At 42.5% G+C, this 486578-nt stretch overlaps 1 protein-coding gene across 3 annotated transcripts; it reads left to right on the forward strand.

The window, feature by feature from the left end:
- Nucleotides 1-30142: 30142 nt before the first annotated feature.
- Nucleotides 30143-472620, forward strand: LRP2 (LDL receptor related protein 2). 3 transcript variants are annotated; one of them, XM_033945766.1, is made up of 81 exons: nt 30143-30329; nt 75692-75799; nt 81200-81319; nt 88105-88221; nt 99896-100006; nt 100172-100285; nt 101518-101634; nt 110011-110157; nt 112604-112723; nt 125996-126124; nt 129287-129456; nt 133063-133286; nt 135069-135275; nt 146068-146270; nt 148943-149083; nt 151997-152200; nt 154001-154193; nt 164306-164431; nt 175097-175227; nt 178064-178201; nt 180069-180350; nt 182923-183162; nt 185461-185580; nt 192633-192749; nt 197307-197684; nt 198309-198323; nt 201046-201294; nt 212340-212551; nt 218729-218913; nt 223571-223799; nt 225919-226096; nt 228647-228775; nt 233950-234116; nt 236335-236478; nt 245948-246057; nt 265629-265806; nt 268016-268229; nt 272891-273130; nt 276809-276997; nt 293657-294577; nt 301510-301675; nt 302717-302875; nt 305873-306162; nt 315867-316070; nt 316394-316636; nt 322320-322445; nt 333221-333340; nt 335311-335442; nt 341182-341383; nt 348897-349192; nt 358391-358907; nt 361322-361474; nt 362159-362329; nt 365146-365369; nt 371750-371927; nt 376421-376617; nt 377619-377864; nt 379949-380077; nt 383508-383627; nt 389327-389443; nt 389620-389736; nt 393191-393328; nt 394220-394342; nt 395724-395852; nt 397161-397292; nt 405574-405705; nt 415444-415587; nt 418071-418236; nt 423906-424034; nt 426194-426414; nt 427632-427811; nt 432516-432635; nt 446959-447049; nt 447928-447995; nt 448121-448238; nt 450767-450896; nt 455811-455924; nt 460395-460490; nt 461200-461295; nt 466754-466825; nt 469431-472620. In XM_033945766.1, exons 1-81 carry the CDS (start codon nt 30227-30229, stop codon nt 469575-469577), a joined length of 14073 nt encoding a protein of 4690 aa, XP_033801657.1. In that variant the 5' UTR covers nt 30143-30226; the 3' UTR covers nt 469578-472620. The 3 variants fall into 3 exon arrangements, with proteins under 3 accessions (XP_033801657.1, XP_033801656.1, XP_033801659.1); XM_033945765.1 differs by having other exon boundaries at nt 30144-30329; nt 448118-448238; XM_033945768.1 differs by lacking the exon at nt 198309-198323 and having other exon boundaries at nt 30144-30329; nt 448118-448238.
- Nucleotides 472621-486578: the final 13958 nt, after the last annotated feature.

Genomic DNA, 486578 nt, shown 5'->3' on the forward strand with positions numbered 1-486578 from the left:
TCGATTTTGAAATCGGAGCAGTCCTGAGTTGGTGCAGCTGGAATGGCGGAGGGGATAGGAGACCCTCGGCCGTTTTTGCCACTGTCTGCACTTCTATTCTCTACCCTAGGCCACGGAGCAGCCGTCGGGGAGCTATCCTGTAGTCGGGGAGCTATCCTGTAGTTTCAGGAGCAGTCTACTCTGTTTTTGCTGGGCTTCCTGAGGCAGCAGGTAAGCAGGGGCTGCTTTTTGGCTGCATTTTTTTTTTTCTCTTCCTTCGCTGGTCTTCCCCCATGGTGTGCAGCTTTTGGAGCCGATTTCTTCTAGCCCTCTGAGACATTTTTAGGCACTGAGGGCAGGCTGCCATGAGGTGTGCTTCTCCTAGGCAATGGACACACACCTCATGGGGGTCCAAGGAGCTCCTTTTTCGTTTGCAGTCCGGGCACTTCTTGAAACCTGGTTTTCCTGCAGGCTTTTCGTTTTTTTGTGGGGGTTTTTTTTTTTGCCATTCTTCTTCTTTTCTTTCTTTCTGGGTTTTTTGTTGTTGTTGTTTTTTTTTTGAATGGAGAGCTGTGATCCGTCCGTTTGGGAAGGGCGGATTAACTAAACTGGATTAGTGAGGGACAGCACAGGTATATATAGGGCTACCTGCACATGCTCAGATGAGGCTCCTAAAGCCTCAACTGAGCTCTGGGAGAGCAAATCCGAATTGGGAACGTAGATGACGTCACCAAAAGTGGGGCTGACTTATACTGCTTGTCCAGCTCAGCTGGAGGCTAATTAGTTTGAGATAAGATACTGAAGGAACTTAAGACACAGAGGAGCTCCATGTGAATGAGTTCCCTATCTGCAGGTATTCTGTGGGAGAGCTTCAAGGTTAGCAGTTTTCCTTTTTGGTTTTGTAAAACTTTATTTTTCATACTGCAAGAGTTTTGTTTGCTCCTCTCTCCTGCTCTTTCCTGGTGAGGGAATATTGCTGGGACTATCCTAATCTGAGGGCTGGTGAAGAGGACTGAGGTAGAAAGACTAAAGTCCAGTCAAAGTCTTGTATGATTTTGTGTTTTAAATCGGAGCCAGGCTGTTGTTTGTGAAGCCAGTGTGGCTAGGTTGGCCCAGAGCTCTATGTTTTGGTTCTTATACAAAATGTATTGAAAAGTACTGCAAACTGCTAATAATACCAGGCAGTTTAACCAGAGATCAAAAATAAAAGTACACCTTTACTTTTGGACATTCCTGGGTGTGTGCGTTTTCCCTTGCCTGTATTCACTGTGAACTTTGGACCTTATTGTTTACACCCTAGGCAGTTGCCTAGATAGCCTGAAGGATTCCCTGGTTGAAGGGAATGCGCTGGGAGCAGTTACGGTTGTGGGGAACCCAGCTCGCTGCGGTGATCAGGAGCCAGTGGGTTGCAACAGCGGCTGTACGTGTCTCCCAAGGCCAGAATGGGCGGGTCCTTAGGCACATGGGCCAGCTGGAATCTCTGGTTGGCCCATGTGCCTAAGGCTATGCCTAGCCTTAGGCGAGCTTAGGCAGGCTTGTGGGCCTCCCTAGGCTCCCAGAGGCGCCTTCAATATAGGCAGTCTGCCTGGGGAAGCATTTTTTTTAAATTTTAAAACGTGCGTCCCGATTGGCTGGTTAGATATCTGTAGGATGCCTACAGCTGCCTACAATCAGGATGCAGTTTGCAGAATCTGAGCCTAAATTTTCTTCCCGCCATGCCCCATGCCTCCTACCCAAATGCAAAATATAAATTGGTGGGCTTCCCAAAGCCCTGCCAGCTGAAGATCTCTTCCTCTAGGCAGGAAGGGGGATTTGTTCAGAGATGTTTGGAGGTTGCATAGAAGAAAAAACTGTACACAGGCACTGGTATGGTAATCTTTGCTGTTTGTTTTGAATTTTAAAATAAAAGAAATAAAGTGGAAATAAAGAAGTAAATAAGAAAATAGGTAAATGGGGGTGGGGCATTGTGGGGATGGTAGGGTAGGGGGTGGGACACATCGAATTTCTACCCAAAAGGAATTCCAAGGTGAATTTTACTTTCTGTAGAATTTTTAATCCATTCAATTCAAGGCCCTCCCGAACATGCAAGCTACACCTCCACCAATTTGATCCACTCTGTCACTGAGTTTGTACCCCAACATGTCACCCATTGATTATCTTCCTTCTACTAGGTCTCAGATATGCCTATTATATCTATCTTTTCATTTAGTGCACTATATTGTAACTCTTCCATCTTGTTTCTTAGGCTTCTGGCATTTGCATACAGACAAGTTTAGCTTGGAACCTGACCTATTGTGCTGCCTTTTGGATTGACAGAGCTGTGACTCTGAGATTCTAAGCCAGAGGAAAGTTGTTTCGCTGTGTTTGAAAGACAGATCAGTGCACGGTGTGGCCCCACAGGAGTTGGCCACAGCAAAGAACTTTTTGAACACAAGAAATACCATTTGGATTAGATTGGATTTATTTAATTTGATAAACTGCTTGAACATAGGTATTAAGCGGTTTACAATATTAAATATAGGCATTGAGCTACTCTCTCTGTCATGAATGAGCTCACAATCTAATTAAGTATATATTACAAGAGAAGACATCACTAACATTACATTATATAATAAGAGGGAGGAAAATAAATTATCCTGTGGAAAGTAAAGAACATTAAAGGCAAACCCCCCCATAAAACCCCCCCTCAAGATCCAAGAAAATTAGTATTCTATTTACATTATAAGGAAAGATAGAATAGTTAAACTAACCATCTAAATTTATGAATATCAATAACAGGAAAATGAGAGACTAAAAATGAAACTAAAGTAAACTCTAGACAGTCTATAGTTCTGAGTTTCATTCCAGCCCAATAGACAGAACAAACACCTCAATTTATCACCCAAGATAGGCTAGCGCCAGATACAATATTTAGGGCTCATTTTACTAAGCTGTGCTAGTGGTTTTAGCACGAGCTAAATTGCTGCGCGCGCTAGACGCTAACGCCTCCATTGAGCTGGCATTAGTTTCCCCGCGTAGCGCAGGGGTTAGCACGCGCTAAAAACGCTACCGCAGCTTAGTAAAAGGAGCCCTTAGCTAGAGATGTGAAGATGAAAAAGAATATGTTTCAATAGGCAGCCAGTGCAGCTTAAATAGAATCGGAGTAATATGGTCACAGATGAGCGCACCTGTTAAAAGTCTAACTGCAATGTTTTGAATTAGCCGCAGGTATGACAGATTGGCTATGTTTGACCCTTGAAATAATGTGTTGCTATGCCTTGTTTCTTCCTGATTTGTGAAAGAAACAAATCACTTTTCTGTTCTCAAAATAAAGGAATTTATTTCACTTTTAAATCTGTCTGTGGCTGTGTTATTCAAGGCTCCAGGTCTGCCATTGCTCATACTGCTACACCTATTCCAATTAACAAACACAATTGTTGATCTCTAATTAAAGGTAAGATTCTGGTCTTGAAATGTTTGGCTGCTGCCCGAGCACGATGCCTATGAAAGGGGCGGAAACTGGAAGAGCCGTCATTGGGGACGGACCGCGGCAGAAGGAAAACAGGCAGAGGAACCGTGAGCAGCGCTTCTGATTGGCTCAGACCGGGCTCGAATGACTTCTAGGCGGTTCACATCAAAGAAGGAAGAGAGTGACAAGACGATGAGGAGAGCAGAAACCAGAGAAGACAAAGTGTAACTGCACCGCGGAGAACCATCTTTTGATCCGTACTGCTTTGGGAGATGCCCCTGAGGTTGCCCCCGATGAAGGATACAAAACGGGGCTCTGTAGGGCCGTCAGCTGGCACCCCGCATGATAATAAACAGTGGTTTGCAGATAAGTTCCTGTTTTTCAGCCATTTTATTAAGGGTTTAAAATTCACCAGGCTTTATATTTCTCAGGAGCTTTTTCACCAATGTCATTTAAAAGCACTGTTGAATTGTTGATTTATTTATTTCAATCCTATTTAAATTTAATTCTCCACACCATATAGACAACAGGGTTTGTGGGCGATTGATAACAATTTTTGCTTCATTTATAGTTTAAAGAGAAAAAGAAAAAAAAGCAGTTTAAAAAAAACCTTTTGCACTATGAATTATAGATTAGCCCACAGAGTGTTTTAAAATGATGTGAGTGGGTAATATCTGCCAAGCACGTTGGTGCATTTGGTGGTGTTGAACCCTGGTGAACTCGGATAAAACCTTCCACATGAGTTCCCACATACTGATGTAACACTCTGTTTATAATTTCCAACCAAACATTTGGTACAAGGGGCTCAGGTGAGCCCGAAAGCCTTCAGGTGTCTGGAGAATAGAGAGCAGGTCTGGTTTTTGGAGTCTATGAAAGGAAAACAGTTGATACATTAGTAAATACATATCACAGTGCGACATGCTTGTTTGACAGGATCTGCAATGAATATCCATGGATTTCAAGTGGATATATTTGCAGGCAAAGAGTATGAACTGAAAAACATAAAACAACAGAAATTATTTCTTTTAACAAACACTTCTTTGGAATTACTATATTGACTCCTTTGCAAAGTTAGGCAAATTATTTTCTCTCTCTTATGAATACCTTATAGTACTCCTTAAAACTATAATTTCCCATTGATTTTAAAAATTTCTACACCGTCTAAAGCCTAAACGGTTTACAAAATCTTACATACCTAAGGACTCCTTTCACTAAGCCACGCTAGTGGTTTAACGCGCGTAATAGCGCGCACTAAACCACGGGATGCGCTAGCCGCTACCGCCTCCTCTTAAGCAGGCAGTAGTTTTTGGCCAGCGAGGGTGTTAGTGTGTGATGAAAAGTCACGTGCGCTAACCCTGCTAGCGCGGCTTAGTAAAAGGAGCCCTAAGTTTTAAAACATAAATAATCAGATCCTCAGAAAATCAGGAAAAATCAATGCCTAGAAAAAGGCTTTTACAAACAATTGTATTTTGAGTAGTTTCCTATATGTACCTCTATTACCATATTTCTGTATCTGCCCCACAAGTGAGTTCCACAATTTTACCCCTGCACAACAAAAGGTCATTGTGCTGGTTTTCTACATGTTTTGGTTAGACATACACCTTTAACAGTGCTGAATTTTCAGAGTGCAATGATCTTTTCGGTTGGTAATTAGCCATCTTACTCATGAAGAGTTCAGGGATCGTACTGTACAGGAATTGATGACAAATCATCACTGCTTTGTTCTGGCAGGGTCTATTAATCTTATTAGCACAATTATTTCTTTCAGACACAGAACTAATGGGCCTATTCTTCCATATGTTCCCCCTAGTAATTGAACTTAAATTCCAGTACAGTACAGTACCGTATTGTTATCTGACCTTCACTAATCCAGCCATTTGGTATATCTGACAGACCTCCTGGTGCTATCATTGCATCACCGTTAAGAAGTGTGGCTACTCTTTCTATTTTCCAGTGTAGCATAGAGAGAAGTTTTGCATCTGAACCAATTTGTTTAAGACCTGCCTTAGGAGGTAGTCATTATTTCAGATGGGTAGGAAGAGGAACATGGCTACCAACATACAAAACTATTGCATGGTTCCCATCTCTATGGGCACTTGCAGATGTTGCTCCACCTTGGCCTACAGATGTCCCGGGAGATAGTAAATTAGTGGAGGAGATGACAATGATGCAGGAGGCCATAGTCCACTGGCTCAGAATCCTTGAGGAGGGTCAGAAGAGGATACAGTACATTCTAGGGAAAATGTTGGGTACCTTTGTGAAGCTAACATTTTGCCGTATAACATGCTGGGATCCCGAGTTACCCTACACGCCCTCCTTTCCACCGCTTCCTTCCCGACCTCCCCTGCCACGCATGTGCACCCCTTCCCTCGTATCTCTTTAATTTTTCTTGCATGAGCAGCATTACGAACTTGCTGCCCATATCGGTGTTGTCTCTCTCTGATGTCACTTCTGGGCCCCGCGCCTAGGAAGTGACGCCGACATGATGCGGGCAGCATGTTTGTGCTGTTGCTCTTGCCTGGGAAATTGAAAAGGTATGGAGGAAGGGAGGGGTGGGCGTGAACGGCAGAGGAGGTTGGGAAGAACGGGATGGTGGGGGGGGGGAGGGGGCGCGCCACTTACCCGTGCTACCAGACAAAAGCAGCTCTGTACATTAACACAAGAGACAGTCCCTGCTTGAGAGAGAGCTAATAATCTGATTGTGACAGACAAACAGGACAAAAGGTTGATTCTATAGAGGTAGGGAATTACAGAGGGAATGATAAGGCAGATAGAGTAGGGAACTGTAGAGGGAATAACAAACAGATGAGTGCTTTACAAGTAGGTTAGAGTTAGGACAAAAGCAGCTTCAAAAAGTGGGTTTTTAGCATGGATTAGAATACTGCCAGAGACGGAGTCTGATGTACCGAGTCATGCAGCAAAGTAGAAGAAATGGAGATGGTAATTGGCAATAGAGGAGAAAGGTACAGAGAGACTTACCCAATGGAGTTCTCAGGGAGGAGTATAGGGAGAGACAAGAAAGGAGAGATACTGAGGAGCGGCAGAGGAGTTTGAAATATATGTGGAAACGGAAGCGAGCCATGTGCCAAAACAATTCCCTGACCTTTTGGGCATATCATCTCTAGAACCGCATTCAACAAACAGAGCCACTGTAAGATATGCTTGCCACTAGAGAACTATATTAGGAACCTACCCTGCCCAAAACGCAACTGCAGGCTGCATCTCCCTCAGCTTTAAACAGTCTAAGTGCCCACCTGCTTTATCCTAACAGTTCAGAAAAGTGTTTTATGTATCTGAAATGTGAAATCTAGTGCAGTGTTCTTCAAACGCTGGTTTCTGTGGACCGATGCTGGTCTGCAGAAATTTCCTGCCGGTCCACTGGGCCGGCATGTGCATCAGGCCTGAGACAGTGCTCTTCAGCGCCAGTCCACGGTGTGATCGATGCGGCATTGTCTTTGGTCTGGCTCCCTATTCCTCAGTGCTGCAGTGCACAAAGACATGGGCAGCGGTTCCTACGCGCTTTCCGTGCCTGAACCGGAAGCCTTCTCTCTGACTTCGCAATGCCAGAGAGAAGGCTTCTGAATGACGCGTGGGAAGCGCGAGGAGCCGCTGCCCATGTCTTTGTGCACTGCAGCACTGAGGAAGAGGGAGGCAGCCTGAAGACAACACCGGAGGTGGCATAAAATGGCCAGGCGGGAGCAGGCCAGAAGTTAAGGCACAGCATGGAGGGAGGGAGACAACAAAGGTAGGGGGAATGATTTTAGTTTTGAATTTAGTGATTGATTTACATCTGCTATCTGTTCAGGAAGAAATGCATTTGTTTCTTTTCCTCTGGGGTTGTACTGCATGCAGAGTCTTGCATCTTAGGGTTTGTGTGTATATATTAGTACTTTTAGTTTTTGGTCCCGTGTTTGCATTGGGTTATCTGTGTTCTGATAGGAATTAATATTGAGAAGCATACAGTGTGCTTTGTGTAGTTTAATTTTGTGGTTAACCATTATGTGTTGTTAATACGATTATATTGTGTGTGTGTGTATATATATATACAGTGGTACCTTGGATTACGAGCACAATCCGTTCCAGGAGCATGCACGTAATCCAAAATGCTCGTTTATCAAAGCAAGTTTCCCCATAGGAAATAATGGAAACTCGCTTTGATAGGTTCCCACCCTCCACCCCCCCCCCCGAGGCCAGCAATGCTGCTCCCCCCCCAATGAGAACCGGCATTGCTCCCCTGAAGGCTCCCCCCGCGAACTGGTACCCTCACCCCCGCAATCCGGCACCCCCGCCACCATCGGGCACCCCCCGCTGCCATCGGGCACCCCCCCCGCTGTGAACGGAGGTCCCCCCAACCCACCCGAACCCTCTTCTTACTTTGGTGTAGCCTCCGCACCGGCACCAGCATGTCCTGCGCGTTGGTGCCAGTGCCTGAAAATCTGCCTCCTGTGCTGGGCCTTGAGCATGTGCGCATGCTCAAGGCCTGAGAGTTCAAGTTCGACGTGAGAGTTCACGTTCGACGTGAACTCTCAGGCCTTGAGCATGCGCACATGCTCAAGGCCTAGCACAGGAGGCAGATTTTCAGGCACCGGCACCAACGCGCAGGACATGCTGGTGCTGGTGCGGAGGCTACACCAAAGTAAGAAGAGGGGGGTGCCGGATCGTGGGGGGGAGGGTGCTGGTTCGTGAGGGGGGGCGCTCGCAAATTGAGGCGCGCTCGGTTTTTGAGGCGCCGATTTTGCGAATGTTTTGCTCGTCTTGCAAAACACTCACAAACCGGTGCACTCGTAAACCGAGGTACCACTGTATATGAAAAACGAATGGAAAAAATGGTGTTACAATTAGTACTATTATGGGGCGGAGATTGGGTGGAGATGGGCGGGGTCTGGCCCACGACTTAGCCCAGTGTTCTTCAACTGCCAGTCCGCGGACTGGTGCCAGTCCACAAAATAATTATTTTATTTCCGCTGGTCCATAGGTGTCAAAAGGTTGAAGAACATTGATCTAGTGCATTACTTTTGTAAGCTTATCTACAAAATGTAGCAATATAAAGTTACAATCAAAAGAACCCTTTATTAAATACGTCAGACAAAGCAATTGATGCAAAACAACTAATTTGCAATGTTCTCTTGTTTTCTACAGTAAGGGATAGCACAACAGTGAAATTAAGTGTGATGTGATTGAAGACCTTTGTCTAAGTGATTTGGAACAAGCCCAGGAGTGGGTTGGTGAGGTGTTAGTGTTGGAAAGGTTTGTGTCTGTAGACTGTCTGAACTTTGGGTAATAATTGATTTCTCATTTAAAAAGGCCAAAACAAGTCATAACAGCAAAGTTTGAATTTCTAATGTCAAAGAGCCACACGTTTTCTAATCTAATATTCAGTTTATAGACCGGGTCATCTCCTGAAGGAGCTTGACTTGGTTCACAATTGATTAAATTAGAATAACGTAAGACGAAGCCTATAAGAAAAAAACCTAAGAATGGAATAATTATTAATACATCATTTAAAAACAGCACAGCACAAAAAACACAGGGCTCCTTTTACAAAGGTGCGCTAGCGGTTTTAGGGCGTGCTTAGTATGCACTAAAATGCCATGCGCACTAGCCGCTATGCCTCCTTTTTTTTTTTTTTTTTTATTTTTTTTATTTATTTATTTATCATTTTAATGCATCCTATACAAGATGTTTAAGAAATACAGAAATATATAATTCTCTTAGTCATTTTACATACCAAGAATTGAAATTTAAACATCCATATAAATCATATAATACAGTCCACAACTTGAGGAGAAGAGACAAGATGAAAGTAACACCCCTCGGGAAAGGGGAATATACAAAGGAAACAAAAAACTTTAAGAAATGGAGCAGTCAGATCTTACCTATCCAAAATAAAATTAACCGCAATATTATTAACCTGTATCATCCGGTCTGTGTAGAGATACCTTTACCTTCAAGGAAAAAACCTAATTGGGCAGGTTCAAAGAAAATATATTTACTTCCCTGATAAGAAATAAAACATTTACAAGGAAATCGCAACTGAAAACTTGCCCCCAAAGCAATCACCTTTGATCTATATAACAGAAATTCTTTCCTTCTGGACTGCGTCCACCTCGAAACATCAGGAAATATATATATCCTTTCCCCCAAATAGGAAATCTGCTTTAAATTGAAATATAATTTCAGCAACATCTCTTTATCCTGAAGAAATACCAATGAGACCAATAAAGTTGCTCTTCCCTGAATTTCAATATCACGCTATGCCTCCTTTTATGCAGGTGATAGTTTTTCAGCTAGCGCGCTATAGCACGTGCTAATCTTGTGCATGCGCTAAAAACGCTAGCGCATCTCCGTAAAAGGAGCCCACAATGTAGAAAGGAAAACATAGGGGGTCCTTTTATCAAGCTGGGCTAGCGGGGTTAGCGCGTCGGACATTTCATCACGCGCTAACCCCCGTGGCCGGCTAAAAAACGAACGCCTGCTCAATGCAGGCGTTAGTGGCTAGCGCAGCAGACGGTTTAACGCGCGGTATTACGCACGTTAAACCCCTACCGCAGCTTGATAGTGTAGAAAGGAACAGAATTAGAAAACTAGTGTTAGTGAACAGGTTTCTTCCCCTCCTTTTTAGGTCAGTTCAAGAAACGGCAGGAAATAATCTCTTAATTAAAGCCATATAATTTATTTATTTGGTACTTGCTATGCCACAATTCCATGGGTCTAAGCGGTGAACAATCTAAAATCAATAGGTGAAAAGGAGAGCAAAGAGTTAACACATATTCATACAGGAGTGTACTGCGCCCATTCCCCACAGGGACCCAGCAAGTCATCTTAAAGGGAATTAATTAAAGGCTTGCTCAAAGTAGTGGGTTTTTAAAGCTTTTTTGAAACTGGGCAGTGTTGGGAGGCTTCTACTAATTTGAGGCAGGGCTTTCCAGAGCTTTGGTGTAATGAAAAAAAAAAATGCTGAGTATCTGGTGGCCTCGTAGTGAGCTCTGGATGGGGGGTGGGGGAAGGACCAATCGGTTGATATTCTGGGAATGAAAGGATCTTGTTGGGGTGTAGGGTAATAGGTTAGAAAGGTAGGAAAAGATTCCTTGGTGAAGTGCCTTATGGGTTAAGCAAAGAATCTTGAATTGAACCAATGGGAGAGAGGTAGCCAATGAAGGGACTTCAGAAGTGAATCACAATGATCGTATGGGCCTGCATGACAGAGGAATCTAGCTGCAGTATTTTGCATGGTCTGAAGATGTTTAGTTCAAATTGTGTAACACCTTAGTGCATGACATTACAATAATCAACATGGGTCATGACAAGGGCATGTAAAAGGATGTGCAAGGCTGGGAATTCAAGGATATTCTTCAGTGGTCTCAGGCGGCAAAGGCTTGGAATCCTGATTTGAGTATGTGCGACACATGGGAATGGAAAGTAAGGGCCCTATCAACAGTGGTGTACCTAGCATATGTGACACCCGGGGCCCATCATTTTTTTTGTCACCTGCCCCCATCTGTATGAAAAACATGATTTTTAGTAACAATCCACACGTCACACATGAATATTTAGGAAAAGGCAGCATCTTACATACTGCAGTGAGCAGTACATCAATAAACCCATTGTAAAACTAAACAAGCCAGACTAGTACAGATCAATCCTAACAGTCTTTTCGAACACACAGAACACAGAAAACACCTTCGCCTAGTATATAATCACAAACTAACCCCTTCCCCTTTTACAAACTGTAGTGTGGTTTTTAGCCACGATGGTAACAGCTCAGATGCCAACGCTAAAAAACGCTCTACAGTTTTGTAAATGGGGAGCTAGAATAAAAATACATAGACAAAGGTTAAACTGAAGCACCAAGAAGCTGGACTCTGCATACAATGCAACATCACAGAAACAGCGATGCATCTCACCTAAAGCAAAAAATAAATAAATAAATATAATTTTTTTCTATCTTGTCTTCTCTGGTTTCTGCTTTCCTCATCTTTTTGTCACTCTCTTCCTTTCATTCACTGTCTACCCTTCTATATGGCATCTTCTCTCTTTCTATTCCCGTTCTAGAAACTTTATGCATCCCCCCTTCCATTTATCCCTACACCCCCATTAGTCTGGTATCCATCTTCTTCCCTTCCCTCCTCCAATGGTCTGGCATCTCTCCTCTTCTTCCCTTCCCTCTCCCACACCCACATGGTCTGGCATTTCACTCTCTCCTCTCCCTTCCCCCCACTTCCATCAGCATCTGCCCCCTTTCTCTCCCTCCAACCCAATTCCATGCAGTATCCTTCCTCCTTATGTCTCTTTCCCTGCAATTCCATCAGCATCTGCCCCTTTCTCTCCCTCCACCACGCTTCCATACCACCCTGACCCCCTTTCTCACCCTTCACCATGATTCCATACCACCCTGACCCCCTTTCTCACCCTTCACCATGATGCCATACCATCCTGACCCCCTTTCTCACCCTTCACCATGTTTCTATACCACCCTGACCCCCCTTTCTCACCCTTCACCATGTTTCCATACCACCCTGATCCCCCTTTCTCACCCTCCACATCCTTCCATACCACCCTGACCCCTTTTCTCACCCTTCACCATGATTCCATACCACCCTGACCCCCCTTTCTCATCCTCAACACCCTTCTATACCACCCTGATCCTTTCTCACCCTTCACCATGTTTCCATACCACCCTGACCCCCTTTCTCACCCTTTACCATATTTCCATACCATCCTGACCCCCTTTCTGACCCTTCACCATGATACCATACCACCCTGATTCCCTTTCTCACCCTCCACACCCTTCCATGCCACCCTGACCTCCTTTCACCACCCTACTATGCTCCTTTCTTTCTCCATCCCAAAGGTCCCGCGATGACTGCTTCTGCTCCGGATGGAAGAGGTAAGTGACGTCGGAGAGGGCTGGGCCGGCAGACGCAGTTATTTGCGGCAAGATCCCACGATGACTGCGGCTGCCGGTCCACCCCCCCAACGTCACTTACCTCTTCCAGAACAGAGGCAATAGACGGCGCAGTCATCGCGGGACCTTTGTTCACTTCAGCGTGGCTGCCGACTCTGCTCTAAGTACAGCAGCCGCGCTGAGGTGCCGTTTGCAGCAACGTGGGATCTGGCTAGCTGTGCACCCGGGGCGGACTGCCCCCTCCGACCCCCTTGGTACGCCACTGCCTATCAAGGTGGACTCCTAAGCATTTGAAACAATCTACTACCTTTAGTAGTAAATTGAAAAGGACTGGGGACTTTAACAAAACATAACATAACTTTATTCTTCTATACCGCCATAATCAAACAATTTCTAGGCGGTTTACACAGAAGAAGGCTGGACAATCAGCGAAATACAATGAATTAAAATACAGCAATTTTCCTAAAAAATTCAATATTAAATTTTAGTTAACAGTAATGTCTTCATTTAGATAATAAATTTGTCAAACAAATTTGACTTGATTACTTTTCAAAATGCATCATAAGACAACCTAACTACATCAATACAATTACCCCACCAGGACTGCTGCTTACTTGCTTGAAATGCAAGAGTCCTGTCCCAAAAAGTCTTATATCTGCAGCCAGTAATTTTTGGATAGGCAAATAAATTAGAATTCCTAGTTATCCTTGTTGGATTATATAACACAAAATGAGATAAAAGGTAATTTGGGGCAGATCCCCCCAAACCCGCCTAAAACAAATGCACGAAAGTTTGAACAGCACTCGTGCTTCCTCCAGGAGCCAATGCAGCAGTCGATAGTAAGGACTAATATGGTCATTTTACTTCAGTCCAAATATCAGTCGGACAGCCATATTCTGGATGAAGGGAGTAACCAGTCAACCAACAAACTGAGCAATCCAGATTGCTATAGCAGGGCCCTCAAAGCAAGCCAAGCACTGAATTATTCAGAAAAGAACCACCACAAACAGTGAATTAGGCAGAAAAATATCAAATCACACTCCTGCCTTAGAGGCACAGTGGTTCCACACAGTAATTTGTGAGAAAAAGTTCATGAATCTTTTCCTATGATGATATTGCCCAAGCTCAAGATCATATGTAGATCTTCTGTAGTCCAAGCTGGCTTCTTTATGCTCCACTGCTCCACACTATAATTTGTGAAAGAAAATTCATGAATCCTTTTGCCATAAAGCATCCTACGATGTCATTGCCCAGGCTCATAATCACAGTGTTCTGCAATCAAAGCAGGCTCCTGGGCCCGGACTTCTTGACGCTTGCTTTATGGCCTGAACTGGTTCCTCTGCTGCTTCTGTTAAAACATTACATTAATCCTTCACCATACTAGTCATAAAAATCAATATATAAATTTTTATGTGTGCAATTCTAGAGGCTGCATTACCGCAAGGATGTGCTGAGACTGGAGTTGGTCCAGAGAATGGCCACCCGGATGGTCTCGGGACTCAAGGATCTCCCGTACGAGGAACAGCTAAATAAATTACAGCTATACTCACTAGAGGAACGCAGAGAGACGGGAGACATGATTGAGACATTCAAGTATCTCACAGGCCGCATCGAGGTGCAAGAAGATATCTTCTTTTTCAAGGGTCCCACGGCAACAAGAGGGCATCCGTGGAAAATCAGGGGTGGGAAACTGCATGGGGACACCAGGAAATTCTTTTTCACTGAAAGGGTGGTTGATCGTTGGAATAGTCTTCCACTTCAGGTGATTGAGGCCTGATTTTAAGGCCAAATGAGATTGACATGTGGGATCTATTCACAGAGAAAGGTAGGGGAGGGTCATTAGGGTGGGCAGACTAGATGGGCCGTGGCCCTTATCTACCGTCTATTTCTATGTTTCTATGTTTCTATCCTAAAATGGCAATGAAGAAACTCACACTTGAGTCATACCATATCTTCATTGATCCAAATTTTGGTTATTAGTTTTATCTTGTGCATTCATTAAGTAAAGTTATAAGGTGCAATTCTTTTGTTGTTTTATCATTCATTTGATGTATTATCTTCTCATTCTAATCAATTATACCATGTACCCCTCCTGACCTGAATTCTTGTTTCACATATTTCTTCAGGATCGAGGTATATCATGGTATACTGAAATATGATACAAAATATGTATAGAGAACTCTTCTTGAGGGAACCACTTAATCATCTCTATATGCAAGCACAACAATTTCACTATAAAATAATAGAACTCTAACAGATTCGATAAGAGGTTGCAAAAGAACATTAGCAAATTCACTGAGGGATAAAAGGATATACACCTGAAAAAAGTACATATCGATTTCTCTCTTACCGCGCTCAGAAAATGGCTTTCTTCATCTTAAGCTGCTAAGCGTTGTCATCTGCAATCCATTCCCATTAAACACTCGTCAGTTGTCTAGAGCAGTGATTCCCAACCCTGTCCTGGAGGAACACCAGGCCAATCGGGTTTTCAGGCTAGCCCTAATGAATATGCATGAGAGAGATTTGCATATGATGGAAGTGATAGGCATGCAAATTTGCTTCATGCATATTCATTAGGACTAGCCTGAAAACCCGATTGGCCTGGTGTTCCTCCAGGACAGGGTTGGGAACCACTGGTCTAGAGCCGAGTGAGGTGTGCTTCTGTTACGACAGCCTAGTCTCCTTGGTACCATGGTCTAGATTCACTAAAGCCTCCTTACCTGTCCGATCCTGTTCCGCTCTGTTTCCAAGTCTTGCTGGGCGACCCATTCACTAAAGCAGGGGTGTCCAATGTCAGTCCTCGAGGGCCGCAATCCAGTCGGGTTTTCAGGATTTCTCCAATGAATATGCATGAGATCTATTTGCATGCACTGCTTTCATTGTATGCTAATAGATCTCATGGATATTCATTGGGGAAATCCTGAAAACCCGACTGGATTGCGGCCCTCGAGGACCGACATTGGACACCCCTGCACTAAAGGCTCCCCATGCAAATCACCTAATCGTAAACACGCCCACAAGCAAGCCAATGGATTGCTGAAGACCGATCGTGATGCAGGCGCAGACTATCATTGATGGCTGCACATGCGATCCCGCATGCGCCGCTCTCCTGCACCAGTGGGAGAAGGGGTAAGGGTTGGGGAAGTAATGGCAGGCAAGCAAGGCAAAGGCGGACTCGCTGCAGCCGCTAGAAGCAGAGGGGGGAACTGCCAGATTACGGAATTGAACACGAAACCCGCCCCGACTCTCCTGCTCACTGCTGCCTTTCCCCGCAGTGCGAGCCCATGGTTTTAAAGCGGGGCTGCACTGCACGGTAGGGCGGCAGAAAACAGGAGAGTCGGGACGGCATTTTCCCCACAGACTCTTGCTTAAAAAAAGGAAAATGGTGGTCTGGCTCCTCCACGTAGTGTACACATGGCTGCCCCACACTACACAAAAAAAGTGGAGTTTCTCATATCCATGGTCAGCTGCAAGCAGGGAATTGAACACGAAACCCGCCCCGACTCTCCTGCTCACTGCTGCCTTTCCCCGCAGTGCGAGCCCATGGTTTGCTGCTTGAATACAGGAGGCAGGCAAGAAAGGCAAAGGCAGAGAGTAGAGTTTTTTTAAGTGCATCTTTAATTCCCCCAAGGACTATTGTTTCTGTTGCTGCTCTTGCTTAAAAAAAGGAAAATGGTAGTCTGGCTCCTCCACGTAGTGTACACATGGCTGCCCCACACTACACAAAAAAAGTGGAATTTCTCATATCCATGGTCAGCTGCAAGCAGGGAGTTTCAGGGCTGCAGGGCTGGTATTTCAGCGCGGGAGAGAGCAGGAAAGGAGTGAGCGACTGGTCCTCACCAGTTGCTTGGTATCAGATCGGCCAGCCCAGTCGGTGTGCCTGAAAAATGTTGGTGAATCGCTGCCGGGAAGGGGTAAAACGTGGACCTCACGGACCTGACGGATCTAAAACTGCACATCCTTAAAAATCTGAGGTCCGTGCCACTTGTAGTTTCTGGCTCTGACAGACCTCTATGACAATTTAGTTCTGATGGATCCGTCTCAGCATAGGGAGGGAAAAGTATTAGGATCCGTCAGCGTTAATATGTCATAGAGTTCTGTCAGAGCCAGAGACTAGTGCTGGAGTGGCTCTAAAATGAATCCTCATATTGATGATATTTTTGTAATATGATGAATTCAAGGTCTGCAAACCATCCGGAAGCGCTACTCATGGATCACAGATTAGCACATATAAGATTTTCTGTGCTCTTTAAAGAGTATATACATTGTTTGTTTTCAGTAAATTTAAAAATTTGAGGTCCGCGCCACTTTTAGTCTCTGGCTCTGACAGACCTCTATGACATTTTAGCGCTGACGGATCCTAATACTTTTCCCTCCCTATGCTGAGACGGATCCATCAGCGCTAAAATGTCAGAGGTCTGTCAGAGCCAGAGACTACAAGTGGCACGGAAGTCAGATTTTTAAGGACGTGTGGTTTTTAGATCCGCATGGTCCGCATTTTACCCCTTCCCATCGCTGCCTTGCTAGATTTGCATGCCATTTCCCTCATTTGCATGCGTGGATCGGATCGGGTGCGGACAGGATCGGCCAGAAGGTTAGTGAATCGGGTCGGGGTCGTAAAGGGGTCGCAAACCATTCGGTACACGATCGGTTTGCATAGTGAATCTAGGCCCATGTTACTTCTGCTGTGGCACTGGTTGACTCTTGTGCACCTTCAGGGGCTGGGCTTGGCCTCCCTATCTATGCCTCACTGTGTCTTTGATGTAGTTGTGGTTTACTCTGTGTGCATCAGTCTGTTTATGCATAAAGAAACAGATGCGTATTGGTAGATGGACAGACTGGTCCTCAGCAATAGGCATTCATGCTTTTGTAAAATGTGCTTAAAAGTAATTCCATCACAAGAACCAAATGTTGAACGTCTTGGGGATAAAACCACTTTTCACTGCCTAAGTCAGGGGTGTCCAATGTCAGTCCTTGAGGGCCGCAGTCCAGTCGGATTTTCAGGATTTCCCCAATGAATATACATGAGGTCTATTTGCATGCACTGCTTTCATTGTATGCTAATAGATCTCATGCATATTCATTGGGGAAATCCTGAAAACCCAACTGGATTGCGGCCCTCGAGGACCGACATTGGACACCCCTGGCCTAAGTGGTTAGGCAGAAAGAAAATCAGAGGTCTATTGAGATCTAGCCTTTTTCTGATAGCTGTGTGATAATCCTTATTTACTTATCCAGAGGCAGATAAAACTGCTGTCGGCTTAGCTGCACTGTGAAAATAAGTTTGCTTCGATGGTTCCTCCAGAGATGAAGTCCAATGGCAAGACATTGTAGAACAGTGTTCGTTCGTGTGTTTTTAAAAAAAATAATGTTCCTGTTCTGTGGAACACAAGCACTTTATGAAAGAGGGATTGTTCCCATTCTGCTTGCTTGATGTTGTTTTCTAATAACATGGGGAGCAGGAAGAAAACAGCAGGGGAAAATCCTTATAGCAGTGATTGACAGTCAAACACAGGACCTCAGACACTCTGGAATTTTAATAAGCACTTACTGGAGGTAAGTGCCATTCAGTGTAGCAGGTCTATAATGGCTGCTATCTAATGTGGAGTCAAACCCTAGCTGTGGAAAGAGGGATGTGCTGGAGCTAAGAGGTGGTAGATAAGAATGGAAATACACCATGTTTTTTTTTTTGTCTGGGGGCTCCAGCACAACAATAAACAGAATAAGGGTAGCCCCATTTAATTTTAGCAATGATTGCTAAGAAATAAATATTAGAAATTCTTGCATCTCTATAGGAATAAAATAATATCTAACAGCTATAAAGAAAAGAGATACGTAAGCATTTTAATTCCTTCTGTTGAGTAAATAAAATTAAAAAATATTTTTCGCACATAATATAAATGTTTTGAGCATTTTTCTTTTCCTTGTAACCATATTAATTTATTGTGAAAATCACAGGGATGATATTTAGGGCCCCTTTTACAAAGCCGCGGTAGCAAGTCCCAGCGCAACAAATGTTACGCAGCTCATAGGAATTGAATGGGTTCTGTCGCATTTGCCACGCAAGAATCACGAGCTCCATAATGACCGATATTATTCATGGAACCTTAACTGCCGACCACCAATCACGTACTCGCTTAGAACACTAAAACTTTTGTACAATTATGTTATGTTAGTACAGTGAATGCTGTCCTAAATCTATACTATGCCATGTAATATCTTCTATGAATGCTGCAAATTATTCTAAGCTATGTCTGCCAAAAATGTCTTTCAATAATTTTGTCTTCCTATACCAGGGGTAGGGAACTCCAGTCCTCGAGAGCTGTAATCCAGTCGGGTTTTCAGGATTTCCCCAACGAATATGCATTAAAAGCAGTGCATGCAAATAGATCTCATGCATATTCATTGGGGGAAATCCTGAAAACCCGACTGGAATATGGCTCTCGAGGACCGGAGTTCCCTACCCCTGTCCTATACTGTGAATGTACCTTTGTAACCCGTTCTGGGCTCTTTTGGGAGGACGGGCTAAATAAATGAATAAATAAATAGCTTTGTAAAAGGGGTCCTTAGTGAAAGTTATGTGCTGGCCACCAAGTGGACAATTCATAAGCCCCTATCTGTGTGTGTGGGTATATATATTGTGACGGGGCCAGGGGTAAGCCTAGCACTGGCAGCCCAGGTGTAAGTATTAGCGCTCTTTGGAGGACCACTCTGGAATAAGCACAGCAGAGAAACTCCCCCCCCCCACCCAAACTTTTCACCAATAATTTCCAGTTCCAAGTTTTATTATCCAGTTCAGTTTGCACTGGTTCTAATACCACCACACTGGCTGATGATGCTTGGAAAAGGTTCATCACAAACAAAGTTCTCCTTTTACAGTAAGTCCTTGCTTCAATCAGGAAAGCAAAAATCCCCAAAATATTTTCCTTTAAACCAGGGTTTCTTTCTCACAGTTCAGCTGCCATGCTTTGCACAGTTCTGGGCAGCATTCTGGTTTCAAGAACTTATATACAAGAGCCCCTGTGGACCAGCTGGCCCTGGGCTTTAGCACCCCTCTTTTTAGGCTTGGCACAATTATTGTACTGAGCCCACTGTTTCTTCAGGAAGTTCTCCCCACCTGACTGCCTGAAGTATGAATATCCCACTTACCCGTCTTATTTCTGGGCAGTGGGCTGGGAACCATCCACCCTTGTTTTAATGGTTTAAGATACTCCTCCCATAAGTTCACACTATCAGAGATGTACAATGTCAGGTCACTGAATCCACTTTGGGCTTTATTTCTCCTTCTAACACTAGTTAGCATTAGTCCATTCCCCGCTCATTATCCTTTGCTTGCATACAGGGATTCTGGATTAATTTCTACTATTAGGCAATCTTCACATTCACACATCAAACTCTGATTCATTATACAGTCTCACATAAGGACAGAAACATTAAGTAATTTAAGTAATTTAGACCATTGTTATAGAACAAACTTTCATTCCCTTCCCACACACAGTACCTTACTGATTCATGCTGCATTTAGACATATAGTCTAAGGCTTCTGGGTTGCAGTCCATTTCATCCCCCTCAGAGACATATCCCTCTACTTCCATAAGGGACTCACTCACTCTCTGAAGCTGGGTACAAGCTATCCTCTGGAGCAGCATTTGGCCAACCCTGCTCATGGAGCTTTTCCTTTCCAATTAGCCTCTGCTTGGAAAGCAAAGTTTTTTCAGCATGGCAGTGCTGTGGGACAGGGAGTTTCTTACCAGAAGGCAGTAAGATAGAGCTCCTAAACTTCAGTTCCCTGTTCTGTGAGGAACGTCCTTCCCTCCAGGTTCCCGATTGCTTGTGGGTGTTCTCAGCTGGCTTTGATTTATTCTGCTGTGTACCTTTCACTGGTGCTCTAGCCACATTCTGCCTGTCAGCTCCACCCCTTTCCTTAACCCTTGCTGTGTCAGATGACCTGACCCGAGGTTTTACTGGAGAATTAACAGATAGTTTATAAAAGGGATTATCGTGACTTGGAACAAGTATTTTGTTCTTCTGTACTATCCCTTCTCTGTTCTGCCCGGCCTGTCGATCTTAGCACTGGTAACAGAGCTAATGGGCAGCTTCCTTGGCTTAGGAATAGGCCCATTTGCTTTAATAATAATAATAATAATAACTTTATTCTTATATACCGCCATACCCAGCGAGTTCTAGGCGGTTTACATCAATTAACAAATGATCTGCATTGACAAGCTTATTTACAACAAGTTACAAACAGATTTACAACAAATTACAATCAGATTTACGATAGATTACAACAATTTACAGCAGTCAGCGAGGAAGTTACAGCAGTTTACAGTAGTCTGCAATGAAGGGAAAATGTACAGCAATTTAACAGAAATTGCAACTTTGATCGAACTAGACAAGGGAAGTAGAGAGTGAGACAAGGGAGGATATGGTGAGGGCGAAAGGGGGAGGGGTGGGGCCGGTGTTATGTGGGGTGAAGGGATTAATTAAGGGTCGTGTTTGCTGAATAGGTAAGTTTTTAGTAGTTTTCTGAAGGCAAGGTAAGTGGGGGCCTCGAGTATCATCTGGGCTAGCCATGGGTTCGACTTGGCTGCTTGGAAGGCGAAAGTTCTATCGAGGAATCTTTTGAGAAGGCAGTGTTTTGGCGAAGGGAAGGCGAACAGTTGAATTCTGCGTGAATTAGTTGCAGGGTTTAAAACAGGTTTTGAACCCATGACAGAACTTACACCCTAAATAGTGAAATCCTAGCAAGGACTGTAGCAGAACGTGATTTGGGGGTGATCATTAGCGAAGACATGAAGACTGCCAATCAAGTGGAGAAAGCTTCATCCAGGGCTAGACAAATCATGGGCTGTATCCGTAGAAGTTTCGTCAGCCGTAAGCCTGAGGTCATAATGGTGAGACCCCATCTGGAATACTGTGTACAATTCTGGAGGCCGCATTATCAAAAAGATGTGCGGAGAGTTGAGTCGGTTCAGCGAATGGCCACCAGGATGGCCTAAGGTCTCAAGGATCTCTCGTATGAGGAACGACTGGGTAAGTTGCAGCTGTACTCGCTCGAGGAACGCAGAGAGAGGGGAGACATGATCGAGACATTCAAATATGTCACAGGCCGTATTGAGGTGAAAGAGGATCTCTTTTTCCTTAAAGGACCCACAGCAACAAGAGGGCATCCGTTGAAAATCAGGGGTGGGAAATTTAATGGCGACACCAGAAAATATTTCATCACTGAAAGGGTGGTTGATCGCTGGAATAATCTTCCACAACAGGTACTTGAGGCCAGCAGCGTGCCAGATTTTAAGAAAAGATGGGATTGGCATGTGGGATCTCTTCATGGAGGTAGTTAGGGGGTGGGCCATTAGTGTGGGCAGACTAGATGGGCCGTGGCCCTTTTCTGCCGTCATGTTCTATGTTTCTATATTTATATATATATGTTTCAAATTGAACAGATAATATTGGGTTTTTTACATCACTAAAATGATTTTTTGTTTGGGTATCTTGTTTCACTACAGTGACTGAACCAAAACTTTCCTCTTTAAAGATGTCTTTACTCTTTAGTATCAGCTTCCGCCTCTTGATCCCTTGATCCGCATGAGCGGACCTCCGGGCACGATGGACCTCCGGTCTGACCCGACAGAGGCAATTCTTATGTTCTTATGACTCTTGTGAAGCTTTGAAACATCTAATGCTTCTTTTGAAGTGATTCCATCCTAATGTTTTTGCCACTCCCCATTTACCATCCTTTTTTTTTTTTTTAAATTAATTTTACTTCGATGTATTTTAAACAACCTTTCCCTCCCCTACTTTCCTTCTGTTTCATGTACGTTAACCTAAATTCGTCTAGTATTTTTAATATTTGATAAAATATTGCTTTTATTTACCTATTTTAATTGGTTTTTTACAATCTTTTTATATTGTACACCGTTTAAGGGCCTATGAAACACCCTACTTCTTTGTTTCTATTTTTTTTTTTTTTTTTTAAATAGTCAATATATACAAAAAGTACATACACCTAATATTCCCCCTCCTTTACTAACGCCTATCATGGGTTTTAGCGCCGGCAGTGGCGGTAACTGCTCCGATGCTCAAGAGCAGTTACCATTGCTGCTGGTGCTAAAATCCACACTCCGCGTTAGTAAAGGAGGGGGATTATTATTCTCCTGGATATGTCCAGAATACCTCTTGTAATCTGCCTAGAACTGCAAGGTAAGGTGGAATAAAAATCTATTTCCTTTTGCATTGTAACCAATGCTTGCTTAGAGACAGCATCATATTGGGAAATATGTACCCATCTTTTTTTTTTTTTTTAAATCTTTATTAATTTCAAATCTTAAATCAAGTACAATATTGACATTTATCAATTGAGCTTTCAAATACACTTGAAATCCTATAATTGATCATCATAATATAAAATATTACCCCTCCCTTATTTATTTATGAAAATGATAATCAATATTATCCTATAATTGATCATCATAATATAATATTATCCTATAATTGATCATCATAATATAAAATATTACCCCCTCCCTTATTTATTTATGAAAATGATAATAACAAATTCCCACCCTTTTCTCCCCCTTAATGTCTTAAAATTTTTATAAAGGGAAGACTATTTTTAATCTTTACAATATTCTATTAATGAAGGAAATATGTACCCATCTAAAATCTTGCAGCTCTTGCCACGGTTGTAGCAGTTACCTCTCTGGTTTTCTTTTGCCTGACTAGGTATGCTATAATATACAGTTTTAGCTATCTCCCAGTAGATCACAGAGCCTACATCATCAGGAGAATTCATTTAAATACAATACAATCCTGTAATTTTTCCCTAAGAAATATATGAAACTCCTGGTCTGCATACAGATAAGATATGAAATGAAACGAAAAGTGTTGAGAAAAGTGTGGAATAACTTGTAAGTTTCATGGCTTACGTCATTCTCCATGGACAAGCAGTATAAGTCAGCCCCACTTTTGGTGACGTCATCTACGTCCCCAATTCGGATGAACTAAACTGAGTCAGTGTGGCTGACTTATCCTGCTGTCCACGGAGAACTCCCGTTACAGGTAAGTAACTTCGCTTTCTCGTCTTGGTTGAGCTGAGAACTTTTCAGTGACCCCTCATATAGAGGTCTTTTTACTAAGGTGTGCTAAATGACATACAGCGCATAGGAATATAACCGGATGCATGGCATTTAGTGCATGCTAATTGTTCATGTAAACTAATCCTGTTAAGTGTGCCTTGATTATTGAAAGTACCTGCTAAAATGTATTTTAGTTCTGGTGGTTTTTGTCTTATAGGAGGTTCAGAGACTGTATCTTCCAATGCGTGCAGCTTCATTTAGAAACAGAACGAAACAGATGAACTCTGGTGAAAATTAACCCTTTGGGTTATTATTATTTTTTTTTTTACCTCAGTACACAGGGCCAGTTTCACTAACCTCCCTTTTCCCACTGCCAGGCGCCCGATTCACAATGCGCCCGCATGCAAAATAGACCAATCAGAGGCATGCGCCCCCCCCCCCCCAACTACACGGATTGCTGGAGAGCAATCCTGATGCATGCGCAGACCATCATCTTTGCCTGTAGATGGTCTGCGCATGCGCTTGCGCTTCCCCCTCACTGGCTTGCCTTTTCAACAGGTTTGCTTACTTCTCTCCCAATCCCATTGCAGACCAATGGCCTGCTGACCTCCAAAGAGCAAAAAAGGCGCGAGAAATCAGCAGCAATAGGAGCACAGCGCAGTGTTGATGCTGCCTTTGCAAACCTTGTGGATTTAACCCGCGGGTTAAAACCACTGGCTCGAATGGAGGCAGGGCAGCAGAGAGCAGGTTTGCTTCTATTTGCCCAGTTCCCCGTGTGCGCCGCTTTTCTGTTATGGAGGGTGGGCGCTGTCAGTCCAGAGAGGCAGGGCAGCAGAGATGTGAGCAACTGGTCCCCAGCAGTCACTTCTTTGTTGATTGGCCAGTCCAGTCGGTGTTCCTGATTTTGGTTAGTGAATCGCTGCCTTCTTACTTTGCAGGCCGTTTCCCCTCATTTGCATGTGTGGATCGGATCGGAGGGTGAACGGCCACGAGGTTAGTGAATCGGGTCAGAGGAAAATCGGGTCGGTACATAATTGCAAACATGATTGGTGGGTTTAGTGAATCTAGCCCACAGTCCTCTTAATTGAGAGAGGGAGAGATAATGGTTACTGCGGATGGGCAGACTGGATGGGCCATTTGGCCTTTATCTGCCATCATGTTTCTATGTTTAGATTTTTTTCTCCCCCTACCCCCAAGTGCTCTTCCACTTTTAAAAATAAAATATACATAACAAAAATCTTACAAAGAATATAATCTCAACTCAGTTAATACATTGTAGATATATATAAAAAAAATCAACAATCAATTATCATTACAATACAGACATAATAAAGTACCTCCCAGCACTCCCGCCTCCCTTCCCATCCCTCTACCCACCCTGCACCCATCCCATTTGCAAATATTACTAATAAATAGTGCTTCACTTTATGATTACAAATGTATTGAGTTCACTACAAAACTGCGTGCTCTGACTGATAATTGAGGTATATAAGGTTCCCAGGTCATCCAAAATTTACTCTGTTTTTTTAAAGTTTTGAGTGTAGTCTGGTCAGAGTTGTTTGCTGTTCCACTTGCTTATACCTTAGCTAATATAATCAAAGTCTCTGTTATCCTAGTACTGACTGCTGTCTAAATGGAAAGACAACACGTTAATCTCGATATTTAAAACCTGACGATAAGTAGGTAAAGAAACCCACTGATGTTCTTCTTTTTGGCAACATTTGTAGTCTGAGTATTTAATATACTAGTAGATAAGATGCGCTTGATTGGAGAATGCTTTCCAGATAAAAGAAATTAGGAAAACAGTGGCGCCCACTGTTAACGTTTACCTCCATCTTTGCAAGATTAGATTTTTCAGTCTTAGGTATTTATTGTATGCTGCTGCCAACTAACATCGGGAAAGGGAAACATGCCAAAACCTTAACCACCACCTTGAACTTTAAAAAGGGTAAATACGATAGCATGAGAGCCATGGTAGAAAAACGACTCGAGAAGATGGTGGACAAACTTGAAACGGTTGATCAGGCATGGACCCTACTGAAAAATACTATCACAGAAGCACAAGATCTCTACATTCCGAGGATTTCCAAAGATCGGAGAACAAAGAGCAAAAGAGAACCGGCATGGCTTACCATACAGGTGAAGGAAGCCATAAAAGAAAAGAAGGACTCTTTCAAAAAATGGAAATGCATAAAGACAACCGAAGCCTGGAACAAACATAAAGATGATCAGAAGAAATGTCACAAGGCGGTGAGGGATGCAAAACAGGAATATGAGGAAAAAATAGCCCAGGAGGCCAAAAACTTCAAGCCCTTCTTTAGATACGTGAAAGGGAAAAAACCTGCAAAAGAGGCAGTGGGACCCCTGGACGACCAGGGAAGAAAAGGGTATATCAAGGAAGATAAACAAATCGCAGACAAACTAAATTCCTTCTTTGCGTCCGTCTTTACGAAGGAGGACACCTCAACAATACCTGAAGCGGAGAAAGTGTTTGCAGGAGAAATAGAAGACAGCCTCACCACAGTTGAAGTGGACTTAGACCAGATATACTATCAGATCGACAAACTTAAAAGTGACAAATCCCCTGGACCGGATGGGATTCATCCGAGAGTCTTAAAGGAATTGAAGTTTGAAATCGGAGAGTTATTGCAAAAACTTGCAAACCTGACAATCAGAACTGGACAGATACCGGACGACTGGAGGATAGCGAACGTCACCCCAATTTTCAAAAAAGGATCGAGAGGGGAACCGAGCAACTATAGACCTGTTAGTCTTACGTCTGTCCCTGGCAAGATGGTTGAAGCACTGATCAAGGATAGCATAGTCCGGCACTTGGACGCATACGACTTGATGAAACCCAGTCAACATGGATTCAGGAAAGGGAAATCATGTTTGACTAATTTACTCCAATTTTTCGAGACCGTGAACGAGCAAATTGATAGTGGGAAGCCGGTGGACATAATATACTTGGACTTCCAGAAAGCGTTCGACAAAGTTCCACACGAAAGACTTCTCAGGAAACTACAAAGTCATGGCATAGAGGGGGATATACAAAGATGGATAGGCAAATGGCTGGAAAACCGAAAGCAGAGAGTGGGCATAAATGGGAAGTTCTCCGACTGGGAGAAAGTGACTAGTGGTGTACCCCAGGGCTCGGTACTTGGGCCGATCCTTTTTAATATTTATATCAATGACCTGGAGGAAGGAACATCCAGTGAGATCATCAAGTTTGCAGACGATACAAAACTATGCCGGGCAATCAGATCGCAGGAGGATCGAGAGAAACTCCAGAGCGACTTGTGTCGGTTAGAAACATGGGCGGAGAAATGGCAGATGAAGTTCAATGTGGAGAAATGCAAGGTAATGCATTTAGGCAATAAAAATAAGGAATACGAGTATACAATGTCAGGTGCAACTCTGGGGAAGAGTGAACAAGAAAAGGACCTGGGTGTACTGATAGATAGGACCCTGAAGCCGTCGGCACAATGCGCGGCAGCGGCAAAGAAGGCAAATAGAATGTTGGGCATGATAAAGAAAGGAATCTCGAGTAGATCAGAGAAAGTTATAATGCCGCTTTATAGGGCAATGGTCAGACCACACTTGGAATACTGTGTCCAACATTGGTCCCCCTACCTAAAGAAGGATATAAAGCTGCTGGAGAGGGTGCAGAGACGAGCAACAAAACTGGTGAAGGGTATGGAGAAACTGGAATACGAGGACAGACTTATAACACTAGGATTGTTCTCCCTTGAGAAAAGGAGACTGCGTGGGGATATGATCGAGACCTTCAAAATACTGAAAGGAATCGACAAAATAGAGCAGAGAAGATTATTTACATTGTCCAATTTGACACGGACTAGAGGACATGTAATGAAGCTGAGGGGGGACAGGTTCAGGACTAATGTCAGGAAGTTCTGCTTTACTCAGAGAGTGGTTGACACCTGGAATGCTCTCCCAGAGGAGATTATGACAGAATCGACCATCCTAGGCTTCAAGAGCAAACTAGATGCATATCTCCTTAAGAGAGGCATATAAGGATTTGATGGACTATAAATTACGCCAGGTGTACACCTGGCAGGGCCTCCGCGTGTGCGGATCGCCGGACTTGATGGACCGAAGGTCTGATCCGGAGAAGGCAGTTCTTATGTTCTTATGTTCTTATGTTCTTATAACAATAGGATTCCAAGACCAGTGGGGCCATCAATGTATTCCTATTTATTTAAGGGCCAGATGAGAAGCATCTAAACAGAAACGGGGGAGGGGGGGAAATCTGGCAAGTGTAATTCGTGCATTTCTGGGTTTCTCCAACTCAATAAATGTGATAAAAAGCTGATGAAATGCTGTAACGGACTAGTCTGGCTCCTTCCAATTATTAATCTGGGCTCCTTCCAATTATTCCGTAAGCACCTGAAAACTAGGCTCTTCACAAAATTGTAATGTTCTCTTCCCCCCTGGACTCAACATCCCAACCCCTCTATGCTACTCCTTCCTTTAATAAACTCTTGTAAACCATGCCGAGCTCTATAATTATGGAGAGGATGTGGTATATAAACTTAAGGTTTAGTTTAGTGCTAACAAATATTCCTGGACAAAAATGATCGTTAAAAATAATAAAATGTCAAATAAAAACCCCAAATCTTATTTTTGAGGATTTTGCCTACAATAGAAATAAATTTCACATTTTACATATTGACAGTATATTTATTTTTCCAGTAGTATATATATGCCTTAAAGAACTAACAGCAGATTAAGGATCAAATCTGACTCAGCTTCAAAAAAAAAGTATTTGTGGTCGCTTTGCTAGTGGTTTATTAAAATTTCCCTGAGTTTTTCTGCAAGTACTTTTTTTTTTTTTTTAACTGTGATGCTCCGCTTTTGGTATTAGGAGCGATGAACTAGAGCTGTTCCATGCCTCTGAAAGATGCTTTGGGATTAAGCCGCTTCGCCAGCGTCGGCCCCGTCGAGAAACGCAGCTGGCCAGGTTTCGTCAGCCTGATCCTCGCTGTGAAACCACGACAAGCATTCCAGCGAGCTGGCAACAGGGAAACACAAAGAAAACAACAATAGGAGGGAAAACCCTTTGGCGCAGAATGGAATGTTTAAGCCCTGTTCTCCTACAGTGACGGCAATAAGAGAACAGAGAGGAGGGCGATCTTTTTTCCCCCCTTCTTCTTTACAGGACAGCGTGTTTCCTCCCTTTGGGTCTTGTGATGCACGGCTCTGATCCCCCCCCTCTTTGTGATTCCTAGGTGCCAGCAAGCCTCATTGCATATTCTGAACTGCCCCCAGGGGTTTCTTGTAGCTTGACCCGGTGCTGCGTCGTACCACTACACCGAAGAGCCCGGAACCTGCATGAAAACACAACCTCGGCAAGCCCACCCGGAGTTCCGCCCTCCTTAAACCGTGGCTCCTTCCTCCAAAAGGTGACACTTTAAGAAAATATGGTCCGAGGCATCTGTAAAATCTCCAGCAATACTGTCTAGACAAGAATACGTGAACGAGTGGCGGCAGAAAAGCACCGCAGGCTGCCCTGTAAATGCCCACAATAAACTGCTGAGTTAGTTACCCCAGGAGCCTAGTCCTGGGGTAGGCAATTCCGGTCCTCGAGAGCCGGAGCCAGGTCAGGTTTTCAGGATATCCACCAGGAATATGTATGAGATGGATCTGCATGCACTGCCTCCTTGAGATGCAAATCTATCTCATGTATAGTTATTGTGGATATCCTGAAAACCTGACCTGGCTCTGGCTCTTGAGGACCGGAATTGCCTACCCCTGGCCTAGTATATATTGAGTTGGCATCTAGTTCTTGGACTAAGCGCAACAGGCTATTTAAGCACTTAAGAGGATGTTAGAGGAGAGGAAGAGGGACCAGATATTTGGTTTCTAAAAAGTGATGCAGTCCATGAGAACAGCAATAACTCACAGAAGGAAAATTAATAAGATTTTTTTAAAAAATGAATGATTATTATTTATTGTAGATATATCACTGTCTTTCTTATATGTTCATTTTCTTGGCAAAACGTATATGAAGAGGATGAAGGGTAAGAAATTAAAGTTCAGCCTTTCTGTGAAATTCAGTTTTCTTTCTAAAATAAAATAAAGGGTTGGTTTTTTTTTTGTTTTCTATAAACTTTATGTCCTAAAGGAAGGCGTAGTGCTAAATTAATGTAATAATAACTCTAAAGCTAGAGGCCCAATTGTTGGAAATTTTGCATACAAAACTTTTTAACTTTCACTACCACTGCCTCAAAAGCCCCCCCCCCCCCCGCCTTAAAACGAGTTTACATGAATGCAGATGCAGAATGCATTCTATTGATATGTAACGTTTGATCTGCAATGCTTGACTTGGGTCCCAGATAAGGCACTTACTTACCAGCAATGCATTTACATTTCTGTATGAAAATGGGTTTATTTTGTTAGTGTTGCCTTGTAATTAAAATTATTTTGGACCCAACCACAGTGCATTGTAAAAAAAAAAAAAAAAAAAAAAAAAGTTTTCCAATAAACTTAAAGACGTGAGAAAGTGCATTTATTTTCCAGTCCTCCCCCTTGTTTAAAGCTGGAGGATCAGCAGAATCCTGAAAGGCTATTAATTCATGCTGATGCCGGGGCTGGCTGGTCTAAAGAGCTTTATGCAATGTCCAGAGGGTGGGAGTTTATTGAAAACGAGATGTCTTAACCGGAGAACACGCCTTGCTTCTACAACTAGCGGCTTAAGAAGAAGATACACACTAGGCTAATTTTGCAGCAGTCTTCGGGGGTTCAGTGTAAGGACAGTTTCCTGGCCGCAGCATCCCCCCCCCCGGGGCAGCGATGGGAGCTCGCTGCAGGATGCGGCAACAAGCGGCTGCTACTACCACTGTTTTGACCCTGGGACTCCTCTGCACCTTCTGTGTGGTGCGCATCACTTGCCAGGGTAAGTAAGCATCCAGCTTTCTGATTTTTGATCAGACTTGAGCGACATGCTAGGGATTATTTTTATATTAATTTTTTTTTTTTAATTGATATTTTAGTTAGCTGCAAACTGAGTTTTAAAAACTCCCCCCCCCCCCAATCCAAATAATGCATTGACGTGCAATCTACGGAAGAAATCAAAATGTAGACATTTCCGGACGGGTAGGATAAAATGTATGGTCAAGTAGTATTTATTATTATTATTTTTTTGTTAAAACTTATGCTTCCACGTGCTTTTTTTTGGGTTGAAATACTATTCAGAACTTGATATAGAAACTGCAATATTTGCAAATACAGTTACAAGTTCAGATGATGCAATGCACTTTATTAAGCAGGGGACGTTTTCTAATTTTTTAAACATTAATTGAAATGCTTCCTATAATATATACATCCAAACCTCATCAACTAACCCACTTAAATAAACTTCATGCTTCTTTTTCAAGAATGCACAGATAAATTCATTTTGCCCTTTAAAACAAATGAGCACCTTGCAATCTATATACATCTTGCTGTGATTAAAGGCATTAGATTCCTGCAAAAACGTCGTGGAGCTCGCGGCCGATCATTTTTAAAGTCTTTCAGACGCGGATGATCGCAAGTTCTGAGTGAACTTTTTTTTTTTTTTTTTTTTTGCCCCTGAGTTTCGGCGTTGCCAGGCAACGTTAGCATGTGACTCGTGCGGGCCCGCGCGGCACTGATGGAGTCCTCCCTTCGCCATCGCTCTGCCACCAAAGCTTTCACTCCCATCCCCTGGACTAAGAACAACTTAATTGCCGAACAATGAAAATGAAACCTTTATTGTTGCAGGATTAGTTGAAGTTAAAATTGATTTCCTGGCCCAGTACTGGCATTCCCAATGCTGCTCCAGCCAGACACATTCAAATTGTAATCTGCTTTCTGTGCTCGACTCCTAGTGTAAGCTCCTTAGAGGAAATCAATTATACTACAAATGCTGCTCAGGGCATCTATGTCTAGTTTTGAAAACTGCTGCTATTTGGACAAAGCTCAGGTCCTATCTAGTGTCTGCTGCTAGCATCCTTTGGGCAGTGGCGTACCTAGGGGGGGGCGGGGGGGGGGCGGGCCGCCCCGGGTACCAGCCCTAAGGGGGTGTTCCCGGCCTTGCCGTTCAGTCCCCCGCCACCCCCGAAGGACCGCTCGCCCCCCTGGCCTCCCCGCACCACCTATGAACAGCCGCAGCAGGATCGCGAAGTCAGCGTCAGCATCCCTGCGCTGCTTCCTACGACGCGATCCCGCCCCTCCTCTGACGTCAGAGGAGGGGCGGGACCGTGGCGCAGGAAGCATCAGGGATCGCTGACGCTGACTTCGCGATCCTGCTGCGGCTGTTCATAGGTGGTGCGGGGAGGCCAGGGGGGCGAGCGGTCCTTCGGGGGTGGCGGGGGACTGAACGGCAAGGCCGGGAACACCCCCTTAGGGCTGGTACCCGACGCTGACTTCGCGATCCTGCCGCGGCTGTTCATAGGTGGTGCGGGGAGGCCAGGGGGGCGAGCGGTCCTTCGGGGTGGGTCGGGGCATCAGGCCTTCAGGGTGGGGCGGGCGGGCAGGCAAGCAGGCTTTCAAGGGGGCGGGGGTGACAGGCAGGCAGGCAGGCCTTCAAGGGGGGACAGGCCTTCGGGGGGGGGGGGTGCAGACATGCAAGGGGTGCAGGCCTTCAAGGGGGGCAGGCAGGCCTTCAGGGGGGTGCAGACCTTCGGGGGGGGTGTAGGCCTTTGGGGGGGTGCAGACCTTCAAGGGGGTGCAGGCCTTCAAGGGGGGAAAGGCAGGCAGGCCTTCAAGGGGGGGACAGGCCTACAAGGGGGGGGGGGACAGGCCTACAAGGGGGGGGACAGGCCTACAAGGGGGGGGACAGGCCTTCAAGGGGGGGTGCAGGCCTTCAAGGGGGGGTGCAGGCCTTCAAGGGGGGTGCAGGCCTTCAAGGGGGAGACAGGCCTTCAAGGGGGGGAAAGGCAGGCAGGCAGGCCTTAAAGGGGGGACAGGCCTACAAGGGGGTGGGACAGGCCTTCAAGGGGGGGACAGGCCTTCGGGGGGGTGCAGACCTTCAAGGGGGGAAAGGCAGGCAGGCCTTCAAGGGGGGGACAGGCCTACAAGGGGGGGGACAGGCCTACAAGGGGGGGGACAGGCCTTCAAGGGGGGGTGCAGGCCTTCAAGGGGGGGTGCAGGCCTTCAAGGGGGGTGCAGGCCTTCAAGGGGGAGACAGGCCTTCAAGGGGGGGAAAGGCAGGCAGGCAGGCCTTAAAGGGGGGACAGGCCTACAAGGGGGTGGGACAGGCCTTCAAGGGGGGGACAGGCCTTCAAGGGGGGGACAGGCCTTCGGGGGGGTGCAGACCTTCAAGGGGGGAAAGGCAGGCAGGCCTTCAAGGGGGGGACAGGCCTTCAAGGGGGAGACAGGCCTTCAAGGGGGGGGAAAGGCAGGCAGGCAGGCCTTAAAGGGGGGACAGGCCTACAAGGGGGTGGGACAGGCCTTCAAGGGGGGGACAGGCCTTCGGGGGGGTGCAGACCTTCAAGGGAGTGCAGGCCTTCGGGGGGGGGGTGCAGTCCTTCAGGGGTGGGGTTTAGGCCTTCAGAGGGGGACAGACCTTCGGGTGGGAGGTAAAGTCCTTCGGGGGGTGCAGGTCTTCAGGGGTGAGGTGTAGCCCTTCGGAGGGGGGACAGACCTTCGGGGGAGGGGGGTCCTGGTGTAAAAGTACACAGAGGGAGAGAGGGAAGGGGGGGTTCAAAGATACATGCATATGCCAGACTTTGGGGGTTAGAAATAATGGGTCTAAAAACAGAGGAGTGGGAGAGAGATGGTGCATAATGGGATTTAGGGAGGGAAGGAACAGAAAGGGAGAGAACTTGGAAACAGGGGATGGTGTGGAGGGGGGATAGAGATACTGGATAGGAGGATAGTTGGGAACAGAAAGGGAGAGATGGTGGATCCTGGGGTGGTGGGGAGTTGAGAAAAGGTGAATCTGTGGATGGAGACAAAAAAAAGGAAAGATGCCAGATCTCCGGGAGAGGGAAGGGAAACGGAAGGGGAGAACAGAGATGGCAGACGGATGGTTAGCACGGAGAAAGGAGACCCTGGCAAGCAAGACAACAAGAGCCTGGGACCAACAAGATTTGAATATTGATCAGAGAACAAAAGGTAGAAAAAATAATTTTATTTTCTGTTTTGTGATTACAATATGTTAGATTTGAAAAGTGTACATGAGACAGCTTGAAATGGGAACTTTTCTATTTTTGTGAATGGCAAGGCTGAGTTCAGTTAAAATATATGCTTTATAAGAAAATATAATAATGTGTTTTATAAAGTTTATAAGCATTCCTGGCATACTCGGTGAGGTGTTCCTAGTGTTGGTGGTGGTGGTAGCATGTCAGTGTGTTGAGAGGAAGAGGTAGTCTGGGAAATTCTGCTGAGCAAACTCTGGGCCCATTTCCACCCCCAGTTAGTCCACTCCACTCAACTGGTTCACACACTGAGTGGGTCTTTGGGTGTTATTTCTGGGTAGTTGTTTTAGAATCTCTTCCAGTGGTTTGTCAGTATCTCCTTCTGGTCCAAGGAAGGAAACTTTGTCAACCTTAGCATTGACCTTCAGAATATGTTTGTAACAGCGCTGCTTGTGTGGCATTAGGCTATGTAGTGATCGAAAGAAAAAAACAGACCTTTGCACATTTTTGCACTATATGGTGGGTGTATGAGGAGATTCATTTCCTGCACAGTTAAGTCCATTTTTTCTACTGAATAATAGTATAGGTACAATGAAAGTAAATAGCAAAAATGTTTGAGTAGATAATTAAGGAAATCTTTTTCATATTGCTTGCTTATGGACTGGGAAAAAAGACTGTTCAAGCAAATGTCTCCAGAACTGCTTTAATGGAAAAATGTGATTTTTTTTTTTTTAAGTACTTTGTGAAATTTATTGTTGTTGTGAAATTTATTGTTATACTTTGTTTAAACTTAAAAAGCGGTGTCATTAACAGTGAATCTAATCGAAAAATCGATTCAACAGGGTGAATCGGATCGAATGAAATATTTTTCTCTGAATCGGGCAGCACTATTGGCTACCATGAGAATGGGCTACTGGGCATGATGGACCATTGGTGTGACCCAGTTAGGCTATTCTTATGTTATGTTCTCATCTGTAGGGGCCTTTGTTTTCACTTCTTATTTTAATGTATTTTTTTCCTGGGAACTTATCAGTGTTTTTTTATAATGGGAACAAAAATGGAAGAGAATTAATGTGTGTGGAATGGGGGGGGGTAACTAATTTCTTCAGCTAAATAATTCAATCCACTTCAAACAGACATAGGAGAACTCACGCACCATTCACACACCCTCCAACCAAAAACGTCAAAAGAAAAAAACTGTTCGACAACCTCCTAGCCATTCGAGCTGCAACACTTGACCCCCAACTCTACAACCTATTGACCTCGACCACAAACTACAAAACCTTAAAAAAAGAAATAAAAACCCTTCTATTCAAAAAACACATAAAACCAAACTAACATAATCAGAACTGTCCCAAGCATCACCTGCAACTACTCCATATGTACTTCTGATGTCATGACAATTCAGACATAATTTATGTTATGTTATGTTTGGAATAATGGTTACATAAATGAGGTTCAATAAAAGAAAATTTTCTGTGGGAGCATTTGTTGGAACTTCTGTTATCCTGATTTCTTCTATCTGTGGGCTTTCTTTAGCTAACCTACTTATCTGGGGCTTTCCACTTCTGCAGCTGCCCTTTTCACGGTCCACTTTGCGCTTGCACTCTCTGGGGAGGGGGGGTTGGGTCTGGGCTTGGTGGGGTAGGTGTGTCTGGTAGTTTTGTCTGGGTGGTGGCTGGGTGTTTCTTGGGTGCTTGTTGTGCGGATTGGTGTGTCTGGTGAGCGGTCTGGGTGTTGTTGCTTGTGGGGGTTTTTTTCATTATAAAATATGGCTGAGGGTCTAGTCCGGCTTATTATTCTTGTGGGTTCTGGGGTGGGATTTGTTTGCTTGCCCCAAGTTTTGGCCTTTTGTTGTGTATTGCTATGCCTCTCATTGGCAATTTTCTCTTGGGAGAGGCTTGTTCATGCTTGTTGTTGCTGTTACTCTCATTCTGTGTTCTTTTTGATAATGTATAAGTTTCTGTACAGACCATGGTTGCTTGTCTGGACCTTTTGCCATTCTCAATAAAAATACTTTGGAAAAAAAAAAAAAAAGAAAATTTTACATGAGGGGGGGGGGGGTGTCAAAAAATGATGGGCCCCGGGTGCCACATACCCTAGGTACGCCACTGCACTGTCAGAAGAATAAAGTGCAACCAGATGAAATTACCAAACAAAGGTAAGAAAATGATTTTATTTTCAATTTAGTGATCAAAATGTGTCTGAATTTATATATGCTGTTTATATTTTGCACTATGGCCCTCTTTTACTAAATCGCAATAGTGTTTTTTAGTGCAGAGAGCTAAAAACTGCTATTGTGGTTTAATAAAAAGGATGGGGGGTATATTTGTCTATTTTTGTATGGTTGTTACTGAGGTGACAATGCATAGAGTCATCTGCCTTGACCTCTTTGAAAAAACCCAGAATAGGAATGATAATTAACATTTTCTCAGCGTATAGTGTGCTTTGTGTTTTTTAATTTTATTGTTGGTAGATCATTTTGACTTGGTCATTTTAAAGAAGCTCACAAGCTCAAAAAGTTTGGGCACCTCTGAGCTAGAGCGTTGAAACTGTGTATTTCTATTTTATCCCCCCTTTTACAAAACTGTGAGCGTTTTTTAGCGCCAGCCGTGGTGGTAGCAGCTCTGATGCTCAGAATTCTATGAGCGTCAGGGCTGTTACCACTGTGGCTAAAATCCACACTACAGTTTTGTAAAAGAGTGAGGGGTTAGTTTGTGATAACATATTCCATACTAGGCGAAGGTGTTTTCTGTGTTCTGTGTGTTCGAAAGACATGGTTTTCTGTTAGGATTGACGATGTAGGATTGATCTGTGCTGGTCTGGCTTGTTTAGTTTTACAATGGGTGTATTGATGTACTGCTCACTGCAATATGTAAGATGCTGCCTTTTCCTAGGTACTCATGTGTGACGTGTGGTTTGTTACTAAAAATCATGTTTTTCTTACAGATGGGGGGGGGGTGCCAAAAAATGATGGGCCCCGGGTGTTACATATGCTAGGTACGCCACTGCCTTTGGGGGTCCTTTTACTAAGCTGCGGTAAGCACTAGCCTGTGAACACTACTCTGGAGCATGCTCAGGCATTCCCCAGTAGTTTTGGGCTCTGCAGGTGCTTCTTATATGCTAAAAAAATAGAATTTGTTTTTTTAGCACTGAGGCATGTCTGGAGCGGAGAGTAGGGCATGTTTTGCACTAATTGGTTAGTGCAGCTACATTACCACACACTAACTCCCTCCTTTACAAAGCTGTGCTAGCGTTTTTAGCGCCGGCTGTGGTGGTAACAGCTCGGACGCTCATCGGAATTCTATGAGCATCGGGGTTGTTATCGCAGCGGCCGGCGCTAAAAACGCTAGCACAGCCTTGTAAAGGAGAGGGTAAATGATTAGTGCGGGATAAGCGCGAGTCTTTATCGCCTAGAAAATAGGTGTTAAGTGCGCAAACGCTAAGGGCTCCTTTTGCAAAGGTGCGCTAGCGTTTTTAGCGCACGCACTGGATTAGCGTACGCTATAGCGCAGGCTACCCGAAAAACTACCGCCTGCTCGAGAGGAGGCAGTAGTGGCTAGCGCACACGGCATTTTAGCACACGCTATTCTGCACGTTAAGGCCCTAACGGACCTATGTAAAAAGAGCCCTAATTGTCATGCCCTAATGTGGAAATTAGTGCATGGTCGTTAATGGGAATACTTGTATAGGAAAATGGGGTCATTTTCCTACTGTGCTAAAAGAAGCCTCAGTAAGTGGGAAAGCCCTGCACGGGGATAGCACTGACTACTTTTCAGTGCATCTTAGTACATGGGTCTCTTCATTTGTGATCTGTAATTTAGAGCAGGGTCTACTTAGAAACAGTTTATCATTCTTACTTTTTTAACGTTAATTTTGCTCTGCTAAAAACAATAAGGATGCTTTTCTTGATAAATCTTGCAGGTTTTATGCTAGTGTACAATATTTTTGTTTTCATTTTATATTATTAAAGATTCTCCTTATTAACAGGTCATACAGCAGAGTTACACAAGGTCAAGTAATAGGATTCAGTATACAGAGGATTGAATTCATTTAAAATCATATATCCCAACAAAATTCAATACTTTAAACATAGCTAAATCCTTACTGTTAACTAATTAGGGGATGCTGAGGATGTCTTGATAAAAGACCCAAAGACATCTAGGTGATGTCAGTTTATAATTTTATCTCGCATTTCCAGTAATCTGTCCAACATAGTTAACATAAAATATTAACAAAATATAAAAATAAAATCCAATATCTATTTGTCTCTCTATGGGCTCCTTTTACAAAGCCAAGGTAGAGGTTTTTACCACAGGCCAGCCAAGTAAATGCTCCGACGCTCATAGGAATTCTCTGAGTGTCGAAGCATTTACCTCGCCAGCCCTTGGTAAAAACTTCTACTCCAGCTTTGTAAAAGCCGGTGTATACAAGGGGCCGCTGAAGAGTTCTCAGTCCAACCAAGAAAAGAATAATGTGAAAAGAAAATGAAAAGTGTCAAGAAAAGTGAGGAATAACTTGTAAGTTTCATGGCTCCACATCATTCTTTTCTTGGTTGGGCTGAGAACTTTTCAACAGCCCCTCCTATCTAAAGATATATGTGTAAACTTGTCTAATTTTTATACAAATGGAATAATTTTATATAAATTCTGGCTTTCTATACAGGCAAAACATTTCAAAATGGTTTGGACAATTTCCTAAAAGAAAATTCCATAAGCCACTATTAAGATGACTTTACATTTCTCTGCATTAAACTTCATCTGCCATCTTGTCGCCCACTCCCCTAGCTTGTTCAGGTCCCTTTGTACATCTTCGCAGTCCTCTTTAGTCCTAGCCCCATTAAATAGTTTGGTGTCGTCTGCAAATTTTATTACTTTGCACTTCATCCCTGTTTCCAGATCATTTATAAATACAAGCACTGACCCCTGCGGAACACCACTCGTAACCCTCCTCCAGTCTGAGTAGTGGCCCTTCACTCCTACCCTCCAACCAATAGGAAACTGTGGGTAGTTGACCATGGCTGAATGTAAATTGCAGGGCTAAAGAGTTTGTTACAGGTGAGAGCAGCACAGCACTTTGGTACCATGCTGACAGCACACTGCAAACAGGATTGGTTCAAAGATGATGCCCTAGGTGAACTTCCAGCTGTGTGCCCTCCCCAAAGGCTCTTCCCTCCCCTTCTAGTCCAGAATCTCTTCTTCCTCCCCATAGTCCAGCAACTTCCCTACCTTCCCTGCTCCTCTACATGTCTAATATCTCCTTACTCACACTCTTCCCCTTCTCCCCAATGTATCCACCATGTCCCCTTCCCTCTCTCCATCCTCAGCTATATAGAATCTTCCCTTCCTTATTCTCCTATACCTTATCCCTTTCCTCCGGATATTCAGCATCTCTCTTTCTGTACTCCCTGAGGTGCCCAGTAGTTTTCCTTCCCTTTCCTACATCTTCCAGGGAGGCACCATAATGGTAGCCAGCATATTCCAGGGAGGCACCATAATGGTAGCCAGCATATTTAAAGGAAACTTGGCACAGACAGTACAAGGCCTTGAGTGTCCCTCAAGGCCTGTCAGGACTCACCCCCTCCATACTTCCTATTTCAGAGATGGCAGGACATGGCAGACTAGGAGCATGTGAAGATGTTCAAGGACCCATGTCAGTTGCATTGACTCATTTTTAGACACACTGGGCCTGATATTTAGACCACAAGAGGCAGCCCAACTACCTCCCATGGTCTGCGACAATCTCAGATATTCAGTACTGAGATTGTATCTGGCTGGCAGCATTGACTATCTAGGTTAATGTTCGCTGCTGTGGACTTAGACATATAAGCTGATATTCATCAGCTGGCCAGTTAAGGCCTAACAACCAAAGATAGACCAGCCAATCTGTCGAAGCAGATACTCAGTGAGAGATAGCCTGTTATCTCTTGCTGAATATTGGCAGATAGCTGGCATAGCGATACTTAGCTAGTTTGGAGCTTTTCCTGGCTGGTTAAGAACCAATGTATTTTGGGGGGATTAACTTCCGTGCTGGTATTGCCCTTGATGAAGTAGTGAAAGGGAGGGAAGCCACTGAAAACCCAGGTAGGGGGTGGGGGGGCTAGAGAAAGGGAAATTCTGGACACATTGGGGGTGGGGGTAGGGAAACTGTCTATGACTCCCTGTAAGTGCAAAGGTTAGGTAAAGTGCTACATAGATGTTGCCTTAGATGGACTTGCCCTGCCTAATAGAATGCAATACAAGAGGGCTGATGGCACCAGTTGAATTTGAATTGCTGGATCCACCTCCCTTTAATTTGAACAAATTTTGGTGGATCCTGAGAATCTGCGCATGCTTATTATTAATGTGGAAAATTAGTATTCGCATAGGGGTGCAACTGAAGATCTGAGCTCTGAGGAGCTGTTGATACATTGATTTACATTACAAAAAAGCAAAGTCATTTAATACAACAAATATCTATAAACCAAATACAGTATGCTTTTAACGGATAACAAAAGATTTGTTTTAAAAGGATGAATGGGGTTACTTGAGCAAATATAATTCTTACCCCATTTTAATTAAAAATATGTTGAGTAATATGCATTGAACAAAATTTAGTATCTTCCTAGTGTTTAATGGTTAAAGACCTGAGCTTTTATTAACAGAAATGTAGCTTTTTATGTGGACAATGTCCTTTTTTGCTGCTTGTTCCTTTTGTAATAGTTAACCTTTTTGCTAGAGCCTAGCCAGTGAACCATTGCAGGAATTTGCTCGTTAATCACCTGCTAGAAAGAGGACAAAGCTCCAAATAACAGTTAAAAATTTAAATCAGTGACTAACTATGCACTTGGTTAGGATTTCTTACTGATTGCTTGACTATTGTAAAATTATTTAAGATTCAAAGTCCAACCAAGGAAAATAAGATTGTCAATAGAGCTTTTAAATAAGATACGATGGGTGTGCGATGCATAGGAAACCTTGAGTTCTTTATAAGGCAACCCCAATTGCTCTTTCACTTGTTGAGCTGAGTGGAAATTTGAGCAATTAAATCCCATTTTAATCCAGATTTATTTTTCATGTGTTTTTGCAGGAAGTGAACAAAAGATTCATTTGCAGTGAGATAGACTGCAGTAAAATGATGCTTTTCCTGTGGGGCCTCTAAGACAGTCATGAAATCAAAGCTGTCTCTGATCTAAGCCATGCATGCCACTTTGAAGTATTAATTGATTAACAAGTAAAAAAGGCACTAATGTTAAATTTTTCATTTTCAAATACCATACTCCAGACAATATTTTGCAGTATAGTGATAGATTAGAGAAACTGGGCCTCTTCTACCTTGAAAAGAGGAGACTGAGAGGGGACATGATCAAAACATTCAAGATAATGAAGGGAATAGACCTAGTAGATAAAGACAGGTCGTTCACCCTCTCCAAGGTAGAGAGAACGAGAGGGCACTCTCTAAAGTTAAAAGGGGATAGATTCCATACAAACGTAAGGAAGTTCTTCACCCAGAGAGTGGTGGAAAACTGGAACGCTGTTCCAGAGGCTGTTATAGGAGAAAGCACCCTCCAGGGATTCAAGACAAAGTTAGACAAGTTCCTGCTGAACCAGAATGTACGCAGGTAAGACTAGTCTCAGTTAGGGCACTGGTCTTTGACCTAAGGGCCGCCACGTGAGCAGACTGCTGGGCACGATGGACCACTGGTCTGACCCAGCAGCGGCAATTCTTATGTTCTTATGATAGGACATCTTCCATTCTGTTCCAGTAGAAGAAATCATTAGAAACTAGGTCTAGAATCATCTTTTCTATCTAGCAATCATATTGCTGCATTTTTTGAAGTGATTTAATAAAAAAGGGACCATTCATGTTGAATTATAATATCTGAAAAAAAAATTTTGTTTCAAAAGACAATGAAAATGCATTTTATGTGAAGGAAAAGGTGATCTTAAAAGTACTCTCCAGCCAAAAAAAAATTTGTGCTAAAATCTATCAATCTTTTTGCTGTTTCAGTAAATTTATGTATTTGTGTACTATTTAATTGAGCTCATTGGATATATTTTGAGCTATACATGAGCAATTTGGAACAGTTTTCATAATTTTTTATAAAAAAAAAATAATGTAACAAGGCATGACACAACAGAAAGCAATAAACACATTAAAAACAAGAGGAAAACAGTCCCAAAGCTCTTGTAGTCCACACACAGCTTTCCAGTGTACCACACTCAACACTACCAGTTGCATTCTCAAGACCAGTAGTAGGGCAGAGTTTAAATATAACCTCACTTTTTGAATTAGTGATGTTTTAAACTTTGCAGCCAACCATGGCCCCATAAAATTCTCCCTAGCCATCCCTTACCCCTCTCCCATTTACCAAAGGGGAGAACACCAATACAATCATAGAAGGAGAAGGTTATGCACAGTGAATGAAAAGGGTGAGCCCAGGATTTAAGAACATACACTGGCTTTTACTGAACCATGGTAGAGCTTCTTATTGCAGGCTGATGAGGTAGATGCTCCGACACTCATAGAATTGAATGAGCATTGAAGCATTTAGTTCGCTGGCCTGTGGTAAGAAGCTCTAGGCCTGTGGTATGAAGCTCTACTGTGGTTTAGTAAAAGGAACCCATAGTGCAGTCAAGGGACCTCATGTATTTTCCCATTCATGGTCAATGTAGGATATGAGACATAAGTAATACCGTGTTTCCCCGAAAAAAGACACTGTCATATTAATTTTAGGCTCCAAAAATGCACTAGGTCTTATATTCAGGGAAACACAGTAAGTAACTGTAGATTTTTGGTTTGCAAACCTGGAACAGTTGGGGTGGGCAGGTGGGGTAGGGCAGAGCATCTTGTAAGACCACTATACTGTCTACATCCTCATCATCAGAGCTACTTCTCGATGATATCAGTACTGCTGCTTCAGTTTCTCTTCTGTGAAAATCTTCCATTGCACTCAAGGCCTTCTCCTGCCAGGGCATTTCGTGTGCTGGGTTGCTGATGACATCATCAGTGATGCGGCAGAGGAATGCCCCGGCACTAGCATGAAAAAAAATAAAAATTGACTCTGAAATTCCTAACTTATGTATAATAATAATATGCTAAGCGCGCATGCGCACTCTTATCCCGTGTTCCCTGAGTCCTGATCTGTCAGGATGTGGCCGGCAGAGTGCGCATGCGTGCTAAGGTGCTGAAAGGCAGTGCGGAGTGGCGGCTGCCGGGAGGAGGCCGCGGCAGCTTGAGGCGCCTGGAGGCCACGGCCGCTTAAGGAGCCTGCAGGCCGCGGCGGCTTGAGGTGGCTGTTGGGGGAGGTCAGATGCTAACACCTTCCTGGTCTCCTGAGCCGCGTACTCACTGCCCCGATTGCCGGCCGCGATAGCCAGGCCGTCCCGTCTAACCCTAAACCCTAAACTTGCTTCACCTCTGCCCAAACCTGCCGCAGACACTCACCGCTGCTGCCTGGAGTCTCCGGCTCGGTACTGATTCACTCTGTGTCGGTAATCGGGGACTCAGAGAGCCACCATAGCTGTCACCTGTGGGGACTGCCTGCTGGAACAGGGGCCTCCTGCCACTGCTAAATGCTCTAACGGGTTGCAGAGACCCTGACCTCGCGCCATGCCCCTTCCCCCTTTTGCCGAGGTTTCGCTGAGCGGCGCTGGTGAGGAAAGGAGGTAAGGGGTGCTGATGGACAGGGGGGGCAGAAAAAGGAAGGGAGGCGTACTGCTGGACAGGGGGAGCAGGAATGGACGGGGGGGGGCAGAAAAAGGAAGAGAGGCGTACTGCTGGACAGGGGGAGCAGGGATAGACAGAGGAAGAGGTGCTGATGGACAGGGGGGCAGAAAAAGGAAGGGAGGCGTACTGCTGGACAGGTGGAGCAAGAAAGAGGGGTTGATGGATAGGGGAAGAGGTGCTGATGGACGGGGGGGAAGAAAAAGGAAGGGAGGCCTACTGCTGGACAGGGGGAGCAGGAAAGAGGTGATGATGGACAGGGGGGGAGGTAAAACAAAGGGAGAAGGGCTGCTGCTGGATAAGGGGAGCAGTGAAGGAGTGGTGGTGGACACAGGGGAGGTAGAAGGAAGGGAGAATGGACAGGGGGAGCAGGCAAGGGGTGGTGGTGGACAGCCAAGGAAAAAAAAAGACAGAAAAAAAGAAAGACAGAAATAGAGAAAGTGGCTAAGGAGAGAGAGAGAGAGAGAGAGAGAGAGAGAGAGAAAGAAATAAAGATAGACACACACATATATTCTAGCACCTGTTAATGTAATGGGCTATCAGACTAGTGTGTATATATATATATATATATATATATATAAGAAAATATGGATTATTGACCTTTGCCTACCAGAAGAAAAAAAGCAAAATCTAAATTGTAACTTTATTTATAAGCCTCTTGGTCCAGAAATACAGCCATGTGCAGCAAGAAATACTTCCTGTAAATTAACCAAGAAAAGAAAAAGTAGAAATTTGATGCCATTCGTTGACCTTCAAAACCCATGTGAGGGTAGAGAAACCAAGATACAAAGCGTTGTAAAAGGCAAAGAGAAAACATGATGAAGCAAAGCAATACTGGAGTAATCTGAAACTAACATACTCTAAATATTAGCAGACGCAACCCAATACAGTTCTGAGTATTGAACAGCAGGAAAGACATATTTATGGCAAATTCTGAACTGCCTATTATCTAAGCACTGTTGCAGCTGTAGAAGGTCATAGAATATATACTTACGCATGTGCTTTTGCCATTTTAGTACACGTTAACAAGAAAAGTGCAAAAGAAAGGTTGTGCTCATATAGTCTGCCTAATACTAAATTGGCGCTAAATGTGGTTCTGTAAAAGGCACCCTGTATAGATTAGAATCATACTTAACACTGGCTAAGTGGCGTTAAGCGATGCTAGGCATCCTAGATTTAGGTGCACTCTATTAATGTCAGAGTTTTCTTCACTTAACTACCTGCAGTCCAAAACAGGCGCCTACATACAAAACATGCCCACGATCTACCCCCTAGCCATCCCTGCTTTGTGAAAGGCCTATCTCAAAGTGTTAAATGCCCACCAAGTTAGGCATCTAACATCCAATTAAGTTCAATTTATGCCAATTATGGGGTGCTAATGGGAGTTTGTGGCACAGTGGTTAGGGCTACAGCCTCAGCACCCCGAGGCTGTGGGTTCAAATCCCATGCTGCTCTTGTGACCCTGGGCAAGTCACGTAATTCCTCATTGCCCCAGGTACATTAGGTAGAGTGTGAGCCCACCAGGACAGATAGGGAAAACTGCTTGAGTACTTGAATATAAACCACTTAGGAAATAATTAAGTGGCACCTACATTGCCGATGTAGGCACCTCACTTAAGTAGACTATATAGAATTTGCCCAAATGGCCCAAATTCTAAAAACAGCGCCGCTAGTTAGGTGCCTTAACGGTGCCAGTTTTAATTGGTTTAATTGCCTTTAATCAACATGATAATTGATTGCATCATTAAGAGCAATTAAAATCCCATTAAGAAAAGACATTTCCTCCACAAACAGTGCCGGAACCGCAACTACAGAGATGACTACCGGTGCCTAAGGGTAAAATAGGCATGGCTAACACTGGAAGTAACCTTAGGCATCGGTAGGCACCTCCATGGTTGCAATTTTCATCACAGATAGGCATCGGAAATGTAGGCCTTGAAAACTCTGACCTACATTTCCAGCACCTATTTGTGACGTAGCTGCAATTCTATAAATGGCACCGTTGTGTGATTGATTCACGATTGGCACCATTTTTGTGGGCAGCTGTCGATCTCAGTGCCGTTTATAGAATCCGGGCCTAAATGCCTCTTTGCCAAGAAAGTCGTACATTTTTCCTGAGAGGCATAAGAAATATACAAAATCTCTTTTTTTTAACATCGATATTGTTAAGCAGGCATGTGTATCTGAACCTTAAAACAGACCAAGATTGAACAAATGCAAGGGCAGCATCTAGAAGGTTCCTTGTGTCATAGGTATAAAGTTCTTCTAGATTAATGATTTCCTTGTTGGCACTTTGAAAAAGATTACACTGAAAATTCAAGTAAGCATTGTTAATTAGTTATAGTAGTTAAATGACTTAAGAGAGATAATAGTTAACACTAAATCTGTTAAATGAATCAATCAGTTTTAGCTCTGGGCACAGCCAAGAAACCTTTTTGTTCTGGCTGATTTCTGTGTTGTCTGTCTGACTTCTATGTGCTAGAAAGTCTTAAACTAACTGACTCTTTTACAAAGCTGCGCTAGCGGCTGCTGCGCGGCAACGGCCCCGAAGCCCTTAAATCTCAATGGACTTCGGGGCCATTAGCGCAGAGCAGCTGCTAGTGCGGCTTTGTAAAAGAAGCCGTAAATTCAGATGGAAAGAGAAATTCATAGTATATGTATTTGCATAGTTTATGACCTTTTGAACATCGGTTCATTTGCCTGTTGACACATCCATTTAAGAATTTAATTGCTTCTTCAGCTCAGCACATTTTGAGAACGGTCTAAAACAGTTAGGCTTAATGAATATACAGTATATGGGACTACTGAAATAAAGTGATAATGCTTAGCTAATATCACAATACATTTCTGTGGCTGGTATCAAGCTATGGGTCTTTTATTTCTGTCATAGATATATTGGCTTACAGATAGGAGTTATCAGAGTTTGTCATTTTTAAAAAAACTTTTAAATATGGTGGTGATAATTGAGAGTTAAATAAAGGTATGTTTATATTTAGATCTACTTTAGTGATTTTGTTTGAATCCCAGTATAATTTAGAAAGATATAAAGTTTATATTAATTTGACTGGATGCTACAGTTAAATGTTAGATGCCATCATTATAATTATTCAATTTTTGAAATGTAGAAATGTTAAAGGCATTAAAATGGCTACCCTTATAAAAGTGCTACCATGGGTATGATAGTATGTGATGATCTTAAGGTGGCCAAACAAGTTGAAAAGATGACGGCAAAAGCTAGAAGGATGCTAGGGTGCATAGGGAGAGGTATAGCCAGTAGGAAAAATGAAGGCATTGACGTCCCTGTATAAGACTTTGGTGAGACCTTGTTAAGAATATTGTGTACAATTCTGGAGGCTGCACTTTTAAAAAGATATAAAAAGGATGGAGTCGGTCCAGAGGAAGGCTACTAAAATGGTCTTCGTCATAAGGCGTATGGGGACAGACTTAAAGATCTCAATCTGTAAACTTTGGAGGCAAGGTGGGAGAGGGGAGATATGATAGAGACATTTAAATACCTATATGATGTAAATGCACATGAGTTGAATCTCATTTGAAAGGAAGCTCTGAAATGAGAGGGCACTGGATGACGTTAAGAGGTGATAGGCTCAGGAGAAATCTAAGGAAAAACATTTGTACAGAAAGTGTGGAAGATGCATGGAACAGTCTCCTGGAAGAGGTGTCTGAATTCAAGAAAGCCTGGGGTAGGCATGTGGGATCTCTTAGGGAGAGGAAATGATAATGGTTACTGCAGATGGGCAGACTGGATGGACCATTTGGCCTTTATCAGCCATCATATTTCTATGTTTCTAATTAACTACTGCTAGGAGTTATATAGCACCATGTTTCAAGATGGTTTCTCTAGACCAGGGGTGTCAAAGTCCCTCCTTGAGGGCCGCAATCCAGTCAGGTTTTCAGGATTTCCCCAATGAATATGTATGAGATCTATTTGCATGCAATGCTTTCATTGTATGCTAATAGATCTCATGCATAATCATTGGGGAAATCCTGAAAACCCGACTGGATTGCAGCCCTCGAGGAGGGACTTTGACACTCCTGCTCTAGACAGAAGTAAGTGCAGATTGTTTCTGCCTCTAATATTTCCAGAAACTCTAGGGTGAATTGTGGGTTCTGGGGACTGGGAGGAAGGTGCAGCCATGCCTTTTCTAGTATGAAGAGGGTGAGTGGGGCTTTAGTTTATTTTTACCATGTATGTCCCAAGTTGAGGTTAGGGGTATACACTATAGTAGGGGGTACTAGACCATCAAGAGTTTAAGGTTCCCTGCAGGAAGGGTCCTTGGGGATCCAAACTTGTGTGTTTTCATAGGCTTCCACAGCTGGCATCATGATTGTTGCAATTGTCCAGGTGTCCCAGCATCTGATTAAGTGGAACTGATGTTTCAGCCATTGTACTGTGGTTATCTTAGGGTACACTGTGAGGTCTATAGTTTGTCTAATATACAGTATATAGTGGGTTCTCAAACCTGATTGGCTGGGGTTTGAGGTGATTTGGATGGGAAATTGAGGTGGGAAAGTCTGTTGTCATAAATTTGAAATTTAGTGGGATTTAAACCAATCCAAAAGGCTTGTTTCTTTAAAAAAAAAAAAAAAAAATTACACAAAATTATATGCAAAATGACTCTTCTCTGGATATCAAAATATCATAAAATAATATGTTGGAGCATCAGAAGTTCTCTTTCCTTTCAGTTTCACTGAAAATGACGCACTATATTCATCATAGATCCAAGTCTACTTTTAATTATACCATACCATACCATACCATACCATACTGATTCTTGTATCCCGCAAATGTCAGTTAGGAATCATTGCAGCTTACATAATATTAAAAATGATACTGAGGTACAGGCTTCATACATATGAATACATTATAATAGGTCAGTGCAGAGAATTGAATAGATGAGTTTTCAGTGTCTTCCTGAACTGGAAATATGTGGTAAGCAGACGTAAGCTGCTTGGAAGTTTGTTCTAGATTTTGGGTCCTTGGAATTCAAAGGTGGTCTCGAAGAGGGCTTTTCTCCGGACCTGGCATGGGGAGGGGAGTGGTAGCTTCCAGCATTAAATTGTCCTCGAGTCATTGAAAGACTGAGACCTGGCTAGCAAAAGTGAGTCCAGCTGAGTTTTCTCCATATATGGCTTTATGGACCATACACACAATTTTGAACTGGACCCTGCTTTTGACAGATTTGGAAGATTTGCATGCCTATCACCTCTATTATATGAAAATCTGCCTGATGCATATTCATTAGTCAGAATATACCACTGTAGACTCGGGCTAGAACAACGTTAAACAGTTTTTTGTTGCTGCTAATGGAAAGCCTCAGCCCCACCACTCCACCGCTAGTTAAGAATTTCAAATGCGGGAAGATTTATGCAGGAACTCATCATCGGCTGCCAATAGCGTATTTTATCAAACCAATTTTCCTATGTATATATGTTTTAATACTTATATAGTAAATATTTTCAATTATCATGTTTTAAAGCTTGTACTTAGCTCATTCAATTACAGCCAATATCCAGGAGTGGAACCCGACATGCATGTTTCGCACCATAGACTAGTGCTGTGTCAAGGGTCTCCCTAGGACAAAAAAGGGGAAAAAAGGGCCATTAAAAACCTTCATAACCCCCTCCCCCTACCTATGAAAACATTCACATCAAATTTACCATTCTACCCATGCCTACCAGAAACGCTCATGTCATCCGACTCCACTAGTTAAAGGAGTAAAAGATGGCTGCGGCGTCCTGACCGGGAGTTTAAATAACCCGCTCAAACAGAGTAAAAGAAGTCACGCCCCTAGAGTCCCATTGGCCTGAACTCTTACCCAATCAAAGAGACCCACTCAATTTCACCATTCAACCCCCGTGGTTCCACTGTATCAAGCATAAAAATATGCCTCTGTTCGCATTCATTGAGTTTGAAAGGATCCTTAACCCCATCCCTCCCAACCACCTGATCAATGACTCGCCACCGAATTTGATCCACTGTATGTTGGTATCTCAACCAATGGGCAACAAGGGGGGCTTGGATGACAGAATTGGCGATGCGGGACTTGTGCTCAGTAAGACGAACCCGAATCGCCCTACTTGTTCTGCCAACATAAAGAAGATCACAGGGGCACACGATGACATATACCACGTCCTGTGACGTGCAATTAGTGACAAATCTTGATTTTAAAGTAATATCTCTCCCTGGAACCTTCCAACTCCCCCCTTGAATAGCTGAAGAGCACCATTGGCACCTGCCACAGTTGGTATGACTTCCCACCTGATTTTCACCCCCCTTCCCATACAACAAACAACTGAATTTTTGTCCCAGTGTCATGCCCCTAGAAAAAGCCACCCGTGGGAACTGCCTCAACACGTTATGAGCTTGAAGAATATGCCAATGACGTTTCATAATGGATAAAAGTGGATTGGCTGCCCTAGAGAAAGGGAGTATACAAGTAAGTACCCCTTCCTCACATTCCTGGGACTTGCCAGATGCATGTAACAATAGCTCGCGCTGGGCATATTTAGCCCTTAGATAGGCCAACCGTATAGAGCGTTCAGGATAACCCCGGGTTTTAAATCTGCTTGAAAGGGCCCTGGCTTGTTCTTTAAATTCCATCAAAGTGGAACATACTCGCCGAACCCGGAGAAATTGGGCTATAGGAAGGTTGAACCGAAGTTTATAAGGGTGGAAACTGTCAAAGTGTAGAAGAGAATTTCGCGTGACAGGCTTCCTATAGAGAGATGTTTGAATTCTATTATTAACTACAGTAATAGCGATGTCAAGAAAATCAATACTCTCAAGATGGCAAGTCATGGTGAACTTGATGTTATTGTCAACGGAATTAAGATAATCAAAAAATTGTTGGAGCTGTTCCCTAGTACCGCCCCATATCATGAAAACATCATCCAAAAACCTCCCCCAGTAAATGACGTTAGGAAACCACATAGAAGGATAGATGAACATATCCTCAAATCTGGACATGAAAAGGGCTGCCACCGAGGGGGCTAGGGTCGCCCCCATGGCAACTCCCTGAACCTGCTTATAAAACTGACCCTGGTATTGAAAATAATTATCCCTTATCACCCATTGGGCCAATCTTAATAAACATTCCGTTGTAATACGTTGGGGGACCTGTCTCTGATGGAGAATATCCTCAATGACTAATAATGCTTCACTTTGAGGAATTTGAGTGTACAGCGCTACCACATCAAAGGTTACCATCCATTTTTCCTTCATGTCAATCTTCAGGCTACTGAGAGTGTGTAAAAAATGGGAAGAGTCCCTTATATAAGATGAAATAGTAGGAACCCTAGCCTGAAGAAAGTGATCAATGAACTTGGATAGGGGCTCTAAAATGGACCTACGCGTGTTAACAATCGGGCGACCAGGAGGGTCGTGCAAAGTCTTATGAACCTTAGGGACAAAGGTAATGCGGGGAATCCTAGGGTATTTTTCAAAAAGAAAAGTGTATTCTTTTTGGGTGAGTATTCTAGATTCCAAAAGTGCATTAAGATATTCTAAGATATCAGTAGCTAATTGGTGAGTAGGATCCTGTTGGAGAGGCAAATAAGCCGAAGTGTTACTTAACTGGCGTTTGGCCTCAATGTCATATTTATGACTGTCCAGCACCACTGTGGCTCCCCCTTTATCAGCCTTAATGATTACTATATCATCTTTTTTAAGAAGCTGATGTAATGCTTGGTTTTCCGATTTAGTAATGTTATACGGACCTCTATTGTCCCATGACCCTTGAAGTGTACGTAGTTCTTCAGTAACAATACTCCGAAAGGTGAAGATAAAGGGGTCCATGGGGCCAGGGGGAACCCATTTTGATTTAATTTTGCAAATCTCCACTGAAGAAGCTGTGTCATCTTTGTCATACGCCTCATCAGTGGAGTGGGTGTCCGGACTGTCCAAATCTCTAGAGAAAAACACTTTTAGCTGCATTTTCCGAATGAAGTGTTGAAAGGCCGCGTGGAGTTTAAAAAAATCGGGCCCATGGGTGACTATGAACCCCAACCCTTTCTCCAAAATAGAAGACTGGGAGGGTGTTAAAGTGGTAGAGGACAAATTGATCAATGTCGATTCACACCAGTCCGTCCCCGGGACGCGGGTGGACCTTGCTGCTGTTGTAGTTGTTGACCCGTCCCTCTCCCCCGCTGCTGGCGCGTTCTTAATCTTCCTCTCGCTTCCTGAGGGGCATACTCCCCAGGCTTCTCCGTTGAAGGTTCCCCAGATGTCTCACTGGAACCTTCCGATTCACCAGATGTACTGTCAAACGCCACCTTCTTGTAGGGGGGAACAAAGGGGGTCTTTCGCTGCCAAGAATACACTCGATCATTTTGATAGTCCCTCTCGTCCCGTTTCCACTTTCTGATCTTGGTCTGCTTAAGATCTTCTCTAAACAACTTCATGGAGTCCCTCAACGCTTTAAGTTTAGAGTCAAACACTTCAGTCTCCAAAGCCAGTTGAAGATCACTTTCCAATGTACTTGCCTTTAGACATAAGTCTCTTTCGGTTTCTTCTGTGGTCTCAACCAACAAAATCATGAGATCTCGAGAACACCTATTGAGAATGGCAGTCCACTTCTCCCCAAAACCTTTGTCCAACGAAACCATCTTGGGCTCCTTCAAAATGCGGAGCCCCCTTGGGATCATCATTTTCCTTAAGTACTGCACCAAAGTGCTACCGTGCAGCTCCGCCCGTATTGCTCTTTTCATGGTATTCTCGAGATCGAGCCAAGAAACTTCTTTAGGGGAAATTGTCTCATCATCAAGAAGAGCAGGTCTCGTGAGGATTTTTTTGAACTGCTCCTCTGAATATCCATCGAAGCTTACTAGTTCTTGAGCCATTGAAATTAATTTTAACTGTCAGCTTCCAAAAATAAATGGCTTGGATTAAAGCAAAATAATGATGAAAGCCCAGGTCATTCAAACAAGTCAGAATATACCACTGTAGACTCGGGCTAGAACAACGTTAAACAGTTTTTTGTTGCTGCTAATGGAAAGCCTCAGCCCCACCACTCCACCGCTAGTTAAGAATTTCAAATGCGGGAAGATTTATGCAGGAACTCATCATCGGCTGCCAATAGCGTATTTTATCAAACCAATTTTCCTATGTATATATATTTTAATACTTATATAGTAAATATTTTCAATTATCATGTTTTAAAGCTTGTACTTAGCTCATTCAATTACAGCCAATATCCAGGAGTGGAACCCGACATGCATGTTTCGCACCATAGACTAGTGCTGTGTCAAGGGTCTCCCTAGGACAAAAAAGGGGAAAAAAGGGCCATTAAAAACCTTCATAACCCCCTCCCCCTACCTATGAAAACATTCACATCAAATTTACCATTCTACCCATGCCTACCAGAAACGCTCATGTCATCCGACTCCACTAGTTAAAGGAGTAAAAGATGGCTGCGGCGTCCTGACCGGGAGTTTAAATAACCCGCTCAAACAGAGTAAAAGAAGTCACGCCCCTAGAGTCCCATTGGCCTGAACTCTTACCCAATCAAAGAGACCCACTCAATTTCACCATTCAACCCCCGTGGTTCCACTGTATCAAGCATAAAAATATGCCTCTGTTCGCATTCATTGAGTTTGAAAGGATCCTTAACCCCATCCCTCCCAACCACCTGATCAATGACTCGCCACCGAATTTGATCCACTGTATGTTGGTATCTCAACCAATGGGCAACAAGGGGGGCTTGGATGACAGAATTGGCGATGCGGGACTTGTGCTCAGTAAGACGAACCCGAATCGCCCTACTTGTTCTGCCAACATAAAGAAGATCACAGGGGCACACGATGACATATACCACGTCCTGTGACGTGCAATTAGTGACAAATCTTGATTTTAAAGTAATATCTCTCCCTGGAACCTTCCAACTCCCCCCTTGAATAGCTGAAGAGCACCATTGGCACCTGCCACAGTTGGTATGACTTCCCACCTGATTTTCACCCCCCTTCCCATACAACAAACAACTGAATTTTTGTCCCAGTGTCATGCCCCTAGAAAAAGCCACCCGTGGGAACTGCCTCAACACGTTATGAGCTTGAAGAATATGCCAATGACGTTTCATAATGGATAAAAGTGGATTGGCTGCCCTAGAGAAAGGGAGTATACAAGTAAGTACCCCTTCCTCACATTCCTGGGACTTGCCAGATGCATGTAACAATAGCTCGCGCTGGGCATATTTAGCCCTTAGATAGGCCAACCGTATAGAGCGTTCAGGATAACCCCGGGTTTTAAATCTGCTTGAAAGGGCCCTGGCTTGTTCTTTAAATTCCATCAAAGTGGAACATACTCGCCGAACCCGGAGAAATTGGGCTATAGGAAGGTTGAACCGAAGTTTATAAGGGTGGAAACTGTCAAAGTGTAGAAGAGAATTTCGCGTGACAGGCTTCCTATAGAGAGATGTTTGAATTCTATTATTAACTACAGTAATAGCGATGTCAAGAAAATCAATACTCTCAAGATGGCAAGTCATGGTGAACTTGATGTTATTGTCAACGGAATTAAGATAATCAAAAAATTGTTGGAGCTGTTCCCTAGTACCGCCCCATATCATGAAAACATCATCCAAAAACCTCCCCCAGTAAATGACGTTAGGAAACCACATAGAAGGATAGATGAACATATCCTCAAATCTGGACATGAAAAGGGCTGCCACCGAGGGGGCTAGGGTCGCCCCCATGGCAACTCCCTGAACCTGCTTATAAAACTGACCCTGGTATTGAAAATAATTATCCCTTATCACCCATAGGGCCAATCTTAATAAACATTCCGTTGTAATACGTTGGGGGACCTGTCTCTGATGGAGAATATCCTCAATGACTAATAATGCTTCACTTTGAGGAATTTGAGTGTACAGCGCTACCACATCAAAGGTTACCATCCATTTTTCCTTCATGTCAATCTTCAGGCTACTGAAATTCCTCAAAGTGAAGCATTATTAGTCATTGAGGATATTCTCCATCAGAGACAGGTCCCCCAACGTATTACAACGGAATGTTTATTAAGATTGGCCCAATGGGTGATAAGGGATAATTATTTTCAATACCAGGGTCAGTTTTATAAGCAGGTTCAGGGAGTTGCCATGGGGGCGACCCTAGCCCCCTCGGTGGCAGCCCTTTTCATGTCCAGATTTGAGGATATGTTCATCTATCCTTCTATGTGGTTTCCTAACGTCATTTACTGGGGGAGGTTTTTGGATGATGTTTTCATGATATGGGGCGGTACTAGGGAACAGCTCCAACAATTTTTTGATTATCTTAATTCCGTTGACAATAACATCAAGTTCACCATGACTTGCCATCTTGAGAGTATTGATTTTCTTGACATCGCTATTACTGTAGTTAATAATAGAATTCAAACATCTCTCTATAGGAAGCCTGTCACGCGAAATTCTCTTCTACACTTTGACAGTTTCCACCCTTATAAACTTCGGTTCAACCTTCCTATAGCCCAATTTCTCCGGGTTCGGCGAGTATGTTCCACTTTGATGGAATTTAAAGAACAAGCCAGGGCCCTTTCAAGCAGATTTAAAACCCGGGGTTATCCTGAGCCCGGGGTTATCTATACGGTTGGCCTATCTAAGGGCTAAATATGCCCAGCGCGAGCTATTGTTACATGCATCTGGCAAGTCCCAGGAATGTGAGGAAGGGGTACTTACTTGTATACTCCCTTTCTCTAGGGCAGCCAATCCACTTTTATCCATTATGAAACGTCATTGGCATATTCTTCAAGCTCATAACGTGTTGAGGCAGTTCCCACGGGTGGCTTTTTCTAGGGGCATGACACTGGGACAAAAATTCAGTTGTTTGTTGTATGGGAAGGGGGGTGAAAATCAGGTGGGAAGTCATACCAACTGTGGCAGGTGCCAATGGTGCTCTTCAGCTATTCAAGGGGGGAGTTGGAAGGTTCCAGGGAGAGATATTACTTTAAAATCAAGATTTGTCACTAATTGCACGTCACAGGACGTGGTATATGTCATCGTGTGCCCCTGTGATCTTCTTTATGTTGGCAGAACAAGTAGGGCGATTCGGGTTCGTCTTACTGAGCACAAGTCCCGCATCGCCAATTCTGTCATCCAAGCCCCCCTTGTTGCCCATTGGTTGAGATACCAACATACAGTGGATCAAATTCGGTGGCGAGTCATTGATCAGGTGGTTGGGAGGGATGGGGTTAAGGATCCTTTCAAACTCAATGAATGCGAACAGAGGCATATTTTTATGCTTGATACAGTGGAACCACGGGGGTTGAATGGTGAAATTGAGTGGGTCTCTTTGATTGGGTAAGAGTTCAGGCCAATGGGACTCTAGGGGCGTGACTTCTTTTACTCTGTTTGAGCGGGTTATTTAAACTCCCGGTCAGGACGCCGCAGCCATCTTTTACTCCTTTAACTAGTGGAGTCGGATGACATGAGCGTTTCTGGTAGGCATGGGTAGAATGGTAAATTTGATGTGAATGTTTTCATAGGTAGGGGGAGGGGGTTATGAAGGTTTTTAATGGCCCTTTTTTCCCCTTTTTTGTCCTAGGGAGACCCTTGACACAGCACTAGTCTATGGTGCGAAACATGCATGTCGGGTTCCACTCCTGGATATTGGCTGTAATTGAATGAGCTAAGTACAAGCTTTAAAACATGATAATTGAAAATATTTACTATATAAGTATTAAAACATATATACATAGGAAAATTGGTTTGATAAAATACGCTATTGGCAGCCGATGATGAGTTCCTGCATAAATCTTCCCGCATTTGAAATTCTTAACTAGCGGTGGAGTGGTGGGGCTGAGGCTTTCCATTAGCAGCAACAAAAAACTGTTTAACGTTGTTCTAGCCCGAGTCTACAGTGGTATATTCTGACTTGTTTGAATGACCTGGGCTTTCATCATTATTTTGCTTTAATCCAAGCCATTTATTTTTGGAAGCTGACAGTTAAAATTAATTTCAATGGCTCAAGAACTAGTAAGCTTCGATGGATATTCAGAGGAGCAGTTCAAAAAAATCCTCACGAGACCTGCTCTTCTTGATGATGAGACAATTTCCCCTAAAGAAGTTTCTTGGCTCGATCTCGAGAATACCATGAAAAGAGCAATACGGGCGGAGCTGCACGGTAGCACTTTGGTGCAGTACTTAAGGAAAATGATGATCCCAAGGGGGCTCCGCATTTTGAAGGAGCCCAAGATGGTTTCGTTGGACAAAGGTTTTGGGGAGAAGTGGACTGCCATTCTCAATAGGTGTTCTCGAGATCTCATGATTTTGTTGGTTGAGACCACAGAAGAAACCGAAAGAGACTTATGTCTAAAGGCAAGTACATTGGAAAGTGATCTTCAACTGGCTTTGGAGACTGAAGTGTTTGACTCTAAACTTAAAGCGTTGAGGGACTCCATGAAGTTGTTTAGAGAAGATCTTAAGCAGACCAAGATCAGAAAGTGGAAACGGGACGAGAGGGACTATCAAAATGATCGAGTGTATTCTTGGCAGCGAAAGACCCCCTTTGTTCCCCCCTACAAGAAGGTGGCGTTTGACAGTACATCTGGTGAATCGGAAGGTTCCAGTGAGACATCTGGGGAACCTTCAACGGAGAAGCCTGGGGAGTATGCCCCTCAGGAAGCGAGAGGAAGATTAAGAACGCGCCAGCAGCGGGGGAGAGGGACGGGTCAACAACTACAACAGCAGCAAGGTCCACCCGCGTCCCGGGGACGGACTGGTGTGAATCGACATTGATCAATTTGTCCTCTACCACTTTAACACCCTCCCAGTCTTCTATTTTGGAGAAAGGGTTGGGGTTCATAGTCACCCATGGGCCCGATTTTTTTAAACTCCACGCGGCCTTTCAACACTTCATTCGGAAAATGCAGCTAAAAGTGTTTTTCTCTAGAGATTTGGACAGTCCGGACACCCACTCCACTGATGAGGCGTATGACAAAGATGACACAGCTTCTTCAGTGGAGATTTGCAAAATTAAATCAAAATGGGTTCCCCCTGGCCCCATGGACCCCTTTATCTTCACCTTTCGGAGTATTGTTACTGAAGAACTACGTACACTTCAAGGGTCATGGGACAATAGAGGTCCGTATAACATTACTAAATCGGAAAACCAAGCATTACATCAGCTTCTTAAAAAAGATGATATAGTAATCATTAAGGCTGATAAAGGGGGAGCCACAGTGGTGCTGGACAGTCATAAATATGACATTGAGGCCAAACGCCAGTTAAGTAACACTTCGGCTTATTTGCCTCTCCAACAGGATCCTACTCACCAATTAGCTACTGATATCTTAGAATATCTTAATGCACTTTTGGAATCTAGAATACTCACCCAAAAAGAATACACTTTTCTTTTTGAAAAATACCCTAGGATTCCCCGCATTACCTTTGTCCCTAAGGTTCATAAGACTTTGCACGACCCTCCTGGTCGCCCGATTGTTAACACGCGTAGGTCCATTTTAGAGCCCCTATCCAAGTTCATTGATCACTTTCTTCAGGCTAGGGTTCCTACTATTTCATCTTATATAAGGGACTCTTCCCATTTTTTACACACTCTCAGTAGCCTGAAGATTGACATGAAGGAAAAATGGATGGTAACCTTTGATGTGGTAGCGCTGTACACTCAAATTCCTCAAAGTGAAGCATTATTAGTCATTGAGGATATTCTCCATCAGAGACAGGTCCCCCAACGTATTACAACGGAATGTTTATTAAGATTGGCCCAATGGGTGATAAGGGATAATTATTTTCAATACCAGGGTCAGTTTTATAAGCAGGTTCAGGGAGTTGCCATGGGGGCGACCCTAGCCCCCTCGGTGGCAGCCCTTTTCATGTCCAGATTTGAGGATATGTTCATCTATCCTTCTATGTGGTTTCCTAACGTCATTTACTGGGGGAGGTTTTTGGATGATGTTTTCATGATATGGGGCGGTACTAGGGAACAGCTCCAACAATTTTTTGATTATCTTAATTCCGTTGACAATAACATCAAGTTCACCATGACTTGCCATCTTGAGAGTATTGATTTTCTTGACATCGCTATTACTGTAGTTAATAATAGAATTCAAACATCTCTCTATAGGAAGCCTGTCACGCGAAATTCTCTTCTACACTTTGACAGTTTCCACCCTTATAAACTTCGGTTCAACCTTCCTATAGCCCAATTTCTCCGGGTTCGGCGAGTATGTTCCACTTTGATGGAATTTAAAGAACAAGCCAGGGCCCTTTCAAGCAGATTTAAAACCCGGGGTTATCCTGAACGCTCTATACGGTTGGCCTATCTAAGGGCTAAATATGCCCAGCGCGAGCTATTGTTACATGCATCTGGCAAGTCCCAGGAATGTGAGGAAGGGGTACTTACTTGTATACTCCCTTTCTCTAGGGCAGCCAATCCACTTTTATCCATTATGAAACGTCATTGGCATATTCTTCAAGCTCATAACGTGTTGAGGCAGTTCCCACGGGTGGCTTTTTCTAGGGGCATGACACTGGGACAAAAATTCAGTTGTTTGTTGTATGGGAAGGGGGTGAAAATCAGGTGGGAAGTCATACCAACTGTGGCAGGTGCCAATGGTGCTCTTCAGCTATTCAAGGGGGGAGTTGGAAGGTTCCAGGGAGAGATATTACTTTAAAATCAAGATTTGTCACTAATTGCACGTCACAGGACGTGGTATATGTCATCGTGTGCCCCTGTGATCTTCTTTATGTTGGCAGAACAAGTAGGGCGATTCGGGTTCGTCTTACTGAGCACAAGTCCCGCATCGCCAATTCTGTCATCCAAGCCCCCCTTGTTGCCCATTGGTTGAGATACCAACATACAGTGGATCAAATTCGGTGGCGAGTCATTGATCAGGTGGTTGGGAGGGATGGGGTTAAGGATCCTTTCAAACTCAATGAATGCGAACAGAGGCATATTTTTATGCTTGATACAGTGGAACCACGGGGGTTGAATGGTGAAATTGAGTGGGTCTCTTTGATTGGGTAAGAGTTCAGGCCAATGGGACTCTAGGGGTGTGACTTCTTTTACTCTGTTTGAGCGGGTTATTTAAACTCCCGGTCAGGACGCCGCAGCCATCTTTTACTCCTTTAACTAGTGGAGTCGGATGACATGAGCGTTTCTGGTAGGCATGGGTAGAATGGTAAATTTGATGTGAATGTTTTCATAGGTAGGGGGAGGGGGTTATGAAGGTTTTTAATGGCCCTTTTTTCCCCTTTTTTGTCCTAGGGAGACCCTTGACACAGCACTAGTCTATGGTGCGAAACATGCATGTCGGGTTCCACTCCTGGATATTGGCTGTAATTGAATGAGCTAAGTACAAGCTTTAAAACATGATAATTGAAAATATTTACTATATAAGTATTAAAACATATATACATAGGAAAATTGGTTTGATAAAATACGCTATTGGCAGCCGATGATGAGTTCCTGCATAAATCTTCCCGCATTTGAAATTCTTAACTAGCGGTGGAGTGGTGGGGCTGAGGCTTTCCATTAGCAGCAACAAAAAACTGTTTAACGTTGTTCTAGCCCGAGTCTACAGTGGTATATTCTGACTTGTTTGAATGACCTGGGCTTTCATCATTATTTTGCTTTAATCCAAGCCATTTATTTTTGGAAGCATATTCATTAGTGACATCTTGAAAACTCAGCTGACTTGGGGTCCTCCAGGACAGGTTTAAGAACCACTGTGCTAGCACATTCTTCATAGTGGAACTAGTTGGCTGCCATATGTGAGCTAAGCAATTTAATTTAGGACTACTTTTTTGCAGGTCTAAATTAAATCCATAGCTATATAGATAGTGGCTGAATATCATTCTGTCTATATAGTTGATTAGTTTACTCGTAGGGCAGCAGAAATTAGAGAGATTTTCTGTAGCATTAACTGAAGCGTGGTAGCTACTCAACATATAAGTCCTCTTGAACATTGACACGATTTATTTACAAACTGCTTACTACTGGACAAAAGCAAGAAGGAATGGATCTTCTTTGTGATCCTGCAGTGTGCTTGTGACATGGATTGGACACAATCGGAAAAAGGATGCTGGATTTGATGAGCCTTTGTTCTGATCCAGTATAGCAACTCTTATGTCATGATGTTCTGATTTGGAAAAGGAACAATATCCTTCAAGGAATCATGTTTCTATGGCTGGCAGCTAGGGTATAGTCTTAAGAGTCTAGACCAAAATAACTGGGCAGACTGATTGAAATTGATTCATCTTTATTTGCCATCATCTATTGTGTTACCGTGTTTTCTTATACTGTGGTATGAGCTGTCACAGCTTTCACTTCCTTTCCTTACAACTTCCTTTTATTCAGAAGTGCTTCTTTTTCTTGTAAATCTTGGCCACAGTCCCCAAGTGTGTGCCGGCAGCTTTCAAGAGATGGGGGGGGGGGGGGGGGGGGGAGAATACCAGCACCCATTCTGACTGCTCTTCTTGCTTTCAGAGCTGTGCAGAGAAGAACCTCAAACCTGCACCATGGCTGTAGGGAGGAGAAACCCTTGTCCAAATCTTGCAGCCCCTGTGTCTCAAGCACTCTCTGCTGGCAAGAGAATTGTGCAGCCCTGAAATATGGGCAGTGCTCTCTTTTTTTATCAGTAGAAGACACTGATAAAAACGGCGTAGTAATTGTTGCTATGGCAACTTGATATTGCCTTCCCCCCCCCCTTCAATGTTTTACTAGGAAATTTGTTCCCCGCTTTGGAATCCCTTGTTTTTAGATCCTGTAATTATTGTCTTCACAGCATTTCTAGCCCTGGTCAGCTTGAGGTGTTTAGGAATCAAACTTTGATCTGAATGAGTCATTGCGCTAGGGCTCCTAGTTTTCTTAACACAAATAAATAAATATATATATAAGGCTCCCTTTTATCAAGCTGCATTAGGGTTTTTTTTATTGCCAGTCACTGCGGTAAAAGCTCCAATGCTCATAGAATTCCTCTGAGTGTTGGAGCTTAACATAACATAACATCATGCTTCTTAACCCCGTAACTGCAAGTTCGACACGGTTTACAAAAGATTATGAATAAAGATAACAAAAGAACACAATGGAGCTATCTGGCCAAGTATTTTGAGAAGAGATAAGTTTTTAACTGGGTTCTAAAATGTTTATAGGAGCAAGCTGTGAGCAACAACGATCGAAATTCTTTATCGTAGGAAGCTGCCTGAAATGCTAGTGTATGATCGAGAAATTTCTTGCTTTTACAACCCTGAATAGATGGAAAAATGAATAGGGCATGAGATCTTCTACTATACTTATGAGATACTATAAGAAATCTATCGGTCCTATAGAACTGAGCAGTACCATATATGACCTTATAGCAAAGACTTAAACAAAACACGAGCCTCCATCAAGCTTTTACTACAGTGGCCGGCAATAATAAACACTAATGCAGCTTGATAAAAGGGGACCTAAATAAATAATGCCTTCCTTGGACTATACACTATATAATAAGATGCTAGTATATCTATATATCTATTCCTGAACAACTTTGCCTTAGAGTTATTTTGTGTAATTGAACACATTAAAAAGTAGGGTTTCATTTTGAAGTTAGTAAGCATGCTTCTGTTTCTGAGGCTCTGCCCTTAACAAGCCCAGAATGTGGTTACACTTGTTCATTATTCATCTTGACAAAGCTGTAGATGCTTCATATTTGTGAAAGTCCCTCATTATCCATCTGTTATTCTATAGCAGCCTTTGTCTGGTTAGACAATTCATCCTTTGAAAAGGCACAGCATGCTTTCTTTTGTGAACTGAAAGACTGTTTTTACTAAATGCATGCTTCTTCCAAGCAACAACTGACCAATTAAAATAATATTTGGGTGAAGATAAAGATTAAATTGGCTTGATTTATAAATATTTTATTTCCATGTTATTGCAACTCATATCAAGATTTGTTTTCACTTGAATTTCAAATTTCAAGTTTATTTCAACTTAATATACTCAATTTTCAAGTACACTATGAAAGCGGTTTACAATTAATAGTACGTATACACTACACCAAATTAAAAAGGAAATGTAATAAATAGGAAAAAATTAAACAGGATAAGAAAAGAAAAAGCAGAGAGGCTGGAAACTGAGACCAACACTTCAAAACCTCATAACCCCAACCCCAGTCGTGCAATAGGACTCCTAAGGCACATATGCCTTACAGAACAGCTATGTTTTTAACCTAATCTTAAACACAGGCAAAGAGAGCTCCACTCGAAGATTCACTGGAATAGAATTCCAGAGGAGAGGATCCTGGCTCCTAGACAACCTTTTTCCCATTGAGGAGAGATGAACAGATTGATACGGGAGGACTTGAAGAAGATGAGATTGAGAGGAACAAAACATCACAGAAATTGAAATAGATATTCTGGTTGGCCGGAATGAAGAACTTTATCAACCAAAAGAAACAGTTTGTACCTTGGGAGCTAACATTCTGATTGAAATGGGGGTGCAATATGATCAAAGTGCCCCACACATGTAAGAAGACTCAAAGCTACATTTTGCACCAATTGTAGTTGATGAAGATCTTTCGGACACCATAAAGGAAAGCATTGCAGTAGTCTAGGTTGCATGAACAATGCGTGAACAAGAATTTGAAGGGAAAATCCCAAAATTAAACATCGAATGGAATATAGCATCCAAAGTTTTTTTTTAAAACAACACCCAGTTCCTGACTTCCTGAAATATGGTGACGAAAGAATAGTGTGACATCCAGCATTACCCCCAGAACCTGCACAGACTGCGCCTCAGATAGAATATGGATTACCATCCAAATAGGATGCACTAAGTTGGAGCTGATTAATGTTTAAAGAGGTTGGTGGCGCCCTTTTCCAAGTTAAGCTTAAAGTTTATATCTGGTAAGCCACCAGGTGACTCAATCTGATTTAGAATTCAATTCAACAACAGACTGGACATCTTCAGAATTAAGCTGAGCAAGAGTCTGGACATCATCCACATATGCAAACAGAGATTCAATATAAGATAACAGAGGTGCTAAAAAGACATTAAACAGTCTGTGGTAGTGTAAGGAGTCTCAGCTCAAGAAACTATAAAAGACCTGTCGATCACATAAGAGCACAACCATTCAAGGTCTTTACCCTGAACACCAACCATGCATATGCAATCCAATAAAATAGCCCAGTCAACCAATTGACAGCTTCAGTAAGGTCCAAGGAAACCAATACAGTGGTTGGATTGTGGCCCAAGAACTGAAGGATGGACGTGGTGAGACCTATGGTGCAGTCTCAGTACTCTGGTACCTACCTGTGAAAGTCTGTCTGTTGCTCAAGCATTGCACACTACAAACCAAATAATCCTCCAACTGCTGATGTACAATTTGTTGTTTTGTTTGGTTATCTTTGAGATAACTGACCTTTAATCCTGGGGATAATATAAAGACAGCACCCTGACAAAGGGAAGTGATAACCATAAGATGGTACCTTGGTTTATGAGCATAATTCGTTCCAGAAGCATGCTCGTAATCCAAAGCACTTGTATATCAAAGCAAAGTTTCCCATAGGCCATAATGTAAACTCAGACAATTTGTTCCACAACCAAGGTTTGCTATGCTGGCCCAGGGGTGGGAACCTGCCTGGATGATGCCCGGGTGCCATAGCCCCTTCAGCAGGGTGACTTCCTTCTCTTGGGGTCCCTGTACAGCTGCCCTCCCACTTCAGGGCAACAATGCCTCTGCTATCCGCCAGCGCAGGCGCAGGTCCCGCTTCTGGGGTCTCAGCACCCGAATTACACCAGCCGCTGTCCCGATAACACATGCGGCATGTGTAAGCACACACGTCGATGAGCACGCGTTATCGGGATGGTGGCTGGATTAATTTGGGAGCTGAGAGCTCGTGTATTGGGATGGCGCTCGTTGTGCGAGGTAAGATTTGCAGGAGTATTTTGCTCGTCTTGCAAAACACTCGCAAACCTTGTTACTTGCAAACCGAGGTTTGACTGTTATTTTTAATAGATGCTCTGAAATATTTTGAGGAAATATCACATGTATAGAGCAGTCAATTTAAAACATCAGTACACCAATTAGAAGACATCATTTCCAACATGATGTAATCACAAGTCCTAGGTGGTGGAGAGGGATGGGGAGAATATTTATAAAAAGCTACACATTCCTTTATGCAAATGATTAAAAACAGCAGGCTGACAACTGAGGAAATCAGGGTTCAAATCCCCCCTCCCCATTTCTTGGGCATCACTTAACTTTCCATTGCCTCCAGTATAAAATTAGATTGTAAGCTCTCTGGGGACAGGAAAATAATTGCACTATGACGGGCTGCTGAAAAGTTCTCAGTCCATCCAAGAGAATGCTGTGGAGCTATGAAACTTACAAGTTATGCAACACTTTTCTTGATACGTTTAATTTCATATCATTGAAACGAAAAGTGTCAAGTAAAGTATGAAATAACTTGAAAGTTTCATAGCTCCACATCATTCTTTTGTTGGTTGGGCTCAGAACATTTCAGCAGCCTCTCGTATCTACAGTATATGTATAATAAGCTCGTCTAATTTTTATACAAGTTGAATAATTTTAATTGAATAAATTCTGGCTTTCTATACAGGCAAAAGGTTTCAAAATGGTATGGACAATTTCCTAAAAGAAAATTCCATAAGCCACAATTAAGATGGACTTAGAAAATCCACTTCTTATTTCTGATGGGCGGGGAAAAAGTGCAGGGCCCACAAAACTTCGCCTCCGGCATCAATTCTAACATCGGGGAGGAAGTTCCAGCCCAGCCAGGCAGTTATTGGCTGGCCCAGAACTTCCTCTCCGATGTTAGAATTGATGCCGGAGGCGAAGTTTTGTGGGCCTTGCACTTTTTCCCCGCCCATCAGCCCGCCTCACCTTTTGCCTCCACCTACCATGCAGCGGGCCGGCAAAGCGCAACCAATGAGAGGAGACTTAGCTCGCTCGCCCACCAGTGAGCCCGCGTGATGGATTGAAGTCATGTTGCCGGCCGTGTTAAGTTCGCCCTGGGGTTTGGAGATTGCCTCGCTGGAGTGACTCTGTGGGGGAGCCGGTGCCAGGATGCGGTGGTTAGACGGAGTGTTGTTTCGGAAGTGAAATGAAGGGAAGTGAAGTCTTGTGAGTCGGGGAAGCAGCAGGGAGGAAAAGATCGCAAGGGCACCCCTGGTTTAGGGGGTGAAGAAACAGTGGTGCATATCCCCTAATACTGAACAAAATATAGCAGATGTAAATTTGAAAAAAGAGAAATAACTTATCACTTTACAAATTAACAAATAAAAATAAACAAAAAATGGAAAATACCATTTTATTGGACTAATACATTTTTTAATTAGTTTTCAGAGGTCAAAACCTCTTTCCTTAGGTCAGTAAAGTATACTGCTGTTACAGTATCCTGTCCTGACCTGAGGAAGAATTTGGTCTCTGAAAGTTAATCTAAAAATGTATTAAAATTAGTCCAATAAAAGGATCATCATTTCTGTTTCTAAACATTTATCAACACAGCTACAATACTACTTTATCCTAAAGCAAAAAAATAGAATTTTTTTTCTACCTTTGTCATGTGGTTTCTGCTTTCCTCATCTTCTTGTCATTCTCTTCCTTCCATCCACTGTCTTCCCCTTCCAGAAAATGTCTGCCTCCCTCTGCCATCTCTCCTCCACCTCCCTTCCTTGGTCTGGCATCCATCATCTTCCCTCTGTTCCCCTCATGGTCTGGCATCTCTCTCCTTCCATCTCTCCTTGCCTCCCCCTTGGTGTTGTTAGCATCTCATTTCCTCCACTCAGATCTGATATCTCTGTCTCCTTCCCCATTCTTTGGCATCTCTCTCTCCTCTCTCTTCCCTTTTCTTCTTTGGTCTTCCTTCACTATTTTCTGCCTCCATCTAAATTAAATTCTTTCATACTATTCAGTCCTCAGTTTCCCTCTTTTCACTGTGTCTGCTCACAGCTTCTCACCCCTTTCCTTCACCCTTCCACTGTCTCACTAATTCTATCTTCTTCCCCCCATCCAGCATGTGGGAAAGCATAATCTCCCCAACCCTGCTGCTGTCAGATACCTATGCCCACTATAACCTCCCCAACTCTGAAATGTGCTGTCTAAATTAGATTGTAAGCTCTTCTGAGTAGGGACTGTATTGTATGTTAAAATGTACTGCACTGCATATGCCTTTCAGCGTTATAGAAATAATAAATAGTAGTAGTAGTAGTAGTTTGTCTGGGTTTTGTAAGTCTCCGATCTCAGGGCCACCTCTGGAGGGCATCTATGCATGCGCGGATGTTGATGCAATGCCTTCATATGCATACACATGATGTCATTGCATCAATGATCGTGCATGTACAGACGCCCTCCAGATGTGGTTCCAATCTTGGGGAGGTTCATGTGGGAGCGGGGCAGGGGAGGTGAAGGTGGAATGGGATGGAGATGGGGCAGACTGGGGCAGGGCCAAGTGTCCTCTTTTTTAATAGAGGAAATCTTCTTGTCCTTCAAGACCAGTATCCTGTCTAGATCCTAAATACTTGGCCAAACCCAAAGAGCAGATCCTTGTTTCTTGCACATGTGCTATTAGTATGGTTCCTCTTGGAACTTGTCTAAACCAAGCTAAGGCAGTTATGTTCTCTCCAAGATACTTTGCATTTCTTTCATTTCAGATGTAAGTGCAGGACTAATTTGCTAGAGGAATAATATAGCTGTTTTATCATGATTAAGGCAAAGGAAATCCTTCCTGCATTCTCTTGACCCGTATTCATCCATCGTGTGTTCCCACAATCAGCTGGAGTTCATCATTAGTGCAGTACAGTAGAATGACTTCATTTACAGTATTTTCTTCACCCTAACTTGGAAGCTTTGTTCTATCTTCTGAACCTCTACTAGGTCATACAAAGGTAGTTTCATAACATGTCTGAAACACTGCAGATAACTGAATGTCACATCACATCAGCAGCGGTGTATATTTCAGTGAGAGAACACACTCTTCACAGCGTAAAAGCTCATATTCTTTGTTCTCTTTCCTGCCTTGTGCTGCCTGTCTCCCATCTTTCTCCAGTTGCTGTTGTTTTACTTTATATTTCATTAAGGAAATCATCCTGATAAGAGCTGTCAACAGATGTAAAATTAAATATGAGGTGGGGCAGAAATCACATGACCCATGACTGTCTAGACTAAAGTTACTTGGTTGACCTGCTTCAAACTGGTAATTGCCTCTTTGACAAATAATTTTACATTTTTGGTGACAGATGGAACTCTCTGGAATTTTGCTTTTTTCCCCCCTTTTAACTGAGAATAAGGGCTCCTTTTACAAAGCCGCGCTAGGGCCTTAACGCGTGTAATAGCGCACGCTAAATTGCCGCATGCACTAGCCGCTACCGCCTCTTTTGGAGTAGGTGGTAGATTTCCGGCTAGCGCGCACGCTAATCCGGTGCATACGTTAAAACCGCTAGCGCGGCTTTGTAAAAGGAGCCCTAAATGAATTTAGTTAACTCTCATGAATAAAACCAACATCCTGAGAGAGGCAGCGAGAGCTTTCCTAGACTGCCCTGCCAATGTACTCCAAATCTGCTTTACGTGGCTCTTCTTGGGTAATTCAGTTTTCAAGGAAAATAAGTCTAATTTGTTTTGCATACAATTATAGGATGATGTTGTCAAACAATATTAATAAAAAATGTATTCTTCTATACTGCCATTACCAAAAGTTCTAGGCGGTTTACACCATGAGAAACTGAACAATCAGCAAAATACATTCATACCATAAAAATAAAATCATTATAAAAAGTTAAAAATGGATTGTAATCTTAAAAATACCCAACTAAGTAATAAATTTGTCAAACAAAGATGACAACTAATTTTTGAAAAGAACAGTAAGATATGGCTTGATGATTACATTCACCAAGCCAGGATTGTAATTTACCTGCCTGAAACGCTAAGGTCTTATCAAAAAAGGTCTTATATCTGACACATTTGGCTTAGGATAGGCAAATAAGTATTAATGATATCCATATTAGTGTTATCCATAATTCCGAATTTTTTGATTTACAGTAATAACTTTGCCTGGATATGCCAAAATACTTTATGGTGATACCATGTTTTTGTGCCAGAATGCTATGGTTCTTAACCCATTTGTTTATGGTATATATAGAGAAGCAAATTATTTAACAAGAGAGTGGTAGAAAACGGGAACGCTCTTCCGGAATCTGTCTTAGGGGAAAACACCCTCCAGGGATTAAAGACAAAGTTAGACAAGTTCCTGCTGAACAAAAACGTGCGCAGGTAGGGCTGGTCTCAGTTAGGGCGCTGGTCTTTGACCGGCGGGCCGCTGCGTGAATGGACTGCTGGGCATGATGGACCACTGGTCTGACCCAGCAGCGGCAATTCTTATGTTCTTATGGGTCCATTTACTAAGGTGCGCTAACCGATTTAGCATATGCTAAATGCTAATATGCCCATTAAATTCTATGGGTGCATTAGCATTTAGCGCGTGCTAAATCGGTTAGTGCGCCTTCGTAAAAGGACCCCTATATTTTGGGGAGGGCATTTCAGAAAAATAAGCTCCTCAAAAAATGGCCAACATGGCGCTGATTTCAAAAAAGGGTTCCAGAGGTGATCTGGGAAATTATAGACTGGCGAGTCTTTCATGGGTGCCGGACAAATGGTAGATACTATTGTAAAGAACAAAATGACAGAAAATATACGTAAGCATGGATTAATGAGAGAAAGCCAACATGGTTTTAGTCAGGGGAAATCTTGCTTCACCAATCTACTGCATTTCTTTGAAGGGTTGAATGAACATGTGGATAAAGGTGAACCAGTTGATATTGTGTATTTGAATTTCAAAAGGCATTTGACAAAGTACCTCATGAAAGACTACTGAGGAAATTAGAAAGTCATGGGATAGGAGGTACTTATGGATTTAGAACTGGTTGAAAAACAGAAAACAGAGAGTGGGTTTAAATGGTCAATATTCTCAATGGAGGAGGGTAAATAGTGGGGTTCAGTAGTGGTCTGTGCTGGGACCACTACTTTCTAACACATTTATCAATGATCTAGAGATAGGAATAATCACTAAGATAATTAAATTTGCTGATGACACAAAGGGTCTCTTCTATTAAACTGCGCTAGCATTTTTCTAGTGTAGGGAGCTGCACAGAATGGCCCGCGCTGCTCCTGACACTCATAGAGTTCCTTTGAGCACTGGGAGCAGCGCGGGCCACTCAGCACAGCTATCTGCACTAAAAATGGTTAGCGCAGTTTAATAGAAGGGGGGGGGGGGAAAGTTGTTCAAAGTTTTAACTCACAAGAGGATTGTGAAAAATTGCAAGAGGACCTTGTGAGATTGGAACACTGGGCATCTCAATAATGGCCTATGAACTTCTCTTTCAGGAAATTATGCAAGCCTTTTTAAAATCCCGCTAAGCTAAATGATTTCAACCTATTCTCGGGTAACGAATTCCATAGTTTAATTACACATTGTGTGAAGAAATATTTTCTCCGGTTTGTTTTAAATCTACTACTTAGTAGCTTCATCGCGTGTCCCCTAGTCCTAGTATTTTTGGAAAGAGTAAACAAACGATTCACATCTACCCTTTCCACTCCACTCACTAGCTTATAGACCTCTGTCCTATCACCCCTGAATTGTCTCTTCTCCAAGCTGAAGAGCCCTAGTCACTTAAGCCTTTCCTCATAGGTAAGTCGTCCCATTCTTTTATCATTTTTGTCACCCTTCTCTATACCTTTTCTAATTCTGCTATATCTTTTTTGAGATTCGGCGACCAGAATTGCACACAGTATTCGAGGTACGGCAGTACCATAGAGTGGTACAAGGGCATTATAACATTTTAATCTTTTCAGCTACAGTGACAAAATAATACTCAGAATTTTGGAAGTTGGTTGGTTGGACTGAGAACTTATCAGCACCTCTCATACATGTATCAATCTGACAGTGTAACCTATGTGCTTTTCCTCCCTGACCTAAAGGCTCACCTGTGAATGCCTGCTCTAAACACCTTAAAAGTGCACATGTGATGGAGCTATGCATGTATTTTTAATTGCACTGAGTGAGAACACTTTTCAGAGAGCCAGTTTCTTTAGATTAATTGGGTTTTACCAGTGTAAATGGCCTCTTCTTAGCCATGATCTCATACAGGTTTAAGAAAATATACAATTTTTAAACATTAATTAACATAGTAACATAGTAGATAACGGCAGATAAAGACCCGAATGGTCCATCTAGTCTGCCCAACATGATTCAATCTAAGGGCTTCTTTTATGAAGCCGCGTTAGCGGTTTAACGCGCATAATAGCACACGCTAAACTGCCGGCCGCACTAGACGCTAACTCCAGCATTGAGCTGGTGTTAGTTCTAGCTGCGTAGCATGGGTGTAGCATGCGCTAAAAAGCTGCGTGTGCTAAAACCGCTAACGCAGCTTCGTAAAAGGAGCCCTAAGTATAATTTTTCAATGACGAGTGAAGAGCTCCATCTTCCCCATGACCCAAAAAATTTCGATGAGCTCAATCAAAAGACAAACAAATGATGATTTTTGCTTATGATCATGAAGGCATTATCATCATCATCACAGACAAAGTTCCATGTGGAAGAAGTGTCACAGCAGTGTATTATCATGATATTTTGCACAAAATGTGCAGAAAAATGCACAAAACCCAACCTCCGTTGCTCTTGGCTGAGCTACTCATTCTTCACTACAACGCTCGCCCTCCATAGGGTATGTCATCATTGAAAAACTACGTGAATACGGCTGGGAGGTGTTACCTCATGCTCCCTACAGTCCAGCTATGAGTCCACCAGACTTTGACCTTTTTCCAAAGTTGAAAAAACCTTTGTGTGGACATCGTTTTGCATCTCTGGAAGAACTTTCTTCCACCGTTACCCGAGTCATTCGGCAACTGAACAAAAACAGTGTCTTGGATGGAATAATGAAGCTTCCCAGATGTTGGGACTCAGTCATTGCAAAGCAAAGGATTGTAAAGGAATACTTGAAAAAAAAAAATAAACATGAAAATTAAAAAAAAAAAAATAGTGTGCATTATGTATGAAATGACCCTCGTATTATTACAAGTCTTTTATACTCTTGTGAAACTACATTTAGTTCCGCCTTTTTAGAATTGTCTATCAAGAGTTGTAAAACAGGGTAGCATACATCTTGTTATGGACTAAAAGAAAAGCTCTTTATCTCTGACAGCATTCAAAGAGAGGCTTGTGGGATTCCAGACTAAATTTGTACATTCCTTCAGGACGCTTTTGATAGAGAGGCTGTTGAGCTTTAAAGGTAGTTGATAAGAAACCTACACCACCAACTCCAGACCTGCACCACCTACCACCACCATACATTAGACCATAGAAAGTATTTGGGTATACACACTGTGGTACCACTTAGTACCATCTTTCATCAAAGTGAAACTTCTGAGCAGTTGCAGCATACATTATAAATCAGAATGACACTTCCAGACAATCAGGTTGGTGCATTCAGCACAAACTAACACGCTCCTTCCACAAATAGTATGTTTAAGTGATATTATTAATGTATTGACATTTGGATAACAACTTATTTGTGCTTTAATGATCTTTGTAGTAGGTCACTGGCTCTTAATTTTACTGAATTTATTTTCTGAGTCATCCTAAATAATTTCACACGTAAAGGGCTCCTTTTATCAAGGTGCGCTACGGGGGTTAGCGCGTCGGACATTTCATCACGCGCTAACCCCTGCGGCAAGCCAAAATATTAACGCCTCATCAATGGAGGCGTTAGCAACTAGCGCTGCAGGCAGTTTAATGCGTGGTATTCCGCGCGTTAAACCCCTACCGCGCCTTGATAAAAGGACCCCATAGTATTTGCCATTTTAAGAGACTACTCTTTTCAAGGTAAGGGGAATGTTATTAAAAAAAAAAACCAAAACCTTTGTAATTCCCAAAGCAGTGTATAGTTGCATATGATGCAATTAAAAACATATATTTTAAAATAATGCATTTAATCGATAAATGTAAAACTAAGGCCCTCTTTTATCAAGCCGGGTTAGGGTTTTTTAGCGCAGGCTGCTGCGGTAAAAGCTCCAACAAAAAAAAAGTGGGGAAGGAACTGTACATATCAACCTGAGATAAAGAAGACTGAGGAGTCATTCTATTAAGGTGCGCTAACTGATTTAGCGCATGCTAAATGCTAAGATGCCCATAGGATATAAAGGATGCCTTGGGCATTTAGCACGCGCTAAATCGGTTAGCGCCCCTTAATAAAAGGTCCCCTGAATGTAGTAAAAGCTCTGACATTCATAGAATTCCTAAGAGAATTGGAGCTTTTACCGCAGCGACTCGAGATAAAAAAAAAAAATCCCTAACACGGTTTGATAAAAGGGGGCCTAAGTGGTGAACAGGTAATAGAACAATTTCATCTTGTTCTTAAAACTGTAAAAGAAAAGGAATTTATGTATTGAGAATTTTTAAGAGCTTATGTACTAAGTTGCTTTTAAGTCTGTCTCTTCTATGTTTTGATGTACAGTGCAAAACAAGAATACGGATCACTCCATTGTAACGCCACCATACAACGGGTGCCAGAGAAAAGTACTATTTAAGCGAAAGAAAAGTCTCAGACTAACGGAGAGGTGTACCCACACTCTTCCACCCAAGCATCATAGGCAAAAAATTTTCACATAAGCTAAATACTGGCAGTTGGGAGTATGAAAATAGCCCAAAATACAACATAAAGTGGAAAAACCACTGATTAGAGAAAAACCAGGCTGATAATCGTTTTGTGGCAACTAGCCACTGCTTCAGGACCTTGACACCAAAACTCCAGGCTATCGATTCACAGATCAAACTGCTCCTTACAACCAATATATATACCTATACTGTCTGCGTAAATCCAGTGAAAATTGAGCCTTCTGATTTTAGCATAATTTTTTTTAATACACATAGCACATTGGGTTCTCATTATCACCACCAAAATCTGTCTTTTTCTGAATGCATTACTCTTTATGAACTCTCTCCTTCCACTTAGACTACTGCATTCTGCTCTTCGTTATCTCAAGAAAAGTTTGTTTAAAAAATTTGCTGCACAACCTTGTCTTCCTCCAGCGCCATTATGACTTCAAAGCCCCCTTTTGAAACCACTTTTCATACACCTCAGGCTTCACCTTCTCATTTACAAATGCCTTCACTCAGCGCCTCTGCATTATCTCTTCTCTGTTATCTCCCCCTATATCTCTCCATTCATTGGTCAAGATGTTGCTATTGGTGCCTTTCTCTTCCATTTCAAACTCATGACTCCACACATTTTACCTTGCCTCGAGTGGCCTTTGTTTCCATGTCATAAGCCCTCTTTGCACATAGTCAAATCTCACCTAAGCACTCACCTTCTTCATGCTGTGTTTCAAATCTTAAACCTGGATCTTCTGATTACAGCTTAGTTGGCTTTGCTATATAAAATGTGATTAAAATTATTTCCTGAAACCTTTTTCTTGTCTGTATGCCTTAACTGGATAATGAACGTTTCATGGAACAGGGACCATCTCATATGCTCATCTGTGTAGTGTTGTGTCCAGTTCACAACTAAAACTATCAGCACTCTGGGCAGTAAGGGGTAGGGCTGATGGTATTATTTGAGGAAGCCCAATCCCAGATCTATGACTGTGTAAGAGTTCAGAAGAGCTCCTGCTCCTGCTCCTAGAGCAGGTGAATTGGCAGCAGTGCACTGGAAGGCCACTGCCCCACTCTCTGATGAAGCACTTTGCCCTTCTCCACACTCTCTGAGTTTAGCACCCTGGGATCACCTATCTTATAGCTTTAAGTAGAGGTTCCCAAACCTGGTCATAGTGGCATCCCAGTCAGTTAGATTTTTCAGGACATCCACGATAAATATTCATGAGAGAAATTTGAATACCAAGGAGGCATGTAAATGCATGTAAATCTCTTTTATGAATATTCATTGTGAATAGCCTGAAAACCTGACTGGCTGAGGTGCCTCCAGGACCAGGTTTGGAAATCACTGGCCTAGTGCTTCATAAGTAGCAATACTGAAATGAGTAATAGTAGTTGCAGCAATGATATGAAAGGTGGAAACTCAATGGTTCATACTGAAGAGATAGTGACCTTTTAATCATGCATCCAATGGTAGGAATGGATGGTTGTTAAGAACATGAGTTGCCATTACTGGGACAGACTGAAGGTTCATCAAGCCCAGTTAGGGTTACCAAATTTTCCCGAAGGAAAATCCGGGCCCATGGCCACGCTCCCAGGCATGCCCCATTCTGCTTGTGTCACCCCCCGTTCCGTCCCCAGTCCCGTCCCCAGATGGCATTTGCATATGTGCAGGCACGATGCTGTGATGTCAATTGTGCGTGTGATATCACCGTGTTGCAGCCGCACATGCGCGGATGCCCCTTCCCGATGCAATTTTGATGGGAAACCCAGACAAAGTGCCGGGTTTTGAAAAACCCACCGGACATCTGGTAACCATAAGCCCATAAGCCCAGTATCCTATTTCCAACAGTGGCCAACCCAACCCATCCCAAAGAGTAAAACAGATTTTATGCTGCTTATTCTAGAAATAAGAAGTGGAATTTCCCAAGTCCATCTTAATAATGGCTTATAGACTTTTGTTTTAGGAAATTATCCAACCCTTTTTTAAACCCTGCTAAGCTAACTGCTTTTACCATATTCTCTGTCAATAAATTTCAAGTTTAATTAGTTGGGGTTAGTTTATTTGATATACCACATATCTATCTATCTATCTATCTATCTATCTATATAAAATCTAATTGGTTTGTAATATAAAGATATACATGGAAGGGAAATAAATAAGTGAGACGTTGACATAGACCACATGAAACAAACTAAAACCAATAGATAATATATAAGGGTTGATTACAATAATTCAAAAGTTCCTAGGGGGGATGGTAAAAACATAAGAAAATGGGAAATCATGTAAAGAAATATTTTTTTCCAGCTTGTTTTAAATCCATTACTTAGTAGATTCATTTCATAGCCCCTAGTCCTAGTATTTTTGGAAAGTGTAAGCAAGTGATTCACATAATACTATTCATGAATAAAGTGCATCTATTTATTTAAAAATTTAGATACTGTATGTTAACTATATGGTTTACAAAGAATACAATCATAAAACACAATTGTAGAACAGTACTCTTCCCCAATAATATGTGCACTTTTGGGGAAAGAGTGCACCCCTCTTTCATGCAGTACATTGTGCATTCTTTAAGAAGAGTTTGCAACTCCTAATGACATTTGTCCCAGAATGAAAATGAAATGGAAAAAAAAATCCAAACAATTTTTGGCTTCCCGTCCTATCTTGTAGTTTCTATTTATTAACATACCCAGAGTTAATGTGTTAGTTAAGTCATGGGAGGCATTTTTCCCTTTCTAATCAAAGCAACAAAAAATGCCCCTGTCATCAATTTGTGTTTGAAATTTCTGTCAAGTCAAATGCTTAAGGGAACTTTCCTCTATTTCATTGGGCTCAGAGTGCGCAGCTGGTCAATTTCGATGCGGGAATGGACGCTGTATTCCTGCAAGTTGGAGATGTGATGGGACAGCTGACTGTGCAGATGATACAGACGAAGCTGGATGCCGTAAGTCACTTTTAGAAAGTTCTCTATATACTGTACATATGGGACACATATTTAGAGACTAGGGGCCTGATTCTCAAAATGTGTTTCCCAATTACAGGTGGCGGTAGGCGTCTTACTGCCATCTCGCAACTAATCAGGATGCATGTTTTAAAAAAAAAATTGTTCGAGGAAGATGCGTAGGGATGCTTGAGCACGCCCAACGCTGGGTGTGGGCATAGTTTCTCCCTTGGGCATGCTTAAGCTTCCCTATGCGTCTCCATAGGCGTGAGATAGATACTAGAGAATGACACGGTGACAAAATTCATCACCGTTCCCGTCCCCGCGGATAACCGGGGGAAATAATCCCATGTCATTTTCTAGTGTCTATCTCAACCTCAATCCTACACCAGCATTCTTCAAAGCAAAGCTTGCGGGTCAGTGGTTGTGGCCATTCATACTCTGATTCTTCCCTCTCTCCTTAAAGAATGACATGAAGATGGTTTCCCGTGGTTATCCGCGGGGACGGGAACGGTGATGAATTTTGTCACCGTGTCATTCTCTAATAGATACCTTAAATGTAGGCCTGCATAATGCTGGCCTACATTTAAGGCATCTGTTCAGCGATGTAGACACAATTCTCTTTAGGATGCCAAATTGTGATTGAGATGTGATTGGCGGCTGCTTCCTAGGCATCCGCTGAGATCAGGGCCTAGAGGTCCAATATTCAGCTGGTGGCTGATAGCACTTTTATTGACCATTTTTGGCATTAAACCTAGATATTTAAAGGCGGGTTATTTCTACTGATTGAAAAATGCGTCTTCCACGATCAAGCCTTACACTTCATTATTAAATAGACCTCAAAATCCTAAATGGATAGAAACCTCAGGCACACATAGGCCCTTTAAAGAGTTCTTTTTCCAATCATAGGCCCGCCCAAGAAACAAGCCAGAGAGAAAAAAAACTCCCTCCTAATACTGAATTGTGTGGGAGCTGGATTGGGATTTAAATCTGACATAGCAGCATAACTAAGAGGTCATTAAGGTCATTATCTTAAGTATATAAATATCTATTGGGCCCTGCAGCATCATTTTATGAATCTGTCACCCTCCTTTTTTATTTTATTACTATTATTATTGTTAATACTGTTATAAGAACCTATAAGTTTGCATTATTTTAATCTAGATCTCTTGTTACCTACTGTGATTTTTGCCCTCCATTTTTAAAATTGTAAACCACTTTGATATATTTTTTTTACTTTAGTGCAGTGGTCTCAAACTCATGACCTGCAGGCAGCATGTGGCTCCCCAGGTCCTATTTTGTGGCCCATGGTCTGTACTTGATCTCGCGCACTGGGCAGGAAGAGAGGCTCCAGCACCGGTGTCAGCTGATTTGAAAATTCCTGCTGCCTTCGCATATGCCGGGACTCCTGCCTTTGCGTATCTGTTGGGACTCATTTCCTCCTTTCTCTAGCCTGCTGCTGCTGGTCTGGGGGTGCAGAGATAAGATGAAGGCAGGAGTCCTAGCAGATACACGAAGGCAGGAGTCCTGGCATATGCGATGGCAGCAGGAAGTTTCAAATCAGCTGATACCAGCGCCGGAGCCTCTCTTCCTGACCAGTGTGCGAGATCACATACAGACCCTGGGACACAAAGTAGAGGTATTACTGGGGAGGGGAGGAAGGAAGGAAGAAGGGGTACTGCTGGACAAGGGGAGCAGGGAAGGAAGAAGGGATACTGCTGGACAGGGGGGAAGGAAGAAGAGGTACTGCTGGACAAGGGGAGCAGGGAAGGGAGAAGGGGTAATGCTGAGCAGGGGGAAGGGAGAGGGGGTACTGCTAGGCAAGGGGAGCAGGGAAGGGAGAAGGGGTACTGCTGGATGGGGGGGGAAGAGAAGGAAGAAGGGGTACTGCTGGACAAGGGGAGCAGGAAAGGGAGAAGGAGTGCTGCTGGACCTGGCAGAAAGGGAGGGAAAGGAAAGGTGCTACACTGTGGAGGTTAGGGTGAGATAGTGCATGGGAAGAGAACATGTTGGGTTGGGGGATGGGAAGGAGGGATGCCACTGAGGGAATAGGCAAGGATAGAGAGAGAAAGCGTGCAGGAGGCAAAAAGTGTTGGACTCATGGAGAAGGCAAGATGGATGGGGAGGACAGAAAGGAGGGAAGGAGAAATGTTATACTGGGGAAGGGAGAGTGGACAGAGAGTGAAAAGTTGGACTCATGGAGGGAGAAAGAGAGAGAGATGTTGTTTGGTTGAGGGAAGGAGGAACAGAGGAGAAGCATGCAGGAGGAAGAGAGAAAAAATGTTGGACTGGTGGAAAGGAGGGAAAAATGTAGGACTGGGAGGGGGGCCAGAAAGGAGAAAGGGAAGGGAGATGGACTGCAGGGGGCAGAAAAGAAGAAGGGAAAGAAAAATGTTACACTGGGGGGTGATGGAGGGAATGAGAGAGATGTCAGATCATGGAAATAGGGAGGGAAGAAGAGAGAGATAGGAAGGGAAGGGAAGACATAGAACACTAGATTTTGAGAAGAAAGCAGAAAAATGGAAAAACTGAATGTTAAGTTTATGCCAAAGATGGATGCAAGTTCGTTTCCTTAGAAAACCAGGGATCAAATTGAAATAAGAAGTCAGAAAAATAGCTCAATATATACAAATAGACTAACTCCAGATTAAAGATTACTGTCTACAGAGAGTGGTCGAATCAAATACACTCCGCTCAGAGATATGAAACTCAAAAAAGGAAGGCTAGAAAGCCACCTTTGCAGAAAGAGTTCACCTTCCAGTCATTGCGATATTTATAACAGATCACTCTCTGAGACTAGACGGAAATTTTGTATCTGGTAGTCCAATGAATTAATTGCAACTGTTTCAATAAGCATAGGCTTTGAAAATTCTTCAATTAGCTCCCGACATACCATAGTGTGCATGGATACATTTTCAAAAATAGATGAATATAATGAAGGCACTTAGCTTTTAGAATAACCGAGGGGGTCCCAATGCGGCCCCGTTTCAATGTCTGCTTCTGGAGACCCGACAGAATATTTCAAAAGTGCTTTTTCTTCATATGTCTATTAAATGTCCGTGCTGATTATGCTGACTCAGTCAGTTAGAATTTTTAGAGTCGGTTTAGCAGTGATTGAGTCAGCATAGTCAGCATGGACTTTTAATAGACATATGAAGAAAAAGCACTTTTGAAATATTCTGTCGGGTCTCCTGAAGCAGACATCGAAACGGGGCTGCGTTGGGACCCTCTCAGTTGTTTTAAAAGCTAAGTGCCTTCATTATATTCATCTATTTTTGACAATGTATCCATGCACACTATGGTATGTTGGGAGGTAATTGAAGAATTTTCAAAGCCTATGCTTATTGAAACAGTTGCAATTAATTCATTGGACTATCAAATACAAAATTTCCATCTAGTCTCAGAGAGTGATCTGTTATAAATATCGCAATGACTGGAAGGTGAACGCTCTACAAGGGTGGCTTTCTAGCCTTCCTTTTTTGAGTTTCATATCTCTGAGCGGAGTGTATATTTTCCGACCACTCTCTGTAGACAGTAATCTTTAATCTGGAGTCAGTCTATTCGTATATAAAGATGGATGCAAGGCAGAAAGTGAAGACAGAGAAAACCAGTCAGTGGCCAAGAAGGACCTGAAACATAGTTAAAAGCACAGAAAAATAAAGTCATCAGACAATAAAGATAGAGAAAATGATTTTATTTTCAATATAGTGATTGAAATGTGTCAGTTCTGAGAAAGGAAAGATGTTAAACTTTAACTATGAGGGCTGCAGAAAAAATAATTAATGTCTTATTAAAGAAATTACAATTTTTGCATGAGGTAAAACTCAGCCCTAATTTATCTGATTGATAGCTTCATTATAGTTACACATAACAATAGTAGAAAAACACACACTTTGTTCAATTTCCCTCCCGTAAAATGTCGTAAAAGTACGAAATTCCTCAATCATGTCTTAGAAATTCCAGGCAGCTTCTCATGAAAAGGAATTTCATTCATTGCTACTTTCTGCTGATTCTTACAAACATTTTAGGAAGAAGTTGAAAACCATTTTTTTCCTTAAATATTTGATTAATTAATCCATTCTTTCTTTGTAATATGTTATAATTAATAATTTTTTGTAAACCGCATAGAACTTTTGGTAATGCGGTTAACAAGTACATTGTAATGTAATGTAATAAGTTAAATCTTCTAATACAGAGTCAAAAATGGAGAAAAGACCTCAGTATCCTAAGGGGTACTAAAATCACTGAGCCCCAAAGACAAACTTGTCTCAACTCAACGTTGAGAAAGGAGACACATCCGTGATCAGCAAAACTCCATAGACAGTTTATCATTCAATAACCTTGCAATATCTTTCTGTAATGCTTTGTTTCACATACAAAACACAGCAAAAAGCATTTCCATTTAGCAAGATGCACATGCCAGTCCAAAATGTTGCCATAAATTGATTGCTGGCACTCAATTATTGATGCTAATTGGCTTGTTAGCCAATTTTGTTGCATGTGCATCTGGGGATGGAGTGAAATTTTGCATGCGAAAATCTGCACGGCCATTTATAGAGTCCCAGGGTTTATGTCAATGGAAAAATTTGAGTTGCTAAATCTTGCATGTTATTTGCATACATGTTGAATTGTTTTGTTATTTTAGTTTATTTATTAATTTTGTATGTGGTATTATTAAGGAAGCAATGCTGCTCAGTGGAGAACATTTTCAGGATATGTGAAGGATAATTCTTTAACTGTGCACCAGTGATTAGGTACCCCTTGTGCGATTCAATAGAGCTTTACTTGCCACTTGCCTTAAGCATTAATCTACAAGGGCACCTATAAGTGGCATTGCATGCATCAGCAATGTGGGAGGACATGTGGGTGAAGCATGGGGACATGGGCATGTCTTCCACTGATGTGTGTACCTTATAGATTACTATAAAAGTGCCATTGATTGCCGCATTTACACATACCAATTTACACCTGCCACTGACTTGCCCTAAGTGGGCTAATGTGATAGATTGTGCTAGTATTCTATAATGGAATCTGGGTGCTGCATTGGGGATCCCAAATGTAGATGCCAATTTATAGAATTGTCACCATATTGTAACATAAATTATATAGTTTAGCAATAATAATAATAAAAAACCCATCATTATCACACAATATGACCTCTGAACATGCAGAACTCGAAAATAATTTTTCATCAGAGTACAGGTGCATTTTATCTCCCTTTGAATTCATTTCAGCAATGAACTTTGGCTACGGACCAGCAACCATGGCTCTTTCCAAAATCCTACTGACAGGGACCCCAAATTTGGCCATTAGGTGTCAATACTAAGCTTAGACTCTTTCATCCTCCTTTTTCTATACAAATAATGCTTTTGTAATAATACATTTTATTTTTATATACACTAGCACGCCCCAGCTGTGCAGGAAGTCAGTTTCAGTGCCAAGATGGAGAATGTATTCCTCAAGCTTGGGTTTGTGATGATGAGGAAGACTGTGAAGATGGGTCAGATGAGAGTCAACATTGCCGTAAGTAATTTTTCCGGCCATCTGCCATCCAACCTTGCTGTACAAACATATATAACTGACAACTCTTGAATGTGACTTACTACACCCTAGAGTTGCCATTTTTACACCCTCCTTTACTAACATGTAGTGGGGGTTTTAGCGCCAGCAGTGGCAGTAACTGCTCATAGGAATTCTACGCGTTAGTAAAGGAGGGGGTTAATTTGCTAAAGGGTGTTAATTTGGTATATGAAACAACAGTGTCAAATGGGATAAGGTGGTGGAAGAGGCAGAGGTGCAGCTACAGGTGGATCTGGGTGGGTTATGCTTACGCTCCACACAAACTCTGCTCATATGCATGCTCCACCAGTAAGCCCACACGGCTGAAAGAAGTTATCTTACAGCTTTGCCAACCTTCACTCAGAACAGTTTCAGAATTTACTATTTACTGGTCCTCAGCGGGCCACCACACACTCAAAAGCTTTCATTGTGTATGGCTTTACGCTCCCACTCGTCATAGGACGAGTGGGAGCGTAAAGCCATACACAATGGCCCGCTGAGGACCAGTGAATAGTAAATTCTGAAACTGTTCTGAGTGAAGGTTGGCAAAGCTGTAAGATAACTTCTTTCAGCCGTGTGGGCTATCTGATATAATCTTCATTCTTAGCTAAATTATACTTATATAGTGCTGGTGCTCCACCAGTAAAGCATGCACTATCAAAATATGGTGCACATTTTTCTACCTAGAGGTAGTCAGTATTCTATAAGAGATCATATAGGCATGCGAGTGTCTATTTTTTTAAATGACTAGAGTACCACCATTTATTTGTGTTCCTGCTGCCTTGGCAGCTCCGTTTAGAATTATCCCCAAATAGGCTGTTTGTAATGGAGTGGCTAAATAAATATCCACAATTTATGCCTATTTCATAAAGGCCATTATTAAACAATGTAAGGAGTTAAACAGAGTAAGGAAATTAAAGAAAATAACAAAATAATATTCTGTATTTGAAGAGAAGGACAAACACAAATTGGGTATTACAATATAAAAAGGAGAGAAAAGAAAAATGATAAAAGAAAATACCCACTTTTTATGAAACCGTAGCATGGTTTTTAGTGCCGGCCACGGCGGTAACAGCTCTGACGCTCATAGTAATTCTATGAGCATTGGAGTTGTTATCGCCGCAGGTGGTGCTAAAAACCATGCTATAATTTTAGAAAAGGGGGACATAATTTTTTTTTTTTATAGCTTAGAATTACAGTCCCTATCGTAAAAGCTGACTCTTCAAGCACATGCCATCATTGTTCTTCTCTTTCAACCAAAATGTTTATCCACTGACTCAAAATGCCTTAGTATCCTGCTAGACTAGTCCAGACAAATGGGTTGTGTTATAGATAAAAGCAGAGCTTACAATTCAGTGGTATAACTTGCAGATGGAGAAGGTGGAGTAGTGCAGCAGAATAATTAAAGAAGATCTAACTCCCTGGGGCATGGCTGTGTCCTCATAGTAGAGTCCATTGGCCTGAGAACGTTCACTGGGATTTGTCCATAGCCATCTTATAGCCATTTCCCTTATAGAAGACTGGTCCCCTGTCTCAATCCAGATCTCAATCCCAGAGGTGTTGGCTTGCTTTGCCTGGGCTGAGAGTAGGGAGGTTCCTCTCTTCCTTTCCCTGCTCCTTATTCCTCAGGGCCTTATTGCCAGAGCTCAGGTCCATGGACTGTAGTATCTGAAGCTGGAAGATTGCAGCCCAGTAGGAGTGAGTAATGCCATGTGGGTTCTCCTCCTGTACTTCCCCCCATCTCACTCTCTCTAGTTGCCCCCTCTGGTTGCCCCTCTTTCTTTTTCACTCCTTTTATATTGTAATATCTAATTTGTGTCAGATATTTTTTCATCAGATATGAAATGTATGTTTTGCTATTTTATTTTATTTTACAAAGGCAACATAGTAATATGTATAGCAACATAGCAAATAATGGCAGATAAAGACCTGAATGTCTATTTAGTCTGCCCAACAGTCATACTCATTATCAATTCATGATTAAACCAACAATGAATGTGGTATAAAATATTTGATCCTGGACTTTGCCGTTTCTGAGATATAGACCATAGAAGTCTGCCTGTCCTTACGTTCCAACTAGTGAAGTTGCTGTTGAACCTTCTCCAGCCTATCCTAATCTCTCTTGTCATGTAGGAGTGTGATGGGCTGAGCGGCTATCTCCTGTTACGTCACATTTTTCGCCTCCTCTGGTCACATTTTCCCCTTCCACCACCAGGTTGTCTGGACACTCTTCAATACCAGGCTCTTCTAAACACAACTAGGCTGTTCTGAACACACTTCCCCATTCAATGTGGTCACCAAATATCGTGCCAGTCTCTACCAATCTCTCTGGTTGCCACTGGGTCTTTTTTCTTGTCATGTAGGAATGTGATGGGCTGAGCGTCTATCTCCTGTTACGTCAAATGTTACGCCTCCTCTGGTCACATTTTCCCCTTCCACCACCAGGTTGTCTGGACACTCTTCACTACCAGGCTCTTCTAAACACAACCAGGCTGTTCTGAACAAACTTCTCCGTTCAATGTGGTCACCAAAGATCGTGCCAGTCTCTACCAATCTCTCTGGTTGCCACTGGGTCTTTTTCAATACTCATTGGACTTCTAGGGCTTTCTGGCTGCTTCTGGTACCATTATCAGTCCCTCTGCTGATTGCCACCAGTGCCTTGGATTTCTCTGCTGGTTACTTGCTAGTCACCATCAGTCAAGGTTCTCTAGTTTTTCTGTCTGCTTCTCTCTGGGTCTTCTGGCAGCTTCCAGTACCATTACCAGTCTCTCAGCTGGTCACCACTGGTCCTTCCACTGGTCACTTGCCAGTCACCATCAGCCATAATACCCTCAGTGCAAAGGTCCCTGCGGATCTTCCTGCCGCCAGTCAAACATAGCCACAATACTTCTGGTGCACAGGTCCCCACGGACCTTTCTGCCACTGCCCACTCCCTAAGTACAATGACCCCTCATCCTTGGGGACTCTTTAGTCATTCAAATATTCTCTACTTCCTGAGCATACTGGCCCCTAGTTTTTGGGGACTATCTGGTCACTCAATCTCCACCGGGCATGGCCATTCATCAAGCGAGCACTCTGGCCTCTTAGTGTCTGGGGACTTTCAAGTCACTCCAAGCTCTGTTGTGCATGACCAGTCATGGTTAGGCTTACGAAGAGTTAGGTTTTCACCAGCATTCCTCCCTTTGAGGATTGTCTAAACTCCAGAAGGAGCTCTATTTTTCTAGTTCATTGTTCTGGAAGTCTTGTTTTCAAATCTCTTTTCACACAGGAAGAGTAGAGCGCACCCAGGTGTCTTTGCAGCATCCATATGCAAATTAGCTTCTTCTTCTGATGCTGAGTCTTCTCTCTGCTGGCTGGTGATGGGACATACATCCCGTCACAATGGGTCACAGAATAAAAAAGTCCATCCAACATACTCTTTATGTTCCTACTACTAGATATGCCATCGAAACCCTCTTTAGCCAACCCTAAGCTGACTTGCTATATAGGGGACACAGACTGTAGAAATTTGCATAGCACTGGCATTATTCTTCATAGCTATAGTCACCATCTAAGCACCACTCATCAATATGCTTTCTTTTAAATATCATCAGAAGTAGGAGATCAACTGCTTTTACACCTAAGCAGCAACGAGACCAGCCACAACCACCGAGAGCACACAGACCCGATCCTACCAAGAGTGTGAACTCTTCCCCCCATGCAATCCGCTAAGAAGATCGACTGTCGGCTCCGGGTGGCTTTCCCGCAGAGGAGAGTATCCTGCATTCACCGTGGGCCTCATCTGGGGCAGCCTCCTTGGAGCGGCTGGGGCACGGGCAGTGTGTCTGGGAGGGAATGCATGGATGGGAGAACATCGCAGGGGAGGAGACATAGGCATCCTGGGACTGTCTGCCAAGTCTCTTCCCTGAAGAAGCCCTTTCTGGAAACATCAATCGCTCCTCCTAAACTTACTTGCTCCACTTCATCACTGACGCTGAAACCGTGGATTGAAGACAAAGTTTTATTTTATTTTTCTTTCCAGCTTATGATTTATCTTTAATCTTATCTATTGTTTTGCCTTTTGTCTTTGTTTTGTTCTATTTCTATCATTTAAATTTCTCCAGAATTCTACTGTTCAACAGCTCCCCCTTCTGCTTCTATTCCTTTCTCTCCTCTCTTCTACCTTCCAAAGTATTTAGATCAATGCTGTCTTGTTAAAATGTTTATTTTATTTTTATTTTTCCTCTAACTCTACTTTTCACTTCTCTATTACCCTCCAGGTACTTTAGTTAGATTGTGAGCCTTCGGGACAGTAAGGGAATTTTTCAAGTACCTTTCTTATTTCTAATCTTAATGTATATTTTCTGTAAACCGCTTAGAACCTAACGGATGTAGCGGTATATAAGAAATAAATTACATTACATTACATTACATTACACTCATAAGCTTTGTTTTTTATACCATCCATTTTCTAATTAGGAGTCCTCTGTGTTCATCCCACACCTTTTTGAATTCTGTCACCATTTTTGTCTCCATTATCACCCTCTCCATGAAAAAGAATTCCCTGATATTGCAAGGTGGTAGATTTAGGACATTAGTCCAAAAACAATCACTTTGCAACCTCAATTCTAGTTTTATCATATCCCCTTCTCTGGAAAAGATTTGTTTCTATAGTATATTAATACCTTTCAAGTATTTAAATGTCTGTATCATATATCCACACTTATTCAGCTGTAGGGGAAGCTTTTTTAAGGGAGTAGGAAAAGCCTCAGATCAGAAGCATTACAACTCTCAGCGAATCTTAGAATATGGTTAAAAGATATCTGGGAAAACCCAGACATATCCTCTTTTTAAAGGACTCTCTGGGTGCCCAGACAGATTTTCCAAAACCCAGTAGTTTATCCAGGTTTTAGAAAGCCTTGACCTCCCGGCCACATCTGGAGGGCCTGTGAGCATGCGTGGATGATGTCCCATGCATCTGCAATGTTCAGAGACCCCTCCAGAGGTTGGAAAACAAAGACGAGGCTTGTGGGATGGAGCTAGAAGTTGAACAGGGCGGAGCTGAAGGCAGAACAGGATGAGGCTAGGGGCAGAATGGGCCAAGTGTCCGGGTTTCTCTGGACAAAAATCTGGTAACCATAGGCATAACATCCTACCCCTTCCTATTAATCCATACTTAAAATTTGAAATGGATTCTGATTTAGTCAAAACAATCTACAGTATATGTCACTTGTTAATTGTCTCTTGTTAGTTCAGAACTTCAGATTTAAGCATTCAATTGAACATCCAATCAGTCACTAGTGATAATAGCACAGTGGTAAATAATATAGTTATCTTAATACAATCAGACTCCCCAGGCTTCTGAGGATCCTAGAATGCTGCTATTAGTCATCCGCCGTGGCCAACGTTTCAAGGCACAGTAAGTCGCTTCAGGGAATTCTTATTCATCAGCCCTTAGCACTTAGAATAAGTGTGGGTTTTTCATATTTTGTTTGTGTATGTTTTTGGACCACAACCAGTTTTGATATTTGTATCATATATCCCCCATCCTTCCCTTACTCTAGGGTATGTATATCCAAGTCTTTCACTGTCTTCTACGTCTTCTAGTACAAGTCCCATAATATTTTCATCACCTTCCTCTGAACTGCTTCAAGTCTTTTATATCCTTAGCTCTACTTGCATTAAGTAGACTCAACAAACACCAGTGTGCACATGTATAGTTGCTCTGAAGAGGGTGTGGATATTTGTGTGGACCTATGTGTAGGATGCATAAACCTCAAGTGCAATCTTGTTGTGCATCTATTTCTTATGTAAGTGTACCCGTGTATAATTTTTAACAGCTAGTTTCATGTTTAAAGTCTGTTTTGCAAATGAAAAATGCTATACAATTACCTTCAAAATGGTAAAAAAAACATTTGTTATACTATGACCTTAATAATGAAATATAAATATAAATTTTGGAACACCAAAATTCTATCATAGCTGCAAAGAAATATTGAATATTCCACTAAAGCAGTGAATCGCAAACTGTGTGCCGTGACGAGATTGCAGATGTGCTGTAATTCGCCGTCGCCGGCTGACTGCCTAAAGAATGTGCCTCTCGCAGAGAGAGGCATGTTCTGTAGACAGTCAGCCGACACTGGCACCTCTCCTCCTCCCTAGCATCTCGCCTCCTCTCCGTTTCTTTCCTGTTAAGTATCCCCCCCCCATTGGCGGATAACGGTCTGTCTGCAGGGCCTTCGCATATGCACAGATGTTGGCTTGATGATGTTACGCACCTGCATGATGTCATCACATCGACGTCCGCGGACTTCCAGGTGCCCTCCAGCCACGGTCTGCTGTTTAGCAGACCGCGGCTCAGGATAGTTTGAGAGACACTGCACTAAAAGGAGAGTGTGATGTAGTGGTTAAAGCTACAGCCTTAGCATCCTGAGGTTGTGGGTTCAAACCCACACTGCTCTTTGTGACCCTGGGCAAGTCTCTTAATTCTCCCATTGCCCCAGGTCCTTTGAATCTGAAGTAATAACAGCAACTTTTTTTTTTTTTTTAAGCATAGTTTCATTTTGTCTCACAAATGTGTTCCTTTTTTCAATTCCCAGAAAACCAGCATTAAAAATATCAAGAGATCTAAAACTAGTTAAAAGAGAATTGAATAAACACAAATACCTCACAAATGCTCTTTACGGTATTAGACAACTTGGAGTCATGCTTTCTATATTTTTAGATCTTTGCTAATGAAAAAGAAATGACTAGAGCTGTCTGTCTTACAGCGGGACGGACATGTTCAAGCCAGCAGTTTACATGCTCAAATGGACGGTGTATCCCTCGTGAATACAAGTGTGACCGAGTTAGTGACTGCGTGGATGGAACGGATGAGAGGGCCTGCCGTAAGTTTCTTAATTCTTAACACTGGATCTGATTTCATTCTTATTCCTTCAGTATTTTAATCAGTTTGTAAGATTATGGGGCTCACTGAAGGACAGAAATGGCCACAATATGTCACTTGTTATTTGAATTTCCTTTCAGATTCTTTCATGGATTAGAGCCGATGCTATCATACAATTCCATTACTGTATGGACTTGGCAGGTGTAAACTATGTGATACTGCAGGGGTTGACTTTTAAAAAGTTTTATACAGTATTACCCAGTGCATTTTCTAAGAGCAAATAAAATGTGGTGTTTAATAATACAAATAAAGAGATTTACTCTAAAATACATAAATGTATGCAGAGGACAATTTTCAAAATCCATGTATCTGTGCATATGGCTACTCCATGGTAAAAGGGAAAGGGGTTGGGATTTGATAGTATATACCAATACTATGGTTACAATCAATGCAGTTTAAATAGAATGACCGGATTTACTCTTTAAAAAAAGAGGACACCTGACTCTAGCCCGTTCCACCCCCCCTGCCCTGCCCCCACCAATGCAAACCTCGTGTCTCCTTCCCTGAGCTTGGGGCTGTGTCTGAAGGACCTCAGTGCATGTGTGGATGTTGATGTGATGACATCACATGTGTGCATGTGTGTGACATCATCACATCAACATCCACACATGTGCAGAGGCCCTCCAGAAGCGGCCCAGAGCTCGGGGCCTTTCAAAACCTGGACAAACTGTGGATTTTGGAAACCCCTCCAGGCACCTGGACAATCCTCTTAAAAATAGGACATGTCCAGGTTTTCCTGGACATCTAGTAACCCTAAGTTTACATACTATATACAAGTGCTTATTTTGTATGAATACCTGGGGTAGTAACTTGCCCAGCATCACAAGGAGCTGCAGTGGGAATTGAACCTGGTTCTCTAGGTATCAGGCAACTGCATTAATCGTTAGGCTACCCTTCTACTACTTTAAAAGCATTAAATTTGCTGTCACCTTGGTTGACTTCCTGGGGTTTCTTTTTGTTTGAGCTGGACTGGCTTATGTTAGGTAGGTAGAAATGGGGGCTCCCCCTGTTAGGCCCAAGCTCTGTGCTGCATGAAGTCTTGTGACCTGTAATCAGACACTAGTAGAATGCAACAAGATCTACGAGGGGCTTCTAGAAGCACCTTGGAACCTTTCTGAAATTACGGTAATAGCTTTATTTTTAAACATGGTTAGGAAAACTGGCAATGTGGAATCAAGAGGAGGGTTTTGCCAAAGACATTAAATGAGTAGAAAAGAAAACATTGTGACATGACCACTGACACTGAACGCAGGTTTGTGAGAAGAATCACTATTTTTTGGCATCAGTAAATGTCACCTTAGAAGAAATAAAAAACTTCTAGAGCTAATGAAAAATTCTAGAACTAACGAATGCAGGTGCGCACACACACACACACACACATGCATGAATCTGTGAGTAAAAATGCTGAAAATTCTAACTAGGCTACTACCTGGTAAAATGAGGTTAGCCTTTGTAAAGTGCTTGCATCTGACCTGTAAAAGACCTTCAACGACCCAATAGCAAAAAAGAATTTAGTTGCAGCAGATCAGGCAGCTTGCATGAAATCATCAAGCAAGGCTAGAAAGCTTCCCTAGAAAGCTCTAGAAAGATCTTCAGTGCTGGCACATGACAGAATTATGAGATCCATGTATATGTGTTGTCTAGTGGCCCCCACATTCCCTGACATGAGCCCCCTTCCTCCCCTGACCCTTCTCCAAGGCTCACTAGACCCCCCCTCTTGGGCACACCTTCCAGCAGCAGTTGCAACACACATTTGCTCCTGCCTCTGGACCACCATCATGGGACACATCTCAGTGCATCTTGGGATGCACTAATTCCATAGTAAACGGCTAGTGCACTAGTAAATAGTCCCCCAGTATTTAGAAAGAGCATTATGGTCTGGCTATTTATCCAGCCTTGTGTGTACTGATTTCTTCCAGCCAGGACTCATGGCCTCATTGTTTTTTTTCATATGTGGTATTTTTTTATGTGATTATATGCATTTCTGTAATTTATTGAAAACTGATATGGTATTAACATGGAATTGCATTTAATCAAAATGTAACAAATGAAATAATAACCTCTTAATTCTATATAGTTGGCTGACCAACTTTATACTTAGGGCTCCTTTTACTAAGCTGCGCTAGTGGTTTTAGCACCCGCGCTAGACGCTAACACCACGATTAGCTGATGTTAGTTTTTGGCATGTAGCGCAGGGTTAGTGCGCGCGGCAATGTAGCACGCGCTAAAAAGGCTAGCACACCTTAGTAAAAGGAGCCCTTAGTGCACTGAGTTGCACACACACAAAATTTATAGAATAAGGTCAGTTGGGTGTGCAACTTTTGGCTATAATTGGCAGCAGTTAGCAGTTATGTGCATCACTACTCTTATTTGGCATTCTATAATTTGCGCACTCAGATTCCAGAGGGCCTCATTTACAGTGCTGTGGTAGTGATTCCCAGGCAGCAAATGTGACACAGCCCATTCAGTTCCTATGGTAGTCAGTAAAGGAGTAATCAGTAAAGGAGAAAGGTACAGATAAGATGAATGGGGTTCCCGGGAAGGAGTATAAAGAGAGATAAGAGAGGAGAGATATTGAGGAGCTGCAAAGTGAATTCAATTGTAAGTCAATAAGAGGAGTTTGAACTGTACACGGAAATGGATAGGGAGCCAATGAAGTGACTTGAGGAAAGTAGTAATGTGAATATAGCAACACTGGCAGAATATAAGTCTTGCAGCAGAATTTTCAATGGATTGAAGGGAAGAGAGACGGTTTCGTGGAAAACCTGTGAGAAGCAAGTTGAAGTAATCTAGGCGAGAAGTGATAAGAGTGTACTCAGAAAGGAAAGGTTGGATTTTGGTGATATTGTAGATGAAGAAATGACAGGTTAGCAGTCTGCTGGATTTATGCAGAGAAAGAAAGTGGAGTCAAAGATGAACCAGAGGTTGCGAGCTGACAAGACAGTGAGGATAAAAGTGTTATCCACAGAAAAAGAGAATGGGAGAAGAGGAAAGGTGGGTTTAGGAAGAAAAATAAATGTTCAGTTTTAAATAGCGGCGAGACATCCACACAGCAAAACTGGGCAGGCAGGCTGAGACTTGGGCCTGGATTCCTGTAGAAATTTCTGGAGTAGAGAGAAAGACCTGGTAGTCATCAGCATGAAGGTGATACTGAAAACCATGGCACCAAGAGAATGAGTATAGATGGAAAAAAGAAGAGGTCTCAAGATAGAGCCCTGAAGTACACCGACTGATAGTGGGCTAACAGTGGAGGATGGGAAAGATAAGAAGAAAACCAAGAAATAACACAGTGTCAACAGTGTCAAAAGCAGCAGACTGATCAAGAAGGATGAGAACAGAATAGAGGCCCTTGAGTTTGGAGGAGGAAAGAAAATGTGCAGTTTCCTCATCAGGGATTTCAGAAAAGAAAATATGTCAGGGGTTGAAGGAAGGTTGACAGAATGGACTGCAGGAAGGAGAAGTGGAGATGACCTGGTTGAGAATTCAAGGTTAATCTTGTGAACTTTGACATGGAAGTACTCAGCCATAGTCTGAGGAGAAAGTGAAGGGGTGGGGTGGGGTGGGGGGTTTGATGTGAGGGAACTTTGAATATAGAATTCAGTGTGGCAAAGAGACAGTAAGAATTGGATCCAAGAGAGTCAAATGGGTGTAGTAGTCTTGTTTGGCAAGTGAAAGAGCAGACTGGAAGGAGGTCAGTAGGAATTTGAAATGCATGAAGTCAGCATGACTACGGGATTTGAGCCAAAGACATTCAACTGTTCGGGCACAGGAACATAAGTAGCAGATTTTAGAAATTAGTGTTGGTACCCGCATAGGTGCTAGCATTAAATATCAGAGCCTAATTCAAGCCATGGGGGTCAGCATTAAAAAAATACTGACTATTGTATCGGGGGGAAGGGGAGGGGGAAGGGTTCTTGATACCAGTGGCATAGTAAGGAGGGGGGACAGTCCACCCTGGGCACTATATTCACAAGGGTGCCGGCACCTCTCTTCCTCTTCGCCCACCAGTGTATCTCTTGAAATATTCACCGGCGCAAGCATCTTCCACCTGCTGCTTGCACTGGCTTCAGCTCCCTTTGGACATCACTTCCTGAATCAGCAGATGAAAGATGCTGCATGCGCTGGTGAACATTTCAAAAGGTACATGAAGGATAGGGGCTCTCAGGCAGCGGAGAAGAACAGGTGCGGTGATGCCAGGTTCCACTACTTCGGGCACCAACCTCCCAAGCTATGCAACTGATTGATACATAATGATATGGGGGGATGTTTCTTGAAACATAATAATAGAGAGAGTGAAGCGGAGGTCCTGAGTAGATTGGGGTGGACCTGGGAGTCACCCTGTAGAATGCTGGGAGGAATATGCAGGTGGATGCAAGAGCTCCTCAGTACCTGGAAGACAGGTGGTGGGAGCTCTGGGCACCTAGAGCGGAGGCCCTGAGTGGTCTCAGAATATTGTTAATCCAACAGATGGGGACAGGCAGTGCTGTAAAGATAGTAAACCATATCTCATATGTCAGACCATAATGATAGAAAGGTTAACCCCTATAGGCAAGACTACTCCAAAATCAAGATCTGATAGAAGGATTTATCTAGCTGTCACCTGTCGCAGTGTCGAAGGTTCTTCTTGCTTTGGCCACAGAACAAAGTGATTAACTGTAGAACAGAGAAGGTGCCAGTAATGGAGGATGCATAATGCAAGCTAGAAAATAAACAAATATAAAAAGGGAAGTTATAATAAAGCAACCATTGTACAATAATGTTTACAATACTCTGAATCACAATTAAATTGTAGTTTTTGTTGGCCTTGGTTTTTGGAAGCGGAGAATTCGAGTACCAGTTCTTGAATGTTGAAATGCCAAGGAGAAAAATGTTATTTCAGCAAAGAAACAAAGAGAAGAACCAAGGACTTATCAAGGATTAAATCTTAGAATAACAAAATTTCTACTGTAGGGGCTAGATAAGACAATGCATCAAAGCTGGGTCTCTTTCTAATATACTTTCTAAATTTTTCACATACCACAATCTTCCAAGTCACCTCTTTTCTGTTTCCATCAAGCCTGTTAACTCGGTTTCGTTGTTTATTAGGACCAAAACAAAAGAGACGTTGAAAGCATATTACAGCTCTTCCCTCTTCAGAGATTTTTTTTTCCCCCTATATCAAAATACCACTGGAGCAGGTTTTCTAAAATTTGTAGTAGAAAAAGGGTAGAGTATGAATTTGAATCTGCACCAGGTCAATCAGAAGTGAAAGGAGGGCGTGATTTGTAGACTCGCCTTATGCTCAGGAATGTATCACATTAAACGGAGTATAAATTGTAGGCTGGCTCTGCAAGAGTTAGTTGAGTTTGCGAGGTGCCAGAGAGTGAATTCACAAGGACAAAGAATTCAGGTGAAGTGAGTCGAGTGTAACCATGAGAAAAGAGCAGAAAAGTGTTTAGAGTATGGCCTTGTCCAGTGAGCTGCTGTTCACCAGGAACTTCTTGACAGCATCTTCTAAGCAGTCTTACCTGCCTGCAGAGATGCTCTGAAGCTGTAAGCAAAGCATGCAGGTGTCCCCCCCCCCATGGAAGAGGTGTGAATAAGTCATTCCGGTATAATGACGTCTACAGAGTTAACCTGGTTCTGCACAGTCCAAGTAGTTCTCTTTTATTCTGGTCAGGCCCATCACACATTCCACCACGACAAGAGGCATCTACACAGTCTCAGAGCAGTGGTGTAGTAAGGCAAGGGGACAGTCTACCCCAGGCGCCATGTTGGTGGAGGCACCAGTACCTCTCCTTCTCTCCACCCCCCCATCTCTTCCCATTGCCCCCCCTCCACATGCACGCCCCCTTCCCTTCCCCCATATCTCTAGTTGAAGTTATTATTCATAGTGGTCAACATTTGCAACCCTGTCGGTTCTCCCACTGATGTCACTTCTGGGTGCCACGCATAGGAAGTGACATCAGAGGGAGAGCCAACGGGGTCGCAAGGAGCACTTTGTTGACCACCGCGAGCAACTTCAACTAGAGGTACAGGGGAAGAGAAAGCAGGCGGGATCGGGAAGGAGCGTGTGTGTGTGTGTGTTTGTAGATGAGGGTGGGGAGGGGCTGTCATCACCCCGGGCGCCTCTCACCCTTGCTATGCCACTGTCCTAGAGTATTTAAATGACTAGGAATCAGAACCTCATCACAAATGTTTGTCCTACTTCCTCTTCTAATATTGCTCTAACTGGAGCAGATTCATTACTGTGCTGTTGCCATTTAATATGGTCACAGTAATGTTCCTTTAACTGTTGCTTCAGAGTTCCATCTTGAGAGTTTAAATATATTCAAGGACCTAACCTGCACCGTTCCTTCAGAAAACTCCAGGCAAAGTGGAAGAAGCACTCAACAACTCACACACAACACTCTTTCAATTCCAAACCCCCAAGCCCAGTCCATCATCACTCCCTCATTCCCAAACTCCCTGCCCGCAGCTTTTTTTTCCTTTTATCTTCCTTTCAGGGATAAGGAGCACTGCAGTAGAGGAGATAAGGCTTTGTAGAAAAGGCAAAACTGGGAGCCTCCATGCAGCTGTTGGAGGCAGGGCGACTTATTTAATTAAGTTAAATGGGAAGGAGAAGAGTGGCCCTTGCACTGCCTGCTCAGATGTCTGATCCTGCCTCATTTCTTTTTTTAAAATTTATTTAAGCATTTATCATAATTTGAACAATATAAGTTCATTAAACAAAACAAAAGTTTTTCCGAATCATAAAACAAGAGAAAAAATGTCTCATTTACAAATTAATACATCAAACTTTTGAATAGTCCTCATTAAAGGAGAAACAGATCACAACCTCTGGGAATGGAAAATCAAGGAATAAAAATAAAAAAAACCAAACAAACAACACATTAGTAGCTCATCTACTTGCTTCAGACCAGTAGAGTTGGAATCAATTGGGACTTTGCATTGAGACTCCTTTCCCTTCCAAAAAAACCCTGCAATTGAGAAGGTTCATAAAAAACATAACTATTCTAATCCAAGTAAATTACACATGTACATGGATAACGCAATTGAAATTTCACACCCAATGATTTAACCTTATCTTTCAATTCTAGGAATCTTTTCCTTCTTGATTGTGTTGTTCTAGAGACATCTGAAAATAAAGAAATCTTTCCATCCATAAAGGAGACTTCTTTAATCCTAAAAAATAGGCAAAGAAGTGCTTCCTTGTCTCGTATGAAAACAAATGTTACTAGAAGTGTTGAATGAACTACCACTTCATCTTCTGAGGTCTCCAGTATTCTAGATATATCAATAGGACTTGACAAATCTTCCTTAGGTTGATTGACATCTGAAGGCGAGGGTATTTTTTTTTACAGAAATAGGTATAAAGAATATTTTATGTAGAGGTGGAAGTCCATTGTCAGGGTATTTAAAGACTTCTCTCAAAAATCTGTAAAACAAGTCTTTTGGGGACATTGTTAGTGTTATTGGGAAATTCAATATCCGTAAATTCAACAGTATAATTCTCCATATTTTCTAATTTCTTCAAAAGCACCAATTTGTCCTGAACTACTGACGTACAAGTAGATTGAACTGCTTGCACAGAATTTTCCAAAGTTTTTACTTTTTCCCCTTGGACTTTCAAGTCCTCTTCAAACTTCTGCACTGTCACATTTTGGTTCTGAATAAGTGATATGATTCCTAGACATACCACTTGGAGGGAGTCCAGTGCTGTCCAAATGGATTCCAATGTAATTTCAGCAGGTTTCTCGAGGGGGTGAAGAGCTGGCAATTCCCCTCACACTGCTGAAGTTCCTAAAGCCTTCTTCGATATTGCAGTTCTGGCTCTGGAGTCCTGGGGGGCCAGCAAGCCCGATAGCTCCGCTTGCAGCGTGGCTTCCGCTAATTGCGTTGCTGCTCGCATTCCCCTATCCCCTGGCTGAGAAGGAGGTGCTGGTCCTGCGGGACTGAACGAGATTTTGCTCCCCAGGTCCGATGTTTCCCTCGCATCGGACAGAGCAGGAACACCCCGAGGTGAAGATGAGAAGAAGCCGGTAATCGCTCCCTGCTGCATTAAGGTAGGCTCCGATGTTCGGGCTACCACCGCCCTACCCCTTCTTTTAGGCATATTTAGCTGAAAAGCTTATTAAACAAAATCGGGTCAGGCAGGAGCTACAGACCGAACGTCCATCTACTAAGACGCCATCTTGTTTCTCCGCCTCATTTCTTTTATAGCAATAATACAAATTAGGCTAATATCTTACTGGAATGCATATATATATATATTCAGCTATATCATACTAACATCCAGTCAAAAAAAAATTTTTAAATATATTTTTTTGATCCTCAGTGGGCTCTCAAAGTGTCTTAAGGTTATACAAAAAGTACATAGACCCCAATTGTCACTGGATCCATTACAGTTGCGATTAATGATAGTTACACTTTCTCTGTGTTCCTAGTGGACTTTAGATTTTTCTATCGGAAGCCTCAATCCTGAAGAAAAGATATTGAAACATGGACATGTCGGTGGAGGCGCTCCCTTAATGATTCTCTTAATAGAGCAAAGTGTTATTTTGACACTAAGAAGTTAAACTATATAAATTAAAGAAATATATACAAAATCGATCCAGTGACGATTGGGGGTCTATGCTCTTTTTTGTATAACCTTGAGAAACTTTGAGAGCCCACTGAGGATCCAAAAAATATAATAAAAATTTTTTTTGACTGGATGTTAGTATGATATAGCTGATCATTTTCTTTTATGAGCATAAGCTGTAGTTCTCGCTTTGATTTCATGATGTTTAATCTGTTTACATGTGTTCTCTGGAGTTTTTTTTTTTTTCCAAACTTCCAAGATTGAACCTATGAGCTGTTAAAAAATTTCAATTTTTTAAATCATTTTTTAATGGCACTTTCAATTATAAGCACCAAAGAAGCCAATTAAAAAAATTAAGTTAGTGGCCTATATTTGTAGGCACTCCGATCTACTTTTATAGAATTAGGGCCTTAATGCATCGCAAATGTTAAGCAATAATGTACACTAATGCAAACATTAGCACATGATCTGCAAAAAAAAAATAAAAATTCACAAATGCTGAAATTATGCCGTGTTGAATCTGGGCTTAGTACTAAACCCAGAATCTAGTGCTCTTTAGTAAAAATGCGCTGTAGTTTTTAAATTGTGCATTTACATTTGCTTCTAAACAGGTGCAAATGAACACTGTTACTTAAACTGCAGTTCTGAGGCTATTTTCTAAAGACACACAGGCGCCAATGGTATCAATGTCCCCCAAATAGGCACCTACTTTGTCTTTCAGCCTAGGTGACTGTTATAAAATTATTCTCTACATACTGTACAGAAATGGAGCAAACACTTTTCCAGGATTAGTTCTTAAAATGCTTCCATATTAGGAATGTGAAAATTGATGTTATCACATTTCACATCTGTGAATAGCTGTTCTTTTTTTTCCTCAGAATATCCCATATGTACTTAGCTCTCTTGTTGAAATGGAGCGTGAGGGGATAGAGGAGGCATAAACACTATGTTAGAAACATCTATTCTAGAAACTGCATTAAGAGGCACCTTGTTGATTACTTTTTCTTGTAGTGAAAGTAGAGATGCAGTTTTGATAAATTTCTTCAGTAGAAGATTGGCTCATTTTCATGGTTCTCCTATATGTGTTTATCCTGATGTCTCTCGGAGGGCTCAGATGATCCGTAGAGCGTTTCTTAAACTGAGATCTAGGGCATTGTTTTTGGGCATGACTTCCTTCTTAAAATTTCCCAGACAGAGTCTGGTGAAATATCAGGGGAAATATAATATTTTTCTGCATCCTAAACATCTAGAGAGCTTAATTCAAGCTCAGGAATCAGTAAAAGCTACAACTTCTGGTTAGTTGGAGTAGTAAATGAACATTGGTGATTGTATTAGATATTTATTTTTTAATTAGGGGTTTAGTTAGATGAGGTCAAGTGATCTCATCTTATAATTTCTTCAGATATATCTTCATTAAGACTGAATTTTCTCTCCTCCCAATTTCTTTAATAATTTTTATGAACAGGAAGAATCTCAATATGATGCTAATAATGTTTATTATTATTACAGTACTATTTCCGTGGAGGGGCATAATAAAAAAAACATCTAAGTCCCCTTTTGGCCTAAGTCAGTAGACGCTGAAGTTGGCAGCAGGGAAATGTCCATTCTCAAAAAAACCCTTCCAAATTGAGTTTTTTTTCAGAATGGCCTACCTGCACGTTCAGCAATCTACTGGCCCAAACTGCCATTACGTCTATCCCTACACCACATTTCCGACCAAAAAATCGCCCAAGTCCCAAACGCCCAAACCCAGACCTTTTAGGCGATAGAGGGGCCAGTCCTTCGCCTAAAATCAGGATTCTGTAACTGGCGTCTGTCAAAATACAACACTGGTTACAGAATCTTATAACTGGCCCACTCCCCACCGCAACAATCACGACCGCGATCACGATCCCCCTCCCCCTGACAAAACCACGAACCGGCAGGAAGGATCCCAAGCCCTCCTGCTGAAGACGGCACCCCCGAACTGCCATGAAAACGGGCAGGAGGGACCCCAAGCCCTTCTGCTGAGGCATACCCCCGACACCCCCCAAATACCATCAGGAGGGATCCCAAGCCCTCCTGCTAAGGCGCACACCCGGACCCCTTCCCCAACAACACCGGCAAGAGGGATCCCATGTGCCTAAAGCCATGCCCATAGGAGGGGCCTTAGACAATTGGCCTAATTTCGGTTGGCTCAGGCGCCTAAGGACCCTCCTATGGGCAGGGCATTATGCGCCTGGACCAATCAGGCCCTAGGCCCGCCATTCCAAGGATGGTGGGCCTGCCGGCCAGACTGGGGACCCGGCTGGCCAGCCAATGTTAAGGTAAGCAAAGGTGTGTGTGTACGGGGTTAGGAGGCCTTTGGCAGGATGGCCTGGGCTCCCTCCTGCCGGTGTTGTTAGGGGGTGGGTGGTTCCAGGGGTTGCACCTCGGCAGGAGGGCCTGGGATCCCTTCTGCCAGTATTCGAGGGGGGTGGGGGTGTTCGGGGTGCGCCTCGGCAAGAGAGATTGTGCATCTCTTCTGCCGGTGTTCGCGGCAGTTCTGGGAGGATCGCTACCACGGTAGGGAGTGGGCAGGTTGCTGGGGCTCAGCTCAGCAGCCCCTATTCGGAACTTATACCTGTTTTCACTTGTTCTAAGTCAAAACGTATAATTTCCGACTGGGCAACCTCGTTAAACTTTTGGTTATACTTGCTGTACGACTAAATCAAGGTCAGCTCACCTCCCGCCCACGTCCCACCCTTTCCCCTCCTCCAGAAACGCCTCTTTTCGCTCTAGGTGTTCAGAGGCAGGGGAAAGGCTTAAGCTGGTTTTAGATACGTCTAATACCAGCTGTGATTATCAGTACTTGGATGATCTATCTTTTTGATCATCCAAGTACCGATTTAGGCTACTTTTTGGACGTTTTTATTTTTTAATGAGCCTCTTAGATTCTACCTGTGGAGACTATGATATGTAATTAAGTTTGAGACTGTATAGTGCAATTTTCAATAAAAAAAAGAAGCTTTCCATATTAAGTATGTGAAAATGATGTTATCATATCTGTAAATATCTGCTCTTTTCCCCCTAGAATATCCCATATGTACTCAGCTCTCTTGTAGAAATGGAGCATGTTTTAACACAAGCCAGCGCTGTGATGGCACAGTAGATTGCAGGGATGCATCTGATGAAGCTAATTGCAGTAAGTGCTATAGAAAATCAAGGAAAGAAAATTCAAGTATTTTTAAAAATACATTTCTGTTCAGAATTCTGTAGATATGGCTATTTTCTTAATACAGTTTTATATCTATTTAAATATTATCTTATAGATAATCTCTTATCTTCCTTTTGTCTTGCTTTGTTTTAGCTCAGAAATGTAGCAGTGATCAGTTTCAGTGTGCCACTGGAGAATGTATCCCTCGAGGTTTTATCTGTGACCATGATGACGACTGTGGAGACAGGAGCGATGAACACAATTGCTGTACTGTGAATTTATGTATTTGAATTTTCAGTCCTTTTAGGGGTTATAACAATTCTAATATCTTCATACATTTCAACACATTTATCTTTCACAAGTTTAACCTGCCAAGTTTCAGACGTGGCCAGAAAAGTCATAGCACAAATAGTGCAGTAGGAATCTTGATGAATGAAAAAGCAAACTAGGGACTGTTTTACTAAAGGGCAGTAAGGTTTTTGCACTCATCACATCTTAAGTGCAAAGCCTGTATGGTAAATGCAGAAGGCATGTCTACCATCAAATCCCTAGTCGAATTTGTTAAGGAAACTCCGTCATTTATTACATGAACAACATTTTTCTACACTAGTCCAAGCCATCATTTTAGCACAGTTAGATTACTGTAACTCTTTTTTTTGTTTGTCTGAATAAGAGTAATTTAAGGAGGCTACAATGGATCCAAAACATGGCAGCCAAATTGATTTTCAGAAAGAGGAAATACGATCACGTATCTCCTCTTTTGAAAGCACTTCACTGGCTTTCAGTTCACTTTAGAATCCAGTTTAAATGTGCAAATGTAATATTTAAAATTCTATATGGAATTTTCTGCCTTTGGCCTCCATTTCCTTTAACTCTTTACGAACAATGAGATCAAGAACTTCTCATTTGTATAAACTCTCTTTTCCTTCATTCAAGGGACTAAAGGTACCAGGCTATATTTCTCATTCCTGTATATACACCTTCACTTTAATCTAGAATGAGCTTCCTGTAGAGATCAGAACTATTTCTTCTCTTTATATTTTTAGAAAATCTCTGAAAACAACAGTTTTTCTAAAAAATTGTACAAATAGTTCTACTGGAAGATTTAGGATTGTATTTCATTTCCTATAACTGATTTTAGAGCAGGTCTTTTCCTAATTTGTCCATATTCTTTTATCATTTATGTAAACTGAGTCAAGCTTCTTTTTAAGAGGAAGACCCGGTATAAAAACTAAAGGATTGGATTAGATTGGAATTTCCCTTGCTCTGATCACCATGACAGATCTCCCTTGTTCTGATTCCCCCAGCAATCTTCCCAATCTGACCCCCAAACAATCCATCTCTTAAGGCCCTTTAATGAATTCCCCCCCCCCCAGATACACATGTGGACACAGGAAGTCATCATCTCCCGAGATTCTGAGATTTTTAAAGAATGTCATCTGAAATAGTTATGTTTGTTTAAACCCATGTTTATGTGTCGTATCATTTCTCTGTTCCAGATTACCCAACCTGCAGAGGAAATTTTTTCACTTGCCCAAGTGGCCGTTGTATTCATCAAAGTTGGATTTGCGATGGAGATGATGATTGTGATGACAATGCAGATGAGACAGGATGTGGTGAGGTTTTTTATTTTTATTTAAATGATCAGTCTTATTTTCAAGAACAATGATGTAGGAAGAATTGTCTATGTTTCTTATATTTTCACATTTTCAGATGTGTCAATGAAAATAAATATAGCAGGAAAAGTGCATGTTTTTATTTCTGACTATCCAGACGTTTTGTTTTGACTTCTTGACCGAGTTACTAACATACAGTTAATGCCACATCATTAATAAGTAGGCCCCACTGCATATAGTGGGACAGCAGGTAAAATACTGTGTATTAATTGCATTAATGCACACTACTGTGGGAATGCCCTTAGTGTCTTAAGCAATTAGAGGGCAATTCTAGAAATGGCACCCTACCAGTGCCTAAGTTAATTAACAAACCATGTTTAAAGTGGCAAAAAACCACACTTTTTTCAATACAGATGCCACAATTTATAGAGTAAATTAAACTTTGCTTTAGATAACACCACCCCTCGCTAACGCGTTTCCTTCCTTCATCAGGGTCGGGGATGATACCTAAGCTGAAACATAATCAAAATTTAATATGTTTCAGCTTAGGTATCATCCCCTTAGGTGAAGGAAGGAAATGCATTGGTGAGGGGTGAAGTTACAGTATTTAAAGCTAAGTTTAATCTACTCTATAAATGGTGGCATTTCTATTGAAAAAAGTTTAGATAACTTTCAGAAAATGGGAATATAAAATAAGATTTAAAGAAAGTCTAAAGAAAATTTAAACATTACGTGGATGTATGGGATCAGTGAGGAGTGCTGCCACACCAGATTATATTACTTGGGTGGAGTTCTGATCTATAAAATCTGAATGTGATGTATTAAGAGTATAAGATTATAATGCTAGAAGTGGCATTAGGCGGCCTAAAGCGCCTACATAGGCGTGATTCATGACCAAGATAGATGCCAGAAATGTAGGCCCGGAAAACCCTTGCCTACATTTCCGACACTTTTTGCAGAGGTGTGATTCTCTATACGGCACCATCGCATGATTGACACATGATTGGTGGCTGCTTTTTAGGTGCCCACCAATATCAGCGTCCTATAGAGAATCTGGGCCTTAGTGCAGATTTTAACACATGCTAACTGTTATTGTATGGTCACAGCAATGGCTATCATTTGCTAATAACAGCCAATAATAAATACCTTGCACTAACTGCTCAGCATGGCATGGGGTGGTGATTGGGTGGGGCATGGGCAGAGTTTGGGTGTGTCTTGCACATAGCAATTAGCATGATGTCAAATATTCAGTCAGCAAAAGAGCATCCAAGCTAATTCTGTGTGATATTAATGTGTGGTAGCGAAGTTGTCTATGCAGTAACACTAGTTACCACACAGCCTTGGCAATTACAGTGTGCATAAATTCCCAGTTGTTTATCCTTTTCATAGCTATAATATCACACAAGTGACAACTCTTAATGAATTAAAAATGTTTTAATTATAGAATAAGCTGAAATCCTTTCTCACAATTTTATTAGCTCTTTATGTATCATCATAATATGACAAAATTAAAGTGTACTAGCAAAAACAGTTTCTATTCCACAGTACAATGATACATAACTCTTTCCTTTTAATTATAGATTGTACCTTATGAATGAAAAGATTATTAACAGGTTGAAAGTAAATGCCCAAACTTGGCTACTTCCTGATTTCAGAGATGTCTGGTTTCAGGCAGTGGTGATCTTACTGTATATACTCGAATATAAGTCAATCCAAGTACAAGACAAGATACCCCCCCAAAAAGAGGGAAAAAGGTTGATTCGAATATAAGCCGGGGAGGGGGTGGGGGTTAATATTCATGTGCTCTGCCCTGCCACAATCTGTGCCCTGCACTCTCCCTCATTCCCTCCCCAGCCAGGCTCTATACCTAGCCCCTTGCCTCTCTGCCAGGCTTTCCACCCTGTCCCCCCTCCCTTCCTGCCAGACTCTCCACCCTGTCCCTCTTCCCTCCATGCCAGGCTCGAGCACCCTATCCCACCTCCTTGCCCTGTACCCTGTCACCCCACTCCCTTCCAGACTCTGCACCCTATTCCTCCTCCATGCCCTGTACTCTGTCCTCCATCTCTCCCAATGTTCTGCAGGCCTCCACCGGGCTTGCTGTATGACCTATTGGGCCAGGCATGAACGAGCTTTCTGTGCTCCTGCCTGGTGCTGAGCTGCTCCCTGAATTGCTGCTGCAAGCTTCCTGAATGGCTTCCACAACCTTTCACGAGTCCTTTGAGAACTCACAGCAGCTATTCAGCGAGTGGTTCAACGCCATGCAGGAGCACGAAAGCTCACTTATGCCTGGTACATCACCGGGCCATGATAACTCAAGGCAGCCATTCAGAAAGGGGCTCAAAGCAGGGCAGGAGCACAGAAAGCTTGCTCCTGCCCAGTACACCGCTGAACCACCAGGGACTCAGAAAGGTACAGGGGGGATGGGGGAGGGAGGTGGGATGGAGGTTAAACAAATTGTCAGAGTTGGTCACGACAGGAGAAGGAAGGGATCCTTCCTGTCCCGGCCTACCCCACCAGGTCATACAGCAGGCCTGACGGAGGCCTGCAACAAGACCAGGAGGGAGTAGGTGGGTGCTGATCCAAATATAAGCCAAAACTCCCATTTTTGAGCCATTTTTTACCCCAAAATCTTGGCTTTTATATATATGGTTATTTACCAACTTCCTAGGTTCTAATGAAGGGTATCATTATCATCTTATTCCTCTTTGTCTAAATAAGCTTCTCCATTCAACTCAACATATAGGCATTTGTTGAGATAATTAGGCCTATGGTAGTTAGTAGAATGGAAAGTAATTCTGTATCTTTGTACCACATTTTCTTAGCCTCTGACTGCATTTCATGATACTTGATGATCCTCTGTCTCTCCATACAAAGTACTCTTCGTGTTGGCACATCTGCTGTCAATGTAGTTTCCATTTTCTCCATCTTTTTCCTCCATTGCCACTATGTCTAGTTTTCTCCCTTGAAGCTTTTCTGGCTTTCTTAGGTTTTGAGAGGGATAACATAGTCATTCAAATAAAGATAACTCCTGACTCAACTCAGTCCTCCTAACCTGTATTATCTCTGTTTGGGCTAGCCACAGTGGAATTACCTTCAAGCAATCCATGATCCCTGAAGTAGACAGGCCTACATTGACTTGTAAGGGCACAAAGAGCATGATATAGATGTTAAATAAGAGTAATGTTAATGCTGAACTTTAAAGATATACCAAATTTAACCTGCATCCAATTAGATATCCTACTTCCAGCTCTACAGTATACTGCTGGGAACAGTGTGAAAGGTAAGATGAAACTAGGCCAAAAGTGATGCATCAATACCAATTTTATTGAGCTTAGAACATAGGCTAGAGTATTCTAGCACAGTGGTTCACAACCCTGTCCTGGAGGACCACCAGTCATGTTTTCAGGATAGCCCTAATGGATATGCATGAGAGAGATTTGCATATAATAGAGATGATAAGCATGCAGATCTGCCCCATGCATATTCATTAGGGCTATCCTGAAAACCTGACTGGCTGGTGGTCCTGCAGGACAGGGTTGGGAACCACTGTTCTAGCATATCAAAAGAAGCATGGGTCTAAACCCCTTGAACAATTTTCCAACAATAGAATGACAGCCATTCTAACTTTTATTATGCTGGCCAGGCTTTATTAACATTTCAAGTTATTGTTTTTTTTTAATTTGAGTTTAAACATTATTATTACATATAATAGCAAGGAAATCAATAATTACATATAATTGCATATAATTACATATAATTACATGGAAATGAAAAGAAAGAAATAAAATTCCTGTTTACAAATCCTCTAGTCCACATCTTGGGAGAGTAACCTGATTAAAACATAATCATGATTAAACCAATCAACTCTCAATGGTGCTTGAATATTTCACCAAACTCCTTTCCTATTGAAGTCTAATGGAAGTTACTTATTGGTTTTATGCAATTGCAAAAATTGTTCAAGCTTTACTGGATCCCAAAATATATATTCACAATCTTTAAATTTCAAGATACATTTACATGGAACCGTAAGATAGAATGTAGCTTCCAAGTCTAATACGCTAGGTTTTAAATCCAAAAAAGCCTTCCATTTTAACTGAGTTGCTCTGGTGACATCTGGAAAAATTAATACTCTGTCTCCACAGAATTTTTCTTGTTTGTTTTGAAAATAAGCTTTCATTATTAAAGATTTATCTATTTCCTTAGCACATGTCACCAATAGAGTTGATCTTGTATGTATTGTGTCCTGTGAGTCTTCCAGGAAACCAATCAGATCAAACTCTATTGGTTCTAATTGATCTGTTCCCAGATCAGCAGAAACCTTTTTCTTCTGTGGGATATAAGAATTTGTTATGGGCAAAGTTTCTGCGTAAGTCAATTTCAAAACTTCTCTAAAATACACTTCTCCCTCTGTATTTGCGGTTTCGATTATTCACAGTTTTTAGCTTGCTGGCTCCTCCCCCAAATTACATCAACTTGCATAGAGAAATCACTGATTCCAAGGATTTACAGAAAAAAAATTGCTGATTCCCAGCACTTTATTCACCGTGTTTTGCCTTTCCTTCAGGAAGAGGCCAGGTCTCCCTCCATGTTATTCACAGTTTCACCATATTCCCGATGATTTTTAATAGAAAACAGCCAATAACATATGAAAAACTTATTCGCATTTTTTCTGTATTTGTGGTTCTGTTAATCCCCTATCACAGCAAATACAGAGGGAGAAGTGTATTTACTTAACAAAATATCTGATGTTAATAAGTGAGTTTTGGGAAAATTGACTAGGCACAGATTCTTGGCCCTCAACGTGTTTTCTATGAGTTCAAATTGAGTATGAATAAGATGTGAATCCTTAACAGATGAGGAAGAAACTAATTGCAAAGTTGTAATCTGGGATTCAGTTGTTACAATACGTTTCTCCAAAACTTTCAAATTATCATTGACATTTTCTAATTTATGCACTACATCTTCTGAAAATTTAGTATTTCGTTTTACCACTGACTTCCGTAGCCTCCTTCATTCTAGTATTAATTACCCACAGATCTTTTAAGGAAACATCCTGAGGCTCTTCCCGGGACTCCTGTACTAAGGTGTCATCCTGAAAGGATAGGCCCTTAGACATCTCCCCAAAGGATAATAGGGAAGATGCTAACTGCAAAGGTGAGCCTGTCAGAAGAGAAGTAGACACAGTCATTGGGTCACTACCTCGAAACATATTGGGAGGAGAAGGTGGAGTATGCTCTAAAGGGGTGAATGATGCCCCTGAAAAAGAGTCAGTGTTTACATTTTGACCAGTCACACTAGTTGGTACATGGTGTCTATCCATGAGGCCAGGTAAAATAGGTGTCAAAACTAGCCCTTACTTTTCTCTTCCCCATTGGAAAAAAGATAGAAAAATAATAACTTCACACTTATCTTTACTTTAAAGACTCCCCATATCTCCTGTGTTTTCTGAGTCTCCAAAGGGGCCTAGTGTGCCCCTCAGGGCATGCCCCTCCGGCCACATGCCTGTGGCCATGCACCGCAGTGGCGGCTCACTTTTCACTCGAAGGTGAAAGCCCCTGTCTCCGCAGGTGCCCGCAGGGAAACGGCAGCCGAAATTGAAGCAGACTCTCTGCTGTTAGGCAGTGGCGGCTCACTTTTCACTCGCAGGTGAAAGGCCCTGATGACATAGGGGCATCTGTCTCTGTGGGTGCCCGCAGGGAAACGGCCCCCGAAATCGCCTCCTCTGATGTTGGTATACAGAGCACTGAACTCCCAGCAGGTAAGAAACAGCCCCTCTCAGCTGCACCTCTCTCAAGCTGACTATCCCTAACATTTCAAAGTTTAACCCATTTTTATATCATGGGAAATGCTCATAAACATTTTAATAATTTTTTTTCCTCCCTCCTAGTTTTATGGTGTATGAGCATATTACATACTAGTAAATGACTCAATAAAAAGTATTTAGAAAAAAAAAAAAGCTTCAGAAATATCAATAAATGCTAACACGTAGATAATCTCAACCTTCTCCAGGCCTCACCACGATGAATCAAAGAAAGATATCAGCAAAATCTTGACCTACTTGGAATGTGTGGTGGTAGTCATCTATTATGGAATGATAATCAACAAAGTCCTGCAATTTTCACAATACTAACCTCTCAATTTTTCCTTTTGTACAGGATTCTATAAACTATGAGGCTCATTTTGACACTTATAAAACTTATGGTACTTTGTGTGACTAAGTGCTTTGAAAATGAGCCTGTATGCATACAAAAGGAAACAATTAAGGAGCTGATTTCTAAACTTTGATACACTTCTCAAAACCTTTGATACGTCTTAACTTCTCTTTTTGATGGGCAAATTTATGCTCCATAAATAGGAGTGAGAAAATAAATGCAGATATGTTAGGGCATAGTAATATATTTAAATTGGTTTGGGGCCCACTGACAGGATAGATATTTTTGGTTTTTAATTGGTAATTTTATGCACATCCAGGGTGGGAGGGTGGTTAAAATGTTTGATATTTATGATGATTTTTTATTGGAAGGAGGGGAATAAAATGATTCTGTATGGATATTTGTAAGTAGAATGTGCGTTCACGCTTTCATGTCTGCTTATTATTTTGTACATTGCACTGTTAATATTTTGAAACTTAATAAAATATTTACAAAAAATAACCAAACAACCTCTGATACAAATGGGCAGTTAACTCATACTTATACATGATTTAGAGGAGATGTGCTGACTGGGAATTTTAAAAAATATATGTATTTTTCCCTTGTAAAAGATGGAAGTAGTCATATATTTTACATGCCCAGAACAGTCCCTTTGAAATCTGTGAATATACCTGTTCATGTGTAAGTAATTGTTTATCTACACATACAGTATACAGTGTAAGTAGCATTTTAGATGTGTAAGTTCTGCCTAGCCCTTTTAAGATAACCTCCTGAAGGGATGAAGAAAGGAATATGCCCCTTTGTTGGGCTTCTGTATTGGTGTGCCACAGTAGGCAGCCTTTGTGCATTTCTTATTAGTATCACTTTAGGGGTAGAACATTGTCTTCCATGCAGAAAATATGTGGCCAAAGACAATATCCCCTGAATTCTATATATGGTGCTTTGAGCTGTGCATGCAAATTTGGGCATGTTCTCACTTTGCATGAATAACTTAATTGAATAATGAGCCAATCAGCACTGAATTGGCTTCTTAACAAGCAATTCACATTAATTGGTTTAATTTAAATTTATATGTGTAAATTAAGCACGGGATATGCATTTAAAATTTACATATGGCATCATAGAGGGAGCATAGAAATGTGAGGGTCATGGGTGGATTGGGGGCATGCCTCAAAGTTATATGCTTAATTATAGAATATGCGCCTAACTTTAAGGGCTCCTTTTACAAAGCCGCGCTAGCGGGGTTAACGCGCGTGACTTTTCATCACGCGCTAACCCCTGCGCTGGCCAAAAAACTACCGCCTGCTCAAGAGGAGGCGGTAGCAGCTAGCGTGGCCGGCGGTTTAGCGCATGCTATTACGCGCGTTAAACCGCTAACGCGGCTTTGTAAAAGGAGCCCTAAATGTGAGGATTTGTACCACGTTTCTGTTGGTACAAATGGCAGCACCTATAGTTAGGCAAGGGTCCCGGGCATAAGCGCTATTCTATAAACTGTACCTAACTTTAAGCATGGTTTATGGAATACTGCTCAGCGGTTTCTTTTCAGTGTCAATATTTTTAGGTACCATATATAGAATTCAGTCCTAGGCCTTTTATAATAACTATATATAGAGAGGGTGAACATAATGTAAAGTTCTCTCTTTGACAACCTAATATTCTTACTAATTATTAAAGCTATACAGCCTAATTCATATATATGGTGCTAAAAGTTGTGTGTTTAAATACGGGCCCGTGACCAGTTTCTGTGTGCAATATCAAGCCAATTAGTGACGATAATTGGGCATTAATTGTCAGCGCTAATTGGCACCAATTAAATTTTACACATACATTTTTAGGCACCTGAATGCGCTTGTAAATTTTACACATGGATCCAAACAGGGGCATGGGCAAATCACGGGTGTTTCATATATTTATGCACACTTTGATCGAATAAGGGAGGTCAATGTGCAGTTTAGTTGTGAGAATTTGCACCAGGTTTTACTTGGTGTAAATCCTCGCTCCTAAAATTGGGCACGGATCCCAACACCAGATCAGTGCCCATCAGTCAACTCTGAGCACTGTTTAGAGACTAGCACTTAATTCAAACTTTTATTAGCACCGATATTTCAGCACCATATATAGAATTCTGGCCAAAGTGTGTTAGTTTAAATGTATTATCCATTGTTTAGGCACACTTTATCTTTCCATTTGACCTTTAGTTTTCTTTCTTTCCTTATGTGATTAGATAGTGGTCCTTCTCAGCAGTGCTCCCCAGGAGAATGGGTTTGCCCAACGTCTAGACATTGCATTCCATACACAAAAGTATGCGATGGGACTGTACACTGTCCTTTTGGAGAAGACGAAACAAATATGACTGCTGGAAGAAACTGCAGTGAGTATCAGTTCAATAGAAGGCACAGAGTAACATCCCTTGCATTTACTTCTGACAGATTACATAGCAATGAAGAACATACAATCATTTCATTTCTCCGTCCTATTTTTAAAATGTAAAGAACTATGAAAAAAAGCTGCTTCTAATGTTCATTCAACCATATTTACCTAATTTCCACACTTGTTTTTGATTATTTGAGTTTACATATTGTTCTTTCCGTTTCTCTGCTGTGGTATATCTTCAAGCCAACACTCATAGAAGGAAGGCTGCCTATTACTTGTATTTTGGGATTCACATGAACTGTGCTGTGGGATTTGTATTTAAGATTAAATTATCCACCTTTCTAAATCAAGGCAACTTACATATTGGTATATTAAATAGGCATTTCCCAGCCCAATATTACTTATAAGCTATGCTTTGAACTTCAAGCAATTGAGAGTTAAAAGGGCAATTCCGTAAACTAAACACATTTACACAAATATTATGTGCGTAAATGGTTAGAATAATGACATATACATGTGTGTGTGCACACATACATGCCAATATTTTACATAAATTCTAATTTGCAAATACCTATTTAATATACATAGAGGGTATTTGCAAGGGGACATCCACAAAGGTGGAGCATGAGCAAGACATAGGTGGGTCTCTTATAGAGGTAATTTACAGAACACTGTAAGTTAGGGATGTCTCTGCCCATTTAGGCAGCCATTCTTATGCCATCTCTATGGCTGGCATTAGTGCCTACTTGTAGGGTGCACCGATAATGGGTTATGCTTTCCTTCTGGAGAATTTGGGGATGATATGTTTGCCAGATTGATGTCACTTGACGACTATTTCTTATTCTTTTCTATCCCTTGAAATATTGTAACTTTTATTTTCTTTCTTGATGTAAGCAAAACCTCCAGGACAGTTCTCCAGTTGGGTGCTATATCAAATACTTATTAAACTTGAAATTTGAAAAGTATTCCTGCCCCTAATCTGGATAAGTATTATCTGATAAGATTTGGGAATCATAATCTATGATAGAATTAAAGCTATCCAGTATAATTTAGAAGTCAATTGTAGGGGCCAATCCAATAGCCTTGTATTATTCCCAGGTTGATTTCAAGTTTCAAGTTTTATTAAAATTTGATTTAGTCGTCTATCAAATTTCTAGGCGATATACAATAAAGTAAAATATAGGTTAAAACAAACCAATACATTGCTTGCATTGCAAAGGCAGACTAGACAGACAAGTTGAAACCAGGAGGAGAGGGGAGAGAAATACAATTATAACAGGATAGAACAATTAAAGGTAAGAACTGGAGGATTGGGAATATTGAAGGTTGTGGCCTGATTTGGTGCGGTTTATCTATAGATTAAAGTCATCTTTGAATAAGAAGCTTTTGAGTTTGCCTTTGAATCGGTCCAAGGTGTTTTCCTCTCTGATATGGGGTGGCAGGGCATTCCAAAGCTGTGGTGCTGTAACCAAAAAAAGTCTTTCCTACTACCTTGGCCAGCTATGGCTGGGGATGCTGTGACAGCAGTCTTCATAGCCTCTGGGGAGTGGGAATTCCCAACACTGCATCATAGTGGCAACTGGTAGGCAAATTTAAGGCTAATGATTCCAGAGTTCATGAAGGAGTCCCAGTACATGGCCCCTGGTCAAGGCCTATCAATGATGATTGGGCTGAGCAACTGGGATGGGATATAACTATCACTGGGTAGTTGTGAATGAAAGCTCATGGTACCAGTTTGGTTCTGATTGAACCAGAAACCAAAACAAGTCTATCAGACCCTACTCTCAAAAACAAAAGGAAAAAAAAAGTCAGCATACTACTGATTAATCCCATTCAGTACAAAAAATTTCCAAATGTTTTTCACTTGCCCTCTCCAATAACCCAGTCTTTCTCTTACCCCTCTTCTCTCTCACACATGCCCATAGTCAGTATCTCTCATGCATCCAGCCCCTCTTCATCTCTTGCCAACATCCTAATCTCTTCTCACTTCCCATTTCATTCCCAATCTACTAGCCCTCATCAGTTTTCCCAGGCTTTGCAATGCCTTTCCGCTAGGCACCATTTATAGACTCAGAGATATGGTGGCCATCAGGAGTTATTCACACATCACTGATATTCAATGGCATTACCTAGATAGCTACTCAGTAAACTTAGGACAGCAAAAAGGTTCTCTTAAGTTAACTGGACTGAAAATCAGCTGTGCCCAGGTAACTCCTGGCTCTGTCCCAATTCTGCCCCGGCAAATAGTGCCATGGTGGTCTGCTCGTATAGTCAGTGGCATTATCCAGGTATGTGCTACTGAATATCCATATTTGGTCCAATCAGTGGGAGTTATTCTTGTTGAAGCCACTGCTACCCAGATAACTCTCTTTGCAAATAGAGCTCTTTAATTGATGTTTTTTATGAAATGTGGTTTGTTGTTTACGGCTTTCATTTTCTTTTAGGTATATTTCAGTGTGCTGTATTGAGCTGCCAGCATCGATGTCATGCCTCTCCATCTGGTGGGTCTTGTTATTGCCCCTCTGGGTATGTCATAAACATCAATGACAGCCGTACTTGCATCGGTGAGTGATGTGTTTAGAAGGATTTTACAAAACAATTAACCAGTATATCTGCAGGGGTATGCGGAGTGGGGTGGGGAGGGTTACTTTTTATCAAATAGAAGAGAGAATATTGTCCGGGTTTTGAAACGCTTTCAGCTAGTAGCGACATTGGGACAGCATCTGCACATTCGTGGATGCAATGCGGTGGTCATATCTCCATTAATCAATACTAAACTCAACATGCTGAGTACTCAACAGTAACAAAACATTCTATTATTAAATGACCAATAAACGGAATTCTTCACCCCTTCCCATATGACTAATCCGGTGGCCTGATTTCTTATAACCATCGGTATCCCAAGAAGGTACCCAAATGTATAATAATAATAATAACTTTATTCTTGTATACTGCAATACCATGGAAGTTCTATGCGGTTTACAGATGAAGAGACTGTACATTTACAGCGAAGTTACATTTTCGGCGATGCTACGTTTACATTTTTGGCGATGTTACATTTACGGTGAAGTTATTTTACAGCTAGGTTACATTTGCAAAGAAGTTACATTTGCTGTGAGTTACATAGAGTAGTGTTACATACAGCAGAGTTACCTACGGCGTAGATACATACTTCGGTGTTCGATAAGGCAGAGCAGAGGCATTTAGTATGGGGAGTAACGAAGACAGGGTAATTAGTTGGATAGAGTGATCCATTTTGTTAAGTTATTTAGTGGCTGACAAGATTGGAGGAGTCGGAGTGTCTGGAGGTAAGTTGAGGTCAGAGGAGGAGGACAAGGAAGAGGGGGGGGGTGAGAAGTTAGAGGAATTTGTCAAACAGGTAGGTTTTTATTGACTTCCTGAACATTTGGTAGGGGGGGGGAATTGGAGATGAGGGCTGTGAGGCATTTGTTCCATTTGCCCGCTTGGAATGCTAAGGATCTGTCAAGGAATTTCTTGTAGAGGCAGCCCTTCAGGGAAGGAAAGGAAAACAGGTAGGTGTTTCTTGTACGAGAGGGGCCTGCAATTTCAAGGTGCTCGGACAAGTAGATTCTAACCCTATCCCTCCCACCCCCTCCTCAAACTATGAATTGATAGTAATCATATGTCAACTCAAAACATTAAAATGAGTGTAATATAAGACTTCAGCCACAAGGTGTAAGAAGTTGTATATATCTGCCCCAAATCTTTAAAAATAAATGTTTATGTTTAAAGAAGTGTTTTGCTTCCTATGCTTCCCATACCATATGTTGGTATACTTGATTTTTCCAATACCAATATCCAGGGGCTGCTTCCCAAACCCAATGTGCAATAAGATATAGGGCTCCTTTTAGAAAGGTGCGCTAGTGTTTTTAATGCACGCACCGGATTAGCATGCGCTATAGCGTGTGCTAGCTGAAAATCTACCGCCTGCTCAAAAGGAGGCGGTAGCGGCTAGTGCACGCGGCAATTTAGCACGCACTATTCTGCACGTTAAGGCCCTAGCGCGCCTTTGTAAAAGGAGCCCATAGTTTCTGCTTTAATAAAGTGCTATACCAATTGCTCTCCTCCTTGGGGTCTATATGTCAAATAATAAATATTCTGGAGTGTTTAAAATTAGAGTTTTTGTAGGAAAGACATGTAACGGGTAATGAAATTCCAGAACTCTTGAATCTGAGAGCAATATCAAAAGACAGTAATATCTACAAATTATATTTAAGACATACTGGAGTTGGAATTCCACCAGATTTGTACAACTGTTGTTGAGAGCAGTAGCCCCATAATAATACCCTAGAAAAATGTTTCCCTAAGGCCTGCATTATTGACAAGCTGTGCTGTGCCCCGAATTGTGTGTAATATATCCCAGGTATCCAAGAGATACCCCAGATCTCTTTCCCATGTGTTTAATTTCTGTAAAATCCCTGTGTCCCTCTAGCCTCCACAAAGCCTTGAGCAATCCAGAGATCTAATATAGTGTTGTACCTGAATGTATGCATACTGCGTTCCCCAACAATCCCCTATCTTGCTCTGCAAGTCCTCCAACGATAATAGAACCTCTTCTGGTGTAGTAGAACCTCTTCTAATGTAAATATGCCTACAATCTCCCAATGTAAGCCCTGGTCGATGAAAACAATGCTATTTCAACAGTTTTTGGGAAATGGAACTAAGGAGTGTTAATTGTCTTTTCTTTAGTAATTCATATGTTAGTTAAACTGATTTCCCAGTTTATTGAAGTCTTATGTAAACCGAGTCGAGCCCCTACTTCATGAGATGATACGGTATATAAATCTAAGACTTAGATTAGATTAGATCAGTGGTTCCCAAACCCTGTCCTGGGGGACCCCCAGCCAGTCGGGTTTTCAAGATATCCCTAATGAATATGCATGAGAGAGATTTGCATATAATGGAAGCGACAGGTATGCAAATCTCTCTCATGCATATTCATTAGGGATATCTTGAAAACCCGACTGGCTGGGGGGGTCCCCCAGGACAGGGTTTGGGAACCACTGGATTAGATCATCATAATTCCCTGAATGGTTAGTAGATTAGTTACAGAGGGGTTTCATCCAATTTACTTATAAGCAGTCTCTCAAAGGGTGATAGAGCATAGATTCATATTAGTGGTACAGAAAGTGGTGAAAAGTAGTACGTAATAATGAAGAAAAGGTATATGGAGCATAAAATGCAATTTACGATTCTAGAGGAGTATAATAAGGATCTTGTAAAATCCAATCTTGGCAGACAAGCTTGATTATATAATCATATATTTGGAAGACCCAGGCCTCCGACTTCCCAGTTGCCTAAAAGAAAGGTGATCCTCATCTTAGGTTTCTTATTCTTCCAGCAAAATCTAGAGAATAATCTATAGAGGCACTTCAAATCCTTCTGTAATATTCATATGGGGAGAACCTGTAGCATATAAAGCCACTTTGGAAATATAACCATTCAAATTAAATTGATACAGCCTACTAAATATAATTGCAGGTCTTTCCAGCAGTCTAATTGGAATGCTATTTATTCTAATAATTTAAGTTTCAAGTTCAAGTTTAATGCATTTGATATTTCGCCCAAGGCCTAGGCAGTTTACATAAAATGAAAACATTTGTACAAATGTTTCAAACATAATGTAAGAAATAATAAAACTTAAAAGGTGTAACAAACAATAATAACACACTATTAGGAAACATTGGATACAAGAGGAATGAAGGTGAAAGGATGGGGGATAGGGGAAGGGACAAAAACAAAAGGGTGGGAAAGATACTTAGTGGAATAGATAAAAGGCAGGGCAGCGAAGAGGTCTAGCGAAAACAATTCAAGGCTGAAGTTGTGTATTCTAGGGCTGAAGAAGTGCTTTAGATGTTAAACTCATCTTGGAAAAGGAATGTTTTGAGGCCTGATTTGAATTTGGAGGCATAGTGTTCTTGTCTTAAATTGATAGAAAGGGAGTTCCACAAAGATGGTGCTGCAACGGAGAAGATAGTCTTACGGGTGGTGTCGTACACTATTTGGCACATAGAAGGGATGGTTATAAAGACTGCTGAATTGATCGGAGCATCCTAGAGATGGTATAGGGAGTCAAATATCTGTCAATGGCTAGTAGGAATCATCGTAAGTTGGATTCCTAAATACCTGAAAGATTTCTGGGCCCATTGCAGTGGAAATAAACCATCCCATAAATGAGACAACTGAGGATAAGATGGCAGAGCTTCAGATTTCTCTAAATTCAGGCCGAACCCGACAAAATCACCCTATTCCCTAAAATTCTCCAACAAGGCCTCTAAAGAATGAACCGGATCTGAAAGATGTACAGGAAGTCATCTGCAAATGCTGTAATTTTATCCTCACACCTTTAATATCTAGATTGTCTAGGATGTCACGAATTAAAGGCTCTAAAGTGAGTGCAAACAGGAGTGGAGAGAGAGATGACATCCTTGTCGAGTTCCCTGTTGGATCTCAAAAGGTGCTATGCATCCTCCATTAACCTACAAGTTAGCCTGTGGATTAGACTAAAGCAGGGGTGCCCACACTTTTTGGGCTTGCGAGCTACTTTTAAAATGACCAAGTCAAAATGATCTACTAACAATAAAATTAAAAAAAAAACCCACAAAGCACACTGAAAGGCAGAGAAAATGTTAATTATCATTCATATTCCGGGTTTGTTTCAAAGAGGTCAAGGCAGATGACTCTATGCAATGTCACCTCAGTAACAACTATGCAAAAATAGACAAATATACCCCCTCCCTTTTTACTAAACAGCGATAGCAGTTTTTAGTGCAGGGAGCTGCACTGAATGCCCTGCACTGCTCTCGACGCTTATAGGCTCCCTGCGCTAAAAAACACTATTGTGGTTTAGTAAAAGGGAGCCATAGTGCAAAATATAGACAACAGATAAAAATTCTCAAAATAGACACATTTTGATCATTAAATTGAAAATAAAATCATTTTTCCTACCTTTGTTGTCTGGTGATTTCATGAGTCTCTAGTTGCACATTTTTCTTCTGACTGTGCATCCAATATTTTTTCCCTTCCTTCAGCCTCCTGTATGCTTCCTCTCCTCCAGACCTCATTCTCTCCCCCAAATTTTTATTTCTTTCTCCCTGCCCCCTTCTTTCTTTCTGTCTCCCTGCCTCCCTTTCTTTCTCTCTTTCTCCATGCCCCCCTTCTTTCTGTCTCCTTGCCTGTCCCCTTTCTTTCTTTCTCTCTGTCCTCCCCCAAGCCATTAGGTTTGCCGCCACCGCTGACATCGGGGAACAAATTTATTACCTAACTTAGGAGTTTTAAAGACTGTAACCATTGTGTGATTGTACTCTCGCTGAGTGTCCAGTTTCTCTTCTGTGTAAACCACCTAGAACCTAGAGGTGATGGTGGTATAGAAGAATAAAATTATTGTTATCCTCCATCCCTCTTTCCATCTTCCTTCCCAATCCCATGTAATTCCTATAATAGGAATGGTCAAAAACGTCTATCTTCCACAATTCATCCTCAGTAAAGAATTTAAATTATCTCCCCTCCCAAACAAACATCCATCTAGGTACTCATGCACCTCTACAGTCCATTCACACCAAATAATAAAGAAAAGCCATCCAACATCATGACAGGAACATTAGGGGAAGAGAAAGGGGTGTAAAATAATAAACATACACATAATTACACACTCTTATCTCTCACTTCTCTTTTCCCCTTGACCCCTTCCCCAGAAAAGTAAAGAGCAATTCTTGCTTAGATGTCCAACTACATATTAGGCAGGTAACGCTAGAATATAAAGTCCTGATTAAAAAGGGGAGAGTACTAATTTGTAGCTCAATGTCATAAATGACTCAAACAGGTCCATATCAAGGATCCCAATGCCTGAGGCTGGCAGCCAAACATAAGGTCTCAAATGATGCAAGAAAAGGTGTCAAATATTTCAATAGTAATCCTCTACTAGTAATGATAACCAATTATCGGTTATACACACTAAGATGTGTCGTTAAGCAAATCCAATCTAAAGGACAAGAAATCATCCATATGGCATAGAGATTATGCTTAGCCATGTGGCTGTCCCGTGGTGTCACCAATTTTGGGCCAAGAATGTATGCCTCAAATCTGCCAACTCAAATATTTGTGCTTGCCCTTGCCAGATCTAAAACAGATTCAGGAAGTCCTATAAGTCTTAAATTTCTCCTCCTGGCCCAGTTCTTGCATGTCAGTTTTTCATGGCATGCAAGTAGGTCTTTTTTTCAGCTGAGTCTGGATCTCCTCTGCTACCGTGACTTTCAGTTCACTGGTTATCTGTTGGACTGTAGCAAACTCTTCTCATCTCGTCCAGCTTTTCTTGTACTTTTTCCAGTGTTGCATCAAAAGGGGCAAAATGTTTGTCAAGCAGGAGGTGAATTCTGCTGCAACCTCCGAAACCAGGCCAAACTGATGGTGGGATATGTGGACTTTGATGAGTCCACCATTTTCTCTTCTGGTGCGTAGGCCCGATCTTTTTCTTTTCTCAGCAGTTTCAACATCTTCCTTCTGACATTATGAACACTCCACAAACACCCAAGATAAACTCATCTTTCACACAGATAAAGAGGTAGGAGTGAAGAATAAAAGCCAGTTTTGGGAGAGTTTATTGAGAAAGATGGTAGGAGAAGCAAATTTAGTTTCTGCTCCCTAGCATCCCATCACGTGACCCCCCTGCACTAAGGGCTCCTTTTACTAAGGTATGCTAGTGGTTTTAGCACACGCTAAATTGCTGCCTGTGCTACACGCTAACGCCTCCATAGAGTTTGCATTACTATTTTCCGTGTAGCGCGTGGCTAGCGTGTGCGGCATTGTAGCACGTGCTAAAAACGCTAGCACACCTTAGTGTGCTAAAACCCTAAGTGTTTTAGTAAAAGAGCCCCTAAATGTAGATATTCTGGGGACTATTTTCTGCTCTGCATAATGATCTTCATCACACAACTCATCCATTTTTACATGTTATTTTGTCCTAATCATTATCTCAGTTACCTCTCTCAGTTACAGAACACGTTATGGAATTAAATTTGTTCGGCTTTATTGTAGAACATTACTACTATTACTACTACTACTATTAATTAATTATTTCTAGAGTGCTACCAAATATACACAGCGCTGTACAGAGTCACAAAGCAGACAGCCCCTGCTCAAAAGAGCTTACAATCTGAACAGACAAGATAGACACACAGGATGCCAGGGTGGGGATATAATTAGGGGAGGGGGGTTTAATCTGCTGGCTAGGGTGATGAGCAGTAGGCCAGAGGGGAGTAGGGGTATGGATTGAAGGCTAAATCAAAAAGTGGGGTTTCAGAGAATCTAAATGAAAATGAAATTATTTTTCACCGAAACCTTGGAAAAACAAGAAGCTCAGGTCAGTGGCTCCCATATTTGTTCTTGGGAGCCTGTAGCCAGTCAGAGTTTCAGGAAATGTGTGATGAATGCACGAGATGAATTTGCAAATGTTGGGAACCCAGTGTTTGCAGTTCTATAAACTGCATTTTCATTCTGATCATTCTCAAAACCCAGTGAGCTGTGGATCCGTAGGACGGGTTTGGGAACCACTGAGTTAAACTCATAGTAGTTCAATTTGAGTGCTCAGGTTGTCAAGTTTAATTAGTCTCACTAAGCTTGCATTCTTTCCCTTGGATGAGGACAGAGGAGAAACTCAACTTCCATGAGGTAGACACTCTGAGGAGAAACAAGATTTTTGTATTAGGATAAAAAAAGAAATATATGGAGTTGTTCCACCTGTCATCTTGCTTCCTTTCATAGGGGAGTTATCAAGCAAGGATGAAAAGCTGATTTGTCTAACAGAAAACAATGTTCCTTTATCCTAATCCACTCATAGCTTTAAGAGTGTAAGGTCTAAAATGTATTCTTTTTATTTTAAGAGAATTGTGTTTACTGTTAGTGTTAGCAAGGAGCTTTAAAAGATACACTATATGAGGGGCCGCTGAATAGTTCTCAGCTCAACCAAGAAGAGAATGATGTAGAGCCATGAAACTTAGAAGTTATTCCACACTTTTCTTGATACTTTTCATTTCTTTTCATGTCATTGAAATGAAAAGTGTCAAGAAAAGTATGGAATAACTTGTAAGTTTCATGGCTCCATATCATTCTCTTATGGCTGGACTTAGAACTTTTCAGCAGCCCCTTTTAGCATAGAACATATGAAATGAGTGGAAATGTGTCTTTTTCATTAAAAAAGAAACTATGATGGCGAGAATTATTTTGTACTTAATTTGTTTTCTGATTTCAGTAACAAGAGAGTTCTGCATTTTATTCACTTGTGCATTTAATATATTTAGTAGAAATATGTTTGTTGTATGATTTTACTTTATTGGTCAGTGCTAAAGAAAGAATTCCCAGACACTGGAAAATACGCCATTCTTTTCATCTCTAGATGTGGTAAAACATAAACATTAATAATAGCCAGTAAACCACAAAAAATAAGCACAAAAAATAAATAAGAACATAAGAACATAAGAGCATAAGCAATGCCTCTGCTGGGTCAGACCTGAGGTCCATCGTGCCCAGCAGTCCGCTCACGCGGTGGCCCAACAGGTCCAGGACCTGTGCAGTAATCCTCTATCTATACCCCTCTATCCCCTTTTCCAGCAGGAAATTGTCCAATCCTTTCTTGAACCCCAGTACCGTACTCTGCCCTATTACGCTCTCTGGAAGCGCATTCCAGGTGTCCACCACACGTTGGGTAAAGAAGAACTTCCTAGCATTCATTTTGAATCTATCCCCTTTCAACTTTTCTGAATGCCGTCTTGCTCTTTTATTATTCAAAAGTTTGAAGAATCTGTCCCTCTCTACTCTCTCTATGCCCTTCATGATCTTATAAGTCTCTATCATATCCCCTCTAAGCCTCCTCTTCTCCAGAGAAAAGAGACCCAGTTTCTCCAATCTCTCAACATATGAAAGGTTTCCATCCCCTTTATCAGACGCGTCGCTCTCCTCTGAACCCTCTCGAGTAACGCCATGTCCTTCTTAAGGTAAGGCGACGAATATTGGACACAGTACTCCAGATGCGGACGCAGCATCGCCCGATACAATGGCAGGATAAGTTCTTTCATTCTGGTTGTAATACCCTTCTTGATTATGCCTAGCATTCTGTTTGCCTTCTTAGCGGCCGCTGCGCATTGTGCCGTTGGCTTCATTGTCATGTCCATCATTACCCCCAAGTCCCTTTCTTGGGTACTCTCATTTAATAACATCCCTCCCATCGTATAGTTGTACCTCGGGTTTCGGTTTCCCACATGTAATACTTTACATTTTTCAATGTTGAACTTCATCTGCCATCTCGTCGCCCATTCTCCTAGTTTGTTCAAGACCCTCTGCAATTCTTCGCAGTCCTCTTTAGTCCGAGCTCCACTAAATAGTTTGGTGTCGTCTGCAAATTTTATTATTTCGCACTTCGTCCCTGTTTCTAGATCATTTATGAATATATTAAATAGCAGCGGCCTGAGCACCGAGCCCTGCGGGACCCCACTCGTGACCCTCCTCCAGTCCGAGTAGTGGCCCTTCACTCCTACCCTCTGTTTCCTACCCGCCAACCAGTTTCTGATCCATCTATGTACGTCTCCTTCAACCCCATGGTTCTTCAGTTTCCGGAGAAGGCGTTCAAGGGGCACCTTGTCAAAGGCTTTTTGGAAATCTAGATATATGAGTATTTGAGATATAAGTACAGGAAGAGTCCCGTTGGATTGGAAAATGGCTAATGTCATTCCACTCCACAAAAAGGGTTGCAGGACGGAGGCTGAGAATTATAGACTGGTGAGTCTCACATCGATAGTGAGTAAACTTATGGAAACACTAATCAAACGCCAATTGGATACGATCCTGAACGAGGAGAATCTACGAGATCCCCTTCAACATGGTTTTATGAAGGGAAGGTCCTGCCAATCAAATCTGATCAGCTTCTTTGACTGGGTAACCAGAAAGCTGGATATAGGGGAGTCCCTGGACGTCGTGTACTTGGACTTCAGCAAAGCATTTGATAGTGTCCCACACCGCAGGTTATTGAGCAAGATGGGTTCGATGGGACTGGGTGAAACATTAACCGCATGGGTTAGGGACTGGCTTAGAGGTAGACTTCAGAGGGTAGTGGTAAACGCTACCCTCTCTGATACGACGGAGGTGATCAGCGGAGAGCCGCAGGGCTTGGTCTTGGGCCCGATCCTATTTAACATCTTCATAAGAGACTTGGCTGAGGGGCTTCGAGGTAAAATTACATTATTCGCCGATGACGCCAAACTATGCAACATGGTAGGCAACCGCACAACAGATGAAAGCACAGTGCCCGACAAAAGCTCAATGCCCGACAGTATGACGCAGGACCTACTCCAGCTGGAGCATTGGTCAAAGACTTGGCAACTAAGTTTCAATGCCAAAAAATGCAAGGTCATGCACCTTGGCGGCAAAAATCCATGCAGGACTTACACCCTAAATGGTGAGATCCTAGCAAGGACTGTAGCAGAATGTGACTTGGGGGTGATCATTAGCGAAGACATGAAGACTGCCAATCAAGTGGAGAAAGCTTCATCCAGGGCTAGACAAATCATGGGCTGTATCCGTAGAAGTTTCGTCAGCCGTAAGCCCGAGGTCATAATGCCGTTGTACAGACCATGGTGAGACCCCATCTGGAATACTGTGTACAATTCTGGAGGCCGCATTATCAGAAAGATGTGCGGAGAGTTGAGTAGGTTCAGCGAATGGCCACCAGGATGGTCTCAGGACTCAAGGATCTCCCGTATGAGGAACGACTGGGTAAGTTGCAGCTGTACTTACTTGAGGAAAGCAGAGAGAGAGGAGACATGATCGAGATATGTCACAGGCCGTATCGAGGTGGAAGAGGATCTCTTTTTCCTTAAAGGACCTACGGTAACAAGAGGGCATCCGTTGAAAATCAGGGGTGGGAAATTTCATGGCGACACCAGAAAATATTTCTTCACCGAAAGGGTGGTTGATTGCTGGATTAATCTTCCACAACAGGTAATTGAGGCAAGCAGTGTGCCAGATTTTAAGAAAAGATGGGATTGGCATGTGTTTTCTTTTATCAGTGCTTCTACCATTTTCCCCGGAACCGAGGTCAGACTCACCGGTCTGTAGTTTCCTGTGTCACCTCTTGATGCCTTTATAAAGATGGGCGTAACGTTGGCTATCTTCCAGTCCTCCGGGATCACACCTGTTTTCAGGGATAGATTGCAAATTTGCTGCAGTAGTTCCGCTATCTCCTCCTTTAATTCCTTCAGAACCCTTGGATGGATTCTGTCTGGACCCGGGGATTTGTCAGTTTTTAATTTTTTTATCTGCCTGCGTACATCTTCAAGGCTCACTTCCATGGATGTTAATTTTTCTGCTTGATTTCCATTGAAGAATTGCTCAGGTTCCGGTATGTTGGATGTGTCTTCATTTGTGAATACAGATGAAAAGAACATGTTAAGTCTTTCTGCCACTTCTTTCTCCTCCTTCACTACTCCCTTCCTGTCTCCATCGTCCAGCGGTCCCACCTCCTCCCTAGCCGGTTGCTTCCCTTTAACATATCTAAAGAACGTTTTGAAATTTCATGCTTCCCTGGCTAGCCTCTCTTCATACTCTCTTTTGGCTTTTCGAACCACTCGGTGACATTCTTTTTGATACTTCCTGTGCTCTTTCCACTTCCCCTCAGTTTTGTCCTTTTTCCATTTCCTGAATGAATTTTTCTTATTGCCTATCGCTTCCTTCACTATTTTAGTTATCCACGCCGGATCTTTTGTTCAACTCTTTTTGCACCCCTTTCTGAATCTGAGAATATACAGATTTTGTGCCCCGCTCACCGTGTTCTTGAGAAAAGACCAGACATGTTCTACCGTTTGCCATTTTTTGGAAGTGTTCCTATGTTTCTTCCCCCCCTTTACAAAACTGCAAAAGTGGTTTTTAGCGCTGGCTGGCGCGCTGAATGCTCTGCGCTTCTCCCGACGCTTATAGGAACTCTATGAGTGTCAGAGCAGCGCAGAGCATTCAGCTTGCTGGCTGGCGCTAAAAACCACTTTCACGGTTTTGTAAAAGGGAGGTAAACAATTCACAATATACAATATTCAAATTACAATATAAGTTAGACAATGGGGTTCATTTCCAAAAGAGAAAATGGCATAAAGTGGCATTTGGACGTTTTATTTGCTGAAACGTCCAAATTGCCTTTTTCATAACACTTTTTTTGATGCTGTTCTATGCTGTTTATCTGTTATGCATCTAAATCTCAAGAGGGCATGTTGAGGATATGTTTTGGGCAGGATCAGGGCAGACTTATGATTTAGATGTTTTTCTGCAATAATGAAGTGAGGCCTCTTACGTTAGTTAATTCTATTCAATCCTTGTTTTTTCTATATCATAAGCTAGTATGGACTCCGCATAAACTTTCAGCGGCTGGTCTGGTTATGTTGGAATTGCAAAAAATTTCCTGGTTCACTTATACACATGCCCCCTCTTCTAAGAAACAGTGATAGCAGTTTATAGAGCGGTGAGCCGTGCTGAATGGCCCGCGCAGCTCCCAACGCTCATAGAGTTCCCATGAATGTCGGGAGCAGCGTGGGCCATTCAGCGTGGCTCTCTGTGCTACAAACTGCTATGAATGTTCTCTTATCGATTCCTTTTGGAAAGAAATTTGGGCAATTGTACAAAAGATATCTGATACTTCGTCCCAGATATCTTTATCAATTGCTATTTTCAAATCACGTTATCCAGATGTTAGTGTTTCTGCCAAGAACAGGAAATTATTTGATATCTTAAGTTAATTATTTCCAATTGGAAAACCAAAGATGTAAAATGGCAATAGCAGAAAAATGGGAACATTTAGAACAGTTCACAAATATTGGTCCCTTTTATCTACATTTTGTGACCTTTCTCTTTCATAATGGAGTTATTTTGTAGTTTTCCTGGGATACACCAATCTTTTTCTTTATGTAATTTTAATTTATATATGTACTGTACTTCCATATTTTTGTATTTTGTATTATTTATAGTAATATTTTATTGTACTTTATATAATAATGTTCAAATATGTTATTGTATTTTTTTGTTTGTTCATATTTTTTCAATAAAATATCTTGGGGAAAAAAAGAAATGTCCAGGGCAAAACTTGGACATTTGAAGCTAGATCTGTTTCAATAATGAATAAGTGCCAAAAAGTGCTATTTTAGAGGAGCAAGCAGGACACTGGAGTAGCCTGGTGGTCACTGCAGTAGACTGCAAAGAAGGAGACCCACGTCCATATCCCACTCTAACTAGTACACTTGTGGTGGAAAGTTTTAGCTCACCAAAAGCCTGAAGGCATAAGGGCTATTGGGGAGGGTAGTTGGTACAGTAGGTTGTAGGTGAGCTTTGGAGGGCTTCACCATAACCCCCATACAAAGAAAGTGGTTATAGTTAGATCTGTTCCTGGACCTTATATGTGAAGTTCACTGCAGTGCCCCCTAGGGTGCCCCACTGCTCTGTGTGGCCAGTTTGCTAAAAATGCTGTCCCCTCCTAGCCCCTAGGACAATGGTTGTTTTTTGTGTGGTTTTCATTTGGACATTATTTTTTAATGGTTCAAAAGATAGACTCACTGAGGACAAACATCTAAAATTGGATTTAAATGTCATATTGAAAATGCCCGTCCACATCACCAAATACAAGAAAACTTAGAGCAGATGTTTTTGATATAGGTTTCTAAGAAGCCATCGTCATCATAAAAGACAGATACATCTACAAATTCAGTTTTAGTACTGAAAATGTTTCTTTAAGATCAGTGTGTGAAGTAAAGTTCTACCCAAAAATTGTTTTTTATATGCCAATGTCTTAGATTTTGATGATTGCAAGATATGGGGGATCTGTGACCAGTTGTGTGAAGACCGTGTCGGCAGTCACCGGTGCAGCTGTGTGGAAGGTTATGTCCTGGAACACCACAGGCACTGCAGAGCTAACACATCATGTGAGCAATTTGGTCTTGCTTGTTCTATATTCCAAGGGTTCTTAAATATGTCCTGGGGAAGCACTAGACAGACAAGTTTTTTTAGGACATCTATAATGGGTATTGTTTAAGATAAATTTGAATGCAATGGAAGCAGAGTATGTAAATCTTGTGTTTTATGACTATTAATTGTGGATGTCATAAAAACCTGACTGGGGCTCCTAGGATAAGTTTGAGACCAACTTTTGGAGAGTCAGTTTTGGGAGGAAAAATTGGCAATAGATTTCTTCAAGTAATAAAGTTATATTTTAATATCTTCTTTGTAAACATTTCCTGATAGTTTTGTTTCCTAATCTCTCCTAGTTTTATATGAATGGGATATGGAAAATACGTGAAGGGGCATAATAAAAAAAACCATCTAAGTCCCCTTTTGGCCTAAGGCCTTAAACGTTGAAAGTAGAAACAGGGAAAATGTCCATTATAAAAACAAAAACGTCCAAAAGGAGGTTTTGTTTGATAATGGCATGACTCTACGTTCAGCTATTTAAACGCCCAGATCACCACTACGTCCAAACTTATACCATATAATCAACCTAAAAAAAGCCTAAGCCCCAAACATCCAAAACAAGGGCTTTTAGGCAAAGGAAGAGCTAGTCCTTCACCTAAAAGCTGGATTCTGTAACCGGTGTCTGTCAAAAACAACACCGGTTACAGAATCCACCCTCCCCCACGATATTGGGGCAAGAGGGAGACCAATCCCTCTTGTCCCGCGATCCCCAACCCCCACCAATGACATCGGGGTAAGAGGGAGTCCAAGCCCTCCTGGCCTGTGGCACCCCCAAACCCCTGATTATGTTCGGGGCAGGAGGGAGCCCAAGCCCTCCTGTCCCGCGATCCCCAAACCCCCCCTCCGCCGAGTCCGATCCTGCCAGGAGGGAGCCCAAGCCCTGCTGGCCATTCGACCCCCACCCCCTACAAGATCAGGCAGGAGGGAGCCCAACCCCTCCTGCCCAGACGGACCCACTACCCCCATCCCCACTAAAATAGGGGCAGGAGGGATCCCAGGCCCTCCTGCCCTTGACTCAACCCCCCCATGACTGCCCCCAAACCCCCGATCGACCCCCCGCTGACCTGCGACCCTCCCGCTGACCCCATGCCCCCCACCCCGAATCCCACCCCCGTACCTGGACATCGTTGGCCGGCTGGACGGGTGCCAAGCCCGCCCGTCCGGCAGGCCAGCCAGCGCAGGAATGGGGCAGGATTGGCCCAGGTGGCTCAAACCCCGCCCACAGGTGGGGCCTGAGGCGCCTGGGCCAACCAAAATAGGCCCAGGAGCCTTAGGCTCCTCCTGTGGGTGGGGCCTTAAGCACATGGGCACATTCCACCTGCCTATTAATCCATCCCTTCAACTATCCAGCTATCTATCCCTTCAGCTATCAGAATTGACGTCAGAGGTGAAGTATTGTGGGTCTGGTGCTTGTATGTGCCTGGCCTGGCTCGGGAAGGCAGGAAGAACAAGACTGCAAAGGCAACGCGATCGACTCACGTTGCCTTTGCGATCGACCATTTGGGCACCCCTGATCTAGATGCTTAAGAGCAGGTGTAAATGTCCATGCCTGAAATTTTTTTCTGCCTACACTATTATTTTATTAAGATACATATGTGCACTTGTGTCTTCATAAAATAGCGTTTAAGCAGGTGCCTACTTACCCTTATAAAATTGTCCTCATTTGGTCTTAACAGATAAGGCGACTCCTAAATGTTTTCTGCTCGAAAATAAGAAGCCGCAAAGTACATATGTAAATATTTTCTGTGCACTTTGACTTCCTCTATTTCTGCAGACAGCTAAGTATGTGCACATGTGAAAATTGAATGTATGCGTGATGTTTTCTACCTCCAACCTAAGCAAACTCAGATACAAGTGCATGTGCTTGGAAGCCTGCACACATTTTTACCTAGGAAGTGGGAGGGCAGTTTACAGCCAGATCATTTTATCTAGGTAAACCACCATTTATATTATGTGTTTATTTATTTATACCCCGTCTTTCTCAAAGCGGGTCACAACGAAATACATACATAAGCAAAATCACATACATTGCAACAGATAAAACATCAATAAAACATAATAATAATAATAATAATAATGTAAAGCCTCTTAAAATTATAAAGAGGCTACCAGTGCCTCACATCAAAAACTTTAAATCAGATCCCGTATTTCATCTTACAGATGGGGCATAGCCAGACCTGTCATTTTAGGTGCCCCCCCCACCCCCGGATTCTGCGTTTGCCTGTGGCCCAGCAACTTCCCCCTCTCTGAGCCTCCCTCTTCTTGCTCTACCTCAGCACCTTTGCTGGCTGTAGCAGTGATGCACATCCATTCCTGCATCAGCCCTAAAGGCTTTCATTGCCTTGTCCTGCTGAAGAGAAAACAGGAAGTGTTGTTATCAAGAGTGGGGCATGGCAAAGGGAAGCAAGCGGAGCCAACAGCGGCAGCCAATGTGTATTGTTGCTGCCACTAGTGAAGGTGATGAGGTAGAGCAGGGAGGAGGGGGTATTGCTGTGTTATGGTGCAAATACCATACCTAGCAGTGAAGAAGAGAGAGAGAGAGAGAAAGATGGGAGTGAGGTGACTGCTGTTGAGCTGTTTGGGGAAGTCTAAGCCAAAGTGAGCCTGGAATTGTAGTCCCCATATACAACAGGTCTTGTTCTAAATGCCTAAGCAAGGCTTTCCCCAAACCTGCTCTGGAGAACTCACAGCTAGTCATTTTTTCAGGGTACACACAATGAATAATGAATATGTATGAGATAGATCTGCATAAACTGGAACCCCTCCTTCATGCATATTCTTTGTGGAAATCCCCAAATCCTAATTGGCTATGGGGTCCTCAAGAAAGATTTGGGAAGACTTGGTCAAAGTATAATCCAATGCAGCCTTTCTAAAACTTGCTTTACTTGTACTATGGAGTTGTCTTAGTTTTGCAAAATATTCTGCCATTTCCTGTGAACGTTTTATACTAAAATCATATGTGAAAGTAAAGTAATGCAGAATTTTCACAAAGAACATGTAGTTTTCACTCCTCTATAATCTCCCTGCAAGTACAGTACATTGGTTTTCTGCCTGGACTGGGTTTTGAGTATCTAGTGTCCTTATTGTACCTTATTAATAACTGGTACTCCTTTCAGCTGGGGTCCCACAGATTATTTTTTCCAATGGCCGCGATTTGCTGATTGGAGACATTCACGGGAGAAGCTTGCGCACATTGGTGCGTTCTCAGAACCGTGGAGTTGCTGTTGGTGTGGACGTTCACTTTTACTTAAGAAGGATATTTTGGACAGACACAGTGCAAAATAAGGTAAGCATCAAATTCAAACAAACTATTACTTTTCTGGAAGGAGAAGACTTGTGAAAGCCTGCGCTCCGATGGTTTTTTCACATTTACTGGCAGAAAAGGACTGCATCAGTGTCTTTCAACAAGAGAAGCCCCTGAGATAATTTATGTTATTCACCACAATGTTCATGCCATGCCATTACTTTGATATATTAAACAAAGTACGCTATTATTTGATTTGTCTCTTGAGCTGCTTTCGGTTTTATTCATAATGGCATCCAAATGCCTAAGTAAAAGAAATAATAGGCAAGCTTTCAAAAGAGACCACATTCTTATTACTAATTTGTTGAAACCTGATCTTATAAAATGTAAAATCTTCTTATTTTGTTGAATGATAAATATCAGAATTTTCTTGGAGATTTTAAGTAAGGCTGCAATTGAGCCTTGGCTAGAAACTATTGCCAGTAATTTTCCAAGGGTGCCAGTAATTTGTATCTTGCTTTGTAGTAAATAAAGTACTTGTTTCTTAAAATGAGTTAACAAAATGTTTCAGCTTCCTATTTCCATTTCTTTCTCTTGAGTTGACAGCCTAATTTTTAAGTCAAGTCTTTGAGGGCTTCAAACAAGCCTGGTTTTCAGGGTAACAAAGCTGTGCAAATTATTCTGGTGTTTTTGACCAAATGCATGCAAGTACATATAAAGAATTTTAATTGTGGATAGCCTATAAACTAGACCTGTTTGTGGCTTGAGAACTCCTGGTTTAGCATACTATCATGCAGATTGTGAATATTTATGCTGGCTATTTGCTTTCTTTTTTCTACCTCTTGTTTCCCTATTTTGCCACCTCTGAGAAACAGTCGTTTGAGTGTTTAAGTAACAGTTCTTGGTTGAAAGTGAGAGCCAATGGTTCGTGAGGCACTGAATTTTATGTGCAGAAACCGCAGACTTCTTTAGGATGCTAACGATAGCTAGCTAAAGGGATAAGCACCTCTAACCACACATTGATAATAGAAAATTTGCACAAGACTTCACTACCTCAGGGAGTGTTGTGGTGACTGTGAAGGTCTGATGCCAATTGTTGGGGTACTGACAACGGAGGGTGCCACCAATCCCTGCATTGCTGGTCCTGAATACTGTGGCTGATTCACTATTAGGGACATAATCAAAACTTTAAAATGTCCAAAAAATTGCTTAAGTTGGCACTTGGATGTCCTAATTGCCAGGATGTCCAAGTGCCGATTTTCAAAACCATTTTTCTGGACGTCTAGTCTGACTTCTTAGCTGCTGTATGCCCAGAGTTTACAGGGGCATGTTGGAAGGCAGCTATGGGTAGGTTTAGGGGTGGATTAAACTTGGACATTTTTGCAGATGATTTTTTTGGTCGAAAATGAGGTATAAAGTTAGGTGTCCTGGCGGCCTAGATGTTCAAGGAGCTGATTTTTGGGAAAAAAAATAAAATTGTGGAATCTAGCAGATCAGCTTTCGAAAATGAACATTTTTTGTGCTTCCAACTTTAGACGTTTCACGGGAAACACTCAATTTAGACTTAGACATCCTTTTTAAAAATGGCCCTCCATGTAACATGAGTTTTGTTCCTGGGCAGTAAATGAAATTTTCTAATTGCTCATGCATAAAAAGTATAGAAAATGCCTATTTCCATAAAACCTTGCTTTTGTGACCAGGATAGTAAGATTTTGCAGTTTACCTATTTAAAATTTGAAAACGCCAAATTTTCATCTGTCTTATAAACACCAAATTTTCATCTTTTCATTCTTATAAAATCATAAAAAGCAACATATGAATTACAGTTATCATGTATTTATATTGAAGTTATACAAAGCTGACCACAGAAGAATTAGAAGTGAGTAGACTCACTGTCCTTCTCTCATTCCCCTCCTTGCTGCAAAGGGAGTGGGGAAAGAGAGAGAGAAAGAGATCTAGGGTGCATCTCTCCCACTCCCTCTACTGCCACATCCAACATTTCTCCCTCTCATCCTCCAGATCATGTGTGGCATTTTTCACCACTGCCCACCAGCCCCATGTCCATTTCTCCTTCTATCACCCCTCTCCAGCACAATGCCACATCTCTCCCTCCATCTCTATTTCCAACATTTCTCCCCCTTGCATCCCCTTCAATCTGTCCCTCTGTTCCCGCTCCACCACCATATAAAACATTTCTCCCTCTCATCCTTCAGTTCCCCATGCATTTCTACCTCACTCCTCTCTCTCTATGCCCAACAATTTTCCTCCTTCTTCCATTCCCCATGTGCACCATCTCTATCCTTCTCACTCATACACTCATGCCCAATTCTTTTTCTGTTCCCTTCCTCCTAAGTCCCAAGTTAGTGCCCCCTTCCTCCCTTCCTTCTGTGTCCCATGTTCATGCTCCCCTTCCTTCTGCGTCGAGTTCCTGCCCCCTCTTCCTCCCTGACTTCCAGCCTTTGTCCCAAAATTGTGCCCCTCCAATGTCCCACCCCCTCCTTTCACCCTTTGTCCCAGAAAGATTATGTCCCCTTACTTGTTCGAGCAGAACTGGCTCCTTCTGCCTTCAGCGACTATTGTTGCAGGGACGCACAGCGTTCTCACGCTGCAAGTGGCTGACCCATAAGCCTTCCCTCCAACGGCAGCGTCTTCAGCAGAGGGGGGTGGACAGGAAGGAGGGATCCTTGGCAGCAGCGGCAGCTTGGACAGACTGGTGGAAGGGAATATGCTCTGCGGTGGCCAGGTCGCATACCTCTAACAAGTGGCCCACGTACCACTAAGGGTACGCATACTGCGCATTGAGAAACACTATTGTACAAAGTATACTTATTCCACAAAGCAGATGCTTTTATCCACGTTTAGGAGAGTTATTTCCAGGGATGTATTTTGACCTTTCTGTACTTGCTGCATTGTATGCTTGGAATAGAGCATCAGGCTCCCACTCTGGCCTTTTTAAATCTAGTCTAAAAACAAACGGTTTTGAGGCTGCTTTTAAACCTTAACACCTTTCTCTGCTAGACTCCAGATTCCCTTGCTTTGCCCAGACTTCAGTTTTTCTGTCCATTCTTCCTTTTGTATTCCGAGATACAGAGGGAGGAGTCTAAGGCCCTGATTGGCTCAGACGTCTAAGGTGTCTGAGTCAATCAGGACCTTAGGGCCCTCCCTGTGCATCACATGAAGCACCGGGGAGGGAAAGGCCCGCTATTTTGATCTGTGGGCCTATGAGCGGGACGGACTGAGCTTTACTCCTGTTCCAACTTGTCTAAAAAGGTATGGGGGGGGGGGCGGTTTTGGAGGGTGAGAGTGAGGTTTCAGGGGAGGTATAACCCAACATCTCTTCAACAAACCTTTGATTTGATTCCCATCCATTCTGGCCCATATTTTGCAAGGAATTTTGATACTGTTTAGGTCTGTTATTAAATTTGTCCCAGCTCCCTAGTTAGAGTTGGAAGAGATTCAGATGGAGGCAGGGACATTTGTATTTATAATTTTTGTGTTTATATTTTGTGCTATATTTGAGTAAATTATTGTGCCTGTATCTTATTAGGTTAATGTAAATATGATTTGTGCATGGGCTTTGCCCCCAAAAAGGCAAAGTAAATTGGCATACTGCACTTTCAAAGGGATAATACTTGCTTTATATTTCAGGTTTTTTCTGCTGATATGGATGGCTCAAATGTCTATGAAGTCTTGAATGTTTCAGTGGACACACCACAAAATTTAGCAGTGGACTGGGTAAACAATAAACTTTACATACTAGAAACCAGTGTGAGCAGAATAGATATGGTAAATGTGGATGGATCAAACCGTATAACCCTCATTGCTGAAAATTTGGGAACCCCCAGAGGAATTGCACTTGACCCAACAGTTGGGTGAGTAATCTATATGAAGCAAAAAATTAAGAAATATCTTACATCAAAAAATATCAAATCAAGCATATCATATGGAAAGAAATGTAAGAAAGACTAAAGAAAATATTTTACAAATTTTAATTTGCAAATCAGTTTTTTTGAGAACTTTCAAGTCATATAAAATATCAAAGGCATTAATAAAAAGCAGTATATACACAAATGCATTAAAACAAATAAAACAATACAGTGTACTATAATATCAAGCTGTGTAAATCATAGCATGAATTATACACTGAGGGTTGGATTTTCTAACAGGTGCCGTTGTTAGCGGTCGCCCTAAAAGCGGCCACTGATCGCATATCAATCATGTGACAGAGCCAGTTAAAAAATCTCGCCTCCAGCATAGGTAGGCACCAGAAATGTAGGCCAGGATTTTCCAGGCCTATATTTCTTGTGCCTACATATTTCTGCTGCAAACTCCTAAACAATCCCCGGCAGGAGGGATGCCCATTCCCTCCTGCCAGCATCTCCTCAACATCTCTGGCAGGAGGGATGCCCACTCCCTACTGCCGGCACCCCCTGTACCTTTAACAGGAAGGCCGGCCGGAGAGATGTTTACTCCCTCTAGCTGGCAGATCCGCCTCTTCAGAGTAGCGGACCTTTCCAGTGCATCCTGGGATGCTCTGGGGTGGAGCCTAAGGCCCTAATTGGCCCAGGCGCCTAAGGCCAACCAGTCTTAGGCTTCCTTCCCCGTACATTCTGGGATGTGCTGGGAGTAGCCTAAGACTCCGATTGGCCTTGGGAGTGGCCTTAGGGATCTGACCAATCAGTGGAGGGGGGATGGGTGGCGGTGGGAGGGGCATCCCTCCTGCCAGATGACTTGTGGTGGAGTTCAGGGGTTCCCTGCCGCGGCTGTCCCTTAGCAAAAATTCATTTTCACAATGTAGTGTTGTGATGTGGTGGGAAATATTTACATTTTACGTCAACTTCATTCAGGACACATCACACTAGCCCCTTTTACAAAATTGTAGCATCGTAGCATAGAATTCCTATGAGTGTCAGAGCTGTTACTGCTGCGGCTGGCACTAAAATATGTGCTATGGTTTTGTAAGAGGGGGGTACATTTCATAAGAATCAGTTGAGTTCTGTGGAAGACACAACAAAAAACATTTTGGTGTGTTCTTTTTTGGTTCACAGTATATATGTTCAATTGAATAAAAGTTTCAACGTGTATTTGTATTTCTTCACTGTTACATATCAATTCTGAAATGTCACTGATAATATGCTCCAAATACAGAGCTCTGCTCATAGAATTTATACGATAATCTATTTAGCAAATAAGCATTACAAAAAGAATATCATCACTTTCATGATCCTTTTGTAACTAAACTTCAATCAGTGAAGACTGGACCTAGGTGGCATATTCAAACCATTTCAAGCTACATTTGCTGGAGGTCTTAGTTCACATCTGTATGTGCTGGGCTAGACCATTCTCTGGATTTGGAGTTATTAGTTCAGGAAGGAGCATGGTGGGCCTTGATGGGTCAAGAGTTTCTCCGACAATCCATCTTTAGGGAGATGCTCTTCTAGTCCTTAAACTAGTAAGAATTTCATAGAGGCACACAAGCACACTAGCTAGGGAAGAAGTTTAATGATGGAAAGGACCCCCCCCCCAAAAAAAAAAAAATAATATAATAAAGCAAGATTTTTTTAATTTTGTAATTACTTCAGAGCTTTCCATAAAAGATTTGATTTTAAATCTGTGAAACCATGGAACCTTTACGCTTCCTTTTTCTTTTGCAGTTACTTATTTTTCTCCGATTGGAACAGTCAGGCAGGAGAGCCTAAGCTGGAAAGAGCCTTCATGGATGGTACAAATCGTCATGAATTGATCAAAACAAAATTAGGATGGCCAACTGGCATAACTCTGGATATTCTGTCAAAGAGGCTTTATTGGGTTGATAGTCGCTATGATTATATTGAAACCACAACCTATGATGGCCTCCAGAGGTAGGAAATACTAGATGAAACACTGTAATTGTATGTCATGCATTCCAGCGAAGATCAGTTTGACAAATAAGATACATAATACTCAGAACTAGAGCATGATTTCATTGTTAAACAAGGTATAGGAGAGCCAATTCAGGCCCTACCTGAACCAGGGGATTTGCTTAATCAGAACTGAACTGGAACAAGCCATAAATTGGATCTGATAAATCTAAGCCGTTTGCAGTTCAACAAGAAATGTCCACACTACTCTCTTCCCCCCCCCCCCCCCACCTTTTACAAAACCACAAAAGCATTTTTTTAGCGCAGGCCGGTGTGCTGAATGCTCTGCGCTGCTCCCAATACTCATAGGAATTCTATGAGCATCGGGAGCAGCACAGAGTATTCAGTGCACTAAAAACAGTTTTCACGATTTTGTAAAAAAAAAAAAGTGTGTGTGTGTGTGTGTGGGGGGGGGGGGGGGTTTGAGCTGGTTAAAAATTTCATATGTGCAGATGTGACTTTACATTCAAATATTTTATAACCTATTGAATAAGTAAAATATATGAATGTTTGAACAAACCTGAAAAGCTAACTTCATGGAATCTTTCTCAAAGATTCCATATTTGTAACCCTCGGAATATAATCATGCTTCTTAAAAGTATATCTAATATCCATACTGACAGATTATGTGACTTTCTTTCAAGATATTTTTGAATGATTATCATGATTTATAGAATTGTTGCTTCAAAGAAGCCCATGAAGCATCCAGATGTGAAAATAGTTCAAGGATGTCACTTCAAGCTTTCATGTTCTGGTAGAAAGGCAGTCCAAGGGTCCAGTTATTACAGAAGAGATGCAGCAATCAATAAAGTAAAACCATAAACCAATATTTAAGAAACATTTTAAAATGGAAAATTACAATTGATAAATGATAAAACCTTGTCATGGCCATATTTTGGCTCACACTGTAAAAAAAATGAGGAAGATACTTTAAAACAAAAAGGAAAAAAAAAATTGTTAATTTCATAAAATAAAACAATTACACACAAATGTATATTCTTCTAAAAAAGGAAATGATTGTTATTGAGCTATCAATTCATCAGCCTATTGCAAAATGAAAAAAAGTCAGTCGAAAGACAATACTATGGGGGCAACTCTATAATGTGGCTGCTACATTTGGGGTGCTGATGTTGCACACAGAACCAATTCTATAACAGCAACTGTGTTCCAAGATGGCTAGGTTTTAGGCAGTGTATAAATGTTACAATAAATAATAAGGAGCTGATTCTACAAATGGAAGGGGCCTTAGGTATCTGTTCTGGAATGGTAAAAGGAAGCAAGTATCTATTTTTCCTGAAGCACTTGCTTTCTTTTGCCACCTGGCTGCCAAGGCAAACACGGTATCAAATGTGTAAATGTTCCAGTTCAAAGATTTTATTGATTTAATAAAATACAAATGTAATACAAATATAAATGTTAACAAGGCAAGATACAGAAAAGTTGTATAGAGCAAAGAATCATAAAATATTATCTATGCAATACAACAAGCTGACCCCTGCTTATCTATAAAGAGAGTGTCGGCACAACCTGCAGCCATAACCATATTCAATATCCAAAGCACAACAGAACTTATGCATTATAGCATGGCTCGCTCTTCATATTTATACGGGGGTATAACTCCGGTGTTCCTCTGTGCTTTGGATATTGCAAATGTATAAATGTTGAGAAAAACACCTATTAGTCCAAGATTTTATTGATAGTATTGCAAATCCTACAGGTGATATTCACCCAACAGTGACAATTCTCAGCTTATGCAGTAGTTTGCAGCGTTTCTTGATTCTTCCCATGTTGAGCAGCAGGCTCCATACTGTTTACCGAGAGCATTCCTTTTTTGTTTCATAGTTAGTACTTTGGCGCCATATACCCCTGAGGAAGGCTGTTCAAGCCGAAACACAGACAGTGTTGGGGTCCAGGACAAAAAGGATTCTCTGTTAGGCTTGCTATATATTTTCTGCATATGTTATATATGCTGTATTTTCAATAAATTGGTTATCCTTACAGTTGGTCGATCGTGCCCCTTCTCCACTTCTATTTTTGTTTACATTACTACACATGGAGTTGTTTTTTTCCTTTTTGTTGTGGGATACTGATATTCCACAAATATATTAATTTGCATAGTATATGTACATACCAGCTTCCTTTGTATGCTCAAATGAAGTATTGGGTGTGTAGGAGTAAGTTCATTTCCAGTCTTGGCCCCACCCCCAGTTTCACTTCCTATTTGTCTACAAATTAAGCCCTGCTTAGGTGCACAATTGCCAACAGCTAGGCATGAGCATTTACACCAGCCTAAAATCATGTGAATGCTAACTTCTGTTAGTATTCTTAACAACTACATGCATAATTGTCATTATAGAATTGATGCTTAGTGCCCAAATATTTGTTGCCTAATTTTAGTCAACCTTTCTTGAATTTACCCTTAAATGTCCATCTTTTGTTATGATCATAATACACCTTAAGAGCAAATACATCTGTTCAGGCCTGTTTACTATTGAGCAAATTATATTTATTATTTAATCTATGCAGGGACAACAATATGCCCAAGCATTTGGTATGAATAAATTGCTGTTCTAAGCTTTTGATCTCTCGATCCAAATCCAAAAGCTCCTGATTTTGTTTATGCATCCCAGTGAAGAAGGTCATAACAGTCCTTCATAATGTTGCATTGAGTGCATCCTACAATTACCTGTAGAGGTAGCATTGGGTATTTTATTTAAAATACATATCCAATGCAGTCTGAAAGGTTTCCTGAAGCTGTTCCTTATTTAATAAAGCAGCACTTAATTTTAGTGTCAGGGACAGAAGACTTTGAACAGATCATTCAGTGAAAAACAAGATGGTCACATGGTCTGAAACTGTAATTGAAAACATAGACGTCGGAAAGGGGGGAGCCACAGGGGCTATGACCTCCCGAAAAATTATTCATCCTGTAGGTCAGGGGGTAGGCGGGCTGACCGCTAGCTGCCACCACCGATGCTCCCTGCCCACCACCGCTCGCTGCTGTAACTGCAGGAAGGATGAAGGAGGTTATCATGCCGCTGTATCGCGCAATGGTGCGCCCGCACCTGGAGTACTGTGTTCAATACTGGTCGCCATACCTCAAGAAGGACATGGCGGTACTCGAGGGAGTGCAGAGGAGGGCGACTAAACTGATAAGAGGTATGGAAAATTTTTCATACGCTGACAGGTTAAAAATGCTGGGGCTGTTCTCCCTGGAGAAGAGGAGACTTAGAGGGGACATGATAGAAACCTTCAAAATCCTAAAGGGCATAGAGAAAGTAAATAAAGACAGATTCTTCAAACTGTGGGGAGCCACAAGCACTAGGGGTCACTCAGAGAAATTGAAAGGGGAAAGGTTTAGAACAAATGCTAGGAAGTTCTTTTTTACCCAGAGGGTGGTGGACACATGGAACGCGCTTCCGGAGGAAGTGATAGGCCAGAACTCGGTACAGGGGTTCAAGGAAGGTTTGGATAGGTTCCTGGAGGATAAGGGGATAGAGGGGTACAGATAGAACTTGAGGTAGGTTATAGAAGTGGTCAGAAACCACTTCACAGGTCGCGGATCTGATGGGCCACCGCGGGAGCAGACCGCTGGGCGAGATGGACCTCTGGTCTGACCCAGTGGAGGCAACTTCTTATGTTCTTATGTTCTTAAGGGAAGGGAAGGGCCAGGCATATACAGCGAATGCACACCACCGACCCACAAGCCTCCCCCGATGTCGATTCTTACAACGGGTGAAGGCAAGTGGGCTGGAGCCACTGCAAACGCCTGGCTCTCCCCTACTTGGATTTGCTGCAGCAGTGGGCTGCGAGCAGCGGCGGACCGTGAGGGGTGGGGGGAAGAAAGAATTGGCGGTGGGTAGGCCAGGCTTCGGTGTGGCAGGGAGGGAGGCAGACTGGCTTCGGTGGCGGACCGGGAGAAGGAAGAATCGGCAATGGGTAGGCCAAGCTTCGGCGCAGCAGGTAGGGAGGGAGGCAGACTGGCTTCGGTGGCGGACCGGGAGAAGAAAGAATTGGCAGCAGTTAGGTCAGGCTTCGGCATGGGAGGGAGGCAGGCAGGCTGGCTTCAGGGAAGGGGGGTGGGACAAAGGCTGGAAGGCAGTGAGGGGGTCATAGGAAGGAGGAAGGAGGGAGGAAGGAAAGAGAGAGGCAGAGAAAGACCCGGGAGGGGGGCAGGGGGGTTGTATGCAGAAGAAAGACAGAGAGAGAGGCCTAGACCAAAGGGGAAAGACAGGAGGCAGATTTTGGACTAGGGGGGAGGTACAGACAGAAGAGACAAAGGGGGAGAGACCCTGAGAAAGAACAGAGAGATGTAAGATCATAACAGAGAGGGAGACATGTTGCCAATAGGACGGGAGGACGGGTTGTAAGCAGAAGAAACAGAGAGAGAGAGAGTGAGGCCTGGACTAAAGGGGAAAGACAGGAGGCAGATGTTGGACTGTGGGAGAGACAAAAGAGAACATAACAGCAAGATCATAACAGAGAAGGGAGAGAGAGGGAGGGGGTTGTAAGCAGAAGAAAGACAGAGAGAGAGAGGCCTGGATCAAAGGGCAAGACAGGAGGCAGATGCTGGACTATGGGAGATGCAGACAGAAGAGACAGAAGGGGAGAGACCCCGAGGAAGAACAGAGAGATGTAAGATCATAACAGAGAGGGAGACATGTTGCCAATAGGACGGGAGGACGGGTTGTAAGCAGAAGAAACAGAGAGAGAGTGAGGCCTGGACTAAAGGGGAAAGACAGGAGGCAGATGGACTATGGGAGAGACAAAAGAGAACTGACACTGGATCTGGGAAGGGTAAGCAGAGGGAAAAGAGAGAGAGACCTGGACCCAAAGGGGATGGGGCTGGAATGTGAAAGAAATGTTGGATAAGAAAGAAAGAAAGAAATATTGGATGCACAGTAAGAAGGAAGTGCAACCAGAGACTCATGAAATCACCAGACAACAAAGGTTGGAAAAATGATTTTATTTTCAATTTAGTGATCAAAATGTGTCAGTTTTGAGAATTTATATCTGCTGTCTATATTTTGCACTATATTTGTCTATTTTTCTACAGTTGTTACTGAGATAACATTGCATATATTAAAGTCATCTGCCTTGACATATTTGAAACCCCCCGAATATAAATGATAATTAACATTTTCTCTGTGTTTTGTGTTTTTTAAAATTTTGTGGTTACCATTATGTGTTGTTTTTTTTAAAATTTATTTATAAATTTCAAAAATACAATACAAGAATCCTCTTGTTTGAGAAAAGCAGAACAAATAAGTATAAAGATTTGCATAAATCCATGTAAATAAACTAATCTATTTAAGACAGTTTTTATAAGAAATACAACATATCTATGCAAAATAAAGAAATTAAGTAGACCTTCTTCCTTAGACCTCAATTGCAGTTAGACAAAAATATAACGAGATAAGGAGTTCTCAAACAATATACCTATATCAAAATTAGAAAAAGGCTTAACCTGATTCAATCTGGTTCAATTTCCTTAATAACAGCTCTCCAATCTATTATGCATTACTTTTTATTGTCCAGAAAACTTCGAAGTTGCTCCGGCACAAAGTATACATATTTCATTCCAGAGTATTTAATCATGCATTTACATGAATAACTAAGCAAAAAGGTAGCTCCCATTTTTAAAGTTTCCTCCCTCATACTTAAAAATATTTTCCTTCTCTCTTGAGTAGATTTAGTAACATCTGGAAAAATCCAAATCTTTTCTCCCATGAATAAACTTTAGCATATTTAAATCCTGCTCAAATACTAAGGAAACTATCAAGGTACTACGGTATTGAACTTCTTCCTGAGATGTTTCTAGAATACCAGTTAAGTTCTTTATATCTATTTCCTGAGGAGGAAATTTATCTGACTTCCTTGGCAAGTAATAAATTTTATTTATCGGTGGTATCAACTCTGGTTCAAGTTTTAAAGTCTCGGTGAAACTAAATTAAGCTTAGGAAAGTTCAATACTTGCAAATTCAATCTTCTATTGAAGTTTTCCAACTGTTCAATTTTATTTTATAAGAAATTCCTGTCTTTCACCAAAGTTGCTGATAAATTCTGCAATGAGGATAAATCTTTATCAACTTGTTCAAATTTCTTATTAGTTTCCATTTGAAAATGTTGTACTGAGAGAGATAGTTCTTCTAGTTTACTCACTACCCTGGAAGAATCTTCCGCCAATTTTTGAGCCGCATTCTCGAGTCTCTGGACAATCTGTAGAATATTAGTCAATGTTGCTGCCGAGGGGGTCAGCTCCCTCTGCTACTCCAGAGATATTAAATTCTGTGTCTCGGTCAGCGATTTGACCCCCTCCGTTAGAGAACGCCGTGCTCTGCTGACTCGGTGCTCTCTCATGTTGCACGCTGGCCTGCACTGGATTCGGCAGAGATCGGGCTGTAGGGGGGGGAGAGAGAGATCTCCAAGCCTAAGGCTCCGGTGGCTCCTTCCATCGGGGCAACTGCAGGCTTTTCTCCCCTGGTAACAACCAGAGAGCTAGTCAGGGAGCGCTCGATCATCGATTGGCTGAGTATGGAGGGGTCCCCCCCCAGACAACGCTCTTCCGTTTAGTATGAGGCATATCTGGACAAGCCACACCGTAATTAATTAGACAGGTAAATGGTAGAGAAGACTGAGCTACTTCTCCAACAGCTCACGCCGCCGCCATCTTATCCAAATTAAAATATCACCATTATGTATTAATAAGATTATATTGTGTATATGTGAAAAATGGATAGAAGAAATTGCATTACAATTAGTATTATTATTATGAGGTGGAGTCAGGGGCGGAGTTTGGGCATGTCTGGGGCGGAGCTTTTGGGCCCCCCCCAAATAAAAAAGTGTTCCGCTGCCTATGATTGTAAAAAGTCATTTGGAACTAAACAATGAACAGTTCTTGAATATGTCTGATGTGGTAGGAGAAAACAAGTATAATGCTTTTCTACATTATGGGGTTCTCTAAAATCATATATTCATTTCATTTATTTATTTATTTACTTACTTACTATACCACTATAAACTGGCATGCAGAACTATGTGGTTTACAAAACTAAAAACATAATGGAAAGGAACTCCAATATATAAATAGTAAAGGGCAATCATTCAATCAAAGAAAAAAGACCTACTTTGAAGGAACAGGTCTGCTCAAAGAGCCAGGTTTTCAATAGAACCTTGAAATTTTTAATTGAACCCTCTGCACATTCATGTAAGGTTAATTTATTCCAGTAAAAAGGAGCAGCAAAAAAACAAAAGGCACAATTGCATGTCAATTCTAATTGATCAGATTGAGGATTAGGTAGAACCATTCTGTAATCAGTAATTGATCTTAAAAGTTGACTAGGAGAATAAGATGTGGTAAGAGATGACAAAATAGTCTGGAGAGTCATATCTGAAAGCCTTAAATGCAAGCAGAATTAATTTATATTGAATTCGGTAAGCTACTGGAAGCCAGTGGTATTGTTTCAGTAATGGCAAAACATGGAGATCAGAACGTGAGTTACAATTCTCCAAGGTTTGAGAAGGCTATACCTAAAATGAGACTAACTGTGTGTGCCTAATTATAGAATTGTCTTTACAGTGGCTACTGTATGTATCACTATTTGCAAAGCTCTACATGAGACAGACTCAGTGATTCCAATGGGATTGACACTCTTCACCATTACAGACTCCTTTTACTAAGCTGCGCTAGCGGTTTTAGCGCGTGCTAAATTGCCGTGCGCGTTAGATGCTAACACCTCCCTTGAGCTGGTGTTAGTTTCCCCGCGAAGCTAATCTGCAGCACGTGCTAAAAACGCTACTGCAGCTTAGTAAAAGGAGCCCTACAAGTTTTGGATGTGTTTTGTTTCTTTGGATACCTATTAAAGTCAACATCAGCGACATCGGTTTCCAAAGCCTTTTGTTTTGGATTTCTTTTTGTGGATTCTATGGGTCAGTCTTCTGGTTGACTCTCAATCCTTATATCATTGAGTATGGTTGACCTTTCTTATAAACTGTCAGATGGTGGCAAACCCATTCCAGGAATATGAAGAGAATATTTTTTCACCAATTACAGTTTTAGATAGTGGATTTGAAAGGTGTTTCTCATTTGGAATAGAGTGGACATCTGTTCCATCTTTGTACACACAGTATCTGAATCTTCATGCAAACAGTCAATCAATTAACCACATTTTATATCAATAAACAGGAGCAAGTTCCTACAAATTTATATGAGAAGAAATAAGAATTTGGAAGTGAGCAGTCTTTGGGAAAGTCTTTTTTCATGATAACCTACTTTCAAGGTGACCAAAATAACCTTGTGGACAGATTAAACCATTATTAGGCCCACAAAAATGTATCTGAATCCACAAGTTGTGAACACCTCATTTACAAGTGAGGAACTCCTTGAATAGATTTATCTATTACATATCAGAACCCAGGCTAATTTGCACATTAAATGGAGAATTCTATAAATGGTACTTAAAATTTGCACTGGTAAGGATAGGTGCTAAGTGCTATTCTGTAGAGGGCATGTGCCCTTTATAAAATAATGCTTGGAGCCAATTCTCTCACCTACAAACAACAACACTGGCTAGACAACTACATTAATGGAGCTAGACTGACCTACGTCGCTTTTAGAAAAGTCATAAAAACTGCCTTATTCGACCTAAACATTAACTACTCCGAACACTAATTCCATTTCTTTTTTTCCTAATATGTCCCTTCTGAAAATTCTTAACAAATTGTATTCTGTAATTCGCTACTTTTTTCTAAAAGGGCCCATCTGAAATTCTAAACAAACTGTATAATGTAATTCGCTGCATTTTTAAGATTCTGCATGCTGTAATTTCACTGACTATCTGCATATTGCAACTCGCTGATTGACCAGCTCTCTTCAACGTGAACCACCTAGAAGTCGCACGATTGTGGCGGTATAGAAGAATAAAGTTATTATTATTATTATTATTAATTCTGGGCTCCAGACTTATACTTGCTGAAACCTGGTGTAAATCCTGGCACCCAAGTTGGACACACGGACCCTTTATTCTATAAGACTGCACTCAATTTTGTGGAACACCCTGTCCTGCCCATTCTCCTCCCTTGGCCACTCCCTCTTTTGGTTGTGCGCTATAGGAGTTAAGCACCCAGCTTAATAGAATAGCATGCAGCCAGATGTGTGCAAAAATCCTAACATCAATCAATCTAACTACAAAGGTGCTGATGAGAAACAATGTTAAATGGACTCTTCCAAGTTGATTTTGCAGTATTTTCAGTGAGCTGGTGCCAATGTTTTGGAACAACTAGTTACTGTTGATGAAACATGATTACATCACTATGATCCTGAGATAAAATAACAGTCCATGCAATGGCAGCACTCAGGATCTCCAAGGCCAAGGAAATTCAAAACCCAAAAGTCAGTAGGAAAATGTCATGGCCACAGTGTTATGGGATCAGGAAGGTGTTGTAATCACTGACTATCTTCCAAGGTGCCAAACAGTCAGGGCTCCTTTTACTAAGGTGCGCTAGCATTTTTAGCGCATACACAAGATTAGCGCACGCTATAGCATGTGCTAGCCGAAAAATTACTGCCTGTTTAACCCTTTCAGGACCATAAGGATCGTAGGCCAATTTTTGTGGTTTTGACGACATTTTTATGGTAAAAAGGGCTTGCAGATGCCAAAAAATTGATTTTTTTTTGTGAAATATCATTATTATTTTTTTTTTTAAATCAAACTTCTGGCTTATGGACAGTGTGGCAAGTGAATCTTCTCGTCAATCTGGCAACGACGCTAATGAATGAATGTCGGAACCAGTTTGTTTACATAAAGGCAGTATCCTATGGAATCCGTACATATCAAATTTAGAACTGTAGACTATCCCAATCAAAATTTATAGGATTTTAAAGTTATGGGACAAATATGTCCCTTGGTCCTGAAAGGGTTAAAAGGAGGCGGTAGCGGCTAGCGTGCATGGCATTTTAGTGCATGCTAAGCGCGCACTAAAACTGCTAGCGCACCTTTGTAAAAGGAGCCCTTAATGCAGAATACTACTGTAACTTGCTGTGCATTGAAAGAAAAAAGGAGAGGGAAGATGTGGAAAGGAGTTCTCATTATGCAAGACAATGCACCTGCTCACAAGGCTGGCAAAATGATGGATGTTTTGATGCAGTTGGGGGTTTCAGTGCATAGACCATCCACCCTACTCACCAAATCTTGCTCCATCTGATTATTTTCTGTTTCCAAACCTTAAAAAAAGAGTTTGAAAGGGCAACAATTTCCAAATGATTCTGAGGTGACTGCAGCAGTGGAGCTGTATTTCAGTGACCAAACATCAGAATATTTTTTGGAAGGGTTACAGAAACTTTAGATAGGTATTTTGAACTTAGGGTTGACTGTGGAATAGCTTGCAAGTTTCATGGCTCCATATCATTCCCTTCTTGTTTGGGCTGAGAACTTTTCAACACGCCTTTGTAACATGAATTGGTTGTTACAAAGGTTGTTAACCAATTAAATTGTGTGTGTATCTTGGGCATGCACCCAACTTTGGATGCCAAATTTAGATACCATATATAGAATCCAGGGATAACTGCATAACACACTTTAGTAAAGGGGCGAAAGATAATTTATGGATATTGGAAAATGTGAAGAACTGCCAGGTATTTGATATCATTATTTTAAAATATATTATTCATTTTTATATTCAATATATTATTACATTTGAACTTTATTTTTAATTAAGAAGCACCTTGTGGTTTTTTTTTGTTTTTTTTTTACAGAAAAACAATAATTCATGGAGGTTCATTGATCCCTCATCCCTTTGGAATAAGTCTTTTTGAGAATAATTTATATTATACTGACTGGACCAGACTAGCGGTGATGAAGGCCAATAATTTTATAGAGACCAACCCACAGGTTGTCTTCCAGTCCTCACTGAGGCCTTATGGTGTAACAGTCTTTCATAGCCTCAGGCAGCCACATGGTAAGACAAACTATACACCATGATCTCATTATTCAGTTTATTAAAAAATAATTTGCAAAAAGGGATAAAAGTAATGAATTTGATATACTCCTTTTCTGTGGTACTACCAAAGTCATTTACTTATATGTGACCATGGAGCTCATTTTCAAAACAGAAAAACATAGAACAAATGATATAAAGTGGCAGTTGGAGGTTTTATTTGCTAAAACAACCAAATAGCTTTTACCGCTGTGGCTGGCAATATAAAACCCTAACGCAGATTCATAAAAAGGGGGGGGGGGGTTAAATTAGCAAAACATTCCCCCTCCTTTATTAACATGTAGCACGGGTTTTAGCGCCGGCAGCGGTGGTAACTGCTCTAATGCTCATAGGAATTCTATGAGCGTCAGAGCAGTTACTGCCCCTGCTGGTGCTAAAACCCACGCTACATGTTAATAATGGAGGGGGATTGTTTTTAATGGGTTCTTAATGGCAACATTTTACATCAACTTCATTCAGTATGTTTGTGGGATGTGTTGGGGAATAAATAATTTGAATATGGTGACGAGCTAATTCAGCAGCCTAGTGCTATTCATAATAGGGCAGACTAACTTTTTTTTCTGGATTTGTGCTTCTTGATACCCAGCAGTAAATTGAAATATGAGCAGTGCTCTTAAATAGTGATTAAAACGTCTTAGTCTTCCCTTTTTTGCGATGTTGAATTGACTGTATTGGTTTATGATCTTGTGAAGAAGCACGTGTAGAGCGAGTTTTTTTTGTAACTTTGTAGCCCTTGTTGCTGGAACATTAAAAATAAAAACAAAAATATCTTAACAAACAGCATAGAGGTAAGTAGAGGTGAAACAGAGACAGATAAGATATAGTAAGATGAGTTAAGAACATAAGAAGTTGCCTCCGCTGGGTCAGACCAGAGGTCCATCGCACCCAGCAGTCCGCTCCCGCGGCGGCCCATCAGGTCCATGACCTGTAAGGTGATCCTTGTCTAAATCATTTAATCCCCCTTGTCCTTCTATCTATACTCTATCATAACCCATCTCTACCTCTATCTAGATCCCTCAATCCCCATATCCTTCAGGAATTTATCCAATCCTTCTTTGAAACCCGGTAGTGTACTCTGTCCTATCACAACCTCCGGAAGCACATTCCAGGTGTCCACCACTCTCTGAGTGAAAAAGAATTTCCTAGCATTGGTTCTAAACCTGTCCCCTTTCAATTTCTCTGAGTGCCCCCTTGTTCTAGTGGTTCCCAATAGGGTAAAGAATCTGTCCCTTTCTACCTTCTCTATGCCCTTCATGATCTTGAAGGTCTCTATCATGTCTCCTCTGAGTCTCCGTTTTTCCAGTAAGAAGAGCCCCAGCCTTTCTAACCTGTCTGCGTATGAAAGGTTTTCCATACCTTTTATCATTTTCGTCGCTCTTCTCTAACCCTCTCAAGTATCGCCATGTTCTTCTTGAGGTATGGTGACCAATACTGGAGACAGTACTCCAGATGCGGGCACACCATCGCGCGATACAGCGGCATGATGACTTCCTTCGTCCTTGTTGTAATACCCTTCTTAATAATAACCAACATTCGGTTTGCTTTCTTTGAGGCTGCTGCACATTGTGCCGTTGATTTCATTGTTGTGTCCACCAGCACACCCGTCTTTTTCAAAGGTACTTTCCCCTAGCACAGATCCCCCCCATTTTGTAGCTAAACATCGGGTTCTTTCTCCTTATATGCATGACCTTACATTTCTCTATATTGACGTTCATTTGCCATTTATTTGCCCACTCTTCCAGTTTGTTTAGGTCCCTTTGTAGGTCTTCACAATCTTCCGCGATTCTAACCCTGCTACAGAGTTTGGTGTCATCCGCAAATTTTATAACTTCACACTTTGTCCCCGTTTCTAGGTCATTTATAAATACATTGAACAGCAGCGGTCCAAGCACTGACCCCTGCGGAACACCACTCGTGACCCTCCTCCAGTCCGAGTAGTGGCCCTTTACACCAACCCTTTGCTTTCTGCCTGCCAACCAGTGTTTAATCCATCTGTATACGTCCCCTTGCACCCCGTGGTTCCACAGCTTCCTAAGTTAGTCATCTTTATATTCTCTAACTTAGGGAACTTAGGGAAAGATTGCAGATGAAGTCAGAAAAGAAAAAGATCTTAGCCAGAGAAGGGGTGGATAAGCAAGTCCTGCTATAGTATGTGCAGCTAGTGTTAGTCCTTGGGTCGCTAATAGAATGAAGCACAGAAGATTGCTGAGTGATTGTAGAGCTTAAGAACTGGCAGGAATGGGCAGACTGGATAGGTTGTATGGTCTTTATTTGCTGCCATTGTCTATGTTTATGATATCCCAAACAAACGAAACTGTGGAAAACTAATGTTCTTGACGCTTCTTTTATTCAATTAATCCTTTAAAATACAATGTCCACATTTGTCATTGAAGATCCTTCAGTGACAATTGTGGACATTGTATTTTAAAGGATTAATTGAATGAAAGAAGCGTCAAGAACATTAGTTTTCCACAGTTTCGTTTGTTTGAATTGTCCTTTTTCTCCTGTGGAAACTTGGGTCTTCTCTTCTTGCTATGTTTATGATACCAACAGATTTAAATATATGAAACTGCTCTATGGATGAAATGGGCTGCAGTCCTAATTACTTGGTTTCCTTCATATTTTCTCTTCAGTAACAAATCCTTGTGGAAATAACAATGGGGGCTGTGAGCAGATCTGTGTTTTAAGCCACAGGACAGACAATGATGGACTGGGCTACCGCTGCAAATGTAGACTGGGGTTCGATTTACATGGGGATGGGCGCCATTGTGTTGGTAAGAAAACATGTTCATGAACACTCTTATTGATGTTAACTGAAAGGATTATGAATGTTCCAATTTTTGCTTTGTTTTATAAATCACCATGTACAATGATCTCATGCTAACAATGGCATATTTTGGCTGTTTTAAAGAAACATAAAGGCTCTGAATGACTGCTTCACATACAACCCCTTTTTTACCTTTTACACTATTGAAAATAAATTTATAATTTATGGTGAATTGTTCGGAGTACCCAACATTTAAAAAATGGGTTGAGCAGTAAAACTGTAAAACCCTGCCTAGTGGGTTTCTCTAACTAGGAAAGGAAACTAGGGATTAGAAGTCAGTGGCTGCCATTTTGAATCCAGAGTCAGACTGCTTGAGCCCACTAGCTACCATGGATGATCCCCCCAGGGAAATCCTGGCGGTTCTTAGAAGGGTCAGGGAAGATGAGGAGAAGGACAAGTGGAGATTGGATAGAGGGTCTTGATTGTTGGGATGAGATTGGCTAGGGGGCTTGTAACAGCACGAGTGGGGTTTGAGTTTTTGGGTCTGGAAACACACAGCCAGACATGACCATCAATAGTACAGAAAAGTTATTTATTGGCTTTAAACAAAACACTCCCTGAATCATTTCTTTACAGGATTGCTTTACAGGATCAGGCACACAGAAAAACAATCTCTTGATTTGTCAAAAAATAGTCCTGAGCTGAGCTGAGCCTGGAGCTGGTACTGCCACATCCCAAACACAGACTGCAAAAAGTAGCAAGGTTTGATCCTAGCCAGACCTTAGAACAGGACTCATATGTAGCTAGTACAAAGAATTGGTATACCTCAGCCAAGCAGAGTGTCTGGATGTAGAAATCTAGGAGTATGCTGGGGCCACTTCTTCCTCCTAAGCCCCTGGGGCTTCTCTAACCTAGTTCAGGCCCTGTCTTATGTACTTCCTGGTAGCTACTTCCCTGACTTAAGGGTTACCAGACGTCCGATTTCCCCGGACATGCCCTTTTTGAGGATATGTCTGGGGGTCCGAACGGCTTTTCAAAACCCGTCACTTTGTGCGGGTTTTGAAAAGCTTCCAGCTAGCAGTGACGTCGGGACGACATCTGCGCATGCGTGAATGCAATGCGTCATATCAGGCATGTGCAGATGCCCTCCCAACAAGCAAACAGGTTGAGGGGGTGGGGCTGGAGGTGGAACGGGAAATGACTTTGGTGGAATGGGGTGGGGCCTGAACTGGGCAGGCCTGGGGCGGGGCCATGAGTCCGGATTTTCATTCTGGAAAATCTGGTAACCCTACCCCGACTCCTGCCTGTGTCGCTTCCCCCTAAGGAGGAGCTACCTACATTAAGGTGGTTCTGACGATGTGAGGAAGTATCCAACAGAAGAGTGGTAGTGTCCTATAGACTCCCTCCAGGGCTCTTGATTGGGGAGGTGATCTTGCCCAGGTGAGGTGCTTTAGTTAATTAGGGGTTCAGGAAACGTGATTATGATTGTTGGGGAATTGGGAGGGGTTATTTTGATTGTTGGGGATAAATCATGACTGGAGAAATGTAAGGGGGGAACAGAAAGGAGGAAAGGCTGGAAGCAGTTATACTAATGAAATGCTTATAGCTCTGCTGCACCTATTGCCCTCTCTTGAGGAGGTGGTATTCACAGCAGCCCTGTGGGCAGGTGTGACAGCTAGCATGCGATCATGACCTGCACACTAGCTGACACTGATGAGTACTCCTCTGCTCTGCCCCGTCACACAATCCATAATTTATGCAGGAAACTTTGCACCCTGCCCATGTTCCTCCCAGAGTCTACCCATGTGTATGCTCACCTTCAAATTATGAGCCATCACATTTAGGCTCCATGTTATAGAATAGCATGTAGATGAAATACTGATATTTACATGAATATGTGCGTTCATAATGCACCTACCCCCAAATTCTGTATATGGTGCATGTAGCCAATATATGCATACAACTTCATTAATTGATTGATTGGCTTGATTGTCTCTGATAATTGTCAATTAACACCTATTAACAGACACTAATTAGCGTCAATTAGAATTTATGTGCACAATGTGGTAGGCACGTTGCACAAAGTGTTAAACACTATATCAAGTGCACGAATCTAAAAAGGAGTGTGGCCAGGGGCAGATCATGGACATTGGTGCATAACTTAGGCACAGGCATTTAGGCTTGGTTGTAGCTGGCCTAATTGAGTGTACCCACAAATTATGACAAGCACTGACGCTAAGCGTGATTCTATAAGATGTGCATAACTTTTATAGAATTGTGCTTAGCGCTGTACTAGTCGGCACTGATTTTTAGGCGCCGTACGTAGAATCAGCCCCTTACTGGCCTTTTAGCCACATTCTTGGTACTAAAAAGAGACACTGCAGCAGAATTACATTCAGAATGTGCTTAGAGTTGAACTTCCCTAAGTAAAGGAGGCCTACAAGTCTGTGTGCAGTGGAGTGGAAACTTGGACTATATCAGCATGGGACTGCAAAATGCAAGAACCAGTGGGTAAATTTAACTCTGACTAATGTGTATATGTGGGAGCTGGCAAAAATTGATTTGCTTATTAAAATTTACTTACTGCCTCTTTTGAAGAAATCCACCTAATGGCGGTGTGTAACGAGAGCAATCTGGGGATAGGCAATAACAGTAATAAAGCTAGAAGTGAGAGATGGGAAATGGCAGAGGAGGGGAGGAGATCTCAGACAGTGATCTTAGAACTCGTTTTCTTCTGTCTCCTATCCTTGTGGTGATAGAGGGTGGAGGTTTCTCCTCTTTGCATCATTTTTCAATTTAATTTATTAAATTTCTCGGCATTACAGAACAAGCACAGTGGCATTAAAAAGCTTCTATTGCCTTTTGGTTAAAATAAATCCCTTCAATGTCATTCTTTTCTTGGTTTTTTTCTTCTTTGTAGCTCTCCAGCAGTTTTTACTCTTTTCATCACAATTAGCTGTCCGCGGAATCCCTTTTAACCTCTCCACCCAGGAAGATGTGATCATTCCTATTACAGGAAGTCCCTCCCACTTTGTTGGGATTGACTTTGACGCACAAGAAGAAACTATTTTTTATTCAGACACAACTAAAGATATGATTTTTAGACAAAGAATTGATGGAACAGGTGAGAATGACTTTTTTTTTTCTAATAATCTCTCTGTCAAACTAAGGATTGCAAAACAGTACTAGTCTATTGCAGCCAATACAGTATATCTTTATGCTTTTTCACTCCATGTATTTTGTTTTATCCATTCATAGACATGTCAATTGACTTTAGGCTTAATTAGTATGCAACTAGTTGAGTGGTTGTGGAAAACTCTTAGAGAAAATGAAGAAGGGGATGAAAGTAGAAAATCAAATAGGAATCAGTTTAAAACTGTGTGTCCCTTTTATAATCACATCCTAATGTGGGACTTTCTCACGCTAAATCCATTTCTAGCTAATCAAAAAAACATAGATGTCCAAAAATCATCCTAAATCAGGATGTCCAAGTGCCGATAATTAAAATCATCTTTCTGTACATCTAGCGAGGTGTTCCAGCCTCTGTACGTTCAGAGCACGAGATGGGCATGGTGGAGGTGTGTTATGGGAGGGCTTTGGGCAGTCTCAAGGGCAGGTTATACATGGACGTCTTGCAGTGATAATCAAACATTTTGCAAGACATCCTGGACAGAACTTTTTCTTTTGGAACTAGAAGGGTCTAGGTGCCACAAAGGTGCACAAATTGAACAGATAACCACTGCATGTATCAAGGTAAGACACCCCCCCAACTCCCCCAGTGGTCTCCTCATACCCAAAAAGATCAGTAGTCTGGGCATCCCAATGGTCTGGACGTCCAGATAGTGGATTAAAAAAAATAATAAAAAATTATTTTGATGTATGGTGGTTTGCCTATCAAAGATAAGCATTATATCACTGCCAACTTTGGATGTATAGTGCCATACGTCCAAATCGGACTTAGGTACGTTTTGAAAATGCTCCTGCATGGTACATATCAGAGGCTGAGTTAGGAATTTATATGCTGTTAAAATCAAATGGAATGACTGATCCACATTAGTGGATTTTCAACAGCTTTATCAAGAGGCAGTCCCAGGGAATATGAGTTGGTCATAGAAGAAAACTAGCAGGCCCATATTCAAAGCAATTTAACTAGCTAGAAATGGCTCCTTGCTGGCTAAATCGCTTGTTCGGGGCTAACTGGTTATATTCAGTGGCACTTGGCTGGTTAGTGTCACTGAAAATGTCTGTTTAGCGCCCAACTTGAAACCACTTGCTAGTTAAGCACTGATATTGAGCATGGGAAGTCGCGCACTCATGAAGCTCAAGGTGTGAAAAATAACAAAAAATGCAAAATGGCGCTAACTCAGCATTTAACCGGCCAAACCACATAAAGGTCAGGCCTAGATATATGCAGTTTCCCATAGCCAGTTAAAAACTGGATGCCACTCTTAACCAGTTATTTCTTTGCTGGCTCAGTAACCCTAGAAATTCAGTGCCGGAGCTTGGACATGGTCTAGCACTGAATTTCTAAGGTCTGTGGTCAGGAAAATGCTGAGTGCTGCCAGTTGAATGTCAGATCTTAGGGATTTAGATAATCATGCATTATTTAGTTCTCTAAAATATACGTGATTCAAAATATAGAAACATAGAAGATGACGGCAGAAAAGGGCCATAGCCCATCAAGTCTGCCCACTCTAATGACCCACCCCCCTTGATTTTACCCCCCTAGAGATCCCACATGTGTATCCCATTTCCTTTTGAAGTCTGGCACGCTGAGGTGGAAGTTCAATCACCTGAGGTGGAAGTTCATTCCAATGATCAACCACCACTCCTGTGTAATATCTTCATGACCACAAATCTGTTCATATGCTTATTGAAAGTTTAGATAATGAATGTAATGTCTTATACATTGTATCACTCGTAGGTAAAGAAATTCTCACAGCTAATAGGGTAGAAGGTGTTCAAGGCCTGGCATTTGATTGGATCTCAAAGAACCTCTATTGGACAGATCCGAGATATAGAAGCATTAGTGTCATGAAATTGGCTGATAAATCCAGACGCGCCATTGTTCAGAATTTAAATAATCCTCGATCAATAGTGGTGCATCCAGTTATGGGGTAAATATAACTGTACTATTTTTACACAGTTAATACAATGTAAGTTACCAAGCAGTGCTTTGGGTGAATCTCTTCACAAGGATGACTAATAAATCCTAATAAATAAATTCATTTCATTTTAAGAGGTCCCATAGACTTGTTCCTTTGTAAAGCAGAGGAACGATAGGTAAAGTTTCCCTTATCACAATTTCTCTGTTCTGCTTATAACTTATTACCCAAATATTTTCTCTTCTGTCCTCTACTATCTTTCTTCATCTTGCTTTGGCACTGATGGCTCTGTTAGGAACAAAGTGCAATGATATTGACTTCAGCGTGAATCTATCTATCTATACACATGACTGAATAGTGTTTACAATTGCAAAGATTGTTTTCTTTTATGCACTGATGAGCGCACACCTGGACATTAAAAACACTAGTGTAAAAATATCTGTGGTATGCAAAATGTAAAAATGTGAACTAATTTTAGCACAAATTGTATTCTAATTTGATATGGAAGAGAGTGTGGCGTAGTGGTTAAAGCTACAGTCTCAGCACCCTAAGGTTAGGGGTTCAATCCCTATGCTGCTTCTTGCCTTAGGCACATTAGATAGATTGTGAGCCCATCGGGACAGAGTGGGAAAATGCTTGGAGTTCCAATCCTTTCCCTAAAAGGTAATAGATTTGATATACTGCTTTTCCGTGGTTACAATCAAAGTGGCTTACACATATTATATGGAATATAATATGGAATTATTTGGAAAAGCGGAGACTCAGAGGAGACATGATAGAGACTTTCAAGATCATGAAAGATATAGAGAAGGTAGAAAGGGTCAGATTCTTCAGCCTATTGGGAACCACAAGAACAAGGGGGCACTCGGAGAAATTGAAAGGGGACAGGTTTAGAACCAATGCCAGGAAATTCTTTTTCACTCAGAGGGTGGTAGACACCTGGAATGTGCTTCCAGAGGTTGTAATAGGACAAAGTACCCTACCGGGCTTCAAGGAAGGATTGGATAATTATCCCAGGACAAGCAGGCAGCATATTCTTTACGCATGGGTGACGTCACCGACGGAGCCCTCGGTACGGACCTTTTTAACTAGAAAGTTCTAGTTGGCCGCACCGCGCGTGCGCGAGTGCCTTCCCGCCCGACGGAGGAGTGCGTGGTCCCCAGTTTCTTCATTTCCGCGGAGCGAAGAAGACGCGTGGTTTTTCAACGGCCGTTGAACTAACTTTTTTGCCTTCCCGCTCGCAAATTTTTTCCATTTTATTTTCATTCTACCTTCGGGTTACCTTTTCTTTTGATTTGTAAAAAAAAAAAAAAAAAAAATCTTTAATTTCTTTCCTTTTTTCGTCTTTGCCCCGGTGGGGCCTGTTGCCATTATACAGGCCTCGGGGTTTGATTTTGCGGAGGCTGTATTCCCATTCATGCCCCCGCAGCCCGGTTTTAAGAAGTGCCAGCGGTGTGCACGCCCGATCTCCCTCACTGACCCACACAATTGGTGCTTGCAGTGTTTGGGTACGGAGCATCGGGCGGACTCCTGCACCCGCTGTGCCACTCTTAAAAAGCGAACACTCAAGAATCGCCAAATTCAACAGAACATCTTATTCGGCACCGGGTCGGCGATGGACTCCTCGGCATCGACGGCGGTACCATCAAAACCGACACCGACTACTTCGACACCGCCCGACCCGACATCGGCGCTGCTGGCGCCAGGTAAGCCGGCTAAGAAGCCTTCCTCTTCCCTCGAGCGCCCGCCAGCCACAGTGGCGGCACCGACTTTACCGGCTTCACGCCGGCCCCGAAAACGCTCCGCCCCGATTTCGGTGAGTGCCTCGTCATCGGCCTCCTCATCGCCGGGGCGTGGAGCGGCACCTAAGGAACCGAAACAAAAGAAAGCGGTTCCAGTGCCACCCCTGGATGACCGCATCGCGGCCATCCTCCACACACAACTCCAGGAACAGCTGCAGCATCAACTCCAGCACCTGTTACCTACTATCTTAGCACCGCTCCTTTCGGTTCCAGACCGGCCCGAGCCCCGTGCCGAACAACCGGTATCCACCCCATCGGTACCCATCAATACATCCATGCCGATTCTCTCGGCTGAGCAACTCCACGCCCATCCTGTGGTTCGCTCCCATACCACTACGGATCCGCCTCGGGACCGGGCGGGGCACCGTTCTTCCCGGGACCGGGATCGGCACCGGTCTTCCTCTTCCGGTACCGTTTCGGTGCGCTCTGGTAAATCTTTATCTAAGACCCACCATACCGAGCCTTCCACCCCGGTGTCTCGGCATGCGCACCCGGAGGTCCGGGACCCGGACTTATGGGAAGAATCCCCCCCCGGTACTGAGGAGGATCTCTCCTCATCCGATGAGGACCCCTCAGCACCCGATACCACCTCCAAACCTGAGCAATCCTCCTTCTCAAAGTTCCTCAGGGAGATGTCAGCAGCTTTATCTCTCCCTCTGGAGTCAGACTCCAAAAAATCCCAAGCCTTTCTGGAGGCTCTGGATTTTGAGCAACCACCTAAGGAGTTCCTCAAATTACCCGTACACGACATCCTACGGGAGACTTTTTACAAAAATTGGGAGAACCCTCTTACAGTACCCGGGGCTCCCCGCAAGTTGGATAACCTCTACCGAGTTATCCCGATTCCGGGGTTCGATAAGTCCCAATTGCCCCATGAGTCTCTTCTAGTTGAATCCACCTTGAAGAAAACTCAGGGCTCCAGCGTCTTTGCCTCCACCCCTCCTGGCAGAGAGGGCAAAACCATGGACAAGTTTGGCAAGAGGCTCTATCAGAATGCCATGCTGGCCAACAGGGCGAACAATTACTCCTTCCATTTTTCATTTTACATGAAACACTTGGTCCAACAGCTGTCCGCCCTCCAAAAGTATCTTCCGGAGAGAAAGATTCCACTTTTCCAACAACAAATTTCTGGTCTTCTTCAGCTGAGAAAATTTATGGTCCGCTCTATCTACGATTCCTTCGAGCTGACCTCCCGTGCCTCTGCCATGGCTGTCGCCATGCGCTGCCTGGCCTGGCTGAGAGTATCGGATTTGGACATTAACCACCAAGATCGTCTGGCCAACGCCCCCTGTCTCGGGGATGAACTTTTTGGAGAGTCCCTGGATTCCACCACCCAGAAACTCTCGGCCCATGAAACCAGATGGGACACCCTGATTAAACCGAAGAAAAAGGCTCCACCTGCTCGACCTTACAGGCCTCAATCCTCCTATCAGCGCAGGTTCTCAGCCAGACCACTCAATCCGCCTTCACAACAACCTCGGCGACCCCGTCAGCAACAACACCATGCCCAGGCTCGTTCTCAGTCCAACCAACCCAACAAGCCTCTTCAACCTGCAAAGCCTTCTCAGCCCTTTTGACTCTTCTCTCCAGGACATAGCCAGTCTTCCACCTTCATTGCCTCTTCCACAACCAATCGGAGGCCATCTCCACATATTCTTCAGCCGTTGGGAGGTCATTACATCGGACCAGTGGGTCCTCAACATCATCCGCCACGGCTACTCTCTCAACTTCCAGACTCTTCCACCAGACAACCCTCCCGTAGAGTCTGCTTCTCACTCCTCCCAAACCCCCCTCCTCCTGAGGGAGGTCCAATCCCTCCTTCTTCTCAATGCCATCGAAGAAGTGCCTCCGGAACAAAGGGGTCAGGGATTCTACTCCCGCTACTTCCTGGTTCCCAAGAAGACGGGAGACCTCCGTCCCATTCTCGATCTCAGGTACCTCAACAAGTATCTAGTCAAGGAGAAATTCAGAATGCTCTCCCTTGCCACGCTTTACCCTCTTCTTTCTCAACACGACTGGCTATGTTCCCTGGACCTCAAGGAGGCCTACACTCACATCCCAATCAATCCAAATTCACGTCGCTACCTGCGGTTCCAGGTACAACACCGCCACTATCAGTACAAAGTACTACCCTTTGGCCTCGCTTCATCGCCCAGCGTGTTCACCAAGTGCCTTATTGTGGTAGCGGCCTTCCTCAGGTCTCACAACCTCCAAGTGTTCCCCTACTTGGACGATTGGTTGGTGAAAGCACCTACGTCTCCACTTGTGCTACAAGCCACTCATCACACCATCTCCCTCCTCCATCTCCTGGGGTTCGAGATCAACTACCCCAAGTCGCATCTGCTTCCCACACAGCGACTTCAATTCATTGGAGCAGTTCTCGACACCACACTAATGAGGGCGTTTCTCCCCTCCGACCGTCAACGGACACTGCTCCACCTCTGTCGTCAGGTGCTCCTTCATCACTCCATCCCAGCTCGTCAGATGATTGTCCTCCTGGGCCACATGGCCTCGACGGTCCATGTGCTTCCTCTGGCGCGGCTCCACCTCAGGACACCTCAATGGACTCTTGCCGACCAATGGTCACAGACCACGGATCTTCTTTCTCAACCCATCTCTGTGACATCGTCTCTTCAGCAATCTCTGCAATGGTGGTTGAACTCCTCAAATCTTTCCAGGGGTCTTCTTTTTCATCTGCCCCCTCACTCCATGACCATCACCACAGATGCCTCCCCCTATGCATGGGGAGCTCACCTGGGAGATCTACGCATCCAGGGACTCTGGACCCCTCAGGAGCGTCTACATCACATCAATTTCCTGGAACTCAGAGCCATGTTCTATGCTCTCAAGGCCTTCCAGCACCTTCTCTGTCTTCAGGTTCTTCTCCTGTGCACAGACAATCAAGTCGCCATGTACTACATAAACAAGCAAGGCGGCACCGGTTCTCGCCTCCTTTGTCAGGAGGCTCTTCGCATCTGGACCTGGGCCACAGCCCGCAATCTCTTCCTCAAGGCTGTCTATATCCAGGGCGAACAGAACTCCCTGGCCGACAACCTCAGCCGCATCCTTCAACCTTACGAGTGGACTCTAGACCCTACCACACTCCACTCCATTTTTGCTCGCTGGGGCACTCCGCAAGTGGACCTCTTTGCAGCTCCTCACAACCATCAGCTGCCCCAGTTCTGCTCCAGACTCTTCTCTCATCATCGTCTGACCCCAGATGCATTCCTGCTCGACTGGACGGATCGGTTCCTCTACGCTTTTCCTCCCCTACCTCTGATGTTGCGGACGTTATCCAAACTCCGCAGGGACAGGGCCACCATGATTCTCATCGCTCCTCGGTGGCCTCGCCAACACTGGTTTTCCCTCCTGCTTCAGCTCAGCTCCAGGGAGCCCATTCCTCTTCCTGTGTTTCCTACTCTACTTACACAACAACGTCAGTCTCTACTGCATCCCAATCTGTCTTCGCTCCACCTGACAGCTTGGTTTCTCTCGGGCTGACCTCCCCAGGAAATCTGTCTCAGCCTGTCCGTCTCATTTTAGACGCCTCCAGGAAACCGACCACCCTCCAATGTTACCATCAGAAGTGGACCAGGTTCTCCTATTGGTGTCTGCAGCGTCATCACGATCCCACCTCTTTGCAGGTGGAAACGATACTGGACTATTTGCTCTCTCTATCCGATGCTGGCCTCAAGTCTACCTCAATCAGAGTCCACCTCAGTGCCATCACCGCGTTTCATGAGCCTATCCTCGGGAAACCTCTCACGGCTCATCCACTGGTCTCCCGATTCATGAGAGGCCTCTTCAATGTCAAACCACCTCTGAAACCTCCTCCTGTTGTCTGGGACCTGAATGTGGTTTTATCAGCCCTCATGAAACCACCTTTTGAGCCTCTTGCCACAACTTCGCTCAAACTTCTCACCTGGAAGGTGCTTTTCCTCATTGCCATCACCTCTGCCAGGAGGGTTAGTGAGTTGCATGCACTGGTAGCCGATCCACCGTTCACTGTTTTTCACCATGACAAAGTGGTTCTGCGTACCCACCCTAAGTTCCTTCCCAAAGTGGTCTCAGCTTTTCACCTCAACCAGTCCATTGTGTCTTTTTCCCGAAACCTTATTCACATCCTGGGGAACAGGCGTTACACACTCTAGATTGCAAGCGTGCCCTGGCCTACTATCTTGATCGTACAAGCGCCCACCGCTTGTCCCCTCAGCTCTTCCTGACCTTCGATCCTAACCGTCTAGGTCGCCCTGTCTCTAAACGGACGCTGTCCAACTGGCTCGCTGCCTGCATCGCGTTCTGTTATGCTCGGGCCGGTCTGTCACTAGAAGGTGCTGTCACGGCCCACAGGGTTAGAGCTATGGCTGCTTCTGTTGCTTTCCTCCGTTCCACACCCATTGAGGAAATCTGCAAGGCGGCCACTTGGTCCTCAGTTCACACATTCACTACTCACTACTGCCTGGATGCATTCTCCAGACGGGATGGGCACTTCGGCCAGTCTGTACTACAGAATTTATTTTCCTAATGGCCAACCATCCCCCCTCCCTCTTTGTTAGCTTGGAGGTCACCCATGCGTAAAGAATATGCTGCCTGCTTGTCCTGGGATAAAGCACAGTTACTTACCGTAACAGGTGTTATCCAGGGACAGCAGGCAGATATTCTTACGTCCCACCCTCCTCCCCGGGTTGGCTTCTTAGCTGGCTTATCCTAACTGGGGACCACGCACTCCTCCGTCGGGCGGGAAGGCACTCGCGCACGCGCGGTGCGGCCAACTAGAACTTTCTAGTTAAAAAGGTCCGTACCGAGGGCTCCATCGGTGACGTCACCCATGCGTAAATAATATCTGCCTGCTGTCCCTGGATAACACCTGTTACGGTAAGTAACTGTGCTTTTCCTGACAGACATGGGGGTTGAGGGATACAGATAGAGGTAGAGATAAGGCTAAGGGGATTAAAAGGACTTAGACGCCAGTCACCTTACAGATCATGGACCTGATGGGCCGCCGCGGGAGCGGACTGCTGGGCGCGATGGACCTCTGGTCTGACCCAGCGGAGGCGACTTCTTATGTTCTTATGTACCTTCTCTGTTCCGCTAGGCTTACAATCTAACACCTCTTCCCCCTTATATCAAGCTGTGCTAGAGGTTTTTAGTGTGGTCTGGCAAGGTAAGTGCTCCAACGCTCATAGGAATTCACGCTAAAAACCTTTAGTGCATCATGATAAAAGGGGCCCTAAGTTTTTGTACCTGGGGCAACGGAGAGTTAAATGACTTACCCAGGGTCACAAAGAGCTGCACAGATTCTCAGCCCACTGCACTAGCCATTAGGCTACTTTTCCACTCTGAATATGGGACTACATGCTAAAATGTAACACACATTTTTTACTTGCAATCACCATAGAAAATAATAAATAAGGACAATATCTAAAATAAATAAATATACATAGGTAAAAGCTCATATATACACATAAATACATTAAAGATGAATGGGAGGTAGTCATAGTGTTATTACACACCCACAAGGTGTATTCTTCCCACTTCCCTCAGGGAAAATCCTGGCAACCAAAGCCTGCATCAGGGCTCATACACTCGGAAAGTACCGTGACAGCCTAAATGTATCATAAAACCATCAGTTTTCATTATATAGGCAGCAATAGCATCTATTGTATTTTCATTCAAAAATATTCAGGAGCTAAGGATTTAGCTCAGCTTTTCACACATTCCATAGGTTCTCCCAACAGTGGCCAGCATTTCACAGATAAACTGCTGCTGTTTCAGGGGTTTCAAAATGCCACTGTTTATGCATCAACACTCTACTTGTCCTTAAAAAATGCAAAAAAATTCCAAAATGCAAAACAACCCCCCCCCAACAACAACAACCATAAAACCCTTCTACAGAACATTTTTAATCTTCAATGACATTATCATATGAGGGTCTAGTACAACACCCATAACCCTCAGAGAGAATTCCAGTACAAATTCTTTATCTAGGATCAGAAGCCTATCACTATCAAAATCAAGAGACAGTGGATGAAGCCACAATAATTTGAGTTCCACGCATTCATTTTTAAATGAAACTGATTTGCCCAATTCTCCATCCTCAAAAAGCAAGAGCTAATTTCATGCATAATATCAAGTATTAATGATGAAGCTTAGCAGTTGCTGCTGTGTGGATAAACAGTGCCAAATTGAGTTAATTAATCATTTTCAATTACATGATTCAGATAGTAGGACTGGGATGTTCCTGGGACCTTTGGCAGAGCTGATCAACAGTGCTATTCAGGTAACTCTCCAAACAATCAAAAGGCTGTCAACTGGATAGTTCTGGTATATGAAGATCAGTAAAAAGCAACAAGCAAAAAACAAGAGGAATTGACCCCGAAATATCCACAAAGAAGAAAATCCAGAGAAAACCAAAAAACCTCTGTGGAGTGACAATGTTCCTAAATGGACTTTATTTGAAAGTGTCAAAGTTCCAAAGGTACACTGAAATCATCCACATAAAATAATTCCATCCACATAAAAATAAATCATCCACATAAGAGCCTTAAAGGACCTAGTCTGCTAGGAATACAGGACCCAACACGGTCCGCGTTTCGACAAAAAGTCTTCTTCAGGGGTCCCTGGGGGGGTCCTATAAAGGTGAGTACGTGGGAAACAATTGTGTGGTGAGCCGGAAGTGAGGGACCTCTGAAGAAGACTTTTTGTCGAAACGCGGACCGTGTTGGGTCCTGTATCCCTAGCGGACTAGGTCCTTTAAAGCTCTTATGTGGATGGAATTATTTTATGTGGATGATTTCAGTGTACCTTTGGAACTTTGACACTTTCAAATAAAGTCCATTTAGGAACATTGTCACTCCACAGAGTTTTTTTGGTTTATATGAAGATCAGTGTCAGTATTGCTGGTAGCTAAATAAATGCCAGCAGCTGCTGTATACCTGGGTATTCAGCACCGATTTCTTGATATGACCTTACACTGAATATCCAGGTATAAAGGTGCATGACAGCTAGTATTTAAAAAGCACTGAATACCCTAGGGGAGGAGGGGAGATGGCGCTGAGCTGTTATGAGGGAAGGCTGGAACTCTGAGCTACCCCAGAGAGAGTGGGTAGGTAGGACTCTGATGTGTCTCTGGGGAAGGTGGAGCTGATGATTCAAAACCTCATGCTACCTTTCACCTGCTAGCTCTGAGATAAGTACATAGGCTAAGACATCATGAGGCTGACATTCAGACCATGGGAAGCAGCCCAGTTACCTCCTGCAGTCAGACGCAAACCCAGATGTTCAATACCAAGGCTATAATCGGCCACTGCCATTGAATTTCTGAGTTAAATGCAGGCCCTGAAGGTTTATCTAGCCAAGCTGATTTTCATCAGCTGGCCAGCTAAGACATAGTGGCCAAAGATAGACCTGCTTTTCAGTCAGGTCTGTCTGGCTGCTAAACTTAGCCAGTCACCCAATAAATATTGGCGGTGACTGGCTATGTTGCATGAATATTTCTGTCGACTGGAGTTGGAGAGCGAGGTGAGTGTGGTGTGACCCAACCCTTGGAGGGAAGGGCGAGGTGTGGAAGGGGAAATGGGTACATGAAAGAACGTCACTCCCCTACATTTGGCCTATATTCTCCCTGTCACTGCATGCCAAGGGACAAGTGTCGCCTTTTGCGTGCACAACTATCTCAGATCTTTGGCAATCTACACAAAAGGACAGAATCCCCAGCAGAAAAAGTAATCTCCTCTTCTGCATCAGCAGAGAGGTTAAGGCAGTCGAGCACAGAGGCTTACCGGAGAAGTGGAAGAGCATCTTGCTTTGTTTGGCATCTAGGGGCTACTTTGGATCATTCCTAAGTGACACTTGCAAGATTTGGCTCTGTTCACTCTCTCCCCAGCCTGAATCCAGTGCCGAGATCCTTGAATTTAGCTACTGGGGGAGGGGGGTTTGGGAACCTCAACCCTTGTGTAACCCTGTCCGAGGAATGCTCAGGAAAAGGCACCTGCATCCTGCTCCAATGCTCTTGGGACTAACTGTCTCCCACTTTCTGCTGGCTAAATAGCTGGCTTTCTCCTGCTGAATATTAGTGGTTAGCTGGCTTAGCAGTATTTAGCCATTTGGGAGCCATTCCTGGCTGGCTAAATACCACTGAATATCTGGCGGCATGCTACTATGTTCTTGGCTTATAATTTATTATGATCCCATCAGGAGGTAACATAAAATCATTCTTGAATTTGCTTCTATAAGCTCCAGCTCAGTATCTGATTTGACACTTTGTGATTTTTTTCCCCCCCTGTAATAAAAATATTTTTTCTGCCTTCTTCTCACCTCTAGGTATATATTCTGGACAGACTGGTTCCGCCCTGCCAAAATCATGAGGGCATGGGGTGATGGATCGCATGCCCTGCCTATTGTGAATAGAACACTTGGCTGGCCCAATGGCTTGGCTATTGACTGGAGGTGAGCTAACCCCTCAGAGCTGCATGAAAAACCAAATACATTTACTTTCCCTTCATTGAACATACACAATACAGTACTTAATAAATAACTTGTTTTGTTCAGTAGGAAAATATGATGAACATTTAAAGCCCTATTATGTTTTTTCATATATAATATATGGTGTTACATTGGTCTCGATATTCAGCTGGCACTGGACTTATAACCAGAATTCAATTCTGGGCTATGTCTGGGCTCTGGCATTGAGTTTTCCAAGTATATGGAGCTGGTGAAAATACTGTATAGTTGGTTAAATGGGACATTCATCGCTTAACCAGCTATAAAGGACTGCATAACGATAAGACCCTTTTGTGCAATTAACATTAACTGATTAATGGGTCCTTTTACTAAGGCCGCTAGCCATTTTAGCGTGCGCTAAATGCTAATGCGTCCATTATAGTCTGTGGAAGTGCTAGCGTTTCACGGGCTAAAACGGCTAGCACGTCATAGTGAAAGGACCCCTAAGTGCTGAATATTGCACTTAACTGGTTAAGCGCCCATTCCGCCCCCCACAAAGCCCCCATAGTTAAAGGTTAATATCTAGAAATGAGGAAGAATCAGGGGAATGAGAAACCTACCTTCCTGTTTGGGAAAGAAGAAATATGTTGATAAGGAACAGTCGTGCGATTAAGAGTAAAATGCTAAGAATTTGTTGTTTAATGAACATGACAAATGTTATTGTTGAGTTTAATGGAAAGAGAGAGAGAAAAAAAAAAAGACAAAATGCGTGATGCTGATGCTTAGCAAAGATGGTTCCGCCTCTCTTAGGCACCAACTAGGTATTTTCAGTGGCACAGTCCTGGCTCTTAATATTCAGTGGTTCCCAGGTCAGTCCTGCAGTACCTCCTTGCCAATCAAGTGTTCAGGATATCCACAATGAATATCCATGAATGAGATCTGATGCATATAATGGAGGCAGCATGTGCAAATCAATTTCATGCATATTCATTGTGGATATCCTGAAAACATTACTGGCAAGGGGGTATTCTAGGACTGACTTGGGAAACACTGTTTGAAATCATTTTTAATATTGTGCACATTGTTTCTATTGTTCTTTCTGCTGCTTTGTGGTGAACTAAACCAGACAATATTCATCCTGCAGCAATCAGCTATTTAAAACCCCCTGAGAACTGCAGGCAGCACTAATCCCAGATATTCAATGTTGGACCGTTCCCAGACACTGGTATTCAATATCCAGGTCTTCAGAAGACCCAGAAATTTGGGTGGCCAACTGATATTTAGTGGTTGCTTAACTGGGCAAAGGTAGGACCGCTTTTTATACGGTCTTACCTGCCTTATTACATAGGTATGCATGGATCAGTGGTGAAGATTGCCTGTGTCAGCATTAAGGAAAGGAATTAAGACTTATTGTATATACTGCCTTTTTGTAGTTTTACAACTACACTCAAAGTGGTTTACATACAGTACTTCACGCATTTTCCCTATCTGTCCTGATGGGTTCAAAATCTGTCTAATGTACCTTCCGTCTCTGCAGTAGACCACACTTACTGGACAGTGCCATGACAGTTGTACCAGATTTTCAATGGCACTGTGTGGTTAACTACTGCTAAAAATCTGGGGAAAGAGCATTCACCATAGTTTAAGTAAGCAGTAGCTTCTCCTGCCTGTTAAAACCACACTGAATATCAACTCAACAGGGCAAAATAAATAAATAAATTAGCAAGCATATAGATTACCTCAGCACTATCTATATCAGGAGTTCTTAAACTGGGGTTTGTGAACCCCTAGGGAGTCCATGGATGGGTTTCAGGGGGTCCTTGAAGGTCAGATAAAAATTAACATTTATATTCACTCTACAGCCTGGCACTGTTGATTTTTCTCACAGATAACGAGAAAGTAGATGTATGTGTAGTATGTGTCAAGTTAGGATAAAAATATGTACTGGAAAAAACTTGTAGAAAACAAAAGGAATTGACCCCTTTCCATTGCAAATGCAAGCAGTGTCTCACTACACAATTGTTTCCCACATACTCACCTTTATAGGACCCCCAGGGACCCCTGAAGAAGACTTTTTCTTGAAACGTGGACCGTGTTGGGTCCTGTATCCCTAGCGGACTAGGTTCTTTAAGGCTCTTATGTGGATGATTTATTTTTATGTGGATGGAATTATTTGATGTGGATGATTTCAGTGTACCTTTGGAACTTTGACACTTTCAAATAAAGTCCATTTAAGAACATTGTCACTCCACAGAGGTTTTTTTTTTGTTTTCTCTGGAGAAAACTTGTACTATAACTAGGGCAAATTGTAATCTGTTAACTGTATATTATGTATGTTAGACTGTAACCTGTTCTGAGCTCTTTGGGGAGAACGGGATAGAAAACAAAATAAATAAATAAATAGTAGTAGTAGTTGTAGTAATGGTAGTAGAAAACAAAGTAGTAGCAGCAAATCCGTTTTAATTTGCACAAGAGGTTTGTATTTCATAATTACCGTATACTGGAATATAAGTCAATCCGAGTATAAGACGAGGTACCCTTTTCCCCCCAAAAAGGAGGAAAAAAGGTTGATTCGAATATAAGTTGGTGTGTGTGTGTGTGTCAATATTCATGTGCCCTGCCAGGATCTGTGTCCTGCCACCCCCTTCCCTCACTCCCTCCCCTACCAGGCTCTGCACTCAGTCCCCCTCACTCCCTGCCAGGCTCTGCACCCAGCCACCTCCCTCCCTGTCCTGCTAGGCTTTCCACATTGCTTCCCCTCTCTACCCTACCAGGCTCTCCACCCTGTCCCCCATTTCCCCCTGCCACACTTACCACGCTGTCCTCCCTCCCTGCCTTTCCAGGCTCTCTACCCTGTTTCCCTCCCCCCTTGCCAGACTCTGCACCCTGTCCCACCTCCAGAGCAGGATTAATTCTTCGAGGGCCCCTAGGCACACAAGTACACTGGGCCCCCCTGGCCCACCCCTCCCTTACTCCGCCCATGTCCGGAGCAAGTAAGTGACATTGGAGGGGGATGGACCGGCAGAAGCAGTTATCGCGGAACCTTCCAGTAACAGATCCAGCTGCATTGCGGTTGATGCCGGGAGGGGGTGCCCATTGCCGTTCATGCCGGGAGAGGAGCCCGTTGCCGTTGATGGCAAGGTGAGTCATCCTCCTTCAGCGAGTCCCCCTCACAGTTTTGGGCCCTAGGCACGTGCCTACTGGGCCTATTGATTAATCCAGCTCTGCCCACCTCTCTCCTGCCCACCTGTACCTCTGCCCACCTGTACCCTGTCCTCCCTCTCTCCCAATGTCCTGCAGGCCTCCACTGAGCCTGCCGTATGACCTAGTGGCCCAGTGGTAGGCTGGGACATGAGGGATCCCTCCTGTCACCCATCCTGGCTGACTCTAACAATTTTTTTTACCTCCCTTGAGGGGTAGGTATGCACTGATCCAAATATAAGACGAAAACCCCATTTTTTTTGCCCAAAAATCTTGTCTTATATTCAAATATATACGGTATAATGAGTGTACATTACTTTTTGCAAAAAAAAAGGAGTGTTTTTAAAAATTGTTTACTTTAAGGGCTCCTTTTACGAAGGTGCACTAAGCGTTTTAGCGCACGCACCGGATTAGCGTGCACTAGCCAAAAATCTGCCGCCTGCTCAAAAGGAGGCGGTAGCGGCTAGTGAGCACGGCAATTTAGCACAAACTATTCCGTGTGTTAAGGCCCTAATGTGCCTTCGTAAAAGGAGCCCTAAAGTTTAATAATACTTTGTGTATGTCGTATACTGTATGTATTAGACATTAGACATTATATTCGTTGCATGCAAAGTTGTGTTTATGTGAATATTTCTGGGGAAGGGGGTCCATAGCTTTCATCAGATTCTTAAAGGGGTCCATGATTCAAAAAAGGTTACAAATCACTGATCTAGATAATGGGTGACAGGATAATCGTGCGCCAGACACCAGCGCGCTGACAATCGGATGCTGACAATTCAGCACAAGAAAGAAGCGCGCCGTGGGAAAATATTTGTTTTAAAGAGCTCCGAAGAGGGGTGTGGGGGGAATCCCCCCCACTTTACTGCATAGTGTTTGTGCTGCCATTGGGGGTGGAGCGATGGGGTGCACCCCCCCCCCCCCGCATTAAAGAGAAAATGGAACTAGTTCTGTTTTGTCTATAATGGAGGGTTCCAACCCCCCACACTCCCCCCAACAGCAGCGCGAACACTATACAGTAAAGTGTTGGTGGGGGGGTTTCCCCACTCACACCCCGGTTCGGAGCTCTTTAAAACTAAGTTTTCCCGCAGCGCGCTTCTTTCTTGCGCTGAATTGTCAGCACTCGATTGTCAGCGCGCTGGTGTCTCACGTGCAACTGACTATGAACCAGATAGAACATAAGAACATAAGCAGTGCCTCCGCCGGGTCAGACCATAGGTCCATCCCGCCCAGCAGTCCGCTCCCGCGGCGGCCCGAACAGGTCACGGCCTGTCTGAGTCACCAGAAGGGGCCCCCTTGCCACCTTGGTTTCCCATTGAGTCCTATCTTCCCATCGAAGTCCTAACCCTCCGGTCTTGCACATCCACGACCTGGTTGGATTTCTATACTTATTACCTGGTTAGCTTTCTATACCTGTGTTACATCCCAGAACCTCTCTCAGAAACATAGAAACATAGAAGATGACGGCAGAAAAGGGCTACAGCCCATCAAGTCTGCCCACTCTGCTTACCCACCCCCTGTCTATGCCCTAATGACCCAATTTTCTTATCTTGACCCTCGTAGGGATCCCACGTGGGTATCCCATTTATTCTTAAAGTCTGGCACGCTGTCTGCCTCGATCACCTGCACTGGAAGCTTGTTCCAATGATCAACCACTCTCTCTGTGAAGAAATACTTTTTTGTTTTTCCTTAAATTTCCCTGTAAATGTATTCTGCATCTTCAAGACAAAGATTATGTGTTTTGGGAACCTTCCCAATTAGAACTTTTTCTTAAAGGAAGGAAACAAGACTAATTACTAGCTTTCTTTAGTGGGGGGTTTATATAATAGCGTCCTAAGAGGTATATAGGTTTTTGAAGGGGGGTAAGTCTGTTCTTTTTTCTTCCTCTCTCCATACCTATTTTGTATTTCCTGTTAAGTTTATATGAATAATGAGATGTCTTCCTTCATTAGTGGGCTAGATGGATATGTGCCTAAGGACGTAAAATTTGGTTTTTGGATAGTGTATAATTTCTTTATAATCCATATCTTATTATGTTTGAATGAATGTAATAAATGTTAAAAATAATCAATAAAAAAAAAAAAAGAAATACTTTCTGGTGTCGCCATGAAATTTTCCGCCCCTGAGTTTGAGTGGGTGCCCTCTTGTGGCCGAGAATTTGCTTTCAGACCTTCTCGGCAATATCTGGATAGCACCTCTGAATATCCTTATAGACCACCTTGGCATTGTCCAGAGATTTGTAGCACAAACTGCAAACAAGGAACAATAATAGTTATTAATACAGTTTAAAAATGGCGTTTAGAATCCAAAAGTAGAGTAAAATAACTCAGCATAGGGAAAAACCCTTTTATAAACTTTCATAGAATCAGTCATTGCACCATCTTGTTAGAATAAATGATTTTTAAATAACTTCATAGATTCATAAGTAATTCTTAAATCTCCATAATGTGAAAATAAAGTCCAAAGTCCAAAGTTTTGTGAAAAGCTAATATAAGTAAACAGATTTAGTTTCAATGTCTCTGCAGCGGTGACCCAGTTTCATTTATTCTAACAAGATGGTGCAATGACTGATTCTATGAAAGTTTATAAAAGGGTTTTTCCCTATGCTGAGTTATTTTACTCTACTTTTGGATTCTAAACGCCATTTTTAAACTGTATTAATAACTATTATTGTTCCTTGTTTGCTGTTTGTGCTACATTTCCTTTGGAACAATATTCAATTTATTCAATTACCCAGTTGTATTATATTGTCCAGAGATTGCCATTGAATATGTTTACAGACCACCTTAGTACGATTAGGATAGTAAAAAATACAAAAAAACCACCCATACTTAAATATATAACACTACCTTTCAAAGTGTAGAGAGTGCTCAGATCCAATTGAATGGTACAAAGATCACAAGTGGGGTAACACCCCATAAGCTGTGCCTTTTAAACATTGTGATTTAATAAAAAATGGGACTCATCTCAAAATGGGTGTCCAATTGTTCCGGGTTCTGACGCGTTTCGCCAGACCGGCTTCCTCAAAGAACCCACACACGAAATGCTTTAAAACAGACGTGATCTCAGTTTCACTGAGATCACAGTTTCACTGAGATCACGTCTGCTTTAAAGCTTTTCATGTGTGGATTCTCTGAGGAAGCTGGTCTGGCGAAACTCATCAGAACCCGGAACAATTGGACACCCATTTTGAGATGAGTACCATTTTTTATTAAATTACAAAATTTAAAAGTTTGGCTTGTTGTTTGACCACTTAAGTGCTTAAAGTGCGGTGACTGAACATAAAAGGCACAACTTAAGGGGTCTTACCCCGTTTGTGATCTTTGTACCATTCTGAGCGCTCTCTATATTTTGAAAGGTGGTGTTATTTATTTAAGTGTGGGTGGTTCTTTTGTATTTTATATTCCACGTATCACCCACGTGGTATTGTATACATTTTCTCAAGTTTTAGTGTTTGGGTACTATTACAATAGTTCTACTGACTATCCTTACACACCAGCTTGATGATAGCCATATAGTGTCACTGATTACCCTTACAGCTATCTGGATAAAATTAGCATAGTAAAATTGCTATCCTAACTTAATCCGAATTGCAGTGTAAATATTGCCACTATTTGCATAGCAGGGGCACTCTGCTCTGCACAGATTTTCAGAAACTCTTACTGTCCCTGTAGCAGTGCTGAATATTCATGAATTATTCAAAACAAATGCAAACCTTAGCTTTTGAATACTGCAGTGGCGTACCAAGGGGGGGGGGGGGGGGGGCGGGGGAGGTCCGCCCCGGGTACAAACTCTGAGGGGGTGCTCCGGCGTCCGTTCACCCCTACCCCCCCGATGTCTGGTTCTTCCTCTCTGGCCTCCCCGCACCATTAAGAGTACCGAAGCAGCCTGAGCTGCTTCATGCTGTCCTCCGCCGCGGTCCCGCCCCCTCCACTGACATCAGAGGAGGGGGGCGGGTCCGCGCCGGAGGACAGCACAAGCAGCTCAAGATCGCTGACATCGTGATCTTGCTGCAGGCTGCTTCTACTCTAAAAGGTGCGGGGAGGCCAGAGGGGAAGAACCGGATGTCTGGATGGGAGGTGGGAGGGGGGAGGCGAGCGGTCCTTCGGGGTGGGGCGGGCAGGCAGGCCTTCAGGGGGAGATGCAGGCCTTAAAGGGGGGGGGGACAGACTTTTAGGGGGGGACAGGCAGGCAGGCCTTTAAGGGGGGACAGGGGAGTGGGACAGGCCTTCAAGGGGTGCAGGCCTTCTGGGGGGGTGCAGCCTTCAGAGGGGTGCAGGCCTTCAAGGGGGGTGCAGGCCTTAAAGGGGGGGACATGCCTTCATGGGGGGAGACAGGCTTTTGGGGGTACAGGCAGGCAGGCCTTCAAGGGAGGTACAGGCAGGCAGGCCTTTAAGGGGGGAGACAGGCCTACAAGGGGGTGGGACAGGCCTTCAAGGGGGTGCAGGCCTTCAAGGGGGGGGGACAGGCCTTTGGGGGGGACCCTGGTGTAGAAGTACACAGAGGGAAGGGGGTGTTCAAAGAGATGTGCATATGCCAGACTTTGGGGGGGAAGAAATAATGGGTCTGAAAATAGAGGAGAGGGAGAGAGATGATGGACCATGGGATTTAGGGAGGGAAGGAACAGAAAGGGAGAGAAATTGGACACAAGGGATGGTTTGGAGGAGTGATAGAGATACTGGATAGGAGGGTAATTGGGAAAAGAAAGGGAGAGCTGGTGGGCCCTGGGGTGGTGGGGAAGGAGAGAGAGATGCCGGATGAAAGGGTAGTTAAGAAAAGGTGGATCTGTGGAGGGAGATGAAAAAAAGGAAAGATACCAGACTTCCTGGGGAGGGAAGGGAAATGGAAAGGGAGGACAGAGATGGCAGATGGATGGTTAGCATGAAGAAAGAAGGAGACCCTGGCAAGCAAGTTATCAGAAGACAACCAGAGCCTGGGACCAACAAGATTTGAAAAATAACCAGACAACAAAAGGTAGAAAAATAAATTTTATTTTCTGTTTTGTGATTACAATATGTCAGATTTGAAATGTGTATCCTGCTAGAGCTGGTGTTAGACCGCAAACGTGAGCTAGGATTTAACAGAGAGAGGAAAAGTCCTTTTTGTTTCTTTATTTTATTTACACCACAGCGCCAGTGTGATTAGGAGAAGCCAAAGGGGGTGAAAAAGCTTTAAACCCACCAGGATTTTTGAAAAAAATCACCCAACTGGGCAGGAAAATCGAATCAAAAAACCAATTAAATAGGCTGAATCAAAATTTTTCTTCCTGAATCGGGCAGTTTGCGCTACTGTCTCAGACTTTAGGACCTGGGATTGGGGAGAGATGGCATCCTCAGTACTTTATAATGCAAATGAAATGAGGATTTGGTCAGACTTTTGAAGGGTCTGCAGAAGAAAAATATTGTATAGGCCGGGGACATGAGACAGCAGGAAATGGGAACTTTTCTTCCTTCTATTTTTGTGAATGGAAAGGCTGAGGATGTCAAAGAGTTCAGTTAAAATATGTGCTTTATAAAAAAAATAATAATGTGTTTTATAAAGTTTATAAGCATTGCTGGCCTACCCAGTGAGGTGTTCCTAGTGGTGGTGGTGGTGGTGGCAGTGTGTCAATGTGTTGAGAGGAAGAGGTGGTCTGGGAAATTCTCCTGAGCAAACTCCGGGCCCATTTCCACCCCCCAGTTAGTCCACTCCACTCAACTGGTTCACACACTGAGTGGGTCTTTGGGTATTGTGCCTAGGTAGTTGTTTTGGGATCTCTTCCAGTGGTTTGTCAGTATCTCCTTGTGGTCCAAGGAAGGAAACTTTGTTAACCTTAGCATTGACCTTTTGTAACAGTGCTGCTTGTGTGGCATTAGGCTATCTAGTGATCGAAAGAAAAAAAACAGACCTTTGCACATTTTTGCACTATAGGTGGGTGTATGAGGAGATTCACATTTCCTGCACAGCTAAGTCCGTGTGAAGTTCCCCTGTGTTGTATTTGACATCTAGCAAGGTCTATGTTTGGAAGGAAAGATCTAAGCTTAAAAATGAAGTGGCCAGAAGTTATGGTAAAAGCAGATAGCTTAGCTGGTTTTAAGAAAGATTTGGACAAATTCCTGGAGGAAAAGTCTATAGTCTGTTATTAAGACATGGGGAAGTGTCTGCTTGCCCTGGATCGGTAGCATGGAATGTTGCTACTCTTTGGGTTTTGACCAGGTACTAGTGACCTGGATTGGCTACCATGAGAATGGGCTACTGGGCATGATGGACCATTGGTCTGACCCAGTTAGGTTATGTTCTCATCTGTAGGGCCTTTGGTTTCACTTCTTATTTTAATGTATTTTTTTTCTGGGAACTTAGTAGTGTTTTTTATAATGGGAACAAAAATGGAAGAGAATTAATGTGTGTGGAATGGGGGGGTGGGTAACTAATTTCTTCAGCTAAATAATTAAATCCACCTCAACCAGACATAGGAGAACTCGCACACCATTCACACACCCTCCAACCAAAAACGTCAAAAGAAAAAAACTATTCGACAACCTCCTATCACTCGACCCCCAACTCTACAACCTATTGACCTCGACCACAGACTACAAAACCTTCAAAAAAGAAATAAAAACCCTTCTATTCAAAAAACACATAAAACCGAACTAACACAATCAGAACTGTCCCAAGCAACTGCAACTACTCCATATGTACTTCTGATGTCATGACAATTCAGACATAATTTATGTTATGTTATGTTTGGAATAATGGTTACATATATAAGGTTCAATAAAAGAATATTTTCACTCCCTGTTTCTATTCTGACCATTTATACCGTTTCATGGTTATTACAAAAAATATTTTTTACATGGAGGGTGGGTGGGGAGGGGGTGTCAAAAAATGATGGGCCACGGGTGCCACATACCCTAGGTACGCCACTGGAATGACCCCAAATATTTCAAGTTTGGATTTTTTTTTTTCAATTGGAAATTCATTTCTCCGGCAATGGTTGTTCTATCAATATGTTCTTAATTCTGTCAAGTGGCAGAGCGTTAGTCCCCCCCCTCTCCCATATTATACAGATTTTTCATTTCATCCCAAAAACCCAAGAGGGGGTCATTTCTAGCACATTGTTTTAACCCTCTCCTTGAATCTTTGCCACTGTGGTTGAGGTGTCTGTGTGAGGGGGTTGGGAAGTGTATATACTTTTGAGTTGTTCTTTTTTTTCTAGGTTGGGATATATGAGTGGGAAAGTAGGTTTTGGGTGGGGTGTAATACAGGTTGGTGCATTTTTGCTTACTTTATGTTGTAATTTGCTTCTGAAGGTTGACGGGGAGCCATGTAGCTAAAAAGAGTAAACTAAAAAAAACAAAACAAAAAAAAAAAACAAAAACCAACAAATAAAGAGGCTCAGTAATACTGGATATTTGCAATATTTAATTAAGAATAAATGATTGAAGTGCATACTGTGTCTCCACAAGCTCTTATTTGGTTTTTGTTTCTTTGTAGGTCATTAAGGTTATACTGGGCAGATGCCTTCTTTGATAAAATTGAGCATAGTACGTTTGAAGGTTTGGACAGGCAGACTCTTAACCGCATAAACCAGCTAACTCATCCATTTGGTCTTACCATTTTTGGAGGTAATTTTAATTTTTATTATGGAACAATACCTGTTACAAAGATTCATATACAGCATGTATCAAATGTGAACATTGTAAGATATTTGTCACTGATTTTCTACTGCTCTCTTTCACTGGCTTTTACAAAGCTGTGGTAGAGGTTTCTACCGTGGCTGGCGAGGTAAATGCTCCAACGCTCATAGAATTCCTCTGAGCGTCAGAGCATTTATCTTGCCAGTCTGTGGTAAAAACCTCTACCGCAGCTTTGAAAAAAGAGACCTTTGTTTTTATAAGAAAGACATAGTTACAACTAATTATTTTGCTTTGTGATATTTTCATGTTACTTTTCTACCTTGAAGAAATTAAATAAACATACGTAATCTTATTTTATTTTATAAGTGAATTCCCATTGTTGTAAGATTCAAGCTAGGCTCAGCTCCATTCCATTGGGATTGAGGCTATTTTATGTAAAGCTAGCCAATGGGGGAGTCTCTGTATGAAAAGATTTCAGACATTCCTAGCTAGAGCATTTACTAAACTGCTTTATGCAGAATGAGGGAATTAGTGCATCCTGTTAGCGTGCATCTGCATTAAGAGCTCATAAAGTGGCATAACATATGTAAACTGCAATATTTATGTCTACATTAAATACACATGCAAATAGTGATTTTAGAAGGCCGCAGGAAAAAGGAGATGATAGACTCTGTGCATACATTTCTGGAGTGACCTCATTTAGAGTACTGGGTACAATTCTGAAGACTGCGCCTTCAAAGAGATATTAAACACAGTGGAGTTGGTCCAGAGGGAAGCTACTAAAATGGTCAGTGATCTGTGTAATAAACCATATGGGGAAGACTTAAAAATCTCAAAGAAAGGCAGGAAAGGGGGTGGGTGGGGATATGATAGAACTATTTAAATTCCTCTTTCAGTTCTAGAATAAGATGAAGGTGAAAGGGAATAGATTCAAGAGTAAATTAAAGAAATATAAAGCCTGCATTGGATTATGTTCAAAAAGTTGCTGACCACTGTTCCCTCTAAGCTGAGGAGTCCTCCAACTGCATTGCTGCCAGTGGGAGGCGAAACTTCAATATTATGTTTTTAAGTGCGAGGGACATGCAGGTCCCCTGGAGTCCAGCAGAGCTTGCCTGTCCTTCACTATTGAAAAATGTGATTGTGAAACAGAACCCCCAACTGGAAGGAAAGTAGCTGGAGGACTCCTGCTCAGCTTAGAGGGAATAGTGGTGTTGACTAGTGCTGCCCGATTCGCAATTCAAATCGATTCACCGATTCGTCGGCCCCCATGGTAGAGACCCGTTTGGGCTTTCCCTCTGCCACCGGAGTCCTTGCTTCTGATGTAACTTCTGGTTTTGCATAACTAGAAGTTACATCGAAGCAAGGACTCCAGTGGCAGAGAAACGGGTCTCTGCGGGCAGATCGGCGGCAGCAAGGCTCTCTACTTCCCAGGCGTTAGTATTTCTCTTCTCCTCCCTGTCCAGGCAAAAGTGGTGATAGCGAATGCAATTCACTACCCTGCCGCTACTCTGGGCATCTTCTCTCCATTCGGCTGCCCAAGCGGAAACAGGAAGTTTTCACTGAGGGTGGGCTGCAGTGGAGAGAAGACGCAAGGAGTGGTAGCAGGAGTGGATTGCTAAATAACTACTGCCACCAGCAACACATTGTAACATCAAAATAAAGGTAGATGGAGGGAGAGGGGAGATGGACTTGGGGGAGTTGGTGGACTGGAGGAGAGATGGGGAGAAGATGGATGGGAGAAATGAACTTGGTGGAGGGGGGAAGATGGATGGTGGAGGGGTGAGATTGACTTGGGGAAGATCATGGAGAGGGGAGTTGGGAAGGATAGAAGAAATAATGGATCTAAAAACAGGAGAGGGAGAGAGATGGTGGACAATGAGATTTAGGGAGGGAAGGAACAGAAAGGGAGAGAAGTTAGACACAAGGGATGGTGTGTTGGTGGGGGATAGGAGGTTAGTTAGAAAGAGAAAGGGAGAGCTGGAGGGGAAGGAGGGAGAGATGCTGGATGAAAGAGTAGTTGAGAAAAGGAAAGATGGTGGATCTGGGGATGGTGTGGGTCCATTGCTGCAGCTATGGGAATAGAGCCGGAAAAAAGGAAAGATGCCAGAGCTCCAGGGAAGGGAAGGGAAATCTAAGGGGAGGACAAAAATGGAAGATGGATGGTTACCACGGAGAAAGAAGAAAACGACAAATAGGCAAGAGACCCTGGCAAGCAAGTTATCAGAAGACATTTGTTGCAGAGCCTGGGACCAACATGATTTGAAAAATGACCAGACAACAAAAGGTAAAAAAATAATTTTATTTTCTGTTTTGTGATTACAATGTTTCAGATTTGAAATTTGTATCCTGCCAGAGCTGGCGTTAGACCGCGAACGTGAGCTAGGATTTAACAGAGAGAGGAAAAGTCTGTTTTGTTTGTTTATTTTGTTTACACCACAGCATCAGTGTGGATAGGAGAGGGCAAAGGGGGTGAAGAGGCTATAAAATAAACTCACCAGGATGTTTGGAAAAAAACACCCATTGCGTAGGAAAATCGAATCGAATTGAAAAATCGATTCAATAAGCTGAATTGAATCGAAATATTTTTTCCTGAATCGGGCAGCACTAGTGTTGACTGCTGTGGGCTGAATATTGATCCAACTGTTTTTTACCTATCCCGACCCCCATAAAATTTTTATTAGTACTGATGTTACATTCTGCTTCTTTTATTGTTTTCAGTCTAACTATATAAATGTGTAAATAATGCAAAATACTCAGCACTGCTTGATTGTCTGTAGTATGCATCTCCTTGGATAATGCTGAGATGTGCTGTCATTTGTTCTAGCTTATGCCTATCTTACTGATTGGAGGCTAGGTGGAATAGTCCGAGTAAGAAAATCTGATGGAGGGGAAATGACTATAATTCGACGAGGCATTGCTAATATTATGCATGTAAAAGCGTTTGATGCTAATTCCCAAACTGGTGAGTACCTGCGTTTGCAACTGAATGTAACTTTCCTTGGCATTCTTCTGAAAAAAAAAAAGCGAATTAAATTCCAAATCCTATCCCTTTTTCAACTGATTAACAAGGAGGTGGGGCACCAAACTTGAGGCCTATCCATTGCCTCTCTGTTCTCCCTGGTACCCAGGATTCCATGCCCTGTTTGTTGAGCTGCCTCATAAACAGTACCTCTCCACTGCGAGTCAGCTTTAAGCTTGAGCTGCACAGTGTGGTACAGAAAGTTTTGGTTGGTCTCACAGTTTCAAATCCCTTGAGACTTCATGAACTTCCTGCCCTGTGCCACGTGGCTCAAGCTTAGATCCGAACTGTGGTGTTTACATCAGAGACGCACTATTTTTGAGGCAGGTAAGGCAAAGGAAAGAAGGTATGGGGGAAGAGAGAAACTGGATGAAAACTAGGGATGGGGTATGAGAGGGAGAGAGAGACTGGGTAAAGGCTGGGAAAGGGATATGGGATGGGGAGAGAGAGAGAGTCTAGATGAAAGGCTATGAGAAAGATAGCTTAGTTGAAAGATGGGGGGAGGTATGAGAGAAAGAAAATGGCTGGAGACTGGGGAGGGGATATGAGAGAATGGCTGGGAAAAAGAGAGGAAGAGAGAGAGAATGAGTGAAGGCTGGGGAGAGGGTATGACTGAGGTGCCAGGTAAATGCTAAGGAAGGAGTATGAGAAAGAGAGAGAGAAAATGGGTGAAGAATGAGAGTGCATGAGAGAGAGTATGTAAAGCAGGCTGCAGGGTGGGGGGGGTGGAGTCTCAAGGGCCTGACCCCACCCCCATTTTGGGTTCAGTCCCCCTCCAATGTGTAGTTCCCATTAAATGGTTGGTAGGGATGTCAGAATTGTCCCACCAAAGAAATTTGTTACTGAGCTGCTCCCCTCTTCTTCATGCTGCTGCAGTACAGAAGAAGTCGGTAGTGTGTTTCCAGCTGCCAATGCTGGACTCCTCAGGTATGATCAATTCACAGATGAACTGAGCATGCTCTGAGAGTCCCAGCGTTGGCTATGTTATGAGTCTATTCAGATTGCTTTATACTATAGTGTTGTGTACTTTATTTATCCCAAAAATTTCAATAAAAAATAATAACTTGTATTGAAAAGACTTGCACTGTAGAATAACTATGGCAAATTGCAACCAATAAACTGTATATTATGTAATTGGTATTAGACTCCTTGTATGTATCAAGTTAGGATAATAACTGGTATCATAAACTGTACTGTAGTTATAGCAAATCGTAACCTGTTAACTGTTCATTATGTGTGTTTAAGTACAGCACACAGAAAGGGATCAAAATACATAGAAAAGTCAACAACACCCACAAAAGAGTGTACACACCAATAGAACTGGGACAGATGATTCTTTATTCACTAAAAAGACCCTGACACTGCCAGTGTTTCGGCTCTTGGCCTGCATCAGGGGGTCTCTTAAGATGTCTGTCATACAAATTCTTTACAAAAGTAGTCCCAATTTTAATTTAGACTGTTTACCATGATCTGCACTCAATAAATACTTTCTTCTTTGGGGACAATGAGGTAGAAAATGAAATCAATCAATTAAAGACCATATGATCTTGGGATAATCTTTTAGGTGAATACTTTCTATCATATATTCAATATCTTGGATCATGTGTTTCTCAGTGTTTCCACCTCTATTACCCTGTAACTCTCAGGGTCTGTCCCGAGTCCTATACCCCAAACATCAAACTGGCCAATACCAAGCTTACGTTTTGGTGTTGCATGACTAGCATCTGCTCCTGCTCTCTTTGCTCATTAGAGAGAAATATAACTAAGTACTTTGCATTTTTCCCTCTCTCTTGTATTATATTTTCACAAGGCTCGAACTATTGTAACAGGCCAACAAACCCCAATGGAGACTGCAGTCATTTTTGCTACCCGGTGCCTAGTTTTCAGAGAGTTTGTGGCTGTCCGTATGGGATGAAGTTGGATTCTAACCAGTTGAACTGTGTTGACGATCCATCAAATGAGCCACCCACATTGCAGTGTGGAACCTATTCATTTTCTTGCACTAATGGAAAGTGTGTGCCAGCATACTTCCACTGTGATGGGGTTGATGATTGTCATGACAACAGTGATGAGCAGAACTGTGGATCACTCAGTAAGTAATGAAACAAGATGAAATTTTTCTCTTTGATTAGCATAACTTAACAGATAAATTTTGGCATAATTTTGACAAATTCCATAAGTGACATTGAGTTGTGGGGTCTGAAAAGTCAGACTCATAAAATTGTACTTGAATGACACTTTACACAAACATTTAACACTGGGGTGAATTTTAGCACATGATAAAGAGTGAAAATGGAATTGGTTTGTATTATACAAGCTGTAATGATTTTATTCATGAAATAGCAATATAGGGTCCCATTTACTAGTGCTGCCCGATTTGCGATTTGAATCGATTCACCGATTCACTTTGAGTGAATTGATTCAAATCGATTTTGTATAAAATCGAACTCACCGATTCGTCTGCCCTCTTGCTAGAGACCCGTTTGAGCTTTCCCTCTGCCACCGGAATCCTTCCATCTAATGTAACTTCCGGTTTTGTGAAATTGGAAGTTACACTAGAAGCAAGGACTCCAATGGCAGAGGGAAAGCTGAGTGGACCTCTGGGAGCAGAACGGCAGCAACAAGGTGATTTTTAATTGGTTGGCTAGAATCAGATGCCCGCACCTCATCTTCCTGCATGCACGCTCATGCTTCCCCCCGGAGCCCGGCAAACGCCCAAGATCCGTCACCTGCAAGCACCGCTCTTGCTGCTGCTGCTCAGTGGCGCGCGTCTGCTCTTCTGGGTCCTGCCAGCGGCTGGCCTTTCATCATCCACATGATGGCCAGAGCCCCGCGTACCTGTGACGTGGTGCAGCACGGGGGCTCCTGAGAAGCGATGTGAGCGTTTTGGAAGTGCTGCAGTGCGGAGACGCTTCTCAATCAGCTTTTGCAGGCCCGCATCTTCTGCAGCTCACAGGAAAAGTGTATTTCCGCTGTGTGAAGCGCCCGGAGTTCATGGTAGGTGCCACAATACACGAGTGTTGCCCTCTGCCAGCCAAATACTGGGCTTCTGTGTTGGAAGTCAGAGCTGGGGGGAGAGGGGAGATGGACTTGGAGTTGGTGGACTGGAGAAGTAGAGATGGGGAAAAGATGGAGGGGGAAAAGATGGAGGGGGGATATGGATGAACTTGGGGGAGGGAGAGATGAAGTTTGGGGAGAGGGGAGTTAGGGAAGGGAGAGGGGAAATGGGGGAAGGGATAGAAGAAATAATGGATCTAAAAACAGGAGAGGGATAGAGATGGTGGACAATGGGATTTAGGGAGGGAAGGAACAGAAAGGGAGAGAGGTTGTACACGGTGGGGGGGGGTAGAGATACTGGATAGGAGGGTAGTTGGGAGGAGAAAGGGAGAGCTGGTGGAATCTGGGGTGGTAGGGAAGGAGGGAGATATGCTGGATGAAAGGGTAGTTGAGAAAAGGTGGATCTGGGGATGGAGACGAAAAAAAAGGAAAGATACCAGACCTCCGGGAGAGGGAAGGGAAACAGAAATGGAGGACAGAGATAGAAGATGGATGGTTAGCATGAAGAAAGAAGGAGATCCTAGCAAGTGAGTTATCAGAAGACAAGCAGAGCCTGGGACCAACAAGATCTGAATAATGACCAGACAACAAAAGGTAGAAAAATAATTTTATTTTCTATTTTGTGATTACAATATGTCAGATTTGAAATGTGTATCCTGCCAGAGGTGGTGTTAGACCACTAACGTGAGCTAGGATTTAACAGAGAGGAAAAGTATTTTTTGTTTATTTTGTTTACACCACAGCGCCAGTGTGGGTAGGAGAGGTGCAAAGGGGGTGAAGAGGCTACAAAATAAACCTACCAGGATGTTTGAAAAAAAAAAAGAAAATTGAATCAAATTGAAAAATCGATTCAATAGGCTGAATCGAATCGAATCAAAATATTTTTTCCTGAATTGGGCAGCACTACCATTTACTAAAGCACACAGCAATTAGCACATCAGCATGACTTAAAAACTTAAGCAATGCCATACTTGAGCATGAACATTTGTCAGTTTAGTGGGGGTTCCCTCCCCCACACCCTCTGAGTGCTAACAGGAACATTTTTAATGCGGCACGCAGAAGTCCTGCACCGTATTGTCGGTGCGGCAATGTCCCTCGCGGTTTTGACGGGTCACCCAGAAAAGGTAGGTGCCAGAAATGTAGGCTAGGGTTTTCAAGGCCTATATTTCCGGTGCCTAATGCCACTTCCAGTATTAGCCACGCCTACAGTGGCATTAGACATTGTAAAGTGCCTCCATAGGCATGATGTAGGTGCCTTTTTTAAGGTGCCGGTAGGTGCCTACATTTTTCCTTTTAAAATGCTATTTATGAACAAAGATGTAGTTCATACCAATTATTGTGTTCAATGTAATATCAATTTGCATCCTTTGATCTTGACATATGTCTTTGTTATGAAAAATTTAATAAAACTTTTTGAACTTAAAAAAAAAAAATGCTATTTATTTTTTTAAACAGTGTTTTCAAACTTGAGGCACCGTGTATAGATTATGGGCCTAAGGGTTTAACTCCCTTTAGTAAAATGACTCCTGTGTATCTGTCTGTGCAGGGAAGAGTGTATTCTGGATGTTACCGCACTGAGACATGCTGTTTTCTTCTTTCTTATGCAGACCATACTTGTGCTCTCTCAGCGTTTACATGTGTTAGTGGGCAATGCATCCCAAGATTCTGGCGCTGTGATGGACATAATGATTGTCTTGATGGGACTGATGAACAGAATTGTCCTACTCAAGGTCCTAGATCTTGTCAGATGAGCATGTATACTTGTGCTAATAACAGGTGCATTCCTCGCGTCTGGCTCTGTGATACAGATAATGATTGTGGCGATGGATCAGATGAAATAAACTGCAGTAAGTTAACTGATTTCCAAGAATATTATAAGAACAATATTCAGTAAAGAGCTTTGTAGATGAAATAATTATAGTAAGATGGTAGGGTTGAATATGTTTAATGTAATATTATGATGACAAGGACATTTGTAAACAAAACAAGAAAATGTTATAATAGCCACAAAGAGACAGACCAAGATGGCAGTGACAAGTCCTTTATTCAGGATGGTAAATTACAAGTGTAGAGCAGAAAAACACTTGCGGACCCAACACAGGCCACATTTCAGCTCTAGAACCTTCCTCAGAGATCCTATTTTATGGAGACCAAAAAACATGTAAAAGAATGATGAAAGATTGATAACACTGTAACAAATCCTTAAGCTACAACTGAAAAAGATCAATCAGGCTAGTCCGAACCCTAAACTACTTTAGGACGATCAGTCAAGCAATCCTACTACCTTATATAGTGAAATTGCAGAAAAGGAACTCAAAAGATTACAGACATTTCAGAAGACTGCAGTCAGGCTGATAGAGCCAGCAAAATGTACAAAGATACCCCACTTCTAAAAGAGCTACATTGGCTATCAATAAAGAAAATAATACAGTTCAAGATGACGTGCATGATCCACAAAGCTATATACAGCAAAAACACCTATGGCTCACTATAAACATCAAGGTTACGCCCTCCTTCCTCAACTCAAGATCAACACAATGATTCAAGTTCTCAACTCAAGATCAACACAATGATTCAAGATCGCCTTCCCATCTCTGCAACTAGTCCATCGGAAAAAGATATTTGAATCCACCTTCGAATTGCGCCATGGACAGGAGGGCCTGGGATCCCTCCTGCCAGTTCAGGGTTTTGTTGGGGGGGGGATTGCGATCATTGCGGTGGGGGGTGGGCCAGTTACAGGATTCTGTAACCGGCGTTGTTTTTTGACAGACGCCAGTTACAGAATCCTGCTTTTAGGCAAAGGTCTGGCCCCTCCTTCGCCTATAAGGTCTGGGTTTGGGCGTTTGGGACAAGCGATTTTTTGGTGTGGTGTAGGGATACATGTAGTGGCAGTCTGGGCCAGTAGATTGCTGAACGTGCAGGTAGGCCATTCTCAAAAAAAACCCCTCAATTTGAACTTTTTCAGCATCTACTGACTTAGGCCATTTTTTTTTTTATTATGCCCCTCTACGCCTCTATATGTAAGACATAACAAACCCAGTGGTAATGAACAATACATTAACATTTACAGTTCTCAACATGCACCATCAGTTATGAAAACACCTTCTTTGCTTATTTTTATCTTTCAAATCATGGTGACACAGAGCAACTTATGGAACCATCACAATTATAATTTTGGTTCCAAGTCCTCAAGAGAATTTACAAATGTTTGTTCATTATACTTTGGAATTTGGGAGACCTGGTGCTCAAACATCTAGAGAGAATCTGTTTCTTTTCAGAAAAGTTTCATCTTCATTGGCTCTTTATTATTAACCTGATGAGTTTTTAAAATTTGTTTAGCATTAAAACAAGTGCAAGAAAAATATGTAAACTCTCTTAAGGACTTGAGGCTATGATTGTCTTGGTTATAATCATATATCATGGTTTTTCATGGTGGTGACTTCACAAATAGCACTTTAACATAGAGTGACAGGCGCAGCTCTGGCCACCTTGTTGGGCAGACTGGTTGGACTATGGCAGTCTTTTTCTGCAGTCATTTACTATATTATTGTTTAAATAAGTATAATCGCTCCATGAGTTTCTCTATAAAGATTGCCACTAACAATAGGAGAAAACAAGCAGTAAAGCATTTTATTTTTTGACAACTGGTACTGCTTTTCAGAATGTGAATATTTTAGAGGGTAATTTTTAAAGCTGGTTCTGCAGATAAAATAGCACTTTACCTGGGGACGTAACCTTTTATAAAATTGCATGTCCAATATGGACTAGATTCAGTAAATTATGCTCAAATTTGGATGGCAAAATAAATCCATGTGGAAGACTAGTCTATAAACAGCACTCCTAATTGCATGCTATTTATAGGATAGCAAGCAGCAAAACTTGAGCAGTTGCCTAAATTTTGACACACAATTTTAGAATATAGAATTCAGGGGTATATGGATAAAAAGTATATAGCGCCATTTCATGGGGTGGCGAGACATTCCTGGTGGCAAAATTAGGATGGGATTTGAAATACTGTGGATAGTTTTTTTTATCAGCTGGCATATATCAATTGTGGAAAGTCATTGATTTAATTGCCTTGTTCTCTGAATCTGGTAACAAGAATTTAAAAACTGAGCTACAATGCAGCAATTGTTTTATGCTAGATTTTACAGGAACATGTGGACCGGATCAGTTTCAGTGTCCAGACCATCGTTGCATCGCCCCGTCATATGTCTGTGATGGGGATAAAGACTGTGTAGATGGAGCAGATGAAGATAATTGTGGTAAATGATTTCATTCTTCATTCTAGTCTCTTGTTAAATACCTCTTTTGTTCATTGTTCATTCTGATCCTTAATCACAGGGTGCAAAATACAATGCAGTGCAAAAAAAAATTACAATTTGTTTTGCGTGAATTTGAGAAAGTTTTGCCAATTTTCAGATTTTTTTAAAAGTTATGCACATTACAACACAAACTTTATACACACTAACATAGAGATTTTATGCTCGAGAATTTGACTTAGTGGATGTTCCTAATGCACATAAAATTAGCAAACCAAATGCCCACTAATGAATACAAGATTCTTAGGTAGATCTCCTGGTTTTTTTTCTGGCAACATATAGCTGGTCCTCATCATAGGTACCATAGAAACATGATGGCAGATAAAGTCCAATTGGCCCATCTAGTCTGCCCATCCGCAGTAACCATTATCTCTTTCTTTTTCTGAGAGATCCCACTTGCCTATTCCAGGCTCTTCTGAATTCAGACACAGTCTCTGTCTCCACCACCTCTTCTGGGAGACTGTTCCATTCATCTACCATCCTTTCTGTAGAAAAGTATTTCCTTAGATTACTCCAGAGCCTATCACCTCTTATGCCCTCTCATTGCAGAGTTTCCTTTCAAATGAAAGAGACTTGATTCATGCACATTTACATTATGTAGGTATTTAAACATCTCTATCATATCTCCCCTGTCCCACCTTTCCTCCAAAGTATACAGATTGAGATCTTTAAGTCTATCCCCATACACCTTATGATGAAGATCATATACCATTTTAGTAGCCTTCCTCTGAACCTACTCCATCCTTTTTATATCATTTTGAAGGTGCGGCCTCTAGAATTGTACACAATATTCTAAATGAGGTCTCACCAAAGTCTTATACAGGGGCATTAATACCTCCTTTTTCCTACTGGCCATACCTCTCCCTATGCAACCTAGCATCCTTATTTTATACACAATACATGCCAATTATTCCAAACACAATACAATTTTCCACTGCCAAGTCACAATGAAGGAGTTTGCTCAATATTATGGGTGCTTATAACCCACAAGGCTGGCTTCTATGGTCCTCATAGAATGAAAGATCTAGAGGGCTGAGCCAGGACAAGGAGATTGCGACTGGCTGATGGTATAACTCCCTCTGCTAAGTCCTGATTGAGTCAGCAGAAGGAAGAGATAAGTGGCAGGACCTTAGGTCATATCCTCTTACTCTATCATTCAGGGCCTCACTGCTTTTTGTCCTGCAGCACAAAGTCTGTTACTCACCTCCTCCCTCCTGTCAGTCTGATTATCAAGGAGATAGGGTTGCAGAGGGAATGAAGGAGATCAGGGATCTGTGTGTGTGTGTGTGTATGAAAGAGGTTCTAGGAGTGTGTGTGTGTGTGTGTGTGTGTGTGTGTGTGTATGTATGTGTGTGTGGAGGGGTATTAGTATTTGGAATGGGAAGAGGAAGGAAAAGAAAAAAAAATTGATTTGAGGGATAGGGCAAATGAGGTTGAAATGGGAGCAGGACACGAGCTAGTGGAGGGACATCTCCCTGTTCCCCTCCAGATCCCCAGAGATCCCAGAACCTCAATTTTGTCTCTTCAGATCGTCCCAAAATGCTTCATAACCTTTCTGCCCTCTCCTCACATTCTCACCCCCTTTTTCTCTCCCTTTCCATTTCCAAACACTCTTTTATCCATGTTTGTCCTTTCCTCTCCTTTCTCTTCCCCTAGTCTTTTCTCTCCCTCCCTCCTCTTCTTACCTTTAGATCTTCTCTTTCTCATTTCCCACACATTCATATCTGAGATCCCAAACCATAAACCTCCCAAAACAACAGCATGAATTAGACAGATGCAACATAACATTATAAAACTACTTTGCTTTTTCTGTTCAAAATAGTTAATGCTATTAGAGGGTAATTCTACGAACAAGATGATAACATTTATGTGCTGGATATTCACATAAATGTTTATAATACTGCATATGTGTGCAAATGCATGTATAAATGTTGAAAATCTGCCTAAAAGTTAATCTGTTATCATGCATATCTTGGAATAAAATATAGGATCCCAGAAGAGAACCAAACACAGAAGAAAGAACCAACTGATTTTTAAAAATTACTTCATTACACACCCAGCATAGCTATGTTTCAACGATCTTCATCAGAGGCAAAATAAAAATAAAATAATTGTATATATTGCATATTAAAAGCACAAATATGTGAAAAAAAATGCAAAACAAAATAAAAATTGAAAATTATAGATACTCCAAATCTCATAACCTGCATTGACATGTACATATAATAATGATATTGAATCAATATTGAAATGATAATGAACAAGATATGAACAACTGTTAGTAAGAAAACAACCCCCCCAAACCTGAATCTCATAACATGCATTTACATGTATGTCATATGTAATGATATAAATAACAGACTTATAGTAAATCTTAGTAAAAGCCATTCCTGTTGGTTTACTGGACATGTTTCTGTGCCAGATTTAAAGTTAACCTTCAACAATTCTGAAATGTCTTTGGTTAAGAAGTTTAAATATCTCGGAGTGGTCATTGGCTCTCAAGTGACTTTTTCAGATCAAGTTTCAGGTTTTTACTCTCTCAGATCCTTAAGAGTGGTTAGACATCTGTTTGATAAGAATTTTCATACCTTGATTCATGCCTTCTTCACTTCAAAAATTGACTGTTGCAATGTTGCTTATGCTAGCATTTCATCTGCAAATCTTCATCTTCAAACATTGCAAAATACTTCTATCAAAATGTTAGGACACATGATCATGTAACACCACTTTTTTTTTTTTTTTTTTACAATATCATTGGTTACTAGTCTCTTACAGTATTCAGTTTAAAGTTCTGATGTTAACACATAAAGCATTTCATATTCTAGAATCAATTATTTGAATTCATTAACTATTCTATACACTCCATCCTGAGTGCTCAGATCTCTCCAAAACAATAGATTAGTGCAGGGCAGGATTAAACAATAGGCCAAGTAGGCACGTGCCTAGGGCCCAAAATGGTCAGGGGGGCCTGATGAAGGAGGGCATCAACATTGTTTTTTCTAAACGGCGATGGGCCCCTCCAGCATCGATTGGCAACGCGCCCCCCTCACCGATCGGCAACACGGGCCCCACCCCGATCGGCAATGCAGCCCCCCCATCGACAGAAGGTAAGACAAGCAAGCAACGTGGGTAAGAAAGGCAACGGGAGCTGTAATTGTGCAAGCGGTGCTGCTTGCCCAAAACTTCCCTCTGATGCAGCTTCCTGTTTCCGCCTAGGCGCATGGTGGGGTGGGGCGAGGCAGGAGGCCCAGTGTACTTGGGTGCCTAGGCGCCCTCGACAAATTAATCCTGCCCTGGATTAGTGTTGCCAGCAGCCAATAAAACAAATTTGGAAACTACTAGATGCATGGCTTTCTTTTATTTAGCACCCAGTTTTTGGAACAAACTACCAAACTATGGGGTCCTTTAACTAAGGCGCGCTAGCTGATTTAGCGCGTGCTAAACATTAACGCGTCCATTATATCCTATGGACATGTGAGCGTTTAGCGCACACTAAATCGACTTGCGTGCTTTAGTAAAAGGACCCCTATATGCATCTTGAATTACGCCAGAAGACGTATGAGGAGAGACTGGAAGCCCTGAATATGTATACCCTAGAGGAAAGGAGAGACAGGGGAGATATGATTCAGACGTTCAAATACTTGAAGGGTATTAATGTAGAACAAAATCTTTTTCAGAGAAAGGAAAATGGTAAAACCAGAGGACATAATTTGAGGTTGAGGGGTGGTAGATTCAAGAGCAATGTTAGGAAATTCTACTTTACGGAGAGGGTGGTGGATGCCTGGAATGCGCTCCCGAGAGAGGTGGTGGAGAGTAAAACTGTGACTGAGTTCAAAGAAGCATGGGATGAACACAAAGAGTCTAGAATCAAAAAATAAGATTAAATATTGAACTAAGGCCAGTACTGGGCAGACTTGCACGGTCTGTGTCTGTATATGGCCGTTTGGTGGAGGATGGGCTAGGGAGGGCTTCAATGGCTGGGAGGGTATAGATGGGCTGGAGTAAGTCTTAACAGAGATTTCGGCAGTTGGAACCCAAGCACAGTACCAGGTAAAGCTTTGGATTCTTGCCCAGAAATAGCTAAGAAGAAAAAATTAAAAAATTTAAATTGAATCAGGTTGGGCAGACTGGATGGACCATTCGGATCTTTATCTGCCATCATCTACTATGTTACTATGTTACATTTTAAAGCTTTTAAGACCCTTTTGAAAACTTTCTTCGGCTGACATTCCCCAAAATGATCATATTTATTAACAAGACACATATATATCTTTGTATATTGACAGTCCAAACAGAGCGATATGGGTACCTTTTGGGTTCTCTCTCTTTCTCCTTCTCTTTTATAGATTGAATAGATTTTTCCTGTATATTATGGAGTTCCTTTCCTTTTAATGCATTTGATTTTAATTGTTAGCCACTGAGAACTGTTATAAGCTTAGGTGGGATAGCAAATTTTAATAAACATAAATATATATACAAATGCACTGTAAAAACAAATAAACTTTGATTAAAATAAAACCATAATTAATAAAAACATCCGTGGTTTCTCTGCCCCCTGATGGAGTTCTTGGCTGTACTCCTCCAACCTTAACCTGCTTTTCTGGAATGCAGAAACTCCATTCTCCCGTTGTCTTATTTTAGCCTTGGGCTGCTCTTAAAACTACTCTCTTTCTTTGGGCTTTGGAGTTGGGAAGCACCCAAATTCTCCTCTTTTCATTTGGCATGGGCCTTGATCAGCATCCAGCTCCCACTGACATTTGGAGCGCTGCCTCCTTGTTGTCAGCTTGGCAGAAAGAGGGAATAAAGAAAGATACTTTATAATCTCAGGAAACCGTCTAGCTCCTTCTCTGGTCATCTATACTGGAAAGCCAGCCAGAAAATTAAATTCCTATTCTATTATGCTTTTAGTCTGATGCCTGGGTAAGTGGTACCCCTACATGCCATCAACTAAAAACGTCGCTGACTATTGTAGACACTAAGGGGCAAATTCTGTAAAGGATGCCTAAAATTAGGCATCCACAGTATGAACAACCAACTACTCAGGCATCCAAATAAATTGAATAATAAGCCCAATTACGACTTTAACAAGCAATAATTGAAAGTTAGACATCCAAAGGCTGTGCATGATTCACAAAATAGGTGTCCAAACTTTCATAGATGCCCATCGGAAAAAGCTGCGCCTAATATGATAGGCGTGGGCATGGTTTTAATATGGACGTCCATTTACAAAATTGCATGTCGCTCTGCGTCCTAACGGGTCTACAATCTCGTCTAAAATGTAGGCATTGCAAAAACAGGTCAACTTTTGGGTGTGAGTTGGGTTCTAGATAGGCCCGAGTTAGGTGTGGGATAGGCGTTCTGGAGGCATCCAGATATAGTGATATGGGTTTTATTTTTTGGAAGTAAAGAATACTCCAGTTTAATATTAAGGTTAAAAGATATTTAATAATGCATTACTCAAGCAAAGCACATGAACAAATGTATTGCATACTAAACCCCATTCCCAAAGTTTAAGAAAATAAAAAAAGAAACCCTACTTACAATAGCTGTGGTTCAGATCAAATGGACATGTCTGATGCACAAGCTTACTATAGCAAAAACCCCAAGACAAAATATCCTTAAAAAACACCAAAATTTAAGTTGGGCGTGCCCTAGGACATTACAGGAAAGTTAACTCCCTAGACGCCACGAAAAATCTATAAACCTCACATCTAAATTTTTAAGATAAGGAGCACCCTCAGCGTGAGTTTGAAAGCTTTAAAGAGCGACAAAGAGCAGCTCTGGTGCTTAGAATAGCAAAGCCAACAAACACTGAGCAGAGATTACCACTCACCGCCAGCCACACACCATCATCTTGGTGCTAAAGTGTGCTTTTGCACTTTAAAGCACACAGGAGCACCTAGATGATGGTTTGCGGCTGGCAGTGAGTGGTAATCTCTGCTCAGTGTTTGCTGGCTTTGCTATGCTAAACACCAGAGCTTTCAAACTCACGCTGAGGGTGCTCCTTGTCTTAATAATTTAGATTTGAGGTTTATATATTTTTGGTGGAGTCTAGGGAGTTCACTTTCCTGATGCACAAGCTTGACATCATTGTGACATTATCAATATGTACCTAGATAGCAGATTCTCACTAAAATAAAATAGGAACCCCTATTTAAACAGAAGCTCCTGTGGCTCAGTGGTTAAAAGCACTTCTATCTTCCACAGATCATGGATTCAAATCCACACAACCCCCCACCCCTCACTCCTATACCTTAACAGCTTCATTTTGGTCTCATAAAAGAGTATAGGTTGTGGACTTTGCCATTTTGTTTGTACGGAATCTATCCCCTTTCAACTTTAGAGAGTGTCCTCTCGTTCTCCCTCCCTTGGAAAGGGTGAACAGTCTGATTAGATTAGATTAGATTAGATACACAACAAAATCAAATAAGAAGCCCCAAATTAAGATAGCAGGCCATTGCTGACTAGATTTAAAGTACCTAGGACTAAATTAAGGAGGGGGCAACTTCAACTGAATATCCTCAAATAATGTATGATTTAAGCATCTGAAAATATTTTAAGGAGAACTGTTATAGAGTACATTGTTACTGCTCAGACTTTTATTTAATAAGCTTACAGTAGAACGCCAACCCAAGTTCTGTCTGTACTTTCCCTATATGTCTCTTCAGACTTTTAATACAATGTAAATTCTCCCCCCAATTCCTTATGTTTCCAATTTTGTTGCATTTGTCTTAAGTTGAGTTTGTTTTATTTATTGTAGTAATAATTTTAACAATGTAATTTTATCAAAATGTACATCGCTTTGAATTCAGATAAAGCGATTAATCAAATTTTTATTAAAACTTGAAACTTGAAACTTGAAATAAGCAGAAGAAAGCACTTCCCAGTCCAGATGAATTTGTTCCACAAACAGGAAGAACTGAGGTTCAGTTGAGTTATAAATGAACTATACTTGTATTTAAAGAAAATGCTAATGAAATATCTGTTTGTTTCAGCATACAACTGCACAATCTTTCAATTTAAATGTGCAAGTGGAAACCAGTGCATCCGTACTTACTACAAGTGTGATGGAGTTTTCGATTGCAGTGATCACTCAGATGAGATTGATTGTCGTAAGTACTGCAAAATATAGTAATTATATTTCAAGGTGAAATGCTATCACTATTTCTTAAAATAAATGTAAACAAACCAATTTCAGTGTGAATTAAAAGTGTTTCCTTTATTTGATATCAAGTAATCGTTTTATATATTTTTGCAAATCCATCCTGAAGACTTGGCCTCATGTGATTGCAAAGACTATAGTATAACTGCTTGCTTGACTGTAATACTTAACGTGACCATTTATTTTTTTCATCAAAACGGGACATCTACTGATTTTTAGTCCTGCCCCCAATCCCTCCCTAGCCCCACCCCCAGTCCCACCCCAAATCCCACCCCACCCCATCCCCAATTTCTCCCATTTATTTTTCATGTACACACAATATCTTATTAATTCATAATGATAACCATAACATAAAAAACACACAAATCACAAAAAAAAATGTTAATTATCATTTATATTCAGGGTTTTTTTTCAAATAGGTCAAGACAGATGACTTTAAAATATTCAATATCACCTCAGTAACAACTATAGAAAAATAGACAAATATAGTGCAAAATATAGACAGCAGATATAAATTCTCAAAACTGACACATTTTGATCACTAAATTGAAAATAAAATCATTTTTCCTACCTTTGCTGTATGGTGAGTCTCTGGTTGAACTTCCTTCTAACTGTGCATCCTTTCTTTCTTTCTTCCTCCCTGCCCCCTTCTTTCTTTCAGTCTTTCTTTCTCTCTCCCTGCCCCCCCAAGCCACCACCACCACACTCCCCTAACTATTTCTTTATTTTTTTCTCTCTCCCCCACGCCACCGCTGATAATGACAATTTCTCCCTACTTCCCTGCCGCTGCCGCAGCAACAGGGCCAGGCGAGGCAAGTATAGCGACTGCACAACGGCCGCCCAGAAGCTTTCTCCCTGATATCAATTCTGACATCGGAGAGGAAGTTCCGGGCCAGCCAATCCTTTATTTTCAAATTAACAGAATTATGGAATGGAGTTCCCCATATCCTACGGGTTTCTAGTTCCTTTCAATTTTTTTCGTAAAGCTTTAAAAACAATTTTGTTTTCTAACCACCTTAGAAATTTTTCCTAGCTGTGTCGTCTCTCACTCACTGGCTCTTTTTTCCTTCCCTTCATTTTGATTTTTTAAAATACTGTTAACCGAATCGAGCTCCTTGTTTGCAGATGATCCGGTATACAAAGCTAAGTTTTAGTTTAGTTTAGTTTACTACTATTTATCATTTCTATAGCACTGAAAAGCATACACAGGGCTGTACATTCAACTTACAGAGAAATATTCTAGTGGCTATACTTAAAACTGGAATCAGTCCATGTAATTTATATCAAAAAACATCCAGTTAAATATATTCTTCAAACATTCATAAACGAAGATTCATAAAGAAATACTTTGATACTCGATCCTCAGAGGGTTAATCTCCCGTTGGTTCAAGGGGACAAAGCCCACCGAACCCGATCTTCATAGGATCTCAGTGGATCAAAATATAATGTGGTTTTTTTTTTCTTTCTTTTTTCTGTATCAACTCCAATATAAATAGTGAGTATAAAACTTATTACTTAACTTATGAGATTTATTTTAAAGCGGGGAGCGCCTCCACCAACATGTCCATGTTTCACACGCTTTCCTCAGGGTCGAGGCTCCCTTAATATATTGTTTTACTCAATAGAAATCGCTCCATTCGATGTGCTACCATTCTAGAACTACCAACTACCAACTAGAATGGTAGCACATCGAATGGAGCGATTTCTATTGAGTAAAACAATATATTAAGGGAGCCTCGACCCTGAGGAAAGCGTGTGAAACATGGACATGTTGGTGGAGGCGCTCCCCGCTTTAAAATAAATCTCATAAGTTAAGTAATAAGTTTTATACTCACTATTTATATTGGAGTTGATACAAAAAAAAGAAAAAAAGAAAAAAAAAAACAAAAAACAAACACGTTATATTTTGATCCACTGAGATCCTATGAAGATCAGGTTCAGTGGGCTTTGTCCCCTTGAACCAACGGGAGATTAACCCTCTGAGGATTGAGTATCAAAGTATTTCTTTATGAATCTTCGTTTATGAATGTTTGAAGAATATATTTAACTGGATGTTTTTTGATATAAAGTACATTCAACTTACAACACATAGCCCCTGCTCAGAAGAGTTTACCATCTAATTTGGACAGACAGACAGGACATATTGGGTGGGGGGGGGGTTGGGGTTGGGAGTTTTTCGCAGAGAATGATAGGATGAACATAGGTAATTTTATAGTGAGTGGGAGTTAGGAGCTGAAAACAGCATAAAAAAAGGTGGGCTTTTAGCTTGGATTTGAAAACCATTAGATTAGAGACGGCACCTGCAAGACATAGTATGTTTAACATTTTATACTTGTTACTATGGAAACCATATAGGTAATATAAAGTATATAAATTTTTAAATAAATAAATTATATTTCAATATTACTATCACTAAATAGTCTCATAATTTTAAATGGAGGTTTGTCTTAGATCCTTTTGCTTGCCCCATACAGCAGCTGCTCGAATATCTTCTACATTTGTCAGAGTCAGATTTAAAAACCAATTCTCTTAGGGTTCACCTTTGTGCAACAGTTGCTTACCACCACCATGTATAAGAAAAATTCATCTCTACAATCTCTAGTTGTTTGTTTTATGCAGGGCTTCCTTCTTTTAAAGCTTCATCCTACCCACTGTATCTTGGGAACCCATTCTAACCCAGCTGATAAAAGCTCCATTTGAACCAATAGACTCCTGTGAGCTAAGGTATCTGTCCTGGAAGGCAGTGCTGTGACTAGGACTGAATGGGCTTCAGGTGGAAAAATTAAGATGGGGGCCCCCCTGTAACATCATTTCTTCCAAGGTAGTGGGAATGCGGGAGAGGAGGGGAGCCCGTTAAGACTTCCAGTAACAAATCTGGGAACCTGTTAAAAATCATATTTTGTTAATTTATAGATATATTTATTTATTTATTTTCAAGAATAAATATTATTGAACAAACCCTACTAAAAACAAGCTCATTCTAGACCTATATAGAAAACCTGTCACATTAATGGAAATAGAAACTAAAAAACAAGATATCAGAGATGCACATTTATATGTTTATTATAAAAATTTATAACCTGTTTAGGTCTAAGTGGTTTACATTAGAAATATACATAATGTAAAGATAAATAAATCATCCAGGGGGGGAAGGGGGTTGGTTGGAGGGGAATAAATATTGATAGTGATATTTGAGTAACTTTATTCTTTATTTGTATTATATATTAGGTTATATTGTGCTATTATTATATGTAAGAAACTGAAATTATTGAATGATATTTATGTTACCTGTAATGTATGTAATTCCTACTATTCTTTCATTTGTATGACACTGTTTTTAATTAAAAATCAATAAAGAATTATAAAATATATATCTATATCTCTATCTATCTATCTATCTATCTATCTATACATACATGATGTTAAAACACACAACATATAGCTCAGATATTATAGGACAGCTGACAATAAATTCAGGAAAAAACAACTTTTTTTCTACCTTTGTTGTCTAATCATTGCTTTGGTCCCAGTGTCTCTTCTGCTTATCTCTGTTTTTCTTAACTCTCTTTTTAAGGTCTCCTACCTTTTGACACTATCCATTTTCCCTTTTCCCTGTCCATCCTGTCTAGTGTCTCCTCCTGTGTTCCTGTCTCTGTTTCCACCCCATGTTCAGCATCCCTATCTTCCCTTCATATTCATTATCTCTCCTCTGAGTCCCTATCATACTCTGTCCAGCATTCCTCCCTTTGTGTCAGTATCCCTTCCCTTTTGTCCAGCATCTCCTCTCTGTGTCCATGTCTCTCCCCATGTCCAGCTTGCTTCTCTCTTTTCTCTCTCTTCTCTCTTCCTCCTCCACCCCACACCTAATCCAGCCCCTCTCTCTGTGTCTCCCTCTCCTTGTTCAGTTTCTATCTCTCTCTGTCTTTCTCTGTCTATCTCTCTCCTCCACCCCCCCCCCAGTCTAATATTTCTCCCTCTCCTTTATTCCAGGTCTCTCTCTTTTTCTCAGTTTCTTCCCTCTGATTGAGCTTCAGCATTCCATCCACCCCTTTGCTCCAGATCAATAATAAGATGTTTCTGTGCATACATCAAATTTCCTTCCAAGGTAGTGTCAGTTTTCCATCTTAGTCAATCAGTTGTCCTTCCAACATTTTACCTAGTCTCTTGCCCACAATAGTGAACAATTTGGCTCATATATTTTGGATTGCAATAGAGCCTATGCCTTCTAAGAGCAGACTACAGCCCTTCCAATGTCCATTCAGTTATTTGTTTTTTTATGATCCCGGTAAAGCTGGGACTGCTATTGCCAAGCATATACTTTCCAGCTGACAAACAGACTGCATCTACTGAATTATTGGATCTATTTGTTTTGGTTGAACTAGATTGTTAAGGCATAAGAATCGTTAAGGCATATGAATACTTGTTGCTAATGATTAATTTCTGTAAGTTTAATCATGGCTGTTGATATCTGATGATAAAACCCTGTTTGTTTTTAAAACAAACTTAGCTACCAGACCACCTGGGATGTGCCACCAGAATGAGTTCCAGTGCCAATCCGATGGAATATGTATTCCTACCAACTGGGAATGTGATGGGCATCCTGACTGCATAGACGGTTCAGATGAGCATCACACTTGCCCCATCAGAACCTGCGCACCATCTCTCTTCCGTTGTGACAATGGAAACTGTATCTACCGTGCTTGGATATGTGATGGGGACAATGACTGCAGGGACATGAGTGATGAACGAGATTGCCCAACTCAGCCTTTCCGCTGTCCTAGCTGGCAGTGGCAGTGTCCAGGGCATAGTATATGTGTGAATCTCAGCAGAGTGTGTGATAATACCCCTGACTGTCCCAATGGGGCTGATGAATCTCCACTCTGCAGTAAGTTTTCTTCAACATCTAATGTAAAATGTTCTTGCAAATTTTTGGGTCCTTTTACTAAGGCATGCTAACCGATTTAGCGTGCGCTAATCAATTTAGCGTGCGCTAAAGATTAGTACGTGCTAAATGCTATGGCACCCATAGAATATAATGGGTGCCTTAGCATTTAACATGCGCTAAATCGATTAGCATGTCTTAGTAAAAGGACCCATAAATTTTTATGCAATGCAAGACTGACAGGGACTGCTGGGCTGTTACTAATCTTATTTTACTGTCTCCTAAGATAATAGTGAAGCAGGGGAAGAAGTATTATTAATTATGAAATTTGCAAGCTGAATTTAATTTCAGTCATTGGATAATTTAGGTGTTCTACAAAAAAATTTGAAAAGAATGTGTGTGGCTCATAGATTTAGGCAAGCTGGAGCTTTATCATTGAAAGCTATGATAAAAAAAATATGATTTTTATCTATACTGTTTTCTGTTGTCCTCTAATTTTGATCAATATAATCAAGAGGTGCTGGAAAAACCAGTGACTGAATTTGTGCTTATTGTGATGATTCTAATCAATCTAAACTTTATTCTGTTTTTCTTTCCTTCCTCTGTTTAATCAATGCAAACTTTCAGATGAACTCCAGCCAGGTATGACTGTGAAATCTGTATCTTTCCAAATTCATCAATATGTCTTGGAGTATAATCAGTACTATTGGCTCATTTTGCTTCTTGCTATTTATATATGGTTTTTTGAGTAGCAGTTAGTGGGATAATTCACAACCCAAACATATGTCATGTGGTTCACGTTTGTTCTGGTCTGATATTTATAAGGGAGGAAACTATCAATGAGGGCTATGGGGCATTTTACCACAAGTGGTGCTATTTTAGCACAGCTCCCTTTTTATACCATTGAGACCTAGTTGCTAATAACTGGGGTTAACAGTAAAATAACCCATATTAACAGTAGTCCACATTGATAATGTCCCCCCCTAAATGATACTTAGACTTTGTTAAAAAGACAGAGATTGAATTCAAAATGTACTTCCTAGAGGTGACATTTATATATGACTGAGGCTTCTATTTTAGGTTTAAGGTATTTTAGGTCTGTCCGATAAACACTGTATATACTCGAATATAAATTGAGATTTTTTTGGCCCCAAAAAATGGCCCAGAAATGGGGGTCTCGGTTTATATTTGAACCTCCTTTCGATGATGGTGCTTTTTACCTCCCCTTTCCACCCGATGACCAATGCTGCTATTTTTCACCCCTCCCAATGTCCAGCACTGCTATCCTCCACCCCCTCCTTTGACTGGCACTGCTTTCTTCCCCCCGCTCCGATAACTAGCACTGTTATCCCTCCGATGACTGACATTGCTATCACCCCCTCAATGACTGACACTACTGTCTCTCCCCCCACTGATGACTGACATTGCTATCTTCCCCCACCCGATGACCGGCACTCCTATCCTCCACCACCCGCTCCCTCCTGTCCCAGACCCAACATTGCACTTACAGTCCAGATGCTCTTGAAGCTGAGGCCGACATTCTGTGCTGGGCTGAAGGGCATTGAGCATCTGCGCATGCTCAAGGTCTGCTGGCTCCCACCCTTCCCGGGATTCTCAAAGGGAATCCAGCAAGCCTTAAGCATGTGCAGATACTCAAGGCTCTTTACCAGCACAGAAAATTCCAAAGAATCGGTCCTGTAAGTGCAATGTTGGTCTGGGACTGGGAGGAGCGGGAAGTGGAAGATAGGAGTGCCTAAGTCACTGTTCTTCAATTCTCCAGTGTTGCTGGTGGCCTCATCTGTACTTTTCTTTTTCTGCGGTCCACCTACCACTGAAGCAATTTTCTGTTTCTACTTGGGTGGACCGCATCAAAGGAACAGTGCAAAGGAGGCCACCGGCAGCAAGAGAATCACTCCCACACCAGTGACCTCATTGTAGTTTAATTGGTGAGGGGAGCTTTGGACCTGGTTGGGGAGAACATTTGGTGGAACCGGGGGGAGGGGGAGGGAAGGGAGGGAGGAAGAAGGGAGAGATGCTGAATGGGAGGGGCAGAAAGAAGAGGAATGGGGAATGTGGATGGAGGGGAGAGGAAGAAAATGATGACACATGGATGGATGGAGGGAAGGGGAAGAGATGGGGCACATGGATGGAAGGAAAGGGAAGAGATGGTGTACATAGAAGGAAGGAAGTGGACTAAGGGATCTGGCCAATCGGAGTCTTAGGCCACTCTCAGTGCATCCCAGAATGCACTGGGAAGGAGGCCTAAAACTCCAGTTGGCCCAGGTGCCTAAAGCCCCTTCTATAGGAGGGGGTCTTAGGCCCCACCCCAGTGCATCCTAGAAGGGGAAGGCCCACCATTCTGAAGAGGTGGGCCTGCTGGCCAGAGGGAGTAGTCATCCATCTGACAGGCCTTGCTTTTAAATGTACTAGGTGGGGTGTCCAAGTGGGCTTTAGAGGGTGGAGGGTTGGGTTTCAGGGGGTCATGCATTCAGGGGGGTGCTGGCAGGAGGGAGTGGGTATCATTCCTGGCGGGGATGTTGTGTGTGTGTGGGGGGGGGAGGGGGGGTGCTGGCAGGAGGAAGTGGGCATCCTTTCTGGGATGTTGGGGGTGGGGGTCAGCAGGAAGGATTGGGCATCCCTTCTGCTGGAGATTGTTTCATGGTTTGTGGCAGGAGGGATTGGGCATCCCTCCTGTCGAGGATTGTTTCGTGGTTTGCAGCAGGAGGGAGTGGGCATCCCTCCTGCCACGAACAGAGTTGGGGGTTTGGGGGTTCCCTGCCACTACTGCTTGGTTGATCACAGTAGGGAGGTTCCCTTGGTGCGATCAGCTCAGTGGCAATGCGATTCTCTAAACAGCATCTGTGACGGGGTGTTAGGCGGGGTTGAGCGTCTGTCTATTAGGACAGATGCGATTCTATATTGGACCCCTGTGTGCAATTCTCAAAAGCCACTTAGGTGGTTGCTGAGCCTAGGCATCCTATATAGAATCAGGCTCCAATTTTTTGTGTGTTGGCAAAGAATCTCTAATTAGCCTTATATGACATTTTTCCCTTTCATGCAATGAGGCTCATTGCTTTAAACACTGTAATGAAATAATTCCTATGAGCAAAACACTGGTACCTCCCAACTGCTACCCCCCTCCACCCACACTTATTTTGGCAACATTTATTTTGCCAGAGATGGTGGGCTGGGAGTAATTTTTTGCTTCTCTATATCTGTGCCCTGTGTGGTTCCACAGCTCTTGGTACAGCTCTGATCTCAAGCACTGAGGACTTAGCATAGTGCTGTTTGTTGATTATGTTTGATTTGTACCCCATATTTTTAAGCCCTCTCACCATTTGTTTTCTTTTGCTTCTTATACCAGATCAGGAGAGCTGCTCTGATAGTAATGCTGGCTGTACACATTCATGCCTTCAAGGACCTTTTGGGGCTCAGTGTGCATGTCCAATGGGATATCAGCTTGCAAATGATTCCAAAACTTGCATTGATATCAATGAGTGTGACCTACTAGGCTTCTGTAGCCAACAATGTTACAATGAAAGAGGATCTTTTAGGTGTTACTGTGATGACGGATATCTTATAGAACCTAACGGAAGAACTTGTAAAGCAGCAGGTGAGGAATACATCCTTAGAATTGTGGGGATAACTAAAGTATGTTATCTGCTGCATTATGTATCTGTTTATCAATCTGACTTGCACATTTTCTTAAAGCCCATCGCTATAGCAAAAGAGAAGATACATTAAGGGTATGTCTACTAAAGGTCGCTAGGAAATGGCTTAGTGCATGCTAGTGTGGAACTGTCCTGCGTGCTATGTGCGTTCCAGGGCTCATGAAATAGGGCATTTCAAAGTATTTCATTTTCATATTTTCCATTCTTGTAACCTGAAAAAATAGATGGACGAATACTTACTGCCATCTAAATAGGACTCTCATGCAAAGGACTCATTAACCAGTTAGCACATGCAAATGTTGACGTGCTAGCTGAATAGTGTTTTTGTGTCTATTCTCTGCCACTGTCACACCTCTTCCAAAAAATAAATATGAAAATATAAATAACATGCACATATGTGTGCAAAAACATTACTTATTGCAAAATACTAATGTGCTTTCCGGTGAGCATTTTCACATGTGCTAAGTGTGCTTTAGGCCAGGGCTTGACTCCCTTTAGTAGAATTCCCTTTAGTATTTTTGAAATTCACATAGGCATCCATTCTGAAACATTCTTGAGCCAGTTAAGAAATAGGCTATGGAGATATTCAGGTCCAAATTTACTAAAAGGTACTATCATGTCACTAACATGCGTTGATATGCATTATTTACTACAGGACACATTTTATGTAGTAGGTTCTTTTTACTAATAATGTTCATTGATAGTATTCATGCGCTTCCACAGTAGTAAATACATCCCCCAGTTTATAGGTTTTTTTCCTTTCTTATATACCATGAAACACAGTAACAGATTAAATGGTAATTCTGTGTTTGGTATGTTGAGACCTTTTTTTCAATTCACTTCATACAACTGAAGCAGTTTGATTCTTCATTCAGAAACATTCATCTCAACACAGTTATTGTGATTAGAAGAGTCAATTATGCCAATAGATATTTGGATACAATGAAAGAATTACTTAATCATCTCTTCTATTTTTTAAAATTTTTTATTTTTTATTGAAATTTCAATTACTTCACAAGAATCCTCTTGTTCAAGAAAAACAGAAAGAAAACATAAATAAAAGAAATTACATCACTAATGTTAATTAAAATATTAATTAACAAACAAAATATATTTAATCTTTCTCAGACCACAACTTAGAGGGGGAGAATTCCATAGAGTAGAGAGACTCAAAAAGGAAAAAACAAATTAATGATCTGGAAATAGGCTTAACAGCTATAACACCATATTATAACTACTGTTCTGCAGTTTCTGATATTCCCCTTATCGCCAGAGTCTTCAGATCCAAAAAGGATCGTAATTGTTCTGGTATAAAGAAGACATATTTGACTCCCAGGTTTTTTATTAAACACTTGCAAGGGTATGCCAATAGAAAAGTTCCACAAAGAACTAATGTCTCCTTTCTCATTGCAAGAAACAATATCCTGCGCTCCTGCGTAGATCTGGCGACATCTGGGAAAATCCAAACTTTTTTTTTCCATGAAACATAGTTTATGAATTCTGAAAATATAGCTTCATGATAGCGTTCAGGTCCTGCTCAAAAACAAATGAAATCAATAGGGTGGCCCTCTCAGTATTTTCTGATAAAGTAGTTTCCAACAGCTCGGTGATATTTAAAGAAGTATCTTGCTGAGTCTGCGATTCAGGCGTTGTCTCCAGTAACTTTTTTAGTTGGCAAATAGTAAATTCGATTAATCGGTGGTATATGGTGTGAGGAAATTTTTAATATTTCAATCAAAAATCTTTTAAACATATCTAATGGTGACACACCAAAAGCTTTAGGAAAATTCAATACATGAATATTTAATCTACGATTATAATTTTCCAGCTGTTCAGTTTTTCTAATCAAAAAATTTCTCTCTTTAATTAAGTCATTAGTAACAGCCTGAACGCCTATCATGGTTGTTTTAACTTGTTGAATTTCATTAGAAAATTCTTATTTAGTATTTTGAAAAGACTTTCCCAAGAGCATCCACAATACTTACAAGAGTCGCAATCTCCTGTGAAGACCTGGTCATTGAGGAATTCAGCCTCTCGAGAGCTTCCCAAATACTCTTGAGGGTAATCACCGCCAGTTTTGATGTTAACAAGCTGGTTTCCAAACTGGCTCTCTGTTTTCCCTGGCTTGCTGGACTTATCGCAAGCCCAGCCCCCTGATCCGGGGTTCCCCCTGGTTCTTCCTCTACACAGGGGCCTCCCGGCAGTGCCGCAACTACAGCAGGGAGTGGCGGAGGAACAGTTCCTGGAGGGGAGAGAGAAACCTCCAGCTCAAAGTCTCCAACTGCTATCTCTGATGAAGATAGCCCGAGCATACCTCCAGGTAATTCCCTGGCGTTATTGGTGGCGGTGGTGTAATCCAAAATCGAGCGCTGGACAGGAGTAAATGTCCTAGCCACAGTGGGGTTGACTCGGACACTGCCCTTGCGCTTCGAATGCGGCATTTCCATAACAGGAGTTATAAGGCAAAACACTATTGGATCGATGTTAATTCAGCCGCCTCCATGCCGCCGCCATCTTGACTCCTCCCCCTTTCCTCCATCATCTCTTCTAATATTGGAAAATTGTGTGTATTGTACTAATCCCAAACATGGAATAAGGAGATATAAGGATATTGACCCCTAATCTAAGCAGAAAATATACCAATCTACTAGATGGCAATTAATATTGGCCATGAGCACACATTAATTAACTCATGTTGGCCCACATTAATGAAGGTAAAGATATTTTATATAGTCTTACAAGCACTGAAGATTGTGCATTAATGCAGACTTTTGAGGACATGTCTGGAGTCCGGACGGCTTTTCAAAACCTGGCACTTTGTCTGGGTTTTAAAAAGCTTCCTCAAATCGCATCGGGCAGAGAGGAAGTCTGCGCATTGTGTGGACTTCCTTCCTGACCATCAAGAGCAGGCAGTGCAGGGGGGGGGGGGTACTGGGGGAAAGATTACAGGGCAAAACTGGGCATTACAGGGCAGAACTGGGTGGGTATAGGGGTCCGGATTTTCTGATTGGAAAATCTGGCAACCCTACACTTACCCTCCCTCCTTCTCCTCTTAAGATATGTCTTTTTCAGCTAGAGCCAAAACTGAGTAACAAGGGGAGGAGCCACTGAAAGCAGGAGTCCCTGCACATGCTCTGTAAACCAAAAGCTTACCATTGCTAGGGAAGAGCACTGACACACAGGATCAGTGTGAGGACTTGACCAACAAGTGTGGCTGCATTCCCCTGCTGTCTATGGAGAACCCTTGTTATAGGTAAGCATCTTCTCTTTCTCCATTGAATGTTTGTTTATTTCTTATTCTGCCCATTGACACAGCCATCTGAGCAGTTCACAGTCTAGTCAGGTACTCTAAGGGGCTCATAATAATTTTTAAAAAAAAAATGTCCAAAAAGGGGCCTAAATTGGTACTTGGACGATCAAAAAGCCAGATCGTCCAAGTACTGATAATCAAACCAGCTTTGATTATCGGTACTTGGATGATCTGGCTTTCCCCTGCCTCTAAACGCCTAGAGCGAAAAGAGGTGTTTTTAGAGGAGGGGAAAGGGCGGGAGGTGGGCAGGAGATGGGCCGACCTTAGCTTAGTCGTACAGCAAGTATAATCAAAACCTTGAACAGGTTACCTAGTTGGAACTTATATGTTTTGACTTGGATCAAGTCAAAACAGGTATAAGTTCAGAAAAGGGGCCGCTGAGCTGATTGTGGCTGCCGCGATCAACTCAGCAGCCCCGGCAACCTGCCCACCCCCCACCGCAACGATCGTGGCAGGAGAGATGCCTCATCTCCCCTGCCATGATAACGATCCGCGAACTGCTGCGAACTGCAGCATTTTTAGGCGAAGGACTGGGCCCTCCTTCGCCTAAAAGGTCTGGTTTTGGGCTTTTGGGACTTAAGCTATTTTTGGGTTGAAAATGTGTTGTACGTTTAGACGTAGTGGCGGTCTGGCCATTTAAACTGCTGAACGTAGAGGTAGGCCATTCTCAAAAAAACCCTCATTTTGGACGTTTTTTTTGAGAATGGACTTTTTCCCTACTGCTACTTTCAGCGTTTAGGGCCTTAGGCCAAAAGGGATCTTAGACTTTTTTTTAAAATTATGCCCCTCCACGTGTTTTCCCTGTCTACCCCAGCAGGCTTGCAATCCAATTGTGGTACCTGGGACAGTGGAGGGTTAGGTGAGTTCCCCCGAGTCACAATGAGTGGTGCTGGGATTGAGCCTGCAACCGTAGGGTGCTGAGGTAGAAGTTTGGATCACTAGGCCACTGTTCCAAATAATCTTCATCTAATCCACATTGAACCTTAAAGATCGCTTTGCATTGCAAATGCTGATTCCGCCATACATTGCCTACAAAACAGACAGCTTTCAGTTTAATTATTAATGCAATGTTATTCAGCAGCACTAACCGGCTAAGTGCCGCAGCATATCAGCAGATAGCCTCACACAAGGAATCTTACTGGCCAGGAGCCTTTCCTGCCTGGTTAAATCACTTTGAAAATTGACCCCAGTATAAAATCACCTGGCATGCAACCGTAATGGAGGTGCACATGTGAGTGGAACATAGGCGTGTTATGATAATGTTACAAAGCGACACATGCAAATAGAGAATGACATGGGGACAAATTTTTCCCCATTCCCACGGGAACTCATTTTCCCATCCTGTCCCTGCCCTATTCCTGCAAGCTCCTTTCTCATCTGCACAAGCCTTATGATTTTAAACACTTTAAAATCATAAGTGTTCAAAGGCTTGTGCAGTTAAGGCAGAGCTTACATGAATGTGGCAGGGACAGGGATAGCGACAAAACCCACTGGAACGGGATGGGGAAACTGAGTTTTTGCAGGGAAGGGACAAATTTGTCCCTGTGTTATTCTCTACATGCAACTCATAGAATATTATTGATTGTACGCATCACCTGGCCCTAGGCATACCCGCTTATGTGAACTATGACTTGTCTTAGGTAGTTTCACTTATCTTTTGACATGCCAAAACAACTTTGTGCTAGTCTGATATAATAAAACCCTTAGCGTGCATGCACACTTTAAATGGCGTGATCCCTGCGCCCGTGATCTGTGCTTCCGTGGCCCCGCATGTGCAGTAGAGTGCCTGCGGCGGTTTCCCCATCGTCCTCCCTTGGCGACACTGCAAGCGTCACGCTGCCGACCGCATGGGTCCCTGCCCCACCCCCGAAAAAGCCTGCCGACCAATCCACTCCTCCCACAGCCCGGAGCACCTACCCGACAACCCCAGATACCGAGCTCCACAGACACCAGCTCCCCTTGGCCTGGCAGAGACCCCGCACCAGAGTGAACTTGCGCTGCCACCCAAAACTCTATCACCTCTGCTGACCTGCACCCCGGCCTGTCCCACAGGGTGCCCCTGGCAATCCTGGCCCACAATAGCTGGCCCGAACCCAAGGCAGAGGAGACACCAGAATGCCAACAATGCAACAGGTACTCTAAAGATGCTGGATGGGGTGAAAAAGGTGGAAATAGGAAAATTAAAAGGGGAAATGGGAATATGGATAGGTAAAAAGAAGGGAGAAGGGCTACTGCTGGACAAGGGGAGCAGGAAAGGGGTGCTGCTGGACAGAGGGGAGGTAAGATTTACAACACACTAGTAGCAGAGAGCAACCACAGAGGACACACAAGCAATAAGCAAGCAAGGGTAGCAGGTCTCAAATCAGGTGAGGGACCTCATAGTAACACCAAGGACACTACAAAAGGAAACAGGGTGAAGCCACTTTAGATAGTAGACCTGCAGGCAGACAGCAATGGAGACAGAAGCAGTTGAGCTACCCAGTTTTCTGCACCGTTTGCCATATGTATGACTACCTTCCCTAAGGGAAGCAGTCTTATGTATGCACTCAATGCAGGGAACTGGAGGGCCTGAAGAAACAAGTTAGACTCCTGAAAGGCAGAATACAGGAACTAGAAGCACTTCGAGCAGTGGAGGAGGAGGACGGAGAGGCAGAAGACTTCAAGACAGAGGAAACCATTGAGGAAGAAGTCCAGGAATTAGAGAAGTTCATCGAGGAGGTGTACAGGAAGGCCGTGGAGAATCACCAGCACCAGTGGAAAGATACATCTACAGTGAAGGAGGACCACCTTGAGGACAACTATAAGGAAGAAATCGGTGACACAGCAGCGAGACCTGGAAACAGCGGAGGGAACCCACAGGAAGACACTGACCTATGGCTGGAGAGATGGACATACACCGAGGACACGGACCTGCGACTAGAGAGACATGAGAAGATAAAGAGGACAGCGATCGTCATGGGGGATTCCATCTTCAAACAGGTCGACAGCCACATTGCTGGAGGAAGACAGGATCGGCTGGTGACCTGCCTACCATAAGCCAAGATAGAAGATATAGTGAGCCGCATTAACAGGATCATCGACAGCGTGGAAGAGAAAGATACGGCGGTGGTGATCCATGTGGGGACAAACAACATGAGCAACAGGAACTACAGCAGGGAAGGACTGAAGGACCAGTTCTGGATGCTTGGAAGAAAGCTGAAGACCAGACCACCGAGGGTAGCGTTCTCAGAGATCCTGCTGGTACCCAAGGCCGATGAGAGAGGCAGATGGAACTGCAAGTAGTCAACACATGAATGAGGCGCTGGTGTGAGGAAGAAGGATTCCACTTCGTGCGCAACTGGACGACGTTCTGGGAGAAAAGCAAGCTATACAGGAAGGATGGACTCCACCTCAGCAGAGATGGAAAGAGGCTACTTGCAAGCAACATCAAGCGAGAAATTGAGAAGTTTTTAAACTAGAAAGAAGGGGAAAGCCGACAGTCGACCGAGAGTTGATGGTTCGGGAAACGGTATACCCAGAGGATACCATGCAGGAAGATTGCGGGGAAGACTTACCGGATCATAGGCAAGGCAGAAATCTGATGGATCGAAAGGGACACAAGAGGGGATGAAAAGCAAGAAAGTAACAGGCCACAAACTCAAGTGTATGTACACAAACGCAAGGAGCCTAAGAAATTAGATGGGGGAATTGGAAGCTTTGGCACAAAAAGATAACCTTGACATCATCGACATCACGGAAACATGGTGGAACGAGGAAAATGTCTTGGACACTTGTGCTACTGGGATACAAGCTATACCGAAGAGACAGAGTGGGTCAAAAAGGTGGGGGTATTGCCCTATATGTCAAAGAGGGAATTGAGTCTACCGGAGAGAACACACAGGAATTAAACAATAAGGTAGAGTCTCTATGGGCCAAAATTCCAGGAATAAATGGAACGGAAATGAAGATCAGCATCTACTACCGACCCCCAGGGCACTCCGAAGAAATTGATGGAGAAATGACGGACGAGATTAAATGCAACTGCAAAGGAGGCAACGCAGTTATCATAAGTGACTTCAATTATCCGGGGATAGACTGGAATATAGGCACCTCTGGCTGTGGTAGGGAGACCAAGTTCCTGGATGCTATAGGCGATTGCTTCCTGGAACAACTTGTCAAGGAAAATACGAAAGGAAACACAATTTTGGACTTAGTTCTAAATGGACTTCAAGGACTGACACAAGGTGTATAAGGGGACGCTGGGAACCAGTGATCATAATATGATCTGCTTCAACCTGGATATGGGGACAAAACATCGATCCAGAACGATGGTCACGGCGCTGAATTTCCAAAAAGGGAATTACAAAGGGATAAGACTCATGGTGGAGAAGAAGATCAAGAAGATGATAAGCACTGTAAAGACACTAGAGCAAGCATTGTCCCTTTTTAAGGACACAGTCATGGAGGCACAAAATCTATATATATCACGTATCAACAAGGGATCCAAGAGGAAAAAGAACAAGGAACCGGCATGGCTCACTGTAGCAGTGAAGGAAGCGATCATGGACAAGAAGACTTTGTTTAAGGAATGGAAAAGGTCAAAAACGGACGATAACTGGAAAAAGCACAAACAGCATCAAAGCAGGTGCCATAAGGCGGTAAGAGGGGCCAAAAGAGACTACGAGGAAAAAATAGCCAAGGAGGAGAAAAACTTCAAGCTGTTCTTTCGATATATTAAGGAGAAACGACCCGCGGTGGGGCCGTTGGATGACCGAGGAATGAAGGAAGTGCTAAAGGAGGACAAAGCCATCGCCAACAAACTGAACACATTTTTTGTCTGTGTTTACCAAAGAGGATATACGCAACATACCGGAAGCCAACAGGCTATATGCTGGAAACGAAGACGGGAAACTGACAGGGTTGATGGTCAGTCTAGAAGAGGTATGCCAGCAGATTGATAAGCTTAAAAATGATAAATCCCCAGGACCGGATAGCATCCATCCAAGGGTAATCAAGGAACTGAAAGGGTCTATAGCTGAACTGCTTCAACTGATAGTCAATCTGTCGATCAAATCGAGAAGGGTTCCAGAAGACTGGAAGGTGTCGAATGTTACACCGATATTCAAGAAAGGTTCGAGGGGTGATCCAGGAAACTACAGACCGGTGAATCTGACCTCGGTACTGGGAAAGATGGTAGAGGTGCTGATAAATGACCGCATCATTGAGCAGCTTGATGGACACGATCTGATGAGGAACAGCCAGCATGGCTTCAGCAGAGAAAGATCTTGCTTGACGAACTTGCTACACTTGCTACACTTCTTCAAGGGAGTACAAAGGCAAGGGTGACTCGGTCAAGATTGTATTTCTTGATTTTCAGAAGGCTTTTGACAAGGTTCCGCATGAATGACTACTTTGAAAAATTGCGAGCTATGGAATCGAGGGTGAAATACATGCGTGGATTAAAAATTGGCTGGCGGATAGGAAACAGAGTGTGGGAGTAAATGGACAATACTCGGACTGGAAAATCGTTACCAGTGGAGTGCCGCAGGGTTCGGTGCTTGGACCCATGCTCTTCAACATATTTATAAATGATCTGGAAATTGGTACGACGAGTGAGGTGATTAAATTTGCAGACGATACGAAGATGTGGGAGGATTGTGAACATCTGCAACGTGACATAAACATGCTCAAGAAATGGGCTGCGACATGGCAGATGAGGTTCAATGTGGATAAGTGTAAGGTGATGCATGTCGGTAACAAAAATTGTATACATGGATACAGGATGTCCGGGGTGGTACTTGGAGAGACCCCCTAGAAAAGAGACTTGGGAGTACTGGTCGACAAATCGATGAAGCCGTTTGCACAATATGCGGCGGCAGCAAAAAGGGCGAATAGAATGCTAGGAATGATTAAGGGGATCATGAACAGATTGGAGAAGATTATCATGCTGCTATACCGAGCCATGGTACTCCCTCACCTGGAATACTTCGTCCAGCACTGATTGCGTACATGAAGAAAGACACGGTACTACTCGAAAGGGTCCAGAGAAGAGCGACTAAAATGGTAAAGGGGCTGGAGGAGTTGCCGTACAGTGAGAGATTAGAGAAACTGGGCCTCTTCTCCCTTGAAAAGAGGAGACTGAGAGGGGCCATGATAGAAACATTCAAGATACTGAAGGGAATAGACTTAGTAGATAAAGACAGGTTGTTCACCCTCTCCAAGGTAGGGAGAACGAGAGGGTACTCTCTAAAGTTAAAAGGGGACAGATTTCGTACAAACGTAAGGAAGTTCTTCTTCACCCAGAGAGTGATGGAAAACTGGAATGCTCTTCTGGAGGGATTCAAGACAAAGTTAGACAAGTTCCTGCAGAACCGGAACGTATGCAGGTAAGGCTAGTCTCAGGACTCTGGTCTTTGACTTGGGGCTGCCGCGGGAGCGGACTGCAGGGCACTATGGACCACTGGTCTGACCCAGCAGCAGCAACGTGTGTTTTTAAAAGGAAGGGAGAAGGGCTATTGCAGGACAGGGGGGAGAGACAGAAAGAAAAACAGATAGAAAGAAAGGGGGCAGGGAGAGAGAAAGAAAGACAGGCATACAGAAAGAAAGAAAGAAAGAAAGAAAGAGAAAGAAATGTCTACACATCTATTCTAGCACCCGTTAATGTAACAGGCTAAAAAACTAGTATTCTATAAAAGCTTAAGTGTGCTCTTAAGCCATTATAGAATTGATACAAAATATGCCCCTTTGTGGTGAGCTCAAATGAAGTGCCAATTTATAGAAAAGTTGCTATAGTCTTCACCTTTAAGATACCCTTTTAGAAATTTATTGAAATTATTTATTTAAAAATGTTTTATATTGCATAAAACCTATGCGGTTTACATAAGAACAAATGTCAGAAGCACCAATGAACAGTATCTTTTTCCTACATATTCAGATATTAAAAAGAACTAATGATTGCAATTAGAAATGCTAAAGTTATGTTATGGTTTTGTAAAATTTAATAAAATATTTTTGAACTTAAAAAAAAAAGAAAGCATGGAAATCAGATTTAAGATGTAAAACCTGTCCTTCTGCTTTTGATTAACTGCACATGCACATTTCCATCACTAGACAAAAGTTTGCATGTATTCTGAGAAATAAGCCGTTAAAAGTGTCCACCAATTCTGAACTTGGACTGAATTGGACATTTGCTCGATTTATGGGAAAAAGCTCTTTGCTGACATAAAAGGAAGGTATTTTGCATTGGGATAATTAAATTGAGAGTTATTAACAAGTACAGTACATAAATAATTTCCTGACAACAATTGAGGTAGAGATTTTTCTGTTTAATGATGGAATGCTTTAATGACATGGTGAGTTGAAGTTGAGCAACCTATGTCGATAAACACATATGAAATCTTTTCATTCCCCCCCCCAATATAATTTTATAAAGCTTGTTGACTGAATTAGAAAGACTTATTTGTAGATTTCTAAGGAAGTGTGCCACGATTACAGAGAGGTATTACTCTAAATGCTACTAGGTTGGTTGTAAGTGGTAGAGTCAGTCTTTCATTTTTGTCAGTCCCACTGCATCTTTTTTCAGGGTTGTTTGCAAATATTGAAAGCTAATCTTTCATACCTTTTGAGATGAACCATATGGACTTCTGGCCACATAGCACTTTCTGCTGCTTGAATAATTTTTGCTCACTCATTTTACAGAATCTGGGAACTTTCTGCTTCTGGTGACAAGCCGCAATCAAATTGTCTCTAACAACATCACCTCCCAAGCCCAGAACATTTATTCATTGGTCCAAAATGGTCGTAACATAGTAGCTATTGATTTTGATTCGGTTACTAATCGTATTTATTGGTCTGATGTAACAGAAGATAAAATTTGGAGTGCTTTTCAAAATGGAACAGACAGAAAAGTGGTAAGTTTATCAAGAATTTTAGTGTTATTTTGCATTCTTTTTTTTAAGTTCAATATGTTTATTGGTTTTAGAATAATACAGTTAAAGAAATACATGACAGAATCATACAGAATGATAACAAGTCAATGAAAGGAGATACAGAGAATAAGATGACAGTCTAGAACACAAATAGGACAGTCAATAGTGCTAAGTGGTATTCGCAAAAGATTTCAAACAAGGTGAATAACCCATACTTAAGAACATAATTAGGAAAAGAGTTATTTTGCATTCTTATAATATAGCACTAACTAAATTTAAAATATATTGGACAGTATTTAAGAGGAAAAAATATTGGAAGGTATGATGATGGACCCCAGAGAAACTAATGATTGTAGGACGGGGCTCTTTTACTAAACCAGGGTAAATCCAGCAGTATAAGGAGCAAGACTTGGCCACGGTATCCCTCTTTACCCCACTGGAGCTCCCCAACATGACGTATCGGACCCAGCCACAGGAAGTCCTGCCCAAACACATCTTGCCCAATCTTTGGCCCATATAGGGCCAACAATGAGAGAAGTATCAGAATCAAGCAGGGTAAAGAGGAAGACATGTCCCTCCTTACCCCACTGGAGCTTCCCAGGTGACGAATTGGGCTCTGCCGCAGAAAGTCCTATCCAACTACATCCGGGCCAATCTTCAACCCATAAAGAGCCGATGACCAAGCAGTCCCTCCTACTAGCAGGCCCCACCTAAGGGCCACACCCTTTGTGTGTCCCTTCGTGTGAACTGAATGGACCAAGTGGATCGAGTGGACAGACCAGAGTAATCATTTTAAGATTGAGCTTAATTAAAATTGTATATAGAGTTATTGAGATACCTAAAGATATGGTGGCTACAGATTTACTGTTTAGCTGTGATAGGTCTAGTCTTTCTTAAAGTGGGAGTAGTTGGGGCATATAGTAACCTTATGCAAATAATGTTATATTAGTAAACAAACTAATGAATCTGAATAGAGTACATCACTTTAAAAGCCGAGGTGGCCTGAGACATATTCAGGAAAACTTGATTGATCAAGACACTACTCAGTGGCATAGTGAGAGAGGTTGGTGCCCGGGGCAGTGGCACCTGGAATTGCTGTGCCGCGTGCTCCCCCTCTCTTCCCTACCAGTTGGGTGCCTCCTTGCCCCCCCCCCCCCCCCCCCCGCGGGAGATATTCAGGAAACCACTCAGTGCTGAGCAACAGTGCCAAAATGCGCTTCTGCTTGGACCGCGCAGCGGCTGAAGAAGGAACTTGGCAATGACCGACCTTGGATTAGCAGTGGGGCAGGAGCCCACTATACCTCTGGACCACCAGGGAGTCCAGCAGCAGGGGAGTTACAATAGATGGGGCAGGGAGAGGGTGCAGAGCCTGGCGGCCCAGCGGAGGCTTGAAAGGGGATGGGTGGGTGCTGGCCCGAATATAAACTGGGACCCCCATTTTGGGCCAATTTTTTGGTCCCAAAATCTTGGAGCAGCACAGGATTTGAACTCACAACCTCAAGGTGCTGAGGTTTTAGCTCTAACCACTATGCCACACTCTCCTCCGATTAATCATGGAGATCTGTTTCTTCACTTGTGAAATGAGATAACCTTTACATCCAATCAGGAATGTTCATAAAAGGGTATTGATATTTGCATTGCAAAACAATTTGATTTCATGGTGATGTGTTTTTAGATATAGAGGGGGAGAAAGAGAGAATGGTTCCAGGGATGACTTCTTATCTGAAGGTAAAGAAAACAGAATTATGCAGTTTATATCATAGAATAAGTTTGGTAAAATGTTCAAAGAGGGAATTCATAGATTTCTAACTAGATATACAGTATGTGGTAATCATCCTCAAAAGTTACTCCATCTGAAGGGAAATTTTATATATATATATATATATATAAAAGGTGCCAACATTTACATATACAAATGTTTAGAACATTTACCATGTATGTGCATATTCCTAATTGGCACGTAAGTGCTATTCCGTAAATGCACCATATCTCATATGTGCATGGTGGCAGAATCTGGGTGGAGCTTATTCTTGCATGTGTATCTTGTGGAATATTATTTATTATTTTAGATTTAGCTCATACCTTTTAGTTGCAGCTCAAGGTGCATTACTGTACATTTAAGTACAGGCAGTCCCTGGATTAAGAACGAATTCTATTTTTAAAACTGTTCTTAAGTTGAATTTGTATGTAACTTGGATCCTGTACAGTATACCATCTATAAAAACATTAAAAGTTAAAAACATTAAAGATTAAAGAAACAGTTCTCAAAATACTGTAGTTTAAATAGAAAGAAAAAATAGGAAGTTTACATATTAGTTCTTCATCCATCCCACTGTTCCCTCTCTAACACCACATCCAACATTTCTCCCTCTCATCTCTCCTCTCCATGCATCTGTACCTCACGCCTCTCCCACCACCATGTCCAATATTTCTCTCTCCCTCCCTATGCCCAACAATTCTCCTCTTTCTTCATTTCTCCTTGTGCACCATCTCTTTCCCTTTCACTAAGACACCCTGCCCAGCCCAACAAGTCTCCCTTTCTATTCCTTCCTCCACCTCAACATCTCTTTCCCTCATTCCCTCCATTCTATGTTCCAAGTTCATGCTGCACTCCCTCCCTCCATATATCTCTCTTTCCCTCTCACTCATACACCCATGCACAACAATTCTCCCTTTCTATTCCCTTCCCCACCTCAGTATCTCTTTCCCTGGCTCCCTCCATTCTTCCATCCTATGTCCCAAGTTCATTCTCCCCTCCCTCCATTCTGTGTCCCAGGTTCATGCTCCCTCCCTCTTTCCTTCCATCCTTTGTCTGAAGTTTGTGCTCCCTCCTTTCCTGTGTCTCAACGCAAGACTTCTTATGCTTCCCACCCTCTGTTCTGCATCCCCAATTTATGCCTCCTTCTCTCCCGTGGGTGTTTATTTCCTCTAGCTGGCTCCCTCCTCCCAGCCTCACTTCTCTTCACAAAGCTGCGGCCATGGTTCCTACACGCGACATGTGGCTAACCCGGAAGCTTTCCCTCTGACGTCAGGTAAAACTAAGATTCAGAAAGTATTTTCTGATGGATCTTAGATTTCTCATCACAAGGAAATATTGTTTTATTATTGATTGTACATGGCTCTTCATGGATAAGTGGTTATCAATGTCTAGTCCTAAGATTCGGGATTGTAGTTCTAATAGAAAGTCTGTGTCACCTACTGTAATCCTTGGAGTGTAGAGTGGGTCAGTTGAGGGTCCTAGACATAGGAATTTGGTTTTATTCTTATTTAGTTTGCGGTGGTGGGCTGAGGTCCAGTTTTCTATGATGTGGACACATTTTTTGACAGTGATGAGGGTGTTGGCTAATGCAATTATTACAGGTAGCATGATCGTTATGTTGTCTGCCTAGATGAAATGTTTTATTCATGTGAAATCTAGGTTGGTTCCCAAGGATTGCATTTAGAAGGTTGAACACTGATGGTGAAAGTGGGGATCCTTGGGGGACCCTGCTGGGAGGGTACCAGCTGTCAGAAAGTTCACTATCCTTACATTCAGCATAGTTCCGAGTGGTTAGGAAGCCTTGGAACAAAGAGAGGACTGGGCTGCTAAATCCAAAATAACTGAAGATTTCAGACATTTGATCGAAGTCTGCTAGGTCAAATGCGCTGCTTAGGTCGAATTGGATTATGATTGCCTAGTAGTTCTTTGCTGTATGTTACTAGTACTGCGACCACTGTATTGGTGCTGTGAATTTTCCTGAATCTCGATTGTGAAGGTTGGAGGATATGCAAGCACTGTATGTAACATTTGAGTTGTTCTGTGACATGTCCTTCCTTCGTTTTGATAAATAGGGGGATGGAAACTGGTGGCTGATAATTTAGGGGTGATATTTGATGCAAGACTGCCTTTTGTACAACAAATAGCAAATGTGGTATGCTTTGCTTTTAGTTCCTTGAGATAAATCCATAGGCTATGGTCATTCTTTTCAGCAAGCTCTTTATGGATGTTTAATGCAGGCCTTAGTATTAACAAAGCTTGTTTACTGTAATACTATATATCTGAGTGTGTCGCAGAATAACTTGAGGCATTTGCAGTTGGTACACAATACTGCTGTACTGTTGATTTTTGGAGTAAAGAAGTATGACTCCTCTTTTGTATCACATTTATTGCCAGTTGCCAGTAGAGTTCGGGGTAAGGTTTAAAATTATTACGGTATTCTCATTTTAAAGAGTGTTGGATAGCCTGTGTATTTGGCAAAGTTGCTAGGGAGGTATGAGACATTCTGCCCACTATTATCTAGTGGTCAGGATCTCTTTTCTCTTCCTTCCTTCCCTAGAGAATAAATTGAAGAACAAATGACTAGCAGCGTTTGGGTATGTGGGCCTTTGGTTGTGGAATTCATTGCCCCTTGAGATTTGTTTGGCAATTCAGTTTCTGTATTTTAGAAATGGTGAAGGCCTGGTGATTTGTGCATTATTTCCAAGGCTATATAGAGGAGTGAGAAAAGGGCAGTGGATGGGAGTTTGAAGGTAAGAGTTTTATGGGTTGAGGGTTTGTTTTATACATTAGCGTTTTTTTAAATTGTGTTTTCTATTGTAACCATCTTGGTGTTAAATTTATGGAAGGCAGATTATCACATCTTTGGAAATAGATGAATAATGATGCAAAATAAAGGGGAGAGAAAGAGAGTCTTTAAAACTTTCATAAAAAAGAGTTATTTAGCTTGCCTAAGATATGTGAGAGACCTCTGAGCTCTGCTTTGTCTTTCTTCTGACCCAATAGAATGTTGAAAAGGAATTATACATTAGAGGCTGAAAGCACCTGTCTGTCTGGGAGCAAAATAACTTTCTGAAAACTTCATGCAATAGGACCAAATTTGGCATGGGTTAGAACAGGGAAATACAAATCAACTTGAAAATGGGCCAGATTATACAGGAAATTGCAGTGAAATAAAGTCCCCAATAAAAATTCTCAGATGCATTTCTATGGAGAAGGCTGTTCCAGCAGCTGCAACACTGAAACATAGCAGTTGGGGAATTTCTCCTCTCAAAGTGCCCCTCTCTTCGCTTTTCATAGACCGAGACACACACAGACACATTCATGTACACATACACAAATACAGACATAAACATAAACATACACACATGCATGCCTAGAGGCATTGGAAATGATTCCAGGAGCTATACTGCACATGCTGTTCCGACCACAACCACCCACCCACCCATCCACAATTGCTACCTCAGTATCTCTGCTGAACTGGTTCTTAGTGATTCAGATGTATATTTTCATTGTTGTCCATTTTTCTGTGAAATATAGCAAAAGAATCACATAACTTTATTAATTGCTGCCATGTATGATGACACTTATTGACTGAACCCTGTACCTTACAGTATGAGCACTGGCTTCTATTTAGGAGAAGTACAGTAATACCTGTTGTTTTAGGACAGTGGCACCATGTAGTTAAACTGTAAAATCTATCCCCTGAAATGTGTGGATGGTGACATTTCATGGTTTGCTATATTTTTATAATTTATTTTATAATATTTTTTTATTCTTTGGAACCACTCCAGCCACGGTAGTGATGCTGCTGTGGTAAATGCACTGAAGCCCATTTAATTCATTTGGGTTTTGGCGCATTTAGCACAGCCAGCATCATTACCCCAGCTTTGTAAAAGGGGCCCTTCATTTCATTCTGCCCAAAATTATTCCAAATTTCAAATTTAGATGAATGAAGCCCTACAATGATGCAGCATTTCATTTGGCCAGTTAACCATGGGGATCTGTTTCTTCTTCACTTTCAATACACTTGTTATTTCATTTCAAATCAGGAATTTTCATGAAAGGGTGATGGTATATGCACTGCAGAACCATTTAATATCATGGTGATATGTTTTAGGATAAGGAAGGGGAGAAAGGAAGAATGGTCCCAGGGATGACTTCTTAATTTAAAGGTAAAGAAAACAGAACGTGCATTATATAGCGTAGAACAGTAGTTTAATGCCATAAAAATGTTTATATGTAGCTGCTTGAAAGATGCTCTCTAAAATTTAAAAGGTGGCTTTATTTCCCACAAAACTGATGATTTCAACCGTTCTTCATCCAACATGTAAACAGTAGCATGATTTAAATTAAAATGACCAATGATAAACAGCAGTTAACTTTGGCATTTTTCCAATCAGGTGTTTGACAGCGGTGTCACTGTGACTGAAAGTTTGGCAGTAGATTGGGTAGGCCGTAATCTCTACTGGACCGATTACATCCTGGAAACAATAGAAGTCTCAAAACTGGATGGGACCCATAGAACTGTCCTGATTAGTGAAAATGTAACAAATCCAAGGGGTCTAGCATTGGATCCCAGAAATGAGTAAGATATATTTTTTGGGTTTTCTTTTTCTGATGTAGAATTAATGAAGAATAATGAAATATGATGAATGAATTCATGCAAAGTAGGATTTTAAGAAATGTCCAAGATTATTTTTGTTTTAGTTAAAGGAGCTTTCTGACTCATTTTCAAGTTTTTTCATGGCACAAACCCTTAACACTTCCTGTAAAGTTAGCACAGTGTGTTGGTTCAACAGGTTTTACACAAGGGGGAAATGAATTTGCATGAGATGGGTTCCTGGATCATGAAGGTTTCTTCATCCTGTTGTCAGATTAAACTCAAAGAGCCAGCTTTCAGGACTGGAAACAAACACTTAAACATAGCACAATTAAGAAATTCATTATTTCAGCTAATCCAATTGTGATATTTTTGTCCAGTTTTTTAAAATATGAATTCAAATAGGAACAATTTATTTCTGGTGCTTAAAAACTGTAGCACAAGGAAGTTTTAAAGTCCAACATCATTTCTGCCGTGACGTGGTAGAAGAATTGTGTGAATAACAAAACAATTTAAACCAACTACAGCACCTACTTTTAAGCAGTGCATGAAACATGCTGTCACAAACAAAATAATCTTATGTAGCTTTATTTGGAGGCCCAATATAATAACTGGGTAATGGTTCAAACAGTATGTCCCAAAAACGGTCAGAACCATACAAAAACAAAAAAAGAGACCATAAAATATTTAAATACCTTTAAACCAAGAAGATGCTCAGATCCAATGGAAAAGAAAATCTCCAAACCAGGGACAAACCCCTGTAGGGTCTATCATTGCACCATCCTCAAAAGGTAGAAAGATGATTTAAAATTTATTCATTGCATCATTGTGTTGTATATAGTGTTCTTGTAGATATCCAATGTTGTAAAACTGTGTAAGAAGTGTCAATACAGCGTATGCTGGCGGGTTCTAACTCGTTTTGCCGATAGGCTTCTTCAGAGAACCCCCTCGCGCTGGTTGTAACATCAAGTTTGATTCCTTCCTAACAAAAGAAGATAGAGAAACACCATTTCAAAATTTAAATCATGACAATCTTCTATCAAAACTCATGATGCTGTCGGTGAAATACCTCACTCTTCACCCCTGACTGCTTACTTCCTGTTGATGTCAGGAGCAACTGATCCCTCGGTATTACTACTATGACTAAATGTCAATCATCGGTGCAGAAACGCCCACCACTCCACTTCCCGATTCAATTCTGTAGGGGCCACTGTCTTCCAATGAAATATCCATGACTGTTCTTTTTTTCCATAGCCAAGCCTGCTAAAGAGCAGTCATGGATATTTCATTGGAAGACAGTGGCCCCTACAGGATTGAATCTGAGTTTAGACGCTTTGCGGAACCCACACAAAATTCCAGGACCAAACATGCCCATTTTCAAAACTGCAAAATGTCTAGCTTGCATTTTTCAAATATGGATGTGTTTGTGCTCAGTGCATCTATCTTTTTGAACCATTTTCCAAAAATCAAACATGTCCAAAAGAAAAACACACAGAACAAGATATTGGGATATAGGAGGGGCCAGCATTTTTAGTAGACTGGCCACGCAAACATCCCAGCAGAACAATGGGGCAACATAGGAGGCACTGCAGTGAACCTCACATAAAAAATGTCAGGTACACTATAGCTGCTACTACTATTGCTACTATTAATTATTTCTATAGCGCTACAGACGTACACAGCACTGTACAGAGTCACAAAGAAGACAGTTCCTGCTCGAAAGAGCTTACAATCTTAACAGACAATTACATTACATTACATTACGGATTTCTATTCTGCCTATACCTTGCAGTTCAAGGCGGATTACAAAAGATTTGACTGGACATTTTCCAGTGAAGATACAATTTTTTTTTAACAGAGGAGAGATAGCTGGATAGATTCCTAAGGGGACTTAGGGGTTGGATAGTAAAATGACAGTGCCGAACTGTCAAATAGACAAATAGACAAATAGAATACAGTTAGAGTAGGTAAGACAGACAAGACAGACAAAAAGGATGTCATGGATGAAGTTAAGGGAAACGGCTGATCTGCTGGCTAGGTTGATGGGCAGTGGGGAGTAGGGTTATGGATTGAAGTCTATATCAAAAAGGTGGATTGTCAGTCTGCTTTTAAACAAGGGAAGGGGCTTGGCGGACAAACTCAGGCCTAGGGGGCAGTTAGATGAAAGGAATGAAGTCTGGAATTGGCAGTGGAGGAGAAGGGTACAGCTAAGAGCAGCTTATCTGAGGAACGGAGTTCTCTGGGAGGTGTATAAGGAGAGAGAAAAGAGGAGAGATATTGAGGGGCAGCAGAATGAACACACTTGTAGGTCAGCAATAGGAGCTTGAACTGTATGGGAAGGCAGATAGGAAGCCAGTGAGAGGGGGGGGGGACATGAGTGTAGCGAGGTTGGTAGAAGATGAGTCGTGCAGCAGAGTTTTGCACCAATTGCAGGGGAGAGAGGCGGCACTGTGGGAGACCAGTTAGAAGTAGATTGTAGTTATCTAAGTGTGAGCTTACGGGTTCAGGTAATGTGCTCAGAAAGGAAGGTGCCCCTTATATTGTATGATGAGCCTTCCAAAACCCATCCATAAACCACTGTACTGAACTACAGCTATATGTGGGTACAGTGGGATTAGGATGGGATTTGGAAGGCTCACAAATTCCACTGTAAGTGTAGTGGATAGAGTGAAGTATGGGTCTGGGTCCCTATCTCTATGGCTGACTACGCCGCCCACCAAGCTACTTCAGGAACCTGCGTGCTACTCTACTAGGACTGGCCATAATATCTGAAATGATAATGCAGGCAGGTATGTACTGCTTCATTCACATATTTGGAGGGGTTGGGAGGGGGTCAGTGACCTCAGGGGGAGTGTGTGTGTGTGTGTGTGTGAGGGGGGGGGGGGGGTTCATGCCTTCATTCCTCCAGTGGTCATCTGCTTAGTCTGGCCACTTTTTTGACACTTATTTGTTGTTAAAACAGGTCTAAGCTGTGTCCTGGGCGTATTCTTAAATGTTCAATTATAGTAGAAAAGTGTCAAAATCATAAGCCCACCTTATTCCTTCCCAGACCACATCTCTCACAAATCCTCTTGAGATTTAGATCCACTGCAGGCAAGAACCACAGAAATCTGTCTAGAAATTAGTTGTTGAAAATAGCGAATTGGAAGGGTTTGGCGAGAAAAATGTCCATCTGCCCCCTTTACAGCTGTTCGATTGATTTTTGGTTTAAAAAAAAATGACCATATTAGTCCATATTATCGTTTACTTCATTGGCTGCCTTTGGAGGCAAGAGTATTATTCAAATTTTCCTGTATTTGCTTTAAGCTGATATCAGGATTGTCTCCAGCTTACCTTTTTCCTCATTTTGTGTTGCATAGACCAGTGTTCTTCAACCTTTTTACACCTATAGACCGGCAGAAATAAAATAATTATTTTGTGGACCAGCATCGGTCCGCAGACCGGCGGTTGAAGAACACTGGGCTAAGTCGTGGGCCAGACCCTGCCCATCTCTACCCAATCTCCACCCCAGACTCTGCCCCCATAGTCCTAATTGTAACACTATTTTTTTCCATTCATTTTTCATATATACACACAATATAATCTTATTAACAACGCATTGATCGCACCGCGGACCGGCAGTTGAAGAACACAGTTTTGGACCTGATGCACATGCCGGCCCTGTGGACCGGCAGGAAATTTCTGTGGACCGCCACCGGTCCATGGACCGGTGGTTGAAGAACACTGGCATAGACCATCAAGGGAAACTAGAAACTTCTACTTATTTGCTTATCCTAAATTAATGGGTGTAGATATAAGACCTTCTTAGTTAAGACCCTAGCATTTCAAGCTAGTAGGCAACAATCTTGGTTAGGTAAATGTATTCAGTAAGCTATGTTATCCTATTGCAGTTTTTGGAAATTAATTAAGACCACTTTGTTCGATAAGTTTATTACTTAGTGAGTTTTATTATTGAAATTCTATTTTACAAATATTTGTATTTTTTACTGTATTATGGTATTTCGCTGATTGTCCAGCTCTTTTTAGTGTAAACTACCTAGAACTTTTGGTTATGGTGGTATAAAAGAATAAAGTTATTATTATTATTATTTATGTCACATTTTGGACATTTTTCTTTTCTTTTTTTTTTAATGTGCCTTATAGTGTGGTACACATTTGATAGAATGTGATAGTTTCTGATTTCGGTGCAATAGAGTTTAATTTTGCCTCATTATGTTCTTATGAAGAAGCTGCAGCTTGCTGTGGCTTATCCAGCTCTTTCTTTGTGGCCCCCTCAATGACTTCTCAGACTTTGAACCCCTCCCAGGAGAATTTTAGAGGCAGTTTTGGGGTTCAGTGGGAAATGCGATGGTCTGTCTTCTGACATTTTATAATTGTCAGGTAAATCCATGAACTGGGCCTCTGTTTTTAGTTTCCAGATCCAGTTCCTGTTCCTATACCCATTCTATACATGTCCTCATGGTAGAATGTAGTTAATTTCATTTTATAACTGTTTATTAGTTTTATACAAACAATTTATACAAAGTACAAAACAAAACATCTTGTAAACATTTTGTAATTTAACTCTGTGGCAAAATATGTTTGCTTTCTTTTTTCTTTTTCAATTTTTTTTGTACCATTAGTAATCAGTTCCTTTTTGCAGTGCTCGTGTGATGTTTTGGACAGACTGGGGCAGAAGTCCTCGGATTGAAAGAGCCAGCATGGATGGCACAAGGCGAACAGTTATCATTAGTGACAAAATCTACTGGCCTAATGGGCTGTCGATCGACTACCCAAACAAACTGATCTACTTTGCTGATGCCTACTTGGACTACATTGATTTTTGTGACTACGATGGAAACAAGAGGCATCAAGTTCTAGCAAGTGATTTGGTAAGAGTGTAAGAGTCTGGATAAAAAGCATGGTGTGTGGGGCGATGATCATTCAAATTCCCAAGTTTAAACCAACATCATCTACCCAAAGTGGTAGAGATACAGAGAAGAAGAATCTCAACTTGGTAGGCTGGACTGGCCAGCTGGTCCTTATTGGCCATCATTTACCATGTGACTATGTGCATCACAGTATAAGATCCTATCCTATCTGCCACCATGCACATATCTCATATGTGCATGGTGGCAGAATCTGGGTGGAGCTTATTCTTGCATGTGTATCTTGTGGAATATTATTTATTATTTTAGATTTAGCTCATACCTTTTAGTTGCAGCTCAAGGTGCATTACTGTACATTTAAGTACAGGCAGTCCCTGGATTAAGAACAAATTCTATTTTTAAAACTGTTCTTAAGTTGAATTTGTATGTAACTTGTTCTCTGCTCTTTTTCTCTGCTCTTGTTCTCTGCAGTTCTCTGCTCTTTTTCAGCGATCAGCTCAGAGTGGGCCCTGGAATAACTTGAGTACAAATACTGTATAATGGAATAACAATAATGGGGTCCTTTTATTAAGGACTCGAAGAATAACAATAATGGAGCCCTTTTATTAAGGTGCACTAAGCCCTAATGTGGGCTTAACACATCAAAAAAGGCTTACCGCAGGGCACACTAAAATATCATGTGGTAATTTCCTTGCATGCATTAATTGCATGCTATTTTTTTGAATATTTATTTTTTGGAAGCGCGAACCAGCTAGCGCATTCAGGTTAGCTTGGTTATTACAGGGTTAATATGGGAGCATTTACCTTCTCCTAAATAGGAGGTGGTAAAAGCTCCTGCTTCACTATTTTGGCTGGTCCTGCACACTAATGAAAAAATTAGTGCGGGACTGGCAAAAATAATAAAGAAAAAGACTTATTTTATAGTTGCGGTAAAAATGGGCTTAGAAATGGGACTTAGAATGGGAAAGTGATGTATTAGGACACACTAACGGCCTCTTTTACAAAGCCACACTAGCAGCTGTGCTGCGCTAATGGCCCCAAAGCCCATAGAGATTTAAAGGGCTTCGGGGCCATTGCCACGCAGCAGCCGCTAGCGCAGCTTTGTAAAAGAGGCAGTAAGGGTCTGATTCTCAAAATGACATCCTGATTGTAGATGGTGGCAGGCATCCTACCGCAATCTAACAGATCAATCGGGATGCATGTTTTTTGTTTTTTTTTAATTGATGCGGTGAACGACGCCTACGATGTAGGTGTCTGACTTGCAACTACAGAAGCACCTAGGCACACCTACGGACGCCTAATGCTGGCGTAGGCGTGATTTATGCTGAAAATATACTGAGCACTGAGCACTTTAAAACAAATTGAATGCTTCAAACTGGACGTATGGTGGATGGAGTAATGACAAAAAATTAACATATGAATTAGTAGGAAGATTTAAATTCACTCTGAGCCAGTGACGATTTTACCACGTTAAGCTCACTGCTATGAAAGTTTATTGATGCGGTGGAGTGGTGGGGATGAGGCTCAGAAAGTGATATAAAGATAATAGGCAGCTATTTTCGATAGCTGTTTAACTGGGAGTTTTTTAGAGGTGTTTTTGAGAAGATTGTGAAGTTATTGCCTCTAAGAAAAAAGAAATAGTTAAATTACCGTACATCTTTTAGGATAGGCACTTTTTTAGGCATGAGTAAGACGCCTTAAATCTAGGCCTGTAAAACACTCTGTACAAAAAAATAGATGTGATTCTAGACGCAGTGCCTACCGGTGATTGACACGTGGTAGGTGCCCATTTTGCAGGCGCCTACTGCGGCAGTTGCCATTTCCAGAATCAGGCCCTAAGCTCATTTTATACTGCAGCTTAGTAAAAGGCCCCAATGTTTTCTCAATATCATTTGTAAAGTATGGCCATAGAGTTTTATTTGAAAAATGCTGGACTACCCACAGGAAAACATGCCTCAATAGAAGCTAGTAAATTGATTTGGGTAAAAGGCAAATGCCACACCTATTTACAAATTAAAATGTATTGTTGCTTGTTGCATTTCCATCTGCATTGGCCTTGGTATTATTAAAGAGTTTGGAGCACTGTGTTTGGTTGACAGTGTATGTGTTTGCTGCCTACTAGGTTCTCCAACATCCACATGCTATAACTCTCTTTGAGGATTTTGTATACTGGACTGACAGATTTACTAGACGAGTTATCAGAGCCAACAAATGGCATGGAGGAAACCAGAGTGTCATGATCTATAATATTCTGCAGCCCACGGGGATTGTTGCAGTCCATCCTGTTAAGCAGCCTAGTGGTAAGTTTCTCAGCGTTACATTAAAAACATCAGTGCAAGTCTTCTAAAATGAAAAAGCACCAGGGGCACAATTTCTTTGCCTTATTTTTCTAACTCCTGTTCTAGTAAGGTCAGAAAAAAATGCTTATGGTAATTAACCTTGCACTTCCTGACCATATGAGGCTGGATTCAGTGGCGTTGTAATGGGGGGGCTGCCTTGCTAAGGGCACAGCATCCTTTCTCCTCTCCACTCCCCGCTCCTCTCCTTGCCGCGCACGTGCCCCTTGCCTTCCCCCGTACCTTTTTTTACTTTCCCGGCGCGAAGTTGCTGCCTAGGAAGTGATGTCAAAGGGCGAGCCGACCAATGTGGGCATGCTACTCACGCTGGAAAAGTTAAAAAGGTACGGGGAAAGGGAAGAGGGGGGTGCGCGAGCTTTAGGGGGTGGGGTGGAAGAGGGGTGCCGCTCACCCTTACTACGTCAGTGGCTGGATTTGTGTAAGCTAGAGTCATACCAAATGAAATATTTTACTATCCTTTCTAATACAAGTGTGGGACAGTGGTTGGAGCTAAAGCCTCAACACCCTGAGGTTATGGGTTCAAATCCTGTGCTGCTCTTTGTGACCCTGGGCAAGTCATTTAATCCTCCACTACCCCAAGTACATTAGATAGATTGTGAGCCCACCAGGACAGATAGGGAAAGTGCTTGAGTACCTGAATATAAACCACTTAAGCCATAAGTAGTAGAGAAATATTTAAATAAATAAATTATTTGGCCGAATACAAATACCGATTATGAATAATGGGAACTGAGCTTTAACATAACAAAAAGTAAAAGAAGCAACATGAAATCAGAGATCAAGTGTTTATTTCAATAGGATTTAGGGCAGTACAGATTATTAGTATTCAAATGTAAATAACTATTTTGACGAATACTGATAATGTATTCAGGGTACTATTTGGGGCCAAATTGAATTGAATATAAATATTTTGTACAGCCCTAGTGGAAACAGCTTGTGTTTTGACACTCAACTCTCCCTTCTATATCCTTATTTAAAACTGTTTATAAAACACCCATCATATCCCATTATTGATTAAGTACAACAAAATATAACACAAAAATACATTGTGAAGCTGACATATATACAAGAATATAAAAATACTCATCCTACGATGTGTAGGTAGGTGGGTCTGAGAGAGGATATGGGTGTTTTCTGTGTAGTTGTGGGGACAAGTGACAGGCATATTCTATAAACTGCACCTTACTTCAAATACAGTTTATAGACTAGCGCTAAGCACTGATTTTTTTAGGGTGCAGATTTTTTAGGCGACACAAATAAAATTTAGTTCAAAATATTTGAGAAAATTTGCATATACATTTTTGAACATCCCGAAGTATGCCCTCCAAACTACCTTATCTCTGGCCTCAGGGATGCTTCTAGAAAAAGTGCATGGAGAACATTAATCACCTGTGAATTTGAGTGTTACCCAAATATGCTTCAGGCATTTTAAGGCAAAGCCATTTCAAAGTATAAACCTCAGTTTTTTTGCATACAAGTGACTTTTCAAATGATCTACTACTGCTACTTTTAATTATTTCTGGAGCGCTACCAGATGTACGCAGTGCAGTAGAGAGTCATGAACAATACAGTGTCTGCTCAAAAGAGCTTACAGTCTAAACCAGTGTGCCGCAAACTTTTTAAGGTGCGACACATTAATCTCGCGGCCGCAGCTGGATGACACACGGAAATGCACTGACATCGATCTGATAAACATCATGACATTTGCACATGCGCGGATGTCCTGAGCCTCCTATTACCGCCAGTGGGGGAGGGAGGGGGTGCTGCAGAAAGAGAGATGAGGAGAAGGAACAGAGGTGCTGGCGAGGAGGAGAGGCACAGGCACCGGCTGACTGACTACAGGACGTGCCTATCAGCGCAAGAGGTGTATCCTGTAAGCAGTCAGCCAGCACTGGCATCTTGTGGCACACCTGGAATTTGCCAGGGCGCACTAGTGTGCCGTGGCACACAATTTGCAATACACTCACTGATCTAAACAGAAAGTACTGACTAACAGGATGCCAGGGTGGGCAATACAGTTTGGGGGATGGTTAGTCTGCTGGCCAGAGCGGTGAGCAGTAGGCACTGAGGAGTAAGGTTAGGGATTGAAGGCTATATCAAAAAGGTGGGTTTAAAAATCTTTTAGAATTCTTTTGATAAAGTGTTTCATATTTTAGTGCAGCGGAGTCAAAAAACCATGATGTCATTGTCCAGCAAAGTTACTGAAGTGATGCTTCCATTGATTAACTTGTAAATGATTCTGTATGAAAATGAATTTCTCTAATCTCTTATAGACTTGTGTAATAATTGCAATGCCATGTGGTATTCCAAGGTGTATATAAATGAAATATTCTATTTACTTTACAAATCCATGAGTCCACTAGGGACAAACATTTAACTCCTGCACAAATTCTCATGGTGAACATGAGATAGATGACACTGGAGCACACAGACACCGGTGCTCCTATTTTATGCCAGATTTGAATATGACGCTTTTTAATCTTCCTCAAATAGGTTTCAATCCATGCTCGTCAGCCTCCTGTAGCCACCTCTGTTTGCTCTCTTCATCTGGGCCACAATTTTACACTTGTGCCTGTCCCTCAGGCTGGATTCTTCAGTCTGATTCCATCAATTGCAAAAGAGGCAAGTATACTGCACATCTAATGTTCTCAGTTTTAGTGTTAAGTTAAAAGAAGAGTGGCCTAGTGATTAGAGCAGCTGCCTCAGCACCCTGAGGTTGTGATTCCCACTGTAGCTCCTTGTGACTCTGGGCAAGTCACTTAACACTTTATTACCCCCAAGTACAAATAAGCACCTGTCTAAAATATGTAAACTGCTTTGATTATGTAAATCACAAAGAAATAGCAGTATAACAAGTTCCATTCTCTTTAAAAGGAGGAAATATATGACTCAATATTCAGCTGGTGGCAGTCAGCAGTTATCTGAATGCTAACTACGTACCTCTGACTAAATTAAACCTGGATATTAAATGTCAGGCCATGTCCAGCCATTGGCACTGAATATGCAGGTCATCAGTGGGCTCAGAAATTATATATGCGCCAGCCAATATTCAGTGCCAGAACTAGCATACTTAGGGCTAGATGCACTAAATTCTCCGATTGTCACTAAACCGGTTTGACGGGTTTAGCGACTGATCGTATTTGCCAATCCGATGCAAAAATCGGCTCACCGCGTGGTTTTCCGTATGATCGCTCATTCTCCAATTCTGGCTTGCAAATGAGGGCATTAATATTAAAACCAGCCATCCGACTGATGCTCTAACTTTGCATGCCAGAATCGGATTGGAAAAGTTGACTCTGAAAAGCTGATAGGTAAGCTGTCGATAACTGTCTGTTTCTTCCACCGCCCCTCCCCTGACAACCCCGGTATCAAAAGAGGCAGGAGGGATGCCAACCAGTGGCGTACCTGGCATATGTGACACTCGGGGCCCATCATTTTTTGACACCCCCCCATCTGTACGAAAAACATGATTTTTAGTAACAATCCACACATCACACATGAATACCTAGGAAAAGGCAGCATCTTACATACTACAGTGAGCAGTACATCAATAAATCCATTGTAAAACTAAACAAGCCAGACTAGTACAGATCAATCCTACACCGTCAATCCTAACAGAAAACCATGTCTTTCGAACACACAGAACACAGAAAACACCTTCGCCTAGTATGAAATGTACAAACTAACCCCTCCCCCTTTTACAAAACTGTAGTGTGGATTTTAGCCACGGTGGTAACAGCTCTGACACTCATGGAATTCTGAGCATCATTTTAGTAACCTTCCTCTGGACTGACTCCATTCTTTTTATATCTTTTTGAAGGTGTGGCCTACAGAATTGTACACAATATTCTAAATGAGGTCTCTCACCAGAGTCTTATACAGAGGCATTAATACCTCCTTTTTCCTATTGGTCATACCTCTCCCTATGCACCTAGCATCCTTCTAGTTTTCGCCGTCACCTTTTCAACCTGTTTGGCCACCTTAAGATCATCACATACAATCACACCCAAGTCCCGCTTGTCTGTTGTGCACATAAGTTCTTCACCCCCTAAACTGTACCATTCCTTCAGGTTTTTGCAGCCCAAATGCATGACCTTCTGTTCATGCTGTTGCTGATCCTCTAAGGTTAAATGAGAAGCTATGGTATAATTTGCTTAGACAATAGAGAATGAATATGAATATGCAGAGTTTTAAAAAATTGCTGAAAACTTCCTTGTTTGTGGTAGCATTTTAAGAAATTAGGTAGTATGTTTGGTGAGAAGGTATAAGTTATTTGCTTTCTTTTTATATGTTTTGTAATGTTTGTTTGTATGTTATCATTTTTGTATGTATTTTGTGATCTATTTAGTTTTAAGCAGACTATGCATTATTACATAAGAACATAAGAATTGCCGCTGCTGGGTCAGACCAGTGGTCCATCGTGCCAAGCAGTCCGCTCCCACGGCGGCCCCCAGGTCAATGACCAGTGCTCTAAATGAGCCCAGCCCTACCTGCGTACTTTCCAGTTGAGCAGGAACTTGTCCAACTTTGTCTTGAATCCCTGGAGGGTGTTTTACCCTATGACAGACTCTGGAAGAGCGTTCCAATTTTCTACTACTCTCTGGGTGAAGAAGAACTTCCTTACGTTCATATGGAATCTATCCTCTTTCAACTTTAGAGAGTGCCTTCTTGTTCTCCCTTCCTTGAAGAGGGTGAACAATCTGTCTTTATCTACTAAGTCTATCCCCTTCAGTATCTTGAATGTTTCGATCATGTCCCCTCTCAGTCTCCTCTTTTTGAGGGAGAAGAGGCTCAGTTTCTCTAATCTCTTGCTGTACAGCAACTCCTCCAGCCCCTTAACCATTTTAGTCGCTCTTCTCTGGACCCTTTCGAGTAGTACCATGTCCTTCTTCATGTACGGCGACCTCTTGTTAGGTTAAATAGAGGCCAAGGTCTTTTTATACTAATGAACTTTCTGACAAGTTGGAGTAGAACCAATGAGAGTATTAAGAAGTCATTGGAGCCTGCCAACTCCAAATTATAAAGTGATATTTTCTCTTCAGAAAATGTATTTTTGCTTATTTTCTGCTTTTATTTCAGTAGTGTATATCTTTGCAGACTCATTTCAAACTCAATGATACTTAAGCTGGCTCGCATTAATGTGATATCCAACTACACTATCGACCTGGTTCACAGCACAGTAACCATAAACATGAAAAACCAATGGGACCGTACAGGAGATACTTATTGTTGCTATAAGCACTAGATATTGAAATCTAAAACGGACCATCCACAACCAGCACCTCAAAATGCTTTTTCTCTGAAAATTATCTTGAGGTAGGAAAAAGCCTCAGATCCCTCCCTCCACCAAACCGATGACTCAGGTTGTAAATAAGTGGAGGCTAATCGGGGTACATTTAAGTCATTGGCATAAAAAACCTCCTCATATAATATTTCACTATAAGAAAAAGCCTTGTGCCATGCAAGTGGGTAAATATCCGCTTAATGTTCAAAACACCAAAAAAGATTTAGGTTAGCTACTAGTGCCTACGGCAACATTGAAGAGCAGCATCTCGTAGAAACAAAAGCACACCACACATCGACGATGGCCAGCGTTTCGCTAATTGTAAGCTGCCTCAGGATGTAAAAGGTGGTCAATCTCTCAATACGACTCCAGGATTCAACATGGTGGCTCCTCAACATGGTCGCTCCGCATTAATGTGAAGCACTGTAACACTTTAAGCCACCTGCAGGTCCTATATCTCAGTAATACTGCTTACTGACTGGGCCAGAGTAAAGTTGGCAGTCTGTTTGTTGTCTGATGAGATACTGTATTTAGTCATGTAGGCTTTTTTTCCCCCTTCTGCTGAATTCAGGGAAGACACAATCTGACCTTTGATGCCTGAGAATGCTGTATTCTTTAACAAATATTGAACTAGCATAGCATTCATCCAAAACTTTGGAGTGACAGCTGAGTGTCAGTTCCCAGCTGGCAGAACTGTCTCTAACATTTAATTAAATTTCCTTGGTCCCTTGTCTTCAGAGGGAGCTTTTCTAATGAGCCAAGTGTATTTTGCAGTTTGCAAGGTTTTGTTTTGGGTTTAAAAAAACCCCCCCACAACATTTGAGGATTCTTACAAGAGACTTTCTGGCTGCTAAACCACCAGGCAACAAGCTGTGATGCCTCAAGGTCTGTAGGTAAACCAAACCAAAACCCAAGAGCAATAAAATTAAGGGGCCCTTTTATTAAAAGACATTAAGCCCTACAGAGCAGTTAGTGTGCCAAAAAATGTCTTACCACAAAATACATTAAAGCGTTTTGCACTAATATGCCTGTTTATGAGTACTAATCACACATTATTTACATTTTTTGGGTGGGAGCGTACCATGGGTGAGGAATGGGTGTGGAAGTGTTATCCAGCTGTCATTCTGTTTGGTGTGTGCTAACTGGATAACATGGACTTAACGCAGGAGTACTTACTGCCTATGCTGGAATTCATCCAAATAGCGAGGGCGTGTTTAGGGTGGGATTAGGGAGGGCCAAAATTTAGGATGTCCAACAATGATAACCGAATGGAAAGAAACGCCCAAATCAATACAAAAGGGCATCCTAAGTTACGCACAGTAGTATAGTAAGGAGGGGTGGAGGCAGACCACCCTGGACGCTGGCACCTCTCCACTCCCCACGCCACACTCGCGCCTTCCCTTTCCCACCCCCGTACCTCTTTAAAATCTTCGCCTCGGCGCAAGCAACTACTCTGCTGCTCACGCAGGCCTGGCTTCCTCTGAAATCACTTCCGGGTGGCGGGGCCAGGAAGTGACATCAGAGGAAAAGCCAGCACATGCAGCAGGCTGGAGAAGCTGCTTGCACTGGCGAAGATTTAAAGAGGTACGGGGGTGGGAAGGGAATGCGAGAGTGTGGCGGGAGATTGGCGTGGAAGGAGTGGAGGGGGGAAGAGAGGATTGAGTGGGGTAGGGGGGTTAGCATGGAAGGAGTGAGAAGAAGGCATGGGGTGGGTGGGCGCCTCCTATCCTCACTATACCACGGGTTATCTAGACCTTTTTCAGTCATGTCCAGTGTATAAAAAGGTGCCTTGATTGAGTAGCTGACCACTGGAGGAATTAAAGCATGATCTCTCATGAATCTCCCAGTGCAGCACATTAAAGGTCCCTTTTCCAAAGACAAAATGCACCGAAGCCCATTCAATTCCAATAGGCTGAAGTGCATTTACTGCGGTGATGTGTCAAAGCTGTGGAGGACAACGGCGTGCTGACAATCCCGTGCTGACATTTGAATGCAGGACAAATGCGCAACACCACTTCCACCACTTTGAGGCCTTCTCTTTTGCACTCTAAGGGGATGTGTGTGTGGGAAACCCCCCACTACACTTAGATGTCCTCGTGCTCCCATTGGGGGTGTGTGTGTGTGTGTGTGTGTGTGTAGGGGAAAATGGGAAGGAGAACGGGAGTTTTCAGTGTACTGGGGGTCCCCCCCAACCCTCCCAATGGAAGCGCGAGGTGTTCTAAGTGTAGTCGGGGGGTTCCCCCACACACACCCCTCAAAGCGTAAAACGGAAAGCCACAAAGCGGCGGAAGTGGCGGTGTGCATTTGTCCTGCGCTCAAATATCGGTGTGGGATTGTTGGTGCGCTGTTGTCCTCCGTGGTTTTGACAGTGTACCGTTTATCGCAGCAGCATCGCTATCACAGCTTTGTAAAAGGGGCCTTGAATGTGCTGCATTGTCTGCCATCTTAGCCACAGCTTGGAGAATATTGTGTAAAGGTTTATTAATAATGAATACTTTGATTTATTTTGTAGATGAACAACCTTTCCTCATAGGTGTAAGAGATCATATCATTTTCGGAATGTCCCTTAACCCTAATGATAAGACCAATGATGCTATGGTCCCTATAGCTGGCATACAGAATGGATATGATGTCGACTTTGATGACTCTGAACAGATGATCTATTGGATTGAAAATCCAGTAAGTACTGAGTAACGGATAATACACTGAGGACAAAGAAAGGAATTGAAATGTGATAGTAATAGGGCTAACAAGAAACATTATCTGGAATTCACATATTTAACAGTATCTGGTATACTACCTTTTTGAAATATGTCCGTACAAAAAAATGATACCATAAGAAACTGCATGGAAGATCCTTCAAATAACATAAATATGATACTCATGATGTAACATAGTAATGTGTAGGGATATTTTCAATATGAAGTCTAGATAAGAGTTTAGATGTATTGGGAAAAACGCCCAAATAACTAGTAGAGGAAATGGCAATTTTCAAACTAGAAAACCATCTTCCCCCCCCCCAAATTGGCCATTTCCTAGATGTATTTGTTTTCAATGAATCTATCTTTTTGACCATTAAAAAAAAAAAAAAAAAAAACCTACCCAAATGAAAGCGCACAAAAATCAACCATTTGGACGTAGGAGACTAGCCACATATCTCAGCAGAGCAGTATGACAATCTACAGGGCATTGCAGTGAACTTCACATAAAAGGTCCCAGGTGCACATCTATCCAGAACCCCTTTACATTGTGTGGTGAGCCCTCAAAAACTCACCCACAACTTTCTGTACCCAATTGTATACCTCTCCAATAGCCCTTAAGCTGCAGGTTTTTGGTGAATTTTGGTGGGCTCACACATTCTGCATCAAGTGTACTAGTTAGAGTGGGATATGGGCAGGGTTACCAGATTTTCTGTCTGGAAAATCCAGACACCTAGATCCGCCCCCAGGCCAGCCCAGTCCCACCCATCCCCACCCCATCACGCCCCCGATTCTGCCCTAGCTCCGCCTCCAATCCCATCCCTGCTGCCTGCTCTCTTTGGATGGGACATCTGCACATGCGCTGATATGACACAATGACAGCACGCGCATACACGCGTGATGTCACTGCATCATTTCCGCGCATGCGCGGATGCCCTCCTGCCTGAAGGAAAGCTTTTCAAAACCCGGACACAGTGCCAGGTTTTTAAAAGCCATCTGGGCCCTCGGACATGTCCTCAAAAGGAGGACATATCTGGGGAAATATAGACATCTGGTAACCCTAGATATGGGCCTGGGTCTCCTTCTCTACAGTCCACTGCACCGACCGCCAGGCTACTCCAGAAACCTGCTTGCTGCTCTAATAGGACTAGCCCATAGCATCTGAAACTGTCATACTTTCATTCACACCTTTGTGGGATGGAAGTGTGTGTGTGTGGGGGGGGGGGGGGGTCAGTAATCACTGGGGGAGTAAGGGGACCATGCCTTCATGCCTTCAGTGATCATCTGGTCAGTTTGGCCACCTTTTTGGCACTTATTCATGATCTAGCCTCAGATGTCCATGTTTGGCCTTGAACGTTTTCTGTAATGTTCCATTATTGCAGAAAAACGTTCAAATCATAGGTCAGGCCTAATCCCGCCCAAAACACATGCTCAGCACGTACCTTGAGAGACAGGCAAACAGCATAGAAAACCATCTAAGAAATTTGTTTTGATGTTGGCAATATGGATGGTTTAACATTTAAATGCCACTTTATGCCATTTTTGGACATTTTTTCTCTTTTGAAAATGAGCCCCATATTAACATAGTACATGACAGCAGATAAAGATCTGTGTGATTCATCCAGTCTGCCCAGCTGTAACATTTATTATCAAGACAATATTGAACTACTGTATTACATTTTACTTGCTATATCCATTGTAAGATGTCTACCCCCTTCTTGCCCTTCCCCCGAGATATGCAAGACCTGTGCTCAGATAATATGACTATGGTATAAAATACACACACTTGCTCCTGATCCATCCGTGCCATTTTCAGGGCTCAGACCATAAAAAAGTTCTGCCCTAAACTGGCTCTACTTCCCAGCTACAGATGTGCCCTTAAAACCTACTCTAGCCCCTCCCGATCTGTCTTGCTATCATAGAAGTCCATCCAGAATGGGTTACACTTCCCCACTGCTAGAGCTGCCTTCAAAGCTATCTCCAGTCCATCCTGATCTGTCTTGCCATATACTGGACAAACACAGTAGATGTCCGTCCTGCTTTTTTATTGCTAATATATTTGTATCTATAGCTTACTACTGTTTTTTTTCTGGGCTGTGCATTTTTTTTAAACCATAGATTGTTGAGGTAGGCACTTCTGCTGATGGAAACAAAAAGGATGTCCCTGAATCTTTTACTTTTTTCATCTTCTTTCCAAGGGTGAAATTCACAGTGTGAAGTCAGATGGAACAAACAGAACAGTGTTCGCTCCAGCAGCTGTAATAGGTTATCCTATTGGCTTGGCTTTAGACTGGATATCAGGAAATCTGTACTACACAAACCCCACCACTCAGTCAATTGAGGTAATCACTTAAAAGTTTTATGCCTTGAAATCAGAAAACAAATAACAGCTCCTCTCAACACAGAGGTACTGCTGTGAAGGGATTTTTGTGAAATGCTGCCTCCATCTTGAGAAACCGAAGTGACAGAAATCTGTAGTAACAGCAGTTTACACTGGATTAATATAGGGCTTCTTTGATCTCTCTTCTTCTAGACTCATACCCTGTCCCTCATTCTCCCGTCATCATTATACATAACCTAGACATTCATATTTACATGTTTGTCACTGTGTAAATGTTTAGAATACTAGCAATTACCCACCTGTGCAATGTTTAGAATACTAGCAATTACCCTCCTGTGTAAGAACTAGGGCACCGAAAGTACAGTTACTTACTGTAAAAGGTGTTCTCCAGGGACAGCAGGCAGCTATTCTCACATATGGGTGACGTCATCGACTGAGCCCGGCAGCAGACTTGCTGGAAGAAACCAGAAGTTTCCAGTTGACCGCACCGCGCATGCGCGAGTGCCTTCCTGCCCAGTGTAGGGCACGTCTCCTCAGTTCAGATAGCTAGCAGAGAAGCCAACCAGGGGAGGTGGGTGGGTTGTGAGAATAGCTGCCTGCTGTCCCTGGATAACACCTGTTACGGTAAGTAACTGTGCTTTATCCCAGGGCAAGCAGGCAGCCTATTCTCACATATGGGTGACCTTCAAGCTAACCAGAATGGAATGGTCGGAGTGTTGGCAATTTAGGAGAATAAATTTTGTAATACTGTTTGGCCAAACTGTCCATTCCGTCTGGAGAAAGTATCCAGACAATAGTGAGAAGTGAAGGTATGAACCGAGGACCAAGTAGCAGCCTTGTAAATTTCCTCAATAGGAGTAGATCTGAGGAAAGCTACTGAAGCTGCCATTACTCTAACTTTATGGGCTGTGACTCTACTGTGTAGGAGTAATCCAGCCTGGGCATAGCTGAATGAGATACAAGCAGCCATCCAGTTGGAGATGGTACGCTTAGAAATAGGATGTCCCAACTTATTTGGATCGAAGGAGACAAAAAGTTGAGGAGCAGTTCTGTGTAGTTTGGTGCATTCCAAATAGAAGGCCAAAGCACGCTTACATTTTAGAGTATGAAGAGCTACTTCTCCAGGATGAGAATGAGGCTTTGGAAAGAACACTGGAAGAACAATGGCTTGGTTGAGATGAAATTCCGTTACCATTTTAGGGAGGAATTTAGGATGAGTACGAAGAACCACCTTGTCATGATGGAACACTGTGAAGGGTGGATCAGCAACTAAAGCTTGTAGCTCACTGACCCGTCGAGCAGAAGTGAGGGCTATGAGAAATACCACTTTCCAAGTGAGATACTTCAGATGAGCCTTATCAATAGGTTCAAATGGAGGCTTCATCGGTTGAGCAAGGACAGCACTGAGGTCCAAAACCACAGGAGGCGGTTTGAGAGGAGGTTTGACATTAAAAAGTCCTTTCATGAATCTGGAAACCACCGGATGAGCAGAGAGGGGTTTCCCTTCAATAGGCTGATGGAAAGCCGCAATTGCACTGAGATGGACTCGGATCGATGTACACTTGAGGCCAGAATTGGATAAGTGCAAAAGGTAATCCAAAACAGAAGATAAGGAGGAATGCTGAGGCTCCTTATGATGAGAAAAACACCATGTAGAAAATCTAGTCCATTTTTGGTGATATCATTGTCTAGTGGTAGGCTTCCTAGAAGCTTCTAAAACGTCTCTTACAGATTGAGAAAACTGAAGAGGGGTTATGTTGAGAGGTACCAAGCTGTCAGGTGTAGAGACTGCAGGTTGGGATGAAGCAGAGATCCTTGACTCTGTGTAAGCAGCGAAGGGAAAACTGGTAGAAGGTATGGCTCACTGCTGCTGAGTTGAAGTAGAAGGGAGTACCAAGGTTGTCTCGGCCATCGAGAAGCAATTAGAATCATGGTGGCTTGATCGTTCTTCAACTTGACCAGAGTTGAGAATGAGAGGAAATGGAGGGACTGCATATAGGAAGAGATTCGTCCATTCCAGAAGAAAAGCATCTGCCTCAAGGCGATGAGGAGAGTATATCCTGGAGCAGAACTGAGGCAGTTTGTAGTTGGGGGGAGCTGCAAAGAGGTCTTTCTGAGCCATTCCCCACTGTGAAAAAATGTGATGAAGAGGCGAGGAATGGAGTGTCCATTCGTGAGGTTGCAGAAGGCGACTCAAGTTATCCGCCAAGCAATTCTTCGCCCCTTGAATGTAGACAGCTTTGAGGAAGGTGTTGTGGCGAATTGCCCAGTCCCAAACCTTCAGAGCTTCTTGACAAAGAGAGGCAGATCCCGTCCCTCCCTGTTTGTTGACATAATACATGACAACTTGGTTGTCCGTCCGAATGAGGACTACTTGGTCTTTAAGAAGATGTTGAAAAGCGTTGAGAGCTTTGAGGATTGCTCTGAGTTCCAACAGATTGATATGACACTGACGATCCGTACTGGTCCAGAGGCCTTGAGTACGGAGACCATCAAGATAACCGCCCCAAGTGTAGGTCGAAGAATCTGTCATGAGGACCTTCTGATGGGGTGGGGGTGGGGGGGGCGTTTGAAAAAGCAAGCCTCTGGAAAAATTGGAAGAGAGCATCCACCAACGGAGAGACTGCTTCAATGAAGGAGTGACTGTTATGTGTTGAGAAAGTGGATCGCAAACCTGCGTCCATTGAGATGCCAGGGTCCACTGAGGAATTCTGAGGTGCAGTCTGACAAAAGGAGTCATGTGTACTGTGGAGGCCATGTGACCTAGGAGTACCATCATGTGTCTCGCTGAGATGGAAGAGTGGGAAGACACTGTATGACAGAGTTGAAGAAGAACATTTGAGATCGGGGCCGGATCCTCCACGGAGCCTCCACTGACACTGCCCCCCCTCCAGCCGGGCGTGTGAGCCAGCTCCACCCCCCCAGGTCGGCGAAACCACAGCAAGGGAATGGCTCCCTCAACTGAACCTGCAGTCGGCAAGCATTCAGAAACTCTATTCCGGCTCCTCCACAGAGCTTTTTTTTCTTCTGACTCTTCCACAGAGCTCTTCGGGCTCCCACAAGTTGCAATCGGCAGCCATTTGAGATCGGGGCCGACTCCTCCACGGAGCCTCCACTGAAACTGCCCCTCCTCCAGCCAGGCGTGTGAGCCAGCTCCGCCCCCCTCCCCAGTTTGGCGAAACCACAGCAAGGGAATGGCGCACAGCCGTTCGGCGCGCCAGCTAAGGCGCAAAGAAAAAGCACCTGCGCCTTTGCGAAGCATATATGCAAAATGTCTGAAACCCCTACCACAGGTTATGTACTCCTTATTTACCATCAAAGGGATAACCAGCTATGGCCTGTATAATCTATAATTTTATCCTGCATGCCCAGGGTTTGAAATCGGCGCAGCCCACGACGGACAGGCGAGCGGGGGCTTTGAATCACGGGGGGTGTTTGAATCAGGCACTGGAGGAAGGGAAGGAGGTAGGCAGGCAGGCTGGCTTTGGGGGAGGGACAAAGGCAAGGGAAGACATAGGAAGGAGGCACTGGGGACATTAGGGACACAGGACAGAGGCACTGGGGACATTATGGACATGAGAAGGAGGCACTGGGGGCACTAAGGACACAGGACAGGCACTGGGGGCACTATGGACATGGGAAGGAGGCACTGGGGGCACAGGACAGAGGCACTAGGGGCACTATGGACATGGGAAGGAGGTATTGGGGCACTAAGGACACAGGACAGACACTGGGGGCACTATGGACATGGGAAGGAGGCACTGGGGGCACTATGGACATGGGAAGGAAGGAGGGAGGGAGGGAGGGAGGGAATAGAAAGGGACAATTGTTGGGCCTGAGTGCAGAAAGAAAGAAATGAAAGAAAGGATACACAGTCAGAAGGAAACACAACCAGAGACTCCTGAAATCACCAGACAGCAAAGGTAGGAAAAATGATTTTATTTTCAATTTAGTGATCAAAACGTGTCAGTTTTGAGAATTTATATCTGCTGTCTATATTTTGCACTATATTTGTCTATTTTTCTATAGTTACTGAGGTGACATTGCATATTTTAAAGTCATTTGCCTTGACATCTTTGAAAACCCCAAAATATAAATGATAATTAACATTTTCTCTGCGTATAGTGTGCTTTGTAGTTTTTTTATTTTAAAGTTACTGTTATTAATTAATATGAAGATATTATGTGTACATGAAAAATAAATGGAAGAAATGGGGGGGCGGAGCTAGGGCAGGGTAAGGGCGGGGCTAGGGTGGGATTGGGGTGGGGCTATGGCGGGATTGGGGCAGGACTGACAATTAATAGATGTCCCCTTTTGATGAAAAAAATAAATGGTCACCTTAACCATGCTGTTGCTCCAGCGGCAGACTTACTCAGTCCTTTCCCTATGACCTAACCCATCTGATGCAATTTTCTGTTTTTGGAAGTGGCAGGACAGGTCAGAAGGAAAGGCCTGGCACAGGCTGAAGGTAGCCTGAGTAAGTCTGCCACTGGTGCTACAGCACAGAAGTCTTGCTTACTTAAAAGGTACACCAGGGAAGTGAAAGAGAGCTGCAGGCAGGTTTGAGAGGAAAGGGAACCATGCCAGATTGTGAGGAGGGGGGAGGGGACAGCGGGAGGAAGGGAGAAGGTGTTCCCTTTTAGTCCAGGTTCTCAGGGGGGCCGGATTTCTATCATCTAGATTTTTGGACTTGTACTGTACTTAGGTGCCTAGGTTCCACTAAAGAATAAGTTCGTACTGCATATTCTTTGGGTACCTACTGTAAAGGGAGGCACCCTCTTATAGAATTACTTCCACAGAGGTTTTGAGGGAAATGCAACCATAAAAATAGACAAACATTGTACAATGTCTTGGAATATCCAGCAATGTGAGATGCACTAAAGGGATTTGTGCTTGTATGTATGGAAAAATTACAGTGCCAAGAATGTTCCACTAGGTGTACCTTGGTTTATGCTGTACCACCTGAGGGGATATCATCCTTTCAGAGTGCATTGATATGGGAACTTATGTCCACTGTTACAGCCCAGCCTCAGGAATTAAATTCATGATGAGGCTGGTTGAACCAATCCAGTTCAGGGCAAGGGACAGAGGGGATTGGTTGAACCAATCCAGTTCAGGGCAAGGGACAGAGGGGAGAAAATGCCATGGATTTCATAAAACAGATTGTGATAGTCCAGTGTTAAAGCAAAGGACACAAAGGAGTAATGCTTAGGAAAGGCTAGAAAGTCTCAGAAATTTTTGCTGAGTTTGAATGCGCCTGGGTGGTATCAGAGCAAGAATACCGAGGAGGAATTCTTAAGATAGGCCTTCAGAGATCAGAAACACTGTAAGAATCATGGTGATACTGATTTACCAGTCCTTAGAGGGGCACTTTCAGTTCACAGGTTATATAAACTTTATTTGAGTTAATTAATCCTTAGGGCTGATAGATGAAAGAGGGAGGAAGTGGACTTCTATAGGGTAAATGTTTTTTTTTTTTTTGATGTCTAAATCTGCAGTGGTGGAGGTTTTGCCTTTGCCGATTTTTAAACTATAGATTTACTGTAGCTGTGGGTTCATTGGGCTATTGGTTGAGTAATAGTTAAGAACATAAGAATAGCCTTATTGGGTCAGACCAATGGCTCATCAAGCCCAGTAGCCTGTTCTCACGGTGGCCAATCCAGGTCAGTAGTACCTGGTCAAAACTCAAAGAGTAGCAATATTCCATGCTACCGATCCAGGGCAAGCAGTGGCTCCCCTCAAGTCTTTCTCAATAACAGAATATGGACTTTTCCTCCAGGAACTTGTCCAAACCTTTCTTAAAACCAGCTACGCTATCCGCTCGTACCACAACCTCTGGCAATGCGTTCCAGAGCTTAACTATTCTCTGAGTGCAAAAAAAATTTCCTCCTATTGGTTTTAAAAGTATTTCCCTGTAACTTCATCGAGTGTCCCCTAGTCTTTGTAATTTTTGACGGAGTGAAAAATCGATCCAGTTGTACCCATTCTACTGCACTCAGGATTTTGTAGACTTCAATCATATCTCCCCTCAGCCATCTCTTTTCCAAGCTGAAGAGCCTTATCCTTTTTAGTCTTTCCTCATACGACAGGCGTTGTTCAATAATTTTATGGGGTGTGCGGGTAGTCGTGAGAGTTTTCTATTTTGGTCTCATTATTAGGAGGGTATAGGCAGGGCTGGCATGATTAGGTGTTCACCTAAAACAGCAGGTTTTGTGGGCACCAATGATCAACTGCAATGAAAGCAAGACAAAACATCATGCTACAGAAACTGGAAAATGCATCAGTACATACTTTTACGTGCATGAAGAACAGACAGTTTTTAAATAGTCCATGGGGGTGGGGGTGGGGAGGTGATTAGGATCCTGAAAGCAAATTGAAGTGGGAGGGGGGTATATGTCTGAAGGTTTGCCTAGGATGCCCACAACCCTTTCACTGGCCCTAGATATAGCTTTCCTGGTCCTGCTTGGATGATTTCTTTTTTAACAGTTGACTTATATTTTACATTTGGTTTGTATGTTATATTATTATGTATTGTTAATCATCTTGAGTGGATTCTGTAGAGGCAGTGGATAAATGTGATGTAATTCAATAAAATAAAGAAATGAAATGAAGGCACATATAGTAAGTGTATATGCTGCATGTATTTTATAAAAGCAGCATAAGTACTTTTGTGCTTTTATAAATAACCTATTTGGAAGCTGCCACAAAGTGCTAAATTTGCTCCTGCATGCATATAGGAATTGACCCCTATGTGTGTATTGTATAAAATACACTCAAAAGTGCTGCTCTTGCCCTTGTGTCCTTTTTCCACCCCTAGAAATGCCTATCAGAATACATCATAAAAGCAGGTGCTATGGATTTTTATCAGCTACTTTTATTCGTGTATGCTCTGTGGTCAGTGGCAATTTAGAAGCACCTATTTGAGGCTATAAAATGCTGTTCTATATGCTCTTAGAGTTAGCTTCTGAATTACTGTTAGCATTTTCGATAGATTTAGGATGTGGCCAGGTACATAGAAAGACTTCAAATTTTAGAAAGCACCACAGCCTAAAGTGGGGGAAGCACAAAAGTTTCCCCTCCCCCCCGATCTGATGGGTGTCCCCCAAGGCTCGCCAGCAGAAGCCCTCTTCCATCTTGAGTACCTGAATAAATTCATGTAAACCGCTCTGAGCTCCCCTGGGAGAACGGTATAGAAAAGTGAATGAATGAATAAATAAATCTGAACACTGGCAGTGGCACTTTTCGTGGGCAGCTGATACACCGACCGCTCCCCCTGAATAAGCTTGTTTTTTTCTGAAACTGAGCATGAATGAGGGAGCCCCCTCCCCCCCAACGCATGCTCAGTTTTCATACATGCGCAAAAGGCAGGCCTTCCTAACACAAGCTCAGTTTCATAAAGGCCATGCATGTACAAGGGGGAGGAAGGGCCAGCACAACAGTGGTCCAGGAGACACTATCCCCCTGTTTTACTTAGGTGCGCCATGCGTTTTAGCATGTATTTAGCACTCACTAACGCGTCCATAGACTAACATGTACGTGTTAGCGTTTAGCGCATGCTAATATTTAGCGCGTGCTAAAATTCTTAGTGCACCTAAGTAAAACAGGGGGATAGAATAGGACTTCCACCAGCCAAAGCAACCGATATCACCTCAGTTTTGGGGGGCTGAACCCAAACTTGGGGGTGGGGTGGGGGAAGGAGGCCTCAAAGCCTCTCATGGCTATGCCACTGGAAGTGGCAAACATAAGAACATAAGAATAGCCTTACTGGGTCAAACCATCTAGCCCAGTAGTTCGTCCTCACGGCGGCCAATTCTGAGAGTCCACTTTGGACCCAGAAACAAAGGGCCAGATGGTGAAAGGGACTTTATCTGGATGTTTATTCAGGAACTGGTGTGAATGCTGCTGATAATCTGGATAAGTTCTGGAGGCCCGCATTATAACCAGGTATTCAACACTAGCGTCTGAGTATAAAAATGCTTCATTGGCCAGCATTTTAAAAAAATGTAAGCTGTTTATCGACCCAATTGTGTCTTAACATGCAGTCTCAGTGGTTTAATTTAGTGGGACAAGGACCTAGTTTCCTTTGTGTTTTTGCAACAAGGGCCTGCAGGAATTGTGGTAGTAAAAAGACTGTGTACTATAAAGAAGACTTATACACTCCGCTCCCTCTTTGACTTGACAGAAGCTAGCCCGTGACAGTTGTACTGTTGCGCTAGATACATTATATTCCCCCTATGGCGACGACCCTCAATAGCATATAAAATTTGCTGCAAGAAAATGTAGTAAGATAGTAATATAGATTAGTTTAAAAAGAGAGATTTGGATCAGTTTTTAGAAGACAGATTCATTCAGCCAGATATGTTTATGTTTATTAAAATCTTTATATACCGCATATACAACCTAAAAAGAATCAAAGCGATTTACAATATAACTCAATCAAATTTATGAAAAGAACTCCATTTAAATAGGAAAGAAAAAGAAAGAAATTAACATTTCTTTTTTTAATCTTTAGTGATTTTTAATCTAAAACAGTGTCATACAAATGAAAGAACAGTAGGTATTACATACATTACACTAGTATCATTCTAATACATAATACCCTAATACATCCAAATTAACAAATGAAACAAAAAATTATTAATTACCGGTAATACAAATTAAAAATTATAAAAACATATAGATGCAGATTGCAGTCCTGAATTCAGCTCATCAATTTAAAAAGGCCATTTGAAAAAAATGTGCCTTAAAAGGGTCCTTTTACTAAGGCACGCTAGCCGTTTTAGCACGCGCTAAACACTAACGCATGCTAAAACGGCCAGTGCACTTTAGTAAAAGGACCCCTAAATGTCTTTTAAAATTTTGAAATGATTCTTCCTTAATGCCACAGGCAAGTTGTTCCATAATATTGGGACTAAATTTAAAAAAAATAAAAAATGCACAATTTCTAGTCGAGGCAAGATGAGCCTTTGAAACATGGGGAACAACTACTCTATTATCATTCAAAGATTTTAATAAATGCCTAGGCGCATAAAACAACACCAGGTTATAAAGATATGATGGTTGTAGTTCAAACAATGCTAACATCAAAATCTTAAATTTGATCCTAAATTCCTTAAGTATTTCAACCTTGCACTTCTGGGAGTGAGCAGCACAAAATGACTTTCTTGTGTAGGATCTGATGGGCATTTCCTTGTAATGTAGACTAGTTTCTCTTGGTGACTGATTGCTGGCCTCCATGGACTATTGATCTGACACAGCATGTGGTGAGACAAACGACCATTTTCTGACGACTCCAACTACAAGGAAGAATTACAGGAATTTGGAGGACAGAGTTTCTTTTCAGATTTATCAGTTATGGTGTAGACTGTAGAGCACAAATATTACACAGGCTTTAAAAAACTGTGATACACTCGTACAAGAGAAGAGACTGTTTACAAGAGATGATGTGTTATTTTTGTTCTGTGTTGTAGGTAATAAAGGTCCATGGAGAAGTAAAATACAGAAAAACTCTCATTGTCAATAATGGTAATTCGACAGGTGCTGGAACACCTATCGGTATAGCTGTTGATCCTGCTAGAGGGTATGTTTCTTTCATTGTTTCATGTTTTTATTACTGTATGGATAACACCCTGTCAAGAGAAACATGCAGGGCCCACATGCTAATTTCAAATGGAAACTCACACTGATTCTAAATCCCATATATTTTTGTGGAGCAGGGCTGGCAGGGTAAGGAATACACTGGGACCTCAAAACAAAATCCCCTAACCTTGCCCCCAGCTTTACCCATTTTTCTGGCAGACAGCAGATACATTTTCAAAGAGTTTTTCTTCTACAGGTATGCATCTGTTTACCCACTGAACCCTTTCTTTTCATTTGCTAAATTCCTCAGTCATTGCAATGGATGAAATAGTGGGAAAACATCACTATTTGGCAGCCTGATCTCTATGGATAGTACTATAAGATTACAGCTAGGAAGTTAAGGTAGCCATTTTGACTCAGGAAGCCACTGGGGAGAGGTGTAAGGAATTTCTCCTGCTCCTCTACTACCTACTAGGAGGGAGGGGGGTTTGACAAGAGATTAAGATTGGGATATTTTTTACTTAACACCAGCACAGTCTTTTCAAAAATAGCAGGCCTGACTTGGGGCCCTCCATCTTAGCATTGCTATGGTTAAGAGCACACTATGGGCTCCTTTTACGAAGGTGCGCTAAGGGCTTAACGCGCGGAAAACACGTGCTAAATTGCCGTGCGCGCTAGCCGCTACCGTCTCCTTATGAGCAGGTGGTAGATTTTCGGCTAGCGTGTACTAATCCGGTGCGTGCGATTAAACCGCTAGCGCACCTTCGTAAAAGGAGCCCTATTTTCTCAGTTGCAGCAATATACACACACAAAATTACAGGTTAATGAATGCTGCTATAAAATTTTACAAGGTAAAATAGCAAAAAATGCAATAATTTACTGCAGCTTAGTAAGTAGAGTCCAGGCTAGCATTCAATTGTGAAAATATTAATAAGGACAACCTAAATTACTCTGTTTTACCAGAGGTTTCAAGTAGTTAAAACTAAACTATTAGACGATAACTAGGGCTGGCTTAACCATTAGGTGAACTAGGCAATCACTTAGTAAAGCAGCTTCTTGGTGGGTGGGGTGGGTGACAAAAAGTAGCTGTATACAACCACAAAAAAACAGGGAAGAATAGAGTGATATTTTTGAATTTTTGTGTGACAAAAAGTAGCTGCATTCAAAGACAAAACAATAGGTCTTGACAACCACCCAAACATTAGGAACCATTACAATGCACTTTTACTCGTAAGGTAAACAATTTTCAGATAACTCATTTGCCTGAATAAATGGCTTTTAATTAATTTCCTCATTGTATATACAAAATAAAATATGATGTTCTTTTTTGCACAGGGAAGGATGATGTTGGGGTAATCATGATTGTTGAGTTAACTGTCAAATTCTCAGTGGGGAGATGGGTTAGGGCCTTGATAGTATACTGTGGGGCAAAGCTGAAGATTTACCTAGGGAACCTAACACCTTGCACCCAGGGTCAGATTAACACTATATTGGGCCTTTGCACCTCTCCCCATACTATGGGCCCCCATTCAAAAAGAAATCAGACATCTTCAAATTATTCAGAACGCCTCCATTAAAATAATTCATAAAGCAAAGAAATTTGACCACGTCACACCCTTACTTAAGGAGTCACACTGGCTTCCTGTTGCACACCGCATTTTATATAAAATATGTTTGCTTACTTTTAAATCATTAATATTCCAAAACCCCGCTTTTATTTTTAGAGTTTTAATTCCTTACACTACTTCCAGAACACTGAGATCTCAGGATCAACATTTATTGGCCATTCCCTCATTGAGAGTCATTAATACGAGACGTCTTACTATTTTTTCAGTGACTGCCCCTCAGTCCTGGAATGATCTCCCACTTTATATAAGAGAAGAAAAGAACTTAGACAAATTCAAGACTAAGCTTAAAAGTTTCCTTTTTAATGATGCTTTTAGTGAAGAAATTATTCTTCAATCCCTTCTTATCTTATATTTCCATTATTTTATGTTCGTCTTCCCTCCTAATGTTGTTACCTTTATATATTGAACTTGATACAGATTGTAACCTTTAAAGAATTTTCCTAATGTTTCTATTTTTTTTTGGTTGTTGTTCGTTTTTTGTAATATTGTTTGTTTAAGTAATAATTTACCTATGTTTTTAAATATTTGTACTATTTTGTATATCGCCTAGAATGTAGATGAGGCGATTAATCAAACTACATAATAAACTTGGAAACTTGGAAACTTTTCATCCTCTGGGTCCTTTACTTTCCTGCCCCCCCCCCCCTCCAGTCTTCATGTATGGCCTTCCTCCCACATTTGACCTCTTCAAAAGTACCATGGAAAAGGGCAGAGCCCAACTGTACATGTGGCTTTGAAATGAGTGGCTTAATGCAGCAGTTCCCAAACTGTGCACTGCTGCAAACTCACAGGAGAGATGTGGCATAAGCCCCTTCCAAAATTGTGGCTGGCTGGCAAGGACGCCCAAGCCCCGCCAGCTGAAAACGTCTGCTGCCTGAGGCCCTAGCTCCATGCTGCCTGAGTAGCATGGAAGTCAGTGCGTCCTTCAGTCACTGACACTAGCACTTCTGTGCATGATTTGATTTGATTTAGTAACTTGATATATTGCTTAACACAAAAAGTACTAAAGCAGTTTACAATAAACAATATACAGCATACTGTAAAAACAATTTACACTAAACTAAGAAAAAAGAAAGATAACACACTATAAAATCATTAAGATAGAAATTCTGTAAGAGCTGCCTAAAGTTAGCATTTAAATCTTGCCTGCTGGTGCCTACCGTAATTGTTTTAATTGGCTTTAAGTGGCATGATAATTGATCACACCATTAAAAGCCAATTGAAAAATAATTAAAAAAACAAACAAACCTAGGCATCTCCCGGGATTGGCAGCTAAAACCCTAACAGCACTTAGTGATGCTGCTTCGTGATGCTGCATGCCTAAGTATGCATGTTTAAGGGCAGAGTTGGTCTTAAGTGTCATTAAGCACCACTAGGAGCGATTCTACGCTGAACCTAGATGCCAGAAACATAGGTCTTTAAAACCCTGGCCTATATTACCAATGCATAAGTTCATCCCTATGCGCCGGTAGCCATGAGTGACACATGGCAGATGTCATTTTTCTAGGTGCCTGCAGTTTCAGGTGCTACTTAATTCAATCACATTCCAGATCTGTGTTATAATGCAATCACTTTCCATAAATCCTCAAAAGTGCCCTAATTGATTGAGCTAATGAAAAAGCAAGTTTTACGAGCTTTACAAAAGCTCAAGTAACTAGGTATCTCAGTTATTTCTTTAATTAAAGCATTCCACAATGAAGGACTGATGTAACAAAAGGCTCTTTTCCTGGTAGTTGTCAGACTAACCTGTGTCAATGAAAGAAGTTGCAATGACTGTCATTGAGAAGAATGTAAAAGATGTTGAGGAACATACAGCTTTAACATATCTGAAAGATATGTGGGTACACCTATTTTAAAGACTGATCTAAGCATGAGTGAAAGTATCAGCATTGGTAGCTGAAACATGCCGCCAATTTGCTCTCTGTTCTGGCAACAGGGAACTTGTTTGTTGGATCTCTTTAGCTGGTGGGGCTTGGGCATCGCTGCTGACAAAGGTAGGACTCAAGGTTATTGGGGGAAGGGGACAGACACCCAAGAGGAAATGTGTAGTCTAGGGGCACCACAAACTAATAAAGTTTAGGAACTACTGGTTTAATGCTTAGGAGAGCTGCAAAGTTACCCAATTCCAGGAAGGAGATTTTAGGTCAGTCCTAATGTTTTTGACCACTCTATCCTAGTGCATTATTGGACCTGCAGTGCTAATTTCAGTGGGTAAAATCAAGGACTACAAATACACCAAATTGAGTTGCAAGTTCAAAAACAGGGCAAGCCAAAAATTCTTGCAGCAGAAACTAGATAACTTGGTAGCTTTAGAGCAGTGGGCTGAGAACCAGGGAAGTCGGGCAAGCTATTTTCATGCTCCATAACCAGTGGTACAAACCAGAGATGCCATGGTTGGACTTCCTTTTATTATATTTATTGATTTTCAAATCAATCAACCAAGAATAACTTGTACAGAAAGCAAGATTAGCAATTATATATACACCAAGAAAATCATAAAATAACATTAAGGATAAATCTTAGCTAATTATGCTCTAGTCCTCAAATTATAAGATTCAAGGTGTTACAATTAGTGAGAAACAGAAGAAAAAGAAATGAACTAAATGTACATTCTAATGCATAATAATGGCTACAGAGCTGAGTGCAGGAGTTAAATTCTATAATCCTTAGGGCTTAAGATTTTTCTACTTCCAAACGGGATAACGCTAAGAAAGAGGTCAACTGAGTAGGTTCAAAGAAAACATATTTAACTGTGCGATGATGCACTATACACTTATATGGATGTAGCACCTAAAGATACAACACCTGGTTTCAACAAAAGAAATTCATGGCGATGCTTTTGGGTATCCCGTGAGAGATCAGGGAACATCTGTATTTTATATCCCATAAATTCTTTCTGCCTATTTTTAAAGAATAGTTTTAACAACCACGCTTTATCAATAGAAAGAGTTACAGATATAATCAAAGTACTTGGTTCTGCTGCCTCTTTATCAGATTTCTCCAATAACTCCGATACATTCAATAGTCCTTGGTCTGGGACCTTTTTTAAGATTGATTTTTATCAGGTTATATAATATACTCATGATAAAGGGGGTAACGAATCTTCCGAAACCCCCAAAACTTCAAAAAGGTACCTCTTAAACATTTCCCTGGGTGTTAGTCTTGATTAGTCTTAAGTTATTGTTTCTGGGGTTGTTTTCCAAGTTTTCCATCTTTCTCCTAAGACTGATATTATCTTTCATTAAAGTTTCCTGTAATTGTCTAGATGCCTTAATTTCCTGTTCAAGCTTCTGAACAAAAGAATTAGAAGCAGTCATTTCATTTTTCAATTCTTTCAGCTCAGTAATATGCTGAAGCAATTTCCCTTCAATTTGCTGGAGATTTGGGTTTATGGTCTTCACTAGGCTGGTCATAAGATCCCATAATGAGTCCAGGGTTACCTCTGAAGGTTTTTCCAAAGAGATTAAGGATGAAGCAGTGTAATAATGCAGTGGTATACCTAGCATATGTGACACCCGGGGCCCATCATTTATTGGCAACCCCATCTGTACGAAAAACATGATTTTTAGTAACAAGCCACACGTCACACATGAGTACCTAGGAAAAGGCAGCATCTTACATATTGCAGTGAGCAGTACATCAATACACCCATTGTAAAACTAAACAAGCCAGACTAGTACAGATCAATCTTACACCGTCAATCCTAACAGAAAACCATGTCTTTCGAACACACAGAACACAGAAAATACCTTCACCTAATATGGAATATGTCATCACAAACTAACCCCTCCCCCTTTTACAAAACTGTAGTGTGGATTTTAGCCATGGTGGTAACAGCTCTGACGCTCATAGAATTCTGAGCATCAGAGCTGCTACCACCACGGCTGTCGCTAAAAAACGCTCCACAGTTTTGTAAAATAGATATACATAGACAAAATAGAAATACATAGACAAAGATTAAATTGAACCAGCAAGAAGCTAGACTCTGCATACAATGCAACACCACAGAAACAGTGACATATGTCTCCTAAAGCAATAAATAAATAAATAATTTTTGTTCTACCTTTGTCTTCTCTGGTTTTTGCTTTCCTCAACTTCTTGTTACTCTCTTCCTTCCATCCACTGTCTCTCTTCTCTCTGCATCTTCCATTTGCTCTGTTACTGTGCTTCTCCCTTTCTCCCCCCTTCCAAATTGGTCTGGCACCCATCTTCTTCCTTCCGCTCCCCCCATAGTCTGGCATCTCTGTCTTATTCCCTGCCAGCGTCTTCTCCCCACTCTCTCTTCCCCATTTCCCTTCAGCGTCTTCTCCCCACTCTCTCTTCCCCATTTCCCTGCAGTATCTTCTCCCCCTCTGTCTTCCTCATGTCCTTTCAGTGTCCTTCTCCCCCCTCTGTCTTCCCCATGTCCTTTCCGCGTCCTCCCCCCTGTCTTCCCCATGTGCTTTCAGCATCATTCTCCCCCCTCTGTCTTCCCCATGTGCTTTCAGCGTCCTTCTCCCCCCTCTGTTTTACCCTGTTTTCCTCTCCACCCCACCTTTCCTCCCTTTCTCCCTCCCTGCCCCTTACCTTTGTGGCGCTTTCTCCCCCCCCCCCCGGACAACAGGCCCGGTCCAACAAACCTCCCTGCCCTGTGGCCAGCGATGTCTAAACTGCCTTCTTACAGAAGCCGGAGCATTGTAGTTGCATATGGCTGCCGTAAAGGTCGTCTCTGATGCAACTTCCGGTTGTGTCAGAGATTACCTTTATGGCAGCCACACACAGCTTCAGTGCTCTAGCTCAAGGGTGCCCACACTTTTTGGGCTTGCGAGCTACTTTTAAAATGACCAAGTCAAAATGATCTACCAACAATAAAATTTTTTAAAAAAACACAAAGCACACTGTACGCTGAGAAAATGTTAATTATCATTCCTATTCTGGGGTTTTTTCAAAGAGGTCAAGGCAGATGACTCTATACACTGTCACCTCAGTAACAACCATACAAAATAGACAAATATACCCCCCCTCCCTTTTTACTAAACCACAAATATCAGTTTTTAGCGCAGGGAGCTGCGCTGAATGCCCAGTGCTGCTCTCGACGCTCATAGGCTCCCTGCGCTAAAAAACGCTATTGTGGTTTAGTAAAAGGGGGGCCATAGTGCAAAATATAGCCAGCAGATATAAATTCAGACACATTTTGATCACTAAATTGAAAATAAAATCATTTTTCCTATCTTGTCTGGTGATTTCATGAGTCTCTGGTTGCACTTTCTTCTTATGACTGTGCATCCAATCTTTCTTCCCTTCTTTCAGCCTGTATGCTTCCTCTCCTCCAGACCTCATTCCCTCCCCCAACTTTTTCTTCCTCTCTCCTGCCCTTTCTTTCTCCCTGACTCTCTTTCTTTTTTCTCTCTTCATGCCCCCTTCCTTTTTCTCTGTTTTCCTTCTTTCCTTCTGTCTCCCTGCCTGCCCCCTTTCTTTCTTTCTCCCTGCCCTCCCCCAAGCCATTGCTGCCGCCATCGTGGAACAGTCCCCCAAGTCACCACCATCGGGTAACAAGCCCCAAAGCCGCCGCCCCAAGCTCTCCTTCCCTGCGTCTTCCCTGTGTCGGGCCGACCAGCATTCCTCTCCCCGACGTCAATTCTGCCGTCGGAGAGGAAGTTCCGCCCAGCTAGGCAGCGATTGGCTGGTCCGAACTTCCTCTCCGATGGCAGAATTGACATCGGGGAGAGGAAGGCTGATCAGCCCGGTAGAATTTTCCGGACCTGGCCGGCTGTGCACCCCCCCTAAGGCTGCACCCTGGGTGGACCGCCCCCCCGCCACCCCCCTTGGTATGCCAGTGTAATAATGCTCACCGGACTGTTTTATTTATTGTCGTTGTTCTTGTTGGCTTACTCCCCCCTCCGACATTGAATTTCTCCCAGACACTTCAACAGGGCTCATATTAATGTGAGCACCTAGTAGCAGATTCTCCGATGGACTACATGCCTCATGGGAAAGAGAAGCCCCGACCTCTGGTGTTTCCATGCCCCTTGGAGAACTGCTGGTCTGAGGTTGTGGGGGCGGCGTCCTTATGTTGGGACTTAGTGTTGTTTCCATTTGAGGAACTGCCACAGACTCGCTCGTTGCTTGGGTCCTCTGCGGGCTATTCTCTGACGCTAAAAAAGCTCCTTGCATCCGCCTGAGGAGCTCTTCGATATCGCCGACAGCAGGGATACTGGTATGCCATGAGGCACCAGCGGTGCTCCGACCTCTCCGCTTTGGCATCAGATAAAGAAGAGAAGTAGTTCAACACAGACGGTTAGATGGAAGAGAAAATCCTCAGAGCGGTTCCTCAGCACATTTAGCCTGATGCCATCTTGGCGGTTGAACTTCCTTAGATAGTAAGATTTTTGGGTGATATGCCTGAGGTATTTATTTACAAAGTTTTACAAGTGAAAAAAAAAGCTTCATAATGGAAGAAGCAAAATGTAATTAAATTTAGCTTTCTTTGGTGCTTCTTAAAGGATATTGTATATACTCGTAGTAAAGGCAGTATTAGGACAGTTTTCTAAAAATTGTAGCCCAGGTAACCTAAGTTAGCTGGGCAAAATACTTGGACTATAATCCAGGACAGATTTGATTTAAATCACTAGTCAGAAAGACTTGATTTAAATCATGCCTGTGACTTTATGGATTAATAGAATTCATTTACCAAAAAATTAAAAAAATGCATGAATATACAACCCCTTGCTACATAATTAAAAACTAATACTTATTTCATGATGAATAACTTTTGGACTATAATATATCTTAAATACAAAACTATCTTTAGATAGATTTTTCCTCAGAAAAGCATTTTATTTAAAAAAAATACTATTTAAATTTAAAAAAAAAAATGTGATTTAGATTTTAAAAAAAATCTGATAAAAAAGTCATTGTTTTTTATCCACCCTGCTGCAAACCTTCCTTCACTTAGTATGTGCACAGGTTTATTTGCACTAGTTGATTTCTCCACTCTAACCTGCATTTTCAAAGGAGCCTGTCCCAACCAGAGACACAGAAACATGCACTCTCACTCTTCAAATACATATGCACTGTTCAGACGTTCACACACTTCATATGCATACACTCTCACTCTTCAGACACATATATGCATACTTATTCTTCATACATACATACACCCATACCCACATTTTTATTTATTTAGGATTTGGTTCATACCTTTTTCAGTTATAGCTCAAGGTGAGTTACATTCAGGTACCGCAGGTATATCATGTGTATATACTCTTGCATTTCAGACAGACACATGCATTGACTCTCACTCTTTAGGTACGTACGGTACATACTCATATACATGCACATTGGCCACTTTTCAGACATACACCTACAGTTCAAGTGCTCATCCACCAAGTGTCCCCATCTTCCTCAACCCAGTAGTGTAGCAAGGGCAGGAAGCGCCCTGGGCACTAGTGCCCACCCTGCGCCCTCCTCTCCATCCCCACTCCTTCTGTGCCCCCACTCCTTCCCTGACCCCACACCACACTCACGTCAGGAATGGTCTAATGCCTGGCAACTAAAATTCAATGCAAAGAAATGCAGAGTAATGCATTTGGGGATTAATAATAGGAAGGAACCGTATATGCTGGGAGGAGAGAAGCTGATATGCACGGACGGGGAGAGGGACCTTGGGGTGATAGTGTCCGAAGATCTAAAGGCGAAAAAACAGTGTGACAAGGCAGTGGCTGCTGCCAGAAGGATTCTGGGCTGTATAAAGAGAGGCGTAGTCAGTAGAAGGAATAAGGTGTTGATGCCCCTGTACAGGTCATTGGTGAGGCCCCACTTGGAGTATTGTGTTCAGTTTTGGAGACCGTATCTGGCGAAAGACGTAAGAAGACTTGAGGCGGTCCAGAGGAGGGCGACGAAAATGATAGGAGGCTTGCGCCAGAAGACGTATGAGGAGAGACTGGAAGCCCTGAATATGTATACCCTAGAGGAAAGGAGAGACAGGGGAGATATGATTCAGACGTTCAAATACTTAAAGGGTATTAACGTAGAACAAAATCTTTTCCAGAGAAAGGAAAATGGTAAAACCAGAGGACATAATTTGAGGTTGAGGGGTGGTAGATTCAGGGGCAATGTTAGGAAATTCTACTTTACGGAGAGGGTGGTGGATGCCTGGAATGCGCTCCCGAGAGAGGTGGTGGAGAGTAAAACTGTGACTGAGTTCAAAGAAGCGTGGGATGAACACAGAAGATTTAGAATCAGAAAATAATATTAAAGATTGAACTAGGCCAGTTACTGGGCAGACTTGTACGGTCTGTGTCTGTGCATGGCCGTTTGGAGGAGGATGGGCAGGGGAGGGCTTCAATGGCTGGGAGGGTGTAGATGGGCTGGAGTAAGTCTTAACAGAGATTTCGGCAGTTGGAACCCAAGCACAGTACCGGGAAAAGCTTTGGATTCTCGCCCAGAAATAGCTAAGAAGAAAAAAAAAAAAAAAATTTTAATTGAATCAGGTTGGGCAGACTGGATGGACCATTCGGGTCTTTATCTGCCGTCATCTACTATGTTACTATGTTACTATGTTCCCTCCCCCCCCCCCCATTTCAGTCTTTGCCAGCGCAAGCAGCTTCTCTAGCTTGCTGCTTGTGGCGTTGGCTTTCCCTCTGATGTCACTTCTTGGCCTTATGACCTGGAATTAATTTCAGAGGGGAACCAGGCTGGCATGAGCTGGAGGCCAGAAAAGTAGCTCCCAATGGCAAACATTTAAAAAGGTACACTAAGGGGGGAAGGGAAGGTGTGAATGTGGCATTGGGGGGGGGGGGAGGGAGAGAGGTGCCGGCACTCCCACCAAGATGGCGGCTGGGATGATCTGGCCCCCTTACTATGCCACTGCCTCAAGTTGCTCTTGCCCTACAAGATTGGTGCTTAGTCCACTCGCCCTTGAACTGAAGAACCGGTATGTTGCCCTGGAAATGGAGGAGATGAGAGCATCCCAGGGAGAGGAAGGACCAAATCTTGAAATCCCCAAAATTGCTGGATCCATGACCACTAAGAAAGACAGGTTAGGAAGAAAAGGAGGTTTCTACAAGGGAAGATCATGGTTTCTACAAGGGAAGATCATGCCTAACGAACTTATTGCACTTCTTCGAAGGGATTAATAAATGGATGGACAAAGGAGACCCCATAGACATCATATATCTAGATTTCCAAAAAGCCTTTGACAAGGTGCCCCATGAAAGTCTACTCCGGAAACTGAAGAACCATGAGGTGGAAGGAAACGTATATAGATGGATCAGAAACTGGTTGGAGGGTAAAAAACAAAGGGTAGGAGTGAAGGGCCACTACTCCGACTGGAGGAGAGTCACGAGTAGTGTCCTGCAGGACTCGGTGCTCGGGCCGCTGCTATTTAATATCTTCATAAATGATCTAGAAACAGGGACGAAGTGTGAGATAATAAAATTTGCGGACGACACCAAACTATTTAATGGAGCTCGGACTAAAGAGGACTGCGAAAAATTGCAAAGGGACTTGAACAAACTAGAGGAATAGGCGACAAGATGGCAGATGAATTTCAACGTTGGGAAATGTAAGGTATTACATGTGGGGAGCAGAAACTCGAGGTACAACTATACAATGGGAGGGATGTTATTGAATAAGAGTACCCAGGAAAGGGACTTGGGGGTAATGGTGGACATGACAATGAAGTGGACGGCACAGTGTGCAGCGGCCGCTAAGAGAGCGAATAGAATGCTCGGTATAATCAAAAAGGGTATAATCAAAAAAGGATAACTAAAGAAGTTATCCTGCCATTGTATTGGGCAATGGTGCGTCCGCATTTGGAGTACTGCGTCCAATATTGGTCGCCATACCTTAAGAAGGATATGGCGTTAGTAGAGAGGGTTCAGAGGAGAGCGACACGTCTGATAAAAGGTATGGAAAACCTGTCATATGCTGAGAGATTGGAGAAGCTGGGTCGCTTTTCCCTGGAGAAGAGGAGGCTTAGAGGGGATATGATAGAGACTTATAAGATCATGAAGGGCATAGAGAGAGTAGAGAGGGACAGATTCTTCAAACTTTCGAATAATAAAAGAACAAGAGGGCACTCAGAAAAGTTGATTGGAGACAGATTCAAAACGAATACTAGGAAGTTCTTTTTTACCCAACGTGTGGTGGACACCTGAAATGCGCTTCCAGAGGACGTGATAGGGCAGAGTACGGTACAGGGTTTAAGAAAGGACTGGACAATTTCCTCCTGGAAAAGGGGATAGAGGGGTATAGATAGAAGATTACTGCACAGGTCCTGGACCTGTTGGGCCACCGTGTGAGCGGACTGCTGGGCACGATGGACCTCGGGTCTGACCCAGCAGAGGCATTTCTTATATTCTTATGTTCTTATGAGTAGTAGTAATATGTTAAAGATCATATTAAAGCCACACAATAAAAGGTTCATAGACAAAACCGCGGAAGACAAAGGCGCGCGCCGACAACTGAGCACAAGATGGAGGCACGCGCCGAAAAAAATGACAGTTTTTAGGGGCTCCGACGGGGGGGTTTATTGGGGAGCTCCCCCACTTTTCTTAATACAGATTGCGACGGCGTTGTGGATGGTTTGGGGGGTTGTAACCCCCCTTATTATACTGTAAACTTAACTTTTTCCCTGTTTTTAGGGAAAAAGTGAAGTTTTCAGTAAAATGTGGGGGTTACAACCCCCAAACCCCCCACAACGCGGTGTGATCTGTATAAAGTAAATTGTGGGTTCCCCCACACACACCCCCGTCGGAGCCCCTAAAAACAGTTATTTTCTTTGTCGCGTGCCTCTGTGCTGCGCTCAGTTGTCGGCGCGCGCCTTTGTCTTCCACGGTTTTGACCTGACACCCAATAAAAGGATGTGCAGGGCAATAAAGAGACACTGTGGATCAATTTGAAAAGAGGGAATGGTAAATATATTTACACTGGTGTGATATACAGACCTCCTTCAAAGACGGAAGAAGCGGACAGAGATTTAATAGTAGACATTCAGAATATATCTAAAAAAGGGAAGTTTTACTAATAGATGATTCTAACATACTGAATGTTGACTGAGGTATCCCCCCAGTGAGAGGTTGTAAACTGAAAAAACACCATGAACATCTTCTCTCGCACCAAGCAGCATCATGGGGTAAAGACCTAGAACAATTGCTTTCGCCCACTACTTATGAGGAATTTAGGAAATGTCTGAAAACACACCTGTTCCTAAAGTATCTAAAACTGATCCTCTCTTCTCTCTCCCCTCTATAGCGATTACTTGTTCTATTGATCACTCCTCAAAAATGGATTTCCTGTCCTATTAACCCTCTTTCTTCCTCCCCTCTTAAAGTCAATCAATTTGTACCTTTGCTTGCTTAATCTTTGTAAACCGCATAGAACTTCACGGTATTGCGGTATATAAGCTGTTATTATTATTATTATTATTGCGGGGTCTTCTAGAAGTAGGGAGATCCTAGATTCTCTACAAGGAGAACTCTTCCAGTAGTTGGTAATAGAACCCATGCGGGATGGGGTCATACTGATCTTAGTGCTTACAAACGGGGAGTTTCTAATGTTACAGTGGGTATTCATCTGGCATCCAGTGATCACTGTATGGTACTGTTTAATATTAAGACAGGTATAGAGAGAGCTTATTCAAAAGTAAAGTTTATAGACTTTAAAAAAACTAACTTTGTTTGGATGGGGGATTATGTTAAAGAATTGTTGTTTGGATTGAAATATCTGGAAGGAGTAGAAATGCAGTGGGCAAACCTGAAAGGAGTTATTGTAAGGGCAACAAACCTTTTTGTGTGGCAAGTAAGTAAAAGTAAGAGGAAAAGAAGACCGCTTTGGTTCTCAAAAATAGTAGCTGAGAAGGTAAGGAACAGTGGCGTACCTAGCATATATGACACCCGGGACCCATCATTTTTTGGCACCCCCCCATCTGTACAAAAAACATGATTTTTAGTAACAAGCCACACGTCACACATGAGTACTGCAGTGAGCAGTACAACAGCAATACACCCATTGTAAAACTAAACAAGCCAGACTAGTACAGATCAATCCTACACCGTCAATCCTAACAGAAAACCATGTCTTTCGAACACACAGAACACAGAAAACACCTTCGCCTAGTATGGAATGTCATCACAAACTAAACCCTCCCCCTTTTACAAAACTGTAGTGTGGATTTTAGCCACGGTGGTAACAGTTCTGACACTCATGGAATTCTGAGCATCAGAGCTGCTACCACCACGGCTGGCGCTAAAAAACGCTCCACAGTTTTGTAAAAGGAGGGATAAAATAGAAATACATAGACAAAGGTTAAATTGAACCAGCAAGAAGCTGGACTCTGCATACAATGCAACACCACAAAAACAGTGACACGTGTCTCCTAAAGCAATAAATAAATAGAAAATTTTTGTTCTACCTTTGTCTTCTCTGGTTTCTACTTTCCTCATCTTCTTGTTACTTTCTTCCTTCCATCTACTGTCTGCCATCTCTCTGCCCTTATATGGTATCTTCTCTCCTTCTATGCCCCTTCCAGAAACTGTATGCCTCCCTCTTCCATCTCTCCTTTCACCCCCATTGGTCTGGCATCTCTCTCCTCTCCTTCCCTCTCCCACACCTCTCTTCTGCAATCCCTTTCTTCCCTCATTTTCCTTTTAAATTTATTTTCTGCATCCATCTAGATTACGTTCTTACTACCCTCTCATCAATTTCCTTTTTTATTGTCTACCTACAGCTCGCCACCTCTTTCCCTCACCCCCTACAGTATTTCCCTAACTCAATCCTTTCCCCCCCATAATGTGCCCTCCTTTTATTTATCCCCTCCTTCCATCATGTGCCCTCTTTCTCTACCCCTTCCATCTAGTACCTTCTCCTCTCTCTGTCCACTTGCATCGTCTGCTCCTCTCTTTCTCTCCTCCCATTTCCTTCCTGCATTTGCTCCCTTATCTCTCCCATCTGCACTTCCATCCAGCATAGGCTCCCCTCTATCCGCCACACTACCATCCAATGTCTGCCCTTTCTCTCTCCATCCACCCCTCTTCAATCAGCATCTGCCCCCTTTCTTTCCCTCCGATCCAATTCCATCCAGTATCCTACCCCCTTATGTCTCTCTCCCCTTTCCCTGTACATCAATTCCATTAGCACCACCCTTCCATACCACCCTGCCCCTTTCTCTCCCTGCATCACTCTTTCATTCCAGCAGTCCTGCTCTTTTCTCGCGATGACTGTAGCTGCCGGCTGCCGGTCCACCCCACTCTGACGTACTAGCTCTGGAGCAGAGTTGGCAGCCACGTGCTGGAAGGTTCTGCGATGACTCCAGGCTTTGCTCCGGAAGAAGTAAGTTACGTCAGAGGGGGTTGACCCGGCAGATGCAGAGAGTTGCAGCAAGGACCCGTGATGACTGCGTCTGCCGGGTCCACCCCCTCCAACATAACTTACTTCTTCCGGAGCAAAGCTGGCAGACGAGTCATCGGGGGACCTTCCTGCACCTCAGCACAGCTACCGACTCTGCTCTAGAGCAGTGTTTTTCAACCTTTTTACACCCATGGATCGGCAGAAATAAAAGAATTATTTTGTGGACCGGCAAACTACTAAGACTGAAATAAAAAAAAACACATTTCTGCCCCGTCTCCGCAAGCTCAGTCCCTGCAAACCATCTGATCCCATCCGCACAAGTGTCAGTTATGATTTTATATTGAACATATTTTATTAAAGTATAAAAAGAAACAATATTCTGTACAACTGTCATTTTAAAAATATACAGAGCAAGGACCAACAAAACCCATGTCTCCCCTCCCCTTCACATATATCCCCTCTACTATCAAGAAAACTGAACAAGCCAAATTATTATAGAATGCTACACAGAAATATCATGCTAACAGAATACTGCAGTCACACATGACAGGAATAGTGTTAGGGGAGTGCAACTAGGGCAACTGCCCCCTGGTCTGAGAGAGCCCTAAGCCAGCTAGAAGCTAAAGAAGCACTACCTGGGCTTTGCAGTCCCCAGTTATGTCTCTAGCAGGATATATATTTCAAATCTGATATATTCTAATGACAAAATAGAAATAAAATGATTTTTTTTCTATCTTTTGTTGTCTCTGGTTTCTGCTTTTATTTTATTTTCACTCTTTTCCTTCCAGCGTCTGCCCTGTCTCTTCAATACAGCATCTGCCTGTTCCATCTACTGTCTGCCCCTTCCAGAAACTGCCTGTCTCCCCCTGCCATCTCTCCTCTAGACCCCCCCCTTTGGTCTGGCATCCATCATCTTCCCTCTGTTTCCTCATGGTCTGGCATCTTTCTCTTTTCATCTCTCTTTCCCTTCCCCCTGTGGTTTTTAGCATCTCTCACTTCTCATTTCCTCCGCCCAGATCTGATATCTCTGTCTCCTTCCCCGTCTCTCTCTCCTCTCTCTCTTCCCTTCTCTGGTCTTCCTTCTTTATTTTCTGCCTCCGTTTAAATTAAATTCTTTCTTACTATGCAGTCCTCAGTTTCCCTCTTTTCACTATGTCTACCCACAGCATGCCATCCTTTTTCTTCACCCCTCCACAATCTCACTAACTCTATCTTCTTCCCCCATCCAGCATATGTCCTTTTTCTTTATCCCTCCTTCCATCCAGTATGTGTTCTCTTTCTCCACTTCCATACAGCATTTGCTCTCCCTTCTCCCCACTTCCATCATCTGCCCTCTTCTCTCTCCCCTTCTCTTCACTTCCATCATCTGCTCCTTCTCTCTCTTTCCCCCTACTTCCATCATCTGCCACTTCTCTCTCTTTCCCCCCCACTTCCATCATCTGCCCTCTTCTCTCTCCCCACTTCCATCATCTGCCTCTTCTCCCTCCCCCTTCTTTCCACTTCCATCATCTGCCCCCTTCTCTCAATCTCTCCATCTACCACAGGCCCATCTTTCTCCCTTCCTCACCTTTCCGATTTTGGCAACAAGATCGACAATGCGCCCCCCCCCCCCGATGACACTTAAGATCGGCAACGGGCCTCCTTCTACCCATGGCATTAATAGAATTTCAGATCGGCAATGCGGTGCTCTGTCAAAAGCAGAAACAGGAAGCTGAGTCAGAGGGAAGCTTTTGATGTGAGCACTAGAGAATGACATGGCGAAAAAATATGTCCCCGTCACTGCACCGTCCCCTTCACCGCTCCGTCACCGCCATTCCCTTCACCGCCTTGTCACCGTCTCCGCAGCATCCATAGAAGCCTCAGTACTGCAATATTTAGCTTATTCCTTCCTTGTAAATCAAAGTTTTGGCTGCTGAACTGGAGAAAGAGATGTTCAGCTGGCAGGGCTTTGTTTATAAATTTTTATCAACACAACTAATATACTACTTTATCCTGAAGCAAAAAAAAAAAAAAGAAATAGAATTTTTTTTCTACTTTTGTTGTCTGGTTTCTGCTTTCCTCATCTTCTCATTCAATTCCTTCCATCCACTGTCTCTCTACAAAAGATTGCATAAAGAGGAATACAAGCAAAAATATCTGGAAAAGTTAGGATATATGCAAGTTAAGAGAGGATGGTCGTATAGTCAGGAATGCAATGATACAAATGGAAGAAAAAAATAGCTGACATGGTAAAATGGGGAGACAACACATTTTTTAGATATATCAGCGATAGAAAGAAGTGCAAAAGCAACATTTTAAGACTCAAAAGTAAAGGGAAGGAATATGTATAAGCTGATAAAGAAAAGGATGAGTTGCTTAACAAATATTTCTGTTCTGTGTTCATGGCTGAAGTGCTGGGAGGGGGACCGCAGAAGACAAACACAAATAGGGATGGAGTAGTGGTAGACCCTGATTGATTTCAGAGGGTTGTGTTTGTGAGGAGTTAGCTAAATTAAAGGTAGTCAAAACGATAGGGCCGGATGGTGTACATCCGAAGGTGCTGAAGGAACTTAGGGAAGTTCTGGTAGCTCCACTGACTGACCTCTTCAATGTTTTTCTAGAGTCAGGAGTGGTACTGGAGGACTGGAGAAGGGCAGATGTGGTCCCTCTACACTAAAGTGGAAGTAAGGAAGAAGTAGGGAATTACAGGCTAGCAAGTCTTACTTCTGTGGTAATCAAATTAATGGAAACACTTTTAAAACAGAGAATGGTGAAGTTTCTGGAATCTGGTGGATTACAGGACTGGAGGCAACATGGATTCACTAGAGGTGATGTGGTGTATTTAGTTTTTAGCAAAGCCTTTGACAGACATCTAATAAATAAACTGAGTGCCCTCGGAATGGGCCCCAAAGTGACAGACTGGTCAAGAACTGGTTGAGTGGAAGATGACAGAGGGTAGTGTTTAATGGAGATCACTCTGAGGGAAGGGATGTTACTAGTGGTGTACCTCAAGGTTCTGTTCTTGGGCCTGTTCTTTTTAACATTTTTATAATTGATATTGCTGAAGGGCTGGCAGATAAGATTTGCCTCTTTGCGGATGATCTGAAAATTTGCAATGGAGTAGACACCCCGGATGGTGTGAATAACATGAAGAAAGACCTAGTGAAACTTGAAGAATGGCCTGAAATTTGGCAACTAAAATTTAATGATAAGAAATGCAAGGTCATGGATTTGGGCTGCAAAAACCTGAAGGAACGGTACAGTTTAGGGGGTGAAAAGCTTATGTGCATGACAGAAGAGCAGGAATTGGGAGTGATTTATGTGATGATCTTAAGGAGACCAAACAGGTTGAAAAGGTGAATGCGAAAGCTAGAATGATGCTAGTTTGCATAGGGAGAGGTATGGCCAGTAGGATAAAGGAGATATTGATGCCCCTGTATAAGACTCTGGTGAGACCTCATTTAGAATATGGTGTACAATCCTGGAGACCGCACCTTCAAAATGATGTAAAAAGAATGGAGTTGGTCCAAAGGAAGGCTACTAAAATGGTGTGTGGTCTTTGTCATAAGGCTTATGGGGACAGACTTAAAGATCTCAATATATATACATTAGAGGAAAGGCAGGAGAGGGGAGATTTGATAGAGAAGTTTAAATACCTTCGTGGCGTAAATGCGCATGAGTCGAGTCTCTTTCATTTGAAAGGAAGCTATGGAATGAGAGAGCATAGGATGAAGTTAAGAGGTGATAGGCTCCAGAGTAATCTAAGGAAATACTTTTTTACAGAAAATGCGTGGAACAGTGTCCTGGAAGAAGAAATGAAAGATGCATGGAACAGTCTCCTCGAAGAAGTGGTGGAAATAGAGACTTTGCCTGAATTCAGGAAGGCGTAGGTTAGGCATGTGGGATCTCTTAGAGAGAGGAAGAGAGAATGGTTACTGTGGATGGGCAGACTAGATGGGCCACACGGCGTTTATATGTCATCATGTTTCTATGTAAAGTTCTTGCATTTGTTACCAGTGATTTTCTGTCTTTAGCAATAGATCTCTCACCCATTTCCCCATTCCTCTTAATTTCCTACCCTTTCTCAACAACCTCCTTCCTTCGACACTTCCTGTTTCCATTGGCTCTCTTCAAGCTCCTTACAGAGCTTAACTTCCTAACCCTCCCCAGCACTTGTTACTCATCACCTTCTCTTTCCTGTAACTAAAGGAGCCTTCTCATTGGCTGGATCCTATCACAGTCTGCATTAGAATGGGGAAGAACAGGGCAATTATAGAAGGCTAAACTCTGAAAAATCCCTAGACACTTTAGTCATCTATATGGTTATGAGATGTTTAATGTACAAATCTGTAGAATTTTTAAAAGAATCCAGTTGGCAATCCTAGCCTCCTGAGTACTAAACTTATCGCATAGGGTCCCCCTCGCCTAAGTTTAAGGGTCCTAAGTACATGCCTAGTTTGCCTATTCCTTAATCTTCCTTGCTTGCAGTGGGCCCAGCAAGTTTTTTTTCTCTCATGGTGCACTTACTCGTGGCTTAACTAACTTCAAATGTAGCCAGGAGGATATCATTAACTCTGATCTCTAACTTTAATTGCTGTCCATTCCATGGCAAATATTAAGCTGTCATATGTTTCAGGAAAATGTACTGGACGGACCAAGGCACCGAAACTGGGATCCCAGCAAAGATTGCCAGTGCAGACATGGATGGGTCTAATGCAGTTGTATTGGTCACTGGTAACCTTGTTCACATTGAGTTCATAGCAATTGACTTCAAGGATCAGAAACTGTACTGGTGTGTGACAGGCTCTGGAATGGTAGGAACATAACTTTCTCATATATCATATTTCTTAGGTCTATATGGAGTTGACATTAGAATAATCTTGCAATTAGGGCTTCTATTTTGGTTATACATAGGGTTTTACAATATTTGTGATGGGAAAAAAGAAGATACATGGCCCTGTCCCTTGCTTCACCCATACCTTGCCCCCAGCCCAATCACCCACAATAAGTAATGGGAGCACAAAGCTATGTGCACAGTCTCCCTCTCTCTCTCTCTCTCTCTGCAGCCCTTCCCCCCTCCCCTGAAGCCGGCCAGCTTGGCAGGGCCGGCTTATAGGGGAGTTTGGTGTAGGGTTACTAGACATCTGGGGAAACCCGAACATGTCCTCTTTTTAGAGGACTGTCTAGGTGCCTAGATGGACTTTCCAAAATCTGGCACATCCACGCATGCTCGAGGCCCTCCAGATGCAGTCCAGAGGTTGAGGAGGAAGAGAAAAGGCTTTGTGGAGGGTGGGGCTGGGGAGAGAATGGGGTGGGGCTGGGGTAGAACAGGGCAGGGCATGTATCCGGATTTTTGTGATCCTAAATCTGTTAACCCTAGTTCAGTGGCTCTCCTCCGGATCCCTCTTACCTCCTTGGCACTTCAACTCAATTTTCTTCGGTGCACGCATGCGTGCGCGCACACATACACACAGAGCAAGAGGATGAAGGGAAGGAGGAAGATGAAGAGGAAAAGAAGGAGGCAAAGGTGATAGGGGAATTGCACACACACAGAGAGCAAGAGGATGAAGGGAAGGAAGAAGATGAAGAGGAAAAAAAGGAGGCTATGGTGGTGGGAGAATTGCACACACACAGAGAGCAAGAGGATGAAGGGAAGGAAGAAGATGAAGAGGAAAAGAAGGAATTTAAGGTGGGTTGGGAGCTGCCAGCCCTGGGGGCTGTACACATGGGGGAAGCCCATCTCAGTCCCCTCACCTAGGGCCCATTGAGTCCCAGCTACTATTCTGAGCAGCACACTGCCTGTCTGAACTGCTGCTGCATCTCAGGTCAGTGTGACAAAAGATGCAGCAGGGGTTCACGGGCATGCAACAAGCCCTGTTGAGAGGTAAGAGCAGAAATATAGGCCATGAGCTTTGCACACCCACCTCCTCATAAGTCGGACAGAATGTATAAAAAAAGATAAGTGATTGTCTCTATTTACTCCTTAATAAGGGTTATGGGGAGATTAAGTTTTAATAAATATTTATATTAAATTTATTTTAAAAAATACTTGACTTATGAGGAGGTGGGTGTGTAAAGCTCATGGCAATGAGAGGATAACTGAGCCTTGAGTGACACTTCTGAAGTCTTTGTTTAGAAATTATAAAAATGTTATGAACATAATAACAAATATTGAAAAAAATTTGTAGTGTATGATATCCTGAGAAAAAGTGGTTAGTATATGTGGCTATTTCATAGGATAAAATTTCTTTTTGCTAATTACGTGGTTTTAAGTTTAGGCACAGGCATTCACACCATGTTTTCATTGTGTCTAAATGTAGTTGCAGTTCCTGGGTGTAAGCACTATTCTATAAACCATGCCTAACTTTAAGTACGGCTTATAAAATAGCACTTTTATTGTGCTGACTTTTTTTGGGTGCCATATATAGAATTTAGCCCTATCAATTTAGTTAACTTTTTATTGAAAAGTGCCTAGCGCTTACATGTGTGACTGCCAATTATTGGCATCAATCATGCCCATAAGTGATACTTTTCTATAAACTAGGCAAACTATTGGTGCCCAAATTTAGGTGCCAGCTTATAGACTTGCATTTGTACTGCACAGTAAATATATTGCCAGATATCAGGGTGAGTGTATCTGGTGATACATTTTCTGCAGCCCATAACACTAAAACAATTAAACCTAGCTCACACTCTCCAGAGCCCCACCCCAAATTCTCCTAATCATCCTCTCTATATGTCCCCCACACTCCCAATATTCCCTGATGATCCTCTCCTTATACCCCCCAGGCCTGATTATCTAATTATCCACACCACCTCCGTTCCTCTCTGGATAAATGCTGCTGAATATTGACCTATTAATTTCTTGCAAATTCAAGAAGGCAAAATTCTACAAAACAAAATCTACAAAAAATCCTAAGCGAATTTAAGGCACTGTAGGTCTTTGACCTGTAGTACTAAGATATTAAGGTTTAATTGAAATGTTTTGCAGTGATTCCAATGAATTTGCAAATGTTCTCTTAGATCGAAAGAGCAAATTTGGATGGAACCAGTCGTGTGACTGTGGTTAATCATCTGTCTCATCCCATGGGAATTGCTGTCCATGACACCTTCCTGTATTACACCGACCGAGACTATGAGGTCATTGAGAGAGTTGACAAGACAACCGGAGCAAACAAAGTAGTAATAAGAGACAATATTCCAGGACTGAAGTGCCTGCGTGTGCACTACAGAGACAGTGAGTAATATTTGTTGTAATTTCATGCAGGGGTTCCCAAAAGTATACTGGAGGGGGGTCCTCTTTCTCCTTGTCTGTTCAGCACAATATTACCTGAACTAAGCATGCACAAAAGAGCCAGCATTAGTGGCCAAAGCCACTTGAGAGTTAAGTGCTGCTGTAGGCATGACTTAGGTATGGACGTCTTTGGCTGGTAGAGGTGTCCCAAGCCAAAGGTGAAGAAACCCAGGCCCCCGATGCGCTCCTCCCAACCCCATTGATCTCTGGTACAAATTTCATGAAAAAAAAAATCAAAATTCTATGACTGCTACTCAGTTACTTTAGAGCTAAATCTTCAAAGTATGTAGTTGTGGATCTATTTATGGGACAATTTATTAATTATGCATGGGGCTGGAAGTCCCATGGGTATGTTGTATCTACAGGACTACAAGCTTTTCACATATGGAAACCCAGCAGGCTTTCCTTTTGAAAATGCCAATGGCCACAGATTTCAGTTACCATGCATCCATAGAAACAGAGAAAATGACACCAAGTAAAATCCATATGGTCTTTTAAGTCTGCTCATCCATACCACTTACTAAACTCTACTACTTACTAAACTCTTCTGCACAATCCTTTCCTCTAATTCTGTTGCTCAGAGATGTCATTACTCATTTCCAGGCTGGAGATTGTGAGACAGTCTTGGATATTTAGCCACCTCATCCTGGTGCTTTATGAGACTCACAACACTTATTTCAATGGATAAGATCGGGCACTACAAATCACATTTTGCTTTGGGATGTAAGTTGAAAACCAGGATTGTCTCAAAATCTCCAACCTGAAACTGGGAAACTTGGCATCTTTGTGTGCTTGTTCCATATTTCTTGAATTCAGATACAGTCTTTATCTCCTTCACCTCTGCTGGAGGCTGTTCTACATATTCACCAATCCCCAAAAAAGATCCACTGTAATTTAGGGCCCCTTTTATCAAGCTGCGCTAGAGGTTTTTAGTGTGAGCTGGCATGGTAAATGAATTTCGCACTCATAGAATTCCTGTGAGTGTTGGAGCACTTACCTCATCGGCAAGCACTATAAACCTCTAGTGCAGCTTGATAGAAGGGGGGGAGGGTGTAAATTAAGAGAAGATTTTTAACATGTATATAGTGTGCTTATAATAAAGTATTTGTGCATCTTAAAATATAAGACCCAATGGGCCTGATTCTGGAAAGAGCGCCTGCCATGGTAGGCGCCTGCAAAATTGTCACCTACTGCATGTCAATCACGGTAAGCACCGCATCCAGAATCGTGTCTGTTTTTTTGTACAGACACCTGAAATGTAGAACAGCATATTACAAGCCTAAATATGACTCGCACCTATGGAAGCATCAAGGCATGCCTACAGATGCCCAATGAAAAAAAAAGGAGAAGAATCTGCCCCACAAAACAAAGCATACATGAAAAAAGGGGCGAAATAGATGTCAAATCAGTCCAAAAGGGAAACCTTTATTGTATAAAACCCAGGGGACAAAAATACTCAGCCAAGGGGAGGAGAAGGAAGAGGTAATTCCTGTATGCACCTTGACTACAACCACTAGACACTGCTGGGCTGAGTATTTTTATCCCCTGAAAAAAACAATTCCTAGACTGTCAAAACTTGGATATTTGTTGGGATTTATATAATAAAGGCTTCCCTTTTGGATGGATTTGACATCTTGTTTGCCCCTTTTTTTAGTGTGCACTTCTGGCGTAAGCCACCTACACTGGCCTTAAGCACCGTAAGCGTACCTAGATACCTCCATACACGCAAGTCAGACACCTACATTGTAGGCATCATTTGCCGCATCAATTAAAAAAAAGGGTGTCCTGATTGGTTCGTTAGGTGGTAGTAGGAGCTGTTTTGAGAATCAGGCTCAATGGGCTAGCACCTTTAAGAATCATTGCACACTATAGGGTTTCTGGCTTGTTTATCAGTTGATATTAGAATACAGCACACTCCTCAAACATATAAAAAATGATAATAACAAACACTTATTTCAAAATTGTGTAGTCATTCAAATCATAAGTCCTTATGGAGCCAGAGTTCTAAGCGTGAAGACATCTTATATTCCAAGAAATCCCAACATGGTTATGTTTCACGTAGTGCTTCACCAGGGGAGGTCAGTCCATTTCAGCATTTTAATTCCGTTGGCATGGAATAAGATCATCCTTCTCTATTGAGTTGTACTGGAAAAAGAGTTACTGCCTTTTGCAACTAAGAGTCTGTTCTTAACCAGCCCTTTCCAGGCAAGAGGGGGCTGGAAAATCAGCTACATCAAGACTGGCAATGCTGTCAGTACATAAGTCAGGTGAAAACTCAATAACTTCCCAAAGATTTGGAAAGGTTGAGCAGTCGGATCTATATTCCAATGCACTTATCCACATACCAGCACCTGCTATATAGATAAGTGCAGCTGACCAGAGATTGCTGGGGTGGAGAATGGGTGGAACTAGGATGGTCCTGAAGCATATCCAGATAGTTGTAATATTCATTCTGCTATGCAGATAATTTATGCCAGAAGGCTATCCTAAGTTATCCGGATAGCAGACCTAGGGGTCCTTTTACTAAGGTGCACTAACAGATTTAATAAACACTAATGATCAGCTTGTGCTAAATGCTAAGAAACCCATAGGAATAAAATAGGCTTCTTAGCATTTAGCGCACGCTAATCATTAGTGCACACTAACTTTTATGAAGCCGCATTAGGGTTTTTTTTATCGCAGACCGTGGCAGTAAATGCCTCGATACTCAAAGGAGTTTTATGAAAGCTGTGTTAGGAGTTTTTATTGCCATCCATGGTGGTATAAACTCCGACGCTCATAGAAGGGGGTAAGGGTAAATCTGATAGTGCACTTTAGTAAATGGAGTCCTGAATATTGCCACCATCCAGATAAATTCCAATAATGACCACATTATTCAGATATTCAACACTGGCCACTATTGGGATAGTGACGCTGAATATCTGGATATTTATTTTACCATTACAGCCAGTATGTTTATCTGTGGTGGTTGAATATTGATCCATAATACATTTTTAATGGTCATTGGCTATCTAGTACTCTTGGCGGAATTCTGCATGTGTGAGATTGCAGTTCACATAAACAGTTGAGTCTAAGCCGGAGGAGGAAGTGCACCGTTGTGCAGCAGTTCACTTCCTCCTCTACTGTCCATGTCTGCAGGGCAGGATTAACCAATAGGCCACGTAGGCACGTGCCTAGGGTCCGAAATGGTCAGGAGGCCTGATGAAGGAGGGCATCAACATTGTTTTTTCCAAACAGCGATGGGCCCCTCCAGCATCGATCGGCAATGCAGGCCCCCCTCATTGGCAATGCGCCCCCCCCCATCGACGGAAAGTAAGACAAGCAAGCAACGCGGGTAAGAAAGGCAACGGGAACTGTAATTGTGCAAGCGGTGCTGCTTGCCCAAAGCTTCCCTCTGACGCAGCTTCCTGTTTCCGCCTGGGCCCATGGTGGGGTGGGGCGAGGCAGGGGGCACAATGTACTTGTGTGCCTAGGGGCCCTCGACAAATTAATCCTTCCCTGCATGTCTGCACTGAATTTTGCACAGCATGTGCTGAATTCTGTGTGTCCTGAAGGGGTGAGGAATTCTGCACAAATTCTGCACTTGCAGAATTCCATCAGGAGTAATATAAGGCAGAAGTTATCAAGCTGCACTAGGGCTTTAAATTGTGTTATTTGCCTCTTAATGCAACTTAAAAGGCCCTTGTTTCAGTCACCGTGGGTTACATAGTAATGAGATGGGAGCACATCCAGGTTGTGGCACTGAAATAATTAATCTGCCAGTGAATAATCAAATTCTGGTAGTTAATAGTTTTTAACATTAAACACTGAGAGTTAAATATAAAAAATCTCTGTATAATTCTATTCCCTGGAGGAAAAGTCCATAGTCTGTTATTGAGAAAGACATGGGGGAAGTCACTGCTTGCCCTGGATTGGTAGCATGGAATGTTGCTACTCCTTGGGTTTTGGACAGGTACTAGGGACTTGGATTGGCCACCTTGAGAATGGGCTACTGGGCTTGATGGAGCATTGGTCTGACCCAGTAAAACTACAGTAATACCTTGGAATCCGAAAGTCCCAGAACTCGAACAACTTGGAATCCGAACGAAAAATTTGAGCAGATTTTGCCCCAGAATCTGAATGCTGCTTTGGAATCTGAACGCTCTGCACCTTGTTCATGTGTGTTTGTGCCCCAGAATATGAACGCTTCTTTGGAATCTGAATGCCCTGCTCGTTCGTGTGTGTTTGTATATATGTTTCCCCAGTGCTCGGGCCACCTATACATCGTTCAGTTCATTGTAGGAAGCTGTAGTGAAAGCATCTCATGCGATTTTCACCTTTGTATAATATAGTGAGGAAAATCTGTATTATTATTATTTGTTAATATTTACCTTGAAATCCAGTGTATTTACTGTTAAAATTTGAGTTTGTGGGACCCAGGAACGGATTAATCCAGTTTCTATTATTTTAAATGGGAAAAATTGTCTTGGAACTCGAACAGGGTTCTGGAACGGATTAAGTTCAGATTCCAAGGTATCACTGTATTCTTATGTTCTGCCTTCAAGTTGGTTGCACTTTCAGAAATGAGCCATGAATAACATGCACTCTTACTGTTTGTGCTGTAGATTCTGCTGGATCTTCAAATGGCTGTAGCAACAATGTTGGAGCTTGTCAACATCTTTGCCTGCCGAAGCCTGGAGGTCAATTTTCATGTGCATGTGCCACAGGCTTCCAACTAAACCAAGACGGGCAAACTTGTGCCCCATATAACTCCTTCGCAATTGTCTCCATGCTGTCTGCCATTAAAGGTTTCAGCTTAGAGACATCGGACCATTCTGAAGCGATGGTACCAGTGGCAGGAAGAGGTATGTGCAAGTTAAATCAAAAGAACCTCCGTCTCTCTTTTACATTCAGTTTGTAAAAACAATCCTGTTACTCAGGGCTGTGGAGTCGGGAGTCAGAGATGAAGTTGAAATCGGAGTCAGAGTTGGTAAAAATATACCAGGACCAAAATAAAAACTTACAACATTATGATATATGCTAAATTGATCATTTTATGTGTTTTTTGTTCAGGTTCTTTTTTTCAAACTTTAATTATATTTTGTGGTCTATTAGTCCTAGTTTTGTACATAAAGAAATATCCTATATTTCTGTAATTAACTATGCATTGTAGGAGTTAGAATCAGAGTCAGACAGTAGAAAACTAGAGGAGTTGGAATTAAAAGTTTGGTGCACTGACTCCACATCCCTGCTATTATTACTAACATTGTGTCTTCATGCATGGTCTTATATACTGTAATGTGGAAATTCAGCTGTTCTGAAACCAAATGATGGAGGTCTCGGTTTATATTTAAGTTGGCTGCTCGCCCTCCCACCCCTGGACCTGTTGCAGACCTTCCCCTGGCCTGCCATAAGCCCTGGTGGTCCAGCAATGAGCCAGGACAGGAGGGATCCCTCCTGCATCCTGTCTCGGCCTACTGTAAAACTTCTCACCTCCCTCCCGCCTCCCAGAATGCCTACCTTGAAAGCCCAGTGGTGAACCAAGGCAGGAGCAATCTTCCTATGCTCTTGCCCCAGGCGAGCTGCTATTTAAAATGGTTGCCCTGAGTTCTTGCGAGTTCCCGTGGTCTCATGAGGTTTGCCCTGGGAACTCGCAGCAGCCATTTTAGATAGTGGCTCGCATGGGGCAGGAGTGTAGGAAGATTGTTCCTGCCCCGGTTCACCACTGGACCACCAGGGCTTTCAGGATAAGCTTTCTAGAGGTCTGGGAGGTAGAAGGGAAGTAGGATGTTTTAGAGAACTGGGACTGGTGGCGAGAGGGATCCCTCCTGTCCTGGCTCACTGCTAGACCACCAGAGCTTACGACAAGAGAAAAAGAGTTACCTCAGTTTATATTTGGATCGATTTGTATTTGAGTATATAGGTATATCAAATCCCATCCCTATTACCATGTACTAATGCTGTTAACATACATTATTAGCAACCAAGTCCCACTGCAAAGATTTAGATTTGAAGTAGAATAATGCACATTATTGGCATTAGAGGGCAACAAAAACTAGTTTCTTTGGTTTTGGCCAAAATCAAATCTGAAAAATATGCCATTATTTTATGGCCAAAGTCAAAGCTGAATCCAAAACCAGCTGCTAGGATCTTGCCCAGCTTGGCCCCTGCATAGAACGAGCCCTCATTCCTTCCCTGCCTCTCCCATGCACAGAATGAGCACCCACTCCTCTCCCCTCATGCACGGAGTGAGTCCCCATCCTAGGCTCATCCATAGGCATCCTGCATCCCCTGGCCTACTATCCATTTCCTAGTGGTCTAGAGGGTAGTCAGGACAAGAATGATCCCCAGTCACTCCTACCCATATCCTTTCCATTGCCAAAATGATTGCCACAAACTCTAGTGTCAATCTTCTGAGACTCATAAGAACATAAGAAATGCCTCTGCTGGGTCAGATCCTAGGTCCATCGTGCCCAGCAGTCCGCTCACGCGGTGGCCCAGCAGGTCCAGGACCTGTGCAGTAATCTATCTATACCCCTCTATCCTCTTTTCCAGTAGGAATTTGTCTAATCCTTTCTTGAACCCCCAGTACCGTACTCTGCCCAATCACGTCCTCTAGAAGCGCATTCCAGGTGTCCACCACACGTTGGGTAAAAAAGAACTTCCTAGTATTTGTTTTGAATCTGTCTCCTATCAACTTTTCCGAGTGCCCTCTTGTTCTTTTATTATTCGAAAGTTTGAAGAATCTGTCCCTCTCTACTCTCTCTATGCCCTTCATGATCTTATAAGTCTCTATCATATCCCCTCTAAGTCTCCTCTTCCCCAGGGAAAAGAGACCCAGCTTCTCCAATCTCTCAGCATATGACAGGTTTTCCATCCCTTTTATCAGACGCGTCGCTCTCCTCTGAACCCTCTCAACTAACGCCATATCCTTCTTAAGGTACGGCGACCAATATTGGACGCAGTACTCCAAATGCGGGCGCACCATTGCCCGATACAACGGCAGGATAACCTCTTTCGTTCTGGCTGTAATACCCTTTTTGATTATACCAAGCATTCTATTCGCTCTCTTAGCGGCTGCTGCACACTGTGCCGTCGGCTTCATTGTCATGTCCACCAATACCCCCAAGTCCCTTTCCTGGGTACTCTTATTCAATAATATCCCTCCCATTGTATAGTTGTACCTCGAGTTTCTGCTCCCCACATGTAATACCTTACATTTCTCAACGTTGAACTTCATCTGCCATCTCGTCGCCCAATCTTCTAGTTTGTTCAAGTCCCTTTGCAATTCTTCACATTCCTCTGTAGTCCGAGCTCCATTAAATAGTTTAGTGTCGTCCGCAAATTTTATTATCTCGCACTTCGTCCCTGTTTCTAGATCATTTATGAAGATATTAAATAGTAGCGGCCTGAGCACCGAACCCTGCGGGGCACCACTCGTGACCCTCCTCCAGTCGGAGTAGTGGCCCTTCACTCCTACCCTTTGTTTTCTACCCTCCAACCAGTTTCTGATCCATCTATGTACGTCTCCTTCCACCCCATGGTTCTTTAGTTTCCAGAGTAGGCGTTCATATGGCACCTTGTCAAAGGCTTTTTGGAAATCTAGATATATGATGTCAATGGGGTCTCCTTTGTCCATCTGTTTGTTAATCCCTTCAAAGAAGTGCAATAAGTTTGTTTGGCACGATCGCCCCTTGCAGAAACCATGCTGGCTGGCTATCAGAAGTTCGTGCTTTTCAAAATGTTGATCAATGCTTTCTTTTATCAGTGCTTCTGCCATTTTCCCAGGAACTGAAGTCAGGCTCACTGGCCTGTAGTTTCCCGGATCACCTCTTGATCCCTTTTTAAAGATGGGCGTAACGTTGGCTATCTTCCAATCCTCTGGGATCTCGCCTACTGGAAGTCATGGCAGCCATTATGAGATTGGAGCTAGCATGGGCAGGAGCGATCCCCAGTCACTGTGGTCCAAGTCAGATCCAGTCTCAAAATGGCTGTTGCAACCTCCAGCAACAGTTTCATGAAACTGCTGCTAGAGATTATGGCAGCCATATTGTCTGGAACGACTGGGCATTCCTGCCCCACCTACCTACTAGACTACCAGAGGATGGACGGTAGCCCCTTTAGGGGTGGGTAGGCTTTATGAGTGGGTCCAGGAGGGGGATCTCATTCTATTTAAGGGTCAGGGAAGGAGGAAGGAGGAAGGCTTCTACTGTTTGGGAGGTTGGGAGAACTAGGAGACCCAGCATAAAATTTCAGTTCTAGTTGAATGCACATGCATTTTGAGCCAAAACAGAAACAAGTCCAAATATGAATTTTGGGCCAGTTTTAGCACAGAAGCCAAAACATTAAATTAAGTTGGCCTCTAAATGGCATTAGTGTGTTCTAATCTGATAATGCATGTTAGCAACTGTAACTGTCAGTTGAAAATGTACTTCTTTATTTTATAAGGGTTTTATTTAATTTGTTGAGGAAATCAGATCAATTTCCTAGAGAATATATTTATGTTAATATTTATTAACCAAGCCCATTGTTAAACTTTGCAGGCCGCAATGTACTTCATGTGGATATCCACATGCCCTCTGGCTATATATACTGGTGTGATTTCAGGAGCACAGCGGCTGTACAGAACAGGATCCATAGAATTAAACCTGATGGGTCCTCTTTTAGAACCATTGTCAGCAGTGGAATAGGAATTAATGGAATCAGAGGAATTGCTATTGACTGGTTAGCAGGTAGGTAAAGCAAAGCAAATGTAAGTATAACATGACTTTAAGAGGGAGGCTTTAAAAAAAAAAAAAAAATCACTTGATCTATAGCAGGAGTTTTCAACCTATTTCTTGGAACATACTTAGCCATGAACATACAAGAGATAGATTTGCATGTACTACTTCCATTGTAGGCAAATCAATCTCATGTATATTCATGGATTTATTCTACGGATGGGTTTGAAGTACCATATTTTTTGTTCCATAAGACGCACTTTTTCCCCCCCAAAAAGTGGGTGGAAATGAAGGTGCATCTAATGGAGCGAATATAACCCAACCCACCCCACCCCTGAGCATCTCACGCTTGCAAAAAATACCTACTGTACCCAAATTTAATACCTTGAGCAGTCATGAGCAGCCCGTCGTGGCGTGACCAAGATGAGGAGGACCAACAGTGTTGCCAGAGGCCATGCAACTAGTCAGGACCAACAGTGCTGCCAGAGGCCATGCAACGGTAGCTGGACGAATCTGGGCAGCGCGAACAGCAGCTGCTGAAGAAGAAGGAGGCTGCCCAGGTGCTAGCGAACATGACAGCCTGGGCAGTTGCTGCAGCGGATAAAGGGCGGGAAAGCACCAACTAGGAGGAGTGGGGGAAACCTGAGCTGGACTCTACCGCTGAGGCCTGGAGGCAGAAGCCTCGCCTTGCCGCAGCCAAGGAAGAGCCGGATTTGACACAGGCCGGGGGCTGGGGGACGACAACGGTGGCGAGATCTGGGAGGTGAGGAAGCGGAATGGGAGGAGTTCTCTATCATGTCAGTTCAGCCTCTGCCCGGGCCTCGGCGGTACCCGGATGCTCTAGAGGCCGTGCAGCAGGATCTGGAGGCGGTGAATGAGCGGGCTAACCTATCTTTTCTGGGCTTGCATAGAAAGTTTGGGCAACTCCAGCTATAAAATCAAGTTCTACTTTACAGGGAACACTTACTTTAAAAATGATCTAAGGCTAATCTAATCTAATCTAAGGCTTGGCTTTATATACTGAATCATCATTCTAAGAAAGCTCGACTCGGTTTACAATAGTTAACTTAACAGAAAAAAACCCATAAGGAATAATGACAAAATTTCAAGAAAATTAATTTTCAAAATGTTTAGCAAATAAAGTGGTTTTTAAAGATTTACAAAAATATTGAAGTGAACCAGAACTCCTTAAAAGAAGCGGAAGATCATTCCAAAGTTGAAAAAATTTAAAAATCAAAGATTGACTAAAAATCTTGACTCCTTTAGTCCCTTTTCTGGAAGGAAGGGATAACTTAAATTGCTGGATGCCTCTTGCAAAAGAGAATCTGTAGACATTCCAAGATAAAGGAATAAGAGGAGTAAAGATACCATATAGGATCTTGAAAGCAACACAAACACATTTAAATTGAACTCTAAAATAAACTGGGAGCCAATGAAGACTCTGAAGCAACGGAGTCACATAGTCAAATTTACATTTCCCAAAAATCAATTTCGCAGCAGTATTTTGATTCAATTGCAATCTATAAGGGCAGATTTTTGTAAAGCTGAGATAAATAACGTTGCAGTAGTCAAGGCGAGATAGTATAATTAACTGAACTAAAATAGAAAAATGATGATGATGAAAAAGATGTCTAACCTTCCTCAGCATACGTAGATTAAAAACACATTTCTTTTTTTTAATTCTTTATTCATTTTTAAAACTACAATTGTGCACAAGAGATGATGTATTTACATAAAATATTAACATTACAGCACAATAAACTTGATAGAAATAATGACAAGACTTATTTCCCCCCACCCCTTTTTCCAATTGAACAACATAAAAATACCTATAAACAACCTATCCATACCTCTTAATCAGTGCCAAAACATATCCCCCTCCCCCCACCTCGGATGTGTATGTTTTCCTCATTTATATAAATAAATCAATCCTTACAAAATTTTTTTATAATATCCCCTCTGAATGGCCATAAACTTTTCCATTTTAAAGACATAGCATAGGGATTCCCACCAGAATGAATAATTTAATCTGTCCCAATTTTTCCAATTCTTTAAGATAAGCTGCATGGCAACCCCCATCATTATAAACAAAAGTTGTTATTTTTTGCCAAAATTTGACTTTTTGCCCTCATAGATGTTCCAAATAAAATGGTATCATATGATAGTGCCACTGGATTTTCTAATAAATTATTAACTTGATCCCAAATCGATCTCCATAATTTTAGTATCAAGGGACAATAGTATAGTAAATGATCCAACGTCCCCACTTCCAGATGATAATGCCAGATGATAATGGAACAATCTACTCTATGTAAACAAACTGGGGTCCAAAAACTCTATGTAACAAAAAAAATCCATGTTTGTCTCATAGATGCAGACATTGTACATCTCATCCTCCAAGACCAAATTCGTGGCCATTGAGACACAGTAATTTCATGCTTTATCTCAATGCTCCAAATGTCACGCAGTCCAGTTTTTGGTTTCTTATTCATAAATCTAGATATTAATTTATACAACTGAGCAGCCTGGTGACCTAGGAAATCCACCTGGAAACATAAGACCGGCAAACTATACTGATTACTTAGATTTTTCCATTCAGGGAACCCCTCCTGAATTGCCTGTTTCAACTGCAACCATTTATAATTTTGCAATTTATTAAGACCAAATTTGTGTTGCAATCATGAAAAATCAAGCAGCTTACCATCTGTTATAACATCATCCAAAGTTCGTATACCCACCTTCATCCAATGCTTCCAGATGACCTTAAACCCGACAATTTGAATCTTAGATTTATGGATTGGAATAGGTGTTAAATTATTGACAAATTTTAAAGTTTTCAAAGTATCTAGTAAAATTCTATTGTCCTTGTACAATCTAGGCATCTTGATGCTCAAAATATGACTTAATCTCATTCCAACCATAACCAGTCTGGCAGACTTTCCATGAGTTCAGGGAGGATCCAATACATACCCTGACGCATAATATAGGCTTGATGATACCTATAGAAATTTGGAAAATTTACCCCACCCTCCACAATTGGTTTTTGTAGAGATACCATGGCAATTCTTGCTGCTTTCCCCAGCCAAATATATTTCGTCAAAATACTATTTAACTTTTTATAAAATGACCCTTGAAAATACACTGGCAACATTCCCATTTGGTTGCAAACCACAGGCAAGACCATCATCTTAACCATTTGGACTTTCCCACACCAAGACAAATGTAAAGGGTTCCATTGCTCACACATTTCAGTAACCTTCAACGGTAAATTTTTTTCATTAATTTTAATTGACACTTCCAACGTATTATGAATCCAAATTCCTAAATACTTAATTCCTTCCTCCTTCCAAAGAAAAGGGAATGAACTAAATAAACCCTTTTGACAATGAACATTTTAAGGAAGAACCTCAGATTTACTTCAATTTATTTTATAACCAGAAAATTTTCCAAATTTTTCAATTAAATCTAGCAAACTTGGGATGGTAGATTCAGGATTTCTCAAATGAAGCAAACTATCATCTGCATATGCATTGATTTTATATTCCCGACCTGTATAAGGAATGCCCTGAATCTCCCTTGCCTGCTGAATAGCTAATGATAAGGGTTCCAGTATAATATCAAAAAGCAAAGGAGATAACGGACAACCTTGTCTAACTCCCCTCCTTAGACAAAAACGTTCTCAAAAAGTATTATTTATATATAGTCTAGCAGAGGGGGAGCTATACAAGGTTTGAATCATTTGTATGAATCCAGAACCAATAACAAACCAATCCATTGCTTGATACATGAAGGTCCATTTCACACGATCAAAGGCCTTCTCTGCATCCAAGGATACAGAGAAAGCCGGGTCATCTATGGCTTTTGATAAATTTAACATATGGAAAGCCAATCTGGTGTTATTTGAAGAATGTCTTTGAGCCACAAACCCCGTTTGGTGCATACCAATGATATAAGGGAGAGCCTTAGCTAAGCGCAAAGCCAATAACTTAGCCAAAAGTTTACCATCTACATTTATCAAGGAAATAGGCCTAGGATCTTTATTTGGTTTTGGTAAAACAATAGTTAGAGATTCTGCTATAGTACCTGATATACAACCTTTATTTAGTTGAGCCTGATATAAATTTAATAAATAAGGTAATAGGGAACTTTGAAATGATTTATAGAACTCCACAGTAAATCCATCACCACCTGGAGCAGATCCAACTCTAAGGGACTTCAAAGATGTTTGTAGTTCTTTCAATGATATTGGCAAGTCAAGGGATCTTTTAATATGCTTGGGAATTTTAGTACCCTTAATTATTTTTAAAAATTCTAATCTATTTAATTCTTTCTTTGAATAAAGCTCACAAAGCCTTATTATAAGGCTTACAAAGCCTTATAATATATTAAAAATTGTTTTAAAACATTTCCAATTTGAGAGTGAGTTACCCCATTCTCATCATTAATAGCCACAACCTTTACTTTCCTTTTTTTTTTAAAGATAATTAGCCAATACTCTTCCCGCTTTATTCGAGTTTCCATAATACAGAGCTTGCTGTACAAACAATTCTTTTCTAGCCAATTTAGAGGAAATCTCATTATAATTATATTTAGCTTTTAATAGAGCCTTGGGGGTTGGAGTCGTTTGTTCCTGTTATTACTATTATCATTAACAGCAACGGGAACAGGTTTTTAACCCAGTCAACATTTGTCTTGGCTCTTCCTCCCCCCAACCTTTATCACTGAAGCTGTGGCAACCAATTTGGGACTCGCAGGGTAGGGGTGGGGGTGGGGACAGGGACTGCCTACCACTTAGACCTGCCCTGTACCCTGTCCTGGACTATCACTAGACCACCAGAGGGGGGTACAGGGTGTGGGGCAGGGCATAGTGCAGAGCCTGGCAGGGAGAGGGGCTGGCTGCATAGCCTGGGAGGGCAGGGAGGGAAGGGCTGGTAAGGCAGGGAGGGAAGGGGGCTGGATGCAGAGCCTGGTATAAGTATACAATTTGGTTCAGAATGTTTTTTTTTTTTCTTGTTTTCCTACTCTAAATTTAGGGTGTGTCTTATGTTCAGGTGCAAAAAATACGGTATTGGTTGCCTTTCATTACCATTCTTCTCCATGGCATAGTACCTCATGTCCCTTTATGAAAGAACAAAAGATATTATTGTTTGATAGCAACCTAAATTTTGTTTCCAGGAATTGGTTGGTTTAAGATGGCTTTGATCCCCATGTGAGCCTGGTTTATAAAATCTGTATTTGCAAACATGGGCAAAAAAATATTTTAAAATATATCAAAATCTAGTGCAATGTGTCTAGTGGTCCTGAACATTAGGGTCTTGTATCTGAACTAGTAAGTTGCTTGCAGAAAACTGTCAATTATGTTTTCGGCTCTACTTCCTGTCCCCTCAGTTTGTTTTCTTCAGGCAAGTTGCTCAGAAGTGTTTTTGATCTGCTCTGTGGTTTTATTATATTTGGGTACTTTTTCTCAGTGTTCTTAGGAGGCTCAGTGTCCCAAGGTTCCACATGGTGTGACTTCTGCCTGGGTAATGATGCAGACTTGCACGGCGAAAGTCTGCTGCTTGAAAGATCAGCCCCTCAGGGGCACCTAGCTAGCCAACTTGCTGGAATTTTTTTTATAGCTCAGGGGCCATCCCCTGCATAGCTGCTTGCATCCCTGATTTAGTCAGGAGCTTGAATGAAAACTGTTTGGGCTCTATCCTGATTTGGCCAGGACTAACTGGCTGGCTGTGTTGTCCCCCCCTATCGTGGTGCAGTTTTCCAGGAGTTGAGGTGAACTCTGAACTCTGTCCAACTGGCATCCAGAAGACCAGGTTCGTCCAATGAATCTGTGTGGAAGATTTCTTGTCCCTTGATTCCAGCTGAAATCCTATGCAGAAGCAGGTAGGCACTACATGGCACAATGAATAAGGCTGTTGAAGCCTATGGAGAAAATGGGGTGGGGGGTCTCTAAAAGTTGAACTTGAGGGTTTATGACCCCAGAACCCAGGTCTCTCCCCTCTAAAACCCCTGTGATTTTTCCCTCCTTCCTTCAGAGAGGTCTCCACTGGCCGTTTTTGATGCAATTTTTCTGGCAGCGGCCATCTTGGAGTTTAAACAATCTTTTTTCTTTTTGCTTCTATCTGCCTCAAAACCCCTCAATTTTGCTCAGAATCAATTGGGATGGGCTCCTCAGGACTTTTTACCTCTATATCATGTCAGGTTTGTGCTGGATGGCTGGCCAAGGAGTGTTCATGTCCCGTATGCAACAGAGCTTGCGTGGGAGGGGTGGAAGCCTCGGGCTCAGCCTCCTCCAAGTCCTCCAGGGATGGGGGTCCACAGGATGTGCATTTCTAGGAGTAGTGACCCTTTTCAGGGCCCTCTGAATCTGTATTGGCCATACACAGTTACATGGGTACCATGGAACCCAGGAGGACCAGTAGAAGGTCACTGCCGGGATCTGTGAGACCCTCAGCACAAGGCAATTCCTCGGATTTTGTGAGCTTTATGTGCACTCTTTATTTAAACTGCTGAGGGTCCTCAGCATCTGTTAGCTGTGCACCAATGGTGGTGGTGCAGGGGTTCTCCCCTCAGCAGGCGCCCTGACCAGATGAGGACGTAGACTTGGACCAGGAGGTTCAATCTGTCATTGACTGGGAGGATACAAAGGTAATTACTTCCTACTGGTAATGCAACAACTTAGCCGTGCCTCAGTGACCTTATCATCCAGTACAATACTACTATGTATTTTTTGCAAGTCAACGGTCTATGTCTCGATCATTGGCAACTGGCTGTTGGAAATATAAATATTTTGATATGTTTTATAAACTTTTTTTAGATTTTTTAGACTTTTTTTTTTTTTTTTAAAGAACTAATGTCTTTCACTCTATTTAAATACAAAAAAGCAAAAAAGCATTCATAAGATAGTGCAAAACTTAAATGGCACTTATCTTTCTGGAGCACTGTGAATCCCAACGGGGCCACCGTTTCACCCGCTGTGGCTTTGTCAGGGGATCAAATAACAGTGCAATATACTTTTGACTATGCTCCTCTCATTTGTGCTGCTTGATACAAATGGCGGCGACCCGAAAGATAAGTGCCATTTAAGTTTTGCACTATCTTATGAATGCTTTTTTGCTTTTTTGTATTTAAATAGAGTGAAAGACATTAGTTCTTTAAAAAAAAAAAAAGTCTAAAAAATCTAAAAAAAGTTTATAAAACATATCAAAATATTTATATTTCCAACAGCCAGTTGCCAATGATCGAGACCTAGACCGTTGACTTGCAAAAAATACATAGTAGTATTGTACTGGATGATACGGTCACTGAGGCACGGCTAAGTTGTTGCATTACCAGTAGGAAGTAATTTTGTATCCAGTGAATTTATTTGATACTTCCAGCAGTACTTGTTTGTAGGATACAAAGGTAAACCAACAAGAAGAGGACTTCCTTATTGTATAATCATCTTACCCAGAATGACTTGTGCTGTAAAGCAAATTTGGTCTAAAATGAATGATTCCAAAGGACTTTAAGAATATATAAAAAGGCCTATCACAGACAGGCATATCATAATCGTGGGTGATCAGATCATAGGACCTCTTACAATTTGTATATTATTTCAGGTCCACATCCTGACTCCAAATTTTAATCGCCTACGCCTGTCCCATCCTACCTGCCTTACCTATTTTGTGTAAAAAACTACAGAACTACATCTGCAGGTGTGTGCACGATTATGATGCGCCTGTGTCTTACTGCAAGTAAATCTACTGTTTAGTAAAACATAGTAGCTTATTTTGTTCTATATGGGAACAGCTAATATTGAAGATAGACACACTTAAGTTAGCCTGTGGTAGGCCTTTTTATATATTCTTCAAGTCCTTTGGAAACATCCATTTTAGACCAAATTTGCTCTACGCCACATTGACTAGGAGGATGCCAAGTCCTATTCCATGCTACTTTTATCCCCAAATGAAGTCTACTTCACGAGCCCATGGTTTTAACCCACTTCAAACCCACGGGTTAAAACCATGGGCTCATGCTGCGGGGAAGGGCAGGAGAGTCGGGGCAGAGAGCAGGGTGGCGAGTCAGGGCAGAAAGCAGGGCAACGAGTTGGGGCAGAGAGTAGGGTGGCAAGAGGAGAGTCGAAGCAAAGAACAGGGCAGTGAGTCGGGGCAGAGAGCAGGAGAGTTGGGGCAGAGAGCAGGGCAGTCAGAAGGTCCTCAGCAGTCACTTATTTTTTGATCGGCCAGCCCAGTCGGTGTTCATGAAATTTTTTAGTAAATTGCTGCCTTCCTACATTTGCATGCACGGATCAGATCGGGCGTGAATTGGGTCAGGGTCGCAAAGTGGACGGGACACGATCGGTGTCCTTAGTGAATCTAGCCCTCAGTATCTGGAGTACTTGGGAATCTTGTTCAACATGGCCTTTGGCCAAGTGTTTCTCCCAGAGCCATACAGACTGAAGCTCCAGAAGCAGATTTCAGAGCTACTATAGGCCATCTCCCATAGCGTGCAGGACCTGGGGGGCAATGACAGTGATCATAGAAATGGTTCCTTGAACCAGAGTGCACATGATGTAACCCCTCCAAGATTCTCTCCTCTTTTGCTGGTCCCCTTAGATGGCCTCACTACAACAGCTGCTCCCCTGGCTACCTGCAGCCCTGCAGCGAAGAGCAGCCTATTTTAGTGGCTACGTCAGCTGCCCTTTCCAGGGGCATACCTCTTCACATTTCCTCCTGGGCAATACTAACAACTAATACCAGCCTTTATGGTTGAGGGAGTCATTGCAATGGATGTCCAGTCCAGGGACATTGGACTCTGGCTCAGCAGAAGTGGTCCATAAATCTCCTGGAGTTCAGGGCCATTCTGGTATTGGAGAAGTCTCTGGAAGGCAAAGCAGTCAGGGTCTTCTCAGACAATGTGACAGCAGTAGCATATGTCAACAAGCAAGGAGGCTCCAGAAGTGTCTTGTTGTCTTCTGGTAGGTGGAAGCTCACTTGAAAGCTCTCTCAGCTGCACACGTAGCAGGATTGGAAAATGTGTAGGCTGGCTTTTTCAGTCAGCAGATTTTTCACCCGAGGCAATGGTCACTGTTTCCACAAGCATTCAAAATCATAGTGCAGAGGTGGGGCCTCCACAGATGGATCGTATGGCCTCAGTGGTTAATGCCTGAGCACTTCATGTTTACAGCCACAGATACAAGCTTGGAAGTGAAGGATTGGACCTGTTAGTCCAACCGTGACAGGAGAACAAGATCTTGTACATGTTTTCCCCGTGGTCCATGCTTGATCGATGCATTCACAGGATTGTGATCCAGCCCGGATTGGTAGTCCTAGTGATGTCCGATTGACTTCACAGTCCATAATATGCGGTTCTAGTCCATCTCCAGAGGGACAAAGGCCTCAGACTGCCAGTTCAAGTGGACCGTTTTACTCATGGACCGGTTCCTCAAGAATCCAGAACATTTTGGGCTTACAACATGGCTCTTGAGCAGGCAGCAAGGGTTATTCGGATGTGATCATCACTACATTGTTCAGAGCTAATAAGCCGTTCATGGTGGTAGCCTATGCTAAGGTCTAGAAGTCCTTTCAGCACTGGTGTGCAGTGAAGGATGTAGAGCCCTTGTGAGCTCCAATCTCAGTAGTTCTAGTCCTTTTGCAGGAGGGTCTTCTGAAGGGCTGTTGGTAGGTTATCCACAGGTGCAGATAGCAGGCCTTTCCTGTTGCCAAGCTCAAGGGGAAAGAGGCTACTTGGCCTCTCACCCAGATGTCCCTGATTCATTAAAAGGATTCTGCGGTTGGTGAGTTCCCCTTTCCCTTCCTGGAACCTTAACATGGAGTTGCAAGGACTCAGTACTGCTCCTTATGAGCCCTTACTGGAGGCTTCCCTTTGGGATCATACAGTTAAGACAGTGTTCCTGGTGGTGATTATGTAGGCGAGACGAGTTTCTGAGTTACAAGCTCTTTCCTGCAAGGCTCTCCTTATGATGGGTTCTGTCCTTTTTACCCAAAGTAGTCTCAGCCTTCCACATCATTCTGGAAGTCTGTTTGCTACCTCTCTGTAAGGAATTGCGAGAGCTTGGTGTGAGTTTTTGCCTCTGTGGACGACATCCAGTTTTTGATTCCTGTGAATATGTCAATGGCTGATGCTTTGAGGTGTCTTAACAATTGTTTTCAGGTTATTCAGGACTGGATGCATCAGAATCAGCTGAAACTGAATGCGGCAAAAACAGAAGTTTTGTGTGTTGGCTGTGAGAGGCAGCTGATGTTGTTTCCTTCTGAGATAATGTTAGGTGTTGTAGTGGTTCTAGTGCTTCGTCAGAGTAGATATCTAGGGGTAATTTTGGATTCAACAGAATGTGTCAGTGGTGTCTCATGCATTTTTCATACTTTGACTATTGTGCAGATTAAGAGACTATCTATCTGCGGATAATTTTAGGACTACAGCAGATCCTCAATATTCACGGGGGTTAGGGGCAAAGCAGGCCCACGAATATTGAAAAATCGCAGATAATTTTTAGGGCTGGCTCTGACCCACCCCTGCCTCCCTCCTGTGTCCCGGACCTTCTCCAGCCCTTACCTGGTAGACTAGCGGTGACGCGGGGCAGGAGCGATCGTCCTACGCTCCTGCCCCGTGCAGAGCCATCATCAAAATGGCTGCCATGAGTTCCTGTTGTAGTCTCGAGACTACAATGGGAACTCACAGCAGCCATTTTGATGACGGATTTGCATGGGGCAGGAGCATAGAAAGATTGTTCCTGCCCCACGTCATCGCTAGACCACCAGGTAAGGTCTGGGGAAGTACCGATGCAGAGATTTAAAAAAATAAAAAAATTGCGAATAACCGAATCTGTGGGTATTGAAACCGCGGATTCAGAATGTGGTTCAGGCTCTACAAATTTCTTAGAATGCTGCCACTCATATTATCATAAGAGCCTCGAGATTTGATCATGTTACCCCAATTTTGAGGAAATTACACTGGTTGCCTGTTAGCACCTGTATTGAATTCAAGGTTCTTTGTGTAATTTTTAAGCTTCTGAAAGATAACTGGCCGCTGGTATTGCGCTCTTTATTGCATGTTTATCAGCCAGCATGTGCATTATGGTCTATGGATAGAATGTGCTTGGAGGTGCCATATTTGAGTGTGGTGAGACTTTTAGGGAACTGCAAAACTATGTTAGCAGTTCAGGGGCTGGTTTGCAGGAATGTATTGTCTATTGAGATAAGGCAGGCTTCGAGTATGTTGCAGTTCATGGAGATGTTGAAAACTGTGTTATTTTAATGTGTTTTCCTAACTATGTAGATTGATGGAAGCTATTCTGCTTGTTAATTTTTAGGAAGGTTTTTGATTAATCTGTAAAGTGAATTTTTTTTAAATCTTAAGTTGGTGTTTCTGTAATTGTGCTTTTGTAAAAAATGTTAAATGTTAATAGCTGTGTCATATGTTATTGCTAGTCTTTTGTCTATGGGCTCCTTTTACAAAGGTGCGCTAGCTTTTTTAGCGCACGCACTGGATTAGCGCACACTATAGCGTGCGCTAGCCGAAAAACTACCACCTGCTCAAGAGGAGGCGGTAACGGCTAGCGTGTGTGACATTTTAGCACGCGCTATTTCGCACATTAAGGCCCTAACGCGCCTCCGTAAAAGGAACCCTATGTTTTGCTTTTGTTGGCTTTTTATTATGTGTGTTTTATTGTTACCCGCATAGAATTGTTGGATATGCCGGATTTAAATGTTTAAATAAATGGGTTATAAGAAAAGAGATTAACCCCCTGTTTTATTAAGGTGTGCTAAGCTTTTTAGCGTGCGCTAAATCTACATGCACGCTAACCGCTAATGCGTCCATATACTAACATGCATGCATTAGCATTTAGTACGTGGTTAGCGCATGCCAAAAAGCATAGCACACCTTATTAAAAGGAGTCCTAAGTGTTGCATTTTCTGAATTCCAAGCAAGTGCTTACTCAGTACCTCAAACTTATCAATTTCGCCCTTTGGATCTCTTTTTCTTGTTCAGTGTAGTCATGCCAAGAAAGGGAGGCTGGTATCTAAATTCTCGATTTCTAGATGGTTTAAAGTGGCCATTTCCTCTGCATATGTGGGCTGTGGTAAACAGCCTCTGATTGCCTTGAAGCACACTCTGCTAGAGGGGTTGCTACCTTTTGGGCAGAGACTAGGGCTGCCTCATCTGAGGCGTTTTATGGAGTGGCTACATGGTCTACCTTTCATACCTTTTCCAGGTTCTCTATGCTGGACATAGCAGCCAGAAAAGACACTGCTTTTGGGTCCTCTGTTTTGAAAGCAGAGTCAGCAGGCCCACCCTAGACTTTGGGGACTGCTTTTGTATGTCCCTAGCATTCAGGACCACTAGACACATTGCACTAGACTAGGGTTGCCAGATTTTACTTATGTAAAATCCAGACCCATAGACCGGACCCCAGGCCCGCCCAGTTCCACCCATCCCCACTCCGTTATACCCATGCCACGTCCTAGCCTCACCCCCATCAGCCTGCTTATCTCGGTCGAGAGGGATCTGTGCATGTGCAGATGCCCCTCCTGATGCAATCTGCTTTTCAAAACCCGGACAAAGTGCCAGGTTTTGAAAAGCCATTCGGACGCCTGAACATGCCCTCTGTCCGGATATATCGGGACGTAAATCCGGACGTCTGGTAACCTGCACTAGAAAGAAAGATTAGGTTCTTACCTCGGTAATATTCTTTCTTGTAGATGTGTCTAGTGATCCTGAAACCCTACCCTGTGAATGGGCTTCACCTGCTTTCTGCTTTAAGATTTCTCTGATTTTCAGAGGAACTGTGAGCATAAATTTAAAAAAAAAGATAATTTCAAAGGAACATCCTCAAGACCATACAGTCTGGTTTAAGTCTCTGCTTGATAGCAGAACATAAGAGTAGCTATATACATGGTTTTATATGGGCTATATAGGAGCTCTGTACATAGTTAGTGTTGGTTACACAAGTTTGGATGTGATAATGTTAATTACCAGTATTGTGATGTTCACCTTCTTCCAGTTATGTCTTTTATTACAGTGCTACTTGATTGCTTTTGTACAAACTGAGGGGGCAGGAACAATTCCCTGGAAAGGAGGTGGATTTGAAGACATGATTGGCAGTTTTCTGCAAGCAACTTGCTAGTTCAGATACAAGGTCCTAGCGTTCAAGACCACTAGACATATCTACAAGAAAGAAGACTTGCTAAGTCTTGATGAATTTTCTTTGTAGAGATACCAGATGCAGAAATATAATAAAACTATTGTATATTTCCATATACATGGATTTATTCACTGTACATCTCAGAGGCTAAAAGGTTAAGTTTATCCATGCTGGTGTCAGTGGATCAAACCATAGTAAGGAGGTAACATATTTTTCTTTTCTGTTTAGATTTTGGCACCTGAGTTAGTTTATTGTCTTGGGTTAATCTCTTTATAAAGGCAGTTAATAAATTCAAATAAATAAATAAATAAATCCTTAGTTTAATGATTAACAAAATATAATGGTTAATAAAATGGGTCAAAAATATAAAACCAAAATATATAGGCTACTGCTAGAGCCACAAATTCATAAAGCATTCATTAAATTGAATTTAAAAGTTTTTTTTATGGATCTCAAGTGCTCGCAGTTATATTGCCAATTGAACAAGTCTTGGCTTATAACTATCTTGCGAGCTATCATCGGTCCTTTAAACTCCTCCGTAAAGAAGTTCCGAAAGTGACGAAAGACGCCTTGAAACAACTCTCGAGACAGGAAATTTTGTCGATCTTTAACAAGGGCCCCAATTCAGCTATGCAGCACTGAACAGTTAACTGTGCTGATAATATAAAGCGTATTGTTCCTAAAGAAGCTCTATTGCTTGTAGAGAGAGCAAAACGGAGATCTTCCATCGTTTCCAGATGGCCGAGTAGAAAATCTACACCTGAGCTAAGTACCATAACGATAATGACATAAGGAGCTAATCAAAGCAGAACAATTATAAGTGAATGGTATAAAAATATATATATTAAATTGAACACTACAATAAGGAGTTTAAAGGACCGATGATAGCTTGCAAGATAGTTATAAGCCGAGGCTTGTTCAATTGGCAATATAACTGCAAGCACTTGAGATCCATAAAAAACTTTTTAATTCAATTTAATGAATGATATATGGATTTGTGGCTCTAGCAGTAGCCTATATATTTTGGTGATATAGTGTGTTGCACAAGTTTTTAGAAGGGGTTATCAAAAATATATAACCCTTAGGACAATCACAAAACTAACCTATAATTGGCTAACACTCTTAATCCCTTAGGGAGAATGTTTGAACTAGGAAAATACAATAATTACTAAAATTCTTTAAATAATGGACATCAGTATGAGCCCTTGGTATACAAACGAGGGAATATGGGCTCAGGTAGTAACTCATAGGTGACCAGCACCAGGCTTAAGTCTAAATGAGAATTACCCCATACATCATTTAGTCCTTTTTGATATTATTAATCTAATCACAATCCCATTTAAATCATAATCTTACATTCCCATATTCCCTCGTTTGTATACCAAGGGCTCATACTGATGTCCATTATTTAAAGAATTTTAGTAATTATTGTATTTTTCTAGTTCAAACATTCTCCCTAAGGGATTAAGAGTGTTAGCCAATTATAGGTTGGTTTTGTAATAAAATGGGTGCCAAGAGGTCTGCATAGACTGAAGAACCTTTGTACTTGTAGCATGATGGATCACCAGTTTAGATGTTGTTATTTGTTTCCTGCATTACTTACTCTTTCAGCTCTGAAGGAATGAGAACAAGGATGTGTCCGGTAGCCATACTGGGTAGGAAGATCATGATGAAGTAGAACAAGATTAAAAACAAAACAAAAATATAAATGATTGTTAGAAAGTAGAACAAAAGGATTATTAGCATAAATGAAGATTAGAACTAGTACTTAAAATTTTAAATCAGCATTAAAACTTAGCATGACCATTTTTCAGCTTCTGCCTTTATTAGGAGCATAAATAATAATATAAAATATGGTTACTGTATTGTAAAACCAAACAAAACCAACAAACAAAACCCCCCAAAATATGACAACACTAACTATATATACTAAAATAAAATTCTAATATATACTTAAATGAGACCTCATCTTCCAGATTCTATAAAAGACACCCAAATTTGGGCATAGATCCCAAATCGGCACCCCAAATAATTAGTTAATAGGATCCAATGATCTAATTATTGCAGCTAACAAGCACTTACCTCTCCCTTTTTTCAAAACTGCAACATGCCGAATGCTCTGCTGTGATGCTCATAGGAATTCTATGATCTTCGGAGCAGCACAGACCATTCAGCGCATCAGCTGGCGCTAAAAACCTTGTGCTGATCGAACTGGTGACCCAGCAAATGCGCGCAGGACAATTGCACCCTGACAAATGCGCACCGACAAATGCACTCCAACAATTGTGCGTACAACAAATGCACGCTGGTAGAATGGTGGCCCATTAAATGTGGCCCGATGTGGATACTATTTTGTTTTTTTGGGGGGTGGGGGGGAACCCCCCCACTACATTGAAAATATTCACTTTGTATCTAGTGTTAGGGTAAGGTTTACTTAATGATTATGGGAACCCTGACCCGTCAAATGTGGATGCTATTTTGTCTTTTTTGAGGGGGGTGGGGGTCTCCCCCCACTACGCTGAAAATATTCACTTCTTATCTAGTGTTAGGGTAAGGTTTACATAATGAGTATGGGAACCCTATCTGGAAGGTCCTGATTTGCTCAAACTCCTCAGGCCCCGTTCCTTGGGAGGTGCCTGAGATGCCTGAGCCAATCAGGGCTTTAGGTCCGTCATGTTTTCATCCAGGGAAGATTTGTATATATACTGTATTTATGATGGATTTCATGGGGCGCAATTGACAGGCCACAATTGTCCTACGCGCATTTGTTGGTGCGTGCATTTGACGGGGCGCCATTGTCCTGTGCGCATTTGTCGGTGTATCATCTGACTACATGCTATTCCGTAACAATGGGTACCTACATTGGATTGCACACAATTCAAAGTAGGTGTGGCCATGGGAGGGATATGGGAAAGTCAGGGGCATTCAAAAAAAGACGTGTGCAATGCTACAGAACAGTGAAGGCCCACACTTAAGTTTTGCACCAGGATTTACCCCAAGTTTTAGCTGGCTTAAATCCTTGCATGCAAGTTGAGTGCCAAATTCGGTGTCCAAAACTGAGCCCTATATTCGGCACACAATGCTATTCTCTAAAGAGTGATCACCCTGGAATGCCCTTTATAGAATAGCATTGAGCACTGACTTTTATCGGTTTCGAAATCATATATAAAACCTTTAGTATAAGAGGAATTCCATAAAATCATTTGATGAAGGAGCAACAAAATCCTTTTAGCATGCATGCACCAGCTTTTAAAAGTTCCAATGTAAACATTTCTTAATGGGTTTAAACTAGAACAAAAACTGCTGCCAAATACTAAAGAAAACTTTTGATGTCTTTGCAAAATATTAATAAATAAATATAAAGGATGTTTTTCTCCATTTTGTTTTGACTAGACTCTTGCATAACATCTTTAAAAATTGATTGAATTGGACTATTGTATATCCTCACAAGTGACTTAACAATTGCTACTGTTCTAGTCAATAATTACCTTGTGTGCTTCCCTGTGTTTATCTTTATTGTACCACAGATAATCTCTACTACACAAACGCATTCAGGACTGAGACCTTCATTGAAGTTTTACGGTTAAACACTTCTTATCGCCGGGTTCTGTTGAAAACCTCAGTGGACTTGCCAAGACATATTGTAGTAGATCCAAAGAGCAGATACATCTTCTGGGCAGACTATGGGCAAAATCCAAAGATCGAACGTTCATTTCTTGATTGCACCAATAGAACTGTTCTGGTATCTGAGGGTATTATCACACCGCGTGGCTTGGCAGTGGATCACAGCAATGGTTATCTTTACTGGGTTGATGATTCTTTAGATATGATAGCAAGAATTCGACCCGAAGGTGGTGATACTGAAATTGTGCGTGTTGGGAGTCGCTATCCAACACCATTTGGTATTACTGTTTTTGAAAATACAATCATCTGGGTAGACAGGAACCTTAAAAAAATTTTTCAAGCTAGTAAAGAACCAGGAAATACAGAGCAACCATGGATTATAAGAGACAACATTAACATGCTAAGAGATATTACCATATATGATAGTCGTTTTCAACCTCGGTTACCTCAAGAGGTCAACAATAACCCTTGCTTGCAGAACAATGGAGGATGTTCCCAGCTGTGTTATGCTTTGCCTGGATTGCAAACACCAAAGTGTGGGTGTGCTTATGGGGCAATAGGAAGTGATGGGGCTACCTGTGCAATTTCAACTGATGATTATCTGATATTTGGCCTTGAAGTCTCACTTCGTAGTTTATATCTGGACCCGGAAAATCATGCTGTACCATTTCGCTCAGTAAATGTGGTTAGAACTGCAGTGGCTCTAGACTTTGACAGTGTGGACAACAGGATATATTATACACAAAGTTCTGGAGCAGGACGCAGCAGAATCAGTTACATCAGCCTTAATTCACCTATACGTACATCCACCACAGTTGCATCAGGTACAATATGGAGTGACAAGTTTGGAAGTGCTGTACAGATTATTACCCACTAGTGTAATGTATTTGTTTCTCTACAGACATGCCAGATAAACAGTCATATGCATAGATCAAATAACTACATGTGGTACTGCACAGAATGAACTTTCTAGAATTTTCTGGCACAGACTAAGGGGCCCTTTTACTGAAGTGTGTTAGGTTGTTAACACACAGTTTAGCACAGTGGTTCCCAACCCTGTCCTGGAGGACCACCAGGTCAATCGGGTTTTCAGGATAGCCCTAATGAATACACATGGAGCAGATTTGCATGCCTGTCACTTCCAGTATATGCAAATCTGTCTCTTGCATATTCATTAGGGCTAGCCTGAAAACCCGATTGGCCCAGTGGTCCTCCAGGACAGGGTTGGGAACCACTGGTATTTAGCAGGTGATAACAGCTAGAACACAAATGCGGTAACTGATTTTTTTTCCAGTATTTTTAAGGTTACTACGCGTTAAGTCATTCATTAATGGCATTTTTGTAAAACTCTTATGACAGGCTTGGAAATAGTATTTTGTTGCAGGGGTCATAACTAGGTAGGACCTGGGCAGAGAATGGGTGTGGAGAGTCTACAGCAATTATTGCTCTAAGGGCTGGAGTCTGTAAATGATGCCTAATCAACCACTAGGCATCCTTTATAGAATATAAAAAACTAACAGCCCCTTTTACTAAGGTGCGCTATGTTTTTTTAGTGTGCGCTAACCACACGCTAAATGCTAATGGTAATGTGTACATGCTAGTCTATGGACACGTTAGTGGTTAGCGCATGTGTAGATTTAGCACATGCTAAATGCGTGCTAAAACACTTAGCGCACCTTAGTAAAACAGGGGATAAGTTGTTCAAACTTGGTTACTGAAAGGCATACCACTTCAAACCCAGTCATGTAAACTTAAGAGGGAGAAAAAAGCCTCAAAATAATGCAGCAGCACAGTAATGTAATGTAATGTAATTTATTTCTTATATACCGCTACATCCGTTAGGTTCTAAGCGGTTTTCAGAAAATATACATTAAAATTATAAGTAAGAAAGGTACTTAGAAGTTCCCTAACTGTCCCGAAGGCTCACAATCTAACTAAAGTACCTAGAGAGTAGTAATGAAGTGCAAAGTAAGGAAAGAGAAAAAAAAATAAATGAGAAAATAAACAATCTAACAGAACTGTGTGCTTTGAAAGATAGAAGAGAAGAGATATAGAGGAGGAACTGTTGAAAAAAGAATTCTGGAGAAATTTAAAAGATAGAAATAGAATCATTAAAAACACATTTAACTGCTTTCAGTACTATCACAGGCATAAAAAGCCTCCCTCAGACCCGGGTTTAGAAATGGAAACTGCTAAACAGGCACACGCATTTGGACTTATTTTGTGACGGGACTTCTTCACCTCCAACACTTTTTATGCCTGTGATAATATTGAACTGGTTTTGTCCACTTAAGTATTGCTAATTGTGATAATCATTTGCAATAAAGATAAAGATTTTGAAAAACATTTTTGTATCTTTTACTATTTAGAGAGAGCAAAGGATACGAACACATACATATAGGTGAAGGCCTGATTTTGTTTTTTGTGATAGCATGAGGTATATATAAGATTAGAGCTGTGATCCCAGGATGGGGATCTGAAATAGCATTATGTTATAAGAGATCCTATGATCTGAGTAACAAATGCACTTTGATACACCTGCCTGACTCGATCAAAGGATATGAGATATGAGTTGATTTAGATATAAATATATATATTTTTTTAGTTTAGCAATTTTATTGAATTTTGGTAAATATAACAAATATGATAGATGAAAACAATGCCTCCATAAGGGAAGCATGACAGTAAGCACTTGCCAAGAACATTGGTATAAATAATGTAGTCATTAAATACAAAAGGTAAGACATATACTGACAAGATATAAATCAATGCAACGTCAACCATAATGATTGTATAAGTCATAAGGTAATCAACAAGTCTATAGGATACATCTTATACAATCTAAATGTTACCAGATTCCATCAGATTTTATCACTAAACTAGTCTTATAGCCCGTTACATTAACGGGTGCTAGAATATATATGTGTATGTCTGTCTTTATTTTTTTCTCTCTCTCCTTAGCCGCTTTCTGTATTTCTATCTGTTTTTGGTTTTTTTTTTTTCCTTGGCTGTCCACTACCACCCCTTGCCTGCTCCCCCTGTCCATTCTCCCTTCCTTTTACCTCCCCTGTGTCCTCCACCACCCCATCACTGCCCACCTTATCCAGCAGAAGCCCTTCTCCCTTTGTTTTACCTCCCCCTGCTCCCCCTGTCCAGCAGTAGGCCTGTCTTTATTTTTCTGCCCCCCCTCCTGTTCATCATTACCTCTTCCCATGCCAATCAACCCCTTTTCTGCCCTCCATTTCCATGTGTTGCAGCATTTCCCTCCCACCCCACTTCCCTGTGCAGTATTTGCCTCCCCCCCCCATACATTGCTTCTTAACTCCATGCCCTACTTATGTGTTTTCCGGGTTTGGCTGCCGCGGTCTGCAGCTGCTGACAGCCGCCGCAGCCTGCAGCTGCCGACAGCCGCCGCGGCCGACATTTGACTCGGGCCAACGCGGCCGACATCCGACTCGGGCTACCGCGCCGCAGGAGAAGCAGTGCCCAACTTAAAACCCGTAAGGGCGGTCGAAATCCGGCTCGGGGGGGGGGGAGGAAGAGAGAGAGCGGAGAGGCGGCGACTGCTGCGTCTTTGAAGAGGGAGCAGGACATATCGTAAGCCACGCATGCGCACTTCCTATGTGTCGCTATAGCTCACGGAAAACCGGCGCACACATAGGAAGTGCGCATGCGCGGCCTAGCGTTTTATTATATTAGATAGAATTCTGCTTTGCAACTCACCTTTACTGAGGAAACCTAGCTCAATCTAAGGCCCCACGTTAAGAAGTCCTTACGGTCTGCTTCTCTGCTACAAGCAGCCTTCTTTCTTTACCATAGAGCGCATTGGATTCCCAACAGATCCGCAAAATTATCCAGATCTAATGATGGCAATTGCTGAACATGTAAATATGTTTTTCTCCTGCTCCTATGTACAAACCTTCTGGTCTGCAGTTTGGTCCATGATATCCAAAATCTTTCATATCTCTGATACATTTACTTTTGATATTTTAATTATTGGCTCATTAGCACTTTTTTCTCCATTAAATATTTTTATAAAAAAGTGAGGTTAGAGTTAAGCCTCCCTTTAATTCATGGAGAATTTTGATTTAACCATAGATGTCTGGTGATACCCTGCTCTTACATACTTTTGGTGTGATAGTATTGAAAGCAGTTGAAATGTGCTGTTTATGTTTAGTTAAGATTTGATATACCGCTCCTGTATTTTACTGACCTAAGCGGTTTACAGTGTATCAAACTAAAATGAAATTAGGTACTTGAGAAAAACTACCCTATCTGTCCTGAAGGTTCACAAACTAGCTAAAGTACCTGATAAACTAAAAATATGTAATAACAACATATAATACATTTCCAAGATAAAAAATCAAAGAGATAGAAAATAGAAAGAATGAAAGAAGATAAAAAATTAAAAATAAAATAAAACAAATTTAAGAGATAGAAAAGTCTCTGAAGCAGCCTGATAGCAAACAGTCATATTTTAGTGCAGTCACTTCACAGATCCGTCATTGGCATTTCTAAAACATATGCACTAAAACTGTTATATGAAATGAATAAACCCAAATCTGTTAATGGTGCTGTACTGCTACGTTATTTTGAGGCCTTTATCTCCCTTTTTTAAAAATTCCATGACTGGGTTTAAGTGGTATGCCTTTCATTGAACAACTTAGGGCTCCTTTTACTGAGCTGCGATAGCGTTTTCTAGCGCGTGCAGAATTGCCACGCGCGCTAAATCCGCATGACACGGCTAGAACTAATGCCAGCTCAATGCTGGCGTTAGCGTCTAGCGCGCACTAAGCGCACGCTAAAACCGTTGTCGCAGCTTAGTAAAAGGAGTCCTTACTTTTTGGTACTTAGTTTGCACTTATCAGTTGTTTTCCTTTGACTAGTGTGTGCGATCCTTTTTAGAATGCCACCTAGCACTGCCTAGGTGTCCTAGAAGTAGACGCTGGTATATTAGCCCATGTTTTACTTGGTCTAATTTACCGGTGCCTAACTCGGATGCCTAAGTGAACCACTCCTATTCTCCGCCCCTTAACTACTCCTGCTTTTTAGGTAGGCATCGTTAGGCATCTGAGGGTGCCTCGACCGAAACATTGCTAGAGTCCTAAGAGTTTCGCTCCAAACTTGAAATTGTTAATTTAAAAGTTATTTTTGATTGACTGAAAACTGGCAAGGTCAATTACCATGGCAATTAAAAAAAAAAAAGCTGTATGCGGATTCCAAAGTTGGGTGTCGGTATGGTGCTTAGTGGTGCCTAATGGAGGTGTCCTAAACAGAATCAGGCCCTAAGGGGGAAATTCTAAAGTTAAGAGGGAAATGCCATTTCAAATGGTATTTAAATAAAATTTCAAGGCACCTACTGGCACCTAAACAAACAGCGTTGGAATCGCGCCTCTGGAAGCGCTACCGGCACCTAATGCCACTGTAGGTGCCTCCGAAGGCATGGTTCACGCCAAAGGTAGGCACCGGAAATGTAGGCTTTGAAACCCCTGGCCTACATTTCTGGTGCCTGCTTTTGTCAGAAGTACAACTCTCTAAACGGCGCTATCGCATGATTGGCATGCAACGGCGCCATATAGAGAATCTGGGCCTATGTGTCTCCACTCTTTCTGCAACCTGATTACTGTGCGCTAATGCAAATGTTAATGTGCGACCTGCAATGGAAAATGCTGCATTAGATTTCCTTTAATGTTCTGCATTAAGCCACAGTAACTGCAAAATCTAATACCCTTTAATAAAAGAGCACCTAAGTATTTACTGCTCATGTGTATGACTTTTAGACTGTAATAGCTGTGTAGTGGCTCTCTTTTTAGTGACAGCCTTATGAGATATTTTTCTAGAATGTTTAGCAGTTTTTTTTTTTAACATTTGTACCATTTTTCTTCTGGTATACTGTATATACAGTGTTCCCCCGTGAATTCGCAGTTTGTGACTCACGGACTCACTAATTCATGGTATGCTGCAACTGCCACTTCCTATACTAAAGTCAGCATACACCAATCAGGAGTTGTGTGTCAAAGCAGCTCCTGATTGGTATAGCTTGACTTTAGTAACAGGAAGAGGCGATTGGAGCATACCACGAGTGATTTTATGCACCCACCGGCGCTGCCCTCTCCTGCCTCTCCTGCCTTTTGACAGGCTAAAAATTGTATTCGCGTTTTTTCAAAATTTGCGGTTGTTCCTGGAACGGAAACCTCATGAATTTCGGGGGAGTACTGTACTTGAATATAAACTGAGGTAACCTTTTTCCCCCCCAAAAGGAGGAAAAAAGTTTGACTTGAATATAAACCGGGGTGTGTGTGTTATATTTAAGTGCCCTACTCTGCCAGCCTCTCCACAGCCTCCCTCCCTCCCTGCCAGGCTTTCAACCCTGTCCCCCCTCCTTCCCGTTGCCTTGCAGGCCTCCACTGAGCCTGCCGTAAGACCTAGTGGTCCAGTGGTGAACCACCAGGAATTTTAACAATACCATTTTTACTAATCAGGGAGGTGGGAGAAAGGTGAGTATTATTATAGTCGGCCATGACAGGAGGTGGGAGGGATCCCTCCTGTCCCAGCCCACCGCTGGCCCACCAGGTCTTACGATAGGACAGGTGCGTTCCCAGATATTCGTGCCTCTGTTCCGTATCCCAACTTTGTGCCTCATTTGACCGGATCCCTTCTTCCAGCCGCAGTTTTCATGGCAAAGCTGCGGCAATGGCTTCTGTACGCGGTCTGCTGGTCTTCACGAAGCCGCAATCAGCGGCTCCTGCACACGGTCTACTGAACCGGAAGCCTTCTTTCTGATGTCTACATCAGAGGGAAGGCTTCCGGGTCAGCGGGCCGCATGCATGAGCTTCTGGTCGTGGCTTTGTGAAGACCAGGAAACCATGTGCAGGAGCTGCCGCTTGCGACTTCCCCAAGAGAAGTGCAGCTGGGAGGACGGAGCCAGCCAGAGGAGGTAAACACCCGTGGGAGGCAGAATTTTAGACGTGGAACGAAGGGGGACGACGAAGAGCGCACTGGGACACAGAAGGGAAGGGTCGAACTTGGATAGGAAGGGAGGAAGAAGGGGCGTGTTGGCACAGGAAGGGAGAGGCAGTACCCCGGTTTGTAAGTATGAGTTTGATGTAAGTTGAGCATTCTTAAACCAGGGATTGCTTATACATTAAATTGAAAATCAAAGCAGAATAAGAACATAAAAATAGCCTTACTGGGTCAGACCAATGGTTTATCAAGCTCAGTGGTCTCAAACCCGCGGCCCGGGGGCCACATGTGGCCAGCCAGGTACTATTTTGAGGCCCTCGGTATGTTTATCATAATCACAAAAGTAAAATAAAACAGTTTCTTGATCATATGTCTCTTTAGCTATAAATTACAATATTAATATTAAGACATAGCTAAAAGGAAAGATTTATAAACTATAAAAAGTTTTTATCTCATGCAAAATTGTCATTTATTTAATAAGACATTAACTATTTTTTCTGAGGCCCTCCAAGTACCTACAAATCCAAAATGTGGCCCTGCATAGGGTTTGAGTTTGAGACCACTGATCTAGCTTAGAATCCCATCTTCATGGTGGCCAATCCAAGCCACAAGTACCTGACAAAAACCCAAAGAGTAGCAGCATTCCATGCCACTTATCCAGGACAAGCATTATTGTTCTTTCTTTGTTTAGATGTTCCAGAATGTTCCTTGTATGTCCTGTATAGTATGGAAAGCTGTATGGGTAATGTTCTCCTGGCCCCTTTTTCTAACTATATTGCTCTGACCATCTTAGACTTGGATTCTCCCGAAGGCATAGCTTATGATTGGATCAATAGGAGGATTTATTACAGCGACTATCTAAACCAGTCAATCAGCTCGATGGCGACGGATGGATCTAACCGTACGGTGATTGCACGGGTTCCGAGGCCCAGGGCTATCATGTTGGATCCTTGCAGAGGGTATGTGTGGCTTTCATCGCAAGCAAAATTAACCATTGCCTTCACTCGTATACCAGATTTTCCAGAGTGTGCTTTTCATCAAGGCCATTCTTAATCCTGTCCTCACAAAATTTTAAAGACATTATCAGGGCAATTCTATAACTGAGCACATGACCTGTGCATATAAATGCAGCAGAAGGTGCCACTTATGTTTGCAAATGCCCTATGTGGTGTTCTGTGAAGGCCACTTGTAATTGGTGTAGTGCATATTTCTAAAGAGGGTGAATTTGTGGATGGAGCATGGGCAGAACATGAGCATGCCTCCAATTTAGGCACACAACTTACAAAATACTGTAAATTGTGCGCGTTGCTTGCTGCATTAAGGTGTGCCTATTTACACCTCTCATAAGCCCGGTGTAAATGGATGTACATGTACTTACATTTAGGCATCTACACCTAAGATGAGGGCTTACGCTAGTATTCTTGGTGTTAGATTCCTTGGTACCTACATCTAGTGACCCTATGTAGAATTGCCAAGAATATCAAATGTCTGCAGTCTGACTTATGATTTCATTATTTAAGTAAAAATGAACATTTTTTTGCATAAAATACAGAGGTCAATTTCAGTTATGGAATGGCCACATCAAAGCATTTATGAATTTTCAGTGTTGCTGTCTGTTTATGTGATGCCATTGAAAACAGATAAAATATACAGGATATTTTCATATCCTGGCTGTGTAAAATTGGGTTTTAGACGTCTATGCAATATTGATGTCTAAGTGCTGGTTTATGGTTTCTATGGTACTTTGTGTGTCTAAGTGCTTTGAAAATGAGCCCCTTAGTCTTCTGTGTCTCCGGGACTTTCCTGGACTGTTGCACTACTGCCAACCCACCACTCCAATGTGGTGAACGTGAACAGCATATAACCTGCTAGATAGACCTTGCTATGCGAGTGCCTGCATTTTCACTAAAATTTAAAGTTATTTCTGTTCCTGCTGAACAGACCCAGCTGCTAGTTAATTCTATCATTACTAGAACATTATAGTTTGCTCTCTTTGACAGATACATGTACTGGACTGACTGGGGTACCAATGCTAAGATAGAACGAGCCACACTTGGAGGAAACTTCAGAACAGACATTGTGAACACCAGTCTGGTGTGGCCAAATGGACTTACACTGGACTATGAAGAGGAACGATTATACTGGGCTGATGCAAACTTGTATGCAAATTTTATTTTATTTTTTAAAAATTTAACCTTATTGCTTGCCTGCTTTTCGGTCTACTGTAGGCAGCTACATAAATGTAGGTGTTGGAATGTAGCTTCAGTTTCACTTTCTTTATGATATTTCCATTCCCATACTATACTATTAGGAAGTCTTTTCTAAGCAAAGAGATCAAACTAAAGATGATGCAGATTGTACATATGCTTGTGTTTTTGTTTTCTCTTTTTATTTTTCATGCAAATTGTTGCGTTTGGGTTTTGTAGCTACTGAAGACTATTATTTTACCATTTCCATTTAGCAAAATAATAGTAGTGATATGTTAAAAACTATGCAGGATCAACTTGTATAATAAGTATGATAGCATGTGATGATCTTAAGGTGGCCAAACAGGTTGAAAAGGTGATGGCGAAAACTAGAATGATGCTAGGGTGCATAGGAAGAAATACAGCCAGTTGGAAAAAGGAGGTATTGATGCCCCTGTATAAGACTCTGGTAAGACCTCATTTAGAATATTATGTACAATTCAGGAGACCGTGCTTTCAAAAAGATATGAATAGGATGAAGTCGGTCCAGAGGAAGGCTACAAAAATGGTTGGTGGTCTACATCATAAGGCTTATGGAGACAGAATCAACGATCTCAATATGCATACTTTGGAGGAAAGGCAGGAGATATGATAGAGATGTTTAAATGCCTACATGACATAAATATGCATGAGGTGAGTCTCTTTCAATTGGAAGGAAACTCTAGAATGAGAGGGCATGGGGTGATGTTACAAGTTGATAGACTCAGGAGTAATCTAAAGAAACACTTTTTTACAGAAAGGGTGATAGATGCGTGGAATAGTCTCCTGGTAGAGGTGGTAGAGACAAAGACTGTCTGAATTCAAGAAAGCATGGGACATGCACGTGGGATCTCTTAGGGAAAGGAGATAGTGGATGCTGTGGAAGGGCAGACTGGATGGGAACATTTGGCCTTTATCTGCTATCATATTTCTATGTAACCCTCTTAGGGGCAATTCTGTGAAGTAGATGCTAACATTAATGTGTGTTATGTATGTAAATGGTTACAATACTAGCAATATATACATGTATGTGTGCATATCTGCACATGTGGGTGAAATTTGCTATTTTATATATACACAGATATTTTACATGACACATATGTGCAAGGCGGATGCCTGGTAGGGCATGGGTGCGGTACACATTCATGCATACCTAATAGAATATTATAAAACTATCTGGCCATTCCTGGCCAGCAAGGAGCCCCCCAAATGAAGTCAGGTGCTGCTATGACACCCCCATACTGACATCAAAATCGCAACAAAAAGAGAAGACCCAAATTTCCACAGGAAAAGAAGAGCAATTCCAAACAAAAGAAACTGGAAACACAATGTTCTTGGACCTTCTTTTATTTGGTAAATCCTTATTAAAAATGCTGTCCACATTTGTCATTAAAGGACCCAACATGGGCCGTGTTTCGGCTGAACATGCCTTCTTCAGGGATACAGGATATTTAAAATAAAGCCCTTTGCAAATGTGGAAAGAACTGAAAAACTTGACAAGCCCACCAACAGGGCCCAAAATCGCAGCGCTGAGAAAACAGTACTGGAGCTTTTCAATTCTTTCTACATTTGCAAAGGGCTGTATTTTAAACATCAAGGATCACTGAGGAAGGCGTGTTCAGCTGAAATACGGCCCGTGTTGGGTCCTTTAATGACAAACGTGGACAGCGTTTTAATAAGGATTTACTGAATAAAAGAAGGTCCAAGAACATTGTGTTTCCACAGTTTAGTTTGTTTGGAATTACCTCCCAAGCTGACAGCCAGGTGTAGGAAGATTTATCCTGGCTGATTCAGTGCTGAAATAGCTGCAATGAAATAGCCACACTGAATCATCCTAGACCCCTAAGGTAGGTATAAATTCTATATGTGGTGCTGAAAAAAAAAAAGCAAGCTGAGCAGTGTCCTATAAACAGTGCATAACATTAGGTGCTGTTTATAGAATAGCACTTAGCACTGAGAACCATGCCTAACGTTAGGCATAGCCATTTATAACAACTGAAACGTGGTGTAAATCCTTGCGAATAAATTAGGCGCAAATTCCCTCCTTATTCTATAACTATACGCATAAATCCAAGGAATGCCATTCACAACCTTCCCATTCCTGAGCCCTCCCCCCTTTTTTTACTTGCATGTAACATTTAAATCTAAACTAATTAGAATCAATAATTGCTCGTTAAGGTCCCAATTATTGGTACTAATTGGCTCATTATTCAATCAAATTGAACACACAAATTGGGCATCTGCCCAAATTTGCATGCACAATTTATAGTGCTTTTTATAGAATTTGGGGGCAGGTGCATAAATACCAAGTTTCCAAATTTATTTATAAGTTAATATACCGACCATCTAGGCAAGTATTCAATAAGGGAAGGTAGAAATAGGGTGATACTGGCTGCCCTCTAGATACTTCCCCCCTCTTTTATTAAGCTGTGATAGCGTTTTTAGCATGCACAGAATTTTAGCGCAAGCTAAATCTGCGCTACGCACCAAGAACTAAAGCCAGCTCAATGCTGGCGTTAGCGTCTAGCGTGCGTGGCAAGGCAGCGCGCACTAAGTGTGCGCTAAAACCACTAGCATAGCTTAGGTAAAAGGAGCCCTTAATTGTAGTCACCTTGATATAGAATTGCTGTTATAGGAGCCCTTTTACTGAGCTGCAGTAAGTACTAACACTTGCTTACCACTGCAAAAAAATGGCTTACCGTGGGGTATTTTTATCCCAGCAGTAAAAATGACCTTAGAGTCTGGGAATGACCTGTGCAAGGAAGTGCTAAGGCCACTTTTTATCACAGTTCAGTAAAACGGCCCCTTAGTAAATTAGGCCCATTTTTAAAAGTAATTAGATGAATCTCATTTGTCATGCAGAGGTTTATATGCGGAGAGAAATTTGGATTTGGACGTGCAGACTTAAATATGTTTTCACATCTGCTGTAGACAGAAGATCGAGCGCTGTTCCTTAACTGGCACAAACCGTGAAGTGATTGTGAGCACAGCTGTGTTTCCGTTTGCCATGACCTTGTACGACCAACACATTTACTGGACTGATTGGAACACCCGCAGTGTATACAGAGCCAACAAATATGATGGATCAGACCAGATTATAATGATTCAGAATCTTCCACAGAGACCAATGGATATTCATGTTCTCTCGAAAACCAAACAGGAACCGTGTAGCAACCCATGCACTCAGTTCAATGGCGGCTGTAGTCACATTTGTGCACCAGGTACAAAAAACACTTTATATGCATCAGAAATAAATGTATAACTTAGAAAAACACTGCTGTAGATGTTAAATATTATAGGCAACATAAAATATTTGCTGGCATGGCACTTCAAAATCAAGAGATTGGAACAGATGTTATGTTGTTACCAGTGGCGTACCGAGTATATGTGACACCTGGGGCCCATCATTTTTTGACACCCCCCCATCTATATGAAAAATATGATTGTTAGTAACAATCCACATATCGCACAAGAGTGTACCTAGGAAAAGGCAGCATGTTAAACACTGCAGTGAGCACTAGAACACCAACACACACATTGTAAAACTAAACAAGCCAGATCCTGCAGTCAATTGATCCTGTACAGTTGATGCTATCAGAAAGCCATGTCCCTTTCATACACACAGACAGATACACCCTCGCCCATTATGGAATAATCATAAACTAAAAATAGAAATATGTAGACAAAAGTTAAACTGAACTGCCAAGAAACCAGACTCTGCATACAATGCAACACCACAAAAACAGTAATACATGTCCTCTAATACTGTGCAAAATATAAAGACAGTAGATGTAAATTTGAAAAAACTGATACATAACAATCACCACTTTACAAATTAACAAATAAAAATAAAACAAATAATGAGAAATAAGAAATACCATTTTATTGGACTAATCCCCGTAAGCTCGGTCCTCATCCCCACAAACCACCTGATTCCATCCACAAAATCCTTGAATTGTTTTATATTGAACTTATTATATTAAAGTATAAAAAGAAACAATATTCTGTGCAATTGTCAATTTATAAATCAGCGTCTTCTCCCCACTCGCTCTTCCCCATTTCCCTTTAGCGTCCTCAGCCCACTCTCTCTCCACTTTCCTTCAGCGCACGCACATAAAAACAAGCAAGTAATTTTATATCGTTTTCATTCTATTCATTCATAGAAATTAAAGTCTAAATAATGCCAGTCACATAACAAAACATGATTTTACAAAAATAATTCCTTGCACAGTCAAGCCTGCAAGGATTACTAGATGTCTTTCAGCAGCTCCCTTCCCTCCCTCCTCCTTACCTTTGTGGCCAAGTCAAAATGATTTACCAACAATACAATTTTAAAAACACAAAGCACACTGTACGCAGAGAAAATGTTAATTATCATTTATATTCCGCAGGTTTCCAAAGAGGTCAAGGCAGATGACTTTATGCAATGTCTCCTCAGTAACAACTACACAAAAATAGACAAATATACCCCCTCCCTTTTTACTAAACCACGATATAGTTTTTTAGTGCAGGGAGCTGTGCTGAATGCCCCATGCTGCTCTCAAAGCTCATAGGCTCCCTGCACTAAAAACTGCTATTGCGGTTTAGTAAAAGGGGGCCATAGTTCAAAATATAGATAGCATATATAAATTCTCAAAACGGACACATTTTGATCACTAAATTGAAAATAAAATCATTTTTCCTACCTTTGTTTGGTAATTTCATCAGTCTCTGGTTGCACTTTATTCTTCTGACTGTGCATCCAATATTTCTTCCCTTCTTTCAGCCTCCTGTATGCTTCCTCTCCTCCAGACCTCATTCCCTCCTCCAACTTTTTTCTGTGTTTCATCTTGTCCCCTTCTTTCTTTCTCTCTCCATGCCCCCTTTCTTTCTGTATGTCTGTCTTTCTCTCTCTCTCTCCATGCCCCATTTCTTTCTTTCTTTCTTTCACCCTGCCCCCTTCTTTCTTTCTCTCTCCCCATGCCCCCTTTCTTTCTCTATGTTTGTCTTTCTCTCTTTCTCTCCGTGCCCCCTTCTTTCTCTCTCCATGCCCCCTTTCTTTCTCTGTCTGTCTTTCTCTCTTTCTCTCCGTGCCTCATTTTTTTCTTTCACCCTACCCCCTTCTTTCTTTCTCTCTCCCCATGCCCCCTTTCTTTCTGTTTGTCTTTCTCTCTCCGTGCCCCATTTCTTTCTTTTTTTCACCCTGCCCCCTTCTTTCTTTCTCTCTCATGCCCCCTTTCTTTCTCTATGTCTGTCTTTCTCTCTCTCCCCATGCCCCATTTTTTTTCTTTCTTTTTTTGTTTCACCCTGCCCCCTTTCTTTCTTTCTGAATTCCTGTCCCCACCCTTTCATTCTTTCTGGCTCCCTGTCTCCCCTCTTTCTTTCTTTCTTTCTCCCTGCCCTCCCCCATTCCACCACCATTGGGAAACATGCTGCTGCCACCGCTGCCGGGGAAAGGCTGCCACTGGCCATCAGAAACAGACCGGCGCCGAGTTCGCCCTGCTTCGCTTCCCCATGGGCCGACCAACTCTCGCTGCCCGACGTCAATTCTAACGTCGGGGAGAACATTCCGGACCAGCCAGGCAGCGATTGGCTGGCCTAGAATTTCCTCTCCGACATCAGAATTGACGTCTGACGGCTAGAGTTGGTCGGCTCGCGGGGAAGAGAAGCAGGGAGGGAGAACTCGGTGCCGGCTTGTTCCTGATGACGGCATTGGCAGCCTTTCCTCGGTGGCAGCCTATTCCCCAGTGAGTGGCCAGCTGTGCACCCCCTTGGGCTGTGCACCCGGGGCGGACCTCCCCCCTCCCCCCCTTGGTACGCCACTGGTTGTTACATACTTTCAAAGAACAGTGAGCACATTACCTGAATTATTAATTTCCAGCCTTCTTCTCTGGAGCCTTTTCAAGTTCTCTGACATTTTCCCTGTGGATTTCAGCAGTTATAGACATCCCAACTAGCTGTAAGGTTTGCTAAACAGCCTCAACTTATTTCATGTTGCCTTAAATTGTCTTTTGTTTTCCCATGAACCTCTTCGTTGTTATCAATATTTCAGAAGAATCTACAATCAGTTACATGATCATGCCCAAAAAGTTAGGATTAGTCTGCTCCAAATGTATGAGTATCATTAAAAATGTGTATTCACATAGCAAGAATTAATTTTGGATATAGCTCATGCCTTTTCAATTATAACTTAAGGCAAGTTACATTCAGGTACAGTAGGTGTGTTTCCTGGAGGGCTTATAGGCTAAGCTTTTATCTGAAGCAGTGGAGGGTTAAATACTTTGCCCAAGGTCACAAGGAGCTGGAGTAAGATTTGAATAAGCTTTCTTGGTTCTCAGCCTGCTTCCTTGGTTCTCAGCCTGCTGCTCTGACATTAGCGCAGGAAAAGAAAATAAAGATCGTAGCACAGGAAAAGAAAATGCAGACAAAAAAATACCAGGACTTAAATTGCATGTATACTAATGCAAGGAGCCTAAGGAATAAAATATTAGAATTAAAAGTCATGGCTAAAAAAGAGAACCTAGACATCATTGTATCTCTGAAACATGTTGGAATGAAGAAAACAAATGGGACATAGCACTGCCGGGGTACAAGCTCTATCGCAAAGACAGGTCAGGCCAGAAAGGTGGAGGAATAGCCCTATACATAAAAGAAAACATACACTCGATCAGAGTGGACACAGCAACGACGGCCAACAAATTGGAATAACTATGGGTTAAAATACTGGGAAGGAAAGGGCCTGAGATAAAGATGGGCCTGTACTATCGTCCAGCTGGGCAAACCGAAGCAAATGATGAAGAAATGAAAGCCGAGATAAGGCAAGAATGCAAAAGCGGTAACACGATTGTTATGGGAGACTTCAACTATCCTGGGATAGGCTGGAGTCTTGGAAACTCACAATGCGCTAGGGAGACCGGATTCCTGGAGGCTATACAGGACTACTTCATGGAGCAGCTTGTCAGAGAACCGACGAGAGGGAATGCCACTCTGGATCTAATCCTAAATGGGCTAAGAGGACCTGCAAAGGAAGTGGAAGTAGTGGAACCGTTGGGAAACAGCGATAACAATATGATCAAGTTCAAAGTTGAAGTAGGAATATCTAAGGGAAAGAGAACCACAGCGACAACTTTTAACTTCAAGAAAGGAAACTACGAAGCGATGAGAGTAATGGTAAGGAAGAAACTTAGAAACAGCTCAAAGAAATCGCAGACTGTAGAGCAAGCCTGGTCTTTATTGAAGGACACGGTGAGCGAGGCACAAAATCTGTATATCCCCAGATTTAGAAAAAGATGCAAAAAGAGCCGAACAAAAGACCCGGAAATGGAAAAAGGACAAAACCGGGGAGAACTGGAAAGAGCACAGGAAGCATCAAAAAAAATGTCACTGCGTTGTTAGAAGAGCAAAAAGAGAATATGAAGACAGGCTAGCCAGGGAAGCACGAAATTTCAAACCATTCTTCAGATATGTTAAAGGGAAGCAGCCAGCAAGGGAGGAGGTGGGACCGCTTGATGACGGAGACAGGAAAAGAGTGGTGAAGGAGAAAAAAGAAGTGGCGGATAGACTAAACATGTTCTTTTCATCAGTATTTACAAAAGAGGACACATCCAATGTGCCGGAACCTGAAAAGATCTTCAAAGGACATCAAGCAGAAAAATTAACATCCATGGAGGTAAGCCTTGAAGACGTACATAAACAGATAGATAGATTAAAAACTGACAGATCTCCGGGCCTGGACGGAATCCACCCTAGGATATTGAAAGAACTAAAAGAGGAAATAGCGGAACTACTACAGCATGTTTGTAATCTATCCCTGAAAACAGGCGTGATCCCGGAGGATTGGAAGATAGCTAATGTTACGCCCATCTTTAAAAAGGATCAAGAGGTGACCCGGGGAACTACATACTGGTAAGTCTGACTTCAGTTCTGGGGAAAATGGCGGAAGCGCTGATAAAAGACAGCATCGATGAGCATCTAGAAAGGAATAAACTGATGAAAACAAGCCAACATGGCTTCTGCAAGGGAAGATCATGCCTAACAAACTTATTTTACTTCTTCGAAGGAATTAACAAACAAATGTACAAAGGGGACCCCATAGACATTGTATACTTAGATTTCCAAAAAGCCTTTGACAAGGTACCCCATGAACGCCTACTATGGAAAATGAAGAACCATGGGGTAGAAGGAGACGTACATAGATGGATCAAAAATTGTTTTGCGGGTAGGAAGCAAAGGATAGGAATAAAGGGCCACTACTCTTTCTGGAGGAGGGTCACGAGTGGTGTTCCACAGGGGTCGGTACTCGGACCGCTGCTATTCCATGTATTTATAAATGATCTAGAAACAGGGACAAAGTGTGAAGTAATAAAATTTGCAGACGACACCAAACTATTTAGTGGAGTTGGGACTAAAGAGGACTGTGAGGATTTACAAAGGGACCTGAACAAACTAGAAGAGTGAGCGACGAGATGGCAGATGAAGTTTAATGTAGAGAAATGTAAAGTCTTGCATGTAGGAAACAGAAACCCGGAGTACAGCTATATGATGGGAGGGCTGGTAATGGGTAAAAGTACCCTAGAAAAGAACTTGGGAGTAATCGTGGACAAGACAATGAAGCCGTCGGCGCAGTGCGCAGCGGCCTCTAAGAAGGTGAATAGAATGCTAGATATTATCAAGAAAGGTATTACAACCAGAACAAAAGAAGTTATCTTGCCGTTGTATTGGGCGATGATGCGCCCGCATCTGGAGTACTGCATCCAATATTGGTTGCCGTACCTTAAGAAGGATATGGCGATACTTGAGAGGGTTCAGAAAAGTACTATCTTACTTCTATATTATCATTTTATTGTAAACCGGCTAGATACTTATCGATGGTCGGTATATTAAAAATCAATAAACTTGAAACTTGAAACATGAAAAGAGCGACGCGATTGATAAAAGATATGGAAAACCTTTCATATGCTGAAAGATTAGAGAAACTGGGGCTCTTTTCCCTGGAAAAGCGGAGGCTTAGAGGGGACATGATAGAGACTCACAAGATTATGAAGGGCATAGAGAACGTAGAGAGGGACAGATTCTTCAAACTTTCGAAAACTACAAGAACGAGAGGGCATTCGGAAAAATTAAGAGGGGACAGATTCAGAACCAATGCTAGGAAGTTCTTCTTCACCCAAAGAGTGGTGGACACCTGGAATGCGCTTCCTGAGGGTGTGATAGGACAGAGTATGGTATTGGGGTTCAAGAAGGGATTAGATGATTTCCTGAAGGAAAAGGGGATAGAAGGGTATAGATAGCAGATTACTATACAGATTCTGGACCTGATGGGCCGCCGCATGAGCGGACTGCTGGGCATGATGGACCTCTGGTCTGACCCAGCAGAGACACTGCTTATGTTCTTATGTTATCTTCCAATTCAAGCTTGAAAGATTTGAAAACATATCTGCAAGCACCTGATTTTTTTTCTGCTCATGAGCATATAAAATATATAGACGTTAATATGTTGACTTTCTGTAGTGCCAAACTGCACCCAGTTTATCAGGGAAAATATTTCATTGTTTTCGGTATGGAAAACATTGTCATTAAATTGACTCAGATTTTGCAACAAAGAAAAAGTTGGTGCAAAAAGTTTTTAGAAATGAACTCTGTTGTCATTATCCAAGAGCAAATCTATAGCTGTTAAAATGGATGCAGTAGTATTGAAATCTGAGAATGATTCCCTCAATGTTCCTCAAGGCCTAACACAAACAACATCAGTGTACTTGTGCTGTAGACCAGTGTTTTCAACCTTTTTACACCCGTGGACCAGCAGAAATAAAATAATTATTTTATGGACCGGCAAACTACTAAGACTGAAATTAAAAAAACACATTTCCACCCTGTCTCCCCAAGCTCGGTCCCCACAAACCATCTGATCCCATCGGCACAAGCCTCAGTTATGATTTTATATTGAACGTATTTTATTAAAGTATAAAAAGAAACAATATTCTGTACAATTGTCATTTTATAAATATACAGACCAAGGACCCTGTCTCCCCTCCCCTTCACATATATCCCCTCTACTATCAAGAAAACTGAACAAGCCAAATTTATTACAGAATGCTACACAGAAATATCATGCTAACAGAATACTGCAGTCACACATGACAGGAATAGTGTTAGGGGAGTGCACCTAAGCCAGCTGGAAGCTAAAGAAGCACTGTCTGGGCTTTGTAGTCCCCAGTTATGTTTCTAGCAGGATATATATTTCAAATCTGATATATTCTAAAGACAAAATAGAAATAAAATGATTTTTTTCAACCTTTTGTTGTCTCTGATTTCTGCTTTCATCTTCTTTTCACTCTTTTTCTTCCAGCATCTGCCCCTTCCATCCATTGTCTTCCCTCTCCCCCTTCCATATATATCTGACTTCTTTCTATGCCCCTCTCCCCAGCCTGTGCCTCCTCTTTCCTTTTTAAATCATTCATTCCAGCTTCACTGCTTTCTTCATTTTTATCTCTCCTACACCAGATCTAGCATCTTTATCCCTCTCTCATTTCTCTGCTGACCCCCCTTTCTAGCATCAGTCTCTCTACTTTCTCATTCCTCTGTCTCTCCCCTTTCCCTCATCTGATCTCTCTATTCCACCCTGACCCCCTTCCCCTCCTGTAATCTCCCTGCCAGCTGTTTCCTTCCTTTTTTCTTTCTCCCTTCCCTCCTCCCCCCTATCCAACATTAACTCTCTTCCCATCCCTATCCCTCCTCTCCTTCCAACAGCATCTCTCCTTCTACCTCCCTCCAGGTGCAGTAGCAGCTCTCCCTTTATCCAGCAGCTTCCCAGCCTCCAACAGTGGCTTCCTCTCCTTCCAGCAGCTCTCAGTACTTGCCTGCAGCAGTGATTTACTTGGGCAGCCTTGCCGCTTCTGAGGAAAGTGGAAGTTGCCAGTGAATCACTGCCCTGGCAAGTATGAGAGCTGCTGGGAAGGGAGACAGCCACTTTTGAAGGCTCCTCAGGATCTTGCTCCCACGCACGCTGACCATCTCCTTCCACTTGCACCTGTACCTGCAGCTTTCTCTCTTCTACCTGCTCCTTCCCCACGGCCCTCTTCAGCAACTCGGTAGGGGTGGTGATCAAGACAGGCTGCCGATGTCGGGACCTTCCTTCTCTGAGTCCCGCCTATTTTGTTTCAACTTCCTGTTTCCAAACAGGCGAGACTCACAGAGGGAAGGCCCCGACGTCAGCAGCCTGTCTTGATCGCCCGAGGCTGGGCGGAACAGCAGCCTTCCAACACTACCGCAGTCGGCAGGAAATTTAACCGCCGACTTGATCTCGCCGGCCCTGTGCGGACCAGCAGAAATTTTCTGCGGACCGGCACCGGTCTGTGGACTGGCGGTTGAAGAACAGTGCTATAGATAGAGAAGGAAATCACACATGTTGTACTGCAAGCTTTGTATTCTAAGGACTGATTTTTTTTTTTTAATTATTCAGTCTTTATTAACTACTAATGTTTAAGCCCGTTACATTAACGGGTGCTAGTAAAGCCTCCTTCCCTCACATGTCCCCTATTTTCAGCCCCAGCTCCATACCCATTTATACTCCCCCAGCCCCCTTCTCCCATCTGTTCCCTTTCAGCCCAAGCCCCCTTTTCTCACCAGCAGCATTTCCCTCCTCACTCCACTTCCCTGTCCAGCAGCACCTCTTCCCTGCTCCCTGTCCTTCTTCATTGCTCACCCGGCCCAGTAGCACCTCTTCCCTGCTCCCCCTGTCCCTCTTCCCTGCTCCCCGTTCCAGTAGCACCTCTTCCCTGCTTTCCCCGTCCAGTAGCACCTCTTCCCTTCTTCCCTTGTCCCTCTTCCCTGCTCCCCTGGTCCAGTAGCAACTCTTCCCTGCTCCCCCTGTCCCTCTTCCCTGCTCCAACAGCACCCCTTACCTGTTTCCCCGGTCCAGTATGCAGCGTTGTGAGCATCGCGGCTGGCTTTTGCAAACCTCGTAGGCCGCTCTGCCCCTCGGAAGTATGTTCCCTCTGACGTAATCGCGTATGTCAGAGGAAACGTTCTACTGAGGTGCTGTGCGGCCTGCAAAGTTTGGCACAGCCGGCCGCGATCCTCACGGGAGCAACTCCCGACCCTCAGTGGCTCGAAGCCCTCCTCCCAGCAGCCACTGCCAGCGCCGCTTCGCGAAGCCCTCCTCCCGGCAGCCGCCACTCCGCACCGCCTTTCATGTGCTTTAGCGCGCATGCGTACTCTGCCGACCACAGAACTACAGATCAGGGAACACAGTGGTAAAAGTGCACATGCGTGCTTAACATTTTATTATAGTTGATTCTGGAATACAACTGACAATGGCCTGTAACTTGCAGTATCTTACTATGTATAATATCCATGACACATTTTTATATTGCACTGTGAAGGAAACAGAAGTTTTAGAAGATCAACTGTGGCTCATCATTGCCTTGATTACACAAGAGAAATGTCTGTGACAGGCTAGATGTGAATTTTGAGAGGACAGTCAAACAATAAAAGGCAAGAGTGGTGTCTTTCCAACTACTCGTAAAATCTTTATTTAACAAGTAATAGTCCCAAGGATCCCTGTTTTGGCATTTAACACCTTCCTCAGGGGACACTATTAAAAGATATATGGAACAAAAAATAAAACCATTATAACATTAAGTGACATGTATATTAAGACCATAAATACATATATATAAAACTGTACATATAGCACATTAAGAAACATATATATTAAGGCCATAAAATACATCTATATAAATACATCTATTAAAAAAGCATAACTGCACAAGCTATATGAAGTCCATAAAATAGGAAAACAGCTGATGTCATAACCACACTTATATCACGGATTTGAACATTAAGAAACATGTATATAAAGGCCATGTGAATTTTGAGCAATAAGTTAGGAATCAGACTTTACAGAGTTAACATTTGGACCATTTTTGCTGCTTTCTTTGAACAGGACCCAGTGGTGCAGAGTGTCAGTGTCCAGCTATAGGTCGCTGGTATTTGGCTAATAATAATAAACACTGCATTGTGGACAATGGCACTAGGTGTGAAGGGGGAAAATTTACATGTTTAAATGGACGCTGCATCCCAGAGCAATGGAAATGTGATAATAGGAATGACTGCGGTGACAGGAGTGAAGAGCTGGAGAGAGTCTGTGGTAAGGCATTTCAGCATTGTGAAACATTTTTTTTTACAATTTTTTAACTGTCTGAAACTAGTGCAAACAACTAACAGGAAAAAGCATGTCCTTTCAATATGATCTAGAAGTGTATTGTATGGTAAATTAAACAGAGTCCAAAGGTATTATTTTGTTTTGACTAATGCAAATATGACTTTTACTTTTCATGCAGTCCATTTTGCTGCTGATTTGGCCTGGTAGGTAATACCAACCAGAGTGTTGGCTTTGATTTTGATCCATCTGTAGAGAACCTTTGGAAGTTGCATTTCTCTCTGTCATTTTTCTTTTCTTTTTGTTTGTAGCATTTCACACCTGCCTACCCACAGCCTTCACATGTGGCAACGGGCGGTGTGTACCATATCGTTACCGCTGTGATCACTACAACGACTGTGGAGACAACAGCGATGAAGAGGGCTGCTTGTTCCGAACATGTGACTCCAATACAGAGTTCACTTGCAACAATAGACGGTGCATAGCACTAGAATATGTTTGCAATGGAATTAACAACTGTTTTGACAATGGCACTTCTGATGAGAGAAATTGCCGTAAGTACCTTGTGAGAAATGTATGGACATTTGGGCAATGAACCTATTACAGCTGAGCCTTTTATTGTAGGTTCTTCTACTATGACAGGGGTGAGCAAGCATGGTCTTTGAGGATCACAATCCAGTTGAGTTTTCATGATTGCCTCAATAAATATGCATGAGATCTATTTGCATGCAATGGAAGCAATACGTGCAAATCAATTTCATGCATATTTATTGTGGAAATCTTGAAAACCTGATAGCCCTTGAGAACCATGTTAGCCACCCCTGCACTATAAAGTTGGTGTTCAACCAGCACTCAATGGATAAGTCAACCACACAACTTTGTCAGGTTAACTCTGTCTAGATATTCAACCCAAAACTGTACTAAGTTGTTCAGATAACCATAGGCTTGTTATTTTGCCAAAGGTACTCAGGTAAGTGGGGGATCATCTGCCCGAGTCAGTGGTCATTCAATGTAATCCATACAAAGAACAATGGAAAGATAGTCAAACAGATAACACCAAATATTGAATCACTCAATAATCAGTATCCAATGTATAGCAAGAGTGACGTTACACTTGCGTATTAACAGCTAATGCAAATCCTAAGAACTGAGAAGTGGGGGAAAATTTGAAACCAAATGGTTTGTCCAGCTAGATCACAGCCTTTGAAAATTAATCCATGTAACCCCTAAATTTCACTAGCTGAATCAATTTAGCTGATCTAATTCTCAACCAAGGGGGCTAAAGCAGGTTTAGGAAGTTAGGGGGCTACCATGGATATTCTGCACTAGCCACTCAAATTGGCTGGTGAAATTTAAGTTCTGTAATAGCACTTCCTTCCAGCAGCCAGACCTCCTTCTCTCCCTTCACCCTTAAGTGCTATAAAAAATTCTTTGTCTTTGTCCCTTTGTCAGTAGCTATCAAAACAAAGCCATGGAAGAGGACTTCCTCCTCCTTCACTCCCATAAAGAACAGTAAAACGGAGATGCCCAAAGTCTGTAAAAGGAAAGCATTGTGTGTTTTTTGAGAGAGAGGAGGAGTTTCCATGCCAAAGCCCTCTTTTGGCAGGGACAGAGAGAGAGAGAGAGTCAGGGAAAATTGTTGTTGCAAGCTGGGGAGGGAAGAAAGGATGGGTTCACTGTGTTACAGAGCAACTTTTACAATTCCAAGGTTGAAGGGACAGAGAAAAACAGACTTTGGCATTGGGGGAAGATGGCATTTTTTTATTTTTGAAAATAGAGCAGAGAAGATTATTTACATTGTCCAATTTGACACGGACAAGAGGACATGAAATGAAGCTAAGGGGGGGCAAGTTCAGGACTAATATCAGGAAGTTCTGCTTCACACAGAGAGTGGTTGACATCTGGAATACTCTCCCAGGGGAGATTATTGCGGAATCGACAGTCCTAGGCTTCAAAAGCAAACTAGATGCATATCTCCTTGAGAGAGGCATATAAAGATATGGTTGGATATAAAATAACTAATATCTATTATCTAAATATTCCCATATACTTAAGAGAAGGTGTATAACACCAGTAATTCAACTATACTTAGGAAGAGACCTCAGTAACGGAGCCCACGTACAGTCGTTTTTCATAGACCGAAATTTCAACGTGGTTGTATGCTCCTTTGCTCCAATCATCGGTCTCCTTCCCACATGTATTCTATCCTCTATTCTAACTATCTTATAAATATTTTAAAGAGAGTATAGCTATTTATTATTAATATTTATTTTTTATTTTTTAGTTTTTTAGTGAAACATCCTCTTAACTTTTACTTTAAAATGATCATAATTCATCTAATATAATAAGTCAGGTGTCTACACTCACTCTTTAGAGACCAAACTGACATCATTCATACATTTCTAATTTCAAATTGTTGTTAAACATTCGGTGTTAATCAATAATGTTTTTGAAAAAAGTACTTAGCTTTCTTATTTAGCTTTTAGCTTTCATTTTTTAGCAGCGCTCGTATATCATGTGATACCTATGAAAAACGACTGTACGTGGGCTCCGTTACTGAGGTCTCTTCCTAAGTATAGTTGAATTACTGGTGTTATACACCTTCTCTTAAGTATATGGGAATATTTAGATAATAGATATTAGTGATTTTCTTCCCATTGGGGGACTCTACTATAGTGGATATAAAATAAGCCAGGTGTATACCTAGCAGGGCCTCCGCGTGTGCGGATCGCCGGACTTGATGGACCGAAGGTCTGATCCGGAGATGGCACTTCTTATGTTCTTATGTTCTTATGCACTTGTTTTAATGACGGTCTTAACTGAGTAGTGTCTGATCTTTAACACAACCGAACAAGAGGGGTAGTTACTAATGTGTGTTAAGGGAATAGCACATGGGGCCCACTATTTAAAATGATTTAAACAGCCAGGAGAGGCTCCCAGCTGTTTAAATTGCTTAAACAGGGATAAACGAGCGTTCTCAGCAGCTTTTAACCAGATAATGCCGCTGAAAATGTCCAGTTAGCACCTAACCCAAAACTGGCTATTTTGGGGGTGTTTTGGGGGTAGTGTTAGCACTTAGCAAGTTAAGCACTAAGATTCAACCCTCCCTGACATACCACTCCTAACCTTGTTATACATATGTCGCGCATTGTGAAGGAGCATTTGGTTCTGCATCCTAGAAATATCGTCAGAACTCTGTAGTTGAATTTTTCAGGATGTTCTCAATGAGTTATGATCTAGAACAGCAGTGACTCCTGCTAGTACCTTGTGAGTTATTTTGTATTTTCAGATAACAAATGTGCATAAATATAGACTCACCTATTCACCTATGAAATAGGTTGCAATAGATGTCTTAACTATAATGCCAGCTGATGGTATTCATTTCAATCTCTAGCCTTCCATGCAGAAGAAGGAGGCATGAAGGGTCTGGCCTGCAGAGTATTGTGGCTATATCTCCACAGTACACAGAAATGGAAAATCATAGCAAAAAGAAAAATAAAAAAAAAATGTTCTAAAGAAGTTCCTCTAAAACATACCAGTATGTAGTAGTTGTACTCTTATTTTGTTGAGCCCAACAAGGACAGCCAATCAGATGAACAGAGCCAAGCCAGGGTAGCATGTATAGTTTAGAAAAAGGAATGTTTCTCCCTTCCAGTTACTAACTAATAACATAGAAATATAGACAATCCATGGATTCTCATTTTTCCTTCCAAGTAAAAAAAAATTATGCTTGCTGTATACACATTTAACACATCTGCTGTGTGAGCTTTGTCCTAGTTACTGAACAGTTGACAGTGCTACTTTGCCAAATAAAGTTAAAAGTAAAAAAAAGAAATATAGACCTAGAAACATGATGGTAGATAAAGGCCAAATGGCCCATCCAGTCTGCCTCTGAAGTAGCCATTATCTCTTCCTCTCTCTAAGAGATCCCATGTGCCTATCCCAGGCTTTCTTGAAATCAGACACAGTCTCTGTCTCCACTACCTCCACCGAAAGACTGCTCCACGCATCTATCACCCTTTCTGTAAAAAAGAATTTTCTTAGATTAATCCTGAGCCTATCACCTCTTAACTTCATTCTATGCTTTCTCATTGCAGAGCTTTCTTTCAAATGAAAGAGACTTGACTCATGCACATTTACATCACATAGATATTTAAACGTCTCTATCATATCTCCCTTCTCTGCCTTGCCTCCAAAGTATACAGATTGAGATCTTTAAGTCTGTCCCCATATGCCTTATGACAAAGACCAAGCACCATTTTGTAGCCTTACTCTGGACCGACTTCAACCTTTTTATATCTTTATGAAGGTGCGGCCTCCAGAATTGTACACAATATTCTAAAGGAGGTCTCACCAAAATCTTACACAGGAGCATCAATACCTCCTTTTTTCTACTGGCCATACATCTCCCTATGCTCCCTAGCATCCTTCTAGCTTTTGCCGTCACCTTTTCAACCTGTTTGAAACCTGCCATCACCTTTTCAACCTTAAGATCATCACATACAATTGCACCCAAGTCTCACTCTTATGTTGTGCAGATAAGTTCTTCACCCCCTAAACTGTACTGTTCCCTCGTTTTTTTGCAACCTAAATGCACGACCTTGCATTTCTTAGCATTAAATTTTAGCTGCCAAATTTCAGACCATTCTTCAAGCTTCGCCAAGTTTTTCTTCATGTTATTCACACCATCTGGCGTATCTACTCTATTGCAAATTTTGGTATCATCCGCAAAGAAGCAAATCTTACCCGACAGACCTGCAGCAATATTGTTTATAAAAATGTTAAAAAGAACAGGCCCAAGGACAGAACCTTGATGCATCTCACTGTAAACATCCCTTTCCTCAGAGCGATCTCCATTAACCACTACCCTTTCTCGTCTTCCACAACCCAGTTTATCTATTAGACATCTGTGTGGAATACTGTCAAAGGCTTTGCTAAAATCTAAATACGCCACATCTAGCGCACTCCCTCTACCCAATTCTCTGGTCACCTAATCAAAGAAATTGATCAGATTTGTCTGAGAAGACCTATCTCTAGTGAATCCATGTTGCCTCCGGTCCTGTAATCCACCGGATTCCAGAAACTTCACCATTTTAAAAGTGTTTCCATTAATTTGCTTAACACAGAAGTCAGACTTACCAGCCTGTAATTCCTTACTTTCACTTTTGTGGAGAGGGACCACATCCTCCCTTCTCCAGTCCTCCGGTACCATTCCCGACAATGAAAGTCTCTGGCTGTTTCAGGGGAAATCAAAGATAAAGCAGAATAAACATGAGCATGTCAGTTAAGATAGATCTGAGGCCAAAGGTAAGGCATTGAATACTTAGTAAGAGGCCTCAGGAAAGCCCAATTCAAAGCCTATGTGGGTCCAATTTCCACTGACAAAAGCAGGTTTGTTCCTTTTTGCATCAAATCTGCATGATATAAAATTGTATATATTGGACCCCCAGTAAATGCAAATTTCTTTCACATATATCCATTATGGATATCTTGAAAATCCAACTAACTATGGGGTTCAAAGAATAGGTTTTTGAACCCTTACTGAATTATTAACTCATTGAAATGTGGGGCTGATTAATGACACACATGCAGTAAGTATTTCAAAGCAATAACAAAACTATAATCAAAAGAGTGCACAAAATATCTAACCTAAGCAAAAACATCTATGCCTGTCAGGAGAAGATAACTAAATCCAAAATTCCCTGTAAAAATTATGAAACTATATTTTAAAAAATCTTTGTTTACTGGGTTTTTAAAAACATTTTACAAATAGGTAAAATATCACAAGACCCACCACAAGCGGTTAAACTATTAAGCTTTTATTGTTTAGAATTTTAATTTAAAAGCTTTTATAGTAGAGTCAAAAAAAACCACAGACGCATGCTTTAGGTTACTGTGCAAGTGTTATTCCCTCCTATACAGCAGACCTGGGCTTGATTCCCAGTAACATTCTCTGTTGCTGGGGCTGGGGATGTTGTACAGCTGCTTACATGACTCAGCCAGACTTAGCGCCCACATTAGCCAGGTTACTGAGCGAATTATGGTTAGTGTTCCTTGGCTGAGGCCTGTCAGTGCAATAGCTGCGCTGATTTTGGAGAAGGTTATAAAACAGAGAAAAAGTTAGTTTAGGCTGTTGACACCATAGCCCAATTGAACTCGAAGTTTGAAGAAATAGTAGGAAACTGTCTGCCAGAAAAGAACAGAGATATTAAAAAGCTTCACGCTTTTCATTTGCAGCTGAGCGCACTTGCCAGTCTGGATTTACAAAGTGCCAAAACACCAACATTTGCATTTCTCGCACTTATCTTTGTGATGGAGATGATGACTGTGGGGATATGAGTGATGAGAATCCCACTTATTGCGGTAAGATGATGGCACCCTAATTCATGTACAAACATGATTTCTAAATATCGATCTAGTGGAGTAAAGGTTTATGTTTTCTCTCTTTAGTACAACTCCTTAGCAAATGGGGGTGGAATTTGTTATATATAATGAATTACTTAAATTTTAAAGGAGGGGGTAACTTGAAGATAATCATGGAATAAAGTGACTCTCTAGAGCAGGGATGCCCAAAAGGTTGATCGCGATCGAACAGTAGATCGCGAAGGCAACGTGTTCTTCTTGCTTCCTGACTCAGAAGTACCGAGCCGACCAACTTTCCCCACCTGACGTCAATTCTGATGTCGGAGAGGACGTTCCGGGCCAGCCAATCGCTGCTTGGCTGGCCCGGAACTTTCTCTCCGACTTCAGAAATGACGTCGGGGAGAGGAATGCTAGTCGGCCTGATGCTTCTGTGTGGGGAAGCAGGGAGAGCTTGGGGCGGCGGCAGTTTGGAGGCCTGTTCCCTGATGACGGCGGCAATGCCTTGGGGGAGGGCATGGAGAAAGAAAGAAAGGGGGCAGGTAGGGAAACAGAAAGAAGGGGTAGCAGGGAGACATAAAGAAAGAAGGGAAAAAGAAAGAAAGAAAGGGAGGATAGGGAGACAGAAAGAAGGGGGCAGGGAGAAAGAAAGAAAGGAAAGGGGGGCAGGGAAAGAGGAAGAAAAAGTTGGTGGAGGGAATGAGGTCTGGAAGCATACAGCAGGCTGAAAGAAGAGAAGAAATATTGGATATACACTCAGAAGAATAAAGTGCAACCAGAGACTCATGAAATCATCAGCCAACAAAGGTAGTGAAAAATGATTTTATTTTCAGTTTAGTGATCAAAATGTGTCTGTTTTGAGAATTTATATCTGCTATCTATATTTTGCACTATGGTCCTCTTTTACTAAATCGGGCATTCAGTGCTGCTCCTTGTGCTAAAAACCGCTATTGCGGTATAGTAAAAAGGGAGGGGTATATTTGTCTACTTTTGTATAGTTGTTACTGAGGTAACATTGCATAGAGTCATCTGCCTTGACCTCTTTGAAAAAACTCCGGAATATAAATGATAATTCACATTTTCTCTGCATAAAGTACTTTGTGTTTTTTAAAAATTTTATTGTTGGTAGATCATTTTGACTTGGTCATTTTAAAAGTAGCTTGCAAGCCCAAAAAGTGTGGGCACCCCTGCTCTAGAGATAAACCACTTTTTATTGTTCTTCTGTTAGAATAATTGTTAGAAGTAAATTGCTAAACCTAGGGCTCCTTTTACTAAGCTCCACTAGCAGTTTTAGCACACACTGAGTGCGTGCTACAATGCTGTGCGCGCTAGATGCTAACGCCTCTAAAGAGCTTTTCCACGTAACGCAGGGGTTAGCACGTGCTAATCCACACTCAGCGATGAATAATAGGCACACTAGATACAAGTAGTAACATAGTAACATCTAGAGAATGACACGGGGACCACTTACCGCGGTAAACTGTGGTCACCGCAGTAAATCTGCAAGAATGGAGACATTTGCAACTGGTTTACCGCAGGAATGGGGATAAGACCTTTCACAGCCTCGCGGGATCGGGGACAAGACCCTTTACTGCCCCGAGGGAGCAGTGAACAGTCTTGCTCCTGTGGTAAAAAAAATTGCACCCGTGTCAGACTCGGTATCTCCTCCCCAGCTCTTCTTGCACCTATTTTACCTTTAGGATCTAGCCATGCCACGATGAAGACAGAAGGAACCCAAAACCAAAGCCTGAGACCAATGTGATTTGAAGAATAAAATTACCAGACAACAAAAAGTAATTTATTTTATATTTTGTGATTAGAATATTTCAGATTTGAAATATGTATCCTGTTAGAACTGGTATTAGACATAACTGGGGACCGCAAAGCCCAGGCTGTGCTTCTTTAGCTGCCAGCTGGCTTAGGGCTCTCTCTCTCTGACCAGGGAGCAGTTGCCCTAGTTGCACTACCCTTTCCTTTCTTTCTTTCTCCCTGCCCCCTTTTTTCTGTCTCCCTATCCTCCCTTTCTTTCTTTATTTCTTTTTCCCTTCTTTCTTTATGTCTCCCTGCTACCCCTTCTTTCTGTTTCCCTGCCTGCCCCCTTTCTTTCTTTCTTGCTATGTGTGACTAAAGTATTCTGTTAGCTTGATTTTTCTATATCGCATTCTGTAGTAATTTGGTTTGTTCAGTTTTCACAATAGAGGAAGGGAGGAGAGACAGGGTTTTGTTGATCCTTGCTCTGTATTATTTGTGTTTCTAAAATGACAATTATACAGAATATTCTCTTTTTATGCTTTAATAAAATAAGTTCAGTATAAAATCATAACTATTGAAGGCTTATGTGGATGGGATCTGACAGTTTGCAGGGTGGGGACGGGGACTGAGCTCGTGGGGATGGGGCGGGAACAGTGATAAATTTTTTCCCCGTGCCATTCTCTAGTAACATCCACAGTAACACAGTACAGTAATAGGATTGTAAAATTCATCTAGTGGGCTTATTTACATATTATTATGCTACTATGTAATAAGTAGGCACACTATATGAGCCTCACAGCCCAGAGATTATGTGTTGTTGTGAACTGTGGAGTCAATATTCAAAATGATTTAAGCCCAGACCAGATGTATTCCACGTATCAGCAAAGGTGGAAAGAAGAGGAAATAAGAGCCGGCATGGTTAAAATGTGAAGTGAAAGAGGCTATTAGAACCAAAAAAACATCCTTTAAAGAATGGAAAAAGGATCCAAATGAAGAAAATAAGAAGAGACACATGCACTGGCAAGTTAGATGCAAAGCATTGATAAAGAAAGCTAAGAAAGAATATGAAGAGAAACTTGCAAAAGAGGCAAACACTCATAACAATTTTTTTAGATACATCAGAAGCAGAAAACCTGGGAGCGTTGGATGATCAAGGAGCAAAAGAGGCACTGAGGGAGGTTAAGGCCATAGCGAAGAGACTGAATGAATTCTTTGCTTCGGTCTTTATGGAAGAAGATGCAAGAGATCTACCTGAACTGGAAATGGTTGCTCCAAAATAAAAAAAACATGGAGAAAAAAGAGACCTCAATTAAAGTCCAATTGCATTGCACCAGATTCAACTGTAACCAAGCATGCTTCTAGTCATCATAGGTCTCAAAGAAAAAAACTCCACGGAAATATTTTCTTAGAGCAAAAGTAGTATACCCACTGCAGGTTTTAAACGCACACTGGAAACATCATACTCTCACTAAGCAGAAATCCATACTGCTGGAACAAAAAATGAAAACCATTGTACAGTGGTGCCTCGCATAACGGACGCCTCGCACAGCGAACGCTGCGCATAACGAACTTTTTGTCTTGCTCCCTATAACGAACTTCGTTTCACACAACGAAGTCGCCCGAGGGGCCCGGGGGGGGGGCGGAACTACTCTCGCCGCTTCCTAATGTGAGCCGGGAACAGCAGCACCCTCCTGTCTGAATGCAGTGTTCCATCATCTCCCTCCACCTTACCTTAGATGCCGAGTTTTCCGGCTTTCTTTTTCGGCCAGCCACACACTTTCAAAGAGCAGCACATGCGCGCATGCTCTGTTGTTCAATCTTCTCCTCTGACGCAACCGGAAACCGGAAGTTGCAGGAGAGGAGAACATTGATCAACTTCAGCAGCTGCGCGTGCACAGCTTTTTGAAAGCGTGCGGCTGGGTGAAAAAGAAAGCTGGCAAACTCTGCATATAAGGTGAGGTGGAGGGAGGGAAATGTAGGGCTGCAGAACGAATTATTTTGTTTTACATGTATTCTTATGGGAAAACGCGTTTCACACAACGAACGTTTCACATAACAAACTTGCTCCTGGAACGGATTAAGTTCGTTGTGTGAGGCACCACTGTACTTATCTTCAGTATTTGCTTGCAGTCACATTCAAATAATCCAGCCAAAGAAAATTCCCTACAGGAGACCCCGTTTCGCCTATGGTATCATCAAGGGAACCGCAAGGGAGAGATATTCAAATGCCTTCCTCTTAAACTCTCCTGCTTTTTTTTGCCATTACTAAAACCTCTCTACTGGGACTCTCTAAATATCCTGTTTCAATAGTATTCTTCAAGGATACTTCACACCGAACCATCCGCTCCTCCTATGAAAAAATAAGCTAGTTTGTTGGCAGGTACATTAGATAGATTGTGAGCCCACCGGGACAGACAGGGAATCATGCTTGAGTACCTGAATAAATTCATGTAAACCGTTCTGAGCTCCCCTGGGAGAATGGTATAGAAAATTGAATAAATAAATAAAATAAAAAAATTCTGGGGGCAAAGTAGGCACATATCTAGTTAAGTGCCGATATTCAGAACTTAACTGGATGAGTTAACCAGATAAATAGAACCACATGATCCTATCTTTATCCAGTCTGAATATCACCACTTAAACCTTGATATTCAATGCTGGTGTCCAGACATAGCCTGGCATTGAATATTTGGGGATAATGCCAGCAATGTCCAAAACACCTGCCTGCTGTCATTGGCTGAATATTTACCCATTTGTTTCTGTCTTTCATTTTGTTGTTCAGAAAGGAGCAGATCCAAGTTCAATATATAGAAAAAAGTCCTTTATTTAATAGTACCCAACATGGACCATGTTTCACCCATACTCGGGCTGCATCAGGGGTTTCAGAGCACCAAAATGGGAGTATTAGATCTAGAGCTTCCAACTGAATGATTGGTATACTACACACTCTAACTAAAATCTTAGCCATGCGCAAGCTGTCAGAAACAGCTGCAGCAATCTGTGTTCCTGCTCCAGAATTGGGAGTTCTAGATGGAAATATCCAAAATGAGTAGTCATTTTGCAAACTAAGGGCTCCTTTTATCAAGCCGCACTAGTGGGGTTAACGCGTGCGACATTTCATCACGCGCTAACCCCTGCGCTGGCCAAAAACTACCGCCTGCTCAAGAGGAGGTGGTAGCGGCTAGCGAAGCCGGTGATTTAGCGCGTGCTATTACGCGCTTTAAACCGCTAGCGTGGCTTGATAAAAGGAGCCCTAAATTCCCCAATTATGAATGCCAAAAACAAAACAAAACCCAATTACAAGGAGTCTGTCTGGCAGCACGTTTTTCAAAAATAGCCACTTTGATGATTTTGTAGAGTGTAGGGGTAGCCTAGGAAGGGGATCAATAAACACTGGTGGACTCTTGAGGAATCTTGCCTTCATCCTTCCAATGGTCATCTGCTCAATCAGAGCACCTTTTGTACCCTGGACTTGGCTGAAACAAGTCTAAATAAAAATGACCTTCTCTTTAGAACTGAATGTTTCCTCCCATTCAATAATGATTGCTGTTGGACATCCTAATTTTAGGCCCTCCCTGCCTAAAACATACTCCCTTGGTATATGGAGGAACTGCAATGTAGGATGTCCAAATTGTGCTATTCCAAAAACATATTTTGGATGTTTTTGGCAGATGTACATTTTTTTTTGTTGCTATTTTGAGACATCTATGGGGTACATAATCAAAACACAAAAATGTCTGAAAAACTGCCTAAGTCGGAGTTTGGACGTCTTACCCAGCAAAACGTTCAAGCGGCCATAATCAAAGGTCGGCCAGCTGCACGTCCTACACCGCAAAATATGCAACGTAAGTCGTACAAAATGGGGGTGTTCCGGGGGCGTTCCGAGGACGGGTTTAGGCCCCAAACGTACAAATACGATAACCAAAGGTAAATCAGTTTGCTCTGTGCGTTCAAAGTAGCGTTTTGACTTAGACCTGCTTTTACAACGTCTAAGCTGTTCCTGAGTATGTGCTGCCTGTGTACAGGTAAGGGAAGGGTGTGTAATTTCATGTGTGTGGACCCCCTCACTCTGACCATCTCTATCTCAATCTCCCCACTTATGTTCTCACGTTTCATTCACCTCTGCAAACACCCCTCTTTCATCCCACCTACCTCCTATCACTATCACCAGCTCTTTCTATTACATCTATTACAGCTTACTCATGCACTGTGGTCTCTATCGTGTGGCATGAGTGAGTGTTCTCTTTCACCACCTGCCTCAATCCCTGGGGGGGAGGGGGGTGTCTGGTGACTGCTTGGCTGGGGCCTGTTTAGACTTTAATGAGCTCTGCTTTCTTTGCTGGGTGCTTTCTTTGTGGGCCATGGAAGGGGTCAATGTGGTGGTTGCTGTTGAACTCCTTCTGCAGGAGGAGCTGGAGAATGACAGGCCCCATCATCGAATTCACCATAGGACACTGTTTAGGCCTCGCTCCAGCTTCCTTGAGCTCACTGACCAGCAGTGTGTGTAGCGATACTGATTCGACAAGGCCACCATTCAGGATCTCTGCCTCCAATTGTTGCTTCACCTTACCACCCCCCCTCCCCTGGGATTCATTCCTTACACACCCTTGATCCTGGCCACAGGTGTATGTGTGGCCTTGTTGGTGGCTCAGCTATTACAGCTTTTTGGTGTCATTAGGAGGGGGGGGGAATACCCTCTAAGTTGATACTGGTCAGCTTCCTAGTGCCTCACCTCGCACATGTGTAGCTCTTATGGGATCTAACTGATTACATATGAACGGCAGCATTGCACAGCAGTCACCAGCTCCCTTTGACATGAGTCCTCAATCATAATATGTCCCTTCAGTCAAGGGTTAGCACAGGCCTCTAGAAAGAGGGGGAGCTATTCAGACAGTCAGGTGTTACATCCATTGCAAATCATGGAAATCCCAAGTCTACATCTCTCCCCTTTTTCTTGAACTGTGACTAACACAACCTCTGTCTCAGGTCCTGCATGTGACATGGTCCTGGTCTCATCCAGATCTTACTTACAAGATGGCCACGTTCCCACTTTCAGTTGGCTGCCTGCCTGCCCTTTTGTTAGGTGCAGGTCAGTGACATGATATCAAGATATCACACATGACACCCAGTTTAGAGGTAGATATCTGGTATTTATTTTTGGTCTGTTTTTGTAGTCATGATTCAAATATAAATGCATACACCTTTGCTGAGGTAGACATGAATGGTAGAACACCTGCTCACAACAGACTGTCATAGAACAATCGCCATACAAATATGTATGCATTATGAGAAAATACAATATCATACTTATGCTAACAACATGGCACACGCCTGTCCAGTTGCCCCAACATGCCTAACACTGTTCCAACCTGTGCAAAGTAAGCAAGCAGTTCTGAGCCTCACATACCTTTTCATTTGTAAGGGTCAGCAAATATCTGTGAGGGTTGTCCTGCTGCAGCAGCCTCTGTCTCCAGAGGTTGCGGCTTCTAATCTCAATGGTGCTCCCTGTACCCCTGGCCTAGTTACATCATCATCCATTGGCCCATAGGTTATAGAAGCTATTTGTGACCTCAGGAATGCAGCCTAGCATTCCCACCTTTGCAGTGTCAATCTTTATGCCCTCCTCACCACATCCCTTCTGATGGTAGGGTCTCTTCATTTCACTGCATACCTGTTTCCCATTGATATGGGGAGGGTACCCCTTATTGCATTTAACACTGTCCCACCATATGCATGTCTTCCTACCTTAGTCATGGGATTGGAACACACCTTTAGTGAAACTATTGCACACCTTAACCATCACTGTATAGTTTGCATCTGTACATCACATCTCAACACTTGTAATCATTGGCAGAGCATATGGTGACAGCATTGTACATGACAGCCAGTAACATCAAGTAGGTTAACATCCAAGTATGTCCCAATGAGATACAGTAGGTAAAGTCTCCTGAATATGTGAAGGAGAGGCCGTGTGATGTCCTTTCAGTCATTGGATTTCTGCCAGCTACTTGTGAGCTGTCAGGGACACTGTTGGTAACATAATTGGGGCCTCAATGGCCCATTGGCAGCTTGCCCCTCAGGTTTTCCCCTTCTTCCCCTAAATGGGCTCCTTAAAGATGGCAACCAGCTGCCGCAGAAGGCTGACGATCTCCTATAGGGTCTGCATCGTTTCGCGCCTCCCCTCCTGCAGTTCGCTGCACATTAGTCCCACAACGTTCAGCAGCTGTCCATATGCCTCAGGAGGGGGAGCAACTATTGGGGCCAATGGCTGCACATCGTAGCATGGGGCCGGGGCTGCTGCCTCCATCGCAACCTCCTCCTCCCCTTCAAGAGGGGGCATGTCGGCATACACATCAGGAACCTCCCATGCTCCCTGCTCCTCCACCACATGCTGCTGGTCCTCCTCCGCCACAACCTGTGCCTCCACCTCTGCCTCTACCACCTGGGCCTGGTCCTCCCCATCAGAGACCTCCACCACATCTTCAGGTGGCAGACTTTCCTCAGAGGCAGAGTAGCCTTCCACCTCCTGTTCTGCCTCTGCCTCTGCCACTGCATCCCTGGCTGCCTGTTGGCACATGTCCTGCACCACCTCCTGGGCTATGCCCTCAGCAGCATGCTGTGTGCGACTTGTGTGCAGTAAGAATATGAGGTCAAAGTTACCATAGCGTGCATTGGTTGCATACTACATACACAATTACCTATCAACCCCCCCCCCCACACCCAACCCAGTGAGACTAAGTGGGAGACAGGTCAGGCCAGTGTGTGAACACATATGTACACTACTTTCTGTGTACAGTTACACCCGTATGCATCTAAACAAAAGGTGGCCGGCATATGCAGGTGACACTGAATGGCCTTGATGTATTTGTTGACACAGTGGACTGACCGGTATCTCATCACCCACATTTTGGGTGGCAATAGGTTGCATACCAGAACAGCTGCCAAGGAAGAGCACATTCACAGGAAGGTGAGCTTTGAGAGGTAGCAGACATGATATGACATAGGATAGAGGGTGACAGGTGCAACTATGATTCACACATTATGCTTAGAATCAGATAGTGTCTCTCTGAAGCTCTTTTCTGCAATGAACTGCATTGTCAAGGAGGCATAACTGAACAAGGGATATATGCCTCCACAACAGCAGGCCTGACATTGGTCTGGAGCTATGAAGGTGACCTCCAGACCAACATGTGGCGTATATCCCTCAGAAGCTGTTATGCCTCCTTGACAATGCAGTTCATTGCAGAGCAGGGGTTGAGAGAATGAGCACTCAGTATGCTGCCAGCGCCGATATCAACTGCAGAGATATTCATTGATGTGACAATTACCTCCTGCTCCTCCATTATAGCTTTTTAGCATCTGATAGTCACCTACACGTTTCAGGGTTTCTGGTATATCTTACATGGTAGCTGCCATACCTGTGCTACTGACTATGTTGGGGGGGGGGGGGCTGCCACTTACGTCTAGCTCTGAGGCGATGTCTGGTGCGCCGGATGAGGGCTGGATTCTCCCGGAGGATCCTGCGCTACCTGCGCCTCAGGGACTCGAGGTCCCGGTACACACTATAACGCCTGCAAGAAAGATATGGTGGAGAATAGGGTCAGGTGACAGTCCTTTTCAAACATATGCAGGGTTATAAGGGCACTGAGCACATCACATCTGTCATGTATATGATGAGGTAGGGACATATCCAGAAATGAAACATCTGCCTATCAAGATATTGTTATCCTTCTTTATCTATCTATCTATGTTTCCTTTATATATATATATATATATATATAGTTATGGAACACAGAATAAACAAGCAGTTCCTTGAAAGATGGGGGTGGGAGCAATAGGTGACAGGTTTAGAGACTAGGACACCTTGGCTACATAGTGATAGGTACTAGGGGGTTCTCACCTTTGCAGGGTGTCACGTATTCTGGACCAGGCCCTCATGGCGACATTGCGGGGTGGTCTTCTGCCATTGTCTCCCCTAGGGAGTAGTTTGGCTCCCTTCGCTCCACCATCACACCCGCACGCACTCAGACAAGCTCTCTCACACACACACTCACACACCCTCTCCCACACTCACCCTGGTGGCCACACACTCTTCCTAACACACCCTTCCTCACTACACGATCTCTCACTCCCACAATCACTCACACTGTCTCTCTTGTCTGTCACCCTTGCACTCTCTCTCACTTGCTCTCACACACACACTCACAGAAATACTCTCCGATCACTCGATCCCACTCAGTAATCAATAAAACTATCCTATCCTCCACCAAACTCCAACCACTCTCCTAACTCCTCACACAACACCTACTACACCCACAAGGATCGCACTTCCACGTGGTGGCTTATATAAGGGCATGCAGGGCGTTATTGGGGACAGTGTGACATCAGTGGGACATGTGCCAGGACAACTAATAGATAAGGAGCGCTATACGACTAGCAAGTCGTCCAGCGGATCGCGGCGAAAATAGATATACGTCTTGTTTGGACGGTTGTCATTTTGGTAGGTAAAGTTGGACGCTTCGGTATAGCGCATGTGGACGTGTCTATGTTGGACGTCTTTCGTGCCGATAATCGATTGACTTGGACATCTTTCCATTATCGACACATTTCCCTGGACGTCTTACGCCGCTGACGCATAGAGCTTTTATACGATCTATTGATTATGCCCCTCCACGTGCTTTGAAATTAAGCTACAGCGTGCAAAATAACACAAAACACTACAATTGAACACTAAGAAACTTACCATACCAGTACCAACCCTATATGTGAAAAGTTAGCTCTGCAAATATTGCAGATTGTCAGTACGACTCTAGGGAAAAGAAAACAAGCTAGACCGCTTTCATATTAACCAAATCTCTCACTTCAGTTACACATGGAAAACACAAACAATTGCCTAGTAAAAAAGAAGGATGAAATTTCATAATGGTCTTTCATGCACAAAAATATTTGAGGTATCTTCTAGATTGTTAGCAATTTTTGCTTGATGTTGATGAATAAAAGAGTAATCTCCTTCTTCCCTCTGCCAGTTTCCCTGACATGTACTGACAGAGAATTCCGCTGTACCTCTGGCCGCTGTATTCCTGCTCACTTTTATTGTGATCGGGATATGGACTGTTCTGATGGATCTGATGAACCTGCTTCTTGTGGTAAGCTCTTTCTTTAAAATGGGCAACCTTCTGCCCTTCAGAAGAACCAAAAGACTGTAAAGCTGGATGCTGCAAAAAATAAAAAACTTACCTAATTAAACAGTAATAAATAGTTGCCAATAAGACAGCAGGAACATGTTGATTGGTTTATTCTCTGATAGCATTTATTTAAACCCAGTTTCCATCTTGCACTAAATTCTGTATATTATGCCAAAAGAATGAGCTCTAAATGCTGTTCTATAAAGAGTATGTTAAGTTGGTCATTGTTTATAGAACAGTGTTTGGTTCTGGGATCCATGCCCAGTGAGTGAGGATTTACACCAGCTGAAATCTAGGAATGTCATGTATGGTATGGATGCTGTTTTCCTGCCCAGACTGACACATCCAGGAATGATGCTCAAGAGCTGGCTAATGGAAGCCTGCACAATTTTAACGAGTCTGGGTAAAGGCAATTTTTAGGGGGGTCTGGTGAGAAAATTTTCATTTTTGACATTTACCAAATCATTTATGAGAATGTCTGTTTTGTTCAACATTTTGGGGCATTTTTTGATAGAAGCATAGAAACGTGATATCAGATAAAGGCCCAAAAAGACTCAGATATTGTGAAAAGTCAATGATAATTTGTAAACACACTTCCACAAAAGTGGTTTCAAGGTGGTTAAGTGATCACCTCATTGGCAAAAATCCTCCGTCAAAATGGAAAAAAGCTCTGTGCTTTGCTATGCTTAAAGAAGACATTAAAAGATAGAAGAAAATTATTTTCAACTTATCTTCTGTTGATCAGTACACCAATGGTGGCCAGCGTTTAACATGTCCGATCAAGCTGGAACCAAACAAAACTTTATGATTAAAATTAAAACATTGCTTGGTGATCCAGTCAACATCTTCAAAAAACAAGTAAAAACCAACAAGACATACCTTTAAATGGGAGTTTGAGGGAGGGGAGAGAGAGAGGTGCCCACAGGAAAGGGGATTGGAGGGAAGGAGAATGAGAAGAGAGAGAAAGAGAAGCACCCGTGGGGGGAGGGTGTGAGGGAGGGAGTGGGGAGAGAGAGAGAGAAAGAGGGAGAGAGAGAAGTACCCACAGGGAGAAGGATTGGCAGGAGAGAGAGAGAAGCACTAAAAGTGTACAGAGGATAGGAAGAGGGACTAAGGTGTGAGAAGTGGGTGGTGGTAGGCAGTGGTAGGGGCGGGTTGGAGTGGGGTGAAATGAGGTTGGTGTGAGGTCATGTATCCCCTTTTATGACTTCACAAATATGGTAACCCTATGAAGTGTGCTGGCAACTTCTGCATTGCTCAGGCAGTATGGGCAGGAGCTTGGGCAGTGAATCTCCTTGGCTAGTGGGGCCTAGGCAACCCCATCAGCAAAGGTACGATTTAAGTGGTGGTGGAGGAGAGGAGAGGGGGATGAGCTAAGAGGAAATATGTGGCCCTTCCAGACTTCTTACTATACCCTGGACAGTATGCGAGGACTTTTAGTGCAGGAGACGTATAGACATATCAGGTATGCCGTGTGGAATAATGCAGGTTTAATTTGAATGTTGCCCAAATGGTCTCTTTCCTCATATATATCCCTCCCCAGTGGCATAGTAAGGGAGGGGTCAGGGGCAGACTGATGTGGACATTGTCTTAGTGGGGGCGCCGGCACCTCTCCTCCTCTCCGCTCCCCCGTACCTCTTTAACTCTTTGCTAGCGCGAGCAGTATCTCCAACCAGGAAGTGATGTCAGAGGGAGAGCCGAGGCTGGCGCGGGCAGCAGGTTAACGATGCTGCTCGAGCTAGCAAAGGGTTAAACAGGTACAGGGGAGAAGGGAAGGCATGGGCTGGGTGGGATGGGGGATGGGGACAGAGAAAAGGGCAGAGGGCACCACGGCTCTGGCCACCTCCTACCCTCTCTATGCCACTGTTCCTCCCAAAGCAAATCTGTTCCAAAGAGTTTAACAAAGACAAGACATGTTCTTTTTTATTAAGTACCCCAGGTGCAAACCTGCTCAAGTTATCAGTTCACGTGCGACAATGGCCGGTGTATTCCAGTGACCTGGATCTGTGATGGTGACAACGATTGTGGAGATATGAGTGATGAAGATCAAAGGCATAATTGTGGTAAGTGTGAAATGACATAAAAAGGCAGGTCCATTTTATAATATTTTGTTCCCTGAGAACTTCATATTGGTGACATCACCAGGATGCTAGATAAATCCCAATGTGTGATACCAAATGCCATTGTTGCTGGCTTAGAAACAAGATAAACTATTTTTTTTTTTCATGGTTTAGTGTAAAGGAAGTTTCATAAGCTCTTTTTGTACCTGTGGTAAATTTTCAAAATGCTATGGCTCTTTCTTGATATACAGAATCCAGTGGTATGTTTCTAGGTTTGCCAAAGTTGAGAGTGCAATTTTGGACATAGATCACAGATCCATATTTAAAGTAATTAGTTAATTAGGTGATAACAATAAAATATTGCAGTTAACAAGTACTTGGCAGTAATTAGAAGTTACAGTATGTGTGGATTCGCCCTATGCCCCATTCAGGGCTAGATGCACTGATATAGCAACCGATCGTATTTGCCGACCTGATGCCCAAAACGGCTCACCACATGGTGTTCCGTGCAGTCCTACATTCTCCGATTCTGGCATGCAAATGAAGTCATTAATATTAAAACCAGGTATCCGATTGATGCCCTAAACTTGCATGCCAGAACTGGGTTGGTAGGATCAACCTGGAAAAGCCGAAAGTCTAGACCTGCCAGTAACTGTGTTACCGATAAGTCTGCCTGATTTTTTCTTTTTTTTTTCTATGGGTATCCCCGCGACAACCCCAGTACCACCAGTACCCCAATGCTGTCAGAATCTCCTCTCATGAACCAACCCCTTCCCTTCCCCATTCTCCTTCCTAAAAAAAAAAAAAATTGGCAGGAGGGATGCTTATTCCCTTTTGCCACTGGATGCGCCCCCCATATCTGTTGACACATCCCTCCTGCCAATTTTAGCTGGCTCAGAGGTAGGGGGTCATGGCAGCAGCAGAAGGGAGTGGGCATCCCTCCTGTTGATTATTTGGTACTGGGGTCATCGTGGGAGTCATTGGGGCAGCTCACATTTTTTAAAATGGGGACAGATGTTGTGCGTGTGTAACACATGCACGTCTGTGCCTATTAAAATTTTTTTTAAAGGGTTCCTGCCCCGAACAGCTGAGTAGCAGGATGCTACTTCGGGGCTTTCCTTAGAACTCAGCTGTTAGGGATTCTCTGTGCAAATGTTGAGTCGATTTTCAAACAACTGGTAGGGTGGGATTAGGGCAGACATCCAACTCAACTCATTTGCATGGGAAGCCTTTTGAGCATGGATAGCTGTTTGAAAATCAGCTAAAAAAATCGGCCAACAGTGACCCGCACAGTCTTAACGACTGTGCTTTGTGCATCTAGCCCTCAGTAACATGCATGCCTAAATTTCATAGTGTGCAACTCCAAAGTGGGTGTGGCCATGGGAGGGGCAAGGGCAGGTCAGGGTGTTCCCAGAAAGTAGGTATGATATTATAAAATATCTACATTTATACACTTAACCGTCATCAGTTGCTTAAATAGTTAAGCATGGAGGGGGAAATTCTATAACCTAGATGCTATCATTTATGCACATGTTACATGTGTAAAATGTTTAGATTACTATCGTATGCACATATATGTGTACATGTCAATATTCTGCCTAAGCACTATTCTGTAAAACCCTTGTATCTTGGATAGCTCGTATTTGCAAGGGGGTGTACACAGGGGTGGAGCTAAGGCAGAGCACGGACGGGGCTCTCACTCACATACATACTGTAACTTATAGAATACTATGTCAGGCCTCAGAAGCCAGCCCCAAAACAGAGGAGCAGGTGGCTGAAACCTCCATAGTGAAAATTCCTGCACTCTAGGGCTCACGTTTTCAGTGAACTGAGTTGCATTGAGGAAGTAGGGAATGTGTATTTTGTGGCAACACGCACACACGTGTCTTATAAAATAATATGTATGTTGACTGTAAATTGCTTAGATTTGTAAGCGGTATATAAATTTTGTACATAAATAAATAAACAAATCCTGGGCATCAGTGTGCAATTTTTAGGCACCATAGCAAACTGGCAACTGGATTTTGTTGAGCCTTGCTACAAGTTATGTACATATTTGCAGCTTTGTAGCGACATAACTGCTCATGCCCAAATGCGGTGCATAGCACGTCAATCTTAAGTTAGGCACTGTTTATAGAATCATGCCTAATGGACTTAGGCACTGGTAGGTGTCTTAAACTTATGTGCAACCTATTTATGCCAGGGTTTTCTTGGCCTAAATATTGCGCCTCTCCCCCCTCCCCCTTTTACACTACCGTGATAGCGGTTTTTAGTGCGCTGCTCCAATTCTCAAAGGAACTATATGAACGTCAGAAGCAGCGCAGAGCATTCAGTGCACCAGCTTGCACTAAAAAAACACTATAGTGATTTTGAAAAAGAGGGGGGGGGGGTACATTAGGTGCTTACCAACATCTAAGTCCAAAATAGGCACCTACATACAAAACACACCCACAATCCACTCCCTAACCACACCTGCTTTCTGGTAGGCACCTTGGACTAGGAGCATACCTAAAAGTGCATTTAATTTTAATTTTTGCCAATTATGACTTGTAATTGCTGATTATTCTTTTTAAATAATTAATGCTAGCTTTTACAAAGCCACAGCAGAAGTTCCTACCGCGGGCTGGTGAGGTAAATGCTCTGATGCTCATAGAATTCTTATGAGCGTTGGAACATTTACCTCACCGGCCCGCGGTGGAAACCTCTACTGCAGCTTTGTTAAAGGAGTCTTATGTTAGGCACCTGGATTAGCTAGGCAAGTCGATCAAGGCGCCTACATTTAGGCGTCTTGTATAGAATTTGGGCCTATGTATTCATTTACCTGATTGCACTAGTATTCTGTACAGTCCTGCTTTAGGTCCTACCATGCACCATCCCTTAAGTGCCCTCTTATAGAATTGCTCTGATAAAGTATAATTCTGTATCTGTGCACTTATATAGGACCCTATTAAATGAATGAACATAAAACATAACATAATCTGCTATAATAAAACCCTTAGCGCGCATGCGCAGTTGAAACTCCTTGCGTCCATGCATCATGATCCATGCTTCCGTGTCGCGCATGCGCAGTGCTTACCTCAGCTGATTTCCTGCCCCGACCTCCGAAGCCGGCTGACTTTCTTTTCATCCCCGGACCAGCAACAGCAGCAGCTGCGGTTTCATCAAGCAGCCGCGGCGCATTTCCTAGGCCGGCCCACTTCGATAATGCGAGGCGGGCTGGCCTAGCGGATGCTGGACATAAAGCAGGGAAGGGAGAAGGGGTAATATTGGACAGGTGGGAGGTAGAAGTAAGGGAGAAGGGCTACTGCTGGACAGGGGGAGCAGGGAAGGGGTGCTGCTGGACAGGGGGGAGAGACAGAAAGAAAGAAAGACAGACAGCAGACAGGGAGAAAGAAATAAATAAATGCCTAAGTCTACACATCTGTTCTAGCACCTGTTAATGTAACGGGCTAAAAAACTAGTATAACATAAAATCAATTTCAAGGCCGCATTACCTTTAAGTTCTATGCGGTTTACAAAAGATTAACAAAAAAAAAATGCAAATAATGATGAAGAAATTTAAGAACCCCCAAATTTTGAAAATAAGTAAGCTTTCAATTGTTTTCTAAAATGAAAATGAGAAACTGAAGAAACTAACAAAGATTTAAAATCCTTATCCCACACTGCGGCCTGATAGGCCTGATATCTTTTAAGTTTACAACCTTTCACCATTGGGAAAGTCAATAAGGCTTTAGAACTTCGAGAATATTTTTGTATAGAAAAGCAGAATAGAACAATCATGTAAGATGTAGCTTCACCAACTACTACTACAACGCTGTAATAGATGCAACCTAACTGAACGTAAGTCCTATTTTACTTTATAGAATACCAGCATAGCAGGATAATATTCATGTGAATAACTTAGGCTTGAGCACCAACATCTGCCACAGAGCTGGTATGTGTGTGCCTATGTGCCGGAAACATTTGTGTAACTTACAAGATTCTTTAAGTAATAGGCATACTGGTCACTGTGCTTCCTACATGGAGTCTGCCTGTGTGTGCCCACCTGTTAATTCTGCGCTATTGAAAATACGCATAAGTTACAGAGTAGTGCTAAGGCAGATTATTGGTATATACATCTGTATGTGTGCTTATACACTAGTGATGTAGATGGGGAGGCCTTGGGGGTCTGGGTCCCCCCCACCACCACTTTAGTCTTAGGCAATGCACCTGTTAAATGGCTTGTGGGGTTGCCAAAGCCCCACCAGCCACAGAAATTCCCAGCTCAGCTGCTCCCCTCCTCCTCAACCTGCTGCAGTAACCTGGAAGTCCAAATGCTGACATTGGGATTCCTCACCCATGCTCAGTTTGCACATCCCGCTGACTTCTAGGATACTACAGCAGCGTGAAGTGGAAAGAAACAACTCAGCATAGAATTTCTGTGGTTAGCAGGGATTTGGCCTGGAAAGGTTATGCAAAAGTTTTGATTTTAATAGTGGGTCAAGCTAGGAAAATAGAATGTACACAAATGCAGGCAATCCCTGGGCTAAGAACGAGTTCTGTTTTTGAAACCGTTCTTAAGCTGAATTTTTATGTAACTCAGATTATGTGAGAATCTGTGTGTATTTATGTTCTCCTGTACAGTACATGGTCTATAAAAATATTAAAGAAACAGTCCTCAAAACAAAGTACTGTAGTTTAAATAGAAAGAAAAGCTCTGCCTTCCTTCTCCTTGCCCTGCGGATAGTCATTCATGTGCCTCCAGACCAGGCCTTTCTTCTTCTCCACTGCTCCCCTATTCCTCTTCACCAACATCAGGCCTTTTATCTTCTCATCCACTGCTCCCCTGTGCTTCTACACCTTCCCTTCCCTCTCCATATGTCCTGGCATCTCTCTTCTCTCCTCTCCTCCCCTTCCATTTCTCCCTCCCCTTCCATGATCTGAAATCTCCTCTCCTTCTTTTTCCTCCCTCCCTCCTTCCCCCTGATCAAGCATTTCTGTCTCCTTCCCTTCTCTACCCCCCATACCCTGGCATCTCTCCCTCTCTGGTCTGGTATCTCCTTTCCTTCCTTCCTTTCCCATGATCTGGCATCTCTTTTTCCTTTCCTCTCCCTTCCTTGGTTTTCATTCTCCCTCCTTTTCTCTCCCCAATTGGGTGCAGCATTTCTCTCTGCCTCCCCTCCCCTCTCATCCCCTTCCCTCTCACTGTCACTGCTAGGAGAAGTTCACGACGCTGGCTGCAACTGGGGTGGACTGCTGCCTCCCCCCCCATTGATATGCACTTCTGTTCTGGTCTACTCCTTCCTCCCAGCTGTACCTCCATTCACAAAGCCATGGCCACTGTTCCTACACGTGGCCCGTGGCTGACCCAGAAAGAGTTCCATCTGACATCAGAGGGAAGGCTTCCATGTCAGCCATGGGCAGCATGCAGGAGTTGCTGCTCATGACTTTGTGAAAATAAGTGTGGCTGGGAGGAGGAAACCAGCCAGCGGAGGTAAACACCCGCAGGAGGGAGGCATCAATTTGGGACACAGAACAGGGGGAGGGAAGGACAATGAGGGGTGCGTTGGTACAGGAAGGTGGGAAGAGGGTTGCGTTGGAACAGGAAGGAAGAAGCATAACCCCGGTTCGTAAGTATGAGTCCAATGTAAGTCGGATGTTCTTAACCTGGGGATTGCCTGTAGTACAAAATGAATTTCATCATTGCAGCTACTAAATTATTTCAGTGCTATATTGTATATTAATGCATTGATTTGTCTTAAGCTAACCGCAACTGCACAAGGAATGAATTCACGTGTGTGAACAATCAACCTCCCCTTCGAAAATGCATCCCCCAAACCTGGGTCTGCGATGGAGACGCTGATTGTGCCGATGGCTATGATGAGCAGCAAAATTGTACAAGAAGATCCTGCATGGAAAATGAATTTACATGCAGTAATGGACTGTGCATCAGGAATTCTTTCAGGTTTGTAGTAGTATATGGAAATGTGATTTAAGATTTTACTAGCCTATTCACAAAAAATAAATGCAGTAGAATCTCAGTTATCCAGCTAACATTTAAAACCAGAATTTATCACACTCCAGAATTTATCGATAGACTACTCATCCCTTATACCCCTTCCAGAACACTTCGATCAAACAATCAACACCTTTTAGTAATGCCATTATTACACCAAAATAATATATGATACTACCCGCATATAGATATTCTCAGTAACTACCTCCCAATTATGGAACTCTATGCCAACACACCTCCGGGAGGAATCCATGCAAGATCGATTTAAAATGAATTTGAAGACCATTTTATTCAAAGACGCTTTCAATTTATAGTCTTTAAATACCGTACACCACACAGATGAAATTCCTTTCCTAATATACCGTATTTTTCGCTCCATAAGGCGCATTGGACCATAAGAAGCACCCTAGATTTAGAGTAGGAAAACCAGAAAAAAAAAACATTCTGAACTAAATTGTGTACTAATATATACCAGGCTCTGAACACTGTCTTCCCTTCCCTGCCAGGCTGTTCATTTAATTTTTCATATACACACAATACACACAACAGATATAAATGATCAAAACTGACACATTTTGATCACTAAATTGAAGATAAAATAATTTTTCCTACTTTTGTTGTCTGGTGATTATATGAGTCTCCTTCCTTTCTTTCTTTCTTTCTTCACTCGGGCCCAAGAATTGTCCCTTTCTATTCCCTCCCTCCCATGACCCAAGTTCGTGCCCCCTTCCAGCCTTTGTTCTTTGACCACCTCCCTCCCATGTCCCGAGTTCGTGCCCCCTCACTGCCTACTAGCCTTTGTCCTTCTGCTGCACCGGAAACTGCCTTCCTCCCTCCCTGCGCACTGAAACCTGCCTACCCTCCGCCAATTCTTCCTCCTCTGGCCCCGGTCCGCCACCGCTGCGCCGCAACTCAAAGAAGGGAAGGGAAGAACCAGCGTGCAGGGATTGCACATCGCTGGCCCACAAGCCTTCTCCCGACATCCAAACTGACGTCAGTTCTGAAGTCGGGAGAAGGCTTGTGGGCCAGCGACATGCAATTGCTGCACGCTGGCCCTTCCCTTCTTTGAGTTGCGGCGCAGCGACAGCCAGAAGGGAGCAGTGGCAGGCAGCAGTCAGCCCGCGTACCCCCAACGAGTGGGTCATTTTAAAAAGGTACACCGGGCTGAGTTGGGGGGGGTGTTTAAAAAAAGTTACCTTCGCTTCATAAGATACACTGAAATTTCCACCCAATTTTGGATGGAAAAAAAGTGCGTCTTATGAAGCGAAAAATACAGTACTTACCATTCACATCTCTCTATCCTATCTGCCATTGTATTTCTACCCCTTAACCTTTCGTCCATTAATTTTTGTCCATAATTGAAAATGTATGTCTAGTATTGTAATCAGTATGTACAACCCAGATTTTATATTTTTATTTTTGTACACCGCTTAAAAGTTTGATAAGCAAAATTTTAATAAACTTGAAACTTGATTGGTGGATGCCGGATATCTGTTTTTCTGGTAGATTGAGAGTGTGTTAGAAACATTTTCTAACACAGATCGAAATTCCACCCCCCTCCCAAGCCAAATCTCCAGCGCAGCAGCAATCCTGAGACAAAATCTCCAATCCTTCCTTCCCTTAAGCCCCGAAGTAGCAAAAGCAGGTGGTGGTCCTGAGCCACGAACACTCTCACTCGCTCGCTCGCTCCCTCCCTTGTTTATCTGAAGTGACAGCAGGCTACTGACGATCATTTCTGGCAGGGCCTTTCCTCTGATGAGTCAGAATGACTAAGGAATCTGGCCAATCGGAATCTTAGGCCACTCCCAGTGCATCATAAGAATTCACTGCGAATTGGGCCTAAGATTCCGGTTGGCCCAGGTGCCTAAGGCTCCTCCTACTGTAGGAGCTTTAAGCGCCTGGGCCAATCAGGGCCTAAGGCCCCTCCCTGGCACATCCCACGATGCACCGGGAAGGGGCAGGCCTGCCATTCTTGAGAAGGTGGGCCAGCCATCTGGACGTAGGAAGGATGCCTCTGGCCGGCCAACCATTTAAGGTAGGGGGGCTCAGGGGAGAAGGGGTTGTGGCTGTCCAGGGGATGGAGGACGGACTGGAAGGGGTGGAGGGTGGTCTGGGGCAGGTGGAGGGTGGACTGGGGGTCTGGTGGGGGGATGCCCGTGATGTACAGGTGGTTGGGGGTTTTGGCAGGAGGGACTGGGCATCCTTCCTGCCGGTGAAGTACATGGAGGGTGGGAGGGTTCCAGCAGGAGGGACTGGGCATCCCTCTTGCCAGCGATGTATGGGGGGATGGATAATCGCGCCGCTAAACTCAATGGCTGCATCTGCTTACAATGTAGGCCAGCATTTTGCTGTCCTACATTGTATGCATCTACCGCAGGCCTCGGTAGGCGCATATGGCTGCCTAGGCCCGCCTAAGGCTACTTCCATACCAATACATGCCTAGCCTAGCCTTAGGAGAGCTTAGCGGGCTTGTGCACCTCCCTAGGCTCCCAGAGACGCCTCCAATGTAGGCGGTCTGCCTCGGGAGATTTTTTATTTTTTTTTTTAGAAAATGTGCATCCCGATTGGCTGCTTAAGCAGCAGTTGGCTGCCTACAATCAGGACGCCGTTTATATAATTTGGCCCTAATTGCTGGAAATTATTTATCCTATATAATAAAAGGCTAACTCGCGCATGCGCATTCCTATTTGCGTGTTCCGTGCGCTGTAGGTCTGTGGCCTAAGGAGTGCGCACGCGCGCTAATACGTCACCAGCCTATCGCCTCCACAAGCCGGACCGCAACCAGACGACGTTCTCCGTTTCTCCTGCCGCCGCCGCCGATCTCCGTTTCTCCTTTGCCGCCCACCCCCTTCTTTTCCCGCGGGCCCGAATGGCGATTCCAGCAGCGTGTTCATCAGTCTCCACACGCTGCTTCGGGCCCTTCTACTGCCCTGATTTGCTCTGCCGCGCCTCTGATGATGTCATCAGGGACGTGCCAGAGTAAATCAGGGCAGTAGAAGGGCCCGAAGCAGCGTGTGGAGACTGATGCAAGCGCTGCTGGAATCACCACCTTTGTAGTCCGGCCCGCGGGAAGGGAAAGGGGGGGGGTAGAGGAAACGCTAATGCTGCTGCACAGGGAACTGGTGGGGGGGAGGGAAATGGAGGGGAAGGGAATGCTGCTTTGGACAGACAGAGAGAGGAAGGGAAACACAAAGAAAATAAGAAAGACACAGGGGCAGGTGCACAGGGAACTGGTGTGGGGGGAGGGAAATGGAGGGGGATGGAATGCTGCTTTGGACAGACAGAGAGAGGAAGGGAAACACAAAGAAAATAAGAAAGACACAGGGGCAGGTGCACAGGGAACTGGTGTGGGGGGAGGGAAATGGAGGGGGATGGAATGCTGCTTTGGACAGACAGACAGAGGGAGGAAGGGAGACATAAAGGAAAGAAGAAAGACACAGAGTCAGGGAGATACACAGAAAGACAGACAGGCAAAGGAGGCCAGAGACAGAAAGGACAGCGGGAGCCGCGTCAGGAGGGGTGCGGGATGCGGCAGTGGGAACTTTTCCAATGGGTGCAACTGGGCAGCTGTCGGGAACCTTTGATCAGGGGCAGAGCAAGGTAAGAGTATCATAGGGATAAGAAGGAGGAGGGAGGATAAAAAAGGAAGGGATGCCTACTGCTGGACAGGGGGAGAAGGAAAGAGATGCTGATGGACAGGGGAGGTGAAGAAAAAGGAACGGAGGACTAATGTTGGACAGAGGGAGAAGGAAAGAGGTGCTGCTTGACAGGGGGGAGGTAAAACAAAGGGAGAAGGGCTGCTGCTGCATAAGGAGAGCAGTGAAGGGGTGGTGGTGGACACAGTGGAGGTAAAAGGAAGGGAAAATGGACAGGGGGAGCAGGCAAGGGGTGGTGATGGACAGCCAAGGAAAAAGAAAGGCAGAAAGAAAGAAAGCGGCTAAGGAGAGAGAGAGAAAAAAAGACAGACACACACACATATGTTCTAGCACCCGTTAATGTAACGGGCTTAAAGACTAGTTTATTTATAAAATGTATATACTGTATTCTCTTTGCCGTTATAAAATGCCAAATTATGATTGTATATAATCATAAAACATTAAAAACTCCAGTTAGCATAACATCAAGGAAATAGCAATGCTTTCACTGCTTTCCTCCCCCAAGTTCATCTGGCAACTTATTCCAATCTAGACTAGCCTTATCCCTAAATGTTCTTTTTTTTATACCTTTTTTCTCAAAACAGCTGCACCAAAAGACCTCTTGAAGAGGACCAAAGAAAATGTGTAGGCACATACTGCATTTATCAAGATGCTAGCAACCGTGGCTGATCATGTACAGTCTTACATTTTCCAAAGGCCCCATAGTGCACTCAGAACATTTGCAAAACATAGCTAAAGTATCACTTTTGAGCTCAGAATAAAAGCTGTGGTACTAACACTGTACAACAGCATCTATGACCCTGGTGGTAGTCTTCTGGTATGTCCACTTACCCCCCTCTTCTATTAAATTGCACTAGCAGTTTTTAGGATGGTGAGCCACGCTGAATGGCCTGCACAGCTCCCGGTGCTCATAGTGTTCCTATGAGCATCGGGAAAGTGCGGGCCATTCAGCACAGTGTCAAGTTGCTAAATAAGGTCACATACACCTTATTTTATAGCTTGATCCCTAGTGGTAGTACCAAAAAAGTAGAAGTCAGAAGCACCAGGATATCCAGGGATTGTTTTTTCTCCCACTAGATACCAGCAGGGGGCGTAGCGATATACCCTTTGGGTGGGCTCTACCCTAAGTGGGTAGACATGGGAACCTCCGCCCTGGTACCTTTTAAATCCTTCATTGCTGGGATGGCAGTAACTCATACTGTCTGCTTGCATAAGCCCTGAGCCTTCCCTCTGTTGTAACTTCCTCTTTGTGGGACCATACCAGAAACCTGGGTCAGAAATAAAGTTTAGGGCTGGCACAAGCAGCTGATATGAGTTGCTGCTGGTTTCTGGTCTGGTACTGAAGAATTTAAAAGGTACTGGGGCCAAGTCTTTAACTGGCAGGGCTTCAGCTGACTACTGCTGATGGGTGGCCCAGGCCCACCCCTGGCTATACCAGGAAACCACTAATAAGAGCCAAGGTTGTCATTGGAGAGTATGGGTCTTGTTGAGGCTGCCAGATTTTTTTTATTTTATTTTTTTTTTTGGGGGGGGGAGCTGTGGGAGACTGGATGATATCTGATGAGGATTTTAGAGGATAAGGGTGTTTGGGGTGCAGGAAGATATCTATTGAGGATGTTGGCAGAGGGGATGAGGGTTTTGGATACTGCTCTAGGTGTAGTAAATGCATCTATAAAGTGGTCTCTGTTGGCATCATATGGTCAGTTATCATTTACTTACTACAAGGTGCTGTCCACAGCCATAACCAGCCCATTCTTCATCTGTTTCCTGCCTCCTTCCATAGAAAGTGGCTATTAGTTAAAATAGGGTGTACCCATAGAATCTATTACCACAGCACTGTATGCTAACAGTTATCATGTGTTATTTCATGCAGCAATATAGTAGTTTGACTTAAGAGAATTAAAAAAGAAATTGAGTAGAGTTCTAGTTTGCCACAAAGAACTTAAATTCAGCTGGTCAGAGTCATCTCCGTCCCAGGTCAGCTGGTGCTGTGGAGGCAACGTCCACTGTCCATGGGTTAAGGGAGTTGCATAGGGTTACAATATAACTTTAGAAAAAGGAGGAGAGATCAGAGGAATACCAAAAATGGGGGTGGAGAGCAAGCACTAAGGGAGTGGAGCTAGCACACCGGCACCTCCTGCCCTTCTCTGCTTCTGCTGCTGCTTTCCTAAACTAGCAGCAGTGGTAATAAACTTAAATGCAGTCAATATGGAATCTTCAGGCACCTCCCCCTCCATGACTGCCAATCCTTCCCCTCTCTGATGTCACTTTCTTCTTCCGAAGCAGAGTTGGTAGCCGCGGAAAGATGTATGAAGGTCCTGTGATGGCTGCATTTAAATTTACTGCTGCTGGTTTGGGAAAGCAGCAGCAGTGGTGGGAAAGTGAGGGGACAGGATACTGGGTAGAATTGGGGTAGACTCAGGGAGAGAGAAAAGATCAGGATACTGCATGGAAGAGTGGTGGAGGAAGAGGGAAATGGGTTGGAGAGAGACAGAGAGAGTGAAAGAGGTAGGATACTGGGTAGAATTTGGGTGGAAAGAGAGAGACGGGGTAGATGCTGATGGTTTTGGGGTGAAGGGAGAGAGAAGAGGCAGATGCTGATGGAAGTGGGATGAAGGGAGAGAGAATGGGCCAGGATACTGTATGAAATTGAGGTGGAGGGAGAGAGAGAAGGGGCAGATGCTGTTAGAAGTGTGGTGGATGGAGAGAGAGAAGGTGGCAGACAATGGATGTTAGTGGGGAGGGGAATAGAGAGGGGAACAGATGCTGGACGGAAATGAGGTAGAGGGAGGGGGTGCAGACACTGAAAGGAAGTGAAGAGAAAGGGCATATGCTGGATGGAAGTGGAGAGTGAGAGGGGAAGATGCTGAATGGAAAGGGGAAGAGGAAGAAGGCACATACTAGAAGGAAGGAGGGGATAAAAAAGGGTACATACTGGATGGGGGAAGAGGATAGAGTTAGTGATATACTGGAAGGGGTGAAGGAAAGAGGTGGCAAACTGTAGGTAGACACAGTGAAAAGAGGGAAATTGAGGACTGGATAGTAAGAATACAATCTAGACAGAGGCAGAAAATAAATTGAGAAGGAAGAGCAGGGAGGACAAGAAAATAAAAGGAGAGGAGAGAGGGAGATGCCAGACTGGGTGGGAGGTAGGGAAGGGAAGGAGAGGAGAGAGATGTCAGGGCATGAGGGAGGAGAAAGGTGTGGCTGCGCAAAGCACTGTGGATGAGGGGGTACTACTAGGGTTATCATATGGCTCCAGGAAAAAGAGGACAGATTGAGATATTTGGGTTTTACTTCCATTGAAAGCAATGGAAGTAAGGAGGATGGATAGAGACATCCGGGTTTTACTTCCATTACTTTCAATGAAAGTAAAAGCAATAGAAGTAAAACCCAGATGTCTCTCAATCTGTCCTCCTTTTTCTAGAGTCATATGTTAATCCTACATTGAGAGTCATAGTCATCATGCAGTGGTGACACCTAGTGACTGAGTATAGCAATGCTGGGTCCCAGAAGAAGCTCAGGTATGTGGAACCCAGCTGCAATAACTGAACTGAAGGAAGGTGTGAAAAGATACAAAATATTTCCAGATAACTGGCCCCCAGACTCAGCCCTTGTTCCAGTTGATCTGGTAGCCCAAAGAAGCAGGAAATAAATTTTCAGGTCAAAATATAAGTAATTCACATTACTGTAGAAGCTTTTCTCAGGTGCAGTTTTAAAAGTAGAACCAATTGAAACATTATGAGAGAAACTAATGGGGATTCTGCTGTGTTTAATTTCATTGAAACCATAATATCCTTGTCCAGGTGTGACAGGCGCAATGACTGTGGTGATGGCAGTGATGAGAGGGGATGTGTATACCAGCCTTGCTCGCAGAACCAGTTTGTTTGTCAGAACGGCCGCTGCATTTCCAGAGCCTACATCTGTGATGGATATAATAACTGTGGAGATAAATCGGATGAGCTGGACCACCTCTGCAGTACTCCTGAAGCAACGTGCGCACCGCACTATTTTAAGTGTGACAATGGACACTGCATTGAAGCTATTAAAATCTGCAATCGCCTAGATGACTGCAATGATAACAGTGATGAGAAAGGATGTGGTAAGTTATGTTCCTGAATTTTAGAGTGATGAGGATGTGGCAGTGGTTTTGGTTTGTATATATAAGAAAAGTGTGAAAAATCAGCAGCCCCAGTGCATTCCCAAATCTGTGTGTCCTGTGCCTGACATTGGCTTCTTTCCTACTGTCGGAGTTATTTTCCAGTAGCACCATACATGTACGTTATTTGGTATAAGGTCTAAATTGTGCAAAGGACTCCATATGTACCTTGTAAACATAATCCTTATCTCTCCTGGCCTTGACTTCAGCAAGAGTAATCATGTCAAAAGGTAGCACTCGTTTGTTGACTAATCTATTAGACTCAGGAAAGACATTGCAAGATTTTACATTTAGGGGCTCTTTTACTAAACTTTGGTAACTTTGCAGTTATTTTATTTTTACTTATAGGTTCTTTCTTTTATTTCTAGCTCAGGCAATCAGAGACTTCCTTAGGGAGGAGTCTAAGGAAGTCCCTGATTAGTCATTGTTTTTGGCCCATCAGAGACTTCCTTAGACTCCTCCCTAAGGAAGTCCCGGATTGGCTGAGGCGCCCCAGGCCCCTCCCAAGGGAGGAGCCCGTGGCGCCTCAGCCAATCAGGGCCTTAGGCCCCTCTCTGTGTATCACATGATGCACCGGGGCGTGGCCTAAGGCCGCAGTTCGTCGTCGTCGGAGGCCTGGAGCAGGAGGGACTGAGCACCCCTCCTGCTCCCAACTTTTTAAAGTTACGGGGAAGGGGGAGGGCCAAACCCGGCCAGGCCGGGTTTGTGATGGCAGGAGGGAGTTGGCATCTCTCCTGCCATATTCATTCATGTGCGGGGACGGGGTGGGTGGGCAGCAGCGGGCCCGATGGCAGTGGCGACCATGGCGGCGGTGGGCATCGGTGTGGGGGGTGGCATTTCAGTGCAGGGGGGGTATTTTTTTTTTTAATTTGGGGAGGTGGGGCACTGTCGGGTTAAAACCATGGGCTCGCAATGCGTTTTGCAGAATATATAAAAAAGGAAAAATTCCTTTTTTATATATTCTGCTAAAAGCATTGCGAGCCCGTGGTTTTAAAAGGCAGGAGAGTCTGCAAGGATAGAAGTGACTGGTCTTCAGCAGTCACTTCTTTTCTGATCGGCAAGCCCAATCTGTGTTCCAGAAATTGTTTAGTGAATTGCTGCCTTCCAAAACTTGCATGCCATTTCCCTCATTTGCATGTGTGGATTGAATCGGGTAGGGGAACAATCGGGTCGCAAAATGGTCCTTTGTGAGTCCTTTGTGGTTTATAGACTAAGGGCTACTTAGTCTGTAAACCATGTAGTTACTGCTAGGCAGTTTAATGCATAGAGCAAATATAAATAAAGGATGTATACTCAAGAGCTAACAGCCTGTGAGACATGTTCTTCTTTTGAACAACACAATTAGGGTGTTTGTGAAGTCTTCCAGCCCCACGCCCGTTCACGCTATGACATACTGTGGCACTGGTGAGATTTGTATCTCGCTGATAACAGATGGAGATTTACTACCCCTGCCAGGATTTTGGGTCTCACCGTAATAAAGAACTATATAGTTGGGCTAAAGGGAGTAGCGCTGCCCTAGAGAGGATTCTAGAAGAAGCATAGTAAGAGCCAAACAGGAAGGATTTCTTTTTGTTTGGTTTATAATGCGCATTGCCTCTGTACAATGCTGCAGTTTAGCAGAGCCAGGCCATAATGTAAAGGCTACTCCATGCCCTAGTGGAGGGGCAACAGCAGCAGCAGTTGCTGCAGCAGCGAATTATGCACTACCAACTTTCCAAAAATGGTTAGATTTCTGGCTCAGGTGATCCAAAAGTACAGGTGCCCACATCTTAAACAACCCCTCCCACCCTGGTTTTACCAATGATGACCAATGATGACTTCTGAAGATGATCCCGATTGTTTTTGATGAATTTTAAAAGGATTGCCCAAATGGATTACAGCTAACTAGTAGCAGCCAAGTAACTTTCTAGGATGCTACCAGACAGGAAAACCACCTATGCAGAGGTCAAGGCTGCCATATTGGAGCAGGTAGGGTCTACCTATGGACATTATAAAATATAAGCATATGGCTCAAGTCAAGGCCATAGATGAGAAGCCAGTATCCAATCTAAGCACACCCAAGACAAACCTCTTATATTTTGTAATAAACATAACTTTCTTTATTAGGTAGAAAATAGAAGGTTGGAGGGGAAGAGAGATAGTACCCCAACCCTTTCATTACGTATTTACCGAAGCTGGCTCTTAATCACTTTCTAAGAATCTAAGGGGTCTTATGGAAGAGGGAAAAACAAGGCTGAATGAATATTGGTTCAGTTCTATGTGTCAGGGTCATATAGACAAGTATAGAAGGCCTGCTGGGATCCAACCTACTTGTGTGATATCCATGCCAGTCATAAAGATCCCTTAGATCTTTAGTTCTCCCTTTTCACCCTTTTTTTCTTATCCTCTCCATTTACCAGAAAGATTATATTTCTTGTCTTTCTTCCTTCTTTATTATAATTTTTGTGAACTGCTGAGCTTCCGTTGTGTGATACCAGTTCCCAGAAGCCATAGCATTATTCAATTTGAAGACCGTCACAGTAACAAATGCCTGTTTTAGGTCTCCTCATGAGTGAAACTACTCTAGGAACTACTCACAGATGAAGGATGCTATATGTCACGGGTAATAAGGCAAATATGGCTCTACTGAAAGTAAAAACCATTCTCATTTCAGTATACCACCCTCAAATCAATGGTATGGTTGAATGGTTCAATAAAACCCTGAAACAACTGTTAAGGAAGATTCTCATTGTGGATGGAACTAAGTACCACAAAGTTAAACTGGCTTTTATCTGTTTAAACTGTTCTATGGAAGATGACCCAAGAGATTTCTGAATGTTTGATGTAATCCTGGAAGGAGGAGCCAGAGTGGCTGAAGAAAGAGTTTGGCAGCCTCCCTGTCTATCTAGAGAAGGCAAAAGTGGTGCAAACCAGGGAATATAACTGCTCCATGGCCCAGAGGGTCTTCCAACATAGGGATCAAGTTCTGGTGCTTCTACCCTCATTGAAAGCAAACTACTATACAAGTGTCAGAGACCCTACAAAGTCTTTGAAAAGACTGGGTTTGTGGGCTATAAAGTAATCCAACCTGACATATGGAAGAAGGATCAAATCTTTTAAATGGATGTGCTGAAGAAATGGATTCCCCTGACTTTGCCATCAGTCTAGGGGGATGAACTTAGACCAGAGGTTCTACTGAAGTCCAGGCCACTTCATGTCCCCATTTGTAGACCAACTTTTGGAAGCTGGAAAGCTGATTTGAAGTGACTTGTAAGCCAAAAAACAAATATATGCTCCAATATTCCAGGCTGAACTAATTTTGCCTGCCACAACATCATTGCAGACCCTGGTGTAGTAGTCCAACAGTGATACCATTTGATTTCAGAAACTCAGCAGAAGTGAATCAGGTGCTTAAATTCAGGTTTATAGAAGAATCAAACAGCAACTGATTATTTCTCATTGTACTGGTTCTTAAGACAGATGAGAGCATCTGTATTTACTGCCAGAAAGTTAATGAAGTCTCCAAATTTGAAGCGTAGGAAGTTCTTCACTCAGAGGGTGGTGGACATCTGGAATTCGCTTCCAGAAGAGGTGGTAGAGCAGAGTACGATTTGGGATTTCAAAATATGATTGGACGAGTTCCTGAAGGAAAAGGGGATTGAAGGGTACAATTAGAGGGTTATTATACAGTACAAAATGCTTTAGAGCATTAGATTACTTACAGGTCATTGACCTGGGGGGTCGCCGCGGGAGCGGACTGCTGGGCATGATGGACCTGTGGTCTGACTCAGCAGAGGCGATGCTTATGTTCTTATGTTCTTGCCAACCGGGAGAAAATCATATATATGACACTCTGTGCAAAAGTCTAGATAGCACCCCTCTTGCTGCTGAACTATTGTCTGCATCTTATTATTGAGCTGATTAATAAAACTTATTAAGCTACTAGGAATATATTAGACTATGGATCTAATCCTAAATGGGTTAAGAGGACCTGCAAAGGACGTTGAAGTAGTGGGGACGTTGGGAAACAGCGATCATAATATGATCAAGTTCAAGGTTGAGGTAGGAATACCAAAAGGCAAGAGATCCATAGCGACAACCTTTAACTTCAAGAAAGGAAACTACGAAGCAATGAGAGAATTGGTAAGGAAGAAACTTAGGAACACTTCCAAAACATGGCTAACGGTAAATCATGCCTGGTCCTTCTTCAGGGACATGGTGAACGAGGTGCAAAATCTGTATATCCCCAGATTCAGGAAAGGGTGCAAAAAGAATCAAACAAAAGACCCGGCGTGGATAACCAAAATAGTGAAGGAAGCGATAGGCAATAAGAAAAATTCATTCAAGAAATGGAAAAAGGACAAATCTGAGGGGAACTGGAAAGAGTACAAGAAGTATCAAAAAGAATGTCACCGTGAAGTTCGGAAAGCTAAAAGAGAGTATGAAGAAAGGCTAGCCAGGGAAGCAAGAAATTTCAAACCGTTCTTCAGATATGTTAAAGGGAAGCAGCCAACTAGAGAGGAAGTGGGACCGCTAGACGAAGGAGACAGGAAGGGAGTGGTGAAAGAGGAGAAGGTAGTGGCAGAAAGGCTTAACATGTTCTTCTCGTCTGTATTTACTAACGAAAACACATCCAACATGCCGGAACCTGAGCAATTCTTCAATGGAAGTCAAGCAGAAAAATTAACATTCATAGAAGTGAGCATTGAGGACGTTCGTAGGCAGATCGAAAAACTAAAAACTGACAAATCTCCGGGTCCGGATGGCATACATCCAAGGGTTCTGAAGGAATTAAAGGAGGAGATAGCGGAACTACTGCAGCAAATTTGCAACTTATCCCTGAAAACAGGCGAGATCCCGGAGGATTGGAAAATAGCCAACGTTACGCCCATCTTTAAAAAGGGATCAAGAGGTGATCCGGGAAACTACAGGCCAGTGAGCCTGACTTCAGTTCCTGGGAAAATGGCAGAAGCACTGATAAAAGAAAGCATTGATCAACATTTTGAAAAACACGAACTTCTGACAGCCAGCCAGCATGGTTTCTGCAAGGGAAGATCGTGCCAAACAAACTTATTGCATTTCTTCGAAGGGATTAACAAACAGATGGACAAAGGAGACCCCATTGACATCATATATCTAGATTTCCAAAAAGCCTTTGACAAGGTGCCCCATGAACGTCTACTCCGGAAACTGAAGAACCATGGGGTGGAAGGTGACATACATAGATGGATCAGAAACTGGTTGGAGGGTAGAAAACAAAGGGTAGGACTGAAGGGTCACTACTCCGACTGGAGGAGGGTCACGAGTGGCGTCCCGCAGGGCTCGGTGCTCGGGCCGCTACTATTTAATATCTTCATAAATGATCTAGAAACAGGGACGAAGTGCGAGATAATAAAATTTGCGGATGACACTAAACTGTTTAATGGAGCTCGGACTACAGAGGAATGCGAAGAATTGCAAAGGGACTTGAACAAACTAGAAGATTGGGCGATGAGATGGCAGATGAAGTTCAACGTTGAGAAATGTAAGGTATTACATGTGGGGAGCAGAAACTCGAGGTACAACTATACAATGGGAGGGATATTATTAAATAAAAGTACCCAGGAAAGGGACTTGGGGGTATTGGTGGACATGACATTGAAGCCGACGGCACAGTGTGCAGCGGCCGCTAAGAGAGCGAATAGAATGCTTGGTATAATCAAAAAGGGTATTACAGCCAGAACGAAAGAGGTTATCCTGCCATTGTATCAGGCAATGGTGCGCCCGCATTTGGAGTACTGCGTCCAATATTGGTCGCCGTACCTTAAGAAGGATATGGCATTAGTCGAGAGGGTTCAGAGGAGAGCGACGCGTCTGATAAAAGGTATGGAAAACCTGTCATATGCTGAGAGATTGGAGAAGCTGGGTCTATTTTCCCTGGAGAAGAGAAGACTTAGAGGGGATATGATAGAGACTTATAAGATCATGAAGGGCATAGAGAGAGTGGAGAGGGACAGATTCTTCAAACTCTCGAATAATAAAAGAACAAGAGGGCACTCGGAAAAGTTGATAGGAGACAGATTCAAAACAAATACTAGGAAGTTCTTTTTTACCCAACGTGTGGTGGACACCTGGAATGCGCTTCCAGAGGACGTGATTGGGCAGAGTACGGTACTGGGCTTCAAGAAAGGATTAGACAAATTCCTACTGGAAAAGAAGATAGAGGGGTATAGATAGAAGATTACTGCACAGGTCCTGGACCTGCTGGGCCACCGCGTGAGCGGACTGCTGGGCACGATGGACCTCGGGTCTGACCCAGCAGAGGCATTTCTTATGTTCTTATGTTCTTATGTAGTTTAGAGCCTTAGGATGATATGATATGCTTTATTTAGTTTTTGTTCCTTAGCTAGTCTTAGGGTTACGGTATATTGTATGCTTATTTAGTGCTTGATTCTTTTTTCCCTTATGTATCCAGGTTTGTCTGTCTGTCAGTCCGTCTAACCCATTTTAATGCTGTACATCAAATTATATGTTAATCTTATATTTTATTGTTACTCGCTTAGTACATAATAAGCGATTCATCAAATTTAAATAAAACTTGAAACTTGAAATATAAAGAGTTCTCCTGTTGTCCTAATTAAAATAATTGACAATAAATCAAGTCTATAAGTGAAGAAATGAGCTAGGGGTGGGTGGGAGAGTGGAGGGTGGGAGGAAGGGAATGGAGACTAAGCCAGACCCTGCTCTGCCTGCCAGAAACTATCTCTAGCAGACCTGATATGGTACCTCATTTTGGTCCTAAATAGCACCTGCTTCAGGGGTCAATACACTGTGACCTATGAGGACAGTGACCCCAGTCTAGTGTAATATCTTGGCCTCTTAGTTCCAATTTCTAATCCAAAGCATGCTCGAGAAATTGGTCGCGACATGGCAAATGAGGTTTAACGAGGATAAGTGTAAGGTTATACATGTCAGTAACAAAAATCTTATACATGAATATAGGATGTCTGGTGCAGTACTCAGAGAGACCCCCCAGGAAAGAGATTTGGGAGTGCTGGTCCACAAGTCAATGAAGCCATCTGAGCAATGTGAGGCGGTGGCAAAAAGGGCAAACAGAAAACTAGGAATGATTAAGAAGGGAATTACAAACAGATTGGAGAAGGTTATCATGCCACTGTACTGGGCCATGGTACGCCCCTACCTGGAATACTGCGTCCAGAATTGGTCGACATACATGAAGAAGGACACAGTACTACTCAAAAGGGTCCAAAGAAGAGCGACTAAAATGGTTAAGGGGCTGGAGGAGTTGCCGTACAGTGAGAGATTAGAGAAACTGGGCCTCTTCTCCCTCGAACAGAGGAGATTGAGTGGGGTGCCGCAAGGCTCGGTGCTTTGACCCGTGCTCTTCAACATCCTTATAAACAATCTGGACATAGGTATGATGAGCGAGGTGATTAAATTTGCAGACGATACAAAGCTATTCAGAGTAGTGAAGACGCAAAGGATTGCGAAGATCTGCAACGTGACATAATCAGGCTCGAGGAATGGGCATCGACATGGCAGATGAGGTTCATCGTGGATAAATGTAAAGTGATGAATGTCGGTATCAAAAATCTTATGCATAAATACAGGATGTCTGGGGCGGTACTTGGAGAGACCTCCCAGGAAAGGGACTTGGGAGTTCTGATTGACAAGTTGATGAAGCTGTCCATGCAATGTGCGGTGGCGGCGAAAAAGGCAAACAGAATGCTAGGAATGATAAAGAAGGGGATCACGAATAGATCGAAGAAGGTTATCATGCCGCTGTACCGGGCCAGGTGCGCCCTCACCTGGAGTACTGCGTACAGCATTGGTCGCCGTACATGAAAAAGGACACGGTACTACTCGAAAAGGTCCAGAGAAGAGCCACTAAGATGGTCAAGGGGTTGGAGGAGCTGCCGTACAGTGAAAGATTAGAGAAACTGGGCCTCTTCTCCCTCAAATAGAGGAGATTGAGAGAGGACATGATCAAAACATTCAAGATAATGAAGGGAATAGATATAGTATATAAAGACAGGTTGTTCACCCTCCCCAAGTTAAAGTGAACGAGATGACACTCTCTAAAGTTAAGGGGATAGATTCCGTACAAACATAAGGAAGTTCTTCACCCAGAACTGGAATGCTCTTCTGAATGCTGTTTGGAGAAAACACCCTCTAGGGACTCAAGACAAAGTTAGACAAATTCCTGCTGAACCAGAACGTACGCAGGTAAGGTTAGACTCAGTTAGGGCACTGGACTTTGACCTAAGGGCATGTCATGACTGCTGGGTACGATGGACCACTGGTCTGACCCAGCAGCGGCAATTCTTATGTTCATCATTTTGGTATCTTGTGTAAACCTATTTGCCAATCCTTGTATCTTCTTCCAAAGGCCCAGTACATTTACAATGATTGACAAACAGGCTAACACAAGCTACCAAAATGATGGATTGGAAACTTGAACCAAGAGGCTAAGATACTACATCAGACTGGGTCACTGACTATCCTTATAGGTCACAGTGTATTGACCCCTGAAGCAGGCACTTTTTAGCGTCATATAACGGTGCTGTGTCAAGTCTGTTTGCTGTTGCATAATAAACTTCTCTCTGTGGAATTTCTTGCTCCTGCTTGAAAATCCATTGTTCAACCCTACTACATGGTTTTCTTCTGAACTACCCAATTTAAAGAGCTTTTATTCACTTTTAAAATGTTGTCTAGCTGTGTTTATGAAGGCTTCTGGGCCTGGGCCTGGGCCTACTCATTGTATCACAGGCCTTTGCACATGAAAAATCCTTTAGAAAATGACTTCCTTGATGTCCTTTCAAAGAAGCCCAGCAGGATGAATGGTCCTTTTGTCCTGTCCTTGTTACAGCCATGAATTCATTTTTGTTCCACCATTGTTGATTCTTTGAATAAAACAAATAGAATTCCAAAAATGTTTAACACCACAAATGACAAAAAAAGTGGTGTGATTGAAAACAATGACTTGAAATATTGTATGAATTCTAAAACTGAAGGGCTTAACAACCATGACAATAAGACTTGTCGTTTGCATTTAACGGAACAGTTTTTGGTTATGTTTATTTATTTAGTTTTATTAATACATTGTCATTCTGTGTTAACTTTATCTTTTTCCTGACTGCCTTTGTGCTTTCCGAATTGCAGGTATTAATGAATGTAATGACCCATCACTCAGTGGCTGTGATCACAACTGCACAGACACCCAGACAAGCTTCCACTGTTCTTGTCGCCCAGGATACAGACTTATGTCTGATAAGCGGACCTGCGATGACATTGATGAATGTAGCGAGACTCCTTCAGTGTGTAGCCAGATCTGTGAGAACACTGTGGGCTCTTATATATGTAAGTGCGCCCCAGGCTACATCCGGGAGCCAGATGGACGGCGCTGTCGGCAAAACAGTGACATCTCTCCCTACCTCATTTTCAGCAATCGCTACTATCTGAGAAATCTCACTACAGATGGACAGTCCTATTCCCTCATTTTGCAAGGACTAAACGCTGTGGTGGCCCTGGACTTTGACAGGGTAGAAAGAAGATTATACTGGATTGATATGGGTAGGAGAGTTATTGAAAGAATGTTCTTCAATGGGACTAACAAGGAAACAGTTATTAGCAGTGATGTGCCACATGGGGCTGGATTAGCTATTGACTGGGTTGGCAGGTAAGAAAAATGTCAAGTACGTCTTCCACTGCTAAGTGTTTTTATTATTATTATTATTTTAAAATTTGTACTTTTCTTTGGAACTATTAGCTTGTGCACTATCAATCCAGTAGTCTAGTGCTTAGAGCAGCAGGCTGAGAACCAGGCAAGCCAGGGATCAAATCCTGCTTCCTCCAGTGATGCTCTTTGTGACCTAGAGCAGTGGTTCCCAACCCTGTCCTGGAGGAACACCAGGCCAATTGGGTTTTCAGGCTAGCCCTAATGAATATGCATGAAGCAAATTTGCAAGCCTATCACTTCCATCATATGCAAATCTCTCTCATGCATATTCATTAGGGCTAGCCTGAAAACCCGATTGGCCTGGTGTTCCTCCAGGACAGGGTTGGGAATCACTGACCTAGAGTCAAGTCATTTGGAGGTAGTTCTAATAGATGCATCGATCTTGCTTGGGGAGAGCCTAGTCTATAATGACACTTGGGTACCCAGATTGCATTATGGAATATTAGCGTATAACCTTGCATCAGCGTGCCTAACATTTATATATATCTGGCAGAATTGCAAGCGCCTAAATGCACAAGAGCATGTATTACTTATAGTATTCTCTAAGTTGCCCAATTAACTGGCAGCAGGGGCTTACCTAGCATATTTGACACCCAGCTGAACATTGCTGGATAGAAGGCTATGTGCTATTTAGCCATTCCCAGCCAACTAATTAGCGCTGAATACTGGTCGCATAGAAACCTACCATGTTTTCTCAAAAATAAGACCCTGTCTTATATTAATTTTGGGCCCCAAAAAGGTACTAGGTCTTATTTTTGGGTAGGTCTTCTTTCTTTTATGTACAATGATCATCTATCCCTTCCTCTCCTCCACCCCAATTCTTTCTATTTCCTTTCTCTCCCCCACATGGGCAGCATCTTTCCTCCCCTCTCACCCATCCCCTTGTACAGTATCTTTCTGTCCCTCTCTCCCATCCCTTGTGCAGCAGAACCCTTGCAGCTTCTATCCCTTCTCCCTTCCCATCCCACCACCGTGCGCAGCCCCCACGTACCCACCTTTGCATCCCCCAACCCTTCCATTTCTCCTCTGCCAACCGCAAGACTGAAATACCTTGTAACAAACGGCAATTTCAGCAACAATCTAGACAGGCTGCTTCATGGCTTTCTCCCACCCGGGCATTTCTTTGCCACATCACTGATGATGTCATCAGCAACACGGCACACGGAATGCCTGAGAGAAGGCCGCAAAGCAGCCTGTCTAGATTGCTGCCGACATTACCATTTGTGACAAGGTATTTTGAACTCACCGTTGGCAGAGGAGATATGGAAGGGTCAATGGAGGTGGGGGTGGAACGCTGCTGCCGGTGACTAGGGCTTATTTTTGGGGTAGGGCTTATATTAAGACCTACCCTGAAAATCATGCTAGGGCTTATTTTTGGGGTAGGTCTTATTTTCAGGGAAACACGGGTATATGTATTTATAAATTGGGGTACTTCCTGCCTTCTCAATCTAGGCAACTTTTTATAAAACACCCTCAAAAGGAACAGTGATGATCCTCAATACATGAAAGGTGAGTTCATTGGGAGGGCAGTGTTTTAAAGGCATTTACATGAATTAAATAGCCTTACTGATATGTGCCCTCCCCAGTTTTGGCTAAAAGGGATTTGCACATTCCACAGTTTGAATACTATACGCATAGGAACATGAGACGTGCCTTTGCATGTGTGTTTAGGTGGCTTAGCACATACAAATTCAGTTTTAAAATATATACATGTTATTCCCTGACCCCTTCTCCATCTGCTACCCAGATAGGTATCAGGCATAATGCCTGGAAATACTTTTAGGGGTCCTTTTATCAAGCTACGGTAGGGGTTTAACACGCGTGAAACCGCCTGCCATGCTAGCCACTAACGCCTGCATTGAGCAGGCATTAGTTTTTTAGCCAGCCGTGGGGGTTAGCACGTGATGAAATGTCCGACGCGCTAACCCCGCTAGTGCGGCTTGAAAAAAGGACCCCTTAGTTAACACATGAACTTTGCACTTGCTAGTTTTCAATGCAAGACAATATGATGAATGCGTAAACAACATACAAACTCAAGATTTCAGAATTTTAACAAAGAATTAAAAGATCAGTGCATTTTCTTTCTAGCCACTGATTGTGGTGCTGGGACAAATATAGGATGATGGAAGAAAATACTAAAGGAGGGTCATGTGAAGGTCAGCGAAATATGATTATATGAGGAAATTGAAATCATAAAGCAGTCACAAGCCTGCTTATTCTAGAACCCCCAAGGATTTTCATTTGATTGCTTAATCTTGCTACAGTTTTTTCTGCAATAGAAAATGTTGCAGCAACATTGTAAAATAAAACAAACTAATAGTATTATGTTATATGTTTCCTCTAATGAATTTCAGAAAAATGTACTGGGTGGATTCATACAAAGACTGTTTGAATGTTGCCGAACTTGATGGCAGATTTCGCAAAAAGCTGGCTGATCACTGTGTGGATATTAACAATACCTTCTGCTTCCAGATCCCCAGAGCTGTCGTGGTTCATCCAAAATATGGGTAGGTCACTTCTCAAATGCTCTTATGTTGCAAAGTTTGTACATGCAAGGACTTATGCAATGAACTTTAGCATGGGCATTAAGGTCTTTATGAGTGTGCTTAAAAATAACATGCTATGCAGGAAAACCTTACTGTGAACACCGAATGAGTCCTTAAGGAAAGTAAGGGTTCAAAGCAGGATTAATACATAAACAAACTAGGCAAATGCCTGGGGCCCAAAGTCAAATGAGGGTCTTCAGACCTGTAAAGTCTCCCACCTGATAGAGAAGAGGGATACCTGGGGCCAAAGTAGGATTGTCAGCAGTTTTAATTAAGGGAGGACCTTTAAATTGACAATGTATGTATAAGTAATTGGTAGATTGCATCCCAAGCAATAGAAATGCATTACTCCCCTCTCCCATTCCATATGGCTCCAGTGCACATAGAGCCCATTTGACAAAGCTGCAGTAGCAATCCTGCAGTGGTAAATGCATCGAAGTCCATTCAATTCATATGAGCTTTGGTACATTTATTGCTACCATAGCTTTGTAAAAGGGGCCCATAGTTGTTACATAAATGCAGTTTGCTTTGGCAATCTGTTTTAAATTGTTTCTTATAGGGATCCTCAGTTTCTGTTTAAAATTTGTTCAAAACGAGCTTGCACATTGTTGCTCAACTTCTAATCATAATTGTTTGTTTGAACAGGCAGGTTTACTGGACAGACTTGGGAGACAGGGCCTTTATTGGCAGAGTGGGCATGGACGGCAAGAACAAGACAGTAATTATCTCCACCAAACTGGAATGGCCCAATGGACTCACCATAGATTACACCAATGACAAGCTTTACTGGGCAGATGCCCACTTGAACTACATTGAGTACGTACATAGAGAAGAATAAAGCAACTGGGTAACTGTTACTAAAAAAATTTCACTGGTAACACTCTAGATAAAAAGCGCCTATTATATAGTATCTTAAAGGGATAGGGAGGGACGGTAGTGCATGATATTCCATTTGATTTCATTTCAGTATTTATATTGCAGTGCATATAGCACACTTCAAATTGGAATTTACAAATTCCACAAATATGTACATATAACACACTACATTATCATCAACATATATTTTAAAAGGTAGTTCAGTGTTTTCCATACTTCAAGCCATTGTGTAGCTGGCCATATGTATGGCATCTACAAATGTACATGGTATGCAGAAAAATAAGACCCCCCCAACATTTTTCCAAATAACCCCAAATTGTCCTACTGCAGCAGAAATCTCTGCCTGAAACATGAGGCGTTTCTGAGTATTTTATTTTTCAACAGAATGGGGCTTTAGCACATCAGGCTCACAAAACGGTCGAGCTCTTAATTAATGAAACTCCAGAATTCATTGAGCAAACTGCTCAGTGGCGTCGAAGACTTCATAAATATGTCAAGGTTGGAGATCACTTTGAACACAAATTGTGAATTAACTAAGAAGAAAAAAACCATTATACTCATTCTAACCTGTTTTCAAAGATCATACAAAACTTTTAAAAACAATTGCATTTTATTTTGAAACCATGTAAGGCAGCGTTCTTCAATACAAAGCCTGGGGGGGGGGCAATGGTGGCCCCTGGATACCTCTGGGGTGGCCCCATTGTATTTGGGTTGGCTTTTTTTCTGCTACTGTGCCTCTCTTTCAAAGCTCAGAAATGAAAGGGGAAAGTGGATGGGGAAAGAGACATATGCTTAAAGGGCAACACATTTTTCATTATACAAGAGAGAATGCATTTGGAAATGTTCACAACCTTGGAAATACCCCCTCCCCCCTTCACACCAATGAAGTTTGAAGGTGGTGTGGTGAGGTTGAATGTTATCGGCACACACTAGTCAGCAGTGTTGCGATTCTGCTTGGGGAGATATTTAGTGGCTCTCTTTTGGCTCATTAGAATCCATTGATAATATGATTTAAGTGAAACAATCAAGTTTCAGGTCTTAATTAAAATTAGATAAATCGCCTATCCAATTTCTAGTCGCCTATCCAATTTCTAAGCAATGTACAAAGCATAAAAGAGTTTTAACAAGCTACATAGAAAACTCACAAGGACATTACAATGTACATGATCCGAGGGGAAAGGGGAAAGAAATACATTTTATGATAGGACAGGAAGACACTTAAGGATTAATGTTGCTAAAACTTCATGTTAGATCTGCTGAGAGGGAATTATCTGGGTAGGAGCCATTTCTACCCAGAAAACTCTTGAATGTTAACCCCCTTATTTGTAATAGCTTTTTTATGGGGTAACTTGTAAACACGCTGAATTATTCTAGTGAGAAGCTAATTAGTAGGGAGAAAACCAATTAGATGGGCAGATTGTAATTATAATAATCTAGGGGGCAATGTGGAAATAGATTGTACACTTTCAAACTACATAGTTCATTTCAATCCAGTTCATTAACTTGGTATCCTGCACTGTCAATTAAGCCTATAGTTGCTTACAAATAGCATAGATGATTGCATTTTATGAGGAAAATTATGAAGTACAAAGCTCATGGGATAAAAACATCTTCAGATTTTGGATCTCCTATTTTTACGAGCGTCAGAAGAGGGGCAAGTTTTTTTTTGTTTTTTTTCTAAATTCCCCTGATCTCAGTATTCCCAGAGGAATACCTCCTTTTTCCATAGCTAAAAGCACACCAGTTGTGAAGCCCATGTATTATTTTTACCAAATTTGAGAAGGAGCAGTTTTCATTCAGGCTATTAAAGATTAAGGGTTCCTTTTATTAAAGCTTAATGCATGCTTAAGGAATTAGTATATGCTAAATGGGCTTCTTAGCATTTAACATGCGCTAATTCTGTTATCACACACTAAGCTTTAGTAAAAGGGATCCTAATCTTCATTTTCCAGGTTCTGTGTTTAAATTCATATACAGTACAGTTATTTTACTGCAGTATTAGTTTCTTCTACCTGACCTTTATTTATGTCTTAATTCCTGTGAAATTCAAATTAAACTCCTGTGACAGGTGTTCACTGATAGCAAATTACTACTATGACTTATCTTATTTATTTAAAAAATTTATAGCCCGCATATCCAGCAATTCTATGAGGGTAACAATATAACACATAATAAAGCTGCAACCCAAAACACAACATACTATCAATAACATAAAACAATTCACATTCTTAATTATATACAATAACCTAAATGACAAACAACAACATTCACTTTTACAATTATGCAAAATAACCAAAAACCACACAAAACAAAAGGAAAAACTTAAAATCACTAAAAAAAAAAAACCCCTTCACTATAAAACCTTAATCAATGAGTCTTCTCAGCAATTAATAAACAAACAAATGTCTAACTACAGGGGTAGGGAACTCCGGTCCTCGAGAGCCATATTCCAGTCGGCTTTTCAGGATTTCCCCAATGAATATGCATTGAAAGCAGTGCATGCAAATAGATCTCATGCATATTCATTGGGGAAATCCTGAAAACCCGACTGGAATACGGCTCTCGAGGACCGGAGTTCCCTATCCCTGGTAAAACTCTTCACTCATTTAACAAAAGTACGTCCAAACAACACAGTTTTATCATTTCTAGAAGAATGCAGTGCTGTAAAGTGTTCATGAAGAATTTACGTTCATTGACTGAAACTGTGAAACAATGCATTTCCTTAATCGTTATGCATTTTCTTATTATTCGTTTAGATATTCAAACTTAGAGGGAAGACATCGTCACTCTGTCTTTGATGGTACTCTTTCACACCCTTTCGCCATTACTATTTTTGAAGACACGCTGTACTGGACTGATTTGGTTACCAGGACAGTCGAAAAAGGGAACAAATTTAATGGACAGGACCGGGTAACTTTGGTGAACACTACTCATTTCCCTTTTGACATACATGTCTACCATCCATACAGGCAACCCATTGGTGAGCAGAATTAAGTGTAATCTTTACTTATTTTGTAGTAGGATGCATTTTAACCCTTTCAGGACCATAAGGATCGTAGGCCAATTTTTGTGGTTTTGACGACATTTTTATGGTAAAAAGGGCTTGCAGATGCCAAAAAATTGATTTTTTTTGTGAAATATCATTATTTTTATTTAAAAAAATCACACTTCTGGCTTTTGGACAGTGTGGCAAGTGAATCTTCTCGTCAATCTAGCAACGATGCTAATGAATGAATGTCGGAACCAGTTTGTTTACATAAAGGCAGTATCATATGGAATCCGTACATATCAAATTTAGAACTGTAGACTATCCCAATCAAAATTTATAGGATTTTAAAGTTATGGGACAAATATGTCCCTTGGTCCTGAAAGGGTTAATTGCTTCATACAGCAGAAATGTAACTTTAATAGGAATTAACCATAACATAATGCACTTTCCATTTTCCTACAGAAAGAGCTTAAGAAGATGGGATCAGAATTTATCTTTGGCTGCTTAGGGTTTAACTCTTATGCGAAGTGGGTTGACTGCTTAGGGGTTAACTCTTATGCGAAGTGTATATGTGTGAATAACATGAAGAAAGACTTGGTGAAGCTTAAAGAATGGTCTGAAATTTATCAGCTAAAATTTAATGCTAAGAAATGCAAGGTCATACATTTAGGCTGCAAAAACCAGAGGGAACGATACAGTTTAGGGCACAGGTGTCAAACTCAAGGCCCACGGGCCAAATACGGCCCGCCTGGTCATTTTATGCAGCCCGCGGTCTGATGCCCCCAGTGATACCTTGTGGCCGGCTCCCTCCTCCTCACAGCCATAGTGTGCATGGAGCCGCATCACACACCTCATCCAGAAGCATTCCCTCTGACATTTTAATATGCTGTCTATCTTTTGCACTGCTCAGGAAGAAATACATTTGTTTCTTTTTCTCTGGGGGTTGTACTGCATGCAGAATCTTGAATCTTAGGGTGTTTTTTTTTAATATATTAGTACTTTTAGTTTTTGGTCCCGTATTTGCATAGGGGTTATCTGTGTTCTGGAAGGAAGCGGTGGGGCCATTGGATGACCATGGAATAAATGGAGTGCTAAAGGAGGACAAAGCCATCGCCGACAAACTGAACACATTTTTGCGTCTGTATTTACCGAAGAGGATATACACAACATCCAGAAGCCAACAGGCTATACGCAGGAAATGAAGACGGGAAACTGACAGGGTTGACGGTCAGTCTAGAAGAGGTATGCAGGCAGATTGATAGGCTTAAAAATGATAAATCCCCGGGACTGGATGGCATCCATCCAAGGGTAATCAAGGAACTGAAAGGAGCTATAGCTGAACTGCTTCAACTAATAGCCAATCTGTCGATCAAATCAGGAAGGATTCCGGAAGACTGGAAAGTGGCGAATGTTACACCGATCTTCAAGAAAGGTTCGAGGGAAGATCTGGGAAACTACAGACCTGTGAGTCTGACCTCGGTACCAGGAAAGATCGTAGAGGCGCTGATAAAGGACCGCATCATTGATCACCTTGATGGACACAATCTGATGAGGACCAGCCAGCACAGCTTCAGCAAAGGAAGATCTTGCTTGACGAACTTGCTGCACTTCTTCAAGGGAGTAAACAGGCAGATAGACAAGGGTGACCCGGTCGACATTGTATATCTGGATTTTCAGAACACATTCAACAAGGTTCCTCATGAACGCCTACTTCAAAAAATTGCGAGCCATGGAATCAAGGGTGAAATAGTCACGTGGATAGGAAACAGAGAGTGGGGGGCAAATGGACAACACCTGGACTGGAAAAGCATCATGAGTCGAGTGCCACAGGGTTTAGTGCTCTCTTCAACATATTTATAAATGACCTGGAAATTGGTACGACGAATGAGGTGATTAAATTTGCAGACGGTACAAAGTTATTCAGAGTAGTGAAGACACAGGAGAATTGCAAAGACCTGCAACGAGACATAAACACGCTCGAGAAATGGGCTGCGACATGGCAAATGAGGTTTAACGTGGATAAGTGTAAGGTGATGCATGTTGTTAACAAAAATCTTATATATGAATACAGGATGTCCGGTGCTGTACTTGGAGAGACCCCCCCAGGAAAGAGACTTGGGAGTACTGGTCGACAAGTCAATGATGCCGTCCACGCAATGCACGGTGGCGGCGGTGAAAAGGGTGAACAGAATGCTAGGAATGATTAAGAAGGGGATCACGAATAGATTGGAGAAGGTTATCATGCCGCTGTACCGGGCCATGCTACGCCCTCACCTGGAGTACTGCGTCCAGCACTGGTCGCCATACATGAAGAAGGACACAGTACTACTCAAAAGGGTCCAGAGAAGAGTGACTAAAATGGTAAAGGGGCTGGAGGAGTTGCCGTACAGTGAGAGATTAGAGAAACTGGGCCTCTTCTCCCTTGAAAAGAGGAGACTGAGAGGGGACATGATTGAAACATTCAAGTTAATGAAGGGAATAGACTTAGTAGATAAAGACAGGTTGTTCACCCTCTCCAAGGAAGAATGAGAGAGCACTCTCTAAAGTTAAAAGGGGATAGATTCCGTACAAACGTAAGGAAGTTCTTCTTCACCCAGAGAGTGGTAGAAAACTGGAACGCTTTTCCGGAGGCTGTTATAGGGGAAAACACCCTCCAGGGATTCAAGACAAAGTTAGACAAGTTCCTGCTGAACCAGAACGTACACAGGTAAGGCTAGTCTCAATTAGGGCACTGGTCTTTGACCTAAGGGCCGCCGCGTGAGTGGACTGCTGGGTACAATGGACCACTGGTCTGATCCAGCAGTTGTAATTCTTATGTTCTTAATGAATGTTGAGAAGCATACAGTGTGTTTTGTGTAGTTTAATTTTGTGGTTAACCATTACTATTTTGTTAATAAGATTATATTATGTGTGTATATATGAAAAATGAATGGAAAAATGGTGTTATAATTAGTATTATTATGGGGGCTGGTCTGGTCACACCTTAGCCTGTGTTTTAGATTTTGGCCCCTTAATGTGATTGAGTTTGACACCCCTGGTATAGGGGGTGAAGAACTTATGTGCATGATGGAAGAACAGGACTTGGGTGTGATAGTATGTGATTATCTTAAGGGCCAAATAGATTGAAAAGGTGACAGTAAAAGTTGGAAGGATGCTAGGTTGCAAAGGGAGAGGAATGGCCAGTAGGAAAAAGGAGGTATTGATGCCTCTGTATAAGACTCTGGTGAGACCTCATTTAGAATACTGTGTACAATTCTGAAGGCTGCACCTTCAAAAAATAAAAAGGATGGAGTCAGTCCAGAGGAAGGTTACTAAAATGGTGTGTGGTCTTTATGATAAGGCATATGGGGGCAGACAAAGATCTCAATCTATATACTTTGGAGGAAAGGCAGGAGAGGGAAGATATGATAGAGACGTTTAAATACCTACGTAATATAAATGTGCATGATTTGAGTCTCTTTCATTTGAAAGGAAACTGCAATGAGAGAGCATAGGATGAAGTTAAGAGGTGATAGACTCCGGAGGAATCTGAGGAAATACTTTCTTATGGAAAGGGTGGTAGATGCATGGAACAATCTCCCAGAAGAGGTGGTGGAGACAGAGACTGTGTCTGAATTCAAAAGGGCTTGGGATAAGCACATGGGATCTCTTAGAGAGAGAAAAAGATAATGGTTACTGTGGATGGGCAGACTAGATGGGCTATTTGGCCTTTATTTGCCGTCATGTTTCTATGTTTCTATCTTTCAGAGGAAAATTTTTCTTTTTAAAATTGGTTTGGGAGAAATGTGTACACATTTGCAGTTTCTTTTTCCCTAAGAATGCATTCTAAAGTAAGGATCCTAAAGAGTGAGCAGCTACAGGAATGGATTTAGGGTGGGCAGAAAGTGAGTGAACAGGACGACACGGGATTATGAGAGAGAATAGGTAAGAAGAAGAAGATGCAAAGAGGATTTTATGGGTCAGAATGATGATCTTAAATTGGAACCTAGACTGGATAGGCAGCCAGTGGTACTTACTCAGAAATAGTTACATGATAAAATTTCTCCACTCAGCAATAGACTCAAATGGCAGTGTTTTGGATGGACTGAAGACATCTAAGTACACTAGAATTAGGCCAGCATAGATATCATTGCAAGATGAGTTAAAAGATGGCATACACTTCAGGCTGGTAGGTCAAAGTATGTACAGATAGAGTGAAATCTGAATGAGGAAAGGAAGCAAAATTGGAAGCATTAGATATACATTATGGGGCTCATAATCAAAACTTAAACACGTCTAAAAACCCACCCAAGTCGGCACTTGGACGACCTAAAAGACAGGTCGTCTAAGTGCCGATAATCAAACCTATGTTTTGGACATATCCAAGGACTTTTTAGGCCTCTGAATGTCACTGTGTGCCCAGGGCTGAAAGGGGCATGTTTGGAGGAGTGGTTGGTGCAGGATGTGGGCCGACCTAGACTTAGTCATCCTACAGGGATAATCAAATATTTTACTAGACTTCCTGGATGGAATTTATACGTTGTGACTTTGACAATGTAAAAACAGGTATAAGTGCCTAAAAAGTATCTAAAGTGACCAGATAACCACTGCAGAGACAAAGTAAAGACCCATACACACTCCCCCAGTGTTCACTGACCCCCTCACCCTCCCCACAAAGATCAGAATAAAAACATAACTACCTGTCTCCAGAACATCAGCACCTAGTATAGAAAAGCCTAGTAGATCTGCACACAGGTCTCTTAAATAGCCTGGGGGGTGGGCTAGTGAATCATAGAGAGGAGGACCCAGCCCCATAAGCCACTTTAACTACTATATGTGGGTGGAGCATGTGCACCCCCCAAAACCTCCCAAAGCCCTACTGTACTGCCATATATGTGGCACCTGCAGCCATAAGGGCTACTAGGGTTGTAGACAGGTAGGTATAGTGGGGTTTGGGGGGCTCATCATAATTTATAAGGGAATTCTGGTGAGATGTTTATGTGGCACCCTTTATGTGAAGTTCACAGCAGTGCCCTGTAAGGTACCCCACTGCTCTGTTGCTATGTCTGGGTAGCCAAAAGGTCTTGTTCTGGGCATTTGGGACTTGTATGAAATTTTGATTGAGAATGTGGTATAAAGATAGATGACCTGGTGGTTTGGACGAATAATAGCTTGGACATCCTGATAGACGATTCCTTTGACATATGAGGCAGTCATATGTGGGACAATGTTCCATCTGAAGCCCTCATTGGACATATATAGAGGCAGCTTTTCCTTACCATGACCGGAGTAGCCATACAAATTATTACGCGCAACTGGAAGAACTGGGATCGCCTTAACTTTAATTTTTGGTGGGCAAGTTTATGCTTAACTTATAGATTTGAAAAAATGAACGCAGATATAATGGCTCATACTAAGAGATTTAAGTTAATCTGGGGCCCTTTGATATGTTTTATGGATGCGTTGTAATTGGTTTTTCCTTTGATCCTGTTGGTATATTGCACACACACCCAGGGGGAGGGAGGGTGGGAGAGGGATATTTATGTCATGGTTTTATTCTCTGGAAAGGTATTGGTTGGGTTTGTGTACATACTGTACTGCATTTTTGTTAACTTTGGAAAATTAATAAAGATTTAAACAGACAGACGATTATTAAAAAAAAAAAAAATTTAGACTTATTTTTCGAGAATGGACATTTTGCCGCTGCTGACTTTGGGCAGCTCATGCCATACATCTGAATCAGACTTAGATGTATCTTTTGATTATGCCCCTTCAAATAAACACCAAGGTTATGTCAAATCTTTTTCAGAAATGTTTGTTTTTGTAACTTCTTTGTCTTTATTTGAGCGCTGGCCGCTGATTTGTCTTTTGCTTTAAATCTGCAATGTATGCTTTAGTGTTTTCTTTTTCTTTTGATACTGTGTATGTATTTGTTGTAACTCGCTTTGTACAAAGCGGGATACAAATGAATAAATTACAGATTATAAATAGATTTCATGATAATGGTTCCCAGTGCTCCTATTTCTTCCCTTTTTCTCCCAGGGGTTTTTTTTTTCTCAATTTCACATGTGCTTTCATGTAAATAAAATGTTGTTTTTTTGGGTGTGTTTTGTTTTTTTGTTTGTTTTTTTTACTGAAAATACACTTGATAACTGAACTCATGTTAGAGTATGTGTTACATGATATTTTGTATGTAGTTTTTCTTTACAGTGAAGCATTCTTTAGAAAGATTAGTTTCTGTTTGGCCAGGCACAGGTTTCGAAAAGGCTTTTATCATTCATTGTTGTCTAAGGATCTTGCATCATTCCTTATTTGCGTTTTAATTTGTGGATTAAATCCATATGCCTTGTCTTTGCTCTCTCAGGTTTGCCTTACCTTTCTTGTTTTAACAGTAAATAACCCTTGTGGCTCCAATAATGGTGGTTGCTCCCATCTCTGCCTCATTAAAGCTGGTGGCCTCGGTTATAGCTGCGAATGTCCAGACAACTTTCTGACTGTATTGTTTGGTTCCAGAGTGAGCTGCCAGCCCTCATGCACCAGCACTCAGTTCCTCTGTGCAGATATTGAAAGGTAAGTTCCTCTGACTCTTATTTGCTCATCCAGGAATTCCAGATTTTCCTTCAATGAGCAGAGTTATGGTTGACTATTTTCACGGAGTTCTTGATGCCTTCCTTGTAGCCAACATCACTTATTAAGGGCAATTCTATAAACTGGTACCTACAAGAAGGTGCTATTTGTGTGTGTAAGTTGTGGAACACTAGCAGTTTGAGCATGATTGGTGCCACTAATTGGCAATTTTGGCCTGGATCCTCTAATCGGTGCCGATTTTTTAGGCACTGATAGGTGCCCAAACTCAGTATAAATGCCATTGAAACAACGTTTTTAACTGAGTTTAAAGGCGCCTACTGGCACCTAAAAATTCAGCACTGGAATCGCGCCTTCATAGGTGCTTTAGGCTATCTAATGCCACTGTGAGCTTGGCTAAAGCCAGTCTAAAGCGCCTACGGTTGGGTGGCCTAAGCACCTACAGAGGTGCAGTTCACATCACAGGAAAACCCTGGCCTACATTTCCGGTGCCTACCTTTGCCGGAGGCGAGATTCTGTACCTGTTGCCATCATGTGATAGATATGCGATCGGCAGCCACCGACAACGGCGCCAGTTACAGAATCCAGGCCTTTGCGCATAAGTGCTAGGCAGAATTGCAAAAGTTGGGTAGGATGACAGACTAACAAGTGAGACCAGAGAGATGGAATACAGTTGGAAAGCCAATTTTATTTTAAATTTTCAGCAAGGCAACATGAGTGAGACCTGGCACGAGATCACGTTTCAGCAACTAGAGCTTGCGTCAGGGGTCATGCAATCTGAACATTTCATTGAGAAGCCTAACTGTGTCAAAACAGTAACAATTAAACATATATCGGGAGACTCCTAAAAATATATATATTAGATCTTCAGTTTATTAACTACTATCAAAAAAATATCTAAAAAAACAAAAAGGTACTCAAACAGTCCCATAAACAGTGAATATATTGTGCTCAGTGAATTAACACCAAACAATGGTGTTAAAAGGCACATTATAGCATACTCTGTCTGCCACCTAATATATCTTCCAAAATATCATATGACAGTTTACTTATCATGTTGTTATAGTTCGCAAATGATGAATCAATATTGTCGACATAGAGTTCCAGGCAGGGCTTTGCCAGCGGTTGTAATTCATCAAAGTGTAAAGTGAATAATGTCCGTGAAACAATCAAAATCAAATCAAATCCAACTCCATGTTCAAATCAATCAAATTTTTTTTCTTCCTCAACATGAAATTGTGTTTCACTATAAGCTTCTTCAGGAGGAAGAACGAAATTGAGTTGAGTTACTGTCTGCCCTATCTCTCAAAAAGTAACATCTACTATAACATACATGCCAACATCACTTAGTGCAAAAGCATGAAGGAGTATAAACATGGGTGGGTCTCTGGAATACATACATAACTTATAGAACATTATAAGAACAACTAGTATTTTAGCCCGTTACATTAACGGGTGCTAACTGTCTGTCTTTCTTTCCCTCCCCCCCCCCACTTCCCTGTGCAGCAGCCACAGCAGCATTCCCTCCCCCTCCATGTCCCTGTGCAGCAGGATTTCCCCCACCCTACTTCCCTGTACAGCAGCATTTCGATCCCCCCACTTCCCTGTGCAGCAGCCACAGCAGCAGCATTCCCTCCCCATATACCACTTCCCTGTGCAGCAGTATCATTTCCATTACCCCCCTTCCCTTCCCGCGGTCCCGCCCCCCCCCCACACAGTACCTTGTGCAGCAGCAGCATTTCCCGGCCTTCCCTGTGCAGAAGCAGCATTTCCCCCCCCCCCACACACACACACTTCCCTGTGCAGCAGCAGCATGTCCCTGCCTTCCCTGTGCAGAAGCAGCATTTCCCCCCCCACACACACACACACTTCCCTGTGCAGCAGCAGCATGTCCCTGCCTTCCCAATGCAGAAGCAGCATTTCCCCACACACACACACACACTTCCCTGTGCAGCAGCAGCATTTCCCGGCCTTCCCTGTGAAGAAGCAGCATTCTCCCCCCCCCCACCCCGCACACTTCCCTGTGCAGCAGCAGCATTTCCCGGCCTTCCCTGTGAAGAAGTAGCATTTCCCCACCACACACACACTTCCCTGTGCAGTATCAGCATTTCACACACACACTTGCCTGTGAAGCAGCAGTATTTCCCGGCCTTTCCTGTGCAGCATTACCATTTCCCGGCCTTCCCTGTGCAGCATCAGCATTTTCCGCCGCCCCCTTCTCAGCCGCCGCGTTGAAATTAATAGAAAAGCGCTGCACCGTGCTACCACTGGCTTCAGCATCTTCTATCCACTGCGGCCAACCCTAGCGGAAACAGGAAGTAGTCAGAGAGGGCGGGCCACAGTGGACAGAAGACGGCGAAGCCAGCGTTAGTGCGGTGCAGCGCTTTTCTCTTAATTTAAACGCGGGTGAGCCGCCCAGAAGGAGGAGGCTTTGGCGGTGGTGGTTTTGGCGGTGAGTGAGGGCGGGAGGGGGGAGTCGGCAGCTGTGCTGTGTTTCTCCGAGTTGTCTGGCCGCTGCATCCGCACTCCTGCTTGCCATGGACCTACTGATCACAGATCAGAGATCATGGAAGCACGCAGGTAAGTGCGCATGCGCGGCTAGCGTTTTATTATATAGGATAGAATACTACTGTATAAGATATGTGAATTTCAGGGCACAATTGGGCGCCAACAATTAACAACTGCCATTGACTTGGCATAACTGTTGGTGCTTAACTTAAGTGTGCCAGTCTTGACTTATTCTGGGTATTCTATAATGGACTCTAGGTACCAAGAACCATTATAGCAGCAATTCTGAACTCAGTCCTCGGGGCACACCTAATCCCATCGAGTTTTCAGGAAATCCACTATGAAGAGAGAGAAAGAGATAATGGTTACTACAGATGGGCAGACTAGATGGGCCATTTGGCCTTTATCTGCCATCATGTTTCTATGTTTCTATGAATATGCATGAGGTAGATTTGCATGCACTGCCTTGGCTGCATCCAAATCTAACTCATGAATAGTCATTGTGGATATCCTGAAATCCAGTGGAACTAGGTGTGCTCTGTGGACTGGGTCGGGAATGGCTGCATTATAGAATTTCTTTCAACCTAATTCCAAGATTCACAATATTTATGATATTAATGTTCTTTCACCATCTTCCAGCTTTCATATTTCTTATAATGCCAAAGACCTCAGAAACACCCCTCCTCCGTCCCATTAAAGGTAATTTTCGGGGATGGTCATGTGTTACCTCCTCACTGGTCCAGGCTTAATTTTCTATTTCTATTTTCTATTTTACTGCTAAATTTGCACTCTTCTATTAGACTTTTTGTTAAACAATTTATGTTGTACTTATCTTAATTGGTGACTAAGCGGTTGGACCCAACATGTTTCGCTTCCGCTTCGTCACTATAGTGTGGATCCCTGATGAAGTGGAAGCGAAACATGTCGGGTCCAACCGCTTAGTCACCAATTAAGATAAGTACAATATAAATTGTTTAACAAAAAGTCTAATAGAAGAGTGCAAATTTAGCAGTAAAATAGAAAATACAAGATAGAAAATTAAGCCTGGACCAGTAAGGAGATAATACATGATCCTCCCCGAAAAATTTTACCTTTAATGGGACAGAGGAGGGGTGTTTCTGAGGTCTTTGGCATTATAAGAAATATGAAAGCTGGAAGATGGTGAAAGAACATTAATATCATAAATATTGTAAATCTTGGAATTAGGTTGAAAGACATTGTTTAGAGTTCCAAGATATTAATATTGGCCTCATATTAATGTTTATGCATTATAGAATTAGCACTAAACGTATGGCATTGAGGTGCCTAACTCTTGAGTAACAGTCCCTGATGTGTAATATCTTGTTTCTCTGTTCCTCCATTCCTCTCCATCCATATGCAGCCCTTCCTCCTTCTTTTTCCCTCCATGTACAGTATTTCCCTTCTCTTCCTTTTCCCTCCATCTATTGCATCATTTCCCTATCGATCTTTCCTTCCCCTCCATTCATGCCCAGTATTTCCTCTTTTTCTTTCCTATTTCCAGCATCTCTCCCTCTCTGTCCCCTCCCATGCATTTTTGCATTGCTTATTCTTTCTAGCCCTCTGTGGATCCCAATTTCCATGGGTCCAGAATCTTTGTCTATCCTTCCTCTTCCCTTCTCCCCCTGCAGTCATCCAGACACTTGTGTGTCCTCACTGCAGCATTTAAGACAGGCTGCCTGACCTGCCCCAGGAGCCTTCCCTCTGCTGGAATATCCTGTTGTTACATGGGAGGGGGGAGGGCAGGAAGAGATTTCAGTGGTACAGTATGGTGTGGGGCATGTACGACAGACAGGGGAAAAAGGTGCCAGTATATTTTACCTTCACGTACCAGCTGAAAAAAGCCCTCTATCCAAGCCTTCTCTCCTCTGAAATACAGGCCAGGGTCGTTGGTTTTGCAAGTATATTTTTACAGGGGTTGACTAGAAGGAATAACTGCTGTTTTTCTATAGGTGTATTCCCATCTGGTGGAAATGTGATGGACAGAGGGATTGCAGGGATGGTTCAGATGAGCCCTCTTCCTGCCCGCTGCGGTACTGCCGAGTGGGACAGTTCCAATGTAATGATGGAAACTGCACTAGCTCCAATTTGCTTTGTAACGCTGTGTCGGACTGCCCAGATGGATCAGATGAGGACCTCATTTTGTGTGGTGCGTTTCAGAATCCAGGGTGTTTATAAGAACCTATGCTTTTCTAATGTTTAAGCACCTTATCAATAATGAATAGGTTTTTTAAATAAATAAATATATGGCATTCATCCAATCTAATGACTTTTCATTGAAAAAGTATGCTAGATATGTCTTTTTGTTTAGTTTAATTGCCCATATATGTGAAAATCATGTAAAATATCTTAAAATGATCTTACGCTGATGCCTTAAATTTACCTCCTCTTTTTTTAACGCAGAGAGCCGCGCTGAATGGCCCGCGCTGCTCCCAATGCTCATTGAGTTCCTATGAGTGTCGGGAGCAGCGTGGGCCATTCAGCGCGACTCCCCACGCTAGAAACTGCTAGCGCAGTTTGGTAGAAGAGGGGGTTAAACATTAGTCTACTGCCCAAATGGTTTAGCTCAAATACGGCAATAGTATAACTGGGCACATACGGTTACAGTACGTGTGCTTTGAGCATACAGGTGCCAAGATATTTGGCACTTACACATCTAAATGCACAGTCTGCTACTATTACAGTGAAGTGTGTAACTGCAAAGGGGTGTACACATGGGGAAGTACAAGAATGGCAGGGCCAAGTCTCTATCTCAGTGAATCACAAACTGCATGTCGCGAGATTCTGGGTGAGCTGTCAGCGACTGAAGGACACACGAGTATCGCATCTCCTCTCCGCCCCCCCCCCCCCCCCCCCCCCGCACAAACCTCGTCGTGTTTTTCTGAGCTCAGGGCAGTGTCTGGAGGGCCTGCGAGTATGTGCGAACTTTGACGTGATATACTAGATATACTATAATGAAATCTTGGTGCCAGATGAATTATAGAATTAGCATTTAGAGTGTGGCATTAAGGCATTCAAATTGTGATATCCAGTTATAAAATTGCCTGCAACGTACATTTTCTTTGGTTTAAAATGCAGTAAGCGGTAGGCAAATAAAAACAATGATGTGCCCAAAATGAAATATCTAATTATAGTGTGTGCTTTGTTTAGCCAACCACCAGTGTGAAACTCATCAGTGGCAGTGTGCTAACCGGCGCTGTATTCCTGAAGTGTGGCAGTGTGATACAAAGGACGACTGCGGCGATAACTCAGATGAAGAGAGCAGCCACTGTGCCAGCCGCACCTGCCATCCTGGCCAGTTTCGATGCGATAACGGCCGCTGCATCCCGCAGAGCTGGAAATGCGATGTAGATAATGATTGCTGGGATCATTCCGACGAGCCGTTCCATGAGTGCAGTAAGTAGCATCTTTTATGTCTCTTATAAATACCACTTCATCATGGGCCAAAGAGTTTTAAGCCTTTTTCCACAGGCACAGAAAGAGAAAGGCCTTTACAATTTCAGATCTGTGTGATGTGAGGGCTTGGGTTAACTAGAGTGGAAATAGTTATTGAGTTTATTTTTAGAAATTGGGGCATTATTATTATTTTGACCTCCCGTATTGTTCACTGGGTTCTTTATACCTGTAGGTTGCCTGAAGTTGGAAGCACCTATTTGGGAGCAGACTAAAGATCTGCATGCAAACTAATCAGCTAATTAGGTGTTAACAATCAATAATTGGAGCCAACAGACACTTAATTGGCAGTACTAGGAGTTACGCATGCTCCATACCCTCTTCTATAACACACGCGCCTAAATTTCATAATATACATTTCTAAGGGGGTGTGGCCATGGGACAGGCATGGATTTATTTATTTATTTTTAGAGCCCGTCCTCCCCAGGAGCCCAGAAAGGATTACAAGGATTTCCAGGAATTAGGTGCAATGTAATTTAAGCATCTATTTAACTTATTCATAAGAGATATGACGCAAGGACTTAGAGGAAGGGTATCACTGTTCGCCGACGACGCCAAACTTTGCAACATAGTAGGCAAAAGCTTATTACCTGATAATATGACACACGACCTACTGTTGCTGGAACAATGGTCAACTACTTGGCAGCTAGGCTTCACTGCTAAAAAATGCAAGATAATGCACCTGGGTAAGAGAAACCCGCGTAGAACTTATGTACTAAATGGTGAGACCTTGGTTAGGACCACGGCGGAACGTGACCTAGGGGTGATCATTAGTGAGGACATGAAGGTTGCCAATCAAGTGGAGAAGGCTTCCTCCAGGGCAAGATAAATGATGGGGTGTATCCGCAGAGGTTTCGTCAGCAGGAGACCTGAAGTTATGATGCCATTGTACAGAGCCATGGTAAGGCCTCACTTGGAGTACTGTGTTCAGTTTTGGAGACCACACTACCGAAAGCACGTGCTGAGGATCGAGTCGGTTCAGCGAACGGCCACCAGGATGGTCTTGGGGCTCAAGGATCTCAAGTATGAAGAAAGATTAAAAAAATTGCGGCTGTACTCACTTGAGGAAAGAAGAGAACGGGGAGATATGATTGAAACATATAAGTACATCACGGGACGCATCGAGTCAGGAGATGATATCTTCTGGCTCATGGGACCCTCGACCACCAGAGGGCATCCGCTGAAAATCAGGGAACTTCCTCTCCAACGGCAGAATTGATGTCGGGGAGAGGAATGCTGGTCGGCCTGGTAGATCGCCAAGGCAAAGTGAGTCTATCACGGAGCCAAGGATGGGCTCCGCGATCGACTCACTTTGCCTTGGCGATCTACTGGTCGATCGCGATCAACCTATTGGGCACCCCTGTTCTAACGTGTGCTTTTTAAGTATTTCATTTGTCAAGACAAATTAATGCCGTACCTAAATTTATCACTGATCTTGTAAATTTATGAATAAGTCAGTCTTGTAATTAGTACCTGCTCCTGTAATTCTGGAAATGTCCGGTGTACCTCTTTTGTAATCTGCCTAGAACTGCAAAGTTAAGGTGGAATAAAAGTCATTAATGTAATATAATGTATTATGCTAACATCATATTATATCTCTGCTATTTGAATTTCAGGCTGTTCAATGTGTATTTTTTTATACTGTTTCATGGTAGTCCTATTATTAGGATTCAATCTGCTATTTTCAAGTTTACCTCATGTATGGTGTTTATGTTTATATTTGCTCATTTTTATTATTCTTATGCTGTTACCAAAATTGTAAGTTTTATGTTAATCTGTGGTTTCTGTACACCGCCTTTGGTGAATCTTCATAAAGGCTGTTAATAAATCTCAATAAATATATGTCAGTATTATAAACATTTATATGAGGAGGGGATAGTGGATGGCATGGTAGGGCAGACTAGATAGGCCACATGGTCTTTATCAGCCTTTATTTTTCTCTGTTTCTATGTTTCACACTTAAATTTGAGTGCTTAGTTTATTGTATTGCTATGCATATGTTTTGACAAAGTTACTTTGAATTTCAGTGGGTCCTGCTTATCGCTGTGATAATCACACAGAATTCAGCTGTAAAACAAACTATCGCTGTATACCATTGTGGGCTGTATGCAATGGGTATGACGATTGCAGAGACAACAGTGATGAACAAAGCTGTGGTAAGTCTAGGAAATGCTTCAGCTAAAAGCATGTGGGGGTCATACATACATTTTGTCTACAGTTTAAATCATGGATATCACTAGAAGGGATCTAGCAAAGCTTGAAGAACAATTAGAATTTGGCAGCTAAGATTTAATGCCAAAAGATGCAAGGTCATGTATTTGGGCTGCAAACTCCAAAGGATTTCTGTGCAAGAAAAATGAATGGGACCAGAGACTTATTTTACCTGATGATCCTAAGCTGGCCAACATGCAGAAAAGGCAGCTGCACAAGCCAGAAGAATGCCTGGGTGCATAAGGCAGAGGAATAGCCAGCAGAAAAAAGGAGGTGACAGTGGCTCTGTGTTAGTCTCTGGTGAGAACTCATTTGTGTGTGATTCTGAAGAATGTGTCTTTAAAAGATATAAACAGGATGGAGCTGGTCTAGAGGGTGGATACCAAGATGATCAGCAGTCTTTGTCATAAACTATAAGGCAGGAAAGGGAGATTGTGATAAAGCCACATTGGGGCATAAATGCACATGAAGCAAGCCTCTTTAATTGAGAGGAAACACTGAAATGAGAATACGTGGGATGAAGGTTAAAGGGGGCAGACTCTGGAATGATGTGAGAAATTGCTTCTTTATGGAAAGGGAGATGGAAGCAAGGAATGACCTCCCAGTGGAGGTGGTGGAAATGAAGACTGTATCTGACTTCAAGAAACCTTGAGACAACCACTGAAGATCTCTAAGGGAGAGAAAGGAATTTCAGAGCTTAGTAGTTGGTATAGATTGGCAGACTAGATAGGCCAAATGGTATGATCTTTATCTGCCATAATTTTCTACAGCCCAAAATTCAGACAACAAGAGGCAGCCCAGCTACCTGTCATGGTCTTTGGTGATCCTTGATATTCAATGCTGGGGCCATATCCGGCCACCGGCATTGAATTTCCAGGGAAAAGTTTTCTGTCACAGACTTAGCCGGCCAAGCCAATATTCGTCAACTGGACAGCTAAGGCCTAATGGTCAAAAATAGACATGCTTTATAGGTGGGTCAATCTAGTCACTTGCCTTAGCTGGCGAGCCAGTGGATATTGGTAATGGCATAGTAAGGGAGGAGGGAGGAGCGGTCCGCCCCGGGCACGGTCTTCCTTGAGGCACTGGCACCCCTCCTGTTCTCTGGCTCCCTGCCACGCGCACATTTGCCTTCCCTCCCCCCTACCCCCGTGCCTTTATATCTTTAGCATGAGCAGTCACATAGTAGCTGCTTGCATTGGCTTCGGCGCTCTCCGATGTCACTTGTGGGACCCGCACCTAGGAAGTGACATCAGGGAGCACCGAAGCTGACACAAGCAGCAACTTTGTGGCTGCTCATTCTGCAAATAAAAAGGTACGGGGTAGAGGGGGGGGCGCACATGCGGCAGGGGGGGAAGAGGGCGGGAGAGGGGCGCCGCCGCCCCAGGTGACGTTCATCCCCGCTATGCCACTGGATATTGGCGATGACTGGCTATGTTGTGTGACATATACAGTCATCAACCAAGCTGCTAAGTGGGATATTCAGTGGGAGATAACTGTCTGTTTCCTTCTGAATATTAGCTGTTTCCTTATAGAAAGATCAGGGATGTTAATTATCAAAAAAGGAAGTCAGAAAGGAATTTAAATACAATAAAAAGCTGACTTCAATAGAAAAAACTGTCTATAGAGAGTGATCAATTAAATTTATAAAATGCTCAGAGACATGAAACTCTGAAGGGAAGGCTGCTAAACCTCCCTACAATAAGAGTTCACCTTCCAGTCATTGCAACTTCATAAATCAATGATCACGCTCTAAGACACAAAGAACAATTTGTATAAATTTCAAAATTCTTGTAATCCTTCAAGTATATTGAGAGTGATATCTTCTCTTCATTTATCAAAAAACAGCCATCACTTAGTTAATTAAATGTATTAATGTTCACTTAGAGGGGCATAATAAAAAAAAAGTCTAAGTCCCTTTTTGGCCTAAGGCCTTAAATGTTGAAAGTAAAAGAAAGGAAAATGTCCATAATAAAAAAAAAATGTCCTTTTTTTGATAATGGCCTGCCTCTACATTCAGCTGTTTAAACGCCCAGACCACCACTACGTCTACACTTATACCCCATAATAAACCAAAAAAACGCCTAAGCCCCAAATGTCCAACACAAGGGCTTTTAAGTGAAGGAGGAGCCAGTCCTTCACCTAAAAGCTGGATTCTGTAACCGGTGTCTGTCAAAAACAACACCGGTTACAGAATTCACCCCCCCCCCCACGACAGCGGGGCAAGAGGGAGTCCAAGCCCTCTTGCCCCGCGGTACCCCGACTGCCCGACTACATTCGGGGCAAGAGGGAGCCCAAGCCCTCTTGCCTCACGGCACCCTGACTGCCCGACTACTTTTGGGGCAAGAGGGAGCCCAAGCTCTCTTGCCCCACAGCACCAACGACCCCCCCGATGATATCGAGACAGGAGGGAGCCCAACCCCTCCTGCCCTGCGGCACTATCGACCCCCCCAACGATATCGGGGCAGGAGGGAGCCCAACCCCTCCTGCCCAGACAGACCCCTACCCCCCATCCCCACTACAATACGGGCAGGAGGGATCCCAGGCCCTCCTGCCCTCGAAAAAACTCCCCCTCCCCAATGACCGCCCCCCGAACCCCCAATCCCACCCCCCATACCTTTGAAATGTTGACCGGACGGACTGGTGCCAAGCCCGCCCGTCCGGCAGGCCAGCCGGCTCCAGAATGGGGCCGGATTGGCCCAGGCGGCTGAAACCCCGCCCACAGATGGGGCCTAAGGTGCCTTGGCCAATCAGAATAGGGCATCTCTCCTGCTGCAGGTCGCAGCAGTTTGGGTAGAGGAGTGATGGCATCGCGGTAGGGGAGATGAGGCATCTCTCCTGCCGCGATGGTTGCAGTGGGTGGGTGGGTAGGTTGCCGGGCCGCTGAACTGATCACGCCAGCCGCCATCAGCTAAGCGGCCCCTTTTTCGGCACTTAGACCTGTTTTGACTTTGTCTAAGTCAAAAACATATAAGTGCCGACTAGGCAACCTGCCTGAGATTTTGGTTATACCTGCTGCATGCCTAGGTGTAGGTCGGCCCACCTCCTGCCCACCGCCCGCCCTTTCCCCTCCTCTAAACACGCCTCTTTTCTCTCTGTGCGTTTAGTGGCAAGGGAAAGGCCTAAGCTGGTTTTAGATACGTCTAAAACCAGCTTTGATTATGGGTACTTTTTGAATATGGGTACTTGATCAGGCTTTTTGATAGGTAAGGTCCAGGTTTTTGGTGGAAGGCGGGTGTGGGTCAGAACTGGCCCAAATATTATGTGCGGTGTTTTTAATATTCACGGGCCGACTCTGCCCCTAACTCCCACGAATATTGAGGGAGAAATGTATAAGAATTTGAACAGGTTTTCAGTATAAATTATGTTTTGTTGCAGAGGAGTTCACATGTGATCCACTGGGAGATTTTCGATGTGACAATCATCGCTGCATCCCTCTGTGGTGGAAGTGTGATGGGAAGAATGACTGCGGAGATGAGTCAGATGAACACAACTGCAGTGAGTACTCCTAGACTATGGCAAGAATTTTAGGTGGTCTTTTAAGAAACTACTATATAAGATGATCTCATAAAATGGCAAAAGGATAATAGAAAATATCTTATCAAGATGGGGAGATCAGGCGCTGATATCACTGCATGGCGGAGGCAGGTCCCTACAGGAAATAGTAGTGAACTAGGCAGACAGGTAGCTGTTGTAGTCAGTGGCACCATCTCGGTGGGTGTACAGACAGCTTTCTGACCCCCCCCTGCCACACTCACACCCACCCTTCCCTGCCCCTCCAAATACCTCTTTAAAATCTTCACCAACACAAACAACCTCTCTAGCCTGCTGCTTGTGCAGGTTTGGCTCCCTTTGAAATCACTTCTGGGTCACAGGGCCAGGAAGTGACATCAGAAGGAATGTCAGCGTAAGCAGCAACAGGCTGGAGAAGCTGCATGCACTGGTGAAGATTCAAAGAGGTATGGGGATATGAAGGTAGGGTGAGAGTGTGGCATCAGGACATGGAAGGAGTGGTGGGAGGTAGAGAGGATGGCTTGCGGGCATTAGCATGGAAGGAGCGGAAAGGAGGGAGGGGTGGAGAGGAGGGCACTGGGGGGCGCCACTGCCCCGGGTTCCTCTTACCCTCGCTACACCACTGGTTGTAGTACTTCTGAAAGCTGGAGGCTGCAGCTGCCAGAAAGGTCTTTAGAGACATCAGTGGGACCATTGCCGGAGCCAGGGAGAATGACAGGAAAGAGATTGACAGGCTGAAGCAGTAGTGGTGAATATATAGCCCAGTGGCTGAGGGTATGACATAGCTTGCTGAGTGGAGGAGTACTGATGGGAAAGAAGTGGGTTCATAGTCAGTCGCGCACGAGACACCAGCGCGACGACAATGGAGGGCAGACAATTCAGCGCAAAACACCAGCGCGCCGCGGGAAAATTTAGTTGTGGACCCCCCCACACACACACACACTTTACTGCATGGTGTTCACGCTGCTGTTGGGGGGGTTTGGGGGGTTGGAACCCTCCATTATAGAGAAAACAGAACTTTTTCTGAATTTTTTCAGGAAAAGTTCCATTTTCTCTATAATGTGGGGGATTGCACCCCCCACACCCTCCCCAATGGCAGCACGAACAGTATGCAGTAAAGTGTGAGGGGGTTCCCCCCACACACCCCCGTCAAAGCTCTTTAAAACTAAGTTTTCCCGCAGCGTGCTTGAATCTTACGCCAAATTCTCAGCGCTCAATTGTCGGCATGCTGGTGTCTGGTGCACGATTGTCCCATCACCAAGAAGTGGGTAGGAGACACAGTTTTTTTAGTAGCTGCAGTAGAGTTATGGGGTGGGATAATAATGTGTTTGGACCACACAGGGAACCCTAAGTCTTCCAGTGACCACAGAGCAGCCTTCCATTGGATTAGATGTGTGTTGGGGCTGTGTGGGCAATTTTTTCCCACAGCTTCAGGTTTTCCTGGAATATATTGGTGGAAAAGAGATATTTTGATGCCCAATGGAAAGCCATAAGTTTTCTGCTGGTGACAGAATGATCTCACATGTACCTTTTCTCCAGAAGCCTTTCAGCTTGGCTATGAATACTGAAACCATTTCACCATATTTTTCTCTGTAACATGTATGGCTCCAGGAATGTACAATAGCATGGAATGTACTCCTTCAGTACAGTTAATAGGTCACACAGAGTTCTACAATGAGATCAGCATATAACAGACACAGAACAAAGTAAATGACTGATGGATTTTATATGGTCTACAATGAAAACAGAGACTATGCCTTGCTATGTCTTTAGTTTACTTGCATAACTTCAAACATTCAAATACAAAATTGAAATGTACTGTGTAGGGAAGGAACAATAATTCTCATTCAAGTGTCTTAAAAAAGCAAAACTTGGATGCTAAGGGGCTCATAATCGAAACCCACCCAAGTCAGCAATTGGACAGCAATCGGACAGCCTAAAAGACAGATCATCCAAGGGCTGATAATCAAACCAACTTTCTGGATGTATCCAGGGACTTTTTAGGCCTCTGAATGCTGCTGTACCCAGAGCTAAAAGGGGCATATCTAGAGGAGTGGTTAGGGTGGTATTTGGGCGGGATGTGGACCAATCTAGACTTAGTCATCCTGCAGGGATAATCAAATGTTTTATGAGACTTCCTGGACAAAACTTATACATTGTGAGTTAGATGATGGAAAAACAGGTATAAGTGCCAAAACGTATCCAAATGTAACCTGCTACTTCCTCAAAGTGTAATTCTCAACAATGTAGTCGTTATAGTCAATGGTTCAATTATGTTTTCTTTAAGGGAGTGTATATAAATATATGAATTCAATAATTTGTCATCTTAATTGAAAAAAAATAATAAATCAATAAACTAACTACTGATTAAAAATTAATGCTCATTTTTAATCAGCAGTTAGTTTATTGATTTATGATTTTTTCAATTAAGATGACAAATTATTGAATTCATATATTTATATACATTTTATGTTTCTGGTGAATTCATTATTTAATTATTAGTTTCTCCTATATCTTTATTTCTTTTTTGAGTTTCAAATTCTTTAAGGAAGTAACAGATTTACATTTTAAAATAAACTTCACCCAAATAAATAAAAACAACAGCTGAAATAAAATAAATATTAAAAGAATAGTTTATTTAGGGCTCCTTTTACGAAGCTGCGCTAGCAGTTTAACGTGTATAATAGCGCACACTAATTTGCCGGCCGCGCTATCCGCTACCGCCTCCTCTTGAGCAGGCAGTCATTTTTCGGCTAGCGCGAGGGTTAGCGCATGTTAAAAAGGTGCGTGCGCTAAAGCTGCTAACGTGGCTTCGTAAAAGAAGCCCTTAGTATCCAGAAAATATTGTATTCTTAATTTTCTAGATAACTAAAGGAATCAATACTTTCAGATGCAATCAATACTTGTCCCAAAATTTTCCCCGCTAATTTCCGCAGACAGGATTTCTTCCATTGCAAATAAATAAGTATTCAGTCCTTTTATTCCTCCATTGAGTACCTTTCTTCCTCTCCTGGCCCGGAACAGCTTCCGGAACAGCTTCTACCTAACTAAAAAAAAAAACCAAATGAATCAAAAACCCTAAATCCCTATTTGATGGCTAAAAAAATTAACACTGAGGTCACTAACTACCCAAATAAATGACAGGATAATTGAAATAAATAACTGAAAGTATCTTAACCCTTAAATTTATAACCAAAGGCATAAATCAAATATTCATGTAAATCAAGATTTTACTCCAATAAACATATTCCAAAGTATAACTGATTCCCTTGAATTGCCAGAACACATCAATAACTATCTCCTTTATACAACTTCTTACACCGCCAAAAAGATACTTTAGAACCTTTTTTCTAGTAACAGCTAGAAAAAGAAATAAATTTGTTGTTACTGCTTTAATGACAGATGAGCTCTGTATTCTGAACCCAAAATGACACAGTTTCTGTATGACCAAATCCAATCAAATACAGCTTCTCAACAAAACAGCTTCACACAAAGCAGCTTTTTCAATTTGTTTTCTGACTAAAAGCAACTACAACCAACCTGTTCTTCAAACTGCTAACTACCCAACTCCCTCCAACTGCTCCCCTTTGGAAGTTTTAAAACTCAAAAACAAAATACATATAGGATGGAGAGAGAGATCAATTGTAAACTTGCAAAAATACCTCTCTTGTTACAATCTTCAATATTTCAATTGGAAACAGTGATGAAGTTTTCTCCTATTAGGCTTATCTCTACCAATTAAACACTTTGAAGAGATTTCTTCAAAGAGGAGAGGCCTCAGATCCCCGTGTGTTGTAGTGATTAACTCCACAACTACACTAGACAGGGAACTAACCTCATCGGCATTCTTTCCCTCCTGCCTAATTCTTATGATGTCACAATGCCCTGCAGAAATGGACCAGTAAAGCAAAGAAAACAGAAGAATAGTAACAACTCATAACGTGATTAAATGAGAACTCCCTGCCTAATCAAGCTAAGTTCTTTATATGTTTTTTTTCTGAAAGTTTTGATATCATTGTGACATCATAAGAATTAGGAAGGAGGGGAGGAGTGCCAATGAGGTTAGTTCCCTGTCTAGTGCGGTTGTGGAGTTAATCACTGACAATGCACGGGGATCCGAGGCCTCTCCTCTTTGAAGAAATCTCTTTAAAGTGTTTAATTGGTAGAGATAAGCCTAATAGGAGAAAACTTCATCACTGTTTCCAATTGAAATATTGAAAATTGTAACAAGAGAGGTATTTTTCTAAGTTTTAGAACTCCCCAGCACTGCTCACTTCCTGGAGAAAAGCTGTGCTGTCCAGAATTCTAAAAGTGACATGTACAGCTCAAAATTCTTAAACCTACAGGAATATCTTTTTTAAAATTTTATTTATAACCTTGGTTACACAAAGTGACCAGATACAATGTAAAGACCCCCACATACTCCCCCCTCACTCCCCCCACAAAGATTGAAATAAAAACGTACATACCTGTCTCCAGAACATCAGCACTTGCTATAGGAAAGCCTAGTAGAGCTGCATACAGGTGTTCTAAGTAGCCTGGGGGTGGGCTAATAAACCATAGAGAGGAGGACCCATGCCCATAAGCCACTCTAACCACTACATTCATGGTGGAAAATGTGAGCCCACAAAAAAAAAATCCAAGCCCTACTGTACTGCCATATAGGTGGCACCTGCAGCCATAAGGGATATTGGGGTTGTAGACAGGTGGGTATAGTGGGTTTTGGGGGTGTTTGGGGGAGAGCTTACCATATTCTATAAGGGAATTCTGGTGAGATGTTTAAAATATGGCACTTTTTTGTGACATTTATAGCAGTGCCCTGTATGGTGCCCCATTGCTCTGTTACCATGTCTGGGTGGCCAGTCTATCACAATGCTGGCCCCTCCCATGTCCAAATGATCTTGTTCTAGGCGTATGGGACTTGGACAAAATTTTGGTTGAGAATGTGGTATAAAGATAGATGACCTGGCATTCTGGATGATCAATGTCTGGATGTCCAGATAGATGACTTAAAAAAAAAAAAAAAAAAAATTCTAGACATATTTTTCAAGAATGGACATTTTTCCACTGCCGACTTTGAGTGTCAGACTTAGATGTTTCTTTTGATTGTGCCCCTCCACCCTTCTAAATATGGTGCTCAAAATCACGCACACAGACTTTGCCGTGTACAATTAAATTGAACAAGCCAATTAGCACCAATAATTGGGCACTAACAATCAATTATTGGTGCCAATTTGAATTTATGAGTGCATCAATAAAAATGCGTATGTAAATGTTGCGCATGGATCCATAAAGGAGGAGTGTGGGTAGGTCAGGGATGTTCCCAGAATTTGCATGCAGTGTTATTTTCTGTAAACCGCTTAGAACCTAACGGATGTAGCGGTATATAAGAAATAAATTACATTACATTACATTACATTATAGAATAAGGCCGATCTGCACCTAATTTAAGAGCAAGAATTTATTCCAGGTTTCAGTTGGTATAAATCCTCGCACCTAAAATTGGGTGTGGATCCCAGCACTAAGTGCCCAACTTTGAGCACTGTTTATAGAATAGCTTGCAGCACTCTTTTGTTTTGGGGGGGCACCCAAATTTGGGCATCATTCATAGAATTTGGTTTTAAATTTAGGTTTGAATTTTTATGCAGATGGGCTTGATTTTTTTTCCCCCTTTTAAATCAAAGGCCCCCGTGAATGCACAGAGAGTGAATTCCGCTGTGATAATCTGCACTGCATCCCTAGCCGCTGGATATGTGACCATGACAATGATTGCGGCGACAATTCAGATGAAAGAGACTGTGGTATGGTTCAATCTTTTGATCTCATTTATTTTGTCCGAGTGCAGTTGTGGAAACTTTGAAGGTGAAACCTTCAGTGTAAAATGTTTTAAAAGGTGTTCTTAGTTTTTTGTTTTTTGTTTGCTGGAGTGGGATTGAACATATTTTAGGTTTTAATGTATAATTATGCATTTCTTTAGAGATGAGAACGTGCCATCCTGGATATTTTCAGTGTAACAGTGGACATTGCATAGCGGAGAGATTGCAGTGCGATGGCAGTGCTAACTGCCTTGACGTGTCAGATGAAGCTGCATGTCGTGAGTGTGAAACCTTGCTCTGAGCTGCTATGTGACAGGATTAGAAAATTGGAAATTGCTGTTCTTAGAGACCCTTTTATAAAGCTGCGGCAAAAGTGGCCTTAGCCCACTCTTACACAGGTCTTTCCCACACATTAAGGCCATTTATTTGCCAATTTTCAGATTTTTACAATAATGACCATGCATTTGGTCATTAACATGTGATCCCCTACTGCCACCTACTGGCCTTGCATTTGGTCAACATGTGATCCCCTACTGCCTTTGCATTTGGACATTAACACTTGATCCCCTACTTCCATCTACTGCCCTTGCATTTGGTCATTAACACGTGAACCCCTACTGCCACCTACTGCCCTTGCATTTGGTCATTAACACTTGATCCCCTACTTCCACCTACTGCCCTTGCATTTGGTTATTAACACTTGATCCCCTACTTTCACCTACTGCCCTTGCATTTGGCATTAACACTTGATCCCCTACTTCCACTTACTGCCCTTGCATTTGGTCATTAACACATGATCCCCTACTTCCACTTACTGCCCTTGCATTTGGTCATTAACACATGATCCCCTACTGCCCTTGCATTTGGTCGTTAACAATTGATCCTCTACTTCCACCTACTGCCTTTGCATTTGGTCATTAATACATGATCCCCTACTGCCCTTGCATTTGGTCATTAACACTTGATCCCCTACTTCCACCTACTGCCCTTGCATTTGGTCATTAGCACGTGGTCCCCTACTGCCATCTACTGCCCTTGCATTTGGTCATTAACAATTGATCCTCTACTTCCACCTACTGCCTTTGCATTTGGTCATTAACACATGATCCCCTACTGCCCTTACATTTGGTTATTAACACTTGATCCCCTACTTCCACCTACTGCCCTTGCATTTGGTTATTAACACATGATCCCCTACTGCCCTTGCATTTGGTCATTAACACTTGATCCCCTACTGCTACCTACTGCCCTTGCATTTGGTCATTAACTTTTGAGCCCCTAGTGCCACATATTGCACTAAACCTGTGCTATTCAGTTGGCGTGCAGCAAAGCCGATGAGCTAACCAATTTCCACAGACACGTCCACTGACACTCAAATGAAGTTACACGGAAATTCTTTTAAAGCAAATAGGAGGTTGTTTGATTGATACGGAAGTTGCTGCTATTAAAAAGCAATGCTTCCAACATTTCACGAAGGTCTGGAATCGATTGGATATTTTTTTGTTAGTCTGATGATGTAGATGTTTAATTGCTATTGATTGTTATAACAGCTATTGATTGCTATGCCCTGTGGGGTTTGGGGGCATTTTTGTAATTTGTTATTGATAAATGTTAGTGAAGAATTTGAAATTGAAACATGTAAGACAAATGCTCTTGACAAAAATGTCTCAGTCTAAATCTAGAAGCACTGTCTTGATCAGGGTGGTAGATGACATTTTTTCCTCTTCAGAGTAAGGTTAAGTCTTGTGACCCAGATTCTGGTCCCTCCACAGGCCATTTCTTTTTAAATGGAGAAGGGTAACACACTTTAGAGAAAACAAGAATAAATTTTCCACATTCTGAAGAATTGTACAATGTGCAGTAGAATCTCAGTTAACCGGCTCTCGGTTAACCGACACTCTCACCCAACCAGCAAAAAAATTGACAGGAAAAATAAAGGCCCTAGAAGCACAAGCGGCAGCAGTTTTGATTTACAAACCCTCCATCCCTCCTTCAAGCCCCTAAGCACTAAAAGCGGCAGCAGTCCTGAGCCGTGAGCCCCTACCTCCTTCCTGACCCAAAGCACCAGTGTTTCAGCAGTCCTGAACTCCAAACTCTCCCTTCCTCAAGCCCCCAAGCCCCAAAGCAACTGAGATATGAAACCCCTCTCTGCTGTCTCAAAGCACCAGCATGGCAGCGGTCCTGATCTGCAAAGCCCCCTCTCCCTCCATCCTCAAAGCAGCAGAAGCAGACGGCGGTCCTGAGTTGTAAACCTCCTTGATCCCTCCTTTCCTTACCCGAAGTGGCAGCCGGTCAGCAGGAGGCAGTGCTCATAGGTAAAATGGCCAATTTTCAGATTTTTCCAGCAGGGGCCGTTCCTATGATGTGTCATTCCAGGGCATCACAGGAAAGGTCCTGTCAGGGCTGGCAATGAGTAGCCTGTTTTGAGTGCTGCCTCCTCTCCAGTCATATGCTTGTTTTGCCTTATGCTTACCTGTTAAATAACTTTTTATTACATTTTGTAACAAGAAACCCATAACAATTAACATTACTCAATAATAAGATTTCCATCTACTAATGTCTCAAAGTTACAATGAAGTCCCTCCCCCACATCTTCATGTCTGCGCTTCTGATTCTACCAGCCAGCTATTTATTTATTTATTACATTTCCTATACCGTTCACCCAGGAGAGAGCTCAGAACGGTTTACATAAGTTTATTCAGGTACTTGAGCATTTTTCCCTGTCTGTCCCAGTGGGCTCACAATCTATCTAATGTGCCTGGGGCAATGGGGGGATTAAGTGACTTGCCCAGGATCACAAGGAACTGCATGGGTTTGAACCTTCAACCCATGAACCCCTCCTCCAATTTCCCTCCTTCCTCCTCCTCCCCGTCTTCCCTTTATTTTGCTGTTCCCCAAGTGTAGAGTTTTCTCTTTTATTTGCTGCTCATGCAGTTGTCATCTTGGAACATACTCTAGGTTTCAGCTTTATTTAAGAACATAAGAACATAAGAACTGCCATCTCCGGATCAGACCTTCGGTCCATCAAGTCCGGTGATCCGCACACGCGGAGGCCCAGCCAGTGTACACCTGGCGTAATTTTAGTCACTCATATCCCTCTATGCCTCTCGTAAGGACATGTGCATCTAGTTTGCTTTTAAATCCTAGAACGGTGGATTCCGCAATAACCTCCTCTGGGAGAGCTTTGACACACAGCTCCTGATTGGTGAGGCCCGACTTTAGTGCAGGAAGAGGGGTCGGAGTGATTTCCTTCACTCGCTGGCGCTCTGGCTGCTCTCTCCTGCCTCTCCAGCTGTCCCCTTCTGGTCGGCTGTCGCGGTTGGAAAATACCGCGAATGACTGGGACCGCCAACTGCGAATGACCAGGGGAACACTGTACTTAAAAAGCATGATTGGCTGAAAATCATCCTCCCTGGAGCTGGGTAACTTGACAGTTCTGAATAGGCGAGGAGGTGACAAACCCCCTCTTTAGCTAAGGCGCGCTAGCCATTTTAGCGTGCGCTCAATATTAGCACATGCAGAGCGCTAACGTGTCCATAGAATATAATGGACGCGTTAGCGTTTAGCGTGCGCTAATATTTAGTGTGCACTAAAACGACTAGGCCGCCTTAGTAAAAGGACCCCAAAACTTGTTAAAGAAAGCAAGAAGTGAGGTTGTTGAGTAATTAAAATATCTGCAATTTTTTTCTGCCAAGAATACATGTTGAGTTTTTATGTATTACTTTTTCACAGCTACTCGTTATCCAGATGGGACCTACTGTCACCCTATGATGTTTGAATGTAAGAATCATGTCTGCATCTCGCCACAATGGAGATGTGATGGTGATGATGACTGTAGAGATGGCTCTGATGAGGAACTTCATCTTTGCTGTATGTCATTTAAGTAAAATTAATTTGTATAATGTTATAAGCACTCTTTTTTATAATTGACATTTTGTAGATTTAATATGATTTCAATATAGGCCCAAATTCCGTAACCGGCGCCTAATGTTAGGCACCTATTTCAGAGGCGCCCATCTAGATAGGCGCCTATCTAAATTGATCAACAAGCTCAATTAAACTTTTTAATCAGCAATAATCGAAACTTAGGCGCCTATCAAGAAAGAGCAATTCTGTAACAAGGGGCCTCTATAAATTTAGGCGGCCCTCGAAAAATAGGCGCTATGCATGTTAGGTGTGGCTTTGTGTTAGGCACCTTATTACAGAATTGCTGCTCTTAAGCATGCTTAAGCGGTCGCCTAACTTTTAGTTGTGCCTTGAGCTGGCCTATTTATTGGGGCGCCTCCATAATAGCTGGCGCTCAGCGTGATTCACTAAACAGCACCCAAATTTTACTTGAATCGCGCTGAACTGTGCCTAATTCGGCGCCTAACTTTTGGGCGCTTCTTATAGAATTTGCCCTTAAGTGTATTGTGGTTTGCTGTAGGCCAAGTAAATGGACAATAACAAATATTTTTTACTTAATATCTGAACTCAAATTAAATCCATTGCGCTATTAAATCCTACCTAGAGGCAATGGGGTGCATTTTCAAAAAAATGCAGATGTCCAGAAGATGGCATAAATCAGCACTTGGCTGTCCTAATTGCCAGGATGTTACTATATCTAATTTTTTGAGCGTTTGATTCACAATAATTGATGTTTTGACTAGTGCTTGAATAATGTAGGCATGGACACTTAAACCTGCTATATGAATCCATTAGTGCTACAGCAAAGGAGCAGGTAATAAGAATAAGAATAAAATGAATATGTATGCCTTTCAGTGGATATTCCTTGTGAAGAACCCTTTCGTTTCCGCTGTGAAAACAACCGCTGTATTTACCGCCATGAGCTGTGCAATCAATTGGATGACTGTGGAGATGGAAGTGATGAGAAGGATGAACACTGTAAGTCTGGGCTGAGAGCCCCTGCTATTGCCTGTTTTCTAATAATTACAAGGAGCCATAAGAATGGCAACCCAAATGGAGCACAAATTATGTATTAATAAATGGATGTAAAACAGACATTATCAGGGCAATTCTATGCATGGGCATATGCCCTCCAGTGAAAAATCCTGACCAGAGACCTTGGACTCGCTCCTTAATAATCTTTTCTGTCTCAAATATATGAACTGACATTAATCATGCTAGCTTCACAGTGGCCTGCTATACTTCCTTGAGCATAGCAGTTTGCATCTTGGCCAGCCTGCTCCTCCATTAAAGGCACTATAGTGCAAGAATTACTGCACACACTTCGCAGCAGCCATCATATCAGTGAGTGACCTTGAGCTGCTTCTGACCAGCCGCTCGTAAGCATTTGGCATCATCCTCAGCTTCTGCCATGGGATGCTCAGCTCTTGCACTGTGGTTTGACCCTGCTTCAAGAGATCGCCTAATCCAAAATGAACTGGCAAAAAACGAAGGGCTCTGCTGAGTAGCAGCGTTTACTGTCTAAGTCAGAATTCTGCCAGAATCCAAGGAAGCAGCACCAGGTCAGAATTCCTTGCTCCACCCTCAAACAACAATCTCTGAGGGCTGCAAGCCAGTCAGGTTTTCAAGCTGCAAATGAATATTCATGAAAGATGTTTGCATGCGCTGCCTCACTTGAATGCATATACCTCATAAATATTCATTAGAGCTATGTAGAAAATTAAACTGATTTGCTGCACTCCAGGACTGCAGTGTGACACTCGTGTCATAGAGATATCACTGCGATGCCGTGAAACCATCTATGGGTTGTGCAACCATAGGAGAGGGGTTGTGAGTGGGAGGTTTTTAGGTTTCACCCAACTTTGTGCATGCTGTGGCTGCTTAAGCACCTCCAATATTAACAAGCTTCTTGACCCCTGTGTCTAGGAAGAGATAATTTCCGTTGGGTTTAGGCCCCCCTAATAATTTTGAGAAGTTGGCTCCTATGTATAATTATTATAGAGACAGAAACAACCAATAAATGATGTCACAACAGAAATAAGCAGCTGGAACTCACATTTTGTATGAGATAACGTGCTCACCATCTTGGATTCCTCCAAGGTCCATTTGTTGATATTTTAAGGGTTTCTTTGAGTATTGCCAGAAACAGAGATTGCTCCTCTTCCTCCCTTGCTCCAGTTGTAAAATTTAACATTAAAATGCTTTGCCGCTTCAGTCATACAGAACAAAATAGAATGAACGAGAATCAAATATTCTTTGTCTTACAGTCTTCAGTTCTAAAGACACGTTTCCAGTGCAGAACAGAAAATACGTAAAGACAACGTAATGATTTGATAAATATGTTTGTCTTTGCATGCAGGTAGAGCACCTACCCCACACCCCTGTACAGATGAAGAATATAAATGTGCAAACAGCAAGTGTGTTGCTCTGAATCTTGTATGTAACAATAATGACAACTGTGGTGACCAATCAGATGAAATTGGGTGCAGTAAGTACAATTTTATTGCGATTACTTAATGGATAAGAATGCATTCTTGAAAAAGAAATTTACTACAGAATCCCAGAGAAGGGAGGTACTACCTCCTTTTATGTTTGTTATCATTGGAGACCTTCACTATCAATGTATAACAGTCTCTGAGAAAAGATGACTAAAGTCACCAGAAATGAAAAATGATGTTTTAATGAACTCTGTTTGAGCAAACAATCTGTAATACAACAGTCCAAATCCCATTCTTTTATGCAAAAAAAAAAGAAAAGTTACAGAAGTTCAAACATGTAACTTTTGCAGACTGTTTATGGACCCATGAATTGAAAACTGGCCATTCTCAACATTGTGGATCAACTACATTTTCACAAAGAAGGTCACAATTTTGTTCAATTATATAAGCTATGGAAAAGGTAGATCGTAGATTGTTAAGCTTCTAAAAAAAGAACCAACCAATTGGTATTGGAATTAGCCTGTAACTATGGGCTCCTTTTACGAAGGCGCGTTAGGGCCTTAACGTGCGGAATAGCGCACGCTAAAATGCCGCCCGCGCGCTAGCCGCTACCGCCTTCTCTTAAGCAGGCGGTAGATTTTGTACTTAGCTTTAGCTATTTCTTCATTCTTTTTTAAAAACCCGAGGTTTAAAAAAAGAATGAAGATTTAGCTAAAGCTAAGTACAAAAGTTTTAAAGTTGTATAAGAAAAGAATATAGAGCACAAGCACTTTAAAAAAAAAAACTAAGGTCTGACGATGAATAAAAGCCAGAAAGAGAAACAAGCCTTCAAATAATTTGGCTGGTGGTTGGCTGGAACTGAAGACCATACAGGTACTTAGAAAAGTATTATCTGAAAAAAAGATCACTTAGAAATTAGGCACTTTGAAGTTTATTATATGCCGTTGTGGATTGATGGTGTATATTACACAGACAACGTCATAAACAACATTGGGCTATTTTAATACATCAATCTAAAAAAGGGAGCATAACCAGGGGCAGATCATAAATGTTCTTAGAAGTTATGCACCAATCAACAGGCATTTAGGCCTAGTTTTAATTGGTGTGCCTAAAAGTTATGCACTGGTGCTTAGTGTGATTCTATAAGGTGTGCATAACTTTTACAGAATCGTGCTTAGCGCTGTGCTAGTCGATGTCAATTTTTTAGGCACCATATATAGAATCGGGGGGGGGGAGGAGGGAGGTTATTGCATATTGTGCATACTAGGTAAACTGGATATTTATGTGGTATCTGTAAATTTATTTAATTGATGGGATCACATTCCTTGTAAAATATGATTTTTTTTTTCTTTTTTCAGACAGAGGAACAGAACGAACTTGTGCAGAGAACATCTGTGAACATAACTGCACAAACCTCAATGGAGGAGGCTTTATTTGTTCCTGTTGGTCAGGATACAGAGTCAGTGATACTGACACAAATTCTTGTGATGGTACAGTATTGTACAACTAGATCTTAAAACTCTCTGAAAGGCAATGTGGGTCTCTTGAAAAACTTTTCACTTGCATGATACAGTTTTTCTTCTAAACTCTGTATTAAGGAGCTCTTTTACTAATGCGTAGTGCGTACTAACAGAATTAGTGCATGCTAAATACTAAGAAGCCCATTAGTATAAAATGGGTTTCCTAGCATTTAGTGCCTGCCAATTCTGTTAGTGCTTGTTAAGATTTAGTAAAAAGGGCCCTAACTGTAAGACTAAAGCATGTGGAAATATTTTTATCTAAAATCATAGAAAATTTGGCACAATTTGTCTCTTGTAATTGACAATATAGGCATGCATTTTTTAATTTATTGCTTCAATTATCTGTCTTTAATCATGTAAAATCTGAAACAGTTCATAACAACGTCTGATACCATTTTATAATATTCAGTGACCACATGTGTGTTAAAAAAAGAAAGAAAAAATGATTAGTTTGCCAGTAAAGCCTATATTTCTTCTAACTGCTTTGTAAAATTGCTGAATTCAGTTTTTAAAAATGGCCAAGCATAACGATCATATCTAATTATTTAAAAGAGACCGATTAGGTGTTTCTTTCAAAATTGATTTTTCTCTGCTTGTTATCCACTTAGTGGGTGCAATTTCTTTAAACTCTGCAAGGGTGCTGACAAGTTAATATTCAACATGAAACTTTCTGTGGAGCTTCCCTCTGCAGAATTTATAAAGATGGAGGAATCAATTTCCATTGAATATGAATATTTACGTTTATCTATTTTTTCAATGTATCACTTTTCATCACAAAGAACATAAGAATAGCCATACTGGGTCAGATCATTGGTCCAACTATACCAGTATTCTGTTTCCACAGTGGCCAATTCAGGTCACAAGTACCTGGCAAAAAACATAAATAGTAGAAATATTCCATGCTACCAATCCTAGGGCAAGCAGTGGCTTCCCTCATATCTGTCTCAATAGCGGACTATGGTCTTTTCCTCCAGAAACTTGCCCAAACCTTTTGTAAACCCAGCTACATTAACTGCTGTTACCACATCCTCTGGCAACATGTTCTAGAGCTTAACTATTCTCTCAGTAAAAAAAATGTTTCCATTATGTTTCTGTTTCTTCTATTGCTTTTAAAATTATTTCCCTGTAACTTCGAGTGTTCCTTAGTCTTTGTAATCTTTCATGGATTAAAAAATTGATCTACTTGTACCCATTCTATACCTCTCAGGATTTTATAGACTTCAATCAAAACTTCCCTTAGCCGTCTCTTTTCTAAGCTGAAGAGCCCTAACCTCAGACCATTTGTTATCTTGGTCACTCTTCTTTGAACCTTTTCTAATTCTGCAATATCTTTTATGAGATACGGTGACCAGAACTGAACGCAATACTCAAGATGAGGTAGCACCATGGAGCGATATAGAGACATTATAACATTCTTACCCCCCATTTTATAAAGCCACGTTAGGCTTTTTTAACACCGGCTGTGGCAGTTTTAGCTCCAGCGCTCATTTCTATGATTGTCAGAGCTAATACTGCCATGACTAGCAATAAAAAAAGCCTAACGTGGCTTCATAAAAGAGGGGGTTAGTCTTATTTACAATCCCTTTTCTAATAATTCCTAGCATCTTGTTTGCTTTTTTGGCCACCACCATACATTGGGCAGAAGATTTCAGTGTATTGTCTACAATGACACCCAGATCTTTTTCTTGGGCATTGACCCCCAAGGTGAAACCTAGCATCTGGTAGCTATGATTTGGATGATTCATCCCAATGTGCATCACTTTGCTTATGTCCACATTAAATTTCATTTGCCATATAGACGCTCTTCCAATTTCCTAAGGTCTTCCTGCAATTTTTCATAGTCCACATGTGTTTTAACAACTTTGAACAGTTTAGTGTCATCTGCAAATTTAATCATCTCACTTGTAATTCCAATTTCCAAATAAGTTAAATAGCACTGGTTCCAGTAGAGATCCCTGTGGCACTCTACTGTTTTCCCTCCTTCATTGAAAAAAAATGGCTATTTAAACGTACCCTGTTTTCTGTCTGATAACCAATTCATAATCCACAACTGAACATTGCCTCCTATCCTATGACTCTTTAATTTTCTCAGGAACCTCTCATGAGGAACTTTGTCAAAATCTTTCTGAAAATCTAAATTTGCTACATCAACCGGCTCACCTTTATCCTCATGTTTATTCACACCTTCAAAGAAATCAAGCAAAATTGGTGAGACAACAACTCCCTTGGCTGAACCCATGCTGACTATGTTCCATTAAATCATGTTTGTCTATGTGTTCTACAATTTTATTTTTTCATAATAGTTTCCACTATTTTGCCTGGCACTGAAGATAGGCTTACCGGTCTGTAATTTCCTGGTTCTCTCCTGGAACCCTTTTTAAAAATCAGCATAACATTGGCCGCTCTCCAGTCTTCTGGTAGTACAGATGATTTTAACGAGAGGTTACAGATCACTAACATCAGGTCAGCAATTTCATGTTAGTTCTTTCAGTACCCTGGGATGTATATCATCAGGTCCAGGTGATTTATCACTCTTTAATTTGTGAATTTGGTTTAGTACATTTTCCCGGTTTACTGAGATTTCTTTCAGTTCCTCTACATCACCTTTGAAAGCCATTTCTGGTTCAGGTAGATTTCTTACATCTTCTGTAAAGACTGAAGCAAAGAATGCAGTCTTTCTGCTATGGCTTTATCCTCCCTGAGCACCCCTTTTGCTCCTTGATTATTCAATGGTCCCACAGATTCTCTCACAGGTTTTCTGCTTCTGATGTACCTAGAAAACTTGTTACTAAGAGTTTTTGCCTCTTCTTTTCTTCATTTGGATCCTTTTTCCATTCTTTAAAGAATGTTTTGTGGGCTCTAATATCCTCTTTCACTTCACCTTTTAACCACACTGGCTCTTACTTTCTCTTCTTTCCACCTTTGGTAATACTGTATATGGAATATATCTGGTCTGGGCTTCCATGATCATATTTTTAAATAATGTCCACCCTGGTTTACAGTCCTAACCTTTGCTGATCCTTTTAGCTTCTTCTTAACCATTTTCCTTATTTTATCGCATTCACTTTTTTGAAAATATGTATGTATGTGTGAGGAATACAAAGGGAAATATTCCTGTGAAATTTCCTTCCTATGGCCTAACTTTCCCCCCTTTTTTTGGATGTGTGAAAGCAGTGTACACTATTCAGAGTCAATGTAATTTTACCCTCTATGAAGAGAGGGGCCAAATAATTTTAAAATTGCATTTTTATTCTGGACCTTGCTGTTGGAGAACATAAAAATGTAATGTAATGTAATGTAATTTATTTCTTATATACCGCTACATCCGTTAGGTTCTAAGCGGTTTACAGAAAATATACATTAAGATTAGAAATAAGAAAGGTACTTGGAAAATTCCCTTACTGTCCCGAAGGCTCACAATCTAACTAAAGTACCTGGAGGGTAATAGTGAAGTGAAAAGTAGAGTTAGAGGAAAAATAAAAATAAAATAAACATTTTAAACATTTAAAACATTTAAAAAGATTTTAAAAAATCCAGTTCAGAAATCAAACTGTGATGTCACTGCTATGCAGTACATAAGATCATTTTCTGTGGTGATAATATAGTTGAGTTTGTTTAGTTAAACTCATTTTTTCTTTTCATGTTTCCCTCCTCCTTTTAACATCTCATCTCAGATGGCATTTTGCACAACACAGGTATCCTTGCAGGTCTGAGGCTTGGAAAATAGTTTTCTCTAAACATCCTTTAGTGGCCTTCAGCTATGTACCAGAGAGAAAGCCGTACTTTTTCCCTTCCCACTCTCAAACTCAGAGAATAGTTAAGCTCTGGAATGCATTGCCAGAGGTTGTAGTAAGAGCGGAGAGTGTAGCTGGTTTTAAGAAAAGTTTGGACAATTTCCTGGAGGACAAGTCCAAAGTCTGCTATTGAGAAATATATGGGGGAATCTATTGCTTGCCCTGGATTGGTAGCATGGAATGTTGCTACTCTTTGGGTTTTGGTCAGGTACTAGTGACTTGAATTGGCCACCATGAGAATGGGCAACTAGGCTTGATGGACCATTGGTCTGACCCAGTAAGACTATTCTTATGTTCTAGGAGTGGCCTAGTGGTTAGGGCTGAGGCCTCAGCACCCTGTTAAAGGTTCAAGCCCAGTGCTGCTCTTTGTGACGCTGGGCAAGTCGCTTAATCTCCCCATTGCCCCAGTACACTAGATAAGAGTTTGAGCCCACCAGGCCAGATAGAGAAATATGATAAAGTTCCTGGATGTAAAACCACATAGGATATAAGTGGTATATAAATAAAATAAATAACTTTTCACTTCCACAACAAGGATAACTTTAGTAACTACTTATTTCACTTCCCAAATCTCTTAGAGGAGGTAGTACTACACAAGACTGGATTAAGGACAACTGATGCCCTAAGCCAGTTTTTCTCAAGTCAGTTCTGGACTACCCCCTTGCCTGTCAAGTTTTCAGGATATCCACAATGAATATGCATGGAAAAGATTTGCATACAATGGAGGTAATATATGCAAACCAATCTTATGCCTATTCATTGTGGATATCTTGAAAACCTGACTGGTAAGGAGCTACTCCAGGACCGACTTGAGAAACACTGCCCTAAGCACAGCCCAACAATGGTTCCCCTTGGCCTTTCCATTACTTAACTGACAAGATATTAAGGCTCAATAAGTGCTGAGAAATATAATTATTGTATGAAACAAAAGATCATATACGTGCATATTTATAATTAGAACAAATGCTGATATTTGTTAGATAATGGGTGTGGCAGACGGTAGTGAAAGGGTTAAGGGCATGATAGCTAGGGGGAAAATCTTTGTGGCGCCGGTGCCCCTCCTATTCCTGTCCAGGGCCGCCATCAGAAATTTCTGGGCCCCTTACTGAGCAATCCTATTGGGCCCCCCACGCACCCCTTCCCCCCCCCACCGACCCCCCCTTTCTTCCATGGGCCGAATACACACATACTCTGTCACCGCACTCTTTGACCAAAAGATTTGTAAGCCTGCAATCACGTCAAGGTAGACTCTTTCAGCAGGGCCCTAACCTAACCTAAACTAAACTAATCTATACCTATCTATTCTAAACTAACATATGTCTAATACTGAACTAATAACAAACTAACAAACATCTGCATAATAAATAACTAATAAATAATAGTGCTAGTAGCTATAATTCACTTTTGAATGTAAAATCTCAGTTAAGGATTTCTTTTGACCTTTGTAGGCCAGAAGTAGATCACAATTGCACAATATTTTTTGTAACAAGTATTAAATGTGTTTTTATAAATACTGTAAGCTTAATAAATATATCAGAAAAAACTACACATCTGAGCGCATATCTGAACATACACATCTGTATGATCCCATCCTCCTCTGCTTGCCTATAGCTGCATCATGCATGTTAAAAATGTACGATATGTTGATATGTTCACCTTCCTTCCTTCCTATCCATCCTCCTCAGCCTGTCCTTACACATCCACAGCTGCATGTTAATGATGATGTATATGTTATGATGATAAATAAGTGCATATGAGCACATCATTAACATGCAGCTATGGATGAATATAAAAAAGAAACAATATTCTGTACAATTGTCTATTTATAAATCAGCGTCTTCTCCCCATTCTCTCTTCCCCATTTCCCTTCAGCGTCCTCAGCCCACTCTCTCTCCACTTTCTTTCAGCACACGCACATAAAAACAAGCAAATAATTTATATCATTTTCATTTTCATAGAAATTAAAGTCTAAATAATGCCAGTCACATAACAAAACATGATTTTACAAAAATAATTCCCTGCACAGTCAAGCCTTCAAGGATTACTAGATGTCTTTCAGCAGTTCCCCTCCCTCCCACCCCCTTACCTTCGTGGCCAAGTCAAAATGATCTACCAACAATAAAATTTTAAAAACACAAAGCACGCTGTATGCAGAGAAAATGTTAATTATCATTTATATTTCGCGGGTTTTCAAAGAGTTCAAGGCAGATGACTTTATGCAATGTCACCTCAGTAACAACTATACAAAAATAGACAAATATTCCTCCTCCCTTTTTACTAAAACGCGATAGCAGTTTTTAGCGCAGGGAACTGCGCTGAATGCCCCACACTGCTCTCAACGCTCATAGGCTCCCTGTGCTAAAAAACGCTATTGCGGTTTAGTAAAAGGGGGCCATAGTGCAAAATATAGATAGCATATATAAATTCTCAAAGCAGACACATTTTTGATCACTAAATTGAAAATAAAACAATTTTTCCTACCTTTGGTAATTTCATCAGTCTTTGGTTGCACTTTATTCTTCTGACTGTGCATTCAATATTTCTTCCCTTCTTTCAGCCTCCTGTATGCTTCCTCTCCTCCAGACCTCATTCCCTCCCCAAACTTTTTCTTTGTTTCACCCTGCCCCTTCTTTCTTTTTCTCTCTCTCCATACCCCCTTTCTTTCTGTATGTCTGTTTTTCTCTCTCTCACCCTGCCCCCTTCTTTCTCTCTCCATACCCTCTTTCGTTCTGTATGTCTGTCTTTCTCTCTCTCTCTTTCCGTGCCCCATTTTTCTTTGTTTCACCCTGCCCCCTTTCTTTCTTTCTGGCTTCCTGTCCCCCCTTTCTTTCTTTCTCCCTGCCCTCCCCTATGCCACCACCATTGGGAAAATGCTGCCACTGCCACTGGGGAATAGGCTGCCACTGCTGCCATCGGGAACAGGCCGGCGCTGAGTTCGCCCTGCTTCTCTTCCCCGCGGGGCCAACCAACTCTCACCACCCGACATCAATTCTAACGTCGGAGAGGACGTTCTAGGCCAGCCAGGCAGCGATTGGCTGGTCCAGAACGTCCTCTCCGACGTCAGAATTGACGCGAGTGGCGAGAGTTGGCCGTCCCCACAGGGAAAAGCAGGGAGAACTTGGCGCCGGCCTGTTCCCGATGGCGGCGGTGGCACTCAAGTGGCTAAAGAGCCGCAGTTTGCCGGCCTAGGGAGAACACTGGAGGGTGGCCAGCTGTGCATCCCCTTGGGACGTAAACCCGGGGCGGGGCAGGGCGGACCGCCCCCCCACCACCCTGGCATACCACTATCTGTACCTCACTCCCTCCCTATGACCAAAAATTCTCCTTTCTTCTATTCCCCGTGTACACAACCATCTCTTTCCCTCCCTTCCTCTCTCCCAAGTCCATGCCTTCTGTGTCCAAAAACCCATTCCCTCCCCCACCTCAGCATCTCTTTCCCTCCCTTCCTCTCTCCCAAGTCCTTGCCTTCTGTGTCCAAAAACCCATTCCCTCCCCCACCTCAGCATCTCTTTCCCTCCCTTCCTCTCTCCCAAGTTCATGCCTTCTGTGTCCAAAAACCCATTCCCTCCCCCACCTCAGCATCTCTTTCCCTCCCTTCCTCTCTCCCAAGTCCATGCTTTCTGTGTCCAAAAACCCATTCCCTCCCCCACCTCAGCATCTCTTTCCCTCCCTTCCTCTCTCCCAAGTCCATGCTTTCTGTGTCCAAAAACCCATTCCCTCCCCCACCTCAGCATCTCTTTCCCTCCCTTCCTCTCTCCCAAGTTCATGCCTTGTGTCCAAAACGCACTCCCTCCCCCTTTTTGTGTTTCGCGTTTGCCTCCCAGCCCATCTTTGCAACTTTCTCAGCAAAACGGAGCTCGAGCCGCGAGGCTTGTCTTCTATTTCCTGCCTGCCCTACCGCGCACAATAGCCGACCGGAAGTATTCTCCGACTTCAGCGCTGACGTCAACGGGCAGACTTTGCTTAAGCCCTCCCTCCGACGTCAGCGCTGACATCGGGGAACACTTCAGATCGGCTATATGTGAGCGGCAGGGCAGGCAGGAACAGAAGACGAGCCTCGCGGCTCGAGATGTTTTGAACTCCGCGGGTCCCCCGTCCAGCTCTCTCCTGTCCACCTGGGGCGGACCGCTCCCCCCCTAGACTGTGGCCTAGGACCCTGGGGGAGCCCGGGCCCCCTGTCAGCTCCGGGCCCCTGAATGCAGGACTGGTGGTACTGCCCTGATGGCGGCCCTGTTCCTGTCCCTTGGTACCCTAAGCACATGCTTATTTGCTTAATGGCTAATCCAGGGCTGGTAGTACAGAATAAAAGGATAGTAGAAATAGCAATTTGGTTTTCAAGCATTCATTTAACAGTCTTGCCTATGTCACTACAGTACAGTGTTTTCTTGAAGGCCAGAAATAGTGGCTAGACTAAATCTAGAAAATATTAGAGACGTGTTTTTATTTCTTTTAAATAGATATCAATGAGTGTGAGATCTACAAGACTTGTCCCCAAGACTGTAGGAACTCAAAGGGGCACTACGAATGCTTCTGTGCAGAGGGCTTTAGGTCTGTCGGTGATCATCAAGGAAGACAGTGTGCAGCCAATGGTAAGGTGATAAAACAACATTCAGCCACTATGATTGTAGTATGGAGTTTGTAGATTTGTTAAAACATAAATCAATTGGGTTTGCAATCAATATTTGACCTAAAAGACTTTTATTGACTTTTAATAAATATTTATCTACCCTGTAAATCCCCACTTCTTCATTCTCTTTAAAAGGAAAGAGCCATTCATACTTAAGATTACAACTATCTTTATTAATATAATAACTAAAATATATTACAGTATGTATAATTTTTTTTAAAAAACAATAACAATCAGATACAGTCTTCACCCCGGAACACCATATGACTTAGTATAGAAGTGTGTTTTTAGTGCTGACTTAAATGCAGGAAATGAAATTAATCCCCTAACTAAGGGGTCCTTTTACTAAGGCGCGCTAGCCGTTTTAGCACGCGATAATATTTAGCATGCGCTAAAACAGTTAGCGTGCCTTAGTAAAAGGACCCCTAATTGTGGTAAATCATTCCAGAGTTTCGGACACAGTAAAAAGAAAGCTGTATTTCTTGTTTCATAAAAGGCTTTTGCAGGAGGGGACAACTGAACGATATGTGTCAATAGAACATAAAGACCTTTTTGGAGTATAAGCAGTGGCGTACCTAGGGTATGTGGCACCCGGGGCCCATCATTTTTTGACACCCCCCCCCCCATCTATATGAAAAATATGATTTTTAGTACCAATCTACATATCGCACCACAAGAGTGTACCTAGGAAAAGGCTGCATCTTAAACACTGCAGTGAGCACTAGAACACCAACACATACATTGTAAAACTAAACAAGCCAGATCCCGCACAGTCAATTGGTCCTGTAGTCAATGCCAACTGAAAACTATGTCTTTTTCATACACACAGAACAGAGATACACCCTCGCCCAAAATGGAATAATCACAAACTAAAAATAGAAATATGTAGACAAAAGTTAAACTGATCCGCCAAGAAACCAGACCCTGGATACAATGCAACACCACAAAAAACAGTAACACATGTCCTCTAATACAGTGCAAAATATAAAGACAGTAGATGTAAATTTGAAAAAACTGATACATAACAATCACCACTTTATAAATTAATAAATAAAAATAAAACAAATAATGAGAAATAAAAAAATACCATTTTATTGGACTAATCCCTGTAAGCTCGGTCCCCATCCCCGCAAACCACCTGATTTCATCCACACAAGCCTTGAATTGTTTATATTAAAGTATAAAAAGAAACAATATTCTGTACAATTGTCAATTTATAAATCAGCGTCTTCTCCCCACTCTCTTCCCCATTTCCCTTCAGCATCCTCAGCCCACTCTCTCTCCACTTTCCTTCAGCGCACGCACATAAAAACAAGCAAGTAATTTTATATCATTTTCATTCTATTCATTCATAGAAATTAAAGTCTAGATAATGCCAGTCACATAACAAAACATGATTTTACAAAAATAATTCCCTGCAGTCAAGCCTGCAGTCAAGACTTGATGTCTTTCAGCAGTTCCCCTCCCTCCCTCCCCCTTACCTTTGTGGCCAAGTCAAAATGATCTACCAACAATAAAATTTTAAAAACACAAAGCACGCTGTACGCAGAGAAAATGTTAATTATCATTTATATTCCGCGGGTTTTCAAAGAGGTCAAGGCAGATGACTTTATGCAATGTCACCTCAGTAACAACTATACAAAAATAGACAAATATTCCCCCTCCCTTTTTACTAAACTGCGATAGCGGTTTTTAGCATAGGGAGCTGCGCTGAATGCCCCACGCTGCTCTCGACGCTCATAGGCTCCCTGCGCTAAAAAACTCTATTGCGGTTTAGTAAAAGGGGGCCATAGTGCAAAATATAGACAGCAGATATAAATTTTCAAAACGGACACATTTTGATCACTAAGTTGAAAATAAAATAATTTTTCCTACTTTTTTGTCTGGTGATTTCATGAGTCTCTGGTCCTTCTTCTGGTCCTTCTTCTTTCTCTCTCCCCCTGGCTCCCCTCTTTATTTCTGCCTTTCTTTCTCTCTCCTCCTGGCCCCCCTCTTTCTTTCTGCCTTTCTTTCTCGCCCCCTTGACCCCCCTCTTTATTTCTGCCTTTCTTTCTCTCCCCTTGGTCCCTCTCTTTCTTTCTGCCTTTCTTTCTCTCTCCCCCTGGCCCTCCTCTTTCTTTCTGCCTTTCTTTCTCTCCCCCTTGACCCCCTCTTTATTTCTGCCTTTCTTTCTCTCCCCTTGGTCCCCCTCTTTCTTTCTGCCTTTCTTTCTCTCTCCCCCTGACCCCTCTTTATTTCTGCCTTTCTTTTTCTCTCCTCCTGGCCCCCCCCTCTTTATTTTTTCCTTTCTTTCTCTCTCCCCTTAGCCCGCACAAAGCCATCGTGCCGATTTCTCCACTTCCACGATTCTTTCCCTACCCTCACCCCCAAGCCAGCAGCCGATTTCTCCCTGCTCCTTCCCCGATGTCCTGAACTTCATCGGGCAGCAGCAGCATTCACAATTCACTGCTGTTGCCCGCTTCAGGCCTTGTTCTCTGTCGGGTCCTGTCTTCATGAAAACTGGAAGTAGGCAGGACCCGGCAGAGAACAAGGCCTGAAGCCGGCAACAGCAGCGAATTGTAAACACTGCTGCTGCCCGAAGAAGGTAATGGAGCACCGAGGCAGTCCGCTTCTCTCCCCTCCCAGCCGAACCCCCGCTGACCCTCCTATCTCCCCCCCCCCCGTGAACCTTTCCGACCTTCCCAGCTAGAGCAGCAAACCTCCTTCGCGGCTTTCTCCTCCCTCTGCCGCGTTACTGATTACGTCATCAGTGATGCGGCAGAGGGAGGATAAAGCCGACGCTACTGGAGGGAGGTTTGCTGCTTTCGCTGGGAGGGTCGGAAAGGTTCACTTGGGGGGGGGGAGAGATAGGATGGTCAGCGGGGTTTCGGCTGGGAGGGGGGAGAAGCGGTCTGCCTTGGTGCTCCAAGGCCTGGCGCCATTACCTTTTTCGATAATGGCGCCGATGCTGCTTTCGCTGGGAGGGTAGAAGCGCGATAGGGACCGGGCCAGCTGTGCACCCCCCCCCCCCTAAGGCGGCACCCGGGATGGACCTCCCCCTCGCCCCCCTTGGTACGCTACTGCCCTGGGGAAACAGCCTGCAACAAGATCGCGCGATGCCAGAGATCTTTGCCTGCTTCGGCTGTTTCCTCCGCCGCGGTCCCGCCCCTCCTCTGACATCAGAGGAGGGGCAGGACCGTGGCGGAGGAAACAGTCGAAGCAGGCAAAGATCTCTGGCATCGCGATCTTGCTGCAGGCTGTTTCCAGACGCGACACCCGGCGCAGGGGGGGGAACTGGACCGGACCGGGAGCACCCCCTCAGGGCTTGGTACCCGGGGCGGACCGCCCCTCCCGCCCCCCCCTTGGTACGCCACTGAGTATAAGCAGAGATTAAATTAGAGAGGTACGAAGGGACATCCAAATGAAGGGCCTTATGAGCAAGGCAAAGTAATTTGAACTGGACACGATAAGAAATTGCAGGTTTTATCCTGACTATCTCAAGAAGACATTGAATGCTTGAGCGTTTGCAACGCCATAGGTTGACGGCTACACCAAAATATACAGGGGGGTACAGTGATCAAACCTGCTGGCATTGCATAAGAACGGAGTAGTTGTATTGTACAAATTTTTTTTTAAATGACACGGGGCCAAACTGTCCCTGCAGGCTCTGTCTCCACCCCCACACCATGGGCTCTGTCCCTGTTCCTGTTCCATGGTTAACCGTGGGTCCCTGTCCCCATTTCATTCTCTAGTACTCCATAGTTAAAGTGTTGAATATCACACTTAGCCAGCAATGAGTTAGCCATTTCCACAAGATCAGAAATTCAATATCAAAGCCTCGATATAGCATGGCATTGAATTTCTAGGCATAACGCCAGTGGCGGTCAGCAAAATGCTGATCTTCGCCAACTGATACTGGGCCCTATATCTTTATATTGTTATAGTAAAATACTGCAGTGTGTTTTCATGTTTCCTCATTCATATTTAATCTTTCCCATCTTGACTCCCTAGTATTTTAAATTCCTTAAGCTGAAAGAGTGCAAAGATGAATACTAGGTAGCCTTTTCTAAAGACTTGTTATCTAACATGTAAATCACGGAGCTATTTTTGTCATTTTTTTCTACCTTATAAAAAATGTGAGCCTCTCTGTATTTTTAATCTGCCTCTGGCAGTACTCTATCATTTGTACTTTTCATCTAACATCCATATCTGACTGGAACACTGGCATTCTTCCTTTTTGCCACTCTGGGCATTTCATTCTCCTAGTTAAATCTCCAGGTATTCTAAGCCTGTTACATTTCAGAGAGTGACACCGACCCAGAATGTGGATCACTGCCAACATTTCTACTTGACTTTCAAATTTTCATCATTAGGGCTACAGTATCTCGTGATTTCAGCACTCAAAGCTTGTGATCTGCAGTAATGTCTTTCTGTTGACAGCTATAATGTAGGAAACAAGTTGATGGTGGCTTCATTCAGTCAACATATGGTTTAATATAATGCTAAGTGATGGTGCACTGATTTAGTGCTGAATGTACAGAACTCTATGCTCGACGCCTGCTGGAATGCAATGTGGAGGAAAACTTCTTCCAAATATGTCTTGTGTGATCGTTTCAAAGGTAGAAAGGAGTAAGGTGTAATGAAGCCAAGTGTGCCAGATGTATCAAAGGAACAACTTGACACGGCCGTGTATCGGTAATGATTTATTTATTTTAAAAATTTATATTCCACATATCCTGCAATTCTATACAGAGTACAATAAGACCTCCAAATGAGAAATAACAAAATACAACCTTCACATACAACACATATATCAATAAGAAAGCAAAACAACATGATACAATAAACATATTACAATAAAACCAACAAACATATAACAATACTATCGACAATAAACAACACAAACAGACTGCAAGGGGACATGATCGAAACATTCAAAATACTGAAGGGAATAGACTTAGTAGAGAAAGACAGACTGTTCACTCTCTCCAAGGTAGGGAGAATGAGAGGACACAAGTTGAAAGGAGATAGATTCCGTACAAACGTAAGGAAATTCTTCTTCACCCAGAGAGTGGTAGAAAACTGGAACACTCTTCCGGAGACTGTTATAGGGGAAAACACCCTCCAGGGTTTCAAGACAAAGTTGAACAAGTTCATGCTAAACTGGTGAGTCTGGACTCATTTGTAGCACTGGTTTTGACCTAGGGGCTGCCACGTGAGCGGACTGTTGGGCAGGATGGACCACTGGTCTGACCCAGCAGCGGCAATTCTTATGAAGCTTGACTGTTAGTTCATTACTCGCTGTTACTGATTGCAAAAGCACGCAAGAACAGAGACGGTTTCAGCTTTGATGATGCCTGCATCAGGAGTCGATGGGCCTGAGAATGTGGAACCTGCATATCTTTGGCAGCAGCATGAATAGTAAGGAAGGGACGAATAAGACTTGATTAAGACCAATGTAGTTAACATCTCTTTCAACACTGTGTCAGCTAAACTTCCTGCCAGTTTAAATACCTACATTAGGCTTGCCCAGAAAAACCTACATTTGAAAAACTGCAAATTGAAGATATTCCCATGAACTTGATCGGGCTTGATCAGAAAATAATTTTTAAAAATCCTGGGGTCGCTTAAAGCCACTGATTACATAAAGCTTTGTTTTTCTTTAAATTTGCTATTATGTTTGCTAAATGGAGCAAATTTCTTGGTATTCTAGTTATAACTTTTATGTTTTCACACTAATAAATTATACATTGATAAAAAGACATTTTATGCAAAAAATCTAGCAGCATTTGATTAAATGAACCTTCAATATCTGCACTTTATTGTGGAAAGTAACAGAAATTTAACAAACTTCGCTAATAGCTAAACACATGGAGGGGCATAATCAAAAAAACCGTCTAAGTCCCTTTTTGGCCTAAGGCCTTAAACGTTGAAAGCAGAAGCAGGGAAAGTGTCTATAACCAAAACAAATGTCCTTGTTTTGATAATGGCTTGCCTCTATATTCAACTGTTTAAACGCCCAGACCACCACTACGTCTACACTTGTACCCAAACGACTTCTACACTTATACCCCATAATGAACCAAAAAAACGCCTAAGCCCCAAACGTCCAACACAAGGGCTTTTAGGCGAAGGAGAAGCCAGTCCTTCACCTAAAAGCTGGAGTCTGTAACCGGTGTCTGTCAAAAACAACACTGGTTACAGAATCCACCTCAAACCCCCTCCCCCCCACGACATCGGGGCAGGAGGGAACCCAAGCCCTCCTGCCCTGCGATCCCTAACCCTCCCCCCCGATTAAGGTCGGGCAGGAGGGAACCCAAGCCCTCCTGCCCCGGGCACCCGCGGCACCCTGCGACATCGAGGCAGGAGGGAGCCCAAGCCCTCCTGGCCCCAGCGATCTGTGACTCCCCCCCCGCCGATTACGTTCGGGGCATGAGGGAGCCCAAGCCCTCCTGCCCCGCGGGACCCCCCCCCCGATGATGATCAGGCTGGGTTGGGCCCATGTGCTTAAGACCCCGCCCACAGGAGGAGCCTAAATTCCCCGGGCCTATTCTGATTAGCCCACGCGCCTCATGCCTCACCTGTGGGCGGGGTATCAGCTGCCTGGGCCAATCTGGCCCCATTCTTGAGCCGGCTGGCCTGCCGGACGGGCAGGCTTGGCACTGTCTGTCCGGCCAACAAATTGAGGTACGGGGAAGGGGGGTCATGGGGTCAGCAGGGGGGGCACGGGTCGGTGGGGGGGGCCAATCGGGGGTTCAGGGGGAGCAGATGGGGGTAGGGGGATAGGGGGTCCGCCTGGGCAGGAGGGGTTGGGCTCCCTCCTGCCTGATTGTGTAGGGGGGTGGGGGGCGAGAGGTCAGGGGGATGGAGGGCAGGCGTTGGGGGTAAGGGGGATAGGGGGGGTCCACATGGGCAGGAGGGGTTGGGCTCCCTCCTGGCCTGATAGTCATCAGGGGGGGCCTGTGGGGCAGGAGGGCTTGGGCTCCCTCCTGCCCCGAACGTAATTGAGGGAGGGGGGGTGTCGCAGATCGCTAGGGCCAGGAGGGCTTGGGCTCTCTCCTGGCCCGATATTAATTGGCGGGGCAGGAGGGCTTGGGCTCCCTTCTGCCCCGACGTTGTTGCGGGATGCTGCGGGTGCCCGGTGAAGGAGGGCTTGGGCTCCCTCCTGCCACATTATCATCGGGGAGGTCATGGGTGCCACGGGGCAAGAGGGCTTGGGCTCCCTCTTGCCCCGATATTGTCGAAGGGGGGGGTGATGTATCTCGGCAGGAGAGATTGGCCATCTCCCGTGCCGCGATGCCATCACTCCTCTACCCGAACTACCACAACCCGCAGCAGGAGAGATTGGGCATCTCTCCTGCCGCGGGTCGCAGCAGTTCGGGTAGAGGGGTGATCGCATCGCAATAGGGGAGATGAGGCATCTGTCCTGTTGCGATAGATGCGGTGGGTGGGTGGGTAGGTTGCCGGGCTGCTGAGCTGATTGCACCAGCGGCCATCAGCTCAGCAGCCCCTTTTTCGGCACTTAGACCTGTTTTGACTTCGTCTAAGTCAAAAAGGTATAAGTGCCGACTAGGCAACCTGCCTAAGGTTTTGGTTATACCTGCTGCACGCCTAGGTGTAGGTCGGCCCATCGCCCGCCCTTTCCCCTCCTCTAAACACGCCTCTTTTCTCTCTGCGTTTAGTGGCAGGGGAAAGGCCTAAGCTGGTTTTAGATATGTCTACAAACCAGCTTTGGTTATGGGTACTTGGCCGATCAGGCTTTTTGATCGTCCAAGTAGCCATTTAGGACACTTTTTAGACGGGGTTTTTTTTTATTATGAACCCCATACACTTTGGTGTAGTAATCTATCAATGGCGTTCCAAACACTCAAGCATTCAATGTCTTCTTGAGATAGTCAGGATAAAGCCTGCAATGCTGTTCAACTCCTTGCAACAAGGCCTGAGACTGCATTGGGTCTATGTGGTGATGCCAGTGGAAAAGTCAGTTATCAATTTAACACCTCACTCGGCTGCGTCGTTAACCACCTTCACTGTGCTGACAAACTGTTCAGCAGTATGGAAGTTTGGATCTTCAGACCACCTGTCTACTGGCTTTGTCAACTATGCATTTGTAATACCAAGAGCATGAAACAGGAAATGTGATTCATGCCCAACCAAGTCTCCCAGTGGAGAGGTGCTGCTGCCCCCACCAAGATGGCGCCTGGGGCACTCCACCCCACTCCATTTACTATACCACTGCATCTGTGTGGTCTGGTATTATTGAGAAGAATATTTGTTCCTGCCTGCTAGCAAATGTCTGGTCCTGGCTCACGGCCCACCTAAAGAAGTAAATTGTGAGGAGCCATACCTTACAGCAGGATAAAACAAGGGGACAATTATGTAGGAAGGCCACAGTTTTATAGATTTTCATTTCAGAGGTGGTGATAAACAATAAGGCCCAGATTCTATAAATGGCATCGTTGTTGGTGGCAGCCTTAAAAAAGGCCACCGATTGCATTTGAATCACATGATGGCTTCGTTTATAGAATCATTGCTTCGAAAAAGGTAGGCGCCAGAAATGTAGGGCAGGGCTTTCAAGGCCTAGATTTACGGTGCCTACCTTTAACGTGAATCACACCTATGGAGACACTTTACAATGCCTAACGCCTCTTCTTGCATTAGCCATGCCTACAGCGGCGTTAGATGTCATACATTTTTACATTTTAAAATGTGTTTTTTTTAAAAATGGTGTTTTCAACTTAAGTTAGGTGCCTAATTTAAGGCTCTGTTTATAGAATATGGGCCACAGTGATTAAGGCGGATTAATTCCTTAATCCCTGGTGCAAAACCTGAAGGGGATATATTTTCCTCATAAACCTGTATTCCCATTGTAAAAGAGAGAATATGTGTAGATTTTTGGATAACCCAAGCCACTCACCTTTCAAATCTATGTTTGTATGGATCTCCATGTATACATGGCAGCTTTATGAAATGGCTATGTACACTTATATGAGGTATACCCATGAAAATACCACTATGTACACATGAAGATATATCTAAAACAGTGTCCCGCAAACTTTTCTGGCCGGCAGCACCCTAAATGCAGTGCCCCGGCCAAAAGTCGACGTAATGACATCATGCGTGACATCTTCGTGTCAACGTCCGCACATGCGCGGAAGCCCATTTTGCCACGACCCTGCCGATACAGGGATCTAGGAAGTGCAGGGAGAAGAGGAGAGATGCCGGCTAGGAGGAGAGTCATCCAAGCCGGTTGACTTCCTACAGGACGTGCCTCTTGCTGCGACAGGCACGTCCTGTAGCTAGGCAGCCGGTGTGATTGACTCTCCTCCTCGCCAGTGTGTTACGGCACACCAGAAATCTCAGGAGGCACACTGGTGTGCTGTGGCACATAGTTTGCGATACACTGATCTAAAATAATCAACAGAGGGTAGTTGTCAGAACAACCCTGTCTTCCACATGTGTGTTATATAACTCAATCTGGTTTTTTTCACTTTTGTTTTCATTTTATATAGTCTGTATGTGAACTGTTTATAGTTTTCTAATAGGCAGTATATTAAATAAATATGAAACTTGAAACTTGTATATTTCATTCATTCATTATATAGTTTTTTACAGTACAAAATATGGAAAGTTGTACACCATATTGAGAAATATTAAACATATGTCTTCATAACCAGACATTTGATACAGGAAATGAATACTACCCTTTGTTCATTGCTAGGAAATGCTCCATTATTACTTCTGCCAGATAATGTACGCATTCGAAGATATAATCTCTCATCGGAGCAATATAGTGATTATATTGATAATCAAGAACAGATTCACGCTGTAGACTATGACTGGGATCCTGATGGCATAAGCCTCAGTAAGTAAATATAACCTTTCAAAACATATAGCCGCATTATGCTTTTAACCCGCAGTGTGCTAATTTATTATTCTATGCAGACGTTTTCTTTTGCTTTGGCAGAAAATAGAAGTGTAAATTATATTTATCATCAGGGCTGTCTTATGTTGGACTATTTCGTGTGGGTTACAAAGAGCAGCCTTAGGTACATGATTATGATTCTAGAAAATCACATTATATTACCAGAAATAAAGGCATAGGCGTCAGAACTGGGGGAGGGGGGGGCATAGGGGCCATGGCCTCCCCAAAAATTGCCCATCCTGTAGGTCAGGGGGTATGTGGGCTGACCGCCACCCACTACTGCTCCCTGCCCGCCACCGTAACTGTGCCCCTTGGGGGGAGAAAAACCTGTGGTCCATATCTTTTGAAGACCTTAATTACCTTGTTTGATCCTTCAGTTTGTTCAAGGATCAGCCTCTAGCATCCAGGTGGATCCTCTTATAAAGGGGATTCAAAAGCCTTCCAAAACCTTTCCATTGAGTGAAGATCTGAAGGAGATGGTTGAGGCTGAGCAATCTTAAATATGGCAGGAGGGATGCCCACTCCCTCTTGCCATCAGCCCATTCCCCCCACCAACCTCCCCCCACAGAACTTAAATATGGCAGGAAGGATGCCCGCTCCCTCCTGCTATCGGGCCCCTTACACCGTTGCCCCCATACCTTTAAGTTGGGAGCAGGAGGATTGCCCAGTCAGACCCTCCTGTTCTTCCAGCCTGCTCCTGCACAATGCGGGTCTTAGGCCCCTCCCCAGTGCATCATGTAATGCACAGGGAGGGGCCTAAGGCCCCAATTGGCTCAGGCGCCTCGGGCTCCTCCCTTGGGAGGGGCCTGAGGCATTTGAACCAATCAGGCACTTCATTAGGGTGTCGGGTTTTAGGATCGTAAAACCTGATGCAAAATAGCCAAAGTAAATGTTAGTGAATCAATCGCTTGGCTATTTTGCATGGGGTTTCACAAATTTGCATGGCTGGATCGGAAAATGGGCGAAAAACACACGGTGGGCCCTTTTGTGAATCGGGTCAGTTAACAGCAATTGTCGTAGCGACGATCGCTGACTTTAGTGAAACGGTATCTGTATTTGAGGTACAGCTGTACCATAGAGCAATGCAAAGGCATTATAACATTTTCATCTTTGTTTTCCATTTTTTTCTTGATAATTCCTACCACTGAGCTGAGGGTTTCAACATATCCTCACCTAGATCCTTTTCCTGGACAGTGACTCAACATAACGTATCAATAGTTTGGGTTTCTCTTTCTCACATGCATCACTTTGCACTTGCTCTCATTAAACGTCATCTGGCATTTTGATTCCCAGTCTCACAAGGTCATCTTGCAATTTTTCACAATCCTCTTGTGACTTAACAACTTTGAACATCTTTGTGTCATCAGCAAATTTAATGATTTCAATAGTTATTCCCATCTCTAGATCATTGATAAATATGTTAAAATGAAATGGCCTCGGCACAGACTCCTACGGAACTCTACTGAGAACTAAACTAAGGTGCTCTGAATGACTGGAATGGATTTGCACTTAAAATTTAACTACATATGCAAAAATTAACCCTGAAAATGTTGGCATACAAAAGAGCTGTGTAAATGTGTATGTTTAGTTTTCTTGGGGCCATTTTCAGAGCAAAAGGGACTGGGACTTATATACCGCCTTTTTGTAATTTTATAACCACACTCAAAGCGTTTTACATACAGGTACTTCAAGCATTCTCTCTCTCTCTGTCACAGTAGGCCCCACAATCTATCTAATGGACCTGGGGAAGTGGAAGATTAAGTGACTTGCCCAGGGTCACAATGAGCAGCACAGGATTTGAACCCACAACCTCAGATGGTCTATACCAGGGGTGTCAAAGTCCCTCCTCGAGGGCCGTAATCCAGTCGGGTTTTCAGGATTTCCCCAATGAATATGCATTGAAAGCAGTGCATGCACATAGATCTCATGCATATTCATTGGGGAAATCCTGAAAACCCGACTGGATTCCGGCCCTCGAGGACCGACTTTGACACCTGTGGTCTATACTGAGAAAACATTGCACTTACCTGTTATGCATGCACACATATATATGATTACTCTCTCACAGGACCATACAAGCTATAGTTATGCCCTGTTCAATTGCCCACTGGCACCCTGCCTACTTTGCCATTATTTTTGAGAGGAGATGGTGGGCCAGGAGTAGTTTTTGCACCCCTTCATATTTCTACCCCATGCAGTTAACACTGCTCGCACAGCCTTTGGCACAATACTATCTTGGTTGGTGAGTCACCTTAACTACCACATCCTATTCATTTTCAGTTTTGCCTCATGCTAACTTAAAGTTTTAATATAACTTAAGGAAGATTACAGAGACATGTATTAATCAACCATACTAAGAATAAGATAAATCACAATTCCTTCATGATGAAGACGACCTCTTGTTCATTGTTTATTTTCCTTAGGTATCGTTTATTACAGCATTCAGGGGAGAGGTTCCCAATCTGGTGCCATCAAACGTGCTTATATACCCACTTTTGATGACCACGGTACTAACCCAGTAAAAGAAGTTGACCTGAATCTGAAATACATGGTTAATCCTGATGGAATAGCTGTGGATTGGGTTGGAAGGTAAGCTTATTTGGAAATGATTTATTTAAAAATGCTACTCAGAATGTTATATGGATGTGAATTCATTAGCATGCCCTAAAATAAATAAATGAACAAATAAAACATTTATTCATAAATTCTATAACCTTGTGCACTGAACTTTAGGCTTAGTGTGCAAATATGCATATGCAAGCTATAGAATAAGGTCAATTGTGTATGTAACTGAATATACAAGGGTTCCTCATAAAGTTTCATATTTTCACAGGAAATGGTTGGGGCAGGGGAAGTGGTAAGAGGGTATGTCGTAGAATGTCATTTGACTAGTCAGTCAGGCATGCAGGTAGTGATATAAGTTGCTTTTCAGATATTTAATAAATAGTGTTTTAAAAAATAAAAGTGCAGAAACTTTTTGAACATCACTCGTAATAATGATGAGATAATAATTGATGTTAACTAGCAATAAATGGCACTAAGTAATGTGCATCTAACCTTAGCATTCTACTGTATAACATGTGCTCACAAAAACCATATTGTACAACTACAATGGGGGCATGCAGTGGGGAGGGGCCTAGGCACAATTCCCCAAAATCATAAAGAATAATCAACAACAGTAACCAACTATAGACTAGTAGCATCTATTCCATTCATGGTAAAAATCATAGAAGGATTGGTACACACCCAGCTAATGGAACATCTCGACCAATTCTCTATTCTGCACGAAACTCAATCTGGTTTTAGGCCTATGTTTAGCACTGAGACAGTAATTGCGGCTATCCTGGACAATTTGCACTATTCAGTAAGGGCCTCAATGCCTTAATCATGCAATTTGACTTGAGCTCTGCCTTCGACCTGGTGGACCATGGTAAACTGTTACAATGCCTAGACGCCATCAGAATCAGAGGAGATGTACTGAACTGATTTCAAGGTTTCCTTATATCACACACCTACCAAGTCCGCTTTAATCACAATCTCTCTGACTCCTGGAGCAATCCATGTTACAGAACGCTGGTGTAAGTGCTCGCACCAAAAGTTAGACACGCCAATGTGGACTTACGCTAGTATTTTATAACCACAGTTCCACATGGAACTCCCAATATAAAACTGATGCTTAGCGCCTAACTTTTAGCAACCTTTTCTTTCATTTTCGCTTTACAGCAGGGGTCTCTAACACTCAACCCTGGCAGCCCTCCACAGAAGCACTCAACACCTTCCCTCGGTTGGCATCCTCCCACTTTCAGCTTCCACCAACTGACCACCATTCTTCTGCTGTGCCGAATACACGCTTTTTTTCCTGCACTGTCCAAAGCTTCTCTGCAGTGTCCTGCCTGGAAACTGGAAGTGCTATCAGAAAAGGTGGGGTGGGATGCTGCAGAGAGGCCTTGGGTGGCATAGGAAAGCAGTGTGTATTCTGTGAAGCAGCACAACAATCAGTTGGTGGAAGCTGACTGGGATGGAAGTAATGAGGTGCTGCAATGGAGGAGGAGAGGGGAAAGAGGACGGTGATCCTGCCTGTGGGTGCAGGAATGCTGTTGGAGAGGAGAAAAAGAAGAGGAGGGGAAGGGCATGTAAAAGCAGGACATGGTGCACATGGTGAGGAAGGGAAGAGAAGAAGGAGGTAGGTGATTCTGCCTATGGATGGAAGGGAAGGGAAGAGAAGAGATAGAAAGTAGATAAATTAGAGAAGTAGGAAGACAAGTTGAAGAAAGTTCAATGAAAAAAACTGATAGAGGGCAGGAAGCAAAGAAGGAACAAGATGATTAGAAAGATGAAATCACCAGATAACAAAGATAAGAATAATGACTTTATTTTTTATTTTTCAAAGTCAAATGTGTAAGTCTGAAATCTTTTTGCAGCCCTCGGTACATTCTTGTGACCTCATTGCGGCCTTTTACATGAAAAATGTTGGAAACCCCTGCTTTAGAGGGTAATTCTATAGCAGTGTGCCTATCTGGAGTCCCCAAAGGGCACTTGATTGGTGAAAATTCTATAATGGAAAGTAGATCCGGCAAGAAAATGTGGAAGGGGAATTGAACAGCTATTTGAATGACTGGAGCAGGGCTTAGAGCAGGGGTGTCAAACTCAAATCACATAAAGGGCTGAAATCTAAAACACAGGCTAAGTCGTGAGCCAAATTTTTTTATTAAGATACTTACCCCCTCCTTTGCTGACGAACAGCGTGGACCCCAGCGCCAGTGGCAGCTCCGACGCTCACAGGACTTCTGTGAGCGTCAGAACAATCGCCACCGCCGCCACAAAAACCCACAGTGCGTGCCAGCAAAAGAGGGGGTTAGTCTTAGTAGAAGTATAGAGATACAACCTCTCCAACCCCACACCGGCTACAAAATAAATAAAAAAGACTTTTCCTCTCTTTTAGGTCCTAGTTCACACTTGCTGTCTAACACCAGCTCTGGCAGGATACACATTTCAAATTTGATATATTGTAATCACAAAATAGAAAATAAAATTATTTTTTCTACATTTTGTTGTCTGGTAATTTTTCTTTTAGTACCAGATTCTCTTTCTGATTTTGTCTATCTTCTAATTCTCTTTCCAGTGTCTGCTGTCCATTTTTTTCTCCTCTTCTCTCTTGCTCCAGTCCCTGTCTCCAACATATTGATTTTTCCCTTTCAAATTTTCTCCTTTTTTCTTTTCTGCCTCTGTCCACTCAAATCTCGCTCTGTTTCTCATCCTTCTCCTTTTAAAATTTTCAGCAACCTATCAATTTTCCATCTGCCGGTCTGTCTCCAATGATGCGCAACTTCCTGTTTCCGCCCGGGTGGACCGCGGTAGATGGAAGGCAGGAGGGGGAGCCACAGACAACACTGCCAAATCGCTGCCGAAGCCAGCAGACTTTCTGGCGTGACAGCGACATCGGACTGGCGCGGGAGGCAGGACACACTGGGCTCAGAGAAGGGGAAGTTCAGGAGCATTGCTGCGGGCCACATAAAAAGACCAGGCAGGCCGGATTCGGCCCACAGGCCCTGTGTTTGACACATGTGGCTTAGAGGGACAGTTTCAACCTTGCTCCCAGTAGTTTAGGCAATAATTGTCAGGGTTGCAGAGTACTTAACGTCAAAAGCCTGATTAATCAGGAAGGCTACAGCTGGGAAGCAAAGAGGAGTTATGGGATTCTTAGATTGTTAAAAGGAACTGGGGAGGAAGGTTTTAGATCTAATCTTGGCCAAATTGAAGTGATCAGCAGTGCTTTTTTTATACTGGAGGAAAAGGATCTCAGAAACCACACAGACCTATTAATATGTATACTCGTGTCTGTTTAGCTGGTTCCACTTATCATTCATTGATCCTCAAAAACTTCCATTTTTTTGTATGTATAACAGAAATGTTTTTTCAACATATCGTACTATATATATGCCTGCAATTACCATATTTACTTCTCCCCTGAACAAACACAACCCTCCCCCCTCCCAGGTCAAGCGGTAAGACCCTAGGTCTCACCTTGCTTCCCTGGTGGTCTAGCAGTGCTTTGGGGCAGGAGCGATCCCCACATGCTGTCTCCACGACGAGGGACTTCCGTTGGAAGTCTCAGCAGCCATTTTTACCAAGGAGAGCTCTCTCCTTGGTAAAAATAGCAAAGTAAAGATTGCCAAAAGTTAGGCACTAAACATCAGTTTTATAATTAGGCACAAGTGGGGATTGTTCCTGCCCCAGTTCGCCACTAGACCACCAGGGAAGCAAGGTGAGACCAGGGGTCAGGAGGGGAGGGGGGGGGGGTTGTGTCTGTTCAACCAGGGAGGGAGAGTAGAGGGAGGCAAACACTGGCTTTTCATGGGAGGTAGACATGTGCGTGCTATGGTGGGGGGAGGGAAGGGGAGGGTCTGCTCATTTGAAAGGGGTGGTGGTGGTGGGTGCTACTAATGGCAGGAAAACTCTGCTGGCTTGAGAGAGGGCCTTGTGGCATTGGTGTCAGTGGAGGAGGAGAACAGACATTATTGGGAGGTAGGGGAGCAATGGTGGAAAATAAACCCTCGGTTTATATTCGAGATAAGGAGAAAAGGAGGCGGTAGTGGCTAGCGCGCTCGGGAATTTAACGTGCACTGTTGCGCGCGTTAAAGCCCTAACGCACCTTTGTAAAAGGAGCCTTAAGAAATGAGCTTATATGGGACTTTTCCATGTGCTAAATCCATTTTCACTTGGCCATTATAAAAAAAGGGCTTTTCCTCTTTGTAGAATATATGGCCATAGGTTAATATTAGCATTAGCACGTAGACATTTAAAAAAATAATGCCAGAGCACTTACCACCTTATATTTAAGAAGTTCCTTTGTTATGGACATGCCAAACAGTTAGCACAGTGTTATTGTCAGCATTCTGACTGATTAGCGCATTGATGCCCGTTTTCCACTCCAACACAGCCCCCTCCCAAAATTAAAAAAATACTGCACTCCTAGTGCAAGCAAATGACAAAACAAATGCAGAACACTTTAGATGTCCCATGTTAATAGTTTATAGTTTATTAAAATTTTATACACCGCCTTATCAAAATTCAAAGTGGTTGTACAAAATATATTTAAAAAAGAAGGGAAAAACAAAACAACATCAAAAGACGACAGACAAAAAAAGGCTAACAAAAAGATAGGCCATATAGAAATGAGAGGAAAACGGGGAGAACTACAATATGTGGATAGAAAAGGGGAAAGAACAAAAGGAAGGGAGAAAGAACATGAGGCTATACTAGATAGGCTTAAAAGGACGATCATAAATCAAACACATCTTTAAAAAGAAATGTTTTTAAACTGGATTTAAAGTTGTCTAAGGATGTGATCTCTCTTAAGTAGGCTGTGTTAGGCATGCATTAGTGCCTAACACAGGTTAATAAAAGGGCCTCAGTGCATAAAAGCAAGAGGTTGTTCACAGGGGAGAAGCATAGGCTCCAATCCCTTCCTCAAGTTGCAACAGAGGCTCGGGAATCTGTTGCTGCTTGCTGCTAGCAAGGACTTAAAGGAGTTAACATTGGGGTGGGTGGGGGTAGGGGGTTGGGAGAATGAAGTTAAGTGACCCCCAGTTTCTTGGAGGGCTTTGGGACCCTACCAGCCACATTGCTGCTGTACCACTGCTGTGTGGACCCACCTTGGGCCCATCCACAGCCTCGTATGCCACTGAAGAGGCATACAAGGTCTAAATGTTTAAATGTGTCTAAATATAGTCTAAATGTAGGCATATACGTAGATGCCTACTTATACTAGTATTCTATAATGGAATCTTGGTGCCCAGATGATAAAGAATTCATGCTGAGCATGTGGCATCTAGATTGCCCCCATTTAAGTTTATTTTTTGTTTGTTGAAAGTGTTCAAAATTATACATTCAAGTACCCTACAGTAAGTTTGTGAACTCCTTAGAGATCCCTGTTAGTTTGAATCCATAAAAACAAGTCCTTTGGAGAATACGTACTGATAAACTTATTCTTTTCTTTGAACTGGATATCTGCTAAATTAATTTCTTTATTTCAAGCTCTATGAAATGCTTTCTTTGAAGACTAATCAAGTCCTATGAAAATAGAATGAGATGAAGACTAATAATCTAGTAGACCTTATGCAATAGATGTGTTAAAATTAGTGTGTCATTACTGTACCTTATTAAGTTTAATATGTATAGTATACTATGAAACAAAAGTGGTCGAAATACCATATTTGCCTATTTAGGTTTTATTATTATTATTATTATTAATCCAGGCATCTTTATTGGACTGATGCGGGGACAAATCGAATTGAGGTGGCCAAATTGGATGGAAGGTACAAAAAATGGCTTATTTATAATCAACTGGACCAGCCAGCAGCTATTGTGGTGAATCCCAAACTTGGGTAAGTAATCATGACATTGATGCAAATTCTCAAAACATCACCATAATGTAGGTGCCAGGATGATGCACAGTAAACGTGAATTTTATAACATCAGTTTTGCTTGTAACTACCATTGCAGAATGTCAGTACAAGTGCATTTATATTCCTAAGTTTAGATGTGAGCACTTAACACCAGCTCAACTGTAGGTAATTATAGTATTCTATAACCTGTACGCCTAAGTGCCTGACATGCCCCTTACCCACCCATGCCCCTCTCAGCTCCAGGTCCCCCTGAAGTTGCACTTATGGAATTTGAGAACTTACAGAATAGCAACTAAGTGTAGTTACATGCGTAACTGCTAATTGGTGCCAATCCGCCAATTATTAAACTTATTCTATAACAAATTTGAATGCTAATCAGAAATCTGAGCGTACAATTATATAGAATTAAAGGGTAATAGTAATGGATGTAAACAATTTCTTGTCCAATTTCAGCACTAAGCAGTTGGGGCTTGTTTACTGCTGTTTTATCATTTTACAATCGCACTCAAAGCGGTATACAAACAGGTACTTCAAGCATTTTCCCCATTTGTCCTGGTGGGCTCACAGTCTGTCTATTGTACCTGGGGCAGTGTATGATTAAGTGACTTGCCCAGGGTCACAAGAAGCTGAGTGCTGAGGCTGTAGCTCTAATCACTGTGCTATACTCTCCTCTAGGGGCTTGTTCCACATTGAAGCTTCTGCTGACTTTAGGGCCTAAGACATTGCAATCCACAGTTCAAATGACATCCATAGGACCTAGGCCTACCTCCTAGTAGACTAATGGCTAGAGAATGGCACGGGAACAAATTTTTCCCCATCCCTGCGGGAACTCATTTTCCCATCCTATCCCGGAGAGTTCTTTTCCTATCCCTGCCCCATTCCTGCAAGCTCTGTCCTCAGCTGCACAAGCCTCAAACACTTTAAAATCATAAGTGTTCGAGGCTTGTGCAGTTAAGGCAGAGCTTATAGGAATGGGGCAAGGACAGGGACAGCAGCAAAACTTGCGAGGACTGGGAAATTGAGTTCCTGCGGGGACGGGGAAAATTTGTCCCTATGTCATTCTCTAGTAGTGGCCCTATGGGGCTAAGAGGAGCTTCTGCTGTTGCTCTAATGGCAGTGGCAACAAGGCATTATGGTACCCTACATTCAGATTTTCACCCTAGGCAATTATCTGTCTCACCTACCTGTCCTGCTGTTCTCCAGGAAGTATACATCACTCCATCCTTGATGGCTTTTTTTACTGTGTTGCAGAATTTTTCTTTTTGGGGAAGGGAAAATATGTAATAGGTTTCAAAATTAAAACCAGATTTTTGCAACTGTAACAGTTAATATTAAGAAATAGTGAGAAATAAAAAAAAAAAAAAAAGCTTTCCGTATAGATGTTTTCCTGTATGCAGTATGATGGGAAAAAATGCTGCATACAAGGAATGTTGTCATGACAGACAGTGATAACACAATTTACTTTTTAAAATGTCCTCTATTGTGTATCGTGCTGTGCAGTCAATAAATAAAAATCCTTAGGTCTGGGCCCAGATATGGTGAAATAAAACTGTTGGGTCTATGGACTATCCAGCACTATAATTTGTCTGAGTTGGTTTCACAGCACAGCAAAGGTTCACAATACAGTGAACATTCTTCAAATGTATGGACCTTCAGACCACCATCAGGGTAGACACCACTGACTGTTTTACTCTTCGTCGGTCCAACCTTTATTTATTCATTTTTTTGTTCATTTTATCCGAGTTTATAACTAAATTTTCATATTTTTTTAAAATCAGTAATAACATCACTTAGCTTTAGCTTATAGTGATACTATCCATTCTTCACCTCTCCTGACATGCATGTTTCACACAAGAAAACTTTCTTCAGGGTCGAGGGAAACTGCCAACATTAAAGGTGATGGTGGTCTGAAGGTCCATACATTTGAAGAATGTTCACTGTATTGTGAACCTTTGCTGTGCTGTGAAACCAACTCAGACAAATTATAGTGCTGGATATTATCAGAAATACAACTGAGGCATTTATTCATTATTGTTGTATGGGTCTATGGACTGACACATTGTACTGTTTAACCAGAGAAGACATGGATTGTTGAAGTTGGAAATGTTTGAAACTCTACTTACCTAACTGTTCTTTAGGCTGATGTACTGGACAGATTGGGGAAGACAACCCAAGATTGAATGTTCTTGGATGGATGGGCAAAACAGACAACTCCTGATTTCAGATGATCTTGGTTGGCCAACAGGCCTTACCATTGATTATTTGAATAATGACCGAATCTACTGGAGTGATTCTAAGGAAAACATTGTGGAATCCATGAAACCTGATGGAACAGACAGAATAACTGTTTTAACTGGAGGTTAGAAATGGTCCTGGATTGTGTTTCATCAGTTATTTGGTATCATTTTATAAAGTGTTTTTTGTTGGTTTTTTTGGTTTTTTTTTTAAAGTCTCATGTTCATATTATTTTTCTACAAGTACAATAATTGCTAAAAAACAATTCTAGGTGTTGTGACTTTAGTTTTAATATTAATCTAAGTATTCAATATTCATTCAGCAGTATCCCTTTTCTCTGTCTCTCTCTCTCTCTCTCTCTCTCTCACACACACATATATATCTATATCTATTTATCTATCTATATATACACACACAAAACACAGAGGGAGCATTTGCAGCTTATCAGCTGCTACTGCGGCTTTGTAAAAAGGGGAGGGGTAAAATTGTTTATATTTAATAATTAACTTCTAAAAGGCAAGTTAAATTTTTGTGAAGTCATTTCATACAGGATGTGCATTTCATAAAGGACATCCTCTATAATAAAACTCTAAGCGCGCATGCGCACTTAGGACGGCATGTTCCTTGCCACTGTGGTGTCTGGGTCCATGCCGAATTCCATTTTCAAACACAGAGGCAGGGAACACGCCGGTGACTTCCCCCTCCCGCCCTCACTCCCCAACCGCTGCTGCCACTGCCACTCCTCTTCAAAGCAGCCTGCTGAGGTTCGCCGGCCAGCTCTAGCGAACCTCGCAGGCCACTCTCCACATCGGTATTAAGTGTAAGTGTTAGGAGGACATATGCGTCTCCTGGCACTGAATATCCAGATATGGGGTCAGACAAGTGCCTGGTTATCTCTGTGTATAAAATTAGGACAGCCATTTTGCTGTCCTTCCTTTATGAATGTACTTAGTCGGTTAGTGGACTGAATATCGCTGATAACTGGCTGTTATGACTCTGCTGAAGCTTTATCCCCAGACTGCCCATAACCTAGCCTGTTAAGAACTGGCCTATTAAAGGAAATATTATATATGTTTAGCTGTATCTCACCAAGAATTTTAGTTTAGATCATATGGATAATAGATGTTTAAATAAATAAAATACTAATTACTGTAGAATTTACAGTGATATATTCAGTTTTGTGATTGCATGGTTTGTAAATATGTTTCCTGTCATTAAAAAACACTGTAAAAATGAATTAGCTTAGATGAATTTACATAATGAGAAAATGTAATTTTAACTTAAGTAGATGCTATGAAGTATATTTGATTTTTATTAACTATGGTTTATTCATTTTTAAAGATCTCGGCAACCCTTACAGCCTAGATATCTTTGAAGGGTATTTATACTGGACATCAAAAGAAAAAGGTGAAGTCTGGAAGAAGGATAAATTTGGAAATGGAGAAAAAGTGAAAGTACTGACTGTCAACCCTTGGCTCACTCAAGTGAGAATCTACCATCAGCACAGATATAATCAGTCAGGTAATGACTTATTTTGCTTGAAATTTGCATAGAAATCATTTGTAGCACCTGAAGATTGGAGGGTGGACAATGTTATGCCGATTTTTTAAAAAGGGTTCCAGGGGAGATCCGGGAAATTACAGACCGGTAAGCCTGACTTCAGTACTGGGCAAAATGGTGGAAACAATTGTAAAAAATAAAATTGTGGAATACATAGACAAACATGATTTAATGAGACAGAGGGCTTCTTTTACTAAGGTGCGCTAGTGTTTTTACCGTGCGCTGCTTCCCACGCTATGCTAAAAACTAACACCATCTCAATAGTGGCGTTAGCGTTTAGCACATGCAGCAATTCACCGCGCACTAAAACCGCTAGCGCAGCTTAGTAAAAGGAGCCCAGAGTCAGTATGGGTTCAACCGATGGAGATCATGCCTCACCAATTTGCTTGAGTTCTTTGAAGGTGTGAATAAACACGTGGATAAAGGTGAGCCGGTTGATATAATGTATCTAGATTTTCAGAAAGCTTTTCGCAAAGATCCTCATGAGAGGCTTCTTAGAAAATTAAAGTCATGGGATAGATGGCAAAGTTCAGTTGTGGATTAGGAATTGGTTATCAGATAGAAAACAGAGGGTAGGGTTAAATGCTCATTTTTTTCAGTGGAGGAGAGTAAACAGTGGAGTGCTGCAGGGATCTATACTGGAACCGGTGCTATTTAACTTACTTATAAATGATCTGAAATTGGAACGACGAGTGAGGTGATTAAATTTGCAGATGACACTAAACTGTTCAAAGCATTTTTTTTGCTACTTCAGCTTGTCTGCGGTGTTCTTTGCTCACATGTTTAAAGACAATAGACTGTTTTCAGTCCAATTCTTTATATGTGAGGTTGCAAACCATTAGACCCCTGAGGAAAGCGTGTTCGCCGAAACACGGACCGTGTAGGGTCCGGTTGGATTTTTATCACAGTATTTTTTATCATTGTACTTTTTAAATTGAATTTTCATGGTTTTATATGTCAGTGTTTAATAAATTATCTCCAGAACATCTGTATCCACAGTTTTTTGTTTTTGTTTTCATCGGTGGATTGTTTTCACTGTGGATCATTGGGTCTCCCTATTTTTCAAAGTTGTTAAAACTCTAGCAGATTGTGAAACATTGCAGGCAGACCTTAGGAAATTGGAAGACTGAGCATCTAAGTGGCAGATATAATTTAAAGTGGACAAATGCAAAGTGATGCATATTGAGAAGTAACATAGTAACATAGTAGATGACGGCAGATAAAGACCCGAATGGTCCATCCAGTCTGCCCAACCTGATTCAATTTAAATTTTTAAATTTTTTCTTCTTAGCTATTTCTGGGCAAGAATCCAAAGCTCTACCCGGTACTATGCATGGGTTACAACTGCCAAAATCTCTGTTAAGCCTTACTCCAGCTCATCTACACCCTCCCAGCCATTGAAGCCCTCCCCAGCCCATCCTCCACCAAATGGCCATATGCAGACACTGACCGTGCAAGTCTGCCCAGTACTGGCCTTAATTCAATATTTAATATTATTTTCTGATTCTAAATCCTCTGTGTTCATCCCACACTTCTTTGAACTCAGTCACAGTTTTACTCTCCACCACCTCTCTCGGGAGTGCATTCCAGGCATCCACTACCCTCTTCGTAAAGTAGAATTTCCTACCATTGCCCCTGAATCTACCACCCATCAACCTCAAATTATGTCCTCTGGTTTTACCATTTTCCTCTCTCTAGAAAATATTTTGTTCTACGTTAATATCCTTCAAGTATTTGAACGTCTGAATCATATCTCCTCTGTCTCTCCTTTCCTCTAGGGTATACATATTAAGGGCTTCCAGTCTTTCCTCATACGTCTTTTGGCGCAAACCTCCTATCATTTTCGTCGCCCTCCTTGGACTGCCTCAAGTCTTCTTACGTCCTTCGCCCTTCGTCCTTCTCCAAAATTGAACACAATACTCAAAGTGGGGCCTTACCAATGACCTGTACAGGGGCATCAATACCTTCTTCCTTCTACTGACTACGTCTCTCTTTATACAGCCCAGCATCCTTCTGGCAGCAGACACTGCCTTGTCACACTGTTTTTTCACCTTTAGATCTTCGGACACTATCACCCCAAGGTCCCTCTCCCCGTCCGTGCATATCAGCTTCTCTCCTCCCAGCATATACGGTTCCTTCCTATTATTAATCCCCAAATGCATTACTCTGCATTTCTTTGCATTGAATTTTAGTTGCCAGGCATTAGACCATTCCTCTAACTTTTGCAGATCCTTTTTCATATTTTCTACTCCCTCTTCGGTGTCTACTCTGTTACAAATCTTGGTATCATCTGCAAAAAGGCACACTTTTCCTTCTAACCCTTCAGCAATGTCACTCACAAACATATTGAACAGGTTTGGCCCCAGCACCGATCCCTGAGGGACTCTACTACTCACCTTTCCTTCCTTCGAGCGACTTCCATTAACCATTAACCGGCCTGTAGTTTCCTGCTTCATCCCTGTGACCACTTTTATGAATAGGGACCACATCCGCTCTCTTCCAATCCCCAGGAATCACTCCCGTCTCCAGAGATTTGTTTAACAAGTCTTTAATAGGACTCGCCAGAACCTCTCTGAGCTCCCTTAGTATCCTGGGATGGATCCCGTCTGGTCCCATCGCTTTGTCCACCTTCAGTTTTTCAAGTTGCTCATAAACACCCTCCTCCATGAACGGCGCAGAATCTACTCCATTTTCTCATGTAACTTTGCTATACAATCTCAGTCCTTCTCCAGGATTTTCTTCTGTGAACACAGAACAGAAGTATTTGTTTAGCACATTTGCTTTCTCCTCATCACTTTCTACATATTGGTTCCCAGCATCTTTTAGCCTAGCAATTCCATTTTTCATCTTCCTCCTTTCACTAATATATCTGAAAAAATTTTTGTCTCCCTTTTTTACATTTTTAGCCATTTGTTCTTCCGCCTGTGCTTTCGCAAGACGTATCTCTCTCTTGGCTTCTTTCAGTTTCACCCTGTAGTCCTTTCTGCTCTCCTCTTCTTGGGTTTTTTTTGCCTTTATTTTCTCAGCCACTCGGTTGGAGAACCATATCGACTTCCTTTTTCTCTTGTTTTTATTTTTATATAAAGGTCCGTAGCCATTTTTATCACTCCTTTCAGTTTAGACCACTGTCTTTCCACTTCTCTTATGTCCTCCCATCCTATCAGCTCTTTCTTCAGGTACTCTCCCATTGCATTAAAGTCCGTACATTTGAAATCTAGGACTTTAAGTATCGTGCGGCCGCTCTCCACTTTAGCCTTTACATCAAACCAAACCGTTTGATGATCGATACTTCCCAGGTGAGCACCCACTCGAACATTAGAGATACTCTCTCCATTTGTGAGGACCAGATCCAATATCACTTTTTCCCTTGTGGGTTCCGTCACCATTTGTCTAAGCAGAGCCTCTTGAAAGGCATCCACAATCTTCCTACTTCTTTCCGATTCTGCAGATGGAACATTCCAGTCCGCATCTGGCAGATTGAAATCTCCCAACAGCAGAACCTCCTCTTTCCTTCCAAACTTTTGGATATCCACAATCAGATCCTTATCAATTTGCTGTGATTGAGTCGGAGGTCTGTAGACTACACCCACATAGATAGAAGTTCCATCTTCTCTTTTCAGAGCAATCCATATCGCTTCTTCCTCTCCCCAAGTTCCTTGGATATTGATCTGTACATAGAGAGCTACTCCTCCACCTTTTTGACCATCTCTGTCCTTCCTAAAAAGATTATATCCCGGTATGTTTGCATCCCATCCATGTGATTCACTGAACCATATCTCTTTGATAGCGACAATATCTAGATCTGCCTCTAACATCAGGGCTTGCAGATCATGAACTTTGTTGCTTAGACTGCGAGCATTTGTGGTCATCGCTTTCCAGCTATTTTTCAGCGATAATCTCCTTTTTCGTATGGATTTTTGTTTCGTTTCACTTTCCGTTGCAAACCCAAATCACAGGTACTGGATGCCAGGGTCCATTTTGGGGGGTTAGCGCCCAAGAAAGGGACCTGGGTATCATTGTAGACAATAAGATGAAACTAATTTAAAAAAGACCCCCCACCCCTATTAGAAAACCACAAAAACAATTTTTAGTGCTGGCCAGCATGCTAAATGCTCTGTGGTGCTTCTGATGCTCATAGGAACTCTATGAGCATCGGAGCAGTGTGGAGTATTTAGCATGGTGGCCAGCGCTAAAAAATGCTTTTGCGGTTTTGTAAAAGGGTGGTGGTGTAAGTTATGTGCAAATTTAGGTTAGCTCATAGCTATTAATTCAAATAATGGGGATTTGGCCATTTTACTGCTATGGTAAAAGTGGCATTAGCATGCAAAAAAGTCCTGCATAAGAGTATGCTAACGTCACTTTTTACTGCAGCTGAGTATAAGGACCCCTAAATAACTATGAAGTATTGCAGGAAAGTAATTAAATATTTTTACTTCCTAGGTACAGCATAAATGATAAGAAATTCCTTAAACTGCAGGTCATACAAATCAACTTTGAACTGACAAAATAACATCAGAAATTATCAGGATACCATCAAAACAGTCTACAGAAATATACTTTATGAATTATTGCATACTTGTTTGATATTACATACTGTAATTTCAAAAATGTTTAGAGAGAGAATTTTAAATCAGGTTTATTTTTTTTGTTAAATTTGCATTTTAGTGTCCAATCCTTGCAAAGATATTTGCACTCATCTGTGCTTACTGAGACCAGGAGGATACACTTGTTCCTGTCCTCAAGGTGCCCGGTTTATAGAAGGCAGTGCCACAGATTGTGATGCAGGTAAAGTCAACTAATAAAAACAAAAATGCTAGTCTAAGAGGCCTGAGCGTGAAGCAGGCACAAACATTAACTCTCACACTGTGGCAAAGCTTAGTGTACTCTGTGCAGCAGCATAACTTCTCACATACTTCCACTTTGAAACGTGATGTAGTTACAGAGTATCACTGACATTTGTTCCTGCTTTGTTTGCACAGAATTGGAGATGCAAGTTATCCATATTATTTTCCTCCCCAAAACTAAATCCTCCTCAAACGTGTGCTATGTTGAACAATGCACATATTTTTAGCTGCACTGATGGAGCAAAATTTATATGCATAAATCATTAATTACCTGTATAAATGTATTTTAAATTGCTGGGAATTCTATAGTGCTGCTAGATATACACAGCACTATACACAAACCTGTAAGAAACAGTCCCTACTCAATAGAACTTACAATTTATTTAAGACAGACAAACTGAACAAATAAAAGGTTAGAGAATTACCTTATTTTTTGCTCCATAAGACATACCTGACCATAAGACGCACCCACCTCCAGAGGAAGAAAATCCAAGAAAAAAATTTCTGAACCAAATGGTGTGCCCTGTACCCTGTCCCCCCTCTGGTGGTCTAGTGATAGGGCACATCTAATGGTAGGCAGCCCCAAGCCAGCCTGCTCCCAGCTAGCTAGCCCCAAGCCAGCCCTCCAGCCCCATGTCAGCCAACCAACCAGCCCTAAACCAGCCAGCCAACCCCAGGCCAGCCAGCCCCAAGCTAATCAGCCAGCTTCAGGCTAGCCAGCCCCAGGCCAGCCAGCCAGCTCCAGGCCAACCAGCCAGCCAGCCAGCCAGCCCCAAACCAACCAGCCAGCCCCTGGCCAGCCAGCCAGCCTGCCCAGTACCTTTTTAAATCCTTCCCACCCATCTCCTGCTCATGGGCCCAGAAGTTACAGTCAGCTTCCCTCCCTGCTGCGGCATCTACCTTGCTGACGGTGCTCGCAGCCTTCACTCTTCCGGGCTCCTCCTTATTTCCTGGCCAGCAGCGCACAGATCAGCAGTGCGGATGTCAGGAGCAAGCTTTACGCTCTCCTGCTTGGCCCTGCACTGCTTTCCAAATGGCTGCCGTAAGTTCTCAGGAGTCCCATGAGAACCTACGGCAGTCATTCGAAAAGCAGCGTGGAGCTGAGCGGGAGAGCATAAAACTTGCTCCTGACGTCCGCGTTGCTGATCTGTGCACCGCTGGCCAGGAAATAAGATGAGGGAAGGATACATGCTGGACTATCATGTTAAAAAGGGGGAACAGACGGCCGGGAGGGAGATTTTTTTAAAAAAAGGTGGTGCGGCGGCAGCGGGCGGGTGGATTTAAAAAGATGGTGTGGCGGCGGGCGGGTTTTACAATGGTAAAGGGAGGGGGTAATAAAATTTATACCTTCGCTTCATAAGACGCACCAAGATTTCCACCCACTTTTGGGTGGAAAAAAGTGCATCTTATGGAGCGAAAAATACAATACATTTGTTATAAGAATGATTAAAACATTACTACTGAAAAAGTGAATAGGAAGTTAAGAGTTAAAAGCATACTGCCAATTTACATGCATAAATGGATATTAAATTGTTCTCTAAGGCCCTGATTCTATAAGCAGCACCTAAAACATAGGCACTGAGGAATGTGGTGCATGTCAGCCTTAATTTAGGTGCCGTTTATAGTCCACTAAGGGACTGTTCTTTCATTCATGGCACTACTTTTTTGCCTTGGTTTTCAGATTGTACAGAATTATGCTTTTTCTTTAGATCAGTGTATCACAAACTGTGTGCCATAGCACACTAGTGTGCCGCCCGAGATTCCAGGTGTGCCGTGAGACGCCGGGAAAGAGGAGAGGTGCCGGCTGACTGCCTACAGGACGTGCCTCTCATGGTGAAAGGCACATCCTGTAGGCAGTCAGCCGGTGCTAGTGCTTCTTCTTCTCTCCACGTCTTTTCCCTTCCAGCACCCCCTCACTGGTGGCTCAGGGCCCCTTCTGGAGGGCCTTCCTTTTACATCATCGCGTCAACATCCGCGCACTTGCAGATGCCCTCGAGCTGCGACTGCCATGTTTAGTGTGCTGTGGCTTCGCAAAGTTTGCAAGACACTGCTTTAGAGGCATTTGACACTGCTGAAAAGGCATTTGACTTTAGAAGTCTACCTGGTACTGTCCTTAGGTTCCAACTACTGGAGTTGCCATTGAAGCTCACTCCAGCCTATCCAAACCATCTCCTTTGCTGGATTCGGACTGTGAAAGTTTGCTCATTTATATTCGAATTAGTGATCCTCTGTATTCATCCCATGCTTTTTTGAATTCCATCACATTTTCCTCTCCATTACCTCCCTCGGGAGGGCATTCCAGGCATCCACCACCCTCTCTATGAAAAAGAATCTCCTAACATTACTCTGAAGTCTACCACCCCTGAACCTCAATGTATGTCTTCTAGTTTTACTGATTTTCTTTCTCTGGAAAAGATTTGATCCTATATTAATACCTTTAAATATTTAAGTGTCTGTATTATATCACCCTTGTCCATTCTGTCCTCCAGAGTATACATGTTGAGGTCTTCTAGGTCTCTTCTTGTACTCCTTTTGGCGCAAACCTCCTACCATTTTCATTACTTTCCTCTGGACCACTTCAAGTCTTTTTATATCCTTGGCCAGGTATGGCCTCCAAAACTGAACACAACAGTGGAGCCTCAACAACGACCTGTACAGGGGCATCAACACCTCCATTCTTCTACTGGTTACACCTCTCTCTGTACAGCCTAGAAGCCTCCTGGGTACAGCCACTGCCTTGTCACACTGCTTTGTCGTCTTCAGATCCTCGGACACTATCACTCCAAGCTCCCTCTCCTCATCTGTGCATATCAGCCTCTTGCCTCCCAGCACATACATCTCCCTTGGATTTGTGCTCCCCAATAGCATCACTCTGCACTTGTTTGCACCGAATTTTAGTTGCCAAACATCAGACCATTCTTCCAACATTTCCAGATCCTTTTTCATGTTTTCCACTCCCTCTGGGGTGTCCACTCTGTTCGGCAGCGAAGAACGCAAATAGAATGCTAGGCATGATAAAGAAGGGAATCACGAACAGATCGGAGAAAGTAATACTGCTGCTTTATAGAGCGATGGTCAGACCACACTTGGAATACTGCGTCCAACATTGGTCTCCATACCTAAAGAAGGATATAGAAATATTCGAGAGGGTGCAGAGACGAGCAACGAAGCTAATTAAGGGCATGGAGAACTTGGAATACAAGGAACGACTTAAGAGACTGGGATTGTTCTCCCTTGAGAAGAGGAGACTGCAAGGGGATATGATTGAGACTTTCAAAATTCTGAAAGGAATCAACAAAATAGAGCAGGAAAAAAAATTATTTACAATGTCCAATGTGACACGGACAAGAGGACATGGACTGAAGCTAAGGGGGGACAAGTTCAGGACAAATATCAGAAAGTTCTGCTTCACGCAACGAGTAGTGGACACCTGGAATGCTCTCCCAGAAGAGGTAATTGCGGAATCCACCGTTCTAGGATTTAAGGGTAAGTTAGATGTACATCTCCTTATGAGTGACATAAGGTGACATAGGTAAGGGTAAGCTAGATGCACATCTTCTTAGGAGAAGCTTGGAGTGATACGGGGACTAAAACTATGCCAGGGTACACCTGACGGGGCCTCCGCATGTGCGAATCGCCAGACTTGATGGACCTAGGATCTGTTCCGGAGATGGCACTTCTTATGTTCTTATCATCCGCAATAAGGCAAACCTTTCTTTCTAACCCTTTGGCAATATCGCTCACAAACATATTGAACAGAATTGGCCCTAGCACCAATCCTTGAGGCACTCCACTACTCACCTTTCCTTCCTCCGAGCAAATTCCATTTACCACTTCCCTCTGATGTCTGTCCATCAACTAGTTTCTAATCCAGTTCACCACTTTGGGTCCTAACTTCAGCCGGTCAAGTTTGTTCAAGAGCCTTCTATGAGGAACCGTGTCAAAGGCTATGCTGAAATCTAAGTAAATTATATCTATCTCACTTCCTTGCTCTATGTCTCTGGTCACCCAGTCAAATAATTCAGTCAGATTCGTCTGGCATGATTTACTCTCCCCATTTTGCCCCCTCCATATCCATCCTCCCTTTATCCCCCTCTGCTGTATGTCCCTCTCTCCCTTTCACCCCCTTCTACCATCTCTCACTGACCAAATCTCCCTCTCTTGCTCCCTCTGTCCTTCACCAAATCAATCTCTCACTGTCCCCTTATACCCCTTCTGCCACCTTCCCTGTCCTCCTTCTACCCCCTCTGCCATCCCCAAGTCCATCTCTCCCTGTCCCTCACAAATCTGACTTCTTCCCTCCCTTCCGTACCTCATTCCTGAGTTTCACATCTCTCCCTCCTTCTCTCATTTGAGTCCAACATCTCACCCATCCCTCACTCCCTCCCCCAAGTCCTATACTGCTCTCTCTCTGGCTTATACCTCTCACCTAAATCTGAAATATCTCGGGGGGGGAGGACATATTTCTAAGCAGCACTCTGGTGGAAGTGGCATCTTGTTGGTTGTCTCTCTCTGCTGCATCCCTTCCCTGAATCTACTCCTTACTCCCCCCCCCCCCCAGCTGCCACCACTGTTGCATTTCTACATCAAATTTCTTATAAAAACACACCACCACCTTGACGTCATCCCCGGTGTCTTCTCTCCACTGTGGCCCGCCCCAGTGGAAACAGGTAGTTGCAGAGATGGCGGGCCGCAGTGGAGATAAGACGCCAGGGCAGTGCTGTGTTTTTAGAAAAAATTTTAGGTAGACATTGTAGCCACTGCAGTTCAAAGCTGATATTGTACAGTGCCTCTAGTGGCTAGTCACAAGAAAATACACCAACATGTGACCCGGCCTGGAGTCACCCTGCAGGAATGGAGTGACAAAAGGAACTCGAATAGGAAAACACCAGCACAATTGTATAAATGTTCATAACATAAATTTACTTGCAAAAATCAAGGTAAGAATGTCCCAAACCAAGCAAATGGTGCTTCTTGCAAAAGTTTCTTCAAACAAAAACTCAAAAGCAAAAATAACACAGTAACAGTTCAGGATTTCTTTTCTCTTCAAACAGCCAATAATTCCCCTGAGATCTTGCCCCCTCAGGGCTTCTTTCCGCAGGGCTCTTGCAGCCTGCTCCTAAGTAGGTAATAATGCAACAATACAGTTCTCTGCTCTGGTATACATAAAGTTCACAGTAATCCAAACAGAAGCCTCCAGCAGTCTCTGAAGTACTGCTGGGAACTGAAGAGTGTCCTAGGTTTGCCTTTCCAAGCAGCTTCATATAACAGCCTTCAAAATTCCCTCCCAGGGTGTTTGCAAACCTCACCCTAAACAAGACACTTTCAGCTTCAGGCATTCAAAGCAAAACTCACAGTCTTAAGCTCAATCTTGACACTTGGTGATTAAGCCAACTTCCATGGGTTCAGGATATTCACCAAACTCCTCTGACAGACTTCCTTGTAGCTCCATCGGGGTTTCTTCCTCCTGCCCTGGAAGATTCAGTGATTCACCAGCCTCAATTACCTCCATAGGTGTACAGTTCTCACCTCTGCTTGGACCCGGGAGGTCATCATGGAAGAGGAACTTTAATCTTCTCCCTAGCTTGCCTATGTCTGTTCCACACTGCTGCCTTTTCTAGAGCAGAGCAACGCCCTGTTCTAGCTGAGTCAGCACAGACCTGCACAGCTCTTGGGCTCTCCTGGTGGTGACCTGGATACATTAAACCTGGTGAGTTCTTAGCCCTCCCGGCTCCCCCTGGTGGATGACAAGCAAATTTGCATGACCAAGGTCAGGACGGCTCCTGCTTGGTCACAACATGCAACGGCGGGGGAGGGGGAGGGGCGAGGTGTAGATATCAGGGAAGGGATGGGACAAAGAGAGATGATTAGCAGGTATTCTGGCTGGCAGCAAGATGCCGGTCCCTTGCTTGCCTAGGTGCACTACTGCAGCCTCGGAAGAGGTACTTCTAGCCAGTAATTTTTGGGGAGGCTATGTCCTCTGTGGTCTCCCCATTCTGACGCATATGATCTCTGCGACCATTTTTATGAAGAGGAACCACATCTGCTCTTCTACAATCCCACGGAACCACTCCTGTCTCCAGGGATTTATCGAACAAATCTTTAAGCCGAGCTGCCAGAACCTCTCTGAGCTCCCTCAATATCCTGGAATGGATCACGTTTGGTCCCATGGCTTTGACCACCTTCAATTTTTCAAATTGTTCATAAATGCTTTCTTCCATGAATGGCACGATATCCACGCTATTCTCCCTTGTAATTTTGCCTGGCAATCATGATATTTCTCCAGGATTTTCCTCCTTGAACACAGAGCAGAAGTATTTGATGAGCACATTTGCTTTTTCCTGATCACTCTCCACATAGCAGTTCATAGCATCTCTCAGTCTCGCAATCCCATTTTTCATCTTCCCTCTTTCAATAATATACCTGAAAAAATTGTTGTCTCTCTTTTTAATATTTCTAGCCATTTGCTCTTGCTCCAGTCACTTCATTGGTTTCTTATCTGTTTCCCTATACAGTTCAAACTCCTCTCACTGACTTATAAGTTAATTTATTCTGCAAAGTAGCTCCTCTATATTTCTCCTCTCGTTTTTCTCCCTACACCCCTCACCAGGAATTCAGTTTATCAAGTGCATGCAATTCGGCTGTGTGCACTGATCTGCACACACAACTTAAGGTGCCAAATACAGAATTTGGTCCTTAGCAAATAATTTCCACCTTTTGAAAAGTTTTGCATTAAAAAATAATCCTCAGTTGCTTCGTTGATGTAGTTAAAATGCATTCACTTTCTACTGCACCTGTCTATTTTTCTCTTGGCAACATGTAGCTGTCATTTTCATTTCTGCATTCCAAAGAAAATGAAAATTTTAGTGAGTTGCCTGATATTATGCAAGTGCACCTGTCTTGACAAGATTTAAGGATTGGAGAAAATACATGCACAATCCATATGTCATTCCTGTAGCTCTCAAAATGTGGGTATTTATGGGAGCAATTCATTTTTACACTGAGCCAAATTTAAAATAAACAAATACAAAAAAGTCCCAGAGCTGCACAAAATCTATGCCAGAAATAATAAAATGAAACTATACTTTAGTACTTAAAATGCTAAGTATGAGACTTTTGGATATACAAAATAGCATATATTTTATGAAATTTATGTTTGCAGGATGGGAATGAGGACTTATAGATTTGACATAGGGCTTAGAGAATAGATTTTTCTAGAGAAACATTTATTTATCATCCTGACCTAATTTTGCAGCAGGCTCTTTGTTAGAAGTTATTTTTACTTTGTAAAATTGGAACAATGGGAGTAATTTTATGCTGTAAGTCTTATTATGAAAGCAATTTTATAATGAGGTGCATAGAAAGAGTGGTTACCAGTTACTTATAGAATTAGATTAAAGATATTAGTATAGACTCATAAAGCACTACATATTTTTGAACCTTGCTATCTACAATCTTTGACTATTCCATATACCCCAAATCGAACATTAAGATCTTCAGAGGACAATAGGCTAGTCCTTCCATCGGTGTATAGAACGAAATGGGAATCAACATGTAATAAGACATTCTTCTTTTTAGCACCTAGTCAATGGAATCAGTTTCCACAAGCTATCCGTACTGAATTGAATCATAAAATTACTGAAAACATTTTATTTTCAAAAGGCTTTTGGTATTGATTCTATTCCGAATGAACATATTCATTAATTCAAGAGATTCACAGGCAACTGACCCACCGATTAATCTTTTCTTTTTTTTTTTTTTTTTTTGCGAGAATGGATTCTAATTGTATCCTAGATATGAATGAGGAGCTTAGGTCTTTTCTTTATGTCATGGAGCTCTTTTTAGTTTTAACTTTGTATTTTATATGTAATCCACTTAGAACTTTTGCAAGATATGGCGGAATATCAAATTTTAATAAACACAATCATCTGTTGTTCTATTGTCCTTTGATACTTGGCTTTTGGAGGTCAATATGGGGTAAAATTAATAACATTTTGGAATCATCAATTCCTCTAACATATGAGGTAGTCATTTGTGGCACAATATTACATGTTAACCCCACTTTAGATCAATATAATAATAATAATAATTTATTTCTTATATACCGCCAAAGCCGTAGAAGTTCGAGGCGGTTTACAAACAGAAGGGCCGGACAGACAGCGAATAGGTCGTCTTTTCCTTATAATGACTGGGATAGCCATCCAGATGATCACTCGAAATTGGAAGAACTGTGATCGTTAAAATATTTTGTTCTGGTGGGCAAGTCTTTGCTCCAGTTATAGACTTGAAAAAATAAATGCTGAGAATGTGGGGCATGGCAATTTACATAAATGGATATGGGGCCCATTGGCATCTTATGTTACCTCATTATAACTGATAATATTTGTGTGTTGATGTGAGTCAGTTTTTTGTTTATTTTGATACATATCCAGGGAAGGGTGGAAGGGGGTGGGGTTATTTATGTCATAAATTGATTTTTGAATTTTCACACTTGAATAGGAAAAATCATTACTTAGATTAGGATAAGGTTCTTATGGTAATATATGTTTTTGTGTTTTATTGAATAATTATTGGGAGGGTGGGGGAAAATGGTTGATTTTGAACATGCGAAAATTGAATGTGCTCTTATTGTATTATTACTTAAAGCTATTAATATATTGGCCACTTGTCGTACAATAATAATCCAGCCTCTATAGAATCTACAAAATCAGTATTATAACTGAATGGTCTGGATTAGATGTTCTTAGTAATAATTATATGATGTTGAAAAGGACGCCTCAGCCCCACCACTCCACCGCAGAAAAAACGCTCATATTGCGGGAAGCATAGTGTGGTGCTTCATCATTGGCTGTCACTTCTCTTTATTATTAAGTCTATACTTTTACTTATTTTATTTTAATTTAAATACTTATATCATAAATATATTATAATTGTAATAGTTGTATTGCATTTGTTGCTGATATATTAGCTTAGTACTTATCTCAGCCAACCCTGGGGAGTCAGACCCGACATGTTTCGCACGTAAATTGTGCTTTCTCAAGGGCCTCCCTAAAAAAATATATAAAAAGACGGAGTCATAAACGTACAATTGCATATGTTCACCATCTAATAACTACTTATAATCCTAGAATCTCCATTACTCCTAAAAGAAATCTCACCTAGGTTGCCGCCGTCATCCGACTCCAAGACGTTAAAGAGTATAAGATGGCGCCGGCGTCCTCGGAGCTCAGTTTAAATGCTTCCCTCCCTGAAAGTTCACGCCCCCCCAGCAGCTTATTGGTCGAACTCAAAAGAAGTTCATGACACAGAACTCCATTCGATCATGTTGTTTAACCCTCTGGGTTCCACTGTATCTACCTTAAAAATATATCTCTGTTCTTGCTCATTCAACTGTCTCACATCCCCTTCCCCTCCGATGTCACTATTCTTATAAATAATCCGCCATTTCAAGTCCTCCACAGAATGATTAAATTTTTCCCAGTGTTCTACTAAAGGGGCCTGGGCTACTCTGTTTATAATGCGGGACTTGTGCTCATTAAGACGTATCTTAATCTTCCGATTAGTGCGACCAATGTACACCAGATCGCAGGGGCAAACTATTGCATAAACCACCCCCTGCGAATTGCAATCTGTATCCATTCTAGATCTCAGGATCAAATCCCTCCCCGGGACCTGCCAACTATCACCCTGTATGGTGAGAGGGCACCACTGGCACCTGCCACAATTGCCGTGGCGACCCCCCACCATAAGTTGTCTCTTGCCATATCTTTGAAACCCACAGTATTGACCCAATGTCCTTCCCCGAGAGTAGGCTACTAAGGGGAAGTTTGCCAAAGATTTGTGGCCCTGGAGTATATACCAATATTTCCTTAGAATGCCTACCAGGGTCGGAGTTACCCTAGAAAAGGGCAAAATACAGGTAAGTTGGGCATACTCTCCCTGGGGAGTATCTCTCGGTTGTAACAAAAGAAGATCCCTCTGTGCATACCTCGCTCTTATGTATGCCTGTCTGATTGAACTGTCAGGGTAACCCCTCATACGTAGCCTATCACTTAATTTTCTAGCTTCAAGTTTATAAAGAGTAATCGAGGAACAAATCCTGCGAATCCGCAGGAATTGCCCTATAGGCAAATTATATTTTAATTTATACGGATGAAAACTATCGTAATGTAATATGGTGTTCTTTGTCACCGGCTTTCTATAAAGCGACGTAATAATCAAACCCTCACACACCTGTATTGAAATATCTAAAAAATCGATATTAGTTTGATGGCACACCATAGTGAATTGGATGTTATTATCTACGGAGTTCAGATATTGATAGAAAACTTCAAGTTCTTGTCTCGTATTATCCCAAATGAAAAAAATATCATCGAGGAATCGACCCCAAAATAATATCTTGGGGTACCATATAGAGGTATATATCCAATTCTCCTCGAATTTTGCCATAAATAGGGCAGCCACTGAGGGGGCCAACGTGGCCCCCATCGCCACTCCCTGGGTTTGTTGAAAAAACTTTTGTTGATACTGAAAATAGTTTCTCTTTATCACCCAATCAGCCAGTTGTATAAGAAAATCAACAGACATACGATGAGGGGTCATGGCTTGAAGTGTGTGGCGGATAGTACAAAGGGCCTCATCCTGCGGTATCCGAGTGTACAAGGACACTACATCTAGTGTTACTAACCATTTATCAGTCATATCTAATTTCAAATTTGACAAATCCTTCAAAAAATGGGACAAAACTGCTTCCCTAGAGCTGTCAAGGTATGTGCAAAAGTAAACTAGCTTAGCAAAAATGAAAAATATTACTCATCCAATAGAGGGAGAGCACACCAGAGTATGTGGATTTACAAAAAAACGGGGAGAAATAAGCCTCACATTCAAATGCAAAACTTCACAGCAGCAGTCACATACAATGCAATAAGCTGTTGACAATTACGTCATAGGCATAAAAAACCCATCTCCCCCGTCACAAAAGCCACATACCTCAAAATGGGCCAATCCATTATTATGCATAATAAGGAAAAAATGAAAAAATGAAAACTTAGCTGAAAACTTCCAGTCCAACATTGACTTCTCAAAAATGGCCCCACATAAATCCTTGGCACAAATTCACACAATGTCCAGCATCCAACTTAACATCCTGTGTTGAATATCCTCAGCAAAATGCTGACAAGGCACCTTGTTTCACCAACCGACCTGGCTGCGTCAGGGGAATCACAAATCCATCCATGCACAACATGTTCACTGAGGATATAGATGCTGGTAAACTCATTTATGGACAACATTACTTCCGGTTGAAAAAACCTTATTATTCAAAAGAATGCACACCATTCAGTCCTTTGATTCAAGCCCTTTGTCCAAATAGTATCCAATAGAAATATCAATTTCTGCTCCTGCTGACGTAAATGCTTCTTCAAATTTCTCCTCTTTGGAGAGAATGGAATACAATCCAAAACTATGCAATGAAGGTCACTCAAAGAATGGTTAGTACTAACACAACGGTGTGTTAAAGCATACACTTCTTTTTTATGTTCAATGTTGTACCGATGTTGAGAGGTCTAGAAGTGTGCCCCATGTAACACAGTAGGCATGGTATACAAGCACATAGATGACATTCATAGAGACACATGTGTTGAGAAATCTTGATGACACCATTCATCTCCCAGGGATTTCCACCTCATTGCACAATATTCTAAATGAAGTCTCACCAGAGTCTTATACAAGGGCATCATGCACAAAAGTAACCCATTTGAAGAAATTGCCCTCATAAATTTGTGTACGTTCTGAGTATGTGTGACCCTTCCTGCATGCAGCAGTCTCTTCAGCTACCCACTTACAAATCTCGAATATTCGGGCAACTCTTCAAGAGACTGTAGGAATTGTGTGCCTTATCATTCTGGCTGTCTATGGAAAACACAGTTACAGGTGAGGAACACTGCTTTTTCTGTTTATAAATAGGAATGAATCAAGCACTCAAATGGGTGACTCATAAGTTTAGGGCTGATCAATTTTGTATTGTCTTATTCTTTGGAACAATTCACATTGTCAATTTCAAGAGTTATAAGCTCATTGGGACAGATTGACCAGTACTACTTGACCAAAGACATTGTCCTGTGCTGAGGCTTGATCCATACAATAATGTGCAGTAAACATTTACTAAAAGTCTACTCCACCAGCATGAACTCTCCAACTAGAAAACACCCGCAAGCATGTTTACTCTCACTTCTTGCCCAGACTATGGAATAGAATCCCACATACTATCAGATCACTAGTATGAATACCATATATACTCGAATATAAGTCAATCTGAGTACCCTATAAGTAAAGACGAGGTACCCTTTTTCCCCCCCAAAAAAGGAGGAAAAAAGGTTGATTCGAATATAAGACGAGGGTTGGGGGGTGGAGGGAGGGTGTGTGTGTGTTAGAGAATGACACGGTGACAAAATTCATCACCGGTCCCGTCCCTGCGGATAACCGCCGGAAACCATCTTCAGGTCATTCTTTAAGGAGAGAGGGAAGAATCAGAGTATGAATGGCCACAACCACTGACCCGCAAGCTTTGCTTTGAAGAATGCTGGTGTAGAAGGACTGAGGTTGAAATAGACACTAGAAAACGACATGGGATTATTTCCCGCGTTTATCCGCGGGGATGGGGACGGTGATGAATTTTGTCACCGTGTCATTCTCTAGTGTGTGTGTGTAATATTCATGTGCCCTGCCAGAATCTGTGCCCTGCCCCTCTCCTCTTTCCCTCCCCTGCCAGTCTCTGTACTCAGCCCCCTCTCTCCCTGCCAGGTTCCCTGTCCCTCTTACCTCCCTGCCAGGCTCTCCACCCTAATCCCCTTTCTCCCTGCCCTGCCAGGCTCTGCACCCTTTCCACCTCCCTGCCCTGTACCCTATTCCCCCTCTCTCCTGATGACCTGCAGGCCTCCACCAAGCCTGCCGTATGTCCAGCGGGATGACTCAGACAATTTTATTACCTCTTTTCTGCCTCCCCCGTGTACCTTTTTGAATCCCTGGTGGACTAGCAGTGTACCGGGCAGGAGCATGCTTTCCATGCTCCTGCCTCACGCTGAGCCCCTCCCAGAATTGCTGCTTTGAGTTCTCACAGCCCAGCCCTGAGCCACTCCCTGAATAGATCATACAAGAACTGGTGGCAGCCATTCAGGGAGCAGCTTAGGGCCGGGCAGGAATGCAAAAATCTCGCTCCTGCCTGGTACACCACTGGGCCTTGAAAACTCGAGGCAGCCATTCAGGGAGGGGCGCAGGGCAGGAGTGTGGAAAGCTCGCTCCTGCCCAATACACTGCTGGACCACCAGTGATTCAAAAAGGTACATGGGGGGAGGCGGGAGGGAGGTAAAAATAATTGTCAGAATCCGCCAGGACAGGAGACAGAAGGAATCCCTCCTGTCCCGGCCCACCAGGTCATACGGCAGGCTGGCGGAGGCCTGCAACAAGGGGGGCAGGTGGATGCTTGTAGGGGGGCAGGTGGATGTTGATCTGAATATAAGACGAGACCCTCATTCTTGGGCCATTTTATGGCCCAAACATCTTGTCTTATATTCGAGTATACATGGTACTCAACTTCAGGAAGGCGGTTAAAATCGATCTTTTTATCTAGAAACGTCCTCAAAGACTCCTCCTTTCTCTAAATCAATGCTAAGCCAGACTCTCCAGATTGTGAGAAATTGCCCAAACTGTCCTGTACTGTATATAGTCCTAATACCTATGCTAATTTTGCAAGTAATTGTTAAAAAAGTACTACTGTAAACATCCCAAACACCTGTGTCCTGTGTATGAAACTGTGTCACTACTATAAGAATTCTGTATTCACTCTATTGTTTCTATTAGATGTTTCTATACCTTCTTTCTTTCACTGTATGCTTCTAGACTTCACTCCCTGGACCCTTCTTATCGCCAACTGTTATGTATGTAAACTTGTAACCCATTCTGGGCTCTTCTATGCGGATGGGCTAGAAAATTGGATAAGTAAATAAGAGAGAGCCATGTTTTGCAGATGTTGGGCTATTTTTAGTCTATACATTATTTATTTTCTATCCTGTGGGTCACTTGTGACTGTATACACCCTTTGTGGATTGTTTTTATGATTATTGTTTTTAAGTTATTTAGACGCTTATTAAACTATAAACTGGTGCATCCAATCTTCTGTTCCACAATCTTTTTGTTATTTTGCTGCTTCATTTCCTTTGTGGAACCTTTTGGTGCTAGTTGGATTTTGTTTTATTCCATTTCCTCAGCCATTGAATCCCCTTCTACAATGCCACCACCATGTCGGTGTATGCATGGCGGAATGTGCTATATTGCTGAAGATGACCTCCCAAGATGCAAGTAAGTCAGTCTGCTCCAGTATCTCATAAGAACTGAAGTTCTTTTCCAGTGGGCAATATCCAGAACAATGACCATCACATAAAGAATAAATGAATGACTGAAACCCATGTTAACATCTTTTGACTTTAGAATAGTGGTACAGGGGCTGATTTTGCCGAAATTAGATTATTGTAACTCACTATACCTTAGTTTGACAGAAGTAAAGAACAAGGCACTGCAGTTGTTAATGAATTCAGCGGCAAGACTAATTACGGATACACCTAGAATGGTGCACATCTCACCAGTCTTGAAACAACTTCATTGGCTACCAATTAAGCAGAGAATTCAGTACAAAGTTGTGACCTTGATCCACCAGGTTCTGTACAGATTGGCACCAGCTTGGTTTGGTGCATTGTGGGAGATTAAAGACTTGGCAGGATATTGAGATCTGAGGGAGCTATGAGACTCAGGGCCTCTTCTATTAAACTGTGCTAGCAGTTTCTAGCGTGGGGAGCCGCGCTGAATGGCCGCCACTGCTCCCGACATGCAGCTCCTGATTGGTGAGGCCCGACTTTAGTGCAGGAAGAGGCAGTTGGAGCATACGGCAAGTGATTTCCTTCACTCACCGGCGCTCCAGCTGCTCTCCCCTGCCTCTCCCGCTGCCCTCTCCAGTCTCCCCCATGAAAAATCGTATTTGCGGTTTTTCAAGATTCGCGGGGGTTCCTAGAACGGAACCCCCCTCCCAAATATCGGGGGAGTACTGTACAGTAAAGTACCTATAGAGCTGGAAGATCCAGGGCTATTTTGAAAACTGCTACCTTAAAAGTTATAGGATTCATTTACTGATGAGTGTGAACCACATTCTATAATAATAGATACATGTTGTGTTTTATTCGCAGGTGTCTTTATGGTTACACTGGAAACTATTGTGAAATAGGGTTCTCGGGAGGTGTGTCCGGAGGAACAGGTAAGCTTTAAAGTGTGTTTATTAAAAGATTGGGCTGTAGTACCTCTGCATGATTTTGAATATATTTATAATTCACTATTATTAGCCTAAAATGTGTTCCATCTCTATTCTGGCCCTAACAGCAGCAGTTGCAGCCTTGCTGACTATTATCCTCATATTAATAATTGGAGCCTTGGTAGCTGGAGGTTTTTTTAACTACAGACGTACCGGTTCTTTTATGCCATCGCTTCCCAAGTTTCCAAAGTAAGTTTCACATAAACTGCATAGAACTTCACGGTCCTGCAGTAAATAAACTGTTATTATTATTATAAGTAAGGATAATGGGTAACACATTCATTAAAATTTTTGTGAAATCTGATGCAGCCTGATGCATTTTATAAGACGGAATCAGTATTTTATTTTTATATTTTGTGCTTGCCTTATTGCACTAACACTCAAGGTAAGGCACAATTTGTCAAAACTGCAATTCTAAATCAATATTTCAAGGCAACAAATTACATTTTAATAAAGAAGTGTGAACTGTAATATAACAATTTTAGCACAATTAAATCAACAATCTAAAAAACTCCATAGCAACACTAATGATACAAAAATTAATAACTGCAATTAAATTCAATAATTTTATCAAAGAGGAACCCATGGACATGTGGGAAGTAATTTCATAACAGATCTTCTAGGTAGGGAGGCCAAGTAGGTGCCTATTTTGGGGCTGTTTGATAAAGACATGTAAGTGCTTAAGGGGCTCATTTTCAAAAACAAAAAATATCCAAAAAGTGGCATAAAGGACCAGATGGATGTTTTTTCTCTCCAAGCCGTTCTAATTTGCTATTTTTGGAACCCATTTTTTAGATGGATTTCTTTGCTCTTTGTCTGCAGTGCATCTAAATCTCAAGGGGCCATGTTAGAGGTGTGGTCTGGGCAGGACCAGGGCAGGCTTATGAATTGGATGTTTTTCTGTAATAATCAAACATTTTAGAATACAACCAGGGCACAATTTGGACATTTGGGGTAGACCTGTTTTAACAGTGAATAAGTACCAAAAAGGTGCCCAAACTGACCAGGTGATCATTGGAGGGATGTAAGTATGACCCTCCACACTCCCCCAGTGGTCACTGACCCCCTCCTACTCCCAAAGATGTGAATGAAACAGTACATCCCTGACTGTATGTCAACTTCAGATGTTTTGGCTAGTCTTATTAGAGCAGCCAAATTCCAGATAGATTAAAAGTATGAAGATAAAGGACCACAGGCAAAATCTTGTTAACCTAAGTACTTTGCCAGTTAGGTAATTTTAATTATCTACTTGCATTTACTTTGAAATTAAAGCAAGAAAGAAGGAAAAGATCAATTTGATTGTGCATTTATTGTTTATACTAGTGTTAAAGCCCGTTACATTAATCGGTGCTAGAAAGCAGCCCCCTTTCCCTCTCCCCCTCCAGTTCCTCACTGACTGTCTCTCCATGCCCCCCTTCTGCCTTCCCCCCCAAGCAAAGCTATCTGCATCCCAGCATACCCATCCCCCAAAGCAGCCCCCTTTCCCTCTCCCCCTCCAGTTCCTCCATGACTGTCTCTCCGTGGCCCCCTTCTGTCTCCCCTCCCCCAAGCAAAGCTGTCTGCCTCTCAGCACACCCCTCTCCCACAGCTGGTCCCTTTCCCTATACACCTCCAGTTCCTCCCTAACTGTCTCTCCATGGCTCCCCTTCTGTCTTCTCCCTCAAGCAAAGCTGTTTTCCTCCCAGCACACCCCTCCCCCACAGCAGGCCCCTTTCCCTCTCCCCCTCCAGTTCCTCCCTGACTGTGTCTCCGTGGCCCCATTCTGTCTCCCCTCCCCCAAGCAAAGCTGTCTACCTCCCAGCTCACCCCTCCCCCACAGCAGGCCCTTTTCCCTCTCCCCCTTCAGTTCCTCCCTGACTGTCTCTCTGTGGCCCCCCTTCTGTCTCCCCCCCCCAGCAAAGCTGTCTGCCTCTCAGCACACCCCTACCCCAAAGCAGCCTCCTTTCCCTCTCCCCCTCCCGCCCCTTTGAAAATTTTTACCTGCATGGGACACCTGCAGCACCGGCACCATACCCTCCAGCCGTTCCTCTGAGCGAAACTGCCACCACCGCTCAAACTCCTTCACGCGCCGCCCGCCTACACGCTGTTGAGGCTGCCGCGCACCGTCCCTGTGGTCTGGCCGGCTCCCTTAGTCCCTTGCCATCCCCCTTCCCTTCCCTTCCCGCAGTCCCGACAAACATGCAGACTCCAGCAGCGGCCACAGCACTCTAAACACACTGCTTTGCGGCCTTCTACTGCCCTGATTTGCTCTGCCCAACACGGCAGAGCAAATCAGGGCAGTAGAAGACCGCGAAGCAGCATGTTTAGAGTGCTGCGGCTGCTGCTGGAGTCTACACGTTTGTTGGGACCACGGGAAGGGAAGAGAGGTGGCAGCAAGGGATAAGGGAGCCGTCCAGACCGCGGGAAGGGAGGGTTGGATGGGAGGTTCAGACCGCAGTGGGAGGGTTGGATGGGAAGCTGAACGGGGGTTCGGGTGTGCCAGGGAGGGGGGGCGAAGACGCCGCCAACGAAGACGAACTGTCTTACAGAGAGGGGAAAAAACCCTAAGCGCGCATGCGCACTCCTGCAGCCACAGACCTACAGATCATGGAAGCACGCAGTTAAGAGTGCGCATGCGCGGCTAGGGTTTTATTATATAGGATAGGATAAGTGCTTTCTGATATTAAAAATAGGAATGTGAACTGTTCTATAATTTACTATTTTGTGTTCTTTTCTAGCTTAAGTAGTTTTGTAAAGTCCAGTGAAAATGGCAATGGGGTGACTTTCAGGTCTGGTGCTGATGTTAGTATGGACATTGGTGTGTCTGGTTTTGGAGCCGATTCTGCTATTGACAGAGCAATGCAGCTGGTAAGCTAGTGTCATTCTTAAAAGGGTATCACAGACACAGAATAATCAAATAAGTTCACAAAGTAACAGCTGAAACCCTATCCCTGATCATCTAATCCTCTCCTCCTCCCAACAAGCAAGAGCTCCCGACAGGCGAGTGTGCTCCTTATTTGGCAGCCTGGCCCCTGGTAGTAGATGTTAACTGATTCCATTTTGAATCTGTTGACCAATGGAAATTGGTTCTGCCACTCAACTAGACCTCAGGGAGACCCGAAGTAAGAGCCATGAGTGGGATCAGAGAATGATGAGCTCTTACCTGTTGGGGAGAGGAAAGAGTAATTGGTGGATGTGGTCTGTGGCTGTTGCAACAGTAAGGATCAAGGAGGAGGGAAAATTATGGAATGTGGAGTGCAGTTGGAGTTGAGCAACTTGCATCTGCTGATTTATTGGCATTTACAGATAACTTGGAGCAGATACAAAACTGACCTGGAAAAGTTTTGATATACACATAGGTCCTGATTCTGTATAGGATGCCCAGTCTCAGCAGCTGCCTAAGTGGCTTTGAGAAACACACATGGGTGTCCTATATAGAATTGTGTCTGTCCTGATGGCATCCCTCCTGCCAGAAAACGCCCACCCCCCTTGAAGATCACCGGCAGAAAGGATGCCCAGTCCAAATTGAAATCTTAGGCCTCTCCCAGTGCATCCCAAAATGCACAGTGAATGGGGGGGGCCTAAGATTCTGGTTGGCCCAGGTGCCTAAAGCCCCTCCTATGGGAGGGGCCTTAAGCACCTGGCCAATCAGGGCTCAAGGCCCCTCTCCGGGGCATCCCACATGCAGGCCAGCTGGCTGGAGGCAGGAAGGATGCCATCATTTTAAGGTAGGGAGGGTTCTGGGGAGGCTGGGGGCCAGAAGGGCTGATGGGGTCTGGGGGGTTGGGCAAGTATGATGGGGAAGCCCTTGATGTTCAGGGAATGGGGTGTTCTAGCAGGAGAGACTGGACATCCCTCCTGCCGGCAATCTTTGGGGGTGGGAGGGTGTGATCTGGCAGGAGGGACTGGGCATCCCTCTTGTCGGTGATCTAGGGGGTGGATGGGTGGCTGTGGCTGTTGAATATCGTGGCAGGGAGATCCCTTGCCACGATAAGCTCAGCGGCCATGTCTGCTTATAATGTAGGTCAGCATTGTGATGGCCTACATTGCACACATCTACCACAAGCCTAGGGAGGCACGTAGAGCTGCCTTGGCTGTCTAAAACTACTTCCAGGCCAAGGCATGCCCATGCCTAGCCTTAGGTGGGCCTACGCGCCTCCCTAGGCTCCCGGAGGCACCTACAATATAGACAGCCTGCCTCAGGAGGTTTTTCTTTAGAAACATGCATCCTAATTGGCTGGTTAGGCAGCAGTTGGCCGCCTACAATCGGGACGCCATTTATAGAATTTGGCCCAAGTGCTATTCTATAAAGAGTGTGCGGCGCAACTTGCCCTTTATAGAATACAAGTTTAGCGCAGATCTTTCCAGCACGTACAATTGTGTGCCATTTACCGAATATGGCCCATAGTGTTTGCCTGCTGTTATTTTCTGTTTTCCTTTCTCTGTTGCCTGTTCAAGTTCCAGCAATTTAAATAAAAGCACTTAAGTTGTTGTCTCCCATTGTCAACCACATATATCCTTGTGAATATTTGGCCCTATAGGTGCAGGGGCCTCGCGTCCTGTCTTGCTTCTTTGACTTCTTGCTTATCACCTTTCCCAAAACAGAGGCACTATACTGTTGATGTGTTGTTTAATTAGTATTTTCTAACAAAACTGCACAAACAGCCTCAAGAATGGGGACAAAAATGACTTTAATGTGTGCGACCTGATTGACACAGACAGTGTTTTGGCATGAAGCCTGCTTCAGGGGGTCTATGAAATACACTGCCCCTTCCTGTCTCAATGAGCTGAAAGGTAACAAAGTCTCATTTAACTTAATAACTAGTTTTCAATGATTATTGCTGAGACACTTTTGCAAGAAGCTGCTGTGTGTGGATTGTCAGGTCACACACATTAAAATTATCTTTGTCTCCATTCTTGAGGCAGTTTGTGCTATTTTGTTGGTTTATATTGGTTTCTTTACACTTTTATGACCATTTTCTTGTTTGGTTGTGGATATTTAGGGCTCCTTTTATCAAGCCGCGCTAGCGGTTTAACGCAAGTAATAGCGCCTGCTAAACCGCCGGCCGCGCTAGCCTCTATCACCTCCTCTTAAGCAGGTCGTAGTTTTTGGCCAGTGCAGGGGTTAACGCGTGATGAAAAGTCGCGTGGCTTGATAAAAGGAGCCCTTAGTATCTTCAATATTACATTTAACAGGCTTTTACCATAAATTTATGCACATACAGTGTGATCTGAAAAAAAAAACCACACCAAAATGTTTTGTCATGTCTTCCACAGAACTCGGCCGATTCTTATGAAATTTAATGCATTGTGCCCTGAATGAAATTGGTGTAAAATGTTGTAAATATGCGCAGAAGCAGATGATAGTTAGAACAGTCTCTATCAAAATGGTTTTCACTGCACAAGACCGAATTCTTATAAAGAACTTGGTACTGCTAAAAGGTTACAGCAGTTGACAATTGTTGAAAGAGTTTCCACAGAAGGGTTGGTACAAAAACGTCTCTGACGTGCTACGACGCAAGATCTGAGCAATGGGTACTGTGACTAGTAAGCTAGGCAGTGGATGACCATGCTCAATTCGCACACAAGAGCACATTGATGTTGTATGTGATCTTGTACTGAGCCAGGCGGATGTACCGCAAACACACTGAACAACTTGACAAATAACAAGAAAAACAGGAATAAGCCAGACAACTGTGGTTAGGATAATTCATGATGATCTGAAATTAAAGTGTTTTAGAAAGCATTGTGCCTAAGAGTTAGCTTTACACAACAAAGATACATGCCTAAAACGGTGCAAGCAGCTTTTGACCAAGTACCCGGAGTACAGTGTTGGCTTCATCTGGTTTACAGATGAAAAGATATTTACAGTAGCTCCACTGATTAACATATGGAATGATCTCATCTTCATGCCTTCAACAACACTGAAGCATGAGGTTAATGCCAAATGCCTACTATGGAACCACCTGACCTTCAGCCAATCAGTCATGGTCTCAGTTGCAATCTCAAAACTCAGATTCACAGATCTGTTCTTCATTGATCCTGGGATTAAGATCAATGGCATATACTACCGGGACGTCCTCTTGACACAGAAGCTGTTGCCAATGATCCATCACATTGTCCTTCCAACAGGACAATGCCCCAGCACATGGGGCAGCGGACACCGTAGAACTGCTACATCGGGAGACCCCAGACTTCATTGGTCCAGACCTCTGGCCTGTGAATTCACCAGACCTAAACCCAGTTGACTACCAGATCTGGGGGCTGATACAGGAATGCATCTACCAGACAGTGATATCTGACATCGAAGATCTTAAACCGCACCTCATCTCTGTTTGGGCTGAGCTGAAGCAGAGCATCATTGACAAGTCCATAAATCAGTGGCAATCAAGGCTGAGGGTGCGCCTTTGTGCAAAGGGAGCGCACTTTGAACATCTGCTTAATTGAAACATTACTTTTTGACTTTACATTTTTCTGCAAGATACACCATAATACTTTTTGATGTGTTTTTATTCAGTTCACAATTCATTTTCAGAAGGTAGTATTGTGGTGTGGTGGGAAATATTTACCAAATTTTACATCAACTTCATTCAGGACACGACACACTAGATTTTATAAAAATTGGCTGAGTTTTGTGGAAGATATGACAAAAAACCATTTTGGAGTGTTTTTTTTGGTGGGGTTCCCAGTGTATATTTAATTCATAACCTTTTTTTAACCCCTAATTGTGATTTACATGTACGAATATCAGCATTTCTTGTACATGTGCATTTGGACACACATTGAAAATCCAATTTTAGAATGTTGGTATATACATGTGTACAGTTGCACTACGTGCATATAGCAAATGGATGGGGCTTGGGCAGGACCAAAATCTGAATGTGTGTTCCCCATTTCAGAAAGGGAATCAATGTGAATGCCTTGATTTATCAGCTTTGGGATTTACAGCTGCTCCCAGACATATAACTTGTTTTTTTAAGTGCTCATTTTGGACAGCCTTATACAGGAAGGACTTCCAATTGTTCCCCCCCCCCTCAGAATTAAAAGTACCCAAAGATTGCAGACTCCCTACTAATTGAGGAGAATTTACGCCTGTAGGATTCTAAAATGGAAGACATACAATGGTCTGCACTTATAGGTGTAAGTTGCCAAGTTTCTTCCGTTGATGCTTTCTGTGTTGATACGTAGTTGTAAATAGATGCTCCCACCACACAGTGCTTTAATATAAATGTGCCTTTCTGCAAATCCTATTCAAAACTACTACCAGAACTGTACATGTCCTGACCTGGATATATCAATTCTGATTTCTACATTCAATCTAATATGGGCATTTAAAGCTACAGTTACAAAATTATCGTTCCTTATAGCGTTAACATTCAGTTATCCACTCTTGTTTACAGGAGTGAATTCATTAGAGTTTTGTCCTTGGCTCCCTAAATTGAAATGTGAACTGAGGTTAGATATGACATCTTTGCTTATCTTTGTTGTATTTGAAGGCATTTGAACTGAAGCAAGAAATTCTACCTAGAAGTAATAGGGCTTATGTTCCCAGGCATGAGTATTCACTTCCCAAATCTGCAAAAATCGTCACTACCAGAATAATCATGTCCACCTGCCATGTCCTGAAAATTTAGTGTGGACACCACAAACATATATGTATACACACAGGATAGGCAAAGTGATTTCATAAGCCTTGATCTTTCCCTTCAGAAAGTAGGTCAGATTTTGAAAAGTTAAGAACATCTTATCTAAATATAATCTAATTCTTTTTTGTTTTTGCAGAATGAAAATTTTGCAGAAGATCCAGGAAAAAAGCCCATTACATTTGAAAACCCAATGTATGCAACCATGGTTCAAAGTACAGATAGTGCTGTAAATCTTGAACGGCCGACACATGTAAGCCATGAACTGCCAAAATGTGGTTAATTATTTCCTCTTTTTGCCTTCTTTCATTTCTCCATTCCTTTCATGCTTCCTCTGCTTTTCACCCACTGTTATTTCTGCTCACTGTTCTCCCTTATCACTGCTCTCGTTGTAGCAGTCTCTCTCTCTGATAAGGCACTATCTCAGTGGTCTAGATGAATAACTCCATAAATGTGCACATATTCTAAACTGCTTTTAAAAATATATCTGATGGAAGATGCAAAGTATGTAGAACCAATACATCTGTATGTGCTCACATCTGCTGCTTCTTGTCCTCCAGTAAGTTATATCAAATCAAAGACCAAATATTCAGTGTCTTAATTCAGTATTGCATTTGTATTTTGCTAAACCAGCAAATAATACAAAGAAATAATTAAAATAAAGTTCTGCTAATGACTTGCATCCAAAATCTAACTCCAAAAGTCAAATGATCCTGTTTTAATTTTCCCCCCCCCCAAATAGTCATGCATTAAATCCCTAGCAAGAAAATCCAAGCCTGGAGCAGTCCCTTGTAAAAATGCATGCCTCAATAAATTGGCTAGTCTTTCAAGTACCACGAGCCATTTTGCCATTTTTGCCATTACAAACTAACATGACTACCCGTCTTGAAATGTATTCAGAATTAATTATGGTGAGTGTACTCATAGAAGTTGCATTAGGAGGAAATTCTATAAATGGCTCCTAACATTAGGAACCAAAACACTAACCCCCCTCTTCTATTAAACTGCGCTAGCAGTTTTTAGCGCAGAGAGCCACACTGAATGGCCTACGCTGCTCCCGACGCTCATAGGAGCTCTATGAGGGTCGGGAGCAGCGCGAGCCATTCTGCGTGGCTCCCTGCACTAAAAAACTGCTAGCGCAGTTTATTAGAAGAGGCCCTAAGGCCCTCTTTTACTAAGCTTTTACTAAACAGTGTTAGAGGTCAAGTGCGCTAAATGCTCGGAGCAGCGTATGAGCATTTAGCACCCCAGGCTTCAGCAGAAACCTCTACCACAGCTTAGTAAAATGGGGGGGGGGGGGGAGAGGAGGGTAATATTCTATAACAGCAGAGTTGAGCATCATATCTGTTTTAGAGTATTAATGTTAGTCTGCAGGTATGTGCCAAACTTTAGACGTGACCACATATGTATGTCTATGGCTGAAGAAAATTCTTCCAATTATTCTATAAAGCGGGTGCTAAAATAGTCATAACATCCATGATCAGTCCATGCACCTCCCGTGAGAACGCCTCCTTTGCAGTTACGCACTAGAACACTTAGGAGTCCATTTACTAAGCTATGGGAAACAAGTGGTCTTAGCATGCCCTTATGTTGGTGTTTCCTGCATGCTAAGGCCATTTCTACCAGAACTGGAAAATGGCCATTTTTCCATTTTCCCCATTAATGACCATGCACTAATGTTGCCATTAGCATGCAACTATCACTTGCAGCATAGTCCATCAAAAAGTCCTTTTTTAAAAAAAATCTTTATTTTCTAAAGTTAACAAAAATGCAGTACAGTATCTATACAAATAATATTAATCATATATGCATTTATATCCTATGGCTGCATTAGCGTTTAATGCATGCTAATATTTAGCATGCGCTAAATCGGCTAGTGTGCCTTAGTAAAAGGAGCCCTGCTTTTGTAGCATTTTGTGAGGCATGAGTAAACAATTGGGGTGTATTCAGGGACAGAAAGGTGTTATGATGGTCCCGTGCATGATCTCTAAGCGGCTCTAAGAGGTATGGAGGGGCATAATCAAAAAATACGTCTAAGTCTGTTTTGGGCCTAAGTCGCTAGTCGCCCAAAGTTGAACATGTCAAAAGTCCATTCTCGAAAAATACGTCTAAAATATTTCTTTTTTCGAGAATCGTCTACTTCTACGTCCAGCCGTTTGATTGTCCAGACTGCTAAGTCATTTATCTTTGTACCCCATTCTCATCCAAAAATTTGTCCAAGTCAAAAACGCCTAGAAAAAGACCTTTTGGATGTGGGTGGGGTCAGCAAAGTAATGGACTGGATACCCAGACATGGCAACAGAGTAGTGGAGCACCTTACAGAGCACTGCTGTGAACTTCACAAAAAGGGTGCCACATAAACATCTCACCACAACTCCCTTGTAGGTTATGGTGAGCCCCCCAAAACACCCCCAAAACCTACTAGACCCACATGTCTACCACCCTATTAGCCCTTATGGCTGCAGGTGGCACCTATATGGCAGTACAATAGGGTTTGGGGGAGGTTTTGGGGGGTGCACATGTTTCACCATGAAAGCAGTGGTTAGAATAGCTTATGGGCCTAGGTCCTCCTCTCTATGGTTCACTAGCTCACTCCCCAGACTACTTAAGCCACCTCTGTGCAGCTCTACTAGGCTTTGCTATGCAAGGTACTGATGTTCTGGAGGCAGGTATTTACATTTTTATTCTGATTTTTATGGTATTGTGGGAGGTCAGTGATCACTCGGGGAGTGTGTGGGTGTCTGTACTTTGTGTCTGCAGTGGTTATCTGGTCAATTTGGATACCTTTGGGGCACTTAGACCTGTTTTTAGATCACCTAAGTCACTATGTACAAGTTCCGTCTAGATAGCCTCATTAAACTTTCAGTTATACTTGCAGTACAACTAAGTCTAGGTCAGCCCACGTCCCTCACCACTCCTCCTAAAATGCCTGTTTCAGTTCTGGGCTTACAGTGGCACTGAAAAGGCCTAAGCTGTTTTCAGAGGCACTGAAAAGGCCTAAGCTGTTTTCAGATAAGTCTAAAACCCGTTTCGATTGTCGGCACTTGGACGACCTGTCTTTTTGATCGTCCAAGTGCCTATTTAGGTGGGATTTTAGACGTGTTTCCATATCGATTATGAGCCCCATAGGATTTTTTAAAAATTGATTTACTCCCTGATTAGGTTAGCCATTAGCATGCAGCCATTAAAAAAAAAAAAAAATTAGCGCATGAACACTTACACCTATTTTGTAGGCAATAAGGCCTGATTCTCAAAAGGGCACCTAAGTTAGACTCTGCTAGGTGCCTAGATCAGTGGCGCTTAGCGAAATTTGCGTAGAAGTTAATTTTTTTAAATTGAGCTTAATTGGCGTTTTAATTGAAAATGTCATTAAAACTCAATTTAAAAATGCTTAAACAAACATTAAAGTTCTGCGTGAGTTTCAGTTAAGCGTCACTAGGTACATGGTGACGTCGTAACTCAGGTGCCTAACTGCACCTAATGATGCCTAACTGAAACGTAGGCATAGGCATGGTTTTAGTTAGGCACCTAACTTAGGTACAGGTAGGCGCCTGTATTGTAAACCAGAATAATCCTGGTTTACACCTACATTGTAGGCACTTATGGTGTTTTAACTCAAATTTAGGTGCCGCTAGGCGTGATTCTATAAATGGCGCCTAGATTTGATTCACTTGCGGTAGACTCCCATTTTTTATAGGTGCCTACGATCTAGGTGCCATTTATAGAATCTGACCCTAAGGGCTCACACACTAATCCTGTGCTAATCAGTAATCGCACGGTAATGTAGATGCGCTAACTGATCAGCGCCAAAATGCTCATTCTTCTCTCCACAAAGACGCCCCCTCCATGCAAAAAAGAAGAAAAATATATTTTAGCACATGTTTTGTATGCATTGATTAGGAACTTACCGCAGGAAGCCTGACCGCGTCCTGAGGTAAGCCCTTTAGGTTGTGATAAGCACGCGCTAACATTCATTGCAGCTTAGTAAAAGGGCCTTTTAGGCACCAAGTTATGTACTATGGAGTGTCTAAGTACACTGTAATGTCTTTCTACCATTTCAGTCCCATTTTTAACTCCTGTTGCCATTCCAAAAGATTGGTGCACTATAGAGAATTCTCTTCTAACTGGATAAAGATATACATCTGAGTATCATGTGCTAGTAATATGGCTTGTTAATAAGACGTTAAAGATCTGTATAATGTTGCTTTGGAGAAATAGATTATAATCAATTCTTACATAAGGATAGCTTGAAAGCTTTTAATGGAGAAATAGATGGATTGGATGGCTCAGTGGATTGACATAAGTGTACACATTCTTTCACTTCTATGTCACCATTTTAAATTTGATTCAGTTCAGCGACAACTCAAAGCAATTAGTGCCAGTTACCATCAGAAAATTGCTTGATGGCCTGTGTGCCAGGAATTGATGGTTACAGTTCACTTGCCAGTGGGCAGGCTCTCATATTGCTGAAAGAAAGCTTCCTAGTTTGGCACCAGTTGTCACCATTGTGGATAACCTATGCTGAATACTCTGGGTGGCTCCCGACGCTCATAGGAACTCTATGAGCATCGGGAGCAGCACGGAGCATTCAGCATGGCTCCCTGCACTAATAACCGCTATTGCGGTTTAGTAAAAGTGTGTGTGTGGTATATGCTTAATTTAATTTTTAATTTATCTTGGATTGTTAATACTTGGATAACTGAATAGAGCTTTGTGTTTTTAGTCTAGGGGCATGGGGGAGAATTTTGAGAATCCAATCTATGATCATGTTACATCGTCTACACTTGCACAGTCTTCTCCTGATACAGAAACTCTCCAGGTAAGAAGTGATCACATTTTAAAAACAGAGAGGACAATATTTAAAATTTTTGTGTAGGTAACTTTGGGAGTTATCCAGATAAATCTTCCTGTTTTAGTTTCAAGTTTTATTTTGATTTGATGAATCGCTTATTCAAATTTGCTAAGCGAGTTACAATAAAAAAAGGTAAACATACATTTAGACATACTATTTAAAATTTAAAAATGATGGGTTGACCGACAGACTTACAAACTAATCGATACACAAGGGATGGAGGAATGAAGTTACAATTCAGTGTTTTAAAGTAGAAAAAAGAACCATAGATGGAAAAAACATTAGGGAGGGAGTAGTATAAACCTGGAGGGTAACTACTTTAAGATTTAAGTATAATTTAAAGATTAAAAGCATCTTTAAAAAGAAAACTTTTAAAGTTATTTTTAAAACGACTAAGATCATTTTCCTCTCTTATATATTGAGGCAAAGTGTTCCAAAGTTGCGGGGCCATCACCGAAAACATATCATGTCTTCGAGTTCCGATAACTTTCAAGGAGGGGACTACTAGACTTCCACCCCCACCTCCCCTGCTAATGGCTTAAATTTTGGCTCTAAAAAAATTATTAGGTGATGTACAGAGTCTGGGATATTTAGGTGTGGTGAGAGTTCAGCCAGATGAGTTTTATTTAACCCATTTCATGTTATTTAATGATTGGTTTGCTTCATGTTTTTGTAGTCTAGGGATATGGGTGAGAATTTTGAGAATCCTGCCTATGATCATGTGATATCGGCTACACTTCCACAGCCTTCTGCTAGTACTGAAACTCCCCAGGTAAGAAGGGAACACACTTTGGAAACTGAGAGACCAATTTTCAAAATTTTGTGTAGCTATCTTTAAATCTTCCAGTTTCACGCTTTTACCCCAACCCCCACCCCTACTGCTGATGGCTTATATTTTGGCCCCACAAAATATATCTGGTGATATAGAATCAAAGTTTGGTGCATTCCACAGGCACAGCTAGAGTTTAGTCAGACATGTTTGGTAGCTGCTTTTTCAATTTAAGCAGAAATCGTTATGCTTAAAAATAGTATTAACTGGGATCAGACCATTAGCTTGATAATACAGATAGAGTTACATTTAAACAATTTTCAGATTACATCCTATAACATTTGCTTTGAAAAAGTAACTGAGGGGTCGATATACAGCCTGTAGCTGTATACAGCTTGTAAGTCGCTCAAAGCCATGGTCTGAATTAACCCCAGATATTCAGTGTTGGGGCATATCAGCCTCCAGAATTGAATACCCAGGTTAGTTCTATAATCTGAAAGCTAACTGAGTACTGGCTGATATTTAGTCTGGTGTGTGTCTACCTTGAGAGATAGGACAGCCTTCAAGTTGTCCTAATTTTATCCACTCACCTTGCCTGTCTCCACCACTTCTTCCGGGAGACTGTTCCACGCATCTACCACCTTTTTTGTAAAAAAAATATTTCCTTAGATTACTCCTGAGCCTTTCACCTCTTAACTTCACCCTATGCCCTCTCATTCCAGAGCTTCCTTTCAAATGAAAGAGACTCAACTCTTGCGCATTTATGCCACATAGGTATTTAAACATCTCTATCACATCTCCCCTCTCCCGCCTTTCCTTCAAAGTATACATATTGAGATTAAGTCTGTCTCCATATGCCTTATGATGAAGACCATGCACCATTTTAGTAGCCTTCCTCTGGACTGACTCCATCCTTTTTATATCTTTTTGAAGGTGCTGCAGTCTCCAGAACTGTACACAATATTCTAAATGAGGTCTCACCAGAGTCTTATACAGGGCATCAATATTTCCTTTTTCCTACTGGCCTTATCTCTTCCTATGCACCCTAGCATCCTTCTAGCTTTCACTGTCATCTTTTCAACCTGTTTGGTCACCTTAAGATCATCACATACAATAACACCCAAATCCTGCTCTTCTGTCATACACATAAGTTCTTCACCCCCTAAACTGTTCCATTTCTTTGGGCTTTTATGGGCCAAATGCATGACTTTGCATTTCTTAGCATTAAATTTTAGTTGCCAAATTTCAGACCGTTCTTCAAGCTTTGCTATGTCTTTCTACATGTTATTCACACTCCTGGGGTATCTACTCTATTGCATATTTTGGTGTCATTTGCAAAGAGGCAAATCTTACCTGACAGCCCTTCAGCAATATTGCTTATGAAAATGTTAAAAAGAACAGGCCCAAGAATAGAACTTGAGGCACACCACTGGTAACATCCCTTTCCTTAGAGCGATCTCCATTAACCACTACCCTCTGTCATCTTCCACTCAATCAGTTCTTGACCCAGCCCATCACTTTGGAACCCATCCCGAGGGCACTCAGTTTATTTATTAGACGTCTGTGTGGAACACTGTCAAAGGCTTTGCTAAAATCTAAATACACCACATCTAGCGCACTCCCTCTATCCAATTTTCTGGTCACCCAGTCAAAGAAATTGATCAGATTTGTCTGACAAAACCTATCTCTAGTGAATCCATGTTGTCTTCAGTCCTGTAATTCATTGGATTTCAGAAACTTCACCATTCTCTGTTTTTAAAAGCGTTTCCATTAATTTGCTTACCACAGAGTCAGACTTATGGGCTGTAATTCCCTACTTCTTCCTTAATTCCACTTTTGTGTAGAGGGACCACATCCGCCCTTCTCCAGTCCTCGGGTACCACTCCTGACTCATTGAAAAGGTCAGTTAGTGGAGCTACCATAACTTCCCTAAGTTCCTTCAGTACCATTGGATGTACACCATCCAGCCCCATCGCTTTGTCTACCTTTAATTTAGCTAGCTCCTCACGAACACAACCCTCTGAAAATCAAACAAGGTCTACCACTTCTCCATCTCTATTTGCATTTGTCTTCTGTGGTCCCGCTCCCAGCGCTTCAGCTGTGAACACAAAACAAAAGTATTTGTTAAGCAATTCAGCCTTTTCTTTATCAGCTTCTACATATTCCTCCCGTTCACTTATGAGTCTCACAATGCCACTTGTGCACTTCTTCCTATCGCTGATATATCTAAAAAATGCCTTGTCTCCCCGTTTTACCTTGTCAGCTATTTTTTTTTTTCCACTTGCATCTTTGCTTTCCTAACTACATGACCAGCCTCTCTTAACTTTTCCAGATATTTTTGCCTGTCTTCCTCTTTCTGCAATCTTTTGTAGTTTATGAAAGCTAACCTTCTCAGCTACTATTTTTGAGAACCAAAGTGACCTTCTTTTATATACTTGCCTCACAAAAAGGTTTATCACCTTTACAATAACTCCTTTCAGTTTTGTCCACTGCATTTTTGTACTCCTTCCAGACATTTCCATCCAGATAACAATTCCTTGATGTAATCCCCCATCTGAACAAAGTTAGTTTTTTTAAAAGTCTAGAACCTTTACTTTTGAATGAGCCCTCTCTATACCTGTCTTAATATTAAACCGTACCATGTAGTGATCACTGGATACCAGATGATCACCCACTGTAACATCAGAAACACTTTCCTCATTTGTAAGCACTAAGTCCAGTATGACCCCATCCCACGTGGATTTCATTACCAACTGCTGGAACTGTTCTCCTTGTAGAGAATCCAGGATCTCCCTACTTCTAGAAGACCTCGCAATAGGGATACCCCAATCAACATCTGGCATGTTAAAATCACCTATTAGTAAAACTTCCCCTTTTCTAGATAAATTCTGAATGTCTACTATTAAATCTCTGTCCTCTTCTTCCATCTGTAAAGGAGGTCTGTATATTACACTAATGTAAATATATTTACCATTCCCTCTTTCCAGATTGATCCACAGTGACTTTTCCTTGCCCTGCAGATCCTGCAATTGTATGGCTTTAATATGTTCTTTAACATATAACGCTACTGCCCCTCCTTTTCTTCCTACTCTGTCTTTCCTGAACAGATTATAGCCTGGTATAACTACATCCCAAAATCACACTGAAAAAACTATCTTACCAAAGAAATAGTTTCAAGTTTATTCCAATGCGATTTACAAATAACGATAAAATCAGGGTAAAAAAGAAAAGCACATTGATTAAACCAAACAGTTAACACAACTTTTGAACAACCAAACACAAAAGAAAAAAAAAGGATTAAATATAATTTGTAAACAAAATAAAAAGAGCATAGGTAATGAAACAATAGGATGGGAAAGGGTTACCCGCTCAATTTTCACTTAACAGCATTATTAGTCTGCTAAAGAGTATCCTGACTAGATAGAATTCAAATAACTCAGCTAAAGGCGTCCTTAAAAAGCCAGCTTTTCAGGAGACCTTTGAACTTACTAAGTAATTTTTCTTCCCTTATATTGATTGGGAGCGAATTCCAAATTAGAGGGGCCGTGACAGAAAAGATCGTGTCCCTCCTTGAATAAATGAGTCTTAGTGAAGGGACTAAGAGACTGATTGAGTCTGAGAATGAATACCTTGCAATTTATAATTATCAGACTCAAAAAAATGTATCAACTTAAACGTATCGATTGAAAAATTAGAAGAATTACAGAAAAGCTATCAGAGTTAAGAGAAGGAAAAAACTTCAAGAGCTCAGTGAGACAGCACTTAAAAGCAGAATAGCATTCATGTACTACTCACATATGTCGAGCCATCATTAGTCAGAAAAATGGGCTTGGGCAAGACTAGGGAGGGCCCAAAAGTAGGACATCCAATAATGATTTTTGTATGGAACTATCTATGTCTGAAAAGGACATTTTTATCTAGACCTGTTTCAGTTACGAGAACGGTAGCAGAACGAGACTTAGGGGTGATTGTCAGTGAGGACATGAAGACTGCCAAGCAAGTGGAGCAAGCTTCATCCAAGGCTAGACAAATCATAGGATGCATACGCAGGAGTTTCATCAGCCGTAAGCCGGAAGTCATTATGCCATTGTATAGATCCATGGTGAGGCCCCACCTGGAATACTGTGTACAATTCTGGAGGCCACATTATCGCAAGGATATGCTAAGACTGGAGTCGGTCCAGAGAATGGCCACCCGGATGGTCTCGGGACTCAAGGATCTCCCGTACGAAGAACGGCTAGATAAATTACAGCTATACTCACTTGAGGAATGCAGAGAGAGAGGGGAGACATGATTGAGACGTTCAAGTACCTCATGGGCCGCATCAGGGTGAAGGAAGATATCTTCTTCTTCAAGGGTCCCACGGCAACAAGAGGGCATCCGTGGAAACTCAGGGGCGGGAAGCTGCACGGTGACACCAGGAAATTCTTTTTTACGGAAAGGGTGGTTGATCGCTGGAATAGCCTTCCACTTCAGGTGATTGAGGCCAGCAGCGTGCCTGATTTTAAGGCCAAATGGGATCGTCACGTGGGCTCTATTCACAGAGGAAGGTAGGGGAGGGACATTAGGGTAGACAGACTAGATGGGCCATGGCCCTTACCTGCCGTCTATTTCTATGTTTCTATGTTACAAAAAGGTGCCCTGATTGAGCAACTGACCACCGGAAGGATTAAGACATGACTCCTCCTTAATTCCTCAGTGGTTGCTGTCCCCCTCCCTATTAGTGAAACCAGAAAGGAAAACCAGGTTCTATGTCAGCTGCAGATATTATAACTGTTCCTAAAGATATAGGGTATCTGCAAGCCTTCTCTTGGTTTACAGTGTACAACACCAGTGGTTCCCAACCCTGTCCTGAAGCTAGTCAGGTTTTCAGGATAGCCCTAATGAATATGCATGAGAGAGATCTGCATATAATGGAGGTGCCAGGCATGGAAATCTGCTCCAAGCATATTCGTTAGGGTTATCCTGAAAACCTGACTGGCCTGGTGGTCCTCCAGGACAGGGCTGGGAACCACCGTACTATGCTACCCACTAGGCTACTCCTCTGTTCTGCAAGGATGTCTGGGTGGCCATTTTCATAAGAATGCTGCCAGAAACTTGTCCCTGTGCCTTGTCTTCCCACCACTGATAATTTCAATGTTTCAGTTTATAAAAGGGTTGTTCAGAATGGATGTCTCTAGCATTAAGGACATTCTTCTCACATATTCTTGAACAGGAAATCTGGTCGTCTTTCCTGTTTGAAAATGGCTGTGCAATGGATTTTGTTTGGACATTATAAGTAGGACTTCCCCATTCTGACCGGGTCGTTATTTCAAAAATGCCTCTCCATGGTAAAAATGCTTTGAATTATAGGCCCAGGCAGGTGCAGTAGAGAAGAGGGGGATTTGCTTGAGCCAGAGAGAGGGCAGCATGGATTAATTTGTCTCAGCTGCTTATAAGGATATTTCTTTTTATCTTTCAGGAAACAATGTGGAGTTTCTTTAAAAGAAGATTGAAACAAAGTACTAACTTTGACAACCCAGTTTATGGAGAGGTAATTTTTATTTGGTTGCAATATGTTCAATAAATACAAAATGGTGAAAAGGACCTGAGGTACCCCAACCCCTCCTCCAATTATTTGACATTCATACTTTTCACTCCACAAACTTTTCTGGATTTTTATAATGAAAGCATATGTATATTTTCACTATTTGAACATTAGAGTAAGAAACAAACCCATATACCATATATACTCAAATATAAGTTGATCCAAATATAAGTCGAGACCCCCCCTTTTTCCCCCAAAAGGAGGAAAAATGGTTGACTCGAACATAAGTTGGGCAGCTTAATATTCAAGTGCCCTGCCCTGTCAGGCTCTGCACCCAGCCCCCTCCCTGCCAAGCTCTGCACCCAGCCCCCTTCCCTCCCTCCCCTATCAGGCACTGCACCCAGCTCCATTCCTGCCAGGCAATGCACCCAGCACCCTTCCCTCCCTCCCCTGTCAGGCATTACACCCAGCCCCCCTTCCTTCCTTCCTTCCCTCCCTCGTCAGACTCTGCACCTAGCACTCTTCCTTCCCTCCCTCCCCTGTCAGGCATTGCACACAACTACCTTCCTTACCTCCCCTGTCAGACTCTGCACCCTCCCTCCTACCCAAGCTCTGCACCCTGCCCCCCTCCCTGCCCTAGCCTCATACCTCTACTGCCGATCCCCAGTGGAGGTGCAGAGGGTAGGAGCAAACTTTCCGAGTTCCTGCCCCACTGCTAACTGGCTGCCGTGAGATTATTCGGCTGCTGAGCAGCACAAGCAGGTGCATGATTTGGTGCTGCTGCTCGGTGCTGAGCGGCTTCCTTACTGGCTCCTGCGAATTCTCGTACAAAGCCTAGTGGTGGTGACCTGCAATAATTTTGGAAGGGGGTATATTGTTGGCTCAAATATAAACCGGGACCCCCATTTTTTTGGGCCAAGCCCCAAAATCCCGGTTTATATTTGAGCATATACGGTACATATACCTATACTAACTTTAGTGGTCATTTTTTTCTGAGCTAAAATGTGTATAAGCAATATGGGGTTAATATTCAAAGCAATTTAAATGTGTACCAGTATTCAGCTGAATTTAACTGGACAGGGTTGCTGAATATTGACACTCACCGACCATGTCTCAGGTGGGTAGATCAGGGGTCTTAGAGGGGGCTAGCACTTGCAAAGCTATCCGGGAATGTAGGACCGCATAAAATGTAGTCCTAACTTTGCCTGGTTAGTTCTGTGGATGCTGGCATTGACCAGCACTCGCATAACTTCCAGTACTTTGATGTCTTCCCCTCCCTCTCCCCTTCCCAGTAAAGTCTGATCACCTTTCCCAACTCCAACAAGTAAACACCCCCTCTCTTATACCTTGACAAGTAAATATCTACTTCCCACCTTCAACAGCTAAAGAACCCTCAATAAGTAAAGTCCTCTGTCCTACCCCTTCCAGTCAGAATAGTCCCCCCCCCCCCCTCAACCTGGGTTTACCTGAACTTCTGGTGGTCCAGCAGAGCAAAGGGGCAGGAGCAAACCCCATTCACCTCTGCTCTAGCAACTCCATGGTAAAAATGGTTGCCTTGATCTCTAGTATGTCATTTTTTTCTATGAAGCCACTAGGGACAGGAGTGAGTAGAGGCTGCTTCCTCTTCCGTTGCACCACTGGACTACCAGGAAGTTCTGGTAGGGCCTATTTTGATTGAGGGGGGGGAGTCTTTATTTGTCAGGGGGATGGTTGGGTGCATTTACTTGTCAGGGTGGGATTGAGGATACAGGAATTCTGCGGTGCCCAGTCATTTGTTGGTCAGAGTGACATAAGGACTGGTGGCCTGACACATTGATCAACTACTGAAATTTAGTGCTTGCGCCTAAACGCAATTAACCGCTGCTGGCTGAATATTGACTGGAATGAATTTTAATTGTATAAGTGCAAACCTCTCCCAATCCTATGTATGAATTTTTTTACATTTTGTTTAAAAAAAATTTTTTTACACTATTTTTTTTTAAAATATAGTCAAATTGAATGGGGTTTCTATGTATGAATTTTGTCAAAATATCAAGTGGACAATTTTATAAAAGATGATTTTCATGGATAAAGCACTGCTTTGCCCTTGGAAATGATTGAAAATTAGCCTCCCTATTAAGCCTCCCTTTCAGTTCTGATGCTTCATCAGCTCCTTACCCACTTGACAGTAGTCTCTCTTCTACCTGCACTGGTTAGTTTCTTTACCAGTTCATTGTGTGGGTGCAGTCATAGGACAGGGCTTCCAAAACCTGTCTTGGAGCCCCCATAGCCAAGTCAGGTGTTCCAGATTCCCACCATAACTATGCATGAGATCCTTTTGTACATATTGACTTCATGCATATTCATGGTGGGAATTTGGAATATCTGACTTGCTGTGGGATCCCCAGGGCAGGTTTCGAAATCCCTGAAATAGGCAGTATTGAAGAATTTTGGTGCCTAGAGGCTATTATAGAATTAGCACATGGCATTGAGGTGCAAAACTTGAGGCACCAAGTTATAAAATTGTCCCCTATCATACGAGATTAAGTGCAAGCTTATAATTGCATATATTAATTTATACAAAAATAGCATGGTTATTTATATTTGTGATATATATTTTCTTACTGTTTAGATGGAAAAAGAACAGGAGCAGCAAGGAGTTAGAGAAGAAACACCTTCATCTTCTTCACACAAAAAGGACCAACCGCCCACTTTCACACCCACCGAAGACACATTTAAAGACACCGCCAATCTTGTCAAAGAAGACTCTGTCGTATAACTCTACTTCATCCACTAAGGAATAAATAGACACCCTCCTTTGCACATTCTTTTTATAAAGAAGCATCACTTTACAAATGTATGTATTTTCTAGCTTACAGCAAAAGAAGCCTGCTGACAAAACTGCCTTGGGGGTTTTGTAAGTATGCCAACTGATATTTTTACGAACAGTTATCATGATGTACTACTTTGTATATCTTTGCACTGATGTGGTCTGAAAATAATGTTATAAATATAATGTATATTTGTAAATTTTTTAAAATTATCTCATTAATGTTGCTAATAGAGATATGTGAAATTGGTTGTGGCATTTTTGGGGAAGCACTAATACTGATTACATTAGAAATCCAGGTTATTCATAAACAGAACCTTTTTATCACATCCCTTTATGCATTTATTATATATTTGAACTCCTTTAACTCTCTGCTTACTTACATTTTTGCACACTCATGCACACATGCGTGCATGTTCCTTTAATGAACTACATATATGTTTTATTTCATACCTTTTGATTATCATAAACAGTGACATGATGAATCAGTCATTTGGTTATTCTTGAGTAAAATATACAGTAGCGGTGTATGTAACTGAGGGTTTTCCTCTAATTTTATCTCTAGAGAATGCATAAGTACAATTAAGGGACACATTATCAATATGGGCTACTGTTAAAATGGGCTTTTTTACCACAAGTCATCTATTTGAGTACAGGACTCCATTTTATGCAATGAGACCCTGTGTTAAAATAGCATAACTTGTGGTAAAACAGTATGCCATGTTGATAATTCCTTCCCATAATGACACGTTATTTAGCTTATGGCAGAGGAATGAGTCCATCTTTTTTTTTTTTTTTTTTAATTGGATTGCTGTTTTCCTGCCTACTGTGCATTGTGCAGTGTTAAAATACCAGATAGGAAGATGGAGTGACATTTGTACACATTTCTACAAGAGTTAGAAAAACCTGTTTTAAAAGCCTAATTTGCATTTTCTTGATAAACACAACACTGATTAGATGAAACAGATCCTGTAACCTGTTAAATAATTCCATGTACCTCAGGGTTGTTTTGGATTCATCTGCTGGCTTTGGGGTTTCCCCTCGGAATTAGCCATTTTCTAAGGACCCCTTTTACAAAGCTGCTGCATCATGCACCGAAGCCAAAGGAACTGAATGGGCTTTGTAAAAAGGTCCCTAAGTGTAAAATATCACTTGCTGCTAGCTTTTTTATACAGGTCAGCAACAAATCTTTCAGCAACAATGCAAACACAAATGGTGAAAAGGAACAGCCCAAGTACTGAGCCCTCTTGGCCCCGGCCCCGTGCCACAATTACTTGGCATGCATACTTTCACTCCATAGATTTTGCTGGAGCTGTTAGTCAAATCACAAAAATATAACCCCAATTTAAGCACAAAAATACGTCAAAAGATACAAAATTAATGCTTAAAGAGATACAGGTTGAAGGCAGAAGAAACTCGCTGAATCCAACTCTTTTTAATGTTTAATTTTTGCTACGGGGTACTCAGTGTGAGGAAGTAAGCTCCAAAGAGCAGATAACAAGGCACCCACTCAACTGCTTAAAGCTGAAAGCAGAAACCCCCTGGGTTCCTGCCGCACACCATCATAGATACCCCGGAAGTGTGCTCAAATGTGTATTTAACAGTGCGATAAGTGATAAAGTAAACTAAGCACTACAAAAACAATGAAACAGTGTTTCTCTGCTTCCAACCTATGAGCCAACAAAAGAAAAGAAACGATTGGCGTGAAAAATTTGTTCAACAGGCAGTAAATTATTACTTAGCTGGAAATGCTGGAACCGCTGCTCTGTTAGTTCAAACAATGTATTCCACCAGAATACAGGCACCAGGTTCCTCAGGCAATAAGTTAGTTAATCTATATTCATGCTGAAATTGGTGCAAAAGTCCGACAAAGCCTGGTTTCAAGGCAGAGAAGCCACTTCCTCAGGGACTGCCGAACCGCAACTCCAGGAACACAAACGCCGCTGATCTGAAGCCTATAGGAGGGGGAGTTGTTAGTCAAAGCGTGTATGCAGATTCCGCTCCTAAATTTACACATGGAACTTGTAATTGATTATAATTAGCACCAGCAATTGCTTGTTAAAATGCAAATTATTGGTGTTAATTAGCGTGTTATTGAATTAAACTGTGCATGTAATTTGTGTACATGACCAAAATTACGCACAACTGCTTTTTTGTGCCTTTTATAGAATTAGGGGAGATACTGTGTGTTCACAAGCACCCTCCTCAGTAAAGCTGCATTTTTGTAGTCAGACTTATTGAATTACAAAATGAAGGCACAGAATCTTAAACATTGTCTGTATGATGTGACCTCTCTCCTTTCCAGACATAAAGAATGAGAGTGAACGCATTAATCAAAGCCAACACTGTGCCAACATAAACTTCTTGTATTACAGGATTACTTCACAATTTTTTTCCACTTCAAATTGGCAGTCAGCTTAATGTAATATATATTTACTACTAACCTATAATGTTGTACTTGGCTTATAATAGAATCATTCTGACCATTATTGTTCCAAAATCTATCAGCACACTTGCCAGTGGTAGGAAGGGATTTTTTTTAAACCCTCTCTTTTCCATTAAAGAAAATGCAAAATGTTGTGTAATTAATTGATTTTTCTTGAAAATGTAATTTTGATTGTCTATTTATTTCCTAAAGTGAATATTAAAAAAGGGAAGCAATTTCTTTGCCCATGATAATTTCTTACATTTCTTTGTCATCTTTCCCTTCATTTTTGTGATATGCCACAACTATTTCAGAAAAGTTTGCACCAGTGAAGCGGCCTGCAGGAGAAACATATCAGTTGATTTAGAGGCCCTATATGCAGAGTTTGCTAAATTGGTAATAAATTAGATTTGGGCTACTGACTATTTTATTCTGGAGTTGACAAAATATATGTTATTCTTACTTTAGAGCTTGTTGTAATCATCAGAAGATGTACTTTTGATTAGAAAAGACAACTGGAAAATGATGCTGCTGAATAAATCTAATAAAGGTGTTATTTTATCATAATTTTCCTGACTAATTTGTTTTCAGAGTTTTATATTAAAGTACAGGGTAATTACAGGGTAATACAGAAAATATCTATGGTACAGTAAATAAAAGAGTACAATTCACACTTTGCTAACATTATTCATTCCTCCCTTCCAATTTTGCAGCATTCTCCTTTATCACTCCCTCCCTCCCTCTCTCTTTCTAGGTGTGACATTTCTGGCACCTCTCTCTCTCTCAGCCACTTATAAGCTTCAGGCTGCCGGCAGCATTAAAGAGCTGAACACACTGTCTCCACTGGCCCTGCAAGCTTTCCCTCTGCTTCAATTTCCTGTTTCTATAGAGAAACTGAACCAACCATGAACTAATTCATACTTTATTTCAGCAATGTACACTATTATCTTGGGATAACCCACTACATGTGCTGTAATTTATAGGTCAACTAACCTAGCTATTAATTTCTGTGATCAATCCTTGAACTAAATAGGTAAAGGCGGAATAGAAGTATTTGTATAACAATAATAATATTTACCACTGGGGAACTTAGGGTGCCTTAATCCCTCCAGTGGTCACATGGGGCACCTTTTTCTGACTTAGTTGTGAGTGAAGGAAATCTACATAAAAATATACTTCTTTTTTGCCCTGGACCTTTTTTCTGTTCCATTATTACTGGAAAAATAATGATTTTAAGCCCACATATATCACGCCTCCAATACATACCCTTGCAATTAAGATAAATTGCAGAGTAAAAATTCCAATTTAGAGTTTTGAAAACTGAGACTTAAATATTTTTGTGAGAAAAATGCCCATCTTCTACTTTTGAGATGTTTTTCTCTTTTAAAAATAAGAGTCAGCAGTGAATTACTGGTTTCACCTCCAACCATGGGAGATAGCTGGCCATCTTCTACAGTCTGAATATCGTCTCCTTACTATTTATATATATATATATACGAGGGTTCTGTTCCAGGAACCCCCGCAAATTTCAAAAAACCGTGAATACGGCAGGGAAGGCAGGAGAGGGCAGCTGGAGAGGGAAAATCACTTGCGGTCTGCTCCGACCGCCTCTTCCTGTAGTAAAGTTAGGCTACACCAATCAGGAGCTGCTTTGACACTCAGCTCCTGATTGGTGTAGCCCCGACTTTAATACAGGAAGAGGCGGTCGGAGCAGACCGCGAATGAGTGAGTCAGCGATTCGTGAACTGCAAATTCACAGGGGAACACTATATATATATATATATATCCTATCTATTATATATCCTATCTATATCGTCTCTTTACTATCTATCTATCTATCTATCTATACTAGTATTTTAGCCCGTTACATTCGTTACAGTAAAGGAGGCTAAAATAGCCCCACCTATACCCTGACTCTGACCCCACTCATGCCCCGCCTCTATCATGCCCGGACCCTGCCTCCCACTGATCCCAGTCCCACCACCTCACCTTTCACCATTTCCTTTGTACCCTTTTGGCACACCTGACAGGATCTTTACTTACACGAGGCGGTAGCAGCAGTCCTGACGTACCAACCTTTTCTCCCTCAGTGCCCCAAAGCAGCAGTGGTCCTACCATTTCCATCTCTCCCTTTCCTCCTTTCACACCCTCTACCATCTCTCTCTGACCCTGTTTCACCTCTTTTGCCATCTTTCCCTTTCCTGTCCCCCTCTGTCCTTCCCCAAGACCATCTTTCTCTCTTGCCCCCTCCACACTCCCTGAAGTCTATCTCTCCCTATCCCCTACCATCTCTCCTGGTCCCCCTAGTAGCCCCTCTGTCCTTCTCATCCATCTGTATCTGTCTCTCTTTCCTCACCTCCTGCCTCTGCGGAGCTCTCGCAGCTCCTTCAGCCATCTTCCACTACGGCCTGCAGCTGCCAACATCCGCCTCGTGAGATTCTCGCGCATACGCACTCCTACCTGCGGTGCCCTACAGTGCACGGAAAACGGGAGCACGCAGGTGGGAGTGCGCATGCGCGCTTAGGGCTTTATTATATTAGATAATGCCACTGAATATCAGTGCCTAGGTATCCAGAAAGTAGGTGCTGTTACCCAGATAACTAGCATAGAATATTTACCTCAATATGGCTGGTCTTTATACTTCATTCCTTTGCTGTATGAATAAAGCAAAAGGATTTACTTTTATTTTGTGTTTTTGAAATAATAGTCATCCATATCTTAATCCTCTCCCTGATGCCCCATCTAGGTCGAGTTTTTTTTTCACTATAGCTTTCCATTGTCAGAAGACACAGGTTTATGCAGCCTTCAGCTGCCGACAGCCATGGCGGCCTGCAGCCGCCCACAACCGCAGTGGCCTTCAGACGCCGACAGCCGCTGACAGCCACCGCAGCCGACATCCGCCTCGGTGGATTCTCGCGCATGCGCACTCCTACCTGCAGTGCCCTACAGTGCACGGAAAATGGGAGCACGCAGGTGGGAGTGCGCATGCGCGCTTAGGGCTTTATTATATTAGATTGATAGATAGATATACACATACACTATAATTTTAGCAACTTATGATATCCTACAACTTTCCTCTGTTGATGTTGGTGGAGCCTGGTTGGTTTGTTACTCCATGACCATCCCAAGACTTCCTGTGTGTTAAGAGTTGTCAGAGCAGTATAATGTAACCATTATCATATAATAAATGATTCAAACTAAGGGGTCTTTTTACTAAGGCGCGCTAACTTATTTAACGCGTGCTAACTATTAGCGTGCGCTAAATGCTAACATGTCCATAGAATATAATGTGCACATTAGCATTTAGCATGTGCTAAATAGATTAGTGTGCGCAAAATCGACTAATGCACCTTAGTAAAAGAGGGGGTAAGTGAGTTATTAAAAAAAGATATAACTTGAGAAGCACAAGAATGGCCATACTTAGTCATAAATAAGGTTCATCAAGCCCAGTATCCTATTTCCAACAGAGGCCAAACCAGGTCACAAGTACCCAACAGAATCCCAATTAGTAGCAACATTCCATACTACCTATCCCAGGCTTTCACTACTTCTAATTTTATAATAGTTTATGGATTTTTCCTCCAGGAATTTGTTCAAACCTTATTTTTTTTAACCCTGTTACTCTGTTTTCACCATATTTTCCATCAATGAATTCCACAGCCTGTGCATTGAGTGTAAAAAGTGGGTGGGTGAAGTATGTGCATGTTAAGAACTTTTCTCTGCTCTATTTGATTCTGGGTTGGAACATTCGGTTAAATATTAGACATTGACAAGGTTTGGGTTCAGTGACTTTTTGTTCCCTGCTGGAGTTGGTAACAGTAAAGTCAACATGATAGATGAAAAGGAAGGGGTAGAGGACAGAGAAAAGTCATAACAACTTTGCATCCCATCCAGCTCCATATTGTGTTCTGGGATATTTGCTATTAAGGCATTGCTCCATGCACTTTGTTACTTTAGAAAGGCCAGTGTCACAATCTGTTCATTGACACACTGGAGTTTTTAGATCTAGAGAGAAAAATATCACCTTTAGATGGTACCAAAAACTGTTCAAAAGCAAGACATTCAGGGCCAGATTCTATAAATGGTGCCTAACTTAATTGCTTTACTTGGTTTTAATCGGCATGGTAATTGATTCATTAAAAGAAAAAAAGCATGCACCAGTAGATGCCTACGAAGGTAGACACATCTAAGGAGGCGTCTAATGGCAGCTAAGGTAAAAGTAGGGGTGGTTAGGGATGGAGATGACCTTAGATACTGTTAGGTGTGATTCTCAAAAGAACTTAGGCATCTACAATGTAGGCCAGTAAAATCCTGGCCTATACTGCAGACACCTAAGTTATGTGGTAGGTGTCATTAGCCACGATTCTTTAAATGGTGCCTAATTGTGACTGACACATAGTAGGTGCCATTTTTGTAGGCAGCTGCCGATGTAGGTGCCATTTATAGGATCTGTTCCTCAGTGCCTTATTCCTAAAGAACGTTGACTCACTCTGTAGTTATTGGAAAAAAAAAGAATATCTATTTATTGCACAGAGGCACAACATTTACATCTAAACTGCAAGCTACTTTTGTTAATATTTTAAAATAAAAGATGTGAAAAGGATCCTGAAAGTGACAGCCAGAAAGGAAGAGGCCTAATGGTTACAGCAGCAACCTGGCCATCCAGGTAGCCAAGGTTTCAATTTTGCTGATGCTTTTTGTTACCTTACCTTTTACCTTAGCTGCCATTAGACACCTCCTTAGATGTGTCTACCTTCGTAGGCATCTACTGGTGCATGCTTTTTTTCTTTTAATGAGTCACGCTGATTAAAACCAAGTAAAGCAATTAAGTTAGGCACATTATTTCAAATATAAGCTTAGGATCTATTGTATATTTACTAGGGGCTTCTTTTACTAAGCTGCGATAGGGCATTAATGCGCGGAATAGCGCGCGCTACAATGCTGCATGCGCTAGACGCTAACACCAGCATTGAGCTGGCGTTAGTTCTAGCCACATAGCGTGGGGCTAGCGCGCACTAATCTGCGTGCGCTAAAAACGCTAGCGCACCTTAGTAAAAGGAGCCCTAGGTTGTGTTATTAATTGGTGATAATGCATATTATTTGCCTATTAGGCAACTTGATGCAAAAAATGCTGCCCAATACATATTTTAAAAAAACCTAGTGAACTATGTCACAGCTTATTATGCTAACCAAACAATGCAGTAGTAGTAGTAGTACTGCAGGACTATCACTAGGGGAGCACATAGTGTCATTTTTGAAAACTGAGCTAAGATAGGAGCAATCAAAAATTGAACATACATCTATACATGTTTGTACATCAGGATTTACATTTGTATTGCAAAAGTGCATATATTAGCCAGCCTTTTACAAGAGGGATTAAGAGAGGTATCCTCCATAATCCTCCACCATTTATTGGCCCCTTCAATTTGACATTAAAGGACTACACTTCTCCCTCCGTATATGCGGTTTCTGCACTCGTGATTTCAATTATTCGCGGTTTTTCCATGAGTGCAGAAACGGGAACTAAACTGAAAAACCAGGAAGCAAAGTCCTCGCTCCCATCCCCACGAACTGCACCTCCCAGGGCTGCCTGGTGAGAGGATGTGCCTTCCCATGCAGAGCGCCGTAACGTGCATGCCGCAACTCTCTGCCTGAGTGACTGGATTTGCAGCGTCTTTGGAGGCAGGAGCGCGAGGCCACGGCTGTTCCGTCGGGATTCCCGGGAGTGGGATAGGAAATCCGTGGTGGGCCACCTCCCCTCTCCCCTCCGCACTCCTGTCCGGTTCCAGAGGCCACATAGGGTCCAGCCAAGGCCAGTTTGTCCCCATTGTGGGGAAGCTGCTGACATGTTGAATATGTGGAAAGTGCGGGAGCTGGTGGATAAAGTGTGAGAATGGCTTCATCCAGCCAGGGAAGAGGTACCCCCTGGCTCTCCCTGCCCACCATCCCCTCTCTCTCTCAGCTGCTAAGGAGAACCCATCATGGCGGTGCCGGGCTCAATTTGAAGAAGGCTGGGAAGGCTGAAACATCATATGTAAAGTTATTCGCGGTTTTTATGTATTTGCGGTTCAGTCCAGCCCCAATCACCATGAATACAGAGGGAGAAGTGTATTGCAACTTCTGTGTCACATTAGTGGCATTTACAAATATATTATTGCAAATTGCTGACATGCATATGTATGTGCCATTACTTGTAAATTGGTACTTTACAACTTACATGTGTTACGAGTACTACCCATTTATCTCCTGTTGATATTTTCCAAGTTTAGAGTTGTAAAATAGGTGCTTTGCCACTTGTATCACCATATAAACATGCATTCCTACTTGAATTTCAGAACAAGCTCTATGTTGGTCAAAACTGTTCTGAAATATTCCCAAAATTGTGTACATCCTGACTTGATCCAGGCTGAGCCCTGACCTTACCGCATTATGTTCTTATTTGGTTCTCAACTCATTAACTATTAGACTACCCCTCCATTTACAAATGCATTCCTGAAGTTTTATACACCTATGCAAATATGAGGGGCTGCTGAAAAGTTCTCAGCCCAACCAACAAAGTTGGGGCAGTCTCCACTGAGGGCTATACACTTAGACCAGTGATTTTTTTTTTCCACCTTCTTTTTTCATTTTGTTGGAAAAATATGGAATGAAAAAAAGTGGAATATCGCTGGATTAAATATATAGCCCTCAATAGAGACTGCCCCAACTTTGTCACACAAAAAGATCTCTGTGTCAAATGCCTTGGAAATCTAGATTTTCAAGAGGCATTTCAGAAAGTACCTCATGAAAGACTTATGAGGAAATTAGAAAGTCATGGGAATGGCGGTAATGTTTTTATAATGGATTCAGAACTGGTTTAAAGAAAATAGAGTAGAGTTAAATGGAGAAGGGTAAATAATGGGATTGACAAAGGCATACACAGCACGAACAGCACAGAGTGCACAAAACTGGAATACCCAGTGAAGAACTCAAGCAAAGATCTGTTGACTTTTCCTCCTTTACTGAGGTCTAATAAAAATAAAAAATAGGGAAGAACCTTGTTGACACCCCCCCATTTCAAATATAAGATTTGTTTGAATACTTTATCATTGAAGAGAGGTGTATTTTTGGTGATTTTGATAGTTCTCTTTTTGCCTGCATATAATTTTAGTTAAATAATGGGATTCCCCAGGGGTCTTTGCTGGGACTGCTGCTTTTTTAACATGTATCAATGATCTAGAAATAGAATAACTAGTGAGATCATTAAATCTGCTGATGACATAAAGTTGTTAAATCACAAGAGGATTGTGAAAATTTGCAAGAGGACCTTGTGAGACTAGGAGATGACATCAAAATAGCAGATGGCGTTTAATGTGAGCAAGTGCAAAGTGATGCGTGTGGGAAAGAGGAACCCGAACTATAACAACGTGATGCAGGGTTCCACGTTAGGAATCACTGCCCAGGAAAAAGATCTTGGAGTCATCGTTGATGATACGTTGAAACATAAGAACATAAGAATTGCCACTGCTGGGTCAGACCAGTGGTCCGTCATGCCCAGCAGTCCGTTCACGCGGCGGCCCTCTGGTCAAAGACCAGCGCCCTAACTGAGACTAGCCCTACCAGCGTACATCCTTTTTCAGCAGGAACTTGTCTAACTTTGTCTTGAATCCCTGGAGGGTGTGTTCCCCTATGACAGACTCTGGAAGAGCGTTCCAGTTTTCCACCACTCTCTGGGTGAAGAAGAACTTCCTTACGTTTGAACGGCATCTATCCCCTTTCAACTTTAGAGAGTGCCCTCTTGTTCTCCCCATCTTGGTTAGGGTGAACAACCTGTCCTTATCTACTAAGTTTACCCTCAGTTCAGTGTGTGGCAGGAGCTTAGAAACCTTCTCCTTTACAAAGCCTCACTAGCATTTTTAGCGCCAGATGATGGCCAGCACTAAAAACGCTAATGCAACTTTATAAAGGAGGGGGGAAAGTAAATAAAAGGCATTATCAGAGAAGGAATGGAAAATAAAGATGGGAATGTTATAATGCCTTTGTATTGCTCCATGGTGTAGCTGCACCTCAAATACTGTGTGTAATTCTGGTCACTGCTTCTCAAAAAAGATATAACGGAATTAGAAAAGGTATAGAGAAGAGAGACAAAAACGATAAATGGGATGTGACAATTCCCCTGTGATGAAAGGCTAAAGCAGCTAGGGCTCTTCAGCATGGAGAAGAGGTGGCTCAGGAGAGATATGATAGAGGTATAAAAAATACTGAGTGGAGTGGAATGGGGGAATTGTGAATTGCTAATCAACTCTTTCCAAAAATACTAGGACTAGGGGGCATGCAATGAAGCTACTAAGTAGTAGATTTAAAACAAACCAGCGAAAATTTCTTCACTCATTGTGTAATTAAACTCTGGAATTCATTGCCGGAGAATATGGTGAAAATAGCAAGTTTAAAAAAGGTTTGGATAATTTCCTAAAAGAAAAGTCCATAAGCCATTATTAAAATGGACTGGGGAAAACCCACTACTTATTCCTAGGCTAAACAGCATAAAATCTGTTTGTTTGGTTTTTTTTTTTTTTTTTTCATTTTTATTTATTTTTTAACTCACAATAAGTATAACACAAATACAATCATTTTATACCTTAACATTACTTAATATATCATCAAATTATAGCTTTCATCAAATATCCCCCTCCCTTATATCCAACAATTAATCATAAGCAGAAGAAATCATAAAATATTCCCACCCACCCCCATCCCACCCTAGACGTGCATGATCAAAAGGGAATTAATATTTATTCTTTGGAATCTTGCCAGGTACTTGTGACTGGGTTGGCCATTGTTGGAAATGAGATACTGGGCTTGAAGGACCTTCGGTCTGTCCCAGTATGGCAACTCATATGTTCTTATGTTATAGGATCGCCTCCATAGTATCTACAGCATATAGAGCAGGGGTGGCAAAGTCCCTCCTCAAGGGCCGCAATCCAATCGGGTTTTCAGGATTTCCCCAATGAAGATGCATGAGATCTATTAGCAGACAATGAAAGCAGTGCATGCAAATAGATCTCATGCATATTCATTGATTGTTATAGAAGACTATACTGTAATCCTTAGGTAAAAATACCTGCATTTAGCATGCTGTTGCATGTTCATTTGGCATTTGTAGTAATATTATCCCTGAGGTGCAGCCAGTCAAGCTTCATTAGGAAAGCTAATTTACTAAATGCACTTCTCAAATATTTGTAAGAGTTAGCTTAGTTTATTAATGGTTTAATGGAGGATTTTGAAACACTACTGACGATCTTTTAATGGCTTTTAAGCCACTGCATCAGGGCTGTGACACCAATGCTCCAGCCTATGATTCGCAGAGTAAACCTCTTTCCAGTGAAAGCAAGCAGGAGTTTTACTCTGCGAATCGATAATCTGGAGCGTTGATGTCAGGGCCCTGAAGCAGTGGCTTAAAAGCCACAAAACAATCGTCAGCCTGGCTTTTTTTTAACTAGCCTGTATTTTCTAGTTAGTTCTGACTATTTTCATGCTCCCACCTGCCAGTAATAAGTTATATACAAAAGTTTTTGCCAGTGATGCTTGGGTGGAAGGGAGTTGGAACACCTCTCCGTGTCTGAGTCTTATCTTTCACCTTAAAATACTTTTTCTAGCATTGGTGTGTACTGACCTAATGGAGTGATTTGTTTTCTAGTATATTGTAAATATATTGTATGCATGAGCAGTTGTATGCCTCCAGAAAATTGTTCATAAGAGATACTATATTTATACATATTGATAAATATTGCAGTCACTTTGTATACAACCCGTCCATGCTCTGAGTTAGCAATACGAGGAGCCAATGGAACAAAAGAAATTGGAAAATCACTAAGGGCTCCTTTTACAAAGGCGTGCTAGCATTTTTAGTGTACGCACCGGATTAGCGCGCGCTACCTGAAAAACTACCACCTGCTCAAGAGAAGGCGGTAGTGGCTAGCGTGTGGGGCATTTTAGCGCACGCTATTCCGTGTGTTAAGGCCCTAATGCACCTTTCTAAAAGGAGCCCTAAGTGTATAGCCCTCGATGGAGACTGCCCCAACTTCGTTGGCTGGGCTGAGAACTTTTCAGCAGGCCCCTCGTATAGTCCCACCATAGGGTGCTCAGGAACAAATCATCTGAAGGGTGGTAGGCAAGCATAGGGAAAATACCAGAGCTGCTGTGGGAGTGTATGAGCCTCTTGGTGACCCTCCTAACCACCCAAAGTCTAAGAACCACCTTCTCCTACCTTCAGTAATTTAGTGCAGCCACACTAGCTCTCTACCCAAAAAGCCTTGGGCAGTGGTTCCTAGATGCTGCCGCCGACTGACTTGGAAACCTTCCTTCTGATGCATTTCTTTTCCTTAATATTATATGGGAGGCCCTCTCAATATTTTTTCCAAAGGACCCCCAATGTTCTAGTTATGCCACTGGGTGAATCTCTTCATAAAGGCAGTTAATACATCTCAATAAATAAATTTAAATTAAATTAAGATATTACCCCAATAATATGAGACTCAGGTTTAAAACTCCTTGAGTTTGGTGATAGGGAGGGTTTACTATGCAGTCCTCAGCAATCTCTACTCCAGTGTATGTATTATCTTCCTTTCTGCATATCTCATTGAACTGTAAGAATCTGGCCAAGCAGTGAGTTGTTTTCTGCTAAATGCTGTGAAGCTTGCTAGGATTGCAGGGTCAGGTAGAAATCATTACCAGTTGGAATAATTATAGGATACTATTTGAAACTGTCAGAAAAGGTCAGTGGCCACAGTTGTCCCTTTGGCCACCGAACTTGCATAGCTGGCAATGAACTATGTGCCATTACATGTCAAGAGCTGACATCAAAAACCACAACATTTCATCCATGGTCTGAAAATATAGAAGAACCGTTATCACAATGTTATTAGGGCTAAAAATATAGTGCGGAATGACAGATAATTTACTGCACAAAGCTAGGATTGTTTGAATTAATTGTTTTATATGTAAAATGGTGTCCTCTATTATTTCCATTTCTCCTTTGCCTTCCTCCTTTCTTGTACTCAACTTCAGGAGTTTCTCTTAGTTCCATCCCATTTTGTAATCTGTGTAGCATATTGTATTACTTTATTAAACTTGAATGGTTTCCTGGAAAAAATATTTCCACAGTACTGCTCTATATCAAATTTATATTAGTGTCTGAATTTGTAAATTGAATAACTATAAAATTAAACAATACCCTTTATAAATCTAATCTCAATCACAGAATTCACAAATTACCATTTTTAAAACTCAGATTACTGAAATGGGCTACTCAGTAGCATAGTAAGTAGGGCAGAGGGCGGACTACCCCAGGTGCTGTCTTTGCGAGGGGCACTGGTGCCGGTGCCTTTCCTCCTCTCTGCCCCCCCTCCACCCCCATGTACCTCTTTAAATGTTCACCGGTATGAACAGCATCTTCCACTGACCTCAACTCCCATCTGATGTCACCTCCTGGTCACGTGACCAGGAAGTGATGTCAGAAAGAAGCTGAGGCTGGCACAAGCAGCAAGTGGAAGTTGTTGCTTGTGGGGGCAGAGGGTGCCAAGCAGCGGGGAAGAATGGGGGCACATGGCGCAGAAAATCTGGGTGCTACCACCCCTGGCGCCAACCTCCGCTATGCCACTGGAGCTTGTAATGACCAAGTTCAGTAGTGTATATTTATCTGTTTTATATATACATTTTGCTTTTTATTTATGCACAGTTATTTGATTTTATCCTTTTTATTTAATATTGATTTTTTATTTATAAACAACTATGTATTTGATTTTAAAACTGATGACGATTGTTGATTTGTCAATTGATTTTAATTACTGCATTACAGCAGTTAGTTAATTAGGCATGTGCCTTTGATCCTGTAATGCAGTGTATTGCAAATTGTGTGCCGTGGCAGATTCCAGGTGTACCCGAGATGCCGGTCAGGAGGCGAGGCGCTGGCACCGGATGACTGCTTACAAAATCAGCGGCATACGCATTTCACTACAGATGTGGATGCCTAAGAACGTATCAGCACATCAAACTTCCAGTGTTATTTTTTCCGTATTGTTTTTACTGCTTTTTCTCTCTCCGATCCTCAGAGGTTTAAACTACCCACTGGTTCATGTAAAACATATCACTGAACCCGATCTTCATAGGATCAGTTATTCATAATGTTAACTTTATATTTAATTTTATAGCATTTTATATTGCTTTTTTAAAATTTACTTTTGTGATATTTCCTTAGGGAGCGTCTCCACCAACATGTCCATGTTTCAATACTTTCGTCAGGGTTGAGGCTCCCGATTTAAATTATCTTGCTCTAAAGAAACTGCTCCTCTCAATATAGAATCACGCTCGAGAGGAGCGGTTTCTTTAGAGCAAGATAATTTAAATCGGGAACCTCAACCCTGACGAAAGTATTGAAACATGGACATGTTGGTGGAGGCGCTCCCTAAGGAAATATCACAAAAGTAAATTTTAAAAAAGCAATATAAAATGCTATAAAATTAAATATAAAGTCAACATTATGAATAACTGATCATATGAAGATCGGGTTCAGTGATATGTTTCACATGAACCAGTGGGTAGTTTAACCCTCTGAGGATCGGAGAGAGAAAAAGCAGTAAAAACAATACGGAAAAAATAACACTGGAAGTTTGATGTGGTGCATTTAGTTTAAATTGGATTCCAGTTCATGTATAGCCACTAATATTATTGTTATTAATAAGAACGTATTAGAGCATCTGAAATAGAAGATTGTGTATCTTTATGTTCATTTCGTCAATCGGTATTCAGACTCCTGAGGCAGGCCCATAGGGGTTGAAACACGACCAAGTTAATTCAATTTACTGAATAAAAGAAATTGAACATTAATTCATCACCTTCGTTGTGTATTTTCTGTCTACACCAGGGGTGTCAAAGTCCCTCCTTGAGGGCCGCAATCCAGTCGGGTTTTCAGGATTTTCCCAATGAATATGCATGAGATCTATTTACATGCACTGCTTTCATTGTATGATAATAGATCTCATGTATCTTCATTGAGGAAATCCTGAAAACCCGACTGGGTTGCGGCCCTCGAGGAGGGTCTTTGACACCCCTGCTCTATACCCAGAATCTCGCCACAGCACACTAGTGCTTTATGTCTATAACAGGGGTGTCAAACTCAATCACATTAAGGGGCCGAAATCCAAAACACAGGCTAAGTCACGGGCCAGACCCGCCCAGTCTCCACCCCAGACCCCGCCCCCATAATAATAATAATTATAACACCATTTTTTCCATTCATTTTTCATATATACACACACACACACATAATCTTATTAATCACATAATGGTAATGGTTAACCACAAAATTAAACTACAGAAAACACACTGTATGCTTCTCAACATTCATTCCTACCAGAACACAGATAACCCCTTTGCAAATATGGGACCAAAAACTAAAAGTACTAATATATTTTTTAAAAAACACCATAAGATTCAAGTTTCTGTATGCAGTACAACCCCCAGAGAAAAAGAAACAAATGTATTTCTTCCTGAGCAGTACAAAAGATAGACAGTAGATTAAAATGCTCAAAACTGGCACAATTCAAACACTAATTTGAAAATAAAACCATTCCCCCCTACCTTTGTTGTCTCCCTCCCTCCATGCTGTGCCTCCCTCCAGCAGGTGTCTAACCTTCTGGCCAGCTCCAGCCTGGCCGTTTAATGCGGCCCGCGGTCCGATGCACCCCGGTGTCATCTTGTGGCCGGCTCCCTCCTCCTCACAACTGTAGTGTGCACGGAGTTGCATGCAGCGGCTCCTTGGGCATCCTGCACCTGAACTGGAAGCCTTTTCTCTGACGTCACAGCGTCAGAGGGAATGCTTCTGAATGAGGTGTGGGACGCACGAGGAGCCATTGCATGCGACTCCGTGTACATTAAGGCTGTGAGGAGGAGGGAGTTGGCCACAAGGTAAAACTGGGGGCATTGGACAGCGGGCCACATAAAATGACCAGGCGGGCTGTATTTGGCCCCCAGGCCTTGAGTTTGACACCTGTGGTCGATAACAAAACACTTGCATTTATATGCCACTTGCACACATAAATGTACAGAAGTCCAGCACTTTCATGGGTAGGTGTACACATACATGCGTAAGTGGCTGCAAAGCAACTCCAGTAAATGCTATTTTGTAAGGGTGCATGTAATTGGCAAGGGCTTTGCATGAGAGGGGCATGGGTAATGCTGCCATTTATGCCACCTACAGAATACTGTAGATTACATGGCCCTTGCTGCAAGAAGGCGCCTGCAGTGACACCAGGGCCCTGATTCTATAAATGGTGTCTGCTGGTAGGCACCTAGATCAGCATATCTACCAAGTTAGGCGCCTAATTTTTTAAAAATTGATTTAAATTAGTTGAAGATGCAGAATTACAAGAAGCCATCAAGAGAAGACTTAAGGAAATGTAAAAGAGGGAGCACTTCTATGCTTGGCATCAGACAGTCGATTGCTTTCTAATTCAGTGGACAAAATTTGCTTTAGAAATGTTGCTTTA

The sequence above is a fragment of the Geotrypetes seraphini genome, chromosome 5 (assembly GCF_902459505.1).
Source record: "Geotrypetes seraphini chromosome 5, aGeoSer1.1, whole genome shotgun sequence".
Classification (NCBI taxonomy): Eukaryota; Metazoa; Chordata; class Amphibia; order Gymnophiona; family Dermophiidae; genus Geotrypetes; species Geotrypetes seraphini.

What these genes read in the sequence shown, in the direction of transcription:
- LRP2 (XM_033945765.1), top strand. Translation starts at nt 30,227, where the DNA reads ATGGGAGCTCGCTGCAGGATGCGGCAACAAGCGGCTGCTACTACCACT. An exon ending in TGACAGCCGTACTTGCATCG is followed by an intron (nt 112,724 to 125,995) that starts GTGAGTGATGTG and finishes CCAATGTCTTAG; the next exon opens with ATTTTGATGATTGCAAGATA. An exon ending in CTCTGTGCAGATATTGAAAG is followed by an intron (nt 371,928 to 376,420) that starts GTAAGTTCCTCT and finishes GTTTTTCTATAG; the next exon opens with GTGTATTCCCATCTGGTGGA.